This window comes from Camelus ferus, chromosome 11 (genome assembly GCF_009834535.1).
Source record: "Camelus ferus isolate YT-003-E chromosome 11, BCGSAC_Cfer_1.0, whole genome shotgun sequence".
NCBI lineage: Eukaryota > Metazoa > Chordata > Mammalia > Artiodactyla > Camelidae > Camelus > Camelus ferus.
This window is the reverse complement of record NC_045706.1, coordinates 29,301,942-29,852,128: the sequence shown is the minus strand read 5'-3', so window position 1 is coordinate 29,852,128 and position 550,187 is coordinate 29,301,942. Positions and strand designations below refer to the sequence as shown.

Sequence of the window (550,187 nt, the reverse complement as noted above, 5' to 3'; positions counted from 1 at the left end):
AACCTATGGAATGGGAGAATATATTTGCAAATGATGTGACTGACAAAGGTTTAATTTCCAGAATATATAAACAACTCATACAACTTAATAATAATAAAAACCTCTACCCCAAAATGGGCAGACCTAAACAAGCAATTCTCCAATGAAGGGATACAAACACCAGAAAGACTACCATCAAAAAGTACAAATAAACGCTGGAGAGGGTGTGGAGAAAAGGACACCCTCCTAAAATATTGGTGGGAAAAGAGTTTGGTGCAATCATAGAAAACAGTATGGAGATTACTCAGAAAACTAAAAATGGACTTATATGATCCAGCAATCCCACTCCTAGGTATATATCCAGAGGGAACTTTAATTCAAAAAGATACATGCACCCCAGTGTTCATAGCAGGACTATATACAATAGCCAAGACATGGAAGCAACTTAAATGTCCATCAACAGATGAGTGGATACAGAAGTTGTGGTATATTTATACAATGGAATACTACTCAGCCATTAAAAAATAAAATAATCCCATTTGCAGCAACATGGATGGACCCAGAGATGGTCATTGTAAGTGAAGTTAAGCCAGAAAGAGAAAGAAAAATATCATATGATATCACTTATATGTAGAATCTAAAAAAAGGAAAAGAAGGACACTAATGAACTCATCTACAAAACAGAAACAGACTTGGAGACATAGTAAACAATCTTATGGTTACTGGGGGAAAGGGGGTGGGAAGGGATAAATTTGGGAGTTTGAGATTTGCAAATGTTAGCCACTATAAAAATAGATAAAAACAAATTTCTATATAGCACAAGGAACTATATTCAATATCTTGTAGTAACCTATAATGAAAAAGAATATGAAAACGAATATATGTATGTATATGCATGACTGGGACATTGTGCTGTACACCAGAAACTGATACAATGTAACTGACCATACTTCAATTTACGAAAAAAAACAAACCAGCAACCAAAAACTTTAATGACGAAATATATATATATTATATATATATATGCCATCTTTTGCCAGATTTTTACTGTTATCAATTACCTTCTGCTTTTTTTTTTTCTTTTCCTACTTCGTTCTCTGTGAATCTGTCCTTAGCTCTTTTTTGCTTTAAAAGAAATTGCCTTGGAGCTTGCATAACCTGTTAACTGTTTAGGCCTCTAGCTAGGTGACTGCACCCACTGTCTCCCCCAGCCTTGTGACTCTGCTTGTGATTGCTGTGCCTGCAAGGATCTGACTTGGCCTGGGCTGGGCTTAGACTAAGGGCCACTGAATGGCTCCACTGGTCCCCTTGGCTGTTAATGTGTTCCTCAGCCCTTTCACTTCTAACTTGACAATCAATGAAGGGAAAAAAATTTGTCAGTGACTCCAGTCTTTCTCTCCAGAGACTATAAAAATTCTGCTGCAAGCTTAGAATTATAGTTTCAATTGAAAAGGGACTTTAGGGGTTAGCTAATTCAAAGATGTCCTGTTATTGATAATAGTAGCTCAGTGAATACAAACTTTTTTGATTGATTATGACTGTATCATTCCTTAGACAAAGTCTTCTTTGTTACAAGTAAATGGCATAAAATCACAGGAGAAGCTCTCAAATGTGCAAGCTGGAGGACAATCTCAAAACTGAGTACTGAAATTTGTACTAAAAATGGCTATACGTGGCAGTATACTAAAAGACCACAAGGTGGCGTGATTTCCCTGATTAAAACGGACCACTGGGGTTGTAAATACTAGGCAGTCTTTCTACTTTACCCAGCAAGATTTCAATTTTATTTTGCCTGTTGAAAAACAAAACAACAACAACAACTCACTAACTCCTGTATCTGTTACAGCAAGGGAAATTTATAAGTTATTTCACTACATTTTAAAGCAGAGTCGACTTTTTCTCTATAAAAGTTCAGTTTCAGAAAATTTGGTAAACAGAGAAATCATGTTCCTTGCCTCTTTTTATGTACACAGTTAAACACATATTTATACTCTCAGGGTCATATTGTATATAACAGTGAATTTTTCTTCTCTGTGAGAACATAAGATACACACATTTACATCTAAAATATTTTCTAAGAATTTATTGGGTATATACTAAATTATTTTACTCTATACATGGATCATAATTATTTTTAAATAATTGTCTGTTGTTGGCCAACTGTTGGATATATAGGGATGTCTCCTATGTAGGGCTTTGTAAGCCTCTGATTTGCTTCTTGGGGTACATTTCTGTAAGCCTGCAGTGTGAACATTTTCTAGGCTTTTGATAAATATTGTCTAAGAATGATTTGCCCATTTAAATATTTACCCATTTACCTATCACTGTGTATGTGTATTAACTTATTCAATTAATTTTGTTAAATGGGAAGTTGTAAATATTTTTAAGTTTTTTGATGCATATTGTGTAGGAATGATTTGTCTGTCTGTCTGTCTATCTATCTAATCTTATAGCTGTATCTTACCTCCCCAAAATTAAAACAGAGCTTACCCACTTTACAAGCAGTGTGTATTCATTTATTCACTCATTTTTTTTCATTTATTATCAATTCATTTGTGTGTGTGTGTGTGTGTGTGTGTGTGTATGTGTGTGCATCTTCCTGCCATGTGAATGTATTTCTCACTGGGAGTGATAGTTTAAAAAAAAAAAGTGTTTAAAACTGTTTTTTTTAAAAGGTAAAAGTACCAAAATTCCTAGCAGAGCTCAGTTATACAATTTCCTCTCTTCAAGGACCCTAGAGAACAGGATGTTTCCCCATTCGATTTTTTTGATAAGGAAACTAAGGCCAGAGAGAAAAGCAATTTTCCCAAAGATGACAAGGCTGGAGTAATACTCAGAACCTAGATCTCTTGACTTCCTATACTTCGTTCTTTCCATTCTACCTAAACAAGTGAGCAAGGTACCCACCAAGAGAGTCTCTGATTAAGTTAAAGATCAAGGCAGGAACTAGGGGAGTAAAGGAAATGAATGAAGCCAATTGGGAATATTGGGGCCCATGCAAAGTGGTGACAGCATACCTTTTCTAAAATTATTGACATTAAAATTTTTAAAAATAAGATTCTGTGGCTAGTAAGGAGTTTATAATGTTGGCCTAAGATATTTTCATGGAATAACCAAGTAGTCCCCCACAAGGGCTAAAATTCTTGACGTTTATTGAAATACTTTTAGCAGAAAAGCCTTTCTTTCTATGAGTAACTTTATGATTTTCTCATCAGATTACTTAGGTTTCTCTTAACGAAGCTAAGAGCATCAACACAGGCTCGAGAAGCCTGAACTTGAGGTGTTGGGATAGGAACATCCCGATGTCCCTGTTGATGCCAAGAGAGAACACCTGCGAGTGGGACGGGGCAGGCAGTGGGGACGCTCGTGTAATATTGAGTGTGACAGAAATCACAGAAAACAGTTCATAAGGTTACCTAGGAGCAGTCTGTCTTGTAAACTTTGTCTAAGTAATGATAATTTAACTTACTTTTGGGCATGCTTATTAACCACTCTGCTTTACAGAGTCCACTTAATCTGTTCTGTCACTGTACCCATCACCCATTACTTAGCTTTATGAAATGTCTTGATTTCTGGGAGAGTAAAACTTCCTTTCTCCTCTTTCTCCTTCTATTCCTCTCCCTTCTCCAACCTTCTTCCTCCTCCTTCTCCTTTTTCTCCTGTTGCTCCTATTACTGGGCTTTACATTTTTCACAAAAATTTTTTCTTTATGAAAAGAAAAAAGCTTGACTGGGATTGCCCTGAATCTATTTGATCAGTTAGAAGAGAACTAATAAGCTATACAATATCAGCTCTTCCAATCAACGGATTTGGTACAGCCCTCTACTTACCTAAATTTTCTTTCATTCTGCTCAATAAAGTGTTATAGTTTTCTCCAGAGAATTTTTTCATGTAATACGTTAGATTTAATAGGTACGTGATTTTTTTTTGTTATTATAAATGACAATTAAAAAATTTAATTTCCACTTGGTGCTGGTGTAAAAAGACAATGTAGAGAATGGCATCAAGAAGAATAAAATACCTAGGAATAAATTTAACCAAGGAGGTAAAGACTGTACTATAAGACATTGATGAAATAAACTGAAGAAGACACAAACAAATGGAAGGCTATTCTGTGCTCAGGGATTGGAAGAGTTAATACTTTTAAAATGTTCATACTACCCAAAGCAATCTACAGAGTCAGTGCAATCTCCATCATAATTCCAATGGCATTTTCCAAAGAAAAGAACGAACAATTCTAAAATTTATATGCGACCGTAAAAGACCCCTAGCAGTCAAAGCAATCTTGAGAAAGAAGAACAAAGATAAAGGCATCACACTCCCTGATTTCAAACTATATTACAAAGCTACAGTAATCAAAACAGATACATAGATCAATGGAACAGAACAGAGAGCCCAGAAATAAACCCATGCTTATGTGCTCAATTAGTTTATGACACAGGAGCCAAGACTAGACTAGATAACGGAGAAAGGGCAGTCTCTTCAATAAAATTGGGAAAACTGGACAGCCACATGCAAAAGAATGAAACTGGACCACTATCTTACACATACACAAAAATTAACTCAGGTTGGATTAAAGACTTGAATTTAAGACCTGAAACCATGAAATTCCAAGAAGAAAACATAGGTGTTAAGTTCCTTGACATCGGTCTTGGCAATGAATTTTTGGATGTGACTCCAAAGGCAAAGGCAACAAAAGCAAAAATAAATGAGTGGGACTATATCAAACTAAAAAGCTCTTCTGCACAGCAAAGGAAATCATCAGCAAAACGAAAAGACAACCTACTGAATGGGAGAAAATGTTTGCAAATCATATACCTGATAAAGGGTTGATATTCAAAATGTATAAAGAACTCATACACCTCAACAGCAAAAAAAAGAAAAACAAAAAACCCAAAATAATGCAACTAAAAAATGGGCAGAGGTTCTGAACAGACATTTTGCCAAAGAAGACATACAGATGGTCAACAGACACGTGAAAAGATGTTCTACATCACTAATCATCAGGGGAATGCAAATTAAAACCAAAATAAGCCATTACTTGACACTTGTTAGAACGGCTATATCAAAATGTCAACAAATAATAAGTGTTGATGAGGATGTGGAAAAAAGGGAACCCTCATGCATTGTTGGTGGAAATGGAAATTGATGCAGATATTATGGAAAACAGTATAGAATTTCCTCAAAAAATTAAAAATGGAACTTCTGTATGATCCAGGAATTACATTTCCAAGTATTTATCTGAAGAAAATAAAAACACTAACTTGAAAAGGTATATGCACCCCTATGTTAACTGCAGCATTATTTACAATTGCCAAGATAGGGAAACAACCTAAGTGTCCATCAACAGATGAATAAAGAAAATATAGTATATATATGGAATGGATCTATTAGGCCATAAAATAGAATGAAATCTTGCCATTTGCAGCAACATGTATGGAACTTGAAAGCATTATACTAAGTGAAATAAGACAGAGAAAGACAAATACCGTATCATCTCATTTGTATGTAGAATCTAGAAACAAACAAACAAAAACCAACAAGCTCTTACATACAGAGAACAAATTAGTGGTTACCAGAGGCAGGGGTTTGGGGGTGGGCAAAATGTACAAAGGGGGTCAAAAGGGACAAACTTCTAGTTATAAATGTCATGAAGATGTACTGTTCAGCATGGTGACTATACATAATAGTACTGTATTGCATGTCTGAAAGCTGCCAAGAGAGTAAGTCTTAAAAAGTTTCATCATAAGACAAAGAATTCTCTAACTATATATGGGGACAGATGTTAACCAGACTTACTGTAGTGATCATTTTGCAATATATACAAATATCGAACCGTTATGTTGTATGATATATGTCAATTTCACCTAAAAATACAATATATAAACATAATTTCTTTTTTATGGAAGTTCTCTTGAGCCTGATCCAGTCAATCAATGTCCACAATTGTCCTAAAACAACTTTTCTGATTTCTGTTACTATCGATTAAATTTTCCCCAACTAAATGGAATAATATAGTACGTCAGCTTGGTGGCAGCAGTGTCCACAGTAATTTCTGACTTAGAAGAATGACCACAGACCTCTTTAGGGATGCAGGGCTCCCTTATAAGTGCATTTCTCATAGTCGTGTTGCAAGGTCGAACTCTGGACCCTCCTGGGGTGTGTGAGCAAGTCTGACGTGATAAACCCACTTGAACTTTCCAGTCTTCCTAAGCCTATGGATCCTTTTATCTGCAGCATGCCAAGGCAGTTCTGGCATTTAACCCCATTTAGTGTAGGCCATTTTGGGTCCACGTTCTAGCCAACCAACCATCCAAACTCTCTGGGCCCTTTTAACTCTTCAAGCTACAACACTGAACCCAGAATCTCTGCTTACTGAACCCAGTCTGGCAAATAAATTCCTAAATGGGCCTCTCCCTTTCCCTAGGCCTTAATCTCTTAGTTCAAGGCCCCTTGGCTCACACCTCACTTTAAAACTTCCCCATCACCGTTTCCTATATGTAAAGGGGGATGTGTCTTGTCTCCTGTCTATAAAAACTCATTACAGATGAGGCTCTTTTAATAATGCCTCCCCCATCTTTATGAATTTCCAATCTTGCCCCCATCCCATAAGGGCTGGAGGTCAGATAGAGGCTCATACTCTCTTGGAACCCATTAACCACAGGCTGTCCCACAAGCCAGGCAGTGTTCATTGGGTATGTGACCATTTAAGTGTAAACAACCCCCAAAACAAAAAACAAGAATAAAAACCTGTCAAGTGCTGCTATATATCATTTTAGTGACTGTTAGTTTTACTACTGTTGGTCCAGGTGCTTTCACTGGTTTACAACCCAGAGGCCCAAACCCACCCCACCCCCCAAATAAGCCAGCTTCAACCAAACATGGCAAATGCTGAGACCCACAACCATTTGCAAGGGTATCCACTGGAAAGGATACCCCAGTCCCACAGCCCAGACGCTGCTGCCGGAGGCCAAGACCTCACCGCTGAGATGGCCTGGCCCTCTGTGTCAGAGACGGCTTCACCCAGACACTAAAACCTCAGCCTCAGCCACGTTGGGACTGCCTCTCCTGAGGCACAAATTGGACCCAGGACACTTACTGCTCTTCCTCCTTGGATAATAGGGATTCTGTTACACTTCTGAGCCCGCTGTCTGCTTAGCCCATGTTTCTGGTATACTCCTTGCTCTTTGTCAAGACCCCCCCACAACTCCCGTGCCTCAAGAAAAGTCTGGTGGAGGTTACTACTACCTGTACCACTCCAAAATTACTGGAGATCAGTACTTTCCCCAGGGGGCTCTGGCCTCGTATCAGTCAGCCCCTGACTCTCCGGGGAGAGGACCACTCACTCCCCAGTGCCTGCTGCTACCACCCCTGCCGCCTTTCCCACACCCTGCTGCCCCACGTCTCCGACCACAACCACTCCTCCCTGGGTCACACACAAACACCACACTCATCTTTACATGCACTTTACTGACATGTCAGTTCATATTCCCCAACCACAGAACTGCCGGACCTGCCACCTTGACCCGAGAAGTACCGAGATAGCATGTCAAATTCGTATTTTCACTTTACAACTACACTGAGATACTGCTGGAGACTTCAGACAAGTTCAGGTCCATTTCACTGGCTAGTGCCGTACAAACGGGAACTGAGTTATGAGCAAACGCAGAACGACGTCTTAGGCCTCTACTGTGTCCCTCCTTTCTACCCCGTTACAAAATGTTTTCTATGATGTTCAGGGCAACTTATGCCCTACTTCCTAAGTCTCCGCTACTATCACCCCCCAAATTTCCTTTACGTGATGTCAAATCATCAGGGGCCAATTGTATTGTTTTTTACTTTCTGTATTTTATATTTTGACATCTGGGGTCTCACTGACTGGGGAGAGACTGCCCCTCCCAGGGTTAGCTAATTCTTCAAGGGAGTAAATGACTGACCTAGGGGCATGTATTTGATATGCAGACCAATGGATCCCACCCCCCTCCTCGATCAGGCTCACTTGCCAGGAGGCAATGCTCCCCTCCCCTGATCGTCTCAGGGTCGGTCACCAGGCAGCCAGGTACCAGGGTAGTACCTACAACCCTGAGCCCACGGAAATAAAGCAAACAGCTAAACCTACATTTACTTAGTCTACCTACCCTGCCTGGCCCTTTCCTGCCCATGAAAACCACAAGAAAACCACGCCACGTTCCCCTCCACCCACTCCTGCCTCCTGAACAACCTGGTGCTTCCTCAGCATGGCCCTGCATGTGGTGCCAGGCCTCCTGCTTCTAGGCAGCGTGAGCAAAAAGTTCTTCCTTCATGATAGTCATTTCTGTGTCTGCGTGAGTAAAACAAATCTCAGATATACTTTAAGGTCCGCAGCTTTTAGAAATACATTTAGGTTTTCTACATATAAATTCATATCATTTGTGAAGGGGGAAAGTTTTCCTTCTTCCTTTTCAATATTCTTGTCTGTTTTCTCTTTTCTTTGCCATATTTCATTTACTAAATCTGCTACCTAATATTGAGTAGAAGTGCCTTGTTCTCAGTAGCATGGGGGAAGTGTTTCCATGTTTCACCGATGAATCTCAAGACTCTTAATAGATGTACTTAATCACACGGAGGAAATTCCTCTTTATTCATTTTTGCTGTGAGTCTTTTTTTTTCATAATGAATGGGTAATGATGTTTTCCCAAGTTTTACCAAATCTATTGATATGAATATATGTTTTGTCTTTTATACATGGTTAACAAGGGTGGACTTAAGTTTTATATTTTTCAAGGTTAACTTACAATCCTATTGATAAGTGTCAGTTGGCCATGATGTTTTGCTTACCACATGTTGCTGGATCATTATCTTTTGTAAAGACTCAATGAGAGCATGATCACGACTGTACTGGTGTGTCCTGTTGCTTTGTGATGTCTCTGCCAGGCGTGCTGTCAGGATGGTAAATGGTGTTCAGCAAGACAGCAAGAAGTGTTTTTTCTTCCTCTACTTTCTAAAAGAGTTGTAAGTTTGGTGTTCTCTCTTTCTCCAATTTGATATCATCAAGAAAGCCATCTGAACTCAAAGTTGACTTTGTGGGGTTAACTTTGGTTATAAAATCACTCTCTTTGACCCACGTGACTTTTTAGATTTTCTATTTGCCCTGGTGTCATTTGTGTGAAGTCTGATACTTAGTGCATCTGGGGGCCTGTTCCCCCTTACAGATCCTGCTCCTTGCAGTTTTTTTTCCTTAAGAAATCCTTTCGAGGATCTGTTTGATTTGGGTGGTTCTCCACACGCACTCTGAATTGTTTCCCTATGAAAACACTGCCCAGACTTAGTCATCATTACCTGGGAGAAGGCGGGATGAGGCTAGCGTGTCCACCATTGTTAGAAGGCGAAACTCTCCCACCACATCACTGAACAGAAAGGAAAGTCGTTTTTGCTCAACAGCACCACCGCTCCTGCTTCAGACTGAGTAACTGGGAACAGGTCTGGGCAAGAGGTTTATCCTGAATCAAAGACTCTACTCATATTGGAAGCGTCCAGGAACAGTGAGAGCTCCTAATGTTGGACCCAGGCACAGATGGGGAATCAGAGACTCGGCAGTGCTCAGAGGGTGTACAACTTCCCCAGCCCCATGGTCTGGATGACACTGAAGACCTCTGACCCAGCTCCCTTGAAGACTCTGACAGCTTCTCTGCCCTGAATGTGTGTGGCTCTGGACCAGACTCAGGATCAGCACAGCCTGGTCTGCTGTCTGTAGCGTGGGACTGGCCCAGGCCTCAGACTCAAGACACCTTGCCTAAATACCTGAGATTTCCGTTGTGCTCTCTGCTCCCGCACCCTTTCACACCCAGCTCTGCCCAGCCCTGGGGATATGCCTGACTCTGCGTCAGCCCTGCTGCTGAGCAGAGCTGCCTCCATACCTAGTCCTCTGGTAATCAAGCTCTTAGAGCAAGATACTGCTGATGACATCAGCACGTGAAGCCTGAAGACAGTACTTTGAAGAGGGGGTGATATTGGGATAGGTCTACCTTCCGATGAAGAGTCTGAGGGTCCCAGTGGCCACCAGGTCTCCTGGTGAGTTGGGGCATAGGCAAGGAGTGACAGCCTGAGGCTGCCTCCCTCTTTACTTAACACTTACAATTTGTGTAGCCCTTTCCAGAGCTCCACACAGCCAAAGGGTACCAGTCCTGCTGGACTGACTCCCCACTCCACAGGCTGCCCTCTCCACTCAATCATCACCAATGAGCCATTTAAAATTCAAATATAATAGACTGAAGAAAATTTCACCTCTCTGTTATAACACTGGTAGATAGAAACATTAACAGAGAAAAGTATTTTCTTATTTCAAGGGTATTTGTGGATTAAACTGCTCACAGATAATATTGTATTGTTTAAAGAAGAATGAACTGACTTACCAAAGAAATATCTACTACTTACAATTTCTAGAGGTATAATGTAATGAGAAAGACTTAAATGATCTCTGTTTTCTGAACTGATCCTGAAATATTAACATCAGGATGAGAGAAAATCAAAACCACTTGCCAAAAGTTAGCTTTCTAGTCTGAAAATAATATATATAGTTCCATAATATTTTGAGGAAAAATAAGAAACTCAGTGATCTAAACGTCTACCAGTGTATTAGGACTTTTATGACTAGTGTCATGAAGGAAGCCACAGGTAACACACTTTGATTTTCATGGTGGAGGTGTTCAGGGAAAAAAAAAACAGGCCGTGATGGACAAAAAGGTGGACCAAACCCCTTGTTGGGATCTGATTCAGAGGGGTGCATGCAGTCTTCCTAGAAGGGTGGAGAACATCTCTTGCCAGGAGCTCCCACCTTAGACTCACAGGAAACATGGATTAGGGAACAGAGCTGCAGGGGCAGGTCAGCCTTGCACTCAAGGGGAGGCTCGGAGGAGAGGGATGCAGCATTTGGGCACAGGGACTGGGAACAAATGGTCCTTGCCAAATGTTCAACAGTTGGATTCAACAGATGTCTGAGGAACCACTTCTAGAAGCCCAAGTTTAATCACAGAGTTTTTCTTTAGCTCAAATCTGCAACCTCGTCTCTGTAGATGACGAAGTTTCATTCAGGTCCCTCCTGAACTCTCCTGAGGCTTTAGTTCCAGGGACAGACTGTGCCTCCGTGAAGAAGAAATAGTTCTTTCCAGCTTTTCTTTGAGATCTTTGAATTGTTTTCCATAGTTGTTGAGCTCATCATTTTCATGGCTTATCAGGTCACTTGCTTCAGAACTTCCCACTTCTTGCTGCCAAGGCACGACCTGCCACAACAGGTAATTCTGAGATGCTCTTCTTGTTTCTGCTGATGAAGCTCAGTCATTTCCTCTCCTCCCTCCTAGGATGTCGATCTGCCCACTTGACTGAGGCTTCCTCAGCTGGATGTCTTCATGATGACCTGTCTGGTGGGCTTTTTCTTCTCTTCTTTACACTGTGTTGGTGTAGAATGGACTGTTCTTGCTATTTTGAATGTTGGAATGTGCATTTGACTTGGGAGTATTCTTTTTTGTCCTCCTGGATCCGTTTTCTGGATTGTAAACATTCTCTCCATCCTCTGATTCCAGGTCATGACCTGTGTGCACTTCCTTCGGGGAAGCTGTCAGGACTCTGATCTTGAGCCAGCAACATGCGGGGACATGACTGACTCTCCACTCAGGCCTGGAGCTCACTGTGGAGACCCTGAGCCTTTTTTCAGTTGCCCAGAATAGCTTTAATTATGGTTTAGCTTCTTCCACTTTTTTTTGACAGAACTGATTTCATCTCCCAGAGGCTGGATCTTTTTTTGCAGAAACAGGTATCAACTGTTCTTGGTCGGAATATTGGGGATTTTCTTTCCCCCCACGTTTTACTAAAATGTACCTGATGTTCCTCATCACAGGGTTGAACATGTGAACGTCACCAGACACTTCCATATTTGTATCTTCTTGGCCCACAGGACAAAACTTGTCAAGAGTATTACATTTTGCCACAGCTAGTGCTGAACAACTGGCAGACACCTTGTCTCCCTGTAGAGAAAGTCATTCTTTGATTGACAAACTCTTCCTAAATTTAAGAGAGCTATGAACACCTGAACCATCACAGTACCCTTGGCCATCTCCCATTGGTGTTTAGGGACAGGGAGACGTCTCATTGTCAGGGGGTTCTGCCAGGAAACTCTTTAGCATCTGCTGCAATTGCTACAAGTACTCAATCCTGCCAGGATGCAGTTCCTCAGTAGCGGCTCCTGATGCAGAGGCCCCTGCAGCTGCTCCCATGGCCGGGGGCCACACCGAACTGTGGGAAAAATGGAGCTGGGTTCCGCCCAGAATCATTCCTGTGACAGGTAACTGATGCAGAGGGCTGAGTGAACAGCACCAAAGCAATAAAAAATACACACACTCTCCACCCTGCTCTCAGCATTTTCGTTCCTCTGTGGCCCCAGCAGGTCCATCCAACCCTCAAGGCAAACTGTCCTCTCAGGCTGGAAAAGACCTCCCTCCCCTTGCCCATGTGGGACACACGCCTTCCTTTAACAACTGTGCCTTCCTGCCCCTGCGTCCTCAGTGCCCAGGGCTGATTCTGACCAGGACTAGGGGCCCAGAGCTCAATGCATGTTTGTGAGAAGAATAAATGAAAGAGCATTTGAATGAAGGAAGGAAGAAGAAAGCCATCACTTGCCATTGCTGGAGATTCACACATCATGTTCTGCTGACTCATCAGGCAGTTAAAACTCCTGCCAATGCAGAATAAAGGAGTGGTATAATTTAAAATGTTGAACAAATGTTAATAACAGATGACTGTGAAACATTAATTAAAATTCACCATTTTCAACTACAAAAGGTCCTCAACCTTTGAAAAAAACAATTAAATCGTGTAATGGAGATCATTTCCTGTAATCCCACTTCAGGATAATTTAAAAAAGAAAGTGTGAAGTAAATAATACAACTGCCTGGAAATTTTAGAACACTCCTAAATAATCTCTGGATCAAAGAAGTCACCTAAAACAATATTGTACAATACTTAAAAAAATACTAACAACAGAGATACCAACAATACATAGACTAGAGATAACATTATTCAATAAAGAAAATTTGTACAATTAATACTTGAGAAAACTTAGGACAAGCATGTGAAAATGAGTCAAACAATGAATAATATAGCTTAAAAAGTTAAAAACTAAAAAGGAAATACAAAGAAGGTAGAGCAATAAAAATAAGAAGTTTTAGGCAGGGCTTCAAGATGGCAGAATAGAAGGATGCAGAGCTTACCCTCTCCCATGAATACATCAAAAACTACATCTACACATGGAACAATTCTCACAGAAGACCTACTAAACTTTGGTAGACTCTCTCTTGTAATTGGAACTACAAGGATAATCCTCACAAAAATGCACAGAAAAATAAAAAAGGAAAAAGAAAAGGGAAATGGGAAAGGACCTGTTCCCTGGGGAGGGAGTGGCAAAGAAGGAAAAGTGCCCTCACCCTAGGAAGCCCACTCTCTACCGGGGAGGTCAGCTGGGACAGAAGGAAGCTTCAGAGGCTCAGAGAAGAAAGCAGCAGTTGCTTGGCGGACAGAACAGAGAAAAACCAGCACAGAGGGTGTGTGCAATCCCTAGATTAAGACAAGAGCATGCAGATGCAGGCTGGGACTGGGTGCTGGAGCGTGGGCTTCACAGGATGGATCCAGGGAGGGGAACTGAGTTGACTGTGCAAAGGCAGCCTCAGGGGGCTGGCGTGTGGTGCAGGCTGAGGCTGGGAGTTTGTGCAGAACAGCCTGAGTTTCCCCACAGAGAGCACCACATAGACTTTAAAATAAAGACTGTTACAAGAGATAAATAATAATACTACCTAATGCTCAAGGGATCAATCCAAGAAGGATATGTAACAATTGTAAATATATATGCATCCAACATAGGAGCACCTCAATATATAAGACAACTGTTAACAGACATAAAAGGAGAAATCAACAGTAACACAATAACAGTGGGGGACCCTGATACCCCACTTACATCAATGGACAGATCAACAAGACAGAAAATCAATAAGGAAATACAGGCCTCAAATGATGCATTAAATGAGATGAACTTATCTGATATTTACAGAGCATTCCCCACAAAAGCAACAGAATACACATTCTTCTCAAGTGCTCATGGAACATTCTCCAGGATAGATCACATGCTGGCCCACAAAGCAAGCCTTTGTAAATTTAAGAAAATTGAAATCATATCAAACATCTTTTCTGACTACAGTGTTATAAGATTAGAAATCAACTATAAGAAAAAAAAAACAGCAAAACCCACATCATGTGGAGGCTAAACAATATGCTACTAAACAACAAATGAATCACTGAAGAAATCAAAAAGGAAATCAGAAATACTTAGAGATAAAAGAAAATGGAACACACAACAATCCAAAACCACTGGGATACAGTAAAAGCAGTTCTACAAGGGATGTATATAGTGACAGAGCTTACCTCAGGAAATAGGAAAAATCTCAAATACAACTTAATTTTATACCTAAAGCAATTTGACAAAAAAGAACAAACAAAACCCAAGGTTAGTAGAAGGAAAGAAATCATAAAGATTAGAGCAGAAACAAATGAAATAGAGACTAAAAACCAATAGAAAGATCAATGAAACTAAAAGCTGGTTCTTTGAAAAGATAAAAAAAATTGATAAAGCTTTAGTCAGACTCATTGAGAAAAAAAAGGGAGGGGACCCAAATTAATGAAATCAGAAATAAAAAAGAAGTTACAACTGACACCACAGAAATACAAGGGGTCATATGAGGCTACTATGAGCAACTATACTCCAACAAAAAGGACAACCTAGAAGAAATGGACAATTTCTTAGAAAGGTACAATCTTCTAAGACTGAACCAGGAATAAATAAAAAATATGAATAGACTGATTACCAATACTGAAATCGAATCAGTAATTTAAAAACTTCCACGAAACAAAAGTCTAGGACAAGAGAGCTTCACAGGTGAATTCTACCAAACATTTAGAGAGGAGTTAACACCCATCCTTCTGAAACTTCAAAAAACTGCAGAGGAAGGAACACTTCCACTCATTCTATGAGGCCATCATCACTCTGACACCAAAACCAGACAAAGATATGACAAAAAAAAGTTACAGGCCAATATCACTTATGAATATAGATGCAAAAATCCTCAACAAAATACTAGTAAATTGACTCCAACAATGCATTAAAAGGATCATACACCATGATCAGGTAGGATTTATCCCAGGGATACAAAGATTTTTCAATATCTGCAAATCAATCAGTATGATATATCACATTAACAAATTGAAGAATAAAAATCATATGATCATCTCAATAGATGCAGAAAAACTTTTGATAAAATTCAAAATGTATTTATAATAAAAACTCTCCAGAATGTGGGCATAGAGGAACATATATCAACATAATAAAGGCCATATATGACAAACCTATAATTAACATCATACTTAATGGGGAATAGCTGAAAGCATTTCCTCTAAGATCAGGATCACAAGGATGCCTATTCTCGCCACTTTTATTCAACATAGTTTTGGAAGTCCTAGCCACAGTAATCAGAGAAGAAAAAGAAATAAAAAGAATCCAAACTGGAAAAGAAGTAAAACTGTCACTATCTGCAGAAGACATGATACTATACAGAGAAAACCCTACAGATGCTACCAGAAGACTACCAGAGCTCAGTTAAGTTGCAGGACACAACATTAATATACAGGAATCAGTTGCATTTTTACACACTAACAATGAAATATCAGAAAAAGAGATTAAGTGAACAGTCCCATTTACCATTGCATCAAAGAACAAAATAGCTAGGAATAAATCTACCTAAGGAGGCAAAGGATCTGTACCCTAAAAACTGTAAGACACTGATGAAAGAAACTGAAGATGACACAAGCAGAAAAATATACTGTGTTCTTGGATTGGAAGAATGAATATTGTTAAAATGGCCATACTACCCAAGACAATATACAGATTTAATACAATCCCTATCAAACTACCCATGACATTTTTCACAGAACTGGAACAAAAAAATGTTAAAATTTGTATGGAAACACAAAAGACTCCAAACAGCCAAACCAATCTTAAGAAAGAAGAATGGAGCTGGGGGAACTATGCTCCCTGATTTCAGACTATACTACAAAGAAACAGTAATCAAAGCAGCATGGTGCTGGCAAAAAATATATACTTAGATCAATGGAACAGGATAGAAAGTCCAGTAATAAACTCAGACATTTAGGGTTAATTAATCTATGACAAAGGAAGCAAGAATATACAATGGAGAAAAGACAGTCTCTTCAATAAGTAGTGCTGGGAAAACTGGAATGTAATGTGTAAACAATAAAATTAGAACATTCTCTAACATCATATATAAAAATAAACTGAAAATGGATTCAAGACATAAATGTAAGACTGGATAGTATAAAACTTGTAGAGCAAAACATAGGCAGAACACTGTTGATGTAAATCAGCAATATTTTTTCTTCAAACCAGCTCCTGGAGTAATGGAAATAAAAGCAAAAAGAAACAAATGGGACCTAATTAAACTTAACAGCTTTTGCACAGCAAAGAAAACCATAAGCAAAACAAAAAGACAACCTATGGAATGGAAGAAAATAGGTGCAAATGACATGACAGACAAGGGACTAATTTCCAAAATATACAAACAGCTCATTTATCTTAATATAAAAAAAAGAGCAACCCAATCAAAAAATAGGCAAAAGACCTAAACAGACTTATCTCCAAAGAAGAAATCCAGATGGCCAACAAACACATGAAATGATGCTCAATATTGCTAATTATTAGAGAAATGAGAATCAAAACTACACCACCAGTCAGATTGGCCATCATTCAAAGGCCTACAAATAATAAATGCTGGAGAGGGTGTAGAGAAAAAGGAACCCGCCTACTCTATAGGTGGGAATATAAATTGGTGCAGACACTATGGAGGACAGTATGGAGGTTCTTTAAAAAACTAAAAATAGAACTACCACATGATCCAGCAATCCCACTCCTGGGCTTATATCCAGAGAAAACTGTAATTTGAAAAGGCACATGCACCCCAATGTTCACAGCAGCACTATTTACAATAGTTAAGACATGGAACCAATCTGAATGTCCACCAATAGATGAATGGATAAAGAAGTTGTGGTGTATATATAATGGAATATTACTCAGCCATAAAGAAGAATGAAATAATGCCATTTGTAGCAACATAGATGGACCTAGAGATTATCATGTTGAGTGAAGTAAGTTAGACAGAGAAAGACAAGTATCATACATATGATGTCACTTATATGTGGAATCTAAAAAGAAAAGATACAAATTGATTTACAAACTAGAAATACACTTATAGACATAGAAAACAAACTGTGGTTACCAAGGGGAAAAGGAGGGGGGATGGACAGATTAGGAGTTTGGGATTAACAGATACACATTACTATATATAAAATGGAAAAACAAGGACCTACTGTATAGCATGGGGAACTATATTCAATTTCTTATAATGAGCCATAATGGAAAAGAAACTGAAAAAATATATATGTATGTATATGTATAACTGAATTGCTTTGCCATACACCTGAAACTAACTTGGTAAATCAACTATACTTCAATAAAAGATAAGAATAAAAAATGAATAAAATAAACACATTTCTACTGTATAGCACAGGGAACTATATTCACTATCTTGCAGTAACCTATAATGAAAATGAAAATAAAAAGAAATATTTGTACGTACATGTATGGCTGAAACATTATGCTATACACTAGAAACTGACACAACATTGTAAACTGAATATACTTCAATTAAAAAATAAATCTAAAAAAAAAGAAGTTTTAACATAAAGTGTTTTAGAGTTCTGAAAATCGAATGCTGGATATGAAAATACAAGAACTGCTCATAGGGTGGCTATTTTTCTTTTCCCTGAGGATGTCCAGTGAAGTCTGTGGACCCTGTAGAAGCTTCCCTCAAGTACAGCCTGAAAAAGTACATGCTCCTGTACTAGTGAATATCACAAAAAAGAAACAGACTCACAGATAAAGAAAATAAACTACTGGTTACCAGTTGGGGGGGGATAAAGGGAGGGGTAAGTTAGAGGTAGGGGTACAGACTATTAGGTATAAAATAAGCCACAAGAATATATTGTACAACACAGGGAATATAGCCAATTTTTGTAACAACTGTAAATATAGTATAACTTCACTATATGGTATACCTGTACCATATAATATTGTACATCAACTATACTTCAATAAAAACTATGATGCTATCTTTACAGAATGTCTTTGTACAAGCATTATTATTAGCGATCTCTTAATGTATATAATTTCAGTGATATTTAGATCCTCATGACCACTAAACGTTTCCTGTTTGTGTCTGCATGTTGAAGGTTTCTGGGCTGTGAATCTGTTCATTGAAGTCCCTGTTTTCCATCTTCCACTGAAACCACACCTTTTGTTGTTTAAAAGCTCCCTTCCTTGCTGTGCACACTTCATTCCATTATTTCTGACAATGATGGGCCAAAGAAAGCAACCAAAGAAAAGCAGCTGTACCTGGAGGTGACTGGGAGGAGAGAAGTCGTGGCTTCTCAAGTCCTATACCCTAAATTCTCTGAGGTTGGCTCTTCCCTTAGTTGCCTGAACAAGTTTTACCTCTGCAGTGGTGGAGGGAGGAGAATCCGTATCATGTATGTCTTCTCTTGAGAATCCACAATCCTTTTATCCTTGGAGTCAAGTGAGGAGCATCTGCTTTAGTGTGAAGTCTGTTATTCTGTGAACACTCAGTGGGGTGTACATTCAGAGACTAATGTTTTAGGGGTTTGGTTTTGTTTTCCTAAAATTGTTTTTGAGGCAGCTGTGATGTAAGTCACAGTGCACTACAAGGGGCATTAGAGGACATTTGTTCAAATTCCAGTTTTGTCACTTATGAGCTGTGTGTCTCTGGGTGGATCTCCAATTCTCTCTGAATTTCCCTTTCCCTATTTGAAAATAAAATTTAATAATCCATTCTTCTAGTGGTTTTTTGGGGGGGTGGGAGGAGGAGAGTTTGATGTAAAATACATGTAAATTTACTTAGCTAATTACTTGATACATGTTTGACTTTCAAGATGTATGAGTTACGTTACCAAGTTTATGTTTAGGAAGCTATAATGTTGGTACAGTGCACTAAAATATTTCAAAAGGCTTTCATTTTCAAGAACAAAGTATCTTAGTGCTTGATCAAGCATTAAAGGATAAACATTTTTTAATATACAAAGATTTGCCCTCAAAGCCATAAATTCTCAACTGGTCATTAATCTGGGAATCCAGAATGTTGATCAATTTTTTAAAAATTAAATCACTGACTTCACTGGTTCTCAACCACATGGGGTGTTTTTAAACAATTACCAGTACCTGGGCTCCACTCCAGACCTGTTAAACCAGATTGTCCAGGGTGGGGCATTAGACAGAAAGAAGAACTAGAGCAAAGAACACCATATGTTAATCTTTATCAGAGGGCCAAAGTCCCTTCATAAGAGAGATTAAAGTACACCTAGCTGATAGTTTACTTTGAATCATTATGAATCAAAGACTCACAGGTTGAATTAGCCGGACTGTTAGAAAAGCTTTAGATTTCAGGCTCACAGTTGTCTAAGTAAGAAGAGAAAGCTTCAATGGATCTAGCTGTGGTCCTCGTGCTTTGTCTCTCCTGTTGGCTCCTCCTGTCTCTGTGGAAACAGAGATCTCAGAGAGGGAGCCTCCCGCCTGGCCCCACTCCTCTCCCAATTCTTGGAAATATCCTACAGTTAGATGTTAAGGACATCAGCAAATCTTTAAGAATTGTAAGTATGTTTTATAGTCCTCCCACGGCTTGCAAAAGGTAAGTAAGTTAACTTCTACTTTAAAATGAAATCTATTTATTATAATATATTAAAATATGTCATTTTAAAGCAAATACTCCCTGTAGAGTTTTACCTTTGGTCTGTCATTGTCAAGAACAGTGGAATGAAGTAATGCATTTTGTGACTGGAGAAGCATTTAGATCTTTGTATGGTAGAATCAAAATAATAAAGTGGCAGAAGGTGGGAGTGCTCCTTCTCTTCTTTGTTTTACCACCATTTGCTATGATTTGGGGCTGCAAGTGAATGGTAAGGGAAGTGTTTTGTCATCAGAGATTTCATTCAAGAAGTCATTTACTATACAAACTGTATGTTTTGGTCAGAACAGCCATGAATTTTGAACTTCTCTGAAGAAGCAAATTATGCCTGATGTCCAGTAAATAGCTGGGGATCAGGACCAGCATGAGTGAATGATAGAAAAGAGTAACTAGTCAGAGCCAGCTGGGTGGTGACTGAATCTGAATTCTGCACAAAGCGGCTGAGGCCAAGAACGCTGCAGGGTGGAAGAAACTGTTCTTTCATGAGATGCTGCATGTCCTGACACTGCCTCTGTTACGCTTACACCCTTTCTGTGTTAGTAATACCAGCAGATTTGGAAATGGGCTGGGTATTTGAATCACCTAGAGTGGTTTTAAAAAATACAGATTTCTAGCATTTATCACTACTGAGTCACAACTCCCATGGGATGACCTTTACAGGTGATCCGGAAATAGTCAGCTGGAAATTGGCCCTAAGGTAGGCATTGGGGACTGATAAATTGCTCAGGCACTAGAGGTCGAATAAGAAGTGCTGAAATTTGGGTCTTCTATTTATTAGGTGTGACACACTGCAAATAAACAGGAAATTCTTTGACCCTCAATCTCTTTATTTATAGAACAGTGTAAATAGACTTATCTCAAAGTGTTGATCTGGTGGTTAGTAATAATCTGAGTACCAATTGCCCAGGCCATTGCCTGGCACATCAGAGGTGATATAACTATCAGTATCATATTTAGTCTAAAAATTTTTTACTGATGATAAAAATTTATAATTGATTTACAATACTGCATTAGTTTCAGGTGTTCAGCATAGTGATTCAGTTTTTTTTGAAGATTTTATGCTATTATATGATATTATAAGATTTGTTTTTAATGAAAATAGTGGTGGAGCTTTATTATTTAAAGCAAAACATCTGGACACACATACTCCTAAAGGCTTTCAGGGTGTTGGGAATGAGGTCTAGAACATACACACATTTTAAAATTCCCCAGGTGATTCTTGACATGAATTACATTATACATGTTAAGATAAATTATATATTGCAGATATTAAAATTTTTTAAGTCACAACATTTATGAAGGACTACTGGCAGGAACAATATGGATGTGTCTGTTATCTTTATCTAATGGTACCTACTTACTAAGAAACAGTAGGCTCAGCAACTGATCTCAAACATAAAAAAAACAGACTCGGTCTGCTATGATATGGTACAACTCTATATCTTCATAGAATACATGCTTCCAAAATGTTTGTTAGCACACTTTAAAATCACTCTGCCATCATTCAACATCAGTTTTGAAATTATAGCCATACATGACTTATTTCGGATAGATCCGGTGACTACCATGCTATTCCAGCCTATTGAATTTGGAGGGGGAAAAGTAAGTATAATGCACCTTTCTCCAATATATCAAACAAATTTCAATTTGAAAACGTTACCTGCTGTGCTAATGCACTTGCTAGTACTACACACCCTGTACAAAGAAAAACAGAGGCAAGATAGGTATGGAAAGAGAAAACCTTTTTTTGGCCCTCAAACAGTGAAGTTCTGAACCATAGAGATGATCTCTGACATTTACATTGGATACCTATTACTTACTATGTCAAAAAATTGCCAGCATATAGTGACATAAAACTTTGTCAAGGAGTGAATTCTTCCCAACTCTACTCTCAGAAGAAGGTTTAGATAAACCAGATTTTTAACACTGAAATCTACTTTGGAGCACAGCAGTACAGCTTATACTGTATGAAAGTTTTATGATATTTCTCCTATTAGATTTTCAGAATTGCCTGAAGTATTATTAACATCTCCATTTTTGCACATGAAGATAGTGGCTTGCTGCAAGAAATCCAGGTAGTAAATGGTTAGAATTTGAACTCTAAAGCCATGCTATGCTGCCTGTAAATTCTAAAAGAAATCTGATTGTAAACCATTTCATGTGTGTTTGTGTTTCATTTGATCCTCAGGGACATAAGGGTGCTATTATCTTGGTTTTTCACATGTTGCAAATAGTGCTGGAGGATTAACTCACCTGATGTATGTAGAGCTTAATTTAACTAAGCCTTGATTCCAAATCCTTTAAATCTGACCTGAATTTTTCTTTTTTTTTTAGCCCTTTTATCTTTGGATAGTCTCATTTGGTTAACTCTCTTCTATCTGCTCGGTCACTTAACTTTTCAGTTCATCTCAAGTTGCAATATGCTTGGGGACAGAATTTGAAACTCAAAACTAATTTAAAAGTTTATAAATCATTGCTACCTTACTTTACTAAATAAAAAGACAAGGCTTGAGTAAATTTCATTATATGCAAACATAGGCAAGGGACTGGAAGATTGAATTAGAAACTTTCTGAAAAGTCAGGTACTGATTTTTGTTCTTTTCTTTGAAAAGAAACTACTTCTACTATAATTTCTAATGCCAACTATGGCTTCCTCTACCATGTTTCCTTTTTTAAGGAGAACTGTATTAGCTTCCTAAACAACAAAAAAAATCAGTGATATATATACCTGATATAAAAGTACCCACAATTCCTATACTACCTCTTTTTCATTTTCCCTCTCCCATCTCCAAAAGAGCAAGAACAGGACAGGAAAACAACCATTAGTTTTTTTTTTATGAAGTAAAATTATTAAGAGATTAACTCTGGAAATCATGCTTTTCTGTGGGAGTCCTTCATATTTAAGGATTAGGAAATAAAATATCCCACTGTTAGACACACAAAATCAACCTATATAAATGATGAAATTACTCACGCTGTGATGCCTAGAGTATACTCCATTCTTTGTGTTTCATTTGCATAAGCAAAGGTGTAAGTTCGAATGTCTTTAGAATGAATAATGTATGAGTTTGTTTGAACCACCAGAAGGATTTTCACCACAGCTGAAGTCATAATGTAGAAATTCCTTTTTCCTATTGTAAGTAATGAAAGTCCGTTCTTAAGAATATGTTCTGCAAAAAACTAAAATGCTCTCAGGATTTATTACTTGTCTGTGATTTATACTGACTCCGCCTTCTGTTATCATCCAATACCCTCAGGACCATCAGGCATTTGCTTTGCAGCATGTATCTAGGACGCTTGTTCCTGGGTCAAGGACTAAATCAGAAAACGAAGCTCACAGCAAAAAAGAATGTGACGATGAATATATGTATGTTCATGTATAACTGAAAAATTGTGCTCTACACTGGAAATTGACACAACATTGTAAATTGACTATAACTCAATAAAAATGTTAAAACAAAATTCCAGAAAATGAAGCTTCTTTAAACAACTCTTGATCAGACATGACCTCCAGTGCATCTATGCTGCTACGATAAAGGGCTTGTGTACACCTTTTTAGCAGAGTCCAGCCCTTCTCCTTCACGAACAAACTTTGTTACTTCTGCAAGTCCTTTCTAAGGACTCGGCTTTTCTGGCTCTTTGACATGCTGCTGCATTATGTGGTCAACCCCTGGAAGGGGGCAGAAAAGTAGAGAGCGTCAGGTAACCTTCTGCCAAATAGTCCTGCTGCCTGACAAAAAAATTGGAAACAATTCAAACGGAGATGTCTTATACCTGTTTGGCCCAACAGCACCGCTGGCGGACTTTCCCAGTTTTGCTCCAATTGTAATTAGAGGAACAGAGTCCAAAAACGTCTTTTCCAGTCAACTTGTGTATGAACTCGTATCCGGACATGATATTGCCCAGCTGATCAGATCACCCAGCTGAGCCTGGCATCCATAACGCTAGAATAGGTAGTAGAAATCACAGGCCTGGAGCACCTGGTAGAAAAAACCGGCCAAACTCATGCTCCTGGGGCTGTTGAGCCCAGTCTGCACGCTCAGCGAGCTCAGCTGTGCGCCCATGCGGAAGCAGCCGCCCACTGCCGACCGGAAGTTCGTCAGGAGCTGCTTCTAGCCCCGCACCGAGTCGTCCAGCACCCGAAGCTGCCCCAGGTCTGCGGGTTAGTGAGGCGCCTTGAGTCCTGGGTGCAGGTTGCGTGCGCGCGCCTCGCGCTCCGCGTCCCACGCCTCGCGCTCCGCGTCCGCCTGACTCCCACCAGCTTGATCCGGTTGTGGCCCGCTCGCTGGAAATGAAAACAGGCCCAACAGCACCAGCAGGTGCCCTGCATTCAGTGAGTGGCCTGAGGAAAGTTGCCTGTGGTGACGGGGTCGAAGAGCTCTGTGAGCTCATTCTTCGCACCACTCTCGGGGAAGAACTTGAACAGACCCTGAGCCTTCTGCACCGCCAGCAACCCCTGAGCGCCTGAGTGGGCCTCACGCAGCCCGGGGAGCAGAACTCCTGACTGGCCTGAGGCTCCAAACCACCGGATGGAAAATGCAGCGCAGCTTGGGCACCGCCATCTTGGCGGTGGCCTGTTACAAGATGTAATATATTCTCTCTGCGTCCGGTGAATCGTTGTTGCTTATCTATTTTATGTATAGTAGTTTGTGTCTGTTAATCCCATACTCCCAATTTGTACTCTCCCCTGTTTGGTAACCGTAAATTTGTTTTCAATGTCTGTGAGTCTGTTTCTGTTTTGTGTATAGATTCATTTGTGTTATTTTTTAGATTCTGCGTTTAAGTGATATCATATAGTATTTTTTATTTCTCTGACCTCTTTCACTAGGCATAATATTCCTTGGGCCTGTCCATGTTGTTGCAAATCATTTCATTTTTTTTAAATTGAATAGTTGGTCACAATTTTTAATGACTGAATAATATTCCGTTGTGTATATGTATCACATCTTCTTAAGCCAGTGGTCTGTTGATGGGCACTTGGATTGCTTTCATGTCTTGGCTATTTTAAATAGTGCTACTGTGAACTTTGGGGTGCATGTATCTTTTCAAATTAGAATCTTTGTTTTTTCTGGATGTATAACCAAAGTGGAATTGCTGGATGATGTGGTAAGTCAATTTTTGGTTTTTTTTGAGGAACCTCCATACCGTTTTTCATAGTGGCTGCAGCAATTGACATTCCCACCTGTAGTGTAGGAGGGTTCCCTTTCCTCCACACCCTCTCCTGCATTTATTATTTGTAGATGATATCATCATTATTCTGATGATAGCCTTTCTGACTGGTGTTAGGTGATACCTCATTGTGGTTTTGATTGGCATTTCTCTAATAGTGGTTTTGAGCATCTTTTCATGTGCTTGTTTACCTTCTGTATGTCTTCTTTGGAAAAGTGTCTATTTAGGCCTTGTGCCTATTTTTTGATTGGGTTATTCCTAGGTATTTCATCCTTTTTGATGTGACTTTAAATGGGATTTTTTTAAACTTTCATTTTGATAGTTCATTATTGGTATATAGAAACACAACAGATTTCTGTATATTAATCCTGTATCCTGCAACTTTGCTGAATGCATTTCTTAGTTATAATAGTTTTTTGGTGGAGACATGTTTCTTGATACAGTACGATGTCATCTGCAAATAGTGACAGTTGTACTTCTTACTTCCCACTTTGGATGCCTTTTATTTCCTTTTGTTGTCTGATTGCTGTGGCGAAGATTTCCAATCTATGTTAAATAGAAGTGGTGAGAGTGGTCATCCTTGTTTTGTTCCTGAATTTAGCACAAAGGTTTTCAGCTTTTCACTGTTGAATATTATGTTGCCTGTGGGCTTGTTGTAAATGGCTTTATTATGTTGAGATATGTTCCCTCTATGCCCACTTTGGTGAGACTTTTTATTGTGAATGGTGTTGAATTATCACCCCGTTTATATATAAGATCCAGAAATGTTTGAAATTATGTGTGGCAGAATAAAAATATCAACAATGTGATGGTAGCAATCTTAATCATGAGCAAAATAGACCAAATTGTGACTTTTTTTGCTAATATTTGCATTTTCTTTTAAATATTTTTTAATTTAAAAATTTTTTGAATTAATTTTAAAAATTTTTAATTAATTTTTTAAAATTTTTATTAATTTTTAAAATATTTGCATTTTCTTTCCATTTTCCAGCTCTCAAAAGTTTATGGCCCTGTGTTCACTCTGTATTTTGGCTTGAAGCCCACTATTGTGTTGCATGGATATGAAGCAGTGAAAGAAGCCCTAATTGATATGGGAGAAGAGTTTTCTGGAAGAGGCAGTTTCCCATTGGCTGAAAGAGTTAATAAGGGATATGGTATGTGTGCATGTTTCATATTCAGCATTGGCAATGGGTGTGGGGACGGTGGAGAACAGAAATTTGAAAAACTCCTCAGCAGAGTTGGTTCATCCCAGAGGCTGGCAAGTGTCAGCTCACTCCTCCTTCCCTAGGACCTCCCTCCTAGTCTCTGCTTCCCCTCCTGGTAGGAATCCTCTTCAGCAATGGAAAGAGATGGAAGGAGATGCGGCGCTTCTCCCTCATGACCCTGCGGAATTTCGGAATGGGTAAGAGGAGCATTGAGGACCATGTTCAAGAGGAAGCCCGCTGCCTTGTGGAGGAGTTGAGAAAAACCAATGGTGGGTGATTTCTGTACTCAATCTCTGACCTTAACAGGCTGCTCACTTCTCCAGTGACGTCCTTGGAAATATTTCAGGGGCGGCCCCATTTTTCACGTGGGTAGTGGCTGTCAGTCCTCATGTGGAGGAGGAAGGATTTGACCCAGAGAAGCAAAGGAGCTTTTGTGTATTTATGCTTGTTGTGTGTGTGTGTAGGCCCAGAATGGTGCATACAGTGTGGATTAAAAGTCATTTAATGCTATTCTGTCCTGAACTCTTGTTTTCAAATCATTAGGTCATAAAGGTAGACAGTTTTGAGTCTTAGTTTTTTGACGTTAGAGAACAGTGTTTTTCCCATAGTGTAAATGTGGGTTATCTATTCCAGAACATTTCACCAAGGAGTACTTGTCAGGTGGACATGGTAGAAGTGACCTCATCACACCCTGATGAAGCATGAAACAAATGATATGTGCTTTTTAATTGGCCTATATTTGTATGCTCAGCCTCACTCACATATCTGAAGGTTTCTTCCAAGACCCTTTGCTTGATGTTCTGGCCCATAATGATACTTTTCTATGATTTTAATTGCTTTGGCATCCCTTAGTGCAGACCTCATTAGCTGTGATTTCCTTGTAAACAACTGCTTTTAAATTACCAGCTTAAGTTATTTAATGTTGCTCCCTACTTAAGTATTGTTTTATATATTTTAAGAAATAGATGCTATAGCATAATCCTCAACATTCCCCAAATACCAGGTTATAAAATGATTTATTCAAACAGATTTCAGCTTTTATGAATAATTCATTGCCCTGCCTTCCCTAGTAGTGGCTTCTGTTTTCAGCTTTCTTTGTATTCCTCTCCTCCTTTATTAATGTAATAATCATGTTTTTAATTTTCTCTGTTATGATACTTTGACATCTTGGGGGCCTTACAGACCCAGGGAACAACTGCCTCTCCCAGGATTAGCTAATTCTGAGAGCAAACATCTTGTCTGTGAGCATGCCTTTGATTTTCAAACTAACCTATCCAATGTCCATATCCCCTAGCCACCTCCTTTATTAAACTTTCACACACCAAGCCAATATTCTCCCTGCCCTAAATCAACCCAAGGCCAGTTACTGGAAAACTGGAGACCACGCCTATAGTCTAGAGCCCTCTGAAATTACCCAATCTAGTCATCAACTTAGTCAGCATACATACCCTGCATTGCTCATTTCTTCAATGAAAACCCCAGTAAAGGCTCTGGCGCATGCTTTCCCCTTGACCCTTCTGCCTCCTGACTGACCTTGGTGCTCCCCCTTGTGGCCCTGTGTGGTGTACCCCCTCTTCTTGGGATGTGTAAGTAACAAACTGTCTTTTTGATGGCTATCATCTGCTGATCTGTTGTCCTCACCATCTGAATAAAAATAAAACCCCACATACATTTTAAAACAACTGGATTTTAAGTTAGAACTTTTTGGTAATTTTTTTACCACCTACTGCCGGCTATACTGACTTGTGAAGTGCTTGTCACAATGAATCTTATTTTCAGTCTGAATTCCGAATTTCCCTGCTCTGTAATTCTCTTTTTCAAATGAAGTAGAAGGAAAGATTAAAAATCAGATTTTAGTTGTCAACACACAGAAAGAAATCATCCACTGCCTTCTAAAAGAAGTTTTTTTTCTGAAAGCTTAGTGCCCTGGCATGTTTCAGCTGAAAAGGAGCCTGGCAGAGGAGCAGTTGTTTAACAGGTTTCCTATTACTTAATTCCCTATCATTTCTTCAGAACACCTTGATTCAAGTCACCCTTAATTACATCTGTGATGTGGATTTGGGCATATAAATTTTATTGATTGTTTGATTACAGCAACTTCATTTAAATATTGACCCCTAAAAAAGAAAACTACTTTTCTTCTGCTCTATCTGTACAGTGATGGAATTGATCTAAATTCGAATTTAAAATTTTATAATAGCATGGTGTTCTGTTGATGGGCATATATAGCAATATCCCAGAATTCCACAAGAGAGCAGGTTCTGTCAAATAAGTTAAATGTGAGGCCTGGTTGAGAGTAAGGACACTATTTCTTAGAGCAGGATGTTCCCCCCTCCCCCACCATATTACAATAGAGAGACGAAGGGACTCCGTTTATCAGTTTAACCTTTCTTGTTTGCCCTATCTGTGATTTAAGTTTGAAATGAAGAAATCTTACTTTCTTTTATTTTAGGAAAACAAATCTATCTTATAATTTGTGTTCATTTGTGTTAGTTTTTCTTTTCATGCAACATGGATGGCTTTTGCTTTTTTCTATTGTTCCATCAAATACCTGAATTTTTCCATAATCTTTCTGTCTTTAATCTGTTCCTTCACTGATTATACAAGCTGTTCCTTCAACTATTCATTATGTATAAAAGTTTTCTGGGTCCCTAACTATTTTTCCTTTCTACATCAATGCTTGATTGGTTATAAGCTTACTAGGCAGATGTGATTCTACATTGATAAATAGCCTGAATTATTAAGTGTTTTAAAAACCAGCCTTTAATTTTTTTTTCTTTTTTTTTTTCTGCTTTTCAAAATACCCAGCACCTTGGGTCAAGGCAATGATATAACTCTGGAGTATTTGGAAAATTTATTATTAATTGTTATTAAACAAACTGGGATGGAATGGTCAGTTCATGTTTAAGGGAAAAGTGGTGTGTTGACTTTAAGCATGCTTAAAGTTTTGCTGATAAGGGAATTTCTAGGTAGATACTGCTTTAGATATTCTAAAATTACTTGTTAACCACAACAAAGTTTTATATGTATATTTTAATGATGTTTTATAAATATTTCCAATTCTTCAGCGTCACCCTGTGATCCCACTTTCATCCTGGGCTGTGCTCCCTGCAACGTGATCTGCTCCATTATTTTCCAGAACCGTTTTGATTATACAGATCACGATTTTCTTAGTTTGCTGGAAAAATTTAATGAAAACCTCAGGATTATGAGCTCCCCATGGATCCAGGTAAGGTCAAGATCTTCTCTTCCTGAAAAGTCATTTATGCTCTTCTGACAGGTTCAGAATTACATATGGACCAGGCTGTGAAATGAATGTTTGAAAACTGAACATTTTGGATATTACAGTGTGGTAACTCTGGGACTTAGTTTCTCCCCTCTCTTTGTTTTGTTTTTTGCTTACCCTATGGGTTTTTTTTGAGGGGGAGGTCCCCCCCCCATTACAGGCTATAGGTCTTTGTTTATTTAGTGACTTTTCTAAACTATTTTTGCAAAGTCTTTTGTGTGTGTGTGTGGTCTCTGAAATCTCTGTTCCTTTAACTTATGTTCAGCTAGTGTTTGGATAGAGATGTCCTTGAATGTGAGGAGCCAAAAAAAGAGGTGAAGAGAAAGGGATAGAGGTAGAAGGAGGAAAAGAAAGAGAAAGAGGGGAAAAGAGGAAAGAAGGAAGGATGGAAGGAGGGATGGAAATAACTCTTCCAGATTGCCTCTGTGTTGCTGGGCACTCATTCAGCCCTTAGCCAGGCCATTTTTAACTGTCTTGGTCTTCACTTGTTGCTTGCGCTAAGCCTAGAGATCAGCAGTGAAAGCATAGTTTCTCTCAGGTCTTTTTTAGCCTGTGTCCCGCCCTGGGCATGTGTGTAGCTTTCTGAGTTCCTCAGTATACATGAGTGCTTTTGAATGTTCTAATTTCCCAGAGAGACTCCCCCCGCCAGCTTTTCTTCCCGAGGTCGGGTGCTCTGTTGTATGCCTTAACTGTAATCTTTTGCCCCAGGTGGCTGTGGGTTGTTCATTCATCTTGCAGGGTTTTTGAGACATACCTGCTGCTTTTCCACCCTGCGTTCTAAGTTAGATGACACAAAGACAGATGCCTGTGTCAGTTCTTTGGCCCCAGAGAGGTCAGGACACAGAAACACAATTCTTTGTGAGTGAGGTCTGCTCTGGTCCCTCCAGAACTAGGAACCAGGGTCCCACATTGGCAGAAGCTTCCCTTGTGAAGACCACTGCCAAACTGAGGAGGGAGGTGGAACAAGGGGGAAAAAAGCCACAAATCTTTCCCACCATTTTTAAGTTACCTTTTTTCTTGATTCAGCATTCACGTGATTGCTCCAAACCTTTGAATTCAAGAGTTCTGACAAATTGATTCTGACAGTTTTTGCTTGATTTTCCAACATTCTGTGTAGGGCTGGGCCTTTGGAGCTATCTGTTACGCTGTTTTTGCTGATGTTAATCTGTGAATATTTGAACACCATAGTCCTGCCCAGAGCTAGCATCACAGAGTGAACATCTGGGAAAGATAGCTGAGCCGTTATTTTACAGACAAGAAAAGAAATACCTGAATTCAAGCCTATTGGGTTCCGGGCCAGTGTTTTTTCCACTACCCCCTAAAACGCAGTTTCCATAACTGCCCCAAAGCATGGCCATAGCACCCAGTGAACCCCCAGGTCCTTGCTGAAAGGTCTCCATTGCTCACAAGTCTTGTCCTCCAGTCACATTTACTTACCTCTTCATCACTTTAACTTAGCAGAAATATCCTAATTAAGAAAGGAAGAGACTATCTCTCAAGGAGGGAGAATGTTTGTGAACAGATGCTGCCAGGGAACGCTGACTAGGGCAAGGGTGTGTCATGTGTCAGTTTGGGATCCGAGCTGACAGAGTATTGGGGTTGAGATGACAGAATGGTTTTCTGGTGTATGAACCATGAACAAACACCACGATTTTTCCCTGTGCTGAGCTTGTGTGTCCTGTACTCTGCCTAAATAAAACCACATGATCTTAGAAAAGTCACTTGCCTGCTCTGGTGCACATGTACTTTATCCGTAAAATGCTGAGTCGGGTTTCCTGCCAGTTTTGCATCCTGCTGAATTAGAAGAGTGATTCTGTTTCTGGGGCTGCCTTATAGTAGAACCAGCAGGGAGTGGCTTTGTGATCTATGTCAGCTTACCCACACTTCCTTAACCTCTTGTCTTCATATGTAAACTGTGAGTCCTAGTAATTCATCTCATTCTATAGGTTGTAACAAAAAACTAAGTTAAAAAATGAAAGAATTGCTGTAAAGATGCTTTAATACTATAAGGTTGATGTATGAGTATAGAAAATTACTATCAATTTTCATCAACTGGTCAGAATTTTCTCCCTTAAATATCTCTACCAGCAGAGAGAATTACTTTATATGTACAATATAAAATGCTCCCCCTGAAGACAGAGACCATTTTGTATTCATCTCTGTTTTTAACCAGGGCTTTGCATATGGTATATGTCTCCAATATATGTTTTTAGTTAATAAACAATGTATTTTTTAATCTTTAAGGTCTGCAACAATTTCCCTGCTCTCATTGACTATCTCCCAGGCAGTCATAACAAAATACTTAAAAATTTCGCTTATTTAGAAAGCTATGTTTTGGAGAAAATAAAAGAACACCAAGTATCCCTGGACATTAACAACCCTCGGGACTTCATTGACTGTTTTCTGATCAAAATGGAACAGGTAAAATGTTAATGACGGATTGGTTATCTGTTTGCCTGAATTGTTTGGTTCATTGACTAGTTCTGTACTTACTTGGGATGTTTAAATGGTTTGACAAGAAATGCTTGACGAGCACTTTGGGTACTTGTGTGTGCATGGATCTGGACTGAACATCATGAGAGATTTAAAATTGAACTGTTAAATAACTAGAATATATTGACTTTGTTTGTTAGGTACTAATAGGCTACCTGAGGAGAAAGGAATGTATATCCCAGGTGAAATGGAAATACAAACAAGCAAGACATACAAAATGTTGAGCCATAGAAGGAAGGTGGATGTGATCATTTCACACAGCATGTGGGAGGGTGAGAAGGAAGAGTTTAACCTGGGTGGGCTTCCTCTTTGTCCTAAGGTTTGATGTAGATCTTCAAATATTTGCAGTAAGTCATAGGGGAGGGAATTTCAGATTGGTAGAAGGATACAGTGAGAGGTTCAGAGGTGTGTTGTGGTAAGGAAATTAGATGGCTAGAAGAGAGAAGCCTGAACTGAATGTCATCAAAAATACATTTGGACAGAAGCAGAGGTGGAGGTTGGTGTCTGTCCAGTAACTGTAAACCTGAGTTTTGGCATGAAAAATTTTGATTTGATCAGGCAGAGATGTGTGAGCCAAAACAAGAGTAGAATGCAAATAACTACTGGGGAAAATTATCCTGAAAGTTCTATGAGATGAACTGTATCATAAGAATGGGGCTCAAGGACCAGCTGTGAGATTTTTCTTTTTTTTGAACTTTGGTTTGATGAAAGTTTAGACCATGGAAATACAGAAGATTCTGAAATAAAATCAAGCTGCCCATCTTGTCATATTATCAGAGATCAATAAAGATTGGTTTTAGTTGGCAGAGAGGATGAGAGCCAAATTATAGGGATTGTATGGGAAATTTCAATAATATGACCAAATACCTTATTTGAGAAGTTCAACCAAGGAGAGAAACATTCAGATAGTAAATCTGAATAGTGAATTTGAATAGTAGTAGGGTCAGGTTGGAAACTATGATAAGAGGAATGTAGATGACATCAAAACCCTTGTGTGGGTGCAGAGAACTTCTGAACTGAGGAAAGGCAGAACACACTGTAAAGAGCTAATTCTAGAGAAGGAAATTCCTTTATCTGAGGCCACCATTATTTTATTCAACCAGTTTGTAGCATTGGGCAGAAATGAGAAATCAGTTAGTATACTAAAACGGCAAGGAGTCACAGATGCTGATGAAGGTTGCTTTGAAAGAATTGTCTATGGATTTGAACTGGACTGCTCAAATCACGTGTCCCAGGTGGAACAAAGTAAAGCAGATGGTATGGTTTGAAGAAACTGGAGGAAGGAAGAAGCAAATTATTGCTACTCTCTGCTTTCTCTCTTGCTGGGGCAAATATTTTTATCTTTCTGGGGTCCAGTTGACTTGAGAATCTGATTAAAAATATGGTTACCTTCTCAGAAGAACACGTCTATATGAGTTCTTGATATTCTGCACATATTTTGAGGGGTTTCCTTAATGCTATGAAGCTTCTCCACTAATCCTGGGCTAAGGAGGCTTTAAAGTCTGCTATGTCAGTAATTTCAATTAGCCTGCTTCCTCAGTGCTATGTTTAAAAACCACATTATTTCTCTGGATTTCACTATGGTATTTAGAGTATAACATTATTTTTTGATAAATCCTTATTGAGTATAATTCACATACCATACCCTTCACACAGTTTAAGTACAATTCAGTAGTTTCATATTTCCACAGAGTTGTGCTGTCACCACCACCACAATCAATTTCTGAATATTTTTATAACCTTGAAAAGAAAACTTTTATACTTTAGGAGTCACCCCCATTGCTCCCCATCCTTCCTTGCTCTAGGCGTCACTAATCTACTTTCTGTCTCTATAGAGTAGCTATTCTGGACATTTCATATTAATGGAATTATATGATATGTGGCTTTCTCTGTATAGCTTCTTTCACTTAATGTTTTCAGAGTTCATTGATGATGTGCAATATATCAGTATTTCATTCCTTTGAATCATTGGATGATATTTCATTGTGGATATACCATATTTTATATGTTTTTGTTGGTTGATGGACATTTTGGTTGTTTCTGTTTTTTGGCTATTAGGAATAACGCTTCTGTGGACGTCTGTATACAAATTTTTGTTTATACATATGTTTTAATTTCTCTTGGATATATACCTGGTGGTAGACTTGTCAGGTCTTTGACAACTTTATATTTAACCTTTGGAGGATCGAAGACTAAAGTGTAAGAGCTGAAACTAAAACTCTTAGGAGAAAACTTGTGCATAAAATTGCACCATTTTATATTCTCACCAGCATTGTATGAAGGTTACAATTTCTCTACATCTTTGACAATGCTTTTTAATATCTGTCTTTTTGATTCCAGCCATCCTAGTAGGTGTGAAGTGGTCTTTCCTTGTGGCTTTGATTTGCATTTCCTTGATGGCTAGTGAGCATCTTTAATGAGCTTGTTGGCCAGTTATATATCTCTTTGAAAAAATGTCTATTTCAATTCTTAGCCCATTTTTTAATTTGGCTATTATTATTAAGTTGTTAAGTTGTAAGAATTCTTAAATATTAGAGGTACAGGTCCTTTATCAGATATATAATTTGCAGATATTTTCTTCTATTTTGTAGATTGTCTTTTTACCGTCTTGATAACGTTTTGATATTCAAAAGTTTTAAATTTTGTGAAATCCAATTTATTAACTTTTTCTCTGGTTGCTTGTGCTTTGGTGTCATTTCTTAAGAAACTATCTAATGTAAGGACATGAAGATTCTCCCCAGTTTTTCTTCTAACAATCTTACAGCTTTAGCTCTTATTTAGGTCTGTGATCCACTTTAAATCAGATTTTGATGATAGTGTGACGTATGGGTCCAGCTTCTTCTTTTTTTTTTTCTTTTTTGCATATGTATATCCAATTGTCCCAGCACCATTTGTTGAAAAGACTATTCTTTTCACATAGAATGGTCTTGGCAACTTTGTAGAAAATTAATTGACTGTAAGTATGAGACTCTCAATTCTGTTTCATTGGTCTGTATATCTCACTTTATGTCAGTACCACACAGTCTTGATTACTGTAGCTTTATTATAAGTTTTGATATTGGAAAGTGTGAGTACTCCAGTTTTGTTGTTCTTTAGCAAGATTGTTTTGTCTATTGGTCACTTAAATTTCCATATGAATTTTAGGATAGGCTAATAAATTTCTGCAAAGAAGCTAGCGGTGATTTCGATAGGGATCATGTTGAAACTGTAGGCATTGGAAGTAATGCCATCTTAACAATACTAGGTCTTTCATAGATGAACATGGGATGTATCTTCATTTATTTAGGTCTTCTTTAATTTCTTTTAGCAATGTTTTCTATGGGCTAACTTTTTTTGATAGCCTAAGTGTACACAGCCATTTGATTCTTCAGATTCATTTGAACAGATGGAAATACTAGTAATGGTTTATAGGTACTCTACTCTGCTTCTGGCCTTAGAGTAATTTTGAGTTGACAAGTTTAGCAAATTGAATGAAGTTGTTGTTACCAGTGTGGATGGTTACTTTTGTCTACCGAGTACCACTGTAGGTAGGATTAAGTCTGTCTTAATGGAATTGATGACACAATATTATACATGGCACAGGTCCCTTGGGGATTCAAAGAGCCTTATTAATGCTGGTCTAGAGGACTGATAGGGAGAAATCATTTTTTGTATATTAATGACATCCATAGTTAATATTTCAAATTATCCTATTGTTATTATCAATTTTGTGTCACAATATCCTTCATCTTAAAGCAACCTTAGTTGTCCTCGTGAAGTGCTTTTATTCTCCCAATTTCCAATTTATGAGAGCTCTGTTCAGTCACTTCCGGTGCTCAGCATCTGCATTACCTCATCTCTCTCCTTCATCCTCCATGGGCATTTAATGCCCAAATTCTTTGTCTTCATGTTTGTAACATTTCTTCTGTGTATATATTCCTGTTAATTCCTGCACTTGTTTCCTGGACCAGATTGCCTGTTGCCTCACATCTGGAATACAGTAGTGGCTGACCCCATTTTGTCTTTGTGAATCCATTCTCTTTCTCTGTAATGTATTCTAGGATGTGCTGCTATGGTAGCTTTTGCACATTTTCAGCTTCATAATGAGTCTTTAGGCAATATAGAATCCACATAAAGTCTTCAGCAATAGAAGAGAATTGCAATCTCTTGATCCTGGCTTGTAGCATTTTTCAAGATACAGCTCTGATTTGCCTAAATTAATATTGTGTTTGCCTACTAGTAAGAAAGAAAAACAATTAATAAAGGTTTAAAGAAATAATGGAGTTTATCTTACATACAGAGAGTCTCCTGTTGGGCATTCGGCCGTCCAGGGCTAGTATGGTAGCCCCAGAGAATCATGGACTTAGGTGGCTTCCGTTTTTCTTAAGCATACTTAGTACACAGGTTTCATCTTCATGTTCAGATACTCATGTTCCAAGATGATGTCTACACCACCTCCATCTTCATATCTGTGTTTTGAGTAAGAAGAAAAATAAGAAAGTGGCATCAGTAGGCCATTGTTAAGAAGTATGTTGGTTGGCCAATATAGCTGCAGAAGAGGCTGGGAATGGGATTTTTAGGCAAGCAAGGTGTAAGAGAGTAGGAAATGAAGATTTAGTCAATCCAAACACTTTGCCATACCATATGGTATTCTTGTTGTTTTAATACTGAACACAGTGTCCGAGTTTCTTTAATTTTATAACAATGTGAGTTTTTTGGATTCATTGTAATTGTATATGCTGGTAAACTATCAAATAATTACATCAAAAAATTCTTAGGAAAAGCACAATCAACAGACGGAGTTTACTTTTGAAAACTTGATAGCCACTGTGTCTAATTTGTTTGGAGCTGGGACAGAGACAACAAGCACCACCCTAAGATATGCTCTCCTGCTCCTGCTGAAGCACCGAAAAGTCACAGGTATGACCAACATGGTGGGCAGGGTGAATTTCAGAGAAGGTATTGGGTCCGTCATCTTACTTCTCTTCGTGAAGCTTTACTGTGGAGATTTCTGTGTTACCAGCTATAAGTTGTCCAAATATAAAAAAGGATAAAAGTGAGACAAAGTGGTACAATAGGGGAGGATGATTGAGAGAAGTGAACATAGTGTGAACAGTAGTAACAGCAATAAAGCTATGGATTTCATCAGTGAAAAATTCTGGGTAAGTGCCTGGATTTCATGGACAGGGATTTGCAGCAAGCACAGCCAGCATAAATTGGCCTTGAACTGAATATTAATTTTCTTAAGAAGAGGCCACTTTGAATGGTAGGTATGGTTTTGCAGCGATCTTTCCTTATTCTGAATATGCAGTGTTCTAATGCTAGGGTAGGGAATAATGGGGACTATATTTGTTGAGGTATAGCAGAAATTCTAGAAATTCGGTGTGAAAGCCTGAGAAAATTTAATTGCTTCTTACACCGATAACTTTACAAATACAGAACCACATGCCAGTCTGGGGGATGCTCCACAGTGAGTCACTACAAACTAGCCCAGGCATAGCTTAAAGCTGCTGATATCCATCTAGGGGCAGTCCCAGCAGTGACCTCAGCCATGTGAGTAAGGGCCTTGGATGAGGGCTGCCACACGTAGCTGGGGACATGGCTTCAGGTCTGCGGAGGTGCTCCATAAGTGCGATGCTCATTCTCTGTCCGGAGGGCAGCTGGGGTTGTGGGCTCCTCTGCTGTCTTAGGGCTTTTTGGGTTTGTAGGTGCTGCTGCTGTGCGTGGGGGGGTCCAGAGTTGCAGTTGCCTCCACAACTGGAGGGACAGGGTCACAAGTGCTGCTTCCACTGCTGCTCAGTTGCCTGTAGCTGTGGACACGTGCTGCTCTGACCAGGTGGTCAGAGTTGTGTGCAGTGCCTCCCCTGCTACTGCTGGGTTCTCTGGAGTTGCAGGCTCAGCTGCCGTGGCTGGGTGCCACAATCTCAGGCACTGCCTCATCTGTTCTCCCAGTTCTGCTTCTGGATGTTCCAGTCCACCCACCTTTAAATGAACAGTTGTGTGGAATTCTGTGGCATCCTAGTGTGTTGGGCAGAGTTACCTTTGTTGAGTTATGGATGTTTTACTGGTAGATTGAAGGTGAGAAACAAAGGGAGCATCTCATACTGTTGTGATTATAACATCACTTCCCTCATTGTTGAGTATGATGTTAGCTCTAGGCTTGTCATATGTGGCCTTTATTTTGTTGAGGTACATTCCTTCTATAATTAATCTGTTGGGAGTTTTTATCGTGAAATGATCTTAAGCTTTGTCAAATGCTTTTTCTGCATCTATTGAGATGATCATATGATTTTTATGCTTCATTCTGTTAATGTGGTATATCATATTGTTTTGCATATTTTGAATCACACATGTATCTCAAGGATAAATTCAACTTAATCATGGTGTCTGGTCCTTTTAATGTGCTGTTGTATTCAGTTTGCTAGTATCTTGTAGGGAATTTCTGCATCTGTGTTAATCAGGAATATTGGCCTGTAATTTTCTTTTCTTGTACTTGTGTCACAATTCAAAAGGAATTTTTTTATTCCAGAAGTCTGAGTCCAGAAAAATGGTGTTTACCATAATAATTTCCTTTCAGGTTAATAGTTTTAACTTTTATAAACAACTTTTTAAAAAATAATTTTAAATTATCTTTAAGCAGGTTCTGGTTATGAATAGCAGATTGGTTATGGAAATTATGTTTGTCTGAGTCATAATCCCATTGAAATGATAAATTAATTGCAGATGAGAATTACTCCTGTTTAAGTTGCAGAAAAAGAATCAGTAGATCTCATGTAGGAGAATGGAGGTTTCAGAGAGGGTGCTGTGCAAAAGGCTTAGAAAACTATTTCAAAATGGATTAGATGGATAAAACAGATGTGAGAGGAAACACCAAGAACAAAAGAGAAATGATAAATTGAGGCTTTCCAGTAATCAGAAAATTATTACTAGGAGTTTGAAACGTCTGGCTGAGCATTTTCAATAATTCTAAACTGGCACCTAAAAATTAGGAATTGAAATAGGTGCTTGTAAGACCAGGAATGTAGAAAAGGGTAAACATAATCAGTTGTCTTACTTTACATAGTCATAATGATATAAACAATGAATAGTGATACAATAAAAAATTGTGATATAAATATACTGGAGAAAATTGAGTGAGGGGAAGTTTTGTGTGTGTGTGTGTGTGTATTTTGTATGGGGTAGTGGTTGAGATATTAGCCTTCGGGTCACCTACCATAAAGTCACACTTTGTCTAAAAATGGATAAATCAAGAAATATAAATAGTCATTGTTTAGAAATATGAGATAAATTTCAGAAGAAACTGCTAGAATGTTTCAAAGTGGTCACCTTTGGGGAGTGTGAGGATTAGAGAAGATAGAATTGCAACTTGTAAATAAATCCACACACAACACACATACAGTCACACAAACCATACATAGGTATACATCAGTTACAGAATTTGATTTTTAAAGCATCATATATTATTTGATCTGTAATTAATACTTGTTCCCTGTTTTTCTTTCTGTGAGGACAGTAATTTCTTGAGTTAATGTACTATTTATATATGAAGTATTTCATCCTTTCTACTTGTATTAATGATTCTGTATGCTAATATAGAGGTGTGCACAGACTTATCTCAAAGCATAGCTTGTATGAGTCATTTGTACCTATATTATGACAATTCACTCAATGTCTAGGTGCATTTTTGAAATATAACTAATGTTTACAATGATATTGGGACAACTTCATAATGCCTCATGTATTTCTGAATTGGTATGCAAATGTGGGAGGCACATTTTTCTTTTTCCATCAGTCTTTCTTGTCTTTTATCAGCTAAGGTCCAGGAAGAGATTGACCGTGTGATTGGCCGACACCGGAGCCCCTGCATGCAGGACAGGAGCCGCATGCCCTACACAGATGCTGTGGTGCACGAGATCCAGAGATACATCGACCTCATCCCCACCAACCTGCCCCATGCGGTGACCCATGACATTAAATTCAGAAACTACCTCATCCCCAAGGTAAGATTGATTTCTTCTGTAGTGACCTCAGTACTCTTGAAGCTCCCATATCCATGTGTGGTTTCAATCCTCTACCAATGCAAGATGAGAGAGAACTGCAAAAATCATACATGTGGTAGCTTGATAGATTTTGTATTGTTTCCAGTTTGTGGCTATAAATCTTTATGACAGATCTTGATATCTGGCTAAGTCTTCCAAATTTTTTTTTTAAATATTATTTTGACTACTCTTACCTGTTTGTGTTTCCAGATAAGATTTTTAGTATCCATTTGTCAGTTACTCAAAACACTCAGCTATGAGTTTTATCAGGATGATATTAAATCAATTTGGAAAGAATTGACATCTTGACATGTTACATCTTTCAATTCATGGATGTGGTATAGTGTTCCAATTTATTTGGACATTCTTTACTTTTTTTTAATACTGTTTTGTTTTCAGTGCACTGACTACACATCTGTTATTTTTTTCCCAGATAAATATTTTTGATGTCATTATACATTACATAATTTTTTTTTACATTGCATAATTTTTAAAATGCCTTTTCTACTTTTTTCTTATATGGAAATATTGGCTTTATTATTTTGATGACTTTAGCAACCTTTCCAAAATCATTTATCATTGCTAATAATTTGTGAATTTATTTGTAATTTCTGTGTATGCAGTTCTGCTCTATGGTTTAATATTTGTTTTATTTCATATCTTCTGATTCTTACGACTTTAATTTTTTTTATTTCATTATCACACTGGCTGGATTTCCAGGATAATGCTGAACAGAAGTGATCTTAGTGGCCTTTGTGTCATTTATGATATCCAGGAAGAGATGAGGGTTAAGTATCTCATCATTGAGAATGGTGTTTTATGTATATTTTTGTAAACATTAAAAAAAAGATTAGGGAAGTATTTCCTCAACTCTTATTTTTGTGTGATTTGAGGGGATAAGCTTTATTTTTTTAGAGCAGTTTTAGGTTCACAACAATATTGAGCTGAAGATAGAGAGATTACCCCATATCCCCCCTGCCTCCACACATGCACAGTCTCCGCCATTATCAGCATCATCTACCAGAATGGTGCATTTGTTAAAATTGATGCACCTATACTGATAAATCATTAGCATCCAAAGTTCATCATTTACATTAGGGTTCACACTTGGTGTTGTATATTCTGTGAGTTGGGGCAAGTGTATATCCATCATTGTTGTATCATATAGAGTACTTTCGCTGCTCTAAAATTCACTGTGGTCTGACAGTTTATCCCTCCCTCCCCCAAACTCCTGGCGACCACTGGTCTTTTTACTGTCTCCATAGTTTTGCCTTTTCCAGATTATCATACAGTTGGAATACAGTAGATAGTCTCTTCAGATTGGCTTCTTTCATTTAATAATATGCAAATAAGTTTTCTCCATGTTTTTTTCATGGCTGATAGCTCATCTCTTTTTAGTGCTGAATAATATTCCATTTTCTTAATGTGTCTCAGTTTTTTAATCCATTAACCTAGTGTAGGACATCTTAGTTGTTTCCAGGTTTTCACAATTATGAATAAAGCTTCTATAAACATCCTTGTGGAGGTTTTTGTGTGGACATAAGTTTTCAGCTCATTTGGGTGAGTACCAAAGGGTGTGGTTGCTAGATCATATTGTAAGAATATACTTAGTCTTAGAAGAGACTGCCAAACTTTCTTCTAAAGTGGCTGTATCATTTTGCATTCCCAAGAGTAGTGAATGAAGAGTTCCTGTTGCTTCACATCCAGGTTAGCATTTGATGTCAGTGTTCTGGATTTTGGCCATTCTAACAGGTAATGGTATCTCATTGTTGTTTAAATTTGCATTTACTTGATGACATATGATGTGGACCATCTTTTAATATGCATATTTGCAATCTGTATATCTCCTTTTATGAGGTATCTGTTCACATCTTTTTTTCAAGTTTTAAATCATGTTGTTTATATTCTCATTGTCGAATTTTAAAAATTCTTTGTATGTTTTGGATAACAGTCCTTTATCAGATATATCTTTCACAAATATTTTCTCCCAATGTGGCTTGTCTTTTCATTATCTTGAAAATGTCTTTCTGAGAGCAGAAAATTTTAATTTTAATGAAGTCCAGCTTATCAGTTCTTTCTTTTATAAATTGTGCCTTTAGTGTTGGTTTTATATGCATCTGAAAAGTCACCGCCAAGCTCAAGGTCATTTTCTCCTATGTTATTTTCTAGGAGTTTTATAGTCTTGCATTTTACATTTAGATCTATGACCCTTTTTGAGTTAATTTTGTGAAGGATGTAATATTCATTTTTTTTTTTTTCTTCCGCTTGTGAATGTCCAGATGTCCCAGCAATGGTCTTTGGAAAAAACTGTCTTTTCTCCATTGTATTGCCACTACTCCTTTGTCAAAGATCAGTCAGCTACATTTATGTGGGTCTATTTCTGGGCTCTATACTCTGTTCCACTGATCTGCTTGTTTATTCTTTCATCAGTACTACAGTGTTTTGATTGCAATAGCTTTAAAGTAAGTCTTGAATTTGAATAGTATGAGTTCTCCAACTTTGTTCTTCTTCAATATTGAATTGGTTATTCTGGGTCTTTTGACTATAAACTTTAGGATCAGTTTATCAATATCTACTTGCTGGGATTTTGGCTGAAGTTGCATTGAATTGGTAGAATAAGCTGGGAAGAGCTGACATTTTGATAATATTAAGTTTCTATCCATGAACATGGAATGTCTCCATTTATTTAGTTCTTTGATTTTCTTCATCAGCATCTTGTTGTCTTCTTCATATAGAACTTGTACATAGTTTGTTAGATTTATGACTAAGTATTTCATTTTGGGGATGCTTATGTAAGTGGCATTGTGATTTTAATTTTAAATTCCAATTGTTAATTGCTGACATATGAAAATGATTCACTTTTGTGTATTAACTTTTTATCTTGTAGTCATGGGGTACTTAGTATTTTCAGAAATTTTTTTCAAATATTTTGGATTTTCTACATAGATAATGATGTCATTTGCAAACAAAGACTTCTATTTTTTTTCCCAATCTGTATACGTTTTATTATTCCTTTAGGTAAGGCTTACAGTGTGATGTTGACAAACAGTGGTGAGATGAGATATCCTTGCCTTATTCTTGATCTCAGTGGGAAAACTTTGAGTTTCTCAATAAATTTGGTTAGCTGTAGTTTTTTTGTAGATATTCTTTATCAAGTTGAGGAAGTTGCCATCTACTCCTAGTTCTTTGAGAATTTTTATCATGAATGGTTGTTCTGTTTTGTCAGATGCTTTTTTCTGCATGTGTTGATATGATCATGTTATTTTTCTTCTTTGGCTTGTTGATGTAACGGATTACATTAATTGGTTTTCGGATATTGAACTAGCCTTGTATACATGGGATAAAAATCATTTTATACATTATTGGAATAGATTTGGTAAAATTTGTTCAGGATTTTTACACGTATGTTCCTGAGAGATATTGATCTCTAGTTTTCCTTCCTTGTAATGTCTTTGGTTTGGTATTCGAGTAATGCTGGCCTTATAAAATGAGTTAGGGTCAACTGCTGCTGCTACTACCTCCTGAAAGATTGTAGTGATTTGGTACTTTTCTAATTTAAAAAAATTAAAACAAAATTTAATTTTATTGTTTTAAGAATACTTAACATTAGGTATGTCCTCAACAAATCTGTAAATGTTCAATACATTAATTTTAACTATAGGCATAGTGTTATATAGCAGATCTTGAGAATTTATCTTGTATTACTAGAACTTTATACCTATTGATTAGAAACTCCCCATATCTCCCTCTCCCCTGCTCTTTGCAATCTGTATAGTTTTTCATAAATGTGTGTACAATTTGATCAAATGGATTCTCTGCATTCATTTATATGGCATATGTTTTGTCCTCTCTGTCTCTGTGTCTGTCTCTCATATATAAGCAGCTGGATTTAGTTAGCTACATTTTATTGGGAACATTTGTATTTATATTCACAAAAGACTGATCTGCAATTATTCTTTCTCAAATTTTTAATCAGACTTCTGATATCAAGGTAATGTTGGCCTTATAAAATAAGGTGGGTTATTTTCCATTTTGTGGAGAGTTTATATATATGTATATATGTAATTGCCAGCTTTTCTCTTCTTTTTGTGTTCACTTTGTTCTGTCTTTCCTGTGCCTAATAAGTTTTGGTTAAGCTCAGATATACATAAGATAAAGAATGCAGTCTCAGATGATGTTTATCTTCTTCCAGAAGGTGTTCATCCTTCCTCCACTATGTAGGAAGAATTATTTAACACCTCCTGTTTCAGAATTGGATATTAATGCAGTCAGAAATTGACTATAGATACTAGTGTACCTTTCCAAGTTTCTTCCTTCTATGGAATCTAGAAACTCATTTTGTCAGCAGCTTTTTAATGCTTTCTAACACTTGGTTTCTGTTTTTATTCAGACTTTCTAGTTGGTATCCTACAGACTACTCCCATCTAAAGCCTGCACATATTACTATTATATAAAAAATATGATAACTAAAAATTCACTTTAAGGGGAAAAGGGTTATGAGTTTAAGGTTGAAACCACTACTTCTATCTTCTGAGGAAGAGATAATTCTGAATATCTGTGTTGTCCCATATGGTAGAAGGTAGAGTAATGGTTTTTGGTATGTGTGGAGTCTAATGGTTTTGACCAATGTGTGAAATTATGTATGTACGACCACAACCAAGGTATAAAATACTTCCATCATCTCAAAAAGTTCCCTTATTCTCCTTTTGCAACTAGTCCACTTCCCCCCATTGTGGCCCTTGGTAATCACTGATCTGTTTTTGGTCCTGCAGTTTTGCCTTTTCAAGAATATTTCAATATAATGGAATGTGACATAAATGAAATAACTTGTAATCAGTATATACGTGTATCTCTTTTTTATGTGGCAGAATATGTTTGAGATGCATTTCTGTTATTGCATGTATCATTAGTTTGTTTTATACAATGAGTAATCCATCATATGGAGTACTACAGATTGTTTATTCATTCACTAATTGATGGATATTTGGATTGTTTCCAGTTTGGGGATATTTAAATAAAGGTGCTGTGAACATTTGCATGCAGGTTTTTGTGTGGATATAAATTTTTATTTCTTTTGAGTAAATACCGAGGATAGGGCTGGTTGCTTAAGTGTTTAACTTTATTAAAAAACCCCACCAAACTATTTTCTCATATGACTGTGACATTTTACATTCCCACTAGTAATGTAAGAGAGTTCCAGTGCCCTCTGCCACTTGCCATTCTTAGTGTTTTTAAATTTTAGACACTGTTGTAGTTGTGTAGTGATACCACGTTTTGTTTTACTTCTGTTTTCTTGATGAATAATGATCTCTGGGTTTTTATGTGGTGATTTTATGTGGTGGCCATTCATATGTGTTCATTGGTAAAGTGCTCAAATTATATTCTTATTTTTATTGGGTTATTTGCCTTATTATTTAATTATTGCAGTTCTGTATATATTTTACATGTAGCCTCTTTATTATATCTTAAGTGTTGTGGATATTTACTCCCAGTATGTGTTTTTTCTTACTTTTTTGTAGTTTCTAGGAATGTCTTTCAAAGAACAGTTTATAATTTTGATAGAGTCCAATTTATCAATTATTTCTCTTATGACTTGTGCTTTTGTGTCATATTTCTTTTCCAACATATGCTACCAAATATTTATGCTTTTCTTTTTCAATTTTTGTATTTAGGTCTATGATCCATTTAAAGTTCATTTTTACTTATGGTTTGAAGTAATGACCGTACTTTATTACTTTTCTTTATGGATATCCACTTGTCCCAGCACCATTTGTTGAAAACACACCTGCTTTTTAAATCTTAAAGTAACATTTTCACTTATTATTTGTTTTAAAATATACAAAGTAGTAATTTAAAAAACAAAATTAGAGGTCTTAAATATGATAAACTTAAGGGGTGAAATTTCTTCCCAATTTTGAATGTAAACATTTTAAAATTGAAGTAGTTATTTAAACACACTATATATATACACTACATGAAATATATATGAAATTGTGTACCTTTTAACTACATGTCTATCTGCATCTGTCTATATAAGATAGCTACCAAATTTAACACCTAAATACTTCAGTATATATCTTCTAGGAACATATGAGCAAGGACTTTATCCTACATAACAATGAAAGCGTTCACATGAAAAGAATGATCATCTCTACAATAATTTTATCTAATACTTAGCCTATAAATACATTTTCTCAATTATCCTAAAATATCTTTTATAGCTTTTCTTGAGGGAACATCCAGAATCCAATAAAGGAACAAGTATTTAATTTGATTATCTGTCCCTTTAATCCTCAGTGATCAAGAACAGTTCTTTTTCCTTTATTTATTTTATTTCAGTACACTGACAATTTCAAAGAGTCCAGGACAATTGTCATGTAAAATGTTCCTCAGTCTGGCTTTGTGTGATTGTTTTCTTGAGATTAGATTCCAGTTCTGTGTTTTTGGCAAAAAAATTACATAGGTGATGTGTATGTCCCACTGCATCACATTTTGGCTGAAGACATATAATGTCAGTTTATTCCATTACTGGTGTTGCTAAGGTACTGTTAAGGAGGTGTCTGCCATCTCCATTGCTGAGGTTCTGTTTTTCATAAATAATAAATAATAAATCTGTGGTATGGTACTTTAAGACCTTGTGAATATCATGTTTTCCTAAATCATTCATACAGCAGTTTTAGCATTAATTGATGATCTTTACCTGAATTGGTGAAAAGTGATAATTTTTCTAATTTTATCATGCCTCTTTGTTTTTTAATCTAGAATTCATCTATAATGTAGAGTGCTCCCATATTTTTTTCAGGTTATTGTTTTTTTTTAAATATGTACTTTTATTGAAGTGTAGTCATTATATCCCAGAGATAGATACTTAGTAGTTAGTGTACTTGTTGATATATCTAAGAAGTCATTTTTCCTCTTGGGCAACTTGTCTTTTTCTTCTTTTCTTTTTAACACCTTTATTGTGGTATGGTTCCTATACAGTAAACTACACATATTTCAGATGTACAATTTGATGAATTTTGATAGATATATACACCAATAAAACCACTACCACAATCAAGATAGCTAACATTTTTATCTCTCTCCAAGAGGTGCAATTTTTAAATTCCCAATTTATCCATTCCCGCACCCTTTCCCCACAGGTAACCATAAGTCTGTTCTCTATATCTGTGAATCTGTTTCTGTTTTGTAAAAATAATTCGTGTCTTTTTTTTTTTTTTTTTTTTAGATTCCACATATAAGCAGTGTCACATGGCATTTTTCTTTCTCTTTCTGGCTTACTTCACTTAGAATGACGATCTTTGGGTTCATCTGTGTTGCTGTAAATGGCATTATTTTACATTTTTTAATCGCTGGGTAGTATTCCATTATACATTAACTGACCATAAGTGCATGGGTTTATTTCTGGACTTTGTATAGTGTACTATTGATCTAAGTGTCTGTTTTTTGTGCCAGTACCATCCTGTTTTGATTACTGTAGCTTTGTAGTATAGTCTGAAGTTAGAGAGTGTAATTCCCTCAGCTCTGTTCTTCTTTTCCAAAATTGTTTCAGCTCTTTGAGTTCTTTTGTGTTTCCATACAAAGTTTAACATTTTTTGTTCCAGCTCTGTGAAAAATGTCATTGGTAATTTGATAGGGATTGCTTTGAATCTGTATATTACTGCCTTGTGTAGTATGGCCATTTTAACAATATTGATTCTCCCAATCCAAGAACGTCATATATCTTTCCATTTATTTATGTCATCTTCAGTTTCCTTCATCAGTGTCTTACAGTTTGCAGAGTACAGGTCTTTTGCCTCCTTGGGTAGGTTTATTCCTAGATATTTTATTCTTTTTGGTGCGATGGTAAATGGTATCATTTCCTTAATTGGTTTTCTGCTTTTTTGTTGTTAGTGTATAGAAATGGAACTGATTTCTGTGTATTAATTTTGTATCCTGCAACTTTACCAAATTTACTGATTAGTTCTAGTAGTTTTCTGGTCGCCGCTTTTGAGTTTTCTATGCATAGTATCATGTCATCTGCAAACAATGACAATTTTACTTATTCGTTTCCGTTTTAGATTCATTTTATTTCTTTTATTCTCTGATTGTTATGGCTAGGACTTCCCAAACTATGTTGAATAAAAGTGGTGAGAGTGGGCATCCTTGTCTTGTTGCTGATCTTAGAGGAAATGCTTTCAGCTTTTCTCCATTAACTATCATGTTAGCTATGGGTTTGTCATATATGGCCTTTGTTATGTTGATGCATGTTCCGTCTATGCCCACTTTATGGAGAGTTTTCATCATAAATGGATGTTGAATTTTATCGAAAGCTTTTTCTGATCTATTGGGACGATCATGTTGTTTTCATTCTTCAATTTGTTAATGTGGTATATAACATCAGTTGATTTGCAGATACTGAAAAATCCCTGCATCCCTGGGATAAGTCCCATTTGATCATGGTGTATGATCTTTCTAATGCACTGTTGCAGTTGGTTTGCTAGTATTTTATTTGAGGATTTTTGTGTCTATATTCATAAGTTATACTGGCCTGTAATTTTCTTTTTTTGTGATATCTTTGGTTTCAGTATCAGGGTGATGATGGCCTCATAGAATGAGTTTGAAAGTTTTCCTTCCTCTGCAATTTTCTGGAACAGTTTCAGAAGGATAGGTGTTAACTCCTCTCTAAATGTTTGGTAGAATTCACCTGTAAAGCCATCTGGTCCTGAACCTTTGCTTATTGGAAGATTTTTAGTTACTGATTCAATTTCAGTACTGGTAATTGGTTTATTCATATTGTCTATTGCTGGTTCAGTCTTGGTAAATTGTACCTTTCTAAGAAATTGTCCATTTCTTCTATGTTGTCCTTTTTGTTGGCATATAGTTGCTTATAATAGCCTCTTATGATCCCTTGTATTTCTGTGGTATCAGTTGTAACTTCTGCTTTTTCATTTCTGAAATGAAATTTTATTAATTTGGGCCCTCTCCCTTTGATCAACATGAGTCTGACTAAGGGTTTATCAATTTTGTTTATCTTTTCAAAGAAACAGCTTTTAGTTTCATTGATCTTTTCTATTTTTTTTTTTTTTTTTAGTCTCTATTTCATTTATTCTACTCTAATCTTTATTATTTCTTTTCTTCTAACTTTGGGTTTTGTTTGTTCTTCATTCTCTAGTTGCTTTATGTGTAACATTAGGTTATTTATTTGAGATTTTTCTTCTTTCCTGAGGTAGGCTGTATCACTATAAACTTCCCTCTTAGAACTGCATATGCTGCATCCCAGATGTTTTGGATCATGTGTATTTTCATTTTCTTTTGTCCCAGAGTATTTTTTGACTTCCTCTTTGATTTCTTCAGTGATCCATTGGTTGTTTAGTAGTGTATTGTTTAGCCTCCACATGTTTGCAGTTTTTGCAGTTTTTTTCTTATAGTTGATTTCTAACCTCATAGCATTGTTGTTAGAAAAGATGCTTGGTATGGTTTCAACTTTCTTAAATTTACTGAGGCTTGCTTTGTGGCCAGCATGTGGTTGATTCTGGAGAATGTTCCGTGTGCACTTGAGAAGAATGTGTAGTCTCTTGCTTTTGGATGGAATGCACTGTGTTCCACTATTACTGTGTATTGTCCATTTCTCCTCTTATGTCTTAACAATTGCATTATATATTGAGGTGCTCCTATGTTGGATGAATATATGCTTACAATTGTTGTAGCCTCTTGGATTGGTCCCTTGAGCATTATGTAGTGTCCTTTGTCTCTTGTAACAGTCTTTATTTAAAAATCTATTTTGTCTGATATAAGTATTACTACTCCAGCTTTCTTTTGCTTTCTGTTTGCATGGAATACCTTTTTCCATCCCCTTACTTTCTGCTTGTGTCTCTAGCTCTGAAGTTGTCCCTTGTGGACAGCATATCTGTGGGTCTTGTCTTTGTATCCATTTAGCCAGACTATGTCTTTAGGTTGGAACGTTTAATTCATTTACATTTAAGGTAGTTATTGATATGTATGTTCTTATTGCTGTCTTATTAATTGTTTTGAATTTGTTTCTGTAGGTCTTTTTTTCGTCTTCTTTTTGTTCTCTTTTCTTGTAATTTGATAACTAGAGAAGTTCCTTTAACATTTGTTGTAAAGCCGGTTTGGTGGTGCTGAATTCTTTTAGCTTTTTGTTTATCTGTGAAGCTTTTGATTTCTCCATCAAATCTGAGCCTTACTGAATAGAGTATTCTTGGTTGTAAGTTTCCCCCTTGCATCACTTTAAATATATCCTGCCACTTCCTTCTGGCCTGTAGAGTTTCTGCTGAAAAATCATCTGATGACCTTATGGGAGTTCCTTTGTATGTTATTTATTGCTTTTCTCTTGCTGATTTAAATATTTTCTCCTTATCCTTAATTTTTGTCAATTTGATTACTATGTGCCTCAACGTGTTCCTCTTTAGGTTGATTCTGTGTTGAACTCTCTGAGCTTCCTGGACTTGGGTGACTGTTTCCTTTCCCAATTTAGGAAAGTTTTTGGTTATTATCTCTTTAAAAATTTTCTCAGATCCTTTCTCTCTTCTCCTTATGGGACCCTTATGATGAGAATATTAGTGTGCTTGATGTTGTCCCAGACTTCTCTTAAACTATCCTTGTTTCTTTTCATTCTTGTTTCTTTTTTCTCTTCTGCAGAAGTGATTTCCACTAGTCTGTCTTCTAGCTCACAGATCTGTTCTTCTCCCTCATTTAGTCTATTCTTGATCCCTTCTAGTGTGTTACTCATTTGAATAATTTTATTATTCAACTCTGTTTGGGTATTCTTTATGTTTTCCAACATTTTCTAAAAACTTTGCTCTGTGTATCGATACTCCTCTTGAGATCTCTGAACATCTTCACCATCATTACTCTAAACTCTTTCTTGAATTGATAGCCTATCTCTTCATCACTTATTTCTACTTCTAGGATTTTATCTTGTCCCTTGGCCTGGAAGATGTTCCTCTGCTGCCTCATATCTTCTATCTTTCTGTTTGTATTTTTAGGTAGATTATTTACATATCTCATCCTTGGAGAAGTAGCCCTCTGTGGGAAATGTCCTATTTGCCCTGACAGTACACTGCTCTCTTGTCACCCAAGGGCCAGAGTCCACCCAGTCCCAAGGTAGAGTCTGGCCCTTGTTTGTGAATTCTTTTCACAGGCTTTGGGATTGTTGTTTTCTTATTTCTGGTATCTGCTCCCTGGTAGGTGAGACTGGATTAGAGGCCTATGCAGGCTTCCTGGCAAGAAGAATCTGCCTGCCCATTGCTGGGTAGAAGTTGGTACTGGTGTGTAGTGGCATGTCTAGAGGCTCAGGAAGTCTGCTGATGGGTGTGATTGTGTTTCCATGTATGTTGTTTGGCCTGAGGCTTCCCAGCCCTTAAACCTGTAGGCTGTTGGGTGGGGCTAGGTCTTGGTGCTAATTATCCAGTCAACACATTAGCCTCCAGGAAAGCTCATGTCCATGAACACTACCTGAATATCCACCAGCAGCTTCTAGGTTCCTCGGGTGGCCACAGCTGTCCCCTACCTCGCTAGAAGACCTTCCAAAGCCAGCAAGTAAGTAACTGGCCCAAGTTCTTGTGAAATCGCTGCCTCTGCCCTTGGACCTGGAGCACGTGAAATTCTATGTACACTTCCCAAGAGAATGAAGTCTCTGTTTCCCTCAGTCCCATGGGACTTCTGGAGTTAAGCCCTGATAGACTTCAAAACCAGATGTTCTACGGTCTCCTCCTCCCAGTGCTGGAACCCAGGCTGGGAAGCCTGACGTGGGGCTTAGAAATCTCACTCTGGTGGGAGGGCCTCTGCAAGTTAATTATTCTTCAGCTTGTGGGTCACCCACCCGGGGATATGGGGCCCAATTATATTGTGAACATGTCCCTCCTCCTGTCTTGCTGTGGTTTCCTCTTTGTATTTCCAGTAGTTCTTTTTTCCTAGGTTCCAGTCTGTTTTTTCAATGGTCGTTTAGCAGTCAGTTGTGGTTTTGTTGTAGTCATGAGGAGAGGTGGGCTTGTGGTCCTACTACTCTGCCATCTTGTCCAGAAATCTCTCCTTCCCAGGTTTTCTTTTTTATTGTGGTAAAATACACATAACATAAAAATTACCATTTTAGCTATTCTAAAGTGTACAATTCAGTGAAGTTTATTACATTTACAATGTGGTGCACCCATAGTTACTATCTAGTTCCATACGATTTTCGGTATTTCAAAAGAATATCCTCTACCCATTAAATAGTCCTTGCCCATTCCTCCCTCCCTACAGCCCCTAACAGCTACTAATCTGTTTCTGTGTGTATGAACTTGCCAGATGTCATTTTTAATCAGATCAGATCTCTATCTTTAAAAGCTCTATAAACATATTCCAGATACATCTGACTTTTCAAGAGTGAGCAGAGACTTTTCATTTTAAGCTACAATCCACATATACAGTGTATGAAGACTGAAGTTATGAGATAGAGCAAAGGGTGGGACAGACAGCGGTGTCCAAACATCGTGATAAGTAAGGGGATTCAGAGATCTAGCACCCAAGTAACCAAGTACTCAGTATTTCTGTTACTTTAGTAACATCACTGACACTGGTCTTAAACTCATCCCTGTTATTGCTTGTTGTGTCTGGGCGGAAATGCCACTGCCCTCCTTTGGACTGGGATTTCTCATCTACAGATTGAAAGATCAGAGTAAATGATTTGCAACATTTCTTCCAGCTTCAGGACTTCTTTATAACTTGATTTATCTTCATCTGTTCATCCCAGGGCACGACTATATTAACATCGTTGACTTCTGTGCTACATGATGACAAAGAATTCCCCAACCCAGAGGTGTTTGACCCTGCCCACTTCTTGGATGATAGTGGCAGCTTTAAGAAAAGTGACTACTTTATGGCTTTCTCAGCAGGTAATTAAAATTACTTTCCTAAGATACTTCAGGGGACAAGAAATGGTTTTGCAACCAGTTGGAACTTACATGGTGCTCACTCAGGGGCTGGTAGAATTGCACTTTGTTCATGATTACAAGCACCACTCCCAGTGCCCATGCACTCTCCACTCACTCATCGTACATCTGCCTTATTGAAAGTCTGGGGAGGTGACCTATTTCTTCCAAAGTGAGAAAGCTCAAAAATAGGTAGATTGAATTCTGCCTCTAAATGTATCACTGAGCTACCCACGAGCTCTTCTTAGCAGGTGAAACTCATCTAGACTTTTTTTGCCTGCCATGTATTTTTTATATGCTATCCCTCACTTCCCAGGCTGAGCTCTGGGGTTGCAAGTATCCACAAGCACAGAATGGCGCCAAAGAGGCTAACATCCTACTTGGGAAGGGAGGTTAGTAAACAGATCAATTTAATTCATTAAGCATAGTGTTGTGAGAGAGGAGCGCACAGGCTGCCAGGAGACCAAGAGGGAAGCTACCTCCTTTCTGGTCACTCATACCCCACAGTGAGGCCTAAAATGGGTAAGCAACATTCCAACAGCAGAAAGGTAGTTTAACCTGCATCACAGAGGACATGGAGCAAGGGAAAAAGAGAGAGCAAGGCACTTTCATAGGAGCAGGACATTTCCTGTAGTTTGAGAAGGTCGGAAACTCCCAACAAATTGTGGTGTAAGGAAGTTCTTGGGAATGTGGCAGGATACTGTGCAGTGGTTCCAGAGCACCGTGATCTTCCTGCACTTTTGATCAGAGGTCTTGGATGTTGGGTCTTCACAGCTACAGTGTGTGCTGATTTCTGGCTACAGAGCCACCTTCATGTATTCAGTGGTTTTTGATGCCTGCTTTGGGTCTTGCTCTGAATATACCGAGATGTCAAGGACTGAGCCCTCTCCAAGGAATGCACATTTCAGCATAGCAGAAAAATAAATAAGCAGAGAATTTCAACTCAAGGTGATCCGTGCTTCAATTGAAGTGTGAGAGTGATGCTGAGGAAACCCAGGGTGGGCAAAAATTCTGTTGCCTGTGAAGATCACAAAGATCATAAAGAGGAAATGACACGGGACCTAGGTCCTGAAGGAAGTATAAGAGAAGTGCATCTTAGCCAAATGGAACAGCACAAGACAAAGCTAGAAACTCCATGGTATGTTAGGAATTGATGAGTGGATATGGCTAGTGCTGAGACTAGAGGGTATGAAGAATGGAAGGAATGATAGGGAACATCAGACTGGGAACAAAATATGAAGGACCAGTTTAATCCATATTTGGACCTCATCCCATGGAACAGATGGGAGAGACATTTAATATTTTAAAGTGGGAGAGTGACACATTTCGACACATGCTTTTAAAAGCACAGGAAGGAAAAGAATCTTTGGCTGTTTGGTGCCAGAGGTAGAAAGGGAAACACAGATAACATGAGTTCCCACCTCTCAGTTCTTCTACCTTCAACCCGTCTGGAGAAGCAGAGTGAGGATATTTCTACAAAGACTGATGGAAACTGGAAATGGAAAAGAGCAGTTATAATGTGGGCATACATAATGAAATGCTTGATATAGAGCTGACACTCAAGTATTTGTTGAATGAAAGGTTCTCATTAACATAATAGGTGAATAGTGAATGTATCCATCCTTCTGTCCATCTGTCTCTTAAACCATCCTTCCAGCCCTCCATCTAGACATTCATTCATTAAATAGTTACTGCATATGTTTTGTTACAGCTCCCAACGTATTATTCTCGGAACAAATCCCCTCTGTGTGTTATTTTCAGGAAAACGGATGTGTCTTGGAGAGGGCCTGGCCCGCATGGAGCTGTTTTTATTCTTGACCACCATTTTACAGAAATTTACCCTGGAATCTATTGTTGACCCTAAGGATATCGACACCACCCCAGTTTCTAGTGGGTTTGGCCATGTGCCACCCTTGTACCAGCTCTGCTTCATTCCTGTGTGATGAAGGGCACACCATCCAGCTGCTGCTGTGCTGTTGTCTCTAATTCCCCCTCCTTTTTCTCACTACCAGGGATGATTTCTCTTGCCACTTAATCTCACATCTTCCCTTTCCATCAATATCCAGTGAACATCCAGCCTCCATTGTAGGTGAGATTCCTGAATTTTATTGAATAAATATATGTGTTATTCTTTTTAGTCTGTAACACTTCTTTTGGCCACCACAAATGCTAACACTTATCTAATACTGACTTAGTACTATGTTATCACTGTGAAACACAGAAGAATGAGGAGTATAAGCCACTACACAGCCATTTGTCCTCTGGATGTTCTAAATAGCCTCAGTATTTGCTGGGCCTGTTCTCAAACTTTCCTTCTTTGTACATAATACAGGTAAGAAATGGAAGAAAATAGAGTCCAAAGAGGCCTTACTTCTCCTTAATGATGAGCACTGAGAGGGACATAGGGGAATGGGCCAGAAAAACTCCCTTGGCTGAGTGTCTCCTACAGTTACTTGAGGTTTGGATTTGAAAGTGAGAGAAATTGTATTCAGGAGCAGCTCCAACCTGTAGGGAAACAATGAGAAGATCAGCAGTGGGAGGAATGAACAATAAGGGTTGGAACTCATTTCTTGGCTTTGGTGTCACTGTGAATGCTAATTAAAGACATACCATGTTCTCATTACTACATGTTTCAAGGTTATAGTCAAATATTATCATATGCTTTCATATTTCTAATAACATCTTCTAAATGTTATTCTTTTCTTCCTGAATGAGAACAAAACCCCTGCAAGGCATCAGCAAATTCTATTTTTTATACCTTCTTTCACACTGTTTTATATTTAATGTAAGAGTGATGGATAGCATGATGCTATGATCCTGAAGTCTTCAGTCTCATGCCATCTCTAAAGTGTAGATGACTGAACATTTTGTACAAGTCAAATTATTGGCATCATTTTGCCTTCCTTCTGTCTTGAAGTGTGTGAAAAGAGAAGTGGTATCACCCATTCACCTTTTACTAGCTTATCTCCCAGAGAAATCCATTTATTCTTTGGTATGCATTTTAAGTTAACACATGGATATACATGTATATGGATATCTGTGTATATGTATGTGCATAAGTAAGTGGTCACAGTGATATATATTGTATACACACATTTGCATATGAGATGAAACATGATTCTTTACAATATTGGGTTCATACAACACATTGTTCTACAACTTGCTGTTTTTGCACTAAGTAATGTCAGGAAAACCTCTAAGTAATAAATAATTTGAAGGGACAGATTACAGAAGAGGAAATGGAAATGATATTAAACATATGAAAAGTCTTACAAAGTGCAAATTAAAACTATATTATATTACTTTGACCCTTCTTGATTGGTAAATGAAAAAAAGTTTAATGTATTAGTAAATGTGTAGGATACAGGCAGTCTTATAATTGTTCTAATGTCGCCTTCTTAGTGAAGTCTGAGAATCTTATTAAAACTTGTAATCTCCCCTCCATCATCACCTTTCCCATCCTTCAACTTCTGACTTCCCTTATATAGTTTTTGGTACTTTGTATGTTTTATGTTACTGTGTCTTTCTCATAAACCTAGAAGGTAGGTAGTATTTGTATTAGTTTTCTCTTGCTGTTGTAACAAATGACCACAAAGTTAGTGGCTTAGAATTTCACAGTTTTATTCTCTTACAATCCTGGAGTTCAAAAGTGAAATATCACTTTCAGTGGGCTAAAATCCAGGTGTCAGCAGGGCTGCTTCCTCTGGAGGCTCTAGGAGACAGTCCATTTCCCCATGTTTTTCAGCTTCTGGATACAGCCAGCATCCTTTGGCTCATGACACCTTCCTCACATGGCTCTATCCTCTTTCTTATCTCCTAGTACTTATGCTAATCTCCCTGTCTTTCTCTTACAGGGACCCTGTAAATACATTTGGTCCACCTGGGTGATTTAGGATTACCTCCTCATCTTACTGTCCTTAACATAATTATATTTGCAAAGTCCCTCTTACCATTTAAAGTGAGTTATTTTATTATTTGTTATCAGAAATAATCTTTATCAAGATTAATCTGTAACCATAATGAAAAGCAGAGTCCAGTTGTGCCTTGAAAGAGCAAGTATAAATACATGGCCACTTTAGATGAGAAGGGATATGAAAACAGATTTATTTCAGGTACACCTTTCCTTTTAGAAATGGCCTTTAACATCTTGCTCATTTGAGGGGCATTGGAGCCTTCTGATGGGAGCTGAGTGTGCAGTTTAGTTAGTTTTGACAAACACCAACACCTGAGTAACCACACCCTATCAAGCTATAGAACAATCCCAACCCCCTAACATGTTCCCTCACCTCCTTTCTGGTCAATCCCCAACCGTAGAAGCAACCAGTGTTCCAATTTCTAGCACGATACATTAGTTTTACCTCTTTAGGACCTTTATAGAAATAGACATTTTTGAATGATGAAATTGGTTCATGCAAACACCATACTTAAGAGGTTTTTAAAGTTATCTTTTCAAACCACTGAAGAAAATCTAGTTTTGGAAGCCTACTAAGTTGATTACGAGCTTAATCATAATTCACCCAGCATATGCTACTACACTTATTTGGCAGAAAAGTAGATATGAGTATCTTACAGCTAATAACCTTTAAAAAATAAATTGTCACTGGAAGTCTAGGTGTGGTGTACATCTGTTTGTTTTAAGAAACACTTCAGTTAACTTTCATTTTATATAAGCCCGAATGGAATTTGGGGATTTTTTCTTTATTAAAAGATAATTAATATATATATGAATACTTACTGCAGGGGTTGAGGAACTTCTTAAATCCTAAAACTCTTTTTGAACATTTGCTTTCTCTTTAATCTATATGTTTATTCAGTAAATATTTGCTGAACAATTAGTTACTGCATACAGGGCCTGGACTAGGAATTGTCTTTTTTTCCTGCACATTTTCCTTAGGTATCATTTTCTATTTATCTAGATGTCCATGTTCTAATCCCCAGGACTGGTGAATAACTCATTTTAAATGATCAGATAGAATTTGCAAATATAATTAATTTAAGGAAATTAAGATGAAGAGGTAATCCTAAATTATCCAAGTGGACCAAATGTATTCACAAAGTCCTTGTAAGGGGAAGGCAAGGAGATCAGTGTAAGTACTAGGAGGTAAGCAAGAGTACGGAGCCATGTGAAGACGGTGTCATGAGCCAAAGGATGCTGGCTGCGTCCAGAAGCTGAAAAACATGGGGAAATAGACTGTCTTCTAGAACCTCTAGAGGAAGCAGCCCTGCTGACTCCTTAATTTTATTCCAGTGAAAGTGTTATTGCACCTTTGAACTCCAGAATTCTAAGAGAATAATCTTTAAGTGTGAAGGAGTAATAAGGACTTTCAGTCAAACAATATTGAGTGAATTTGTCTCTAATTTTGCCTTACAAAGAATATTAGAATTTCTTCAGAGAGAAGAAAAATAATGTACATAAAAACTTTAATCTGCATAAACAAGGGAGGAGCATCCCAGAAGAAACAATGGAAGGTAACATAACCATTTTATTTTTATTACTCTTAATTTATGTAACAGGATAGATTATTTGCAATAATAATAGAAATAATGTATTTTGTGATTATAGAATGTGGATAAATGAAATATGAGAGCAAAGATATTAGTGATGGTAGGGAGTATTTAAGTATACTTTTACGAGATACTTGCACTTCATATGAAGCACTATTGGCTTACTTGAAAATGGACTTGGGTTAGTTGTAAACGTATATTTCAGACTCTAGGGAAATCTCCAAAAATGAAGCAATAAAAAGTAAGTATAAGTAATATGTTGAGAAAGGAGAGGAGTTGAGTGATGTCAGAAGCACAGTGGCATAAAACATTCTTCCTTTGTCTACTCCCTTTAAATAACTAATTAGCGATTCATCCATGAACAAAAGTGATTTAGTGGGACTATGGGACCCAGAACCCTAAGCCAAGAAACCTGGGAGAACTCTTGCCTACCTTTGTATCTGGAAATAGACAGACAGACCTCAATAAAGGCTGAAGATTTAAGGTAGTGAACCTGCCCAGTCCCCTTCTGGCTGAAGTCAGGAGAATGTTGACCTGAGCAGATACCTCTGGGTGAGGGAGAATTTGTCAAATCTAGCCTGTTTGGAGAGGAGATTCTACCAGTTGGCAGCTTCTCCTGCAGAGAAATTAGAAAGCAGTAAGTATGTGCCTGGCTACCCTCATTGTGTGGATTGCATCTGGAGAAGCTTAGCACCCAGAGTACTAAGGCAGGACTTCCATGACTGGGGGCCAGGAGGAGAAAGGAAAAGAAGCATAATTTCAAAGGGCATTAAAGGGACACAGTCCCTGCTGACTACTTCAAGACTTCAGAAAGAAGTCTGCATAGAAACCTTGAGGAGTAACCCACCTGAGGATCTCCCCACAGGTTCTGCAGGCATTACCAATTCCTGGAGTGCTAAACCCACATGTCCTCCCCCTTTGCAAGTGGAGTCTGCTCCTGATATTGGTGGTGAGAGCAAATCCTGAAATTACAGTGGTCTCAGAAAAACAGACCAGGGTTTTTGGCAAGAAGGAAACTATAAACTAGAGCTACAGTGCTATCATCTGGAAAACCAAAAAGAAGTTTCCAGCAGTCCATCTAGTTAGTTTTAAGAGGAGAAGATTAAGAATTCTACTGCACGAGGGAGCAAAAAAGAGTGTATGTTTTTTCCATTCAAAACCTAGGAAACCCCAGATAAAGCAACACCAAGGAGCAATACAACCATCTGAAGACAACCAGTTAAGATTTAAGGAAGTTTCTGCTATTTCATATGTGAAAGCAGCAAAGCAAAACTATAAAGAACGTGAAAAATCAATAAAATAGGTCACTGCCAAAAGCTATCATTAATTCTTTAACAGGTGAGTTCAAATCTATGGAATACTGTGATCTAGCCAACAAAGAATTCAAAATAGCTGTTTTAGAAAAAATTCACTATCTACAAGAAAACTCATAAATTATGACAGTTCAATGATACAAAAAAACCCAAAATGAGCTCTTTATCAAAGAGATGAAAATCTTAAAAACAAACAAACAAACAATGAATTCTGGAGCTGAAGAATTCAGTGGATGAGTTGAAGAATGCAATAGAGAGCATAAGTAGTAGAGTAGAGCAAATGGAAGATAGAATAAGAGTTAGAAGGGAGGAATTTTGAAATAACACAGAAGAGAACAAAGAAAATGGAATAAAAAAGAGCAAAGAAATTTTGTGTGGTCAGTTGGATTCCATCAAAAGAATAAAATCAGAATAATAAGGGCGCCAAATGGAAAAGATAGGGAGAAGGGGCAGAAAGTTTATTTAAAGAAAAATGCCTTGAAAATTTCCTAACTTGTGGAAAGCCTTCTGCATCCAAGTTTATGAGGCTAATATTATTCTATTATCTCAATACCAAAAGACTTTCTTTAAGGCACATTGTATTGAAACTATCAAAAAAAAAAAAAAAAAGAATCCTAAAGGCATCCAGGGAATGAAAGTGTGTAACCTACAAAGGAACCCCCATTATGCTATCATTAGGCTTCTCAGCATAAGTCTTACAAGCCAAGAAAAGAGTGGGCTGACATATTCCAATTGTTGAAAGATAAAAAATTCCAGCCAGGAATACTCTATATAGGAAAGTTATCCTTTAGATATAAAGGAGAAATAAAGACTTTCTGAGATGAACAGAAAATGAGGGAGTTCATCATCACTAGACTTGCCTGGTCAGAAATGCTGAAAAGAGATCTTCAAGCTGAAATGAAAAGTCATATTTAGAAAACTCTAATTATATAATAGGATGGTGTGTTAAACACTTAACTATAGAATAAAGGTTGTAGAAAAAGGGTATATAACATAAACATATTTACATATAAAACATGACAGTTATAGAATAGAGTATTATATATGAAGTATGTAATATAAATAAGTATACAAATACAAATATATGAAATCTGGGTATTTTGTTAAGGAATATACAGTTTAAAGTAAATTGTGACATCAAAAATATAAAAGGGGGTTAAAGGTTTGGATTTTCATAGGCAATTTACAATAGCTTGTGATCAGCATAAAGTGGACAAAATGTTTTATCTATGGGACACTTTATTTAAGCCTCCTGATAGCCACAATGTAAAAATCTGGAGTATATTCACAAATAATACAAAAGGAGAAATAGTGCATACCACCAAAGAAAATCACCAATTTACAAAATAGGTAGAAACAAAGTGAAAAAGAAAAATAGAAACACTAAATAACCAGAGCAGTTACTGAGATAGTGTTAGTAAGTCCTTATATATCAATAATAATCTAAATGTAAGTAGACTAAAATCATCAAAGGGCACAGAGTGGCTGGATGAATTAAAAAAGACAAGACTCAACTGTGTACTGCCTATGATTTAAGGAACTTTAAACTTTAAGGAACACATATGCTCAAAAGTAAAAGGATGGAAAAAGATGTTCCATGCAGAGGAAATTAAAATAAACTGAGAGTAGCTATACTTGTATAAGACAAAGCAGATTTTAAGCCAATAATGTAACAAGAGACAAGTTCATTATGTAATGATAAAGGGCTCAACTCACTAAGAAGTTATAAGAATTGTTAATATATAATCACCCAATATTCGAGCACCTAAATATATTAAGCAAATACTAACAGATCTGAAGGGAGAAATAGGCAGCAGTACAATAATAGTAGGAGAATTCAGTACCCCACTTTCAGCAATGTATGTATCATACAGACAGAAAATAAGTGGAGGACTTAAGCCATACTTACCAAATGAACCTGACAGACCCGGGTAAATTTTCCAACCAACAGCAGCAGAATACACATTCTTTTCAAGTGCAAAAGGAACATCCTCCAGGATATATCATATGATAAGACACAAGACAAGTCATAGCAAATTTTAAAAGATTGAATTTATAGCAGGTATCTTTTACCTGCAGTGGTATGAAAATAGATATCAACAGAGAGGAAAACTAGAAGATTTATAAACATGTGGAAACCAAATGACAATCTTCTGAACAACAAACAGGTGGAAGAAAAAATCAAAAGGGAAATCAAAACCATCTCTATATAAATGAAAATGGAAACATAACACCAAAACTATGGGGAGTTCCAGAAGCAGTTCTGAGAGGGAAGTTTAAGCAGTAAATGCTCATATTAAGAAATTAGAAAGATATCAGATAAACAACCTAAATTACACATCAAGGAGCTAAAAAAGAACAAATTAAGCCCCATGGGAGCAGAAGTGAGGAAATAATGAAGATTAGAGCAGAAATCTGTTTACATGAAAAGGCACTTGACAAAGTGAAAGTTGTTTTTCATGATAAAAATCTTCAAAAGATTGGGTATAGTAGGAACAGACTCAACATAATAAAGGCCATATACAACATGTACAGTCAACATTATAATTAAGAGGGAAAGATTGAAAACTTTAATATCAGGAACAAGGCAAGTACGTCTACTTTCACCACTCCTATTCAACAGAGTAATAAAAGTCCTAGCCAGAGCAATTAGGCAAGAAAATGAAACAAAAGGCATCAAAATCGAAGAGAAAGGCATAAAATTGTTACTTGCAGGTCACATGATTTTATATATAGAAAATTCCAGACTCAACAAAAAACTCTTGGAGCTAATCAACAAATTCAGTAAAGTTGCAGGATATAAAATTAACATACAGATATCAGTTGCATTTCTTTACACTAACAATGAAACATCTGAAAAAGAAATAAGGAAAATGTAGCAATAGTATCAAATACAATAAAATATCTAAGAATAAATTTAACCAAGAAAGTGGAAGATCTGTATGATGACAAGTATAAAACTTCGTTGAAAGAAAGTGAATAAGACAAAAAATCAAAAGACGTCCTGTGTTCATAGATTGGAAACAGTAACATTGTTAAAATGTCCAAAATTTCCAAACTTGTCTGTAGACTGAATACAATCCCTGTCAAAATTCCAATGACATTTTCCACAGAAATAGAAAAGCCCTGCCAAAATTTGTATGCAACCAGATGACCCTGAATAGCCAAAACCTTGAGAAAGAAGAACAAATCCAGAGATACTACACTTTCTGATCTTGAACTATACTATAGATCTATAGTAATTAAAACAGTATTGGACTGGCATAAAATATTGTTAAAATGTCCATACTGCCCAAAGCAATCTATAGATTTAATGCAATTCCTATCAAAATACCCTTCAGGTCTTCCACAGAACTAGAACAAACAATCCTGAAATTCATATGCAACTACAGAAGACCACAAATTGGCAAAGCAATATTCAGAAAAAAGAATAAAGCTGGAGATATCACTTTCTCAAACTTCAAACCATATTACAAAGCTACAGTAATCAATACAGCATGGTACTGGCATAAAAACAGTAAAGAACAAAATAGCTCAGAAATAAACCCATGTATATATGGTCAATTAATCTATGACACAGAGGCAGGAATATACAATGGTGAAAAGACAGTTGCTTCAATAAGTGGTACTGGGAAAACTGGGCAGCTACATGTAAAACACTGAAATTATAACACTTCCTCACACCACATTAAAAAAAACTCAAAATGGATTAGAGACCTAAATGTAAGACCAGAAACCGTAAAAGTCCTGGAATAAAACATAGAACACTTTTTGACCTAAATTGGAGCAATACTTTTTTGGTATCTCTCTCTTAAGGCAAAAGAAATAAAAGCAAGAATAAACAATCGGGTCCTAATTAAACTTAAATGCTTTTGCAGAGCAAAGGAAACCACTGACAGAATGAAAAGACAACCTTCAGAATGAGAGAAAATATTTGTAAATGATATGACTGGTAAGGGGTTAATATTCCAAAATATTTAAACTATTTATACAACTTAGTACCAAACAAGCAACCTTTTTTAAAAATGGCAGAAGATCTGAATAGATTTTTTTTTTTTTTTTACTACTACTAATGACTACCAGGCACATGAAGAGATGCTCAACAGTGGTAATCATCAGAGAAATGCAAATCAAAACCCCAATGAGGTACCACCTCACACCTCTCAGAATGGCTATAATCAAAAAAAGGACAAAATAACAAATGTTGAAGAGGGTGTGGCGAAAACGGAACCCTTGTACACTGTTGGTGGGAATGTAAGTTGGTACAGGCACTATCAAAAACAATATGGAGGTTTCTCAAAAAGCTAAAAATAGATCTATCATATGGTCCAGCATTTCCACGGCTAGGTATATATAAATATCCACAGAAAGAGAAAACACTAATTCGAAGAGATACACGCACCCCATTGTTCATAACATCACTATTTACAAATAGCCAAGATATGGAAGCAACCCAAGAGTCCATCAACAGACAAATAGGTAAAGAAGATAGGGTATGTTTATATACAATGGAGTATTACTCAGGCATAAAAAAGAATGAATTCTGTTCATTGCAGCAAGGTAGGTGTTCCGAGATACTATGCTTACTGAAATCAGACAAAGAATGGTATCACTTATATGTGGAATCTAAAAAGATAATACAATTGAGTATATATGCAAAATAGAAACTCACAGATATAGAAAACAAACTAGTGATTACAGAAGGAGAGTAGGAAGGGGTAGGGGCAAGTTAGGGGTATGATATTAAGAGATACAAACTGCTATGTATAAAATAGATAAGCAATTGGGATATATTGTATAGCTCAGATAATTATAGCCATTATTGTTTTAAAAAAATTTTTTTTAGCAATGGAGTATTTTTTAATTAAGGTATGTAGTTTCATTAGATATAATGCTATTCTATACTTAATAAGTTACAGTATAGTATAAACATAGCTTTTTAAAAATTATTTTTTAATCTTAATAATTTTATTCATACTTGCAGTTTTTTAATTGAAGTACCTCAGTTACAGTGTGTCAATTTCTGGTTTATAGCACAATGTCCCAGTCATGCATATACAAGCATATATTTGTTTTCATTTTTTTTTTCATTAAAGGTTATTACAAGATATTGGACATAGTTCCCTGTGCTATATAGCAGAAACTTTTTAAAAATCTATTTTTATATATAGTGGCTAACATTTGTAAATCTCAAACTCCCAAATTTATCCCTTCCCACCCGCTTCCCCCAGTAACCATAAGATTATTTACTTTGTGAGTCTGTTTCTGTTTTGTAGATAAGTTCACAGTGTCCTTTTCTTTCTTTCTTTCTTTTTTTTTTTTTGAGATTCCACATATGAGTGATATCATATGGTATTTTTCTTTCTCTTTCTGGCTTACTTCATTTACAATGACAATCTCTAGGTCCATCCATGTTGCTGCAAGTGGCAGTATTTTATTCTTTTTAATGGCTGAGTAGTATTCCATTGTATAAAATAAACCACAACTTCTTTATCCATTCATCTGTTGAGGGACATTTAGGTTGCTTCCATGTCTTAGCTATTGTATATAGTGCTGCTATGAACATTGGGGTGTATGTATCTTTTTGAATTCAAATTCCCTCCAGATAATATACCCAGAAGTGGGATTGCTGGATCATATGTTAAGTCTATTTTTATTTTCTTGAGGAATCTCCATATTGTTTTCCATACTGGCTGCACCAAACTACATTCCCACCAGCAGTGTAGGAGGGTTCCCTTTGCTCTACATCCTCTCCAGCATTTATCATTCATGGACTTTTGAATGATGGCTAGCCATTATCTTTTAATAACATTTAATGGAGTATAATTTGTAAAAATACTGAATCACTAGGTTGTATACCAATTATATTGAAACCAATATAATGTTGGCAATCAGCTATACATCAATAAAATAAAAATTAATTAAAAAGAAAAATGTTAATTCACAACTCTAGCCAAACTGAAGTTTGCATTACTCTATGACAATGTGAGCTTAACGTTGATGACCTCTTGCTCATTTGGACAGTAATAGGAATGCCGTTGATGTGAGATGTCACTGAACTGGGAGTTGGAAAAGTGGGATTCTAACTCAAGGCCTTGTGCTAATGCAGTGGGGAAATTTTATCTGTCACTAATTACTAATTAGAAAAGGATAGATTGGACTAACTGATCTCAGGGATTCCTCCAATTTTTAATTGTCTTTGACTCTTTCATCTATAAAAAGAAATAATCTTCAACAGGAGGAACATGGAGCAGAGTAAGGATACTCATTTCTCAAGGAATAAAAGGGTTGTTCTAAGGAAAGTGATGGCATTTATTTCATCCAAAATAAGTGGGTGGCTTCTTTTAGAGTTTAGAGCTATGTTAGATAGCAAATTATTGCTTCTCTTTGCCCTAAATAAAGGTTACACTAACTCAAGTTTAGTCTTGGACTAATTCAAGTTTGTAGGTTACATAACTAAACTTTTGTGACCTCAATTTTAATTAACTGGTGCAGTGATTGTTAACTAAATCAATATATTTGGAAAGTCATTGATAACAATGAATATCAAAAATATTAAGTCAGTATACATTCAGTAAAATGTGGTGATCCTGGTGAACTGAATTTTGCTTGGAAGGAAGCACCCATGGTTCAGGAGGCATGAGTCCCACTTTATCTCAACCGCCTGCAGATACTGTGTTCTTGGTACAAGTACTGAATCTCCAAGGCCCAGTTTTCTCAAATTTAAAATGGTAATAATTTTACTTTATGCAAAGGTAATTGAGAGAATCAAAAAAAAAAAAAAGATATCATAGGTGTGAAAATTCTCTGTTGCATGAGGAATAAAACATTTTGTAATTAGATTTTGAGAATAACTTGTTTTTTCCATATAAAGAGCTTAGAAATAGCTTCACTAATCAATTTAGAACAAATGGGATGATATCTTTGTGGAACAAATCATGCTTTGTAAAGCACTGTCTTTGTGATGTATATCATTTCAGTGATAATTTAGATCCTCATGACCACTAAATATTATCTCCTGTTCAGGTCTGCTTGTTGTGGTAGTTCTGTTCTCTGTGTTTGTTTAATGATGTCTCTGACTCCCATGCTCCACTGAATCCATACCTGTTGTTCTGTGTAACAATCTCCCTTCCTTGCTGTTGATAACACATTGAAATTAGCATGGGCTAATGACAGTTCAGGCTTACAGAAATGGAGTTGGGCAGTCACTGAGGATCTAGTCTTAGGCTCATCTCTGTACCACTAAGAACTTGGACTTTCTTTGACCTGTACCAGACCCAAGGACACCACCAGCCATATTCAGAACACCTGCCAGGTGACCTTAAGCAACCGTTTTGGACCCCAGCCAATTCTTACATAACAGAAACACTTGCCTGATCCAGTTATAATTCTTGACAGTTTATGTGATTTTGCAGATTTTGCTTTTATAAGTCTTCAACATTTTGTAGTCCAGAGGAACACGATTCAGGTGCTTGAATCTGTGTCTCTTGGGCTTCTTTCCTAACAAACTCTCAATGAATACCTTTTAAATCAATCAGGTCTGCATTTACTAAAATTTTGGTTAACACTGTGCATGTTTCATTCTATTATTTCTGACAAACTCCAAAAGGCAACAGAAGCAGTTGTGTCTGGAGGCAAACAGGAGGCTTGAGCCATAGTTACTCAAGCCTTCCCCACTAAATTCTTGAGATCAGCTCTTCCCTTAGTTACCTGAACAAGTTTTACTCTTTTGGTGTTGAAGAGGGGAGAATCCCCATTTTTCATTTCTTCTCTTAAGAATCTATAACCCTTTTTCCCTTGGAGTCCAGGGACATCCATTTAATATGAAGCCTGTTATTTTGTGAACAGTCAGGTGTATATCCAGAGTAACATTTTCAGAGGGTTGGTTTTGTTTTGCTAAAATTGTTCTTGAGGCAGCTGTGGTATAAGTGAGTGCATCACACTGGGCATCAGAAGATCTCAGTTTAAATCCTAGTGTTTTTGTTTATGAGCCATGTTCTCCTGTTCACCTAGAATCTCACCCATTTGAAAAATACAAAATTATAATCTCTACTTTCCAATGTTTATATTGGTGAGAGGAGAGAAGAGATTTCAAGGTAAAAGCCATGTAAATTTATTTAGATAACCACTTTCTATGTCTTCAGTTATTCAAGATGTTTGAATTATGTTAGTGTTAACCAAGAATTCCAAGAATGGAGACTTGGTTGAAATCAAAGAGGTAATTATTTGGAGTTAGGGCTGCAGCCCAAGGAGACACATATGCAAGAAGCAATGTTTGTGTTCTTCCAGACTAAAAAAATGAGGTTTATAAAGGCAGAACTCACAAAGGTACATAAATTTTTCTCAGGAATTAGGAGTGGATTTTTTTTAATAACTGTAAATGGAAAATAACCTTTAAAATTTTATAAAAATAAAAAAATTTAAAAATTAAGGATCTTGACAGTAATAAATCATTCCTGGATTATCTGGTAGGCCCAGTGTAATCACAAGAGTCCTTATAAGAGGAAGTCAAGTGGATCATAGATATTTGAAGATGCTCTGCTCCTGTCCTTGAAGATGGAGGAAGTGGTCATGAGCTAAGGAATGCAGATGGCCTCTAGAAATTGGACATGACAAGGAAATGGATTATCCCCTGGTGCCTCCAAGAGAAACACAACCCTGTTGACCCCTTAACATTTCTGACCTCCAGAACTGTAAGATAATAAATTAGTGTTGTTTTAAGCAAAAAAAAAAAAAAAAAAAAGGATTGCAGATGGCAAGACCTAAAGTTCTTATTCAGTAATATTGATTGGCGTTCAAATGATTGCATAGTTGGTAAGGGTAGGGGAACCTTGAAAGTACAAGATCACAGCTAGCAGCTAATAGCATATGTTGTTTTCAGAACAACAGGTGGAATCCTTGAGTTGTACACTGTTCAGAATCCAACTACTCAGTGATGTGGGAACATTTCTGAAACTACATTCACAATGACCACCTGGCTTCATTTGGATCCCTGAACCATAGTTACTCCATTTTGATTTTTAACCCATCTTAAACATGTTATCATTAACTATTTTATGTATAGGTAATTATAATATTAGTACAGTACATTAAAATACTTTAAAATTCCTCTTTTTTCAAGGTCAAAGCATTCTAGTATTAGATGTAGCACTGAAATAAACTTTTTTTTAAATAAAAAAACTATAGAATATAATGATTGTCCTCAAAATGATTCATTCCCAACTGGTCACTGATTTGAATATAGAGTTATGAGCCTTTTTTGTCATCAAATTATTTATTTCAGTGATTCTCAATCTTGGCTGCACAGTGGAACAACTTTTTAGAAAAATTATCGATACCTGGACCCCAACCTGTTATAATTAAACCAGAGCCTCCAGATTTGTCATTGGACACAGAGAAAACAAGACTAAAAGAGTTTATTTTTATCACTGGGGCAAAGTCCACACAGAATAGTATACAAAGTGATGTAACTGATTGGTCTCTTTGTACCTCAGAGAGGCACAAGTTGAATTAGCAGGGACTGTAATAACAGCTTTAGATTTCAGGCTCACGGGTCATAGTAAGAAGAGAAAGCATTCATGGATTCAGTTGTGGTCCGGGTGCTTTTTTTTCTCCTGTTTGCTTCTCCTTTCACTCTGGAAACAGAGATCTCAGAAAGGGAAGCGCCCATCTGGACTCACTTCTCTCCCAATTCTTGGAAATATCCTACAGTTAGATGTTAAGAACACAGCAAATCCTTAAGCAACATAAGTAGGTTTTATGATCCTCTAGTGTCTTGCACCGGGTAAGTAAATTAAGTCCAATTTAAAAAATAATGTATATTGCTGTGGGCATGGTTAAAATAGGTCAGATTACATCTGTAAATTTTGATATTTTTCTTGCTTTTTAGCTCTGACATTGTCATAAATAGAGATACAAAATCAATCTGACTTACTGCTTGTCTGCTAAGGTCCAGGAAGAGATTGACCATGTGATTGGCAGACACCGGAGCCCCTGCATGCAGGACAGGAGCCACATGCCCTACACGGATGCTGCTGTGCACGAGATCCAGAGATACACTGACCTCGTCCCCACCAACCTGCCCCATGTGGTGACCTGAGATGTTAATTTCAAAAAAAAAAAAAAAACCTACCTCATCCCCAAGGTAAGATTAGTTTCTCTTATACTGACCTCAGTGGACTTGAAGTTCCCCTTTTCACAGTATGGGTGCAGTCCTCTGGGAACATGAGATGGAGAAATGAAAAAAAAAAAAAGTCATGGATGTGGTGCCTAGATGAGCTGTACTTTGTTTCCAGTTTGGTCTATAAAGCTTTATAGCAGGTTTGAGAACTGGCAGTGTAAGTCCTTCAGATTTCTTCTGCTTCTTTAATATTGTTTGGCTAATAGCTATTTACGTTTCCAAACAAATGTTAGTATCAACTTGCCATTTTTCCAAAACACTCTACTGGGATTTTTATCAGAGTGACATTAGATCTGTTTGAAAAGACTTAACTAAATGGCACGTTGACTCTTTCAATTAGTGAATGTGGTAAAGCCCACATTTTGAAGGACTTTTGTCATGTTCTATTTTTTTGGTGATTTGGCTTGAAAATCTTTCATTTAGTTTTACATAGGTGCTTGTTGTTGTTATAAGTATTTTTAAATGCCTTTTCCATTCTTTTATCTAGAGTATGGAAATATAATTTTTATCATTTGATGACTTTATATGTAGCAACTTGGCCAAATTTAAAATAATTGCTGAAATTTTGTGTTTATGTTAATTGCAATTTCTATATACATTGTCCTGCTATCTGTGTTAATATCTTTATTTCATCCTTGTTTCATTTCTGATCTGTAGGAGAGTGGAGATTAACATCTCGCTATTGAGAATAATGTTGTATGTACTTTTTTAAAGATACTTTTAAAAATCAGATTAGGGAAGTTTACCCACTCATTTTTAATGATTTTTTTTTGGTCATAAACATGTATAGGTTTTTCATATCCATATCTGCATCTTCTGTTATGGTTATATATATTGGCCTCACTTTCCTCACTAAAATACATATTATAAGTCTATGCACACAGCTGGATTTTATTTGCTGCATTTGTTCAGGACTTCTCTGTTTATATCATTGTAGATTTTTGGTTTGTAATTTTTCTTCCTCAGAATTTCCTTGTCATACTTCTGTTATCAAGGTAATGCTAGCATCATAAAATTAGGGAGAAATGTTCCATCATGTGGTGTATTTTTATTGTCTTCCTCTCTCTTACTTGTGGCCTCTTAATTGTATCTTTGAAATGACTAATTACTTTTGGTTAAATATCAATTATTATAAATGAAAAAATGATGAGTTTCAGGTGATGTTTTTCTTCTTCCAGAAAGAGTTCGTCCATCTCCTACTAAGCAGTCAGAATGATGTAATACCTCCTGTTTTGAATAAAATTTGGACATTGACACAGACTAAAATTAATGTTAGTTGTTAGCTTACCTCTCTGAGTCTCTCCCAACTATGCACTTTGAGAAAAATTTTTGTTTTAGCAGATTTCTAATGCTTTCTAACACACAATATCTGTATAGATTCAGCCTGACTCTCTAGTTGGTGTGCTGCAAGCTACTGTCATCCACTTGAAGCTAAGACATACTACTATTAAAATTAGAAAATAATATAATCAAAATTTGTTTTTGTTGAGGAAAGTAACTAATGATATTGGTAGTTTCAAATACTAATGCGAATCTTTGGAGAAGACAGAATTGATGATCATAACTCAGAGGTTATGGGTCTTGTCTCAATGGTTACTGATTTCGTACGGAGGTTCAGACTTCAAGTCCACTATTTTTTCACCAAATGACTCAATAAGAAAAAGACTTTTTAAAACATGTATATTTGAGAATGTATATATGACAATATAATGATCAATATTCCTGATACAGTGGATGTGAGAGATGAACAATCACATTCTGATTCCTAGTGTATTGTTTCCCATTTACTTAGAAATAAGAGGAGAAACAAGTTTGATTAATTATTACCTTAGGCCCCACTATTTTTAAAAGAAAAGTCTTTTTCTAATTTTGTCCTTTTGCAAAAAAATAGTGGACTTGAAGTCCTAACTCTTGTACGAAATTGGTAATCACTGAGACAAGTCCTATAACCTCTTAGTAAAGTCATCAGTTCTGTCTTCTCCAAAGATTGGCATTAGTACTTACAACCTTACCAATCTCGTTATTTACTTTCTTCAGCAAAATACAAATTTTAGTTATATTATTTTCTAATTTTAATAGTTATATTAAATTCCCTTTTGCACAGGCATCCCAGTGTAGAAATACTAATTTTGGGTGGCTGATTCTACGTTTTTACCAATCAGATAATTGCTTTCTTTTATCTAAGGACAGAAGCCACTGAGCTAGGTGGAGATAATGGTCTAAAACAGAAGTTGGTAAACTTTTTCTGTAATGGGCCAGAGTGTAAATATATCAGACTTTGAAGCCTTGAAGTGTCTGATTCCAGTGTTCACTTCTGCTTTTGTAGCATGGAAACAGTCATAGGACATATTTAAACAAATGAGAATAGATATATCCCAATCTTTATGGAAGCTGAAATTTAAATTTCATATGATTTTCATGTGTCACAAAATGTTATTCTTCCTCGATTTTTTCAATTAAAAATTCTTAGCTCATTTTTTAATACAAAAAAAGGTGGTAGGCTGTATTTGCACATGGGTTGTTACTTGTCAATATCTAAGGCTGTCTAATGAAACCCTTTGCAATGCTGTGAGATTGATTTGTGGGTTTTAAAACTTTTGTTTTTGTTTATCTGAAGAACATTTCCCAGCACATAGTCCCAAAGATTTACTCTTGTTTATTTCTAAAATCTTAGTGTTTACATTTAGATCGTTTATCCATTCAGACAATTTTTACTTATGATGGGAAGTAATGATTATACTTCCTTTATTTCGTTATCAACATCCAGTTATTGGAGTAACATTTGATGGAAGTATATTGGCTTTTGTACCTTTTTTTTGTATCTTAATGAAAGATCTTCATATATTACTTGTGTAAAAGTGTACAACGGAATAATTTGAAAAAAAAGAGTTACAGACCTTTTATATGATAAGCAGGGGATGGAGGTTTTCCCCATGTTGGCATTAAATTTTTTTTAAACTTAAAAACACTAAAGACATATGCAAATGTAAGTAATATATAAATTTGTTTACATGTCCACTTTTGCAATGTTGATGGAAAAATTGATCAGCAATTTATAAAAGAAATATAAAATAGTTTTATTTGATCCAAACTGAAGAATGTAGCCCAGGAGACAGCCTCTCAGATAACTCTGAGGAACTGCTCTGGAGAAGCATGGTTTTCTGCACAGTTTCATATCTTTTCAGAACAAAGAACATCAAACTAGTCAGGGATTCATTCCTTCAGAGTTCCAGGAAAAACACATCAGCATGTACACAGCAAGTCCGTATGGCCTTGGCATCTGCAAAGGGAGTCTTATTGTTGAAGGACCTCAAGCACTGGCATCCTTGGGAGGAAGGCATTTAATTATTTTTTAACATGAACATTTTTTATTTCTGGTTAGTTCAGTGCACCTTTATTTTTTATTTTTATTTATTTTTATTTTTTTTAACATTTTTTATTGATTTATAATCATTTTACAATGTTGTGTCAAATTCCAGTGTTCAGCACAATTTTTCAGTCATTCATGGACATATACACACTCATTGTCACATTTTTTTCTCTGTGAGTTATCATAACATTTTGTGTATATTTCCCTGAGTGCACCTTTTTTTTTTTTAATGATTAAACAGATCATAAGATACAAACAGGCTGTTTTAGTTAACATAAAATTAAGTTAAATTATGTAAAAGCCAGATTGACTTCCCCATAACTCAGTATGTGAAAACTTCTTCCATTAGTATCCATTTATCTATCTATCCATCAACACTTCCCTAGTTCAGTATGTTTATCTCAATAACAATGATTTTTGTATTCAGAGCATTAAATAGCATTTATATTCAGGAGTAACATTGATACAGTAATATTATCTAACATACGGTCTATATTTAAAATTTCCCAATTTTCCTGGAATAACCTTGATAGCGTTTCTTTGCAAATCAATGTCCACCCCAAAAACAAGCATATAATTTGGTTATCTTTTCCCTATAGTCTACTGTTATCAGTTCTTTTTGCTCTGTTTGTTTTATTTTGGTACATTTAACTGTGAAGAGTTCAGTTTAGCAGTCATGTAAAATATTCCTTACGCTAGTTTTGTGTGATTGTTTTCTAGAGAGAGATTCCAGTTGTGATTTGGCAAGAGAACCTCATGGGTGCTTTGTGTGTCCCACTGAAATTCACTGAGGAGGCAGGGAGCACATAAGGTCACTTATCCCATTATTGGTTATTCAGTGTTGTTCACATGATAAAGTAGTCTGCCAGAATTCCCCATGGTGGAAGTGCTTTTTTGGAAACATTTAATTAATAAAAATCAATTGCATGGTACTTCAGTATAGTTCTTCTCAATCATTCACCCAACATTTTAAGCATTATTAGATAAAACTTGCTTAAACTAATGATCCTAAGCTGAATTACTGTAAAATGATTGGTCTAGTTTCATCATCCTTTCTGTGTTTCAAATTGAGCATTAATTTGTAATGAATTTACTTCGTATTTTTAAATTCAGACAAACTTAATGGAAATGATAAACACTAATATTTGTTACTGTATTTATTGTTATTATCACAGAAGACGTTATTTTTCATTAAATCAAATGTCTATTTAGAATAGCACTATGAGCAGATAACTCCAGATATTTCAAGGTCTAATAGTGACTTCTATTTTAAACCATAAACTATGTATAAGATGAATGAAATTGAAGTGATAAAATGAAACAGATGGTGGCAATGTACACCAGTGTCCAAATGTGATAAGCAGAATGAATTCATAAGGTCTGGCACCCTAGGACCCATGTACTCACTACTTCAGATGCTACTGACGTCCACGTTAGCAACATCTTGCCTCTAGTCTTAAACTTACCTTTGTGTATTAATTATTCTGTCAGACTCAAAATGGCCTTGTCCTTCTTTGGACCTAGGATTCCTCATCTATAGATCAGATCATAAGATTGGACTAAATGACTTCCAACATTTCTTCTAGCTACATGACTTCTTCATAATTTAGCATATTTTTATCTTTCTAGGGCACAAATGTAAGTAATATCATTGATTTCTGTGCTGCATGATGGAAAAGAATTCCCCAACCCAGAAGTGTCTGATCCTGGCCACTTCCTGGATGAGAATGGCAACTTTAAGAAGACCGACTACTTCATGCCTTTCTCAGCAGGTAATAAAAAGTTACTTTTTTTATTACTCCAGAAGACAAGCTATTTCGGGGGGATCAGTTGGAGCTATGTAGTTCCCACTCTGGGGCTGGTACAAATGTTCTTTCTTTGTGATGATGAGCAGCAATCCCAGTACACACATGCTTTCTCTCCCCATGATACATTCTGATTATTGGACTACCTCACTAGACCTTGGAGAAGTGACCCAGTTCTTCCAAATTCAGAAATAAAATTTGAGCTAGATACTAAAAATATAAGAGAAGTGCATCTTAGCCAAAAGGAACCATGTGTTATAAAACTTGAAACTTCAGGGTGTGTTGGAGATTGATGAGGATTAGATATACTTAGATTAGAGAACAGAGGCTGTAAGGAATGGAAAGAAAGATGTTGGGACCATCAGACCAGGAACATAATTCAGTGAATGTATGTGTGTTCCTAGAAGAAGATTGATGAAAACTTGAAATTATGAAATTGCAGTTATAATGTAAGAATATGAGTGAAGTACTTGGCATAGTGCTGATATTCAATAAATAGTAGTTGAAAGAAGCATACCTGTTTAGATAAGATGTCAGGTGCATAGCATGTGTGTTCACCCTTAGTCCATGTGTCTATTCAATGATCCTGCCTACCATTCAACCATCCATCAAATAGTTACTGCATAGCCTTTTTCTGACAGCCAGAAACACAGTGTTCAAGGACTATGTGTTATCTGTGTTTGTTATTTCAGGGAAATGGATTTGTGCAGGAGAGGGCCTGGCCCACATGGTGCTGTTTTTATTCCTGACCACAATTTTATAAGCATTTACCTTGAAATCTGTGGTTGACCCAAAGGACATTGTCACCACCCCAGTTGCCAATAGGTTAATTTCTGTACCACCTCCTTACCAGCTCTACCTCATTCCTGTGTGAGGAAAGGTAGCTCATATGGCTTCTTCAGTACTGTTGCCTTCAAATACCTCTCATCTGGGGCATCATTCACCTGTTTCCCATCAGTCTTCCCCAAGAATGCTTTCTCTGATCTCTCCTCTCTTCACTGTGTAGTTTCATTGCAAAAATTCATCTGCTGTTCTTTATACTCAATAACATCTGTATCAGCCACCATATATGCTAGTACTTTTATAATATTGAGTAGTACTATGTACGCAGTACTAGGTACTACTTACAAAATAAAATAAGATGAGTAGTGTATGCCAATGCAAGCCATTTCTCATGTTGTAAATAAAAAATTACAATTTGGGTGAGCCAGTTCTCACACTTTCATTCTTTTGCACTTGTTGTAGGTAAGAAAGGATGAAAAAAATGCAAAGAGATCATGCTAGTCCTCATAGTGATATGCACAGAGAAGGCCAAAGGGAACAAGAGCAGAAAAGCTCCCTTGGCTGTGTGCCTAGAGTTATGTGAGGTTTGGATTTGAAAGTGAGAGAAATTGTTTTCAGGAGCACCTTCACCCTGTAGGGAAATACTGAGATCAGCCATGGTGAGAAAGTAAATTCAAAGTAAACCATAGAATGTACAAATGAAAATCAGAACAGAAAGCATCGAAATTGTATGCAGGAAATCACTAGGAAAAAAAACCCAGTGAATCAGTTTCTTTGAAAATATAGAAAAAAAATTATAGAATTGATAAACCCATAGTCAGGCTACCTACCCCCCCAAGCAAGAAGACACAAGTTACACAAGTTGTAATTAAAAGAGGGGACATCTCTTTGATGACATGGACCTTACAGTGATAATAAAGGAATATTAGGAACAACTCTATGTTCACCAACTTGATAACTGAAATGGGACAATTCCTTAAGTACACAGACTTACAGGAAGGAGTAACATCAGTCACATGGCACGATAGTAAGCTCTGAACTCTCCTCCACTGAACACACTGATTCAGAGCAACATGTGAATAAATTTCCTTATTAAAAAAATCCAGAAACTAGTTGAAAGCCTAACGTACTCTTTGTGAATGTGAATCCAGCTATATCAAAGCCAGAAAGAAAAGCAGGGACACATTTTCGACCTAACTACCAACTCCAGCAAAGTGCCATATATTGAGCAGGAGCCCCCAGCTCCCAGATTCTGCCTCAGGAGCAAAGGAGTTGGCATGTACCTCTGGCATTCCAAACGTTTACAACTTTTGAGGGGGAGTTGCATGAGGAACTGGGTTCTATGTTACTTGTCTTGGAGCACTGAGAGGAATCAGCATATTCTAGACACCTACAGATTGCTAGAACAAGAAAAGCAGGCTAGACTAGCACCCAAGTTTGAAAAACCTTCAAACTCTTAGGCTGAGCTGTTTGGTGGGCTAGTCTCCTGCATGAGAATAGTCAGTGAAGACTGTGAGAAGTGACTGTCTAATATACCAATAGTAATGCAGAGTGTCAAGGAAAAATGAAGAAACAGGATATATATGATTTAACTGAAAGATAAGTCAAAGTAACAGTTATAACAATTATCACTGGGTTTAGGTGAACAATAAAAAAGGATGCAAGAAGTTCAACAAAAGAAAATTTAAAAGCCCCAAACAAATAGAGCTGAAGAATACAATAATTGAACTGAGAAGTCTTTAGAGTGTTCAACAACAGAGTAGATCAAGAAGAAAGGATCAGTGAACTAAAAGGTAGGTCATTGGAAATTATTCAGTCAGGGGAGGAAAAAGGAAGAAGAAGGAAAAAAGAAAAGAAGTGTAAGGGACAGATGGAACAGCACTAAGTGAACCAATATATGCAATACAAGAGTCCTAGAAAGGGAAGAGAGAAAGAGAAAAGACTAGAGAGCTTATTCCAAGTAATAATAACAGAAAACTTTCCAAATCTGGGGAAATCATTGGAGGTAAAAATCCTGCACATACAAAGAACTTAAAAAAGCATCTTCCTGAATCAGTTTGTGAGGCTAGCATTACCCAAATTTCTAAAGCAAACAATGAGATTACAAAAGAGGAAACGCACAGACCAATATTTCTCATGAACTTAGATTCAAAAATCCTCAGCAAAATTTCAACAAATCAAATCCAGTAATGTCCCAGTTAAGATTTATTTCAGGTATGCAAGACTGTTTCAATATTTGAAAATTAAATAATGTACCCTGTCCCATCAACATATTAAAGAAGAGAAATGAGAAAACTGTGTACTTATATATGTATAAAAATCATCAGACAAAACCCAAAACTCATTCCTGATAAAAACTCTTAGCAAACTATGAATGGAGGGACAACTTCTTCAACTTGAGAAAGAACATTACAAAAAACATACACCTAACATCACTGTTAATATTGAGAAACTAGAAATTTTCCTGCTATGATCAGGTGTAAGGCAAGATGTCCCCTCTCATCATTTCTTTCTGACCTTATAGTGGAATTCCTAGCTAAAGAATTAAGGCAAAAAAAGGAATTAAGATGTATATTGATTTAAAAGGAAGAAATAAAACTCTTTTTGTTTCAGACAATGTGATAGTGTATGTAGAAAATTGCAAAGATTTTAGAGCCTCCTGGAACTAATAAGGAATTTTACCGTGGTTGAAGTATACAATGATAACGTACAACCATCAATTTCTTTCTTATATCCTAGCAATGAACAATTGGAATTTGACAATTAAACACAATATTATATACAATAAAAAAAGAAATACTTAGATATGTATCTTGCAAAATCTGCCCAAGTTCTATTTGAAGAAAACTATAAAATGCTGATGAAGGAAACCAAAGAGGATCTAAGTAATTGGGAATATAGTCCACATCCATCAATAAGAGGTCTCAATATTGTTTAGTTTTCATTTCTACCCAGTTTAATCTGTAGGTTCTATGTGATCCTAATCAAAATCTCAACATTTTTTTTTAGATGTCAACAGTGTTTTATAAGGTATATATGGACAAGTTAGAGACCCAGAATAGTCAACACAGTATTGAAGAACAGAGTCAGAGCACTGACACTATCTTACTTCAAGACTTGCTCTAAATCTACAGTGATCAAGATAGTATGGTATTGATGAAAGCATAGACTAATAATTCAGTGGAAAGAAGAGAGTCCAGAAATAGGTAGATACAAATATAGTCAATATAGTCAACTCATCTTTGACAAGGAGGAAAGCAGTTCAGCAGAAAAGGATAGTCTTTTCAACAAATGCTCCTGTAAATTCTAAATATCCTCTCTCTTAAACACACACAAAGATACACACACGTGATTTTATACCCTTCACAAATGTTAACTCAAATTTAGAATCATAAATATAAATGTAAAATGCAAAACTGTAAAACTCCTAGAAAATAATGTGTAAGAAAATACTAGATGACCTTGGTTTTGACATAGATTTTTATGTATATCACTAAAGGTACAATCCACGAAAAACTTGTTAATTTAGATTTCATTAAAGTAACAACTTCTGCTCTGTGAAAGACACTGTCAAGGGAATGAGAGGAGAAGCTATTGACTGGGAAAAAAACATTTGCAAAAGACATCTGATGCAGGACTTCTATCCAAAATGTTCTAAGAAAACTTAAAACTCAACAATCAGAAATACAACAACCCAATTTAAAAATGGGCAAAATATCTGAACGGACACCTCACCAAAGTAGATACATAAATGGAAAATAAGCATATGAAGATACTCAACATCATATATTATTAGGGACTTGCAAACAAAAATAACAATGGGATACCACCACAGACATATAGGATGGCTAAAATCCAAATCATTGACAAAACAGAACATTGGCAAGGACGTGGAGGCAGCAAGGACCATTGGTCATTGTTGGTGGGATTACAAAATGGTATCACCACTTTGGAAGACAGCTGTTTTTTGCAAAACTGAACATATGTTTCCCATATAAAACAGTCTGTGGTATTTACCCAAAGAGTTGATAATTTATGCCTATATAAAAACCTGCACTTGGATGTTTATAGTTGCTTTATTCATAATTGCCAATACTTGGAAACAGCCAAGATGCCCTTCAATAGGTGAATGGATTAACAAACTTTAGTGCATCCATACAATTGAATATTATTTCATTGTTAGAAAAAAAATAAGCTATCTAACCATGAAAACACATGGAAGAACTTTATGAGAATAAGTGAGAGAAACCGATCTGAAGTCTACATACTGCGATTCCAACTATATGACTTTCTGGAAAAGGCAAAATTACAGATACAGTAAAAAGATCAGTGGTTGCCAGGGATTTGGTATGAGGGAAGGATGAATAAGTGAATCACAGAGCATTTGTAGGGCAGTGCAGCTATTCTGTATGATAGTACATTGGTGAATATAAATCATAATGGTTTTCTCAAAACCCATAGAATATATGACACATAGTGTAAAACTTACATAAACCATGGACTTTAATTGATAGTGCTGTCAGTGTTTGTTCATTGATTGAAACAAATGCACCATTGCTGGTGAGGGTTGTTGATCGGGGAGGCTTTGTGGTATGGTAAGGTTGTATACTGAAACTGTTCTTTCTGACAAGTTTTGCTGTGAACCTAAAGCTTCCTTAAGAAAATAAATTCTAAATTAAGTGAAATATGCAAGATTTGCATTCCTCAGTGATTGTGGAGGGTTTAATGTTGATGCCATCTGGATAACATGGACCACAATGGGAATTCTATTTGATGTGAGGTATCACTAAACAGGGAGTTGAAAAACCCAAGATAAGGAATCGTACTGATGCTCTGGTCACACTTTATCTCATTGAGACATACATTGTTCACTTGAAAAAAATAAACGTCAGATGAGTTGATCTCAGAGATCCATTCTATCCTTAAATTATCTATGACTCTTTCATTCCATTAAAAGGAAGAGCCAGTCTGAAGCGTCAGCAGAAAGGAGGAGGTGCAGAGCAGGACGGCTCTTAGTCAAGGAATAAAATGGTTGCTAAAAGAGAGTGACTGAGCTTTTTTTAAGCTGGTGTGGTTCAGTGAGAGTTAGAGGCATGTGTAAGGTAGGCGGCAAGTTAGTGCTTCAGTTTTTCCTGGTTAAAGTATTCATGAGACCTGAGTGCATTCAAGTTCTAAAGGTTACAAAACTAAACTTTCCTGACCTTCTAATTTAGATAAGTAGGTGCTGTAATTATTAACTATCTTAATATTTATTTTGAAAGTCACTGATAAGGGTGAATCATGAAATATTGAGCAATGTATCAGTTGACTAAAGTCCGCTCAGAAGAGAGTATAATACAGATAGAGGTGATTGGTCACTTTATGAGTAAAAGGGCCACAAGTCAATTAGCAGTAAATGATGGTGTAGCCCGTTGAACAGTTCTTTTTGCTTTAAAGGAAGAATCTAACACCCGCGGATATGGGTTCCAATCTGAGCTCTACTACCTGTAGTCTGTGTCTTTGCCTCGTGTGCTGAATCTCAGAGAACCTGCTTCTTCATCCCTAAGATGGGATAATTTACGTTAGACAAATTGATGAAATCAAAAGAGAGATGATGGGCAAGAAAATTCTGTGTAAATTGTCAATCTCCCTAGTAACATGAGGGCTAAAACGTTTTGGAACTGGGGGTTTGACAGAAGTTAATTTTTCCTTAATAAATAGCTTAAAAATAATAGTGCTAACATTTAGAACAAATATGTGGACACTTGTATAGAATTCAGATTTGTGCACATATTGTCATTATTGATCTAGTAATTATATCGTTCCAGAGATACTTAGATCCTCTCGAGCCCTGCAGTTCCTCTCCGGTTTAGTTGTGCATGTTGGGGTGCTTCTGTGCTGTGGGTACATATAATGAGAGCCCCACCTTCTCTCCAGTACTGCTTTGCAACTGTTGTTCCTTCTATAATTTCCCTTCTTGGTTTGCATCGTTCAGTCCATTATTTCTCACAATGACAGACTGGAAAACAACAGGGCAAGCTATGTATGGAAGTGACTGCAAGATGGGGAAAGATGGTATCTCAAGCTGTACTTACCAAGTTCTTTTTCAGTTACATTGAAATTTTGAGATTAAGTCTTTTTACTGAGTTACACTGAGCAAATTTCATCTCTGCAGTGAGAGAGAGGAAGAAACCCTCTATTTTTTCTTGTCTTGAGAACCTGTGGCTCTGTTATCTTTGGACTCTTACATTAATGTGAAGCCAGTTATTTTGTGAACAGTCATTGGGGTGTATATTCAGAGAAACTTGTGTTTGGGAGGTTTTGATTTGTTTTGCTAAAATTTTTTCTTGAGACAGCTGTAATTAGTGTATGCAAAACCCAGAATAAAACAAGACATCATAATGGGCTTTGCAGAGTAAACTTTTTTTTTATATACAAGGCATAAAATAACTGACTGCCCCAAAAGGCATAAATTCCCAATTAGTCATGAATCTAAGAATGTAGAATTTTGAGCATTTTTCGTAAGTCATTTATTTCAGTGTTTCTTAATCCTGGCTGTACATTTTAACCACCTGAGTTTTGTTTTTCTTCCCTTTTTTAACTGCCATTACTGGAATCCAACCAGTTCAATTAAACCAAAATCTCCACAATAGGCACTATAAAGGGGGGTGAGACTAAAGAACATTATTTTTGTCTTTGTTGTTTGACTACTAAAGTCCACTCAGAAGAGAGTATAAAATGGAAGATGATTAGTCACTTTATGAGTCAAAGAGGCATGAGTCAGTTATCAGAGAGTGTTGTAAAAGCTTTGGATTTCAAGCTCATAATTGAGTAAGAAAGAAAAGAAAGCTTCAGTGGATTCACTTGTGGTCCTGGTGTACTGTCTGTCCCATAAATATATGGGAATTGGTGTACCAACTACCCAGGCCACTGCCTGGTACCTTACAGACTGTGTAAGTGTCAGGTAAAATAATCATTTTCATATTATGTACAGTTTGGAAATATTTGAAGGCGTATGTTGCAGAAAGCTAATAAAGTACACGGTAGCTGGGCATGTGTGCATGTTCAGCATTGGTAATGGGGGTGGGGAGGGTTGGAAAAGAACACCCCCCCCCCCACCTCTGCCAGCAGAGCTTGGTCCATCTATAAGGCTGGCAAGTGTCAGCTTATTCCTCCTTGCCTAGGACCTCCCTCCTAGTCTCTGTTTCCCCTCCTGGTAGGAATTGTGTCCAGCAGTGGAAAGAAGTGGAAGGAGATCTGGCTCTTCTCCCTCAGGACCCCACGGAATTTCAGGATGGGGAAGAGGAGCATTGAGGACTGTGTTCAAGAGGAAGCCTGCTGCCTTGTGGAGGAGTTGAGGAAAACCAACGGTGGTGAGTCTGTACTCTATAACTGACCTTAACAGTCTGCTCACTTTTCTAGTGACATCCTTGGAAACAGTTCATGGGCGCCACATCTTTCATATGGGTAGTGGTGTGTGCAGGAGGGAGAGAGAAGAGAGAGAGTCATGGGGGCTTTTGTGTATCCATGTAGTGTGTGTACACCCATGCAGTGTATTGTGCATAAAGTGTGGGTATAAAAGATCATTTAATCCTATTCTGTTCCAGGTTTTTGTTGGTTGGTTTGTTTTTAAACTACTTTTTGAGTCATTTTTCTAAGAATGAAAGAATAATGTTTTCTGCAAATGTGGGTTATGTATTTCAGAACATTACACCAGAGAATACTTGTTAAGTGGGTTAAGTGGACAAGATGGTAATGACCTCATAACATCCTTAGGGAGTATGAGACAAGCAACACATGCTTTCACTTAATTTACCATATTCATATGATCAACCTAATTGATATGCCATGTGAGAGTTTATTCTGGGATCCCTGCCTACAGTTCTGGCCTATATTGACAGCTTTCTAAGGTTTTAGGGAGATTTTTGTGCAATTCTTGAGTATTTTGATTTCTCTGTGAACACAGCACTATTTCAAAAATATCAGTGTTAATTATTTATTATTACCAAATGCTCATTATATTATCTATATATTTTGAGTAAATACTACAGAATAATTCTGCAAAATACACAATTACCAAGTTAAATGTGATTTATTTAACTAGATTTCAACTATTATCAATAATTCTTTACTTTTTCTTACTGAAAGATAATTTAACTCTGTTTTCAGTTTTGCTTGTCTTTTTCCTCATCCTTTTTGGATTTTCATTACAAATTTATGGAAGTATTTCCCTCCCACTGCCAGCTCTGGTAATCTGTGGAGTGCATGTCACAGTGCTTGTGATGTTCAGCTTATATTCCAAATGACACTATTTTTAAAAAGTTCTCTCTTCCAAATGAAGTGAAGGGAATATATGATAATAAGATTTTACCTGGGAATCACATGTACATGAAGAAATTTTTGAAGTTTCCCAAGTTCCCTTTACCTTCATAGCTAAAAAATACTTTCTGAGAGCCTAGAGTTCTCAGGGTTTAAAGGAGTCTGACATAGAAGCAGATATCTCAATAGGGTTTCTATCATTTGATGCTCTTACAGTGTCCTTACAACACTCTTGATTCAGATCATCCCTAATTTTGTCAATAAATGTGAGTTTCAGAGTTTTATGTACAAAGTTTACTGATCGTTTGATTACAACAATTTTATTTTATAGATCTCTTACCATAAATATAAAACCATCATTTATGAAATGATAGACCTGTCCTAGGTGATTGTTAAATTTTAATATTTATTCATACATACTATTCTGTTGTTAGCTAACAGAAATATATCACAGAGAGTCATAAGATTGTGCCTTAGTCCAAATATATTAAATATGTGGATTGATTAGAGATGATGGACATTTATTTCCTAGGGAAGGAAATTATCTTATTATTTTTAATAATGAAATCAGAAACAAACATTCCACTTATCAATATAATTTTTTGTTTGCCCTACCTGGGCTTTATGTTTGATATAAAAATTCTCATTTTATATTCATAAGATAGATTTTGTAAACAAATCTTATAATTTCTGTTCATTTGTATTAGTGTTTTTTCTCATACATTATGCACTTTCTACACTTGTTCCTTCAGTTCCTCGATTTCTCTCTTTAATTTCTTCTCTACTGATTCTACACACAAGTTTTTCAACTATTCGTTATATATAGAAAGTTTTGAAGTCCCTAACTATTGCTTCCCTTTTCATATCAGTGATTTAATGTCTGTAGGATTTACAGACAGATGTAATTTTGCACTGATAACTTGAATTCTTATATATTATTTTACAAATGGCCTCTTTAAATGTTTTTTCCTATTTTCGTTCTAAAAAGGGTGTAAATAAAGGCTGTGGATTTGAATTGAATAGAGAAGACATTATTTAATTACATTGTAATGTTCAACTCAAGTTCAACATAAAAGTGATGTGTTGACTGTGAAAAACTCTGTTTTCAGTTTTGCTTGTCCTTTTCCTCATATTTCTCAAAAAACAAAATAGAACTGAGATATGAGCCAGCAGTTCCACTCCTGGTATGTATCCAAAGAAAAAGAAAACACTAATTGGAAAGGATACATGCATCCCAGTGTTCATAGAAGCAGTATTTATAATGGCCAAGATGTGGAAGCAACCAAAGTGTCCATCAACAGATGGATGAATAAGAAGACACAGTGTACACACACACACACACACACACACACACACACACACACACACACACACACACACACACACACAATGGAATACTACTCAGCCACAAAAACGAAAGAAATATTGCCATTTGTAGCAACATGGCTGGACTTGGAAGGCATTATGCTTAATGAAATGTCAGACAGAGAAAGACATGCATGATATCATTCATATACGGAATCTAAAAAAATACAACAAAACGGTAAATAAAATAGATGCAGAGTCCTGGAAGAGAACAAATTAGTGCTTACAAGTGGGGAGAGGAGAGGGGATGGGGCAATAAGAGGAGTAGGGGATTTAAAAGAACAAACTATTTTCTATAAAATAAGCTATAAGGATATATTGTACAACAAGAGGAATACAACAAATATTTTATAGTAAGTATGAATGGAATATAACCTTTAAAAATTGTGAATTACTATGTCATACACCTGCAAGTTCTGTAATACTATATACATCAACTATACTTCAATAAAAATATGTGAAAATTTAAAAACAAAGTATACAATTCAGTGAGATGTAACTCATTCACAATGTGGTGTACCCATGGTTACTGTCTAGCTCCAAATCATTTTAATTACTCTAAAAGGAAATCCTCTACCCATTAAGCAGTCATTGCCCATTCCTCCCTCCCTCCAGCTCCTGACAATGACTCATCTGTTTCTGTTGAATAGATTTGCCAGCTGTCATTTTTAATCAGATCAGCCTGTATTTAATAAAGTCCTATAAACAGATTCCAAATGTATCTGACTTAAGAGCCAGCAGAGGCTCCCATTTTAAACTATAATCCACATATGAGATGTATGAAAACTGAAGTGATGAAATAGAGCAAAGGGTTGGACAGAAGCAGTGTCTAAACATTGTGGTAAGTAAGGAGATTCAGAGATCTAGCACCCAAGTACCCAAATACTCAGTATTTCAAATGCTGTTGGAGTGAGGGAGGGTATAGCTCAGTGGTAGAGTACGTGCTTAACATGCATGAGGTTCTGGGTTCAATCCCTAGTACCTCCATGAAAAATTAAATGAATTAACCTAATTACCTCCCTCCCCCCTCAGAAAAAAGTAGAAATAAATGCTATTGGAGTCCACTTTAGTAACATCACTGACACTGGTCTTAAACTCATCCCTGTTATTACTTGCTGTGTCTGGGTGGAAATGCTACTGCCCTCCTTTGGACCTAGGATTCCGCATCTGTAGATCAAAAGATGGGACTAAACGATTTGCAAAATTTCTTCCAGCTCTAGCACTTTGTTATAACTCATTTTATCTTCATCTGTTCATTCCAAGGCATGACAATATTAAAATCGCTGACTTCTGTGCTACATAAAGACAAAGAATTCCCCTACCAAGAGGTGTTTGACCCTGCCCACTTCTTGGATGTTAGTAGCAGCTTTAAGAAGGGTGACTGCCTCGTGGCTTTCTCAGCAGGTAATAAAAGTTACTTTCCTAAGGTACTCTAGGGGACAAGTTACCTTTTGGGGATCACTTGGAACTTAGATAATGACCATTCTGGGGCTGGTAAAATTGCTCGTTTCCCATAATCACAGGTACCACTCTCCTCTCTCATCATCCATCACCAATATTAGAACTTTGAGGAGGTGACCCAGTTCTCCTAAAGTGAGAAAGCTCAAAAATAAGTTGGTTGAATTCTGCCTCTAGATGTATCACTGAGCTACCCACGGGCTCCTCTTAGCAGGTGAAACTCATTTAGACTTCTTTTGCCTGCCATGAGTAAGGTATATAGGTTAACAAGTTTGAGTATTTTCTGTGTGATATCCCTCACTTTCCAGGCTGAGCTCTGGGGTTGCAAGTATCCAAAGCACAGAATGGCACCAAAGTGGCTCACATCCTACTTAGGGAAGCAGGTTAGTAAACAGATCAATGTAATTCATTAAGCATAGTGTTGTGAGAGAGGAGAGCACAGGCTGCCAGGAGACCAGAGGGGAAGCTGCCTGCTTTCTCATCACTCGTACCCCACAGTGAGGCCTCAAATGGATAAGCAGCATTCTAATAGCAGAAAGATAGCTGCCTCAGAGGAACAAGGAAAAAAGAGAGGACAGGGCACTTTTACAGGAACAGGACTTTTCCTGTAGATTGAGAAGATTGGAAACTATCATGGTAGTGTCAGGAAGTTCTTGGGAATGTGGCAGGATACTGTGCAGTGGTTCCAGAGCACCGTGATCTTCCTCCACTCTTGATCAGAGGTCTTGGATGTTGGGTCTTCACAGCTACAGTGTGTGCTGATTTCTGGCTACAGAGCCACCTTCATTTATTCAGTGGTTTTTGATGCCTGCTTTGGGTCTTGCTCTGAGTATACCGAGATGTCAAGGACTGAGCCCTCTCCAAGGAATGCACATTTCAGCATAGCAGAAAATAAATAAGCAGAGAATTTCAACTCAAGGTGATCCATGCTTCAGTTGAAGTGTGAGAGTGATGCTGAGGAAACCCAGGGTGGGCAAAATTCTGTTGCCTGTGAAGATCACAAAGATCATAAAGAGGAAATGACACGGGACCTAGGTCCTGAAGGAGGTATAAGAGAAGTGCATCTTAGCCAAATGGAACAGCACAAGACAAAGCTAGAAACTCCGTGGTGTGTTAGGAATTGATGAGTGGATATGGCTAGTGCTGAGACTAGAGGGTATGAAGAATGGAAGGAATGATAGGGAGCATCAGACTGGGAACAAAATATGAAGGACCAGTTTAATCCATATTTGGACCTCATCCCATGGAACAGATGGGAGAGACATTTAATATTTTAAAGTGGGAGAGTGACACATTTCGACACATGCTTTTAAAAGCACAGGAAGGAAAAGAATCTTTGGCTGAGTTTCGTGCCAGAGGTAGAAAGGGAAACAGATAACACAACTTCCCTCCCCTCAGTCCTTCTATCTTCAACCCACCTGGACAAGCAGAGTTGGGGGGGGTGTTTCTACGAAGATTGATGGAAATTGGAAATGGAAAAGAGCAGTTACAATGTGGGAATACATAATGAAGTGCTTGATGTAGAGCTGATATTCAAATATTTGTTGAATTTAATGTTCAGCATATTAGGTGACTAGTGAGTGGCTCCATCCTTCTGTCCATCTGTCTCTTAAACCATCCTTCCAGCCCTCTGTCTAGTCAGTCATTCATTAAATAGTTACTGTGTACATTTTGTTACAGTTCCAAACATACTGGTCTAGGAACAAAACCCCTCTGTGTGTTATTTTCAAGAAAATGAATGTATCTTGGAGAGGGCCTGGCCCAAATGGAGCTGTTTTTATACCTGACCAGTATTTTAAAGAAATTTACCCTGGAATCTGTGGTTGTCCCAAAGGTTATCAACACCACTGTGATTTCTAGCAGGTTTGGCCATGTGCCGCCCTTGTACCAGTACTGCTTCACCAATCCGGCTGCTCCTGTGCTGTTGTCTCTAACTCCCCCTTTTCTTTCTTTCAACCAGGAGTGCTTTCGCTGACCTCCCATCTCATATCTCCTCATTCCATCAATATCCAGTGAACATCCAGCCTCCATTGTAGGTGAGATTCCTGAATTTTATTGAATAAATATATGCGCTAACACTTCTTTTGGCCACCACAAATGCTAACACTTATCTAATACTGACTTAGTACTATGTTATCACTGTGAAACACAGAAGAATGAGGAGTATAAGCCACTACTCAGCCATTTGTCCTCTGCATGTTCTAAATAAAAAACCTCAGTATTTGCTGAGCCTGTTCTCAGACTTTCCTTCTTTGTACGTAACACAGGTAAGAAATGGAAGAAAATAGAGTCCAAAGAGGCCTTACTTCTCCTTAATGATGAGCACTGAGGTACATAGGGAAAGAGGCCAGAAAAACTCCCTTGGCTGAGTGTCTCCTACAGTTACTTGAGGTTTGGATTTGAAAGTGAGAGAAATTGTATTCAGGAGCAGCTCCAACCTGTAGGGAAACAATGAGAAGATCAGCAGTGGGAGAAATGAACAATAAGGGTTGGAACTCATTTCTTGGCTTTGGTGTCACTGTGAATGCTAATTAAAGACATACCATGTTCTCATTACTACATGTTTCAAGGTTACAGTCAAATATTAACATATGCTTTCATTTTCCTAATCATGTGTTCTAAGTGTTACTCTTTTCTCTGTGAACAAGAACAAAATTTCTGAAAGGCATTACCAAATTCTGTTTTTTTCTATATCCACCAGATTGTTAAGTGTGATAGCAATTTGATGCTATGATCCTGAAGTCTCTAGTTTCATATCATCGTTAAAGCGTAGACAACTGGTAGATAAAGGATATCTTTGGGACTTCTCCTGGAAACACCAGTGGAAATGAGACTTAGAAATTCCTATGGCATTGGTATTAATTTCTTGATTTTGAAGGTTTTATTATTATATGGGAGATTTGCCTTGTTTGAACAAAGTAGGTACTGAAATAATTCAGGTCTTTGGAATCAGGTCAGCAGTTTGCCCTGAAATGTTTCAAAGTAAAATAATTCTTTGTGCATACCACCGAGTTCCCTCTCTGACACATGTGTTTGTTTAAAAAATGTGTGAAGCCAACTATTGGCTCATATCCAGAATAAACTAGTTTTTCGTATACAAAGACTCAGTAACATTAAGTTTCATGGAAATGCAATTAAAAATTTTAATGAGCTATTCTTATACAGCCAACAAAATGGTTAAAATGAAAAAGACTATACTACAGGCTGACAAGAAAGCAAAGCATCTGAAATTCTCAGAGTAAAACTGTAAATTGGCCTAATCATTTGGATAATTTTTTGGCAGTGTTTACTGGAAGTAAACACATGCATGTCTAGCAGTTCCATTTGTAGGGCTGTACTTAACAGAAAAGCAATACATTGGGATCTGAAGAAGACATGTATAGGAATATACTTAATAGCAGCAGTCAGAATAGCCACACATGGGAAGAAACTAAAACGTCCATCACAGTACAATGGAAAAAAGAAATAGAGTCCAAACAGGCCATATTCAGGAAACTTGGAGAACATCAAATAGGAAAAGTACCTCAAAGTCTACATGTAGGCACATCATGTTCAAAGGCAGAATATAAAGACAAAGAAAATACCTTGAAAGAAGCCAGAGGAAGAAGCAACCTAAATGTCCACTGACAGATGACTGGATAAAGAAGATACAATGCAAGATACAATAAACCTCCTAGAAGAAAATATAGGCAAAACATTATCTCACATACGTTTCAAAAATGTTCTCCTAGGGCAGTCTACCCAGACAATAGAAATAAAAGCAAGAATAGACAAATGGGACCTAATGAAACTTACAGGCTTCTGCACAGCAAAGGAAACCATAAGTAAAACAAAACACAACCTATGGAATGGGGGAAAATTTCTGCAAATGAAACCAACAAAGGCTTGATCTCCAGAATATATAAGCAGCTCATATGACTTAATAAGAAAAAAACAAACAAACAAATGGGCAGAAGACTTAAACAAGCAATTATCCAAGGAAGACATACAAATGATCAATAGGCATGTGAAAAAATGCTCAATATCACTAATTATCAGAGAATTGCAAATCAAAACTACAATGAGGTATCGCCTCACACCAGTCAGAATGGCCATCAATGACAAATGCTGGAGAGGCTGTGGAGAAAAGGGAACCCTCCTACACTGCTGGTGGGAATGCAGTTTGGTGCAGCCACTGTGGAAAACAGTATGGAGATTCCTCAAAAGCCTAGGAATAGACTTACCATATGACCAGGAATCCCACTCCTGGGCATATGTCCAGAAGGAACCCTACTTCAGGATGACACCTGCACCCCAATGTTCACAGCAGCATTATTTACAATAGCCAAGACATGGAAACAGCTTAAATGTCCATCAGTAGCTGACTGGATAAAGAAGATATATATTTAGACAATGGAATACTATTCAGCCATATAAACTGACAACATAACGCCATTTGCAGCAACTTGGATGTTCCTGGAGAATGTTATTCTAAGTGAAGTAAGCCAGAAAGAGAAAGAAAAATACCATATGAGATTGCTCATAAGCGAATCTAAATAAATAAATAAATAAATAAATAAATAAATAAATAAATAAATAAATAAATAAATAAATACAAAACAGAAACATACCCATAGACATAGAATACAAACTTGTGGTTGCCAAGGGGGCGGGGGGTGGCAAGGGACAGACTGGGATTTCAAAATTGTAGAATAGATAAACAAGATTATACTGTATAGCACAGGGAGATAATATACAAGATCCTATGGTAGCTCACAGCGAAAAGAAAGTGACAATATATGTATGTTCATGTATAACTGAAAAATTGTGCTCTAAACTGGAATTTGACACAACGTTGTAAAATGACTATAACTCAATAAAAAATGTAAAAAAAAAGAAAAATAAGACAAAAATAATATTTATTTTTACTTTGGATGCAGAGAATGAGGGTTAGGTCAGACTGTTAGAAGGATCATTGCAGATTCTAAAGAATGGAATATAAAAATATTTTAAGATCAAGAAAAAAATAAATAAATAAAAACTGTCTCTGTTTTCAGATAATATATCTATCTAGGTAGGAAATCCCCCAAACTGAACCCCTTCCCCACCAAAAATCCTCCTAGAGTTAATCAACAATTGCAGCAAGGTTGTAGGATCCATTTTTTGTGTAATAGTCAATTGGTATTCTGTATATCAGCAATGAACATTTGGGGTTTGAAATTTAAATCAGTATTATTTACCTTAACAGAAAAATGAAATACTTAGATATAAAAATGGACAAAATATATATACATGATCTATATGAAGAAACCCACAAACCTCTGATTAAAGAAACCAAACATCTAAATAAATGGAGAGCTGTTCCGTTTTCATGGATAGGAAGACTTAATATTGCCAAGTTGTCAGTTCTCAATTTGAACTATAGATTCAATGCAATCGAATAAAAATTCTTTATAAAGTTTTTTTTAGATACTGACATTTTGATTCTAATTTTAACAGGGAGAAGTGAACATCCCAAAATCATCAATGAAATATTGAAGGAGAATTATTAAGTCAGGGTACTGATTCTTTCTTACCTCAAGGTTTTTTTTTTTATAAAGCTACAGTAATAAAAAAAAAAAGGTACAGTAATGAAAACATGTGGTATTCATGGAAGAATAAGCAAATGGATCAGTGAACCAAAACAGCCCAGAAATAGATCCAGACAAATATAGTCAACTGATGTTTGAGAAAGGAGCATAGGCAATACAATGGATAAAAGGTAGGCCTTTCAAGAAAAGGTAATCCTTTCAAGAAATGTTTATGAAACAACCGAACACCTACTTGCAAAAAAAGAAAAGAAAAAATCTACACACAGATCTTAACTGCCTTTACAAAAATTAACTTAAAATGGATCTCAGGACTACATGTAGAATGCAAAATATCAAAACTCTTAGAAAATAAACTGATAAAAAATATAGATTACATTGAGCCTGTTCATGACTTTTTAAATATATCACCAAAGCATAATCTATTTTAAAAAGGAACCCTCCTATACTGTTAGTGGGAATGTAATTTGGTGCAGCCATTATGGAAAACAGTAAGGAGATTCCTCAAAAAACTAAAAATAGACTTACCATATGATCCAGCAATCCCACTCCTGGGTATATATCCAGAAGAAACTAATTCGAAAAGATGCATGCACCCCAGTATTCATAGTATATACAATAGCCAAGACATGGAACCAACCTAGATGTCCATCAACAGAAGACTGAGTAAAGAAACTGTGGTGTGTGTGTGTGTGTGTGTGTGTGTGTGTGTGTGTGTGTGTGTGTAAAATATATATATAATGGAATACTACTCAGCCATAAAACAGAATAAAATTTGCAGCAACATGGATAGACCTGGAGATTGTCATTTTAAGTGAAGTAAGCCAAAATGAGAAAGAATAATACCATATGATATTACTTATATGTGGAATCTAAAAAAAAGACATAAATGAACTTATTTACAAAAGAGAAACAGACTTGCAGACAAAGAAAACAAACTTATGGTTACCAGGAGGGAAAGGGGATGGACAGAGATAAATTGGAAATTTTAGATTTTCAGATGCTAAGTACTATGTGTAAAATAGATAACAAGTTTATACTGTGTAGCACAGGGAACCATATTCAGTATCTTGTGGTAACCTATAATGAAAAAGAATATGAAAAGGAATATATCTATGTATATGTGTCACTGAAATATGTGTACACCAGAAATTGACACAATATTGTAAACTAACTGTACTTCAACTAAAAAAAAATTTTAAATAAAAATAAAATAAAATTGCTTCAGAAAAATAGTAAAATACTTAGAAATAAACCTGACCAAGGATGTGAAAGATTTATAGCTGAGAGTTATAAAACATAGATGAAGGAAATTAAAGATAATTTAAAGAAATGGAAAGATATCCCATGCTCTTGGATTGGAATAAATATTGTTGCAGTAGCCATAGTACCCAAAAGCAATCTACAGATTTAATGCAATCCCTATCAAATTACACAGGACATTTGCAGATACTAACTACTATATATAAAATAGATAAACAGCAAGGTCCTGTATAGCACAGGGTACTATATTCAATACCTTGTAATAGCTTATTGTGAAAAGGAAAAAAATATATATATATAAAACTGAATCACTGTGCTGTACACCAGAAACTTACACAGCATTGTATTCTGACTATACTTCAATTTTAAAAGAAAGAAATGAGCTTCATCAGAAGGAAAGTGGAGTAAAGCAGGGACACTCTTTTCTCAAGGAATAAAAGTGTTGCTCTAAAGAAAGTGATGGCATTTACTTTACCTAGAGTAAGCTGGTTGGCTCTTTTAGATTTTAGAGCTCTGTGACAGTGGCAGCAATTACTGCTTCTCTTTGTTCTAAATAAAGGTTACACTGAGTCTTGGACTCGCTCAAGTTTAAAGATTATGAAACTAAATTCTTTGATCCCCATTTTAATCAATTGATACTGTAGCTATTAACTAAATCAGTACATTTGGAAATTCACTGACTAGCATGAGTGAGAAAACATTGGATCATAAAGCACCTTCAGCAGATGTGGTGACCTTGGTGAACTGAATGATTCAGGAGACGCAAGTCCCAGTCTCAGATCTACCACCTACTGTGTCCTTGACACAAGTACTGAATCTCCAAGGCCCAGTTTCCTCATCCATAAGTGGAAATAATTTTACCTTACTCAAAGGAAATTGAGAGACTTTTCAAAAGAGATATGGGTTTGAAAATTCTCTGTTACATGAAGAATAAAACATGAATCCATGTACATATGAGGAATAAAATATTTTGTAATTAGGTCTTGACAAAATCTTATTTTTCCTTACTAAAAGAGCTTAGAAATAACTTCACTAATCAGTTTAGAACAAATAGGATGATATCTCTGTAGAATACATGTTTTGTAAAGCATTGTCATTAGTGATGTATATCATTCCAGTCGTATTTAGATTCTCATCATCACTAAATGTCATCTGTCAGGTCTGCTTGTTGTGGTGGTTCTGTGAGGTAGGTTAGTTTATTGAAGTCCTTGTCCCCCATGCTTCACTGAATCCACACCTACAGTTCAGGCCTATAGAAGTGGAGTCAGGTGGCCATTAAGGATCTGGTCTCAGGCACGTCTCTGCACCAGTGAGAACATGAACTTTCTTTGACCTGTACCAGACCCAAGGACACCACCAGGCATATTCAGAACTACACCTGCCAGCTGCATTCTCTGGTCTCAAAGTCTTCTCCTGGTAACTATGCAACCATTTTGGAATCCAGCCAGTCCTTACTTAACAGGAACCCTTACTTGCCAGCTCCACATATAACTTTTGATAAACAACTCATGTAACTAACTGTAACCTTGCAGTTTTCCCATGTAGAAGCCTCCACAATTTTGTAGTCCAGTGGAACACAATTCAGGTTCTTCTCAAGTCTGTATATTCCAGTCTGCAGTCCTAACAAACTCGCAATAAACACGTTTTATTTATTTATTAAGGTGTTTAAACACTTGAAGCAATTGGGTCTCCATTTTCTAAAATTTTGGTCAACACAGTATATACTTCATTCCATTATTTCTGACAATTGGAGGTTCCAAAAGACGACAGAAGCAATTGTGTCTGGAGGCAACTGGGAGGTTTGAGCCACAGTTTCTTGAGCCTTCCACACTAAATTCTTGTGGTTGGCTCTCCCCTCAGCTACCTGAGCAAGTTTTACCTCTGCAGTGATGGAGAGCGGTGAATCCCTGTCATTTATTCCTTCTCTTGAGAATCTATGACCCTTTTATACTTGGAGTTTTGAAATCAGCTGGTAGAGTCCTTAAGTTCAGAATTGAAGTTCTCAGTGATGCAGAAACATGTCAGAAACCCCATTCATAATGACCATCTGGATTCATTTTGGATCCCTGAACCATAGTTACTCCACCTTGATTTGTAAATGATCTTAGAAATGTCATCACTATTTTATGTATGGGCACATGTAATGTTCGTGAAACAGCCTGGGACCTGGGACCTTTACTGCAGTGCTTGCACCTAGACAAACATCTCTTCGAGCAACACAATACAATGAAACTATAAAAGACTGAAAGTAACTGCATATACTTATAACTGCATAATTGCAGTCAGGGCAATTATGAACAGTAAGATACATAAAGGCAAAAACCCATCTACCAGTTCAGAGCTGCCAGGAGCAAAAGCACAGTACTACACATGACTCCTGCACACAGCACCACCGAGGAGATGGGTAGGCTACCTAAGTCACCCCTCTGGCTCAACCCACTGTTCCACCCCTACCCTCACCTTGCTTAAGGAGCCAGCTTGCCCCTCCTTGGGAAGTGAGCAAGGGAACCAGCTTCTTGTTCTTGCTCCCTTGTTCTGCAGCACAAGTCCCAGTAAAGCCTTGCCTGAATTTCTTGTCTGGCCTCATATCAACTTCTGTTGATTAAACAGTCCAAGAACCTGAGTCTGTAACCTTAGTACAGTGAATTAAAATACTTTAACATCTTTCATTTTCAAGGGAAAAGTAACCAAGTGTTAGATATAGCATTGGAAAATAAACTTTGTAGAATAAATAACAGAGGCATACAAAACACTGTTGTCCTCGAAATCATACATTCCCAACTGGTCATTGATTTGAATCCAGAGTTATGAGCCTTTTTTGGTATCAAATTATTTATGTCAGTGATTCTCAATCCTGGCTGCACAGTGAAACCACTTCTTTAAAAATTATTAGTACCTACACCACAGCCCAGTACAGTTAAGAATCTTCAGAGAGTTGTTACTGAACACAGAGAAAACAAGACTAAAGGACACTTTCTTTTCGTTGTTAACAGTGGGACAAAGTCCACACAGAATAGCATACAAAGTGGGTGTAACTGATTGGTGTCTCCTTATACCTCAGAGGCACAGGCTGAATTAGCAGGGACTGTTATAAAAGCGTTAGATTTCAGGCCCACAGCTGTCTCAGAAGAGGAGGGGGAGGAGGTGTTCATGGATCCAGTTGTGGTCCTGGTGCTCTGTCTCTCCTGTTTGCTTCTCCTTTCACTCTAGATACAGAGCTCTCGGAATGGGAAGCTCCCGCCTGGCCCCACTCCTCTCCCAATTCTTGGAAACATTGTACAATTAGATGTTAAGAACATCAGCAAATCCTTGAGCAATGTAAGTAGGTTTTATGCTCCTCCAGTGTCTTTTAAAGGGTAAGTAAATTCAGTTCAATTTTAAAAATAATACATATTCCTATGGGCACACAGTCAAAATAGGTCATTATGTAGGAAATTATCCCAGCAAATTTTGATATTTCTATTGCCGTTTCAGGTATGTCATTGTCATAAATACAGAACAAAATAGTGTGTTTTGTGGGTAGAGAAACCTTTGGGTCTTCTTAGGATCTTTGTATTTCTACCTCTTCCCCTTTTTATGGATGGGAAACAACATAGTTGGCAAAAAATGACTCCTATCCATTGTGCCCTTTGCTAACTCTGTGTTTCATTTCATTGTCTTTGAGATAAGTTGTGGAATAATAATGGTAATGTGAATGATTCTTTATAGAAATGCGATTTGTATCTTTAGAAGATGCAGTTACTTATTGCCCTCAGGGTATGGACCAGTTTTGTGTTTGTTAAGAATCTCATTTTCTGCATCCTTGATGGCATATGTTTTGATTCTTTGAACTGGTTGTAAATCCCACCAGTTCCCTCATTTATGAGTTAAAGGAAATCATTGACACATGTGTTAATATTTGTGTGAGTTGTGATTTTCCCCTTTTGCTGGCCAAATCTTTGTGTAACTTCGCATATGCCTATTCCTACTCTCTTGGGTCTTTTGTTACTGTTATATTTTTTCTTTTATAGGCCCATGTGATAACCTTCCATTATAGTATTCTCACTCCTGGTACAGGATTTGACCTTGTCTTTATCCCTGCTGCTTTATACAGTGCTTTGGCATGTTGTCAGGCACTTGTGTTGAGTGAGATGTGGGGGGAGGATGGAATCTTGAGCTCTCCAGGTTTCTGGATTCAAGGACGAGAGGGCACATCTTCCTCAAAATAATAAAAGTGGCAAAAGCGGTGAATGTTGCTTCCTTTCTTTGTTCCACAGCCACTTGCTGTGATTTGGGGTTGAAGGTAGTTGGTAAGTGAAGTGTTTTGTGATTAGAGATCTCCTTTTAGGTATTATCTACTGTATAAGCTGTATGTTTTGTTCAGATGGCCACGAAAGTAGAACTTTTCTGAAGAGGCAAATTGTGCCCCATGTTAAGGAAACAGCTTGGGATCAGGACCAGCATAAGTGAATGGAAGAGAGGAGCAATCAGTCAGAGCCCAACTGGTGGTAACAGCGTTCCCGTGGACTCTGCATGAAGCTGCCATTTGTACCCTATGAAGGCTACAGGATGGAAGATACTGTTATTCCATGAGACACTACGTGTCCTGCAGGGCCTCTGTGATGCTTGATCTCTTTCTGTGTTAGTAATACCAGCGGATCTCAGACTAGGCTGGGCATTAGAATTATCTGAATTTATTTTTTTAAACACAGAATTATAGTATTCATCATAGGGCAAGGGAATCAGAATTCTCATCACTGCTACAGGTGATTCTGAAGAAGTCATTTGGGTGTTGATCCAAAGTTGGGCCTTGAGGATTGGTGTATTGATCAAGGATCAGAGGTTGAATAAGAGTTTCAAATTTGAATCCTCTATATAGTAGCCATGGAACGCTGGAAGTGAATTGGAATTCCCTGACCTCAGTTTATTTATAAGTGGGACAAGTAAACCTGCTAAAGGTGCTAATATAAGGATCGATTGTAATCTGTGTACTAATCACTCCGGCCATTGCCTGGGACATCGCAAGTGGGCTCTCTAACAATCACCATCATATTTATGTATTAAGTTCAGAAATATTTTAGGTTGTCTGTGGCAGAATAAAACCACAGAAGTAGGATGATAATACATTCCACATCAGGCACAGTATATTATCGAATATTGACTTCTCTTCTTCTTCCATGCATCTTCATTCCTAGCTCTCAAAAGTCTATGGCCCTGTGTTCACTGTGTATTTTGGCATGAAGCCCACGGTGGTATTGTATGGATATGAAGCAGTGAAGGAAGCTCTGATTGATCTGGGAGAGGAGTTTTCTGGAAGAGGCAGTTTCCCAGTGATTGAAAGAATTAATAAAGGACTTGGTAAATGTGTTTGTGTTTAGGTTCAGCACTGGTAATGGAGGTGAGGAGGGTGGAAAACAGGAATTTGAAGAGCCTCTCCTGCCAAGTGTCAGCTCACTCTTGCTTCCCTAGGACCTCCCTCCTAGTCTCTGTTTCCTTTCCTGGTAGGGATCGTGTTCAGCAATGGAAAGAGATGGAAGGAGATCCGTCGCTTCTCCCTCATGACCCTGCGGAATTTCGGGATGGGGAAGAGGAGCATTGAGGACCGTGTTCAAGAAGAAGCCTGCTGTCTCGTGGAGGAGTTGAGAAAAACCAATGGTGGGTGATTCTGTACTCTGTAACTCTGACTTTAACAGAGTGCTCTCTCCTCCAGTGACGTCCTTAGAACATTTCAGGGGCAGCCACATCTTCCACATGGGTGTGGAGGAGGGAGGGTGTGAAGAAGAGAGAGCCACGGGGGCTTTTGTGTGTTTGTGCTTGTTGTGTGTGTACCCCATGATAGTGCACAGTGTGGGTATGAAGGTCATTTGCTCCTACTGTCTCCTGAACGTTGTTTTCCCATCAGAAATCACAAGGAATACTTTTGAGTCACTTCCTGAGTGAGTAGAGAACAATTTTTTTTTTATAGCATAAATGAGAATTATATATTCCTGAGCACTTCACCAGGGAATACTTGTTCAGTGGACATGGTAGGAATGACACACCCTTACAAAGCATGAAACAAGTGACATGTGCCTTCATTTAATTGGACTATATTTATATGTTCCGTCTCACAGACATGTTAGAGTTACTTCCAGGGCTCAGGCCTACAAATACTAATGCCATTTGTGGTTTTAATTATTTAGGCATATCTTAATGTAATTATCACCAATAGAGATTTCTCTATAAAGACAGCACTATTTAAAAAATACCAGCATTCATTGTTTCCTGTTAACTCAGAAGTCACTGGACTGATTTATATATTTTGAATAAAAATTTACTATGTCATAATTCTGCAAAATGCCAAGTTATAAAATGTTTTATTTAACTAGATTTGAACATTGTCAACACATGCTTACCCTGTTTTCTCTAGGGAGAATTTGGCTCTCTTTAGTTTGCCATCTTTGCCCCATCTTTATTGAATTTTGGTAATAAATGTGTGGTAATTATTTACCTCCCATTGCCAGGTGTGGTAACTTGTAAAGTGTTTGTCACAATGACTCTGATTTTCAGCTCATATTACAACCTACCCTGTTTTTAAATTCTTCCATATTAAGTGAAAGGAAAGACAAAATCAGATTTTACCTATGTATCACAAATACATAAAGAAATACCAAAGGCCTTCTAAGACACCCTCTACCAATCCAGTGAAAATAAAAGTTGTTTTAACACTTCAAGCCCTGGAACATTTAAGAGCCTGGGATAGAAGACACAAACTACACGTGTTTCTTTTATTCTAACTTTTACCATTTCTTCCCAGCACTTTTCGAAAATTTATAGTAAAAAAATACATATAACATGAGGTCTACCCTCCTAACAAATTATTAAGTGAACAGTATAGTATTGAGTATTGTTAACTGTAATCACATTGTTGGACAGCAGGCCTCTAGGACTTTTCATCTTGCATGACTGATACTCTACATCCACTGAACTGGGACTCTCTGTTAGGGAACCAAAAGGCATTCACTTCTTGATGAGTTTTTAATCAGGAACAACACCAAGAGTAACTGTTAAAGTGAAGTTTTAATTTGCAGCAAATAAGGAAACCATGGGGAGTCATTTCTCAAAGCTGTGGCTGCTTCAACATGGAAAGATTAGTAGTTTTATTGGGGCAGGGGATGAATATTCAAGCAGGAAGATTTTGTCATGTGTAAAGGCAGAAGTAATCTCACAGAAGCGCAGTTTGGGGACATATTTCTTCACACATCACATAGTATGTTAACGGGGCTTGAGCTCTGCCTGGGGAGGAGAATTTAACATTCAAATGAAGCAAAGGTAACTTCTGCATGATTTTTGGTTTGTCTGCTCAGGCTCTAGTCTTGTGGTTGGGCCCAAGCTGATTTGAGCTGTTTTTTGAAAATGTATCTCTACCTGGAACCCTCCAAACCTTGAAAAAACAACTGAAAACCACCACCGTCACCAACACTGGGTATTTCCAAATGAGTTCCCTAGGAACACAGTGAGGTTTCTAGATCTCATTCTTTGCATGAGGTGCTCAAGGCCAGGGGTGACTGGTGACATATCCATTTCCTCTTCCTCAGACCCTGGAAACTAGCATTCTACTTTCTGTGTCTATCAGTTTGACTACTGTAGATAATTCATATGTAAGTGAAATCATGCAACATTTGTTCTTCTGTGATCATTTTTTTTCCACTTAGCACACGGTTCTCAAGGTTCATCCGTGCTGTAGCATATGACCAGATTTCTTTCATTTTTATAGCTGAATAATATTTCAGTGTATGTATTTATCACATTTTCTTTTTTTTTAACAGCTTTATCTAGCTTGACATTTTAAGTCACATTGTACATCATCTAGTAAAGCACAGAGGTTCCATGATTTGAGGGTTCAGAAAAATTCTAACATAAATATAATTTATTCATGCAACTGATACCATGAGATTGCATTTGATTGCTGTCTGGATATATCCTCTCTTATGTACCTATATTCTTAACATTCATTAATAGGAAATAGTTTTCTAGTAAAGCCTCTTTAACTTTGGGTGGCAAAACTTTTAGCATTATCAGACCATTATATTCAAGTTATCTGACTCTGAGCCATGCAATTGTAATTATTCTCCCATTTGTGTGTTCCCCACCTGTGGGCATGGGACTTCAGTATATTGTGACTCTGCCCTTCATACTTGCCTCTTTGTGGTTCCTTCTTTATATCTTATTTGTAGGTCTTTTCTGGTAGATTCTGGTCTTTTTCCATTCATGATTGTTCTATAAGTTGCTGTAATTTTGGTGTGCCTGTGGGAGAAGGAGAACTCATGGTTTTTCTGCTCTGCCATCTTCATCAATCTCCTCTCACATTTTCTTTTCTTTTCTTTTTTATTTTCTTTATTTATTTTACTGAAGTGTAGTCAGTTACCATGTGTCAATTTCTGGTCTTGTAGTAATCTTTAATGGAAAAGAATATGAAAACGAATATATGTATATATATGCATAACTGAGACATTATGCTGTACACCAGAAGTTGACACATTTTCTTTTTATCATAATTGTTGGTGGACATCTAGGTTGTTTCCATCTCTTGGCTATTGTTAACATGGGACTTCAGATATCTCTTTGAGATCATGATTCAGCTATTTTGAATAAAAATTGAGATTGCCCAAAAGTGAGATTGCTGGATAATATAGTATATTCTTTTTATTTTTTGAGGAACTTCCATACTGGTTTTCATATTAAACAGTTTGACATTCCACTAACTATATACAAGGGTTCAATTTCTCCACTCCCTCACCAATATTTGTTATTTTCTTCCTTTCTTTCTTCCTTCCTCCCTTTTCCCTCCCTCTGTTCCTCCATTTCTTTCCTTTTTTGCCACGATAATGGCCATTCTAATAGATGTGACATGATACCACTTTGCTTTTGATTTGCATTTTCTAATGTGTACTGTAAACCCAGACAGTTATATTGTTTTTTCTTTTTCATAATGCAGATGCCTAATTTAATCTTTGATTGCCAAGGCATCCATTTTAAAGAGGCATCTCCCTCAAAAATCGCTATCTCAAATAAACACATGCTAGCCGCAGAACTAGATAAAGAGCTTCCACCATTGAGGCTCCTTTATCCTTGGTTATTTCAATTACTGACCATTTGGCCTATTTATTTTATTTCTCTTGTTCTTTAAATTCCCACTCTTATGTTTTAAATTCACCAATAGTGAGCCCTCAAAACCCTAGGCCCCAGCCTTTCCCCCCAGTGAGAGCAGAACCCCAGGCCCGTGTATGAGTAGTCTCTCTCTCCACTCACAGCCTTACGGTGTGTCCTCAGATATGCTGGCAATTTCCAAGTCTCCTGAGTTATAAACTATTTTCTAAAGTTTCTTGATGGTTATTGCTAAAGGGCTTTTTGCATTCCTAATAAGCATCACCAGGTCTGGTCAAACCACACCATTGGTTATTGATAGTCTGAGACCAGTGCAGAACATAATGATTAGAGATGTTGAGCATCTTTTCCTACATGTGTATATATGATTGATCGTTTTTATTTCTTCTTATACTTTTTTAAATGAGCACAAGTTAAAGATATTATTTAATTTATTAATGAGAAAAATCAATTACAACCAGTTGTAATAAGGTGTTACTATCAATTCAAAGGAGAAGGGTAAAAAAGTGCAAACTTACAGTAAAGGAATGTTGATGTGAATGTGCAAATGAAGACAAAACTAGCTTAGGAAAGTCAACTAAACTTCTGCTGGACAGAACTGAGTTTGTATGTCAATAGACAAGAATTATTTTGCATTGCTATCAGTTACTGATAATTTATAAGTTGTTGCATACAGCTCCAAGAAAATTCTGTCAGATAAAGCACAAGGGTGAACTATGGAGAATGTATAGTTTTCTGCTGGAGCACACATTTTCCATACAATGTAGCTGAACTACACCTCTATATCCAAATTTTGAAAAATACACTTTCTTCAAAGGATGTGCTCTAGACTCAGTTTTTTCCCTCATCTTTATTGAATTATAATTGATTATAACATTTTGTAAGTTTAAAATATATATGTTGATTTATGTTTATATTGTACAATATATTTACTACCATAGTACTGTCTAACCACTCCATCAGGTCACATAACTATTATTTCTTTTGAAAACATTTAAGATCGACTTCTTTAGCAACTTGTAGGTATATGACACAGTAATGTTTTCTGTAATCACAATCCTGTGCATTAGCTCCCCAGAACTACTTCTTCTAACTGGAAGTTTATACTCATTTGACTGGTATGTCCCCATCTCCCACACTCCCCAGCTCCTGGTAACCACCCTTCTATTCCTTGTTTCTATGAGTTTGCTTTTTTTAGATTCCACATGTAAGTGAGATCATAGGGTATTCGTCTTTTTATGTTTAACTTATTTCACTCAGCATAATGCCCTGAAGTTCCATCCATGTTTTTGCAAATGCAAGCATTTCCTCCTTTCTGAATGCTGAATGATATTTCATTGGGTATGTGTATGTGGTTGACCCTTGAACAACATGGGTTTGAACTGTGCAGGTCCAATTATATTCGGATTTTTAAAATAAATATATACTACATTACTACATGTTTTATGGTTAGTTGAATCCTTGGATGCAAGAATGTGGATGTGGAGGACTGACTGTAAAGTTATACATGGATTTTTGACTGTGCAGGGGGTCAGTGCCCCAACTCCCATATTGTTCAAGGATCAACTGTATGTAAGTGACAAATATACATCTGTTTATCAGTGGATAATAGGAATAATAATAGGAATATAAAATAATTTTATTTAACCAAACTGAGACTATAGCCTGGGAGACACAGATTCAAGAAGCACTTGAATTGTGTTCTGTCAGGCTTCAAAATGGGGGAGGTTTATAAAGGCAAAACCCATACATAAGAGGTTTGTTAAGAATTATAATTGAAGATGGCAGGAAGTAAGGGTACTTGTTAAGGAAGGACTGGTTTGGGTCTGAAATGGTTGAAGAGACCTTGAGACCATAAGGTTCCAACTGACAGCTGCTAGCAGTTAACTGTGTTCAGAATGGCTGGTGGGTGATAAACTTCAGAAAATTCAGTTCTCAGTAATAAGGATTGTGTCTAAAACTACATCCACAATAGCCACCCAGTCCCATTTTGAAATCCTTAACTACAGTTACTGCATTTTAATGTTTAAATGCATTATATTCTTTAATGGTTAAAGCGTATGTACAGCGTATGTTTAAGACCACAAAAAGCTGTTCTCGGTATTATAAAATTCAAGCCAAATTATGTATAAGCCAGAATGACTTCCCCATACTTCAATATGTGAAAATTTCTTCCATTATGTTACGGACACGTAGGTTGTGTCCACATCTTGGATATTGTGAATACTGCTGCAATTAACATGGCAGCACAGAAATCTCTTTTATATCCTGCTTTCATTTTCTTCAGATACATAGCCAGCAGTTGGATTGCTGGATAATATGTTGGTTCTATTTTTAATATGTGTAGGAAACTGCATACTGTTTTACATAGTGGCTGTACCAGTTCACGTTCATACCAACAGTGGACAAGTATTCCCTTTTCTTCAGAACCCAGCCAACACTGTTACCTTTAGACTTTTTGATAATAGCTATTCTAAAAGGTCTGAGTGATGTCTTATATTTTTGATTTGCACTTCTCTAATGATTATTGATTTTGAGAAACTTTTTGTGTACCCGTAAGCCATCTGTGTCTTTGAAAAAATGTCTATTCAGTCCCTCTGCCCATTTTTTAAAAATTGAAATATAGTCAGTTTACAATGTTGTGTTAATTTGTGGTGTACAGCACAGTGGTTCAGGTATACATATACTATTTTACATATAGTAGTTTCTGTCTGCAAATCCTGAACTCCCAATATGTCCCTCCACCCCCACCTTTCCCCTCTGGTAACTGTAAGGTTTTTTGCTGTCTGAGTCTGTTTCTGTTTTGTAAATAAGTTCTTTTGTGCCATTTGTTTTAGATGTGCCATTTGTTTTAGATTCCACAGATAAGTGATATTGTGTGGTATTTTTCTTTCTCTTTCTGGCTTATCACACTTAGTATGACAGTCTCCAGGTCCTTCCATGTTGCTGCCAGTGGCATTATTTTATTCTTTTTAATGGCTGGGTAGTATTCCATTGTGTGTGTGTGTGTGTGTGTGTGTGTGTGTGTGTGTGTGTGTGTGTGTGTGTGTGTAATCACAGCTTCTTTATCCAGTCATCTGTTGATGGACATTTAGGCTGTTTCCATGTCTTGGCTATTGTAAATAGTGCTGCTATGAACATTGGTGTGAATGTATCTTTTTGAATTAGAGTTCCCTCTGGATATATGCCCAGGAGTTGGATTGCTGGATCATATGGTAAGACTAATTTTTGTTTTTAAAGGAATCTCCTTATTGTTTTCCATAATGGCTGCACCAAACTATGTTCCCACCAATATTTTAGGAGGGTTATCTTTTCTCCACACCCTCTCCAGCATTTATCATTTGTGAACTTTTCAGTGATGGCTATTTCTGAGTGGTATAAGTTGATAATTCCTTGTAGTCGTGATTTGCATTTCTCTGATAATTAGTGATATTGAGCATTTTTTCATGTGTCTATTGGCCAATTGAATGTTTTCATTGGAGAGATGTTTGTTTAGGTCTTTTGTACATTTTTTGATTGGGTTTTTTTTGTTACTGTTATTGGGTTGTATGAGCTGCTTGTAATATTCTAGAAAGTAAGCCTTTGTTAGTAGCATCATTTGCAAATATTTTCTCCCATTCCATAGGTTGTCTTTTTGTTTATAGTTTATATGTTTATGTAGTATGTTTATAGTTTCCTTTGCTATAAGGCTTACAAGTTTAACCAGGTCCCATTTGTTTATTTTTGTTTTTGTTTCTATTGTCTGGGTAGACTGCCCTAGGAGAATGTTGCTGAGATTTATGTCAAAGGGTACTTTGCCTATGTTTTCTTCTAGTAGGTTTATAGTGTCTTGTCTTATGTTTTTAAGCCATTTTGAGTTTATATCTGTATATGGTGTAAGGGAGTGTTCTAACTTCATTGACTTACATGCAGCTGTCCAGCTTTCCCAACACTGCTTGCCAAAGAGGCTGTCTTACCTCCATTGTATTCTTGCCTCCTTTGTCAAAGATTAGTTGACCATAGGTGTGTGGGTGTATTTCTGGGCTCTCTATTCTGATCAGTTGATCTGTATGTCTGTTTATGTGCCAGTGCCATGCGGTTTTGATTACTGTAGCTCTCTAGTATTGTCTGAAGTCTGGAAGGGATATTCCTCTAGCTTCATTCTTTTTCTTTGGTATTTCTTTGGCAATTCTGGGTCTTGTGATTCCATGTAAATTTTAGGATTATTTGCTCTAGTTCTGTGAAAAATGTCCTGGGTTATTTGATAGGGATTACATTTAATTTGTAGATTGCTTTGGGTACTGTGGTCATCTCAGCAGTATTAATTCTCCAAATCCAAGAACATAGGATTTCTTTCCATTTCTTTAAGTCATCTTTAATTTCCTTAATCAATGTTTTATAGTTCTCCATGTGTAAGTCTTTCATCTCCTTGGTTAGGTTTATTCCTAAGCATTTTATTAATTTGGGGGATTTTTTTTTTACTTCCCTTTTCTGATGTTTTATTGTTAGTGTAGATAAATACAAGACATTTCTGTGTCCTCTGCCCATTTTCAATTGGATTATTTTTATCCTGTTAAGTTGTATGAATTTTTAAAAATGTATTTTAGGTTTTAACCTCTTATCAGATATATGATTTGTAAATATTTTCTCTCATTTTGTAGGTTGCCATCATTTTGTTGATCATTTTGTTTTGCTATGCAGTAAATCTTGTTTGATGTAGTCTCCTTATTTTTGCTTTTATTTCTTGTGCTTTTGGTGTTGTATTAAAAAAATCCATTGCCAAGACCAATGTCAAGAAATGTTTTCCCTAAGTTTTCTCCTAGGAGTTTTATAGTTTAATGTCTTATATTTAAGTCTTTAGTCAATTTAGAGTTAACTTTTGTGAGAAGTATAAGATAGGTATTATATTTTATTCTCTTGCATGTGAATATCCAGTTTTCCCAACACACTTATTGAAGAGAGTATCCTTTCCATAATGTGTTTTCTTGACTCTTGTCAAATAATAGTTCATAGTATATGTATGGGTTTACTTCTTGGCTCTCAATTCCATTCATTGGTCTATATACTGTTTTTACACCAGTATGATTTTTTTTAGCTTTGTAATATAATTTGAAATCAGAAAATTTAATGTGTCCAGCTTTTTTCTTTGTTATCAGGACTTCTTTGTGTATTTGGGGCTTTTTGTCTTTCCATTTTAATTTTAGGATTTTTTTAATTTCTGTAAATAATGTTATTAGAATTTTGACCAAAATCACATTGAATCTGTAGATGAGTTTGTGTAATAAGAACATATTAACATTGCTGATCTGTGAACACTGTATATCTTCCCATTTATTCATGCCTTCTTTTTTTTTTTGAAGTATAGTGAATTACAGTGTATCAATTTCTGGTGTACAGCACAATGTCCCAGTCATATTCATATCTTCTCTATTTCATCAGTGTCTTACAAGGAAACAGTGTACAGAGCTTTTACTTCTTTGGGTAAATTTAGTCCCAAGTATTCTATTGTTTTTGTTGCTATTTAAATTGGGATTAATTTTTTGTTTGTTTTTCATAAAGTTTGTTGATAATATATAGAAATGTGTGTTTTTTGTATTCTGCAACCTTACTAAATTCATTGAGTATTTCTATCAATTTCTGGTTGAATCTTTAGGGGTTGTTAATATATAAGATCATTGCATCTGCAAACAGATTTTTTTACATTTTACTTTTATTTGGATACCTTTTATTTTTTGTGTGTGATTGTTCTTGCTAGGATTTCCATCACTGTGTTCAGTAGGAGTTGTAAAAGTGAGCACAATCGTATTGTTTCTGATCTTAAGGAAACACTTCTACTCTTTCACCTTTGAGTATGATGTTAGCTGTGGTCTTATCATATATGGCCTTTACTATGTTAAGTAAAGGGATATGGAAGTGTTTTTATCATGAAAGAATTTTGGATTTTATCAAATGCTTCTTCTTCTTCTATTGAGATAATCATATGATTTTTACTTTTAATTCAGTTAATGTGGTGAATCACATTTATTGATTTACAAAAGTTTGAAAGAGTTGGTGAAGGATTGCAAATATTTGCCAGTCCTTAAATGTTTGTAGAATTCACCAGTGAAACCATCTGGTTTGGGATTTTTGTTTTGTTTTGTTTTTTGTTGGGAGTTATTACTGATTTGACAACCTTATTGTTTGGTTTGTCAGATTTTCTGTTTCTTTATGATTCAGTCTTAACAGACTGTGTGTTTCTAGAAATGTATTTCTTCTAGTTTATCTATTCCATTGGTGTATAATGGTTCATAGTAGTCTCTTCTTTTTTTGTATTTCTCTGGTATCAGTTGTAATGTCTCCTCCTGATTTCTGATTTTATTCTTCGGAGTCTTCTTTCTTTCTTAGTCTAGGTAAAGGTTTGTCAGTTTTGTCTGTTAACTTCTGTACTAGAAGTAGTAGTGGTTTACGTACCACCTCTACATCATTAAAGTATTCTGATTTTGTCTATATATTTACCTATATCAGCTAGCTTTATACGTACAAATGCTTTTGTATTGCTGTTCAGTGTCCTATTGTTTCAACTTTATGGAGTCCTTTTAGCATTTCTTTTAAGATATGTCTAATGGTGATGAACTCCCTTAGCATTTGTTTATCTGAGAAAATATTTATTTGTCCATTATTTTTGAAGAATTGTTTTGCCAGATATAATATTCTTGGTTGGCAGCTTTTTTTCTTTCTTTTTCTCTCTCTCTCTCTCTTTCTTTCTTCATTTTGAATTATTTCATCCCACTGCTTTCTGGCCTGCAATATTTACTCTTAGTAATCTGTTGTTAGTCTTAACGATGCTTCTGTTGAATGTGACAAGTCACTTTTGTCTTGTGGCTATCAAAATTCTTCTTGTCTTTGATTTTCACAAATGATTATAATATAGCTCACTGTATATTTCTTTTGTTCATCATAGCTAGTTTGTGTATTGGCCTTCTAGAATCTGGGTGTCACTTTTCTCCCCAGATATGGGAAGTGTTTTCCATTATTTCTTCAAATAAGCTTCCTACCCACCTCCTTCTTTTTCTGTAATGTATATATTGATCCACTGGTTGGTGTCCCAAAAATCCCTTATTGTCTCTTCACTCTTCTTCATTTTTTTCCTTTTGTTCTTCTGATTAATATCAAATGAGCAAAAATTTTGTGGTATATTGTGCTCTTCAACCTGCCACATTTCAGTTGTTATTTCTAATGTGTTCTGTCTTTGTTGACAGTCTCATTTTGTTCATGCATCATTTTCTTGAGTTTGTGGAGGAGCATCTTTATCACTTTTTAATAAAATTCTGTGTTCAGATAAGTGATGTTGCTTCATTTCTATAGGATTAGTTCCAGAGGTTTATTTTGTTCATTGTTTGAACCATTTTTCCTGCTTCTTTGTTTCATGACTGTGTGTTGGGATCCATAAATTAGAAAAAAATAGCTATCTCTCTCAGTCTTTATGGACCAGATTTACATAGGGCAAAACATTAGCGGTTATCTTGGCCAGAGACTTCTGGGGGCCTCTGAAGCTTTTTTCTTTTGGTGGATGCAACTTCTCTGGGCTTGTGTGTATAATTTCACAACTAGAAAAGCTTGTCAATTTCTTTTTCAGGAGCTGAGAATCTCTTGCTCTATTTGTTGTCTGTCTGTACATTGCAATTTTTCTGATTCAACAGGAGCAAGCTATCCCATCCTCCCTTTTCTCAGTGGCATCCAGCGTTTGTGAGCTCCCCCTCAACAACCTGAGCCAGGGTAGGCATATACCAATCCTTTGGGTAGTCCTCCGAAAAGCCAGAACACCAGATGAAGCTCCACTCCTCTCCCTTCCCCTTGAAGGAACAGTCTCTAGAGCACCTTTTTTAGATTGTGCTAAGCTATGCTGGCCATAGCAAATCACTACTCCCACCCTCTTTTATTCTCAGAGGTCCCAGACATCCAGACTGTTCCAGTCTTATCAGCCCTCCAAGTGAGATAGGACAGAAAACATTTCCTGAATCAGCCCTGGGGTTCACTGGATGGGTGCTTCATCGTTCTCTTCCCTATGATGGAGTAATCACACCTGGGACGTTCTTTTCTAGCATTGAGTTGTCCCATCTTGGGGGAGGTACTGATGAAGGTAAAGTGAAATTGCACTTCTTATCAGTTTCATTGTATCTGTTTTCAGCTTTGTGCTCGCCTATGGTACTGTGACTTCTTAAAGGATTCTAATCAGTGTTTCTGTGGAGGAATGAGGGCTGGGACCTCCTGTTTCACCATCTTTCGGATATCCCTCTCCACTGTACTTTTGATTTAAGTAGTCCTCACTTACATTTATAGATGGGAATATGGGGTCTCTCTCTATATAATGAATTTTCTTTGATGATTTGGTTGCAACAAATTTATTTTACAGACCTCCTACCAAAAGAGAAAACCTTTCCTCTAATATAATTTCTTTACTGGAAATATGATTAACTTGATTTCATTGATGGGAATTTTAAAATTTATTAGAACATACTGTTCTAGCTATACAGGACAGTCAGTATCCCAGAAGTCTACATAGGGTAGCTTTGCTTAAATAAATTAATTTTTGATGATTATTGGAAATGGTGGACATTAATTCTTTTTTCTTTTCTTTTTTTAAAAGAGCTCAGATTTTTATGGAATGTGCTACTAAAGGTTTAGTCAGAAAGACCAGAGCCCATGTCATCATCAGACTCCTTGGATTCTTCTTTCTTTTCTCCCACTTTCTTCCCCTCAGCTGGGTCAGCAGTGGTAGGGGGGGCAGGACCTCCTGCTGGTGCAGCACCGGCTGCTGGGGCAGGTCTGCCAGCCCCTATGTTGCAGATGGAAGCTCCCAATTTTAACATTGGCCAGAGTCTTTGCAAACAAGCCTTGTCAGAAAGGTTCCACATTTACACTGGCTGCTTTAATGAGGGCATTGATCTTACCCTCCATGACTGTCACGTCATCGTTGTGCAGAATGAGGACCGAATAGATGCATGTGAGCTTGGAGACCAAGGCCGTGGCGCGGGAGAGCTCTTAGGTGGGTGCTACTGGGCGCGGTGTTAGTCACCAGATGAAGTGAGGGCCTCACCCCAACGTACCCTTAGCTCCCTTGGAAGTACCGAGCACCTTGGCGACTGCTGAGGAAAGAGGGTAGACATTTAATTCCTTTTTTTTTTTTAGACATTCAATTCTTAAAGTTTCTTTAGCATTGAAATAAAAAAATGAAAGAACCTCAGTTACCAATTTACCTTCACTTATTTGAGATTTTACGTTTTATATTTGGTTTAGAAAAATTCAATTTATAATAATTATTCACTCATATTACATTTTATTGTTCATACAGTATGGATACTTACTGCTTTTGTACATTTGTTTTTTTCAAATACTTGAATTCACCTACAATCCCTTCCTCTCTTTAGCTTTTCCTCTACTAATTCTAACATCATTCTTTCAACCATTCATTATACAAAACCACTTTGAGGTATCTAATTATTCTTTTTCTCTCTTTATCAGTGCCTAATTTTCTATAGGCTTTCCAGACAGATGATATTCAGCCTTGCCACCTTTAGTTATGAAATGATATGAAAGTGCCCTATTAAGTGTTTCTGTCATTTTCCTTGCAAATTAGCAGGCACCTTGAGTGAAAAGGGTACAAGTAAAGGTAGAGGATATGACTTGAATTAAAAAAAAAAAACTATCATTTAACTAGTTAGGTTGAAATGGTGTACTCAGCCTAAGGTAAAAGTGATGTGTCGATTTTATGCTTGTTAAATATTTTGTGGTTAAGAGAATTTGTAGGCGAGAGATTGATTTAAAGTTTCTAACATCATCTTGACCTGTTACCGCAAAGACAGTATGTTTCATATGTATGTTTTAATGGGGTGTTTAAATTGTTTGTTATTCCTTAGCTTCACCCTGTGATCCCACTTTCATCCTGGGCTGTGCTCCCTGCAATGTGATCTGCTCCATTATTTTCCAGAATCGTTTTGATTATAAAAATCAGACTTTTCTAGACATAATGGAAAAAATGAATGAAAATCTCAAGATTCTGAGCTCCCCATGGTTGCAGGTGAGGCCAAGATCCTTTTTTCTCGAGAAATCATTTGTGCTCTTTTCTCCATGAAGTCCAAATCTCTGTGTGCACCACACTGTGAAGTGAATGTGTGCACACCACAGTCCTGCCCAGAGCTTAGCATCCTGGAGTGCTCATCTGGGAAAGATGGCTGAGCCCTTTAATGATGGGTAGGAATATGCATGCCCAGGATTCAGAACTGAAATTTAATGCTATTGACCCTGTTCAATTGTTCTTCCACTAAATTCCAAAGCCCAATTTCCATAAAATACTTTGCTAATTTCCTCAAAGCATGTCTACAGCAATAAAAGTCTTTCCAGGCCCTTCGGAAAAGGCTCCCATTACACACAAGTCTTGTTTTCCAGTCCCCACTTAAGGACTTCTTCAGCCCAATGGTTGGCAGAAATATCCACATTTAGGAAAGAAGAGAATGTCTCCTTCAAGGAGAGAGAATGCTGCCAGGGGACACTGACTAGGTTAGGAGTGTTTGATGTTTCAGTTGGTATCCTAACTGGCAAGGGAATTGTTTTAGAGATGATAAAATGATTGGGTTTTTTTTGGTGTATGAACCATAAACAGGTATCATAGTTGTACCCTGTGCTGAGCTGATGTTCTGCACTCTGCCTAAAAAGATAGTGGTGTGATCTTAGGGAAGTCCCTTACTTGCTCTGCTACATAGTTACTTTATACATAAAATGTTGAGCTGTGTTTCATGGTGATTTTAGGACCCTCTCAGTTCTAAAATACTGATTTCACATTTGAAGCTACTAAACAGAAATAGGAACATCAGGGACCAGCTTTGTGCTCTATGTCAGGTTGTCCAAACTCCCTTAACATCTGTTGACATCTACAACATGTGAATCATGGTATTTCATTCCCTCCTATATTTCATGGTTGCAAGAAAGAATTGATGTAAAAAATGAGATAATTTATGTAAAGATGCTTTTGTACTGTAAACATGATGTATTAGTATAGGAAATAATTATCATCTTTGATCCCCAGTCAGAATTTTCTTCCTCACATATATGTATCAGCATAGAAAATGATGTATTTGTGAAGCAGAGATTCCCCTCAATACAGATATCATATTATATTAATATTTATACCACAGTTTCCAACCAGGGCTTGGTGTATAGTATATAAGTCTTCATTAAGTGTTTTATATTTAATAGACTACTGTTTTCTCTTCTAGATCTGCAATACTTTCCCTGCTCTCCTTGACTATTTCCCAGGGAGTCATAATAAATTATTTAAAAATGTTACTCATGTAACAGGTTATGTTTTGGAGCAAATAAGGGAACACCAAACATCCCTGGACATTAACAATCCTCGGGACTTAATTGATTGTTTCCTGATCAAGATGGAGCAGGTAAAATGTTCATGATGGCTCAGTTGTTTCATTGCTTATGCATTTTATGGGTCATTGAATAGTTCTGTATTTACCAGAGATGTTTTCAGTGTTCAGGCAAACAATGGTGACAAGATTTTAAGTACTCATTGTGTGCGTGAAGCTACACTAATCATTATGGAAGCTATAATATCTAATTGTTAAATAAGTTGAATATATTGATCTTCCTCTTGGGTGTTAATATCTACCCAAGGAGAGACAGCATGACACCTCAGGTGAAATGTAAACAATTACATACAAGTTAGAAAATACAAAATACCATTCCACAATATGAATACGGGCTTTATCACTGCATACACTGTGTGAAAGAATGGAAAAGAATGACTTAATCTAGCTGGGCTTTTTGCATGTCTGTTGGTTGGAAATAAGTGTTAATAAATTTGCGCTGAAGCAAAAGGAAGGGTATTTCAGGTGTGTGCATACTGTACATAGCACTGCAGAGAGATGTGATAGGAAAGAGTTGGTGGATGGAAGAGAAAAGCCTTAGTTGAGTGTAAAATAAAATGAATTGGCATAAATGTGGAGATGGAGTTACATATCTATATGCATGAGTCCTTTATCATTCATTGAAAAGAGTATTTTTCCCACATGAAACATCTTGGCACCCTTGTCAAAAATAAATTGACTGAAATTGTGTGGGTATATTTGTGTATTGTCAAATCTATTCCAATAATCTATATGTCACTTGTTATACCAGTAGTATATCATCTGGTAGCCTTAATTACTAGCTTTGTAGTTAGTTTTGAAATTGAGAAGTTTGAGTTATCTAATTTCGTTGTTAATTTTTAAAGTTGTTTTGTCTATTTTGGGGCCTTTGAATTTTCAGATCAATTTTAGGTTATACTTGTCACTTTATGCAAAGAAATCAGTAGTGATTTTGCTAGGGATTGCAAGAAATCTATAGATCAATTTGCAGTTAACATCATTTAACAAATTGGAGTGAAATTCACATACCATACAATTAACCATTTTAAAGTGTACAGCTTATTGGTATTTAGTGTATTCACAGTGCTGTATAACTACTAGCTTTCTCATTTCAAAACTTTTCCATTACTTTGCAGAAGTATTCAATATCCATTAAATGATCATTATTCCCTCCACCCCATCATGTGTTAACCTGTAATCTGCTTTATGTGTCCGTGGATTTGCCTCTTATGAATGTGTCATATAAAAGGACTCATAGCATTGTCCCTACTGCTTCTGGATTCTTTCACCTAGTATAATGTTTTGGAAACTTAGCTAAGTTTAGTATCTATTAGTACTTTGCTTTTCTCTTTCATGGCTGAATAATACTCCATTTTATGTACATATTATAACTTTTATGCATTTGTCTGTTGGTGGACATTTGTGTTGTTTCTAATTTTTGGTCTTAGGAATGATGTTGCTATAAGCATTTGTGTACAAGTTTCTTCACGGGCATGTTTCCATTTTTGTTGGGTATATTCCTAGGTGCTTAATTGTCAGGACATATAGTAATTTTATTTCTAACATTTTGAGGAACAGCCAAGCTTTTCTGCAATGACTGCAGCATTTATATTCCCACCAGCAATGTACAAGGATTACTATTTTCCCACGTAATTGCCAATACTTACTTTCTAATTTCTTGTAATTGTTAAAGCTAGTCTAGTTAATGTGAAGTTGTATTTCACTGTGGATTTAATTTGCGTTTCCTTAATGAACAATGAGGTTGAATTTATTTTCTTGTGCTGTTCCTCATTTTAATATTTTTTTTGAGAAATGTTATTTAAGTCCTTTGCCTTTTTAAAATTGGGTTGCTTGTCTTTGTTGTTGAGCTGTGAAAGTTGATAGTTCAGGCATCATACCCTTACATATGCATAAAATGGAAATATTTTCCCCCGACATGTAGGTTTGTCATTTCACATCTTTGACTGACTTTTGATACACAAACATTTTTATTTTGATGAAGATAATATGTATCAGGCAACTAGACATACACACACACACACATTTGTTACTTTGGTATCAAATCTAAGAATCTGTTGCCAAATGTGAGTTCATGAAGATTTACCATGACTTCTTCTAAGTGTTTTATAGGTTTACCTCTTATATTTAAGTTTTTCATCTATTTTGAGTTATATTTTGTATATGGAGTGAGGCAGAGATCCAACTTCATTCATTTCCATGTGGTTACCTAGTTGTTCCAACACCATTTTACAGTTAATGTATCTCATAGTAACGAAGTAATTCCAATCCTTCCCTTCCATCCCTTCTATCATGCTGTCATTCATTCCACTTACATAAAAGCGTATATATTTATAGGTAGTATATTCATAAATATTACTTAATCAAATACATTGCTGTTAATATTTTGAACAAACTTTTAGCTGTCAGATCAATTAAGAATAAGTAAAAACTTTTTTTACCTTTACTCATTCTTTCTTTGTAATTTTTCACCTCTTTATGTAGATATATTTCTGACCTATATGATCGTCCTTCTCTCTGAAGAATTTCTTTTAACACTTCTTTCAGGGCATTTCTGCTGGCAACAGATTTCCTCTTTTTTTCTTTTCCTGAGAAAGTCTTCATTTCTCTTTCCCTTTTGAAGCATCATTTGTAGGATACGCAGTCTTGAGTGATGATTTCTTTTTCTTAACACTTTAAATGTTTCACTTCACTCTCATCTTGCTTGCAAGATACATGAGGAGAAATAGGAATAATTCATATCTTTGTTCCTTTATCAGTATGGTGTTTTTTTACCTTTGGCTTTTTCAGAAGTTTTAAGTTTATCTTTGATTTTTTTGTAGTTTGAAATGTATGCCTAGTTGTAGAGTTTTGGGGTTTAGTTTTGTTATTTGGCATTTATATTTAGTGTTCTTTGAGTTTCTTTGATCTGCAGTTTGATGTGTGATATTAATTTGGGTAAATTCTCAGCCGTTATTTTTCAAATATTTCTTCTATTCCTTTCTCTTTTTTTTCTCCTTCTGGTATTTCCATCATGCATATGTTATACATTTTGTATTTCTCCCATAATCTTTATATATGCTTTTTGGTTTTCTTTCCTCTGTTTTTAAAACTCTTTGTTCTCTTTGTTTTGGAGGATATCTCTATCCTCAGGATCAGAGATTCTTTACTCAGCTGTGTCCAGTGTACTAATAAGCTCACCAAAGGCATTCTTTATTTCTGTTACAATGTTTTGATCATAGCATTTTGGGGGGTTCTTTTGGAGGACTTTTTTTCTCTCTCCTTACATTGCCCATCTGCTCTTGCATGCTTTCTACTTCATCCACTGACTTATGAGCATATTATCCATAGTTTTATGTCCTAGTCTAGTAATTCCACATCCCTCTCATGTCAGTTTCTGATGCTTGCTCTGTCAAATTCTTTTTTCTTTTTTGTCTTTTTGTATGCCTTGCAAATTTGTCTTGAACACTGGACATGATGTACTAGGTAAAAGGAACTGTTGTAAGTAGGCATTTAGTGAAATGAGGGTGACATGTGGGAGGAGGGGAAGCATTCTATAGTCCTATGATTTGGTCTCAGATATTTGATGACCTTATGCCTTTGGACTATGAATTTGACACGTGATTCTCACTGTTTTTTCTCCCTTCTTAGGTGGGACAAGATAGGGTGAGTGGACTGGAGTGGATATTTCAATTCTCTCACATGGAATGCTAGAGTTGACTGAATTAAATGTTTCCCTTCCCCCATGTTCCCCCAGGCTCTGATAATACCCTAGCAGGTGAGGCTATTGGTTAACTAGTTTCTCTTGATGGCAGGCCGTATTACAAAGAATACAGTGCCCTGGTATATTTAAAAAGCATTCCTTTTGCCTTCCCTCTTTTGGAAACATGAGGAGATTTTTCTGCAGATTTAACTGCAAGAACTTGCTCAAGCTCCGAGAGGTAAATCTCAAAAAATTGTGGTGGTCCCTGGAAGACAGGGTCACTCTGTAGATTTTCTCTCAGAGTTGTCCACACTAGGTTTTAGGAATTTCTCAATTATAATTCACATTTTCCTCCCCTGACACTGGTTCTTATGGTTGTTTCCACTCGTGAGTCTTCTTTCCTGGTAAGTCTGACCTCCCGTATTCCCCTGTCAATCTTTCCAACCTTGGAGGCAGTGGTTTTCCCTTTGAGTTCACATCTCTTAGGAATCCTTGAAGAGTTGTCAGTATTTCAGTCTGTTCAGCTTTTTACTTGTTCTTAGAAGTGGAAACTTCCAAGCTCTTCATCTGTGAAACTATCAGATTTATTTTTCTATGCTTATGTATTTGTGAGTGTTTGAGTTTTCACTCTGTTACTGATTCCTAGCCTCATTTTATTTCAGTCAGAGAAGACAGTTTGTATTATTTTCATATTTTTCATTTTATTGAGAATTGTTTACAACCTAACATATGGTCTACCATGGGGAAGGTTGTACGTGCACTGGAGAAGAGTATGTTCTGCTGTTGTTGAGTCAAGTATTCTTTATATATTTGTTAGTATATTTGATTCTAGTGTTGTTTAAGTTTTATATTTGTTCATTGATCTTTTGTCTAGATGTACTAACCATTATGAAAAGTTGGGTATTGAAGTCTCCCACTGTTACTGTGGGACTCTCCATTTATCCTTTCAATTCTTTTAATATTTGCTTCATATATTTTGGCTCATACATATATAAAATTATATAGCTTCTGAAAGAATTTACCTCTTTATCCAGTATAAAACATTCCATTCTTATTTGTTCCTTTTAAACTATTTTTCATTAAAATCTATTTTTTTTCTAACATTAGTATAGACATTCCTGCTTTATTTGGCTACTCATTGCTTGCCCAATCTCTTTCCTTTTTTCTCTTTCAACATATTTGTGTCACTGGGTCTCAAATGAGTTTCTTGTAGATAATATAGTTTTCTCACTGAAAATAATTGACATATAGCATATTAGTTACAGCTGTACAACATAATGATTCAGCATATGTGTGTATTGCAAAATGATTATCACAATAAGTATAGTTACCATCCATTACAATAAGTAGTTACAGATTTTATTTATTGTAATGAGAAATTTTAAGATTTACTCTCTACACTGGAATTTGACACAACATTGTAAAAGGACTATAACTCAATAAAAAATGTGAAAAAAAAAGATTTACTCTCCTAGCAACTTTCAAATATACTATACAGTATTATCCATAGTCATCAGGCTGTACAGTACGTCCTGAGGTCTTATTTACTTTATAGCTGGAAGTTTGTGCCTTTTGATTCCCTTCTTACATATTGACCACCTTTCATCTCTGGTAGCCACCAGTGTATTCTGTGTATTTATGAGATCAGGTTTTTAAAATATTTCACATATAAGTTTGATCATATGGTATTTGTCTTTCTGTGTCTGATTTATTTCATTTAGGATAATAACTACAAGGCCCATCCATGTTGTCAAAATGTCAGAATTCCCTTCTTTTTTATGGCTGAATTATATTCTATACATTTATGGATATATGTATATATATGTAATGGAATATTTTATACAAATTTAAATATTGGTTCTTTTAATGTCTGCCTTAAAATGTGAATTTTAATCAAAGCAATTAGTTATATTGAAGGATTTATTTCTTTTCTGTTATTTTTAGCTCTAATGCATTTTATGGTTTTAATTTCTCAATTCTTCCAATATAGCCTTATTTTTTGTTTCATCAGTTTTTTCCTTAGTGTACCTTTTTTATTTCCTCTTCAAATTTTAGTGTATTTTTAAGTTAACTTCCTAGTACTTTTAATGGGGATTACTGTTAACATCCTAAATTTATAAGAACTCAGTATGAATTGACTACACAGTAGCTTCAAATTGCATGCGTTAACTCTGCTCTTATCAAACTTCATTCCCCTTTATTTAACTGGTGTCACAAATTACATTTTTATATATAGTTTTGTGCCTGGGGACATATTTATAATGATTGTTTTATGCATTTTTCTTTAAATAATACAGAAAATAAAAAAGATGTTTTTATACTAGAATACATAATATTAGCATTTCTACTTACTTACATTCTTTTAGAAAATTTATTTAATTGATGTATAGTTGATTTACAATGTTGTATTAGTTTCTGGTGTATAGCACAGTGATTCATCTCTTCAGGTACATATACTCTTTTTCAAATTCTTCTTTATTATAGATTATTACAAGCTACTGAATATAGTTCCTTGTGCTATACGATAGGACCTTGTTGTTTATCTATTCTGTATATAGTAGTTTGTATCTCTTATCATGAACTCCCAATTTCTCCCTTCTCCCCTTTCCTCTTTGGTAACCATTAGTTTGTTTTCTGTCTGTGACTCTGTTTCTGTTTTGTAAATAAGTTTACTTGTGTCATTTTTTTGATTCCACACATAAGTCAGATATGTCTTTCTCTGTCTGATTTACTCCACTTAGTGTGATCATCTCTAGGCCCATCCATGTTGCTGCAAATAGCATTTTTCATTCTTTTTTATGTCTGAGTAGTATTCCATTGTATACCATTGTATACCACAACTACTTTATACAGTCATCTGCCAGTGGACATTTAGTTTTCTCTTATGTCTTGACTATTGTAAATAGTGCTGCCATGAACATTGGGGTGCATGTATCTTTTTGAATTAGCATTTCCTCTAGATATATGCACAGGAGCACTTGATCATAAGGTACATCTATTTGAGGTTTTGTTTTTTTTTTTTTGAGATGGTTTTCTTTTTTTCTTTTAAAATACTTCATTTTATTTCTTTTTCTATTTTATTTTTAGTTTTAATTTTTAAAATGGAGATACTGGAGACTGAACCCAGGACCTCGTGCATGCTGAGAATGAGCTTTACCACTGAGCTATATCCCCAGTCCCCTATTTTTAGTTTTGCAAGGAATCTTCATACTGTCCTTCACAGTGGCTGCACCAATTTACATTCCCACCAACAGCTGTAGGTGGGTTCCCTTCTCTCCACAGCCTGTTCAGTATTTATTATTTGCAGACTTTTAAATGATGGCCATCTGACTTTTGATTTGCATTTCCCTAGTAATTAGCAATATCGAGCATCTTTTTGTGTGTCTGTTGGCCATCTGTCACTTACACACATATTTTTTAAAAGAATATTTATTTACTAATATGCTTTTGAATTTTCATATAGTGCCTTTGATTTTAACCTGAAAGCTGACTCCATTTAGCAGTTTTTGTATGGCTGATCTACTAACCAGGAACCCCTTATCTTTATTTGGGGAGTATCTCGATATCTCCTATTTTATGGAAGGATAGTTGTGCCAGATATAGAATTCTTGGTTGACATTTTTACATTCAGGACTTTAAAATATCTTTCCACTGATTTTTGATCTCCATAGCTTCTGTTGAAAAATGAGCTGTTATTCAATTGTGGACCCTTTTTTCATGATAATTCACTTCCTCTTGATGTTTTAAACATTCTCTCTTTTGCTTTGGCTTTTGGCAGTTTGAATAAAATATGCCTTGCTGTGGGTCTTTTTGGCTTTATTCTTCTTATAGTTTGTCTTGCTTCTTGGATTTGAAGTAAATTCACATACTTCACCAAATTTTGGAAGTTTTCTACCACTCTTTGTCAAGAATTTATTTTCCCTTCCTTCCTTCTCTCTTTTCTGGGACTCCCATAAAGTAGATGATAGTACACTTGATTAAGTTCCATGCACCCCTTAGGCTCTGTTCATTTTTCTTTATTCCTTTTTCTTTTTGATATTCACAGAGGAAATTTCTGTTGTCCTATCTTCAGGTTTGCTGTTTCTTTTTTGGGTTTCCTCAAATCTGCTGTTGATACATTCTGGTAATTTTTTTTTTTTTAATTTCAGGTATTGTACCTTTTAGCTCTAAAATTTCTGTTTGGTTCCTTTTTATAATATCTTTCTTATCATTCCCCATGATTCTTCCACTTCTTTAATTTTCTTTAGTTCTTGTACAACAATTTGAGCATGTTTAAGACATGTATCTTAAAGTATTTATCAAGTCCAATGCCTGGGCTTCCTCAGGAATGATTCCTATCAACTTCTTTTTTTAGCTGTTAATGGTCCATACTTACCTGCTTTTTTGTATGTTTTGTAATGTTTTAATCAAATCATTCCTAGGAAAAGCACAATCAAAAGTTGGCATATACATTTGAAAACTTGGCATTCACTATATCTGATTTGTTTGGAGCTGGGACAGAGACAACAAGCACCACTCTGAGATATGGTCTCCTCCTCCTGCTCAAGCACCCAGAGGCCACAGGTATGACCAACATGGTGGGCAGAGTGATTTCAGAAGAGATATTGCAAAGAGACTGGGAGTGCTTCCTACCTTGTTTCTCCTAGAGAAGTATGTAAATCTCTATTTGAGCAGCTTAATTTTTTCAAATTGAATGAAGGAAGACTAATGGGACGTCTTTACATAATATGAGAGAATGACTGAGAAGAGTGAATACACTGTGGGCAGTAGCAAAATCAACAAAGCAGCATCTGGATTTCATGGGAAGTTATTAGTAGCAGACACAACCTGCATGACTTGGCCTGAAAGTACATCTTGGTTTTATTATAAAGGTCACTTTGATCTTTACTTATTCTCAAAATGCAGTGTCCCAACGCCAAGGCAGGGAAAATGAAATCTCTCCTTCTTGAAGCATAAGTGGAAATCCTAGAATTTTAGTGAGGCTTCCTGAGATAATTTGTACAGCATGGTAAATGCTTTAAAATTTTAGATTCACAAAAAAACTGATGTGTGTATAAAGGAATTTTATTACTCCAGAAGGTTGCTTCCAGAAAAGTGGTTATTGCCAAAATAAGAATTTTGAGAGGTCAATAATTTTGTCTTTCACAAAGAACTTTTTGTTATAAAATAACTTTTAAAGAGTTATGGTCATACACAGCTGATTAGAAACATCCATTATCCTGCCCTGTGTCAGGATCTCACTGCAATGATTATAACCTATGACAAATGAGAATTAGTCTTTTAAAGTTAGAGGGAGGAGGTCAGGAAGCAGCCAACAAATCAACAAATTTTTGAAACACAGAGAGCATATTGAGGGGTGATAATGAAGTCAGCAGAGAGGATGAAGCTGTGACCTTAATGTCAGAAGAGGAGGTTCCACAGTGAGGAAAAGTCACTTGTGTCCTTGCAATCCTGTAAGGCTCAGCATTTGTAAGTATCAAGTTTCAGAGGTGGCAGAGGGAGAAATAGGCTGATAAAGGTAGCTCTCCCCAACATGTCCCTTTGACAACCCTTTTCATCAGGTGACTTTTCCCCCAGTAGAATGAGAGAGGTTTACTCTCTAGAGAAACTGAACCTAAGAGGTCCTACATGCAGGGACACTGGGCAGAGGTAGTGGAAAGTGTGAGGTATACAGCTGGAAAAAAAAAAAAAGATTAGGTAAGAATCCATTTCTTGAATTCAGAGACTCTTAGCTCCTTTCTCCATCCTGCTTCCTAAAATTCAGCAGCCAGACAAAAAACTCCAGAGAGTGAACACTATGGAGAAAAGACCTCCAAATGTACAAATGTACGGCAGAGTGAATGAAACAAAAACATCCACCCCAAGACACAGGGTCATGAAATTTCAAAACACCAGGATAAAAGAGACAATCAGAAAATCTTTTAGAGATACACATCAGGTCGTGCATATAGGATTAGGGTTCGGAACAGTATTGGAAATCTCAAGAGCAACTACCAAATTGCATACTAATATAAACAAGCTATTTTCAGGCCTGTAAGTTTGACAAAACTTTCCCCCTGTTTTCCTTTTCTTATCCAAATGCCTGAAGCCATGTTAGAGGAAGTCATGGGCTCCAGGATTAAAAAACTCATGGAGAATCAAACTGTCAGGGCAGCTGCTAGATACCAGGCCTTGAAAATATCCAGTTCAAATTACATTAGGTACATAAAACAGGTATGAGGGGAGACACCATGACCAAAAGAGAAGGGATCGATTATCTGTGGCTCCCTAATAATAGAGAAATTATTATTAGGAGTTAGAAATATCTACCTCAGCATTTGGAAAAATTCTAAATAAAGATGTATAATTTTGTGAATTGAACAGAGAGACATGGTTAAGTACAAGAAAGTACCAAAAATGAAGATTAATCACTGTTGTCTTAACAGGGAGTATTATAGTTCTATATACACAGGATGAGATTCAGTACCTTGAATTAGCCTATAATGAAAAAGAGTTTGAAAAGGAACACATATATGTGTGTGTGTAATTTATTCAGTATGCTGTACACCAGAAATTACACGGCAGTGTAAGTCAACTATACTTCAATAAAAAAAATGAATATTTTAACAACAAAAAATTGTGGTCTAAATATGTTGGGGAAATGGACTAAGGGGATTTGTGTGTGTGTCTGGGTATATATATTGTATGAAGTGTGGATGAAGATGTGGATTCCAACTCTCATACCAGGAAATCAGGTACTGTTTAAAATCTGGAAGTAAGAAATAGAAACAGAGTCATTATTTAGAAATATAGCATAAATTTCATAAGAAACTGCTAGAATGTTGAAAGTGGTGGCATTTGGCAATTGGAAGAGAGTACCATTGCACACTGCACACACACAATACACAAATACATGAAAACATATATGTTATCATTTGACTTTTCAACTCATGTATTATTCAGAAAGAAAAGTAATATTTGATTCCTGTTTTTCTTTCTGCAGGGACTATAATTCCTTGACATTATGTTTGGTTTATATTTGAAATATTTCATCATTTCTCTTTGTATTATCTTGTATGCTGATACAGAGGTATGTGTAGATGTATCTGAAGCCTAGCTTGTAGGAGACTTATATGTATCTGTAGTATGGCAATTATCTCTATGTCTAGGTGCACTTCTGGTCACATAACTGATGTTTTTAATGATGTTGGGACACCTTCCTGAGGTTTCATGTATTCCTGAATTGGTATGCAAGTGTGTACTTTTCTCTTTTTTCATCAGTCTTAATTGTCTCTTAAATCAGCTAAGGTCCAGGAAGAGATTGACCGAGTGATTGGCAGACACCGGAGCCCCTGCATGCAGGACAGGAGCCGCATGCCCTACACGGATGCTGTGGTGCACGAGATCCAGAGATACATCGACCTGGTGCCCAGCAGCGTGCCTCATGCCGTGACCTGTGACGTTAAATTCAGAAACTACCTCATCCCCAAGGTAAGACTGGTTTCACTTATACTGACCGCAGTGGTCTTGAAGTTCCCTTTTCACAGTATGGGTGCAGTCCTCTGGGAACACAAGATGGAGAAATGAAAAAAAAAAGTCATACATGTGGGTTGTATGCGGTTTCCAGTTTAGTCTATAAAGCTTTATAGCAGGTTTGAGAACTGGCAGTGTAAGTATTCGAAATTTGTTCTGATTCTTTTATATTGTTTAGCTAATCTTAGCTGTTTATATTTCCAAATGAATGTTAGTACCACTTTGCCAATTTACCAAAACACACTACTGGGATTTTTATCAGGTGACATTGGATCAGTTTAGAAAGACTTACTGTGACACATTGAATGTTTTAATGAATGAATATGAAATATGCTTCTAATTTTGAAAGGCTTTCTTTAATTTTCCTAATAATGTTTTCTTTATTTTCAGTGCATTAGCTTCCATATCTTTTGTTTATTTTTCCTTAGGGGTTTATTGTTGTTGTTATAAATATTTTAAAATGCTTTTTCCATTCTTTTAACTGGAATATGGAAATATAATTGAGTATATCATTTGATGACTTTATATGTAGCAACCTTGATAAATTTAAAATAAAATAATTGCTAAAAATATGTCTCTAGAATAATTGCAGTTTCTGCATACATTGTCCTGTTATCTGGGTCAATATATTTTTTTCCCCCTTATTTCATTTCTGGTCCCCAGGAGAGTGGAGGTTAACATCTCACTATTGAGAATGATGTTTTGTGTACATTTTGTTATTTTTTTAATCAGATTAGGGAAGTTTACTTTCATTTTTAATGATTTTTTTTTGGTCATGAACATACATTAATTTTTTCATATTGATATCTGTATTTACTTGTATGATTGTATATACTGTCCTCACTTTTTCCAATAAATATATGTATTGTAAGTATGTACATACTCAGCTGGATTTGATTTGTTACATCTTGTTCAGGACCTCTCTGTCCATAGTCATAAGAGAATTTTGGTCTAGAATTTTTTTTCCTCAAATTTTTCTCATTAGATTTCTGTTATCTAGGTAGTGCTAGTATCATAAAACTAGGTGGAAAATGTCTTCCCCTCTTCTTACTTGTGGCCACTTACTTGCATCTTCGAAATGCCTGACTACTTTTTGTTAAATATCAGTTATTACATATGAAGAAATGTAGAATTTCAGAGATATGTATCTTCTTCCAGAAAGGGTTCATCCCTCTCCCACTGGGGAGGTAGAATGATGTAACACCTTCTGTTTTGAGTACAGTTTGGACATTGGCACAGACTAAAATTAACTTTAGATGTCAGCTTGTCTCTCTGAGAACTCATAACCATGGAATATTGAGACACATTTTTGTCTTAGCAGATTTTTTTTTTGTCTTAGCAGATTTCTAATGCTTTCCAACACAATTTCTCTATATATTCAGACTTTCTAGTTAGTGTACTGTGAGCTACTCTTACTCACTTGAAGCCAAGACATTACTATTAAAATTGAAACTAATACAACTGATGTTTGTATTTTGTTGAGGGAAGTAAGTAATGAGATTTTTAAGGCTGCAAGTTAATGCCAGTATTTGGAGAAAACGGTATTGATGACGTTAAGTAAGAGATTATGGGACTTGTCTCAGTGATCACAGATTTGGCATAAAGGGTTAACACTTTAAGTCCACTATTTTTTGACCAAAGGACACAATGGGAGAAAGATTTTTCTTTTCTAACATTGTAGTCTAAGGTAATAATTACTCAAACTTATTTCTCCTCTTATTTCTTCATAAATGGGAAGCAATGTGGTAGAAATCAGAATGGGATTGCCTACCTCTTACAACCACTGAATCAGGAAATGACCATCATATTGTCCTATTCCCAATGTGTATAATGGAAATGGCCATTTCCTTCTGCATGGATATTCCAGGGTATAAATTGGAACACTGGGTGGCTAATTCTACCTTTTTACAAATGGATAAGTGATTTATTTTACCTAAGGCTAAAGCCACAGAGCTAGGTAGAGATAATAGTCTAAGACAGGAGTTTGTAAACTTTTTCAGTAAAGGGCCAGAGTATAAATATTTCAGACTTTGAAGTCTTAGAGTGTATGATTCTAGTACTCATTTGTATTCTTGTAGCATGGAATCTGTCATATGACATATTTAAATAAATGTGAGAATGGCTATATCCCAATCTTTGTGGAAGCTGAAATTTAGATTTCATATAATTTTCATATGTCACAAAATGTTATTCTTCCTTGATTTTTTTCAGTTTAAAATGCTTATTAGCTCATTGTACAAAAACAGGTGGTAGGGTATATTTGCATGTGTTGTTATTTGTCTGTATCTAAAACTGTCTGTCTAATAGAACATTTGCAATGCTGTGGGGTTGATTTGTGGGGTTTTGGGGGGTTTTTTGTTTGTTTATATAAAGAACATTTCCCAGTGCAGGATCCCAAAGATTTACCCTTATCTATTTCTAAAACTTTATGTTCTTAGTGTTTACATTTAAATCATTGATCCATTCGGATCATTTTTATTTATGATAGGAAGTAATAGTTTTCTTTTTTCTATATGAACATTTAGTTGTTGGAACAACATTTGATGAAAAGTATATTGTGTTTTGTATGTTTTTTGTATCTTAAAGATTTTTATCACTTTTATAAAAATATACAAGGAAATAATTAGAAAAATAGAGTAATAGACCTTTTTACATGTTAATGTTAGGGGATGGAAGTTTTCCCCTAATATTAAAATGTTTTAAAACTTACAAATATTAATAACATGCATATGTAAGTAATATATGAATTTGTTTATATATATACTTTTGCAACGTGGGTGGAAAAAATCAATAAGCAATCTATAAAAATAGGAAAGAGTTTTATTTGAGCCAAACTGAGAATTATAGTCCAGGAGACAGCCTCTCAGGTAACTGAGGAACTGCTCTGGAGAAGCATGGTTTTCAGCACAGTTTTGTATCTTTTCAGAACAAAGAACATCACAAGTCAGGGACACATTCGTTCAAGGTCTCAAAAAAAAAAAAAAAAAAAAACAGATCAGCATGTACACGGTGAGTCAGTATGACCATGGCACCTGCAAAGGGAGTCATATTGTTGTAGGACTTCCAGCATTGCCATCCCAGGAAGGGAGGAATTTAATCTTTTATTTTTAACATGGACATTCTTTATTTCTGGTCAGTGAACCCTTTAATGATTAGAGGAGATGTACAGTGTATGTTTGATAGGCTACAGACAGGCTATTTTACTTAACATAAAATTTAAGTTAAATTTATGTATAAGCCAGAATGACTTTTCCGTAACTCATTATGTGAAAACTCCCATTAATATCCATTTATTGATCTATCCATCAACACCTCCTTATTTCAGTATGTATATCTCAATGTTTTTGTATGCAGAACAATAAATCATTTATATTCAAGAGTTATCATGGATAAAATAATATTATCTAATGTATAGTCTGTATATAAAATTTCCCAATTTTCCTGAAATAACATTTATAGCATTTTTTTTTCTTTGCAAATCAATATCCAGCCCAGGAACAAGCATGTGATTTGGTTACCTTTCCCTTAGTCTCCTGTTATCAGTTCTCTTTGTTTCCTTTTAGTACATTTAACTTTGTGAAGAGTTCAGTTTAGTGGTCATATAAAATATTCCTTTCATTTTTTGGATTGTATTCTAGAGATAGATTCCAGTTCTGATTTGCAAGAGAACCTCATGGGTGCTTTGTATGTCCCACCGAAATTCACTGAGGAGGTGGAAGGCACATAATATCACTTATCCCATTATTTGTTATGCAGTGCTGTTCACATGATAAAGTAAAATATGCCAGATTTCTCCCTGACAGAAGTCTTTTTTTTTTATGTTTCATTAATAAAAATCAATTGCATGGTACTTTAGGGCTTTGTGAGTATCACACTTCTCAGTTATTGACCTAACAGTTTTAGCATTAACAGATAAAACTTGCTTGAAGATCCTAAGCTTAATTGTTGTAAGATGATTTTTCTAATTTTATCATTCTTCCGTTTTCAAATCTGGGATTAACTGTAATGAAATCTACCTTATATTTTTAAATTAAGACAAACAATCTGCTTGGCAATGATAAACACTAATCTTTGTTACTATATTTATTGTTGTCACAGAAGGTTATTTTTCATTAGATCAGAAGTCTATTTACAATAGCACTGTGAGCAGATAACTTCAGACATTTCAAGTCCTGTAGAGACTTCCATTTGAAACCATAATCCACATATGAGATGAGAGAAAATTGAAGTGATAATACAAAACAGATGGTGGGAAATACGCCAGTGTCCAAATGTGGTGATAAGCAGAATGAATTCATGAGGTCTGGCACCCTAGGACCCCTGTTCTCAGTACTGCAAATGCTACTGAAGTCTACTTTAGCAACATCCCTGCCACTAGTCTTAAACTTACCCTTGTTTATTACTGAGTATGTCTGGCTCAAAATGCCACTGCCTTTCTATGGACCTAGGACTCCTCATTTATAGATCAGTTGACTGGGGGAAAAAAAAAGACAAGGTGAGAGTTATGTGTGAAGGTTTATTTTGGGTAAAATGAGGACTACAGCCCAGGAGATAGCTCTGAAGTTCTGATAGCTTTGAGGAACTGATCCCAAGAGGTGAGAGGGGAGATATATATATATACACATACATACACACACACACACACACACACACACACACACATACACATACACACACACACGCATTTGGTGAAGTGGGGTACATGGAATGAAGCACACATTTTGGCAGAGGCTTGCTTGCTGCTCGTCACGAGGAACAGATGTCTGCATTAATGATTTTAGTGCTTTTCTAGATATGAGAAGATGCAAGAAAAAGGGCTCATAAGATTTCTTCTTAAAATATCTAACTATCTGCCTGTTTTTCCCAGAGCACAGAGTCCTTCATTCCTGATCTCCACCCTTAACTCTTTTTATGGTGTGTTGAAGGTCACCGACTATAGTGGCTAGGGACTTCATTCTGACAGAACCAGATGGCAAGCGATCAGAAGATTGGGCAAATGATTTGCAGCATTTCTTTTAGCTCCATGACTTTTTCATAATTCAGTTTCTCTTCATCTGTTCTTTCCAGGGCACAGACATACTAACGTTGCTGACTTCTGTACTGCATGATGACAAAGAATTCCCCAACCCAGAGGTGTTTGACCCTGGCCACTTCCTGGATGACAATGGCAACTTTAAGAAGAGTGATTACTTCATGGCTTTCTCAGCAGGTAAAAAAAATTCATTTCCTTCAGTACTTCAGAGGATAAGATGCCTTTTGGAGATCAGGTGGGACTTACATAATTCTGACTCTGGGGCTGGTAGAAATGCTTTTTGTCCACAATGAGGGCCACCAGTCCCAATAAACACACAGTTTCCCATCCATGATACAGCCTCATTATTGGGCTACGTTACTGGAGCTTTGGAGAGGTGGCCCAGCTGTTTCAAATTCACAAACTTTGAGATAGGTCCTCAAAATATACGAAAACTGTATCTTAGCCGAAAGGAACTGTGTGTTATAAAACTTGAAACTTCAGGGTATGTTGGAGATTGATGTAGAGTAGGTATACTTAGAGCAAAGAACAGAGGCTGTGAGGAATGGAAAGAAAGATGTTGGGACCATCAGACCGGGAACAGAAAGTACAGTGAATATATGTGTGTTCCTAGAAAAAGATTGATGGAAACTTGAAAATGTCAAATTGCAGTTATACTGTGAGAATACTTAATGTAGTGCATGGCATTTTACTGATATTCAATAAATACTTGTTGAAAGAAGGATACCTGTTTAGAGGAGATGTCAGGTGCATAGCATGTGTGTCCACCCTTTGTCCATGTGTCTATTCAATAATCCTGCCTTCCATTCAACCATCCATGAAATAGTTACTTTATCATCTTTTTCTAATAGCCAGAAATCAAAGATATGTATTCTCTGTGTTTGTTATTTTCAGGAAAACGTATTTGTGTAGGAGAGAGCCTGGCCCGCATGGAGCTGTTTTTATTCCTAACCACAATTTTACAAAACTTTACCTTGAAATCTGTGGTTGACTCAAAGGACATTGACATCACCCCAGTTGTCAATGGGCTGGCTTCTGTGCCACCTCCTTACGAGCTCTGCTTCATTCCTGTGTGAGAAAAGGTAGATCATATGGCTTTTTCAGTGCTGTTGTTTTCAACTCCCTCACATCTGGGGTATTATTCACCTTTTCCCAATCAGTCTTTCCTGAGAATGCCTTCTCTGATCAATCCTTTTCTCATCATGTAGTTTCACCACTGAAATGTATCTGCTATTCTTCATACTCTGTAACATCTGTATTGGCCACCACACATGCTGGTACTTCTCTAATACTGAGCAGTACTATATACATAGTACTGTGTACTCAATACAAAATAGAACAAGATAAGTAGTTGATGCCAGTGCAAGCCATTTCTCTTGTTTATATTCTTAATAAAAATTATAATTTGATGAGCCAGTTCTCAGACTTTCCTTCTTTTGTGCATATTGCAGTTAAGAAAAGAAAGAAAAAAATGCAAAGAAGTCATGCTTATCCTCCAAATGATAAGCACAGAGAAGACAAAGGAAATGAGAATAGAAAAGCTCCCTTGGCTGCATGCCTTCTAGAGTTACTTGAGGTTTGGATTTGAAAGTGAGAGAAATTGTTTTCAGGAACAGCTTCACCCTGTAGGGAAATACTGAAATCAGTGATGGTGAGAAATTAAATTCAAAGTAAGCCTCAGAATGTACAAATGAAAATCAGAACTGAAAGCATTGAAATTGTATGCAGGAAATCACTAGAAAAAAAAATCAATGAAACCAGAGCAGATTCTTTGAAAAGTTCAATAGAATTGATAAACCCCAACCCAGGCTACCCCCCAAAAAGCAAAAGGACAAATTATGCAAGTTGTAATTAAGAGAGGGGCTATCTGCTGTAGATATAAAAAGGATAATGAAGGACAATTATTCACAACTCTTATGTCCACCAACTTGATAACTTAATGGAAATGGAACAATTCCTTAAGTACATGGTCTTACAAGAAGCAGTAACATCAGTAATATGGCATAATATTAACCTCTGAACTCTCCTTCCCCCAGTGGGCTCACTGATTCAAAGCAACACATGAATCAATTTCCTAGTAAAAAAAATCCAGAGATTAGTTGAAAGCCTTCTGTACTCTCAGTGAATGTGAATCCAGCCACATCAAAGCCAGAAAGAAAATCAGAGACACAGTCTCAACATAACTACTAACTCCAGCAAAGTGCTGTATATTGAGAAGGAACCCCTAGCTCCCAGATTCTGCCTGAGGAGCGAATGAATTGGCATGTTCCTCTGGCATTCCAAACGTTAACAGCTTTTGGGGGAGTTACATGAGGAGCTGGCTTCTGTCTTACATATTTTGGAACATTGACAGGACTCAGCATACTCGAGACACTTGGGGATGGCTAGAACAAAAAGAGCAGGCTGGATAGCGTGCAAGTTTGAGAGATCTTCAGAATCTTTGGCTGAGCTGATTGGTGGGTTTCTTCTGTAAGAGACTAGTCAGTGAAGACTATGAGAAGTGACTGTCCATTGAGCAGACAGTAATGCAGTGTGTCAAGGAAAATGAAGAAACAAGAGATATATGATTTAACTGAAAGATAAGTCAAAATAACAGTCATAAAGTTCATCACTGGGGTCAGATGAACAATTAAAAATGATGCAGGAATTTCAACAAAAACACATACAATTTAAATGTCCCAAACAGAAATAGAGCTAAGGAATACAACAATTGAATTGAAAAGTCATCAGAGTGTTCACAACAGACTAGGTCAATAAGAAAGGATCAGTGAACTAAAACATAGGTCATTGGAAATTAGTCAGGGAATGAAAAAGGAAGAAGAGAAAAAGAAAGGAAATTGAAGGGACATGAAGGGGACCAATATATGCAGTATAGGAATACTAAAGGGAAGAGAGAAAGAGAAGAGACTAGAACGCTTATTCAGATAACAATGGTAGAATGCTTCCTAAATCTGGGAAAGGAAGTGGACATTAAAATCCTCATGTATAAAGAACTTCAAATAGAAAAGAGGAAAAATCCACACTGAGATACACCATAAACAAGTTGTCAAAAGTCAATGACATCAAGAGAATTTTGAAAGCAGCAAGGGAGAGAAATTTGTCACATACAATGGAACCCCCTCAATACTATCAGATTTTTTAGCAGAAACTTTGCAGAAAAGACAAGAATGAGAAAATATACTCAAAGTTCTGAATGAAAAAACCACCAACCTAGAACGTACTCATCAAAACCTTCTTTCAAAAATGGAGAGGTAAAATGTCCACAAACAAACAAAACAAAGTATTCCTCAGCACTTGAACTGCCTCACGGGAAATTCTAAAGGGAGCTCTTCAACCTGAAGTGAAAGCACAATAAACAACAACACGATAGTATAAGAAGGAACAAAACCATTTTGCAGAGGAAAACATACAGAAAAATACAGAATACTATACTGCTGTGATGGTGGTACAAAAATGACATTTCTAGTATAAAGGTAAACAACAGAGTATTAAAATTAAGGATAAGTAAAAATATGTAAATTGTGACATTCATAACAAACTTTAGGGGATTAAAAGTGTAGAGATTTGTATATGATTAAAATTAAGTTGTTATCAGCTTAAAATAGACTGTTATAAGATATTTTACATAAGCCCTATAGTATATAGTAACCACAAAAACCCTGTAGATGTTACATAAAGGAAAAAAATAAAGGAATCAAAGTAGCCAAAAAAGAAGAAAAAACAAAGAAGACAATAGGATAGGAAAACAGGAACAAAAAACTCTAAGACAAACAAAAAACAATGAACAAAATGACAATAGTAAGTCAGTTGCTAGCAATAGTTACTTTAAATGTGAATGGATTAAACTCGCCAGAGACTTAGAATCGCTGAATGGATTTACAAAATAAGATCCACTTTGTGCTCTCTAAAGGAGACTCACTTGAGATTTAATGACACACATAGGCTGAAAGTATATGAATGGAAAAAGTTACGCCAAGCAAATGGTAGCCACAAGAGAGGGATCACTATACTTAGACAAAATAGACTTTAAGTCATTAATAGTTACAAGAGACAGGAAGAATATGATACAGTCATAAAAGGATCAATCCACCATGAATAGATAACAATTATAAATATATATGTACTGAATGCCAGAGCACAAAATATATAAAATAAACATTGACAAAATGGTCAATTAATCTTCAACACAGGAGTCAAGAATATACAATGGAGAAAAGACAGCCTCTTGAGCAAGTGATGCTGGGAAAGGTGGACAGCCACATGTAAATCAGTGAACTTAGAACACTCCCAAACACTACAGAAAAAAATAACCTCAAAGTGCTTTAGACTTAAACATAAGACAAGACACTATAAAACTCTTAGAAGAAAACATAGGCGAAACATTCTCTGACATAAATCTCAGCAGTGTTCTCCTAGGGCAGTCTACACAGGCAATAGAAATAAAAGCAAAAATAAACAGGGAGCCTCATTAAATCTACAAGTTATTACACAACAAAGAAAACTAGAAACAAAACAAAAAGACAACCTATGCGTCAGGAGAAAATATTTGCAAAGGATATGACTAACTAGGGCTTAATTTCCAAATTATACAAGCAGCTCATGTAACTCAATAGCAATAACAACAAAAAAAAAAACAGTCAAAACTGGGCAGAATACTTAAACACCTCTCCAATGAAGACACACAAATGGCCAATAGGCACATGAAAAATGCTCAATATCACTAATTATCAGAGAAATACAAATCAAAACTACAATGAGGTATCACCTCAAACCAGTGAGAATGGCCCATAATTAAAAAGTCCACAAATGACAAATGCTGGAGAGGGTGTGGAGAAAAGGGAACACTCCTACGTTGTTGGTGGGAATGTAGCTTGGTGCAGCCATTATGGAAAACACTATGAAGATTCCTTAAAAAACTAAAAATAGACTTGCTGTATGATCCGGTAAACCCACTCCTGGACATATAACCAGAGGGAACTCTAATTTGAAAAAATTTATGCAACACTGTGTTCATACTAGTACTATTTACAATAGCCAAGATACGGAAACAACCTAAATGTCCATCCACAAATGACTGGATAAAAAAGTTGTGTTAGAAACACACACGCACACGCACACACACAATGGAATACTACTCAGGCATAAAAAAGAATAAAATAATATCATTTGCAGCAACATGGATGTCCCTGGAGATCGTCATTCTAAGTGAAGTAAGCCAGAAAGAGAAAGAAAAATACCATATAATGTCAGTTATATGCGGAATCTTTTTTAAAAAAACACAAATGAACTTATTTGTAAGACAGAAACAGACTTTCAGACATAGAAAACAAACTTACAGTTACCAGGGAGGCAACCATAAAGGGATAAATTATTGAGGGAAAGGATAAATTGGGAGTTTGAGATTTACAGATACTAACTACTATATATAAAATACATAAACAGCGTATTTATACTGTATAGCACAGGGAACTGTATTCAATCTTGTAGTAACCTATGACAAAAAGGAATATGAAAAGGAATATGTATATACAGATGTATGGCTGAAACATTATGCTGTACACCAGAAATAGAAAATTGGAAACTGACTATACTTTAATTAAAAAAAAGTTTTATTGTCTATTTAGGTCTTCTGCCCATTTTTGGATTGGGTTGCTTGTTTTTTTATATTAAGCCGTATGAGCTGTTTGTATATTTTGGAAATTAGTCCCTTAACAGTTATATCATTTGCAAATATTTTCTCCCATTCTATAGGTTGTCTTTGCTTTTTGTTGATGGTATCCATAGCTGTGCAAAACCTTTTAAGTTTAATTGGATCCCATTTGTTTATTTTTGCTTTTATTTCCATTATTCTAGGAGCTGGTTCAAAAAAATGTTGCTGTGATTTATACGTCAGTGTTGTGCCTATGTCTTCCTCTAGGAGTTTTATAGTATCTGGTCCTACATTTAGATCTTTAATCATTTTCAGTTTTTGTGTATGGTGTTAGAGAATGTTCTAGTTTCATTTTTTTACAGGTGGCTGTCCAGTTTTTCCCAGACTGTCTTTTCTCCATTGTATATTCTTGTTCCCTTTGTCATAGATTAACATAGACCATAAGTGTGTGTGTTTAATTTCCGGATTTTCTATCATGTTACATTAATCTCTATGTCAGTTTTTGTGCCAGTACCATACTGTTTTATTACTGTAGCTTTGTATAGTCTGAAGTCAGGGAGCAAGATTCCCCCAACTCCATTCTTCTTTTTCAAGACTGTTTTGGCTATTCAGCATCTTCTGTATTTTCATATAAAGTTCAACATTTTTTTTGTTCTAGCTCTGTGAAAAATGTCATTGGTAATTTGATAGGGATTGCATTGAATCTGTATATTGCTGTGTGTAGTACGGCCATTTTAACAATATTCATTCTTCCAATCCAGGAACACGGTATATCTTTCCATTTGTTTATGTTGTCTTCAGTTTCTTTCATCAGTGTCTTACAGTTTTCAGAGTACAGGTCCTTTGCCTCCTTGGGTAGGTTTGTTCCTAGGTATTTTATTCTTTTTCATGCAATGGTAAATGGGATTCTTTCTTTCTCTGCTATTTCATTGTTAGTGTATAGAAATGCAAGTGATTTCTGTATATTAATATTGATTTAATTAAAAGTTAAATTAAAATTGCACCAATAAAAAAACTACAAATAAACCTGATCAAGGAAGTGAAAGACTTATAGCTGAGAACTATAAAACATTGATAAAGGAAAATAAAGGTGATTTTAAAAAATGGAAAGTTATACCATGCTCTTGGATTAGAATAATTAATATTGTTAAAATAGCCATAATACCCAAAGCAATCCACAGATTTAATGCAGTCCCTATAAAAATTAACCAGGACATTTTCAGATACTAACTACTATATATAAAATAAACAGCTAGGTCCACTGTATAGCAGAGGGAACTATATTCAATACCTTTTAATAGTGTATTGTGAAAAGGCATATATGTGTGTGTGTGTATCTGAATCACTACACTGTATACCAGAAACTAACACAACATTGTATTCTGACTATACTTCAATTTTATTAAAAAAAAAAAAAAAGAGAGAAATGGGCTTCATAAGTAAAGTGGAGTAAAGCTGGGACACTCTTTTCTCAAGGAATGAAACTGTTGCTCTAAAGAAAGTGATGGCATTTACTTTATCTAGAGTAAGCTGGTTGGCTCTTTTAGATTTTAGAGCTCTGTGACAGTGGCAGCAAATTACTGCTTCTCTTTGTTCTAAATAAAGGTTACACTGAGTCTTGGACTCACTCAAGTTTAAAGATTATAAAACTAATCTTTTTGACCCCCAGTTTAATTAATTGATACTGTAACTATTAACTAAGTCAATATATTTGGAAATTCATTGACTAGGATGAATGAGAAAACACTGGGTCACAGAACACATTCAGCAGATGTGGTGACCCTGGTGAACTGAATGTTTGCTTGGAGGGAAGCACCCATGATCCAGGAGACATGAGTCCCAGTCTCTGCTCTACCACCTGCAGGACTGTGTCCTTGACACAAGTACTCAATCTCCAAGGCCCAGTTTCCTCATCCATAAATGGAAATAATTTTACCTTGCTCAAAGGAAATTGAGAGACTTTTCAAAAGAGATATCATGGATTTGAAAATTCTCTGTTACATGAGGAATAAAACATGAATCCATGTAAATATGAGGAATAAAATATTTTGTAATTAGGTCTTGACAAAAACTTACTTTTCCTTACTAAAAGAGCTTAGAAAGAACTTCACTAATCAGTTTAGAACAAACAGGATGATATCTTTGTAGAATACATGTTTTGTAAAGCATTGTCATTAGTATTGTATATCATTCCAGTTGTATTTAGGTCCTCATCATCACTAAATGTCATCTCCTGTTCAGGTCTGATTGTGGTGGTGGTTCTGTGCTGTGGGTCACTTTAATGAAGTCCCTGACTCCCATCCTCCACTGAATACACACCTGTTGCTCTGTGTGAAAATCTCCCTTCCTTGCTGTTGATGACACATTGAAATGAACATGGATTAACCACAGTTCAGGCTTACAGATGTGGAGTCAGGCAGCCATTGAGGATCTGGTGTCAGGCACATCTCTGCACCAGTGAGAACTTGAACTTTCTTTGACCTGTACCAGACCCAAGGACACCACCAGCCATATTCAGAACAACACCTGCCAACTGTACCCTATGGTCTCAAGGTCTCCCCTGGTAACAATGCAACCATTTTGGACCCAAACCATCCTTACTTAACAGGAACCCTCACTTGTCTGATCCAGTTATAATTCTTGCCAAACAGTTTATGTAATTTTGCAGGTTTTGCCCTTATAAGCCTCCTCCAATTTGTAGTCCAGAGGAACACAATCCAGAGTAACATTTGTTGGGAGGGGGTTGGTTTGGTTTTTCTGAACTTGTTCTTGAGGCAGCTGTGGTGTAAGAGTGCATCACGATGGACATCAGAAGATCTCAGTTTCTATTCTAGTTTTATTAATTTCGAGCCATGTGACACCAGAGAGATCTGTTCACCCAGAATCTCCCTTTTCTCCATTTGAAAAACACAGAATTACAATCTCTACCTTTGGATGTTTATTTTGCTGGGGAGAAAGAGGAGATTTCAAGGTAAAAGTTATACAGATTTACTTAGACAAATTATATGTGTTTGGCCATTCAAGATGTTTGAATTATGTTAGTGTTAACCAAGAATTACAAGAATGGAGATCTGGTTGAAACCACGGGGTGTTTATTTGGGGTTTGTTAGGATTGCAGTCCGGGAGACACATATCCAGAAACATTTGAATTCTGTTCCTGGACTGCAAAATTGTGTTCTTCAGACAACAAAAAGTTTATTATAAAGGCCAAAACCATCAAGGGTACATCGGTTTTTATCAAGAATTAGGAATGGAGATGGCAAAAAGAAGGGTGCTTATTAAGCAAGAATTGGTTGGGATTTGAAATGATTATGCAGTTATAAAGCGTGGAAACTGAATATATTTAAGATTTCAGGTAGCAGCTGCTGGAATATGCTGTTTTGAAAATGGCTGTTGGAGTTCCTGAGTCTGAGACAGTTCAGAATTCAAGTTCTCAGTGATGCAGGAACAGGTCTGAAACCACATCCATAACTACCAACTGGCTTCGTTTTGGATACCTGAACCATCGTTACTCCATTTTGATTTTAAATGACCTTAAATATGTCATCATTAACTGTTTTATGTATAGAGAACTATAATTTTAGTACAGTACATTAAAATATTTTAAAATCTTTCATTTTCAAGGACAAAGTATTCTAGTGTTAGATGTAGCATGAAAGACAAACTTTTTTAATTTAAAAAAACAGCATAGACACTGATCATTCTCAAAGTTATAAATTGCCAACTCATCATTGATTCTAATCCAGAGTTATGGGCCCTTTTTGGCATCAGATTATTGATGTCAGTGGTTCTCAATCCTGGCTATAGAGTGGAACCACTTTTTTTTTTTTAAATTATCTATACCTGGACCCCAACCCAGTACATTTAAACCAGAATCTCCAGAGTGGTCATTGGACACAGAGAAAACAAGACTAAAGGACACTTTATTTTTATCCTCATCAGCAGACAAAGTCCACTCAGAACAGCACACAAAACAGATGTAATTGATTGGTCTCTTTGTACCTCTGAGAGGCACAGGTTGAATTAGCCGGACTGTTATAAAAGCTTTAGATTCCATGCTCACAGCTGTCTAAGTAAGAAGAGGAGGCAACCATGGATCCAGTTGTGGTCCTGGTGCTCTGTCTCTCCTGTTTGCTTCTCCTTTCACTCTGGATCCAGAGCTCTCAGAAAGGAAAGCTCCCGCCTGGCCCCACTCCTCTCCCAATTCTTGGAAATATCCTATAGTTAGATGTTAAGAACATCAGCAAGTCCTTGAACAACATAAGTAGGTTTTTTGCTCCTCAGTGTCATGTAAAAGGTAAGTAAATTAAGCCCAAGTTAAAAAGTAGTATATATTCCTTTGGGCACACTGTCAGAATAGATCATTGTGAAACAAACTACTCCCTGTAAATTAAATTATGGTATTTCTTACTTTTCAGGACTGTCATTGTCATAAAAAGGAATGAAATAATGTGTTTTGTGAGTAGAGAAACATTCAGGTCTTTGTGTGGTAGAATCAAAATAATATACAGTGGCAAAATCTGGGAATGTTGCTTCCCTTCCTTGTTTCACAGCTTTTTGCTGTTTTGGGGCCGAAGGTAAATGGTAAGTGCAGTGTTTGTGCTTAGAGATTTTCTTGCACAAGTCTTTTACTATATAAGCTGTGTGTTTTGTTCAGATGGCCCTGACAATAAAACTTTCCTGAAGAAGCAAATTGTGCCTGATGTTAAGGAAGTAGCTTGGGATCAGGACCAGCATGAGTGAATGGAAGAGAGGAGTAATCAGTCAGGGCCCAATTGGTGGTAACAGTGTTCATGTGGATTCTGCACGAAGCTGCCGCCTGTACCCCATGAAGGCTGCAGGATGGAAGATACTGTTGTTCCATGAGATGCTGCATGTCCTGCACGGCTTCTTTGATGCTTGCTGTCTTTCTATGTTAGTAATGCCAGCAGATCTCAGACTAGGCTGAGCATTAGAATTATCTGAATTTATTTTTTTAAACATAGTATTCTGGCGTCACCATAGGGCGAGGAAATCAGAATCCTCAGGGGTGAGCTGTACAGGTGATTCTGAAGCAGTCAGCTGGGTGTTGGTCCAAAGCTGGGCCTTGAGGATTGATGTGTTGTTTAAGAATCAGAGGTTGAGTAAGATTTTAGATTTGAATCTTCTGTATGGTAGCCATGGGATGCTGGAAATGAACCGGAATTCCCTGGCCTCAGTTGTTTATTTATAAGTGGGATAAGTAAACCTGTAAGGATTAATTGTAATCTATGACCCGGTTACTCTGGTCATTGCCTAGGACACTGAGGCCACATATAAGTAGGATCTGTAATAACCACTATCATATTTACAGATTCAGAAATATTTTAGATTGTATGTGGCGATATAAAACATAAAAGTAGTATGATAATATGTTCTGCATCATGCCCAATATATTATCAAATAGTGACTTCTGTTATTGTTATATCTTCATTCCCAGCTCTCAAAAGTCTTGGCCCTGTGTTCACTGTGTATTTAGGCATGAAGCCCACTGTGGTGGTGCTTGGATACAAAGCCATGAAGGAAACTGACTGATCTGGGAGAGGGGTTTTCTGGAAGAGGTAGTCACCCAGTGATTGAAAGAACTGGTAAAGGACTTGGTAGGTGTGCACGTTCAGCACTGATAATGGGTGTGGGGAGGGTATAAAAGAGGAATTTGAAGAGCCCCCCAGCAGAGCTTGGCACAACCACAAGGCTGGCAAGTGTCAGCTCACTCCTCCTTCCCTAGGACCTCCCTCCTAGTAGGAATCGTGTTCATCAATGGAAAGAGATGGAAGAAGATACGGCGGTTCTCCCTTACGACCCTGTGGAATTTTGGGATAGGGAAGAGGAGCATTGAGGACCATGTTCAGGAGGAAGCCCACTGCCTTGTGGAGGAGTTGAGAAAAACCAGTGGTGGGTGATTTCTGTGCTAACTCTGATGAATGCTCTATCCTCCAGTGACGTCCTTGGAAACATTTCAGAGGCAGCCATATCTTTCATATGGGTAGTGGTTGTCAGCACTTGTGTGGAGGAGGGAAAGAGTTGAGAGCACCAAGGGGGCTTTTGTGTGTCTGTGCTTGTTGTGTGTGTCCACTATGACAGTGCACACAGTGTGGATATAAAGGTCATTTAATCATACTCTCTCTTGCACTTTGGTTGTGTTCAAATCAGAAATCACAAGGAAAGTTTGAGTCATTTCCTGAATTAATTAGAGAACAATGTTTTTCCTATAGCATAAATGTAGGTTATCTATTCCAGAGCATTTCACCAGGGAATACTTATTAAATGGACATGGTAGAAATGACCTCCTCACACTCTTATGGAGCATGAAACAAGTGACATGTGCCTTCACTTAATTGGACTATATTTACATGTTCTGCCTCACAGGCACATTTCAGAGTTATTTCCAGGGACCAGGCCTATAGTGCTGGTCAGTACTAATGCCATCTGTGGTTTTAATCTGTTCGGCATACCTTAGTGCAATTCTCATCAATTATGATTTCTCTATAAGGACAGCACTATTTTTTAAATATCAGTATTTATTATTTCCTGTAACTCAGTACTCACTGTATTGATTTATACATTTTGAATAAACTCTTGCTACATCATAATTCTGCAAAGTAGCAAGTTATAAAATATTTTATTTAACTAGATTTAAACCTTACCTGCTTACCTTAGCCTTTGCTAAGTGAAATTTGGCTCTGTTTTCAATTTGGGAACTTTGCCCAATCTTACTGGATTATGGTAACAAATGTATGGTAATCATGTACCTCTCATTGCCAGGTGTAATGACCTGTAACGTGTTTGTCACAATGACTGATTTTCAGCTTATGTTACAAATTAACCTGCTTTAAAATTCCTTAAAAGTAAAGGAAAAATAGCAAAGCAGATTTTATCTGTCAGTCAATACAGACTAAGAAATATCCAAGGATTTCCTAATTAGCCTCTACCAATCTAGCTAAAATGAAAGTTCATTTGGTCCTTCTGTGGCTTTATCTTGTTGCTTCGTTTGGAACATGATCCTCTGTCACTTCATTTTCCCCAACTTGCTGCTTTTCTCTCTGTGTGTCTGGTAGGTTGATTATATTTCCTGACGTTGAAGAAATGGCCTTTTGAAGGAGGTGTCCAAAGTGTCCCAGCAGCACACTGCATTTTGTCACTAGAGCTGCATAGTTCCCCTTAGGTAGGCTGCGTTGGTCCTTTAGTTGTGGTGGGCTGACTTACGGTCTGTCTGTTGGGCTTGGTTGGCCCTCAGTCTAGTTGGTTGCCTGTCCCTGCCTTGTGCAGAGGCTATCGGCCATGGTTGGCTGGGCTTTATCAGGAGGTGGCTTGCTGTGGACCCCTGGTGTCTCCGGTGCTAGTGCCGGCCGAGTGGTGGGCAGAATGGGGGTTCAGGAGATTTCAGGCTGGCGCCCAGCACTGGAGGGTGAAGCCAGGTCCTGAGGCTACTGCTGTGCCCCTAGGGGGGCAGAGCTGGGTCCTGCGGACTGGTTATGGGCACCAGGAATCGCAGAGCTGGTGTGGGAATGCTGGTAGGTGGGGCTGGTTCCTGACACAGCAGGTTGTGGGTTCTGGGGTGTCCTGAAGCTTGTGGTGGCCTACTGGTGGGCAGGGCTGGGGCCCAGCCTTTCCCAGGGTTGGTGCTGGCCTGCTGGTGTGTGAGCTGGGTCTGCATGCTGTCGGGCTGTCAGTGTCCTACAGCAGAGTTCACTCTCTGGCAGGTAAGGCTGATCCTGAGGCTAGAGGAGGCTTGCTGGTGGATAGGGGAGCTGGGTCTGCATGCTGTCGGGCTGTCAGTGTCCTACAGCAGAGTTCACTCTCTGGCAGGTAAGGCTGATCCTGAGGCTAGAGGAGGCTTGCTGGTGGATAGGGCCAGGGATTCTGGGACTGGTGCCTGATCCTTGTGGGTTTGCTTGGTCCTGTGGTCTCTGGCTGCAGGGCCTTGGGGTTCTGGGTTTAGTGCCAGTGCACTGGTGTACGGGGCCAGGTCCATGGCCCTCTGGTGGGCAGGGCTGTATCCAGGGGCAGCTGTGGGGTCCAGGGGTCTTCAGGCAGCTTCTCTACTGGATGGTGAGGCATTGATTTCTGGTCTCCACAGTATCTGTAGAAAAATGAGCTATTATCCTATTGAGGATCCTTTGTACACAATGAGTCACTTCTCTCTTGATGCTTTAAACATTGTTTTGCTTTGGCTTTTGAGAGTTTAAAATATGCCTTCCTTTGAGTCTGCTTGGATTTATCCTCCTCGGAGTTTGTTTAGCTTCTTGGAGCCATAGATTCATATATTTCACCAAATTTTGGAAATTCCCAGCCACTCTTTTTTCAAATATTTATTTTCTGTTCCTTCCCTCTCTCTTTTCTTGGATTCCCATAAAGTGGATGTTGGTACTCTTGATTGAGTTCCATAGATCCCTTAAGCTCTTTTCATTTTTCTTCATTCCTTCTCCTTTCTGATATTCACACAGGAAATTTCTGTTGTCCTGTCTTTAGGTTTGCTGAAAAACTAGCAAACCTGATTCTTAGGCTTCCTCAAGTGTTGTTGATACTTTCTGGTAATTTTTTTTTTTTTCTATTTTAGGTATTGTGTTTTTTAGCTCCAGATTTTGTTTGATTTCCTTTTTTAATACTTTTCTCATTATTCCCCACTTTTTCTTTTTTTGAAGTATAGTCAGTTACAATGTGTCAATTTCTGGTGTGCAGCATAATGTCCCTGTCATGCATATATATATTTTTGTTTTCATATTATTTTACATTGAAGACTATTAAGAGATATTGAATTTAGTTCCCTGTGCTATACAGAATAAATTTGTTTTTTAATCTACTTTTATATATAGTGGTTAACGTTTGCAAATCTCAAATTCCCAAATTTATCCCTTCCCACTCCCTCTTTCCCGGTAACCATAAAATTGTTTACTATGTCTGTGAGTCTGTTTCTGTTTTGTAGATGAGTTCATTAGTGTCCTCTTATTTCTTTGCTTCTTTTTGTTTTTGTTTTTGTTTTTTTTTTTAGATTCGACATGTGAGTGACATCATATGGTATTTTTCTCTTTCTGGCTTACTTCACTTAGAATGAGTATCTCCAGGTCCATATATGTTGCTGCAAATGGCTATTCCCCACTTCTTCATACATTTTCTCTGATTTTGTTTAGTTCTTGTACATAATTTTCTTCAGCTCTTTGAGTATATTTAAGACGTGTATCTCAAGACTTTTATCTAGTAAGTCAGATGTCTGGGCTTCCTCAGGAATGATTTGTGTCAGCTTCTTTTCTTGCCTGTTAATGGGCCATACTTACCATCTTTTTTATATGCTTTGTAATTTTTTATTGAATCATTCCTAGGAAAAGGATAATCAACAACTGGAGTATACAACTGAAAACTTGGTATTCACTGTAAATGATTTGTTTGGAGCTGGGACAGAGAGAACGAGCACCACTCTGAGATATGGTCTCCTCCTCCTGCTGAAGCACCCAGAGGTCACAGGTATGACCAACATGGTGGGCAGGGTGATTTCAGAAGAGATATTGGAAAGAGACTGGGAATGCTTCCTACCTTGTTTCTGTTAGAGAAGTATTTAAATCTATTTGAACAGCTTAATTTTTTTCTAATTTAATGAAGGGAGACTAATGGGACATCTTTACATAATATGGGAGGATGACTGAGAAGAGTGAATACACTGTGGGCAGTAGCAGAATCAACAAAGCAGCATCTGGATTTTGTGGGAAGTTATTAGTAGCAGACACAACCTGCATGACTTGGCCTGAAAGTACATCTTGGTTTTATTATAAAGGTCACTTTGATCTGTCCTCATTCTCAAAATGCAGTGTCCTAATGCCAAGGCAGGGAAAATGAAATCTCTCCTTCTTGAAGCATAAGTGGAAATCCTAGAATTTTAGTGAGGCTTCCTGAGATAATTTGTACAGCATGGTAAGTGCTTTAAAAGTTTAGATTCACAGCTCTCTCTTCCTTGGCGCTACTTACAGAGGTGGCAGCCATCTCCTGGTTGGCATCATGGCTGCCCTCAGACCCCCTCGTGAAGCCCAAGATCCTTAAAAAGAGGACCAAGAAGTTCATCTGGCACCAGTCAGACTAGTATGTCAAAATTAAGAGGAGCTGGCGGAAACCCAGAGGAATTGACAACAGGGTGCGCAGGAGGTTCAAGGGCTAGATCCTGATGCACTGCATTGGCTACAGGAGCAACAAGAAAACAAAGCACATGCTGCCCAGCGGCTTCTGCAAGTTCCTGGTCCACAACGTAAAGGAGCTTGAAGTGCTGCTGATGTGCGACAAATCTTACTGTGCTGAGATTGCTTACAATGTCTCCTCCAAGAACCGCAAAGCCATTGTGGAAAGAGCAGCCCAGCTGGCCATCAGAGTTACCAATCCCAATGCCAGGCTGCACAGTGAAGAAAACAAATAGACAGCTCGTGCACATTGTATTTGTATTAATAAAACCATGAAACTAAAAAAAAAAAAAAAAAAAAAATTAGATTCACAAAAAACTGATATGTGTATAAAGGAATTTTATTACTCCAGAAGGTTGCTTCCAGAAAAGTGGTTATTGCCAAAATAAGAATTTTGAGAGGTCAATAATTTTGTCTTTCACAAAGAACTTTTTGTTAAAAATTAACCTTTAACGAGTTATGATTACACACCTGTTTAGAAACATACATTATCTTGCCCTGTGTCGGATCCCACTGCAATGAATATAAGCTATGATAAATGAGCATTAGCCTTTTAAAGTTGGAAAAGCGGAGGTCAAGAAACAGCCAGCAAATCTCCAACAAATTTCTGAAACACAGAGAGCATATTGAGGGGTGATAATGAAGTCAGCAGAGAGGATGAAGCTGTGACCTTAATGTCAGAAGAGGAGGTTCCACAGTGAGGAAAAGTCACTTGTGTCCTTGCAATCCTGTAAGGCTCAGCATTTGTAAGTATCAAGTTTCAGAGGTGGCAGAGGGAGAAATAGGCTGATAAAGGTAGCTCTCCCCAACATGTCCCTTTGACAACCCTTTTCATCAGGTGACTTTTCCCCCAGTAGAATGAGAGAGGTTTACTCTCTAGAGAAACTGAACCTAAGAGGTCCTACATGCAGGGGCACTGGGCAGAGGTAGGGGAAAGTGTGAGGTACACAGCTGGGGGGAAAAAAAGAAAAGTTAGGTAAGAATCCACTTCTTGAATGCAGAGACTCTTAGCTCCTTTCTCCATCCTGCTTCCTAAATTTTAGCAACCAGAGGAAAAACACCAGAGTGAATACTCTGGAGAAGCAACCTCCAACTTTTGTCATGTAGATAGTAAATTCTTTCAATATGTATAGCAAAGTGAACAAAATTAAAACATCCACCCTAAGACAAAGAGTCATGAAATTTCAGAACACTCGGTAAAAGGGACAATCACAAAAATTTTCAGTTACATATATCAGGTCATATACAAAAGATTAGGATTCACAACAGCATCGAAAATCTCAAGAGCAACTATCCAACTGTGTGTTAATAAAAAGAGGGTATTTTCAGGCCTCTTAGTTTGACAAAACTTTCCCCCTCTTTTCCTTTTTTCATTCAAATGCCTGAAGTCATGTTAGAGGAAGTCATGGGCTGCAGGAATTTGGAAAACTCAAGAAGGAGAATGAAAGTGTCAGGGCAGTTGCTAGATACCAGTTCTCGACAATATCCATTTCCAAATAGATTAGGTGGCTAACACAGGTGTGAGGCGGCACACCATGAACAAAAGAGAGGATTCTGATTGGGGTTTCATAAAACTAGGGGAATGATTATTAGGAGTTTGAAGCATCTATCTCAGTGTTTGGAATTAATTCTGATTCTAAATCAAGATACAGCATTTTACAAATTAAACTAAAGAGACAAGGCTAAGTCCAAGAGAGTACCAAAAGTGAAGCATGATCATAGTTGTCTTAACAGGGACCATTATTTATGGAGTTAGAATGATGTTAAAATGAATATTCTAACAGCCAGAAATTGTAGTCTAAATATATTGGGGAATTGGACTAAAGGGATTTGTGAGTGTGTGTGGTTGCATTTTGCATGAGGTGGGGATGGAGATGTAAATTCCCAAGTCTCATACCAGGAAATCAGATATTGTTTAAAAACCTGTAAGTAAGAAATAGAAACAGAAAGTTGTTATAAATAGGACATAAACTTCTGAATAAACTGCTAGAATGCTGAAAGTGGTGGCATCTGGCACTTGGAGGATGAAGAGAGTACCACTGCAAACTGCACACACACAATACACAAATACATGGAAACACATAATTATAATGTGACTTCTCAACCCCTGTATTATTTTGATATAAAATTAATATTTGATTCTTGTTTTTCTTCTGCAGAGACAGTAATTCCTTGACATATGTTGTTTATATTTGAAGTGTTTCATCATTTCTCTTTGTATTATCATGTATTCTAATACATGGTACCTGTAACTGTATCTTGGGTCTAGCTTGTAGGAGACTTACATCTATCTATATTATGGCAATTCTGTATGTTAAGGTACATTTCTGGGCATATAATGGATGTTTGTAATGATGTGGGGACACTGTCATGAGGTTTCATTTATCCCTGAATTGGTATGCAAATATGAAATGCATTTTTCTCTTTTTCCATCAGTCTTGCTTGTCTCTTATCAGCTAAGGTCCAGGAAGAGATTGACCATGTGATTGGCAGACACCGGAGCCCCTGCATGCAGGACAGGAGCCGCATGCCCTACACGGATGCTGTGGTGCACGAGATCCAGAAATACATTGACCTCGTCCCCACCAACATACCTCATGCCGTGACCTGTGACATTAAATTCAGAAACTACCTCATCCCCAAGGTAAGACTGGTTTCTCTTACACTGACCTCAGTGGTCTTGAAGTTCCATTTTCACAGTGTGGGTGAATCCTCTATGAGCTCTAAGAAGATGAGAAAAGTTAAAAAAAAGTCATATATATGTCATCTTGATGGATTTTTTGTTGTTTCCAGTTTAGTTCACAAAACTTTATAACGGGTTTTGACACCCAGCAGTGAGTGTCTTCCAGATTTGTTCTGCTCCTTTTATATTGTTTAGATAATCTCAGGTGTTCACGTTTCCAAGTGAATTTGTTTGATTACCAAAACACACTGCTGGAATTTTTATCAGGGTGACATTAGCTCTATTTGTAAAGACTACACATCATGACACATTGAATTTTTCAATTACTAAATATGATATACTACTAATTTTGAAAGGCTTTCTTTAATTTTTTCAATAATTTTTTTGGTGCATTGGCTTGCATATCTTTCATTTAGTTTTCCCAAGGTGCTTATTGTTACAAATTTTTTTAAATGCCTTTTCCATTCTTTTAACTGGACTGTGAAATATGATTGATTTCTCATTTTGATGACTTTGTATGTAGCAACCTTGCTTAATTTTAAATAATTACCAAAAATGTCTCTAGATTTTTTTATATATAAACATTTTTTAATTGAGTTATAGTCATTTTACAATGTTGTGTCAAATTCCAGTGTAGAACACAATTTTTCAGTTCTACATGAACGTACATACATTCATTGTCACATTCTCTTTCGCTGTGAGCCACCACAAGATCCTGTATATATTTCCCTGTGCTACACAGTACAATCTTGTTAATCTATTCTACATCAAAATTGTCTCTAGATTAACCGCAATTTCTCTATATGTTGTTCTCCTATCTGGGTTAATATCTTTGTTTTATTTCTAGTCTGTAGGAGAGTGGGGGTTAACATCTCACTGTTGAGAATGAGGTATTATGTACATTTTCTTATTTTTTTTATCAGATTAGGGAAATTTGCCCTCTCATTTTTAATGATTTTTTTTTTTTTTTTTGCTCATGAATGCACAACTTTTTTTCATATCGATATCTGCAACTACTGGTATGTTGTGTATTCTGGCCTCACTCTTCCTACTAAATATACATAAGTATATACACACACAGCTGGACTTGATTTGTTACATCTTGTTCAGGACCTCTCTGTTTATATTCATAAGAGATTTTTGGTCTACAATTTTTCTTTCTGAAAATCTTCTCCTTACATTTCTGTTATCTAGGTAGTGCTGGCATCATGAAGTCAGGTGAGAAATGTTCCCTAATGTGGGTGTATTTCGTTGTGTTCCCCTCTTCTACTTGTGGCCACTTAGTTGTGTCTTTGAAATGCCCAATAACTTTTGGTTAAATATCAATTATTGTAAATGAAAAGAATTACAGAGTTTCAGAGATATTTATCTTCTTCCAGAAACGGTTCATCCCTCTCCTACTAGGCAGTCAGAAAAATGTAACACCTTCTGTTTTGAGTATAACTGGGACATTGACACAGATTAAAATCAAGTTCAGATGTCAGCTTGCCTCTCCGAGAACTCTTAACTATGGACTACTGAGACACATTTTCATTTTAGCAGATTTCTAATTCTTTCCAACACACAGTTTCTCTATATATTCAGACTTTCTAGTTGGCATGCTACAGGCTACTCTTATCCACTTGAAGTCAAGACATGTTACTATTAAAATTGAAAAATAATATAACTAAAGTCTGTATTTTTGGGGGGAAAGTAAGTAATGAGATTTGTAAGGCTGCAACTTAATGCCAATCTTTGGAGGAAACGAATTGATGAGTTTAGTAAGAGATTATGGGACATGTCTCAATGATCACAGATTTGGTATAAGAGTTAGCACTTCAGGTACACTACTTTTTCACCAAAGGACACAATGAGAAAAAAATTTTTTTTAATATTGGAGTCTAAGGTAATAATTAAGCAAACCTGTTTCTCTTCTTATTTCTGAGTAAATGGGAAACAATGAATTAGAAATCAGAATGGGATTGACCCCTTCTCACATCCACTAAATCAGGAAATGACAGTTACGTTGTCACTTGCGTGTTCCAAATGCACATATTGGGAATGACCATTCCCCTCTGCATGGACATCCCAGTGTAGAAATATGAACGTTGGGTGGCTGATTCTACCCTTTTACCAAATAGATGACTTCTGCTACTTAAGGTTGGAGCCACTGAGGAAGGTGGAGATAATGGCCCAAGACAGGAGTTGGTAAACCTTTTCTATAATGGGCCAGAATGTAAATACTTCAGAATTTAAGAACTTGAAATGTCTGATGCCTTTGTACACTTTCGTACACAGTGCCGTTGTAGCATGGACGCAATCATAGGACATTCTTAAACGAGTATGGCTGTGTATCAGTCTTTATGGAAGTTGAAATTTAGATTTCTTGTAATTTTTGTATGTCACAAAATCTTATTTCCCTTGATTTCTTTTCAATTAAAAGTGCTTAGATCATGGTCTGTACAAAAACACATATTAGGGTGTACTTGCATACAGATTGTTAGTTATCTATATCCAAGACAGTTTGTCTAATAGAACTCTATGCAATGCTTTGAGATTGATTTGTGGGTAGATTTTGGGGGGGGTGGTTATCTATAGAATATTTTCCAGCACAGGGTCCCAAAGATTTACCCTTATCTATTTCTAAAACTTTATAAGTGCTTACATGTAGATTGTTATCCATTCAGGTAATTTTTACTTATGTTGTGGAGTAATGGTTGTGCTTCTTTTATTTTTTCATGAATATCCAGCTGTTCAAGCAACATTGATGAAAATTTATTAACTTTTGTATCTTATTGAAAGATTTTCATATATTACTTGTATAAATATATAAAAGGGAATAATATCAAAAACAGAATCAGACAAACTTTTATATGACAAACTTAGGGGATAGACATTTTCCTAAGTATGCATTAAATATTTCTAAAACCTAAAAATGTTTAAAACACATGCATATATATGTAACATACAAAATTTGTGTATCTATCTAGTTTTGCAATGATAATGGAAACGATCAAAAAACAATCTATAATAAGAATAGACAAAAATTTTATTTGAGCCAAACTGAGAACTATAGCCCAAAAGCAGCCTCTTGGATAACTCTGAGGAACTGCTCTGGAGAAGCATGGTTTTCAGCAGTTTCTTATGTTGTCAGAACAAAGAACATCAAACAACCTAGGAATATATTCCTTCAAGATTTAAAAACAAAACAAAAAAACAGATCAGCACATACACAGTGAGGCATATGGCTGTGGCACCTGCACACCTGCACAGGGAGTCTGATCATTGAAGGAGTTCAAGCACTGGCGTCCAAGGAAAGGAGGAATTTACTCTCGATTTTTAACATGGATATTATTTATTTCTGGCCAATGTACTCTTTTCTTTAATGATTAAAGCAGACGAACAGTGTATGTTTGATAGGCTATAAACAGGCAGTGTTAGTTAAGATAAAATTCAAGTTAAATCATGTATAAGCCAGAATGACTTCCCCATAACTCAGTACGAGAAAACTATTTCCATTAACATCCATTTATAAATCCATCAAATCCTCACTACTTCAGTATGTTTATCTCAGCAATGATTTTTGTATGGAGAACAATAGTAGCATTTATATTTAAGTGTTACCATGGATACAATATTATCTAATGTACAGCCTATACTTAAAATTTCCCAATTTTCCTGCAATAACCTTTATGGCTTCTTTTTCTTTGCAAAGCAATAGCCAGCCCAGGAACAAGCATATAATTTGGTTACCTTTTCCCTTCAATCTCCTGTTATCAGTTCTCCATTTTTTTTTTTCAGTACTCTTAACTTTGTGAAGAGTTTAGTAGTCATACATAATTATTCCTCAGGCTGGTTTTGTGCAATTGTTTTCTAGAGATAGATTCCAGTTACGATTTAGTAAGAGAACCTCATGGGTGCTTTGTATGTCCCACTGAAGTTCAGTGGGGAGGTGGGGGGCACATAATGTCACTTATGCTATTATTGGTTTTGCAGTGTTGTTCACATGATAAAGTAAGATATGCCAGATTTCTCTGTGGCAGAGGTCATTTTCTTTACACTTAATAAAAATCTACTGCATGGTACTGTAAGGCTTTGTGAGTAGCATATTTTTCAAACAATCACCCAACAATTTTAGCATTAATCGATAAAACTTGTCTAAATTAAAGATCCTAAGCAGAATTATTGTGAAATGATTCCACTAATTTTATCATCCTTTCAAATCTAAGATTAATCTATAATAAGTGTACCTTGTATTTTTAAGATACACTATCTGCATGGCAATGATAAACACTAATATTTGTTACTGTACTTATTGTTATTAGCAAGAAGAGGTTATTTTTCAATTTCAATTTCTTTTTTTATTTAACATTTTTTTAAATTCAGTTATAGTCATTTTACAATTTTGTGTCAAATTCCAGTGTAGAGCACAATTTTTCAGTAATACATAAACATACATGTATTCAATGTCACATTTTTTTCGCTGTGAGCTACTACAAGATCATGTATATATTTCCCTGTGCTATACAGTATCTTTTTTTTAAACATTTTTATTGAGTTATAATCATTTTACAATGTTGTATCAAATTCCAGTGAAGAGCACAATTTTTCAGTTATACATGAACATATATATATAGTCACTTTTTTTTTTCTGTGAGCTACCATAAGATCTTGTATATAGTTCCCTGTGCTAAACAGTATAATCTTATTTATCTAGTCTACATTTTGAAATCCCAGTGTGTCCCTTCCCACCCCCCACCCGCTTGGCAACCACAGTTTGTATTCTGTCTATGAGTCTGTTTCTGATTTGTATTTTTGTTTTGTTTTGTTTTGTTTTGTTTTTAGATTCCACATATGAGCGATCTCATATGGTATTTTTCTTTCTCTTTCTGGCTTACTTCACTTAGAATGATATTCTCCAGGGACATGTTGCTGCAATTGGCGTTATGTTGTCATTTTTATATGGCTGAATAGTATTCCATTGTATAAATATACCACATCTTCTTTATCCAGTCGTCTATTGATGGACATTTAGGCTGTTTCCATGTCTTGGCTATTGTAAGTAGCGCTGCTATGTACATTGGGGTGCAGGTGTCTTTTTGAAGTAGGGTTCCTTCTGGATATATGCCCAGGAGTGGGATTCCTGGGTCATATGGGTAAGTCTATTCCTAGTCTTTTGAGGAATCTCCATACTGTTTTCCACAATGGCTGCACCAAACTGCATTCCCACCAGCAGTTCCCTTTTCTCCACAGCCTCTCCAGCATTTGTCATTTGTGGACATTTGAATGATGGCCATTCTGACTGGTGTGAGGTGATACGTCATTGTAGTTTTGATTTGCATTTCTCTGATAGTGATATTGAACATTTTTTCATGTGTCTATTGATCATTCTTCCTTGGAGAATTGCTTGTTTAGGTCTTCTGCCCATTTTTGGATTGGATTGTTTGTTTTTTTCTTATTAAGTCGTATGAGCTGCTTATATATTCTGGAGATCAAGCCTTTGTCAGTTTCATCTTTTGCAAAAATTTTCTCCTATTCTGTAGGTTGTCATTTTGTTTTACTTATGGTTTCCTTTGCTGTGCAGAAGCTTGTAAGTTTCACTAGGTCCCATTTGTTTATTCTTGCTTTTATTTCTATTGTTTGGGTAGACTGTTCTAGGAGAACATTTTTGAGATGTATGTCAGATGATGTTTTGCCTATATTTTCTTCTAGGAGGTTTATCATGTTTTTGATCCATTTTGAGTTTATTTTTGTGTATGGTGTAAGGGAGTGTTCTAGCTTCATTGATTTACATGCTGCTGTCCAGTTTTCCCAACACCATTTGCTGAGGAGACTGTCTTTATTCCATTGTATATCTTGCCTCCTTTGTCGAAGATTAGTTGACCAAAAGTTTGTGGGTTCAAGAGGTTATTTTTCATTAGCTCAGATGTCTATTTACAGTAGCACTATAAACAGACAATTCCAGACATTTCAAGTCCAATAGAGACTTCATTTGAAGCCATAATCCACCTATGAGATGAGTGAAAATTGAAGTGAAAAAATAAAACAGATGGTGGGAATGTACACCAGTGTCCAAACTTGGTGATTAGCAGAATGAATTCATAAGGTTGGCACCCTAGGACCCATGTTCTCAGTACTCCAAATGCTACTGAAGATCACTTTAGCAACATCCTGACACTAGTCTTAAACTTATCCTTGTTTATTACTGAGTATGTCTGGCTCAAAATGCCACTGCCCTTCTGTGGACCTAGGATTCCCTATCTATAGATCTGTTGACTGAAAAGAAAAAGAAAAAGTCACAACTTGAGAGTTACAAGTTAAGTTTTATTTTGGGTAAAATGAGAACTACAGCCCAGGAGATACCTCTGAGGCTCTGAGGAACTGCTCCCAAGATTTAGGGATGGGAGGAGATCAGTACACACAATTCTGGTGAAGGGGATACCTGCAATTGAGCTACATTTTGGCAGAGGTTTGCTTGCTGCTATTCATGAGGAGGTGTCGTCATTAATGTTTTTAGTATTTAACTAGATATGAGAAGATGCAAGAAATAGGGCTCATGAAATTTTTCTCCTTAAAATATCTATCTGAAGTCCTCTTCTGCCAGGTTTCCCAGGGCACAGAGTGCCTCATTCCTGATCTCCACTCTTAACTCTTTTCAGGGTGTGCTGGAGGTCACCAACTATAGTGGCTCAAGACTTCATTCTTACAGAACCAAATGGCAAGGGATCACAAGATTGGACTAAATGATCTGCAGCATTTCTTTTTAGCTCCATGTCTTTTTCATACTTCAGTTTCTTTTCATCTGTTCTTTCCAGGGCATAGACATTAATGTCACTAACTTCTGTACTGTATGATGACAAAGAATTCCCCAACCCAGAGGTGTTTGACCTTGGCCACTTCCTGGATGAGAGTGGCAACTTTAAGAAGTGTAATTACTTCATGGCTTTCTCAGCAGGTAACAAAAATCTATTTCCTTTAGTACTTCAGAGAACAAGATGCCATCTGGAGATCAGATAGGACTTACATAATTCTTACTCTGGGGCTAGTAGAAATGCTCTTTGTCCATGATGTGGAGCAACAGTCCCAATACACACACTGTCTCTCCCCATGATACATCCTCATTATTGGGCTAAATTACTCGACCTTGGAAAGATAACCCAGTTCTTTCAAATTCAGAAATAAAACTTAAGCTAGATAGTGAACATAAAAAAGAAGTGCATCTTATTAGCCCAAAAGAACCATGTGTTATAAAACTTGAAACTTCAGGGTATGTTGGAGATTGATGAAGAGCAGGTATACTTAGAGCAGAGAACAGAGGCTGTGAGGAATGGAAAGAAAGATGTTGAGACCATTAGACCAGGAACAGAAAATGTAATGACTATATGTGTGTTTCTAGAAAAAGATGATAGAAACTTGAAAATATGAAATTGCAGTATTAATGTAAGAATATTAATACAGTGCTTGGCATAGTGCTAATATTCAATAAATACTTGTTGAAAGAAGGATACCTATTTAGATGAGATGTTAGGTGCATAGCATGTATGTCAACCCTTTGTCCATGTGTCTATTCAATGATCCTGTCTTCCATTCAACCATTCATCAAATAGTTACTGCATCGTCTCTTTCTGACATCCAGAAACACAGTGTTCAAGGAATATGTATTCTCTGTGTTTGTTATTTTCAGGAAAACGTATTTGTGTAGGAGAGAGCTTGGCCCGCATGGAGCTGTTTTTATTCCTAACCACAATTTTACAAAACTTTACCTTGAAATCTGTGGTTGACTCAAAGGACATTGACATCACCCCAGTTGTCAATGGGCTGGCTTCTGTGCCACCTCCTTACGAGCTCTGCTTCATTCCTGTGTGAGGGAAGGTAGATCATATGCCTTTTTCAGTGCTATTGTTTTCAACTCCCTCTCATGTGGGGTATTGTTCACTTTTTTCCAGTCAGTCTTTCCTGAATGCCTTCTCTGATCAATCCTCTTCTCATCATGCAGTTTCACCTCAGAAGTGTATGTGCTATTCTTCATACTCTGTAACATCTGTATTGGCCACCATGTATGCTAGCACTTCTCTAATACTAAGTAGTACTATATACATAGTACTACACACAATACAAAATAGAACAGAATGAGTAGATTATGCCAATGCAAGCCATTTCCCCTGTGTATAATCTTAATAAAAATTATAATTTGATGAGCCAGTTCTCAGACTTTCCTTCTTTTGTGCACATTGCAATTAAGAAATAAAAGAAAAAAATTAAAGAGGTCATGCTGGTAATGATATGCACAGAGAAGAATAAAGGGACCAAGAATAGAAAAGCTCCCTTGGATAAATGTCACCTAGAGTTACTTGAGGTTTAGATTTGAACATGAAGGAAATTGTTTCACCCTATAAGGAAATATTGAGGTCAGTGGTAGGAGTTAAATTCAAAGTAAGCCAGAGAAACTCACAATTGAAAATCAGAACAGGAACCATTAAACTGTATACAGGAAATCACTAGAAAAAAAAAAAAAAAGAAAGAAAAAGAAACCAAAGCAGATTCTTTGAAAAGTTCAATAGAATTGATAAGCCCTTAGCCAGGCTATCCCCCCAAGATCAAGAAGACACAAATTACACAAGCTATAATTAAGAGAGGGGCCACTGCTTTGATGCCACAGACATTAAAAAGGATAATAAAGGAATAGTATTAACAACTCTTGTCCACCAATTTGATAAGGAACTGCCCATTTCAATTAAGTTAAGTACACAATCTTACAAGAAGGAGTAACATTAGTAACGTGGCATAATAGGAAGCTCTCAACTCTCCTTCCCTCGGTGGACACATTGATTCAAAGCAACACATGAACAATTTCATAGTCAAAAATCCAGAAACTAGTTGAAAGACTTCAGTACTCTTAGAGAATGTGAATCCAGCCACATCAAATGAGAAAGAAAAGCCGAGACACACTCTCCAGGTAACTACCAACCCCAGCAAAGTGCCATCTTTGAGCAGAAATCCCCTAGTTCCCTCCTCCTGAGGAGCAAATGAGTTGGCATCCACCTCTAGCATTCCAAACTTTAATGACTTTTGGGGTGGTTTCATGAGGAACTGGCTTTTGTCTTACTTATTTTGGAGTACTGACAGAATTCAGCATACTTGAGGAACCTGGGGATGGCTAAAACAAAAAAGCAAGCTAGACTAGATGCAAGTTTGAGAGACCTTCCAAATCTTTGGATAAGCTGCTTGGTGGTATTCTCCTGCAAGAGACTAGTTAGTGAAGACTATGAGAAGTGACTGTCTAATGTGCAGACAGTAATGCAGAATGTCAAGGAAAATGAAAACAGGATATTTATGATTTAACTGAAAGATATTTACAGTCATAAAGATCATCACTGGGGTTAGGTGAACAATTAAAAATGATGCAGGAATTTCAACAAAAAGGCATACAATTTAAATGTCTCAAACAGAAACAGAGCTAAAGAATACAGTATTTGAACTGAAAACTCATTATAAAGTGTTCAGTAACAGACTAGATCAAGCAGAAGAAACAGTGAACTACAAGATAGGTTACTGGAAATTATTCAGTCAGCAGAGAAAAAGTAAGAAGGGAAAAAGAAAAAAGTTTAAGGGACATATGGAACACCATGAAGATGACCAATATATATGCAGCATAGGAGTCCTAAAGGGAAGAGAAAGAGAGAAAGGACTAGAAAACTTATTCAAAGTAACAAAGGAGGAAAACTTCCCAAATCTGGGGAAGGAAGTGGACATAAAAATCATGACATATGAAGAACCTCAAATAAAAGAAAAAAACCCTCACACTGACACATACTATAAACAAGTTGCCAAAATTCAATGATGAGAGAGTTTTGAAAGCAGCAAGAGAAAGAAATTTGTCACTTAACATGGAAACCCCTAAATACTATCCACAGATTTTTAAGCAGAAACTTTGCAGAAGAGAATGAGAAAATATACTCAAAAGTTCTTGAACAAAAGAACCAACCTAGAACCTATACTCATCAAAACCTTCTTTCAAAAATGAAGGAGAGGTAAAATTTCCCCACACAAACAAAACAAAATATTCTTCATCACTTGTACTGCCTTACAAGAAATGTTAAAGGGAGTTCTTCAACCTGAAATAAAAGCACCATAAACAGCAACATGATAGTATGAGAAGGAACAAAACCCTTTTGTAAAGGTAAATATATAGAAAACTACAGAATACTGTATTATGTGATGGTGGTACAAAATGGCATTTTTAATATAAAAGATAAACAACAAAGTATTAACATTAAGTATAAGTAAAAATATGTTAACAGATACACAATGTAAATATATATAAATTGTGACATTAATCACATAAACTGGGGGGTATTTAAAGTGTAGAAATTTGTATGTGATTGAAGTTGTTATCAGCTCAAAATAGACTGTTATAAGATATTTTACTTAAGTCCTATAGTATATAGTAACCACAAAAAACTTGTAGGTGTTATATAAAGGAAAAAAATAGAGGAATCAAAATATACAAAAGAAGGAAAAACAAAGAATACAATAGGATAGGAAAATAGGAACAAAAATCTATAAGACAAACAAAATAATGAACAAAATCACAATAGTCAGTCAGTTCCTATCAATAGTTACTTTAAATGTGAATGGATTAAACTCACCAAAGACTTAGAATCACTGAATGGATTTAAAAAATAATATCCAACTCTGTGCTCTCTAAAAGAATCTCACTTCAGATTTAAGGACACACACAGGCTGAAAGCATATAGATGGAAAAAGGTACCCTAAGCAAATGGTAGTTGCAAGAGAGGGATCACTATAATTAGGCAAAATAGACTTTAAGTCAAAAATTGTTACAAGAGACAGGAGGAATGTGATACATTCATAAAGGGATCAATCCACCATGAATATATAATAACTATAAATATATATATACACAATGCCAAAGCACAAAATATATAAAATAAACACTGACAAAATGGTCAGTTAATCTTCGACACAGGAATCAAGAATATACAACGGAGAAAAGACAGCCTCTTGATCAAATGATGCTGGGAAAGCTGGACAACCACATGTAAATCAGTGAACTTAAAACACTCCAGAAGACCATATATGGGAATAAATTCAAAATGGCTTAAAGAGTTAAACATAAGACAAGACTTTATAAAACTCCTAGAAGAAAACATAGGCAAAACTTTCTGTGATATAAATCTCAGCAGTGTTCTCCTAGGGCAGTCTACACAGGCAATAGAAATAAAAGCAAAAATAAACAAATAGGGCCTTATGAAATTTATAAGCTTTTACACAGCAAAGAAAACTGGAAACAAAAAGATAACCTATAGAATAGGAGAAAATATTTGCAAATGATGCAAATAGCAAGGGCTTAATTTCTATAATATACAAACAGCTCATAAAACTCAATAACAAAAAAAACCCAATCAAAAAGTGGGCAGAAGATCTAAACAAACATCTCTCCAATGAAGATATAAATGGCCAATAAGCAAGTGAAAATATGCTCAATATCGCTAATTATCAGAGAAATGCAAATCAAAACTACAATGAGGTATTACCCTACACCAGTCAGAATGGCCATCATTAAAAAGCCCACAAGCAATAAATGCTGGAGAGGGTGTGGAGAAAAGGGAATGTGGTAGGAATGTAGTTTGGTGCAGCCATTAAAAAAAACAGAACGTAGATTTATGAAAAAGTGAGTAACAGACTTACTATATGATCCAGCAATCCCACTCCTGTTCATATAATCACAGGAAACTCTAATTTGAAAAGATACATGCACTCCAATGTTCATAGCAAAACTATTTACAATAGCCAAGACACAGAAGCAACATAAATGTCCATAAACAGATGACTAGTTAAAGAGGTTGTGGCATGTGTATACAATGGAATACTACTCAGCTATAAAAAAGAATGAAATAATGCCATTTGCAGCAACATGGATGGACCGGGAGATTGTATTACTAAGTGAAGTAATCCAGAAAGAGAAAGAAAAACATACCACATGATATCACTTATATGTGGAATCTTAAAAATGGACACCAATGAACTTATTCATAAAACAGAAAGACTCACAGACATAGAAAACAAACTTACAGTTTCCAAGGGGCAAAGAGGGTGGTGGTAGAGGGATGAATTGGGAGTTCCGGATTTGCAGATACTAACTACTATATATAAAATAGGTAAACAACAGGGTCTTACTGTATATCACCAGTAACTACATTCAATACCTTGTAATACCTTCTAATGAAAATTCAATATTTTGTAATAGCTTATGATGAAAAAGGAATGTATATAATGAAATATCCCTTTTCATATACTAAGTGAATCATGCTGCTGTACACCAGAACCTAACACAATATTGTAAACTGACTATACTTCAATTAAAAAAAAAGAGAGAGAAGAGAGAACACTTTCAAATTCACTTTATGAAGCCAGCAATTCTGTGATACCAAAGGCAGACAGAGACACCACAAGAAAGAAAAGTTCAGATCAATATTCCTTATGATGACATATGCAAAAATCCTCAGTAAAATACTAGCATAACAAACTCAACCGCACATTAGAAGTATCATACGTCATGGCTACGTGGCATTTATCCCTCTGATGCAGGGATGGTTCAACATGTAAAATTCAAACAATGTGATACACTACATTAGAACAACGAAGCATAAAAATCACATGATCATCTGAATAGCTGTAGAAAAAGCATCTGATCACATTCAACACCCTTTCATTATAAAAACACTCAACAAACCAGGAATAATAAAGGCTATATGAAAACTGAGAGATAACATCATAGTGGTGAAAAACTGAATGCTCTCTAAGAACAGGATCAAGGAAGGATCACACAGCTGATGTCCAACATCACACTAGAAGTCCTTGCTAAGAAAGTAGGCAATAAAAGGAAATAAAAGGCATTCAAATCAGAAGGAAGAACTAAAATTATATCTGTTCGGAGATGACATGGTATTATACACAAAAAAATAAAGATTCTACACCTAAAAACCCATTAGAACTAATAAGTAAATTAGTAAATTTTCAGGACATAAAGTCAGCATGCAAAAATCAGTTGCATTTCTATGCACTAACAATAAACCATGTGTAATGAAAATTAGAAACACAACACCACTTATAGCAGCATGGAAAATACTGATATGGTAGAAATAACTAAGGAAATGAAAAGATTATACACTGTACAATACAAAACATTGCTGAAAGAAATTCTGAGACACAAAGAAATGGAAAGACATTTCAAGTTCATAAATTTGAAGAATTAATACTATTAAAAGGTCCATACTACACAAAGCCATCTACATTTCAATGCAGTATCTATCAAAATACTAATAATTTTTTTAACAGAAATAGAAATCAACAATCCTACAATTCGTAAGGAACCACAAGGTTCCAAATAGCCAATGCAATCTCAAAAAAGAAGGACAAGTCTGAAGGCATCACACGTCCTGATTTCAAAATATATTACAAAGCTATAGTAATTAAAAACTTGGAACTATATTCAGTATCTTTTAAAAACCTTTAATGAAAAACAATATGAACAGAATATATGTATGTATATGCATGACTGGAAAGTTGTGCTGTAAACCAGAAATTGACACACCATAACTGAAAAAACACACCATTGGAAAAAAACCCCACCTTATTAGACTAACCTAAAAATAGACACAGAATAATGGAACAGTTTAGAGAACTCAGAAATAAATCCAAGCTTATAGAGTCACCTAAACTTTGACAAGTATGCCAAGATTACACAATGGGCAAAGAAGAGTCTCTTCTACAAATAATCCTGGAAAAATAGATATCTACGTGCAGAAGAATCAAATTAGACCTTATCTTACACCACACACAAAAAGCAACTAAAAATGGGTTCAAGACTAAATGTAAGACCTGAAACTATAAACTTTCTGAAGAAAACGTACAGTATGAGATTCATGATAGTTTTGACAATGATTCCATGGATATGACACTAAAAGCACAGGCAGCAAAAGCAAACTTAGACAAGTGGGACTATATAAAAACAAAAAGCTACACAAAAACAAACAATCAATAAGGTTAAAAGGCAACATATAGAATGGGAGAAAATATCTGCAAGTCATATCTGATAAGACATTAATCTCCAACATATACAGAAACTCTTACAACTCAATAGTAAAGGATTAATCCAATTTAAAAACAGGCAAAGGACTAGAAGAGTTGTATATCCAAAGAAAAACAGCAATGGCAAACAAGTATATGAAAAGGTGCTCGACATCACTGATCATCAGAGCAATGTAAATCAAAACCACCATGAGATACCTCCTTACACCTGTTAGGCTGGATATTATAAAAAGAAAGAAAACAAGTGTTGCAAGGGTGTGAAGAAACTGAAACTCATGTATGCCGTTCATGGGAATACAAAATGGTGCAGCTTCTATGGAAAACAGAATAGAGTTGCATCAAAAAACTAAAAATAGAATTACCATGTAACCCAGAAATTCCACTTTTGACTATTTAACAAAATAATTGAAATTAGGATATTCAGGAGATATTACACTTTTATATTTGAGTTGGCATTATTCAATATAGACAAGATGTGGAAAATCCTAACTGTTCCACCAATGGATAAATGGGGAAAATGTGGTATTTAACAAATGAATATGTACGCAAAACAGAAACAGATTCACAAACCTGTTAAAAAAACTAGTGGTTACCAGTGGGGACAGGGAATGTGGGATGGGTAAATTAGAATGGGGTTAAGAGATACAAACTAAGATTATAAAATAAAAAGCAACAAGCATATATTTTATAGCAAAGGGAATTACAGCCATTATCTTGTAATAACATTTAACATAGTATATTCTCTAAAAATACTGGATCACTATGCTGTATGCATGAAACTAATAAAATAATGTAAATCAACTATACTTCAATGAAAAAAATCCTTTAAAATTTCAAAAATAAAAGAAAGAACAATGGGGAAAATGTAATATGTACATATAATGGAATATTATTCAGCCTTAAAAAATTAGGAATTTATGTAGTATGTTACAACATGGATGAACGTTGAGATATTATCCTAAGTCAACTTAAGTCAGTTACAGAATACAAATACTGCATGATTCCACGTATATGAGGTACTCAAAATAATGAAATTCTTGGGTTAAAAGAATTAAATCATGGTTGCTGGAGGCTGGAGAGTAGGAAAAAGGGTCAGTTGCTAATCAATGGATATATAAAAGCTATAAATGACAAACCTACAGCCAGCATAGTACTCAATGGTGAAAAACTCAAAAGCCTCCCACTAAAATCTGGGACAAGACAAGGATGCCCACTATCACCACTCCTATTCAACATAGTCTTGGAAGTCCTAGCCACAGCAATCAGGCAAGAGAGAGAAATAAAAGGGATCCAAATTGGAAAAGAAGAGGCAAAAGTGTCAACATATGCAGATGACATGATACTATATACAGAAAACCCTAAAAGGTCCACACAAAAACTACCAGAACTACTCGAAGAATTCAACAAGGTAGCAGGTTACAAGATTAACGTTCAAAAATCAGTTGCATTTCTTTACACTAATGATGAATCAACAGAAAAAAAAAAAAAAAAGTAAAGAAACAATCCCCTTTAGAATGGCACCCAAAGTAATAAAATACCTAGGAATAAATCCAAGCGAAGAGGTGACTTATACATGGAAAACTATAAAACACTGATTAAGGAAATTAAAGAAGACTTAAAAAAAAAATGGAAAGATATCCCATGCTCCTGCATTGGAAGAATCAATATTGTTAAAATGGTCATACTGCCCAAGGCAATCTACAGATTTAATGCAATCCCTATCAAATTACCCAGGACATATTTCATAGAACTAGAACAAATCATAATAAAATTTATATGGAATCACAAAAGACCTAGAATTACCAAAGCATTACTGAAGAAAAAGAGAGGCTGGAGAATTCAGACTTCAGACAATACTATAGAGCTACAGTAATCAAAACAGCATGGTACTGATACAAAAACAGACATATGGACCAGTGGAACAGAATAGAGAGCCCAGAAATGAACCCACAAACTTTTAGTCAACTAATCTTCAACAAAGGAGGCAAGAATATATAATGGAATAAAGATAGTCTCTTCAGCAAATGTTGTTGGGAAAACTGGACAGCAGCATGTAAAGCAATGAAGCTAGAACACTCCCTTACACCATATACAAAAATCAACTCAAAATGGATCAAAGACTTAAACATAAGACAAGATACAATAAACCTCCTAGAAGAAAATATAGGCAAAACATTATCTGACATACACCTCAAAAATGCTCTCCTAGGGCAGTCTACCCAAGCAATAGAAATAAAAGCAAGAATAAACAAATGGGACCTAATGAAATTACAAGCTTCTGCACAGCAAAGGAAACCATAAGTAAAACAAAATGACAACCTACAGAATGGGAGAAAATTTTTGCAAAAGATAAAACTGTCGGTGGCGCGATATCATGTACACACGAACACCGTGTGGAGAGAAGCGAAGCAGTTCTCTGATTATTGATTTTCAGAAAAGGATTTATATAGGACATGCATGGTGCCTCACATATCATCTAAGTTATAACAATGTTAATAATCTTAAGCTATTTAGGTCCCCAAGCTCCTGTAGTAGGCACAGGATGTTACATGATCAAGGACAGATTGTTAGAAAGTTCGTCACGAAACTTCATTAAGTAGGCCATCTCTTATCCAGCCAGCTGTGCCTGTCTTAGGTTGTCCTCCTCTGAGGATCTTACCCGTCACTGGCTATCCAGCCATCCATACTGGATACATTAAGTAGGCCATTTCTTATCCAGCCTCGATACGTGACATTCCTCACAGCTTGTTTATCAGTTCAGCCCATGGTTTATTCTCTAGAGCCTTCAGCTGGGGGCCTACAGAGACTGACAAAGGCTTGATCTCCAGAATATATAAGCAGCTCATACGACTTAATAAGAAAAAAATAAACCCAATCCAAAAATGGGCAGAACACTTAAACAAGCAATTTTCCAAGGAAGAAATACAAATGATCAATAGGCACATGAGAAATGCTCAATATCACTAATTATCAGAGAAATGCAAATCAAAACTACAATGCTGTATCGCCTCACACCAGTCAGAATGGCCATCATTCAAAAGTCCACAAATGGCAAATGCCAGAGAGGCTGTGGAGAAAAGAGAACGCTCCCACACTGCTGGTGGGAATGCAGTTTGGTGCAGCCACTGGAAAACAGTATGGAGATTCCTCAAAAGACTAGGAATAGACTTACCATATGACCCAGGAATCCCGCTCCTGAGCATATATTCAGAAGGAACCCTACTTCAAAAAGACACCTGCGCCCCAATGTTCATAGCAGCACTATTTACAATAGCCAAGACATGGAAACAGCCTAAATGTCCATTGACAGATTACTGGATAAAGAAGATATGGTATATTTATAAAATGGAATACTATTCAGCCATAAAAACCAACAACATAACACCATTTGTAGCAACATGGATGTCCCTGGAGTGACATTCTAAGTGATGTAAGCCAGAAGAGAAAGAAAAATACCATACAAGATTGCTCACATGTGGAATCTAAAATAAATAAATAAATACATACATACATACATACATACATACATACATACATACATACATACATACAAAACAGAAACAGACTCAGACACAGAATACAAACTTGTGGTTGCCAAGGGGGAGGGTGGTGGGAAGGGATAGACTGGGAGTTCAAAATTTGTAGATACTGACAGGCATATGTAGAATAGATAAATAAGATTATACTGTATAGCACAGGGAAATATATACAAGATCTTGTGGTAGCTCACAGTGAAAAAAAAGTGACAATAAATATATGTATGTTCATACAGAACTGAAAAATTGTGCCGTACACTGGAATTTGACACAACATTGTAAAATGACTGTAACTCAATAAAAAAAATGTTAGAATAAAACGAAAGAACAATGGGGAAAATGTAATATATACATATAACGGAATATTATTCAACCTTAAAAAATTAGGAATTGATGTAATATGTTACAACATGGATGAACGAGGAGTTATTACCCTAAGTCAACTTAAGTCAGTTACAGAATACAAATACTGCATGATTCCATGTATATGAGGTACCTAAAATAATGAAATTCTTAGATTAAAAGAATTAAATGGTGGTTGCTGGGGGATGGAGAGTAGGAGAAAGGGTTAGTTGCTAATCAATGGGTATGAAAATTCAGCTATACAAGAAGAATATATTCTAGATGTCTACCTTGTAACATTGTGCCTATAGATAGCAAACCTGCATTGTACACTTAAAAATGTGTTATTAAGGGTAAAACTTATGTTAAGTGTTCTGACCTTAATAAAACACAAATGTAAAAACTCAAGGAGAAATAGATAATCCAATAGGCTTTTTTTCTATTATATAAATTGAATTAATAATTGTTATAGAAGAAAAATTACAACGCCAAGGTCGGTTCACAGGTGAATTCTATCTAACAACTCTCTACAATCTCTTTCAGGATATAGTAGTAGAGGACATTCTCCCTGAATCATATTATGAGGTGAGCATTAGCCTAATTCCTAAATCAGACAAAAACAGTATAAAAGAGGAAAAGCAGAGACCAGTATTTCTCATGAACTTAGATGCAAAAATCCTCAGCAAAATATTAGCAAACCAAATCCAGCAACGTCCAAGTAAGATTTATTCCAGGTATGCAAGACTGGTTCAATATTTGAAAGTCAATGAATGTATCACAACATTTTATATTATGTATGAAAATCATCTGACAAAACTCAAAACTCACTCATGACAAAACTCTCAGCAAACTATGAATAGAGGGAAACTTCTTTGACTTGAGAAAGAACATCTACCAAAAAAAAAAAAAAAATCACTGCTAACATCATTGTTAAAGTGAGAAACTAGAAGCTTTCCTGCTAAGATCAGGTGTAAGGCAAGATGTCACCTCTCATCATTATTTGACAAATAACTGAAATACTTTGATATAAATCTGATAAAATCTGTACAAGTTATAGTTGAAGAAAACTATAAAACTCTGATGAAAGAAATCAGAGGAACTAAACAACAGAAGTCTCAATATTGTTTAGATATCAGTTCTTTCCAATCTACAGATTTAATGTAATCCCAATAAAAATATCAGCAAGTTGTTTTTTTAGATATCAACAATCTTTTCTAAAGTGTATGTAGACAGGTAAAGACCCAGAAGAGCCAACACAATAATGAAGAAGAACAAAGCCAGAGCACTGACACTGACACTGACACTATCTGACTTCAAGACTTACTGTAAAGCTTCAGTGATCAAGACAGTGTGGTACTGATGAAAGCACAGACAAATGGATCAGTGGAACAGAAGAGTCCAGAAATAGACAAAAATATTGTCAAGTGAACTTTGACAAAGGGGCAAAGAAATACAGTGGAGACAGGGTCTTTTTGATGAATTTTTTCCAACTACTGAATATCCTTTCTCTCTCTCTCTCTCCAATCCACCCCCACACAATCTTACACCTTTCACAAATGTTAACTCAAATGGATCACAGAACAAAATGTAAAATGTACCCAATGAGTTGAAGACTTATATCCCATAAAAACCTGCAAATGAAAGTTTATACTTCCTTTATTCATAACTGCCAAAACTTGGAAACAGCCAAGATGTCTTCAATAGGTGAATGGATAAACAAATTGTAGTACACGCATACAAATGAATGTTACTTTGGTTTGGTTTTGTTTTAAGAAATGAGCTATCAAACCGTGAAAACACATGGAAGAACCTTATGAAAATTACTAAGTGTGAGAAACCAATCTAAAGACTGCATAGTGGGATTCCAAATATATGACTTTCTGGGAAAGGGAAAATTATGGACACAGGAAAAAGATGTGGTTGCCAGGGACTTGGTGTGAGGGAAGGATGAATAAGTGAATCATAGTGGATTCTTAGGGCAGTGTAACTATTCTGTATACTACAGAGGTGGATACAAGTCATAATGGTTTTGTCAAAACACATAGAATGTATGACACAATGAGTGAAGTTTATGTAAACCATGGACTTTGGTTGAAATTTGTGAGTCAGTGCTGGTGCAGTGATTGAAACATTGGCACCACACTGGTAAGCACTGTTTCTAAGAGAAGCTTTGTGGGGAGTATATGGGAACTGTATACTTTCTGCTCAGTTTGGATGTGAACCCAAAACTTGTCTAAAAAATGAATTCTAATTATTTAAAAGAAAAGATCCAGCTCTAATCCACAACTCTAGCCAAGACGAGGTCTGCATTCCTCTGTGACTGTGGAGGGCTTAATGCTGATGCCATCAAGATCACTTGGAGAGCAGTGGGAATTCCATTTCATGTGAGATATCAGTAAAGTGGGTGGTGAACAACCAGGATTCTAAGATAAGGTCTCATACTGATGCACTGGTGACAGTTCAACTCACTGAGACATAACACTGTTCACTTGAAAAAATAAACTTCAAATGAGTTAATCTCAGAGATCCCTTCCATCTTTAAATCTATGATTCTTTCATTCTATAAAAAGAAAGAGCCAGTCAGAGCCTCAATGGAAGGAAGTCGGTGCAGAGCAGGACACTCCTTTCTCAAGGAATAACATGGTTGCTAAAAAGAGTAACTGAGCTTATTTTATTCCAAATAAGCTAATGTGGTTCTATTAGAGTCAGAGCCATGTGAGTTAGACAGCAAATTAGTGCTTCAGTTTTTCCTGGTTAAATTGTTCATGGACACCTGGGTTCACTCAAGTTCTAAAGGTTACAAAACCAAACTTTTCTGACCCCAGTTTAATAAACTGGTGCTGTAATTATTAACTATGTTAATATTTATTTTGAAAGTCACTGATAAGGGTGAATCATGAAAAATTAAACAATGGTAACCCTCAATAAATGTTGGTGTACTCGGCTGAACTGAATGTTTTGCTGGAAGGAAGGGTCTGAGACTAAGGAACATAGGTTCCAATCTGCACTCTAATACCTGTAGTGTGTGTGTCCTTGCCTTAAATACTGAATCTCCAAGACCTGCTTCTTCATGCCTAAGATGGGAATCATTTATATAAGGCAAAGTTAATAAAGACAATCAAATGAAATATATGATGGGCATGAAAATTCTGTGTAAATATCCATCTCCCTGAAAGAATTCACATTTGTACATGTATTATCACTAGTGATCTAGAAATTATGTCATTCCAGAGATATTTAGACCCTCATGAGCATCGCAATTCCTCTCCTGTTTAGTTGTGCATCTTGGGGTGCTTCTGTGCTGTCAGTACATTTAATGAAGTCCCAGCCTCCTCTTCTATAATGCTTTGCAACTGCTGTTTCTTCCATAATTTCCCTTCTTTGGTATGCATCCATTAGTGCACTATTTCTGACAATGACAGACCAGAAAAGCAGCAGTATGAGCTATGTCTGGATGTGACTGAGATGCAGGGAAAGATATGGTGTCTCAAACTTTCCCACTGAATTGTTTTTCAGTAACACTGAGATTTTGAGGTTGGGTTACTATTAGTTACACTGAGCAAATTTCAACTCTACAGTGATGGAGAGGAAATAGTGTGTATTTTCTTTTTCTTTATTAATTGCACTATAGTTTATTTATAATATTAGTTTCAGATGTACAACACAGTGATCCAGTATTTTACATATACAAAATAATGGCTTTATTTCCCTGTGCTGTACAATGTATCCATTTTGCTTATCTATTTTATACATAATAGTTTGTGTTACTTACTCCCAACCTCTATCTCACCCCTCCCCAGTACGTTCTCTCCCTTGACTACTAGTTTGTTCTCTACATCTGTGAGTGTTTCTGTCTTGTTATATGCATTGATTTGTCTTATTTTTAAGATTCCAGATGTGTTAACGTAAAGTATTTGCATAATACTTTAATGCATAATACTCTCCAAGTCCACCCATATAGTTGCAGATAGTAAAATTTCATTTTTTATGGCTTAGTAATATTCGAAAGTGTGTGTGTGTATATGTGTGTGTGTATACACACACATACATATATACCTACTATTCTTTTATCTGTTCATCTGTTTATGTTCACTTAGGCTGCTTCCATATCTTCGCTATTGTAAATGATGCTGCTGTAACTGTTGGTGTGCATGCATCTTTTCAAATTAGTTTTTGGTGTTCTTGGATTTATACCCAGCAGCGGAACTGCTGGATCATATTTTTAGTTTTTTGAGAAACCTCCGTACTGTTTTCCACAGTGTCTGCACCAATTTATACCCCCATCAATAGTGTACAAGGGTCCTTTTTCTCCACATCCTCTCTAACAGTTGTTATTTGTGGTCTTTTTGATGATAGCCATTCTGACAGGTGTGAGGTGATATCTCATTGTGGTTTTGATGTGCATTTCCCTGATAATTACCAATGTTGAGCATTTTTCATGTTCCTGTTGGTCATCTGTATGTCTTCTTTGGAAAAATGTCTATTCAGGTCTTCTGCACATTAACCCCTAATCAGTCATGTCATTTGCAAATACTTTCTTCCATTCAGTAGATCATCTTTTCACTTTGTTAATGGTTTCCTTTGCTGTGCAAAAGCTTTTCAGTTTAATTAGGTACCATTTGTTTATTTATGCTTTTGTTTCCTTTGCCTTAAGAGACAAATCAAAAAAATATTACTATGATTTATCAACATTGTTCTGCTTATGTTTTCATCTAGGAGTTTTATGGTTACAGTCTTACATTTAGGTCTTTAATCCATTTTGAGTTGGTGTACATTGTGTCAGAAGAAATAATGGAAGATAACACTTATTATTATTCTGAATTGATCTAACAGAATAGTCTATCTGAAAATATAATTACAATAATGTATTTTGTGATTATAGATTATGGATAAGTGAAGTGAATGACAGCAACGATATCAGTGATAGGGGAGAGGTCTTAGGCATACTTTGTCAAAAGGAAATTATACTTCATATGAAGCAGTATTGGGTTATTTAAAAACTTGACTTGAATTAGTTATAAATGTATCTGGGAAACCACAAAAAAAGAAGTGATAAAAATAGTTTTAAGTACTATGTTAATAAAGGAGAGAAGCAGAGTCATGTCAGAAGCATGGTGGCTTAAAACATTCCTTCTTTCTCTCCTCTAACAGCAACCAGAGATCTATCCATGAACAAAATGCCTCACTGGGAGCTGTGCAGCCCAGCAAATCAAAACTATAATGAGGTATCACCTCATACCAGTCAGAATGGCCATCATTCAAAAGTCCACAAATGATAAATGCTGGAGAGGGTGTGGAAAAAGGGAACCCTCCTACACTGCTGGTGGGAATGCAGTTTGGTGCAGCCATTGTGAAAAACAGTATGGAGATTCCTCAAAAGACCAGTAATAGACTTACCATATGACCCAGTAATCCCACTCATGGGCATATATCCCTAATTCAAAAACACACCAGCACCCCGATGCTCATAGCAGCACTAGTTACAATAGACAAGACATGGAAATAGCCTAAATGTCCATCAACAGATGACTGGATAAAGAAGCTGTGGTACATTTATACAATGGAATACTATTCGGCCATAAAGGACAACATAATGCCATTTGTGGCAACATGGATGTCCCTGGAGAACTGTCATTCTAAGTGAAGTAAGCCAGAAAGAGAAAGAAGAATACCATATGATATCACTGATGGTGGAGGAGGGGAAGGGGGAGGAGGATGAGGAGGAATGAACTTAAATACAAGACAGAAATAGACTCAGACATAGAATACGAATTTGTGGTTACCAGGGGGTAGGGAGGTGTGAAGTGACAGACTGGGAGCTCGAAATTGGTAGGTACTGACACATATATATAGAATAGATAAACAAGTTTATACTGTATAGCACCAGGAAATATATACAAAATCTTGTGGTAGCTCACAGTAAAAAAGAACGTAAAAATGAATATATGTATATTTATATATGATTGAAAAATTCTGCTCTACACCAGAAATTGACACAACATTGTAAACTGCCTATAACTCAGTAAAATCTTTAAAAATTTAAAAAATTTAAAAAAGAACATATGTTTTGTAAAGCACTTTGTGATGTATATAATTCTAGTGATAACTGAGATCCTTATGACCACTAAATTTCATCTCCTGTTCAGTTCTGCTTGTTGTGGTTCTGTGCTGTGGGTCTGTTTAATGAAGTCCCTGACTCCTGTCCTCCACTGAATCCAACCTGTTGCTCTGTGTAAAAAATCTCCCTTCCTTGCTGTTGATGACACGTTGAAATGAACATAGATTAACCACAGTTCAGGCTTACAGATGTGGAGTCAGGCAGCCATTGAGGATCTGGTGTCAGGCATGTCTCTGCACCAGTGAGAACTTGAACTTTCTTTGACCTGTACCAGACCCAAGGACACCACCAGCCATATTCAGAACAACACCTGCCAGCTGCACCCTATGGTCTCCCCTGGTAACTATGCAACCATTTTGAACCCCAACCAATCCTTACTTAACAGGAACCCTTACTACTTGCCAGCTCCAATTGATAATCCTTAACAACAACAAAAACTCATATTCTAATTGTAACTTTGCGGTTTTTACCTTTATAAGACTGTCCCATTTTGTAGGCTGGCTGAACACAGTTCACACATTTACAATTCCGTGTCTCTCAGGCTACAGTCCTAACAAATTCCCAGTGAAGTCCTTTCATTTGAACCTGCATTTTCTAAAATGTTTTATTAACACTGTGCCTGCTTCATTCTAGTATTCCTGACAAAGACAAACTCCAAGAGGCAACAGAAGCAATTGTATCTGGAAGCAACTGGGAGGTGTAAGCCATAGTTTCTCAAGGCTTCCCCACAAAATTCTTAAGATTGGCTCTTCCCTGTTACCCGAACAAATTTACCTCAATGAAGGAGAAAGGAGAATCCCTATTTATTATTTCCTCTCTTGAGAATTGATGATGAGTCCAGGGTCCAGGACATCTACTTAATATGAAGCCCCTTATTTGATAAACAGTCATTAGGATGTATATCCAGAGTAACATGTGTGGAGGGGTTAGTAGAAATTTTCACATATTGAGGTATGGATAAGTCATTCTCATTCATACATGATTTGAACTGAACTTTATGTTAACTAGAACAGCCTGTCTTACGGTCTTGGGTTTATCATACATTAAACATCTACTTTAACCATTAAAGAAGACAATGCATTATCCAGAAGTAGAGAATGTCCAGTCTGAAGACAGAGATAAAAGGCCTCCCTTTTATGGCACTCACGCTAGCAGTCCTTCAAAGACAAGGTTCCCTTCCCAGCTGCCATGGCCATGCTGAATTGTATACATGCTAATCTGTCCCTTTTGAAACCTTGAAGGAATGCACTACTGCCATGATTGATGTATATTCTTTGACATGACAAGATACAAAACACTGATGAAAACCAAGTCTTTCTGGAACAGTTTCTCAAGGCTACAGAGAGGCAGTCTCCTGGGCTATAGTTCTCACTCTGACTTGGATAAAATTCTCTGCTATTCCTGATTATAGACTGGTTATTGATTTTTTTTGTGTGTTAACAGTGGTTCAGTTTTGTGTCGCTAAAGTTTTTCTTAAGGTAGCTATGGTAAAGAGTGAGTATATCACAATGGGCATCAGAAAACCTCACTTTTATTATTCATGAGCTGTATGACATTGGAAAGCTCTCCTGTTCTCCCAGAATCTCATTTTTCCCCATTTAAAAAGCACAAAATAGTAATCTCTACCTTCCAGTGTTTTTTTTTTGGGGGGGGGGGGAAGATGCCAGTGAAAATGCATGTAACTTTAGTTAACTACTTTATTTGTGGCTGGTCATTCAAGATGTTTGAATTATGTTAGTGTTAACCAAGAATTCTAAGAACAGAGACCTAGTTTAAATAAAGAGGTATTTGACTGAGGTTTATTAGGGCTACAGCCTAGGAGACACAGATTAAGAAGCACTTGAACTGTGTTCTGCCAGACTGCAAAGTGGGGGAAGCTCATAAAGGCAAAAATCCACAAGTTACATACATACATTGTTTGTCAAGAATTGGCACTGGCATTAACAAGAAGTAAGGGTTCTTCAGTTAAAAAAAAAAAAACAACTGATTGGGGTTTGAAATGATTCCTTACTTGTGAAGTGAAAGGGTTCCAATCTTTCAAACTACGAGGTTGCAGCTAGGAGCTGCTAGCATATATTGTTTTAAAAATGACTAGTAGTGTCCTTGAGTTTGATACAGTTCAAAAAATTCAAGTTCTCAGTGATGCAGAAACAGACCCACATCCAACAATGGCTCCCCGTTTCTATCTTGGATGCCTGAACCATAATTACTCCACCTTCATATTTAAAGGCTCTTAAACATGTCATTATTGGCTATTTTATGTAGAGGCAGGTGTAATGTTAGCAGAGTACATTAAAATAATTTAAAATCTTTCGTTTTCAAGCACAACATATCCCAGTTTTACATATAGCATGACAAGACACACTTTTCAAATATGAATGGCATAGAATACACTCATTATCCTCAAAGTCATAAATTCAAAATGGTCACTGATTTGAATAGACTTTTGAGCTGTTTTTAACATCAAATTATTTATTTAAGTGGTTCTAAGTCCTGGCTGCATAGTGCAATCACTTTTTAAAAAAGAATTGTCAAACATGAAACTCAACCCAGTGCAACTAAACAAGAATCTCCAGAGTCATCACTGGACAGATGAAAAATAAGACTAAAGAACACTTTATTTTGATTTTCATCAATGGCCAAAGTCCACTCAGAATAGCACACAAAACAGATTAATTGATTGGTCATTTTGTACTCCAGAGAGGCACAGGTTGATTTAGCAAGGACTGTTATAAAAGCTTTAGATTCTACGCTCACAGTTGTCTAAGTAAGAAGAGGAGGCAACCATGGATCCAGTTGTGGTCCTGGTGCTCTGTCTCTCCTGTTTGCTTCTCCTTTCACTCTGGATCCAGAGCTCTCGGAACGGGAAGCTCCCGCCTGGCCCGACTCCTCTCCCAATTCTTGGAAATATCCTACAGTTAGATGTTAAGAACATCAGCAAATCCTTAAGCAAAGTAAGTAAGTTTAATGCTCCTCCAGTGTATTGCAAAGGGGAAGTAACTTAGCCCAACTGTTAAAATAAAACATGTTCCAGTGGGCACACTATTAAAACAGGTCATTATGAAGTAAATCATTCCCTGTAAATTTTGATATTTCTCTTACCTCTTCAGATCTGTCACTGTCATAAATACAAGAGTGAAATGATATATTCTGTGAGCAGAGAAACATTTAGGTCTTTGTGTGGTAGAATCACAATAATAAAGTGACAAAAGCGGGAAATAACACTTCCTTTGTTTCACAGTAATTTGGGGCTGAAGGTCAATGGTAAGTGAAATGTTTTCTGATTAGAAATTTCCTTGCAGAAGTCTTTCACTATAGAAGCTGTGTGTTTTGTTCAGATAGCCATGAAAACAAAACTTTCCTGAAGCAGCAAATTGTACCTAATGTTAAGGAAATAGCTCTGAGTTGAAGACAGGCATGAGTGAATGAAACAAAGGAGTAAGCAGCCGTGGCCCAACTGGTGGTAACAGTGTTCACGCGGATTCTGCACGAAGGTGCTGTCTGTACCTCATGAAGGCTGCAGGATGGATGATATTGTTCTGTGAGACGCTGCATGTCCCACACTGCCTCTGTGATGCTTGCTGTCTTTCTCTGTTAGTAATACCAGTGGATCTCAAAGTGGGTTGGGTATTAGAATGATCTGAATCTACTTGTTAAACTACAGAACTGTAGTGTTCATCACAGGGTGAGGGAATCAAAATTCTCACGGGAAGAGCTCTCTCTACAGGTGATTCTGAAGCAGTCCACCTGGTGTTGGCCCAAAGGTGGGCCTTGAGGATTGTTATAGTGCTTAATGATCAGAGGTTGGAGAAGAAGTGGTTCAATTTGCATCTTCTATGTAGTAGCCATGGGACACTAGAAATCAACTGCAATTTCCTGACTCCGGTCCTTATTTGTAAGTGGGACAAATAAACCTGCGAAAGGTGCTAATATGAGGATTAATTATAATCTGTATAGTAATTGTCTGGCCATTGCTTAGCACATTGCAGGCCACCCATAAATGGGGTCTACAGTAATCACCATCATATTTATTCATTAATTTCACAAATATTTCAGGCCGTATGGGACAGAATAAAAACATAAGCAGTAGGATGATAATGCATTCTGCATCAGGCCCAATATACTATCCAATAATGACTTATGCTATTATACACATCTCTATTAATAGCTCTCAAAAGTCCATGGACCTGTGTTCACTGTGTATTTTGGCATGAAGCCCACCGTTGTGCTGCATGGATACCAAGCAGTGAAAGAAGCCCTAATTGATCGTGGAGAAGATTTTTCTGGAAGAGGCAGGTTACCATTGACTGAAAGAACTAATAAAGGACACGGTAGGTGTTCATGTTTCATGTTCAGCATTGGGAATGGGGGTGGGGAGGGTGGAAAAGAGGAATTTGAAGGGCCCGTCAGGCACAGTTTGTTCTATCCACAAGGCTGGCAAGTGTCAGCTCACTCCTCCTTCCCTAGGACCTCCCTCCTAGTCTCTGTTTCCCCTCCTGGTAGGAATCGTGTTCAGCAATGGAAAGACATGGAAGGAGATGCGGCGCTTCTCCCTCATGACCCTGAGGAATTTCGGGATGGGGAAGAGGAGCATTGAGGACCGTGTGCAGGAGGAAGCCCGCTGCCTTGTGGAGGAGTTGAGAAAAACCAATGGTAAGTGAGTCTATACTCTAACTCTGATAGAACGCTCTGTCTTACCAGACTGCTTTCTCTCAAATGGCATCCTCAGAAAATTTCAGGGGTGGCCACATCTTCATACCAGTAGGGGGTGTCAGCCCTCACAGCAGGGAGGGTGTGAAGCAGAGAGCTATGTGAACTTTGTGTGTATCTCCGCTTGTCATATGTGTACACCTATGACAGTTCATACTCTGTGGTTATAAAAGGTCATTTTTTCATATTCTCCCCTGAACTGCTTTAAAATCACAAATCACAAAGAATAGTTTTGAGTCATTTTCTGAAAGAGTTAGAGTCAAGTCTTTCCTATATCATAAATGTGGCTATCTATTACAGAGCATTTCACCAGGGAATAGCTGTTAAATGGACAGGGTGGGAATGACCTCCTCACACCTCTGCAGAGCATGAAACAAGTGACATGTGCCCTCACTTAACTGAACTATATTTATATGGTCAGCCGCACAGACATGTCTGAGAGTTATTTCCAGGGCCTAGGCCTGCAGTTCTGGCCAGTACTAATGATGCCATCTATGATTCCAACTGAAACCCATCTGAGTGCACTTCTCATCAATTATGATTTCTCTCTAAAGGCAGCACTATTTTAAAGGTACCAGCATCCATTATTCTTGTTATGCAATACTCACTGTATTTCTATTTTGACAAAATATATGCTACAGTATAATTCTGCAAAATACACAAACACCAAGTTACAAAATGTTTTATTTAACTCGATTTCAACCTAATCAATACATCCTTACCCTGTCTTCTCTAAGTGGAATTTGACTCTCTTTTCAGTTTGCTAAACTCTGATCCATTTTTATCTGATTTTGGTAACAAATTTATGGTAATTATTTACCTCCTACTCCCAGGTCTAATGACCTGTAAAGTCTTTGTCACAATGACTGATTTTCAGATTGTATTACAAATTGCTCTGTTTTAAAATTCTTTCTTCAGGATTAAATGAAAGACTGAAAATCAAATATAGACAAAGAAATCCCCAAGGTTTTCCAAAGCATCCTCTACATATCAAGTGAAATAACACTTCTTTTAAAGCTTACAGGCCTGGAATACAAAGGAGCCTGGCATAGAAGCCTCTCAGGATACATGTTCCTTTTATTCTATGCCCTAACTTTTTTTGCAAAACTGAAAAACAAAATTTTATATTAAAAAAAAAAACATAACATGACATCTCTCTTCTTAACACATTATTAAGTGTACATTACAATATCATTAAGTATTATGAAACTGTTGTACAGCAGGTCTCTAGAACTTTCATCCTGCATAAGCTGACCATCTCTACCCACTGTACTGTGACTCTCCTTTTCCTCTCCCCCAACGCCCTGGTAACTGGCATTCTACTTTCTGTTCCTATACGTTTGACTATTTTAGCTGCTTCATAAAAGTGGAATCAGGCAACATTTGTCCGTTTGTGATCAACTTCTTTCACTTAGCGTAATGTGCTCATGGGTCATCCATGGTGACAAGATTTCTTTCATTTTTATGGCTGAATAATGTTCCAGTGTATGCATTTACACATCTTTATTCATTAATCGTTGAGGGATATTTAGGTTGTCTCCACCTCTTGGCTACTATGAACATAGGAGGGCAAATATCTCTTTGAGTTCCTGAGTCAGATCTTCTGAATAAAAACTCAGAAGTGGGATTGCTGGGTAATATGGTAGTTCTATGTTTAACTCTTTGAGGAACCTCCATATTTTTTCCATATTACCTGCTGGTACCAGTATTCTACCAACCATGTAAAAGGATTCAATTTCTTCACATCCTCACCAATACTTATTTCTTCTTTTCCTTTTTTATTTGATAAAGGTCACCTGAATACATATGAAATGATATCTCATTGCTCTGATTTGCATTGTTTAATGTGAAGTGGATACCCTGATATTTTTTCTCTATTTGGTAATGCAAGTGCCTGACTTAATGCTCTGATTGCCAAGGCATCCATTTCAAAGAGGCAACCCTTCCAAGTTGGCTATCTAAAACAAACACATTACCAGCCACACTACTAGATAAAGAGGCAGGCTACCTCCTCCGATGGGGTCTCCTTTGTTTTAGAGATCTTGGTTGATTTTAATTACTGACCTTTAAGGGAACTAGATTTAACAAATTTTTCTCTTCTCATGCTTTAAATTCCAACTGTTATATAGCAATCTCACCAATAAAGAGTATTTAATCAACATACTGTACACCTAAAACAGATATGATATTATGAATCAACTATACTTGGATTGAAAATAAGAAACAATTGGGAGCTCCAGATACTCTAGGTCCCTACACTCAACTCCATTATAGTAGAATCCTAGGCTCTCCCTCTCCCTGCCTATAACCAAGCTATGGCCCAAAATATGCTCTGTAATTTCCAGGTTTGGTAAGTAATACACCCCTATTTTTTCAAGATTCCCTAATCATTACCACTGAAGGCCATCTTGCTTACTCAAAATAAGAATGCAAGGGCTGGTCCAACCACAATATTGGTTATTGACAGGCTGAGACCAGCACAAAAGTTCATGCTGAGTGATGTTAATCATCTTTTCATATACCTGTTGATCAGTCTTTATTTTTAAAAACAAACACAAGTTAAAGATATTATTTGACACATTAATGAGGAAATCAGTTCCCAACAATTGTAACGAGGTGTTACAACCAATTCAAAGGACAAGGGTCAAAAGGTAAAAGTTTATTTACAGTAAAAATATGCTGATGTGAATGTGCAAATGAAGACAAAACTAGCTAGGAAACTCAACGGATCCTCTACTGGACAGAACAGAGTGTGTATGTCTATAGACAAGAATTATTTTGCATCACTATCTATTATTGAAAATTTAGAAAGTTGCAAAATAGCTCCCACAGAATCACAGAAGGGTCACCTATGGACCATGTGTACCATACACCTTCCCTACAATGGAGCTGTAACTACACCTACACATCTAGGTTAAAAATAAAACTCAACTTTCTTCAAAGGGCGTGGTCTACATTCAATATTTTTCCCCAACTTTACTAAGATATAATTGATATTGTGATAATGTGATGCCTTGTGATATTAAGTTTAACGTATACAGTATGTTGATTTGATATACTCATATATTGCAATATGATGACCACCACAGCACTGTCCAACACCTCCCTCAGGTCCCATAACTACCATTTCTTCAGAGAACATTTAAAGTCTAATTTCTTACCAATTTTTACATTTATGATACACTTATGTTAGCTATAATAACAATGCTGTGCATTAGATCCCCAGAAATGATTCATTTCCTAGTTGGAAGTTTGTATTCTTTGACCAACTTCTCCTCATTTCACACTCTCCCTAAACCCTGGGAACTACCCTTCTACTCTCTGCTTCTATGACTTTTTTTTTGTTTTTTTTAGATTCCACATATTAGTGATATCATATACTATTTGTCTTTGTCTGTCTTATTTCACTTAGCACTATGCCCTCAAGATTCACTCATGTTGTGGCAAATGCAAAGATTTCCTTCTCTCTCCTGGCTGAATAATGTGCCATTGTGTGTGTGTATGTATATACAGTTGACCCTTGAATAACATGGGTTTGAACTGTGTGGGTCCACTTGTATGTGGATATTTCTCACTAACAACTTGCTACAGTACTACATGGTTCGTGCTTGGTTGAATCCTGGAATGTCTAACTACTGAGATGGAGGACCAACTGTAAAGTTATACACAGATTTTCACCTGCATAGGGAGTCAGTGCCCCACCCCCATGCTGTTCAAGGGTCAACTGTGTGTGTGTGTGTGTGTGTGTGTGTGTGTGTGTGACATCTTCTTTATCCACTCAACTGTGGAGAGATTTAGTTTGTTTTCAAATCTTGGATATTATAAATAATCCTGCAATAAATATGGAGTATAGAAACCTCTACAATATCCTGTTTGCATTTCATTCAGATATATACCCAGAAGCAGGATTACTGGATCACATGGTAGTTCTATTTTTAATATGTGAAGGAACCTTCACAGTATTTCACATAGTGACAGTGTACATTCACACCAACAATGCATAAGAGTTCCCTTTTCTCTACATCCTAGCCAACACTTACTCTTGACTTTTTGATGGTAACCATTCTAACATGTGTGTTTCTTCTGCATTTTCCTGAGGATTCGTAATGCTGAAAATCTTTTCATCCAACTGTTGGCCATTTGTATGTCATCTTGGAAACATGTCTATTCAGTTCCTCTGCCCACTTCTAATCAGGTTGTTTTTCTTTCTATTAAGCTGTATGAGTTCTTTACATATTTCGGAGATGAACCCTTTATCAGATATATGATTGCAAATATTTTCTCACATTTTGTGGGTTGCATTTCATTTTGTTGATTGTTCATTTTACTATGCAGAAAAGCTTTTTACTTTGATGTAGTTGCATTTGTTCATTTTTGCTTTCATTGCTTGTGCTTTGGGTATCATATAAAAAAAAAATCATTGCCAAGACTGATATCAAGGGGTCTTTCCTCTAAGTTTTATTCTAGGAGTTTTATGGCTTCAGGTCTTACATTAAGTCTTTAATCCATTTAGAGTTATCTTTTGTGAGTGCTATAAAATAGGGGGTCTGTTTCATTACTTTGTATGTGAATATGCAGCTTTCCTATCACCGTTCATTTATTTTTATTTCTTGAAGTATAGTTGTATTACAATGTTGTGTTAGTTTCTGTTGTACCTCACAGATATTCAGTTATATATGTGTGTGTGTAGATATATTCTTTTTCATAGGAGGTTATTACAAGATACTGAATGTAGTTCCCTGCTAATCCCTAAATCCCATTTATCCCTGCTCCCCTTCAACATTGGTAACCATAAGTTTGTTTTCCATGTCTGTGAGTCTGTTTCTGTTTTGTAAATAAGTTCATCTGTGTCACTTTTTACATTCCAAATATAAGTGATATCATGAAATTTATCTTGCCTCCCTTGTTGAAGATAGACGGTAGGTGTATGGGTTTATTTCTAGGCTCTCTATTCTGTTCCATTGATCTCTATGTCTTTTTGTGCCAGTACCACACTGTGTTCATTACTGTAGCTCTGTAGTATTGTCTGAGGTCTGGGAGGGTTATGCTTCCAGCTTCATTTTTCCTCAGTAATATTTTGGCAAATCTGGATTTTTTGTGATTCCATATAATTTCAGAATTATCTGTTTTAGCTCTAGAAGAATGTCATGGATAATTGGATGGGGATTCCATTATATCTATAGATTGCATTGGGTAATATGGCCATTTTAACAATATTAATTCTTCCAATCCAAGAGCATGGGATATCTTTCCATTTCTTTAAATGACCCTCAATTCTCTTTATCGGTGTTTTAGACTTTTCAGTGTATGAGTGTTTCATTTCCTTGGTCAGGTTTATTCCTAAGTATTTTTTTTTTGATGAAACTTTAAAAGGGATTTTTTTTTTACTTTCCTTTTCTAATATTTCATCGTTAGTGTAAAGAAATGCAAGAGATTTCTGTATGTTGATCACATATCTTGCTACCTTGCTGAATTCCCTTATCAGTTCTAGTAGTCTTTGTGTGGAGTCTTTATATGGTTTTCTAAATATAGTATCATGTCATCTGCATATAGTGACAGTTTTACCTCTTTCCTTTCAATCTGGTTCCTTTTTATTTCTTTATTCTCTTACGGCTGCAGCTAGGACTTCTGATACTATGTTGAATACAAGTGGTGAGAGCCAACATCATTTACTGAAGAGACCGTCCTTTCCTACTGAGTATTCTTGGCTCTCTTGTCAAATATCAGTTGATAATAAATGTGTGGGTTTATTTCAGAGCTCTCAATCCTGTTCCATTGGTCTGTGTCTGTTTTTACGGTAGTACAATACCGCTTTGATATATTAGTTCTATAACAGAATTTGAAATCAGCAAGTTTCATGTGTTTAACTTTTTTCTTCATTCTTAGGACTTGCTGGATATAGTGGGTCTTTTTCTAATTCCATATGGATTTTAGGATTATTTTTTGTATTTCTGTAAGAAATGCCATTAGAATGCCACTGAATCTACAGATTGCTTTTAGTAGTAGGGACATATTAACAATATTAATACTTCTGATGCAGAAACACTGATACCTTTCCACCCACTTGTGCCTTCTTTAATTATTTTCATCAATGTCTTACGAGACATCAGTGTACAGAGCTTTCGCTTCCTTGCTTTAATTTGGTCCTAAGGTTTTTATCATTTCTATTGCTTTTAAAAATGGGATTATTTTCCTTATTTCTTTTACAGAGACTTCATTGTTAATGTATAGAAATACAAATAATTTTTGTATGTTCATTTCATATCCTGTAACTTTACTGAATTCATTGATTAGTTGTAACAGTTTTGGGTGGATTCTTGAGGGTTTTCTAAATATAAGATCATAGCATCTACAAATAGACATTTTTTAGTTCTTCCTTTGAATACATTTTACTTTTCATAAATGATTGCTTTGGCTAAAACTTTTTTTTTTAAGATTTTTTATTGATTTAGAATAATTTTACAATGTTGTGTCAAATTCCAGTGGAGAGCACAATTTTTTAGTTATAAATGAACGCGTGTATATATATATATATTCATTGTCACATTTTTTTTTCTCTGTGGGCTACCAAAGATCTTGTATATAGTTCCCTGTGCTATACAGTATAATCTTGTTTATCTATCCTACATTTTGAAATCCCAGTCTGTCCCTTCCCACACCCTCACCCCCTTGGCAACCACAAGTTTGTATTCTATGTCTACGAGTCTGTTTCTGTTTTGTATTTATGTTTTATTTGTTTGTTTGTTTGTGTTTTTTCTTATTTTAGATTCCACATATGAGCGATCTCATACGGTATTTTTCTTTCTCTTTCTGGCTTATTTCACTTAGAATGACATTCTCCAGGAGCATCCATGTTGCTGCAAATGGTGTTATGTTGTTGGTTTTTATGGCTGAATAGTATACCATCATATAAATATACCACTTCTTCTTTATCCAGTCATCTGTTGATGGGCATTTAGGCTGTTTCCATGTCTTGGCTATTGTAAATACTGCTGCTATGAACATTGGGGTGCATGGCTAAAACTTTTTGAGTACTATGTTGAGTACGGGTTGGAAGAATTGGAGCTTTCGAGGAGGGAGGGTATAGTTCAGTGGTAGAGTATGTGCCTAGCACGCACAAGGTCCTGGGTTCCATCCAGAGTAACTGTATACAAAATAAATAAATAAACCTAATTACCTCCCCACCCCAAGAAAAAAAAATGAAAAAAAAATTTCAAAACAAGAAAAGAATGGGCACTCTCATGCTTCCTCTTAGAGGAAAAGCTTCCAGTTGTTCATAGTTGAATACAAGGTTAGCTGTGGGCTGGTCATATATGGCATTTACCATGTTGAGTAAAGGAGTCTAGAACCGATTTCATCATGAAAGAATTTCAAATTTTGTCATGCTTTTTCTACATCTATTCAGATGATTATATGATTTTTACTTTTCATTTTGATAAAGTGGCATATCACAGACATTTATAAATTTGCATTTCTTTGAGTTTGAGGATTGCAAATGTTTGCCAATCCTTAAATGTTCATAGACTTCATCACTAAAGTCATTTGGTTCTGGGCTTTTTTTGTTGGTGGTGGTTTTTGGTTACTGATTTGACAACCTTATCATTAGTGGTTTGTCAGCTTTTCTATTTCTTCCTGATTCAGTGCTAACAGGTTGTCTGTTTCTTTTTTGAAATGTATCCATTTCTAGATTGTACAATTTGTTGGTGTATAATGGTTCATAGCAGTCTCTTCAACTCTTTTGTATTTCTGTGGTATCAGTTGTAATGGCTCCTCCTCATTTCCGATTTTGAGTTTTCTCTTTTTTTCTTAGATAGTCTAGGTAAAGATTTGTCAATTTTTTTCTTTTAACTTCTATACTAGAAGTAATAGTGGTTTATGCACCACTTCTGCATTACTACCGTATTCTGGTCTTGTCCATATATTTACCTCTATCAGCAAGCTTTATACTTCCATAATGCATTTGTGTTGCTGTCCAGTATCCTACTGTTTCAACTTTAAGGACACCTTTTAGCATTTCTTCTAAGATGTACCTAGTGGTGATGAACGCCCACAGCTTTTGTTTATGTGGGAACTCTTTATTTCTCCTTTTTTTGAAAAGCAAGTATCTGCCAGATATAGCATTTGTGGTTGGCAACTCTTTTTTTCCCGCTCTTTGAATATATCATCCTACTCCTTCCTAGATTGCAACGGCTCTGCCTACAAGTCTGTTGTTGGTTTTATGATGCCTCTGTTGTTTGTGACAAGTCACTTTTGCTGCTATCAAAATTCCCTATCTCTGACTTTTGGTTATAATCTATCTCACTGTGGATTTCTTTTGTTCATCCTGGTTAGTGTGTAGTCCTTCTAGAATCTGAGTAGTTTTTCCCCAGATATGGAATGTTTTTTGCCATTACTTCTTCAAATAAGCTTCTTGCCCTCTCTCTCTTCCCCACAGTGTTCATATTGATCCCATAAGTCCTTTACGCTTCCTCCACTCCTTTTCATTTTTTCCTTTTGATCTTCTGATTGAAAAATATCAGATGACCTGTGCTGGAGTAAGTCCTTAGGTGAGTTGTGTTTTTCAGCTGAACAAATTTCAGCTGTTTTGTTCTTTTTTATGTGTTCTATCTCTTTGTTACATTTTCATTTTATTGACGCATCATTTTCTTGAACTTATGAAGCACCTTTATCATGTTTTCAAAAAATTCTCTGTTCACGTGATACTCTCCATTTCCTCTGAATCCCGTTTCTGGAGATTTATTTTGTACCTTTGTGTGAGCCATGTTTCCTGCTTCTTTTTGTGTTTCGTGACTTTGTGTTGGGATCCAGGGACTTGAAAAAGTTGTCACTTCTCCCAGTCCTTAGGGGCTAACTTTATGTACGGTGAAACCGTTACCAGTCATCTTAGCTAGAGACTCTGGGGGTCTGAAACCTGTTTATTTTGGTGGATGCAACTTCTCTGGGGTTCGGTGTAGAATTTCACAATTAGGGAAGCTTGCCAAATTCATTTCAGGAGCTACTAATCTCTTGCTCCCTTTGCTCTCTGCAGCACTAGGATTTCTCTAGTTCGACAGAGGCAAGCAACTCCACTTTCCCTTGTCTCAATGGCATCCAAAGAGTATAAACACCCCCTTACCAGCCTGAGTCAGATGAGACACATACCATTCCTCCAAAAAGCAGGAGCACCAGATGCAAGCTCCACTCCTCTCCCTTCCCCCTGAAGGAAAGCCTGAAGTGGTTCACCTTCTCTAGATTGTGCCAAGCCATGCTGGGGATAGCAAGCCACTATCCTCACTTTGCTTTATTCTCCGTGGTCCGTGACATCCCTGTACTATGCCAGTTCTGTCAGCACTCCAAGTGAGGTAAGACAGAAACCATTTCCTCAAGCAGCCAGCTGAAGAGCTGGTTCACTGGATGCATGCTTCATCTTTCTCCTTCCTGTGGAGTAATCACAACCTGGGGCATTCTCTTCCAGCACGGAATTGTGCCAGCTTGGGGGGAAGTGCTGATGCAGGTAAAGTGAAACTGCACTTCTACAAGTTTTAATGTCATTGTTCTTAGCTATATACTTGCGTATGGTGTGTAACTACTTAACTGGATTCTGAAAGTCTCATTAAAGAATTTTAGTCCATTTATAATTCCTAAATCAGTGTTTCTATGGGAGAACAAGAGCTAAGACTTCCTATTTCACCATCTTTGTGATGTCACTCTGTCAGTCTATTTTTGATTCAAGTAATTCATACATCAATACATGTGAATGTTGGATCTCTCTACACAGATCTTTCGGATCTTTTGATTTTTAATCGATCATTTGATTGCATCAATTTTATTTCACAGATCTCCTACCGAAAAACAATATTTTTCCTCTCATGTAATTTCTTAACTGGTAATAAGATCATGTTCACTTAAATGATACATTTTAAATGTATTAAAACACACTATTCTATTGATGCATATACAGAATGATGTCCCTCAAGACCACATACGGCACCTTTGTGCAAATAAATTTTTGATGCTGATTGGAAATTATTAACATTTAAGTCCTAACAAGGGAATTTCTTAACACTGAAATGAAAAAAAATGAAAGAACTCCATCCATCAATTTTCCCTTTTTGTGTCACCTGGGATTTATGTTTGAAATAAACACTTTACATTTTGTCTATATTTTAGACAAAAAAAATCCTATCTTTTACTAATTGTTCATTTGTATTAGATTTTCTTCTCATACTGCATGGATAGTAGCTGCTTTTTTTTTTTACATCTCTTCTTGAAATACATGAATTCACCCACAACCTTGCTCTCATAAGCTTACCCTTTGCTGACTCTAGAGATGATTCTTTCAAATATACATTACAAAAAAAAATGTTTTGTGGGGAGGGAAATAGCTCAGTGGTAGAATGCATGCTTAGCATGCATAATATGGTCCTAGGTTCATTCCCCAGTATCTATATTTAAAAACAAAAAAAAACAAAGAAAAACACTTTGAGGTCCCTAACTATTCTCTTTCTTTATCAGTGTTTCATTTCTACAGGCTTTGCAAACAGATAATATTCAGCACTAAGAACTTTATATTATTAAATGATACAAAAATGGCCTTTTGAAATGTTTTCTTCTTTTGTCCTTCAAATTAACAGGCATTTGGGTGAAAAGGATACAAGTAAAGATAGTAGATGTGAACTGAAGTTTTTTTTTCAAAAACCATTATTTAACTAGGCTGAAATGATTTATGCAGGTTAAGGTAAAACGACATGTTGATTTTATGCGTGTTCAAAACTTTGTTAAGGAAATTCGTAGGTAAAATATTGCTTTAAAGTTTCTAACATCATCTTGACCTGTTACCGCAAAGACAATATGTTTCATATGTATGTTTTAATGGGGTGTTTAAATTGTTTGTTATTCCTTAGCGTCACCCTGTGATCCCACTTTCATCCTGGGCTGTGCTCCTTGCAATGTGATCTGCTCCATTATTTTCCAGAATCGTTTTGATTATAAAGATCAGACTTTTCTAAACATAATGAAAAAATTTAATGAAAATATCAGGATTGTGAGCTCTCCATGGATACAGGTGAGGCCCCCATCCTTTCTTTCTAGAGGAATCATTTATGCTCTTTTCTCCATGAAGTCCAAATCTCTATATCCACCACACTGTGAAGTAAATGTGTGCACACCACAGTCCTGCCCAGAGCTTAGCATCCTGGGGTGCTTACCTGGGAAAGACGACTGAGCCTTTTACAACAGGCAGGAAAATACATGCCCAGAATTCAGAACAGTAATTCAATCCTAGTCACCCTGTCCAGTGGATTCTTCCACTGAATCCCAAAGCCCAGTTTCAATGAAATACTTTGGTAACTTTCCCAAAGCATGCCCATAGCAATAAGAGGCCTTCCAGGACCTTCTGGAAAGGTTTCCATTACCCACAACTCTTGTCATCCAATCACCACTTAATAACTTCTTCAGCACAATAGTTGGCAGAAATATCTGCATTTGGAAAGGAAGAAAAGGAGGGAGAGTGCTGCCAGGGACACTGACTAGGATAGGAATGTTTGATGCTTCATTGGCATCCTAATTGACAAGGTAATTGTTTAGAGATGACAAAATGATTAGGTTTTTTTGTTGTATGAACCATAAACAGACATCACAGTTGTACCCAGGGCTGAGGTGACATGTTCTGCACTCTGCCTAAAAGACGACAGTATGATCTTAGAAAAGTCACTTGATTGCTCTGCTGCAGTTACTTTATACATAAAATGTTGTGTCATGTTTCATGGTGTCTTTAGAAACCTCTCAGTTCTGAAATACTCATTCTATGTTTGAGTCTACAAAAAGAAATAGAAATAGCAGGGACTAGCTTTGTGTTTTATATCAGGTTGTCCAAACTCTCTTAAGCTCTGTTGTCATCTACAAAATGTGAACCACAGTATTTCATACTATCCCATATTACATGAGTCAAGGGAACAACTGATAATAAGAAAATGAATGAGAAAAATTTTATAAAGATGCTTTTATACAACAAACATGATATATGAGTATACAAAATGTTCATCATCTTTGGTCCCTAGTCAGAATTTTCTCTTTCATATACATCTATCAGCATAGAAAATTATGTACTTGTAAAGAAAAAATTCCCCTAAAAACAGGAATACACATATGACATTACCATTTATACTACTGTTTCTAACCAGGGCTTGGCATATGGTATACAAGTCTTCATTCAGTGTTCTTTATTCATTAAACTATTGTTTTCTCTCCTAGATCTGCAATACTTTCCCCGTTCTCATTGATTATTTCCCAGGGAGTCATAATAAAGTAATTAAAAATAATGCTAATTTAAAAAACTATATTTTGGAGAAAACAAAGGAGCACCAAGCATCCCTGGACATGAACAATCCTCGGGACTTTATCGATTGCTTCCTGATCAAGATGGAGCAGGTAAAATGTTAATGACAGATCAGTTATTTCACTGCTTGTGCATTCTCTGTTCATTGATTACTCTCATATTTACAAGGGATGTTTCAGTGGTCATGCAAACAACGTTGACATGCATTTTAGTACCCATTTTGTGCATGAATATACAATAAACATTGTTATGGAAGACATCATATTTAACTGTTAAATAAGTAGAAAACCTGATCCTACTCTATGGGTACTAATAGTCTACCTACGAAGAGACAGAATGATACCTCTGGTGAAATATAAACAATTTAGAAAATACAAAATGTCATGCTATACTATGAAGATGGGCAGGATCATTGCACACACTGCCTGAATGAATGGAAAAGAATGGCTTAACAGAGCTGGGCTTCCTGTATGTCCAGTGGTTGGAAATAAATCTTAATATATCTGCATTGAAAAACAGGAGAGGGAATTTCAGATGGGTGAGTAGTGTATACAGCAGTGCAGAGATGTGAGGTGGGAAATACTTGGTGGATGGAAGACAGAAACATTAATTGAATGTAAAGTGAAAAAGAACTGGCATAGATACAGAGTTGGAGTCATATGTCTGTGTGCATGAGTCCTGCACCACTTGTTGAAAAGGCTAGTTTTCCCACATGAGTCATCTTGGCACCCTCGTCAAAAATCAACTGACAAAATGTGAGTGTTACAACTATATGGAAACATACTGGACAACCTAGAAGAAATGGACACATTTCTGGAAACATACAGTCCAGCAAGATTGAATCAAGAAGAAATAGACCACTTGAACAGTCCGATCACTAGAAATGAAATCAAATTAGCAGTGAAAAAAAAAACTTCACTACGAACAAAAGTCCAGGACCAGATGGCTCCACTGGGGAATTCTACTAAACATACAAAGAATAACTCTCACCGATCCTTCTCAAACTCTTCCAAAAGACTAAAAAGGAAGGAATACTTCCAAACTCATTCTATGACGCCACCATCACCCTGATACCAAAACCAAAGACGCTATCAAAAAAGAAAATTATAAGCCAATATCGCTGATGAACATACATGCAAACATCCTCAACAAAATATTAGCAAACAGAATCCAACAGCACATAAAAACAGATCTTACACCATGATCAAGTTGGATTCAGCCCAGCATCACAAGGATGGTTCAACATATGCAAATAGGTCAATGTGATACACCACATCAACAAAAGAAATGACAAAAATCACATGATCATCTCAATAGATGCAGAAAAAACATTTGATAAAATTCAACACCCATTTATGATAAAAACTCTTATCAAAGAGACTGTATCTCAACATGATAAAAGCTATTTATGAGAAACCTACAGCCAGCATAATACTCAGTTGTGAAAAGCTGAAAGCCTTCCCACTAAAATCTGGAACAACACGAGGATGCCCACTCTCACCACTTCTATTCAACATAGTCTTGGAAGTCCTAGCCACAGCAACCAGGAAAGAAAAAGAAGTAAATGGGATCCAAATTGGAAGAGAAGAGGTAAATGTCACTATATGTGGATGATATGATACTATATACAGAAAACCTTAAAAGCTCCACACAAAACCTACTAGAGCTGATAAAAGAATTTACCAAGGTATCAGGATACAAGATTAACATACAGAAATAAGCTGCATTTCTTCACACTAACAATGAAATAGCAGGAAAAGAAAGTAAAGAAACAATCCCTTTTAAAATCGCATCTAAAACAATAAACTACTTGGAAAAAATCTGACCAATGGAGTGAAAGACTTATACATGTAGAACTACACAACAATGATTAAGGAAATTAAAGATGCCTTAAAGAAAATGAAAGATATCCCATGCTCTTGGATTGGAAGATTCAACATCATTAAAATGGCCATACTGCACAAGGTAATCGACAGATTTAATGCGATCCCAATCAAATTACCTATGACATTTTTCACAGGAATAGAACAAATAATCCTAAAATTTATATGGAATCACAAAAGACCCAGAATTGCCAAAACATTACTGAGGAAAAATAACAAAACTGGAGGCATAACCCTTCCAGACTTCAGACAATCCTACAGAGCTATAGTAATAAAAACAGTGTGGTATTGGCATAAAAACAGACACGTGGAACAGAATAGAGAGCCCAGAAATAAACCCAGAGACCTACAGTCAAACTACGACAAAGGAGGCAAGAGTATACGATGGAGAAAAGACAGTCTCTTCAGCAAGTGGTGCTGAGAAAACTGGACAATAGTATGCAAATCAATGATGTCAGAATATTCTCTACCACCATACACAAAACTAAACTCAGAATGGCTTAAAGACTTAAATGTAAGGGAAGACACAATAAACTTCCTAGAAGAAAACACAGGCAAAACATTCTCTGACATAAATTTTAGCAATGTTCTCCTAGGACAGTCTACCCAGGCAATAGAAATAAGAGGAAAATTAAACAAATGGGACTTAAACAAACTTATAAACTTTTGCACAGCAAAGGAAACCAAAAGCAAAACAAACAACAACCTACAGAATGAGAGAAAATATTCACAAATGATGTGACTGACAAAGTTTAAGTTGAAGAATATATAAACAGCTCATACAACTTAATAATAAAAAAACAAACAATCCAATCCAAAAAATGGACAGAAGAGTTAAACAAGCAATTCTCCAGTGAAGACAAACAAATGGCAAATAGGCACATGAAAAAAATGTTCAGTATCGCTAATTATCAGAGAAATGCAAATCGAAACAACAATGAGGTATCACCTCCCATCAGTCAGAATGGCCATCATTCAAAAGTCCACCAACAGTAAATGCTGGAGAGGGTGTGGAGAAAAGGGAACCCTCCTACACTGTTAGTGAGAATGTAGTTTGGTGCAGCCATTGTGGAAAACAGTATGGAGACTTCTCAAAGGACTGAACATAGACTTAACATATGATCCAGCAATCCCATTACTGGGCATATATCTGGAGAGCAACACTATATATAATAGCAAAGACATGGAAGCAACCTGAATGTCCACTGACAGATGACTGGATAAAGAAGAAGTGCTATATCTATACAATGGAATACTACTCAGCCAGAAAAAGGATAAAATGATACCATTTGCAGCAAGATGGATGGCCCTAGTGATCATCATTCTTAGGAAAGTAAGCCAGAAAGAGAAAGAAAAATACCATATGACGTCACTCACATGTGGAATCTAAAAAAGAAAAAAAGGATACTAATGAACTCATCTACAAAACAGAAACAGACTCGGAGACATAGTAAATAATCTTATGGTTGCCAGGGGAAAGGGAGTGGGAAGGGATAAATTTGGGAGTTTGAGATTTGCAAATCTTATCCACTGTATATAAATATAGATTAAAGAAAATTTTCTTCTGTTTAACACAGGGAACTATATTCAATATCTTATAATAACCTTTAATGAAAAAGAATATGAAAACAAATATATGTATATGCATAACTGAGGCATTGTGCTGTAATCCAGAAATTGATACATTGTAATGACTATCCTTCAGTAAACAAGAAAACGAGTGTTTATTTGTCCTCTCAACTCAATAATCTCTATGTCAGTCCTTATGCCAGTATCACATCATCTTGTAGTCTTAATTACTAGCTTTGTTTTTAGTTTTCAAATTGAGAATATCTCTTTGTTGTTATTTCTAAAGATTGTTTTGGCTTTTCAGGTCCCTTAAATTTCCATGTGACTTTTAGGATAAACTTGTCAATTCATGCCAAGAAGGCAGCAGTGATTTTAATAGGGATTGAGGATTTTGAGTGAGCCTATGCCTCTGGACTCTGAACTTTACGTATGTTTCTCAGTGTTTTTCTCGCTCCCCAGATGGGGCAGGACAGCTAGAGTGGACTGGAGTTGGGTATTTCACTTCTCCCAGATGGAATGCTAGCGCTACCTGGATTGAATATTTCCCTTCCCTCAGGTCAGTTAGGGTCTGATAAAACCCCAGCAGGTGAGACTTTTTTTTATCTAGTTTGTCTTGAGGGCAGGCCTTCTTAAGAAGAATCGAGTGCTCTAGTATATTTAAAAATCGTTCCTTTTGCCCTCCTCCTGCTGGAAAAATGAAGGGATTTTTCTCCAGTATTTACTGTGAGAACTTGCTCAACCTCCAGGAGGTAAACCTCAAAATACTGTGGTGGCCCCTGTAGGATGGGGCTCCCTGTGCATTTTCTCTCAGAGTTGTCCACACTGAGCTATCAGCAATTTCTCAACTACGACTTAGGTTTTCCTTCCCAGGCACTGATTTCCATTCATGGGGCTCTTCTCTGTTAAATCTGACTCCCTGCATTTCCCTGCCAACCTCTCCAATCTTGGAAGCAGCGGTTTTCCCTTGGTCCTAACCCCTCTCGTGGATCCTAGAAGAGTTATTTACAATTTATTTCCTCTTAGAATGGAACTGAAACTTTTAAGCTCTTCACATGTGGAATTATCAGATTTATTTTTCTATGTTTAAGTATTCATGAATTTAGAATTTTCACTTGTCTATTGATTTCTAGACTCATTTTACTGTTATCAGAGGATAGTCTGTATCATTTTTATCTATTTCAGTTACTGAGAATTCTTTATGACCTAACACATGGTCTACCATAGAGAAAGTTACATGTGCACTGGAGAAGAGTGTGTATTCTGCTGTTGTTGGCACAAGTGCTCTTTATGTCTGGTAGTAGAGTTGATTCTAGTGTTGTTCAAGTCTTACATTGTCTTGTCAATCTTTTGTCTAGATGGACTATGCATTATTGAAAGTTGGGTATTGAAGTCTCCTGCTATTCTTGTTCAACTCCCTATTCATTCAGTTCTTTTAAAGCTTGCTTCCTGTAGTTTGGCATCTTATGTTTAGTACAAATACCTGTTTATTGTTATAGCTTCCTGATGAATTCAACTTTATCTTTTTTTTTATCCAGTCTAAAATATCCCATACTTACTTGTTTCTTTTCAGCTATTTTTGATTAAAATCTATTGTTTCTAATGTTAACATAGCCATTCCTGCTTTATTTGGCTACTATTGCTTGCAACATCTCGTTCCTTCTTTATGATTTAATGTGTTTGCATCTCTGGGTCTAAAGTGAGTTTCCTGTAAATAATGCACACTTTTCTAAATTGAGATATAACTGACATAACATTAGTTTCAGGTGTACAACATAAGAATTCAATACATGCATATATTGCAAAGTGATTAATTACCACAGTAAGTCTAGTTAATATCTATCAGCACAGGTAACTGCATTCTTTCTTGTGATGAGAATTTCCAAGATTTACTCTCTTAGCTATTTTGAAATATACAATATACAGTCATCAGGCTGTACATTACATCCCAGGACTGACTTACTTTATAATCGGAAGTTTGTACCTTTTGACCCTTTTTTTGCATTTTGACCACTCATCTCTAGAAGCCACCAATGTGTTCTCCATATTTATGAGTTCAGTGCTTCTTTTATATTCCACGTGTAAGATCATATATTTGATTTTCTCATCCTGATTTATTCCACTTAGCATAATGCCCTCAAGGCCCATCCATGCTTCACAAGTGGCAGGTTTCCTTCCTTTTTATAGCTATATTATGTTCCATCATAAATGGAATATTTATATACACAATTTAAAATGTATTCTCTGAATATCTGTCTAAACTTATGAATTTCAAAATCTGAAGTGATTAGACATAGTGAAGGATTTACTTCTGCTCTGCTATTTTCCCCTAATGCCTTTTGCTTCTCAATTCTTCCAATATATCTATAATTTTTGTTTGATCAGTTGTTTTAGTGTACCTTTTTTCCTCTTCAATGTTTTGCATGTATTTTTACTTAATTTCTTAGATTATTCTTAACATCCTAAAGTCATAAAAACCTAGTATGATTTGATTCCATAGTAGTTTTAAATTGCATGTTAACTATGCTCCCATCAAAATTCATCCCGTTTTATTTTTTTGTGTGTCACAAATTACTTCTTTATATGGTGCATGCCTAGAAATATATTTATAATGATTGTTTAATGCATTTTTCATTTAAACAATATAGACAATAAAGAGATTCATACTAGCCTACAATAATTTTAGCTTTTATATTTACCTAGTTATTTTCATCAAGCATATTCACTTATTAATGTGGGTTTCAATTAACATCTAGTGTCTTTTGATTTTACCCTAAAAGGTTACTTCCTTTAGCATTTCTTTAGCGGATTTATTAATGAGGAATCGCCTTACCCTTTATTTGGGGCATGTCTTGATTTCTCCTTCATTATGGATATAATAGTTCTGTCAGTTATAGAATTCTTGGTTGGCATCTTTATGTTCAGGGCTTTAAATGTGTCCTTCCACTAATCTCTGGTCTCTACACTTTCTGAAGGAAAATGAGCTGTTACTACCATTGAGAATCCTTTGTACAAGATGAGTCACTGCTCTCTTGATTGTTTAAATATCTCTGTCTTTGCTTTATGACATTGTGATTAAAATATGCCTTGCTGTGGGTTGTTTGGTTTCATCTTTCTTGGGACTTATTTAGCTTGTTGGATGTGTAGATTCATTTTTAACCAAATTTTGGAAGTTTTCAGCCATTCTTTCTTCAAAGATATTTTTTACTGCTCCTTCTCGTTCTTCTCTGGGACTCCAGTAAGTGGATGTTTTACAGTTTATTGAGTTCCATAGGTTCCTTAGGATCTGTTCATTTTTACTTATTACTTTTTTTTTCGATTATTCAGACTTCATAATTTCTGTTGTCCTATCATCAGGTTTGCTGTTTCTTTCTTGGGCTTCCTCCAACCTGTGGTTGAAACTTTCTGGTAAATTTTATTTTAATTTCAAGTATTGTACTTTTTAGCTCCTGAATTTCTATTTGGTTCCTTTTTAAAATGTTCTCATTATTGATGTTCCCTAAGTGTTCATATACTTTATTAACATTCTTTAGTGATTTGCACATGGTTTCCTTCCTCTCTTTGAGAAGATCCAAGACATGTATCTTAAACTTTTTATCTAGTTAAGTCCAGTGTCTGGGCCTCTTCAGCAATGGTTTGTGTCAACTTTTTAAAGCTGCTAATGAGCCATAATCACCTATTTTTCATGTGTGCTTTGTAATTTTTCTGTTGAGAAGACAGTATTTAATATATTGTATTGAGTAAGTCTGAAAATAAGATTTTACCCTGTTCCAACAATTGCTACTGTTACTTGATGAAGACGACAATCATTCATCTGTTTAGAAAGTTTTCCCAATTGTTTTTGCCAAGACTGTTTTTCTTATCCTCTGTGGGCACCTGACTCTCTTTTCTGTCATCTCTATAGTAAAGTAGTGACCTTACAGGCATTCTATCAAATACCTAGAGCTAAAGAAAGTAGAAAAGTAAAAGATGGCATTCTCTTTATCTTTTCAATGAAAGCCCTGGAGATTGAAACAATGGCTATTCTCCGTGCCAACCTCTCAGTGATCAAAACCTACAATCCCAATTTTGAAGAACGTGCTCCCGTTGCCCACTCTGGGACCTACTAGCTATACTGACTAGCTGTACTAGAACACAGTCTACACTTTTCACAACTGCCTGCCTTCGAACTAGGTTATGAGGAATGCTAGCCAGTATGCGAGATGTAGATGTATCAACATTTATACTTAAGGACATCAGCTGCAAGTGTTTAGTCCCCAGAGTACCAAAAGAGTTGCTCAGAGACTTTGTGCATGGCCAGCAGTTGTTTCAGTGAACAGATTGATTTGTGAAACTTCCTTCTGCCATCTTTGTGATATTAATCCAGTAATGCTATCATAAAATACTGCGTGTTTTGATCTATGTCAAGGAGTGTTCTTTATCCACGTTTTCTTTTAATTTCATTCAACATTGTTTTGTATAGCGTAATACTGGTAGGCTATGTGCACATAAGCACTGTATCTCCAAATCCAATTTAAGCAATGGAAATACTAATATTGCTTTATGAGTGCACTGCTCATTCGACTGTAGAACAGTTGTGAATTGACAAGCTTAGAGCTTGGGTAGAGCCAAGGGAGATGACTCTTTCTAACAAGTACACAAATTCAGAGTGTTTAGTCTGCCTTGATTCTCTTTATTACTTAATACTAGACATGGCATTGGACCTCTGGAGACTGTAAATGCATCATAAAATCAATGCTGGCCTAGTGACACGTGTGCAAAAATATACTTTTTTTTTACGTTAGTGATCCTTTCCACTCAGCATTGAAACTACCTGCTTGTTGTTATCTATTCCATGTCACATCATGTCCTCACTCCTAAGCTAACATTACTTGTACTTGTCAACTGCTGTCTCTACCAACTTCCCACGACAGCTCCATTCAGTCAGTCTGATACCCTTGGCATTACCCCTACTCTCTTCTTCCTTATGGACAGTGAATGTCCCAGATTCTGTCTTCATGACTGTAGTGGCACTTCAAGTGTATATTTCGATTCATTCCTATATTTGTTTCCTAGACCAAGCTGCTTATTGCATCACATGTGGAATACAATAGTGATGGCCCTGTATTAGCTCTGGGCATCCATTCTCTTTTACTAGGTTGAACTACAATATTAGTTTTTGCACAATTCCAACTTCATGGTGAGTCTGCAAACAATACTGAGTTCTATAACTTTTTAACACAGAAGAGAATTATGAAATCTTGACTTAGGCTTATATCTTTCATGACATAGCCCTAATTTATATTTCTACTAATTAAGATTGTGTTCATGCCAAAGTAAGAGAAAAAATGGCTTTAACAAATAGTGGGATTATTCAGCTCATATACAAGGAGGCTTGTCATCTGTCACTGTAGGGATAGTACTGAACCCCCAAAACATTAGAATTTTAAACACCTTCCATTCTTCTTCACTCATACTTAGAATATAAGCCTTACTTCATGATCAAGCCCTACTGTTCCAAGGTGACGTGTACTCTATCAACTCCCTCAAACACTTCTTTTCAGGTGGAAGGAGAGGAAGCGGCACCAATAGGCTTCTGCTTATATCTTAATGGCAAAAAGTAAGCTGCATAGCCTACTTAAATGCATAAGGGGCTGATGAATGGAACTTTCAGGCAAGTGAGGAATAAGGAGAAAATGATACTTGAGTCAACTCATCTACAGTACTTTTGTTATATCATACAGCAGTTTTTCCTATAACTGCACCTTGTAGTTTATATGTTGGCTTAACCTTAAAGCAGTATGACTTTTGGATTAACAGCAATGCTAGCAAATTAGCTTGTCAAATAATTTTACCAAATCATTCCTAGGAAAAACACAATCAAGAATTAGAGTTCACTGTTGAAAACCTGTTAGCCACGATATCTGATTTGTTTGGAGCTGGGACAGAGACAACGAGCACCACTCTGAGATATGGTCTCCTCCTCTTGCTGAAGCACCCAGAGGTCACAGGTATGACCAACATGGTGGGCAGGGTAACTTCAAAGAAGATACTGGGAAGAGACTGCGAGTGCTTCCACCTTGTTTCTCATAGGGAAGTATTTAAATTTAAATCTCTGAACAGCTTAATTTTTCGAAATTTAATGAAGGGATAATAATGGACATCTTTACGTAACACAGGAGGATGACTGAGAGGAGTGAAGACACTGTGGGAAGTAGCAAAGCAATAAAGCACTCTCTGAGGTTATTTGTAGCAGACATAGTGGGCATTAATTAGCCTGGGGCTGCACATTGGTTTTATCATGGAAAGGTCACTCTGATTTATCCTCATTCTGAAAATGCAGTGTCCTAAACAGGGGTGGAAAACAGAAACACTTCTCATTGAAGCATAGGTGGAAATCCTAGAAATTTAGTGAGGTTGCCTGAGATAACGTCCACATTCTGCGAAGCGCTCTCAAATGTACATTCACAAGAATTTATTCTATTCAGGCCTAAGATGCGATAAAGGTATTTTAGTGGTCCAGAATTCTGTTTCTAGAAAACTAGTGCTTGCCAAAATGAAAATTAGGGTGATCAATCATTTTATTTTTACAAAGAACATTATGTTACAAAAGTGCATTTAAAGAGTGATACTAATCCATAGCAATTTAGAAACACTATCTTGTCGTGTCAGGACCCCTCTAAGATGACTATGACCTATTACAAACGAGAATTAGTCTTTTAAAGATGGACAAGAAGAGGCCAGGACACAGCTGACAAATGTTTAACAAATTTCTGAACACAGACAGCTTACAGAGGGGTGATAATGAAGTCAGTATAGAGATGAACTTGTGACCTAAATGTCAGAAAAGGAAGTTACATTATGAGAAGAAATAATTTACGTCTCTACAATCCTATAAGTTTTAGTATTTAGAATCACCAAGCGTCAAAGACAGTAGGGGTAGATATATGGTGATAAAGGTAGCTCTCCCTGCCATGTCCCTTTGACAACCCCTTCTAGCAGGTGATTGTTTTTCCCCAATAGGAAGAGAGAAGTTTACTCTCTAGAGAAACTGAACCTAAGAGGTCCTACACTCAGGGACACTGGGAAGAGGTAGGGGAAAGAGTGAGGTGCACTACTGAAAGAAAGGTTAGGTTAAAATTCACTTCTTGAGTTCAGAGACTCTTAGCTCCTTTTTCTATCCTGCTTCCTGAAAATAAGCAGCTAGATAAAATTCACAGAGTGAACCTGTGATTCGCTCTGGAGAGTGAGAGACAGGAAACACCTCCAAATTTTGCCATGTAGATAGAAAATTCTCTCAACATGTACAGCAGAGTGAATGAAATAAAAACATCCACAACAAGACAAAGGGTCATGAAATTTCAGAACAACAGAATTACAGAGAAAATTATAAAATCTTTCAGAGACATGTCACGTCATATATAAAGGATTAGGATTCAGAATAGCATCAGAATTCAAGAGCAACTCTCAAACTGTGTATTAATAAAATCTTTTCAGACCTGCAGGTGTACTAAAAATTTTCTCCCACTTTTCCCTTTCTCACACAAATATCTGAAGTCATGTGAGAAGAAGTCATATGCTCTAGGAATCAGAACTCATGACTGGGCATGAAAGTGTCGGGGCTGTTGTTAAATATCAGGCCTAGACAAATATACATTTCAAAATGGATTAGGTGGATAAAGCAGGTATGAAGGAAGACAGCAAATAAAAGGGAAGTGATTGTCTGAGGCTTCCTAAAAATAGAAAAATTTTATTATATGGAATTGGGAATATCTACCTCAGTATTTGGAAATAATTCTAGGTCAAGATACAGAAATTTATCAAGTGAATAAAGAGACATGATTAAGTCCAAGAAAATACCGAAACAAACATAATCATAGTCCTCTTATCAGGGAGCCCTGTTTATGCAATCAGAACAATGTTAAAATGAATATCCTAACAGCCAACGATTGTGGCCTAAGTATGTTTGGGATAATAGAGTAAAAGGAATTGTGTGTGTCTATGTGTATTTTGTATGAGGTGGGGATGGACATGCAAATTCTTATCACACATGGGAGGATGTTGTCTAAAAATAGATAAGTTGAAAATAGAAGTGGTGAGTCATCATTTAGAAATAGAACATACATTTCAGAAGGAACTGCTAGCATATTCAGGGTGGTGGCATGTGGGAAGCTGGAGGATGAGGAGACTACCACTGTACATTGCACACACACAATATACAAATACACTAAAATACATGCTTTATAATTTAACTTTTCTACTCCTATAGTATTTTGTAGAAATTAATATCAGATTTGTTTTTCTTTCAGCAAGGACAATAATGTCTTGACTATATGTTCTGTTTATACTTGGAAACATTTCATCATTTGTTTTATCATGTAGGTTAACATAGAGGTATGTATAGATGTATCTTGAGTCTAGCTTGTAGGAGGCTTATATGTATTTACATTATGGCAATGATCCTCTCTATGTCTAGGTGCAACCTGGTCACATAAGTGATGTATACAGTGATGCTGGGACACCTTCATAATGCCTCATGTATCCCTGAATTGGTATGCAAATGTGGGAGGCACATTTCTCTTTTTCCATCAGTCTTACTTGCCTCTTACCAGCTAAGGTCCAGGAAGAGATTGACCATGTGATTGGCAGACACCGGAGCCCCTGCATTCAGGACAGGAGCCGCATGCCCTACACTGATGCTGTGGTGCACGAGATCCAGAGATACATCGACCTCATCCCCACCAACGTGCCCCATGCGGTGACCCACGACATTAAATTCAGAAACTACGTCATCCCGAAGGTAAGACTGGTTTCTCTTCTCCTGACCTAACGGGTCTTGAAATTCCCCTTTTCACAGTAAGGGTGCAATCCTCTAGGAATACAACATAAGAGAAGCCCCAAAATTATATGTGTGGCAGCTTGATGGATTGTGTGCTATTTCCAGTTAGGTCTATAAAGTTTTATAACAGATTTTGACAGCTGGTAGTGTAAGTCTTCCAAATTTGTTCTACATCTTTTATCTTTCTTCTCTGATCTTAGCTGTTTACCTTTTCAAACAAATGTTAGTATCAGTTTCTCCATTTACTGAAATGCTCTGTTGGAATTTTTTCAGGGTGATATCAGATCTATTTAGAAAGACACAGCATCATGATTTGTTTAATCTTTGAATTAATTAATATGCTACATACTTCCAATATGGGGGAGCTTCTATAATTTTCTCAGGTTTTTTTCAATGCATTGACTTACAACTCTTTTTTTATTTTCTAGGTGCTTAATATTGTTGTTTTTATAAATATTTTAATGTCTTTTCCATTTCTTTTTCTGGAATATGGAAATATAATCAATTTTATCATTTTGATGATTTTATCTGTAGGAAACTTGCTACATTTAAAATCATTGCTAGTAATTTGTCTCCAGATTAATTACAATTTCTACATATATTGTCCTGGTATCTGGGTTAATATCTATGTATCATTTTTGTTTCATTTCTGATTTACGGGAGAGGGTGCTAGCTTAGCATCTCCCTACTTAGCATGTTTTATGTACATTTTGGTAAATTTTTAAAGTCATGTTAAGAAAGCTTACCTTCTTCCTTTATTTTCTGTGATTTTTTTTGGTCATGATTGATACACAATTTCTTTCCTATTGCTTTCTGCACCTATTTGTACGGTTGTATATATCAGTCTAAATTTTCCCACTAAATATAAATAAATACACACACACACAAAGCTGGCTTTGATCTGCTGCATTTTGTTCAGGACTTCTCTGTTTAGTCATTGGAGATTTTTAGCCTATGATATTTGTTCCTCAAAATTTTCTCGTCAGATGTCTGATATCAAGATAATGTTGGCCATACAATATGAGGTGAGAAATGTTCCCTATGTGGGTGTATTTTAATTGCCTTTCTGTCTTCTACTTGTGGCCACTTAGTTGTGTCTTTGAAATGCATGATGACTTTTGGTTAAATATTAATTATTATATATATATATGAAAAAAATGCAGAGTTTTCAGAGATGCTTATCTTCTTCCGGAGAGTTCATCCCTCTCCTACTAGGCAGTCAGAATGATGTAAACATCTCCTGTTTTGAGTAAAATTTGGACACTGACACAGACTAAAATTAACTTGAAGTGTCAGCTGACCACTCTGAGGTTCCCCCAACTACGGAATATTAAGACAAATTTCTGGTTTAGCAGAGTTCTAATGCTTTCTAATACACAATTTCTGTATATACTCAGGGTTTCTAGTGGGTATGCTACAAGCTACTCTCATCCACTTGAAGCCAAGACATATTACTATTAATATTAGAAATAGTATAATAACATTTGTATTTTGTTGGAGAAAGAAATGAGATTGGTAAGGCTGCAAGTACTAATGCCAATCTTTGGAGAAGACAGAATTGATGAATTAGTAAGAGATTATGGGACGTGTCTCAAGGATCCCAGATTTGCTACAAGGGTTATGACTCCAAGTCCACTCTTTTTTCACCAAAGGACACAGTGAGGAGCAGAGTTTTCTTTTTTAATATTGGGGTCTAAGGTAATAATTAATCAAACGTCTTTCTAGTTCTATTTCTAAGTAAATGGAAAACAACCCACTAGGAGTCAGAATAGGATTGCCCATCTCTCACATCCAGTGTATCAGGAATGACCATCGTATCGTCATACATATTCCCAATGTGTATATTGCAAATGAGCACTCCCTTCTGCACGGACATCCCAGTACACAAATAGGAACACTGGGTGGCTGACTCTACCTTTTTACCGATAAGTGATTTCTTCTACCCAAGCTGCAGTCATTGAGCAAGGCAGAGATAATGGTCTAAGCAGGAGCTGGTAAACTTTATCTATAATGAACAAGAGTGTAAATACTTCAGACTTTGAGGCCTTGGAGTGTTTGATGCCAGTGTTCACTTCTGCGACTGGAGCATGGAAGCTGCCACAGGACACAGTGAAACAAATGAGAATGGCTATATCCCAGTTTTTATGGAAACTGAAATTTAGATCTCAGTTAATTTTCATGTGTCACAAAAGGTTATTCTCATTGATTTTTTTCAGTTTAAAATGCTTAGCTCACGATCTGTCCAAAAACAGAAGGTAGAGTGTACTTGCACAGTGGTTGTTATTTGTCAGTATCTAAGACTGCCTAATAGAACACTTACAATACTACAGGCTGATTTTTCTACAGGTTTTTTCCCCCTACTTAAAGAATATTTTTCAGCACAAGGTCACAAAGAATTACCATTATCTCTTCCTAAAACTTGATAGTCCTAGCAATTACATTCAGATCACTGATCCATTCAGGTAAATTTTTACTTTCATTGCTGAGTAATGGTTATGCTTCCTTAATTTATTATAAATACCCATTTGTTAAGCAACGTTTGATGACAGCATATTGGCTTTGTAACTTTTTTTGCATCTTAAAGGTAGATTTTCAAAAAAATACGTATTGAAATATATAAGCATGAATAACTTAAAAAATAAGGTTTTAGATCTCTTATATGATAAACTTAAGGAATGCAATTTTCTACAAAGTTTGCACTAAAAATCTTTTAAAAGTAAACATTAAAGACGTGCAGATATATGTAAAATATGAACTTGTATATGTATCTACTATTATATCCATTTATCTGTTCATTTATATGTCAAAACCTCAATCCTTCAATATGTATATCTAAGTAACAACAATTTGTGTATATAGGTCAATATCATTTACACTCAGGAGTTATCATTGATACATTAATATTATCTAACGTACATCCTATATTTAAAATTTCCCATGGGAGGGAGGGGTATAAAGCAAAGCTCAGTGGTAGAGCACATGCTTAGCATGCACGAGATCCTGGGTTCAATCTCCAATTTCACAATTTTCCTGGAATATCCTTTACAGCTTTTTCTTACTTTTCAATTCAGTATCCAGCCAAGGAACAAGCAAGAAATTTGGCTACCCTTACCCTTTAGCCTCCTGTTATCAGCTGTCTTTGCCCTCTTTGTTCCTTTCCGTATATTTCACTTTGAGATGTGTCCAGGCTAGTGGTCACATAAAATATCACTCAGGCTGGTTTTACGTGACTGGTCTCTAGAAATTAGGTATCAGTTATGATTTTGCAGGAGAAGCACATATATGCTTTGTATATCGCTCTGAATTCATTGCAGAAGTGAAGTCACATAATGTCACTTACATCATTACTGCTTATACACTGTTGTTCACATAATGAAACAGTATCTGCAACATTTCTCCATGAACAAAATTCTGCGGTTTTTTACATTTACTTCATAAAAATCTAGGGCATAGTACTAAGACTTTGTAAATACCAGATTTATCACTCACCCAACAATTTTAGCATTAACAGATAAGTTGCCAAAAATCAATGATCCTAAACAGAATTGTTGTAAAATGATTTTTCTAACTTTATCATCCTTTACATGTTTCTAAACTAGGATTAATCTGTAATGACCCTACCACATATTTTAAAATTAATACAGTCTGCAGAGCAATGATAAATACTAGCAGTACTTACTTGTATTATCACAGACGCTATTATTAAATCATATGTCATTTTTAAAAGCCGTGTTAAACAGAAAACTCCAAAAATTTCAACCACTAACAGAGTCTTCCATTTTTAACCATAATCCACATTTGATATGAATGAAAACTGAAGTGATAAAGTAAAGCACCGGGTGGGGACATATCCCAGTGTCAAATGTTGTGATAAGCAGATGGATTCAGAAGGTCTGGCAACCTAGGACCCATGTACTCAGTACTTCAAATGCTACTGAAGTCCAAGTTCACAGTATCACTACCACTAATCTTAAACTTGTTTATTACTTGTTCTGTCTGACTCAAAATGCTAATGTCCTTCTTTTGACCGAGGATTCCTCATCTACATAGATCAGAGATTAGAACAAATAATTTATAACATTTCCTCCACCTTCACAACTCCTTTGTAATAGAGTTTATCTTCATGTGTTCTTTCCAGGGCACGACTATATTAACGTCGCTGACTTCTGTGCTGCACGATGACAAACAATTCCCCAACCCAGAGGTGTTTGACCCTGGCCACTTCCTGGATGAGAGTGGCAACTTTAAGAAGACCGAGTACTTCATGGCTTTCTCAGCAGGTAATAAAACAAATATTTCCTTTCATTACTTCAGAGGACAAGATACCTTTTGGGGGTCACTTGGACCTTACATAAATTCCCACTTGGGTGCTGGCAGAATTGCTCTTTTTCCGTGATTATGAACAGCAATCACCGTGCCAAGGCACTAGCCCTCCTCACGATACACCCTTATTACTGCACTAGATCCCCAGAGCTTTGGAGAGCTGACCCAGTTCTTGGAAATTCAGAGAGAAAATCTGAGCTAGGTACTGAAAATATAAGAGAAATGCATCTTAACCAAAAGGAACCCCATGTTATAAAACATGAAATTTCACGCTATGTTTAAGATCTATGAAGAGTAGGTATAGCTGGAGCAGGGAACACAGGCTGTAAGGAACAGAAAGAAAGATGATGGCAACACCAAACTGCCAACAGAAAATACAACTACACTGTGTGTTTCTAGAAAAAAACGAGATTGGTGAGAACATAAAATGTCTAATTGCATGAGACTACTTAATGAAGGACTTGGCACAGTGCCAAAACTCAATAAAAATCTATTTAAAGGAGGACACCTGTTAAGACACAAAGTTCTATGGATAGCATGTGTGTCTACCCTAGGTCCATCCGTCTATCCAGCTGTCCTGCATTCCATCCATCCATTCAACCATTCATTAAATAGTTACTGCACAGTGTCTTTCTGACAGCCTGAAACATATTTTTTAAGGACTGTGTACTCTTTGTACTTGTTGATTTCAGGAAAACGGATTTGTGCAGGAGAGGGCCTGGCCCGCATGGAGCTGTTTTTGTTCCTGACCACAATTTTACAAAAGTTTACCTTGAAATCTGTGGTTGACCCAAAGGACATTGACACCACCCCAATTGTCAATGGGTTTGCCTCCGTGCCACCTCCTTACCAGCTCTGCTTCATTCCTGTGTGAGGAAGCGACGATCATCAGGCTTGTCCTGTGATACTGTCTGCAACTCCCTCATCTGGGGAATCGTTCATCTCCTTTCCTCTTCCCCATCTGCCTGGGAATGCCTTCTCTGACCTCCCCTCTCATCATTGAGCAGTTTCACTACAGCATTGTGTCTGCTATTCTTCACGCTTTGTAACCTTGCTTTCAGTCGTCACACAGCTAATACATTTCTAATATTGACTAGTACTGTGTAATCTATACAAAATAGAACAAGACGATTGGTGTATGCCAATGCAGAGCCACCTCTTGTGCATGCGCAAAATAAAAAGCGTAACTTCATGAGCCAGGACTCAAGAATTTCCTTCCATTGTGTATAATACAGGTAAGAAATGAAAGAAAATAATCCATAGAAATCATGCTGGTCCTCATAATGATAAGCACAGAGAATGACAAAGGGAATGCGAGAAAAAGCTCTCTTGGCTTCATGTCACCTAGAGTTAATTTAGGTTGGATTTGAAAGTGAAAGGTGTGTCCAGAAGCAGTTTCACCCTGTAGGGAAATACTGAGATCAGTGATAGTGAGGAATGAAATTCAAAGTTGGTCACAAAAAAATAACAAAAAAGTCAGAACAGAAATTGTAAACAGGAAATCAAGAAAATCTCAATGAAACCAAAGCAGGTTCTTTGAAACTCAGTATAACTAATAAACCCATAGCCAGGCTATGTCCCTTAATGATAGAAGACACATATTACACCAGCTGTAATGAAAGGATGGGCCATCTCTTTGATGCCATGGACATTAAAAGGATAAAAAAGGAATATTGTGAACAATCCTATGCCCACCAATTTGATATATTAGATGAAATAGGTCAATTCATTAAATACACACTCTGTCAGAACTCACCCAACAAGGGGTAACATCAGTACATGGCATAATAGAAAGCTCTGAACTCTCCTTCTCTCAGTGGACACACTGATTCACAACAACACACAAATCAATTCCCTTTGTAAAAATCAAGAAACTAGCTGAAAGACTTCTGTACCCTGCATGAGTGTGAATCAAACCACAAGAAAGCCAGAAAAGAAAAGCAGGGACACACTCTTACCATGACTTCCCACCTGAGCCAAGTGCCATATAACTGGGGAGGAACCCCCAAGCTCCAAGCTTCTCCATGAGGACCAAAGGAGTTGGCCTGCACATCTGGTATGCCAACCGTTCACAATTTACTGGGGAGTGGCAAAGTGAACTGATCTCTGTGTTGCTTGTCTTGGAGCACTGACAGGACTCTGTACACACTGGACACTTGGGGATGGCTAGAAGAAACACAGACTAGACTAGCATCAGGTTTGTGAGACTCTCAGACTCTTTGGTTGAGCTGATTAATGAGGTAATTCTCTTGCAGAGACCAGTCAGAGAAGACTGGGAGGAGTGGCTGTTCTGTCTAACATGCATAGAGCAACTATGAGTGTCAAGGAGGATGAAGAAACAGGCGACACATGTTTTCCCTAAAAGATAATTCAAAATAACAGTCGTAACAATCATTGCTGGGGTCACTAGAACAATAAGGAACTGAAGTAGGAATTCCAACAATAAGACAGACAATTCAAAGTTACCAAACGTAAATTACAGAGCTGAACAATGCAAAAATTTCACCAAAAAAGTCATTAGAGGATACAACAGACTAGATCAAGGAAAAGGACCAGCCAACTTGAAGATAGGTCATCAGAAAATATTCACTTGGGAGCAAAAACAAAGAAAAAAGAAAAGAAAGCTTAAGTGACTCACAGAGCATTATCAAGTGGACCAATATATTCAGTATAGGAATCCTAGAAGAGAAGAGAGAACTGGAAAGTAACAATAAGCAAAGTAACAATAACAGAAAATTTCCCAAATCTGGGGAAGGGAGTGGACATGGAAATGCAAGAAGCATAAAGACCCTCAAGCGGGAAAAAATAAAAGAAATCCACACTGAGACACAATAATCTCAGTTGTCAAAAGTCAGTGACAATGAAAGAATTTTAAAAGAAGTAAGAGAAAGCACCTTCTCACGTACAGGGAACCCCCCATAAGAGTATCAGCAGATGTTTAAGTAGACATCTTGCAGGAGAGAAGGGAGTGAGAAAATATACTCAAAAGTTCTGAAAGAAAAAACCTCCAATCGCAAATCTTTTCCCATCAAAACTATCCTTTAAAAATGAAGAAGAGATAAAACCCCCCGAAACAAACAAAATTGAGAATACTTATCACCACTCCGACTGCCTTACAAGAAATGCCAAAGGGACTTCTTCAACTTGAAATGAAAGCACCACAAACAGCAACATGATAGGATAAGAAGGAATAAAACATTTTTTGTAAAGGTAAATATAGAGAAAAATACAGAACACTATATTGCTGAAATGATGGTAGGAAAATGACTTTATATAGTGAGTTTAATGACTATTAGAAAAGTTAAAAGACAAAATATTAAGAATAACTATAAGTAAAAACATGTTAATAGAAACACAATGTAAATATACATTAAATTCTGACATTAATAACAAAAAATGTGGGAATGATTAAAAGGGTAGAATTTGTATGTGATTGAAGTTAAGTTGTTATCAGCTAAAATAGACTAAGCTCTTTTGTGTAAGCTCTCTTGCCTTATGGTATTCAAAAGCAAAGATAAAAGAAGTCAAAGTATAGCAATACAAAAAAAGAATAAAAACTGAAGTAAGATTATAATACAAGAAGGCAGGGATAAAGAACTACAAGGCAAACAAAAAATAGTTAACAAAATGAAAATAGTCATTCTTTATCAATGATTACTTTGAACATAAATAGATTAAATTCCCTAATCAAAGACATAGACTGCCTGAATGGATTAAAAAAAAAAATAAGATCTGACTATGTGCTGTCTACAAGAGACTCACTTCAGATTTAAGGACACACATAGATTGAAAGTAAATGGGTAGGTAAAGGTATTCCATGGAAATGGTACCCAAAAGACAGCAAGGATAACTACCCTCACATCAGACAATACAGACTTTAAGTCAGAAAGTATTACAAAAGACAGAAAAAGGATACTATCTAGTGATAAAAGGATCAATCCACCACGAATATAGAACAGTTATAAATATACATGTACCCAATGCCAGAGCACCTTAATATACTAAATAAACACTGACAGAACTGAAGAGAGAAATGCAACAGTAATATAATAATAAAAGAACTGCAATAATAGTAGGAGACTTCAGTATCTCATTCTAATAAGGAATAGGTCAACCAGAAAGAAAATCCACAAAGAAATAGTGCATTTGAACAACACTGTAGATCAAACAGACATAGCAGACATGTATATAACTCAGCTCCTAGAGAGAACTACAGACGTAATAAGCAGACATATATAAAACATTCCACTCAACAGCAGCAGAATGTACATTCCTCTAAGGCACACACGGAACATTATGTGGGATAGATGATGTGTCACATCACAATATAAGTCTCTACTAATTTGGGAAGAGTGAAATCATACCAAAATATCTTTTCTGACTACAGTGGAATGAAACTTGAAATTAATGGCAGAAGAAAAGCTGGAAGTTCATAAATATGTGGAAGTTAATATATTTTTGAACAACCAATGGGTCAAAGAGGAAATCAAAGGGAAATTAGAAAACACACTGAGAGAAAGAAAATGAAAAGACATCAGACCATAAGTTATGGGATGCAGCAAAAGCATTACTAAGAGGCAATCTTTAGCTAGACTAAGAAATAAAGAAGAATCAGATCAACAAAATCACACAAAAACGATAAACTATACAATTATTGAGACAGAATAAAAAGAACCATAAAAAACTACTATGACCAATTATACACCCTCCAATATACAGAATGGATGGATACCCTGGAAGAAGTGAATTAATTCCTAAAAACATAAAACCCACCAAGACAAGACTGAATCATGGAGAAGCAGAAGGTCAGAACAGAACTTCAATGAATAAAGGGATTGAATCAGTAATCAAAAACCTCCCAACAAAGAAACCCCAGGACCACATAGCTTCATTGGTGAATTCTACCAAACATTTAAAGAAGGATCAGTGGTAATCCTTTCAAACCCCTTCCAAAATTGGGAGATGACAGAACACTTCCAAATTCATTATTTGAGGCTAGCAATTCCATGAAGCCAAAGTCAAAGACATCACAAGAAAAAAAAATGACATGTCAATATTCCTTATGATGACAGATGCAAAAATCCTCAATAAAATACTGTAAGAACTAATTCAACAGCACGTTAAAGGTATCATACATCATGACGAAGTGGGATTTTTTTCTCTGCAATGCAGGGATGATTCAACTTAAAAAAATCAAACGTGACACACTACATCGACACAATAAAGGATAAAAATCACATGACCATCTCAAGAGAAAGCATGTGACAAAATTCAACAGACTTTCAATATGAAAACACTCAACAAACTAGGTATACAAGGAATTTACCTCAATATAATGAAGGCCATATGAAAACCGATAACAAGACTGGTGAAAAACAGAGAGCTCTTTCTTTAAGATCAGAAGCAAACAAGGATACCCACTCTCACCACTGATGACAAAACATAGTACCAGAAGTCCCAGCTAGAGAAATTAGGCAAGAAAAAGGAAAAGGCATTCAAATCAGCAGGGAGGATTAAAACGATTTCCATTCACAGGTGACATGATCTTACATGAAGAAAATCCTAAGATTGACACGCACACACACACACACACACAAATCTCTCTTGAGACCAATAAATGAATTCAATAACTTTGCAGGACACAAGTCAACATACAAAAATCAGTTGCAATTGTATCCACTAAGAATAAATGATGTGTAAAGTATATTACAAACACTAAGCTATTTATACTAGAATGAAAAAATATTAAAAACTTAGGAATAACTTAACTAAAGAAATGAAAGACTTGTATACTGAACAAGACAAAACATGGCTGAAAGAAATTTTAAAAGAAACAAAGAAATGGAAATGATATCCCATGTTCATAGACTGGAATAATTAATACTGTTACAATATCCATACTACCCAAAGCCATTTACATTTTCAATACAATAGCTATCAAAATACTCATGAAGTTTTACAGAAATAGAAATGAACAATGTTCAAATTCACATGAAACCATAAGGCTCTAAACAACCAACTGAATTTTGAAAAAGAGGAGAAAAGCTGGAGGTACAACACTCCCTCATTTCAAAATACACTACAAAGCTATAGTAATTAAAACAGTATTAATCTGACAGAAAGACAGACACATACAGCATGGAACAGTATACAGAGCCCAGAAATAAACTCAAGCTTATACCTGACTTTCAACAACTTTGCCAACACAAGACTACACAACAGGGAAAGAACAGTTTATTGAACAAATAATGCTAGGAAACTACATTTCCAGGGGCAAAAGAATGAAACTGGACACCTATCTTACATCAACTACTGGATATGTGCACACACATACACACATCTAAACACAAACTTATATCCTTCACAAATGTTAATTCAAAAAAATCACAGGTCTAAAGTTAAAATGGAAAACGGTAAAACTTATAGAAGATAACATAGGAGAAATTACTAGACAACTTGGGTTTGGCAACGATTTTTCTGTACATCATCAAAAGTACAACCAGTGGAAAAAAAAAGAAAAACTAATGATAATTAGGATTTCATTAAAATTAACAAGTTCTGCTCTGTGAAAGACATTGTCAAGGGAATGAGAAGAGAAGCCAGTGACTGGGAAAAAATATTTGCAAAGGACATATCTGAAAAAGGACTGTTATCCAAAATATACAAAGAACTCTTAAAACTCAAAAGTCAAAAATATATCCAAAATATACAAAGAACTCTTAAAACTCAACAGTCAAAAATACAAGAACACAGTTTAAAACTGGACAAAAGATCTGAACAGACACCTCACCAAAGAAGATACACATACTGCAAATAAGCATGTTAAGAATGTTCAACATCCTAGATCGTTAGGGACTTGTAAGCAACAACAACGAGATACCAGTACCCACAAAGAGAATGGTTAAAATCCTAATCACTGACAAAACCAAGTATTGGCAAAAATGTGGAACAACAAAAATTATCAGTCATTTTGGTGGGCATGTAAAATGGTATAGGCAGTTTGGAATATACTTGGCAGTTCCTTATAAAACCAAACATACACGTACCATCTGACCCAACAATCACACTCCTTGATATTTATTGATGAGTTGAAAAATTATGTCTGCAGAAAAACCTGCACATGAATGTTTAAAGTTGCTTTATACATAATTCCTAAAACTTTGAAGCATTTTCAATGTCTTTCAATAGATGAATGGATAAACAAACTGTGGTACATCCATATAATGGAATATTACTCTGTTGTTAGAAAAACATCACACATCAAACCATGAAAACACATGGAAAAACTTTATGAGACTTACTAAGTGAGAGAAAACAATCTGAAGACTATATGCTGTGATTTCAACGACATGACTTTCCAGAAAATGCAAAACTATGGATACAGTAAAAAAAATAAAAATAAAAAAGATCAGTGGTTGCCAGGGACTTGGAGACAGGGACAGGTGAATACATTAATCACAGGGGATTTTTAGGGCAGTGCAGCTATTCTGTATGGTACTACAGTGGTCGATACAAGTCATTATGCTTTTGTCCAGACCCACAGAATGTATGACACACACGTTGACACTTAATATAAAGCATGGACTCTGGTGTGTAATGCTGTGTCAGTGTTTGTTTATTGAGTGAAACAAACACACCACACTGGTGAGGGTTGTTTATAGAAGAGGCTTTGTGGGTATGGTATTGGTGGATATAGAAATGGTATACCTTCTGGTAAGTTTTGCTGGGAGCCTAAAACTTCTCTAAAAATAAATTTTAATAATGATCTAAAACTCTGACTCTAATCCACAACTCTAGCCAAGGCAAGGTTTGCATTTCTTACTGATTGTGGAGGGCTTCATGCTGATGCCCTCCTCATCATTTGGAAAGCAATGGAAATTCTATTTGATGTGAGATGTCACTGAAATGGGAGTTGGAAAATCAGGATTCTAAGATAAGGTCTCATACCAATTCCTTATCTCATTGAGGTCTACACTGTTCACTCAAGAAAAATAAACATCAGATAAATTCATCTCCGAAATCCCTTCTGTCTTTAAATTATCAATGATTCTTTCATTCCATAAAAAGAAAGAGCCAGTCAGAAGCCTCAGAAGAAAGAAGGAGGTGCAGAGTAGAACATCTCTTATTCAAGAAACACAGTGGGTGTCGAAAGAGACTGACCGAGCTTTTTTTATTCAAAAGATGCTGGTGTGGTGCTATTAGAGTTACAGCTATGTGAGTTAGTCAAGAAATTAGTGCTTTGTTTTGTCCTGGTTAAAGTGTTCACTGAGACATGGGTTCATTTAAGTTCTAAAGGTTACAAAACCAAACTTTTCTGACCCCAGTTTAATGAGCTGGTGCTGTAATTATTAACTATGTTAATATTTATTTTTAAAATCACTAATGAGGGTGAATCATGCAATACTGAACAATGGCACCATGAAAAAGAATTAAAAACAAAGCCCAGAGTCAGCATAAAGAAGGAATTAACATAGATCAGAGTGGAAATAAATAAAAGAGAGACCAAAAGAATGGCAGAAAACATCAATGAAACCAGGAGTTGGGATTTTAGATAAGGTAAAGAAAATTGATAAAACTTTAGCCAGGCTCATTGAGAAAGAGAGAGAGGACCAAATAAACAAAAGTAGAAATGACTGAGAAGTTACAACCATTATCACAGAATGTATACAAAGACTTTTAAAAGAATAGAATGAACAGTTTTACGCCAACAAATTGGACAACCTAGAAGAAATGGATAAATTCCTAGAAACATGCAATCTTCCAAGGTTGAAACAAGAAGAAATAGATAATCTGAACAGACCAATTACTAGTATTGAAATTGAATTAGAGATCAACAAATTGCCAACAAACAAAAGTCTAAGACAGGATGGCTTCATGAGGGAATTTTACCAAACATTTAAAAAAGGCTTAATACGTATCTTTCTCAAACTATTCCAAAAAAGCTGAATAGAAGGGAGCACCCCCAAACTCATTGTATGAGGCCACCATTACTTTGATACCAAAACCAAAGACAGTACCAAGAAAGACAATGACAGGTGAATATCCTCAATGAACATAGACACAAAAGCCTTCAACAAAATATTAGCAAACTGAATTCAACAATCCATAAAAATGATCATACACCATACCTAGTGGGATTCATCTGAGGAAGGCAAAGGTGGTTCAATATTGGCAAATCAATTAATGTGATACACTACATTAACAAACCTAAGGATGAAAATCACATGATCATCTTAATAGTTGCAGAAAAAGCATCTGACAAAATTCAATATCCATTCATGACAACAAACTCAACAAAGTTGCTATACAAGGAACATATTTCAACATAATAAAGGTCATTTATGACAAACTCACAGGTAACATCATATATACAATGGCATTTTACTCAGTCATAAAAAAGAATGAAATTTTATCATTTCCAAAAACATAGATGATCCTGAAGGCTATTATGCTTAGTGAAATAAGTCATATAGATAAAGACAAATACTGTATGTTTTCACTTAACATGTGGAATCAAAAACTGAACAAATGAACACAACAGAAAAAGACTCAAATACAGAAAGTAAACTAGTGGTTACTAGTGGGGAAGAAGTGGGGGAGGGGTAAGATAGGGGAAGGCCATTAAGAGGTAAAAACTACTAAGTCTAAAATCAGTAACATAGAAGAATGTCATGTACAACACATGGAATATGGAATATAGCTAACACATGGAATACAGACAAAATTTTGTGATTACTTTATACGGAGTATAATCCATTAAAACGTGAAATCACTATGTTGTTTGTACACCTGAAACTAATATAATATGGTAAGTCAACTATAGTTCAATCTAAAAAACAAAAGAATTGGGGGAGTGTCAATAATTTTACATTTTAGGAACAACTTTATTTTAGAAATTTACCTTTCAGGAGATTGGGGATAGGCATAGCAGATTAGAAACATATATAATCTTGCCCTGGGTCAGGATCTCCCTGAAATGACTATAACCTTAATTACAAACGAGAGTTTGTCCTTTACAGGTGAAGAAGGGGAGTACAAGAAACACTCACCAAACCCTCAAGAAATTTCTGAAGCAGAGAGAGAAGACTGAAAGGTGATAAACAGCTCAGCAGAGAGAAGTCAATGACCAAAATATTGGAAGAGGAAGACATATAATGGGGAAAAGTTAATTTTGTCCCTACAACCCCCATAGGCTTCTTTGGAAACATCAAATGTCAAAGGAAATAGAGGAAGGATGAGGTTGGGAAGGGAAGCTGTCTCTGCCTAGGTCTCCTCCAGACTCCTTTCATCAGGCAACTCACTTTCCCCCCAGGAAGACAGAGGTTTACTCTCCACAGAAACTAGACCTAAAAGCTCATACACTCAGGGACACTGGGCAGTGACAGGGAAAGAGTGAGGGGCAGGGCTGAAAAGGAAGGTTCAGTAAGAGTCCACTTGTTGAATTCTGACACTCTTAACTCCTTTCTCCCTCCTGCTGCATGAAATTCAGCAGCCAGATTATCCTCTGGAGAATTATCAGCGTTAGAGAAGATACCTCCATGTTTGGCCATGTAGACAGAAAATACTTTACATATGTCCAGCAGAGTAAGTAGAGTAAAAACAGCGCCCCAAGATTCAGGGTCATGGAATTTTAGAACATCAGGATTAAAGAGAAAATCATAAAACTTTCTGAGAGAGAAGACAGGTCATATATAAGGATTAGGATACAGAATAGTATCAGAATTCTCAATGACAAGCATCATCTTGTGCATTGATGTAAAAAAAAAAAAAAAAGACGTATTTTCAGAAGCAGCGCTATGGGAAAAAATTTCACCCAATTTTCCCTTTCTCATCCAAATCTGAAACCAAGTCAGAGGTACTCATGGTGTCCAGCCTTCGGAGACCCCAGGTAGAAGAAGGGGAGTATCAGGGAGGGTTCTGGGCACCTGGCCTAGAAAGCATTCATTTCAAAGTGGGCGTGCCTTATGAAGAACATGACATGGGAGACACCAAGAACAAATGAGAAATGTTACTCATCTCAGGCTTCTCAACAGCAAGGAAATTACTGTGAGTAGTACTTTTAAACATCTCCCTGAGTTTTAGGAAATAATTCGAAACCAAGATATAGTAAATTACAAATTGAACTAGAGAGACATATAATTAAATCCAAAAAAGTACCAGGAAACAGTAGGTATGCAGTCAGATTGATTACAAATGTATATTGAGAGAAGTAAAAACTGTTGTAAATGTACTGAGAAAAATGGAAGGGAAGTGTGTGTGTGTGTGTCTCTGTCTGTGTCTATTTAGTAGGAGTTAGAGATGGAGATGTAAATCTTCAACTCTTATACCAGGATGTCACTAGATAATATCTAAAATGGACAAGTAAGATATAGAAACAAAGTCATTCTTTAGAAAAATGAACATAAATTTCAGAAGAAACTACTAAAAGTTCAAAGTGACCACACTGTGCTCCTTTGTGGAACTGGAAGATGAAGACTGTACCACTGCAAATCGTGTGCGCAACACACACGCACAAACATATAAAAACACACACATATACACCCATTAGAATTTAAATCCATAAATTATTTTAGTATAAGATTAATATTTGATTTGCTTTTCTTTCTGCAAGGATAGTAATTTCTTGATTTTATTAAGTTCTGTTTATATTTTGAGACATTCCAAATTTCTATTTGCATTAATTATTTTGTATGCAAATATATACATATGTACAGATGTATCTTAATGCCTAGCCTGTAAGAGAGACACAGGTAACTATACTATGGCAGTCTCTCTATTTCCCTTGTTGTACTTCTCGGCATACAACTTTCATTTATAATTATTTTGGGACACCTTCCTAATTTTTCATATATCTCTGAACTGCTATGGCAAATGTGACCTTTTCACCATTTCCAGCTGTTGTTACTTGTGTATTAGCCCAAGTCCAGGAAGAGACTGACTGTGTGGGTGGCAAACACTGGAGCCCCTGCACACAGCATAGGAGCTGCTTGCCTTACGTGGATGCAATGGTCCACGACACCCAGAGATACATGACCTCCTCCCCACCAACCTGTCCCATGGAGTGACCTGACACATTAAATTCAGAAACTGTCACACTTCCAAGGTAAGATCTGTTTCTCTTAAACTGACCTCAGTGCTCTTAAAGTTCCCATTTTCACAGTATGGTTTCAATCCTCTATCAACACAAGATGAATGAAATGCAAAAATAATACATGTGGCAAATTGCTGGAATTTCCATTGCTTTCTGTTTGAGCTATAGGGCTTAATAGTATATAATGCTTTTCATAGCCAGCACTGTAAGTCTTTCAAATGTGTTCTGCTTCTTTAATATTAGCTCTCATTACCTGTATATGTTTCCAATGAACATGAGTATCATTTTGTCAAGTTCCCAAAACACTCTGCTAGGATTCTTATCAGGGTGACATGACATCTACAGATCAATTTGGAAAGAACTGACATCTTGACATATTGAATCTTTCAATTCATAGATACAGTATATTCTCCTGATTATGGGGCGGGTAGGAGGCTCTCTTTAATTTTCTCAGTAATTTCCCTTCTCACTCCAATGGCTTGCAAAACTTTAGCCAGGTTTTCCTAAGTAACATCATTTTTCTTATTATAAAAATTTTAAATGCCGCTTCCATTTCTTTTATCTTGTATATGGAAGTATAAATGATTTGATAAGTGGGGTGATATATGTAGCAACCTTGTTAAATTAATAATCATCAGTAATATTTTTTCCAGAGATTCATTTGGAATTTCTATGTACATTATCCTGTACATACGGTCAACATTTGCTTTATTTATTCTTTTCCAAGTTTTGTTTTTCTTTCTTGCATTATGCACTCCTAGACATCCCCCAATAGTGCTGAATGGATTCCATGACTGTGAATATCCTTCTTTCATTTCATATCATCAGGAGGATTTGAAGATTTAACACCTCACTTTGAGTTTGATGTTTTAAGAACATTTTGGTAGCTATACTCAATCAGATTTGGAAAGTGTGCCCTCTTCTCTTATTTTGATATGATTTTATTTCATGAATGTGTGTACAAATTTATCAAATTGATTCCCTGCGTCTACAGGTATGGTATACATAATGGCCTTATTTTCGCCACTAAATACGCCTACTTTAAGTATAATACAGAACTGCATTTGATGTGCTACATTTGGCTCAGGACTTCTCTCTTTATATTCATCAGGATTTTGGGTCTACAAATTTTCTTCCTCAAAATTTTTGTCAGGTTTATCATATCAAGGTAACGCTGCCCTTATAAAATTAGGTGAGAAATGTTCCAGAAAGTGAGTCTGTTTTCACCGTCTTCCCCTGCACTGTTGTTCTCCCTGTGGTCACTTAGTTATCTTTGAAATGCCTAATAACTTTTGGTTAAATATCAATCATTATATTCGAACAAATGCAGAGCTGCAGATGATGTTTGTCTTCTTCCAGAAAGGGTTCATCCCTTTCCCACCAGGAAGTCAGAATTATGTAATACCTCTTGCCCTGATTATGATTTGGACATGAACCCAGTCTAAAATTAATCACAGCCATTCATTTACCTCCCTGAGATTTTCCCATCTCTGGAATCTTGAGAAAACTTTCTGTCTAAGCATATTTCCAATGCCTTCTCATGGAAAGTTTCAGACCTGCTGGTGATTACGCTACAAGCTACTCTATTCCAGTTGAAGCCAGGACTATTACCAAAACTATCAGAAATACTGTAAGTAAAAATTACATCTTCATGGGGAAAAAGTAAAGAGATTGCTAAGGCTGTAATTACTAGTGCCATCATGTGGAGAAGATGCAATAGAGACTTTACTAAAAGGAAATGGGGCTTGCCCTGATGTCATGGATTTGATACAGGTTAAGACTTCAAGCCCACTACTTTTTCACCAAAGGACACAAGCAGGAGATTTTTCTCTTTTTAATATAGAACCTCACAGGAATAATTAACCACACTTGTTTCTCCTCTTATTACTAACGAAACGGAAAATCGACTGAGGATTCGTACAGGGACTGCCCATCTGTCCCATTCTCTACATCAGATTTGGGGACCTACTTGAGGGGAACATTGCATCTGCTCACACCACCATTCCTCCTTCTTCCAAATGGCTCATATTGTCCCTGTTGCTCTCTGAGTCTAGAGACCCCATCTGAGGGGATGACCCACTTCCTTCTATATAGTACAGTCCAGTATAGAAATAAGCAATATTGGGGGGCTCATGGTACCCTCTTAACTAATCAGAGAAATGATTTCTTCTACCACAGGATGGAGCCATCGAGCTAACTGGAGATAATGGTTGGACAGACAAACTGTTTTTGGACAGAGAGTAAACATGATAAGCATTAAGGGCCATGCATGGAGTCCCTGTCATTACAACTCAATTCTGAACTGTAGCACAAGAGCAGTCACGAGTACATGCAAACGAACGATGGTGGTTATCTTCCAACTGGTCCTAGCTTAAAACACACAAGACTTTCAAAATCTAAAAATCAAATTCCAGACTGAAATGTCTATTTCATAAAATTTTCATGTCATAATATATCATTCTTATTTATTTTTTTCCATTTTAAACATTCTTGGATCATAGGCTTTACAAAAAAAGGTGGCAGTGTGGATTTCCACAGCTGTTGTTTGCCAGCCTCTGCTGTGACATTCCTGTCCAAAACAACTTTCTACAATGAGGTGAGGCTGATTTGTGCTTTTGTGTCCTATCTAAAGAACATCTGCTAACACAAAGTCCCAAAGATTTACCTTTATCCTTTTATAGAAGTTTTATTATTTCAGTCCTTAGATTCAGAGCAATGATCCACTTCAGGTTAACTTTATTTTGCTATGGAGTACTGGTCACGCTGTTTTTCTTTTTCACTATCCTGTTGCTGGAGTAACATTTGTTGAAAATGTATCTCTTATAGTATCTTAACAATCTCACATACTACTTCTTTTAAAATATAGAAGAGAATAATTTTTAAAACAAAATTATACATCTTTTATCTGATAGAATTAGAGGATGGAATATTCTCCCAGTTTTATATTTTAAAAATTTTGAATCTGAAAAACATTAAAAAAAGTACGTATTTTTAATGTGTGTGTATGAAATGTGCTACTATCTATTCTATGTATCTATCTATCCCTCAATACATCACTATCTATGTGCCAAGAACAATGAATTTCTCATACATAACAGTAATAATAGTCACACTCAGGAGTTATTATTAATACAATATCATCTAATATACAACCTGTATTTAAAGAGTTCTAACGTTCCTAGAATATCCTTTATATCTTTTTTTTTTTTCCTTGCAATTCACTATCCAGTGAAGGAACAGGCACATAATTTGCTTATCTTTTCCTTTTGGTCTCCTGTAATCCAGAATAGTTCTCTTTATTTTTTTATTTCCTTTCAGTACATTTACCTCTTTGGAGTCCAGGCTAGTAGGCATGTAAATGTTTGATTGTTTTCTAGAGATTATATTCCAGTTATGGTTTTGGCAAGAGAACTACATAGGTGCTATGTATGTCCTACTGAATCTCACTGGGGAGGTGGGGCAAGTAATGTCACTTATTATTACTGGCCATGTCAAAGTCCTCACTGAATAAAGTGGTACCTCCCAGATTTCTCCATTGCAGAAGTTCCGCTATTTAATACATAAATACTAAGTATTTATGGCATAGTACTTTGAGGCCTTGTGAGCATCCTACACCCAAAGCATTCACCCAACAGTTTCAGCATTTATTGATGGTCCTAAGCTGATTTGTTGCAAAATCATCATTTTTTTCTATTTTTATCATTGTTCCTGTTTTTAAGCTAGGATCAGTCTGTAATAAAGATCTTCTCCTTACTTTTTAATTTAGGGAAACAAATCACATGGCAGTGATAAACACTCCATACTTGTTATTGTACTTGCTCTCATGATCAAGGAAGAGGTCTTTTAATTACATCAGACTTCTATTTACAAGAGCCGTGTGAATGGATACTCTGGACATTTCAGTTGCCAACAGAGCCTTCCACTGTAAAGCACATGTGAGGTGAGTGAAACCTGAAGTCATGAAATAAAGCAGCAGATGGGTACCGTCACCAGTGTTCAAGCTTGATGAAAGCAGAATGGATTCAGAAAGTCTTGCAGCCAAGCACCTGTGTACTCAGTACTTAAAGTGCTATGGGAGGCCACTTTCACAAGATCACTGACACTGGCCTTAAAGTCATCACTGTTTATTACTTTGTCTGGCTTAAAATGCCTCTGCTCTTTTTGGACCTAGGTTTCCTCAACTATGGGCTGAGTTGCAACATTTCTTCCAGCTCCATGACTTCTTCATAACACATTCCAAGGCACAACCATATTTACTTTTCTGACTTACGTGCTACATGATGACAAAGAATTCCTCCAACCCAGAGGTATCTGACCCTGCATAAGAGTGGCAATTTTGAGAAGAATGACAGGCAAGAGAAATGTATTTCCTTCAGTACTTCATGGAACAAGATACCTTTCTGAGATCAGATACAACTTACATGGTGCCCACTCTGGGGCTGCCCACTCTGCTCTTTGTCCATAATCAGAAGCACCAGTCCTAACGCCCATGCGCTGCCCCTACTTCTTGATATGCAACCTCATTATTGGGACAGATCACCGAGGTTCTGAGAGTTGACCCACTTGTTCCAAACTGAGAAAACTAGTGTATGAGTTGATTAAATTTCGTCTAGACACATCACAGAAATATACAACAGCTCCTCAGAACATAAAATTTGTTTAGACTTTCCCTATCTGCCATGAGAAAGGTAAAAACTTCGTAACTTCATTGAATATCTTCAGTGTGGTATCCCTTACTCTCCAAGTTGAGCTCTGGGGTTACAAGTATCCACGAGCACAGAATGCGCACAACAGGGGCTCACTTTTCAGTGAGGGAAGCAAGTGATCCCTGTAATCCAGTACAACTAGGGCTGTGAAAGAGGAAAGTACAGACTTCTGGGGGGGCGGGGTGGAGTATTGGTAGAGGGGAAAAAAATATACGCTTCCTCTTACTCTCTCGTACTCTACACACACACAATGGTGCAAGCAACACCATAACAGCAGAAATGATATTGAAAGTACGCCAAAAGAGGCAGAGACAAGAGAAGGCAGGACTATTTAAAGGAGCTACTGAACCACAAGAGCAGGACATCTGCTCTAGAGGAAGGATGTTGGAACCTTCCGCCAAATAACCATGAGGTCAGGGGAACACTGGGAATGTAGCTGAACACCCTGTCATGATTCCAGAGCACCCTGCTCTTCCTCCAGTCATCATCCTGTATCTTGGATATTGGGACTCCGCACTGGTAATGTGTGTGCTGAGCCATGGACTCCCTTTTCTTTTTTTCTACGGTTTTGACTTCTGCCTTGGGTCTGACACGGTAAATACCAACAAGAAGGACAAAGCCCTCCTTCAAGAAGTCATATTTTAACATGGAAGAAAAATAACTAACAAAGATTATGACTCAAGGTGATCCCTGACTCAGTGGAAGAGTGAATATAATGCTGAGGAAACCCAGAGGGGAACAGAATCTATAGCCTGAAGAGATCACAAAGACTGAAAGAGGAGATATAATTTGACTGAGGTTCTGAATGAACTATATCAGAGAGGTACATCTTAGCCATTAGGAACAGCATAATATAAAATCAGAAACTTAACAGTGTGTTGGATATTGATGAAGAGTCAGAGCTGAGAACACAGACTATAAATAATGAAAAAAAAAACCATCATGGAACATCAGACTGGGAATAGGAAACTAGCAGCGTGGGTGTGTTTTTAGAAAAATATTGATGGAAAACTGAAATGTCAAAACAGCAGTTATAATGTGGAAATATTTAAAGAAATACTTTGCAAAGAACTGGTAATCAATAAATATTTGTTGACTGAAGGGTGCCTGTTCAGATAAGATGTTAGGTGGATAGTATGTGAGTCCATCTTTCATCTTTTCCTCCATTTTATCCAACTATCCTTCCAGCAAGCCAGGCATCTGCCCATCCGACCATTTATCAAATATTTTCTGCATATTCTCTCTGACAGCAACTCAGTGTTCAGGAGGATTTACCTCTTCATTTGTCATTTACAGTAAAATGGAGCTGTCTGGGAAAGGAGCTAGCCTGCGTGGACCTGTTTTTATTCCCAACCACCAGTTTACAGAAATTTACCCTGAAATCACTGGTTGACCCAAAGGACACTGACAATGCCCAACTTTCCATAAGCATTAGAATTCATGCACCTACCTTGGTGTTACTGTGAACACAAAATAAAGATTGAGGTATTTTTACTGCTTTGTGTTTCCAACTTAAAGTGAAGTATCAATACGTGCCTTCCTATTGTCTTTCATGTGTTCTGAGTGCTATCCGTGTCTCCCCAACAAGAACAAAATCCCTGGAAGGAATTACCAATTCTTCTTTTTCAGTCTCCACCACACTGTTTATACCTAAGGGCAATGGTTATTTGATGCTGGGGCTCCAAAATCATTAGCCTCATGTTATCTCCAAAGCTTCGACAAATGAACGTTTTATACACAAGTTACAGTCATCTTTTCCCCTTACTTCTACTTCAATCGTGAGAACCAAACGTATCATCACCCATTTCCCTTCTCCCAGCTCCTCTCCTATGGAAGCTCCTTATACTTTGTTAGGCATTTTAAAGAGAATATATGTATACAGACATTACCTTTAGCTCTATAGTTATATGTGTACATGATATACATTCACATCTAATATATATTATAGTCACATACCTACAAAAGGGATTTAATATGGTTCTATAAAACCTCGGTTCATGCTACACATATTTTCTACAACTTGCTGCTTTTCTAAAAGTATGCCAGGAAAAACCCTAAGATAATAAATAGCCTACCTTGATACCGTACTGAAAATTGTCATCTCCTCTCCAACATCAGCTTCTTGAGGCTCAATCTCTCATCTCCTTGTGCTATTTTTGGCTCACTGCATGTTTTCCATTCATCTTGTTCATAAACCTAGGAGGACTATTCTTGCATTAGTTTCCATTACCACTGTAGCAAATTACCACAAAGATCTGTGGCTTAAAACCACACAGCTTATTTTACGGGTCTGAGGTCCAAAGTTCGATACCAGTTTCGTGGGGCTACCATCAAGGTGTCAGCAAGCTTGTTTCCTTCTGGAGGCTGTGGAAGAGGATCTATTTCTTTCCCTGACTGTTTCAGCTTTAAGATGCTGCCAGCATTCCTTGGTTGATGGCTCCTTTTTGCATCACTCTAAACCTCTTGCTTCAGTATCATACCTCCCACTAGAGATGCAAATCTTTTTATCCCCCTTTCTGTTTTAAACTTTAATTTAAAAGGGATATGAAAGAGAAATCTTCCACCTTTTATACCTACTAAGAACATCATTCAAAAGTAATCTAACCTCTGAATTTTATGGTACCTATCCCAGAATTTCACAGGTTTGGTTAATTTTTAATTAAGTCATCAATGAGAAGAAATCACAGGAATATGCAGTGGGGAGAAACTGAAAGCAGGAAGCAATGAGGATGCAACATTTGAAAGAAATACGTGTACGAGCAGTGGGAATGTTTTTGCCTTTTTTGTACGATTGAGAGGAAAGAAAGGGTGTTAAGAAATAAGAATCCTCTACTCCTATTTTCTCAAACTCCAAACCTGTATAGCTTGCAGGGAGGTACTCAGGAGAAGGAACGACTTCAGCTTCTTAGGAATAAGTTGCAAAGCTACACCAGGGTGTCAAGGACAGTCTCCATCATGCCACTGGGGGAGATGCTTACCGCAGCGGCACCGTCCCAATTCCTGCCGCACCTCGTCGGCTGTTCTGTGTGGATCGGCTCGTTTCCTCGCATCGTTCAGTATTCAGTAGTCGTGACCGGTTCACTGGCGAAGCCTCGTTCTCATTCTGTGACTCTGTACCTCAGGATCTTTTGGTTGGTGGGATTAACGAGACACGAGCTGCATCTGTGCATGGCCCACAGTCCTCTTTACTCACTGAAGTTACAGTCAGTTCTGTCGGAAGCGGTTGCTGGCTGGGACTGAGTTGGCGTGGTTATCCAGGTATTCTTGTCACAGGTGGTCTCTTCGGAAAACAACTCTGATTGGCTGTTACGCGTACTTCAAGTGGAATCATCGTCCGCTTGTTTCTTCTGAAAATCACCAAAGCGTTTGGAACAGAGGTTCATAGTCCTACTGGACCCTAGAAGCCGCAGGGACCTCGAGGGGGCAGGCTGGGCACTATGCTGCGCTCACAGCGGAGGCCTCCCCTGGTGCTGGGAGGCTGGGCCCTTGCCCCGTTAACGGAAGGCGGCGGCAGTGGTGGTGGCGGTGGCGGCTGGGCCAGGAACCGCCGGGAGTAAGCAGCGGCGCCGGCGGTCCGGCCCTGAGGAGGGGACGAGAGCGGACCCGGTCCCTGTGGCTCCGAGCCAGGATTCCAAGCCTGCAGCGCGAGGCGGGCAGTGTGGCTCGGCCTGCGAAGAGATGGCAGCGGGGAAGGCGTGCAGAGCTGAGGGCGGGGAGCTGAGGAGGCGTGTGTGGCGGTGAACCGAAGACCGCGAGGGAGAAGGGAAGAACCGGCCTCCTCGGCAGTTCCTACCGTCGCTCCCAGCCAGAGTGAGGTCCCGGTCGTTAGCGCCGGGAAGAACATTAAGGAACCAGCTGACCCTAGAACAGCAGCCGCCGCGGTAAAGCCCGGGAAAGCGCTTACTCAGTAACGCCGGCCCCGCCCCCTGAGGATGCGCGGACCAACCACCGCCGCTCCGCCCCTCGCCTCCTCACGCGCCCCTCGCCTCCTCACGCGCTCCTTCCGTCCCCACGAGCCCCTCCCCTCCTCACGCGCCCCTCCCTTCCTCACGCGCCCCTCCCTTTCTCACGCGACCCTCCCTTTCTCACGCGACCCTCCCGTCCCCACAAGCCCCTCCCAAGGAGTCACATCCATTGCCCCTTCACAAGCGCTGTTACTACATTGGGCCCAGGTGTGGGTAATTGAATATAATCTACCCATGGCGTGATCCTTAATCACAGCTGCAATTTCCTTTTTACTGGGTAAATTAACATACTTTCGGGTTCACAAGTCCCTAATATTGGGATGTAGGCCTCTGTTGGGGGCAGAGTGTAAGGATTGTATTCCGCCTACCATGTTATTATACCCATTTTCTCACCAAATAACCAAGGGAATGCTCTGTTACATAGCTTGTTCAAGATCACACAACTTTTCAGTGGGAGAGCCAGGAGCTGAACCAGGACAATCTGGCTGGAAAGTAGTGGGTGCTAATCACTTTCCTCTTCTTGGGTTTATTCACTCTTGTTTATTTTCCTCCACAGTGATACATGTTCTATGGCCTTCCCCAGTTCCTTGGCACACTTGAGAAAGGGCTGCTGCCTTTCTTCCCTGTTAGATAGGGGCTGCAGAATGGGCTCTAAGGTGGAGGGCCCGTTGGCTGGGGACCCAAACTGGACAGAAGTGCTGTCTGACCTTCCTGCCCAGACTGGGCCACTGGCTCAGCTCTGCAGATGGGCAGAGCTGCTGTCTGGGATCTTTGCTCAGGCTGCAGAAACTGGTCTGGCAAGATCCATGCATGCTCTGCCCTGTGAGTCCTACTCTGCCTCTGTCTCTAGCTGATGCCTGTTTCTCTGGCCCCACTGACTCCTCCAGTGCTCCTGTGAGGCTAGACCTAAGTGGCACTCTCAAAGTGTGCTGTAATGCTAGGCAAGCTGGATGTCCACCTTGGGCTCTTTTTCCCACTGGAGAAACTGGAGGCCCAGGGGGAGGCAGCATTGTGCTGGTCTAAGGGAGGAGCAATCCAGTCAAAGAGAAACCACTCCTCTTACCTTTCTAATGTGGTTTTCTCAGTTTTTGCGGTTCAGGTGGTTGCTTCAGCTCCATTTCAGGGTTCTGTGATTTTTCACAGAGGCATTTTGCTTATAGATAGATGCTAGTTGGTCTTTCTGTGAAGTGGCCTGAAGTTGGGAACCACCAACATGCCATCTTGCTGATGTTACTCAAAATTTATTTGGAAATAGTCACCCAATGGGTACTTCCCCATACTTATCTTCCTGTACTATCTGGCACTACAAATAAAACTAAAGAAAGGAAAAGGCTGTAATAATGGTGACAAGGATAGTTCATTCATTACCTTTCTTCATTGGGCAAGAATTTCTATAGTACTTTGTTATGTCAAAAGTGTATTAATATACATTGGAATAAAGACAGTCTCTTCAGCAAATGGTGTTGGGAAAACTGGACAGCAGCATGTAAAACAATGAAGCTAGAACACTCCCTTACACCATATACAAAAATCAACTCAAAGTGGATTAAAGACTTAAACATAAGACAAGATACAATAAACCTCCTAGAGGAAAACATAGGCAAAACATTATCTGACATACATTTAAAAAATTTTCTCCTAGAAGAAATAAAAGCAAGAATAAACAAATGGGACCTAATGAAACTTGCAAGCTTCTGCACAGCAAAGGAAACCAGAAATAAAACAAGAAGAAAACCTACGGAATGGGAGAAAATTTTTGCAAGTGAAACCGACAAAGGCTTGATCTCCAGAATATATAAGCAGCTCATACGACTCAATAAGAAAAAAATAAACAACCCAATCCAAAAATGGGCAGAAGACCTAAACAAGCAATTCTCCAAGGAAGACATACAAATGATCAAAAAGCACATGAAAAAATGCTCAATATCACTAATTATCAGAGAAATGCAAATCAAAACTACAATGAGGTATCACCTCACACCAGTCAGAATGGCCGTCATTCAAAAATCCACAAATGACAAATGCTGGAGAGGCTGTGGAGAAAGGGGAACCCTCCTACACGGCTGGTGGGAATGCAGTTTGGTGCAGCCACTATGGAAAACAGTGTGGAGATTCCTCAAAAGACTAGGAATAGACTTAACATATGACCCAGGAATCCCACTCCTGGGCTTGTATCCAGAAGGAAATCTACTTCAGGATGACACCTGCACCCCAATGTTCATAGCAGCACTATTTACAATAGCCAAAACATGGAAACAGCCTAAATGTCCATCAACAGGTGACTGGATAAAGAAGATGTGGTATATTTATACAATGGAATACTACTCAGCCATAAAAACCGACAACATAATGCCATTTGCAGCAACATGGATGCTCCTGGAGAATGTCATTCTAAGTGAAGTAAGCCAGAAAGAGAAAGAAAAATACCATATGAGATCGCTCATATGTGGAATCTAAAAAAACAAAAACAAAAACAAACAAACAAACAAAAACAAAGCGTAAATAAGGGACAGAAATAGACTCACAGACAGAGAATACAGACTTGTGGTTACCAGGGGGGTGGAGGGTGGGAAGGGATAGACGGGGATTTCAAAATTGTAGAATAGACTACACTGTATAGCGCAGGGAAATATACACAAAATGTCATGATAACTCACAGAGAAAAAAATGTGACAATGAGTGTGTATATGTCCATGAATAACTGAAAAATTGTGCCGAACACTGGAATTTGACACAACATTGTAAAATGATTATAAATCAATAAAAAATGTTAAAAAAAAAGTGTATTAAGATAGAGGGCTTAGAGTGATGTGGAAAACAATCATTATCTTTTAAATTTTTTAAATTAATTTTTATTTAAAAAATTTTAAAATTTGTTTTATTGAAGTAACATTGATTTGACATTATGCAAATATGTTTATGTGTACAACGTTGTATTTCTACTTTTGTATACACTGCATCATGCTTACCACCAAGAATTTAGTTTTCATATATCACCATACAGTTGATCCCCTTTACCCGTTTCACCCTCTCCCCTGCCCCTTCCCCTCTGGTAACCACTATTCTGTTCCCTTTATCTATGTGTTTGTTTTTGTTTGGCTTCACTTCTTTACTTATTTATTTGTTTTTATATTCCACATATGAGTGAAATCATACACTATTTGTTTTTTTGTGTGTAACTTATTTCACTCAGCATAATACCCTCAAGGTCCATTCATGTTGTCACAAGTGGCAAGATTTCATTTGTTACTGCTGAATATATTCCATTGTGTATATATACCATGTTTTCTTTATCCAGTCATCTGTTGATGGACATTTAGATGGCTTCCATGTCTTGGCTGTTGTAAATAGTGCTGCTGTGGACATTCAGGTGCATGTATCTTTTCAAATTAGAGTTTCCTCTGAATATACGCCCAGGAGTAGAATTGCTGGATATTATGGTAAGCCCATTTTTAGTTTTTTAAGGAATCTGCATCTTGATTTCCATAAAGGCTGCACCAAATTACATCCCCAACAGCAGTGTAAGAGGGTTCCCTATTCTCCATACCCTCTCTAGCATTTATCATTTGTGGACTTTTTAATGATGGCCATTCTGACTGGTGTGAGGCGATACCTCATTGTACTTTTGATTTGCATTTCTTGCATAATTAGCAATATTGAGCATCTTTTCATGTGCCTGTTGGCTTTTGTATGACTTCACTGGAGAAATATCTGCTTAAGGCTTCTGCCCATTTTCAATTGGGTTGTTTATTTTTTATTGAGTTTTATGAGCTCTTTGTATATTTTGGAAATTAAGCCTTTGTCAGTAGCATCGTTTGCAAATATTTTCTCCCAGTTTGTAGGTTGTCTTTTTGTTTTGTTTATGGTTTCCTTTGCTATGCAAAAGCTTGTAAGTTGAATTGGGTCCCATTTGTTTATTTTGGCTTTTATTTCTATTGCCTTGGGAGACTGACCTAGGAAAACATTGCTATGATCTATGTAAGGGAATCTTTTGCCAATGTTCAACTCTGGGAGATTTATGGTGTCCTGTCTTATAAGTCTTCTAGCCAATTTGAGTTTATTTTTGTCTATAGTGTGAGGGAGTATTCTAACTCCACTGATTTACACGCTGCTGTCCAGCTTCCACAACACCACTTGCCAAAGAGATGTCTTTTCTCCATTGTATATTCTTGCCTCCTTTGTTGAAGATTAATTAACCATAGATGTGTGAGTTTAATTCTGGGCTCTCTATTCTATTCCATTGATCCATATGTCTGTTTTCGTACCAGGCATCATACAGTTTGGATTACAGTATCTTTGTAGTATTGTCCGAATTCTGGGAGGGTTATGCCTCCAGCTTCCTTTATTTTCTTCAGTATTACTTTGGCAATTTTGGGTCTTGTGTGATTTCATGTAAATTTTAGGAATATTCATTCTACTTCTGTAAAACATATCCTGGATAATTTGATAGGGATTGAATTACATCTGTAGATTGTTTTGAGCAGTATGGCCATTTAAACACTATTAATTCTTCCAATCCAATAGCATAGAACATCTTTCCATTTCTTTAAATCATCTTTAATTTCCTTGATCTATGTTTTATACTTATTAGCTATAAGTCTTTCACCTCCTTGCTCAGGTTTATGTCTAAGTATTTTATTTTTTTGATGCAATTCTAAAAGGAATTTTGTTAATTTTCTTTTTCTCATATTTCATTGTTAGTGTAAAGAAATGCAATAGATTTCTGTATCTTAATCTTGTATCCTGCTAACCTGCTAAATTTCGTCATCAGCTCCAGTTTTTATGTGGAGTCCTTCAAGTTTTCTATATATATTATCATGTTATCTGCATATAGTGACAATTTTACCTCTTCTCTGCCAGTATGGATCTCTTTTATTTCTTTTTCTTTTCTGATTGCTATGACTAGGACTTCCAATAATATGTTGAATACAAGTGGTGAGCGTGGACATCCTTGTCTTGTTCCAGAGTTTAGCAGGAAGGCTTTCAACTTTTATGTTGGCTGTGGGTTTGTCATAAATAGCTTTTATTGTGTTGAGATCAGTTCCCTATATCCTCACTTTGGTAAAAATTTTTATCATGAATGGATGTTCAATTTTATCTAACTGGACTCCTTTTTTTTTTCTGATAGCCCTCAGAATCTTCTGAAATTCTTTCAGGGTTCTAAAACTCCTACATGACACCTTATAGTCAGCCTTTCAGACTCTCAGCTCCTGATTCCAAATAAGCAATCAACTCAAAGGTAAAATCCCATCAATAACAGGATTCCAATATGAATTTCACAAATCCTCTGGTATCTTATACCCATAAATTCTCCCAACTTTTATCATTTTGCCATGCTGACAAATATACATGTACATATGGCTGTGTATGTGAGCGATGAGTCACACAGAGAAATAGAGAGGCACAAACATAAATATAGATGTTATATCAGGAAATTTCTGGTCATTGCAATGAGATATTACTTGCAGATGATAGGATTTTCTACTTGAAAAATTGATGAAAGGTAACTAAAGATATCTAAATCTACCAAAGAATTCAATCTTCAGTACATAAAAAGGTTTGGTCACATACTCTATTACAATTGTGACAAAAAAATAAATAGCTGCTTAATTTTTAGTGCATTATTTTTTAGTATCTATGAAAAATAAAAGTGTATATATATGTGCAGACACTTCACTTTTATGAAACTATCCTGAAGAAATAGGACACAAATAATAATAAAAGATATATGCATGCCATAGCATCTTTTTTCTTAACAAAAGTTCAAAAATAATCTAAATAATCCTTGAATAGGGAGATTTTTAAAAAATTATTATAGCCATGCGATAGAGTGTTATGAGATACATTTTTTTACATTGCTTGGGAAAATATCTATCTTATGCTATTATATAATGTCACCAACAAATCATAGCTAAAATATAAGTAAGAATTACAAATGTCCACCTACACAGAAAAACACACACAAATATTTCTCCATGTGTGTTTTTCTTTGCCTTAATATGTCTGTGTGTGCGTGTGTGCGCGCGCACGTGTGTGTCTTAACCACTAGGGGAAGAGAGAAAGGACATCCTTGAAAAGACCAGCAAATTGAAGTTTTATCTTATGATATTCCCTGTGGCTGAAATGACCTTCCTCTGCTTTCTCTCTTCATGTACATACATGTACGTATGTATACAAACATACACATCACACACATAGTTACATTTTAATAAACACTGGGAAGAAACAGCAATTATACATGCCAAAGTGTCAAGGGAGCATTCCCCTGGAGAGCTAAATAGGAATAAGAGATGAGTACATTTTATATATTATTTAATATTTTAATGCATGGGATAATTTGCAATTTTAACTTTCATAAAACAAAATATGACATTTATAAGATATCTTTCATTCAGTATACACCGTGGGTGAGACGTAGCTTAAGACCTCAAAATTGTAAGACACAATTTTACTGGCAATGAAACAATGAGCTGTATTTCATGCACGGAAATTTGAACTGAATCTTAAAGAAAATTAGAAGAGGCAGGGCTCAGGAATGTCTTTCCTGATGTTAAGGGGGAGCAGAGTAATAGCTAACACATAGGACAGCGTGCACCTAGCTGGCCTTTGTTCAGACTGGAATGAAACGGACCTCATAGAAGGGTGCTATAGAGCCTATCCCTTTGAGAGCTGGGGTAGTGTCAATGTCTTTTGGATCAACCAGAGATTTCAAAGTGAAATGCTGTAAAATGCTGACCAGGAATAAAAACAGCTCCATGCGGGCCAGGCCTTCTCCAACACAAACTCTTTTTCCTAAAAATGACACATAAATTAGATACTCATTTAATTGTATTTCTGATCTAGCATGCAGGAAGTTTAAATAAATACAGAGTGAGTGAATACATAAATATATATACTAATAAAATACCTATTAAACTATGGCTTCTCCTGTTTACACCAAAACCTGGTTTGCTTCATTTCCTTAGAACATATTTCTATGTGCATGCTATAAGGAAAAATATCTTTTCTATATACCCATGTTGGAATTGCTTGGCTGAGGTTTGCCTGTGACATCTTTTTACACACACACACACACTTACACACTTATCCTCAGGGGCATGAGAAACACACTACATTTTTCCATCTACCTCTAACCCAAGATTCAACAACAGATTTATTTCTCCTCACCTGGATTCCTAAAACTAATCTTAACCTTGTCATGTCCCTGCTTTCAAAGTATTTCAAGAGCTTACCATTGCCAACAAGAAATATCACACACCAGCTACAAGTATTACTAACTATTCAATAATCCCCAGATAGGCAGTTTCAAATGTTAGGTATCCAGTCATCCCTCCAACTGAAATAGTCTTTCCCTCTGCTCTGCCTGCTGATATTCCCGACACCCTTCTAGGTCCAGCTCGGATGTCATTTATTCTATGCAAACCTCTCTGATGTACTCAGGGGGATATGATCCACAGCCTTATCTGTTTCCCACAACTCATTAATGTGTCTACTACAAAATATTTCACATGAGATTTTAATTATTCCTCTGTCCCACAGAATGGAATTTAAGCTTGGAAGGTAAGGCCTTAGCTCTTGTAATGATATCACAGTGTGAGGACAAAAGCAAGCCTGCAAGTCCTGGGAAATGTGTAGAAATCTCAAGCACTCTTATTATACAACAGTGGGTCCAAAACACAGGAAGAAAGAGAAGGGGAGGAACAGTAGGGTCTTGCTTTGAGATCACCTCCCGGCGTTGTTCATACTCTTGGGACCACAGTACCCAATGGGCACTTCATTCCGATTTTCTTAGATATTCAAGCAGGAGCAAATCTCTCATTTTTGTCCCTCTTTCAGTTACTTCTACAGGAAGGGCCCTTCACCCTCTACTCTTCCCCTAGCTTCTCTTTTGGAGTGTGCTAAACATCTTCTTCATCTTCCTGGCTCCACTGTCTGTTGGTTTGTCTTCTATGCCTACTCTGTGTCCAGGAAGCGGATTTCGATAGACTGCTTAAACCAACAGTTAGGTCCCTTCTTCATGGTCAATACATTCAGAGGACTGCATATTAAAAAGGTTAGAGTATTTATTCCCTCAATCCCAGCCTGCCAGGGCACACTTTAGGCGTTGGCTGTATTCCCCCATCTATAAACCCACCTCCTGTTGAGGGTTCCACTCTCTCTGTGCTAAAGGTCTGCTTGTTCCAGGAACACCCTCCTTCTCCTGACCCTCCCCACACAAGACAGTAATATCTTCCTGCTGGTGCTAATCTCTGAGTACTTTACCACTCCTTGCTACTTCCCTTCATCCTGCCCACACCTCTGAAAACAGTCTCTTCATTAAACTGTTTTTAATTAATCTTTTTCAGTATCCCACGTGTTTCTTTCAAGGGCCCTGACAAATTGAAAGAAGATACCGTGATGTTTCTTCCTGTAAGAAAATTGCCCTTATCCTCCAACAACTCTGGCCTTGGCCCCTGACCCACAAAAGGCAAGAGTCAGGAGTTCCTCTCTCTGGGCTCCCACAGAAACCTTTCAAAGAGCGTTTGTCTCTGTGGAGTCTCATTGCTTGTTAATTTGCTTTCATCTCTCTTAGAGGATAGATCTGTATCTTATTCACAGTTGGATCCCTGGATCTGAGTGAGCATAGGTCTGCTACATGGGTCCTTAGCGAAGTTTACTGAGTGAACTAGCTTCTCAGGGCAGGTGAGAAAAGTCTTAGGCACTGGACATCTAGGAGGAGTTCTTAAGAACCTCAGTGGTGGGTTGCAGGGCAGAACTCAGTAAACGCAACCTCCAATGCAATAAGAAAAAATCTGGACCTTAGGAGTGGTACCTCTAGCCTCATGCAAATGACAATTTGTCCAAGGCAGAGTAGCTTCCATGCAAAGCCCTTCCTCATCTCATTTGACCCTGATATACAGATAAAAATGAAGCATGCTTGCCTGCTGAAAAAGTCATGAAGTAGTCACTCTTCTTAAAGTTGCCACTTTCATCCAGGAAGTGACCAGGGTCAAACTGCTCTGGATTGGGAAACTCTTTGCCATCATACAGAACAGAAGTCAGAGATGTTACTATGGCTGTGCCCTGAGATAAGACAAACAGATAAACTGGATTATAGAGAAGGTCATGGAACTTGGAGGGAGAGATGCCTTATCTAATCCTTTTCTTTTATACATCAGGAGAGTGAGGCACAAAAATATTTTTTACTCCATGTCACAGAACAAATTAATGACCAAGCGAACAAGTCCGAAGTCATATCATCCCGGTGCAGAGCGCTGTTAACTGACTCCAAGGCCATCCTCCTCAGTTTGTAGCCTGACACCAGCACTTGCTTTTCAGAAAACTTGAGGGAGCTGCACTTTCGTTGACAAATAAATTGCAGTATTGTCTAAGAGTGCTGATGTCACTGATAATAACTCATTCTCTTCAGAACCAAGTATGATGTCTTAGAAACTCTACCTGAGTGGCCATATTCGTGAAAACCATTTCTTTCCCAGTAAGATGAAAAACTGGAAGGTATCCCTTCCTCTGCTACTTTCCTTCAATGTAATTATTGCATATTCTTGTGGAAATAAAAGGGTATTTCCACCTTCTAGTAAGTTTCCCTAAACTCAGAGATACACTGTAACATCATAATTTGGAGTTTAGTTTTCAGCATCAATCAAATATTTCTCTTAAACTAAGCTCTGTGACCACAGGTAAGTTGTTTAGCACTTCCATGCCTCATTTTCATCACAGGGAAAACATAAACAATACGTTAGCATTGGCTGATTGTAAATATAAAATGAGGTAATACATGAAATACTTTTTACGCAAAGATTACCACATGTTAAAGCACTCAGTAAAGAACTTTTCTTACAGTTATGGTAATAATGATTGTATTCACGATATTGTGGGATCTTCATAAAGGTCATACATTTAGTACCCAGCAGAGACAAAATTCAAATCCAGATCCATCTGAATCCTTCGTGTGTAAGTTTCTAAGAATATATCAATTTTTTCTAGGCTGTCCAATTTGGGGAAAACAGATATACTTAGGAACATACAACCTACAAAGAAAGAATCATGAAGACTTAGAAATTTTGAATACACCAGTCACTAGTGAGGAGACTGAGATTCCCAACAAAAGTGCAAGGTCCAGGTGATTTCACTGATGAATCCTACCAAATATTTGTCTTGGGAACAAGACAAGGATGAACACTCTCACCAATTTTACTGAATAGAACAGGCCAGGATTGGGGGAAATTTTTTTTAAGATGTAAGAGAATTGAGTATGTTTGAATGATAATGGAAAGAAGCCAGCAGGCAGGGAGAGAAGAAAGTGAATGAAAAAAGAAGAAATGATTATTTGAGGAGGATTCCTGAAAAAGGGAGAGGAGAGGGATCCATGATACAGGAAAAAAGATTTACTTTAGATAAAAGGAGAGCCTTTCTCCCACAACAACAAAGTGAAAGAGAAATCAAAGGGTGTGGATGTCACTAAATTTGTAAATCTAGTGCAAGGGAGTTGAGGGAGTTCCCCTCCAATGGCTCTGATTTTCTCTGTGGAAGACCAGGTCACTTGAGAAAAAGTCCATGGTAGAGAACTGGAAGGGGAGAATTCAGGGCTGAAAGTCACTGGCGTGCGTGGCAGAGCAAGGTGAGTGAGATTACAAAGGAAGATTGTTGGGTAAGATTGAGGACACGTGTTGGGATAGTGATAATAATACCAACCTGCCGGGCTGCATGGCCTTTTCCAGAAGAGGTAAGTAGCTCAAAAACAGGCAGGGAAGAAGATTATTGCCGTGGGACTTTTAACAAATAAGTGAAACAGATAGTTATGGAGGCAGGGGGTGGAGCAGTCGGGACACAGGATACTGGTTAAGTGGTAAGAGTAATAAAAAATACACAGGAAAACAGGGAAGTGGACAGAAGATTGGGAGAATGAACAGACAGAGTGTGGAGCTATGAATGTACTGAAAATCCTGTGGGAGTGTAAGCACTATGATATGTATTAAACTGTATCGACAAACTAGGAGCAATGGCGCATGTGGTCAGAGGGTGAAATGTATGAGTTATGATTGTGCAATACCTACAGAAAGTTAGGCAATCTATAATTCTACTACCGTGATAGTTGATAAACTAAGATTCTGAAGGGGGACTATAGATGAAATACCTCTCACCTTGGGAATAATGTATTCTCTGAATTTAACGTCCTGAGTTGTTGCATGGGGCATGCTGCCGGGCACCAGGTCGATGTATCTCTGGATTTCGTGCACCACGGCATCCGTGTAGGGCATGCGGCTCCTGTCCTGCATGCAGGGGCTCCGGTGTCTGCCAATCACACGGTCAATCTCTTCCTGGACCTTAGCTGGCAAGATAGGAAGCAGAATTTATGTCAGGTGATAGACGCTTTTTTAAACCTTCTTAATCATGGTTCCATTGGAAGATTTGTTTGCCAAAAAGATGTATCTGAAAAGAATTTTTTTTGCTTTATAGCTTCTAAAATTTAGGGAGTGAGTCTTTTTGACAAAGATCGTGATTTTGTACAATCAATCCTTACATTGCAGATGCATTTGAACAGAAATATCTTTTGACAAAAATATGTTTATATGGGCTTGGAAAGCCTTTCAAGTAATATCTTTATAGAGAAATAGGAAGGCTAATTCTTTCCAGGTCCTAAGACAACTCTGCTCACTGCCTCGGCCTGAAGCAAGTCAAGGATGCTCCACCACAGCGCGGAGAACAATGACCTCTGCCCTTCAACTCTCTGCTGCCAGTTAAATATTTCACTCTCTTTTTGTACCACCATGTGACTTGAACTTAATTCATCCAGTGGTAGGAGGATGTACTAACGATGGAAGTTTCTCAGGTACATTTTCTAGACAGGTGAAGAGTAGAATCGTCATCAGGGTTGCCTGCCAATTTCTACCCAAAATTGCATTCTGTCCATCATCTGTGACCATACCTGTGACCTCTGGGTGCTTCAGCAGGAGCAGGAGTCCATATCTCAAAGTCATGCTTGTTGTCTCTGTTCCAGCAGTAAATACATCCCATACAGTAGTGATCAAGTTGTCCATGGTAAATTCAGACTGCTTATTGTGCTTTTCCTAGCAATGATGTGTTGGGGATTACTTGATAAATAAAAGAGTCTTAGAAGTAACATGACGTAATTCAATATAACATCATTACTTGCTTAATTTGCTTATTTGACAAATTAAGCTAGACATTAGAGAGTGCTATGGCTGAAGGTAAAGTTACATGAGTTGTTAGGACTCCTTTTAAACAGTTAAAATATAATCAGAGTTACAAACTTCCAACAATTCCTTTCTGAGTCTTTACTTTCTCCCCCATGAGAGCAAATCAATTCTTCAATAATTTATTTCTAACTTGAGTCTTACATGTCATCACTGCTATTCACGGTCAATTCAGGCATCTATTTTCTGTTTCATCACATCTAAATTTCTCACTCAAGGCTCTAGAACTACCCACCTACAAACTACACCACTATTTCCAAATTCAAAAGTCATTGCAACCATGAGAGTTCCTCAGTTATGATCAAGATAAATTGTTTGAAATTCCACACACTTGATCACTGCACTTGTCTTTCCCTGAACCCATTTGGTCATCTCTGCTAATCTAAGCCATGGTTTCCTCAAACCCTACCTCACCTGTTTCCTAGAGCCTTTCCGAGGGTAAGCCCTTCTAGATTCCAACCCATTCCTGCGTTCTCTCATTTGTTACATTTTCCATTCATGGAATTTATTTTATGAAAGAGAACATGCTTTCTATCATTAATCTTGAAGTTGTGTGTGTGTTTCAATCTATCCCCAAATAAAGAATCAGCTTTGACATGGTAAATATAAAATCTTCCAGGTCATTTTCAGTGAGAATTTAGAAATATCTCAGGACATCCACTATGGTTTCCACAAACAAGAGGTTGCACAAGCAATTAGTACATCTTTAAGAAGGAGCATTTGTTTTAATATAGCCGTTTCACTGAGAAGAAACAAGCTATCCCATGAGCCACATCCCATCGCCCACAAAGATGAAGGAGCAAATCAGGGTCACGTTATACCTTTTCCATTTTAATCAGGAAGTAATCAATAAAGTCTTGAGGGTTACTGAGGTCAAGGAATTCTTGGTGTTTCTTTATGTTCTCAAAAATGAACTTTCTTTGCTCAATTATGTTTTTAAATAGTGTATTATGACTTCCTGGGAGATAATGTATTAAAAAGGGGAAAGCATTGTAGAGCTGAAAGAGGAAAGAATCATTCATTAATTCATTTAGCAAACTTTTACAGGCCCATAGTATGTATCAGACACATTGGTATAAAATGAATAGATAAAGATGAATAAGACATGCTTCTTGCACTGGAACACACTTGGGATCTGAAGGAGAGGGAACTGATAAAATGGCCAGAGTTATATAAGTTACCAACCCATTTGAAAAAAAGCATTTCAAAATGCACAAGTTACCATGCAAAAATTGAAAATGAATTTTTAAATTCATTTTCTAGCCATAACTCTCTGAAGAAATTCTGCAGCATACCCCACCTTTCCAAAGGAGGGTACTGAGGTTCGAAAAGTCAACCAGCCTAAACAATGTGCAAGGCTCATACCCTTTTTTCTATATTATTTTTTAGGAAAGTATAGCTAGCATATGATATTTTATTAGTTTGAGATGTAAAAAATAGTGATTCAACATTTACATACATTACGAATTGATCACCATGATAAGACCAGCAACAATCTGTCATCATACATTTATTGAAATGTTACTGCCTCTATTCCTTATGCTGTACATTACATCCCCGTGACTTATTTATTTTATAACTGGAAGTTGTACTTCTTAATCCCCTTCACCTATTTCATCCATTCCCCCACCTCCTCCCCACTGATGACCACCAGTTTCCTGTATCTATGAGTCTGTATCTGCTTTGTTTTGTGTTAGTTTGTATATTCCAAATATGAATTAAATCATGTGGTATTTGTCTTTCTCTGGTTAACATTTTTCCCAGAGCATAATACCTTTTAGACTCATCCACTTTGTCACAAATGGTACAATTTCATTCGGTTATGTGGCTGAGTAAAATTCCATTCTATGTGTATATACACATACATACACACACACACACATACACAAACCCCACGTCTTCTTTTTCCATTCACCCATCAATGGACACTTGCTTCCATACCTTGGCTATTGTAAATAAAGCCGCAGTGAGCACAGGGTGCATATATCTTTCCAAATTACTATTTGGGTTTTTTTCAGATAAATATCCAGGGAGTTTTAAACTTTTTGAGAAACACCAAAATGTTTTACACAGTAGCTACAGCAATTGACATTCTTACCAACAGTACTTGAGGGTTCCCTTATCTACACTTCCACCCCAGAACTTGTTATTTGTCTTTTTTATAATAGCCATTCTGATCAGTGTGAGGTTATATCTTATTGTGATTTTGATTTGCATTTTTCTAGTGATTAGTGTTTGGAGCATCTTTACATGTGTGTTTAGCATCTGCATATCTTCTTTGTAAAAATGTCTATTGGAGTCCTCTGCCCATTTTTTAATTAGCTTTCTTTTCTGATCTTTGTGTAGTTTGGATATCAACCCCTTGTCAGATAGATCATCTACAAGTATCTTTTCCCATTCAGTAGGCAGCCTTTTTGTTTTGTGATAGTTTCCTTCACTGTGCAACAGCTTTTATATCTACTTAGATCACATTTCTTTAGTTTGGCTTTTGTTTCCCTTGCCTAAGAAGACATATCCCGAAAAACAGAAAAAGACTGATATCAAAAACATACTGCCTATGTTTTCTTCTAGAATTGTTAGGGTTTCGGCTCTTACATTTAAGTCTTTAATCCATGTTTAGTTTATTTTCATATATGGTATGAGAAAGGTATCCAGTTAGATTCTTTTGTATGTAGCTATTCAGTTTTCCCAACACCATTTATGGGTGAAGCTATCTTTTCTGCATTTTATATTCTAGCCTCCTTTGCCATAAATTAAGTGTTGATAAGTGCGGGTTCATTTCTGGGATCTCTATCCTGTTCCATTGATGTATGTGTCTGTTTTTGTGCCAGGACATTACTGTCTTGATTACTGTAGCTCTGTAGTGCAGTTTGAAATCAGGGACGTGATACCTCCAGTTTTGTTCTTTCTTGGCTATTTGGGTCTTCTGTGTTTTCATACAAAAGTATTTGTTCTACAGTTCTGTGAAAATGCCATTAGTATTTTCATAGGGATTACACTGTATCTGTACATTGCCTGGGTACTGTGCTCATTTTAACAATATGAATCTTCTAATCCTTGAACACGGTCTATCTTTCTATTTGTTTGTGTTGTCTTCAATTTCTTTCATCAGTGTCTTATAGTTTTATCCAGTACAGGTTTTTACCTCCTTAGTTAGATTAATTACTGGGTATTTTATTCTTTCTGATGTAATTATAAATGAGATTGTTTTCCTAACTTCTCTTTCTTATAGCTCATTGTTAGTGTATAGAGTTGCCACAGATTTTTGTATAATAATTTTTTATCCTGAAACTTTCCCAAATTCTGAATAGTTTTTTGGTGGTGTCTTTAGGATTTTCTATGTATACTATCATGTCATCTGCAAACAGTGACAGTTTTTGTTTTCTCTCCAAATTAGGATTCCTTTTCTTCCTTATGATTCTCTGCTGTGCCTAGGGCTTCGAATACTATGTTGAATAAAAGTGGTGAGAGTGGGCATCCCTGAGTTGCTCTTGATCTTAGCGGAAATGCTTTCAGGTTTTCACCAGTGAGTATGGTGTTAGCTGTACACTAGTCTTATGTGGTCTTTATCATGTTCAGTTGTGTTCTTTCTAAATCCATTATGTGGAATTTTTATCATATAAATGGGCAGTGAAGTTCATCAAAAGCTTTCCTGTGTAATTTGAGAAGATCATATGCTTTTTATTCTTCATGTTGTTAATGCAATGAATCACATTGATTGATTTGCAGATATTGAATCATCCTTGCATCCCCAGAATAACTTTGATTTGATCGTGGCATATGTTTTTTTAATGTCTTGCTGAATTCTGTTGGCTAATATTTTGCTGATGATTTTGGCACCTATGTTCATCAAGGATATTGGCCCATTTTTAGCTCTTTTTTGGAGTTTCTTGATCTGGTTTTCGTGTCAGAGTAATGCTGGTATCATAGAGTAAGTTTCAAAGTGTGCCTTTCTCTTCATTGTTTTGCAAGAGTTTGAGAAAGATATCTATTAACTCTTCTTTAAATGTTCAACAGAATTAACTTGGGAGGCCATCTGGTCCTGGACTTTTGCTTGTTGGAGGTGTTTTGATTTCTGATTCAATTTCATTACTAGTAATCCTCTTTCAATCTTGATATGTTGTGTGTTTCTATGCATTTATCCACTTTTTTTAGGTGTCCAATTTGTTGCTGTCTAATTGTTCATAGTGGTTTCTCATGATCTTCTGAATTTCTATGATATCATTTGTAATATTTTCCCTTTCATTTCTGATTCTTTTCTATTTAGACTTTTTTTTTTTTTGATGATGATGATTTTCGCTAAAGTTTACCAATTTTGTTTATCTTTTTGGAGAACCAGCTCTTAGTTTCATTGATCTTTTCTATTCTCTTTGTAGTCTCTGTTTCATTTATTTCCTCTCTGATCTTAATTATTTCCTTCCTTCTACTAACTTTGGGCTCTGTTTGTTCTTCTTTTTCTTATGATTTTATGTTAAGGTTAGACTGTTTACTTGAGATTTTTCAAGTTTCCTGAGGTAGGCCTATTTTGCTCTTAACCTCCCTCTTAGAACTGCTTTGGGGCATCCTATAGATTTTGGAATGCTTTGTTTCCATTTTCATTTCTCTTAAAGTTTATATTTCCACTCTGATTTCTTTATTGACCCATTATTGTTTAGTAACATCTTATTCACCCCCATGATTTTGTGTTTTTTTCTAGTCGTCTTCTTATAACTGATTTCCAGTTTCATACCATTGTGATCAGAAAATATGCTTGATATCATTTTAATTTCTTGAACTTATTGATATTTGTAACATAGCATGATCTATCCTGGAGAATGTTTTATGTCAACTTCAAAAGTATCTGCTTCATTTGGTGGGAATGTTCTGTATAAATCTATTAGTAAGTCTATCTGATCTAATGTGTTGCTTAACACGAACGTTTCTTTGTTAATTTTATGTTTGGGTAATCTAGCCATTAATGTAAGTGGTGTGTTAAAGTCCACTATTATTATTGTATTACTGCCAGTAACTCCTTTTATGTCTGTTCATATCATACACTTCTTTTATAATGAAAAAACTGCATTAAAAGATTAAGAAAATGCCTAAATTACTTTGCTTATTTTTAGTTTGATATTTTACCCTATCAGAAATGCACACACTGTCCTTATTTATCTGGCCATTCCCACTCAAGAGTTTACTGGCTCCTTTTTAAACAGTAGCTTCAGGACTTAATATCCTTCTGAAGGCACTGAAGAAATTTATTTGGCTGGGAGCTTGTATCAACCTAATAGAGGATGAAGAAAAGTAGTTTCTAGGCTTACCTCATCCCTTTCCCTGGCTAAGCTACTTTGGAAAATATGCTTAGTATCTCTATGTGAGTTTTTTGGTCTAAAAAATTAGGAGTAGACTATTTGTTCTCTATGGTCCTTTTAAGGTAGAAAACATCATAACCTTAGGAGCCACACAAAATTTAGGTTGTTAATTATTGTACAACACAGGTTGTTGACTTTTTCTGACAGTGTACTATAGTAAAAAATACATTTTACATAAATACCCTTTCCATGTATACACATAAATATCAGGGGGAAAAAAGGTTTCTCAAAAAAACCCACAAAAAACCTTCCTAAACTGTTACACTACGATATCGTATTTTTCTTTCTATTACTGTATTTTTTGCTTTAAAATTAATTTAAACCCATTAAAGTAATTTTATAACTTGCTGATTTGTTATAAATGATAGCTTGATAAACCTTAGTCATTCTGAAATACCACAAAGGGATGTGGTTGGATGAGCAATCAATCTCCTAGGTAATTACTTCTCACTGAAAGACAATCTTGACCTTACCTCTATCCAGGAGGTGCTTGCAAGTCTTGCATTTTCATTGACATATTTTATCAAAGTTAGGAATTCCTCATCACTGTACTCAAAACGGTTCCGGAAGATAATAGAGCAGATCACATTGCAGGGAGCACAGCTCAGAAGGAAAGTTGGATCGCACGGAGATGCTAAAAAACAATATAAATGTTAGTGCGCAACTATCATATAAATCTTAAGTGTACTGTTTAAAGTAATTAAGAAGGGTTGACGTCTAAGATTTTTTTAATTTTAGGGGACACGCCATCATCACTATAAACCCAACATGCCTGAAATAAAATTTATGTGTTTCCACAAGCAAAACTGTCTAATCCAGTCTAATATACTTATTAATTTCCACCCAGGTATTCTCCTATTGACTTCATTCTCCAAATAAGAGCCATAAGGTAATTCACAAGGAGATAATTTTAAAATCTCTTTAAAGTCATAAAATTTGGCTCTCAGTGTGGATACTTCTTCATGATGCCCACAGGAAACTGAGCAACATAATAAGAAAATCAGAAGACAGAGGAGATTTGGAATCATATTTTGTAAAAGGCAATTGAAAAAAGTTGGGTGTGCTTTTCTTGTAGAAGAGAAGAATAATGAGAGGAATTGAAGTGACATTCAGATTGTTCAAAAAATATGTTATACTATTAGGAAGAGGCTTCCATATATAATAAAGAACATGACTCCATTTTTTGCTCTTCGATTACTGACAGCTTTGAATACTCATCTTTTCTTCTTCTGTTCACATCTGCACAAGCTATTTTTTAGAAGTTCAGGTGATCCCTTCTTTGGCACAAGGAGGAAGTTTTAACCACAAAGCCCTGATCTATACCTGGGAACCCTCATCCTTACTCCATGCCCTTACCACCATAAAAATCTCAAGCCATTATCCTTTCCCTGCCCTCTCAAGCCACTTTTGGATCTGCTCAGTAACCACCCTGCCCTCCACAGAAAGCCCCATATGTAAATAATAAACCTGTTCATATTCTATTGAGATGTGTGTGGCACCACTAATATCAATGTCTAAACCAAATTGGGGTTGAGAGGTCCATCCTGCCTCTGTGAGGTGACCACAATGTAATACTCCAAAAGGAAAGAATTTAGCAGGGATCAAAAAGCAGAAGTTACAAGGAAAAAAGTTTCTGCACAACATGTGAAATAAACTTCCAACAGTTAGTTATCCAGTGACAAAATGGGCTACCCCAAGAGTATGAGGTCTCCACAGTTAGGTGGGATGGAGCAGAGCCTGGGTGGTCATAGCTCAGGAGGCTGAGGAAGGTCATATTCACTGTAAGAAAAGTTGAGCCAATTAATGATAAGTTCTTCTTGAAATACAAATTAAGTGGATAAAGTCATTTTCCAGGTAATATATATCAAAACCCAATATTCATTGATTTACTAATTCCATTTCCAATATTTTATTCTAAGAAAGTAGTCAGAGATATTCAATCATTAATACGGATTGCGTTTTTTAAAATATTATTAGCAACAAAGAATTTAAAACAGTCTATCTGGCCAAAAGTAAAGACTGCTTAAATAAATTATGATATATTTAAAATAATGGAATACTGTACTATTCAGTTAATAATTTAACAATTATTAACATTTAACAATTAAACGTGAAAACATTTAACAATTAACAATTAACGTGAAAAAAATTTAACAATTTTTTTGTTAAACAAAAAACATTTAACAATTAAACGTGAAAAAAATTTATTTAATATATTAAATTTAAACATAAGGTTAGAAAACCATCTATGTAATATAAGCCTTGTGTTATCACTTCTTCTGCCAGGTCTCCCACCCATTCCTAGGTCATAGGTATGAAAAGTTTAAATGATGTTCAGTGACACTCTACTGCCATTTCCAGAGACTTATTCTGTGGAAGAATCCAGAATCATACAAATATTTGTAAAAAATTGCATTTTTATATTAATAGCAGCAAGAAAGCAAAGGGGAAAAAAGCAAAGGGAGCAACCTATCTGGACAACAATATAATATTGGTTAAAAAAACACAAGGGCAATTCAGCACTTCATTTAATTTACCATTTAATATAGTGTTATTAAGCTAATCATGTGCTTGAAAGATATTTAAATATTGAAGTTAAAAAACCACAAAGGTCTTATGATCCTGTTCTTGCTCCTTCCCTGCCAAATCTCCTACCCATCCCTTTCTCTTCTACCCTCTCCCAGGTCTGCACGTGCACCCACACATATACATGCTTAGCAGATCTGTGCTACAGCAGCTCCCTCCCTTCACACCGACGGGTGAACTGTAATACAGTCTTGAACACTGAGATTTGGCATGAATTCTACCAGTGAAGCACCATTTTTTGATTGTTTGTTTTATAAGGTATGATAGACAGCACTGTGTAAGTTTCAGGCACAGAGCATAATGCCTTGACATATACATGTTGCAAAGTATTTTCAATGTTTCTCAAGAAGTTACTAGAGAAGGCAGTTTTTTCAACTTACTGTCACCAAAACTACTAGCAGATTACCAAAATCCGTGTTCTCTTCTTTACCCTGTGCACACCAAGAACTGCATTTCTGAGTTGCTCTTACAGTTAAGTGTGGCCCTGCAACTGAGTTACAGCCCATGGAATATGAAAGAAGTTGTGTGCCACAGCCATGCCTGGCCTATTCAAGGACTATTTGTTCCTGTCCTGGTTCTTTCCTCCTCCCACTACCATTCAAAGAGATGAGCTGTGGGTGCCACTGGAAGCCGTACATTGAAGATACAAAAGACCGTATAAACTTGGTGCCTGATAAGATTGTTACACCAACCACTTCACCTCTTATTACTGTTCTGTGAGCAGAAAGTAAACTTCTGTTGTACTTGAGCCATTATCCCTCTCCAGTGTATCTGTAACAGCATTCAGTCTACCCAAACTATCGCTGTTAATTTCATAAAGAAATACCCACCATTGGTTTTTTTTAATGATTCTACCAAACACAAGGCTTCCTCTTGAATTCTATCTTCAATAGTCTTCTTCCCCATCCCCATATTCCGCAAAACCATGAGGGAGAAACGCCGGGTTTGCTTCCATTTTTCTCCACTGCTGAAAACAATTCCTATGAGGAAATAAAAATAGGAAAGAACAACCTTCATTGTCATGAATTCTAGCTAAGAGTTTTCATCCCAGGAAATGATAATGACACTTAAGCACGAATAGAAATAGAATTGTGCCAGTCTCAAGGAATTTCTACTGAGCCCTACTTCACCTGTCTCCTCTCTTAATCCAGCCTAGTATTCTACTGTCAAGACTCTTGGTTTTACAAATTATCAAACTCCTCATCCATTAGTTCCTCCAAACTTCAGAACAACCAAGTATTCTGTCTCCTATTTACTGACGAGGAGGCTGAAGATGATGGAAGCAAAATGCTTTCTCTAGGATGACTCAGCTAATAAACCATGGAGTCCAAGTTACAGGTTAAGGTTTTAGGGCTGACTTGTGCATTTTAAGTAAATTGTAGAAAAAATAACATAAGGAGTCCATTCTTAAGAGAAGGTGAAATGGCATTTGTGCATTAGAAGGAAGCTCATGAAAACCTATTCCTCAAATAAGGGACACAGCCACAGCTCTTCTCATTTTAACATGCCCCCTCTATTTGTTAAACATCTTTTCTCAAATGTGGCCTTAACACCAGGGAATTTCAATATCAGATTTTCAGAGTCAAGTAAGATCAGAGGAGACAACAACACTCATAGGATACTCGTACAAAAAGATCTTAAAGAACAATGTAGAGGAGGAAATTACCTTATGGAGGCCTTATCTCTTTTTGCAGAAACCCAGTGACCCATCAGAGGACTGGACAGTTTCAGCTACAAAAGTAGTTCAATATTTAACTTTAAAAGCCTTTTTAATATCAACTCCAACTGATATTCCAATTGATACTTATCATGTTTCTCCACGATCCTCTTTTCAGAGCATCTTTGTGCTTTATGTTTAGCAGTCTACTGATTACAAATATTTCTTATGCTTTTTGTTAGAAGAACAAAAAAACTGAAGGCAAGGTTGGAAATATTCCGCACCTTCGTTGGTTCCATGCATAGTATGGAAGCTTCCTAAAATAGTCTCTTAACCACCATGAATATGGCCAGAAAGCAAAATGTTTGATGAATAGGGATAATTTAGTCATTTTCCTCTTTTCTGTTTGTCTCTGTCTCTTTCTCATTATCTTAACTGGCCATAATTTTAAATGAACATGGCTTAGTCACAAATTTGTAGAACATTAGTGGTTAGATGGTTTAATTTCATTGCATTTAATGTTTCAGGGAGACATTATGTCACCATCATTTTAAATATGGATTAATGATCCTTTATAGAAAATGCTGGACTTATGATGTTTTCATAGATTTCTCTAAGTACTTACAATTTCTCAATTCCTTAGCCTGTTTTTTTTTTTTTAATTGAAGTATAGTCTGTTGACAATGTTAGCCTATTTGAATCTTTGAAATGAACAAACTGCCACATACTCCCGACATAGAAGCGTACCTAATCCCTGGTTGATTCTGTCTACTATTGGTAAACTGCCTCGGCCAGAGAACTCCTCACTCTGATCAATCAAAGCTTCCTTCACTGCTTCATATCCGTATAACACCACGGTGGGCTTCATGCCAAAATATACAGTGAACACAGGGCCATAGACTTCTGCTAGCTGGAAAAGGAACAGGAGATGCAAGAATAGTGAGAATTTCAACACTGAAAATGTAGATAAGTGGGGGGAATATTTTTAATCTTCTGAAGACACATTTTAATACTCATTCACCCATTAGAAAAGATTTCAATCTCTAGAATCAATAATTTAATAAGAAATCACATTATTCAAATGGTCATTTTCATTATAGTATTAATAATATATGATTATTATTACCATCAATAGTTAGCCTTTATTCAGCTCCTACTATGTGACAGTGGCTATATTATGAATTTTATTCATATTATTAAGTTCTTCTGCCAAACCTGTAACTGCACCAATTTCTACTTCCTTCCTATAAATACAATAAATCTTGCATTTCTCCTCCTGTTTAAGGGAACTTTCTTCCTCCTGCCCCCATGCAGACTATAACCATCCCTCATTATCCATTCTCCACATCTTTTTAGCACCAGGGACCTTTAAGTTTTAATAACACAGAAGAACGTAGTCAGACATTTCCCAGCTTCCTCTTGTGGCAGTGTGACTAAGTTTCCATGAACTGACGTTAACAGAAGTCATGTGTGCAAATCCTACACTTGCATAAATGGTAATTCATGCCCTTCATTTCTCTTTCAACACCTGTGTTGAAATGACAGCTTGGAGATGACTCCGCTATGACTATACGATGAGAACAATAGCTGAGGAGCAAAGAATTGTAAGCTACAAGACTCAGGAAATACTGACTCTCTGAATGACCTCACAGAGGAGAGGCAGCCTACCAGCACTTACCTCTCTGTCATTATGGGAAATAGAAATAAGCTCCTGCCTTCTTTAAGCCATTCTATTATGGGGTCTTTCTGTCATGGCAGCTTATTCAGTTTACTAAATGATATAGAACTAACACTCTTTCAATTTGTCCAGTATTTGAATCCTTCTGCTGTCTTACAATTCACTCTCCATGAAGCAACCAGGGCGATCTTTTCAGAAGGCAAATGTTAAGTAGCATCTCATTGCTCGTATACTAAAGACCAATATTCTTAAAAATCCTTATAAGACCTGTATGTTCTAGTCCCATGTTTACCTCTCCCATCTCATCTCACATCATGTCTTATTTTTTTACTTTCTATGCTACAACCAGACTCGTTCTCTTTCAGACTCCAACAAGAAATTCCCTTCCAGACTGAAGGAGCCTAGAACAAACGTCTACCTGTATTTTATCTGGTTAATGCCTAATTAGCCTTGAGATCTCAGCTTCAACTTCACTTCCTCAGAGAACACTTTGTTGACTCCTCCTACCCCTAGTCTTCCAAGCTATGTGGTCCCTTTCTGTTGTGTTCCTGTTACAGATTGTAATCATACATTTATTTACATGATTGTTTCATAAACACATGCCTACCCTCTAGACTTAAATTCCATAATGTTAAGATCTTTGTTCATTCACTTTTGAAAATCCCCAGCATCTAACATATTTGTTATTGAAAGTAGGTATTCAGTAACTTGTTGAACATATGATATACTCAAGTAACCTGTGCAAAATAATTATTACTCACATTTTCAAGAAATGAAAAATTAAAGCTCAGAGAGATTTCTAAAGTTTGCCCAAGGCTGTGCGTTAACAAGTGAATGAGCTGAGGTGCTGACACAATCTCTTCAAATCCAACGCCCAACACACAGGAAGAAGAGCTTCCAGGGGCAGTGCTCTGGTAACTAGCTGTCTCAGGGAAGTCAGAGTTCAGATAATTTCTTTGAGATTTAGAGAGCAATTGCTCTATAAATAGCTAGGAGCAGAACAGCTATTCGTTCAATCATCGACAAAATGTAACAGAAACTGTGAAATTTCCTCAAACTTTAGTTAATTCCTTGACTTCAAATCAATGTGTGCTTTTAGGAAAATTTTACTATTGTCACTCTGTAAATGTGTCTTTTAAAAAAAAAATTGAAAGCAGTTTCATTGCCATTAGAATCCAAAAAAGAATAATTACTATAAAGGGTACCTACATCACAATATGGACAGGAAATGCCTACTTTGGCAATTTCAACAATCACCTCATGGATTTCATTCCCTTTTGGCAATACCTTTAGGTATATACCATTTAAAATCATGTCTGGGTGTCACACAACATGAGCGAGTGGGATTTGTCCCAGGGATGCCAGGATGGTTCAGCATCCACAGCTCAATCAATGTGATTCACCACATTAGCAAATTAAAGGATAAAAATCATATGATCAACTCAATAGATACAGAAAAGCTTTTGACAGCAGTCACAGGGGAAAAAAAGAAATTAAAAGAATTGAAATTGGAAAGGAGGAAGTAACACTGTCATTGTTTGCAGATGACATTATACTATACTTACAAAATTCTAAAGATGCCACCAAAAAACTACTAGAGCTTTCCAATGAATTTGGTAAAGTTACACAATATAAAGTGAACATACAGAAATGTGTTGCATTCTGTACGCTAACGACAAACTATCAGAAAGAGAAATTGAGAAAACAATCCCACTTACCATCACATCAGAAAGAATACAATACCTAGAAATAACCTAAGGAAGTAAAAGACTTGTACTCAGAAAACTACAGGACATTGATGAAAGAAATTTCAGAAAACACAAATAGGTGGCGAGACATACCATGCTCATAGGTTGGGAGAATTAATATTGATTAAAGACCATGCTACCTAAGGCAATCAACAGATTCAGTGCAATTCCTATCAAAATACTGGTGGAATTTTACACATAACCAGAACAAAAATTGTAAAATCTATATGGAAACACAAAAGACCAAAGCTATCTTAAGAAGACTAGAGCTGGAGGTATCACGCTCCTAGATTTCAGAATATAGCATACATTTTATAATAGCTTTAGCCAGAGTATAATCTATAAAAATTTCAAATGACAACATTATACACATGAAACTAATAGGAAATTGTACAACTATACCTTAATTTTAAAAATATATACATATATAGATAAAATCATGTCCAAGTTTCCAATGGGCACTCCCCTGTAAAACCACTTTTTGAAAATATGGTATCTGGGACCATGAAGTCTAGAACAAGATACAGGGCTGTCTTATTTACTCACTGCAAATAACTAGAAGAAAAATGAGTCATACATACCTTGCTCAGGGATTTGGTGACATCCTTAATGTTTATCTGTAGAATATTCCCAATGATGGGGAGAGGGGTAGGGCCAGGTGGCAGCTTCCCTTTGGCATAGCTTTGGTTCCACAGAAAAAGGAAAATCAAAAAAGAAAGACAAATCACCAGGACTATGAAGAGATCCATTGATGTGCCTTGTGTAAGTGCAATGGAAGGCTTAGAATCCAAAGACTTTTTAAACAGTAGGTGCAAACTCATCAGCAAACACGCAGTAAGTCTTTGAACCCTTGAGTAAATATTGTTTATCATCAGTGCACTTTGGCCTACCAGCAGACGTATAAATAAAAACACTCATCTTGGTGTTGATAAATATCCAAGTTTTCAACGGGAATCCCAACTAAAAAACAACTCACTTCTTCAGTGATGGCCATATTTTAGTAATGAAATTCAAAGCTATCAGATTTCAAAGGGTTGGAATTCATGATCACAACAAATGTTGAAAGAGTATCTCTTACATCAATGTTCATCATCTTATGAGCAGAAGAAGCACTCTCTTAGTGCCTTTTCTCAGAAGATCCAGGGAAAGGCCAAAATTCAAAACAGAAGGAAGGAGGCAGGATAAAAAAGAAAGGTATAGGGAGTTGGTCTTATCTTAGAGAAGAGTAGATATCCGAACATGCTTGCAGAACCCTTTTCTATACGTCAGGAGTTCTGACACCACCTACTCCCAAAGTGGGTGCAGGTCAACAGGCAGTAGCAGGTGAACAGGCAGTAGACAGAAGACAGGAGTAACAAATCTTGAGGATTCCTCAAGTCAAGGGAAGAAATCACTCAAAGACATCGGTGGAAAGTCCCTTGGCTGCACATCGCCCACCACCCTCCTTGCTTATACATTTCCAGTGAGGATCATATATCAGAGCATACATTGCCTGTTCACCCTTGGGAGAGGAAATACATTCCAGTATTCAATACTGTAAATATTTTTAAGTGTCTAGAAACTCACAGATATGAATGAAACTTCAAGACTCAAAAGATATTTGAGGAACTTCAACAGCACAACAAACATCAAACTTAAAAATCAGAAAACTAATCCCTAAAGAATTTAGTGAAAACAGAAAAAATACTAAAATAAATATATCATCAGACAAATTTAGCCATATGAAAAGAAAAAATTTTTAGAAAACTTATTAGAGGTTCTCATTAATTCTCTGGTTGCAAAAATGCTTTTTAAAAAACCTAAAATGATATACCTTTCCTATTAGTAGAGGAAGAGCAAAATGAAAGGAAGAAAGCTTGATCAATCCAACTAAGGATAATATAAAACGAGGTCTATGAAACATAAGATAAAAATCATCACTTTCATCAAAGATTGCATGGGTATTTAAAAGAAGCCTCCTGAATACACTACCCGGTGACCAGTATGGATCAAATAAATATGAAGACCAAAAGCAAATTCCGCGTATAAAAATTAAGTGCAAAATAACAATGATGAAAATTACAAAGTTCAGTGATATGGACAATAGTTCTAGAATGTCCTTCATTGATAGCAAGCACATTAATGACACTTATTTTTGATAAATTTGGATACTTATGTTGGATAACAATTAATTAATCTAATTAATTTCATTAATAATTTTTAAAAAATATTTAAGTAGCCTACTTTCATAGCATGGCTATATCAATATACAACTAGCATATAACTTAACACCACGAGATTGACTGAAGAAATATTTTAGTGGCTCTTCTGTGCCAGATATTTTACAACCTGTTAGCTCGGTTGATCTTCAAAAGATGCTCTGAACAAAAATGTTTCAGCTGAAGACTCCAACTCTTGTTTTATAACTTGTGAACTCTACATTGAAAAGTATTTCAATTCAATTACATTCCACAATATTTGCTGAGTAATTATTATGTTATCTAACAGTCTTATTTTTTTTAATTGAAGTATGGTCAGTTTACAATGTTGTGTCGATTTCTGGTGTACAGCAAAACAGTTCAGTCATACATATACATACATATATTTCTCTTCATATTCTTTTTCATTATAGGTTACTACAAGATACTGAATATAGTTCCCTGTGCTATACAGTATAAGCTTGCTGTTTATGTATTTTATATATAGTAGTTAGTATCTGCGAATCTCGAGCCCCCAATTTATCCGTTCCCACCCCTTCCTCCTGGTAACCATGTTTGTTTTCTATGTCTGTGAGTCTCTTTCTGTTTTGTAAATAAATTCATTCATCTTTTTTTTTAGATTCCACATATAAGTGGTATCATATGGTATTTTTCTTTCTGTTTATGGCTTACTTCATTTAGAATGACGATCTCTGGGGAGGGTGGGGGAAGGTGTAACTCAGTGGTAGAGTGCATACCTAGCATGCATGAGGTCCTGGGTTCAATCCCCAGTACTACCACTAAAAAATAAATAAATAAGCCTAATTACCCACCCCTGAAAAAAAAAGAGGGAATGACAATCTCTAGGTCCATCCATGTTGCTGCAAATGGCATTATTTTATCCTTTTTTACGGTGAATAGAATTCTGTTGTATAAGTATACCACACTTTCTTTATCCAGTCATCTGTCAATGGACATTTAGGTTGCTTCTATGTCTTGACTGTTGTAAATAGGGCTGCTATGAACATTGGGGTGCATGTACATTTTTGAATTAAGGTTCCCTCTGGATATATGCCCAGGAGTCAGATGGCTGGATTATATTTTTAGTCTATTTTTAGTCTTTTGAGGAATCTCCATACTGTTTTCCATAATGGCCAACCAAACTACATTCCCATCAGCAGTGTAGGAGGGTTCCCTTTTCTCCGCACTCTCTCCAGCATTTATCTTTTGTGAACTTTTGAATGATGGCCATTCTGACAGATGTGAAGTGATACCTCATTGTAGTTTCCATTTGCATTCTCTGATAATTAACGATATTGAGCATTTTTTCATGTGCCTATTGGCCACTGTATGTCTTCACTGGAGAATTGCTTGTTTAGGTCTTCTTGCAATTTTACTTTGGCATAAAAACCCATTTAAGATTAAATAGTTATTTTGAGTCAATAATTTTACCATGAGTAAATAAAAATGAGAGTTCAGAAAAGTTTGTCCCTTATTAATACTTAGAACTTCAGGAAGCCAGGATTCAAAGATTTAAAGAACTTGATTTCAACAAAATGCACTTATTAGCTATCCATTCCCATACCTAACATCCACTACCTCAGCACATTTCTGGTACTGAAAGAAGACCAGATTTTTAAATGGTTTCATTCTCTCTTCCTCTTTCTCTCAATCTCTGGTACTGGAAGAAGAGCATATTTTATAACAATTACATTCTCTCTTTCTCTCTTTCTCTCACAGTCTCTTTAGAGTAATCCCTGTGCCTAAGAAACTTGTGTCTTAGCTTTTTCTATGCTAACTGTTTGGGGTCCGTATGCCTGGCCATTTTACCCTTCATACAAGGAAGAATACATAGAAGTTACTAAGCTGGAATAGATCTTTGAAATTATCTAATAAAATTTCTTACTTCCATTTTTTAAGAGCAATGTGATAATGGCTCAGAGAGGTAAAGAGTTTCATATAGTCATAGAGTGGGTTAACAGCAGAGCTGCCAGTCTTTGCTTCCTGAAATATAAGATTTTTTAAAAATCACCTGAATCTGAAGAAATTTTAAATTTATATAATAGTGAATGTAGGAAACACTTGCTATTAAATTTTAACTCTGATACACAAACATGAGAAAACTAAAAGGTTATAAAAGTTTGTGATAAGCTGTCTTACCCTAGATAGCAGGGGCGAAGTTTAGGGAGCAACGATCTTTTACCTGAAATCCTCAATCAGAGCTCAAAAAGAAACTGGGTTGTTAATCTAAGACATATTCTTTTGCCCCTTGCCCTTGGTGACCATCAAAGAGTATGTGGGAATATTGAGTACAGAATCTACTTTATGGGTACCTTGGCTGAGATTCTAGTTTGTGAGTAGGTGGAGGACAGGCATGTTAAAAATCATCCCATCTGTTAACTTCTATACATAAAAACAGATAAAAAATAAATTTCTTCTGTATAGCACAGGGAACCATATTCAATATCTTGTAATAGCCTTTAATGAAAAAGAATATGACAGTATGGAGACTCCTTAAAAGACTAAAAATAGACTTACCATATGATCCAGCAATCCCACTCCTGGGCAAATATCCAGAGGGAACTCTACTTCGAAAAGATACTTGAACCCCAAAATTCACAGCAGCACTATTTACAATAGCCAAAACATGGAAACAATGTAAATGTCCATGGACAGATGACTGGATAAGGAAGTTGTGGTATATTTATACAATGGAACACTACTCAGCCATAAAAAATTAAAATAATGCCATTTGCAGCAACATGGATGGACCTAGAGTTCATCATTCTAAGTGAAGTAAGCCAGAAAGAGAAAGAAAAATACCATATATCACTCATATGTGGAATCTAAAAAAAAAAAGACAGACGAACTTATTTACAAAACAGAAACAGATTCACAGACATAGAAAACAAACTTACAATTACAGGGGGAAGGGGGAGGAAGGGATAAATTGGGAGTTTGAGATTTGCATATACTGATTAATATATAAAATAGATAAACAAAAAGTTTATATTGTATAGCACAGGGGACTCTATTCAATATCTTGTAGTAACTTATGGTGAAAAAGAATATGACAATGAATATATGTATGTATATGTATGACTGAACTATTTTGCTGTACACCAGAAATTGACACAACATTGTAAACTGACTATACCTCAATAAAAATATAGATTAAAAAAAGGAAAAGAATATGAAAACAAATATATGCATGACTGGGACATTATGCTGTACACCAGAAACTGGCACACTGTAACTGACTATACTTCAGTTAAAAAAAAAAAATCATCCCATCCCCCAAGCCAGCAATGTTCAGTGCCAAAAGGGAACTTCCCAGCTAGAAAGAGTTCCCCTCACCAGGAAAGGAAGAGTGGAGTGACCAACTAGCTTCTCCAACCTTTTGGGTCACTGGGAAAATGTCCTACTTTGATTTTAGCCCACCAACACTAGCAAAGCTAAGATGTATACAGATGGCTAAGAACAAGGAAGAAACACAGGGGCTACTAATAAGTCACACAGTGGGAGTCACGGCAGTTCACAGTGACCTACTTAGGAGACAAACTCGGCACTGATTAAACCAACATTTGGCGCTACCACCTTGGACTCCCTGCAGATTTCACCAGCTTTTGCCCCACAGGTGCTCACATTTCACTGATGCCAGCCACTGGAGTCCCTCCCCATTCCCTGTTACCCAACCCCGGCTGGAGTCTAAAGACCCCATCAGAAGCCAGCTCATGTTCCTGTGGCTTGTGAATGCCAGATGCAAGCCTAGATTTTCCCAGCTGAGACCCCCTGCTTGGGGGACACACTTGGAGCTAGCCCCTCCAGCTGAGCACCTGCACACCCCTAGCCTGAGTCCTGTTAGTGACCTCAACAGCAGCGCACATGTCCCGGGGAGAATGCACAGCTGTGGAGGAGCACACAAGAGCCAGGGCCCTGCCCTTAAGTTTTCTTTTTTTTTTTTTTTTTAGCATTGATTGTGCTTTCCCTAGGAGTGATTAGATGCAATTATTTGACAAAATAATTCCCCAACATATGGCCCAAAACAGAGAAACAATAGTCCAAGATCCTGATGAAGACACCCATCTTTTCAAATATATTGGGAGAATCAGTGGTTTCTTACACCTACCCTATCAAAATGAAGCTAGAATCAAAATAAAATAATGTTGCCCAGAACAACAAAGTTATACTTAACTATAGTATTAGGGAGAGAGCCACCAGTCATTCATATACCCTGGGATAATGAAGAGGCTTTACCGTGTCTGTGACACCTCCTCAAAATGTGTACAGAAGAGCAAGAGCTGCAAACGAGGAAACTTTTCTGGAAATGCAGCTACATTTTTGGGGAAGATTCCCAGAATGAACTAGGACTTCCCAAAGGTTAAAAATCATTCCTTAGGGATGGAGAAGGCAGACATTGGAAAAAATTTTCTTCTTCCTACAGTTCCCTCAATCACATTTAACCAAAATCACGGCATCTCATCAGACCACATGAAACTGGTGCTTCAGATCAAATTCCATAGAAAATCCTTTGAATATAACTCTTTCTGGCCTCCTAGACTCTACCATTTGGGATACTAGGTCTTGTCTACTAACCAATTTTATCATTTTCTCTCAGTATAACAGATAGTAGTCAGTTAAAGTAATTGAAACTTTAGAGGAAGAAATATTGTTCTGCCTCTAGAATGAGCTCTTTTCCACGTGTTCTTGAATCTTGCCTTTCCCATTTTTGTCGAAGCTTTGCACCCACACTTATGTCTTTATAAGTATCTCTATTCCCTTCCTACACAGTTTTTTTCACTTGACCCAACCACTGTTCAAATCTATCATCCAGATCTTTCCCAACTCTGTTTAACTTCTCAAATAGAATATCTTCTCTCATTACTGAAATTTCCCCCACCATTGTCTATTTCCCACTAAACTGCTCTCCTTACTTAGGGTCGACTAGGAAATCCTCCTCACCAATCCAAAGACCACTCAGGTATCCACCTCCCCAGTTAAATATGATTTATTCCTTTTTTTTTTTTAACGTATTTCTTCTCCTTTCGCCTCTTTGGACCCACCCAAATGATTATCTTCCTAGATCTGTTAGCATGCCAAAAAGGACACATTTGTCATGTAATTTTCACTCCTCCATCACCAAACTTCTCTGAGTTTCCATGGCTGTAATGATTTATTATCCAGACTCTCAAAATGCTAGGCTTAGAAAGAAAATGGAGATGCCCAGCAGTCCTTTGAACCCCATACTCGCTACATTCCAAACCACTTTAAAGAATTCCTGCATAATTTTTCTCAAATATCACCTGCAATCACATTCTACTTGTCATACCTTGTTTTTGCTCAAATTTCTATCTAATTAAATCAAAAATTTCCAATGCCATATTCAGACTGCTTCATAAATACCAGACTCCAACTTCGTATCAGTCCAAAGACAACTTTACTAAACCATTTAAAGCCCTCTACTCAATCTACCCAGTCTCTGTCAATCCACTTGTCCAGAGGTCAGCATATCTTCACCTAATCTGAAGTTCCCTTCATGCCTTCCATGGCCAATTTATGCTATCACTTCTTTTAAGATTGCACTATGATCAATCATCAATTATAGTTTCACTTTAGAACATGATATTTTGTCTGAGCTGCTTCTAAGAAATTATGCTTCTTTCAACATACAGATGGCTAAGAAGCACATGAAAAGATGCTCAATATCACTAAGTATTAGAGAAATGAAAATCAAAACTACAATGAGGTATCACCTCACACCAGTCAGAATGGCAGTCATTCAAAAATCCACAAATGACAAATGCTGGAGAGGCTGTGGAGAAAAGGGAACCATCCTACACTGCTGGTGGCAATGCAGTTTGGTAGAGCCACCGTGGAAAACAGTATGGAGATTCCTCAAAAGACTAGGAATAGACTTACTGTATGACCCAGGAATCCCGCTCCAGAAGGAACCTATATCCAGATATAGGAACCCTACTTCAGGGTGACACCTGCACCCCAATGTTCATAGCAGCACTATTTACAATAGCCAAGACATGGAGACAGCCTAAATGTCCATCAATGGATGACTGGATAAAGAAGATGTGGTATGTTTATACAATGGAATACTACTCAGCCATAAAACCCGACAACATAATGCCATTTGCAGCAACATGGATGCTCCTGGAGAATATCATTCTAAGTGAAGTAAGCCAGAAAGAGAAAGAAAAATGCCATATGAGATCGCTCATATGTGGAATCTAAAAAACAAAAACAAAACCAAAAACAAACAAAGCATAAATACAAAACAGAAACAGACTCATAGACATAGAATACAAACTTGTGGTTGCCAAGGGGGTGGAGGGTGGGAAGGGATAGACAGGATTTCAAAATTCAGAATAGATAAACAAGATTATACTGTATAGCACAGGGAAATTTACACAAGATCTTATGGTAGCTCACAGAGAAAAAAATGTGACAATGAATATATATATGTTCATGTATAATTGAAAAATTGTGCTCTACGCTGGAATTTGACACAACATTGTAAAATGATTATAAATCAATTAAAAAAAAGATACAATGGAGTATTACTCAACAATGGAGTATCACTCAGCCATAAAAGAATGAAATAATGCTATTTGCAGAAACACAGATGGACCTAGAGATTATCATACTAAGTGAAGTATGTCAGAAAGAGATAGACAAACATCATATGATATCTCTTAAATGTGGAATCTAAAATATGATACAAATTAACTTATTTACAAAACAGAAACAGACTCACATAGAAAAGAAACTATGGTTACCAAAGGGGAAAGGGGTTGGGGGAAGAATAAATTAAGAGTTGGGTTTTAGCAGGTAGAAACTACTCTATATACATATGTAAAACTGAATCACTTTGCTGTACACCAGAAACTAACACAACATTGTAAATCAACTATATTTCAATTTAAAAAATAGAAAAAAAAGAAATTATAATTTTTCATCTAAGATGTAAGAATATGTATATTCTGTCTTTCTTCAGTTACAACTCCACCACGTACAAAACAGGGACAATGTCTTATAGTTCTTTAACATTTCAAAACTGAAAATCCCCCATGATGCTTAGTGTAGTTCCGTTCACACAGAAGCTGCTTAAAGTGCTTGTCAAATAGCAGTTGCCCAATCACCTAAATGCCTCCAGAAAGAACAAAATGAACTTCATAACTCAGTTCATATTTTCTTGTTCCATCTTGACTGGAAAGAGTCCTAGAAGTTCTAATGATTGTTAGTGTCCATGAATTTTTGGTATTTGTTTACTTTTTCCAAAACAAATCTATTTAAATTAGCTGTATTGTTAAATAAATTGTTATGGTTTCCCTGGATATAGGGAATGAGGGAGGGGAAAGTATGGTAAGCTTATAAGAAGCCTCATCCATCTAATTTTTAAAAAATAAACATATTGAGCACATTTATACTTATGCCAAGCTCTGCATGAGGTTTGGGGACCATAAAGGTGAATACTGACATGGTCTCCACCCTGTAGGTAAGACTTTTACTGTGCATACAATTCTCTATACTGGATCTCAGAAAGAAACTGAGAGAAAAAAACTGCCTATAATTAAATACAGAACCGTTCCTTACACTCATATATCATTTTGCTGTTTATAATTAATTTACATCAATTGTTTCATTTTTAAATCAACTGTTCACACAATCCTAAGATATCAGGTGTCAGGAATTACTATGACACACAGTTTGCAGATGAGAAGAGAAATTAAGGAAATGTGGGCAACCCTCCACAGAGCACACAGCTAGTCAGTGCTCTTTCTATTTCTACAAGATGACTCTGGAAATACAATCAATATTTTAGAAACAAGAAACTTCCTAAGATATCATGCAATCCAACTCTAGATGAGGTAACCATGGACCACAGTAGGTAAGTGATTTCTCTAAGATCACTCAGTTAATTACCAACTATGCAGAGTACAAAGCATATCAGGTCAGCACAGGGTAAAATTGTGACATGCGCCTCTAATCCAAACACATCCAATCATTTCATCATTTCCCAACCCAGCTACCTAGGGGCTGCCAAGGTCCCTACTGGAGCATCCAAACCCAGCCCTGGTCACTGTATTCCTAGCAGTATCACTTTTCCCGAAGTTTCTTCATCCTCAAAACCCACGTGTCCTCTGTTCCAAGATGGTGCTTCCTGCTTCCCAGGATTAGATCAGCTAAGTAGTTTGAGGATTGGAAACAGAAGCATTTCAGCAAGGAACTTAGGCCACTACTGACTGGTCTGGGCAGTCTGATGAAAGTCCCAGAATACCTTATAGAGCCTTACAGCAGAGTGGAAAAACCCTTGGACAGGAGACCGGTGGTCTTGAGTTAATAACCTTATTTCCTTCTCTTGTTTTTAAAAAAAAACCTTCAAAATGTTGGCTTCATCTTTTCAAAAGTTAATTCCTTATCTATTAAAGAAAAAGCTAGAACTAAGTAATCCCCAGGGTCTTTCCCAAATGAATGACTCTGAGCTCCGAGCAGGATTTTGTCACAGATTGATTTAGATAAATTTTAGACTTGGAAGAGGTAAAAACATGAAAGGTTGCTTCAGAAGAAAGTAACTTGGCCTCTCTTGGACCCATCGCAAGCTCAGAATCCTGATGCTTTCCATTAGTAATTTCTTTGTCAAGTTAACAAAATTTAGATCTTAATAATCAAAATGGCTGTGGAAAATACAGGAACAAGTCACACTGCAGGTAGCATAGCTCATGAAAAAAAGCTAGATCAAAGGGTGGGATAAATAGTGGAAAATATTTTTTTAACCGATAAAGAATATACTGTAACTCCATCTTGCAGATAAAAGTCATTAACTTTTTAAAGCTCTAAAGAAATACCCACTAAAAGAGCCTCATGTCACCAAAAAGTCAACATGTATAAAATCAAACATATCACCTTTCCCTTAAACTTCAATTAACTAGTCCATCCTAGCTCTTTTAATAATAATCTTCCAAATACCCATTCACACGTCCTGCCTTTATTTACATGATTCTGTATGTAACTAAAAGCTATCTGCAAGGCCAAAAAAAAAAAAAAAAATATATATATATATATATATATATATATATATATATATGCACATACACACACACACATATATATAAAAAGGGGTTACTCTTTTACATCCTTATACAAAGTAATTATAGCTATCACCACAGATTCATGGCTGTCTGCAAATCCTGGAGGTAATTAAATATTGACATAAGAAAGAACAGGAATTGTGAAACCCTTTTATATGCTGAGGAGCTGAAATAACTCAGTGTAGGTCTAGAGAGGAGAAGAGTAAAGACAGAAAGAGAAGAAAGATGAAAGCAGAAATCTGAAAGGTTACAGGTAAGAAAGTAAAAGTTGTCAGTATTGCTCTAGAAGAAAAAAGGAGTAGAAATCACTAAACGTACATTTATTTTACTTCCACTTTTTGTATCAAAACAAAGTAAAATAAGATGTTGCATTTGTTTGTTTTTCAAACCACAGGCATTGATTAAAAAAAGAGGTGGGGTGAGAAAAAGGTCTTATTTCCTTGTTTCGATGAAGCAAAAAGCAAATCTGCTTTCCAGGAAGGCGTGGCCATTCAGCTCTACTTTAATAGGGGAACGCTTGCCATCTTGTGGAATTTTAGGATACTGCCATTACCAGAATGCAGTGAAATTTTTATATGTTTTAAAATTTCACCGTAACTTAGCTCAATTCCTATTTTTTACAAATGAACTTATAAGGAATAAGGAAGGGGTTCTGGGGATATAGAAAACAAACTGGTGGTTACCGGTGGGGAGAGGAAAGGGGGAAGGGCAACATAGGTGTAGGGCATTAAGAGGTACAAACCATTAGGTATCAAATAAGCTACAAAAATATATTGTACAACACAGGGAATATAGCCAATATTTTATGATAACTATAAATGGAGTAGGATCTTTAAAAATTGTGAATCACTATACTGTACCCTGGTAACATATAATACTGTACATCAACTAGAGCTCAATTTTTAGAAAAGAAAGGTTTTTTGGAGAGGTACACCTATAAAGTAGGACTATTAAGATAGTGAGGCTAAAAACTGAATTTTTCACTAGCTCTTCATTTGTTTAGATTGAAGAATGAGCCCAAAAAAGTAAAGGGACAATCTGGTATGCAAGACAACAGAGCTATTGTGTGAGTCAAGTCTAGGTTCTTACCTGGGCAACCACCATATGGGTCATGAGAGCTGGCATTGGGGGTTAAAACATTACCACTAAGATTTTAACCCATTATCCAACATGAATTTAAGATAAGCAGTCCTGAGACCAGAACCAAACTATTGACCACGAACAAAGGGAAAGCAATGATTGTTAAATAGTCACATTTATATCCTGGTATTTATTAGTGAGTAATTAAAAAAATTTATGTTCTTAATTTTCATTTAAAGAGAAACCACACTTGATAAGATTTGGCCTAACAGGTACCTAGACGACGAAATCCATTAAAAGGCACTATAATTAGTCTGATGACACCAAATCACCAGAGGCATGGACCCTGTGAAACAAACAAACGTATGTCTGGTCATACAAGTACAATTTTATTAAGTGCTAAATGTATCCTGTGCATATGCTTGCTTTATGCTCTATAGGGATGAGATGGTGTCATTCCAATAATTTCCACATAAAATATTCACTGGTAGCTAACACAATTATTCTGTAAGAAAACACTGCCCTGTAACTGTTAAAAGCATTCAGCTCACTTGCCAGTGCCCATAGAGGTGAACACTGCATTTGGCTCATCGAATGCATCACAGGCCGGCTCATCACAGCCTCCATGTAGCAAGCCTAGGGTCTGCATCTTCCAGACCAGCTTGGGCATGCGGTCCCAGTGGCCCTCAGCGTGGCAGCGCTTCACCTCACTCTCTTATTTTCAAGCCTTGGAGAGTCTTTGACAATGGCTTTCAGCTGAGAATGAAACCAGCACTTAAAATTCACCATAAGTTCTTTTCTCCGTGCTGAAGGAGGTTTACTCTAAAGAGGTACCCGTGAGCACCTCTGCAGCTGCTCAGAACCCCCTTCCCGTGCAGCCTGTTCTGGGCCATCTGTGCAGCAGGTGCCAGGGCGAGGGAGCCAGGGGACCAGCTTCTCCCATCCTGGTAGCAAGGGCCTGGATAAAAACACAGGGCACAACCAAGGGCATAACATGGAGCATCTAGGAGGTGTTGTCAACAAACCAGAGGTGGAGACATCCTCACAAGCACTGCAGCTCCATTATTTCAAAATGCATGATTTATGACAGCAAGAATTTGCTTGAAGGCCCAAAACTCTCCACAGATATCATTCATGTCCAGAAGGAGGGAGGGAATGAACAGGCGCCACCAATGAGCAAAGATGAACTGATCAGCTTAATAGGTGGTGTTTTTGAGAGACGATGACAAGAACAATGACAGATAGATCGACTATGCTGAGCTCACAACATCACTGAAGAAGACGTGATCTGGTGATAACTCTCCTAGTTAAGTGCAAATGAGACCCTCTATAATGTGACTGAACACTTTCGGTAATGCAAGACAATTCATTTCCAAAACACTGCTACAGTACTTTGGTAAAAAACCTGTAGCAATTTGTTACACTGGAGTGAGAAAGAGAAATCAAAGGAAGGAGAAATGGAACATATTGTAATCCCTAAACACTGTTAAATCTCTTATTGGACAAGGATGTTTTGTTTTGTTTTGTTTGCGGGGTGAGGGGGTGGGGGTAATTAGGTCTAATTTTTTCTTGGAGGAGGTACTGGGGATTGAACCCAGAGCCTTGTGCATGCTAAGTGTGCACTCTACCACTTGAGCTATACCTTCCCCACCTTTGACAAGGGATTGATTAAAGAATCCTTTTAAGAATATTGGGTCGGGGAGTGGGGAGGTATAGCTCATGCTTAGCCTGCTTGAGGTCCTGAGTTCAAGCCTCATTTAAAAAAAAAAAAAGAATATTAGGTAATTAGAGCTGAGCATTCAGGAACTTCACTGAAGAATACTGCCACACTCTTGGTTTTAATTTACCTGAAAAGTAAGACAAGCTTTGCTAACTGGACACACTTTTCAGTAACAGTGAGGGAATGGAATGAAAGCCAAATGCTTCCCCTGGAGGATCCTGTCTTACTGGTTTGGGTCGCTGTTAAGATCCCACTCTCGATGCTTAGATGATGGATCCTTTAAATTGGAAAACTCTTCAAAGGTGGTAAATTTTTAGAGAGCTCTCATTATAAACAGCTGTTTTATTGGTACCTACGGAAAGATCGCATTAAAAGGTGGATACAGAGAAATATAATGGCTGACTTTAAGAACTCCCTTAGTTAAAACAAACAAACAAACAATCAAACAAACCCTGTTCAGGAAGCCTATTTGAATTTGTGGTCTCAGCTTCTCCTCAAAGGGTCTTACAGATGCTAATAAAAAATTAGGTTAATTAACAAGGGACTAGAAAGTGTTATTAAGGGGAAAGTCATGAGACTTGCCCCATTGGGATGGCAATCTTGAGATGGTTAAGAAATGAGATAAATAAAGCGGACATTAATGGGATTAAGACAAAGGCTTTGCTACAGCACTGCCGAAGGCTGGATGAGCCAAGAGGGCCCCTTGTTGGTCCCCTCAACATTAAAGGACCCCAAGCAAGCCCACTCTATTTACCTCAGAAATTTAAAGTTTAAATTTACAAGAGAAACTTTAGAAGCTAGAAGGGAAAAAGATTTACATTGAGAAATCTGATAACAAATGCCTGGGGCAACAATTGGGCTGATTAGTTAAGGTGAAGATTGACAAAAGAGCCTTAGTGCCTCGGTCTGACCTCTCACTGGGACCCCCAGGGCCTTTCATACAGGAATGGGTTCAATGGTGGGCGGATAAACAGTAAACATTTCTGGGAATCCTTGTAAGACTGAGACTTGTTGATGAGGTCCAAATGGAGACTAAGGTCAAAAGTAGAAGAGTTGATGGAACTGAGATGAAGTGTATGTTGGGCCAACTGACTTCCTTCAAAGTCCAACCACCCCCATTCCTGGGCTCTCAGACATCCACCTGTGAGCCCTCAACAGATAAAGTACATCCTTTACTGGGTGTGTTTGCCCTAACAAACTAATGGCCCTAAGTAATCCCTAATCTCACAATAGCTCAGCCTGGCTTGTTTCAGCTCAGACCATCAGGGGTCATAGACCCCACTGCCCTTCACAGACCCTAAACCTCTTACCTCACCTACAACCAATCAGAGACTTGTGCACAAGCCAATCAGGCACCTTGGGACCCAACCTTATAAAACACCCCAACAACTGTTCCTCAGTGCTCACACAGGCACCTCTCTGTCTATGTGGCCTGCCATTGTCTATAGCAGTGCCCCCCTCATAAACTCCATCCTATTTCCATATTTTATCTCTGGTAAATTGTTTTACCAACCTGCACATCACCATGCCACAGACTGGCCGCCGCGTAGTGTCACACAACAGTTTCTAAGAAAATTGGTGTATCTCAACAGGCTTTATGTAAGATGGTCTTATCTCTTTTGCCTGATTGTATTGTGAGGACAGACATGATGTCTCACTGGGGAATGCTTCCCCTGCCTGGTATTATACAACAGGGCTTATAAATCTGCCCTTCAGACAATGTTAATTGAACACACTAAAGGGAATCAGTAGGGTTACCTGAGCCCATGGAGTGTGGAGTATAAAATGGGGGCCAACATTCAGGGGCTAATAGAAGCAACAATGGAGCCTCTGACTCCCAGGTAACTTCATCTAGGTTTGACTTGTGTGTTCAGAAAGAGGGCCTTTGTTAAACGCCTTGTGCATTTGAAGGCATGGTACACTGAACCCTGAACTTCTAGCACGTAGACATCTTTTGATTTCCGTTTTAGTCTGAAATCTTCCTGCTGATATAGCAAGCAAATTAAAGAAAATGTAGCTGGGCAGATCAATCTTTCGATATCATTTTGGCAGCAGCCCACTTCTTTGGGGAAATTAAAAGCAACTGTTTTGGTCTGGCAAATCTCTACAAATCAGAAATGTAAAGAGCCCACAACGACCTGACACTGAGCCTAGTTAACTCCATCAGATAGAACCTGAGACCAACAAGAGAGGGGTGGGGAGGCTTTTAAAAGTACAAACTGCTGTGGAAAAAGAGGGAGGGGCTACAACTGAATAAAGAGAGACATTTCCAAAAAAGATCTCAGCTGACTCCAAGAGGAGCTCTAAAAATGGCATGGCTCTTGAGAACTGGGCCAGTCATTGACTATGGACGGCACTGGGAAGGGGCCACGAGCTCCTGCAAGGTGACCGGGCAGTGCAGGTAATTCCTGAAAAAGTTTGACAGCCAAGTGCTGTCTGAGCAGTGTTCCCCAGAGCTGAAGGAAAAATTCCTTCAGTCCTGGTGAGAAACCTGGACAGCAGAGCACAACATTTACTACGATTGACTCAGTTATTTCTTAATGTCTAAGGTATGACCCAATAGAATCTTAAATATTCCTCTCTCAGCACACTTACCCTGTTCAATATTTATTGCAGCTCAGTGGTAGAGTGCTCACTTAGCATGCACGAGGTCTTGGGTTCAATTCCCCAGCACCTCGGAAGGAGAAATAATAAAATGGCCATGCTCAGGCTAACTAATTCTTGGCTTTATGCTTACTGCTTGCTTTTAGAATGATCAGCAAACCTGACTGATGGGAGACACTACTCCCAGCCCCAGGCCCATTGTTTAAGCTAAAGTTATTGATTTCCCCGTTTGTTTTACCTTACAATCACGTTTGGATTCTGAGTCATTCCCCTAGGAAGGAAGCCACGGGACATTGCTCTCAGGAGAACGACCAGACCCTCCAAAGTCCCTCCTGGCACCTGATGAGTATGATCAGATAAAGAAGGTCGCGGGCTAATGACCCTCCAACCACTGGACGGTCCCAGGATGTTGGACAGACTCACTGATTTAGGAAGAAGCTTCACCAGAGACTCTCATTGATTAACATCACCTTTCACGCCCCAATTTGTTCACTATATAATCACTAAGCCCAGACCCTACGGTGGTTTTACAGTTTTGAAGGCACTAGCCTGCTGTGAGTCCCCTTTGCCTGGCAAAGCAGTAAAGCTGCCTCTTCTTCTAAACTCTAAGACCCTCCCTCTGTGTTATTTGTCTCATCAGGGACGGAGGCCAATCTTTCGGCAACACCTCCATTATAAATAAAAATTTTTAAAATATGTACAAGTACAAACTGCGGAGAGACTCCCTCACTCAAAAGCTGACTGAAGAAAACCTCACTTATGCAGTGCGCTCAGTGGTCCCACGGATCTGTCTCTTGTTTCAACAGTGTTTGGACGGAACAGACCCAGGGAACCCAGGGACGCTCCTTGCTCCAGCCTCTGACCAGCCTTCAACCTTTTTTCCAGTCGCAACCTTCAGAACCAGCCACACTGCTATCCTCGGCCTCCGGGACCAGCCAACACCATTTTGTGAGCTTAGCTCCTTATTACCGATCAACCATGAACTCCCAGACTCATCACAATTATTCCACTAAGGTGGAGGCTGCCATCAGCCACCTAGTCAACATGCATCTGTGGGCCTCCTACACCTACCTCTCTCTGGGCTTCTGTTTCGACCGCGACGATGTGGCTCTGGAGGGCGTTTTTCCGCGAATTGGCTGAGGAGAAGCGCGAGGGCACCGAGCGTCTCTTGAAAATGCAAAGCCAGCGCCGCAGCCTCTCACAGGAAGTGCAGAAGATAAGTGAGGTAAAACCCAGGACGCTGTGGAAGCTGCCATTGTCACGGAGAAGAACCTGAACCAGGCCCTTTTGGATCTGCATGCCCTGGCTTCTGCCCACACAGACCCCCACCTCTGTGACTTCCGGGAGAGGTGCTTCCTGGAGGTGGAGATGAAACTCATCAAGAAGATGGCGACCACCTGACTGACCCCATAGGCTGGCTGGTCCCCAGGCTGGGCTGGGTGAGTATCTTTTCAAAAGGCTCACACTCGAGCACGACTAGGAACCTCCAGAACCCAGCAACCTTTGTGGAGCCCCTCTGGTGTTGGGGCTTCTGCCTGAAGGCTCTCTCTGCAGTCACCAGGCAGCTTTTTAACCTCCCTGGAGCCCTCTCCCAAGCCTTGGACCAAATGGAAACAATGGCAACAAGCTTTTTGCAGCGCCAAAAAAAAAAGTGCTTATGAATTAAATATTTCTAAATGTAATAAAAACTAACCCAATTGTTTTTCAAGTTCACATGACCTAAGATAAATCTCTAGTAAATAAAAGCAAATTTAATGTTATTGATTTAAATAGACATGTCTTCGGACTCATCAACATTAAAAAATAGAAATTTTATGCTACCTGGGTTTGATGGTCAAATCAGTTCATGTTATCTCTGTTACGTTTGTCAGCAAGAAAAACAGCTCAGGGTGATGGCTGACTTTGTCTCATAACATTTTCATTGGTAATCTAAACATAAGTTGGGAACAGGTAAATAAAAAGTAAATGGGATGAGCTGAGCATTTTTAGGTTAACTCTTTAAGAATAATTATGTTTATGGCATATCTACTTAAAAATAGTTTCTCCAAACCTTACTGGTAACTTGAAATTTTAGTGTTGATGAAAAATTAATCAATAGTCAATCTAACAAAGAAATGGAACATTTTATTTGAGCCAACCTGAGGATTATAATCCAGGAGACAGTCTTTCAGAAAGCACTGAGGACTGTTCCAAAGAGGTAAGTGGAGAGGCCTGTATACATGTGATTTTGGTGAAGAGGGGTACGTGCAATCAAGGACACATCTTGGTAGGTTACTGCTATCTGCAAGGAACAGATATCTTGGTTTATGGTTTTAGTGTTTTTCTAAGTATGGGAAGATGCAAGAAAACTGGGTTCATAAAATTTTCTTCTGGAAATAGCTAACTATCTGAGGGCAGGTTCTGCCAGTTTTCCCAGGGCACCAAGCGCCTTATTCTGATCTTCACCCTGAAATTCTTTCAGGTTGTATTGTAGGTCAGTGACTGCAGTAGCTAATGATTTGTAGAACTGGATGGTGGGCAAAATTCTTTACAGTCTCCTTTCTTTTGTTCTTAATTTCCGCCAGTGTTTGGGATGTGTTTTGTAAATAATTTGTACCATGGCACTAGAAATCCTCACTCCCAGGTCAGGAGTTGGTGGATAGGCCACTCACTGTGCTATTCCTGGACTGACTAGTCCCTGTTAACAGTAGCCCAAAGCCTCTGGACTGCCAGTCATACTGATACAGGAAAAATGTGGGGCGAGAGGATGGTCATGTCCCAGGTCTCAGGTGAGTCCCTGTGATGCACCCTGCCTAGTGTGGGTCCTTGGCTTCCCACAAGAAACAATTCAAGAGCGAGCCACAGTTGAGCAAAAGTAGATTTATTCAGAGAGATACATACTCCATACAGAGTGCAGGCCATCTCAGAAGGCAAGAGAAAAGCCACGAGGTGTGGGGGTTGGGTGCTAAGTTTAAAGTAAAAGCAGATTCATATTCTATAGACAGTGTGGTCAGCCTCACTCAGAATGGAGAGTGGACAGGAAGTATGGAAGTTGTTAGTTTTTATGGGCTCGGTAACTTGAGATGCTAACAAGTGGGAGGATTATTCCAACTACTTTGGGGAAGGGAGTGGAATTCTCAGGAACTGGACCATCACCCACCCTCTGACTGTTTATGGTCAGCCTTAAAACAGTCCTGGCACCTGTGGGAGTACCACTTAGCATGCTACTGTATTTCAGTGAGTGTATATTGAAGCTCGAGGTCTACTGGGAGTTGAATCTTCCACCATCTTGGTGTTAATTGCTGTGTCATTCTTTTAATGGTCATGCTCTGCCCCCTTCCCTCCTATCTCATTACTAGTCTTACGGTCCAGGAAACAGTTCCCTCTTGTTAATTCTTCCCATTGCTAGAGTAACACCATTGCAATCATTGGTCTGACAGAATTATATATCTGGTCAGTCGTTTCAAGTCGCCTAGTCATTGCTATTTTTATCAGAGGCTTAGTCACACATTTGGTAATGCAAGAAACAATTATCTGGTAAAACAGGCAGACTACAAGTAATGTAACTAGTGACATTAACAAGGTCATAAGTAAGAATTTAAGCTGAGAAAGTCCACTAGGTGTAGCCCAGCATATCCTCAGGTCGTCTGACCTGGTCTGTTCTGTACCAATCACCAACGTTAAGGGAAATGATAGACTGACATTTTATATAAAGTTCACCAAAGAATCTGCACCACAAGGCAAGCGGTGGGTCATCCTGACCCCTTACAGGGCTGAGGAATGCACACATCTTTGAAGAAGTTACATGGGGGATGCCAGAAGAAAATTGATCTCTATGTGATGGAGCAGGTATTTCTGGTCAATGCATAATCATTTTACAATGCACACCATGAGGGAGGGAAGAGGCCCAAAAGGACAGAGAAAAAAAGGTTATGTTTAAACTTTGTCTTCCCTTAAAATATGAATTTTATTTCATCATTTTCCTAAATTAAGTTAAATGATGAAAATTTATCGAATATTTAGATCATTCCTAAGTAAAATAAGATATTAATACATTAATTAGTGAATACAGGCTTCCTTTTTCAGAAAAACTAAAGATATTTAGCACTATTAATAAATATATTCAGTGCCACTTTTCAATTTTCACTATTAGCACATTTTTTAAATAAATTATAGTGTTTATAAGTTTGGCATTCTACAGAATGCTAATGTAAAAGACAGTTCATAATTACTTACTTCTTGGTTTTTCACTAGAAATTAAGATTTTTAAAAAATTGTCAACTGAAAAAAGGCCACAATGTGTTATCCCAAAAGGTAAAGACCCCAGTTCTTGTCATACCTGAAAGACAAGTATGCAGTTGTTACCGTGAGTTGTGTAGCGAAAAATTTCAAAAGATTCATTTAAAAGGAAAGGAAAAGTACACTCCCAAGAATGGGAGGCGGGCTGATCCAAGGGAGGAAAAAGGCAGAGGTTGTTGTTCCCCTTTCTCTTACATCCTCGCTTAGAGGTGGTCTATTGATTGATTGACGGCCCTTGTCCCTGGAATACTTAGTCATGTTTGGCCCCTTTGCGCATGTCCTTACCCATGGTGTACACAGAATAACCCATGGCGGGGTAGGGGGCTAAACCACAATGTTCATTATAATACAATGAAACTTGGTCATGTCCGGTTAAGTCCTTTCTGATACCACGCAGTCAATGCTGTTGGGTTTTAATCAGTTTTTTTGTTTTGTTTTGTTTTGTTTTGTTTTGTTTTGTTTGTTTGTTTGTTTTTGCTGGCACTCATTTAGACGAAGTAAAGTCCCTTCATGCTGGAGGCGGGCATAACACCATCTTCCAGACCATCCTCCCTCTCCACCACCTGTCTGCCCGGTGCCCACACTTAATTGCCTAACAACGTGATGTCACTGCCTGAAAGTCTTGCTTCAGGTTTTGTAGATGAGAACTGCGCCTGTCTAAACTGCCTGCAGTATGCCCAGGCTTCAGAGATCTGTAGTGTCAAATCCTAGCACTGCCATCTACCTAGAATCCTTACTGTTGAACACGGACAAGCGAGGCCCTTCCTCAGCAAAGGTGATGAACACTTGCTTAAGGGTAGATTTGCTCTGAGGAAGGGAGGCATGTGGAGTGACCTGTCCCTCTCTCTTAACAAATGGCTTAGTCTGTTTCTAGAGCAATGGGGGTGCCGTTGTTTGAGTAAATGACTCCACTAGTGATTAGTCACGAAGCAATGACCTATGGTGACTTCAGATCTCTGACTCAAGGCCCCTTAATAGCCAGGATTCCCAGTCTCTTCGCTGGGGAGGAGGCATTTGCCACCTTCCTGAGCAATCTGCAGGTTTAGTGCTGCTGGCCACATTCTTGAGTTTGCTTCCCTTCAAAAAAGAGCAGGGTTGTAGTGGCAGCAAACCAGCCTGGGGATAGGCTTTTGGGGAGAATTTTAAGGCCAATTGGTAAAGCTCCCCAGTCATTTCCTCAGGTAGGTCCCAGAGCAACCAGATGTAAAGAAAACATTTCATTACAACATAACTAACTTATTAGCATCAGAGAACGAGAACTTGGAGCAAGCTTTGAAGAAATGTAAGAATATAATTGGTTCAGATGCCAGTTTTCTCACACTTGAAGGAAAAGGCCTGCAAATCTTGGAGGAGTGCGAACCCCAGAACAAGAGGAGAGGCCTCAGGAATCTCACCTGGCTTGAGACAGGAGACAGGACACATGGTCACACAGTAAAGAGACACTGCTTTGCCTTAGAGTCCATTAATTTATTGAGTAAAAACGAAATCATTGTCGGACGTAGTCAGTTTGGTTGGGTTCAAATCTGGCTGATGTCCACTGGCAGCAGAGATGAATGGAGGTGAAAGAGAAGACATGGTGATGCTGGCGAGGGAACACTGGACAAAACAACCTTCCCCTAATTATAAAAGCGGGCATCACACAGCCAGTGTGCGTCAGTAGGCAAAGGGGGACACGATGTTTAATGAGCAGGGATAAAACCAAAGTAAGTGAGAACTTTCAAGAAAAGAGGCCAAAGCTTTTAGAGAACAGGATGCAGCAGGGGCTCGACGGAGAACAGCATTCGGTGCAGACCGGCCGGCTCACTTGGGGAACACGGTGATCACGTCGTAGCCCTCGGGTGGAGTCACCCGCTCCCGGGCGTGCTTTTCACAGTAGATTTGATCCTCCACAAAGAAATGGCCCTTCTGTTTCAGGTTGGTGCCACAGTCGGTGCACACGTAACACTCAGGGTGGCGGTGACGGTCCCGCAGCTTCACAAACACACCGCTACAGGAGGGAGGGAGGAAAGGGGCTCCGTTAGTGATGGGCACCTGAAGATGGCACCAGGCGAGGGGCTCCACCCAACAGGCCCATCAAAGGGTAGATCAGGCCTCCCAGCTGGCCTCCAGTCATCAAGGGGCTGGTCAGTACTGGGGTCCAGAGACATTACTCTTGAAGCCTTCTGGAAGTCTTTCCCATTTCAGGAGAGCAGCCCTGTTCTTTCTAGTTTTACATGTTCATACCCTAAGAGTTCCATGGCCAAGGAAAGCCTTCATCACCTGGCTCTGAGACACAGGATCTACCTGGACTCTGTGCTCCATTTTCCAGGCAGAGTTTTTCCCCCACCACACCCAAAATGTGCAGTATCTGGCACTTTCCACATGTTCATGGTTTACCCAACCTGCAGGGCCTCCGATGCCTGGGGAAGGCAGATACTCACACAATGCCGGTGCCACATTTGTCACACATGGGCAACTTCTGGGCATTTCCAATTGATGCAGCCACTTTGGTGACTGGAGCCTTAACACTTCTGAATCCTGAGGGTTTGTTGGGATCCCCTAAAAGGAGGAAAACACTTGGGTTGTCCATGAAGGGCAAGATTGCCTAAGTACCACTTAGCTCTTTCAGAGTAACTCAAATACATATTCCAGCAAGGTCATGGGCACTGGAGTCAGATTTGACTCTGCTGTGTGATCCTGGGCAAGTCACTTAACGTCTCTGATCCAAAGTTTCCTTTGCTATAAAATAAGAGATCGTTTTCCATTTCACAATGATACAAAAAGATCTCAAGACACATAAAACTCTCCCACAAAAGCTGGCACACAGCCCTCAAAACACAAATCACATTACATTCTGATTAAATACACATATACGGGAACTTCAAAATGCTTTACATAGATGGAATAAATAAATAAGTAAATAAAAATATCTGAAACTCAAAAGATGGTGTAATTCGATGCCAAAAGAAACCCAGTTCTCGAGAAGAACAAAGTGGTTGCAGTCGAGCATGCTACACATAACCAGATATAACACTGCTACAGAGCAGAGCCAGCACCCTCCTGCAGTCAGCTTTGTGTGTATAAAATAAGTTCCTAGTTGCTGGGGCTGAACTGCCTACAGCCTGGTTCATCACGTAGGCAAAGCCCTGTATCGTGGTAGCTATTAATAATGGTAAGCTACTAATATTACTATTATTGCTATATATTTAGCAGGCTGTGTTTCCACATCACTTATTTACTTATTTATTTTGCTGTGATGTGGCCTAGCAAGTATTGTTATGTTTGTCAGCTATTTACATGTGTCTCTCTGTCTAAACTGCAAACTGTTGGAGCACAGAACCCCATTTTATATACTTCTCAATACTCCACAGAGCCCACCACGGGATTAGCAAATAACAGAAGCTTAATCAATACAGAAGAAATAAATTACGAAACATGACAAATGCAGGATGGTCAATCCTTCCTCCCAACATACTAGGAGGCTAGAGAAGTCTGCACCAGTGGTTCTGAATGGGCATCTGTGAGCATCTCAGGCACCAGGAGGGAGTTTATGAAATTCACAGACCGAACTCTACCCCAGACCTGCTGAAGGAGCATCTCCAGGGACGGAGCCCCAGGAGCTCCTGTTCTACCTTCCAGGTTAAAATCCACATCTTCAGACTAAAACTGCTGTTTGCAGACTTTGCTGTGCATCAGAATCACCAGGAGGGCTTATTAAAAACACTGATTGCTGGGCCCCAGCTCCCAGAGTTTGACTCAGCAGGCCTGAGGTAGGGCCCAAGAAGTTGGATTTTAACATGTTCTCAGCTGCTGCCGTTGCTGCTGGTGGTGGCTTTGGAACCACACTTTGAGAGCCACAGGACAAGAGTGAAGGAAAAAAAGGCTTTGTGTGTGAGGTGAGGGGGTGAGAGGAGGGTCATCCCTGAACTGCAGCTACACTGGGGAATCCTGAGGCTGACAAATGAGGACCCTCACTCTCCTGAACTTCTAGAAAATGAGTCCCCATATGCTGACCGGCACTTCTGAACTGAAAACTGAGGTGTGTTCAAACAAGGGGCATTTACAGTTGGCTGAGCGTGGCAGACTATGCATTCTGTCCTCCATTACCCGTACCCTCCCTACCCTTGCCACGCTCCCCAGCAGGTCAGTAATTCTCCACTGGGGGTGAACTTGTTCCTGAGCAACAATTTTTGTTGTTGCAACTGGAGGCGGGTACGGGTCAGGAATGCTGCTAAATGTCCTAGAACGCACACAACAGCCCCACCACAAGGACTCATCTGGGCCAAAACGGCAACAGCACTAAGGCTGGGGAAACCCACCCAACCCACTCTGGGTTCGGCCAGGAGACTTGCTCTGGCCAAGGGAATCTGCCCGCCTCTTTGGGCAGAAGCACTCAGTGCGCTTGTGTGATTTGGTCCTCCTTTCACTGAGCTTCTGCCCTTTGCCGTAAGAAAATTTGCCTTTTGTAACAACCTGGATGAACCTGGAGGGTATTATGCTCGCTGAAATAAGTCAGACAGAGAAAGACAAATGCTCTAGGTTATCACTTAATGTGGAATCTAAAAAAATTTTAAAAAAGAATGACTATAACAAAACAGGAACAGACTCATAGATAAAGAGAACAAACTAGTGGTTATTACCAGTAGGGAGAGGGAACGGGGGAGCGGCAAAATAGGGGTAGAGAATTAAGAGGTACAAACTACTATATACAAAGCAGCAGCTGCTCACCTGAGCCTGCCCACTCTCCACTTGACAGCATCCTATCACTAAGTAAATCCTATCACTTTACTTTCTTGAAAAAATTTTTAAAAATAAATAAAATAAGATAAATAGGCTACAAGGATATATGGTACAGCACAGAGAATACAGTCCATATTTTATAATAACTTTACTTTTGAGGGGGTAATTAGGTTTTTATTTATTTTAATGGAGGTACTGGGAATTGAACCCAGGACCTTGTGCATGCTACAAGGTCTACCACTCATAGACCACTCTACCATTGAGCTGTACCCTCCTCCTATGACTTTAAGTGGAGTATAATCTATAAATACTGAATCACTATGTTGTACATCTTAAACTAATATAATATTGTAAATCAACTAAAATTTTTTTAAAAAAAAAGGGAACAGCAAGCCCTAGAGAGTGACACCTCCCTCTGCTAGGCTCCCACAATGAAAAGTCATGGAGCCAGGCCCCCGCCTGTCAGAGCTCACCAGCAGCCCTCATATAACAGAGCAAGAACGCCTTTGCTGCTGCAACCCACTTCTGACTAACATACTGTGAGAGCTAGCTTGGGAGACTTTGCTGCCTTATGGAGAACAAGGAGGAATATTTAAAAGCAGACTGGGATTTTTAGTGGCCCTATCATGGGTGTTCAGGGCACAGTCTCGCAGGTTTCCCTACCAGACCTGGAAACCTCCGGCATGGGGGAGCTGAGGAACACGGATGTCTATCCGGCAACACATGAGAACGAACAGGGATTAAAAGGCACCAGAGTTTCCACTGCTTTCAGTGCTGTGGCTCGGCTTGGGGAAGACTGGATGCTGGCCCATCACAGGGCATCGGGGAAACCCCCTGTTGCTTCAGTTACCCGAGACCAAGGTACCTTTGTCACTTTCCAAACCTTCCTCTCTCTTGGCCACAGCCCCAGCTTTGTTCATTATAGGATTTTTTTTTTTTGCATTAATTTTGACTTTTCAAAAATGTTGCATTAAATTATCATTTTTGTCTTGAGTTCTTGGGTACCAGCTTAAATTCTGTACCCAAAGCAAATGCCCCCCTCACCTTATCCTGATCCTGGCCCTGCCTAGAGGGATCTCAGAAGGTGGGTGGGCAGCTCACGTTCTGGGTGTTGGTGCTGGAACCACTTTGGCTGCCTACCCCTGTGAAGAGAAGGAAATGGCAGCATCTCTGCACATCTAGACAGTCTAGGAAGGAAACCGTGCGGAAGGGACCAACTCAATGAGGTCGGCATCTCCCACGTGATGGGCTGGTTCTCACAGAAAAAGAACAGCCAGGAGAGGGTAGGAGGTGCAGGAGGGTAGAAGGAGAGAAGGAAGGAGGGACACAGAGACCTATTTGGTAGGAGGAAAATCCACATTCCTTTTTGAACAAAGAGAAATGAAGTGGAAGAAGTCTGACTCAGGAGCAGAGGTTGGCTGTGTGCTGGTTCAGTTCTGCAGTGCCACCTACTGGCTCGACTGTCTTCTCTCACTCATTCAGTCAACACTGCAAAGATTATTTCCCTTCCTTCCCTCTCCACTAGCTTACAGTAAAAATATTAGCTCCCTTCAGACTCTGGGCAACTATAAAAATCTGCAAATCTCTCTTCTTCCAGTGAACCTTGCATCTCAAAGCTTTCTGGAAAAAAAGTGAAAATGAATGGAGTAAAGCACAGCCTTTTTTCTTTCCACTTCACCACTCAACAAAGCTCCCTCCCCTGAGGCCTTCTGTACATGGTGGATGTCTAGACTGGAATTTATGCTGTTTCATTCAGTGAAAATTTAATGCAAGTGCGTTTTAAGAGATAAGGGAGCGACTACAAAATCTATTATCTCCCTCTTCCTTTTTATTAAAATTTTTGTTTTCTTTGGGGCAAGAAGATATCCAGCCCAGGGGAGAAAAACTATAATTCTCAGACTCTTTTGCAGCTAGATAGGGCCATGTGACTAAATTCTGGTCAAAATATAAATGGAATAGTCATGTGGGACCTCTGGCAAAGAGAAAGCTGGTTCATCTGAAAGGGGAACGGCCCAGATAGCCCTTTCCCCCTTCTTTCTTCCTGGTGCCTGGGAGTGGGCATGATGGCTGGAGCACCAGCTGCCAACTAGCACCAAGAGGCAACCTTGAGAATGGAAGCCACTGGCTTGGTGGGTGGAACACAGGATGGAAGGGGTCAAGATCCTGATGAGCGGGGAGCTGCTGCCTCACAGCAGCTCAGAGATCCTGGGCTTCACGTCCTTCTCTGTGACCCCTGTGACTGGAGGGCATTCCATGAGATGAGCCCTGCAATGTCTATGTCCTCCTTTGGGCTGGAGGACTTTTCCTCTCTTAACTGTAGCCATGTATTCAGAGTAGAATAAGTTGCAGTTTCTCACGTATTAACCATCATCCTCGAGTGTTGGCCCCCCAAGTCACCTGTCAGTTGGCTAATACTAGAACTGAATACAGAGTATGACTCATCCCTTCCAAACTGCACAGGTACTCCAAGCAAAGGGGAAAACTGCTGTTAGAACAGGATCCTTTAGCCTAAAAGAAGAATTTTCCTAATTTCCTATGCTTGTAAATTGCCAATTCTCTAAAGAACCCACCCAAATGGGGAGGAGGCCTGGGTGCTGGGTGTGTTCAGTAGGGAACTTTCAGCTTAGGAAGAACTCCCAGGAAGCTGGAACTCCACACTAGAGGCTTCCAGGAGGAAGGGTCCTCTTCCAGAGGGCACTCAGCTCTGTGCCTCTCTGGCTGCCCTGAGCAAAGAGCCAGTCCCTCTGGAGCCTGGCTAAAGCAGGTCTCACTAGCAGAACCACCAAGTGTCCCTCCCAGAAGTACCCACTGTCTCTTCACCATGGGCATCTGGGAAGAGGAGGAAAGCAGGAGAGGGCAGGACTTCATCAAGCGTCGAGGAAACCGACCGGGCAGAATGCGGACGGCTGGCTGTCGCCAAGACTAGGAAAGGGTGCAAAACCCAACTCTCTGGAAGTCACTGGTAGCTAGGCTGACGGTGAGAATAAGAAGGCACTTGTGAATGACCACCTGGGAGATCGGTCAGCCTGAGAGCTGCTGCTCACAGGTCACCTTTGTGAGAAGAGGAAAAAGCATCCCTTTGGCAACACACCCACATGCCTCAAATTTCTCATAATGCACTGTTGCTGTTACACTGAGATAGCTTGCTGCTATCCATTTGAAAATTATTTTGTTTTTTAGACACAGTATCTGATGTCTGTGGTGCAAAGACATCTTCTGAGACCTGCAGAGGCACACGGGGGGCCCTGGGCACCAAGGGCATCAGAGCTCACGTGGACAAGCAAGCGAAGGCTGGCCTGGAGTGTCTTGATGAGGTTTCAAACATCGTAATGGTTAAGAAGCACCTACTTTGTGCCATTCATGGTGATGGGTGTTTTGTGCAATTTATGACATCTGATCCTCACACTCTTAGAGGAAAGGATTTTATCCCCAATTGATAGATGAGCAAATAGGCCTGGAAAGGTTCAGAGACTCACCTAAGGTCACGTGGTGGAGGCCAGGAGGGTATGTGTGACCAGACGGGGGGCCCTCAGGCTCTCAGGAGGCCGTCCACCTCAAAGCAGGAATAAGCACATGGCCCCAGAGGGAGGCCCGGCGCCTGGCTTCCCTATGCTGCTGACTCATTTCAATCTGTGTGTCGTAGTCCACAGCCTCCACCCACCCACATGGGCCACCTGGCACAGGAGCAGGGTGTGTGGGCTCAAACCAAACGAGCGACCTGGGGGCAGACCAACAGAGTCCCCAACAGTCAAGCTCACCCCGCCTCCACCACTCAACGCTCCTGTGACAGGAAACAGCGAGCCAGGTCCGGCTGGGGGCTCACGTCCTCTCTCCTTAAGAGCTTTTGCACTTTAAGGGCCACACCATCCAAAGCACACAGTGCCATTTCCACCCACTCAGGGCTGTGTTCACTGGGTTGCAGCAAGGACTATCCCTCGCCCCAGGCCTTGAACAAGAGCCTCTGACCACACACACGGCTGGTTACCTTTCTCCTCAGACTCCAGGATTTCCTGCAAAACCAGGAATGAAGTGGACTGTTTCGGAGGCTCATTTAACTCCTGTTTCTCCTGAAGCATCTTGTAAACTTCAGATTCTCTGTCGATGACGAGTCCGCTGGGAAGCTGAGAATGGTCTAAGCTGTAAGGAATGTGCGTAAGGTCATTAGAACGTGTCACTGGGCACCCCCATCTACGCGAAGATGCCGCCAAAGGAAGGGTGAACAGAAAGTATCCCAATGGACAGAGCCCTCTCTTCACACAGCCTCAGACTCCAGCCAACGCTGTGGGCTGTCTGTGGGCAGAGCTTCCATGCACTCTCCCGCACTAAGAGGCTATTTTCCCAGTAGTTTCAGTAATTCAATTACTTTTTGGCCTAATCCCATGGAATGGTGATGCTGTGCTTCTTTCTGAACACAGAAACAACATAAATGTTACATAAACAACATTATGGCAAAAGAAAATTTAGAAGAGGGAAAATGTCAACCACGGCACCTGAGCACTAAATACTCAGCTGGGTCCCCTCCATGCGGGCCACATGCGTTCTTTCCCCAGGGCAGAAATCAGTGTTCTTTCTTCCTGATGCTATCAAAGTGCCTTCTCTGTCTCTAAAAACTCTCATAATTCTCATGGTGGGGCTCTGTGGTCTCTTCACCTCCCACGCAGAGGTCACAGTGTCTGCCCTGCCCCGTTCACAGATGGCTGGCAAGGATGAGAAAGGCAAGTGCTTTGAAAACTGAAATGCTGTTGCAGGTCAGGAAGCGGGCAGAGGCCCCAGCTCAGGCCGGAGACTGGGCGAGCCAGGCCTTGCTGCCCACGCCGCCCCTGTCCTTCTGGGTTCCCCACAACAGGACGAGACAGGCAGAGCTGGGAGCCTCGTTCCCCGGGGTCCAGGTTCCAGGGGAGGAGCCATTGCTGCCTGGTCTCTGGAAAGGAGGAGTGAAAGGGAGGTGGACTCCAGTCAGCTTTACCTGGACCGGCTATCCCGAGTCCCACCCCTTCTCACCCCGCCCCTCCGCCACCTGTCCCAGCCACGCCATCCGTGCACAGGACAGCTGACTGGCTTCCTAACTTGTCCTGCTGCTGCCACTCTCAGCCCCAGGACAGCCTTACTTTTGACCAGAGGCCGGAGTGATTACATTTTAAATGGGAGAATCAGACTGTGTCATGACATGCCTTAAGTGTTCTCATCTGACTGAGAACCAAATATTTACAGTTTTAATAACAAAACACAAGCTTAACCAAATTCATATCCTTTGGAGTAAATATTCATTACAAAAAGTCAAAAGGCCCTCAAAGATGGGGCTCTGCTTCCCTCTCCAAACACAAAGCTTGTCACTCCTTGCTCATTCCAGGCAGATAGGCCTTCATGGGGTTTCTACAACACCAGCCTCGGGGTCTTTGCACGTCCTGCTCCCGCTGCCTGGAACCCTCCCTCCCCAGATAGCCCTGTAGCCCCCACGTTCCACTCAGCTCTCTGCTCAGACGTCCCTCCTCAGATAGTCCCTGACCCTCAACTTAAAAGAGCCCCCACCTCCATCACTCTTCCCCCTTGCTCTGCTGCATCTCTCCCCATGTCGTTTCCCACTCTCTTGCCAGCTTATACTTGTTTCTTTATTTGTCTGTCTCCCCCCTGAAAGTAAGCTCCAAGAGGGCAGGGCCCTGGCCAGTCCTGTCACCATCATATACCCCCCTGGATCAGTGCCTGGCACAGGGTCGGGGCTCAGCAGGTGTCCGGGAAGTGAATGCAAGTTGGCAATTGGATCAAGTCCCTCTGTCCTCTTTGCTGCACCCTCTCCCTCCTCCTGCGGGGTCACAGGGAATCCCCCAGGGCTGTGCTAGGGAACTGGGCAGTCCACTCTCCTGGGCTCAGACCACCTCCTGACTCTCAGCCTTATTTTTCAAAAGCTAACACTCTCAAGAGAAGAGGGACAGTGTGCCCAGTGGAGCCAAAATGGAAATACCAGCGGGTGGTGCAATTTATCACCCACCCATTGTGTAATTAGTTCACATTCCATTTTAAATGCAACTCAAGTCCCCGGCTGGGAGTAGGGTCGCTCGCCTCGATGAAGCTCCAGGTTTTCTCTTTAATACAACCAGGTTCTCACAATAGAGGACAAAGCCCTCAGAGAGTGACGAATGCTCTGCTGCTGTCAGGGCAGGTCAAAATTCAAGTGGAGAGACTCACTAGCTGGTCACTCTGCAGGCTGCAGTAGGGGGAAGGGATGCCACCACCCCTGCCGGCCCACAGCTGCGGGTCCCTGCCCATGTCTCTCTCCCTCCCACCCACAGGGAACTGTGGGAAACTCCCATCCCCCAGGTAGGCGACGGCCCACCTTGAGTAGCTGGAACCAGGGGCCATGGTCTACCTCTGGCCCACCTTTGCAGCCCTGTCAACTGAGTTACATGCCTCTTTCTTTGGGTCTTGAGTTCTGAGCTTGCCCTATAATAAATGTATTACAGTTATTTTGACAAATATTTTTTTCTATTACACTTGGAACTATTTTAAAATCAAGATCAGACCATGGAATGTTCTTGGGGAGAATTTTTCCCCTTCTTTGGTGTATGTTGTTATGTCTGGAAGCCACCAAGGGAACGCTAAAAATGACAAACCCAAACCACAAGGTCATCACATATTCTTCCAGCAAACAGTCTTGCAAAATATTTCCATGATTACAAAAAAGAAACAATTTATTATTTATTCTCAAATAATGATGATATCTTTCTACTACTTGACAACTTATAAAGCACTTTCAATACCCATCACCTTATGTGAACCTTTGATCTGCTTAATTTAAAAATCATATCCTAAGACACAAAGCCTAACTCTTGTCTTCAAGTATGGACAAATGAGACCATAATGTATTACAAAAAAATTCTAGGACAAAAACATGCATTGGAAATGGATCCCCCCCAAAAAGCACTCTCTTTTTTATATATAGTAACAGCAGTGAAAGAAAGAATTCAGTAGTGATAACGTTTCAAAAAATGTAAGACACATGACTGAGTCACCAGAAGAAAAATTTGTGAGGGTGGAACACTAAAAGTAAGCGTAGTCTTTATAATTTTAATAGCAAAATATAAGAGTTTAATCAAGTTCAGCTCCTTTGGAGTAACTATCCATTATACTCTTTGTGCTTCCTAGTTCGTGTTCCTCCCTGAGTCAGACCCATCGCTGAATGTACATCAGTTCATTAAATGTTTAATATTTTCTCCCACTCTTTTAGACCCCGACCTCAGGGACTGCCTCCCCAGGGACATCACAGCCAGGCCACTCCCTGTCTGACAATGTGGCTCACAGAGCCAGGCGTGTAAGGCCGGTGGTCTTTTGAACATCAGAAGAAAACTCCCCGTGAGCTCGTCTCCAGGAGGATTTCAGAGGCTGAGCTTGCAGACCTTCTATGACCCAAAGGTTGGCTCCAGCCAAGTGAGTAGCTGGGCGAAGGTCAGAAGGTCAAGGGGGACAGAGAAAAAAGCACACTCGTGGTCTGGGACAGTAACCCAGGGATGAGAGTCTACTCCATCAAAACAGTGAAGTGACCAGAGTGGGAACATAAGGGGCTCTTTAACTTTCTTTTAAACTTAAATCAGTAATCAAAAATCTCCCAAAAACAAACAGCCCAGGGCCAGATGGCTTCACTGGAGAATTCTACTAAATATTTAAATAAGAATTAACACCAATCCTTCTCAAAGTCTTCCCAAAAGAAACTGAAGAGAAGGGAACACTTACAAATTCATTCTATGAGGCCAGCATTACCCTGATACCAAGACCAGACAAAGATACTACAGGAAGAGAAAACTGCAGACCAACACCCCTGATGAATCTTGATGCAAAAATCCTCAGCAAACTGAATTCAACAGGACATTATAAACTATGAGTAAGTGGGATTTACTTCTGCAAGGCAAAGATGGCTCAACATACAAAAATCAGTCAATGTAATTAATACACTAGATTAACAGAGTGAAGACTGAAGACAAAAACCACATCATCTCAATTGATGCAGAAAAAGTATGTGACAAAATTCAACATACTTTCACGATAAAAATGTTAAACAAACCAGGAATAGAAGGAAACTACTTCAACATAATAAAGGCCGCGTATGACAAGCTTATACCTAACATCATACTCAATACTGACAAACTAAGTTTTTCCTCCAAGATCAGGAAAAAGGTAAAGGATGCCCATTCTTAACACTTCCACTCGACATAGTACTAGAAGTACCAAGAAAAGGAAATAAAAGGCATCCAAGTTGGAAAGAAAGAAGTAAAACTGTATCTGTTCACAGATGATATGATCTTATATGTAGAAAATCCTAAAGCCTCCACACACCAAAGAATTGTTAAAACTAATAAAAAAATTCAGCAAAGTTACAGGATATAAAATCAACACACAAAAATTGATTGTGTTTCTATAAACTAACAAAGAATCCAAGAAGACAATTAACGAAACAATCCCATGTATAATAGCATCAAAAGAATAAAATACTTAGAAATAAATTTAACCGAGGAGGTGAAAGACTTGTACTGAAAACTATGAAACATTGATGAAAGAAACTGAAGACACAAATAAATGGAATACATCCATGTTCATGGATTAGAAGAATCAACATTGTTAAAATGTCCCTACTACCCAGAGCGATCTACAGATTCAGTGCAATCCCTATCTAAATCCCAACGGCATTTTTTGCAGAAATGGGGGGGGGGGGGAATCCCAATATTCATATGGCATCTTAAAGGATCCTTAATAGCCAAAAAAAAAAAAAAAAAAAAAACCAAACCTTGAGGAAGAAAAATAAAAGGTATCATATCTCTTGATATCAAAACATATTGCAAAGCATGGTATTGGCATAAAGATAGACATATAGACCAATGGAACGGAATACAGAGCCCAGAAGATAAACCCTGGCATGTAAGGTCAAATGATCTTTGATAAAGATGTCAAGGATACATAATGCAGAAAGGACAGTGTCTCCAAAAAATGGTACTGAGAAAACTGGACATCTGTGTACAAAAGGATGAAATTGGACCTTTATCTCACCATATACAAAAATCAACTAAAAATGAATTGAAGACTTAATGTAGGACCTGAAACCATAAAACTCCTAGAGAAAACAGGGGAAAGCTTCATGACACTAATCTTGGCAATGATTTCTTGAATATGACACCAAAGGCACAGCCAACAAAATCAAAATTAGACAAGCGGGACATTAAACTAAAAAGCTTCTACACAGCAAAGAAAACAATCAATAGAGTGAAAAGGCAATCTATGGAATGAGAGAAAATATTTGCAAACCATATATTTGATGAAAGGTTAATACCCAGAGTGTATAAAGAATTCCTACAACCCCAAAACAAACAAACAAAAAACCCAAATAACCCAATTTCTTTAATGGGCAAAGGACTTGAACTGACGTTTCTCCAAAAAGATACACAGTGGACAACAACCATGTGAAAAGATGCTCACTAACCATCAGGGAAATGCAAATCAGAGCCATGAGATATATCACCTTACACCCATTAGGGTAGCTGCTACCTAAAACCAGTAACAACAACAACAAAAACCCAGAAAATAGTAAGTGTTGATGGGGATGAAGAAATAGGACCCTGTGCACTGTTGGTGGGAATGTAAAATGGCGCAGCACCATGGAAACCACTATGGAGGTTTCTCAAAAAATTAAAAATAGAACTACCATATGAGCCAGCAACCCCACCTCTGGATATATATCCAAAAGAATTAAAATCAGGCTCTCAAAGAAATCTCTGCATACTCATGTTCATTGCAGCATTGTTCACAAGAGCTGAGAGGTGGAAGCAACCTAAATGTCCGCTGACAGATAAATGGATAAAGAAAATGTGTTATATTCAGATAATGAAATATTATTCAGCAGTAAAGAAAAAAAAAGGAAATGCTGTCACATGCTGCAACATGAATGCTGAGGACATTATGCTAAATGAAATAAATCAGTCACAGACTGTGTGATTCCATTAGTAGAACTTTCTCAAAATAACAAAATTAGAGAAATGGAGAGAAGATGACAGGGCTGCCAGGGGTTAAGGGGGGTCCCGGGGAGGGAAGCGGGTGTGACTATAAAAGGGAATCTGAGGAATCCTTGTGGTGACAGAAATGTTCTGTATCTTGGCCATATACATGTCAATATTCTATTTTTGATATCGTGCTATAGTTTTCCAGATGTAACCCTTGATGGAAACTGGGTAAAGGGTATAGGGGATCTTTCTGTATTGTTTCCTATAGCTGCATGTGAATCTATAATTACTGCAAAATAAAAAGTTCAGTTAAGTTTAAGAAAAGTTTTCCCCCAAAGACGGAAATGATGGAGAGGAGACTGTGATACTCAGATTTTATGTAGGTGGGGATAAAGGATGTAGGCTGATTCAGAAAAACCCTTCATGCCTGAGCTGCACCAACCTGATAACACCAGTGTTCACCGAATACGCCAGTCTGAGAAACCCAACGTGACCATTTTGGGAAGGGCAGCCTGGCCAGAAAGCTCCCTAAGTTTCGGTTTTCAAAGGCCTAGACGTTGGCCCTAATGAGAAGCCCAAGGAGTAATGGCGCACCAGGAGAAGAGGCAGGACCCCGGCCTCCAGAGCGAGTTCTCTGAGGCAAGTTTACTTAGAGGGGCACGTCACCACCTTCCCCACAGGTTTTCTCGTGACCCAGCTCCAAATAAGTCAGGGCTAATATAATCCTTCTGACAGCATTTGAACAAAGAACACCGAATGCACCCGTTTAGTTCCACTGCGGCTGCTTAGAAATCTGCCTCATGAGTCTATAGGGGGCTTGCCTGAGAGCACAGTCTAGACGAGCTGGTATCTGGTGGTTATGGAAGCCTGTGAAGAGGTGACCACCCCGTCACAAGGTAATTAAGTGTACTGGATGGCTGCACTGAAGCTACTATGCTGGGAAGTGAAGAAGTCTACTGGTAAGTTAAAGCCAAGTCTTCTCCACGATGCTTGTCTACGTGGTTCTACCCTCTGCAGCCCCTGGTTCTCAGAAGGGATGCACATGGAGCTCCATGGGGGGAGGTGAAGTCCGTAATAACTAGCATTTACTGAGCACCTGCCAGGGGCCAGGCACCACGCTGGGTACTTTGCACATCTTACTGAAATTTCTCAATAACAGTGGTCAAATAGTTTGTATCATTGGCTTCATAGGAGAAGAGATAGAGTTTCAGAAGTTACGTGGTTTGCCCAAGGTCACACAGCTAGCAAGAGGTACAGCTGGAATTCAAGCTCAGGCGCCTCCATCTACCAAGCCTGCACCTTTAGGAAAGTATCCAGTAGTATCACATATATAAAGAAATCCAGGCCCTAAATCACCAGAAAATGATCAGAGCCTCTCGACTCAGTGGAAAGAGGTCAGAGGGCAGGTGACAGCCTTCTCCTGAACAGAGCAACACTTCCTCCACCCACGTGGTACACAGTAGGCACTCAATAAATGACTATTCAGCTGACCTGACTCAGAGGTGCTCCCACTCAACAGTGTGTGCTGGGAGGTTGGGCACCCTCTCACACCCTCTCGCCTGCCTTCCCATTTCCATGTGGAAATGGCAATGTTGTCTGTGTTCTTGTCTGATGGGGCCGGGGCCCTGGGAAGTCCCACCAGACAGACAGCCACACACATACCAGGCTGCTCTGAAGCGCAGGGGACAAAGAAGCTCAGAGCGAGCCCCCGGGAATCAGTGATGACCTCAGATGCAAAGTATGAAGTGAGCAGTATGAAGTGCTGGAACCTCAGCGAATTTCACAGACTAAACAGTTGGGGGTGAGCGCTTGGGACTTGTGCTGACGGAGCAAGCGACATGATCTGGTGGCTGCTGGGTTTGCACGAGAAATTTCCTTTGCTGATGTGCACAAGTGGCCTCTCTAGGACCAGACCAGTAGGCGGAGACCCAGGCGCAGGGAGCACAGCCCTTCTTCTGCCATGGGCTGCTGGTATTCCCACTGTTTCTGGATTCATCTGCAGAGACTTGTGGGTGGAACAGAAGCTGGGCCCCCTCTGCTGAGAGAATCTGGAAGGAGACTTTGGATAAAGACTCAGAGGCTGCTGTAGCCAAAAAGTCTGTGACAGGAGGGGACAGGGGCTGGAGGAAAGGCTTGCACAGTGTCCAGACAGTTCAGATTTAATTGTGTTGGATCGGAGGATGGGGAGCAGGCGGGGAGCATGAGAGAAGAAAGAAGACATTAATGAAGGCATAACAGCCGAGGCCATACCAAGAATACTTCCCAGGCACATATTTCTCCCAATGCGTAGCAGCTCTTTCAATTAAGGATGTGTCATTTCCTGGGTTATTAAATCCAGATCATGGAACATTCCATGCTGAGACAGTAAAAGAGGGTCATGTTCTCAGCCTCCCCCAGCACCAAAGCACCAGAGAACGGGGATCACGGTCCTCCATGTTTCCACCACTTGACTCTCCACTGAGCTGCTTGAGAGAAAGCGTCCCTTCAGGGTGCATCCATGGAAAGCTCGGGGGGCCAAATATGGCACTCTTTCTCAGGTGTCCCAAAGGCCCCCACAGTCACCTTGAAGGGCAGCATCATCAGAACTGGAGGAAGAATCATTAGTAATCACTCTGCCCTGGTTACCACAATAAATGCCAATGACCACTAACATCTTGTAAAGCCAAATTCACACGGTAAAAAGTCTCCCCTACTAGGCCTAGGCCAAGAAGCTTAAAAGGAAATCACAGGGCCCTCTTGGTGCTGGGCACAGGGCCCTGCATGCAGTGGGTGCAGGTGCCTAATAACATTTCCCTCTTCTTCAGGGAAAAAGGACCATATGCACACTATGGCCAAGAAGCCTTTGAGAGGGTCCCCATAACAGCTCTTTCCAAACATTTAAGCAGTTTGGAACCTCTCATGCCTTAACCTGTCCTAACCTGCATCTGGAGCAATGGGTTTGCCATTTAATCACCCTAAGAGCTGGACAGATTCTGGTCAAAGGTGAATTGAAGAGAAACTGAATAGCAAAATGGGCTTCAGAGTGAATACAAGAACTGAGGACTCCACGTGGGAGAGATCCTCTGAGATCAGACAAGTTTGGATCACATGGTTTTTGCCAACAAATTCGACTGTCACTAACATCTAAAAATCAGATTTCACATAAGAGAGGCTTTCTGACTTCTGTTTCAATGAGATTAATCATTTAAAATGAGAATCATTAAAAAAAAAAGGCATATGAAAAAATTCCCAAATATTTGCAAAAAGAAAGAAAGAAAGAAATGGGAATGCTAGGCCTGCATGTGGCATCCAGCCGGAGCCAAGGAGAGGCTGCCCCTCTGGACGGGTAATGCATGGTCTAGCTGCCACGGGCCACTCTGTTCCCTGCTGTTTGCACTCAGAGCCCTGCCTTTGAGTCCTTGTCTTCCCTGCCACCTTTGGGCATATAAGATCGCAACTCGTAACCTAGTCCGTCACCTTTTCACCCACAGAGAACTGGTCCCATCTCTTACTCTCCATCCTCAAACCCAGTTCTTTTGTGAGGAGCTGCAGTGTTCTCAGTGTTTCTAGATTCATCTTCAGAGTTTGGTATGGAGGCAACTCCAGGGCCCCTCTGCTGGGAAGACACAGGGGATACTTTAAATAAAGACTTAGAGGCAGCTACAGCCAAAGGGGACAGGCCTCCCCAGTCCTGAGCAAGACGCTTCCCTAGACCTCTCCACCCCGTCTACCTGCAACCCCACCTCTGCCTCTGCCCCAGATCTGAACCTGTTCCAAAGACACATATTTATATCCTCATGGACTTCTCTTGTTTCTATTATTTCCACTGGGCCACTCTAGGGGAAAACAATAAACACTGCTTCACCAAAAATTGTATCATGAGGTACTGATCCCTTGCTCAGATCAGATGGTGAACACAAGCAGAAACCCCCAACTATAAAAACTGGATTTCTCAGGAAGCATCAGGGCTATCAAGGAAGGAAGATGGGTCACTTAGAGGAAGATGATGACCACAGAAATCAGGACAACAGTAACACAGGTCTCCGTGAACTGGTGTGTCAGACATAGTACTGGGCATTTTGCAAATTACTTCTAATTTCACAACAACCCTACAAGGCGGGTGGTATCGCCCTGGTTTTAGAGGTGAGGAAGATGAATACAGAAAGAGTAGACACTCTTCTCCCTGGGCTAGTGGCTGAACCTCCTCCCTGCTGCCTGGACGAGGGAGGCCTTGGTGTGAAATGCCTCTTCCAGGACTGGCCTGGAGGAGAACGCAGGGGCCTACTCACGCTCTGCCATTCGGCTCCTGCCCGCTGGCTGCCGTCTTTGACTCCAAGGCGTTGTTGAAGTTGGAGATGTTTTCAGAGGAATAGAGGCCAGCTGGGTTGTTGTACTGGTTTGTGATGACCCTGGGGGCAGAGCTGGAGGCAGGCGAGGCGGTAAAGGGCATGGCACTCCGGTTGTGGGCGCTTCCTATGTGTAGGACCTCCTGCAGGCAGAGTACAGAAGAGAAATCAAGGGGGCATCCAAAAGGCACCCCTCGATGGACGGTGCAGGCTGACTCCCAGAGAGGGGTGTTCCGATGAGCTACATTGGCCCTGGCTCAACGCCAATCTCTAGCAGAGGGGCTCTGACAAACCCATCAGACACAGGGCAAGCCTGGAGATGTCACGCAAGCCAGGCACGTGTGCAGGTGTGCAGGTTCTCCTGCCAGCTCTACCTCCTGATTTTCCCCGGAAGCCTAGCAAAGCCTGATCTCCTGCTGGGTAGCCCCAGGCAGGACACCCCTTGATGCTCTGGGCTGTCAGGATCCAAGGTGGAGCTGAAAACACCCTTTCAAGGCACATTCCATAGGAATTAAGTACCAGGAAGAGAGGAATCGGCATCACACTTCAGCCAGTGCAGAGTAGGAGACGATAAAAGGTGAAGATAAACTCCCCAGAGCAGAGCAGTTTAGACAAGCAAGATAAGAGGGATGTGGTGTCATCAGTGAAGCAGCTGCTGACTAGGCAGAGAGGCTGCGGGGCTCTGACAGAAGGGGGCTTTAGGGGCATTACCAGGGGAGAAGGCCAAGGCCAGATAGAAGGCGGGAGAGAAGGAGGGATGGAGATACCTGTTTCAGGGCGGTGCCCAGGGGAGCTGCAGGAAAGGGCTCTGAGTTAGTTCCTCCTGTGCTCAGTCCCCTCTTTCTGTAATTTGAGAGCACGCCCTCCACCCCCATGGAATGCCAGGATAATTACTACAGCTACAACACCTTGGAGCTTCTTTACAAACACCCTGAAAAACTTCTTAAACTAATCTCCCTTAAAAAAAAAATCATGGCTTTTCTGATGACTCAGTTATCAAGGGGTGTTCTGCTCAACCCCCGGCTCCTGGGTGAGACCGTGCTCCTGTCAGCCTACTAAACTCAATGCACGTCCTATTTTCTGGGTTCTCCAGAAATCTTCCTGAACCCTGGCCTCTTTCTTAACACTCAGGCCCAGAAGGATTGCCCTCAAAGAGTTCCTGCCCTCTGTTGCTCTTCCTCTTTTTTCTTTCTTCACTAAAACCTTCAAGTCTTTCATGTTTTCTTAGAAAATGATGATGAAAAGCACCAGCTTCACTCACTGCGTACTGACTGACTTCCCTAAAACAGGACAACATGAGGATAGGTTGATGATGAAGGTTTCTTTTTCATTGTTCAGATAGGCTCTTCCACACGTCACAATCGGTGCAGTTTTACAGTATAAATTACACTGAGTTGACTTTATCCATTTTGGACAAAACTAAGCATGTACAGATAACTCACAAAAGAGGAAGTATAATTAGCTAAGCAAATAACTTCAGCATATTTCAAAGAATGGTTAAGTAAGTTTTACAGCACAACTATCCCAAGGCATAATAACAGGTCACTAATGGCAACAGGCTTCCAGACGGGTGGCCTGGCCTCGGGCCCACGTCAGCAGCTACACGGCGGCACAGTGGGTCAGACACACGGTGGCAGCCTGGATCCCGGTCCTCCCCTCCTCTCTCCTTCCCCACAGCAACTCCTAGGAGCAGCACAGGATGCTGAGCACCAGGGAAGGGCCCTCATGTTTCTGTCTTGGCTCCGTTTTATCCCTGTTGCTTCTTGTTCAGCTTTGGGCAAGTTATATCTCTCTCTGAGCCCCCAGTATAATGTCATTCCCTCCTTCCTCCGCAGAAACACATTTTCAGTAGAATGGAACTTAGTAGAAAATGCCGGTTGGAAATTCTGATTTTCACTTTCTAGAGAACCTCCCAAGAATATATCTCTTTTGTACATAAAAGGAGTTATCTCTTTATCCCATGTGAATACTGGTCTTTCCAGAAGTCAGGCGGTTAATTCAGGGCCGGCCTTCTGGAAGGGATGATGTAATTGTTTGGGCTTTGTATGTATCAGTCTCCAAGGAAACTCAATAATGAGGAAATATAAACTAGGTGTGTAACTACAATGACCTCAGATAAGCTGGGGTGTTGGCTGGCATTACATGAAGGAACAGATCCTTTAATTATAGATGAACTCTGCTGTTACTCACTCTATTTCAGAATGACTGGAAGTGGAAGACTGGAAAAATGAGAGGTGGGAAGTTTTTCATACAAACAAAGAATTACTGGAATCAAAAGGAAAACACACTCAAATTAGATGTTAAAGTGTTGGAAAATTTTTTTTAATCTGAAGGAAACCACCTTCGAACTATTAATATAGGTATTCAGATTATATGTTTAAGATGAGAATTCAAGTATAATGCATATAAAAACTATAACTAGAATTTAAGTCTTGCCTTATTGAAGTGAAATTAGGATTTTAGATAAACCAAATTAAAACAAAGTCATTCCTTATGTATTATAAAACACATGAGAACTTAACACATTAAAAGCTCACATTCAATGTAAATCTAATGAAGTGGCTGAGAGCTAGCTCCCCGGGAAACTGGAATTGACGGTGGCATGTTATATATTAGTTCATACAACTGCCAATTTATAGACTGAATGCCTCTTACGAACTTTCCTTAGAGGAGCTGTACAGAATAGTACGGTCATATCAGTTTTGAAATGGCAGATACAAAATGATCCTTAAAGTGGCTCTTAGGATTCTTAAGTATGATTTTTATTGTATTAATGGGAAAAATTTTGTGTGACTGCATTTCTGACATTTTAGCAGAAGCCATCTGAGAAACTATCACTTACACACACTCAATTCACTCACACTGAAGTACCCAGTGAGTTCATGAGTTCAATTTCATACAAGTTTCTGCTTTATGTATAAAAGATAGCTATGTGTTATCTTTTGATTATTTCTCAGTACACCATAAAAATGAAAGTGTCCAAAATTTAGGAAATAAATAATTAAAAGTTCAAATCTTCAACTGGCCCTAAATGTAGAACAATCACAAACCAGCCTAAAAGTTTTCAAAAGCCACTATCAACTTGCCTACTAAGGCATCACTAATAATTAATTTATTCAATAGACACACTTTGTGAAAAGTAGCATGTCAGGGTGAGGAATTTCACAGAGATGTTTAAACATTCTTCACGTTTTTCCCTTGAATTGTGCACTGACTCCCTAGCACATTTTCCAATATGAATGATCACTTTTAGTAATTTTAGGGTCTCACTGCAAGGAAACTAGAGATCTCCACTCTAAGGCTCGTGGAAACCAGACAGTGAGACAGGATTACTACTAAACTTCCCTGGAGTTCCTCTAGGCTCCAGGCCTCAGGGCCCAAACTTCTCTTATCCCTGGCACGATTCATTTGCATCTGACATCCATCATGAGCTGAGTCAACACCTTTATTCTCCACGGTCCTGCCACCCAGCTCTATACAGGAAGGCTTCCACCCGCTTCCCATATCCCCTTCCTAACCGCTATGTCCAGCCCAGGTCCTGGCGTCACTGCCCTGGGGTTTTCCAGCCCTTTCCTCTTGCAGTTCCCTTACGGGAAGAAGTTAACAAGAGCCAGGTTCCAGAGGAGGGCCCTCACCGCCCTCGTATCCCCAGGCCTCCAGGGCAGGAAAAACAGGAGGGTGCTGAGCTGTGTCAAAAGCGGAAAGGATGCTGGGTGGTGAGAGCGATGGCCTTGGTGACCAAGTACTTACTTGGGGTTCAGAGGCTAAATTCATCTTGTATGGGTGACGTTTCCCTTCCTCTGTCACCAGAGGAGACCAGATTTTCTGTTCAGATCTGCAACAGATCAACAAAGCTGTTGTTCATGCATGCTAAATAAATAATATATACAAAAAACGGGGTAGGAGAGTGTCCCTCTTGCTTGTCTACTAGCCTCTGAACTGGTACTCTGCTGCCCCCTCCCCCTGCCTTCCCCTCCAATTTGCCCCCAGCATGATTTTCCAAAACACCAATCTAATGACGTCATGTCTATGGCTGCCTGTGCTCAGCCCCAAGGGATTTCCCAAGATGCTGGCACTTCTCCTAGCCTCATCCTCCCCGACTCCTCTCTGTGTCCCTGATCCCCAGCCACCCTGGTCTCCTCTGTGCTCCTGAGCGTGCCCCATGCCACCCCACCTCTGCCCAGGATGGCCCGAGCTTCTCTATCTTTCCCAGTGTTCTTGACCCAAACCAAATAACCAACTTACTCATGAAGCATGTCTGGACCAAATAAAAGTGATGCCTCCTTTCCTGAGCTTGGAAAGGATTTCTTTGTACCAGTCACAGAGTAACACTCTCAGCCCTGTCTCCGTTTTCATGAGTATAGCATTTTCTCAGTCTTACAGATAGAGAATGTTTGTGCTTATCCTTGTATTGCCAGACTGCCTAGCACAGTGCCAGATAGACGTAAGATGTAGCTTTTCAATTTGTTGTTAAATGGATCCAAAAAACCAATTAACCTATGAATGAATGAATGGGTAGATGGATGGATGTCTTGAGGGAGAGGATTTGGACTAAGATAGAAATGAAGACAAGAGTAAGAGGTAAATGTGTTTTTGAGAAGACATAATAAAATGGTGCACCTCCCATGGGGGTAGGTCTCTAAGTGTACAAGATATTCTGACATCCTGCCCCATATGTGGTCTCCCGCCAGTCCTGGAGCATAAGAGAGAAGAAAGCAATAAAGCTTCTGTGCAGATGAGAGCAAAGGGTTCATGATGAAGTACCATGAGAGCTAAGGTTAATGAGACATTAAAGACGCGGTAACAGGAGATCAGAACGAAGAATGTGAACTTGATCCAACAGGAAACAGGGAGCCACAGAGGTTGAACCAAATCACTTCTGAGACCCTGCCCTCGCAGGACACTTGCCAAGACTAAACGGAAAAGGAATGGGCGTTCTGCCCCAGTTACAGCTCCCAGTGGGTTCTCCTCACTCGCTGGCCTGTGGAGAACGCTTGCCCCAGCTCTCCTTCCTCACAGTGAACTTAAACTTACACTCCGCACTTTGTCTAAGGTGTCGCAGTCTTTCTGCTACTGTAACCTCCTGTCACTGCTCTGTGTGGCGTGGCAGGAGCAGCATCCGAAGTAGATTCTTCATGGTGTCCAGGAAGAAATCTTCATTTCATTAGACCTGACAGTATGTAACTGATTTCCTTTCCTCAAAATTCTGGTCAGTTGTGTTGGATCAAGTGAAAGAGCAGGTATCTTAGCGAAAGATGCCCACCCTACGGGAAGCCCTGTGCAACCAGAGAGGAGAACGCGCAGCCTGAAATTCCAATTCCACAGGCCTCTCAGCCTGCCCACAGCACACGTGGCACGGAGCTGGGGGTGCTGGGGGTTCGGAAATAGCTGAGGCAGTCCCTGCCCACGAGCAGCTTCAGCTCACCCAGAAATGAACGAGTGTTTCCACGGGCCTCACCTGGCTACTGTGAGCGTCATGTTTTCTGTGCAGCCCTTGATTTTGTTCTGAGCTTCCAAGTGTGTCATATGGCTGGTATTTTCCCCATCGATGGCTGTGATCACGTCTCCAATACATAAATTAGCAATAGCAGCCTTGCTTCCGGGAGTAACCTAGGGAAAGAAGAGAGCAAGCTAGTTACTACTTGTCTCCAAGGAAACCACTGAGTAAGTAACCGCTGGCTTAAGTATTCACTGATGTGGATCAAAGTAGTTAAAAAGGAATGAGGGCTGAGATCATAAGTTTCAATAATAACAATCCTGTGTGGTTATGTAACACATTATGGTTTACAAAGAGTCCTTTTCTACAAACCATCCCATCAGATCCTTACAATAACCCTGTGAGAAAGGCCAGCAAGTATCAGTTCCCTCACAGGTCCCCATTTTAGAGACCAGAAGACTGAGGCTTAGAAAGATCTGTGACTTACCTGGGATCACCCAACTAGTACACTACTGTATTACTAGTCATCCTACTAGTATAATACAGAGCCAGGACTCAAACCCTAAACCAGACCAAAATATTCTTCCCAGAATCTTGTTACTTCCTTAAAATAAGTCACCAATTACATTTAAACACCACACACACACACACTTAGAGAACATTATATATCTATTAAACAGAGAGACATCCTATATCTATTAAAAATCTTAATAATCAATGTTATTTATGCACAGAAAAAAAGTTGGAACATTGCATACCAAATTGTTCACAGTTTCACATTTCTGCAATGTTTTTGGTTTTTACAGTGAGCTTGAATTACTTTTATGGTTGAAAAGAGCAACAAAGAATATTTTAAAATATGATAGTATAGGTTTATACTGGTTCATATGCTCTCAGACAGGAAGCTGACTATTAGGGTCGGGCCCTCTGGGTGGCTGATTTTCTACAGGCCAAAGCTTCTAAACCATGGTTCCCAACTTATGGGCCACCAATGCTTGGGGGAAGCCAACCAGTGACTGCGGTGGGTTGTCAAATCCATCTGCCTACTGAGCACTGCACGTGACCTGAATAAATATCTTGCCTCACACAGAGATGCACAACTATTTTTCAAGTGAATATATAAACTCATTTTGAAGTAGTACTAACGTCAGAGTTATTTTTACTGTTAGGTGTTTTCTAAACCAAGGTACACTAAAAATAAAAATCATTCCAGAGTCAGTCCCGTGACTTTGACATTAAAAGACCTTCCTTGATGGGAAGTCCAAGCCATCCCAGAGCAGAGTGGTGGTAACATACCCAGACTCCCAGGCCCCACAGGGTTCTGGCCTCGCCTTGGAGAAGGCCCTTGACTCCTGGCAGCCCAGGGAGGAAGATCTTGTGAACACCTGGGTGTCTCCATAAGGCTGAACCACAGGCAAGAGGCCTTTCAAGACACTGAACCAGAACACAAGGCTTTTGCTCTAAGCCTCCATATCTGACACAGTTTTCAGGAGCCAGTCTCCAATCAGGTCTTGCCAAACTGAAGACCCTTCTAAGGTGGCTGGTGGGATGCTGCTGTCACGGTCCATCCCCCCACCAGCGCCCCAACCCCACAAAATTAGGAGTGGATAACTTGAGGTCCCTTCCGGTTCGGACACATTATGACTTTATCAGGCAAAACACCCCTGGAATGTAGCAGGATGTGGAAACCAGTGCAGAGATCCTGACCTTCTAACCTTCCTTTCTGGCTTTCCCATCATCTGTTTACCAGAGATCTGGCCTTTAGAAAATGAAAGCCCCCAATCCAAGGTTCAGATCTCCTTCTCACACAGCCCCTGGGAAAAGGCATTTTATACAGGCGAGCGTAGGCCTCCCTTCTTTCAGTTGACTTCAGGGAGTTAGCTCTGAGTCACTCAGTACGTGCAGTAAAAACAAATTCCTCTCATCTTCTGCCTGTCTTCCTGAGAAGACTTAGCTGGTGTGACTACATGTATATTTCATTTTTTTTCTAAAGAACAACACAGACCCCCTTGTTTCCAAAATGGCCCTAAGTATCACTTTATTTGGGATTAGCTATAGTTTTGGGTTGGTGAACTCTGTCTCCAGGGAGAGCAGCCTGATGGAAGTCATTCATCATGATCAACTCTTTTGGTGTTAGAAGTCCCCTTGGATAAAATCCCAAATCATTAAGTGAGGCCCCTAAGGACCATGCCTCCCTCCTCGCCCTCACTAGGCCATTCCTCCACCAAGCTCTAGCTACAGGGGCTTCCTTACTTTTTTTCCTGCCTCAGGGCCTTAGCACCTGCTGCAGCTACTACCTGACTAACCTCTCAGCTTAAGTGACCCTTCCCACAGAGGCTTCCCTGACATCCAATCTAAGCTGGATCCCCTGTCACCCTTTCATACACTCTCTTCTTCTTCAAGGCACTTGTCACATTAGGTTTGCATATCTATTTTGTGGATTTCTTTATGTAATGTTTGAGAGCCTACTAAATGGTAAGGTGTGTGAGGGCAAGATTTTGTCTGCCTGTGGTGCTGGGGTATCCCCAGTGCCTGGCACAGTGACTGGCATGTAGTAGGTGCTCAATAAATGTGTCCAATGAATAACTGAATCCAAAACATCCAGCGTTGTTAAATATGTAATTACGCTGCCCTAGTTTATCCATTAAAAAAAAAAGAGACTATTTCAAAAAGAATCAAATAACCATTTTCCCCAACACTGCTTTCCTGGAATGTGACCACTCACAAACTAAAATGATGAAATTTGGCGGGTGGTAAAAAGCTTGAGAACATGAAAATAGAAATTCTTTTTACGTTCATATGCTCAGTTGCTAAGAACTTTGGAATTTTCAGCGTTTGGTTCAAACTGTCTTGTAGGTGAGGCATTTCTGCTAAGTACATCCGGACAGGTCCTGGACAAGCTAGAACCAGTCTTAAGAGCCCTAACTCTGAGTAATCAAGGCCTAGCCATCCTATCTTTCGGTCTGATTTTTTTTTTTTTAAGTCAAACTCATGGGAAGCCAAAGGAAATCTCAAAAAGTTACAAGATAACATCATCAGACAGGACTCAGGTGGAATGGCACATAAACAGACTAAGTCCACATTCTTTTATGAGCCATCTATTTCTGGGGAAAAAATAGATTTAAACGAAGTATGGGATTTGCCTTTTATAAAGCTCCTTCAGATACAATGTCCTATTTGAGATAGTAATAACAATGACCTCACCAGCAACATAGAAGATAATTTTACAGATGAGGAATCTGAGACTCACAGAGAAGCTGTGACTGACTCAAGTTCACACAGCTCAAGGCTTGAGCCTGGACTTGAAACCAGATCTCCTCACTCCAAATTCCATTCCCTTTCTGCTTTACCACAATGCCACAAGCAAAAGGCTCCAAACCCCACTGTCAGAGTCAAAAAGAAACCCCAAAGTGAGAAGACTCATCTGCTGTGATCTTCTAAGCAAGGAACTGGAGTGTCAGAAACCCCTGTCCCTCCACCCATGGGACCGTCACCTCCATTGCTCTGGCCTCACCTGGGCCCCTTATAAAATACCCAAATCAGAACCGAAAAGACCTCAGGAGAGAAGGGCTGGCTATGCCTCCAACTCCAGTTACTTCCAGTCCTGGACAGAGGATTCCAACCCTTACTGCGCACCATAATCATAACATCATCATAATCATAACAATATCCAGCAGCTGATGAGTTTTAAGTGTCTGGCAAGGGTTAATTTACCGATCCTCTCCCGATGCTATCAGGTGGCCAACACTATTTGCATCATCACAGATGAGGAAGTGGAGGGACAGGGTTAAGCAGTTTGCCTGCGGTTACACAGCTGGTGAGTGGTGGGCTGTGGGGCCCCAAAGTTCATCCACTTAACCCAGTACACCACACTGTCTATTCTAATTTCCTCCTGACCGCCAAATTCCATCAGAACCAGCTCATAATGGAGTCAGCTTCAATTTTTAAAAAAGAAATCCTATACTCTTCACCAAAGAAACGGGCCCATTAGCTCAACGGATATCCTCAAAAACCCTCTTGCAGCTTTCTTCCCCAGACACCATACAACTTGCTCACACAACTCCTGCTGCATGAGAATAAATGGGTTTAGGCACAATCTCCATAAATGAACAATCTGCTGTTTTCTGCAGAATTCACTCACATCTCCCTCATCCTTTGCTCCATCCCACCCTCCTAGGCAGACACTTTGCTCAGGGGCCAATCTGTACATCCACCCCATCCTGCAAGTTCCAACACACCTGCAAAGCCTGTGCATTGCTGCTCAGCTCCTGAGCACATAAGGTTCATAGAATTTCACTTCTAAATGGCATAGAGTAGGACTACAAGGTAGCTCTCCCACTTTCTTCGATTTACATCTAAGTAACGAAGTATCACTGTTATACAGAACTGGATGCATACTCACTGGCTGTGACAAATTAAAAGATTACTTTCCTCCTCTGTATAAGGGCATGTATCTATTTTATCCCTCCTCTGTTACCTCCTCCTTTCTCTCATTCATTTACTCATCAGACAGACATTCCTTAAGTACACACTGAAAGACAGTGTAGCTAACTGATTAAGATGTGGCATCTCAAGTCAGATGGCCAGGATTCATGTCCTGTCTCTGGCGCTTGGGAGCTAAGTATCCTCGAGTGGGATATTACACCTCTGTGTGCCTCACTCTTCTCATCTACGAAACAGGAATGACAACAGTCCTGACATCAGAAGGCTGTCATGAGGATTATATGAGATGATTCAGGCACTGTCTAACTCAGAGAGCAGTTATCTCCTGGGGCAGACAGTTATGTACAACAGCTGATTAATGCTGGACCAAAAACAAGTAAACAGACAATGGGAGCCTAAAGGTGGAATCAGGGGAGACTCCCTGGAGGAGGTGTTGCCTAAAATTGTGCAAAGGCACTATAGGAGGCAGGGAAGACCATGCAGCTTACAGGAACAGCATGTGGACTAGCATGGATAAAACACAGGAAGTGAAGGGAGAGGAAGGGAATGAGCCTGAAGATGTCAACATAGACCAGGCTGTAAGAGCTCTGTTATTTTCTAACAAGCCTGTACTTCATCTGGGAAACAATGGGGAACAACAAAGAAAATTAAACATAGCCTCTGACTCAACTGCCCAGTTACTGCCAAGAAACAACCACTGAACCTCAGCTCTGCTGAGATGAAGGTGCCTGCCTCGGACAGCTGTTCTCTTATGGCAGCTGCAAGAAGCAGACCCATTCAAGGGGTCGTCCACTCAGCCTCCAGGCCAGCCATTCTGAGGCTGGCTTCCCCAGAGGACCTGTCAGAAGGCAGTTCCACTTAAACTTACATGTTCTATTGACAGCTGGATGGGGATCCTTTAACTCCCTAGGCTCAAGATCAAAAGCTGGAGGCCCATGAAATGAACCCAGGCTACAATCTTGGCTCTCTTTTAATTTAAATGACTCTGCCCTCTTGAGCAGAGGCAGACACTCTGCATTTACTCACAGTCCTCACCACACTCTACTACCCCAAACACAGAAACCTGGGACCAGTCACCATGTACCATTATTCTTACAGCTATTAATTTAATTTTTCTCTACCTCACTCTTGAGTCAAAACTCTTTTATGATGCCTCCTGATCCCATCATGCAAACATACCTGCGACCACAGCTTAGCTAAAAAGTTATGTAAAGTAAAACTACGTATACAAACGTTTTCTGACAAAGATTACAAAGCACCCTGGTTTGCCCAGGACAGTAACATATTTTCCCAGCTTAACTATCAAAAGCATTCCATTTCATTCTCAACAGTGTTCCAGTCTGGATCGTAAATTGTACTGTCATTCTTTTGAGGATTTCAACCAAATATTTGTCAAATAGTTTAAACAGTGCTGATGCAGGGTTGTTTTTTTTTTGTTTTTTTCTCCCTTTTTAAGGAAAAAAAGTGTCCCTCTTCAGAAAGTTCTTCTACCTGTGGACAGGAATAGAGGTCAATTTCCTGCGTGTTCACAGAACATTGCTAACCCTGACGCTTGGAACTGGCATCCAAACTTCAGGCCAGAAATTGACCCAGCTCACAGATAACTTAGGGGGAACTGACATTTGCAAGGATGAGGCAATGGTTCCCAAACAAGTTGGTTATCGGGTTTTAAAACTATAAATAGATCTCCACACCCCACTTCAGATCTACTGAAGACAGTCTACACAGTGGGACCCAGGAATCTATATATTTTTTTAAAGCTTCCCGGAAAATTCTGACGCTCACTAGGTTTGGAGATGTGGGCCAGCCTTTCCCCCGAAGGTCTCTCCCTGAATGAAGTTTTCATGTAAACAAAGAATACGTAGACCCTAAAATCTCAGCGCTTCCAGAAACAACAAGGGCTGACACTCTTATTAAAACACATAGAAGGCGTTTAAAAGAAACATCCACTAGAATAGTACTTCTCTCTTATTAAAACAATTAAAACAAAAAAAGTCCTTGTCCTATTTATTGGTCAACATCCTTGAAGGTGCTATACAGAGTATTGTAGAAGTCATTTCATTCCAGATGTCTAAATAACTCAACACGTTCTATTTTGCCTCAGTCAGAAAACTCACAGCTAAATGTAGTGTGCAATTATAGAAACCACCTAATTTAAAGGTCCTGGGGCATCTCTTTCTTCTTCTATGTTCTTAATTTTTTGTTGCATCTTATGATGTGTGTTCTTATGTTTGAAATTTTGTAAATATGTATTTTGGATTGTAAGTTACCTTAAATACATCCCACAAGTTGGGTATATTAAATTAAATATTAAATGATGGTGGTTTAGCATTTTTAGAATTGTATGAAACAAGACTGGAATAAAGAAATTTGGAATTCAAGTTCAATCTCGGGGCTGTGTACCTTTAGGGGCAACCTCCTTTGAACTAATGGCCGTGTCAAAGTATTTGGGTGCAAATTTAAAAGACGCTGATCTGAGTGACAAAGTAGAGCCCAGGCCTGCACTGTGCCATTTAGATGTGGAATTTGAACTCTTAGTCAGACTTCTGATCTAATTTGTTTGTGGGCCCAGGCTCCAGCACAGACTTTGAAGTCACATTATAGCCACAGAAGTGGTATGAACTTATTCAAGTTGGCCTGTAAACCCCAAGAATGTTTCAAAATGTTCTTGCTTACTTTATAACCATTTTCTCAAGAAAATGAGGCAATAAAGTAGTTCAGGTACTTGTAGGTTAGCTGTGCCTTAATCCAGCCTCACTTTATGCTTGGTGCAAAAGGAAGACACTAAGGGGTGGCAGAGCCAAGTCAGAAAGACCAGTCATCATTTTAGAAATGTGATTAAAAAGCAGGCAGCAAAGCAGAATGCCCTGAGTAATTTATCAACACGTCATCGGTCTCTCACGGTGTCTCAAAGTCCCCATACATGTCCCTATGCACCCCTCTGTATAGCTTTTTAAATAGCTCCAATAATGACCACCCTTAACCCAAAGCCTGGATTATTCATGGTTATTCACTGAACACACAACCTTGAGCAGTTATACCTTCTATGCCTCCATTGCTTCATTTACCAAATGAAATTTATAATAGTATCAACTTCATTTGTTGCTAAGAGAATTAAATGAGATTACATCTGTAGAGTTAGAACAATGTCTGACCCATATGAGCACTCAACACAGTAGCTACCATTATTTTATTTTATTTTATTTTATTTTATTTTATTTTATTTTATTTTATTTTATTTTATTTTATTTTTACCACTACCACTGTATCTCTATGCCTTGTTTGTGTTAGCCATAGTGCTAGGCTCTCTCTGCACACCATCTTAATCCCCATCACAATCTTTGAAGACATTCCTGCTTTACAAGCGAGGGCACTGAAGTTTCAGGGGCTAATCCTGCCCAAGGACACACAGCTAGTCACCGGACAAGACAGGGTTTGAACACAGAGCAGGCTGATACTGAGACTCCATTTCCCATCAGGATGGCTATAATTCTTGATTTGCTGCATTAAAAATAAGGCAAAAAGTACAAAGCAATGACATCTAAATGGTTCACCGTGACATGGTAAACTGATGTTTAAAATGCTACACGAATGGGAAAAAGTCTGGAAAGTTTTGCAGCAAACTGTTAAGTGTTTACCTCTGGAAAGGAAGACTGGGGAAAGGTGTGGGGAATGCTTTTACCTTGGGCTGTCCACATTTTTATATTATTTGATCTTTTATAATTAGCACAATGGTTTTTATGTAAGATTTTTTTGCGGTATAGCATGCATACAGAAAAGTACACAGATTTTAAATAAACAGCTGGATAGATTCCCATAAAGAAAGTGCACCCAGGGAACCAGCACAACTAAAGAAAACAGAACATTACCTGAACTGGCCAGAGTCCCCTCATGCCTCCTCCCTGTCACTAACCTCCTGGCAAAGGTTACCCTGATCCTGACTTTGAACACTATAGATGAATTTTGCCTGATTTTATATAACTACAATCACATGGTATTTACACTTTGTCTGCTCATTTCTCTCAACATTGTGCATGTCTGTATCGTCCATATCACTGTGCAGTTACAATTCCTTCATTCTCACTGCTGCAGTGTTTTATACCATTATCCATATGATATAAGTATGTTGATTTATATCTATATACCACCATTCATTCCTTCATTCCACTGTTGTTAAGACATTTGAATTGTTCCGAGTTTGGGGTTATCATGAATAGCGCTGCTTTGCAGATTCTTGACTTATCTTTTGGTGCCACGTGGACATTTCTACTGAGCCTTTAACTAGGGAAATTGTTGGATCATGGAGTCTGGTCATGTTCAGCTCTGAAAGCATAAGTATTTTTTATTATTCTAAAAAAGAAACAGATGTAAATCATTGCTACATTACCTGAATTTTGTACGCATTTAGCATCTTTTCCCACATAAGTCATACCTATGTCTTTATTTTCTTATTTGATATGACATGAGTAGTCATATCTATTAAAATCAGGCCGAGTCTGAGGTCAAGAACCTGGCCTCCTACAAGACCAGAGTGTTCTTCAGAAAGTCACTGTTCTTTTGATGGCACTTATCAAGAAGGCAGTGTACTTACATGGAAAAATACACCACAGACCTCAGTTACGGGTGAGCTTTCCAGTTCACACACGATGGGGCTGATAACAGTATCAACAATCACCATACAGAAATTACCCTTTTCATCTTGGGTTCTCCTGGGTACATTTTTGTTCTGGAATTGGCTTCCTGCCACTTTCCTGGCCCATCCTTGGCTGGGCAAGGCGGGTCTGTCCACTCCCTGGTCATTTTCATTTGCCACAAAAACTGCCCCCAAACCCACTCTGAGCCACCCAGGCAGGCTTTTCTCTGGCTAATTCCCCAATTCCTCTGCTCTTCTGTTCCTCCCTGTCCACACAGCCATGGAATCCCAGGCCAGATGTCAATTCTCCTGGGGCCGGGGGAGGGGGCACAGCTTGTGGCTTTTCAGGTGGAACAGAGAAGCGAGGCGCTGCTCTCTGGGATGCTCTGAGCTCCAGGAGCACTTGGGCTGAGGCCACAGAGCACCTGGGACCCCACTCCAGCCACGCTCATGCACACGAAGGACTCTAGGGTGAGGATCTGAGAAGGGTCCTATGCGCATGTTGATGCCTGCACCACCATTAGCACTTCTCAGACCTGGGTGCTGGGTAAAATTATTACCAACGAAATAGTGACAGTTACGGCTTATCAGGAGGCAGAATATAGTGAAGGCTGGTCTGGAAGTCAATCTGCCTGGCTTCAAATCCCAGCTCTGCCATTTACTGTCTGTCCTCTGTCTCTGTGTCAAGGGTTGTGGCAGGGGCAGAAGAAGATAATGCAAGTGCACACCTAGCACAGGGTAGGAATTCAAAAAATATTAGCTACTATTAAAATATGATTATGACATGGAAGCCAGACCACTCAGCCAAATTCCAGCTCTCCCACTCACTGCTGTATGACAAGGGCAAAGTACTTAACAATTCCATGGCTCGGTTTCTTCATCTGTAAAATGGGTATCTTAATTGTATCTACCTCACAAGATACTTGTGGGGATTACTGAAAGGATATATTGAGCACTTAGAACACTGCCTGGCATATAAGAAGTGCTATATACAACTGGCCATTGATACAAGCCGATCAAATAAATAGTTCTCACACAAAACTTTCAAGTGTAAGCGGAGGCCCTGGTGATTAACACAAGAGTCATTTGGGCATAGATACTTACAGATGAATAACAACACAAATTCATTAGAAAACATTTCTGAATTTATAATATGTTTTCTCTATCAACTCGTGGTTGAAAGTACAACTAATGTCATGAGAGGCTGAGACACTTTTTAACAATAAAAAAGTGGGTCCTCACATTCAAAGGGTACAATACCATTGGTTTGCTTGTTTATTGTTTTATTTTATCTTCACAGAGAACTGAGCCCCCAAGAAGGCACACAACACGCCCGGGGTCACCTGGTGTGTTCAGAACTGGAGCTCAGCCTGAGTTCCTGCCCTGAACATTCTACCAGGCATCATACAGTTCTGGCAGCTTCCCCAGGCTCTCCTCTGAGACAAACTGGAAGTCAAATTATCTTTTAAAAATTAATTTTCTGACATAGCCACTTTTGCTCATTTTCAATGAGCCTTAACCTTTTCCTTTACAAAAAAAGTTAAGTAGTTCAACCACTGAAAAATTTTGTAAATTCAAATTACCTAACCTATGGGCACTGAGCTTCCTCCCTGTAAAAGGCAAAGAACACCTGCTTTCCTCTCCTCCAGGGAGCAAGAAGAGCAAGGCACAGCCTAGGGAACGAGCCCAGCTTGGAAGCCAGTCCTAACCTCGTCCTAGCACAAGAGTAATTCTGGTGCTCTTCCCAGTCCTGATCAGACTGGGATACTGACCTCAGTGATTAGATATAATCTCTCAGCCACCTGCCCCCGTGGCAATACCTTAACGCCATTCTTCCCTGCTCTCTCCTCCTCAAAGACAAGTCAACAAGGCTGGCATCCGCGAGTGTAAGGGGCAGGGTCTCTGGTCAGCAGGTAGAACATGACTTGGTGAATTTCAAGCCAGTAGGTTCAGGCATTCACTTACATGCCATTCCCATGAATTCATCCTCTTCCTCCTCTCTTAGATTAGCTGGAGCAGCTAGTATTTCCCAGGTGACCAATTTCACAGAATGAGGGAGTACAGAGCAAGAGCCATTAATGCATAATGAACCTTTAAGGACATGTTTTGCTTTTCATAACCTGACAGATATGAATCTGCTTAACATGATGTAAACCTACTTGAGGCTGTGTATAACACTGTTAAAAATCAGACAAGACCCTCTGGCTACAGAGTATCCATTATTAAGCACCCCTCAGGATACCTGAGGGAAAACCAGAGACTCTTAGCAAAGGCTTCTCAGGGACTCAAGAGGCAAATGAGCAACTCGTCCCACCAAAAGCACCCCCTTATCTCTGGCCCCACCCCTTCCTGTCTTTTGTCAGTTGCTGGGAGAGAAAAAAAGTCAACATAAACCAAGCAGCAATTTTGGCCTGGGTGTGGATTCTCTGAAGGCTTTCCTTGAAAGCCAAGTTGAGGAAATAAGAAATTGACATGGGGAAAAAAAAAAAAAAGAAGAAGAAGAAGAAGAAAACAAAACAAAACAAAACAAAACCTCCAGGAGATACACAACTGTAGATTTGGAGCAGGAACTGACAGAAGAAAAAATTTCAGGGGATAGTTGCAAAAGTGAGTCTGGGTCATCAGGGAGTCCAAGGTAGAGGCTTAAATGAGAAACTAGGAAAAGGAAGGAAAACAAGGTGATTCCCAGAAGTCAGGATAGGGTTATGTGTAGTGAGCTGCTGGGGTGCTGGCAATGTTCTGCTTCTTGACCTGAGTGGTAATTCTACAGGTATTTACTTTGTAATCATTTGCTATGCATTTATATTTTATGATTTTTTAATTTCACAATTTAAAAATAAGTTAAAAAAGAAAAAAACAATTTCAAGTCACAAGATTCCAGAGTTATATTCGAGCTTTAGTAGTTTAACGAAAGACAAGAGCCAATGCCAGAATAATTCATTCAAGAGAAAGCAAACATGGTTATTTAAATAAAAGGCACTCCTCTCCCAGCCTAATTTTATGGTTTGCTTTGGTGTGGAGACTCAAAGTCTGCACATACAAAACCATAGCAAACTGTATCTGCCTAGGAAAATAAATGTAGCACACCTACCAACCGGAAGGTGTGGAGAACTTTGTGGATGCTCACACCTCCTCACTGCCGTTCACTGTTTACAGAGCACTCTCACATACCTTAACTCACAGCCAATGGCTGGAGTCATCCATTGCCAAGATAAAGAAGGCAGCCTCACACAACAAAAGGCTCACCCCAGATACAGCTCAAGAAGCAGAAATGAGACCCACACCAGATCTCGGATGGCCACTCAGGGACCCTTTATATATGACAATGATTCTCCTATTCCCAGGAAGTGAGGAGACCCACATTTTTTCCAGGTGGAAATAATAAGATGAAGTAAATTACTGTCGGCATGAGAATGTCACCTCCTGAGCCACTTTAACTTTTCAACTAAAGCACCAGCCAAGGGCATTATAAAGATGAGCGTCCCTCACTAGACCTTGAACACCTTGAATGGAGCTGTGTCTTCTCCTTTCTGGGACTCTAGGGCTTTGCACAGTTTCTAGAATATGCTCTATGCTCATGAGACATGTGCTAATAAACAAACAAACAAACATACAAACATGAGGGTACAAACTATGAATTCACAGAATTGTGTTTTCCACTCCATACCATCATTCCTGCACAGTGCCACTTGCATTAAGTCTTTTAAAGGCAGCTAAAATGACAGGCAGTAACTGCCCTTTTAATAGATGGCCAATATATTCTCCAATTTTTAAAAATTTATCTTTTAATTTTTTTTTCATTTTTAGGGAGTAGGTAATTAAGTTTATTCATTTATTTTTTTTTTAATGGAGGTACTGGGGATTGAATCCAGGACCTTATGCATGCTAAGCATGCACTCTACCACTAAGCTATACCCTCCCCCCCTTATCCTCCAATTCTTAAGAAAAGGTTTCATGTCACACATAAATTCAGAAGTGGAGAGGGCTGACAGGTTAATTATAGACACAAAGAGCAGGGACAAATGGACTATGAGGTAAGCGAGTCTAAATGTGCCTTCCCTGGACAAACACTTATTAATAAACCTGCAAAGATTTACTGGGCACAGATAAGTTCAGTTTGGTGCCAGGCTTGAGGTGGGGCGGGTGTCCAGATTTGGGGAAGACACAGTTTCTGCGCTTGAGGAATTCGGCTGGTGGCTGGAAAGACAGCATGTACCTGCAAGTATTAATAATCACAAGAGGTCCCCCTGAGACAGCAGGTGGAAGATAGGAAGAAGATAGGGCCTAAGAACTGAGGCATCTACCCTTTTTAGGGGTGGGATGGTCAGAGAAGACCTCCTTAGTCCACTAGGCCCACCTAGATGGAAATGTAGGTAGGACTGTGGCTGGCAGATAAGTCAAAGTGAGGGGTCCCAATTCTTTTCCTCTTGCACCTCCCACCATATTCTTTCAGCTGCTAGAGGCAGGTACTTAAATCAAAAGGACCCATAGGGATCTCCCCCTTTCCTCCACACTCCTTCTCCAAGAAAAAAGAATGTTCAGATGGCTGGGGAGGCAGGTTTAGGGTCACCTTTAGCAGGCAGATGAACCCAAGAATAGATCTTGAAGTCTAGCAAGTCAAGGATACCAGAGAGTGCCTTTTGCCCCCTTCTTTCATTCAATCAAAAAATCTTTCTTGGTCTCCTTCTAGGGGTCACAATGAATGTGGTAATTCTTAGTGGAAGATCAAGACAGCCTTTAGCCCAGACTAGATGACCAAGGCTTGGGCCTCCAAACACTGAGTCTGGGTCTCCCTCGGGTTTCTGCTTTATTTGGAAGCGATGGATCTGGAGTTTCCGATTGACTCTGGGCCCTTTCAAACTGATGAGGCCCCACTAAGAATTTTTCAAGCACCAACTCCCCTCACTCCACCCCGACACACACACAAGGTGGGAACCCCATCCCCAATTCCTGGGGGAAAAGGGGTGATTGGTTAATAGTCCCGAAATGCCAGGCGGAAATACGGCACGGCCACCTCCCGCTTGGGAGGGAAATGTCCAAGAGGGTTTATTCGTGTTTGTTTCCAAAATCCCGCCATTTCTCCAAAAGACATGAGGGAGGTGAAACCTGGCCATGGATCAAGTTCAAAGAGAGAGAAACTAGTCGTTTCAATTGTCTTTAAAGTTAATCTCACTAGCTTGCCACCCCCAGTAAACTTCTCGCCCACTCCACCTCACTTTCCAGGTCGTTTCTGCTACTTCCAAGCTGCATCCCGCCACTCTGCGGCTTGTGAAGAACAGGGAAGTGCCATCTCCCAGCGTGCGGGTTCTGCCGGGACCCTCAGCCTCTCTCTCGCTGACAAAGCGCATCCACAAGCCGGCCACGCTTCTGGGGCGAAGGGACGAAAGCCGCCCGCTCTTTCTCGCGGACGCGGTTAAGGGGGTGCGTTCCCGCCGGCCGGCTGGCCTGGGAGCGCAGCGTGGGGGAAAGCGGCGGGGGCGGCGGGCCCCAGGCGCGCGGAAGGCATTCAGCGCTCGGCGCACCTGGCGCACCTGGGTGCGCCCGGCCGTCCGGCTCCGCCCCGGGCTCGCGAAACCGCCGTCTCCGGCAGCGCCCGCGGGGCCCCAGCCGCCACAGGTCCCCTCCGGGACACGCCGCTCCCCAGCCTGGGATCGCCCGGCTCCCCGCGAGTCCCAAGCTGCTCTTACCCGGGAAATGGCGAGCGGCTGCTCGAAGTCCTTGCCCCCCACGAGGCGGAAGCCCCACGGTCCCGGGCCCTGGAGGACTATCTGCTGGGTGGTCATGGCGCGGCGACGGAGGGCAGCGACCCGAGAGACAGAGCGGGCAGGACGCGGAGCGGCGTGCTGGGCTCCCCGGCGGCTGTCGGAGGAGAGCGCGGCGCGGCCCGGGAGCCTGCGGTGGGCGGGAGGAGGGTGGGGGCGGCTCCGCCCAGGCCGCGTCGCAGCGCCCGCCCCGCCCGTCCTCCCGCCGGCGGCCCGCAGCCGCTCCCCGCCCAGCGCGCCCGCAGAGGGCCTCCGCCGGGAGTCGGGGGGAGAGAGCCCGGGGTCACTTCGAGGGGCTCGGCATCTTAGCAGCCCCGCCCCGGCCCCCAGCAGCACCTCCCTCCCGCCCCACGCGCCGCCCGCCTGCGGCTCCCAGCCCCGCCGCCGGCGCTAGGTAAGAGGCGAGCAGGTTCCGACGACCGCGGAGGACACCAAGCTTGGCCGCTTTAAAAGAGTTTAGAAGGGCTGTGCAAAGTCAACCCCTTGAGGTCGGCTCCTTTTTCACATTTGCTTTCTGTGAACGCCAATGATGTTTTAAAGGTGCTTTCGAGTGATCTCCTTTGAAAATACGAAGCAGTCAGGGCAGTGATAGCCCCATTTTACACATGAATTAACTGAGTCAGCCTGACATTAGAAGACTTGCTGGAGGCCACACAGCTCGTTAGCGTTTCAACTGGATCGTCGCCCGGGGCCTCGGTGCTAAGCCCCACACTGGAACTTTTCAAATGCCAATGAGGCCTTCACATGAAGTTACAAGGGGACTTCAAAACCTTCCTAGAAACCTTTAATTCTGGCTGGATTCGCTAAGGGTTGTGACCTTCCCAACAACCCGCACCTCAAGTCTGGGGCGGGCCGAGGGCGTGGAAACGGAACTGGGTTCTCAGCCTGCCACTAGCTTCCTAACTGTGCTCCCTGTCCCCTCGCCCTGGAGTCCATTCTCCATGCCAGATCAGACCACGTCTAATTGTCCACTGGGTCTCTTGCTTCACTCTCTGAGTAAAGCTGAAATCCCTAAAAATGCTTGTACGGCCACCCACAGAATGACCCCAGCTCCGTCTCTGATCTCACCTCCTGCCGCACTGGCCTCCTTGCTTCTGCCTCAGGGTCTTGCATCAGGGCCTCTGGAATGCTTTTCTCCCAGGCATCCTAAGGCTTGCTCTTTGTTCAAATGTCGTCAACTCAATCAGGCCATCTCTGAGAGCCGCATTTAAAACCCCGTCTCTAGAACACCCTGTCACCTTCCCCTGCTTTTATTTTTCCATTGTATTTACCATCATCTGACATACTCAATTGTTCACTTATATGTCCCACCCTCACCCCTAAGCATCTGTTCCATGGAGTAGGGATTTTTTATCTGTTTGGATCCCTGCTGTATCCCAGTGACTAAGAATAGTGCCTGACACATAGTATTTAATTAATGTACTACATTGACCAACCTTATGACCTCTGGGGCCCAGGTTCTTTGTAGTTTTCTTTGTTCCCATTCTTCCTGGCACCTGAGCCCCAGTGCTCTGTCTCCTTGTGATCCTGGCCTATCTACCAAGGAGTCCTGTGCACAGATTTACACACAAAAGGATCATCCTACTTGTCCGATTGTGTCACAGCACACATGCCTAGTTTGGGAATGGTTTGCTTGAATTTAGAAATCAAAGTGGATTTATGTTATCTATCCATTCCTCTCATCTTGCATCCTGATATTCTTGAATCTGGGAAAAAGGAATGGAGTTACAGCCCACAAGCCAGCCACCTGCTTCATCAAAGCCAAAAATTATACTCTCTTTGATTAAGATTCTCCTGATCAAAAAAAAAAAAAAAAAAAAAAAAAAGCCTTATGTTTCAAGTCCCTTCAAAATTTGAGAGAATCGCTCAATTCTGGGTCTGCCCATAGATGTTTAGCAGTTTTGAATATTTTGTGTCCTAGGAATGGAAAAAGGTGGAAAAGCCACAGCTTCTATGCTCCCCTCAAGGTGGGAACTGCTTCTCATTCATCCTCAGGTGTCCAGCTAGCATGGACCTGACACATCGTAGTCACCAACAGTGTTTACTCTATACAGTATTCTTTACAGATATAGGACTCATTTGTAAGGTTGCTTCATTTAGTTATTAAATGTTCTCAGTTGCAGTCTGGTTCTACAGAGCAAGAACTGTAAAACAGTCAACACTTTGACCTGGTCATCCCCTTTCTGGGCACTGATTCCAAGAACAGAATTTAGAAGAAGAAAAAAAGCTATAGGTACAAAGATATTTAGAGCCACATTATTTATAATGACAAAAAACTGGAATTACCAGGAACAGAAAAGTGGCGAAAAGTGGCTAAATGGCCATATGAGGGAATAGTCTGCAGCATAAAAATCATAATTGTGAAAATGACGAGGCAGGGAAATGTGTTTTCAAAATAAATTAAAAATTATTTGTAAACCAATTTTTATTATTTGTAAACAGAACTATTTATAGATTTTATATTAAAAATAAAAATTATATCTACCTATTGCTGAAAATTAGATGGTACAAACACGAATGCTGTATTGTGAGATGGAACTGGAGGAAAAAAATGTTTTAATAATTTTCTCTAAAGTTTTCAAAATAAAAATCAATTAAATGACCTCAGCTCCCTGGGTGGAGACTAATTGCTGGTCTTTCTGGAGATAGAGAACCTCATCTTCTATCTTTTTTATCTCCCTCCCTCTCCTCCAGTGAGCTAGTTCTGAGCTGAGCACACTGCATGTACTCAGAAGATACCCAGGAATGGACTGACAGCTCTGACCCCCAAACACAAGCAAGCTTGTTTTATCTTAAACATCATTACTTATTAATCAAAACTCTCCAGTTTCCTCAGACCCTTGACTCTTGTAGAGTACTAGTTGACCTGGCCTTAAGCAACCTGCCTGAACTTCAAGTACCTTGTTGTTGTTATGCATTCCATAAAAGTGTGTTGACCTAAACAGCCTTCATCAAATATCTGAGTGGGAGGGGAGGGGGGGACAGATGTAGGAAAAATGGAAGCAAGGAGGACAGGAAAGGGACTGGAGGAGTATTGGTCCAGGAAGAGGGGGACACAGCTCTTTCCAGCTCTCAGTCCAGTTTTACAATGTAGACAGGGTGGGAGGCATCTGCTGGCACATTCTCCCAGCCTGGCTTCTGCAGAACTGACGACTCCCACACCCAGGGTGCCATTGCCAGGACCCTCCAGAGCCACTGTGCGGAGACTGCTTCCTGGAACAACAGCCCCATTTCTTAAGGACAGCGAGACTAGGACTGTGCTAAGGCTTTACATACGGTTTTATTTACTCTCAAAGACAAGTCCTGGACTTGCCCAGCTAACTGCAGAATAACCATTCCTAGAGATCACGGCCATGACCCACCTCCGGGACCGAGTATTCTGGCCGCGACCAACAGGGAGCGTAGGTGACGCCCAGGCTCCAGGCCCTGGGATCTGAGGCCGGCTCAGCCCAGGAGCCAGAGAGCCAGAACTCTGGTCCCGCTGACGCTGGGCGCAGAGCTCACAGAGGTTCCCCCATTCCCAAACCTGTGCAGCTGCCCGGGGACCCTGGTCAAAAGACATGAGAGTGATTTGCTTCTCTTTTCTCTAAAAAGAACCTCGAAACCCAAGCTGAGAAGTTGGAAAAACAAAGACCACTTTTCACGCCGAGTCTTACCCGCCTATCTGGTCCCCATCAGTCCTCAACCCCGCTCCGCTCCCAGGGTCAGTGCGTCCTGTACTAGGATCCCACGCGAAGCCGGTCCCCGCAGCACTCCAGGACAGCCGGCGGCGGGACCGCCGGGGGAGGTGCCCTCGGCTACGCCCGGGACTAAGCAGAGGATTGGGCGTCCAGTTCTTTCCTCTCTCCTGCTTCCTGCCCCTGCCCACTGGTGTGGGGTGGGGAGGTGGAATCTTGAAGTGGCTGTTTGGGATTGGGCGTTTCTGGGATTCCTCTTGGTTCAGAGCATGCTCCCGTGGCACGTGGGGCCCTAGAGACACCTGGACACCTGACCTGGCTGAAGTCCCCTCTGGGCTGATAAGGTGTGTGGACAGGTGAGCGAGTGGATCTGAGGCTGGTCTTGTGCCTAGCAGATAAGCAGCTGTTTTGTCCACCTACCTCCAGGCTCCCTGGACATGTGGCGCAAAAATTATCAAAGGCAGAGAGAATCCTGGACCACTATCATTTCTCAAGCATCCCAGAATATTAAAAGCAGAAAGAATTCCAAAACAGGATTATAGATAAGGTGATTTGTGTTAAATGTTCATATTGGAGAAGTTAAGACAAAAAGACAATATCATATAATAATATTGTTCACAAGATAATGGGACCTGAATTTTAAAACTGTGTGATGAACATATTTCATTGCTGTTATATTTCAGTGACCTTATATGTAACTTCATCTAGAGAAACTTAAAAAGTCTAAATTTGAGTCCTTAACTCACATGCACCCATCCCTTGATCACCTCCCCAAAAGAGGAAAGGTTGCTTGGGGTCAGAGTTAACCCAAGAGACCCTAGCCCAACACCCGGATAATAGACATTGGCATCATTACTAAACAGTGACTGTGAGTCAGAGTGTATGCTAAGAACTTGACGTATATTGCTGTATTTCATCTGGACAAGAGCCCACTAAAGTGCCATTAGTGCCATTATTACAGGAGGGAGCTCAGGCACTGCCCAAGTCTCCCTTCATGGAAAGACTTTATTTTTCCATCTCCTGAGAGGTGGGCAACCTTCACCTTTTAGCGCCCTCTGAGACTGCTACAACTGCAGAGAGCAACCTTGCCCAAAAGCACGTCCCTTCCCCAGGCTGCCTGCATTCAGTGACTGACCTTGGTGGGGATAAAGTACTGGCCATTTGGGCCCAACATGGGACAACTCTGATGGGTCATTATGGCTCTGGAGCTTCCTGTGGTTCACCTACTCCCTCTGCCCAGTCTAGCTCCCCTGCCCCACTCCCTTCCCCAGGCATTGAATTCAAAGGCCCTCTTTAATAAACATTCTGCACAGACATTGTCTCCAGGACCAGGGAACCCAGCCTGCAACAGGCCCAGAGAGGTTAAGAAAGTTCTCAAAAATCATTCAGTAACCGAGTAAAAGGGCAAGTCTGGGCAGGGAAGGCAGCAGGAGAGTGATAGTGTCCAAAGGACTTTGTAACAGAGGAAGGAGGGACAAGAGGTTATTCAGAGGTTCCTAGGATCCCAGAAGACCCCTCACGTATAAAATTCATGGAGATCCTAAGGGCCAGATCTTCTTCCTCCACTGGCAGGGACACCCACAGCCCAAGTGTCAGCAAATCGACTAGACTAGAAGTCTTTTGGGGGTTGGCTTTTTGGACTTCTTCCTCGGAGGAAGTATAAATTGAGAAAAGCTTTAAAAGTGTGAGCAAACATGGAGACAGAGGGGCCTTAGAGAACAGCAGAAACAGAACAAAGGAGTAGGCGGTGGGGGGGCGATGGTCTGGTGGAATGACATTATTGGATGATAGGCAGGCTGGAAAATTCTATGAGGCAGGCTCTGAGTGCCAGTGACCAGCTGTGGTGTGCAGTGGGGACAGGCAAAGGCTTCCCCTCCACCTCATCTCATTCCTCCCATTCCACCCATCACTCTCTCACTCTGTGACATCCTCCCCCAGATCCACTTCCTCTCAGGATCTGCCTATGCTGCTGCCCTGGTCTGGCCCTGGCTGATACTGAAACCAACTATTTATAGCATTTGAGGACAGATGGAGTGGCAGGGCCAGTTTCCATGACGCCAGGGCTCCTGGAGGGGTACTTCCTCTCTGCCAGGTCTCCACCCGCCCACTCTGGGTCTGTCTTCTGGCTTATTATCTCGGGTAGTCTACTTCCATGTGGTCACTCCTTAGGGTAGCTTCGAGGCTGCTGCTGGGTGTGCCAGCAATGATAACCGGCCCCTGACTCCTTGCATTAGACCACATTCCAAGCTGAGGAGAAGTCTCAGCCAACACCGCTGGGTAATGAATGGGCCATGGTGTCTTCTCCTACTCCCAGGACTAGCCACCTAGCCTCTAGCTTCAACTCCTACCCGCTGACCACCTGAAGTTACGAATCCCAGAGGGTAGGAAGAGAGGATACAAATTACAGAAGTCTGGAGGTAACAGAGGTCAGAAAAAATTAAGGTGGGAAAATGACCATGGAGACATTTGCTATCCAGCCAGACATTAGCTCTTATTTTGGGTCTTTGAATCATGATAAAAAGAGAGTTCTGTCATTTGTCAGCAGTGAGGATTTGGCAAGGTATTTAGCCTGTTGGGGCTGTTTCTTTCTTCTGATTTAGTCAACAACTGATTACTGAACACTCCCCATTTGCTACACACTGTTCTGTGCACTAGCAAATCAATAGCCAACAGAACAGACAGTTTCTCCCTCATGAGAGCTTACATTTTAGTGTAAAGGACAAACAATAAAATAAATAAGTAAACTTGATTGTATGCTTTGTGTGTATACATTTATGTAGCTGTGTATGTATTTAAATATGTGTATGTCTATGCATATTTGCATGCATATGTTTTCCTGCCCAAAGGGCCTAGGAGCAAAGGATACTTCAGAGCAATGAGCACATTTAGTTTGCTGATCTTGGTTTCTAAATGCCATAAAAGGAACCAGGGCTTCTCAAGGAAATTCTAGGGCTACAGCAGGATAGGTACAACAGAATAGATTTTTATGCAGAAAGTAAGAAAGTGCTCGAGTAAGTGGTGGGGGCATGTTACAAAAGCACAGAAGCCTGCTTAAAGGGCTCCCACTGGCCAAATTTTGGACAATATAAGCATTAAAATAATAAAGAATTCCGTATTTGGAAAAATAAGAATCCATAAGTCCACTCAGTAGGTAGGTGAATAGACAGATACACAGATGGACAGACGCATAGATGATAGAGGAAGGAAAGAAAGAAGGAGGCAGGGAAGAAGGAGAAGGGAGAGTCTTGCTTACAGCAGAATTCTGAATGCCAACAAGGAAATGTAGAGGGAGTACAGGAGTTTGAAAAACATCTTTTCACAATGTCATAGTCAAAATGAATTCAAGCAAGAAACATCATTGGATGCAAACTCTAGGGTGAGAGTTTGATGAAGAGCAGGATGCTTGTATGGTCTTAAAGTATCTCTCCACAGATTGCTTATTAGATGCAAAGGGAAAAAAACAAAACAAAACAAAAAACAACACATGGCAAAACTAAATACCACCTTGCCAGGAGATCAAAATGAATATCACCAGTGAGAGGCCAAAGAACACCGTGTGACTCAAATATGGCATCCTGAGAAGGACACTGCGTTGCTCTGTAACATTCCAGCCAGGAAAACATAACTTGAACCTCATAAGGAAACATTAGACAACACTCTGCTAAATGAAAGGGGTGAGGGGAGGGACTATAGTCTTCAAAACTGGCAATGTCATAAAAGACAAAGGAGGGTTGTAGACATGCTTCAGATTAAAGGAGAATAAAGAATCAGACAGTCCAAGTGCAGAATATCTGATAGTAGACTTGACCTTGTACTGGAGGGGAAAATGGATACAGATGGTAGATTAAAGTACTATATCAACATTAAATTGACTGGTTGATAACTGATTGTGATTGTGTAAGAGAATATCACTATCTTTAGGAAATACACATTGAAGTATTTGGGGATAAAGGGTGACACGTATATAACTTATTCTCAAATGGTTCAAAAAAAGTTGTAAGTGTCCCTGTGTGTGCATGTGTGTGTGAAAGATAGAGACAAAGAGAATGCAAATGAAACAACTGGAATAAAATGTTAACAATACGTGGACTTGGGTAAAGGATATATGGGTGTTCTTTGTGCTGTCCTTATTCTTGGAACTTCTCTGTGATCTTGAACTTGTTTCCAAATAAAATATTTTTTAAAAAGAAAAAAATGTAGCCCAATAGATGGTGTTCTGTTCTATGGAGAAAAATCAAGCAGGGTCACAAATGTCAACAATAAAAGTAATGAGGGAAGACCTTAACCCAGCGGGACCCTATGGGACCTTCCCGGGACAGACCCCTCCTCTGTATCCTCTGCTGCAGCGCCTCTATGAAGTGCCTAGATAATTGTATCTGATGCATCTTTCTTAAGTTTTTTAGATGCTAAAACCACTACCAAATGGAAGAAAGTAACTACTTGATGATCATGAGCAGGTAGCCCCCAGACCCTCTGGCACCTAAGGATTGATCACCATCAACCAATCAGGTAATTGTGCACAGCTGATCACAAGCCCTGGGACGCCCCTCCCTTACCTGGCCTTTATAGATGCTCAGGTGAAACCCTCTGGGGAGCTCAGGTTAATTAGAGCATGAGCCACACATTCTCCTCACTCCACCCCTTAGTAAACCTTTCTCTGCTCCAAGCTCCAATGTTGCTGTTTGGTCAGCCCCTCTGTGAGTCAGGCAGAGGTAAAAATTTTGGCAAAGCCAGCAGAGTCTGTCTCTGGCAGGTCGACCTCAGCCCCTTCCCTGGGTCCCCAGCAGCTGCAGCCCAAGGCTATTTGGAGCAGAGAAATATCTGGAGCTACGGTCCCTATTTTGTCCTGCTGGGAGGTAAGTTGCTCCAGCTTGCACAGGCTGGGAATGTCTCTCTGCTCCTGAACTCATTCCCTCGCAGGAAGTGAGCCTCCCTGGGCTCATCGTGAGCCACTCTGGGTCCATTCTCTTTTGAGAGCTGGCCAAATCTGTTTGGAGGCCTCCGTATGGAGGTGGAAGTGGAAATTTTTAAACTGCACCTCCTCTGATTTTCTGTCTGTGTGACCATAGCTTATTTGTTATTTGTATTTTGGCATGTATCGTTTTGGGGTGAGCCCATCTACTTGCTTCATCTGGGCTCACTTCCCTTTCAGGGAGTGAGCTACTCTGGGTCCATTGTCTTTCGGGAGCCAGGCCCCTCTGGAAGCCTCCATCTGGTTGGGGTTTCCCTTTCCAGCCTTGGGCTTCCATTCAGCTTCATTTCTGATAGTGCGTTGGTTGTGGTTCTCCCCTTTGGGACTGACAGGGCACTGGTTGGGAATTTCTCTTTTGGGGGCTAGAGAGCTATGACCCTGAGAGACCGTTCTGTTGCTAGATATTTGGTAACATTGGCTGTGAATAAGTATGGATAACCAGAGTTTTTTTCCATCTGACAGTCCCCCTGGGGTGTATCTTGCAAACTTAGGAGATCTTCAGCTATGCTCCCATAAATGAAAGAAAATGGTGTTTTTATTGTAACACCGTGTGGCCTCAGTACTCCCTGAGATGTGGAGAACAGTGGCCCCTAATGGCTCTGTTATCATATTAAAGTGGGCTTTTTGCAATTGTTTTGGCTCTTATCTTGGTGGAGTATGTGTGACTGCCTTGGCTCCTGAGTCCAAATCCTGTTCTCTCCTCTGGTTTTGCTGAATGTGAGGCATACGAGTGTGAGAAAATTTTATATATATATATGTATTATATATATATAATTATCTATTACTATTATTTGTTTGATTTGAAATGGATATTTGGGAACTGGAAAAAAAAATCCTTGAAAATAGCCAAGATGGCTGTTAGAGGAGGAATTTGCATTTCTCTTCCTGTGTCTTTGAGATGTAAATGATGTACCTGGGCTCTCTAGATAAAAAGGTCCTTTTAAAACTCAAGCAGAAAAACTGAGATCTCTGGTTCTGTCTGTCTTTATGTAAAAATGAACTTGTAAATGAACTCTAATTGACTTAAAAGTAAGCATTTACAGATTATAAGCATAAAAGAAGCTAGGCAAAACAAATTTCAGGTTCATGTGATCCAGGAAATATTCAGTATTAATATCTGGTACTAAAGCTAGCTTAAGCTTTTTGGTTTAATCAATACAGACATGTCTTTTTATTGTACTTATGTTTACTGAAGGTCAATAAGTTATTTCTGTTGCAGAATGTCAGCAGAAAGAAAAAAACTAACTTGGTACAATGAAATTCCTTGTAAGTAAATTAAATGCAAATGAGATAAAAGCTTTAGGGTGAACTCCTTAGGAATAATTGTTTTAGAAATGTCTACTTAAAAAAGATCTCCCCAGATATTTGGTAACTTGAAATTTTAGAGTTGTGCTAAATTAAGTTAAATGATGGAAGTTTATTGAATAGGTTTATTGAATAGCTAGGTCATTCCCAAACAAGATACTGAAACATGAATTACTGAATATTGGCTTCCCTTTACAGAGAAACTAAAGGTACTTAGGACTATTGATGAATGTATTTGTTACCACTGTCGACTGAAATAAATGCGCAGCATTAAACTTAATAGTTATGTTTTGTTTGGTGGGAGGACTCAAGCAGGGATGACAGCCTCTCAGATGGCTCTGAGGGACTGCTCCAAAATGGTAGGGGAGAAGCTAGGATATATAGGAGCCTTACAACAAAGACCAGGTAGTAGGAACAATAAAAGATTACTTGTTAACTAAAGAAAACCAGGCATCTCAAGTTAAAGAATTTAGTGCTTTTCTATGTATGGGAGAAAGCAAATATTTGGGCTGATTGAATTCATTCCTTTGACAAGCACCTAGCTATCTAGGGCCAGTGTCCTCTCCTTTATTATTCTGAGTCCCCTCCGAGTGCACCATTGTGAGTGGCTGCAGAGGCTGGGCTGCAGGCTTGTCTTCACTGGGGTGTCATTAGCAACCACTGATGACTTAATGGTTTCAGCATTCTTTGTTTACTGATATGGTTTGCAGTATATTTTATTCACACCACCCTGAGATATTTTCTATGAAAAGTACATGTTTTTAGAAATTATTATGGGCACCTACGTTTGTCAATAGACAGAACGCTAATGTAAAAGTTCATAATTGCTTACTTCTTGGTTTTCACTAAGAATTAAGATTTTTAAGAGGTGAAGATTCTAATATGTAATTAAAGTTACTAAAAACAACAAAGGAAACATTTCAGCATACAGTAGGAAAGTAGGATATGTTTTGAGTAATGGAAGCTATGAGGAATGGAATTGCATTTTGTTCAGAGAAAAAAAAGGATTTTGTCCTAAAGGTGATTGTTTCTAGATGAAAAAATAAGGGACAAAGTAATATGGATACAGAAAGTTGTGAAAGGTTTGTAGAAAGGAGTTTTGTGCGTGGTTGGGCTGAGATTAGATTAGTTAGGTAAATGGCTTTTGTTAGTAAAAGTAGGCTAATGTAGACTAGAGTTGGTTCCTCTCTGTTAAGAGAATGAGTTTCCTTAAAATGCTTCTTTTTTTATACACCTTTATTGTGGTATGGTTCCTCTACAGTAAACTACACGTATTTCAGATGTACAGTTTGATGAATTTTGACAGATGTATACTAGAATGCTGCTTTTGATAACAGATTGTGTGAACTTCCTTGCCTTTAAGTGATCTGTATTTGCTTTTGAAATCTTCTGTCACTCAAATAGTCACAATGACCAAATGTTTTTTAAAACGTTTTGATATTTTTGACAAACTTCCTACCAAATTCTAATTAAAGTTCTTTTGACTTCCAGCTGGCTTCCGGGTGCTTCAGAGGGCCTCTGAGGCATCTCAGAGAAATATTTAACTAGGATTGTTTGGTATATTGCTTTACACAGGGAGCACTGTCAAACGAGTGATAAGCCTCCTCAGATTATACGGTATGGATAAATGATATTGATACAGACATTCTAGATATTATATAAAGATTCTGATATTTAAGATATCCCAGTATAATGCTATCAGTCATAATTCAAAATGTATGTTTCAGCAACTTGATTAAGCTTTGTCAAAAACATTGTAATCAGATGTTTAACCTTGCCTTTTTAAGTCTGCTGACATTCAGACCGTTAAGCTGATGCTTTGCAAAGTTGCTTCATCTTCGAGAAGATTTATAAAAAGGACTTTTTGACAAGTACATGTTTCTTTTAAATCATACTGCTGAACTAGCTAAGATATTTAGAAAGTCTAAGAAACTCTGTGGGACATTGTGCTGTACACCAGAAACTGACACATTATAACTGGCAGTATGACAGTACTTCAATTAAAAAAAAAAAGTCTAATAAACTCTGATTTCATAAAACTATTGGTAAAAAGGATAATTACATAGGATTGAGTAAACTGATAAATATGGTTATAAGTTTTTTTGTCTGAAGTATTGGCTTTTAATCTATGTTTTCTTTGTTTTTAGTATTTTTTATTGAAGTACAGTCAATATTTTTAAATAGATTTTTTTTTAACTTTGGGGGGTAGGTAATTAGTAATGATGTTTTCTAATTGAACTGTTTATCAAATGTTTGTCTCCCTATCAGTATTGAAAGTTACTATACTTTTTTTTCTGGGGGGTGGGGGAGGTAATTAGACTTATTTAGTTAGTTGGTTAATGGAGGTACAGGGGATTGGACCCAGGATCTCGTGCACATTAGGCATGCACTTTACCACTGAGCTGTACCCTCTCCCTCTAAGTTACTATACTTTTAATCACACTGTTGCCCCCAGTGTTTGAGATAGAAAGAGAATTGTCTAACAGAGTTGTCACAGAATATAACTACTCATGATGTATAATAATGCTTGCTTTAAGTCTGTTGCTAAAAGCACATGTATAATGCTTGTGTAACATTCAAGTATAAGTTATAAAATATATGATGTATAAAGTATTTCTCCATTAAAGTACCTCTGAGCCTGTTCACAATATCTAATTAGCTTTCCCCCAACTTGGATAACTAGGCAAATAAAGAGGAGGCCCAACAACAAAGGGCATGATCTAAATCTGGGTCAGGAGCCACCCCTCCAGCATCAAGGGACAAATATTTTGATTTTAAATGCTTTCTATTGAAAGATTTGCAATCAAAAGGAGAAATGATGAGAAAAAAATCTGCACATATTGAGGTATGGGCAAGTCATTCTAGCTTATACATGGTTTAAACTCTACTGACCAAAGTGGCCTGTTTTATGGCCTTTTGGATGTGCATTGTACATGCACTTTGACCCTGAGGTGGGGGACTTCATTTGAAAGTCAGAATGGAGTAGCTGTGGTTCAGATACCCAAAGTCAAACTAGGTGGCCACCGTGGACGTGATTTCAAACATGCTCCTGTATTGTTGAGAGCTCGAGTTTCCTGAGCTGTGTCATACTTTGGATGCCACCAGGCATTCTCAGAGCAGTGTCTGCTGGCAGATGGTAGCTGCAACCTTATGATCTCAAGGTCTCCTCATGTAACTATTAAACTTTTAGAAAATAAAATTGCTTTAGATCAGATGTTAGCAAAGGAAAAAAAAAAAAAAAAAGACATGCGTAGTGACCAGTAGCTCTTATTATATATATGTTAATATCACATCAAGTGTTAAAACCTACTCAGATAAAAGTAGACAGCTGGCTACCTGGCTACAAGTTTCCCCTGAAGGGCCAGGTCCAGATGGGTTTTTAGGCTTATTCTTCTGAGTCCCCCATTGAATGAGATCTTAATCATACAAGATTGGGATCCAGAACTTGGAACTCAGGAATATTTCCAACTTAGTGTCCATTCCCCAAATTGAGGTGGGACTAGGCCCTGTTTCAGCAGGAAGTAGCCACAGCGGTTGTTGCCCCAGTCCCTGAAAGATTTAGGGAAGGATGAAATAGGATTGGAGATTGAAATCAAGTTCATGATTAACCTCCCGATCCAAAATATTATTCCAACACCGGTTCTCCTCAAGACTGAGGAGTATTAGAAGTGGGGACTTGTAACCAAGCGGGACCCCTGAGCCTTCCTGGGAAAGACCCCTCCCCCATATCCTCTGCTGTAGCTCCTCTCTGAAGTACCCAAATAATAGTATCTCATGAATGTTTCCAGAGTTTTTCAGGTGCTAAAAACCACCACCAAATGGAAGACATTAATTTGATGATCATGAGCATCAACCAATTAGTTGATCACCATCAACCAGAGAACTGTGCACAGCTGATCACATACCCTGGGATGCCCCCTCCCTCTGCTGGCCTTTAAAAATGCTCACCTCAATCCCTTTGGGGAGTCTGGGCATTTTAGGGACATGAGCCACCTAATTTCCTTGCTTAGCCCAGTAATAAACCTTTCTCTGCTCCAGACTCCAAAGCTTCAGTATTTTTTTGCCCTCACCGTGATATGACACACAAAGTTGAGATCGATGACAAGCAAGCAGGACCCTATGGGGTCTTCCCAGGACAGATCCCTTCTCCATATCTTCTGCTGCAGCTCCTCTCTGAAGTGCCTAGATAATTGTATCTGCATCTTTCCAGAGTTTTTTGGATGCTAAAACCACCATCAAGTGGAAGAAATTAACTACTTGGTGATCTTGAGCATGTAGCCCCCAGATCTTCTGGTGTTTAAGGATTGATCACCATCAACCAAACTGAATGTGCATGAGCTGATTGTAAATCCCGGGACACCCCTTCCTCACCTGGCCTTTAAAAATGCTTTGCCGAAGCCCTTTGGGGAGTTCAGGCTTTGTGAGTGCAAGCCACCTATTCTCCTTGCTCAGCCCTGTAATAAACCTTTCTCTGCTCCAAACTCCACAAACTTGCATTTGGTAACATTAGACTTCAGGAAAGTGATTTGAGTCAAGACCTGAACCAGATGAGTGAGCAGCCCATGTAGCTATTTGGGGGAAGAGCATTGCAGACAGAGGGGATTGTAAGTTCAAAGATGGGAACAAGCCTGGCAGCTTCATTGGCAGGGTGGCCAGTGGGGCTGGAGCTGAGTCAGTAAGGGGAGAAGCGGGAGAAGAGGTCAGAGAAATAACTGAGCCTGACTGGGCATTTGAGAACTAGGAGTAAGAGGGGAGGTGCTAAGGGCTTTACAAGGACGATTAAAATGATCTGTCTTTTGTTTTCAACACTCTGCTTGCTGTGTTGAAACTGATGGAAGAGGAGGCAAGAGCAGAAGCATGGGAGCAGCCAGTGGGTTGTTTTAATAATCCAGGTGAGAGAGGATTATTGGCTGGGACCCAGGGTGGGAGCAGAGGAGTCTGTGAGCAGTGCTTGGTTTCTGGCTGTATTTTAAAGCGTTTGCTGATGGATAAGAAGTGAACTACAGGAGGGATGTCAAGGATGACTTAAGTGTTTGGTCTGAACAGCAATTCCAAGGATGGAATTTCAATTAACTGAAATGAGGGAGCCTGAGGGAGAAGCAGCTTTGGGGATACACTGAGGAGTTGAATTCTGGACATTTCATAAGTTTCAGAAACCCATTGGATGTTTCAGTGGAGACGTGCAGCAGGCAGTTATATACATGTGAGAGCCCCAGGCAAGAGGTGAGCATCCAGAGGATTTTTAAAAACAGGGAAGTAGATGGAGGCACTACGGTGTAGAAAGAGAGGTGAGGGCCAAGGATTGTGCCTGGGAACACCAACTGTAAGCTGCTGGCCTGGGAAGTGAGGGACTGTGACAGGCTACAGATGGAGCAGCCATGAGGAAGGATGAGAACCAAGAGGGAGTGGTGTCTTGGAAGTCAAGGAAACAAAATATTTCCAGGAGGAGGGAGTGATCAGATGTGTTAAATGCTGGGAGAAAGTCAAGGGAGTCAAGGGAGTTGGGAATTGAGAATCAACCACGGGATGTAACGCTGTTAAGGTCATTGAGGGTCCTGACCAGAGGGTTTTCTTGGGATGTGGGGGCAAAATCCTGATCGGAGTGGGTTCAGCAGGGAATGAGATGAGAGGAATTGAGGACAGCAAGGAGAGACAGCTCTTTTGAGGCCTTTTGCTATAAAGAAAAGGAGAGAAACAAGGGAGTGGCTGGAGTGGGAACAGGATCTTAAGAGGTTTTCCTTAGCCGAAGAGGGAGGACTGGCCATTCTTTGCAGGGCCCTGGAAAGGGACGCCATTGCTTCCAAGTAAACCGGATGCCATAGTTCCTTAGTCTCTCTTTGGCCTGACCCTGCTCCCAGTTGACCCTCTGAAGTTTAACTTCCTCTCTGTGCTGTCCTTCATGCAGCTCTTGAAAGCTCGGGGTTCTCTTCCTGGAGTCTGCCTTTCCCTATCTCGCCTGGCCTGTTTCTCCTATAATTTCCTGCAAATGCCCTCTGGATCCACACCAGCTTCTCTGGTACATCCCCCTTTAAGATAGTTACCTTTCTTGGCTCCCAATGTCCTAGATTAAGGAGCCCCACTTTAACTTTTTGGAAACTTTTCAAAAATACATAAGACTATTTATCAACGATATACTTTAAATCCACAATCCACAATCATTCTGTGGGTAGGAAGCATTTTATCACAGAAGAAAAGATTTCAGGAAGTGGTATGAGTTGAGAGTGGGGTGGGGCATAAGATGATAAATTCTTAGTGACAGAGAGGAAAGGACAAATTCAAGATAAGTTCCAAGGAAGAACAGACAGGACTTGTCAGCAGTCATGGGAAAATATGTATGTGTCAAATGCCTTCAATACAGCATACCCTTTTATCTAGCAATCCCACGTCTAGGAACTTAGCTAGAAAAAAAAGTAGGCATCTAAGGTACTAAAAGTGTGCAAAAGGTTGTTTATCATAGACTATCCATAGTTTGAAAATACTGGAAACACCCTAAGTGTCAACTGCTAGATATACCATGTAAACATTCAAACAACATAGAGGTGCTAGTGATACGTGTGTGTAAACTGCTCTTTTCACTAATCTGTGTAGAGCACTTGAAGAGGTTATATCTCAGTGGCAATGATTTTGTGACTTCTCTGTTGTACTTGAGTAACTTTGCTGTGTTTAATTCTTCAGGTTGTTTTCCATGATAGGTTATTACAAGATATTGAATATAGTTCCCTGTGCTTTATGGTATGTCCTTGTTGTTTATCTATTTTACATATAGTGGTTTGTATATGTTAATCCCAAACTCCTAATTTATCCCTTTCACCTTTCCCCTTTGGTAACCATAGACTCTCATAGAAAACAAACTATTTCTTTTTTTTTTCTTTTTTTATTGAGTTACAGTCGTCATTTTACAATGTTGTGTCAAATTCCAGCGTAGAGCACAATTTTTCAGTTCTACATGAACATAGATATATTCATTGTCACATTTTTTTCACTGTGAGCTACCACAAGATCTTGTATATATTTCCCTGTGCTATACCGTATAATCTTGTTTATCTATTTATGTGAGTCTATTTCTGGTTTGTAAATAAGTTCATTTATGTCAACTTTTTAAAGATTCCGCATATAAGTGATAAGATACTTGTCTTTCTCTGAATTACTTTACTTAATATGATAATCTCTAGGTCCATCCATGTTGCCACAAATGGCATTATTTCATTCTTTTTTATGGCTGAGTAATATGCCTGTGTGTGTGCGTGCATATGCATGTGCATGTGCATGCATACACCACATCTATTTTACATATAGTGGTTTGTATCTGCTAACCCCAAACTCCTAATTTATTCCCCCTCTTCCCCTTTGGTAACTATAAATTTTGTTTTCTATGTCTGTGAGTCTCTTTCTGTTTTGTAAATAAGTTCACTTGTGTCGTCTTTTTTAGAATCCACATATAAGTGACATCATACAGTATTTGCTTTTCACTTTCTGACTTATTTCACTTAGATGGACCTAGAGATTACCAATACTATGTTGCTGCAAATGGCATTATTTCATTCTTTTTTATGGCCGAGTAGTATTCCATTGTGTATATATCACATCTTTATTCAATCATCTGTTGATGAACATTCTATCTTGCCTGTTGTAAACAGTACTGCTCTGAACATTGGGGTACAAATGTCTTTTTGAACTGGAGTTTTCTCCAGATATATGCCCAGGAGTGGGATTACTGTCCAGTTTTCCCAACATGATTATTGATCTTTCTTACTGTTTAGTCTCTATTTCATTTGATTCTATAGTGACCTTTATGATTTCTTCTACTAACTTTAGATTTTGTTCTTCTTTTCCTAGTTGCTTTAGCTGTGAGGTTAGGTTGTTTATTAGAGATTTTTTCTTGTTTCCTGAGATATGCTTGTATCACTATAAATTTCCCTCTTATAACTGCTTTTGCTGTGTCCCATTGGTTTTGTATCATTGTGTTTTCATTTTGATATGTCTCTAGGTATTTTCAAAATTTCTTATTTGATTTCTTCAGTGATCAATTTGCTGTTTAGTAGCATATTGCTTAGCCTATATGTGTTTGTGTGTTTTGGCAGGTTTTTTGTTGTTTGGTTTGTTTTTTTTTTGGTAGTTGACTTCTAATTTTATAGCACTGTGATTGGAAAAGATGCAAAGATGTTTGGTAACATTTTCAATTTTCTTAAATTTACCGAGGCTTGCTTTGTGGTTCAGCATGTGATCTATCCCGGAGAATGTTCATGTGCATTTGAAAAGAATGTGTATTCTGCTGCTTTTGAATGGAATGCTCTATAAATGTCAATTTTAAGTCCATCTGCTCTAAGGTGTCATTTAAGGTCTGTGTTTCCTGACTGGTTTTCTGTCTGGGTGATTTTCCATTGATGTAAGTGGGGTGTTAAATTTCTCTATTATTGTAGTACTATCAATTGCTCCTTTTATGTCTGTTAATATTTGCCTTCTATATTGAGGTGCTTCTATGCTGGGCACATAATGTGTTTACAATAGTTATATCTTCTTGGATTGGTTCCTTGATCATGATGTAGGGTCCTTGTTTGTCTACTGTAACAATCTTTATTTTAAAGTCTATTTTGTTTGATATAAGTATTCCTACTTTGACTTTCTTTTGACTTCCATTTTCGCGAAATACCTTTTTCCATCCCCTCACTTTCAGTCTGCATGTGTCTCTAGAGCTGAGGTAAGTAAGTCTCTATAGACAGCAAATATACAGGTTTTATTTTTGTCCATTCAGCCAGTCTGTATTTTGGTTGGAGCACTTAGTTCATTACATTTAAGGTAATTATTGATATGTTCTTATTGACATTTTGTTAATTATTTTGGATTTGTTTTGTATGCCTTTTTTCCCTTTCTATTCTCTTTTGTGATTTGGTGACTATCTTTAGTGTTATGTTTGGATTCCTTTTTCTTTTTTGTGTGTATATCATAGATTTTTGGTTTGCAGTCACCATGAGGTTTTGGTATAGCAATACACACACACACTATATATATATATATATATATACACACACACATACATATATATACATATATACATATCATTGCTTTAAGTTGCTGATCTTTTAATTTCAAATGCATTTTAAATAACTGCATTTGTACTCTCCCCTCCTCATGATGACTGTTTTTGAAATTATATATTACTTCTAATTGTTTTGTGTATCCTTTAACTGCTTATTGTGGATACAAATGGTCTTACAACTTTTGGCTTGTACCCTTCCTACTAAGTCTGTGTGTGAATGATCTCCTACCTTTACTTTATGTTTGCCTTTACCAGTGAGGTTTTCTATTTAATAATTTTGTTTCTACTGTGGCCTTTTCTTTTCCACCTAGAGAAGTTCCTTTCGCATTTGTTGTAAAACTGGTTTAGTGGTGCTAAATTCTTTCAACTTTTGCTTTTCTGTAAGCTTTTTATTTCTTCATCATGTCTGAGTGAGAGCCTTGTTGGGTAGAGTATTCTTGGTTGTAGATTTTCACCTTTCAATCACTTATTTAATGTCATACCATTTCCTTCTGGCCTGCAGAGTTTCTGCTGAAAAATCAGCTGGTATCCTTTGTATGTTATTTATTGCTTTTCTCTTGTTGCTTTTAATATTTTCTCCATATCTTTAATTGTTTTCAATTTGATTACTATGTGCCTCAGCGTCCTCCTTTTTGGTTTAATCCTGTGTGACTCTCTGTATTTCCTGGACTTGGGTGACTGTTTCCTTTCTCATGGTTGGGAAGTTTTTAGCTATTTTCTTACATCTTTTCTCTCTCTCTCCTCTACTTTTGGGGCCTCCATAATGCAAATATTAGTGAGCTTGTTGTCCTCACAAAGGTCTCTTAAACTGTCCTCATTTTTTTTTCATTCTTTTTTCTGTTCTGCAGTAGTGATTTCCACTAGTGTCTTCAAGCTCACTGATCTATTCTTCTGTCTCATTTAGTCTATTGATTTCTTTTAGTGTCTGTTTCATTTCATTTGTTGTATTCTTCAGCCCAGCTTTTGCTCTTGATTATTTTCTAACTCTTTGTTGAAAACATCTAACTTCCTGCCCTCTGCATTCATTCTCCTCCCAAGTTCTTTGATCATTTTTACAATCATTACTCTGAACTCTTTCTTAAATAGATTACCTTTACTTAGGTAGATTGCCTAGCTCCTCATCCCTTAGTTCTTCTGAAATTTTTCTTGTTCCTGTGTCTAGAACATATTCCTCTGCTGCCTCATTTTTATCTAAATTTCTATTTGTATTTTTATGTATGTGGTAGGTTAGTTTCTCGACCTTGGAGAAGTGGCCTTCTGTAGGAAATGTCCTGTGTGTCCCAGCAGTGCACTCCCCTCTCGTCACCCAAGGGCCAGTGTCTAGCTGGTCCCAGGTTAGGGTCTGGCCTGTGTTTGCAGACTTATTCCACAGGCTGCGTGGTCTTAGTTTTCTTGCTTTTGGTGTCTGGCCCCCTGGTGGATGAGTTTGGTTTTCAGGTTTGAGCAGGCTTCCTGGTGGGAGGGGCTGGTGCCTGCTCACTGGTGGGTGGAGCTGGGTCTTGGCCCTCTGGCCAGCAGTGCTGTGTCTGGGGGCATGTCTAGAGGTGGCTGTGGGCTCAGGAAGTCTTCAGGCAGCCTGTCTGCTGATGGATGGGGATGTGTCCCCACCCAGTTAGTTGTTTGTCCTGAGGTGTCCAGTACTGGATCCTACAGGCTGTTGAGTGGGGCCAGGTCTTGGTGCTAGTGACCCAAGTAAGATGTCTGCCTCCAGGAAGGAGAGTTCATGCAGATAAGTACTCCCTGATAGGTCTGCTACTGTGTCTATGTCCCCAGGGTGAGCCACAGCCACCCTCCTCTTCCCCAGGAGACCCTCCAAGACTGGCAGGTAGGTCTTTCCCAGGATCCTATGAAATTACTGATTTTTGCCCGTTGGTCTTAGTGAGTGTGAGATTTCATGTGCATCCTTTAAGAGTGAAGCCTCTATTTCCCCCAGTCCTGTGGAGCTCCTGTAATTAAGCCCCATTTGCCTTCAAAGCTGGATATTCTGGGGGCTCCTCTTCCCAGTGTTGGACCCCCAGGCTGGGGAGACTGACGTGGGGCTAGGAACTCTCACTTCTTTGGGAAAACCTCTACAATACAATTATTCTCCAGTTTGTGGGTCACCCACCCTGGAAGGTATGGGATTTGGTCATATTACAATTCTGCCTCTCCTACCTGTCTCATTGCAGTTCCTTCTTTGTCTTGAATTATGGAAGATCTTTTCTGGTAGGTTTGAGTCTTTTTTATTGATGGTTGTTCCACAGTTCATTGTGATTTTGGTGTGTTTGTGAGAGGAGGTGAGCTCCGGCTCCGTCTACTCCATCATCTTGCCCCTTCCTGCCTATCCCATACATTCTATATCTTGACAGTAGGATCTCTATTTGTAGGTTTTGTGCATGACATTCAGAAACAGGATATTGCAAATTCCCATGTGTCTTGTTCGTCTGTCAACAAATGGTTCTGACAGCTTCAACTGTTTCTAATGAATAATATCTCTATTTTCCCTGACAAGTCTGAAATCTACAAGGCAGGCTGGCAGTCTGGAGACCCAGGAAGAGTTGATGTTACAGTCTTGAATCCACAGGTAGTATCTGTACTGTTTAATTTAAAAAATAGAAAAAAAGCAACTTGTCAGAGAAGAAGTGGTAATAAAGCAAGGAGAATAGCTGAGATTGCCCAGGTAACAGATTATAAAAAGAAGCTGGGGGAACATCCATATTAAAGGGGTAAGAAGAGGATGAGAAGAATTTGAAGAAATAGTAAGGGGCCAGGCAGGAAGGTCTCTTGGAAGCCAAAGAAAAAGAGCATCCAGGCAGGGCTAGTTTGTGATACTTACTGCTGATTGGCTACTTAAAGCCATTTCCAACCCTCGCTTGCCTTGCCCCCTCCCTTCAGCAGTTTCTTTACATTCAGGAGTAGCCACCTGATTGGCTCCAGCCAATTAAATGAGGGAAGATGTGTGCTGGGGGGTTTTTGGAAAAGTTTTTTCTTCCCTAATGAGGGAAGCATATAAAGAGAAGAAATCTGTGCTATGTGCTGCTTCTTGCCTCCAAATACAGTTGTATTAGGAGGATATACCAGAGGGGGAAGGGGGAGGGAAGGGATAAATTGGGAGTTCGAGATTTGCAGATATTTGCAGATTTGCAGATATAAAAAATAGATAAACAACAAGTTCATACTGTGTAGCACAGGGAACTATATTCAATATCTTGTAGTAACTTAGGATGAAAAAGAATATGAAAACAAATATATGTATATTCATGTATGACTGAAGTATTATGCTGTACACCAGAAATTGACACAGCATTGTAAACTGACTATACTTCAATTAAAAAAAAATACAAAAAAAAAAGAAAAAGAAAAGAGGATATGCTTGGAGTTGGCATCGTAGCCACCTTATAATAATGATGAGAGAAAGGCCAGGGGAGTCAGAAACAGGAACCCAGAGCCCTGCCTGCTCTTCTGTGAAATGTGAGACAGATCTGTGTCACATTAGTTGTCATTTTTTGGGCCACCTGCTACTGCAATTGAAGCCATTATTTTTTACATATGTATTTATGTATTTTAAAATATATATTTTTATTGAAGTACAGTCAGTTTACAATGTGTCAGTTTCTGGTGTACAGCACAATACTTCAGCTACATAGGAACATATGTACATTCGTTCTCATATTCTAATCACCATAAGTTACTACAAGATACAGAATATGGTTCCCTGTGCTATACAGTGTAAACTTGTTGTTTGAAGTCATTCTTAACATACAGAAAATATGGGGGAGTACAAAGTTCTTGGTGGCCTTTGAGCTTTTTAGATCTGTGACGCTTCATAGTGCAGACAGTGGAGGATTGGCATGGTGGTGAGGGAGTACAGGCAGCGAGGCTGGACCACACTTCTGAGAGGCTGTGAGTAGTAAAGAATTAGATGGCATGGAATTCAGTAGGGATACGTGAGGATTTCCTCTATGCCACCGCTGCTGTTGTTGGCTCTGGCAGATTGAGGAGGGACACATATCTTTTGCCGAACTGTCAATTTTCCAGCATGTAATTGGTACTCATCAAATGGTTAACCCAGTTATCATGATTCCATGAGTTCATTCTTGGAGATGTTATTATCTTTGGGTAAACTTTAGATGATCTGGAGGTATAAGAGTCTGCAGATGTGTCCTGATGGCTGTCCCTTGGAGGCAATACAGTGTGATCAGATGGAAAGGACACTGGCTTTGGAGTCAGACAGAATCCACTTCCTTGCTCTGTGCCCTTGGGCTGAACTCCTGAGTCTCAGGTTTCTCACCTGTAAATGGGGATAAGAATACCTATCTCATAGGTTTGGTGTGAGAAGTAAACAAGATAATGCATGGAAAGTGCTGTACACAGTAGGCACTGGAATAATGGGAGAGCATTGGTGGGCACTGCAGGTTGCCTTTCAAACATCACTTCCTGTTCCTTCTCCCTAACGGAACCCCCTCTTTGGTTCAGACGTCTCCCCCAGTGAGGAAACCCAGGCTCAGAGAACTTACGTGGCATTTATTTGGTCTCAAGACCTAACAAGTATCAGAGGCAGCACTTGATCCCAGGTCTTCTGACTCTCAGATCATTTCTAATCTCTAATACCTCTCCTTTTGGAGGAATTAGCACATTTATCTAACATGACAACTAGGACTTAGTTCTAAAGTGTAGTCCAAGCGAGAGACAGAAGCCACAATGGCTTTATGGCCTCAACTTGGAAGTGACAGACCATCTCTTCTGTCATGTTCTATTAGTCACGCAGTCCAACCCTGTTAGAAGACAGAAAGGGACCACACAAGAGTGTGAATACCAGCAGGTGAACTGAAGACATTCATGGAAGCTGGCTACCACAAGTGTCTGAACATTGTTGTGAAAGCAGTTTTGACTTTATGAATCTCCTGAGAGGGATTAGGGTTTCCGAGGGGTGACCATACTTTGAGATCTGCTGACATTGCTAAGATAAGCTCTCATCAATCTACATGATTTATGCTGTTTTGAAGATGATTCTCAGATCTACCTCTTCTGCAGTTGGATCTGAATGCATGAGAAGTCACTTTAAAAATGAGTCAGCCAGGAGGGGCCAGAGAGACTCAGTCTACCTGGGACCTTGCCTCTAATGCCAGAGTGCAGGGCTAGAGAGCAGAGCGGTAGTTCTCCAGGACCGACCTCATAAACTCTGGTGTCACATGGTCACTCATCTCTCATCCAGCGCTTTTGCATCTGTAGATTCATTTTTATTTTCATTGAAACTACAATGTTGTGTTAGTTTCTGGTGTACAGTGTATTGATTCAGTTATATATATGCATATTCTTTATCATCATTTTAAATTTTCTTACATTTTTCGATCTGAACCACCTTCTCAGCTCATACATTCCACAAATTACCAGTTATCAAGTAGTAACTGATTTGTCCTAAGAGGCCTCCAGTAAGCGTCCCTGAGACAGGCTTGATTTCTACATGCTGAGACACGGCAAAGACATCAGCATACAACTCATCCAAATACATGACTTTGGAGACACGAATCTTAGCTCCCTTTCAGAAGAGTCCCAATACATTTAACGTGTGATGCAGTTGTGCACATCCCCTGGGTCGCATCAGCCCCTCTGGATGGACATCTCCTACATGTCCTTCTCAGGACCTTGGCTCTCAGCGCTTCAGCACACAGAGCCAACACTCAGCTACACTGAAGTTTGTCCTGGGAGAGGAAAATAGTGTTCCACGTCCCAGATTTTGTCACAGTAACACTCCGAGTTCAGTTTGCACATTGGACCAAGGAGTTACCTGTCCAGCTGTCTTCCTCCCATATAGCAGTGCCCCCTCCCCTGGCCGCTTCCTGTCCCCTATTTCATGACAACCTGGTGGGCCTGCCAATCACACTCCAGCCTCTTTAACCAAAGCAACGAGTCAAGGAAGGGTAGCTATCCAAGCTGGGTGTGCCAGGGCCTGGAATTATTCTCAGGGAAGCTGAGCAGGGAGGCCCTTTCACCTGGTCTAGAGTCAGAGAACTGGAGGAATGAGGCTGAAGCTGCCTGCAGCACGGTTCCTGTGACCACTCTCAGCAGGTGAAAATGCAGCCGAACAAGACCTACGGAGCCAAGAATCAGGCAGATGCAGAGAGGGAAAGCCTGAGTGTCTGGAGTCACTGCTGCCTGAGGCTGGCTCCAGCGCCCTCGTCCCAGCGCTGTGCTCAACACCCACGAGTATGCTAGTTTTCCACCACTTAGCGCCCTTAGACAGTTGATTCTCTGGGCCAAATTCTATTGTGAGGAATCTGCTTCCTGAAGGAGCTTGTGTGGAGAGAAAACAGTGGGCTGAGATGCAGGGAAGATGTAGACAGAGGACTAAGAAATTGCTGGCCAAACAAAAGGCAGGTGAACCAAGGAACAGCCTTCCGTGGAAGTAGACAGATGGGTGGTGGGGAAACAGACACTCCAGGGACTTTGTGTGTAAATTAGTGAGTGTTCATTGTTTTTTTTTTGAAAGGCAATTTTGCGATACTTCTTTAAGATTTGAAATCCTCCTGTTCTTTGTGCCAATAATTCTACTCAATGCTGCATTGTTTGTTGTGGTAAAAAGCTGGCAGTAGCCTCAAATTGTTGCATCATTAATAAGGGATTGGTTTAGTAAATTACGGAAACATGTCCAAGTTCTAGCGTTAGTGGGAAAAAAGTGTGTAAGACTAAGTAAAGGATTTGTTTATAGATGTGTGTTTTGAATGTGCAAAGGAAAAGGCTCAGGGGACCGTATATTGGATAGTTAGGTGATCTCCGAGAGGAGAGGACTGTCACCAGAGAAGGTTGACTTTCCACGTTTGTATGAGCCCAGAATATTTGGAGAGATTAATTTGCTTCTGCTGTTTTAAGAAAGTGGCATAATGATGGTTCCCTTCTTTCACAGTCTGAGTCCTCGGATCTCTGGTCTAGAGGGGCTCACTCATTCAATTACTTATTCACTCACTTATTTGATCAACAAAGAATTGAGTGAGTGCCAACTAATTAGGGACTCTTGGTGCTGGGCATGTAACTGCAAAACAGAATCCCTACCCTCATGGGTTTTATACGATTGATTGTGAAAACACAACAGTGATGCTGATGAGTGTGGTGGAGAAGCATAGAGGAAGGGACAGGGGCTAGAATGCTGGGGTGGAGGCTGTAGGGTCGTGTGACATATAAAGTGGCCAGAGAAAGCTTCGCTGAGAAGGCAACACAAAGGAAGGAAGGAGGCTATGCAGCTCTGGAGGAGAGGGTCTTCCAGGCAGGCACAGGGGCAGAGTGTACATGAAGTATGAAGACAGGGGCATGGAAAATGAGACAGCACTAAAGCAGAAGTGTGCTTGACTGAGTCTGAGGCCAAAAAGGACTGTGTGGCTGGAAGGAACAATGAGAAACAAAGCCAGAGGTAAGGGAGTGGGCAGGACAGTGTCTGAGGGACTCGAGGCCATTGTACCACTCTTACAGGACAGGCCACTAGAGGGTTTGGATTGACTTGCAAATGATCACTCTGATGGCTCTGTTCAGACTGAAGTAGAGGGGTGCCAGCGTGAAAGCGGGGAGAAGACCAGTTAGAAAGTAACTGCAATGATCAGGTGAGAAAATGACCTGGACCATGGTGATAGAAGGGGTTGGGTTCTGGAGGTACTTGGAGGGTACAGCTGACAGATATGTTGGACGGGATGGAAGGCAGGGCCCAGTATCAAGGCTGTCAGACCCTGGGAGATGACCCTTTCCTCAGGACTGAGGTTTACCCAAGGGGGATTCCACCAAGTCACCCAAAAGGGGCTTTGAGTTGAAGGACAGAATCAGAGAGGGTGGGGTGGAGGTTTGGGGTTTGCTGTTACGGGACAGACCCACGCTGCTGTAGGAGACTCCACCCCAAAGGGAGGTGCCAAGAAAGGTAGATCCCTAGTGCGCGGCCTCGACATGCTGGGTTTGGGAGGGAACAGGACAGACTGAATTTTCAGCCACCACAGCAAGAGAAGCCAGATTTAACCTGTTTAGAAAAACCAAGTGCTGTTTCATTTTCTGTACCCATGTCTTGTGAAGTAAATCGACACCCATTATACACATTTTGTTTCACTTTTGCTTTTAGAGACACATGTATTTTTGTTTGTTCAAAGTATCTATTTTAACTTGCACGAACGTTTCCACCTGTTTTTATTTTACTATTGAAATATTGCTGACTTATGTTGTGTTAGTTTCTGTTGCACAGTGTAGTTATTCAGTTATACATCTTTTTCATTATAGGTTATTACAAGATAGTGAATGTAGCTCCTTGTGCTACATAGGAGGACCTTGTTTATCTATTTTATGTATAGTAGTTTGTATCTGCTAATCCCAAACTCCTAATTTCTCTCTCCCCCGTAAGCATTATTTTTGTAATCCGAACAAATATAAACGTACTTTAGAAAGAATGGTGAAATGGTCAAAGTTAATCAAATCAGAGAGTCATGGAGTTAGCTTACTGAGACTAGAGGAAGAAGTGGGGTCTTCAGAAGGTAGTGAGGTGGTAGCCAGGTGGTGAGTGATTAAGAATGGAGAAGGAGGGTGGGTGACAGTGCAGCAGTGAATATAAGCCTCCTTTGAGAAACTTGGCAAGGGAAGGAAAGAAACAATGAATGGTAAGAACATATGCCACGCAATTCTAAATAAAGTTTATTAAATAGTATGTACAGCAGCAAATGTAGTAATTCAACCTCTATTTGCCAAATCAATCCACTGCAATAAAGAAAAACAGATGAACAGAAAAATCTGTGCATAGTACATGCTTTTGGTGTGTAATTTAAATGGCAATACTTTAAATTAATTGGTTATATATAAGATCAGTTATTTCTCTTTCAGAATATAATCTTTCTTGTAGTAACCTATTCTAGCAATAGGACTTAACACTACTGCAGATAAATAGGACTGCAAAAAAAAAAAAAAGAAATTAAAAACAAAAAACCACTATAACTGAGAACAGTTACCTTCTGTCTCAGAATGATTTAAAATTACACTTTACAATGGCTATTTTTTGTGCTAAAAATCTGCAGGTAAGTTATTTGGAATTCCTTCATTTAAATACAAATGCAAAAAACTTCATGACTTCCTTATTTTACCCCCCTTCAGTTCAAATTTTTAAAATTATTTTTCTATACAAAGTAGGTACATGGGCTATACAAAGTTAAATATACATATTTACAGTCCCACTTCTTAAGCATATGATATTTTTTTCCATGTACTGATCTCAGTAGAGACTGCAAAAGATGAGTAGTTTGCGGCTTGCCTTAACCCAGAAGCATGGCTAATCTATCAAAACGTGTTGCAGGGCATGCCGCCAGTTAGTTGCACTTGCATTAATAAACCTGTATAAATATCTCAGCATAAAAATAGGTATTTTGTATTACTAAATGTCTGAAGACAAAGGAGCAATTGGAACCCTTTGTTCCTTGTTTTGTCAGGAAGCTGAAGTTTGATGCAAATTTTAACATGTGTATCAACAACAGGCAAATCGGGTGAGGCAAACCTGGGAGGCTGGAGATATACAAAGTTGTGAGGCTGGCATCATATGCAAATGTGGCTTTACAAATTGGTTTATATTCTAGCTGTATTTAAAGAGGTGTTCAAAATTACCTACTTTGTAAGCACCCCTCAAAAAACTTACAAGATCATGTTATTAATGATTTGCATCTAAGAAAGACCAGGAAACACATTAGCCAATATAAGAATTACGTTCCAAAATGGGTGAAATGCTGCTGTGCAAAATGCATGTGCGTGTGCACTTGGACTGTATTCCCTGGGTGGAGAGGAGAGACAAACATAGTGCCCTTAGATGGTGAGGTGGACCTTCCAAAGCAATGAGCCTTAAAGAAGTCACTTCACCCCAGGAAGCTCATCCACCCCACCTGCACCCCCAGCCCCACTTCCACCATGAATTAGTTCCACAGCCTTTTCCCTTGGGATTAAGGCTCTGCTCTGTGCTAGTTAAAAACAAATGTCTCTGGAAGGTGGTAACACATTCCTCTTATCAGTCATTTACACTTTAGTGTGAAGGTATTAGTGGCCAGTTGCTTTCCTGAGAGCAGCATTTGAAAGGCCAGGGAGAGAAAGGGAGGATACTGTGGCTGCCTGATGTGGCGGGGTGGGCAGCTAATGGCATCCTAAGATGAACACTGGAGGCAGAGGCCCTGAAGACAAACTTTGCCTCCTTATAATTTATAAAGACTCCAGAATTTGGGACATTGGTCCTGGGACAATTCTGGGCTCTATGCAGAGTGCCGGGGTCTCTGTACACACCCTACTGAGCTGGAATTGCTACTGTCTGTGACCTTGGATGTGTATTTGTGGGAAGGATGAGAGGCTGAAGACCGTGGAGACAGTGCCAAATATTTCCAGCCATAAACTACCCACGGACAAAGCTTCCTCCAGTACCCGAGTTGTTCAAAAAGTGAGCAAATCGAGACAGAAATAAGACAATGCTTTCTAAGATCCCTTCAGGGAAAATTCAACTCTTCCTCTCACACCCTTCTTAGCACATATCACAGTCTCTCTTGATTGAGTATTTTTGTGTGTCCATCTCCCCAATCACCACTGAGTTCCCGGGAGGCAGGGGATGGCTCATTTCTATCTTTGTCTCCAAGGCATCCAACAGAGAGGCTGATAAACATCCTTGAATTGGATACAGTTGTGACCGAACACCGCGGGCATCATAGCGGCTCCCTGCTCGGCTCTGGCCCCACGAAGGACAGACCTCTGGGAGACGCAGACTTGCTGCCTCACACTGAGGGTCACTGCGCCTGCACCTTCCGCTCTGCAGAGGAGCCTCCCAGGGTGCATCAGGAGTCACAGCCCTGGGTGGGTCACCACATTTGGAGTGGCCCTTGGACTCCTACAGGGAGTGAAAATGGAGACACGGTGAACCTCGTCCAAGGCTGGGAGCACCGGCGCCCAGTGTACATCGGGGTCCGTGCTCAATGACTCACCGAACACCAGCCTTGGTTCTCTGTGAGAACATGTCTATCAACCCTAAACTGTCCTGGCCAAAAACAACCTAGAAACGGAAGGGTAGCAATGGCATTCTGGTAAATAAACCTATAAAAGCCAGTGATACAGAAAAGGAGCCACTGCAAAGGCCCTCAAGAGCTACAGGGCTTGTTTTAATCACCTGGAAATACAAATTTACCCATCTGCCTGGCCACCCTGCTCCATGGGCAAGCCTTGTGTGCTTTTTTTTGTCTGAAAAGCAGGGGCATCCATGGCAAGGCTGTATGCAGGCAAAAAGCACGGTGCCAACTTTCACCCCGTTTCCCCACGTCCCCCCAGTGAGGGACGTGGTCTGGGGTAGTGGGGGACTGCCTAGGGAGTGCCCCTCCAGCCCTGTCTGATCTCTAGCCATGCTGGGGGATCAGTGGACTGTGGGGTGATGGAGGAGTCTGTGTGGAGCCTTGGAGAGTGGCTGGGGGCCTGCCAGGCGTTCCGAGGGTCCTGCAGGCTAAACGGCCCTTTTGAGCCAAAGCTGGGCAAGCCTGGGTCAGACCTCGCTGCTCCTGGACTGAGCTGCAGGTCAGATACCTAAGCCGGGGAGGGCAGGGCAGGGCTGGAGTGGCTCCCAGCAGCAGCTAAGTAAATACAGATTTGCGTCATTCCTTTTTTGCATGGTTCAGCCCTGTCTGATATGCAGTAAGCTCAGACAGGCTCAGGGTTTAAACACCACACTTCTCTGTCCTTTCTTTTGCTTCTTACTTTATCCACTGCATTAGTTTTCCTACTGATTTGACATTTAAATAAAGAGACCGGTTCATGAATTATGCTTCATCCATCAATAAAAATCATCTCCGTGGTTTTCAGTCTTCTTATAGATACAAAGGCTTTACGTAGTTGCCTGGGAAAGTACCAAACTGCCTTGTCCTTCTTGAAGTACCTACAAAACAAAACCCAAAACACACACATCTGATGAGAAAACTCACTCACATGAGTTCAGAGAGAGCCCTTGACAACAATTCTGCAGCTTGTAGAAAAGAGCATATGGTTTCCAAATCTCTCCCCTATCTTCTCGTGGCTGCAGAAGAATGCTGGGTGGTAAGCAAGGCGGGCACTTCTAATACTCCTGTTTATTTCAGATGAGAAAACTTAAGCTCAGAGAGCTTAATAAGCATCAGAGGCAGACTTTGATTTTTTGTTGTTGCTGGTGGTGGACTGAACCCAGGACCTCACGAGCGCTAAGTGCACGCACCACCCCGAGCTCTGCCCCCACCACTTGCCGAGGCGGCTCTGACTCCAGGTCTTCTGACTCCCAGCCTGCTCTTTCCAGTACTTCTCCTTTATGGAAGAACGACCACATTTATCCAACATAGCAAGGTGCTAGGGATTTAGAATTTCTAAAAGTCCACTGGATATGACTGCACATTAAAAGGAAATTTCTCTCCTAAGCCTGGACCTAAGCCCCAGATTGCTTCCTGTCTTTACCACAAAGTTCGCTGGGGTTCCCACGGAGCCAGCTGGGAACAAAGCCCTTTTCTGTGCTGCTCCACATCCAGAATTACTGGATCCCTAATCTAGCTCCTTCCCTTGGGGTTCTCTCTCTAAAGCTGAGGGGTGGGTGGGGGTGGTGGCAGATACATGTTGTGTCATTGTTACCCTCGTTAGCAGACATCACAGTTTGATCACTGCATCCTTTCCCCAGTTGGCTTCTATAGGGCCTCAGAAGGCTGCTGAGCACAACGTTGGAAGTGGCGACTACCAGGGGGCTGGAGTTGTTGCCCGAAGTGAAACTTCAAAGCTGAAAGAATGTGTCAAAGCTAAAGGACATCTAAAACAGCCAGCTGAAGGCCGAGGCAGGGGGGCCGGGGGACCGTCAAGGAGGCTGCAGAGAATCGAGATGGCGAGGCCCAGAGACGCCCTCCTACCTCTCCTTACAGGTGAGAAAAATGAGCTCTGCTGGTTACTTTTATTCATCGTCTGAATATGAGGCCACTTTTCCAACTGTTTGAAGAATTAAGGAATCTAAAATACTCCCTTTATCTAGCGGCTGGGAAAGTACCTCACCCCATCCCAAGTTATCATAAAAAACGTAAATGTTCCTAGAAGAATTTAACTGCTAATCCCTACTAGCCTGCACTCTGATATGGCAGCCACGTGTGGCTCCTGAGCCCTTGAAACATGGCTGGTCTGGACCGAGCTTTGCTGTGACTATAAAACACACGTCGGCTTTTGAAGATCTACGCACAAAAAGGAGAATGTAAAATGCCTCCCTCGCAATTTTTTTATACTGATGGCATGTTCAAATGATAATATTTTGAATGCACTGGGCTTAATAAAATATTATAATTAATTTCACTGGTTTCTTTGTACTTTTTTCACTCTGGCTTTCAGAAAATTTTAAATTTCATATGTGGCTTGCACGACGTTTTTACTGGACTTTGCACTGCACTTGAATGTTGCTGATTTGTCAGATCTGGTTTCCTTCTGAACAGGACGACTCAAGGTAGTGGGGACCGCAGGCTGTGGGGGGGGGGGCTCTGGGAGGAGGGGGTGGCTTTCTCAGAGGCTGGCGAGGCCAAGCCCAACCTTTCTGGCTTCCCATTTATGCTGGCCCTGACATGACTTCACTTTAGCAAACATCTAGAGAGATTGGGAAAGAGTTGGTCTTTGGAAAGAAGTTAAAGCCAGTTGTTGAAGGGGAGAACTGAGACAGAGTGTGGGTGGTTCCCAACATCATCTCTGTGCCTGAGTAGAAAGAACACAGGCTCAGGGAGAGATGGGCCTGAGTTCAAATACAGGGCCTACTGTTTGCTCCCAGGGTGGTGACTTTGGGGCTAGTTACTTAGCCACTTTAGGTCTCAGTTTTTGAATCTGTGAAAAGAAGACAATTTTTGCCTTCGGGCTGTTTGTTGAGAGAATTTCAGTAAGAAAGTATATCAAGCAAGCATCTGTTCTGTTACAGAATCTCAAATTCTGATCTTTTTCTCCTCCTGATGGTGAATCCTTTCTTAAGCAGGTTGCTTTGAGTAAAGTTATTCAAAGCCTGGAGTCAATAAGGTTTTTGGAATGTCTGCACCTAAGCTTGAGTTTCATGGCAGAAACCTAGGCTCAAATGCTGTGCTGTTCCATACGGGTTTTAAAAAATAAAATGTCCAAATGTAGGACTGGCAGATGCACAACAGAAATGCCAACAGAGCTCAGTGAGTGAAGCTGGCACTTCTGTTGCCCTTCCATGCAGCAGAGGTTGGCATATGTGGTTTTCAGGTTCAGTGTTAGTACCGTTGTCACTGCCTTGAGAGCAAACGTGGTGGCCCCGCGTTCCTGATGGCGTTACAGGAAGCGAGAAGGCTCTTCCTTCGGTGCAGAGAATACTGCTTTTCTCATGACTCATCACTGCTAGGTATTCCTTCAACTCACAAGTAGTAAGACAAGCACGATGAGATCACGTACCGACAAACCACCCGTCGTCACACTTCTCCATGACGTCAACAATATCTCCATCTCGGAGCTCCAATTCGTCCTCATTCTGTGGAATATAGCTATACAGTGCTTGGTAGCTAAGTCTATAGAAGAGAAAAAGAAGTCTTAAGTGGCTCAATCACTGATGGGATTCAATAGTGAGTTTTTAAAACCCATTCAGTTCAGTCAACATTTAGGTAGGGCTTCCTACTCACCAGTGGGAATAAAAGTGTTTTATTGGCTATGTCTCTAGTAACTTAGCATTTGGGGAGATCCATTCAACATGTGATAAGTAAATTAAAATTCACAGGGATGGGGAACTTCTGAGAAGCAAGTCGTGATCGATCCTCTTAGTTTCATTTGGTTAGCGCAGCCAAGCTTTTTTGCCCAAATACTCCCCTTTAAAGTTAATTCTTTTTCTTAACATGGATAGGACAATCCATGTAGATCATCAAAGATAATCAGAAGTGACTTGGGTCCAGAGACAGACACTATATTCTGGTTACATACAATGGGGAGGGTATGTCAATTGTCATGTATATATTTATATAATTTTTAAAAGTACGTCCCAATTGCCTCACTGTTCAGCAAAGCTACCTTGAGTTTCTTTACTTGCCAAGACACATTTCATTAACTGCTTTTAAATGTGGATGTCATTTTTCTGGAACTCGTGAAAGCATTTCTATGCCAGTGATGTTGGGGTTAAGATTTTTATTTCTTGCTAGTTGGCCTCAGGCAGTTTCGTCTGTCTGTTCTGACACCAGGCTCTGGAGAAAGCCGGACTACTTGTGGTGAAATCTGATACTTGCTCTGGCAACAAATAAAAGATTTTTTCATTTATTCCTTTGACAAACACTTAAGAAGCATCTACTGTGCACCAGTTCACAATTCTGTTTACTCGCTATTTTGAAATGCAACAGGAGCAGGCAAAACTTTGCAAATGAGCTGGTCATCTACCGTTGTCAGCAGATGTCAGTGAATCCCAGTGTGTGGGCAAGAGAGAGTAGAAACAAGAGGCTGATTCTCTGCTAGAACCAAAGGGGCAATTTAATTTTACATATTTATCCAAATGTAGTGAAACTTTGGTAGACGGATCTGTCTGCCAGGAAGAAGGTATCTGCTGAGGAATTAAGAGATGTAGATGGGTTTCCAGTTGGTAAATGAATACATTTCGATGCTTCTGTATCAGCCTGCTGTCTCCCAACCAACCTAGACTTTCAGGATGCCCTCATCCCCTTCATTCCCACTGCGCGGCTTTGCTGGCCTCAGCTCTGGGACATGACTGCTGCTATCTGTCCCCTCTTTTCACCCAGACAGCAGAGACTGACTGGCCCATAGTCCTTGCTGCTGGGTCCCCTGAGCTTCTGGATGGTCGTCATACTATTTAGGACACAGTTCCACAGATTCCTCCCCCTGCCTCCTCTGCCAATTCTGGTGCCCGATTCCGAGCAGAGGGCTCTTCGCTCTGCCCTTGTCTCCTGAGATGAAGCTTGTCGTGGGCAGCACTTTAATTGTCCTCCCCTGCAGGTTCAGGTCCCTACACCTCCCCTCTCTCCCTCCTGCCCCCATTTCCATGTCCCTTCTCCTGGACATGCTGAACTCCCCTTCCTGGGCTATTTCCTTAATTTACATCTTTTCCCTTACAACTTTCGATTTGGCCAACTCCTCCTTAAGTACAAATGTGCTTATGTCATGGCATCCTAAACACCTCCCCTGACTCTGCACAGCCCCCGCTCCTTCCATTCACTGTTGCACTGTCAGCCTTTCTAACGGAGCACCTGCTTTTGCCGCTCCAGCACTGCCATCACAGAGGTCACCAACAGTGTCTCCAGCTGCCATCTGGAGGGTACTTCTCCTTTCCTACCCTCCCTGACCTCAGAAGCAGGGGCACTGGGGGGAGGGTATAGCTCAAAGTGGTAGAGCACATCCTTAGCATGCACGAGGTCCTGGGTTCAATTCCCAGTACCTCCTCTAAAAAGTAAATCGGTAAATAAACCTAAGTACCTCCCTCCCCCACACAAAAAAACCTAATTAAAAAAAAAAAAAAAAAAAAAAAAAAAAAAAAAGCAGCAGGGGCACTGCTGACCACACACTGCTTGCTCAGTTGCACACAAGTGGAACTAGACCCTCCCAGACCCTCGCCTGTGTCTCCTGCTGCTCCTTCTCAGTCTCCTTTGCAGGCCTTAAAAGGCACCCTAGTGCCTTAATAGTTGGTTCCCCAAGGATCTACCTTCAGTTCTCTTCTCCCTTTATTTATTACCTTTATCTCCTTGGAGAGCCTTACATACTTCCAGGCCCTGAGCTCAGGCTCTCATCACTTCTTTGCTGGATTCCTATCTCCTGACCACTACCTTTGTCCTTTGTCTCTGGAATCCACCCTCCACTCTGTTGCCTGACTTATCTCCCTAAAACAGAACACAATCAATATGGTCCTCATTTTATCAACTGTCAGTGGCTCCTGAATGAATGCAGACTAAAATCCAAATTTATTTTGTTTGCATTCTGGATTCTACAATCTGGCCCCCAACCTACTCCTTGAGCTTTGTTCCATCTTCTCCGTGAACTCTGTACTGTGGCCACAGGGGTCTTCAAAGTTCTCCCAACACACCACCTACCCCAGGCCTTTGCACGTTTGGTTTCCTCAGCTGGGAAGAGCTTTTACCTTCCTGTTCTAGCTCTCAAGTCCAATTTGTCTTTCAATGATCACTCCAGAGTCCCCTTCCTCTGTGAATGGAGTTTACTCTTATGTGCTTAGAACATAGGAGACATCCAATACTTTTTTTTTAATGAATGGATCAACCCTATTCATTCATCTCTAGTCAGAATTAACCACTCCTTCCTCTATATTCCCACACTAGAAATGAAACCAGTCAGCCCAGCTCCCGTCTGCCCTGTATGACAGTTTTCTTTACCTCTCTCCTCCAGGTAATCCGTAACCAACTTTATTTACCTGCCGCGTGTTTTCATGTGGGCTGATGGGACATGGGCTTAACTAGAAACCCTCAGAGAAGCTGAGGATTGGTTCATCCCCTACATGGTGGCCCTGATAGTGAGTCAATGACCCACTTTCTAAGGCCAACAGTCTACTGAGAGCACGAGAACCGAGCTTTGCCAAGTATACTTACAAATCCTGGGAGGTTTGACTCCTGTCTGGGGTGACTCTTCGCTGCTGGGCTTGAGGTTGCTGAGAAATGATTAGAGATGATTTATTGTCAGAAGGGGATACCTTGTGATGAAAGTCAAGGGGATGAGAAACAGTGCTGCAGTAATGGACAGATTTTTCGGCAATGTTTATGATCTCATTGCAAACTGCTTCCTGTGAGGTGGCCCCGCGATTTCCAGAAACCCCCATAAAACAGTCAACATGGGGACCAAAAAAAAAAAAAGAAGAAGAAAGAGAGGAAGAGATGTAACATTCCAGACGATGTACATAAGTCCAAGGAAACAACAGAGTTGAAGATCCAGGTTAAAAAAATAGATATTCCAGTAGTGGAGTACAGGAGGGATCCAGGCGTAAGCATGGAAGAAACAGGTAAAATACAGAAGAATTTGGGATTTAGTATGAATATTAAAGAAAAAAAAGGCAGCAGCATAAAAGCCTGTAATTAGTGAGTAACTGTTACAAATGGAATAACTTCAGGATAGAAATGCAAGTACGTATCCCCAAATCATGCACTAATACATTAATTTAATCCCACATGTAGGCAGAGTAAATAACAATATTGTCTCGAAATGCCTCTGCTTTTTTTTTTGAGAGGGTGGCCTATACTCTCAACCACAACAGCCATACAGGTCTTGTAAGTAATGGCTGTGCGTTAACCAGGCATCACTCCGGCCTAGACTCTAGAAGTCAGGAAGGGTTCTCTTTAGAAAAGCTACAGTCTTATTCAACAGGCATCTTACCACATAGCTCTTTTCAGAGTCTGTGAGATCAGGTCCTGCTCTCAATGAATGATGAGAAGGCTGTGATCACCAAGCAAATCATAAGGGAGACATTTTAGCAGATGTCACATTGGAAAGGAGTCAAAATAAAAGTGTGAGCAAATACACATACCACACCATCACACTCGACGACACCGGATACTCGCGGCCTACGGCCACGGAGTTTCCACGACAACACGGTGGGTGTGGAGGAGAAAATGCAATGTACGGAGTTAGAAGCAGGCATCCAGGCAATGAAATGGGCAGTTGGGAGCATGGCTACAGTGCGGTGAGAGTGAACAACACAGGGACCCCAGACTGGCCGGAAGGAGACACAGAAGGGCTGCCTTGAGGAACAGTTATGTCCCAATATGTCTCTCGATAACCACACACGCTGGGCCCCTGGCTCCCAGCTGGCAAGTGTCTATGGAAGAGCTGCTGTACCAAAAGCCAGTTTCAGAAACTGTGCCAACTGGGAGCCTCCTCTGGCAAGGCAGACTTATCAACCTGTGCCATTTTCCGGTACTGATAAAAACCAGAAAAGAGAACGCTTTTGAAAAACTCTTAGTAATTATACAAGACTAATTCCCCAGGAAAAATCTGCCCACAATCCACTCCAGCTAAGTATGAGGAGTTCGGGTATCTCACAGGGCAGAGCTTGCTTCCAGAAATAGGATGGTGTGTCCTGACACAGCTGGAGGAATGACACCATCACTCCTCACTCACCAGCTCAGGTACCACATGCTGACATGGAGGCAAGGTGCAGTCATGGCCAAGCAGGCCTGTCTTTTAAGTAAGGATCCTACAGTAGAGGACAGGCCTTCACTAGAAAAGTGTTTGGAATTATTTACCCCAGAGAGGATTCAATTCCAAGCTGTAATAATTCTCCCTAAATAAATATTTGAAAGGCCATCCTTGGAGAAACCCTCCAGGTAATGTGCAATAACAGCAATGAGTCACAGTAACTCCAGGGCCTTCCAGAATGGCACTCAGATCTTTTGTATATGACCCACTTGTTTCACAGAGAGGCCCAGAGAGGGTGAGGGCCTCCCCTGAGGTCACACAGCAAGTTAATGGCAGACTAGTCTTGTGGATTTACCTACTGTCCCACTGGACCTTCTCTTTCATCCTTGGACCATTTCCCATGTTACTAAGTGTGCTTACTGACATTTTCAGTGAGTCCCACAGGAACCCTGGAGATATGCAGGACAGGGCTTATCATCCCGTTTTCTTTTAAAATCCAGGAAGCCAATGCTCACAGAGGTTTAGTACATTCCCCAATGTCACACAGCTAGCGAGAGGTAAAGCTGCCCCACCACACCAGGCCATCCTGCTCATCTCTGCTGTAAATGTCTCATCTGTTAGCAGGCCCTGCAGGTTCCATCACTTCTACACTCTCATCCTCTGGAAAACTTCAAGTTCTCCAAACCCCCTCTTGCAATCCCTTAAACCAGCCCCCCTAGACTCTGGCAGGGGTAAAAGAAGAGAGAACGGCAAGGGTTTTGCTCCCTAGGAAATGTCTCAGGACCTGTGGGCTTCTGCCAGGTGACTGGGAGTGACCTTGTGTGGCCCCACTCACCACCCATCCAGCCCCTGGATCAAGGTTTCTGCAAAGCAAAGGAACATAATGACTCTTCCAGGCACCTATTATTGGGCTTTGAAGTGACAGCCCTGAGTGGGTGACACCTACAGGGAGAGTTTGACTTGACAGAAGGGAAAACATTCTCAGAGTGAGAGCTGTTCAACAGAACGGGCTGCCTGGAGAGGACGTGACTTGCCTGTCCCAGCGGCCGTTCCTGCCGAGGCTGTGAACTACTGCTAGACGGGAACTGCAGGCACTGCTCTCACTTTAGTGTCTGTCGGTATCACCTGGGATCCTGTTAAAATGCAGATTCTGACTTGACGCATCTGGGGTGCAGCCTGGGACCGCTCATTTCTATTTGGTGGTGCCCACACTGCTGCTCGGCGAGTGAGGCTGCAGAGCACCTCAATTATCCAGCACTGAGATTCTGTGGCTACAGCGTGTCAGTCTGGGTTGCACCTCATGAAAATAAAAGTTCTCGTAAAGACCAAAAATATTTCCAAACTCCAGCTGGTGGCCTACCGACCTCAGGTCAAGTATAGTACAAACAGAGGATGTGGACAATCTCCTGACATTATCTCCACAGCTTACAGAAGCCCCCAAGCATCTTTCAGTCAACTTTAATCCCAAAGGAGTGACTGGAATCAATCATCTAGCAAATACTTGGCACTTAAAAGAGATTCGGTGAATCAGACACAGTAAGGAGGAACTGATACTGTACTGTCCCTTTCTTTTGTAATGTACCTTTTTTTAAAGCTGCTTTCAAAGCTCATATAGGACCATTACCTCACCTGACTTGTATACTCACCCTTTGACTTGGGTGAGGGCAGAAAAAAATTTTTTTAAGGCTCAGGGAAGTCTGAAGATTTGCCCAAGGTGGCGAAGCCACTGAGTACTGACCCTCTCAAGGTCTCATCGCCACACCACCTCCCTCCCGTCTCGTGATGGGACAGCTGGGGGAGGGATAATAGGAACACCGAGCTTCTGAAAACAGGCACTGTAACTTCTCTTAAACACTTTTTCCTCATGTAAAAGGTCCAGAGCATAGTAATGGATATCACCCGATCGTTAACTCAAGGATCCACAGGACTGAAAAGGGATCCTGACCCAGCTAATACCTTCCTTGCTATCAGGCGATATCCAGACCAGAGGATAATCATCATCACAGCCTGCACATCTGGACAAACTTCACCTCTGTACAAACTTAACTCATCCCTGAGAAGAGACCTGGTTCCTTACTTAACATCTGTGGAATAAATGAAGGAAGAAGGCAATATAAATATTTATCCTGCTAGTGAAGATTCAATTTCTCCCTATTTGAAGTGCATTCTATATACTTCAGTTCTATGTTTGATTTAAATCTAAACAGGATTTTTTTTGGGGGGGTTGGGGTGGGTATGGTACCCCTCGGTGGAGACGGAAACCACTGACACCCTTCACAGGGACTCGTCTTTCACTTCAAAGGCTGTTTACCTTCCGATTTTCTTCCCTCTAGGTGTATGTTTCTTCTTGCCTGATCCATTTTCTAACCATGTACAGCTTCATGTATCTCTTTCTCTGAACCTATGCTCTCCAGTATGGTAGCCGGTAGCCACATGTATCCACTCAACACTTGAGATGGGGCCAGTGTGAAATATGCTATAAGTGTAGTCACCCTTTTTACAAAGTTATTTCAAAAACTTAGTACAAGATAAAGAATGTTAACTATCTCAACAATTATTACACTGATTATATGTTAAAATGATACAATTTTAGGTATGTTAAATCGAATAATTATTAAAATTAATTTTACCTGTTCTATTTTACTACCAGAAAATTTAAAATTATATATGTGACTCACATAGTCCTGCTGGCAGTGCTGCTCTAAACCCTCCTTGGGTCTCCGTGTACATCCTTCTTAAAGCCTAAAAGCACACAAAGTTCTAACCTGGACCTCAGATAGGGTTAGGGACAAAGGGACTATTATCTCATGCCAAGTACATTTCAGACTCTTGGAAATACATTCCAGTTTTTCACGTTTAGAAAAAGAGCCACGTGCCCAACACACACACACCCCTCACGCTGCACTGCACTGCCCTCCTCCATCAACACTAAGCAGGTGATAGTTGCTGATCCAGAAGCCGCTTTTCTCTCGTATTGCACTCATACACACACGTGGGCCCTCTTGGCCCGGAGCTCTCTTACAGTCTCCCAAGGGAGCCACCATGCAGGTGTCCTTGCCCTGTTGCCTTTCTACCTCCAGTTCACAGAAGTCCCTCAGAAACCTGACCCGAGCCTCCCTGGGGCTGTTAATCCCTCCAGATCCCCAAAACACCTGGTGCTACCATGAGTTAGTAAGCATCCTCTTCCAGCTCTGGGTGTGTGCCAAAGCCTTGAAGCCCAAAATAAACTGCCCACAGGCCAGAGGCCAGCAGGAAGTCCTGGAGATGTGGACAGGACAGGAAGTCCACCTCCGCGTGACGCCAAGCCCCTCTAGAAGCGTCACGAGTCTGTTCTCCCAACCTGTCCGTGCCAGAGACAACATCTCACAGCCAGTGTCTTCTCAGACTCCACCTCTCTGGGGACACTGGACTTGGAGGCAGGACACTGGGTTCCAGGTCAGGCTCTCACAGTCATTTATTGTCTTTTGAGCAAAATGCTTAACTTCTTTGGATTTCAAGTTCTTAGTCAAATAAGAGGCTTGGACATGATTTCCATAAACATTATTTTTGGCTCAAAAGTTCTAACGTAGTGATTAGTGTGCATCCTATGACTTGAGAACTAGGACTGGACAGGGCTGCCCTGGCTTGAGAGAGGCAGCACTCCACTCACTGCCCACTGGAGATGGGGTGGCGGATGGCTTTTGATTGTAGCGCTGAGAGTGGCTGGACAGCTCACGTCTGGCAATGTGGAAGGAGAGGGGTTCACTCAACGGAAGAAGAGTTGCAGCTCCTGGAAGACCACAGGCAAACCCTATCGGAGGAGTTGGAAGAACTGGATGGTTCAGGCTCCGAGGTGTCAGCTCTAAGAAACGCCACACAGGACCCGCAAAATCGTCAGACTCCACTGAGTTCTTAAGAAGAAGATCCCAGGCTTAGATATAAAACTAACTACAACCAATTCAAATGCTCACCACCTAGACTACTCAAGGTGAGAATTGGGAGCAGCACTAATGGACAGAATACAAATTCTCAGTGTTCTAAGCTCTGGATTTGTGTAACCAAAGTGAAAGGATTCTTCCATCTTCTACTTTCTTTCTCAAGGGGAATGGAGGATAAAATAAACTACTTTTGTTTCTTTTCCCTGTTGTCTCGGTATCACACAAGTGTTTCTTGAGTCCCAGTCCCCAGCTCTGTGCTAAAGGCACGCATCTCCATGAGACCTCATCTTACAAAACTAAGACCCAACAGGACTGAGTTGGGGACTGAAGGACCAGGATTTGAAACCCGGTCTCTCTGACTCCACATCCCACACCTCCCACCTGATCTTGCGGGTTGTGCTCTGCCCGGGGGAGACAGCAGAAGAGCTGGAGGGATGTGCTGATTAAGAGGCCACCTTCACCTGCCCCGGGCTCTGCAGCGGGCCTGCGGGTTTCTACTGCAATCAGCCATCTGTCCTGTTACCTGCATAGGGGTGGACACGGCAGCTTCAGGGCTCCGTTCCCTACACCTTAGGTGTGGAGAGAGTTCCCGCTGGTTATTTCTGTAGGAACTGTGGCCACTGTCTCTCCCCTTCCCGTACACTGCTGAATACCCTCTGTATATATTTAGAGATTTCCCTTCTGAGTGAGTCAAAGGAAAACGTTTCCCCCTTTTAGTTGGAGATTTGAACATTTTAAATTTCCTTTTTGTTCTTGTCAGTTGCAGCACATGCTTTCCCTTCTATTTCCCATTTCCATGCTCAAAGCAGGCCTCTGCCTTTGTTCTCTTTGTGGGAACTAACTTAGTTGCCAGGCAGTAAGGGACCTTCCCTCTGAATTCGCCAAAGCACATCTTTCTGTCGTCAGCTGAGAGGGTTTCCCTCTCTCCTCTCCTTTCTCTAAGGCTGTAGAGTGCTTTGTTCTTAGGCTTCTTAGATACTTTGAGGACACACAGCTTTTCTGAATACTTCTATTTATACTTCATGCCCTCAGATTTATACTGTTTGATTGGCTTCCCTCTCTTTGGGGCCCATCACACAAGTTTTTTCACAGTCCTCAGGCCTCAGTTTTCTCATTTCATTGTAAAAGTAGAATAGACCAGGGGCTCTTCACCTGGGGGGTCCCTGGACTCCTAGGGAGCTCCCAGATGGACTCAGGTGTGAATCTCTTAAAACTTTATACAAAATTGTGTGTGCGCCACTCTCCTCCCTGGACCACTAGCCTAGAATCCTCAGCTTTTCAGAATTCTCCGCTTCTCAAAGGTTCTATGGTCCAGCGAAAGTTACGAGTCACTGGAGTAGATGATCTTTAAGGATACTTTTTAATTCAGAAATTCTATGAGGATCTCTCACACCAGCTGTCGGAATACCTGAAAACCAAGGCTGGGTGCCAGCCAGCAAACTGTGCTCCCATCTTGGGGAAGCTCGGTAAATACTGGATGATGCTAATGGTGACAATTTCCAAGACCATCTTCCCCTTTACTTTCTTGACAGATTGTCCTAAACCTTCTTGGCCAAATTTATACCCAACAAAATCCAAGAACTTGACTGAAAATTCTGAACTCTTGGGCATTTTGTATGTTTTTGTCCAATTTGTTAAGTTGTCCCTCAAAAAATAAATATAAGGAAACACTTTCATTTTTCCATTGTGGAGGTCCACAGATCTATCCCAAACCCCCTACTTGAAATTTTATATTTGTTCTTCTCTCTCCTTTTAACTGAAATGCACACAGGATTTTTAGCTCATCACAGACTAACAAGAACTTTAATTCTCTTGTCTGAATCTTTTGTTTATGGACAGTGAAGCTGCCAGAGAAGGGAAGTGATTCACCCAGAGATACACAGCAGCTGAGCTGGGGCCAGAGCCTGGTGACGCTGACTTTCAGTGCAGCGCTCTTTCCAGTGAGTCTGATCCTGGCTTCCTCTAAACACCCCCTGCACTTCATGCACCGCCTTCTGAGAATGTCTGCCTAAAACATGAGCAGCCAACCCAATGTGATATCGGTTCGGGAGTCCACAGAGGAGTGAAGAAGAGTCAGACCCTTTCACAAGGAAGTGCTCTCCCATCTGCAGAGAATGGCACAGACAGGCTGTCCAGGTGACTCAGGAGAAGGAAAGCCACAGAGGAGGGGCCAGCACCAAGTAGGGAATTCTTGCGACCAATTAGCAAGGGTCACAGGACTTGAGGAAGATGACCAGACACAAGGTTAGGAGGCGCTGATCAGTATCTGTGTCTGAGATTTGCTCCCGGCCCCTTCTCTCCACCTGTGACACCTAAGCCTCACCCAAACCAGGGGCTCAGGACTCCCCACCCCCTACCACATTCCTACCCCTGGGGCCTTGGCTGGGTCATCTGTTTGCCTTGAATGCTGCCCTCTTGCTGTTTACCTATCATAAAACTCCCAGCTCTTTAAGCCCCAGATCAAAAGCCACTTTTCTCCAGAAGTCTTTCTACCTTCCCCCTCCTGTTGCCGATTATTTCTTCCCTTCTTAAGCTCTCAGAGTGAACTGTCAGTGGCCCTCATTCCCTGTCTACATTGTAAGGATTTGTGAACATGCCTTATCCCCCCCGTGGAGAGCATACACTCCTTTAGTTGGGGGTCCGTCATTTTGTATCTTCTCTTTCAAAACGCAACATACATTTATTGAGCATCTTCCACGTATCAGGTGTCCTGGTCCCTCATACTCTGGTGACAGACAGACAAAGGGACCAATACGGTAGAGCTGATAAGTGCCTGCTTAGGTCGCATGCAGGGCTCTGTGAAAGCACAAAGTCCAGCCCTTCATTCAGTCTTGCAGGGGGAGGGAAAAGTTGTCAGGAAAGGCTTCCTGGCAGAAGTATCATCTAAGTGGAAAAGTGCAGGACAGATGGGAATTTTCCAGGCACATAAGCAGGGGAGGCTTTGGCAAGTGAGGCTGGCTTGCTGTCTAAATGACCAGATCACATGGGGCCTTCTAAGCCCATGAGGGAGGACTTTCCTGAGAGCCAACGGGAGCCTCTGGCGATATCTGTCCCTCTCTGTCTCCTGCAGCACTTAGCACAGTGCCTGGAACATTCTAGACGCATGAAGGAAAGAGGAAACGGTCATAACATTTCTGAATATCTTTCAGTTGAGGCTCTCAGGCAAAATCCTGTCTACATACCAGTCAACTCAACCGAGCTTCCCAACAGCAATGACAAAACTGAACTATTGGTCCCCGCCCCACAAGGACAAGAGCGGCTCACATTTTCCAGATAACACAAACTAGTCTGGAATGCCTTTATCCAAATCAGTGACGTGGCCTGAGGTCATGTCATGCTGCCTGGGCCACCACAGAACACCTGTCATTCAAGTCCTTCCCATCTTCAGCTCCGTCATCCCAAGGGGCCTCCAGAGGCAGACAGCTTCTTTTCGAGGACCTGGTTTCCTGGGTTGCCGTCCCGCTTCCAGTTATAGGAGGGGAAGGCAGAGGGGACTGGGAGAGAGTGTGTGGGCATGAGCCCTTGTCACACCACCGCCCAGCTCCCAGCAGGGAGCGAGGCCAGGCCTGTGGAGAATGGCTCGTGCTGGAGGAGCAGCAGGAAGGGAGGGGACAGGAAGGGGTACACGCGGGGTCTGGAGGCCCATCAAGACAGGAAAATCCATTTTCAACAAGCCTGGCCTTCCGTGTGGCCAGAGCATCCCCTCCTCTCCCAGTTAGGAAGAGGGAGGTGTAGACCCCTAACCTCGGCCAAGTGCCCTGCACACTTCCTGTACACACGGGGTCCTGGAATCGAGCCGCGATGACTCACCGCTGACAGCGAGGGCTCCAGCACTGTGGGCTGACTTAGAACGTTTACAGAGTTGTTCCTGTGTTGAGACATTTACTTCTTTTCAGCCGGCCACGTCACCCCCTCTCCCCCAACAAACTATTCTTTCCTTGATCAGATGCACCCTTCTCTCCCTCTCCCAACACGCATTCCAGGAACACCTGCCCCGAGGCCAGGCAGGGCCTTCCCCAGACACTGCTCTTTCCTCAGCCCCACACTCAGCGCCGCAGGCCTCTGCTCCTGCAGCCCCGGAGCACACCTCCACCACCGTGCCCACCATTCTCGCCGACGCACAAGGCTTCTCAAGGGCAGGGACACCATGACCCCTGGACCCTGCCCAGAGGCTGCTGTCTACAGGCCTGGCATAAATACACTGAGTCAGTAAGTGACACCTGGAAGGGAAACTGGGATTGCAGGTCTGAGGATCAAGCACAGTCTACCGTGGGCATGGTATACAGGAGATAATAAATGGTTTGGAGACATCTTCAAGAATTCCATCTGGTTCAAAAAAATATTCCAGAATGTTCTCAGTTCTCAGTACCCAAAGTGGATAGCTTCCATTTACAGAGCGCTGACATGTTCCGTTCCCAGCCCCTGTGCTTAGCACTTCACGTGCATGACTTTGTGGAATCCTCTCAACCAGACTATGGGGTAGGTGTTACCATCTCTATTTTACAGATGAGGAAACTGAGGCCCAGAGAGTGGGAGTAACTCCCAAGTCACTGGACAGGAGAGGTGAGCAGGCATTCAAACCTGGCTACTTTGGAGAAGCTGCCCAAAGTTTTGTCTTCTGTGGTATTAAACAGCATAGCCAAAATTGGCACCAGGATCTAACTGCCAAGTTCACCTCTGCCAGCCCCAATTTTTCAGCCCTCAAAACACCCTAGGGCCACCTTGGTCCAAACCCGAAAATCTTTGCAGCTGACCCCGAGAGAAAATGGGACACTCACCTAAAAACCTGGCTTACCCATTCAAGGACACCAGCCCTGGGCCTATACGGCTCCCCCACCCAGAACCAAAAGGCATTTGCTCATCAGTGAACAGAGGCCCTGCGCTCCCACACAAACACGAGACAGGACGAAGACCTGACGGGGCTGGGCACTGGCAGGCAGAGAGTGCCACGGGTTATGGAAACAAAGCGCGTTGCACACAAAACCAAACCACACGGAGCCAAACCGAAGCCTGGTGTTCTCAGCTGTGTTAGAGCAAACCGAGGATGATCTCCAAAGCACGGCTGGGCCCTCCTACTCATGGGCTTTTGCACCAGGCCAGGAGATATCCAATGTGGAGGTCACTGCTGAATCACTTCGAGAGGCCAGAATAAAGGCTGTCCTTTGCCTCCAACTATCCCAGCCCTGACACCTTAATGGATGAGACCTCCATTCCCTCCTGGGTCATATTTTTGTTCCCAAGCAAGCCAATGGGTCGCACGGGCATCCACCCAGCAGGGGGTGAGACGCCTGGCCCACCCTGCCGACCGAGACGCCAGGGCACACACGGTCATGCTGCAGGCCTACCTGGCTCGCACCAGTCCGAGCGGCCTTCCTCTCGGCCTGCTCGCCACCTCTATGCAGCTCTGTGTGCTTGGCCTCCCTTCCCGGGAAAGGGCTACCCAGGGACTGGCGGGGCCGGCTCTCCTCGGGGCTGTGGAGCTCTGCGAGTCTCTGTTCGGTGCTCAGGCACCGGACCACGTCTGAAGGTCTCAGGCAGCTCTTCTTAGAGATGGCGGGTCCACCTGGGCATGTCTCACCTGCCTCCCTCTCTGTTTTCCTCTCATGTGGTCCTCTTTCTTCTCGCCACGGCTGCTGCTTACCCTGGCTGCTAAAGGCGTCACTAAGCTCCGAGATGACCCTGTCAGAACTCCCAGGCTGCGGCTGGGAGAAGCTATCCTGGTGGAGCCCCAGAGGTGACACATGGGTACCACTGTCTCCGTTGACATGGAGGGAGCCCTGGGCACCAGGCACCAGGGAACAGGCTTTGTGTGGAGGAGGCAGGGCCAGTGGGGAGACTGCCGAGTGTGGGGTGGACCGGTCCGACCAGCTTGAATAGGGGAGGTTGAGGGACAGGGAGGGGCTGGGCCTCGCCAACCAGGCCAGGGGGTCAGTGCTGTAGACTGAAGCCTCGGGCAGAGGAGGCAAGGGTGGGGTCAGCGCCAGAGGGCGCCTGCCCGGGACCCCTACAGTCAGTGAGATCCACTCAGAGGTGACAGCCTGCATCTCAGGGGATAGGGCTCGGTGAGCGTGGGGCAGAGATGAGGGGGCTGGCGTGATGAGCTTGCTAGGACCAGGAAACTTAAAAAAAAGAGAGAGAGAGAGGAAAACAAAAGAAGCAAAAGGCACAAGTGTCAGCAAAAGAAGAAAGGAGGAAAATAATCACAAGGGACAAAGGAGAGGAATGAAATGGAGAGGACGAGCAGGACAGTCTGGTGTCCAAAAAAGAAGCGGATCGGTTAGGCTGGGAGGGAAACTGCGATGTGGGTGCGTGTGTGCGGATGGGCGAGTGTGTGCAGGCAGGTGAAGACGGGAGATGTGCCTGGGAGGGAGACGGGAGAAAAGGTCCCATCCAGGTTGGTACAGATGGTGCCAGCTGGTTTGCAGAATCAGAGTTTTAAAGGGGCCCCCTGGAAGCCTCCTGCCCCACCCCACATACCCACCTCTGCCAATGAAGCCCTGACCCAGAGCCATGAGGAGAAAAGGTGCCTGGCTGAACCACTGGGTTGTACACCTGAGGTTAATATAATATTGTATGACAACCATACCTCAATTTAAAAAGTTTAAAAAGGCCTGCCACTACTGCCCAGGCCCTACCTGGGGTTTTATTCTCTCTAGGGGGCTCAGCAAAGAGCCTTCCAGAGAGGTGTATGCACACTCTAGTCATCTTGTTTTACAGTTGTGCTTGGTTACAGTCAAGTGAAAAATCTAGTTGAGCTCCCCACGTTCCTACACAGTAGAAAGCCCTGCACCCATCTCACGCCCTCCCCACGAGACCACAGGGTCTGGATCTCACTGTGCAGGATGCCCCGGGTCAGCCCATCTCACACCTTTTACCAAGAACCATTTCCTAGGGGGTCAGCAATGGCAGGCGGGAGAGGAGGAAATGATTGGAGAATGAGAGAAAAGGCCATTCAGGTGTCATGCTAGTCCCTGGGTCCTGCTCTCATTCCTCTGGCCACCCTTCCTGTAACTTACCCAGGGGTATGGTCAGTCTATGTCACAGGAAGTCATCCTACTGTTCCTCTCCTGTACCCGAGGTCTGATTTTTCTCTTGGCTTTGGGAATGTGGGGATGGGTTTGGAGTAACTTGTATTTTAAAACAAGTTTATTCATAATTAATGTTCAGGGAAGCAAAGATCCTATTATGCCTCTAAATCTACTTCCTTTCAGCCCAGTATAGACAGAGATGCTCTAAGTCCTTTTCCAACCTGGTTCTTGCTTGCAAAGACTCCTCTGAATCTGGTATACGTGCCTAAGGATGAAAATGTGAAATTCCCTCTCTCAATCTTTGTCTTCTGCAGGCCAATCTTGACTAGTAAGATGACCAAGAGAGCCATACTGGCCATGGCATGTATGGTCAAGGGTGGTACCCAGACAACAGCCTCACCCTGGATGGGATGCTCCCAGGATGGTGGTTGTTGTTTTAAACTTAGATTTATTTATTTGTTTTTATTTGTTTAGGGGGGAGGTGATTAGGTTTATTTATTTATTTAATGAAGGTACTGGGGATTGAGCCCAGGACCTTATGCATGCTAAGCGTGCACTCTACCACTGAGCTATATCCTCCCCGCACAGGACACAATTTTGGACCAAGTGGTAATTACCCTTACTTCTCTTTCCCTAATCATCTTATCCCCAGAGCAATCAATCACCTTAAGCGCTTCTTCTCCCTCTGAGATAGTTCTCCCACCAAGTTCCTGAAAAATGCCATTTGTACACATGAAAACAAACCCTGGTGCATACATGCTGCACGGCTGGAGACGGTTCTTAATCACAGTGCTGGGAAACTGCCCCAGAGGGGCTGTGAACCATCAGCACTGAGGTTTGTCAGGCTGAAGGTGAAAACCAGTGGCGAGAAGCTTAGGTACCTGAGGGCTTGCAGTGGCACTGCGGCTTGGGGAGGAGGAGAAAGGCAGGTCGATGTAATCCACGGGGTTTTTCACCAGTGGCCGTTTGATCACGTCCACATAGGTGATGGGGAAGATGCCTTGCCGGGACGTCCCCGGGATCCTCCCTTCGTACCAGTTCTCGTCCACCTGTCGAAGCAGTGTGATCCTCTCGCCCTAAAAGACACGGCAAGGCAGGGGTCCTTGTCCTACTGGGCCTCAGCACGATGGAGGCCCCTGCCTGTACCCTGTGCTGTCCTGCATTATTTGTCCCCTCCTTTGTTCAGAAAAACCTTCCTGGCTAGACCTGGATGGAATTAACAGCACTGGGGTGGAGATGATAACAGCAGTAGAGCTACCTGGATGCTGTTCAGCTCGGTCTTTAAATATTTTGATAAAGGAGAAGGTCAAATTCATTCCCCAAAGCTAACAGGCAAATGTAGGGTTTCTGACTCATCTAAGGCAAAACAGACAGATATCCAATCTTCTCGAAGGTAAAGGTTTTGGGGGTTCTTTCTCTTTTTACGAATGACTATTTTTTCCTGTATCATTACAGAAAATTAAAAACACAAACATAAGGCAGAACATAATCATTACTCATAATATTATCACTTGGGAGTAACCACTGTCAATATTTTGGTATAGATAATTCCATGAGAATAAGGTTTGCACATACTTTTTCCTTAGGAAAACTGAATAGGCACTGTGTTCCCTTTTTCAACCTACTTTTTAACACTTAATAACACAGAGTGAATCTCCCCCTTTATCAAGAAATACCAGTCTACATTTTTAACGGCGTCGCACAGCTCAATGGCCACTGCAGGATGCTCTATTGTACACACATATAATGGCTTAATTATTGGTCTCCTGATGGAGGGAAATCATGTTGCTTCCGGCGTTTCTCTTTTCTATAAGGGAGCTCATCTTTTCCCAAGGCGTGTACTCACTTCCTTCAATCCTCAATAAAATTAGTAACTTTAATAACTTCAGCCAGCCAGAGAATGTGCATATGTAAAGAGAGTGTGTGAATTCCTAGAAGAACAGTATCTCTGCACAGCCTAACCGTGCTCAGAATAAGCGTGCTGCGCGCCTTGAAGGCAATGGTAACGCTGGCGTCTCCTGTCCACTAAGCATCAACCAGATGAGATGCCATGTGTCATATTGAGGGTTTCAGTGAATCCTCTCACAACAGCTCTAGGAGAGGGCCATTTATCTTCATTTCATATATGAGGAAATCATGGCTTGGAAAAATTTAACTTCTCAAACTACATGGCCAACAGCCCTGCCAGACCAACTGCCCCCCCCCCCGCCATGCCACATGCCCAGGAGAAGAGCGCCCCCCAGCGTCCCCCTACCCCCCAGGCGAGGGATGAGAGGGTGGCTTACCTTTCTGAAGGACATTTCTACTTGCGTGTCACCGTTAAAGTTAAACTTAGCGACAGCTTCGCCGTATTCCAGGATTTGCACTGGTGTCAGCTTTTTGGGCTGAGCCTTCTCGGCGGGAGGGAGAAGCTGAGAAAGGGAAAGGGAGGCGAAGGAGAAGGGAAATGACAGGAAAGAAGGAGACGAAACACAAGTTAAGTAAATGTTGCGCTGGGCATGACAGGGCTACTCCTTAGAGAGAAGGGCTGCGGTACCTCAATGTAGGTGCGTGGGAAGATCCCCACCCGGCCATGGTGCTCTCCTTCGTACCAGTTCTGATCGATCTGCTTACAGATGTAAACGATGTCTCCCTTCTGCAGCGGAAGCTCCCTGGGGGTAGAAGGGTCAGCATTTTAGTGGACATTCCTATAGGTGTAATATTATGATGCTCAAAGCAACAAGGGCCTACTGCATATTACAGAGAACTAGATTCAATATCTTGTGATAACCTATAATGAAAAAGAATATGAAAAATATATGTGTTAAGCTGAATCACTATGCTATACACCAGAAACTAACACAATATTGTAAATCAACTATGCTTCAATTTAAAGGAAAAAAAAAAAGATGCTCAGTGTTTTAGTAAAAGGAGACTTCAAATGAGGTCAAAGGGGTCAAACTACAGAAGAGGGGGCTCTGTATTTGGAAGCAAGAACCCCGCTATTCAGGAAATTACAGCACATTTGGCATTTTCCCAGTCTTTGGTGGGCTGAAGGTTAACTTTCAAGCTGACTACCACTCAAAAGTGCTCAGATTCCTTAATAGTTTGCTGCTGCCTCAATGTATTTTTGGTCAATGTCGTCTTATGCTCAGATATTTATGCATCACACAGTGATGCACCCAGCAGTCTTAACTGCTTTGATTAAATGGTGAAAAACGTTTCCTTCTAGATATTTTCACTGCCCTTGTCTATGCCCTAGCAAGGCATGACCTCATTATCCATTACATTTGAAATGCCCTCAAATTATGTGTGACAAACTGGTATCCTTTTGTCATTCTATCCATTCAGACATCCGTCCAGCCTATCCATCTATCATCATGTAGTAGAGACAGGCTCTGAAATGACCAGATCTGAGTTCAAAATCCAGTTATACCATCTACTGGCTCTGGGACCTTAGGCAAGATACTTCATCTCTATGAGATACTTTCCTTATCTGAAAATAGGAGCTAACTCAGGGTTATTGGAGAATTTGGCAACAAACTACAAATAAAACAGCCAGCATGGTTTCTCTTATACAGCTAACAGTAAATGTTCCTGTGCTTCCTTTTCAACACAGAAAAGGGATCTTGGAAAGAAAAGTGGATTTTCCTTCAAATGTTCTTCATGCCTTTTTTCAGCTTTTTCACAGACATCCTTTTGTTTGCCTCAATAATGATATGATAACCTCTAACCAGGACTTCATTTGAAAAAATGAAACAAAGAGATAAATTATTAAAAAAAAAAAAAACCCTGTAACTTGAAGTTATCTTGAATTAAAAAAATGACCCAGATCTTTTCCATTTGCATCAAACCATAGCATGGAGAGCAAGATCTCTGACTGCAGCCTGGAGGAGGTGTGCCCGCCCTGCAGTGTGCCAGGAAGTCCCACGGTGCATGAGGGACGCTGGCTAAACTGCTGCGGTACATCTGGAAAACCTCACGCAAAGTCAGCACTGTGCTGGATGAAAGAACAAGGCAGCCCATGTGGGTCTCCCAGCGGCAGGCAGGATTCTAACCCAAAAGAGGCCCATGAAGGGGATCTGGGGCATCCGTCTCCGTAAGAATGAAGGGTCTTCAGCCACATTTTTTTGCCGTAGCCCCCCTTGGGAGGGTTCTGAATTCCCCCCTCCCTTCACCCCCAACTAAGGACACGTGGATGTGCAGGACTGGCAGCCCCGCAGTCCCCTGGTCTCCCCATCAGCACAAGGGGAATGATAATCACACCAACCCCATAGGGGTACAGTGAGAGCTGAATGAGTTAACATATGTAAAGTACTCTGAACGGTGCTTGGCACATAGTAAACTCAATAAAACTACTGTTTTCTTTAATTATTGTTGTTATTTCTTCAACTCTTCTGTGTGGACTTCCGTGTTTCAAAGAGGGAGGTAAAATAAATGAATAGGACTGGTGGCACTTACTTTAGTGTCTGAGCTTTAAAGTCATACTTGGCTCTGGCAGGTCTCATCTAAACACAAGAAACAATGACAAGTTAAAATCACAATTCACGTACAATGAAAAGGACACATTTTCACAACTTTCCGGAAAGCAAAGCAGAAAAATCCACCCTAACCAGTTTACTCTGGTGTAGAGGCCTGGGCAAAATTCTGTTTGTCTGACCTTAACAGAACACGAGATGGATGTCTGGTCAACTATGCCATGCATGAGCATCTCCCTAAGGAGGGCCAGATTTGGGGAAGAGAGGGTTAGAAAAGTCCTAAAGCTGAAATGCTGGCTCCCAAAGCTGACCACGGCTATTAAAAACACAAACAGACAAAAAACAGTCAGCCAGAAGCCCAAAGCCATTCCTCATCTACTGTCTTACTCTTTGGGTAACATGTTCTATCGGCCTGGCTTAAACTGCGACCTGCATGTAGATGAAGCCTTGAAGAACCTCTCATATCACCTCCAACTTCTATTTATTTCTCATGGTCTGTGAAATCATCCAAAAAGCCAGACAGAGAAAGCCTTGAGCTCAGGCTCTTTCTCCAACGCTTCCGTTCTTGTTGGGGAGCCCTCTCCTCCCAGACCTCACAGACCCAGCCTCCACATTCTCATCAGGTCCGTCATTCAGTCATGCCAGCCCTCCCGCTGTCCCTCCACAGCCCCACTCCGGTCTGACCTCTCATTCCTACAGGCACAAAGCTTCCTTTGACTTCAGATCTCTTCACGCTAATCTAGGGTCACTTGGCAGCACAAATAACATTCCTCAAATACCTCCACCACATCACTTCCCGCTCTGAGGCTGGCAGAGCCTTTCAACTGTCCCTCAGATCAACTCTGACTCCTGAGCTGGGGTAAGGCCTGGGGGTCACTGCTCCCCGCTCGCACCTCACAGCCTTTATCTCCTGTTACACGCTTCCTGTCCCAGTTAGGCAAACCTGTCTGCTGCACCTTGTCTAGACACCCCTTCTGTCTGGAATATCTCCACCTCCGATTCCAGCAGAAAGAGCAGAAAGTTCACCTTCACTTATGGTATTTATTTGCACATCTCTTCCCCACCATTAGAAGTAGTTATTTTAACTACTTTCTGTAAGAGAAGGATGGAGGGGAGAAACCACGTGAACACACTGGCACTGGCTGCTGGTGGGCTTCTTCCCCAGCCACGAGCCCCGACTTTGTCAACTGCTATGACTTTCTGGTCTAGGGAACAATGCGATGAGAATTAAATTACATACTTTCTCTTTGATATCAGAAGGCATGGACCAAGCAGAGAGGAAAAAATGGGAGACTCTAGGTGAGGAAAAAAAAATAGTATTTAGAAGCTTCATCAAGCTTAGTTTTAGAGCTCGACCCCTTAGAGAAAGGCCCCTAAAGTCCAGGCTCCCCCAGCTGGGGTTTTGACAGGGTCTCCTTAACAGCCATGAACTCTCCACAGGAGTTCCTAATTTTGGCATTTTCATACTGATGTTTTCATCTATCTACCTGTATGCGTACACCTTAGATGTCGACCTTATAACCAATGTCACAGAATTTCAATGCCTGCATCTGTGTCCGTCTGTGACCAAAGAGCATAATCGAACAGTTGTAAGCAAATAAGAAAAACAAACATGGAGTTAACGATAAATGGCAAGTTCACAAGAGAAGGCCAGCATTATAAGGACAAAAATTTCAACATGATTCCAATAAAAAAAAAAAGACTGTGGGGGCATTACCTCAAGGCAGCCAGCTGCAGAGCTGTGTGAACTTTCAAAAATGTTACCAAAATAGCACTGTATCCACACTCTGAGTGGCAACCGAGTGCAGGCAAAACAAAATCATCTTTCATCTAAGTTAACAAAATTATATAGGTGTATGGCTTACTATTTAATTTGTAAATTGGCTTAGGTCAACCCAATTGGGTTGGTGAAATTTTTTTTTTTCATTGAAGAGAATCCATACATGACTCAAGACTGAGAAACACTGATTCCACTGACCTCTTAAGATACACTGAGTTGTCACTGCCTTACAAAGCACCTTCTCCCTGTTTATCTTCATCTGTCCCCGAGGCCAAATCCATCTTTCCCTCCTCTGGTTCCCACAGCATTGTGTCACTTACTGCAAAAGCGGTAACTGTTACACGAGGGTGCCTCTTCCACTAGAGGGCCAGCTTCCCAAGGGCACAGCCTGGGTCCTGTTTCTGCCCGCCTCCCAGGGTCTTGCATGGAATCAGTGGCCACCTAAACTCTGCTGAATGGGACAGAAGCACATCTACGAAGCCCGGTGCACCTGGGACTTGCTGGTCTCTTTTTCCTCATGTCTGTCAACATCTAGGGCAGTGATTCTCAAAATGAGGTCCCTGGACGGCTCAGAAATGCAAAGTCTCGGGCCCTGTCCCAGAACAGGAAACTACGGATAGGGCCCAGCAAACTGTATTTCAATCAGCCCCTAAGGGATTCCGATGTGCTCAAGTTTGAGAGCCACTGGTCTAGAAGAGAGGCGGGGCCGCTCAGGCAGTTTGCCTGCCTCTGCCCATGGTTATGGTGCCCTGGTCGCATTTCATCTGCTGTACTATCTACATGTGAGAGGATGCAGCCCGAAGGGCCTCTGCTCATCCTCATCTTCTCCATCACTCGTAACCAGGCAGGCCTGTGAATGAGGATAACCCATCATCAGAGCCTTCAGAACAGGCTGGTTTGGAGGGGCTGGAATGCTGGGGGCTGGGGGCTGGGGGCTGTCATTCCCTTGCTTCTGAGTAACTCTTGATAGCTTCTGCCTCTTCCTTATTACATTTCTTTTTCTCCATCACCTTAGAGTCTCCTTCCCCTCCCTGGCTTTCCTTCTTTTAATCTAGTTCCTTGTTTTCTCTTTGTCACAGACACCTATTTCTTTAAAACCCAAACCATTTGATGAACAGCCAGTGGTACCTCTGTTGCTCAAAAGATAGAGACATGAATATTAATTAGCTATTACTTGGAAAGATTCCAAGACTGTATACAATTCAGCGTCACTACCCCGTCTCCCCACCCACCAAGCCCCAGACACATACACTTCCCCAAAGGAGCTAATCTTCAGCAGGGCTACTCAAGGGTCACATGACACAAAAGATGCTGGGGCAAGAAGCAGCATCTGGCCAGCACAAGAATTTCAACATGTTGACCCTCTTGCAGGAGGCCAAGGCCTAGATAAAAATCACTTCAAAGGCCTGTGCTTCCTCATTCTTTTACAGTATTAAGTTTCATAATCTCAGCTGAGGAACGTCAAAATTAAGGGAACAAAGGAAATTGCTCTCAGAGAGCTCTTACCCTCCCGCCATGGCTTCTCCTAGCTGCAAAACTCTTTGGGTTTCAAAATTCTTCATTTAGGCTTCAGCACTTTTGACCCCATTAGTCAATTAATTCACCGTCGGACACTGAGCGGCAGTATTGTATGTAATACAAGCTCCTCTAAACCATCCCTTCAAAGAAGAGTCTTGTAATTGTCCACACCGTAGCTACTAATGCATATAGACTAAGGTACAGGCTTCTAAGCAGAATGCACAGGCAACACAATATGATAAAATGCGGGATGGAGAGGACCGGACTCATGAAGGGCAGCTGATGCTCTAAGGCATGCATTTGGGGTGTGTGCCAGCAGACCCCGGTCCTACAGCCAGGCATGCTTGGACATACAGAGTACAGGACATAATGGGCATCATGTCCACCGACCAGCCAGAGAAGAGCCAAAGCAAGCCAGAGGGAAGCCAGGATGACAGATGCTGTCTGGAGAACTAACTCGGCCTACAGAAGGCAATGCTGAGGCGGGGCAAATATTGCTTTGGGTCAAGCAGCAGATCGAGGTGACCAAAACAGACCTCTGACCCAGATTTCCTTTTTGCCGTATCGTCTATATTGAGGAGGTCCCCAAAGCGCTCATTAGTGATAAACTGATGGTGCGTTGGAATGACGCCCGTGTGGCGTCGAGCTGCAATATCGGCCTCTTCTTGCTCGCGCTTAAGTCGTCTCTGGTCCGCTAAAAGTTTCTGCCATGAAATTGCACAAAATGGGCTGTGAATCATCTGGTCCAGGGTATTAGAAAACTGCCAACAAAAACAACTAAGGGAAAAGGTGCTGGGTCAATAGGGAGGAAACAGATGTTGGAGGGGCTTTAGGGCCATAATCACAATGTTCCCGCTGCAACCACCCCCTGTGCGCTCTGGGTCGGGAGGAGGCAGCACCGCACAGGAGAAACCTGGGGAGCACAGGGAGGCAGGGAGGGCTGAACCCCGCCCAGTTACACTGTCTGCAGACTTTCCCTTGGCTCAGCCAAAAGCCTCCTGCCTCCTGACACAAAGTGGCCAGGGCTAGGTCACCTGGAGGGCACATCCAGAGCACCCACGAGGATGGCAGGAGGCTGAAGTGTCATCCTTACCTGGCTTAGTCAGTGATGAGTTCCCACAGTGTACACCCATAGTGGGACCGGGGCTGCCTGATTCCTTCTGCCCAGATCAGGCCCATCAAACCTGCTACGGGCTTTTACTACGTGGAGTCTCTGGCAAGCAGGCCATTTTTGTGCTTCCTATTCTTGTTAGTCTAATATGCTCAGGGGAGTAGATATCCATTTCAAGAAATACGGCACCCTTCCTAGGCCGGCGAACCCTTCCTCCAAGCACAATTTTTAGGAGGCTTTAGCATATGCACCAAAGACTATTTATGTGACAAGAGAGCATCAGTTTCTTTCCTTTATAAATTAAAAAAATTTTTTATCTTAGTGGGGAGGTAATTATTTATTCATTTTAATGGAGGTACTGGGGATTGAACCCAGGACTTCGTGCATGCTAAGCACACACTCTACCACTGAGCTGTACCTTCCCCACCATTAGTTACTTTCTTATTGTACTTTTTACTTCACTACTGCTATCTTAGGTGAAATGAAGCTGAATTTAAGGGAATGATGTAGACTATAAATATAGACAATAAACTAAGAATAATGGTACCTGGGTTTAGAAGAAATAGCCTCTCCTAAATTAAGGAAATAAGTCATCTATTTTTAAAGGCCTTTTAAAATACTTGAACAATGTTGCATTTAAGTCAATGTCCTCATTGCCTATTGACATGACCCTGTAGAAGAGAATTTTAATGTATTTTCTTACTCCATACCAATCACACATTCCTGGGATTACATTCCTTGCAGCAAAGTATTAGTTAGAACTGGTAATTCTTAGCAATCTCAAGAAAACATTAGTCTTTTCCAGCAGGCAACTAAATGCCTTGAGGGACACCTAGCTCCGGGGGGTGGGGTCGGGGTGGGGGCATTTTCTATTTCTCTCCAGGATCTAAAATAATAAAGTGATAGCTCATCAAATGGCTGTGGGAATTCTACCAGTGCTCAAGTAAGTAGTTGTAAAGATGAAAATGAGAAAAGACATGAGAAAGTGCTTTATGAAGCACAGTAGAGCCCTGGTGTCCAGCTCTGCCTCTGGTACAAGTTAACGTGCTACGTGGCCCTGGGCAAGCCACTGCCCTGTGGCAGTCCTTTCCTGGATATGTTAGATGACCACTAACATCCCTCTCAGGACTGACAGGTTCTCGTTTTTTCTGAAATGTCGTTTTCATTAATGTTAATAATAAGCTATTTGCATAGAAACATGCCAGGACTGATGTTCCCTTAGCTGGGACGTGTGGGCTGTTTTCTGCAGTGATGAAAATGGATGGATGCAAATGGAGCAGAGCTCCTCATCCAGTGCTTGAATCTAACCTCAATAAATCTGTCATTCCCACAGTTTAACCACATAAACCAAAAACCATGGATAAGGACACAAGGATCTGTGAGCCAGCGCTGTCTAGGGCACAAGCTGCTCACCCTCTGAATTGTTAAACTAACAAAGGACAGTCTGCCTCCCATGCAGCAGCCAAGAATTATACCACAAAACCTCCCATGTTGGATACAAGGGTTTAAACTGCAGAAACAGAATGTCGAGCAGCCCAGGTTTAGATAGGTGGGAATCTTGTATCTCAGGGACAGTGACAAAAATGAATCTGTTCCATGGCCTGAGGGACACTTATCGTGAGTGAGCTTTTCACCTCATTACTACAAATAATTCTGTCCATCAAATGCTTCCTCCCATTTCTTTCCACCAACAGGTGCCCGTGAGTACTGTCTGTATTGTGCCAGGAGACGGGCAAAGCTATGGTCCTTTTTGTCCTTTGTCTCCCCATCTGGCAGCAGTGACTATTATTCTCCAAGCTCACTTCAGTGTCAGCCTTACCCTAAATCCTCAAGGCAAGTCCCCCTAAACTCTGAAACCACTCAACAAAATGGAACATAGGAAAAAGGGCTTCAGACTTTACAGGGAAAGGGACAGAGTTGTGTACACCCTCTTCCTGGCTGCCACCACGTGCAAAGCAATTCTTCCGTCTCTTAATTCATTGCAGGAAAATGGTCATCAGAGCTTGTTTAACCTAAAGGACTCTTTCTTCTAGGAATGTGAAGTCTAGAAAGCACACCTCCTAATGACACTTCATCACAACAGAAGCTTGTGATTTTGTCCATTTAGCTGATGTGCTGAACTACTTCCTCCTAAATCCCAAGAGAACATGCTCCCTTACTGGCCCCATCAGTCACATGACTGCAGTACAGGCATTTCAGAAGCTGCAAGACAAGGTCTGCATGCTGAAGTTCTGGGTTGGGGGCAGGGGGGTTCCCAACGTTTATGGGGGTTATCTCTTCTTCTGAGTTAAAGACAACTTCTTCAATCTGTTTTTATAAAATGTATCACAGTCATTATTCTCTTTCAGTTTCCTTTCTCCTACTGCATCCTCAATATGAACTGTGCTTTGTGCCAGGAGAGGGTGGGCAGCATTGGAGACACAGGAGGGTGGGTTTCCCTGGAGAATAATGAGGTGGGTGTTATGGGGAGGGACTCCAGGTTCCCCTTACAAGGCATTGAGCGCACTGGTGGGCAACTTTTCTGAACTTCCAGGGCAGCAGCACCGGCTGGACTTGGCACTGGGAACCCAGCACTGTGGGGAAAATCAGTCCTACTTTTTGGAAAGGTGGACTGAAAGAGTGATTGAGCCCATGTCATAAAAATGTCACCTGTGAAAACCCCAATGTTGCCTTCTAATTGCTAAGCCATGTCACCTCACTGACTGTTTACTTCCTTTATATTTTTATCTGCACGAGAGCTAAGAGGCTTTAAAGGTGGAGATTACCTCTTTATCATCATGACGTCTTCGAATGAATTCTTCTGTGGATTCCAAGTAATCAGCCGGTATAAAATGCCTTGGTGATTCTGAATCTTCAAAACAATAAAGTAGAATTAAAACAGGTACAGATTTAGAGGGAAACCAGACTGGAAAGATTTCACCTTTCATCCGTGATGTCAAGTTTTTACCGTGGTTGTTTGGTGGTCAGTGTTCCAATTCTGAAGGAAAAAAACCAAATCCCCTCCCTTTCCTCCTGCTTTTTGGATTTACTTGTGAACTAGTTTAATACCAAGAAAACTAATCAGAGGCAAAAGGTGAGCAAAGAGAAGACCACCTTTGGAAAGTGTCCCCATGAAGAGGCGTGCAGGCTCTCACAGGGACACACTGAACACTCACATACACACACACACACACATACACACAGGGCTGCCTCTCAAAAAACCACGGGCTGAGTTGGGATCAGTGTGAATTACAATGGGTTCAAAAGTTCAAATGAACAAATTTCTCAGATGAGCTAAAACGGCCAATTTTTCTTTCGAAACAGAGTTTGGTGGTTAGTCTACATGATGTGGGAAATCTGTTTTTAAAGAAGTGCAGCCACTACGAGCCATGATTAATTGCCAAGCCAAACAAACAGAAAACAAAGGACGGACCAGAAAATGAGCACCAAGGGCACACGGGGGGAGGGGAAAAGCAAGCAGAGTGGAGAGATGGGTGAGGTGAGACTGGGCAAATACACAGAAGGCCACCTCCGAGGGACGTCCCCAGTTCACTGTGGGGGTTGTTGTTCCTGTCCAGGCCGTGGTCTGGGTACAGCACAGAGTTCCCATTAGTAAAGGCCCTGGGGCCAGCCTCCGGGGCCGCGGGTCTCTCCTCAGGGGGCTCTGAGATCTGGCTCAGCCTGGCCATGGTGTGCCGGGAAGACAGGCGTTTGGGAACCAAAGGCTTCCCCTGGGAGGGGCGCTCGTCCTGCTGGGGCTGCCTGGGGGGGTCTGGCTTCTGGCTTGAGAAGTCCCTGGGGCAAGGCTGTCTGGGGTGGTGCGGGAGGGGCTTTTTCAACCGGAAGGGGAGTGGGCTCATCAGGTAGATGTTCCGGAGGAGCGTGCCCTTGTCGCCCCGGGGGTCCGCGCGCCAGTCGGGCCGCCTGGAGGTCTGTTGCTGCTCATGCCGGCGGATGGTGGTGAAGCGGGTGTAGGAGGCCGGGCAGGTGCCCTTGCACTTGCTGAGGCGGTGTTTGGGGAAGTCTCCGTGAACGCTGCCGCTGCTGCCCTCCCGGCTGTCACTGGACACGTTGGAACAACGGTCCAGCTCGTCCGAGCAGGCGGAGAGGGGCTCGGAAGGCCCGAGGCCCCGGAAGCCGAGAGCGGGGTCCGCCAGCCTGCCGCAGGTCGGGGAGGCGTAGACGCCCCCGGGGTTCATCCCGTCCACCTCCCTGGGCCGGAGCTTCGTGGACTCCAGGAGGGACTCGGCCGAGCGGGCGGAGGTCAGGCCGCTCCGGCTCAGCGCGGGTGTGGGGGACTTGCTCAGCCGGCCGGACAGGTCCAGCGACGGCATGGACCGGGACCGCTGAATCAGCTGCTCGAAAGCCGTGATGCGAGAGGAGACTGTGTGCTTGGGGATGTGCTCCGAGCCCTCCTGGCTGGAGCCCAGCTCGCCCCTGGACAGCACCAGGCTGCTCCTCTCGAAGTGGGAGGCGAGATCCCGCACGCTGGAGGAGGAGCCGGACCCCAGGAAGAGGCCGGCCCGGTTGATCTGGTGCATGTCCCGGTAGAGCATGGAGAACTGCATGCCGGCCTTCCTGGACAGCGGGCAGGGCCTCCTGGCGCTGGTGCTGTACTCCTGCAGGCTCAGGGTGCTGCTCGACCTGCTGTCGTAGTCCCGCCGGGAGCGCAGCAGCAGGTTCTCCACGCTGCCCCCCACTTGCAGGGGGAGGCCTCGTTTGGATTCACTCAGAGAAACCGAGACACAAAGGTTCTCGCAGCTCTGAGCCTTTTCTGTGGGCAACAGAACGCTCTTCTGATCCTGCAGAAGAGCGCTGGGAGCAGAGAGCCTGGGTTTGAATTTGGAGGGAAGGATTTCCGAAATGCAGGCTTTCGCGGCGGACAGGGGTTTCTTGTGCTTACACCCAGGGCCTAACACATTGCTACCGTGAACCGTTCGGCTATGAACTGAAGATGAAGAAATCATGTGAGCATTCCCACCTTTACGATCCACTGGAAAGCATGCAGAATAAAATAAACAGACCCATTAGGTTCAAGCTGAAAGCTGCTTTAAAAAAAGGGGTGGGGGGAGAGGTAACATGCTTATTGGTCATAAAGGTTTTTGTTTTGTTTTGTTTTAATTTCCAGTCGATGTCCGGAAGCAAAATAATCTGTGCTGCAAAGCAGGTGCAAAGATGCAACGAAAAATGGCCACCCTGCTAGAGTTAGGAAAGGCTAAAGCTCAGCTAATTTCTAAGAAAAGGGAATCAACAAAAAAGAGAGAGATGCTTCAGGGAGAGCAAGGGTAGGGTTTGGAGGAAGGGAAACTATTAATACCAGAAAGAAAAATGGCCGGTGAGAAACTAGGGGAGGGGACCAAGAGGGCACCAAGGTCTGGAAATGGATCTGAACAAGGCAAAACTCATCTCAGGAGCTGGAGGTTCAGACACTGCCAACACCTGGATAATAGGTGTGGGTGGCGAGAGACACCCTGATCACCGACCGGGTGGACGGGCGAGAGCCAGCAGGCTTCACCCAGTTACCTTTAGTGGAGGCTGAGCTGGATGGCCGCTTGAGGCCGCTCAGGCCCTGGAGAGGGATGTCTCCTCCTTCCAAGACGCTTTTGTAAATCTGCCTCTCGCTCTCCAAGCTAGCAAGATCCCCAGGAGCCCCATCTGATTCCCTCTTCACGGCGTGGAAGTTGGAAGAATATATACTAAGAACAAGGTAATTTTCAAAGAAAGAGAAGGGGGAAAAAAAACAGAAAATAAGAGTTTTAGTGTTTTTAACATTTTTCTAAAAAGCACACCATCAGCTGAGGACAAGGGGACACATTTCCTGGCATCCCAACCAAGCACTGTCCTTTTTAAAAGGCAATCTTATTTAGACAGAGCTCTACAGACAAGACAGGCCCACGGGTGCCCCTCAATGCTCAGGAAGCCAAACAGCGGGGCTCTCTAACTGAGATGCCTGCATTTGTGCTCTAAAAGAATAACTCTGAGAAACACTGCCTGGGGACAGAAGGCGGGGGTGGTGGTGCAGGGGCTGCACACAAGATGGGACAGTCGAGGACATGAGTGGGGCCTCTAAGATGTTGCTGGCCAGCGTTGGCCACTTCAGGTCCACCACCTGGGTTATTTTTCTGGGTTTTTCAGAAGGGCTTTGACTAGTGGAGCATTAAAATCAACAGTGAAAGGAGATGGCCCAGCTGTTCTGGGCTCTCGGAAGATCAGCCACCAAGTGCAACTGGAAGCTGGGATTCTACATGCTCTGATCCCAGCCACATTTTGCACCCACTGCTTTCCAGATCTGTATTCAGAACCTTATGACGTGTATTATGAGTAAAAACTATTGCTCATTGACATCCTTCAATTATTCTTGTCTTGTTGAAAGTCTAGGCATTTTTGCAAGTTACCACAAATCCTTTTTAGAAGCAGGTGGGGCACAGAAAAAATGAAGAGCACTTACTGGCTGAAGCCTCCCTTTCCCCTGATTCCAGTTTTCCATGCCCTCACCCACTGGCACACCGACACACAGGCACACTCACACACGTGCACACACACTCGCTCGGATAAGTGATGACCCCTTCCCTGCGGAAGCACTCAGGCTCCCACTAGGCTGCTTTTCAGTCCTACTGAATTCTGTTTACTGGCATCACCATGGACTTTTCAGCCCTGAAGTTGTAAACAGCTGGATGGAATCACCAATTCCCAACATTTTATTATGAATATTATCCAGTGGAAAGAAAAGCTTGAGGAATTATACGAGTGAACATTCCACACACCACTGCCCAACCTAGATTCTACAAGGAACACTGGGCTGCATGTGCTTTCTCACACACCTGTCCGTCTCCTTCCCTTCACCCTTGCATCATGATTGAACCATTTTACCCTTCCCACAGACTCTGGGTCCCCTGCAGTGCCGACAGTCACGGCATGAGCAGCCCCACCCCTCTTGGCGAGCACTCCTGTGTGGGAGGCACTGCGCTAAGTGCTGGGTGATCACTCTCTCTTTAATTCCCACAAACAATCCTATTTCCTCCATTTTCAGATGAGGACGAGGCCCTGGGAGTCAGGCTCTCGTTAAAGCCGGCATGGTTAGTACCCTCAGTGGCTGTTTTCTATGTAGCATTTCCCCACCACCCAGGAGGTAGTGCCTTCTGAGGGCCCAGGCTCACACATCAGGGGAGACAGGGACTTAAGGATGCTGGAGCTCCGTGTGCATCATCACTGCCGAGTGTCACCTGCCATGAATGCACCCCTGGGACACATGGGTCCAGAACTAGGGGTCAGAAGTGGAAAAGAGGCGGAGGCCCTGTGGTTGGACAGGTAATGTCTCTGCCTTGGTGCTGTTAGGTTCCCCTGAGCAATTCCACTGCTTCCAGCCCTGGTAACCCCCTCCCAGTCGCCACCAAGCCCTGGGCCCTGGCCCTGTGCCCCCTGCTGTTTACAGGCCCCACGTGCTCCATTCAGGGGCCTGCCAGGCAGTCAGGGCACCCCCTCATTCACTCTGGCCTAGGTCTGGGGGTCAAACGCTTTCCCTCTTTCCTCAGCTGAAGCCAGAGAGCATTACTGGGAATCTGACGGGCCAGAAAACCTCCCTCGAAGCTAAGAACAAAAGCATGTGAAGGACGTGAGTCTGCAGAGCAGCCTCCAAGGTGTGTCTCAGACAGAAGAAGCCCGTGGGAGGGGGCGGGAAGGGGTGAGACTCTTATTTGCAGGAGCCCACTAGACTATCTCGGCCATGAATTCACTCAATAAATACTTGTGGAATGAATCAAAGGTCACATTTTCGGAAAGCAAATTTGGCACACACAATCTGACTAAGGATAGGTTGTGATTTGCAAAATTACGTATTTAGAAATCCACAGGTACAAGGATTCTATCACATTTACCAAGGGCTCCGATTTCCTGACATCAGACATCAGTGACTGGAGTCATCGGAAGGGTGGCAAGAGGAACAAAGCAGGGAGTTAGGCTGGCCCTGGCTTACGCTGCTCTCCTTACTGGTGCCCCTGACCCCTGCCTGGAGGCGCCCATTCCCACCCCTAGAGACCAAGAGGCTTGGCTTTCCAGGCTGGGGGACAGGGGCTGCCACGCATGCCGCTTTGGGCTCACCTGCTTCTGCCTGCAGCTGCCATCCCATGTTCTGGTTGATAAAAGCTGTCAACCCTCCCTAGAGGGCTGGAGGACCCCTAAAGGTGCCTGGCAAGGTTGTGGCAATATATGCCAATTTAAACAAATGTAAGCTCATCTAAACTGGCTTTAACTTTCAATTTTGTTATTAAAAATCAATCAGGCCCTTTTCTAAATTTCCCTTTCAGTCCACCCTCTTCTTTTGGTTGCATTTTCTGACTCTATCCTTCAGTTTAACCCCATGTTTCTCCTTTCTGTACAACATCAACTGAGAAAAGATCCACATATAGATGTCCTCAGCCTCACCAACCAAAACCGTGGTGACTGAGGTTCATTTTGTGAGGGGACAGTCTCAGAAGCCCTGCTCGCCTTAGTCTGGAGTCACCAGATCTCCCTGAGCATCAGGAGTGACTGACAGCAGCTCCTACCCTGCCATTCTCTGAACTGCCTCAGCCTTGGTCAGGACTTGCAACCCAGTCTGCTCTAGTCCCTCCTAACTTCATTTGGTCATGACTCAAGGCCATAACCGGCTGCTTGACTTCACACCCCCACCACCTCACCAGCTGTCAGAACCCAGCTCCCACCCACAGCCACCCCACTTCTGGCTTTATTCCACTCCTTATCACCATTTTTTCCTGTTTCCCCAACAGAACAACAAACCAGCACTCAGGAAATCCCTCAGAATGGATTTGCCATAGCCAATTGTTTTCTTTCTGATACCAAAGCCAACACACTTTTCCCAGATGTGTAACACTGCAACTAAGGGGCTTCTTGTTTAAAAACAGTGTCCAAAAGCTCTGGAACAATGTTTTTAAATGTATCACCTCCATCAGACTTCCTAATGTTGGAGAGACCTGTCATCTGTCCCACTGTCCCAGAGGGGAACCTGAGGACCAAGAGTGCTGAAGGCATTTGCAGAAGGTCACAGAGTTGTTGGGTCTTTGCTGGGTTCAAACAGATCAGAGAGGATGGGAAAACCAGCCAGGCTGATGGAGGAAGGCCCAATCAGGACCAGCAGCCACCGATTAGTTAACAAATCAAGTCAAATTCAGCAGCGCAGCCCCCTGCAGCCTGAGTTGAGCCATTTTCAGCTCCGAAAGAGCAAGCCAGGAGGAGACAGTGCGGAGAACTCATCCTCTTGGCTAAGCTGCAGAGCTGGCTGCTGAGTTTCAAGGGGGATTCAACAAAAACACATTCACTAGAAGAATAAAGTGAGAGAACAGAGCAGTCATTTTAGGGCCAACTGTTTCCAATCATGCTAACAGGCGGGCTCCGGAGGAGGCAGGCAGGGTCCTGGCAGGCTGTGATTCCACCCTGGCTCCAACAAGGAATGGGATCAGCTGAGGCTAACCCGCTCTGTTTAAAAACTTGGAAACAATCGGCTTCGCTCAGCCTCAGTTTCTTTCAACTGCAAAACTAACAAGCATGGTGAGACTACCCAAGAAATCCATCTTCAAATAGATGAAGATTTTCTTTTGAGCTCCAGACACAGACATTCAAGTGCCTTCTAGACATCCTCACCTGAGTGGTCCTCAGGCATCTTAAATCCAACATGTCCCAGACCAAACCTGGCTCTGCTCCTCTGTCTTCCTTCACTCATGCTAGAATGCTGAAGAATCAACCCCTTCGCCCTCTCCTTGCTCCCAGACCTAAGCAGTCACCAAGTCCTGCTTACTCCCTGTCCTTGATAACAGCACACATTCATCCTTTCTCTCTCTTCCTCCCTGGACCTCTCACAAGCGCTCACCTCCACCTCTACAGAAAGCACACCATCGCTCCCACTGGAGTCTCTCCAATCATCTTTGTAAATCACTGCCAGTGATAATTCTAGAGAAGATCTCAATATGTCATTCCATTGCTCACTTGACTCACTCCACGATTATTTACCAAGCATCTACTAAGTGTCAATCACTCTCCTACATGGAGATTCAACAGGGGACAAAATAGACACAAAAATTCCAGCTTCACTAAATTCACTGTTCAGAACCACTTGCTGTTTTCAGAAAGAAAAAAAAAAAGTAACTGCCTAGACTTTGGGGGAGGGAGTCTAGACAATCTTAGAGCCTTTGTATTGCATAAAAAATGTTTTGTATTTATAATATGTTACTGTCATTCACTTTTTTATTGAAGTATAGTTGATTTACAATGCTGTGTTAGTTTCAGGTATACAGCAACATGATTTAGCTATTCATATGTATCTATTCTTTCTCAGATTCTTTTCTGTTACAGGCTATGATATTGATCTAGTTCCCTGTGCTATACGGTAGGTCCTTGTTTATTTTATACACAGTAGTTTGTATCTGTTAATCCCAAACTCCTAATTTATCCCTCCTCACCTCTTTCCCCTTTGTTAACCATGTTTGTTCTCTATGTCTGTGAGTCTATTTCTGTTTTGTAAATAAGTTCATTTGTATCATTTTTTAGATTCCACATGTAAGTGACATCATATATTTATCACTCTCTAACTCATTTGCTGCTGCTCTGTGAAACCTTTCTTTTCTCTCCCGGACAACAGAAGTGTTCACTCCTTTGTGGGTCCCATCACTGCATTTACCACACTGCATTTTGATTGTTATGTACAAGTGTATAATTTCCCAATGACACTCTGAGTCCCTTAAGGGAAGGCAGTTTATTTGATCAATCTTTGCATGCCTGGTGTCTAGCACTGTTGTTCAATAAATATGTATTAGTGGAATAAACGATTCTATGAAATTAAATGCCTTCATGCACACAGAGACCTAGAGGAATCTCTAATCTTTCATACAGTTCTTCAGGCAATGATTTGTGTTTTGATCTTACATGAGATTAGGGGGGAAAAAGTGTTTTCTCTAGCGAACCATCACCATTTAGGAAAGAGCAGCTTGTTCTTGAGTGCCACCTGCTGGCTGAATACAGTAAAGCTCTTTGGTTAGGCAAAACATGCATTTGTGCTAATCAATGTCAAAATGCTAAGTAATGATGAAAATAACAAGTAGTCTACACTACTGACTTATAAATCTGAAAACTCCAGGGAAATAAAATACGAAGTGGGGCATACACTATGATCCCAAGCATAAAAATATATTTTTTGAGAGGAAGGACTGATAGTTGCATTAGGATATTGGGACTATGGGAGAATTTCTTCCTCTCTTCCCAGGTTCTTTCAATATTGTGATATGGACTCAAGTTAATAAAATTCTAAACCGCAGTCTCCCCAAGATGTGAATGTGGATGTAAAACAACACCGCCACTATTCCAGGGACCACAGAGTTTCTGAACCCGGGCCATTGGTGATTCCTCTTTCTTCAGTCCTTGGGTTAAGCCTTGCCAGTGTTTTTTTCACATGTGATTCCTGTCCATGTGGTGAAAAAGGCCAGATGCAGTTCAAAGCTGCCTGCCTTGGTACTACGTGAGCCAGATTCCAGTTAATTAAGATTTATAGATGCATTCATTTATTCAGCAAACATTTATTGTGTGTTTCCCCATGTGTCAGGCACTGGCTTAGGCTGGCTCCTTACCAACTCCAAATACAGAAAAACCTTACTCACTTGAACCAACTGGGAGAAAACCAAACCTGAATTACTGAAAAACCCCCAAATGACAGAATAGCAGGAGGGAAAAGCTTATTCCTTCCTGCCAAGTGTTTCATGAGAGCGGGGCTATGGCTGAAAAACAGAGGTCTTTGGAGACCTATTTCAATGATACAAATACGAGCGCTTGGTAAATGCACACCTCAAATACCTTTATGTACACAATTGCTCAGAGTCTCTGAAAGTGGTCTGCTCTCTTAAAAAGCTTGCATTAGTCCCCTTCAATCCTGCTAACACACTACTACACAAATAGTTGCTTAAGTTGTTTTTCATCACTCAAGACAGTTAATCTTAGCATGCCTTCTGTTCACTTATTATGAATCAGTACGTGTGCAGGTGAGAGTTTACTGCTAACACCCGTCAATTGAGGCAGGCCCTGGCCTGGAGCTCCATCGTCCCTCCTCAGGCGACGGCTCTGCCGCGCACAGCTGTGGAACCTGGGCACATGCTACCTTGATGTGCCCGTTTCCTCAGCTACACAATGGGGATTAAAAATGACGCCTGATCCTGGAACGCTGAGGGCTAAATGAGGTCAAGAACATGCGATGCTAAGCACAGGGCCTGGCACGTAGCAAATACTAAGTTGAATGAAAATTATCATTTCATTCAAGACCTGTGCTCCTCACTCTGACAGCCTGTGGGAGCTGCCTTCTCTTCCGAGTACTTTTAACCTTTATGATCTATTTCATTCATTGGCCATGTTGCCTTATTCTTTATTAACATTTATTTTTGTGTGTGTTTTGCCCCTAAAACTAGTGGGAGACTGCATCTTATGCTCCTCTTCTAATACCCAGCATAGTGCCTTAGGTCCAGCAGAAGTTCACTCAGCCAGCCAGCCACCTGAAGCAACTTTCCACCCAAATACGCCAATCCCTGCTGACTGATTTTCAAATGAAACTACTCTTGCAAAATGCCTTCTTGGGCAGGGCAGCTTGGATATGCCCAAGTGACCATGATATTTGCCCCTCCGATCCATAAGCTCAGCATTCAGACCAAGTCAGGCTTCTGTTTGAACAAGTGAACTTTGCTCACTGTGGCTTCACCCCACCTACGTGGAGCAGGTTAGAGTGTGCCTCTCCCCCTTGTATTTCAGAGTGAGCTGTAGGTGCTGACATAATGGTGATGGGATGAGAAGCCACTCCTGCCAGATAGCTCCCAGATCTCTTGTATGTACCAGGCACTATGGAGATGCATGGAGTTTATAACTTACTAGTAGTTATAACAACACAAGAGCAGAATTCAGGTGCAGAGCAATAGAAGTAAGCACTGTAAGAGGTAGGAACGCGAGACTGGGAACAGGAAGGCTCAGAGCTCAGTTATACAAGCTATTTCCCAGGTCTGTAAGGGTGGGGGCAGCACCAACATCTTTGGCTGGGACGACAGCTATATAACAAAGTACTGAGACCAGGAATCTGGGACAGGACATGGGATGGTTTGGGGAGGAAAGGAGGCTGGTGGTTACCCCATGAGGAAGTGTGTGCGGTGTACCCAGGTAGAATTCTAAGAACTAGTATGGGGAAACAAATCCAGATCTCTGAGACTCAAACGAGTTAGCCCCCTCTCGGCCCCATATTTCCCCGTGACAGGTCCAGCCCGAGGACCTAACCCCCTATCCCCCTTTATACCAGATGCGGCCTCAGTCATTCACCCGCTCCCCGCAAGAATCAGCAAATGAGGAGAACGCTGATTCTAAACTCAGACAAACATTCTAAAGATGCCAATGCAGAGAAAAGCTTATTAAAGGTAATATAAACCACCCACAAAATTAATTCGGATGAGGAGAAAAAAGAAAAATAATTGGAAGACTATAATTAAATTGCTACTTATCACCGAACTGTACATCATCCAGAGCCACTAGACTGATAACAAATAAAACACAAGCTTCTACCCATTTCTGACATTTAATACATTAAGCCATGGAAACAGTGGCAACTTACTATCCAGGAGGCTCTGAAGAAATGTCCGGAGTGGGGCTGACTGCAGAGCTCTGTAAATGTCAAAAAAAGAAAAGGTGTAGATGATTTATTTTGACCCAGATGTTTCAAGTCAAGGGGAAAAGAGAGAGATGCCCCCTTCCTTTCCTAATTCAGATGAGGCCCCCTGTGAGACAGAGAGCCGGCTGGAAAGGCTTCAGTGCTGGTGGAGGGCTCTCTGTACCGCCCAGTGGCCACAGCCAAGGCTCTCTGGGTGGGTCAGGGGACAGCCACATAAACTCTTTACGTTTACCTTCGGTCGCAGGCCCGCCAGGCAGATGGCCCACCATTTGGCAACATGCATAAGTGACATGGACAGCATCCTTCACCAGCTCATCCCCAGCCCTCAGACCCCCTGCCAAGCCCACTGGACTCCTTCATGCACCCAAATGCCACAGCCAGAGAGGGTCACCCAACACTTCAGGCACAGAACGTACAAAAATGCATTTTAAAAGACAGCAGTTTTAGACTGTTTCCCCCTGCAGATTTAGACATGTAGAAATGGGGAGAAATGCAGTTTCACTAAACCTATCAATGAGCATTTCAGCATGAGTGGAGGAACGGTGTTATAAAACTACAGGCCACTACGCAAAACGAAGAAAACTGCCAGGAGCTCCGTGCAGAGAAAAGGCAGCACAACCACACGGTCTAGGGTCTCTGCTGTCTTGGAAGAAGAAAGGCAAAGGGTTCGATACATTTGTTTTTAAAAATGATGTGGCAGTTGCACACATCAGTGTAAACGTTAGCTTTGAAAGATGCTCCTGCCTCTACTAATGACCACATCAAGGAAAACAAGCCACCTGGGGAGAGATACTTGAGGAAAGGAGAGAAACAGGAGCAAGGAAAGGAAGAGACGGTGAATGAAGGAGATGACAGGAGGGGAGGCACCTCCGTCAGGGCTCACCCACCGGCCCGGCCACCCCCATCCCTCCTAAGAAGGCCCTGCTCTCACCTCCACATCCATCCTTCCAGCCCCTTTGCCTGCACCAGTCTCTCCGGCCCATCCTTTCCTGGAGTCTCCCACCCTTGGCACCTGTCCCATTCTCGGTCCCCATTTCCACCATGTTCCTAAATTCCATCAGTCCTTTAAGATCTCGGCCAACTCCTGAGAAATCCTCCCCGATTTCCCCTAGGGTCTCTCCCTCTTCTGAGAGCTTAGAGCCCACAGTGTTTATTCAGTTCTTAGTGTTAGAGAACGTTTATTTGTGAGTGTGACTAAGCTGCCATGTTCCTGAGGGCAGAGTCCATTTCTGTGCTGATTCAGAACCTCCCTCAGCACATCTCAGCTGCATTAGGGTGACACACAGCTGAACCCAAGTCCATCAAGGTGATTCTTCTCTGCAGCTGACGCTCCTTTGGGTCCACCCACCCAGCCCTGGGCAGGGCTGGAGGTACCGGTGCCATCTCTGCCCAGGGAGGTGGCCCTTCAGTTGTCCTCCATCCTGGCATGTTTTAGGAACCACCTCAGACCCTGGAAAGTGTTGATTTGTTCTGGGCCCCCGTCCTGCACCCCAGCTCACTTCAGGACTTAGCTGTAGCCACAGTTCTGCTCCGACTCACTCAGACCTCCATCCCCACAGCAGCTACAGCTGGTTCCAGTCTCCATACCGGCTGTAACTCAGCCCCCCACTTTCCCCGCCCATCGCCTGATTGTGTGCACTCTGCTCACCTTCTCAGCCTCCCCTGTGCCCGACCGCTGGTCCTGCGGCTGCCTCACCCTTCGGTGACTCTGGCTTCCCAAACCCTAACTCCCCTGGATGTGCTTGCCCTTCTCGGCTTCTGCCCCTCTTGTTCCGGGCCCTGGGCCGCTGCCATCATCCCCCCTGGGTTTCCTCTTCCCTGGTTTGAGTCTCTGACACTCTCCTGACTTCGTACCCAAGTTGCTCATGCTGCTGGTCTGACCCTCCTTGTCTTAGTTCTGCTTAAGAACAACATGATCCATTAGCATTTTCCACTTCTCCTGCCATAGTCCGCTGACGTCTTCACCTCTTCATCAATGTTCTCATTCCTTTTTTATTTTCTGTGAAGAGACTCTTTCCTTCTAAGAGTCTCCTTTGTTTTGTCGGGGAGCCCTGGGGCAGTTCTCCAAACATTTGGTATTTTTTCTTCCTCTTGGGAGCCCATTTACCTTGGCTGCTCTCTCTTTCTGACATATCCTTTGATAAACTGCACCGGGACCTAGGTCCCTTTAGGAATATCAATGCAGGCTGAGTTTCAAATGCTTGTGGCCAGGCCGTCTGGCCTCCGGAGTGCATTTTTTCATTGAGAACTTTCTCATCTTGCAAATTACAAATACTACTACTCTGACAGCACCACGCATATAAGAGGCACTCACATCACTGCCTCTGAGTTTTGGAAAATGATCTCTGAGGTTGGTATCTCCCAGGGCTGCAGAAAAGACAAGGAAGTTGCCCAAAAATGACTCCCTGAAAATTCAGAGGAGGTGAACACCCAAAGGGGGCAGAAGGAAGTTAAAAAGGTGACCCCCTGAAAGTAGAGAAAGAGGATGGTATGGAGGAGTAGCTAAATCACCAGCCACCCTGCATTATTACGAAATATCTGAACTTTAAGGAAGATGCCAAGCTCAAAAGGAATCCAAGCAAAAATTAAGTTGGGGAGTGGGGCGGGGTGGGGGAGGAGGTAATCTAAAACAGGAGTCAGAAAGCCATGCAGCTTAAAAATAACCAGCGTGACCATTCAACACCTCAACTACATCAACAACCGTAGAACAAAGAAGAAAGCAAAGGGCACTGAGGGCAGGAGAAAAACTCGGAAATACCTGTGACAGGTTTGCACTGGGTGCTTTATTAAGCGTCTCCGGTTTTTCTAAGTCTGCCTTTAACTCTGTTTGGCAGAGGTTGAGATCTTTTTCTAGGTTAGTCTGGTTCAAGAAAGAAAAGACGGGAAAGAGTGCTTTAGTTAGGAGGAAAGGCAGGCAGAATGGACGGTTACGTTTGAAAAAATGAGTCTGTTCAGTGTCACACGTTAATAAGGCAAAGATGGCAAGACTAAAACACAGAGCTTACTCGAGATGAGTTAGAGACAGGAGAACAGAATGCAGCATTAGGCGTAAATGTAAATCCCGAGGTAATCAGCGCTCCAAAACACTACGCTACTTGCTAAAGACAGGAACTGCAAGTCCTGCAAACACCTACCTTTAAGGAAATACCTATTTTCTCTCTTTTCAGAGCATGGTGACGCTGGCAAACATACTATGTCAGAGGACTAAGTAATTGCTTTAAACACCTCTCTACATATTAGTGTAAGTCTTAGAGACTTTGTTAAACTGTTTCATCACCAAGCCAAAAAATAAGTTACAATCAAGTTAAAAAAAAAAGGGATTTAAGAAAATAAAAGAAAAAACCCCACAACACACTCACACTAGCCAGGCCAGAGCGCGCGCGCACACACACACAGAGCCCACGGGAGGAGGCACAGAGGAATTACCTTTCTATCCTCTCTAGGAAGGATAGAGCAGTCTCCAGGAGTATAATCCCATATCTTTTTGGGAGGCTGACGGGAAGCAGAGGAGGAAATGAAGAAATGAGCATAAAGACATAGAGACAAACATGGAGACTCGCTCAAACAAGGAGGGGCAACACTGGGAGAACTGTCCCAACACGGAAAAGTGAACTAAAAACAGAAGGAGCGGGCGCCCTGCCTCCTGAGACCACCTGGGGACCCCACGGAACTCGGGGGCTGGAAATGCCAAGTGGGGAGTTTGTTCCATGTCTGTGTCTCGAGAGTCAATCGTCGTTGGATTTTAAATATCGAAAACTTTGAAAGGAACAAAGGACGAAAAGAGTATGAGTGCCAATTTGAACAAAAAGGGAAACACTTAAATCCCTCATTGTTCTTTTCCAACCAAGATCGACCCTGAGATCCTATGTCTTTGAAGCAGTCTTCCCTGCCATCAAATTCATTCGTGTTCCTAAATGTGTGGATCTGGAAATCTGACCAATGGAGGGCAAATGGAGGTAAATGTGCTTTCTGTGGTTCTTGACAATGAAATCCATGTACAAAATGGGTGTTAAGTACTGTGCTGAGTAACCAGACAATCTCATAAATTAAAACCATCTCCTTTTCCAGTTTACTAGACTTGGGTAGCACTGCGAGTGGTAGCACTTCTACCTCCCTCAGAGGACAGAGTTTATATTTTGAATTTAAATACTGACCTGTAAGGTTATTTTTGTTTTTTCTCCTTTAACTCTTCATGTTAGAGCTGCATCCCCAAGGTGGAAATCTGCCCGGAGTTGTAAGTTTAATGAGGGGAGGATTCAGAAAGTAGGATGTCTGGAAGCTACAAGCCACTCCTAACCCTGAACCTTTCTCCCACCGAGTAAACTTTTCTCTCCCTACTTAGACTTGAAATTTCTTACACAATGACCTCCAGGAAGATGAGACCATTAATAACTCCTACAATCTTGTGCAAATTTCATCATCGCTAACTCTATGGAAGCATTCAAATTGGTTTTACATTTTGCCTTGAGCTTATTTACAGAAATCACATCAGTTTCTATAAAAATTAGGGCAGGGAAAGAAGAAAAAGCTGACACCCAGGCCCTTTATAATGAATTTACAAATGACAAGTAATCTGATTTAGGGTGCCTGTGTGTCACCACTGACATCAACAGGTCAGTGATGGGATCTCTGTATACACACATTCTGCAATTTGTAAAGTGAGTGCCATTAACAATATTCACTCATTTTTAAGTGCTTAATACACTTGGAATGTTCATCTGGGGAAGAAGACTTTTTAAAGTCACTGACAGTACCCCCATTCATTTCTTTATTTACTGCAAAAAAAAAAAAAAAAAAAACAGTGCTTACAAATTGAATTGTTTTAAATAATCTTCCCCTAAATGGTCCACGGAGTCTTGAATTATTTGATATTCTGCAACAACTTGTTGGACCAAAAAGGTATTACTGTCAGGAGCTTGCTGAAACTTCAGCTTCTTTTGTGTGCCTTTTAGTAAAGGGGCCAAGGAAGAAGGGAGTGCAGGGTAAACGCCTTCAGCTCAGGCAGTCTTTCCTCCCTGGGGGGAAGCAGGGCCTGGGTGGGTGTGGAATAAAAAAGAAAAATGATGATCCACATGATTTGATAGTTTTCATTTCATTCTGCTTCTGAATGACTAGAAAATCTTCCAAAACAACTTCCACGGTTTAAATGCCTTTTCTTTGTGTCTCTTGCTCTTTTGTGGCCCAGAGTTGACTGGGGTAGGAGAGAAGTGAAGAGAAGAAAACATTTCTCCCCACTACACCTTCCCAAACCCTGGAAATAATATCCAGTCATCAACTTGGTTCAACTATATGATAAGCCCACCCTTAGGACGCCTTGGACCATAAGGACCCGTCCATCAAAACGCTCTTCCTCAGGGTACGGGCACTTGACTTAGTCATTTTGGCAAGTCTTCAAAAGCCCCATCTAGTCCCATTTAAGGACTCTAAGGTCTATGCAAGAAATACTCTGTGGTCAGATAAAATGACATTTTAGAAAAGCATCTCTAAGTCTTTAAATAATTAAGAGGCAGTTAGGACAACAGGACAGGAGTACAAATGATAGGAAGGTCCCAATACACAATGGACTGGTTCTCAACATTTGTCTGGATTGGCTGTGTGGTGCTCACACCACAGTTTCCAGTAGAGACACTGTCATTTACTGAACTATTCACAGAGCCTATTTAAGTATGCTGTGACTGAAATACTGTCTATTGCTAACAAAAATATAAGTATTTACAAATGACAGATTTAGTAAAAAACAAATCAATCACAACTAATTAGAAAAAAATGGCTTTGTAACCTTTCCTAAAAGTCAGTATTTCAGTAAAACTTGGTTATTTGGCACATTAGACAGCTAGAAATTTGTGAATTCTGAAAAGGACTTCAAAAATCAGTGGCATGAACTCCTTATTATATATAATTTAAAACTAACTGCTTTTGCTTTTCCTGATGAAAGTATGGCATTATTGTTGCGTCCACCAATCATGGTCCTTTTGGGGGTGTGGGAGGGGCCTACATTTCAAAAGATCCGTGAGATAACTGAGTAGGTTTTAAGAAAAAGAAAAAGGGTTAGGATGCTGTTAAACATTTGCATGTGGAAAAGACTGCCTGAGGTAGGCTTCACTGATATCTGAATGGTGGGCAGCAGAGGAAGAAGGGAGAGAGAGAAGTGAGGTGTGTACCAAAGCTTTGGGGAGGGGAGGAGACGGTGCACTTTGGGTTAGACATGTTCCTCTCCACTGGTCACTAGGTGGCGCTGTTCACCCATGACTGCTTAGCTGCTATTAGGGGACAGTGTCTGGGAGGGGACAAGGTGGGAGGAATGCCTGTTCCTACAAGCAAGGTGTTTGCAAGTTAGGTGCTCCTAACTCAGAAGATGCCTGAACAGTCAAACAAAGCTCAGCATCACTAAATCAAATCAGCAATTCCAGAGCACCTGCTGTCTTTGTTTTAAAAAATATACTAGGGAAAGAAAAAAATACTAGGGAATTGGACATCTTACTGAACTATAAAGTTAATTGCTATCTGCAAATAAAACTATCGTTCTAAATCACAGTGATTCGAATGCTGGATTCAATGCTTAAAGTCTCATAAAAAATGTCCTAGTTTTATATACTTACTGCCACCACCTGTAAATTCTTTCTGTGGCTGTCGTAATTAAGACTTTAAAGTAACTGAAGTTTTAAAGTCAGTTTCCAGTCATCTCCAGTGGAAAAATGAGCTCAGTTCTTCCTTCTGTTTGATATTCATTTGGGTGCAGGGCCAAGAAAATTCTCTTTTAAGTGCCAAAAATCAATTTGTACCAAAGTCAACTCAGACACATCACAGGGAAGCTATAGGATAGTAGGGTGAACACTAAGTTTGCTAGCATTGCTAGCTCCCAGTTCTAATTTTGAGAAATAGTACCTTACCTAACAGAAATCATTCCCTAAAAGTCACCTGTGATGGGGTGGCATCCGCAGATCACATCTGCACAGAGAAGCCCTTTTTGGCTTGCTGTGGCACTTCCCTTGCATATGTGCTTTTACAATTTCTACTTAAAGCAGTGACAATGCTGGTCCTTCTCAGTGTGCACTGTGTTTTCCTGCTTGTCTTCAGGACAAGACTTTGGTCAAGGAACTGAATCAATGGCTGAAATAATGCAATCCACAAGGTGTGTGATATTTGTTGCTACTGGTAGGAGGTCCTAGACAAGTAATGATTTTGCTGTGTCTCCCTGGGATCTTCTAGCCAAGAAATACTTTCCAGAGCTCACTGTCCGATCTTGGGGAAGCAAAGCAATGGAAAGCTTACAGGCCGTAGTGAGACTAGACAGTCCCACCACTGACAGCCAGTAAGGCTGCTCCCCACGGCCTGAGTTCCTTACAAATAGATCTAATTCTTTAGCAGCAACAATGCATCAAGAGCATTATTTAAAAAGGTGTCTATAACCGCTGAAGCTATTAAACTTACCGGTTTCCCAAACTCCAATTCCGAAAAGAATTTATACCAAGGTTCATTCTTTAAATCTATCTCTTCTGGGCTTATATCCCGACTCTATAGGGTTGGTGATAGGGAAATGGAAGAGAGAGAAGGATAACATTATGCAGAGATTACATAGGAACCGGCCAGTAGAGATGCAGTGGTTTCCAGAAATGTACAGCACCTGCACTCAACAGCAGCAATCATCCATTTTTTCTTTTTTAAACTGACAATAGCAAAATCAGGGAGCTAACACAGGCGGGAAAGGATGTGTTTATGAAAACAGGCACACTGAGGTAGGGAGCAGGGCATGAATCATTCTCGGTTCCCAGGCAGAGGGACTGCAGATGGAGAACACTACTGCTGTCACAACAAATCTGAATACGGGCGTAACAGTATTCCTCAGTAATTGTCGGGGCGGTGGGAGAAGAGAGAGCCCTTATTTCCTCTTTACAAAGAGCTATTAGTTACCACCAAATAACCTGGCGAACACACCAAACATTGAGACATCCATGCCAGATAAGTAGAGCGAACACTTCTTATGGGCTAGTACAGTTTTAGTACTTATTTGCAAGTCTGCCTTAAGGCTTTCAAAATAAACAGCAAATAGTGACGCTTTTATAAAAGCCAGTTTGTTAATACTGCATCTTTAATGGCACACGAGTAGGTGAGAAACCATGTCCCACACACAGTATAGTGAAAGATGATGTAAGTAAAAACAGAAGACACAAGTGAAAAAACATTTTAAACAAGCATCTGTGGGGGATGAATACAGACAGAATATACTTTGAGTTCTAAGAAATAAATGTTAAAGAACTGGGGAAAAAAAAACAAAGTGAGGGAAAAGCTGGACAAGACAGATAACAGAACAACAGGGGAAAAAAACTTCTGGGTTATATTACAAAAATAAGTTAGATTTCTCATTTTATATAACTCTTAAGAGGTGGTTCACAGACTGATAATTTGATTCCATGGGATTTCATGTTTCATCAAATATTTAGGAGGTTCTGGTACCTTGCTCTTTGGAAGAGCATGTGTTTCTGGAAATAGTTGGAAAATGAACGCCTAGAAAGCAAATCAGCTTTCCCCTTCACAAACTGGAGATACGTTCATGTCAGACAAAAGTGCTAGCTTAATTCATATGTGTATATACATTTCAGAAAAACTTGATAATCACAAAAGAGAGAGATGGTGATATTCTGACAACTATATGAAATAGAAAATGTACATTTTCCACAGAGGTGGAAAACATCATACAGAAACTTCAGGCCCTCAAGGCTACAACACAAGAGGAAGGAAACTGTGGCTGCATCTCCAAGTGACTCCCCCACAAAGCAGCTCCTCCAGGTGTGTTTTTCTGAACATTCAGTTAACAGGCCTTTAGTAGCTCGTTGAAATGGCTGCAAATTTTCTAGGTGACCTTTACCAATCTCTTCTAAAACCCCTATAAAAATCTTTACCATTATTTCTACTTTTGCTTTAAACAGAGGGAGACCTGGCAGAGAATCTTTCTTTCACTGAAATTAACTGGATAGAAGTTAGCTGAAATCAAAGGGAAATATATATGGAAACAGAGTCTGTCCTCTTGCATCCAGAGTAAAACCTCCTCCAATTGTCTTGAGGGATGCAGGGCTTAAGTCCTGAAGGGGAATCCGTGTTCCTTTTCAGTGGATTCTGTAATTACGTAACGTAATGGATTCTAAGTGGCTTCTGTGTTTATTGAGTGAAATGAGGTACAACAGTTACAAGGAGGGGCAGTGTAGACACTGGGACCCCCTGGATCCTTACATGATGGGGTTTCAGGAAACCCATTTCATGTTAATTATTTTATTTTATATTTGTGTGTGTGTGTGGGGGGATAATTAGGTTTATTTATTTATTTTTAATGGAGGGACTAGGATTGAACCCAAAACCTCATGCATGCTAAGCACACGCTCTACCACTGAGCTACACCCTACCTCCCGCTCATGTTTATTATTTTAAAAGACTATTTATAAACTGCTCTCTGGGAATAGGTTTTTTTTCATTAAAAAACTAAAATAAAATGTTCCAACTCTTTTAGGAAACTGCCTAAATATTTTGGTACTCAGTCCAGAAGGAATTAACCCATTTTATTATCAGTTTGTTTGCAGATTGTTTTACTGCTGAGATTAATACTGTGCTGAGAATTGAATGAGGAGATATGCCACCAGCTTGGGCCCAGAGCAGCTGGCCTCAGCGCTTTGAGTTGCTCAGAGAGAAAGTTAAAGGGGCAACGCCACACAGCACTCACACTGTGTTTGATTCTGCCATTTATAACTCCGCCATAGGTCCAATTATGGAGCGGGCAAACAGAAAACATCCTTCTGGGTGCAGAAAAGGCTCTTTCTACTGGCATGGCAGAGCAGATTCCACAAGGCCAGGCTAAGTTCCCTGCTCCCAGAGGCTATTTCTCCCAGCTTGGCAACATCCTTAGAAAGAACAGGTGACTCATGAGGGAAATACCTGATTGTCCCCAAGGACAGTCTTGCTGCTTGGACAGGAGCCAGAGACTAGCTTCAAATTTTAATTAAATAATCTGAATGTGGTACGTTCATTTACACAACACTTTATAATGTTCACAGTTCTTTTACCCACATTATCACATGGGATCTGCTCACTCCACACTTCAGTTTGGTTGGCAGGCCAGATAACAACTATTTCACAGATGAAAACATTGTGGTTCGGAAAGGTTACGTGATGCCCTAAAACATAAGGCAGAGTCGGAATGTGACCTCAGAACTCAGGTCTTCCGACTCCCAGTCCAGTGTCTTTACCATCTCTCAGTCCCCATGAGAAGCCGGCAGGCCCACTAAGTTTGCGGGTGATGCCAAGCTAAAGCAGGGGCGAGTGACAAATTTGAGAAGTCAGGAAGGAACTCAAGGTGACTGGCTCGGGCGGAGACCGAGTTGGGTAAGTCCCCTTGTCTTACGCTTCCAAATATATACCTGTAATTACTATTTTAATGTCCTTCCTTCCCACTACACCCTGGGGGAGCAGGGACCCCAGCATCTAAGCCAGGGCTTAGCACATAAACATTACTCTATACAGCTGACCCTTGAACAACACAGGGATTAGGGGTGCACACAGTTGAAAATCCCATAGTTGGCCCTCTGTAGTCATGGTTTCTCTCTATCCAGGGATTCAACCAACTGCGGATCATGTCGCACTGTAGTATTTAATAATGAAAAAAAAAAAATCTGCAGGTAAGTGGACCACGCAGTTCAAACCTGTGTTGTTCAAGGGTCAATTGTATATATTTGTTGAAGTGAGCTGAAATTCAGCTCTGTAAGGGACTCTGGAGAAAAGTAAAAGAAACACAGCCTGAAAAAAAGCTATTTCGGACAAAGCAGGGACTGACCAATAGCTCCCCTCTCCCAAGGCCAGGAGAGAAGGACATGGACTCATACTCTGATAAGAGGGGCACCAAACAGCTGTGAAGAAATTCATCTGAGTTTGCCGAACAGCTGAACAGGTCACCAAGGCTGTGACTCTCCTGGGGGGATCTGAAGGTAGCATAGCGCTTGTCTGGGATGCTGTGACTTCACCCCGGGGACAAGACGAGCTCTAAGGCATCAACCCTTCAACCCTTCTGGCAAACAACAGGTACATGTGCCTGGGAGGTCACAATTTAAACCGCCAGGCTTAAGCAGACACGAGCACTTCCAGCTGGAAAAGAAAACTGGTGGTGGGGAGTGGGTTTTTTCCCCCCCTAAAAGGAGATGTGCATTTCTGAGAGCAAATTTAGATTCTACGTCTGTCTCTAGTTGGTATACTTAGTTACAGTTAACACAACAAAAACGTGTGTGAGTGTGTGTGCGCACGTGTGTGTGTGTGTGGTGGCTGGGGAAAAGAGGTTCCTCAAATTCTGGCAAACCAGAGACTTTTGGAGGTTTGTAAAAACAATATAAACAATCCCAAGGATGATGCTACAGACGGTACTGTGACCACTGTGGTATCAATGAGAAAAACAAAACGAGGTTGTTTTTTTCCCCCTAGTTTTGAACAGTAGTCAAATTATTAGGACCCAAGGAAAGGAGGAGGGAACAAAGGAGAAATTAAGGGCCAAGCCTTCCATGAAAGCAATGACCATCTACGAACAATAATATTGCCAAGATGAAAGCACCCAAAGGACTGCAGGGTCTCTAAAATCAATGAAGTGTCTTGACATGGGACGGTGTGTCCATGGCCTATTCAAGTGTCAGGAATATACTCAAAGGGCGGGACTTTCTTTCCAGGAACACCTGTGTGGAAGGTGACCTTCCGTGTCTGTGTCTGCAACCTTCTAACAGAGAGAGAACCTCCACCAAAGGGTGGAGCCAGAGGCGAACTTCTCTGCTCCCCTCAGAACTTTCTGCTTAAAATAACTGTGGTGCACAGGAAATGCAGCAGAATGACAACCCCGAAGCATTTTTGTGAACTGGTGAACCTTTATCCCTTTGTGCTTCTAAAGATGTCACCTCTGTATTTTAGTAAAAGTCAAATCAATTATTCTTTAAAGATATGTAGAGCAAAAGAGGTGGGGGGGGCATGCAGGGAATAGTTTGAACCCTCATTTCCGAGGCCTAATTATTCTGTACTCGTGCCACCGGTAACAGCATCTTAACAAGAGCCAGTCCCCAGCACGGTCATTCCGACCTGCTGGCACGGCTGGGGGCTGCACTGTTTACGGAGCTGTGGAGGATCCTCTTAACCACGGTCAGAATTCTCAAACCAACTTTTTCTAATGAAGGGTGAATAAAAGGAAGCGTGATCGGCAGACATGAAGCTACTCAGGCTGTGAAAATCCTTCCCTGCTTTAGCAGGGCGGCCCACCAGGCTCCTACAGGCCATCCCCGCTGTAGTTGTTTGGAGCTGTGAACTCGCGTAGGGAACCATAAACCAGATTGGATATGAAATTCGTCCTATTACATTTGTCAGAAGAGGCAGGTTTTAACAGCCCGGGGCTTTCTTCCCCCCCAGTCACATCATCATACTAATTATTTGGCTTTTGATGATGTACTAGTAGCTTCCACAAGTTTATGCAAATAAGGCGTCCCTTTAAAAAAAAAAAAACAACAAAACCCTGACTGTAGTCCAGTTAGTAACAAGCCTGATAAATGAATGGTTAGACGTTTTAAAAAAGACAGTGGCAAAATCAATCTTTACATTAGAAAACAATTTTTTAAATTAGTGAAAACCACGCACAGAAACAGCAGCAAAGCCACAAGGAGAGGGTTCTTTCCGAGCAGACTCTCGGGGCTTATTTTGTGAATACCTGCAAAAATGAAAAGGGTAAAAATACTTCATTTTTTCATTGTCTTCTAAACAAAGCAAGTCTATCTCAAGGGAGAAAGAATGAAATCCAAGTGCACAATGAATCCGGATTAAAGAACACAGGCAGGGTGAGACAAAAGAACTTCAGTGTGCACATTACCATCTTTTCGTTGGTCAGAACGGAGGACTTGCCCGGCTGATATTCGTAAATGCTTTTGGGCTCTGCCCGGTATTTTCTTGTATCCACTTTCTTATCTGGGGGCTCCCAGTCGTTTCTGTAGAAAGAAAATCCTATTAGCGCTATATTCATGAAAATTGGCATCCGACAGGTCTGACTTCAGCTGACGGTAGTCTAATCAAGGAAGTTTTGTATCTGAGGCACAAAATTGGACTCAGCGCGCAGCATTTAGTTGTGCTAGTTTCCTTCTTAAAACAATCAGTTAGATCTCTGCTTCACAAAAGGTCTGCAGAGTCCTGAGCTCAAAACCAGGCACCAGGCAGCAGAGGGAAGAGAGAGAGAAGAGGGGAAGCAGCAGCCGGAGCAAAGCTTGCTCTGGAGAAATCTTTCACCTTGCTCTGCTCTCAGGAGCTTATCATTCCCCAAACATGCCTGTACTTCCACTCACGCTAGTGCCCGAGAGAGAACGCAGGTCCCGGAGCCCGTCAGCTGGGGCTCCAGCCCCTGCGACAGCACTTGCGAACTAGGTGATCTGGGCCGAGCACTTCATCTCACTACCTCAGTTTCCTCATCCGAAAAATGGGGGTGTTGTCAGGATTAAAAGAAGCAGGATGTCTCAGCATGTAAGTCACTTAGCAGAGCACCAGGCCCAGAGTAACCACTCAGTCAGTGTTATTTGCTATTATAACCATGTTCCTTCCTATTCCATACCCCACCCCAGTAATCACCAAAACTGCAGCCTTTGGCACAAAGACTTAACCTGATCCAGGGATGTGTTTCAGAGGATACATGAATCCTCGGAGGTTGTCTGCAAATTTTTTTATGCATGCACATAACTGCACTTTGCACTCTGATTATGTTCAGCTTTTCCTGCAAGGCTGTACACTTTTTGAAGGCAGGGACAATGACTGAGATATGTTTAAGTTTCTCCATGGCATCTGGTTCAATCTGCAAGCAGAATGCATCCAGTAGGAGATTGATGAATGCACTCAGAAGGATTTATGGGTGTACCCAGCCTTCCTTCCAAGTTAATTATCAAACGCCTCACGCAGATGTCACTTACATACATGTGGGATTTTAAGAACAGAATTTCATTTGTCTAGGAAGATGGAAAATGTATGAAGGTATAAAATTGACTGTGTATTAAAGGGAAAAGTAAATAATAGTCTGGCCAGAGCCTTTTTTTTGTTCAGCAGTGGTGGAACACAGAGCTGTAAGATGCTTGGGACCCTGGTTCAGAGGGCACAGGAAGTTGTTTCAGAGGCATAAGACTCAATGAAAGAAAACTGGGTCATCTGGTGCGGTCATTAAGAGATGAATAATGTCATCATGACAAACAGTCCAAGCCTTATGTTTTGATAACGTGTTGCCTAAGTAAATAGATATTTAAATGTGGCTTCATTTTAAAATGATATTCTCTGCTACAGGCCACGAACATGCACAAAGAGTATAAAAACACATGACAAATCTTACAGCTAAGATTTCTCTCGTGAAAAGGTAAAAAGTGATGGTAATTATCATCATTTAAGCTCAGACTATGAGCCAGGCACTACTAGAAATGTTATGTGCATTATCTTGTTTTATCCTTGAAACATCCCTACAAACATAAAATGTATCCCCATTTTACAGATGAGGACACTGAGAGTCAGAAAAAATAAGTCACTTCTAATAAGTAACAGAGCAGGGATTCAAAATCAGGTGAGCTTGACTCCTGGCTTCAGGGCTGCCTGACCCAGCAGAGTGGTGTACTTCACGGTAGTCTGTGGATGAGAGCACTTACCTCTCTGGGCTTGATTTTAGCGAAGAAGAGCGGGTCGGGAGGGGAAGTGTGGCCGACCTCTTAACTACCTTCTCACCATCAATGTAGTTCATCTCACTTTTTGAGCGAGGCACAGAAACGGGAGATTTTGCTGGAGAAGGAAAAGGGGTGCAAAAGACTTTTAAAACGGATGAAAACTGAAAACAGGGAGATGGCTTCCCTCATTCACCACCCTCCCTTCCTCCCCTGCAACCAAGAAATTCTCGGTCACTTACTGTCTTCAGAAAAGGAATATCGAGGAGAGTACAGATCTGAATCATCATCTAGTGAACAAAACAAAACATAATCAGGAGACATTCAGTTACGGTAAGAGAACCAGGTGACACGTCCCCCGCTTCCCCCGTCCTGCACCGGCATCCAGCCACACCAGGGAGCCCAGCGGACAGAGGAGGAGCCAAGCACCGGAAGCTGCCCCACGGCAGCCCACCGTTCAGAGCTGGATTTGGAGAGCCCACCCAATCAGACAGCCCTGTAGTTCACAACATCTGCTCCTGTCCCCAGCATGGGGACAAATAGCCAAAGATCCTCTCAAGAGAAATTCCACAAGCAAAGCTGGACCCCGGCCTGGCTGAGTGGGAAACAGGGGCCGAGAGGGATGCTTGGGTGCTCACACTGTCTCTGGTCCACCATGCCGAGCTCCAGAGCCCCCAGGCCTGCTGCTGGATGGGATGGGGAGGCCCGGAGGTGTGGGTTCCAGCTCCCCTGCTCAGCTGGGACCTGTTTTATATGCTAAGGTTCCACATACAATATCATTTAGCAAAGAGGTACTGCAGCTAAGAAAACAGTTTGAGAAAGCCCTCATAATCCTTTGTTTTGATTTCACCTTATTCTGGTTCCTCACACAGCTGTTGTTCCTTGGAACACCGCACATCCACGGCCGCTGTGGTTATATGGTTTGCTCTGCAAAGATGCTGCTTGGGTAAGTGTCTAAATTGTGACTCTGGAACAAATCAAACTCACATGGGCTTCTGTGGTGTGAGCTGGTTCTCCAAGGGCGCAGCACACGTCCCTACACAAGCTGAACACCAGGGCACTAAGACTTGCAAACCCAAGTCCAGAGCTGAACCCTTTACAGAAGTACCTGCGTTGAACTAAAAATGAGACCACAGGTGTGCTCACGGGAACAGATTTTTCAACTGGGACCATTCTGGAAACACAGCATATTTAGTGACTACAACCACGATGATCCCTCTGAAGTGTTTCTCCAACAGGAGTTAGGGCTGAAACAGTCAGCCTTCTCCGTTTTCTAATAGCTCACTAACCTGAATTCAGAATTAACGAATGCAAAAATCAAGACTCAACTCCTTGGCTTAAAATTGATAACAACTTTGATAAAGCATATGGACTAACCTGCAAAGACAAGTCAAAGAATCCGATGTAGCAGGTTGATGGCTAAGTGTCAATCAAGTCCTTGTCTCCATGCAAACCATTTTAAGATTCAGAGCAGAAAAGGCCAGAATATTTTATAAAATGTAAATAAAGCTTACATTGCTGTTATTTTGAGTAGCATTCAAAAACAACCTCTCTATCACCCCTTCTACCTCCTCTCCTCTCCCCATTTTATCTGTCCCGGGTCTCCCCAGTGCCAGTAACAGAAAGGCTTCAGGTACCTAGCTATCTTTTCTCCTCCTTCCCTCTTTTTGCTTTTAATATTGACTAATTCTTATCCTTAAGTAGAACATGGCTTAAAGTTCTTCTACCAATACAGCCAAGTCTTGCCCTGTTATCAACTGAATATGGAAGCCTATTTATGTTAACTTTTGAGAACAGCGCAGAAGAGATAAATGGGATCCAGAAACATACATTTGAGTACCGTTCTGAAGAATTTTGTGTTGCCTGTTTTTTTTTTTAATAGAACTTCTGATGATAAAATGCCACAGCATCAAAGAAACTAAAAATCACCTTTGATTGCAGAGATTTGATTGGAAAAATGGTGCCTGTCAAATGAAAAATTAGCTTAGTTAGGAACCAGTGTAGGTACTGCTTAAAATCCAGCCTACCGTTTTAGCTCAAAATCCTGTATCTCTCTGAATCATGGAGAAATTACAGCCTATCAGCAGATGGTAAAATGAGGGTTAATTTATAACGATTACCTGGTTCTGGAGATGAGCAAAGATTTCATGGCGGAAAAATGGCTTTTAAATATTCAATGATTTTTTAAAAAAAATCTCAGTTCTTTAAATTTTTTTTGCTGCTCCCTAGAGCCTTCTAATATGGAATTCTACAAGACTTGTTAGAAGAAAATGAGAAATAGTTCTTCTGAGATGGAAAAAACCAGCATGGCTTGGGGAGTTAATTTGTGTATTTTGGAAGTTAGAAGAAAAGATGGGGGGGGTAGGTGAAGGCAACAGAGAAGTCTGAATGACTGAATGTTCTTAAAGCTACTTCTTATCTGGTGTGGGTGGAAAAAGAAAGCTCCCCCATCCCAGGCTAGCACAGGGCAAGGGGGTCTCTATGAACAAGCTTTTCATTTTTCCCAGTGTCCAGGGGATCCGAGTCTGACACATGGATTTCAGTTCATCGACTTTCAAGTGGGCAAGCTGAAGTTGCACAGACTCATCTGAACATCAGCAGCTAGGACAAGTTCCAGGGGATGTGTAATTGATTCTGTTAATTTTTAATGTTTGTCTTGCAAACTTAATGGAAGCGAATTTTACCTACGCTTATGAGTAAAAATAATAGCCGCTCTCATTATTAAGTGCCCAATAGTAAGCAGTAACTTACTAATATTACCTCACTTAATTCTTGCAAAAACTCCTGGAGGTATGTAAATATCTCATTGCAGAGACAAGGAAATTGGGGCCCAGGGAGGTTAAGCCGCACAGGGAGAAAGACAAAGCAGGAATGGATTCCAGGTCTTTCCGACCCCACGTCCCCATGCTGCCCACAGCCCTGTGACAGGGATGGACGGACTCCAGACTCACATGCCCGATCCTGCAGAATGGCAGCTACTCCATTATAATCAGAAGAGGCAGGGGAGGGTGTTATTCTGAAACTCCAGTCACGCACTGCAGTGTCGGCCAGGCTGACTTCTAGCCCTCCAAGACTTTGCTCTATTTTTCTGCATCACCTCCTCCCTGGTGACATGTAAGCCAGTTTTCTGAGTTACGCCACCACACTTCAAGCTCTCCTCCTGGTCTTCTCCAGGGGGACGGGGAAAGTTGAGTCAGTCTTGCTACATCTTTCACTTGCTGCTCCCTGTACCTTCTCCTGGCAGGCTAAGTCTACCCTGGGGCACGTGGGGGTGCTGCTGGAAATGCCACTGAATGGGAAACTGGGTGTAAGGCTCACCTTCTGCATTTCTATACGCCAGAACTAGCCAAACTGGGTAGGTGCATATTTCGTCATAGTTAAGACACACTGAATGAAATGTTTCTCAGTTTATGAACACGGACATTGTCTATGCATGAAATCCAGCTTTCACTATTTCTCCAAGAGCTCTTTCAGAGAACGCCCCAGTGGACTCAGCAGAGCCGGGATCTTGTGATTCCTGCTCGCGGTGGAGCCACATGCTGCTGACTGTGCCCCTCAGAGCCCCAAGCAGCAAACTTCAAACCTCGGCAGCAACACTCAGAATTTCCTGTGCCAGTGACTTCCAGGAAGCTCTAACACTAAGCAGCATTTACTCGGGGTGAACAACTCACTTCTGGGCCCTGAAGACCCCTGCTGGGCTCTGGTGTTTACATGCCAATGATTGCCCTCCAGGCTTTGACAATCTGTTCTTGGAGGCTCCATTTGGGGACAGCTACTCTCCCAAAACTGCCAGGAGGCACATAATTGTCTTTCCAACCACAGCGACTTTAAATGAACTTCTTTTCTAAAAAAGACTTCTGGGGAGGCTTTTTTTTTTTAGAATTTATAATAATCTTAAAGACACTGAAGAAAGTACTGCTTGAGAATGGTTGTTCTGTAAAAAGTGTGTAATTGACCACAATGGGATGATGGGCAAAAAGCAAGATTTGCATAATACTGGCCTATATTAATTGAGTTTCAATTTTATGCACTTGTGAGGCCTTTAAACTTAAAATTATTTTTCTAATATCAGTGGCTCATTTTTAACATAATCTTTTCCCACTGCTCAAATTAATTCCTTCTCCTGCTTTACCCCACACACTTAGAGAAAGGTGTTAAGACAGACTCACATACCCACCCCACAAACAAAAATGTTCAAAGAGAAAGAGACATATGCAGAGGCAGGTATAGCATCTGGGTGGGACTGGAAAGAAATAATAAGAAAAAGGGAAAGTGGGGCAAGATGGTCAGAAATAGTCCAGGAGCTTGAGGGAAGAGCCCCAACACTGTCTATGTTCCGGGTAGAGGCAGTCAAATTCTAAATAATGAAAAAAAGACCCCTACAGGGCATAGCATAGCTCCAGAAGACAAACTGAGAAAAAACCAGAATCTGTTCTCTGTGTCTGAGAGTCTGTTTTGTAATTAGTTCATTTGTCTTTTTTAAAACTGACGTATAGTTAGTTACAATGTGTCAATCTCTGGTTTCATAGGTGTACACATCTATCAAAATTAATCAAATTGTACATCTGAAATATGTGCAGTTTACTGTACAGAAATTATACCACAATAAAGTTGTTCTTAAAAAAACAGGATCTAAAGGAGCACAGAGAATGAGGTGGAGCAGGACAGGAGTGAAAGGAGTGGAAGCGTGGTTAGACCAAGGGCTGGAACGACTCACCGTCCTCACCTCCGGGGCGTTCCTCCCTTGAAGGACAGAAAGGGTCTAACTGCTACTCTCTCTCAACTATCTCGCGCCAAAGACTTCTGTGCGTGCTAGGCTGGGCAGCCCTCGTTGGGGGAGCAAAGGTGACTGCTTGCGAGCACTAAGCCCCTCCTCTGGGCAGTACCCGCTGGAACTTGGGCAGGAGGCACAGATCCCTGCCAGGCATCTCCACAATAGAACTATCTGCTTGAACTTGAGCAAAATAAGGCTATTCTTAGAAATCCTGGAAGGCCAGTAGAGGATTATTTTAACTCAAATATGGATGTGCCTGGGAAAATTAGCCTCCTAAATCCTTGCCTTAGTGTATCCTCACCTAGCAATAGGGAAAAAGCTCAACAAGACAGACCACTATGACGTGATATGTCACCACAACCACATCACAAGGATGACTTGAGGTGGCGTCTTGAGTCACTTCACCAGGAGGTGGCAGTGGCCACCAAAAGCCTACAGCAGTGGAGGAGACATCGAAAAACAAGGGGGAAAGCTGGTCTCTGGAATCTCACCTCTGGCTGATATGATAGCCCATTACCCTGACATGGCCAAATGGGTTCTAATGTCTGAAGACTCACCCCAGCAGCCCCTCCACGGTCTGGGTGCAGTGGTGGTTGGGGCTGGCTCTGGTCCCCATCAACATCCCCTCTCCCGCCCCCGACAATCAAAAAGATCTAGTGGCAGATGCTGGGCAAGGACATGTGCCTTTAAGAGAGAGACAAGTAGCTTTGGGTCAGGAAGGAAGGATGGACAGGAGAGAGTGAGTCAAGTGAAAGTTTAAAAGAAAAAGAAAGCAAAACTCATCTGCTTAGCCTTATTTGAAAGTTCCTCCCAAAGGATTTCTGGTAAATTATTTTTATTTTTGATAAGATTTCTAATGATCCGGGTATACAGTGCAATTGCAAGAAGACTCCTGAATTCATTCTACTTTTCCCAAATTTCCTCCCAACTGCCCCCTGAAATAAAGAGTAATCAGACATAACACTGCTTCTGTCCCAGAGTGGTCTCAAATATTATAAAATGATTAGCCGTGTGGGAATTAAAACATGGTAATTCTATAACCTATTATGGAAAATAACCTCATATACATATACATATATATAAAACTGGATCACTTTGCTGCACACCTGAAATATTACAAGTCAACTATACTTCAATTAAAAAAAAAAAGATGATAATTCTATTTCTCTTTTGAAAGTCTGGCCAGAAGTTTACTTTTTTGCTGTAGCTGTGGTGGTGGGTGGGGAAGGTTGCTAAACTGACATAAGCAAACTTTCACATAGTCCTTCACTACTTGGAGAATCAGCTTTGAGACACTTAGAAATGTCTCTTTTATACTCATAATCAACTAGGATTTTGACAGAGGCAGCAGCCTTTAAGCTAGGTTTTTTTTTTTTTAACATTTTTTATTGATTTATAATCATTTTACAATGTGTCAAATTCCAGTGTTCAGCACAATTTTTCAGTCATTCATGGACATATACACACTCATTGTCACATTTTTTTCTCTGTGAGTTATCATAACATTTTGTGTATATTTCCTAAGCTAGGTTTTGATAGGTTTAGTGCAAATAATTCCAGTTTCAAATTCTGAGTCCAAACAAAACAAAACAAAAACCCAGCAGCAACAACAGTCCCCTCCCCTCCGGGGAGCAGGCTCCAGAATGAGAGCTCACATTTCTCAGCAAAGCTGTCTATTTTTTAAAGCTAATTAAAACCTATGGGCAGTCTGCTAATCTGTCTTTAACACCTTTCTTTGAAAGAAAGAAATCTTTCCCATGTTCAGAGGGGTGTGCGGTACCAAGGACAGGGCTGAGGAGGCCCGGCCGGAACTCACAGACATCAGAACCACAAGCCAGAGAATCTCTTATTGCTTTAAAAAAGTAAAATGAAAATAACGATTCTTTAAAGCGATCTAGTTCAAACATTTCATTCGTTAGTAAAAAGCCTTCATCTAACTGAACACATCTGTGGTCTACGTCTAGATCTGTCATCCAGGCAGGCGCGGGGGTGAGATGGAACCCACACTATTTTTAAAAAATCTCCAGGGAAGAAGACTTCTTAGAAACTTGAGTTGAAGTCTAGTCATCTTGGCTATTATGAATCTTTTATATCCAATCTATTTTTTCCCCTTTTTATCTTTTAAGATGATTTCTTCCTTTTTGGTCTTTGAAAAATAAAAACAGTAAGGTCTGCTTCCTGAATTGTAGGCGAAAAGTGATCATGTCATCCCTTACTGTCTGTGCCTCAAAGCAAAATAACCCCCATGCCTCCTGGGCCTGACTTGACGTGGACCATGAAGCAGATGTCGGCAGCAGCCCGGGTTGCTAGGTATGGCAGCTGATGACACACACGGCAGCTCTGGGTGTGAGGCCGGAAGATGAACCCTGTCTTCAGACCAACAGCCCGGCTGACTGGACGCTGCTGGCGTGGCCTGTGACAAGCCTAAGGCATTCTTCCAGTCCAATGGGAGTCACTGTCTTGTGCCACAGGACTCCTCCAGGTGCCCCTCCTCTGCCCAGGTCTACGGGATTCTATGCCTTCAGGCATGCTGTGTGCATGTCATCTTCCCTAGAAAGGAACCCTACCGTATGAGTAGGGTGGGTTCTCAGAGCCAAATAAAGCACAAATCAAAAACTGCATTCAATCAAAATTACCCTACGGGGGAGGGTTCAGCTCAGTAGTAGAGCACGTGCTTAACATGCACAAGGTCCTGGGTTCAATCTCCAGTAACTTCATTAAAAATAAATAAATAAATAAATAAATAAATAAATAACCTAATTACTTCCTCTCCCCCACCAAAAAAAGTGTTTAATCATATTTTAAAAATTACCCTAAAAAAGTTTTCTCACTCATCCAGATCAGTTATTTTTTAAGCAACGTGTTTGGCTGGAATCAGCACCCCCAAGATAAAAAGACCAGGTTATTCCACACGAGACAGAGTCTTGCTGGAAGTAAGGAGGTCACTGATCAAAATTAAATCACCAGCTTTTAATTTTTTAAGTATGGGTTTGTTTGGTAGACTTTTTTATTCAAAATAGGCCTCAGCCATGAAAGGACTGGAAACCACGGACTGGCATCACAGGGAGACCAAAAATGGAATATGGTATCTTAACTAAAACTGTATCTAACGCACCCCAGCCTGTCATATATGTTAAGTGATCAAAGTTTGGTGAATGATTGAATGGACGACTCGACTGACGATGAGAAGGGCTGGGTGAGCTGGTTGCTGAGCTGATTAGAACAGAGAAGCACCAGGGAGGGGGCAGCACTGGGCTTCACCCCGAGAAAAGAACTCCGGTTCTGCGGTCCAAAGCCTTCACTCAGCAACATTCCCCAGACAGGTACTGAGGACCTACTGTGTGCCAGCAAGGTTTTCTGCAGCCTTCTGGACACTTGCTCTTGCAAATGCCACCATACTGGACGTAGTACAATGAAGTAGCCTTGTCTGATTCCCTGCCTGACATGAACTTCAGAGAACACATCGTTCTCACGGCTCCATCCTCCGTTCCAAGAACAGTGTCTGACGCAAGTACTCAATATTACTTGAATGACTGAAGCTCAGAGCACTCACCATCTCAGCCTGGAAGAGCATTTAATGAATTCCCTCCTGCATACTCACTCCCCTGCCCCCCACCCTGCTCTCCTCTTTCTGAGCCACTCATCTACGCATCAGACAATCCCGGGGACTCGAACAGTTCTCAGGATGTTGCTCTTCACTCACCTTTTAGAGCCTTCTTCAACACCTAGACTTTTTCACCCAGAAAAGAATATAAGTGTGGCCACCCTCCCCGAGCAGGTCCAAATTCCTAGCCAGCTTGTTCATGAAATCGTTTCTAGCTTGGCCAAACCCCTTATTTTCAAGGGATATCATCTCCCACCATGACTGAATCCTATGCCTGGATACCTCTTCGGGAATTCTCTACCAAGGAGATACACCTGGAGATATACCCACGACAAGAAGGGCCTTGTGGAGAGTTAGTTGCATGTGTAAGAACCAGGTAATTTTTCTCCTGTTGATGCTGGCATGTCTACCTCCTGCCCATCAGCCACAATGACTCAGCTTCCCTGAGTCACTGCCCAGCCACCAGCCTCATGTGACCACCCCAAACACAAAGCCCTGGGTAGCTGGGTACAGGCAGTTGTCCCCAGAGCCCCACATGTGCAAAGCATTATAACTAAGCCACACTGGTTTCCCCATTAATCACGTAAACTCCAAAGGACTGGGACTAAATTACCATCTGGATAGACTCCAGTTACACAGTCAGCGAGGAGCAGGAGGACACCACAAACACGAGGTTAGAGGGAAGCAAACGATGGGGAGACAGCTCTCAGCCACCACAAGAAACCCCACAGTGAAAAACCCAAAGTAGCAGCACTGGCACAAAGAGGCACATGATTTTCCTTCAATTACCTTCAGATTTAGGACTAGGAGTAGATGCAGGAAACTGGTAGGTAGGAGTGTAAGGATTGTCCTCTGTAGCAGAGAAAAGCAATGGAATTTTGAAACTATCCACCATGAAGTGGAGGAACTGGCAAGTCTCCAACTGACTCTTTCAAATGGCTGATTACCTATTTTAGTGTTATTAAAGCACACGGCATCACACTTAAAAAGATTAATGAATTAGAAAGGACTTAAGTTATTTTAACACGGCACATCATGCAAATGAGTGAAATAAAACATCCAGCAACCAAAAATGACTATAAAAACAAAAATCTAAAAGCCAAATCTTATTCCTATAATGGCACTATGAGAATTAATTTAAGGCTAGGACAACGGATACACCGTCTAAGTTTATGGTACCTTCAGAATTTTGCTGGATTTCAGGAAGTTCAGGGAATTTGTACGTAGGGAAATAAGGGTTTTCTTCAGGAGTGTCTAGGCAGAGGAGCAGGTTTGAGAGAGAGAATAGAGGAAGACACAAACGGAGAGCATGAACCAATAGGAATCCACACACAAGTCAGGCTCCTTGAATTCTGGAACATACTAAGCTTCACCATGATATGAGAGAAATTCAAACCGCTTTGAAAAATCCAGTCCTTTTGCCTGAGTTACTGAGACACGTCTAAAGAGACGGTATCATTTTATTCCCCCTCAGACAAAGAATTTCATACACTGAATCTCCAGTAAGCAAGAGGCATTTAGCACAAAGCTTCAAGTTTTCACCTTTCAGAGGCAAAAAATATTAAGTATATAACAAATCGTGTGCAAAGCAAACACGATCATAAACTGATTTTTTAAAAATCAAAGCTTGTGCTGTAGACATTAGAATCAGGGCAAATAAGTAGATTCTTAATTTTTCAAATACCTCTGCCTACCATCAGGGAGGCAGTTTTGCTTTGAATCTGTAACTTAGGTTGAGTTAACAGCTACAACGTATGAGAGGTCCAATGCTGCGTGAGGGGCAGTTACATACTTTGCAAATATGCACCTGCATCTCAGCAATTGAGCCACCAACGCTGGGTCTAAGGGCGAGAGACACAAATTGCTGGAGGAAATGAACATTGGTTTTAGGAAGTGACCAGTGGAACTGATACCATCTGATCAGAGACCCAGCATTTACCACCACCACGTGACTGAGCTCATCTGCTCCCCAAATAGTAAATTTACTCTTGGCTCAGAAACACTAAATACTGAGCATCTCAGTATTTAGAATCAGTTTGAAGAGGGGCACCTCCGGGTGCATTCTGAACACTGCAGGAGCTAATTAACAGTGATGTTTGCTGGCATCCGCAGCTCATCAGAGACTGGTTATCTGTGGCTTAAGCCAACACTGACCAGGACAGGACACTTCTCCTTTGCCTTCATGTGTCATCTGTGCCAGGCGGCCAGACTGGATTTGGCCACATGGAAGGACAGGATGCCCTGCCCGCAGGAGGAGTGGTATCCTTCCCACAGTGCAGCTGCATCTCTGCCCATCAGCTGACTGGCAGCACAGGCAGATGGGAGCTGTTGAAGTCGCAAATTGCCCGAGCACTGGCGTGGGGTTCTCCCACCATGCTGGGTCCCCTGCTGACAGCCCAGTGGGCCCCCGATTTGGAAGCACTGCTCTCCCAGCTTGAGCAGGCTTTGGTGTGTCAGCTCTCGACTGGCTCTCAGGGCTACTAACGAGTGCTGGCTCCCAGCTGGGGAAGATTATCTTTCATATTAACACTGCCATACAGGGGCACCTTGCAGCCTACTTCACAAGGCAGAATTTGCTCTCATTTGGACCCTACAACATCCCTCAGAGAAGGGGAGAGGGACAAACACAGACAGAGGTACATGCTTGGCCCAAGGTCACATGAGTATTTGGGGGACTGAATCCAGATGAGGACAGTTCTTAACTCTCAGCTCACGCCTTCTCAACTCGCTCTGCCTACAAGGCAGTTATGGGCTGACACTGGGAGGTGTACCTAAAGCCAGAAGCAGGTGGGAGTCGAAGCTGCTCGCATCCTGGCAGGTAGATGCTGCAGAGCGCGGGCAGAGTGCTGGGCCCAGCCTGCTGCATCCCCAACATCTGGGACAGAGGAGCTGGGAGCTGATCTCAACTCCCACACGTGAGGCAGGTGCCCAGGTACTCCCATCCCCCTCTGCTCTGAAGGCTTATGGCTGGGCTCAGGCAGGCCAGTGCCTAGTGAGGTCAAGCTGCAGGGCCCCAACTTCTGGCATCCTAGCAAAGTGAGTTTAGGTCCTCACCACAGTACTCAACACACAGGCACAGTACAGCTTCTATAAATGAAAATCAATACCTCTGTTCAGTTTGTGGATCTGTTTAAACATGGTCTTGTACCAGTCTTTTGATCTCTCAGTGTTCTGAAGAAAAACAAAGACAAAGAATAAGATAAAATGGAAATCTTGGCACATTTCAGAACTTCTGTGATTACAAAACTCAAAATGAGAAGTGACAGCACATCAAGTCAAACCTCACGGAGCTCTGTGCATCTTTGTGATCCTACATTTAAGCCTTTTCTTTTAAATGCAAAACTTTTGAGAAAGAACAGGCAAACCAAGGGATTCAGACCCGAATCTGCAAAGTCATATTTGGCCAAAAGGATGCATATTTTTAAAACACTGGACAAGGATCCACCTGGAGTGTGTCCATTCTTAGGTAATTTTTAAAGTTTTCATTTTTAGAATCTCTCTCCATATATAGATGACTAAACTGAAGTAAAGGCTCCTAGAAACCTAACAGACAAAGAACACTTGCTCATCAGGCCACATCCTCACCCATTTCACGTTATTCTGTAGAGGTGTACCTAAGCCACCTTGCAGGGGCCAGATTTAGAACGCATACGTTAAAACGTAACCCATTCAATGCCAGAGAGTTTTTTATCTTAACCACAAAGCTGGGCTTTTTTTTTTTTTTAATATAAAAATAAAACAAGGTAGGGGACCAATACGTAGTTAGATCAGATATTTTTCACTCCCATTTTACAGATGAGAAAATGTGACTTAGAAAGTCCAAGTGAATGGACTAAGGTCAGAGAGCTGATGAGAAGGTGAGTGAGAGGGCTGCCCCACACGAGGGCTAGAGGAAAGGGTCTGGGAGTCTGACAGACTACTCCGTCACCCACACGTTGTGCAATCCTGGGCAAGTAATCCCTCCCAAGTCCCCGTTTCCTCATCTATTCCTCATCCTTGTAGGGCGAATGACGTTTAAATGAGAACGCAACAGCAAGGGGTTGCTGCAATCATTATTAGTAATAATTCCTTCTACTTATTGTCATCATTATTATAATACTTATCATCCCTTAGGATCAGACAACTGCCCTTTTGAGGTTTAGCCCACTGCTATTTCTATCAGCCTCCCCCAAAAGGGACATAAAAACCTGTCCTTTGGTAAAGGGAAATCACAGAGCAACACTGCAGCCAGTGTTCTTCTGGGCTCGTGAAGAAGGATGGGATTCATCCTAATCCAGTCTCAAAGTCAGGCTTCCCTGGGATTCCAGGGCCTGCAGGAGCCTGGCAGGCCTGTTCAGTCGGGAGGGCTGGGGCAGGGCTGCCGTGAGACCAACTCTGTTCTGAGGTCTTGCAGGCTGAATCCATTCAGTGGGTCCCTTAGAGTTTCCTGGACTGCGGTGGGCTTGGAGGCTGGCGCCCAGCTCTTGGAGGCTGGCGCCCAGCTCTTGGAGGCTCTGTGGGGCCTTAGCTGCTTGGAGGCTAGATGGTGGTGAGGACCCTCTGCACGAGGTCTCTGCTACCCACGGAGGAGCTCCCATGGACTCAGGGTGTACACCTGTCACCAGCTTAAGATGAAGCCCAAGAAGCATTGCCAGGTCAAGATTCGTACCCGGAGGGGGATGCCCACTTCATCCATGGACACATCGCTCAGGTCCTGAGCGCTCTTAGCCGCCCGCCTGCTGTCATCCTTTGCCTTCCTCTCAGGAGCCCTGCCCGGGGAGCTAGGCTTTTCCTGAGTCGGTGCCAAGTCCTGCTCCCCCACTCTTCTTTCCGAGACAGGATCTGGAAAAGAAAAGCGATTGTTAGCTAAAGCTCTTCTGGTGGCTCCAAAACAAATCCCCCACAGACAATCCAGCTAAAAGTGTGTCTGCCAGTTCTCAACTGGAAGGAACTGTGCTTAGAGCAGGGTCAGCAAATGATGGCCCGGCCCTAGTTTTTGTAAATAAAGTTTTATTAGAACACAACCACACTGCTCATTTATGCATTATTTGTAGCTGCTTTCGACCTACAATGGTAGAGCTGAGCAGCTGTGACAGAAACTGTACGATCTGTAAAGTCTAAAATACCTACCATCTGGCCCTTCTAAAAAACCGTGTGGACAGTGTGGGAGGTGCCCTACAGAGGTCTGTACTTGGTGCCCTAGACGTCCACGTGGTTCTGACTGTTCTACAAAGTCAGGGAGCAGGTAAACCACAAGAAGGTGGCCAAACACTACTTGAAAGTCCTTGTTTCATCTTGGGGAAGTCATTTAACTTTTCCGTGCCTCTGTTTTCTCATCCAAAAATGGGGATAACACTTCACTGGCCAGCTCCCAGTGATGGTGTGAGGACCCAGCAAGATAACATATGCCAAAGTGCTCACAAAGCTGTAAACTGCTAAGCGCACATCAGAGCTCATCTGATTCAGGAGCGGAAGCTACAGCGCGCTCATACACCACGTGCAGTCCACAGATTATAAAATTACTTCGTATCTCCTGTTATTCCAAGGCACATCATTTATATATGGGAGGCATTTCCTAAGCAACACCCAGGTGCTATGCATTTACACATGCTGGGGACACAGGGGTGAACCTTTCCGAGCCCGGCCTTTGAGGAGCTGCCGTCTAGTGGGCAGAAGGAGCAAAAGAACCAGCAGGGAGAATGGAGGTGACCGGGGCTGACAGAGGAGTCTGCGTTCTCCTCAGCTGAGCAACTGGGGTTCAGGGCCCACCTCTCAGAGGAGAAGTCAGACAGGCGATCAGGAAGTGAAGGGTGTTTCTGGCGGAGGGACCAGCATAAGCACATGCGAGGGGGCCTCTGAACCACTCTGAGCTTATTATTCGCCAGGCACTAAGTTCTTCACATACATCGTCTCAGCTCGTCCTCCCAATAACTTGATGAGGAAGAAACTATTATCATAGTTTTTAAACTCTATTTAAAAAAAAAAAGTTAAGGGGATCGAGGCACAGAGGTTAAAGTGCCCTGCCTGAGATCACACAGCCAGCACATGGACAGGCTGGGATTTGGCCGAGCGTCCACCTGACTCTGGCGGTCCTCTCTGAACCACATCCTGTCTGGCCTCCCTCAAAGAGGGAACTAAGGTTTTGAGGCTGGGAGCCTGGCCTGATCCAAAGAGAGGAGGCAGGAAAGGGAACTGGGAAGGCTGCGAGACATGGTCACCCTGCTTAGGGTAATTCTGCAAAGACAGCGAGACATTCACACAGAAATGCCCCCGAGACCCTAGAAGAACCATGGGGCGGGGGGAGGGGAGCCTAGGTGAGAGGGCCCGGCAGGTGGGCATTAACACAAAAGTGATGGCCGAAGGCAAGGAGGTGGAAGGAGTCAAGCAGGAGGTGAGAGCAAAGCCAAGGGCCGATCTCACACTGAGGAATGTCACGGTAATGGGCTGAAAAGCAAAAAGGGATTCCCAGAAGTTGGCAGGAGTCCTCACAGGGATAGAAAATGAACCGGAAAGGCACCAGCGAGGTGTCACTGAATCCGGAATCCGGTGAGGACAGAGTTCCAAGAAGTGGGATGTTAAATGCGTCAGAAAAAAAGGAAAAGAAAAAAAAGAAACTGAAGCAGGGGAGGCGGCATTACCTTAGGCAAAAAAAAAAAAAAAAAAAAAAAAAGTCACAGGATTGCTCCAAGGGAGCAAGTTTCAGGAGGGGACTGAGGGTAGATTGCAGGGGAAGGGATGAGTCTGTGAGAAGAAGTGGGCAGTAAGTAGCGGGGGAGGTCAGCACGGAAATAAGGAGTGTATCAGATGGTAACCAGAGAGGCCGAAAGGTTAGGGGGCAAAAAGGCGGAGTCCCTATCTTTTATAGTTATGTTCTCTTTATCTGTGAGTCTGCTTCTTTTCTGTTTTATTCACTAGTTTGTTGTATCAGCATGTGACAGCATCGCTATAAGCTTTAAAGGATGTTAAGAGCAGACTGGTTTTATGGGATGAGTTCTCAGGCTCCCAGGAAATTCCAACAGGACGTCAAGGATTTGGCAGGAAACCGGGAAGGGTGGGGGGATTTTGAGTTACCAGAGCCTGCCCTTAATAGGGCTCTGCTGAGCATCCTTCTCCCACGGGTAAGGCTTTGCCTACGCGTGATCAAGCAGCAGCAGGTGAGGCTGATTTCAAGCCACCTGACCTGGTGCTGAGAGTGGCTCACAGTCCTCACTCTGTACCGTCATCTCTTAAGAGGAAGATCACAGATATGCCAATCTCTGCGTTTCCAGACCCAGAGTAATTTGTAAGAAATTGTTAGGGCAGGTGACTCTAGCAACAATCACTTAACTGCAAACTCAGGCTGACAGTCCATGGATTTGTTCCCAAGCTGCCAGAGTCCTTTTGAGCTACAAAAATTAGCCCTGAATTATTTTAATTTAGAGGCCTGTAATCATGTGATTCATGACTGAGTGGATTTCAAAATACAGAAGGCTGAATTGCAACCTCTAAAGAAAAAATGTTTCTTTATATAGCAGAAAACCAAAGTAACACTTCATTGTACCGCGCAGGTGACAGGGCCATCCTTTGACACTGGGTTACAATGAAGCCTTGCTGTTATTTCTCACTAGGCAAATACTGATCCTCACACGACATCCGGGAACAGTTCCTGCTGGTTTCACACTGTGCTTTAAACAGGAAGGTCCTGGAAAGGGCCACTAAATTAAGGATGCTGCTGACAACCTGGACGGGGCATCTGTGTTTGTGGGAGGTGGGAAAGTGTCTCTTTTCTTCACACCCAAAGCTTTGTGACTGAGGACAGCAGTCATGCTTACACTGCACTAGGGGGAAGCGAGGGGCGCGCTCTCTACACCTATGCTGGCCCCTCTGTCCCAGCCCTTATCCTGTTTTCCTGTCTGTCCACCCAAGGGGACCAGGAGCTTCATGAGGCCAAATCCTATGTGGGTCTCATCCCTGGAGAAATCTCAGTGAGCATGAAGCCTCACAGAGGTCAAGACAAAACCTGGTAAGGGGAGGGAGGCCGGTGGTCCTGGTCCCACATCGCCGGTGCGATGGGCAAAGCCTCTTTCACTTCCTCCAGGGCACAGACTGGAGCACCAGCCCCGCCAGCCCTCTCTCCTTCAGGAGCTTCTGAACAAGACGGTGCTTTTTCTTTTTAAACAAAGCTACATTTAGTGAGCACCTACTTTATATGTCTCACTGTATCAAACACCATTCATTAGTGGATCTGTCCTAAAATAAAAAAGGTGGAAGTACTGGGCTTATTTTAGAGCAGAGAAGGTGGCCTGAGCCTGCCAGCACGATGGAGCAGCTCTGACACGCACATAGCACCTTCCAGTGTGCAAAGCACACCCCCCCTTCCCGTCGCGCGGGACCCCCTACGGCGTCTCTTTGAGGCAGGGGAGAGGGTTACCAGGCCCATTTCCCACACGAGGAAACTGGCTTAGAGAAGTGAAGTCACTTAACCAGGGATCAACAGCTAGTATAAGAAGGAAAAACCCTGACCAAACTCTGGGTCCCCTAACTTGTGTTGATGCCTTTTCAAACTCCCAAAGGCAGGCAGGCGCCTGCAGGGGCTACTTTTCAGAGCCACCCGGTTCTCAGCAGCCTGGGCTGGGGCCAGGGAGTGAAGTGGGCTGAAGTGTGGCAGCTCCAGGAGGGGCAGCAAAGGGCACCTTGAGCTCAACCACAGGCTGTCCTGGTCCTGCGGCCAAGTCCTGATACAGCTGAGAGGCTGTGACAACCCCATGTCCTCCACACTGGCTCTCCTTGGATCACAAGGACAGCAGCGGGGGTGAAGGAATACAGACATCATGGAGGAGCTGCTCAGAAAAATGGTGGCTTTATTACCACCAGATCAGAGGTTCTTAACCCCAGAGTTCACGAGTGTCTGCAAATCATCCATGTGCCATATGTTTGCACACATGTGGCTTTTTCTAAGAATGAATCTACTTCCTTCCTTAGATTCTCCAAACAAGTCCACTACCAGAACAAGGTTACAGGCCATGATACAACACCATAAGCTCCTTGAAAGCAGCACAGTTCCCTGATACAGCCCCAGAGCCTGGCTCGGTGCCTGGCAGAGTAGACACTCAGTAAAATGACAAGCGAACCAATGGAGGCATCAACTGACAGTGGTAACTCACATCTACCAGGCTCTTAGGAGTGCCAGTGCTCAGTGCTAAGCTGTTTACAAGCAGGACCTAGGAGGCACTCCCCTCTTGGGCAGATAAAAAAAGTGATCCATAGTGTAAATCATCAGTCCTAAGGTCTCAGCATTAGTAAGTGCGAGAACCAGGATTCTGGCTACAGAAAGCCAGAAGAAAATGGCCAAACATTCCCATTCCTAGCTTCCCTCATCACCCGGGCCAGCCTGTTCGTTCCCTCCCCACCCAGCACTGTCCCAATCCTGCACACTTTATCAGGGCGTGAGCTTGGATATCTGATTATATTTGCAGCCACTCTCCACCATCGTCAGCTTGAGGTGGAGGAAACTTGCCGCTCTAATGTTGTCAGTGAAAAGGGGAGCATCAGAATCACTGGGGAGCTGGTCAGAAATGCAGCTTCTCGCCTATATCCCTGAACCTGAGTCTCTGGGGCTGTGGCCTGGGAATCAGGTTTTGACCAGAAGACTCTGGTGCCTGATCGAGTCCAGGAAGCAGTGCTCTCCTGCCCTCTTCCAGGCACGGCTGGTCTGGAAGCTCTCACACCTAGGCCCACCATCCCAGGTCCTCCACTGGCATTTGGGTTTGTCACCCAAACATGAGAAAATGTGCCCACCTTTCCGAGCCCCGGACCTGGCACATCCTAGAAGAGACAGAAGCAATAGGAAGGTGGGTCCTTCACTGGGGCTGGCCAGGAGCACTCCATCCAAAGCAGAGCTCCTTGTTCTTCTCATTCAGAACAGCCTGTTCTTACCCAGCAAGGCACCTGTCACAGTCCCACGGAACACATTTTCTAGTCTGTGCCACTGGTCTGCCCCCACCAGCCTGCAAGCTCCGGGGAGGCAGGAACCACACCCATTTTCATCATCCTTACAGCCCAGCAATAAGCAGAGCTCCCAGCACATCAGAGGAGCTCACAAGACTTCCCACTGACCAAACACATCAGGTGGGGACCAGAAGATGGCTTTAGCAAGAACAGGTGTTAATGTGTAAATAAATATTTCTCACCTACCTGAAAGGCTACTGAGTCGCTTCTGCTGTTCTGTGATGAAAGAAAAAATACACAGTGTAAGTGAGGTTTCCACAGACGCAGTAGGACTAAGAAGTCCTGGCATAACTCACTAGGGTCCCCAAAGCTGCGTTCTTTCCATCCTCTGGGCTTAGACACTAAAATATTACACAGTCCAGCTGAATACAGGGATATTAATGTGGCTTCATCATTCTGGTGCGGGGTCTCCTGTCCTTCTTCCCCTAGATTTGCACCAGGATTCAGGGAACTGTCACTGTTTTCTGGTTGTTTACATCTTGTCTTAGGATGATCTGATCACTGAAGGAGACCCTCAATTCCCCTGGTATTAAAGGAGCAGGACCTTATACAACCCCAGTCTCGGTACATTTTGAGGGATATATGATCATCACCATGGCAGCTATCATCTGAGAGCTTGCTAAATGCTAGACATTGTTTTAAGAGCTTTCTCATGTGTTAACACTTCTAATCTTCGCAGTAACCCTAGCAGGTAGGTCAGCACTAGCTGGGAGACCTCAGAGAGGGGGCAGAAACTACCCAAGATGACAGTGAAAATCAGAGCTGTGCCTAGAACCTGGGTTCCCCAGGTTTCTTTCCAGCTCTCACCACCAGGCCCCTGCGGCTCCTTGACATTGGAGGGCTATGTGTTTCCCACCATCCTGGGCACTCTGGAAGAGGGGCGGCCAACACCTCCTCCAGAGGGTTCTGTGTGTACGTGCTTTGGGATAAGCACAAAAATGACCTGTACCTTCCATAGCTGCTAAATATAAAGCAGCCACATCTATAAAAATAGAACACTTGCCAGCCCATGGGTGCTGTCATCATGCTCCTTGGCGGCGTCCCCACCCTCCCTCCAGAACCAATGCGGGCAAGAAGTAAACAGAGTCACAGGGGCGCTCACAGCTGGCGGAAGGGGCCCTGTCCATGTCGGGCACGTGGATGACGCTGGCACCGGCTGGACCACAGGAAGCCCGGCAGAGCCCTAGGCTTGGCTCTGCCAGCAACTTGCCAAATGGCACTACCCAATCACATAATTTCTCAGCCTCAGTTTCCTTGTCTGTGAAGTCAAAGTGCTCAGTGGATCTGTCGTTCCCAAAGGCTATTCTCCAAGCCAGAGGCAAGGCCTTCCCCAGCAATCAAAGGCAAATTTGTTCAACTGAAAAGACTACGTTGTGTCCCACTTCTGAAGTGTGGAACAGCCTCTCTTTCATAGAGAGAGATGTGTGCAATGTAAGTCATAGAAGTTTTTCAGCAGTGTTATTCAGCAAAGTTAGAAATCAGCACCCCTAGGGTTGTCCCCAGATCATCTCACCCGACCATGAAGCTCCTGTTCTCCACAGACATGCCCTGCGAGCTTGCTGAAAAAATGCAGAACCTCTCCCCTAAGCCTCTCCGCCAAGCGCCTCCTGAATCTGGTTCCCAGGTTTCTATGCACATTAAAGACCCAGAATCTCCGAGCTAGAGCACCCGTGCACCTTAAGTCCTGAGAGTTTTCTGATTCAAATCTTCTTCCCCCAAGACTGATCATAAACCATCTGCCCTCAAACACATGTGGGACAGAAAGCTCTGGAGAGAGGGCTGGAGCTGTCAGAGCCAGGCTGGGGGCTGGGTGCCTCCGTCTGTCTGCAGTGTGTGTGTGTCGGGGGTGCTGGCTTGGGGAGACAGGGTTACTGTCACACTGTGCCCTGGGGCAGCCCAGGCAGGAACAAAAGGGAAGTCTTTTTTAGGATGACTAAACTAGAATTCTAGAAGTGGAGTAGAGTTGTCTTTCCCTCAGGAGACTTTGCAATAGTTAAGAAATTGTTTTCAAGGGTACTGTCTGTGAGGCAAAGCAGGGCTGCTGGGTTGGGTAAACTCCAAAGTGAAGCCAAAAACACTTGCCCTAGAGCCCGCTGATGATCAGTGATCTGAGGCCGGGATCCTTGACTCTTCCTGCACGCGCCTCCCACCCCCACTCAGGAAGCAGACGGTTTGCTCTTTATGGGAAGCTACCTTTTAATGCCAAAAAACTAACGTACTTTGAACCCTTTTCTGAAGGAAATGTGATTCATGCTGCAGAATTCTGATGTATAAACCCAAGGGCAGGACTTGGACCAAAGAGAAAGGCAAGAACCAAAGACATTTGGGTAAGTAAGAAGAACTCATTTGTTCAGGGAAGAAACAAAAAGGAGCTCTGGGCATTTCTATGCCCCAAAAATGCCTCACTAGGTGTCACCAGGAGCAGCTGGCAGTACACTTCTTGGCATTTCCCAAAAACCAAGTGGCCTTGGGACTAAATCCCATCTTTAGAGAAACTGCCTTTCCTTCTGGGAACTAACTTGCTTCTTTTTGAGTGGGTTTTTTTTTTAAAAGATGAGTCATAAAGAAGTTCACAGAGAACCAAAACTTCACTTTGTCCTGCATTATGGACACTTTCTGGGCAGAGAAAGCTGTTGCCAGTAAGGGGTACCGCACGGCTGCAAGGAGAAGGGGCTCTTACACAGATTAGTGTAGGGGGGGGGACCCTTTTATCTTTTGAAGAACACAGACTGATGGGTGAAAATGAATGTGGGAGCCACACAAAATGGAAAAATAAAATTCCTGAAATAACTAAGATTTGAGTGGGAAGACCCAGTGAGAAAAAGTTTCATTCATCTGCTTTTCAAGTTAGAGGCAGGAAATAGAAAACTCCATTTAATATGGAAAACAATTAGAAATAGACTCCATTCCCAGTCTCACCCCAGTTAATACGGAGGGGAGGGGAGGGGAGGGGAGGGGAGGGGAAGGAAACTGTGAGGCAGGGGAGCAGGGAGTCAAGAAAAGGAAGATCTGGTGCCGAGCTCTGAGCTCTGAACAAAATAACTAAACTGCTACTGTTCTCTGGAATTAAGACTCAAGAGCCCTTTCTACACTAGGAAACAGCCTGAAAATGTTACATGTCACACTGCAAAGGATTTTTCTGAGGTGTATTCCTCTCTGGAATTCCAAAAAGGAAAACTTGGACCTAGAACCACCTTCTGGAATTTTAAAGCAGAAGGCTCAACATATACAATTATTACTTCAAAGCATTGTTTCCCCTAAGATGCCCCTTCAGAGAAAGGGAAGAACCAACCAGAAGCAGCCAGAGGAACTCTAGAAAACAAACACAGAAACCCTCAGCCGAGCTGCCTGGGGCCGCGCAGCGTAAGGGGCAAAGAGCCACACCATCCCTGAGTCCCCAGAGGGAGCCCCTGCGTAAGGGCCCAGCGCAGCAACTCCCGGGGAGAACGAAGCTGTGAGTCACTGAGAAAAAGTTCAAAAGCTTCCGTTTGAGAGATACAAAACCACATTTTCTATTTTAGAACATTTCCCATCCACTAGGTTTTCTTCTTTTAAAATTTTTGGTACTCAAATTTTTGCTTTCTAGAAAATTCATGTCACAGAACTACAGGGTTTAGGACAGCACTTAAAAGAGGTATGACTGCACCTGGGTCGTCCCAGCACAGCTCCAGCTAGAATCCTCATGACAGGAATTAAGGCACAGTCTTTCCTTTCTTTTTGGAGCTCCCATCTGAGGAAAACTGAATCTTCAGGGACACACACGCCCCCTGTTTACTTGTTCAGAGACCTGACATCACCCCCGATCAGGGGCCTCTGTCTGCGGCTGTGACCCACTTTGTGGGTCGTGGCAGCGAGCAAACTGGGGCAGGTGGCCTCAGGGAAGAACGGGATTTACGAAAAATTCTGTGGATTGGCAGAATTCTCGCCCCAGATGTCACAGAACAGCTCTGCGGGCTGCAGCGAGCTGGGGGCGGGGTGCCCTGCGCAGAACCCTTACCTCGGTTGTGCTGCAGGAGCACGATGGTGGGGTTGACGATCGTCGTGGAGGGGTAGGCAGATGGTGGCTTGCTGACTGGTGCAGAGGTTTGGGAGTCAGTTCCAACGTGGGACAAAGAGACTTCATTTAGTGGGGGACTTGAGTCCTGAAAAGAAAACACACACGGCCACTTACTGTAACTACAGGAAACCTGGAGGTGATGCTCTTTAAAAAGAAGAGATTTAAAGCTTTATGAGGACTTTAATTATGAAAAGTAATGTAACGAGTAAGACATATCAATTCCAGTTAGAAATTTAATCTGCAATATCTATTTTCTTTGTTGGTATTAGTAAGGGGAGAGAAGGAAGGTGAACTGTTACTCGGTCTCAGCAACGTCATTCATTATTTTCACCTGGTCATAGCTGTGGATCAATCCGGTTACTGAAAAAGCAAATTCAAGTCAAAGTAGCATAACATGCAAAACTCATGCAATTCTCAGTGCAATCTGAGGACAAGAGCTGGTTTAATTGGGGGGAAGATCAGGAAAAGTTTAGTACACTTGTTTAAAGAAACATGAGACAACATGAAGACATGAAGCCTTCGATGTAAGAACAGAAAAGAGACGAGCATTGGAACTCTTGGAAAGCTACTTTTAGTATCTACATCACTGAACTTACTAGCAACTTGCTTCTGAGATTTGGGTATTATCCTGTCCCATTGTGACATTTTTTTCACTCCAGTATTGAGTGAGAAAGATCTCTGAAGTCAAAGTCCTAACTTCAAAATCCTGAGGTCTCTGCCTGAAATACCAATAAAATTACTACTATACTAACATTATAATCTGCATGATGAGAATAATGCCAGCCTTTTAAAGTCATGAAGACCTCAAAATGTAGTAAGGATATGTAGACAGCTTCCTCTATCACACCTATAAATTTTGTAAAGTTTCTATTTTGGAATTTACCCTAAAGCCAGAATGTCATTCTTAAAAGGTTTGAAAAACAAGACAGAATTACCTTCCAGATAAGAGTAGAGCTCAAAGCAGTCAGTATGCCCCAGCAGAGATCAGCCGCCCTGGCCCTGTACGTACCTGCAGGACAAGGGCCACGCCTCCCACCCACCTCTTCCCCCTGCACCTAGCACAATGCCACATGAGTGACAGGAGCCATCAACCAGCAAAGGTGTTTCTGAACAATTTCTGCAGCAAGACAACACGTGCCCATCGAAAGAGAGGATGTGAGTGTCAGGAGCTGGGACAGTGCCTGACACACAGTAGGGGCTTCCTTAAAAACACAGGTTTGGTCAGCCCACCTCTTCTGAAAGTGCCCTAATGTCACAGCTGTCAGTTACGAGTGGCAGCTCAGTTTAGTAAATGAAACCTTGTCCCAAGACTCAAGAGGCACAATATAATCTTGTATAAAAGTGTCTTATCTCTGTTTTTCCTTTTGTAAAGTGGAAAACAATTCACACTTATCCTAACTTACCTTCAAAGTGATGTAACAAAGACAAACGACATAACAATGAAAACTGCCAAGATACACACAGCAATCAGGCAGACAGCTCTTTATAAACTCCTGGATGCAGCAAGTGAACACTAAGCATCTTACAAATTTTATTCCAGCATTTAAGCCTTATTTCTGGAACATCACAAAAATGGCTATTGACTAAAAGAATCGGGATCAATGAACACGAATCTCCTTCCCTCTTACTCTCCAGTCATTGCAGGTGGAGCAGATACCAACTGGTGGCTTGGCCGCCACCCACAGGGGCTCCTGCTCTTGACAACCGTCACTCAAGCAGTTTCCTTTTTCACCTCTTACTCTGTATCCAGGGCCAAACCAGAAGTTATGGGGCCAAATGAAGTCCCTCCTGGGAAGTCTGTACCAGGCTGACCAGGCAGGTTTGAGACATTGAGGACACTGTCCCAAATGATCTGTCTGGGCAACCTGCAACAAACTCAACATGAAAATCTAGATCCCCATAAATGACCAAGTGTGGGTACGCGAGAACACTGCTCATGATGGTGCACTGAAAACAAGACCTGCTTTACACGCTGCTCTAGAGAAACACTCTGTGCCTGAACTCTTCAAAACAAGAGTGGTATCTAAAGTCACATATAAGTTGAGCTGAGGTGAGAAGAGGGTATCAGTGAACCATCTAGCAATTTTCTTCAACAGAGCTGAGTTGCAAAAAGCTCTAAGCTAGGATATCTAAGCCCCTGGCCACATCTGGCCAGGTCCTCACCTAACTGCGTCATGCTGTATCTATGATTTGAGAAGAGGATGTAGCCTTTCTCAGCTCTGGTGGCCTGGGAGTAACTTCTGCTACAAGCCAAAAAAAAAAAAAAAAAAAAAGTTTCCTTCCTGCTTTCTGCATGACGGGCTTCAGTTTAATGAGCCCTCTGAGCCAGTTTTGTAAGTATATCTCTTTGCGTGGAGGGATGTCAATGAACGTTTAGTTCCATCAGCCAATTGCAAGACCCGCTAAGTCACTACATCTCAAAACGTGGCCCACAGATTCTCAGCATCAGAGTCTCCCAGGATGCCTGTTACCCAGTTTCAGTCCCTAGGCCCCTCCTCAGACCCACTCAACCAGAAAGTCTAGCAGTACAACCTCAGACAATCCCATGCACACTAATCTTGAGCAGTAATTCACTACTGAGATAAATCCTCTGTTCGCGCTTGTGCCCGCAGAATCTAGCAGAATACCTGGAATATGGGAGGTACTCATGATTGATTGCTGATTAGCCAGTTACTCATATTTGAAGGACTCTGGCCTGTTTGCTAGGGCAAGTCCCTGGCACCACAGCTAACGTTTACTGGGCACTCTCTGTTCCGAGCACCGGAATAGGAACTTTTATGTGCTCAGCCCTGCTGCACCCTACAGCCCTGACAGATCCAGGAAGCTCCACTTTACAACTCACACTGAGCTGCTTTCACTCTCAATTCCCAGGGCTCCCGAGGGGACAACAGACCGAGTCCTCTGACTTAGCCTTTCCTCTAAAGCTCCTGGGCTTTTCCCCTTACAGGACAGGACCTCAAGCATCAAGATGCTCCAACTTCCCACGACCACTGGGGTGCTGTTTTGCCACAAAGGCTCCTGGCAGCCACTACGCAGGGGCCCCAGCAATTTTTCTGCCTTTGGAGGCAACAGTGCTAACACTTATACCAAACTTTTATAACCATTCACTCAATTAAGCTCTTTTTCTGTTTAAAACCCAGTCCTTGCCATTGCTGTATATAAAAGAGTTCGCTTACTTGCAAGATCAACAAGAGTGAATCTTTTCCTCCCTAGAATCTCCCTGCTCCCTGGTGGAGAAGCGGTTAGCACCATGCCTGCTGGTGGCTTTTCCAGGCAATTCTCCAGCCTTCCTCAGCTCTCCACATTACATCTGCCTAGCCTACGAAGGGGCAGCTAGCCAAAGGAAAGGCCAGCTAGCCAAAGGAAAGGCCACGGAGGCGGTCTGCTCTGCAGGAAGACGTGCATTCGGAACAGGACAGAGAGGAAGAGGGTCTTGAGAGGTGGGTGAACAGCCACAAGAGGCCCACGGAATGCACAGGGCAGGCATGCTCTAGTGAAAGCAAACACGGTTCTGGTCATCACACAAGCACAGGGCAGCCAACATATCTCTCAGAACTCAGTATTTCAGTGAGAAAGGGTCTTTTGGTTTTGCTGTTGTTGTTGTGGTTTTACTGCCGGGAGCAGACAGTCAGGAAAGCTGTGAGGGAGGGGATCCAGCAAGCTTACGGTACTTGAAACAGCTCCCTTGAGGCCAGGCTCCGAGGCTCTGCGGAGGCCCTCGGGCACCGGAGGGACCAGCGGAGGCGGTGGTGAGAAGGATGGTGGCGTCTGGCTCGCGGGAGGGAAGGAGCCAGGAGCACGGGCTGGCTGGCTGTGGTGGGACCACCTCTGCAGGTGAGGGGGAATGAAATCATCTAGAGTTGGCAAGGCCAGAGGTGAGCCGGCAGGGGTGGTCGCCGGGACCGGGGGGCCGCGTGGCCCCAGAGATGCTGGGGGTCTGTCAGTGCCTTCGTGACCTCTGTCAGTGTTAACCAGGTAGAGAGGGACAACTATGACCTCGGGCTGGGCTGGGCTGGAGGACGTGGCATCCTGTAGGAAATAAGGGGGTTGTTATGTAAAGGGGTACGGCAGGGAAGAAGGAATTCCACATTTAAAGTCGAGAGTGGACATGCAGTGGTGTACTCTGAGAAACATTTAATTGGTGCTCTGTCCTCAGAGTACATGAGACAGTCAGTGCTAGCCAGCTGGCCTCCTGACACTCTATGACACAGAGGGAACCCCATCCAAGTTTACTTTCCATCCATCTATTTTTGAATCCTTTTAACACTTTAGAGAGAGAGAAAGAGAGAACAGAACAGGCAGGCAGGCTGTGTTTAACCCCCAAACCACTTGCAGAGCCTGAAAGCCTGGGAGTAAATACAACTTCTCTGGCACCTTGTTATAAGACATACATAACACAGAACATCTCATCGTATTATTAGTCTACGGATTCCGCGCTCCAGCATACTTACGTATTTACAGAAAAGAGAGGGGGCAGACGGAGAGGACTGTGCTGAGATGTTTAGAGAGAACTCAGGACCCAAGCTGCAGCAGTATTAACGAGGAAGGGAGGGTGGGGCGGCCCAGAAAACAAACGAGCTGCTCGCATGAGTTTCGAAAGAGACGGTGTAGAAGACACACAAACATTCCTAGTTCCTTGCCTTGGCTGGACACCACGGCTGCAAAAGGTAAGGCTCTTTTCTCTTCCGGTTTTCGGGATCAGAGGTAACCTGGGGACCTAGCACAGGTGGTCTCACTGCATCTGGGAACGGAGACTGAGTCCCCAGTGAAGGACTCCCGCCACGGTTAACGGCATCTTTACGGATGTCAAAGAATAGCTTGGGAGGGTCAGGAGGAGGAGCAGAGGGTGGCCTTCCAGTGCCGGAGGTGCGGGAGACAAGGCTGGGCGCCGGTGCTCGAGTGCCTGCAGCTTCCCGGGGAGTGCCTTTGGCTGGGTCACGTGCAACACGGGAGAGGCTTTCCGATGCCACCCAGCGAATGTTGTGCGATAAACAAGGTACATATAAGCTGCTGACCTTTTTATTCCCAACTGCCTCATGACGTGGGTTAGAGCTCACATTCTCTCTCTCAACTGTCCTGGCGGCTGCATAGCGCTGCTGGGGTTGGGCCGAAGCGCCGGGGAATGTGGAACCCGGAAGCGGGGGCCCGGGATGTGGCACACCTTTGGGGGCTGATCTGGCTGCCAAGGCGACAGGGACCAGCTGGGGTCGTGAGGGGCTCTGCTGGCTGGGGGTGCTGGGCGGGACATAAGGCTTGGGTGAGCTCAGGTAGAGGGAGTCCTTGTAGGGGCTGTGGGTGCTGGGGGACTGCCATGCAAAGCGGTCCTCCATAGGGCGAGGAGGACGACGTGGGGGAGAGAGGACCTTTGGTATTATTTTAAAGATACGATAAAAAGAAAGAGGAGGGGAAATGGAAAGAAGGACGACCATTAGAAACAGCAGCACAACACGATCTGAAGTAAAAAAACAAGTCTTGATATGTTTTCAAGCAAATCCTCAGCTTGTGGCTCACTTATTTCTCCTCTGGGTAAAGCCAAGGGCTGAATTATACTCACCTGGAAAGGCAGGCTTCACTCTCCTTTGCATCCCAGGGAGCCTGAGTGCTTAGCCAGGTGCTGAGCCAATTGGACACCAGTCCGGGGTTGACCCCCACCCTCGGAGACCCCTGACTGAAGGAGGGGACCCAGGGGCCCAGTGCCAGTGGAGGGAGCCCCTGAGACCCCAATCTTCTCCCATCACCTTTCCTCAAAGCTTTTCCTCTTTATGCCTTTAGCTTTAAAAGTTTAAGTTCACTGAAACTCCTGAGTGTGCATCCTTCTTTTCCCTTAGGAAACGAGGAACTGGAAGGATCATCCTTATTTGCGTTCACAGGAAACAGAAGCCTCAACTGAATCACTACGAGTCAGCACTCAGTTCCACAAGCATAACAAATTAAAGCTCACCAAGAAGAGAACGCTAAGAAGTTAGAAGCCACATGTGCTCTTTTCTTGAAGGAAACAATTCCATGGAACTCATTATTAGAAGGAAGACAAGCATGAGATTAAAAGCACGTAGTCTCCCATTTTTGATGCACCCAGAACACAGGGAGCAGGCAATGAGGAATTTGATTGGCCGGCTGGATTGTACTGTGCCTGGCTTACCAAATTCCAGCCTGTTCCCCATTCCCAGCCAGCCCACCAGGCACAGGCAATCCTAGGAGAGGGTGGTCAGCCTCAGGCTCCCAGGTTAAGCCCAAAGCTCTAGTTCTAGGCTCAGAGCTACAAAACTGTAGTTCTCTTCTCATTCCCTCTCCCTCAACACAGCCCCAAGCTTCTCCTTGGGTTTCAGTGGGGCCAAAGGTCAGGAAATTGGGTGACTCTACAGATGATCTCATTTTAAGGACAGCCATCTGTCAACCTACGGCTCAACTGGGGATGAGACTGTAAGGAAAGTTTATTTTCCTGATGTTATGAACTGGATGTGTATCCCCCAAAATTCATAAGTGGAATCCCTAATCCCAAGTGATGGCACCTGGACACAGGGCCTGTCGGTGGTAATTAGAGTTAGACGAGGTTACGAGAGTGAGGCTCCAGGAGGGGATTAGCATCCTTGTAAGAGGAGGAAGAGAGACCAGAGTGCTCTCTTTCCACCAGGTTAGGACACAGTGAGAAGGTGGCTGTCTACACACCAGGAAGAGAGCCCTACCTAGGAACCCAACAGGCTGGCACCTTGATCTTGGACTTCGCAGCCTCCAGAACTGTGAGAAATAAATGTCTGTCAATTAAGCCACCTGTCTTTGATATTTTGTTACAGCAGCCTAAGCCGAGACGCCTAGATTCTCCTCACTGCTGTAAAGATAGCTCAGTACAAGGAGGAAACCAGCACCTTCCACTGAGTTGCACAGGTAAAGTCTATTAGAGTCTGGTTGGTAAGTGGTAAATGGATTGTGACCCAAAACTGGGAAGGTGCAAGAGTGTGGGTCTATTTTGGGGTTGTTTTGTATTTTACTATTATTTTTCTGTGGCGTGTAGAGACAGCAAGAGGAAGGGACATTAGCAAGGGTGAATAGGTGAGAATTAAGTATGAGTCTGGACTAGAAGATCAACCCAGAGACAGTAAATAACTTGTCCCTTGGTAAACTCAGTTTTCAAGTTACACAAAATGTATTTTCAGCAGTCAGGAGCAAGGCCTTGCAGACGTGCTCTCTTGGTTTCAGTGAACTTAGGCTGCAGGTTGGAGTGTGTTCACAGACTAAAACGCTGCCCTCTAGAAACAAAACACTTGAACTAGGATGCACCAAAGCGACTGAGGGTAAGCTGATAATGGTTGTCAGGGAGGTAAATAAAAGGCAATTTTGAGTTAGGTTCAGATTTACTCTTCCTTTGAGCTCAAGCATCCCCCATGTGATTTGCTTCTTGTCCAAAGATAGAAATTGATTTCAGTGAGTTTTTAACTTAATTTGGCTATGGCCATATAAGATGTCAGGGCTGCATTACATCAGGCCTGAGTCTTCCCAGGGCTCTGACCCTGGAGAGAGAACTTCCCCAGAGTGTTGATAACACACCCAGAGCCAAGGCCTTCCTGTCCTGGGGCTTCTTTTAGCCCTAAAGAAGGAGGAGGGTAGGCACAGTCCCTTTACATGGCAGGAACTCCTTTCTGTTTTATTGTAAATATTGTGGGGACCCCACAGGCAGCTGGCATTTCTCCCTAGGTGGGTACTAATGAAATTCCATTTATCTTTTTAGAAGGTAGGGCAGTGAAAAGGTGGGGCTGCTTGAAGAACTGATATGTTCCTAGCGTGGGCAGTTTCAGAAACTACCAGCCCCTGCCTCCCTGCGAGACCACCACGAGGATGCTGTCAGAGAGGGAAGCCCTGCTCCCTGTCACTGAAGGTGAGAGAGAAGGGCAGTAGGAGAATGGATTCCCTGCTGGCCTGTGAGTCTCCTGGACTCCAACTCAGTCCTTGTGAGGAGATGGTGGGCCCGCAGGGGTCTGCGAGCTGTCCTCATCTGAAACCAAGCCACAGCAGTCACCAGCCCAGCCCTCCGTGGCCTTGTCTGAGCCAGGGTATACTTACAGCCCCGGCAATGGCGATAAGGACAAGAAGTCACTTTTGCATTCAGAAAACACATCCCAGAGGTAATGCGTAACTAAAGCTTCTCAAAAGTTGGATGGCCGGTTTTACACTGAATATTCAGAATCAAATCTCTGCATCAGCAATTTACCAGGCATCCTTTAAGACATTCCAGTAAAACGAAAATTCTCTGATAGTGACAGAGAAGAAAACACATCCACTATCCGTAGGCGATATTACAAGATGATCATTCTTATTGGGAAGCTCACCCTTACAAACTCCTGGAGGGCACCGCTTCACATGGTGACCTGAACGCAACAAACGCTCAGGAAAGTTACCATAAGTAAATGTATTTAAAGGGGGTTTTTACTTACTTCATATGCTGTTAAAATTCTCTACGTAGAGGAGCTACTTCAGAGGCCACAAGGAATTAGTGGCTTACCCTTCGGGCCAGTTCCCTGACAGTGGAAAAGGATGTCCTTCTGCATCTGCCTTGAATTAATCAGCATTATTTCCTAACAACGATAGAGAGCCAATTGGATCCATTCTTGAGAGAACTGAGGAGGACGTGTGTCTGCCATTGGCAGATTCTGGGAAAGGTCTTATAAATGGGAAAACTACGGCACGTCATTTACCAGGCCACTGACCACCCACGTTCCCTGAGTCTAAAAGGACTTCAGGAGGCCAGACACCTTCACAGCTCCTGGTTCTGACCAGTGGCCCTGCATGCACACGGCAGTGGCTAAGGGAGGCAGGCCATGGCAGAGGTGACAATGCTCCATGGTCCTGCCTCAGCACACAAGGCAGACGATTCTACAACCTCCTCTAAGCCTGGGGACACGGGGGTTTGCGGAGGGGAAGGAAGGCGTCATCTCTGACTCAGTGTCATTCCACGGACCAGTGCAATTTTATGTCCTCAGGGGCAGAACCCGGAGGATCCTCGGAGAAGGAGGGTTGAGAACCAGGAAGTCCTGGGCTCCTTGTGAGTTCTGGGAGCATGTGCACAGGATGGAGGTGCAGGGAGGTGGCCTGCACAAGGGACACATTTCTGCCACATGTTTTGAGCAGCACTGCTCTTTTTAAAAGAAAAGACTGCTCTGTTCCATGGATGGTACTCCTCTACGTAAAAACCCTCTTCACAGATCATCCGAATTAAAACGGGGTCTATTTCTTTTGTCAAAATGGCAAAGTAGCAACAGGGTGGGGAAGGAAGAAAGAGGAGGAAAACAACTCAAGGGAAAAACTGAAGCACAACTATTCCTGCTCCAAGTTGGACAACTTCGGGGATTTTCTTCCGTAGGGCAGCGCTAGGCAGTGTAGACCCCGCCATACTGCCACTTTGACATTCATCTGCCTGCTTCCAGGCTGCCAGGTTAGGGTCTGGCCACAGCTACCTGATCTTAATCTGTAAGAATGGAGTTGCTGGAAGTCTTACAGCCCCAACTCCAGCAAATGAAAGGAACAAACACAAGAGTGCACTCCTCTTTTGAGTATTAGGCTCAGACCTTTTTCCGACTTGGCATTCCCTCTTACAGAACATTTCCACATATGTTTCAAACCTACGAAATACTGGGCTTATATTTTGGATGCCCAGGTACAGACCAACCTCATCCTATGTGCCTGCTTCCCTTGACCCCAGCTTCTCCCTCACTCGGGTCCTCCCAGGGCTCTTCTGGAGTCAGCCAAAAGTGCGCCTCAGAGCTTAGTCCAGCATCCAGCTGGGCGAGCGGGAAGTCACAAGGGCAAGCTAACAGACTCAAGAACAGCCCCCCGCCCACCCCTGGGCACATGCCTACCTGGGGCTTGTCGGAAGGAAGGCTGGGATGCACGCTTCTGTAGCCCTTGGCAGCAAGTGAAGAGGGCTGGGCGTTTCCATTGGCATCGGCATTGGAAGAAAGCCTCCACTCATCTGAGAGATAGGGGAGGGAAAAAAAAAAAGAACCCCCTCACTCACAGGAACACTCCCTGGTTCCCCCTCTAATTTAAGGGTTCTGGGTGGAAGGCAGGGACAGAAAGGATGCAAGAGAAAGCATACCTGCTGAGGAATTCTCTGACTCCAGAACTACGCGTGGTGCAGAAAGGATGAAAAGAAGAAGAAAAGGGGGAAAAGAGAAATGGTTACATTTGCAGGAAACAAGCATGTGCTGCACAGAAAGGCGAAAATCCAGCACCCCATTGCCTGACACAAAATGCCCTCAGTCACGATGGCCTAATTACCATAGGAACCCACTCTAAACCGTGATGTGCTCACAGGCGCTGACCTTTGGAAACACAAGGCTCACATTCACAGTAATGAAGAAACAATTGTTCTTGACATTCTTATTTTACAGACAACGAGGCCGCACAACTCCCCTGTCCAGTCCCGACTCACTAACTCGCATTCCCCTTCTTTAAGCCTGATGTGGGCTCAGAATGACCTCCCTCATTAGCAGGCTGGGCTAATTAAAAGGCCCGGAGAGGGAGGTGTCGATAAGCACTTTTTCCACAGTCGCTGGTGCTGGGAGAACATGATTTAAGCCCAGAGGTATCTGCTGTGATAAGGGCTTTTTTTTCTCCCTGTCTGCCTTTCTTCTTTCCATTAAATGAGCCACATGAACATTTCAAAATCTCGTCACCCTGGGTTTCCGTCACACTCCAGGGTCCCCCTGTCTCCCTTCAGCCAGCTACCACCCTGCCCTCTGTCCCTCACCTGGCACACCTCAGAGACCCTAAGCTTTCCTAAGTTGATCCACCCAGCACCACGAGGCAGGAGGGCACAGTGGTTACAAGCTCAGCTGGAAAGGCAGCTGGACCTCAATTCAAATCCTGGCTTCACCACCACCTATGGGCTGTGACCCTGGGCAAGTTATAAGCCTCAGTTTTCCCATCTGACAAATGGGAGTAATGATATGCCTGCTTCATACATGGTTTTTTTCATACATGTTGTCATAAGAATTAAATGATGTAATGCATGAGTAAGGCTTAGCACAGTTCCTAGCAGAGCTCAGTAAATGTCATTTATCATCACCTTCTGCATCATCTCTTGTCTCTGTTCTCCATCTTCCACATAGCCCAGGGGTCAGCAAACCTTTTCTATAAAGGGCCAGTTAGTAAATACTCTGGGCTTTGAGGGCCATATGGTCTCAGCTGCAACTATTCAGCTCTGCTGTTGCAGCACAAAAGCAGCCGCAGACAATGCTGAGTGAGTGAGCGAGGCTGGGCTCCAAAAAATCCTTATTTATGGGAACTGAAATCTGAATTTCATGTAATTTTCACATGGCATACAATGTTCTTTGATTTTTCTTTCAATTCTTATAAATATAAACCCAGATGCAAAAGAAAGCATCCTCGTGCTTTCTGTCTGATTGTGGCAGCCCAGATTGAAGGGGGGAGGAGAGGGAAGATTTGTTGCAACTCAGAAGTAACCTTGTGAACAGTAAATAAAAGCCTGCTTTACTCCAAGGAGTTCAAGTTTACAAGGAAAGTATTAGCAAATTATTCCCTTCCCTCTACCCTTGCCTTCTGATTGATTCCACTTTTAAAAGCATAAGGTCAAGTCTAATTAAACACAAGCCAAAAAAACTTATAGATCTATGTATATAGATATATAAATATATATACATTCACACACATACATATACATATACTCCATTCTTAGTTAACAGGCTGTGCAAAAGCAAGCATAGGCCAGATCTGGCCCAAGTGCCAGAGTCTGCCAGCCCCTCATCTAGTCAGCCCCTTAACTTCCTCCTCTCTGGCTGCCTCCTCCTACCTCACCCCATAGAAAGAGGGGACTGAGACTCAGCTCCACGTCAGTGTGGGTCCCTCAGGGATCAGAGATGGGCTTTCAGGATGTCTAGTTGAGATTGAGGAATGTTTACTGAACACCTAAGTGCCAGACGCTATGAGTCCCTTTTGCAGACTTTTAGTATTTATTTCAGTGTACATGACAAGTCTGTGAGGCAGGTAATCAGGCTACTTCATGGATGAGGAGACAGAGAGGTCAACTGACTTGCCCAAAGTCACACAGCCAGGAAGCGACAAAGCAGTCGGCACAGGTTTCCAGAATCAAGCGTAGCTCTCTGTCCACCACCCACAGCCACCCATCCCACCATCAGTCACAAAGCAGAGCCTACATTCCGGAGGTGGTGGAGGCCAAAGGGTGTCAGCAAAGGCCAGGCAGGGCAAAAGGTGATCTGCATCCATGAACAGTAGTCTAGCTGCATCAGAATCACTGGGGGTGCTTGTTAAAATACACACTGCCAGGCCCTACCCCCTGAGTTTTTGGCTCAGATGAGAGAGGCCTGAGAATTTGCATTTCTACCATGTCTCCAGGTTATATGAAGGCTGCTAGCTGGTTCAGCGCGCAAAGCACACTTTGATCATCACTGATATATTATGAATACTCAAAAGCATCTTCATCCTGGGAAACCATCCATTTCTGCAAATTTCTTCCCCCTCTAAAACAAAGTTTTTATAACATGTTTCAATTGTATACTCTTTTAGCAGGCTGCCTGTCACTTTTCTGCCACTCCCTTATGGACAATTCCCAGATATTTGTCTTCTCTTCCCAACCACATAGCTGGGAAATTTACAGGACTTGAGTTTTACATTAGTGCAACATACTGGCTTACATGACCAAGGACAAGTTGTTAGTCACCCTAGACTTCACTCTCCTCATCTGTGAAAGAGAATCCTTGCCCCATGCACACCTCACAGGGCTGCTGAACATACGGAGGTCAGGTCTGCGACGTGTTCTAAAAGTGGCCATTTTTAACACTCACTGGTGCCTGCTTCCAGATCCCTGGCCCTGAGACTTCCTCACACCCGCAGGCCTCAAACACTAGGCGACACACTGACAAGGGTTCTCCTTCCTCCCCTGTGTCCGTCACTCTTACTGTCTCATCTTCCTAAGTTATTCCCAGTCCAGCTTTGTCAAGTCATCCTATCAAAATTATTAGATTTACACACACTATCAATAGGTTCTGAGTGAGAGGCAAGCAATAAAGGACGTGAACTCTGCACATGGATGGGGGAGCACATTATTTTGCCCCCTCTTTGGTTCTCAGTTGGGTTGGTTCTATTCGTGTGACACCGGCAAATAGATATTTTGTGGAAAGTTGCAAGGAGTTTGTTCCTCCAAATCCCTAGGTGCCATAGAGGGCCTGCCATCGTGGCGTCGGACTGCCTAGTTTGAGTCCTAGCTTGTCAGTGCACGTCCTGCAGCAAGTGACTTAGCCCCACCTGTGAAGTGAGGTCGTATCTATCCCTGGAATCATGAGGACTATGCAGAAGTACCTGGCATAAAGCATGTGCTTCAGTAAGGGCAGAATCCAAAGTGTAAAAAAAAATTTCCCTAGACAAAGAAGTCAGAGTGGTTAACTACTGCCATTTGATAAATTGCTTTAAAAACATCTTCGGAGATCAACCCACTTTTTCTTCTCATTCCAAGTCTTTAAAACTGTTCTCTTATCTTGTCCCACAAAAGGCAGTTCCTAGGACCTCTCTGAACATTCTTCTCTTCCTTATTTAAAAGAGCTGCATTTCGGACATTTCATCATCATCCGTTACCTAGTCTTCTGAACCCTGAAGGTTGGTAGCAGCCCAGGGCCACTTGTGTGTCTGAGTGTGGCAGGTGAAATTTTACATAATCATTAATGATTGACTCTTGGTTAGGGAGAATGTCAAAATGCTTCTTCAATAAATGTTACCAAGGCAGAGGAGGGCCTTGGCAAGCTAGATCCTGAATGGGTTTTGCAGCCCTGAAGAGACTGAGCCTTTCCATGGGAAATTTTATTTTGCCTTATCTTTCCTTCCATCTGTTCTTTATATACAATCTTTTCTGGCCTGCGGCCACAGCTTCCTCACATTTTCCCTTATCTCATTCTGTGCAGACTTCATGCCGGTCTGTTGGAAGGCTGTCTTGCGGATCACTTCTCGGGATCTTAGGATACTTTTCATTGAGTCAGATTTGTGTGTTATGGTTGAGTATCCAAGAGTCAGAGGAAAAGTGTTGAAAGTGGGTCTGAGAGTGTTCTACATCTTGTTTAATTTCTATTCATGCTGTGTGGTAAGAAATTTATCCTCACCCGAAAGGAAGTCTGGCCTTTGCTCTCTAGCTTCCAGGAGTTAATCCCTAAGCCGTTGGAATATCATCCTGATAGGACTGTCTTTGCGCCACACCACTAATGTGATTGAGGGTGGGAGCTTTGAGCTCAAGCTCCTAGTGGACTGGGGAGTGAGATGAACCCTTTGGGCAGGAATAATACTCACGTAATAGAGCCCCAATAAAAACTCTGGACACAACAGCTTGGATGACCTTCCTGGTTGGCACCATCCTGGGCATGTGGTCACACAGCGATGCTGGGAGCTAACTCCCAGGAGAGGACCATGACAACTCCAGGGTTCTTCCCCGGACTCCACCCTGTGTACTTCTTCTTCTAGCTGATTTTAATCTGAATCTTCTCCTTGTAATAAGCTGTAACTAAGCATAACAGCTTTCAGCGAGTTCCTTGAGTCCTTCTAGCTGAGGGTGGTTTTGGGAACCCCTGGACCTTGCAGTTGGTGTCATAGTGAGGGTCTTCTCTTGTGGGGACTTTCGCCTCCAACTGCTTCTCATCTGGCCCTTTTTCTCACACATGAACTCATGAAAAAGACTCTTAGTTAATGGGAGTATGGAATGCCTGTTTTAATGCCAATTTTCTTATCTTTTTGCTATTGCCATTTTTGGAGAGCAAACGTGAGGAAATGAGTTGACTGCAGGTCCAAGAATCTTTACATCCAAAACTAACTTTGCAGTCAAGAATCAGGCATGAAGGACTGGAGTCAACTGGCACAGAATTAATAATGTGTAAAGGTCAAACTGGGTTTTGGCTCATGAGTCAAAACAGAGGGACTGATGGTCTCCGGGCCATACCAGACAGGAAGCTTGGTGTCACGCCCACCCCCGGTTCAGGCTCTCTGTCTCCTCTTGAGTAAAAGCACCCTGACCTGGGGACACAGGTGGAGTCACACTCTGAACCAGCAGGGCCAATCCCCAGACCCGGCCAGGCTATGATATCAGGAAACAGGAATAAGAGACAGGGGATCATCACTAAGACCACTACACTTCTTTCCAGATGGTTCTAATCCAAAAACCAAGGGCTACATTCAGAGATCAGAAGGGTAGTCAGGGGCCAGAGTCAAGCTACCACTGGAGGGCAGGAGTCTGGAGGCTGGGTGTACACTGGGCGATTCCCAGAGCTCCGTTTCTCACTCCACCTCAGGGATAATCTCCACCCTCCCAGTGTTCACTTGGATGCAGATGGCTCCCAAATCCACACCCTGGACTCCAAACCTCCAAATGCCTATTAGACACTTCCTTCTAGAAGACCTTATCTTGCCAAGAAACTCAACACATCAAGAAATGGAATTCAACATCTTTTTCAACTCCCTTCGTAAATCCCTCATCTCCATGAGTGCCACATTTGTTCTCCTGGTCAACCGGGGAAGGCGCCTCCTGGTCAACACGGAGTCATACCTCTCCGTGTCCGGAACACTGCGCCGGCCCTGCCATTTCACCCTTCCAGACGCATTTCTCACCTGTCCCTCTCCTCTCCATTCTCACCGCCCCCACACTTATAGCCTCTAACAGAAATTACTGCAAATCCTTAACTGGCCTCCTGCTCTGCAGTAACTAGAATGGTTACCATTAAAGAGCTCCTTCTGCATGCCCGGCTCTGTGCTAAATCCTGATGTGAAAGAGTCTACTGAATCCCAACGACTCTACTGAGATAATCTCCATCTGACAGATGGGGAAACTGGAGCTCTCCAAGGCTGAGTAATCTGCCCACATCATAAAGATAGTAAGTGGCAGAGCTGAGCCTTGATGGAGGACTGTGTGACTCAAGAACCAGACAACCTCTCACAGGATGAGGGAGCTGGAGAAAGGACCGGAAATAGGGGACACCTCTGAAATGTGGGTGTTAGGGGGCCACATAAGGAAAGAAATCAGGACACAGGTGCTGGGCAGTAGTGAGAGACTGGAGCTTCCAGTCCAGGCAAATGATTAGCAACTTGGAGACTTGCAGGGATGAAGAAGGTGGTAAAGCCAGGAAGCAAGGCAGAGAGGAGGGAGACTGAGCAGCTGGGGACAGGCGCTGGCTCTGGTGATACAGGAGGGAGCTGGACGCTACTGGACATGAGCTGTCTGTGAAGACACTGGTGACAGGAAGCATGCCCAATCTTTGACAAGAGCCAAGTGGGGCTCCCTGCCTCACACCTGGGCTCTCAGTCAAGGTTGGCATGGCTGCTTGTAAATACATTAAAAACTGTTTTCATGAGGCTGGTCAAGGCCCCAGGACAAGACTTGAGACTGATGGGGGCCAGCAGGTTGTTATGTTGGGCCAGAGGCTCAGATTGAGGGAGTAGGCTGGGATGAGAGGAGGGCTGGGGAGACACATGGACCCGCCCTAGTTAAAAGCCAGCAGGATGCGACCAGGAGGGTAAGATCCCCAGTCCTGAATGTCTCACCTCTGGAGTCGCTTCCTCTCTTAACCTCACCTCCATGGTTAACTCATTCCAGCCTGTATGCTTAATTGGTGTGTTCTTTTTCCCTCTACTCAAACCCTGCTTGTTCTTTCCACCCAAACTGCCCTAATGTACAATCCTGAATCTGTCCCCAGTGGACAGGATTCTGTTTGTGTTCAGTTCATTCCCAAACTTGTATCCCAAGTTCACAGAGCATTTTGGAACTAGAAAGGCTTGGAAACCATCTCGCCCAAGTCCCTCATACTTCATATGTGCTTCAAAGGTGTGACATATCCACGTCAGAAAGCATGGCAGCGGACTAGGGGCCCACACCTGACCTTCCTGCTGGACAAACTGCCTTCTGTTCTCAAGGAATACACTCAGAATTTTTCTCCCTCTTCCTCTATCCTCATCACAATTCCCAGTGACTCCCAGTGATGCCTGGCACCTAGATGATGCAGAATGAATGTCTGCTGATGTGGACTCAATGGTCTCATTTACCAGGGGGAAACTAATCTACAAAGATTAATTTACTGCAAGGTATGAATAACTGATAGCTACCCTCTGATTCTTCAGAGTATGCATTTTAAAACAAGATCTTTTTGCATCTAAATTAGTTACTATAAATTTATAAGATACAGAAATATTTGGAGGTTAGAGAGAGCTTCCTAAAGTGCTCAAATCACTGCACACTGCTGGAGTGCAAGCCTACAGACGGCAAGGTGAAGAACAACGCTGGGGTCCTATGGTAGTGCCACACTGTAACCACCAGGGGGAGCTCAAGGCTCCCTCTCCTCCATTCACCACTCCCATTCAACAGTTAGAAGGGCCAGATGGTTGATGTGTTGATAGGTCATTTTTCTGGGCCATCAGGCTGTTGGTTTATTTTATTTTATTTTATTTTATTTTTTTATTTTATTTTGTTTATTTATTTTATTTTATTTTATTTTATTTTTTAAATTTTATTTTATTTATTGATTGATTGATTTTTCGTTTCAGTCTTTCTCTTTAAAGTATCCCTTAGAATTCTCTCTTCCCCAGATGTCCTCCAGCTTGGGAGCTGCATCTTCTCAGTTAGGCCCGGAGAGGCTGGATTAGGCTAATCTTAAGAAGAAATTACTTGATCTCCACTCCTTGGCCCCACCTTTCCTGGAGATGAGAGTGTAGTGGGGCAGGAGTCAGGTGTGGGCTCAGGAGTAGAGCCAAGCAGCTCCTTTGAACCTCGAGTGCTGGAGGCCACCCATGCCTTCCCTGAGCCTAGGGAAAAGGAGCCCTCCACGGGGACCGATGTTACCAGAACAGGGCTGGTGTTCAACCCAAGTCTGGCCTCGTTCCTAGACACCTGCCTTGGTACCTGTTATAGGTGGCTGGGACAGAAAGAAAGTGTCCAGGATGCTGGGCCCTGACCATCTGCATCCTCCATAATTCAGTCTTACCACAACACCCCCTCCTCCACTGTACCAAAGGGGTTTTCCCGCTTGCTTTCCGCTCTGGTCCCATGGGAGTGGCCATCACTGCAATTCTTTTTCTCTCTTCATTTCCTTCCTTCAAGATGGGAGGAAACTCCCATCCCCTACAGCAGTAGCTTTCAAACGTGCTCCTTGGAACAGCACCACCAGTATGAACTGGGAACTTGTCAGAAACGCAAAATCTCGGAACCCACCTCTGACCTACAGGTGGGAATCACAAATTCTAAAACTCCAGGCTGGGGCCGGGGAACCTGTCTTTTTATTTCAGGTGATTCTGATGCAGCTGAAGCATGAGAACCACTGCCCTACAGGGTGGGAAGGGGCTGCCCCACCCCATGCTGACTGTGCCTATGAAACCTCGAAGTCTACTCTTCCCAAGTCCCAGAACTCTTGGGCTATGGAAAGCCCTCTCCAGAAAGTCCGAAACAACTGCAGTCTTAACCTACTAACAGCAGCTAACGACTAACAGCTCATTCCACACCACCAGGGGTGGTGCAGGACACCTACATACTTCATCCTCATGATGATGTTATGAGGCAGGTACAATTATCAACCCGGTTCTGCAGATGGGTTCACTAGGGTTGAGGGAGAGCAGTTATCTCATCCAAGGTTGCACAGCCACCAGGTAGTGGAGCAGGACATGAATCCATGAACCCAATCTATCAGGTTCCAAAGACCCAGGTCTCAACCTCAACACCATACTCTGGGCACCCAGGTTTCCTGCTGATGGACTGGGGTGGGGAGGTGAGCTTCTTTTGTCTCCGTTCCCTCCGAGTTGGCACTGGCCTTAGACATGCTCTCCTGATCCTGCTCCCTCAGCTGCTACATGGCCTCCCCGCTCTCCTGGGAGCCGAGGCCATTTGGCCACCTGCCCATCTCAGTCTCCCTTGGCTCCTTCCCCAGCCCTGCCTGGATGGTCACAGCCCTGCTCCCAGATGTAGGGATGGGCTCAGAGAAGCCTAACCTTGAGCCCATCTCACCATGCTGTCCCTGGGTGCCAAAGCCATCTCTGTCCTCCCGAATGCAGGCTGCAGAGTCACCGGCTTTTTAATGGGGGCTCTGCTCATGTGTTCAGTAACATGCTAAAATAAAGTGGGCACTTATGTGCCTTTGCCTGAGGCAAGTGAGTACCTGTCAGTTTAGGGCACTGATCACCACCTGCTGCAGATGGACAAGGAAAGGATGGTCCCTGGGGCCCCTGGGAGAATCGGGAGGTGGCTGACGACCTCCCACCCTTCCCGCGTGGTTCTGAGCCCCTCCGCCAGTCTCCGGGCAGCGCACCTGGTGTCCCTGCATGCTGTGGGGCTTCTCGAGGGCTCACAGGGCTTCCGCTCGGCATTTCCCTATAGGAGGACAAGGCCCGGAGAGTCACCGCTCCTTTCCCAGTGCAGATTTTTGTAGGATCCGTGTCTGAAAAGGAAAGACCCAGAAGAGAAGAGTGAATCCAAGGCTCTCGGGGGATTAAAGTAACAGCCAGCCAGCAACTTGTTACAGCTGGGGAATGAGGGGAACCTGGTCACAGACAGGCAAGGTCTTGTGGTCAATGACGGCTAATTTGTGGGCGGTGGAGAGGGACAAATCCCACTGGCGGATGTTTACCACCCAACATGAGGTTAGGAGAAAATGGAGGCAACAGTGAGTTCTGAGTCAATGTATGAGTGACAATGTCAGCTGTAAACGTTTCTAGATGAAAGCGGTTGATTCCTCGTATTAAATGAAGTTTTAGGTTGGTGAGCAGACTTCTGACCAATTAGTAAGGCATAGTTCGAGAAAGGATTTATGAAAGATTTCAAGCTCCCACACCATCCTTCTTATAAAGCAGCAAGTTGGCAATGCAGGGGACGAGGTGGTGGTTCTGCAGAGAATCACTGCCCCGTGCAATTCTCCAACGGAAAAAGCAAAAGACAATTTTCTTGTATCACCAAGTCAAGCTCCCTGAGGTGGTGAGACAGGGATGTGTTGCCTGGGGAGAAAGATCACGGGCGAACCATGGAGCCACATTCCAAACTTAATGAAGAAAATTCACACCAAAGAAAATGACCAGAAACTCAAAATTCTTCAACGAACAGAGTTTGCTGCACTTCCAGCTGAGCCTTCCCTGGGTTCTGACCTCTCCTACAGTTCACAATGGCCTAATAACAGACCCAGGTCCTCTTTCAGAATTGCACTGAGAAGCGTTTCAAAATAGGCTTCAAAAGATCTGGATGTTCATCCTCCGGGAAAATCGGTTAACGGGGAGGCAAGAAACCCACGCAGAGCGCACAGTTCTAGGAGCCACATGTGCTGAATGCTGCTTTCTGTGCAGCTCAGCTGAACTGAATCCCACAGTTCATTTGTCCAAGGTGCTCACAGCACAGCCTGGATCTCGGACCTAAAACTGTCACAACTGGGATTAAAGGTAAAGTTTCAGGTGGGCATTGGGCAGGATGTGGGCTCAGATGCTAAATCCTCCCCCCTCCTGTGTCAGAGCTGAGAGAAGCAAAGCCCCCTTGCGCCTCCTTTCCACTCCGGCAGCCCCTTTCAGACAGCTCAGACAGAACGGTCATCAGCTCCAGAGGACAGATCTGCCCCATCGGTGCCTCTCGCCTTGGAGAGAGGAGGCAGGAAGCGACCGCAGGTGAGGCTGGGGGCGGGGGAGGGAGTGTTCAGGGAAACGGCCCTCAGAGCATCACAGAGGTGCAGCCAGGTTTGGCATCTAAGGCAGCTGCTTCAAGTTCAAGTCCAATTTAGAGATTCCCCATGTGGCCACATTAGTTCCTGGGGAGAGTCGACTTTTGAATAAAGTACTGGGAGCTGGAACTTCTAGGGAGAACTTAAGAAGTCCATGCGGCTCAGAATTACACCAGAGTCAACATTCAGCCTCTGGGCTGACCTTCTCCAAAAGAGGGGAGGGGCAAGGCACCTGCCAGCTCACAGAAACACGTACGTGTGCGCGCACACGCGCACACACACACACACACACACACACACACACACACACACACGAAGAAAGGAAACCAACTAGAGGAGGTGAGAGGGAATGGCTCCTAAACATGCAAGGATTAATCCTCCAAGTCTTTGTTAGAAGGAAAGAAGGGAAACCATGCATGATCTGCTAACAATCAAAAGAAAGAAGCAACCCAAGGAGAGATACCTGGAGGGAGTACTAGGCCTGCAGAGTTTTTCATTGTCTTCACAGGGATTATTTTAACAGCAGAAATAGAGCGTGCACGTAAAGGGTCGGCAGTTGCTGAAAACACAAAAGGGTACATGGTGCATCCAGAAAAAACATTTGGGAAACACTCAGGCAGTTGAGGAGCCTGGCAGGGACAATAGGAGGAAGTCGCCCGCAAGGAAAGAACAATGGGAAAAGCAGGAGACGCGATAACTTAAAATAACCTGCTTTCACTCTTTAGTGTCCTGCTCCTAGGCTGCAGAACCCTCCCTCCAACCATCACCCATGTGCAGCCGGTCAGTGTCTGTGCTGCTGGCCACACCAGGAACTTGCCAAGGCTCTGGACTAAAAGATTCACAGAGATGCAGATGGCCTGGCAAAGAGAGGAGGGGGAGAGCAAGAGCAAGCAGGGTCCAAGGGGCCCCCTGGGAGAGTGCGGGGGTGGGGTGGGGCGGGGGAAGGGGGCTCTTTGCAGGGGTGGGGGCTCTGAGGAGCAGAGTTATGGCTCACGGGCCCCAGGAGAGTGGAGGAAAGAAAGGGAACAAGTTCATGAGTAGCCTGGTCTTTTCAGCCATCATAGCCACTTCCCCAGAATCATAACTTCTGGGGTCCTGCGCCTGCTCTGACAACCGTAGCCCTCTGGCCCCAAGCACATCAGAACCCCCATCTGTTGGGCAACAGATGCCTACTGAAACCCACCCTTTCCTGGGCAAGAGATGCCAAGTGTCCAAGTGCGTGCCTGAGACTCTGGGCGGCACTCAAGCACACAGCCAAGGACGCCGACACCAGCTGAGCTTTGAGAGCTGGGATAACTGCCCGGGATGCTGGCGGAGGCTGCTGCCCTCAGGTCCTGGGTGCTCATGCTTATCTACCCACAGGCTTCCCTGGGCCCTCTGCCTCCCCAGATTCTGTGATCCCAACGGTGGGCATATCCCCAAACCCTCCTTTTCGTAACAAGCCTGTTGTGAGGCCTCCCCTTGACCTCTCTAATGGCAGCAAATCGAGATGGGAGCTCACGTGCTGTGGTGCCAACGTCACCCCAATGAGCAACACCCAGAGGTCTTCTGGCCCCAGATCCATGTCGTAACTGGGGGGTAGGGCTGTTTGGGAGGCGAGAGTGTCACTGCTACATCAGCATCGTGCTGGTGAGTCTGTCGGGGGAAGGAGGCACCTTGGGACGGGCAGGTCACCTTCCAAGTCCATTGCGCTACCGTTTCATAAGGCACATGGCAGTCACAGGGCCACCATAACTGAGTTGGTAATAACAACCCTGCACATGTTAAGACCTAAACGTGCTTTCACAGTGATCCCACTGACTACTACTTATGGCCACCTAGGAGACTGGGTGGGGGGAGGTTTTTAATCACCCTTGCAGAGGAAGAAGCAAGAGAGCTGCTCAGAATCATCCAGTTCTCAAGTGAAGAGGCTGAGACTGGAGCCCAACTGTCCTGGCATCCGGTTCAGGGACCACCTCAGGCCACCCTGATGACTATAGGCTGCATCTGCCTCCTTTTTTCAACCAAAGAGGAGTCTTACCAAGGAGAGAGGGGGAAGTACCCCCATCTGCCACACTGCCCGCATGCTCCTCAAGTCTCTTCTGTGGATGAATTCATGGGGTTGATGGCCAGCATCAGGGCACCCATGTCTTCCCAAGCTCTTCATTGGAGGCTTAAAACTCCCCTGCAGGCACTGCCCTCCAAAAGCCCCTAAGCAACTTAGCCAAGGTGGTCCAAGACCCCGAGGACGCAGTCCCACACCATGAGTGGAGGAGGGTGGCCAGGCAGGGACGCACAGAGGACAGGACACCTCCCACCCCTAAACCAGCCGGCCTCAGGCTCCCCATCCCTCCTACTCTCTCTGCCTTCCATCCTGGCTGTTGCTTCTGACTTTACACTTTGTCTTGTCTCAAAAGGAATACTTGGCTGACCCAGAAGAAAATTACAAAATCCAAACACGCCAAACTCTCTCAACTCATTGAGAGAGGGTGCATTTCGACTTAGATGCCCCAAAACAGGACTTTTGCCCTCCATTTTTGACATCATAAGATTTAGTGAAATGGCAGGGAGGGTATAGCTCAAGTGGTAGAGTGCATGCTTAGCATGCACGAGGTCCTGGGTTCAATCCCCAGTACTTCCTCAAATTAAAAAAAAAGATTTAGTGGGATGGGCACTGATAGAATTACTGGAACCTGAATTTGAAGCAGGAAAAAATACTGCAGCTCATCAAAGTCCCTCATTTTCTAGATAAGGAAACTCATACCCATAAAGACCAAGGACCTCCCAAGAGGTCCCTGTTTATGAGCAGCAGACGGGGACTTGAACCTGCATCTCCTCACACTGCCAAAGGGACACGGGAAGCCCTGCTGCCTGGCCATTCAGGACGAGAGACCTCAGGGCCAACGGGACGCAAAGGTCATCTATTCATCGTTCATTTCACACTTAAATCTTTCATCCTAAAATTTTAAAAACTGAAAATCTAAGAGGATGCCCATGAGACTGATGTCACCAGAATAATTTATTGCAGCAATTTAGGCTCTTGCCACAGGGTCAGGACTGTGAGTGTGTCACCATTTATCACAGGGGAAGGTGAAATGCCAGGTAGGAGAGACTTCAGGCTGACAAATGCCACGCACACCAGGCCTCCGTCTGTGTATTTAGCCTGTTGTTCCCCACCTCCTGTGAGCCAGGGGCAGTTTCCAGTATGTCGTCTCGCAGTGGGAAACGGCAGCCTCAGACCCGAGCCTCAGTAAGCCTGGGAACTGGCCTCCAGGTCACTGCCTAATTAGACCAGCGAAGATCCCCACCAGGCAGGTGGCCCAGGCCCTGCTCCTTCTAGAAACGTTGGGCTTCCTTCCCTTCGAGAGCCTTACCTTTGTCTTGCCCATTGCTGCCCGGGGCCAACCCGTTCACCACGGCTTTGGAAGCACCGACGTCACATTCTGAAAGGAAGAAAGGAAGAGAGCACGAGGCTTGTGATCATGTCGCCCCACCTGGAACGAGTCCCACCTGGGGCCCCACGGCTGTCCTCAGGCCTGGGGACGGGCCCCTGGGGTGTCGTAAGGGAGCTCTGAGGGTGCTGTGTGGCTTGAACAAGAGAGGACGCGAAGTTGCTGGGGATGGGAAGTGTGTTGTGAGTGATGTCAGTCCTCCTGCCTCCTGGATACAGCTTCGTTTCTGACACTTAAAAAAAAAATCTGCTTAATTCCCTCGAAATGGCATCCCCCGCCTGCCTAAGGCTTATCCGCCATTCCAAGGCCGCTCAAATGCAGCCCTGCGCATCCTGAGTGAGAGCTGTCAGACAGCCAGGACCGAGACCCCAGGCTCTGTGACACTTTCCTTTGTCCACAGCCACTGCCATCGAACTCATGCCACCCCCCCCACGAAACGTCATGTACACACCCTCCCCCCATCCCCAGCTGAGGCTCTCGTGTTCTTGTCATGAAGATGACCTGGCTCCCGGACGCTCACCCTGCCCCTGTTCTGTCCCCTCCTGGACCCCAGCCCTCAGTCTGCACCCGAGAGCCCTCTCTAGACCTTGAGCTGGATTAAAAAGCCCCGGCGTGTTGGACAGTGGAGAACAAGATGGGACAATGCAATATGATTTTCTAAAACTCCTCCACTTGATATATACTGTAGTTCATCTCTGTTTTGAAAACTAAAGTATTAGGGTTTCGTCTGGGAATTTAATCATTTTCATTATCATTTCCATGAGGAAAAAAATGTACTCCAAGTTCCCCTAAATGGACAAATGATTGGAATATAATCTTTTAGTAAATGGGATGACCTGTAGTGTTGGCATAACTGGTTATATTTAAATTGACAAACTGACCTTCTTGAGGATTAAAAGCGAACCGACAAACAGTGGCCAGCAGCTTCCCAGGGGACACAGCCTGGGCAACTCAGCCGGACTCCAGGCTCTTTGCCCACTGGCTCCAGCCCGTGTCCAGCTGTCTCTCCTGCCTCCTGCCCCCGCCTGCCACCCCAGTCTCCTCACAGCCCCTTCGGCCCCTTCAGCCCATCAGGCACTTTCAGCCCTTCAGGCCTTGGTTCCTGTGAGGCCCTCAGCCAAGAATGCCTTCTCTTGCTACCTTGGGGAAATCCTACAGGTCCTCGAGGCTCACTCTGCACGTCACCTCCTCTGTGTCAGCAGTGACCTGCGTTCTGCTCAGCTGCAGACACTGAGACCCTCCCTGCCCAGTTGCAGCCCAAGTCCCACCAGTTCCCCATCCCAGCACTGATGGAGGCAGCCCAGAGAAGACAAGCAGGTGTGTGGGCTGGACCCTGTTGCCTGGGACACGCGACCTGTGTGCTTGGAGTGAACCGCCCCCCACCCCCCACTGCAGCCAAGAGCCAACCAAGCCACAAATATAATCGTAACAACTATGGCTTTTTTAAGCATCTATTTGCCTGAATCTGAGGATCCATGTTAAGCATTCCACAATTACCACCTCATTTTTATCCTTAGTACCCAGGTCCCTGGAGCTAGGAGAAACTCCTGTTTTATAGATGAAACATGTGAGGCTCAGAAAGGATGCCAGAAGATCACTAAACTGGGACCTGAGCTCTGGTCTGCTCCACCCCACAGTTTATCTTCCTTGTCCCCACCTGGTATAAACATTTCTTATTTGAAAAATAAAAAATGGTTTATATGTATTCTAAACATGAACTAAGTATATTCTATAGAAAATGGTTTACAAATATCCTATTTTCTCAAATGCTGGGACGGAAGTGGCTCATTTTGCTGAGACTAGGTTGCCCTACCTGTTAGGCTCTTATCTATCATCCTCCCTGACATAAACAACACTGACCGGCCAGCCCGGGTGCTCCTGGATCCAGACATGAGCGTGCCCACTGCCCCCACCTCTACTGGCAGCCAGGACCTCCCAACACTGGCCCCACAGGTCCTGTCCCATCCACTGGCCCCAATCCACCTACAGATGGAGGCTCGTTCTCCCAGATGCTGAAGTCCCCTGTGCACTTGCATTTCTGGGATGGATGGAAGGAGGGTGTTGGTAGAAAGCCAGAAATCCAAAATAAAAATCATAGGTCCCACAATCCCATCTTTCCTCTCTGACCATTCCTTCCCCATGCACCTGCCTTAACTGCTCATAATGGTCTCCTTTCTAGGACTGTAGGCCTTGCTTTGGGCCTCCCTAAGCCAGCAGCCTCTGAGCTTCCCCGAGACCCAGACCCATGTCCTTCCTTTCCTTTTGTTCATTTTTTAATTTGGAGAAATAATTCCATCACCTCAGGCTCAAAATCTCTGCAGCACAGTGTGCTGGTGACCAGCCTCCTGGGTTTGCCTCAGCTCCACCCCGCACTAGCTGGCTGACTCCAGACACACCACTAGCCCCTAAGGGCCTCAGTTTCCTCATCTCTAGAATGAGAGTATACCATGCCCAACTTTGTGGGTCTGCCAGGAGAATGAAATGAGATAGGGCAGCTAAAGCACTTGCCTTGGTGACTGGCAGCCCAGTCCAGACTTGGAATAAAAATAACATATCATTTTCACGCTGCTCTTTCCACCGAAGGCAAAAACATTTTTATGCAGCTGCTTTCCTTCTGATGATCATTTTTATTAGTGGCATAATATTCCGTCAAGCAAACACACATCATGAACCTATTCACTCCCCACCTTCATGGGGGTGATGTTTTTGTTTCCTTCAAATTAAGATAGAAACTCCCAAGAGTAGGATTATCAGGTCAAAGGGTCCAGACTTTTTGGACTCTTCCTACAAAATGCCTCCTTTCAGTGCCACGCCCGAGAGTGAGACCCTGGGGAGGAGTCCCGCAGACATTTCCACACCCTCGCCCTCCGGCCGGCCCCTCCCTGCCTGCTTCTTCCACCCTTATTCGTGCCAGGAGTGGTGATGCCCGTTTAGGCTAAATATGATCTTAGAAGAAATTTGAGGCTGCAGAGCTAAAGTTTCAAAAGAAAGAAAGGAAAAGCCCTAGCCTGTTTTAAATGACAACAAAAACAAAACGCCAAAAAAGGAGAAAAAATGAGTTACAAAGCAGGAGCCGCTGGCAGCGTCAAGTGCACCTGGAGGGGAGGAGACAGGGCGCGGCCTCCCCCCTCCCCCCCCCCAGCAGAGGCACCACGGGCGCAGGGACGAGCCGCATTCCTCTCCTGCATGGAGGGAGCCTCAGCTGATAGAGCCCACGGATGGACACCGGCCAGGCCTTGGGCACAGTGCTCAGTACTGCAGAAGCACTGCCTCACTTCATCCTCACAAAATCCCAATGAATGGGGGCTTCCGCGACGCCCATCTTACAGAGGAGAGTGTGGAGAAGGGCCCTCCACCCGCACACTCAGTACGCAGCCCTGAGCTGATCTGGCCTCCCCGTCCTAAGCACACACAGCCCCACATGGTGTGGATTTGGCTAAAAGGGCACTGAAAGGGAAAGGCTTGTTTTCAATCTACAGAGGTCTCTGAATACACTTTGGAGACAACGCAGGATTCAGAGACCCCTGAATGAACTATCCCCTTGGTCACCCCCTGGCCCACCCAGCCTGAGGGTCTTGGGAGGTTCCAGGACACGCTCAGTAGCCAAGGCGTGCCTTCATCTCCAGGTGGAAACTCCTCTGCCTCGAATTCTGGGCTGGAAAGCTGCCAGCTCTTGGGACCTATCCCCCTCTCTGTCTCCCATAGCCTGGGCTCTCCACCCCAGCTCTAGACTAAAAATACTCAACTGATCATTTGTTTAGGTCTTGATTTTTACCACCAAAGGCATAGCAAAAGGATGATTTTGTCCTGAGAAAGGAAGTGACAGATTAGTTCATATCCTGGGGCAATTATGGTCAATCTGTTGACTTTGCTGCAGTCAGTCAGATTAAGAGATGCCACTAAGGTATATACATACGGCAATGTTTATCAAATTGTACCCTTAAAATATCCAGTTTACTGTACATCTCAATAAAGTTGTCAAATACAGGGAAAAGGAGCCCCCTATAAAACTCAGGACACAGTACATGTGGAGTATATAGCGTAGTTCTTGACATATGGTAGGTACTTAGTAAACCATTACTAGTAAAGGTGATGATGACAATTTATGACAAAACTTTGCCACTTACCCAGGACTCAAAAAATTAAAAACAAAATGCAGTTGGGGCCTCCAGAGTGAGTGAGAAATCTGGGTAAATGGCCCAGTTTTGTAGATTTGTCAAGAAGAGAAAGACAGGGTTTAAAATGACTTACCAGAGCTCATGGTGGTGACAGGACAAGTCCTCTGCAACCAGGCCTCTGAACTGCTCTGCAGAAAAACAAACACCACAACAGAACTGATGAATGGCAGGTTCTAGATAAATCCCTATGGTTCACATTAAAAATGCAAACCCCGTACATAACCCTTGATAAAACACAGCTGAACCAGGAAACGCCTGGCCAGGCTTCTGGTTCTCGTTTGGCTCTGTATGACATGACCTTGGACACATCACTCAAACTCCTTGGCCTCGGTTTTGTTACCCATACTTGGTTTAGAGACAAGGCACAGGTCTTGCACATATTTTGAATAGTAAGGTCCAGCTGAACGCATCTGAAGGACAATCTGAGAAGCAAGCCTTCAGGACACGTAGAACCTTGCTGTTTAAAGTGTGGTCTGCAGACCAGCAGCACTGGCATCAGCTGTGAACTTCCAACAAAATGGAGGAACTCAGAATCGACCCTACACCCACTGAATCAGCATGTGCATTTTACAAGGCCCCCAGCCAGTCCCTCTGTACTTTCATGTGTGAGAAGCAACGATGTAGAGGCAATCAAGCCCCTGGGTCATGACTTCTGTAGTAAGGTCGAGGTCTGGTCTGAGGGTCTGGACCAGCAGACACGCTTCAGTTTCCTTTTTAACATGGAAGCTGGGCACTGGCTTCCTCTCTGGGTGGCTGCCTTGTTCACTGTCCTTGCAATCGGCTGAATAGAAACTAAGGGGGAAAAAAGAAGTCATTCTAAGTGCTTCTCTCTAGCCCAAATCAGCAGTAACTTTGCCTCTGTCACTGTCAAGTACGCCTGAGACTACCTGTGACCTTCAACAGCCCCTCAGATTGTTCTTTAAGCTGTGGAAACATTTGTTCTTTCAGTTAAGAATGCAACCTGCTGTGTTCCATATGCCCTGGTGGTTTCCCATCCTGGTTTTATGATACCTTCGTCTGCCTCCCAGGCCAGAAAGGGCGGTCAGGATATCATCCAAATGTTTTACTTTAAAAAATAATTTTAATAATTATGTTAAGGTTTCATTTACTTAACTTTTAAAGCATGACTGAAGAAATATTTTTGCTTCAACCATGAAGTTATGTTAATAGAGAGTATTTTTCTTTCTTTACAGTCCTATCTAACCTGTACCTGCATAAATAGCACTTACACAGTTGTAAACAATGTCTGGACAGCTTTGTGTTTGAGTTCTTAAATATCTCATGAACATTTTTCTGGATTTTCACAGTCATACCCATCATTTTGATGGCTGTGTAGTATTTCATTGTAGTAACAGTCCATAATTCATTTACCAATTCCCTCGTATAGCTCAATTTGTCTTGATTTCAAAAATAAGTACATGGCACAACAGCATTCTTAGGTCTGAGAGGAGATGACTGGGAAAGCAGACAAAAAGCACGCCTCAGCTCACACCTGATGAGTCATCACCATCTGTGATATCTGGGTCACCCTTTGCACATTTTATATTTCTCAATACAGATACTAGTAATTTCTAGGTGTCAGCCCCACCCTTGCATAAACTGATCTGAAGTACATATGGTCCGGGATAGTACCCTAAATACTAACCATCACTTTGCCACAAACGTCCACCAACCAGAGCAGATGCCAGGGATAGCGCTCTCTAGGGGGCCCTCCCCAGGCCAGGTGTTTACCATCCAGTGGTCAGATTTTAAGAAGATGGAAGGAAAATGGGCCCCAGAGGGTCAGACACTATCCCGATTCTTGAACTTGGATGACAGTAGGAGGCAGCAGTGACGACCCTCAGGTAAGTACCAGCTCTGCACATAAAGACTTTTGGGTACTAGGTTCTGTTACGTGCTGTCACTTGATTGCAGGTAACACGAAGCAGGGGGGACAGTTTAAAATAAAAACTGCAGCAGTGGCACTTGTGCCGAGGATGGCGCCCAGTGCCCTGTCCTCGTCAGTGGTGGCAACGGCAGCGACATCCTATCCAGACTATTCCAGGGCCTGGTTCTGGCTCTGAGTCCATCCAGTGCAGACTCCTTGAATTTCTGCCCCTGTTCTGAGTGCTATTCTCTGACCTCCTGTACATTCTGAACTACCCGAGGGCTCGCCAACAAACCCCCCTTTCAGTCTGAATTAACCAGCGGCAGTTTCTGATTGCAGCCCGAGCATCTTGAGCAGCAGAAGAGGAGGAAGAAGATGGGGAGGAGGGAGCCCCAAAGGTTTCACGCAGAGAGAAGCTTCACTCCTCTCTCCTGAGTAAGGCCATCTAGGGCTGAATCCCACGTGGCTCAGGAGACGATTTTGTCTCTACAACCTGAAGAGCTCAGAGTCAGGGTGGCGGGGATGCAACTAGGAAGCTGCACAAACTGAGTCTGGCCAGGAGAACGCTGAAAGCTTTGGAAGTCACAATCTACTCCCCGCTGTTCACTTAGAGACAGTACAAGTATTACAATCATATGTAGAACATGAGGGTTTATTTTACATAAAAACCTCTGACACTTAATATTTATTTAAAAACTAAGCTGTAAAGAGTTTGAGTTGGTTGAGAACATGATGGCACGTCTTTGGAATTTCTCCCCTAAATCCCCTCCAAAGGTCTCAGGCGCCTTTGGGTAAAAGCCAAAAAGATGAATGGTGCCACCTAGTGGCAAAACTGGACAGCTACAAGTGGGCAGCAAACCCCTCACCCCACTGTGAGTTGCAGGAACCTACAGAGTCACTGTCTGGGTGGCCAGCGAGGGTGAAGCCACCATTCCACCCCTTGGGCTGCCCAGGTCTACCGTACTTGGTCAAAACACCACAGCATCGACACAGACATTCCATCAAGAGAACAAGATGTGAAGTAGCCAGTCGTGTTAAGAATGCACCTGGATAATGAACGGTTTGGCGTGGTCCCTTCTCTAATTCCACGACCCTGTAATTTTGAGATAAGTCTTCATGACAGAGAGTGAATAATTACTAAAAAGCAAAAGTTATACTCATGTTTCCAGCTGTAACAGAATCCAATAGCTAAATATGGGTTGTTTATTAGGGAAGGAAAGGAGGTCCTTCCTTATATGGATGGTTCAGGGATATGACAAGGGAGGAATTGAGTGTGTCTGTAAAAATGAATTCAGGGTTCAGCAAAGATCCTTGGAAGAGCCTGAGCCTCTGGTTGACCTTGCACACAGCTTGCTCCAGCTTCTCCTATGCCCTATGCTGTTTTGCCTCCATTGCCTCTTCCCCAACACACACACTACACACGCAGACAACTGTAAGATTCTAAAGGGAGATACTGTGTCACCCTTGGGACTGAGCATGCAGCGGGTGGGTGTCCAGTCGTGAACTTTGTCCTTGCCTCTATTTAACCTTCAGAACCTAACTTTCAAGTCCTAGTGTCAAAATAACCAAGATTCGCCTTAACGCCATTACAGCTGCCTAATACAAGCTAGTTCCCCATTCCGACCAAACTCTGGTTACACTCTAGCTCTGGAATCCAACCTGAGACCTGGTCTGATATATGTATTTGCCGCTACTCGACGGCTTGAAAAGAACACGGACAGCCCACAGATGCTTGGCCTTATACTGTGCTGATCCACCAGCAGAGCCACATTTCTCCAATGTTTTTGTCAGCTCATCTTCTTCTCAATCCCTATTAATGGCATTTCTCTTCAAATGCACTCTCTACGCTATCAGGGAGGGTGCAGAAGGCTCCTCAGAAAGCCAGAAAGGATAAACACTGAGTCGCTAACATTTCCTTTCAAAGGGAGGAAGTCAGGATAAACTTGACCCTGATGTTAACTTCGGCCTGGAATCCCAGGACACCACTGGGGGCTCAGAACACAACAAGCACATGGTTTCTGTGAAAAGACCGATGCTTCTGGAGAGGGAGCAATAGGAAAACACGTCCCCCACATCCTCCCGTTTCCTCCTGGAATCCCTCCAACGCGGTTTCCGTTCTAACCAGTTATCTAAAATGGCCTTCAGAAAGGTTTCCAGTGCACACACATGGCCAAGCCCAAGCTCCTGCCCTGGCCAGGGCCTCACTGACCTTTCCACTGAATTTAAGAAGTTAACTCCTTCTTCCTCCCACAAGCACCTCCTGGTCCTGACTTCTCAGTGTCACTGCGGACTGGTTTCCCTTGGGCCATGAGGCTCTTCCTTCTGGAACAGGACCTCTGAAGTTCCTCCCGGAGTTTAAAGAGCTGGAGGACCCTGGGCTGGGTCCTCGTTCCTTTCCAAGTACTAGCTCACTTCCTTGAGGATTTCATCTGGACTATTCAAGCCAGAAGGATCTGTGCTGGTTACCGAGCTCCTTTTTGTGGGTTTTTCACCTGTTTCAGCAGAAGGTTCCACAAGCCCCCTCAGGCCACCAGGGCAGCTGTGTTTTTATTGATTTCATTCATTTATACTTTCAGAACTTTCCTTGGATAAATGGGTTCTATGGCTACAAAAGATTCATAAACGAGAAATGTAATCCACCCTTTTATTACTGAGGTGCAAAAACAGATTCAGAAAAGATTTCCCTTCATCTTGCTCTTTCTCCCGTCTCCTGAGCCCACTTTCCCTCCTACCAGTCTCTTCTTCCTCCTCAGGGCACCTTCAGCCTTCAGAACGGACACTAAATCCCAGATGAGAATCAACCTTCCACAGCCAACACACGAGCTGGACAGTGTCATTTGCCCCTTATATCCTTCTGATATCACCCCATCACTCAGTGAGTAGTGCAAAGTCCTGATAATACAGGGACTGATTACCTGTAACCGTCACTCATCTCTTCCCACCTTGCCTTCGTGGTCCCTGCTCCTCCAGTCAACCCCCTCCACAGTGAGCACTTCCAGCAGAGAAGGCGTCTGGCTCATCTCTGCAGCCTAACATCTGGCATGGTGCCTAGCCCAGAGCAAGTGCCCAGTCAACACTGGTGGAGTGAGTATCTGGCCCTCGTGCAGGTCTGAGTGCACTGCGTTCTGGTCCTGCCTCCCCCCGCCCCCTCCTCCCCACACCTGATACGCTGCCCAGTCTTGTCAATTTTTCCACCCTCGTGCCTCAAGCACCCCAGCCACCCCTGCTTTTCCATCTGCGAACTCACTGTTCTGTTCCATCACCTCATCCCTAGACTGTTACAATGGCCTAATAAGCCTCAGGATCACCCTACAGCCCATGTCCTGCCACGTTCTGACTTCAGCAGTGCGAGTTCCTGGGTCAAATTTCAATGGAGGAAAAAATCCACGGGGCCCCTGTAAGCTCAGAGGGGTTGTTTGGGTGGTACAGGGCAAAAGGGAAAAAAAAAAGGGGCAGAAAACCTCCTAGAAAAGAATAATGTATCTAAAACACAGGCCATTCCAACAGCATTTCCTTAGCACCTACTGTGCACCCAGAATACTGCTTGGCCCACAGGAGACCAACATGCACCAGACAGTTGTCTCTGAGGCCATCATGGTGTTGTAGGATCACAGACATGTCCCATTTAAACACAGTATGACAGTGAACCCTTCTGCCAGGAATCTGACCTAAGTGGTACAGGAGCACAGAAAGGAAAGGAATAAATTCTACTGGAGAGACCATCAAGGAATGAATAAACGCTAAACTTCGAGTGATCAATGGCATACCTTCAAAACTCACCTCAAATGTCACACTTTGGAAAACACTGGTCTAAAAATGCAAGTCCAAATCCCTTAACACCATAAGGCTCTGTAAGAGGAGGTCCCAATGAATTCTCCAATCTTACCTCCATGTACTTAATAAGCCCAAACTCCATGTGACTCACATCTGTCATTCGTACTGAATCCTGAACAAGATTTCCAAGTCTTTAATCTCACTGTCACTTCCCCCTAAAGCCCCTTCCCTCACTTCCTCAATGTTAAGGCCAATCCCAGTCACCAGGTGCACTGGCCCATCAGAAAGGGAAGTTTTAAATTTGGTTTAGTTTTGTTTTTAATCCCCATTAAAAGGCATGATGACAATTTTAATAAGGCCTCTTTAAGAATCACAGAATTCAGAAATCCCCACGCCCAAGCCCCCCCAGTGACCATCACACTGTCATCCCAGGCCCTCACCAGACATGGGTCAGGATCGAGAGCTGGAAAGCTAACCACTGACAAATCTGCAAACTTTTTTTTACCTTTTAAACTTAGATGAAGTCTGTAAATAAACATGCAAAGTTCATTCTGCCAACAAAATTGCCAATAAGCAAAACACAGCCTAAAATAGTTTCCAGTCTTATAAACGCAAAATTATTTGACCTTTGGACAACAAAATTTAGGAGGTAATATTGATTACAATGTATGTATTAAAATGCATGATTTACAGCAAACATAATAAAGAGGATTAATATCCTTGTGTTACAGTGTACTCAATACTAACCACCAAGAAAAAAATGTTAAAGGCATGAAGAAATTCCAAGAAAAAGTGCAAACAAACAAATCTATGAGAAAATGTTCACTTCTCCTGATTAGTTTTAAAAAACAAAACAAAAAAAAAAAACCCTCCAATAATGACTAACCATTTTTTCCACTTCTTAAATTAGGCCACAAATTAAAAAAAATAAAGCCCAGTAGGGCCAAGTGTTAAAGACACTGACATTTTCCTACAGTCAGTGACACTAAGTTATTACCACTGCTTGCAGCATAACACATCAAGACTTAATGTACTTCATACTCTTTGTGCTTTAGGGAAATCTGGCTCAGAGAGAGAATCCCAAATGACAATAAAGCTACGTAAACAGATGTTCACCACAGCTTTATTAACAGTGAAAACCTAGAAACACTCCTGTGTTCAGTGACAGGGGACCAATGACATGGCCACAAACCCCCTGGATGGACTGAACAGTTATGAGAATAATGGTTATGCAGAACATACAACATGGGAAAACACTTCTTAGAAGATTAGGTGACTAAAGCAGGATGTATGTCCATGTCATGCTCATGATTATCAACATGTAAAAACAAAAGCACATGTATTTCAAAGGAATATGCCCAAATTCTAACAAGGATGTGGCAGCGTGGAATTACAGGCAATGTTGACATTTCATTTCTATTTTCCAAACTGTATGTAATGGTCATAACACGTTACTTTTTTAATGACAGGTAATTGTTTTTAATCTCATCCCTGGCATTTGACATGCAAGGGTGTAATCTTGAGAACTTTTAAGACCAAATTCTAGGAGACAAGTGAAAGAAAAAAACGCTACAAACAATCTTGTCCATTAGAACATGGCAGCCCCACGAGGAGCACTGTCCCTCAGGACTGAGAGCAAATGCCCCAAATGTGGAATTCCAGCATTAATTGCCAGTGATTGCTTTTGTTTAACGAAGCCAAACTACTCCCAGGCAGTTCCTTATGAGGAAAGGGGGGCAATAAAACGACTAGAATGTTCAGCCAGATTTCCTAAAGAAGCAATGGCACCAAAACGTTTCACCCTAAAATAGTCCCCAGGGGCTGCCAGGTGACAACGCACGCAGCACCCCTGCTCCCTGGGCCTGCTGGCTGCCAGTCCCCTGCTCCTAACCCAATGGACTGCATGGCATTCCAGAGCCCCGAGCGCCTCAAACTCTTTATATGTCCAACTCTGGGCACACACCAGTTCTTAAGTATGCACGGTCAACACAGACAAGTCTTAAATACAAAAGCTCGCCAACGTGTGTTTCCCAAATATGGCTGGGACTACAGAACCAAAACAAAGCTGTCTAACTGCAGCCGCCAGTACACGTGGAGCCCTCCACTCGGGACGCCAAGAGCACTGACTGCCACAAGGGCACATTCCCAAACCCGCTGGATAGCAGCACGACATCTCAGCTCTGTTTAAACTGTAAACACCTAACCTCAAACTAAGAAAGGCAAGCCCAGGGCACAGAGGACGCTTTCTTCAGGCAGCAGCTATTACACAAAATCCACCCGCGTGAACGAAAGCACGTTGCAGTCTCCGGGGAGTCAGGGCTGAGCCACGGGCTCCAGGTAGAGAGACTAAGTTACTGTGTGTGGCTGAAAAAAAGACTCAAAAAGCTGAAAGGAGGTCTTTTAGAGTTTGGGAATGGGAAAGGAGGGTGGGTTTGACATGGCAGGAGAGGTGTCCAGTCTCACAGACAATCCGTAACTCCCTCTCGACTTTTCTTTTAAACCACAAAATTCCTACGGCTCCGTATTTACCAAGCCATAGATCACACAGATGGCTGCCGTGCCAGCCCATTCCACGCTCGGGAATGAGGGAACAGAAGTTCCATACAGTAAAAAGACTCTGGGTCTTTTGCAAATAAATAACTTAAATACCTCAATTCATAATACTGGTTTATCCAGGAATCGCTTGTTTTCCTTAAGAAGTTCTGAAATTTTGCTGATCGTATGCTAACCGCGCAAAAAGCCAATAGAAACACTGAAAACATTATTTCTTCTGAGAAAACCTCTCTTCTCAGCAGCACTTGTTTAGCAACTGAGGCGCAGCATGAAGAGACAGGCCTAGAATCAATAACCCCTGACCTCAGGCCTGGGAGGCCGAGGGCTGCGTCAGACCCTTAGCGCCCACGGAGAAGGAACGTGAGGCCCCGACTTCCACTCAGCAGAAAGTGAACTGTAGTACCTCAGCTACTTCTCTCTCTTTTAACTGTATTTTGCACTAATTTTAGGCAATTTTTGAACATGCCAGGTATAAAAGCTGCATCCAAGACTTGGAGAATACGGTGCAAACTTCTGAAATGAGTTTTCTTTAAACTCCTTCAAAATCATTAAAAATATAGTGCCAAGGTCACAACAAACATTCAGTAGAAGTTTTTTGTTTTGTTTTGTTTTTCTTAAATCTATGCTGTTTTCCAGACCAGACTACGTGGAAATAAGTTGGATATACATTTATATATTAAGAAACATTATATATATGGCGTACACACACACACATTTCTGACTTTAGTTGCTGTGTATCCAGCAATAATCACTTTGAACACCAATGGTCTAAATGTACCCATTAAAAGAGGTTATCAGAGTGGATCAAGAAAACAAGACCCAACTGTGTGTTGTAAGAAACCCACTTTAACTATAAAGGCACAGGTTAAAAGTAAAATGGATGGAGGAAAAAATGCTAATAGTTTCTCCATGTGTTTAGTGGCTGTGGGAAAATAATAAACAAACAAGAAAACCTCACAGGAATTGGGTTTGAATCCAAACTCTACCAATGCTGCAAATCGGAAAGTCCCTTAGTTTCTCAGCTTCAGTGTACTCACCTACGAAAAAGTTAGTAATACCTAATTCCATAAGGTGTTTCTAAATTTTAAAATATATATGAAGTAAAGTGTTAAAAAACAAAAATATTCTAGTGAAGAAGATTTTATCCTTTTATTGCTTTAATAGACTGATGAATATAATCACTGCATATCTTTCCATGAAGTTGATATTACAAATACTTAAACTATCAGGCTATAAAAACCTATGAAACATTAGGTTTTACAAACTGAAGCAGAATCTAAAAACCAAGAAACCCTTCTCTGGCCCTGCCTTCCTATGCAAAGCTAGGCCATGAAGGGCATGCTTCAGAAAGGCATTGTGTTTTAAAACACTTAGGAGTAGCTCTCTCTTTAAGGTCATGTCTCAAGGAACCACATCACTATTTCAAGACCCATTTATCGTGCATGCATTCTGTGCAAGGCCCTGTGCACGTGCTTCAGAACAGACAGATGAACCAGCCACTTACATACATCACTTCTAATCTTGAGAACACCTCGCAAGGTTCCTACGCCCATTTTGCAAATGGAGAGAATGAACCTCAATGAAAGTCAGCTGACTCACTGAAGAGTCTTGCAGAAGCAAGTAGGAGAGACCCTGGAGCTGACTCCCAGGCCTAGGTCTTTCAATTCCATGATGTGGCTTCACTCAAAGAGGTGCCCCAACACAGTCCCTGCCTGAAGCAAGATGCTTCTATGTGGAAGTTGTTCAGAGACAAGATACACCCAAAAAAGAGATGGATAATCTTAGGGGGCATTTTTGTCCAGCTATGGTAATAATCAAATTTGTCCACCAAAGTAAGAGACGGTGCCTGCCCTCAGAGACCTTATATTTGAGTTGAAAGAGAAAACTGACAGCCTTGAAATCCTGATGAGGCATGAAAGACAGCAGAGAACTATGGACTGCCCTCCACTGTGGGAACATCCCAGCCGAGAGAACGTCAAGCTTCCAGACTGACCTGGGAAAGACCTGGGGATATGCCGACAAAAGCACCCTCTTCTGAATGTTTTAAATATCCCTGTAGTAGTTTGTTTGTTTGTTTGTTTTTTAAGATACTTTATTGCAGATTCAAATGGGAGATTGGGAGGGTGGAGAGTCGTGGTGGAAGGAAAGACAGGCCTCCATTCCAACTGATGGAAATAGCTAATCAATTTTTAAAAATGAATTTATCTCTTTCCCTGTAGTTCCCACAGTATTAACTTTTCTCTAGAGGGTTCACTGATTTAAATGGAATTAGATCACACACGTCACTTTCTAGCGGCCTTTAGGAAGCAGTGACGCCCCTCAACACCCACTTACCCACACACATCTTTGGAAAGGTGTAGAGGAGCTCTAGAACAGACAGCCTGGATTTCAGCTGCTGCTCTGCCACTTACCGAATGCTTAAGCTGAGGTCTGCCAGTTAACTTTGCTAAGTCTCAGTTTCCTCGTCTATAAAATGGGAATAATCACAGCCATCAACTTCAGAGTGTTATGGTGAGCACTGAATGAGGTCAAGCATATCAAGCGATCACAGGCTTACAAAGTGCTCAATAAAGCCCAGGGCTTGCAGCATGGTCATCGTCACCAATAGCATGTGAGGCTGAGGCTCAAAACCACTCTCTCCTCGGCTGGTTTCTCTGAGAAGCATCAGATGTCCTTTTTTTCAACCATAGGGAGGCTACTCTCAGTGTAATTAAAAGGACAGCCTCAGCTCTCCTTCGGAGAGCTTCCTGCACCTCCTTCCTCTCCCTCCTGAGGTTCCATTGCCTGTCTGTCCCCAACAGCACAAATCTCCTCTAAAACTCAACTTCCCATAGGAAGCATAGTGACTAGTCTGCCTTTTCCCCAAAGAGTGAATTTTCAAGTATAGTTACATTACTGGCCACGTACCACTTGATACACACACAAAAATTATCATGTTCTGTGCCTTTTGCTATTGGCAAGCTGGTTCTCCTCAGAGAATTCCTACAGTGCAGTCTCCAAGGTGGGTCCCACATAGCTACTGCTTAGTGCACAGCACAGACCCCAGCCCAGCCCTGTTGATGGAAAGGATTTGTACTGAGGAGTATACGGAAATAACACTGGGTAGATGGTGTGCCCTGGCCACAAAACGGCCTCGAATGCCAGGCAATGGCATTTGTGCTGGCCTCTATCAGGACACAGAATTCAAGATAAATCCTTTAGAAGTTTCCTAAGGCAAGATTAATCTGACTGAGGCAGGCAGGATGAACTACAGAAGCGGGGTGGGGGGGCCCTGGGGCAGGGGGAATACGTGAGCCGAGGCCAGGCCAAAGGAGGGGACATTAACATCTAGTACTTTTTGTAAGACTCCCTTCCCCTCTCCCAAATTTCCCTCAACCATATATACTGTCTCTGTCCAGGAAAGCAGCTCCCAGCAAACTTGTTTTGCCCACTGGGCTGTGAAAAGCCCCACAGAGGCCTTGGCTCTAGCGACCACAGGTGACAACTTCTACACTTATCTCTTCTTGCTTATCTGTAGCCAAAACTGGTTCTCAGAGAGAATATGATTGTCTGAGCTTACTCCTTAAATCTCATGCTGCCACTTTTGCCCAGAGCAAACTCTTTTTTTTTCCCTGCCCAAATGCCTTAGTGCCTGACAACATAAAATTATCAGAAAATAAAAGGCATCAAAAATCCTTTAGAACTCAAAGGAGCTTCTAACCAAATAGAGACACTACAATAGCAACCACTAAAATAGAATAAAAGATGACAGAGTCAGGGATGTTTAAGAGATCATTTTGAAACCAACGTTAAAGAGAACAGTTCAACACAAAATGACCCGCCTTCACCATTCACAACCTACATAGATAGAACGTAGACATTGGAAGAAGAGAACTCTGTATTCAATTACAGTTGGTGTAGGATTAGGGGGAGGAGAATGGGATGACGACACTGAGATCTTGGTTAAGAGAATATTAAGGCGGGGGAAGGTATAGCTCAGTGGTACATTGCATGCTTAGCATGCATGAGGTACCCGGTTCAATCCCCAGTACCACCACTAAAATAAATAAACTAATTATCTCCCCCTCCCCCACAACTAAGATGAGAATATTAAATCCTTCACATCCAACTATCAGCAAAGAATTCCAGGTGTTTAGGCAGTGACTTTATCATTGTGAACCTGTTTCCCCCACATGCAAAACAGGGATTAAAATAGCACTAACTTGCCTCCTGTAAGGATGAACGGGGCCGAACATTACCCGCGTGGCACAGGGAGGACTCAATAAATGGTCAAGTGACATAACTGGTCTATTTCCCATTAATTTCATTCTAATTTCAAAAATGAGGAGAGTCGGAGGTAGGTGGAAAGCCTGGTTAATAAAAGGCTTTAGTCACTGTCTTACTATAACAATAGTTTACTGGGATTCTGCTTGAAGATAGGCGAGGACACTGCTAAGAAATGAGGTTTTTGCCTTGCACAGAAAAGATAAAACTGGTGGTGGCCCCACCCAGCACCAGATATTTGCATAGAACTTTGCAGGTTACAGAACAGCAGTGCCAGTGGTAGCCTTGGCTGCCTGCAATGTTTTTTTTAGAAAGATGGGGGAATGCAATATGATCTGTCTTTAAGGAGGTTTCGTGTGGCCAAAGGACTCAGAGCATCACAGAATTTCAGGGCTGGAAAGGACCACAATTTCTGAATGTTATGAGCCTTTAAGTCCAGACCAATCCAACTGAGATGAGAAAGTCCAACAACCAGGAACATATGCTCCCCAAAACAAAGACCCCCCACCCTCCCAAGCCCTGCCAAAAGGACAAGGCAGAAAGCCAAGCCAGCAATAGGTGTGACAGCTACTATGCCTGGGGGCCTGCTGTGCTTTCTAGAAGCTAAGCTCCCTGAAGATAGGCGTCTGTGACTCTGAGTCTGTAAGGCACGAGGGCACTAAAATATCCTAAATGACTTTAAAATTTTTCATTTCATTCTTTCCTCTTAAAAAGCAGCAGTAGAAAATTAAAACCTAAGGTTTCATAACATTCATAGTAAGTCCAAATGTCTCAAACTAAAGTCTTAAATCTTATACACAAGTATAAAGTTGGGGAATAAATGGCTTTCCCCTTCTTAAAAAATAAACCATTCATTTAAGGCAAATCCACAATTAAATGCCCTTTGGTGCTTCTGAACCCATTAATTCATTCAATAAAAGTTCACTAATGCGAGGCACTGAATAGTGTGGTTCTTCTATTTTAAATTTACAGTATGAATTACATGTCTGGAAATCAAGCCCTCAAAAATTCTAACAGAGGGCATTTTAGAAGGCTACAGAGATGGGGGAAAGGATAAAGGTCCCATGCAGAAACCTCCCCTGCCCTTTAAGTATGCAACAAAAATCTTTCACAAAAATGTAACTTAGAACTCTTGGGTTGGTTCCCAATCTTCTTAAAGGGAACTTCGGTATTTGTGGAGTTTGGTGAATATAATTATACTTCTGGAGGAAATCCAGTTTAAGAAGCATGTAATTATAGACTTTCTTCCTATCTAATAATAAAAGTGCAAAGATAAATAAGTTTTTTCTTATGTAAAAATGTAAAGCTTAAGTAAATACACTAGACTATAAGTGAGGGAAAAAAAACGAAAATGAGCTAAAACTCTTAAAACAGGAATGAAAAATACTTGAATTCTCAGCAAGATATGAGGCATTTCAAATTGCCATCTGCTAATATCACAGCTCGAAAAACTAACCGGCAAATTTAAATGCAGAGAATCAGGTGCAGTGAGGCCTTGGGGAGCATGGAATCCAGGACGACCACACAAAGTTTGCCAACAGGCTCTGCAAAATTGTCAAGTCCACCCAGTGAATAGGGACAGAAAATCCTAGTGACTCCAAAAGTTCCACATACATGGGATTTCAAATACTCACGTTCCCACCTCACTGCTGGTTACACCAAAGTCCAAAGAGAAAGGAGGGAGAAGCAGGAGGGCTCAGGAACGTGCCGAGACGGGGACCCGAGGAGAACTGGCTGGGAAGGCCCTTTCTTGGAGCCCCGCAGCCGTCAGCATTTACTCACTGAACGTGGACAAGTGGCGAGGCCTTCCAGTGGGATGCCAGACGGGGAAGCCCTTCTCCAGCTACTCTGCTCAGCTCCCTCATTAAATTCAGAGTGAAACCAGCTGCCGGGAAAGGCAGAGGTTGACCCCGCCAAGACTCTGGAAATTCCTTGCCAAGAAAGTAGACGGAGTGCCCAGATCAGTGCTGGAAGGGAAATTTCAAGCCCTTGTAGGGAAGATAAGGAAATCATTCTGAGAGGGTTGCTCTGCTCCTGGCTGAGAATAAGTGTGGTCTCTCTGTAGCATGTGTTGAGTCCACATTCCAGTCCCCTTGGCCCCAGTGCCATCAGAGAGGGAGGACGGACGGAGGAAGATGGAGGAGGAAGGACAAGGAGTCCCCAAAGACCAGTGAGATGAGACGGTGCGGATGAACACACCAGCCCAGACAGCATTTCAACAGCGGGAAGAGAACAGATCAGCTCTTTATGAGAATTATTTAAATTACATTAGACAGAAATACATACAAAATTCTTCACGAAACAAAAGGATTTGTTTGTTTGTTTACTACTTGGTGTTTTTATTTCTTGGTCCTTGCAGCCTTTTTTTTTTTAAATGCTCTTTTTTTTTTCCCCACAATTGAAGTAGAGTTGATTTACAATATAGTGTTAGCTTCAGGTGTACAGCTTAGTGATTCAGTTATATATATATGTATATATGTGTGTGTGTGTGTGTGTGTGTGTGTGTGTGTATATATATGCATATTTTTTTCAGATTATTTCCCATTATAGGTTATTACAAAATATTGAATAGTTCCCTGTGCTATACAATAGATCCTTGTAGCTTATCTATTTTATGTAGAGTAGTTTGTATCTCTCAAACTCCTAATTTATTCCTCCCCTACTCCCCTTCCCCTTTGGTAACTAAGTTTGTTTTCTACGTCTGTGAGTGTTTCTATTCTGTAGGCAGAATCATTTGTATTATTTTTCAAATTCCACATATAAGCAATATATAATATTTGTCTTCCTAAACAGAGGTTAAGTTTTATTTAAATCTTATTTAATTCGTTTCTTCTATCACTGGAATCTACACAGATGACATTAAGAAATTATATTCAAATACAGATATGTTATGTGAAATCATTTTAAAGTCAAAGAAATTTTATGATAATCAAAAGGATAGTTTCTCTTATGTCCCAATTTTTTCCCCTTAAAGATAAAGATGTATCTTTAATACAGAGTATGGTGAGACACAAACTGACATCTTATGGCTTTAATTTCATTATTTAAAAGCCAAAAATGCTGCTTTGTGTAACTACGTGGTTGGAAGCCCCCGGTAAAACCATCATTATCTTTTTGTGGAGAACTGCCTATTCTTTTTATTTTTACCCCTAAATAAATTATATTTATGTTTGGGTTTCTCTCTTTATCACTTCTCCCCCAAATTCAGTCCTTTCCTCCAAATTTACTTTTATACATTCACAAGTGACTTGACGATGATTTTCTTAAGTGTTAAGTTTTCTTCTTATGGGCACTGAGAAAGTATTTTAAAGTCTGACTGGCAATGCTATTCCTAGTCAACTCGACGCACTGGAAGACTCAGAAAAGAGAAGGAGGCATTTAAAAAATGATTCCCATATGTGCCTTTCAACCGAATTCTTAACTTGCACTTCAGTTTTCATTGTAAATTTCGATTCTCTGAATTTAGAAATATTTTCAATTTTGATAACAACTAAAAAAATCTCTGCAAAATCTTCCCACTCTACCAGAGGGTCTCAAAAATGGCCAAACACTAATAAAGAGGGGAGGCACCTGTTTAAAATGCCGATTGCAGGTTCTGGTCCTAGATACGCTGTCTGAGAAGTTCAAGGAGGCCCTAGAACCTGCATTTCTGGTGGATAAGGTTTCAGGCCATACTTTCAGAAACACTGGTCAGTGTGACCAAGTTACCGCAGCACCAAGCTACTAGACGTCCATAGCTCACCCACAATGCTTTAAAACTGGAAAGCATCATGAATTTATTGCATCCCTTTGAACATAATTTATAATTTGTACTGATTGTGTTAGAATTTCACTGAAGCAGGGAGACAGTTTTTTCTCTTTTTCCTGCAGAATGTTCACAGTGAATAAAACAATGTGCAAATGGAATTGCACTTGCAGGGCCTGCCATCTGCAAGCAGTCTGGCTCAGGGTTTCCAAGTGAGGGCTGTACCAGGAGGACACTCACCGAGTAGCTTCAATATTCCTCAGCTGGATGTTTGAGAACATACAGAATTCAAAATGTACCCGAAATTTAGAACGATTTCATATCATAATCCACAAAACGACTATAATCTGAAAAAAAAAAAAGATAAATTTTGACACATCTGTTGATGCCATCTAGAGAGCAAATGTTTATTTTTTAATTAGGCTTTGATTTCTAATAATCCACTGATAATTTATCCTATCACAACATGGTAAGGAAAAAGTTTATATTTTATATCAGACTCAAACTCTCAACTTCTAATGTGTTTCCACTAAATAGAGTCTTATTAATTATTCAGCAAAGTTTCTTGAAGAAAGCAACTGGAAAAGCAATTAAAATTAAAACATTCCAACGTGGTGGTTCAAGTATTACACTTTGAGAAGAATCCCTTGTTCATTTTATTTCAGGAGTATAATTTTTTTTAGACTTAAAAAAATAGATCAAACCTGGTAAGACATTTTTTAAAGCAGGAAAAAAATTAAAGCACAGAACTAGACATCCGAAAATTAAAGAAAAAGATCCAGAACGTCAGCACCCTAACACAACCTCTCAACCTGTAGGACCAAACTGCCACAAATGTCACTCCTACCCTGGTGAACTTGTTTCCGATCCTGGTAACTGTGAAGCATTCAGAATTATACCACTCTGCACCACGCAAACTTTAATTTGGGGGTGGGAGACACATACTCAAGTTCTGCTTCCCATTTCTTTTGGAAGATAGCCAAATCTGATCTTTTTTTCCCTAGCAACAAATGAAATACAATGAATATCACCATCAAGAGCCTGGCTCGTAAGCACAGACACTGTGCTTAGCACGTTACATACAATGTCTCATTTAGTCCCAGTAACCTAATGATACATGGATGGCTGCTATCAGTTTAGAAAGGAGGGAGGCAGTGGCTCAGCCGCTTCTCTGGGGTCACATGACCAGTATGTGGTGGAATTGTGACAGAAAACCCGACCTGACCTTAAATCCCAGGCTATTAACTGCTTCTTCATTCTACAGAGATGCGTCTTGCATCACAATGCACTGCCTACACTGCTCTGCTCATTTAAGAAAACCTTATTTTGTTTTTATGGTGATGAGGAGAATGTGCTCAACAGAGCATCCACAGAATTACCCAGCCTTTCTGGAGCGTCTGCTTAGTCCACACACACTGCCCGGTACTACCTGCAGAGATGAGCATGATTGCTGCCCTGGAGCAGCTCACAATCCAAGCCGTGGAGGGGGCTTAAAAGCAGGACAGTGTTTTGGGTTGTTTTTTCCTTAAGCCACGTGATGCTTGGTCATCGCCCACTGCTGGCTGCTGAGAGTGTGACAGTGAACAGAAGCTCAGATGGAGGCCCGTGAGCAGGTACAAGTGGCCCCTTTGGGCCATGACATGAACTGAGAGCTGGCTGAGGACTCCTCACCTTGTTCACTCCGAGCCTTTCATGGCACAAATTCCAAAACTAGAATTGTCTGGTTCCACAAATGGAGACATTAAAGGGGAAACATTAAAACCAAGTTTTGGAAGATTTGGAAAAAAAAAATTTAAGCCTGTTCATAGTCATCTGCCAGAGTCACCCTCCAATCCTAAGCCCAGCTGTTTACTCCCTTGACTTGACTCTGCTCAATTCAAGTGGCAAAGATATCCCAAGCTGCTGTAAACATGCAGCTCTTTTTAGCTCTGGCATGAACGCTGGAGGGGAGCTGGAAGGAGTTTCTTTGGTCAGGCTGGGGCTACAGCCTTAACAGAGAGGGAGTCAGTATTCCCCAGGGTCCAGCAAAGCAGGGACAGGTAATCAGGTAGGAGAAGCCTAAGGAAACGGGTTAGTGTAGGTGGCCTGTGGTCATGAATGTCCCCTTTTCCTTCCATCACTAACCCTTGGCAATTCCATGCTTTTCTTTAAAGTGAAGCCTGTTGCCTCTACTCACTTTCCCTCAGAGGCAGGGTGATTAAGAATGTAGGCTCAATAACAATGATCAGTTCCACTTACTAGCTTGTGACCTTGGGCAAGTCACCTCGGTTCCTCATCTGTAAAACAGAGTACGTGGTTACTGCAAGGCTTGGTGAGGGGATGCAGGTAAAGCACTGGGCGCAAAGGCGAGCACAGGGCAAGTCCCTAATAAATGCAGGGCACCTACTGTCCACTCTGTCTCACTCATGTGACAGCTCCTGTATGGTTTACTCTTCTATAAGCAAGAGGGGGAGGTGAGTACTTTATGCATGCTGGGGTTTTCTCTGCTCTTTGCAGGATGGTCAATAAACGTTTTGAGTTTTTGGTTTTTGTTTCATCTAATGATGAGGAACCTTTTAGAACTCCCAGAAGTAAGAGACTCTCATATACTTACTTGGAACTATCTCAGTACCTTACATAGTGGAAAACATTCAATAAAAATAATCGTTGGGTCGATTTTGTTATAAAGGATCTTAGGATCTTTAGAAATAATCTTCACTGTATTAGATGAGAAAACAGTTCAGGTGGGAAAGGAGAAGGCTTCCCACAAACTCAGAGTGAGCTTGGGACCTACACAGGATTGAAACGGGAGCTTTTAACTCCCAATCCAGCACTTCCCCCCAAAGAATGCTGCCCTGAATTGAGACACAGCTGACTGGCTTTACCTTTCCACAGACCAAATTGTGAGGAGAATATCATGCCAATGTCACATTTCAAGGCAAGCAAATTTCTTCATCTGCTGCAGATATTTTTTCCTGAATTTTCACATGGTTCCCTAGACGTAGTAAAGGGGCAATTAATCTTTTGTTGATTTGATTTTACATAAAAAGGCAAATGATACTGCGAAATAGATCCTCACTATGAAAAATTCTTCTACATGCTCACTTTCCATATAGAAAGAAATAATGGAAAGTTCTATATAATGAAATACACTGGTTGCTATCATCTGAATGTTGTATGTCCCTCCTCCCTGTCCCCGACAAACTCTTACTTTGAAAACCTAATATCCAAGGTGACAGTATTAAGAGGTGGGTCCTCTGGGAGGCAGAGCCCTCGTGACTGGGTTTAAGGTCCTTATAAACAAGGTCCAGAGAGCATGCTCACCCTTCCACCATGTGAGGCTATGACAAGAAATCCGCGACCTGGAAGACAGCCCTCACCAGAACATGACCATGCTGGTTCCTTGACCCTGAAGTTCCCAGTCCCCAGAACTGTTAAGATGTAAGCTTCGGTTGTTTATAAGCCACCCAGTCTGTGGTATTTCATTACAGCAGCCTAAAAAGTCTAAGAAGTTCATTTCTTTTTAAGGAATGAGAAATATGAGATGAAATATACCAGCATCCGTAGCATAATTAATCCTTCTATGGGCCAGAAGTCATCCAGAGAGCCTCGTTCTGAGCACCAGCGGTCACGGTTCTGTGCTATGCCACACATCCCAGACTATTAGGGCAGTCCTGGATTTTGTCTTTGTACCAATAAACAATGGAAAGTTCCCTCCAAATGCCGGTTTTCCAGAAACTAGTAACTGAATAAATCAATTCAGTAAGCATTTTAAGTAAAAACAAACGTAAAACAAAACAGACTAAAAACGCATAAAGGGAAGGCCCACGGGCCTACCCCCAGAAGCATCTCCACACAAAACAGAACTTAACATATCTGTATGGCTGCAATGGGACGCATGTTGGTAAAGGCCCCCATGTGGAGCCAACGTGATGGCAGACAGCCCGAGCAGCAATGCAGAGTCTGCCACCAGAATCTTTAATAACCCATTTTCACAAGAGAGAAGCAAATGGCAAGGAGGATCACAGATTTCTTTAAAAGAATTTTCTAGATATATTCTGAAGTCAGCAAACACTGAACTCAAACAACAAAGTCCTACTGTACAGCACAGGGAATTACATTCAATATCTAGTCATTTCACCTATAATGAGAAAGAATATAAAAGAGAATATACATACATATAACTGAATCACTATGCTGTATACCAGAAACTAATATAACATTGTAAACCAACTAAGCTTCAATTAAAAAAATAAAAGAAGTAAAACACTAAACTCAAATTCCTACACCTTATATTATCAGACGGAACCGTATCAGATGGCCTTTTTAAAGTCAAAAATGGTCAAATGGAATATCTCATTGTTCAAACACATGGCATTGTGCGGGAACATGCAACCTCGGTCATCAAAGACCGCTTCAAGCCTGGTTTCAGGGAAATTATTTCATAATGATTTTCTTCAGTGAGTTCTGGGTGGAAAAAGCAGGGAGATGTGGGGTTAACAACTAAGTTACCAAAACTCCACGAACTAGAACTCCTAATTTTCTAAGCATTCCTGTTAAAGCGTTACTGAAGAATAATTTATGAGATGTCTGCAGCATGTTGTGAAAGAAAATATGCCTGACATTTAAGACTACTTTAAAACATCTCTCTTGTAAGAAGAGCTGGAGGTGTGGCAGGTTTGGGCCTGGCTCGTGCCTTGGGGGGGACTGAAATTCTTAGCAGTCTGTGGCAGGAACCTGGCGCTGCATCAAAGCTCAGAGGCCCAGGTGGGCTCTCCACACACCCCAAGGTGCTATGGGGCAAAGACAGCATCTCTGTTCCTATCTAGGGCCTCAGCACTGTTTGCCCTTCAAGGTTCCCTGCTGCCTAAGGAAACACGAGAAATATTTCCGTAAAGGACCGCTATGTGGAAGCAACAGGAAATAAAGGTTTACTCCAGTGACTCCCCGCTACTAACGGGGCGGAGGTCGCATCTGAGAATCACAGTTTTCCAGGCGACTTGTTATTTTTACCAGATGTTTTCCAAGGCAGGTCCTGTGCACAGTACTGGAGAGGTGTTTTTGTTTTCTGGAATAAAGGGGACTTGGCCATAAGCTATATTCCAATTGAGCATTAAAAGCCAACCCAAATTCAAAGTGACCTGGGGGGAAGTAACCTCCTCAGAGACGTGACTTTTAAATTTTCTTAGGGCATAAGAGAAATTAGGCAGCCATATCCTCATATCATATCCTCTGAAAAATCAGTTCTTAGAACATTCGACCCTTATCTTCTAACAAAGGTTATTAGGCTAGAGAGACTTCACTGGACCAGTGTGGCCCTCAGATAAAAACAGGAGTCAGAGGCACCCTGAGATCCCATCATGACAGCTCTTTCTTCTCCCAGCTGCTTGCCCACCTCCCACCACCAGCACCATTTCCATGTGCCTAAGGCACCTATGAATAGAGCGCCCTTTCATTCTACTCCCACAGCCAAGTCTTCCCAAGCTGTGCCATATGTCTGGGAAAGTTCCCTCTACCTCCTCCCAGCCCCTGCAAGCTAAGCTGCTTCATTCACGCCCTTCAAATGACTCCAATATCCTCCCCAAAGGCGTTTTCTAGAATGGGATGGATCCCCAAAAGGGATGGATGACAGACTTCCACAGCCCCAAGCCTTCTACACATGGAAACTGCATGTTGACAATCTTTCTTCCCCATATTTGTCATCTGCCTACTTTTATTACTGATTTATCTATTTGCCCAACATGCTGATTTCTCCTGTCTACTGATTGTAGCTCAGTATCCAGCTCAGAACCAGAGCCTCAGAGAGCAGTGTTGTCAGCGTCACCACGTGGAAAAAGACTGACAGAAGAGAGGATGTTCTGGAAGTGGAAGCTGGGGCCATGAGGCTGGCGGGGCAGTGTGGATTTGGCCCCCGTTCCCCAGCTACTATCGATGGGTAATCTGCCTTGCCTCTTTGAGCTTCACCTTCCTCTTCCACAAAGTTTGAAATAGTAAAACCTATCTCTGGGGTTACTCTGAGGACTGAATGTGATACATGTAAACCTCGTATACATAGAGGAATCCAAGTCTTGTGTTGACCGCTGTGGCTTTTCCCAAACTCTGCCTACACCTTTTATAAATAGTTCATTTATTTAAATCTCCTTAGCTTACCCCAGTTGAATGTGCCAGGACTCCAATATGCTCAGTAAGTGACATTTTCCTTAATTCGTCTTTGCCACCTCTTCCCTGGTATCCAGTTTTCTACCTAAGAAAAACTTGCTGCTTTAAAAACTGTAACCAAAAGGTGAGGGTATAGCTCAGTGGTAGAGCACATACTTAGCGTGCACAAGGTCCTGGGTTCAATCCCCAGTACCTTCATTAAAAAAAATAAACAAACCTAATCCTCCCCAACCAACCCAAAGGAAAGAAAGAAAAATAAAGTTATGCTCTAAGAAAAATACACCTTTAAAAAAAAAAACCTATAACCAGATATTCTTCAATGTTTAGTTGCTTCCATATTGTCTCGATGTTCAAGTCATTGTGTAAGTCTGGTTTACTCAAATGATAAATTCTGGCACCATGTCTGGTTTGCCCTTTATTTGAAGTTTCTGGATCTCTCACTGGCTGGCAGGCCCATAAAATCTCCAGGCTCAAGGTGCCCTTACAGATCACCTAGACCAGCACCTCTCAAAACACCACTGCCAGAGAGGTCAGCACGCATGCAGCAGAAAGGGTGTTCTAGAATCTAACTAGTTTGCAGCGTTTTTCCATGTGACCCTCATCGACCCTCAATGCCGGTTAGGCATCTGAGAAGCATTGCCATGAAGAATCCTGTTGAAATTTGCTAAAGCAGCATTTCACTAACTTCTCTGACCCCAAAAGCTCTTGTCCACCCTCATCTTTATGGCACACCCATCAGCACAGCACAGAACAGATGCCTACAAAATATGCCTGGAAGGGCAGAGAAGAAAGAAAAACTCACTTTCCTAAGGTGGGTCCATTAGGAAAGGGCAGAGCTGGCTTCAAACCCAGGCCTGTCTGATCCCAAAGCCCTGTTTTCCCCACTGCATCAGAGGTTCTCCAACATCAGGGCCCAGCAGAATCACCAGGAGCGCTCGTTAGACTGCAGACTGCTGAGTCCCAGCCCAGACTCTCTAACTCAGCAGAGCCGGGAGCCAGGGTGCATTTCTAACTAGCTCACAGGTGCTGCTGCTGCTGGAAACCCCCTGCACTGCACACCCCCTCCCCGTCGTGGTGCACGGGCTGCACGGCGCCCCGGCCTAGAGTGATGACCTAGTGGGGAAGCCAGGGCGTAAATGAGGGAGAACGCCTCAGTGGCCACAAGGTTAGTAACTGCTAAACAGTTCCACACACAACACTAGATCTATCCAACAGCCAGTCAAATGGCTCACACTGAAAACTATAAAAACTAGACAGGGGGAATTAAGCTAGATCTTAAAGGATAGGAAAGCCTGAGTGAAAAAGCATTGGGAAGAGCTTTCCAAGTGGCAGCGATGGTTCCTACGACCCATATATTATTTTGTAGCTGGAAGGGACCTGGCCTGCATGTCTTTGGAGAGCACGCTGGTTCTTACATTTGAATATGGGTGTGACTGCTATTGCAAAAATGCACAGCCAAACAATTAACACAAGACAGAGGAGCTCCTCTCCAAGTAAGTGATTTGGAGGATCTAGCAAAGGTCTTCCTGCTCACTTTCCAGCCATAGCTTCATTTCCTTGCTCATCCTGCCTGGGTGCCCACCTCTGGTAGGACATTAAAGCAAGGCCCAAGCAAAGCTGGCTACTAAATCTACCAGCCAACCGGCTCGTGCCTTCCTAGGAAGTGGGTGTGAAAGAGTCAAAGCAGCCCTCCTACAAGTGCAGTTCTAACGAGGCTCTGACTACATGAAAACAGTTTCTCAACGTTCCCTTCATCCCTACCCTCCAAAAAAGACTATCTGGGAATGTAAGTTTCACGAGCTGGCTGTAGCAAATTTCCTCAAAGGAATAATCAAGAGTGAAAAAGCCATTCTCTAGGATCAAGTCAGGAGCTACATTAACTGACCATGGCCCCTACCTCCAGTCTGGCAATGCTGTGGCTTTCAAACAAACTGTAATGACCTCACTGGGGCAGGGACCCGGCAAGCCTGCTTTTCCCTCCCTCACTCGCTGGCATCCACTGAACTTGGTTAACATAAGGTAGGATGCAAACGACAATAACTGAGACATAACCTGCCCTCCCAGTTAAGGCAGGGAAAGCACACTGGTAAGTCAGAGGGCAAGTCAGTAGGGGAGTGGCAATGAAGAGCAGTGGAGTTCAAGGTGAGGGGGTGACCTTCAGGGCACTGAGGATGTGGGAAGCAGGAGGGGAAGGCGAGAAGAACTGAGGGGTCAGAGCACCTGCTCTGTGCCATGCACTGTTGGGTCCTTCATACAGTCCTTCCCTGTGACCCTCACAAAGTCCTACAAGTGGATCGATGTCTTCATTTGCAGAAAGGGAACCAATGCCCTGGAAGCTTCAGCAACTTGCAAGGTCAAAGAGATAGCCAACACCAACATGGGGATTCAGACAAACCAAAGCTAAAATCCCCAAGTGGTGGTCTTTGATGATGCAAGATTCACACGTGACATAAGAACCTGTAACTTCCAAAGTTAACTCAATCAGGGTAAGTACACACTCCAATCTTTTTCAAAAGATTTAATTTACAATTGAAAACATGGTGACATTAAATAAATTTGAGTCACACACACATACATACTCACACAAGCTAAGTATTTGCCTAAATGTAAAATATTTCAAGTATCACAAAGTTCTAAATTAGGTATGTATGGGGAAAAAAGTTTGGACCGTTTGTTAAAAATTATCAAAGCTGGCAATACACTTGATGCCGTTGAAGGGGTTTGATTTATGAGTATAGTGGCCTGAAATAGTCTTCCCTTTTCTCCTTTAAGATTTTATACAAAAGCAACACAGTAATGGGGAGGGGGGGGATGACATTTCAGTAAATTTAGGAGAGAGATAATCCACAGACTCAAGAACTGTATTATGCTTCTAAAAGCCAGAGAGTGGTTCAGAAACACACAGATGTAAGTATAGGATGCACGTGTTTCCACATCACGCAAAATACTACCACTGAATACATACAGACTTGTCTACACACCTGGCACTGGTCTGTAAGCTTCGTATAGATTGGTGTTTTTAATCCTCACATCCTACCTAGCAGATAAACACTATCTCAGAAATGAGACATGGAGGGATTAAGTAACTGGTCAAGACCATATAGTTCAATAGTAACTGGATAAAATAGGAGTTAAACCCAGGCCTTTGGGCTCCAGAGCTCACACTCCTCACCACTGAGACGGGTGACCTATCTCACAGCAGATGTACAAGGTCATCCTTCTTCCATGATTTTAGTGGCCAAGGATTAAAACGGCCTGACCACCATTCACAGGCAGTTGTTTATGTGTTATGACATCTATTCCACGGAAACAACCCAACTATCAGATCATGAAGTAGCTCAAAACGTGAGATGGGATGATTTCTAATTAGACAGAATTTCTGATTAAACAGAAAAGCCAAATTCAAAAGACTCCATAGTATGAAGTCCTTTGTATGGGGAAAATACACATATACACATATTTATAAATACAGGGAAGATGTCCACAATAGTATACTAGAAACTGGTGCCCAGAATTGATTCTGAAGAGAGAACTAGGTACACGAATATGAGAGAGATGGAAGATTTATTATTTACTAAATTTTTGAATTCTGACCATGGCCATATATCACCTGTGTATTTAAAGCAAATTCAAAACAAAACTTCTCTGAAGAGAACCATGGTGAAATATTTTCTAACCCAATTCAGAGCAGAAAGTGTGTGTCAAATAGAAATGATCAGAACAGTCTGATAATTTTCTATTCATTCCATAGAGAGAAGCGAATCACTTCCAGCGTTTTTTCATAGTAGAGATTCTGAAATGCTTAGAACTAAAAAAAAAGGAGGGAAAAAAGCCATCCACTTTCTTCAGCTCACTTTTTCCTTAAAAACGCAGTGGACATAGAGCAGGAAAGAATTCCTTGTGTAGATAGTATTAAGAGCTGTTTCAGCATTCGGGCATGGGGTGTGTGTGAAAGCACATGAGATATCCCTGAAAAAATAAAGATGACAGATAATGACCCAGCACAACGACTGTGTGGCTAAAATAGGAATGGGCATGTCACCTCCATGCCACTAAAGAAACGGAGTCTCGCATGTCCTACAAAACACGCAAGGCATCTTGCCTGGCCAAATTTAAACAGGGACATTATTTTTGAGTTACTATAATTAGCTCACATTTGTCTATGAATCAGCCTTTATGAGGCAATCGCATCTAAGCCCCATCAGATGAAACCTGAGGCGACATCATCTCTGTTTACTATTTTGTAAAGAAAGAAAGGGTGCCAAGTTTCCTGCAACACCCAACTCAAACACTGAAATTTGGAGGACAGAATGTCCTGTTGTCCACGTTTGAAGATAGGAATATATTTCCATCTAATACATCAGTCCCAGGTTCAGCTGGCAACAGGAAGGAACCGAATTCCAGAGCTCAAAAATAGGACTTAAGTATTAAAGCACCTTGCATTGCTCATATAGGATAGTATTTACGTTTTAACCCCATTGCCGCAGTTTTAAGAAGTGCCCATGTTTGTGAACAGATATGAAAACATTTCAGTCTAAAGATATTGCCTAAGTGACAAGAGATTGGCAGATGCAAGCGTTTTAAAGCTATTTTTACATTCCCTGATACAAGGCTTTCATAATTAAGTTTCTCACAAAGAATGAAGCGTTTCAACACTGAATATAAAGGCCGGGACTGGGTGGGGAAGTGTTCCTATTTAGCCTGGGCTTCTCCTGAATGAAATAGCTCTTTTAAAGGGGCTCTGAAATCACGTATATAAATACAGTAGGATCTCCAAAAGGAGCCCAGCCAGAGATCAGGCAACACTAAGGCAGTAAGAATCTGAAAGCTGTTTAAACTGGAAACCTTAGTAAGTCCCAGGGACCCAACTGGAGGGTACAGGCTCAGTGGTGTATTTCACAGAGAATGTCACTTGCACCAACATTTGACGGGGCCAGTAGGTGCAGAAGAGGGACATCTGCTGTTCACTTGTCTTCAGATTATATCACAATCTTAACATTTTCACGCACGCCCACATGCCCTTGATAAACGTGTATAGATGTACCTGTATTTTCTTTTATGACAAAGACTACGGGTTCTGGCCCCAATTTCAATGTTTACTAGCCAGATTCTCTTCAGTAAACCATTTTAACCCATCAGAATCTCCTTTTTGCCCCTCAAATTTAACAACAGCAACAAACAAACAGGGAATAACATTTGCCCTGTGTAACCTCAGGAATTCTCTAAGAGCCAAGGTGAAATAATTAATAGTTTTAGAGGTTTTAAAATCTAGCAAACCCTGTATGTCAGGCACATGGTACTATACAATTTTTTTAACAACCCTCGGATACAGGTACTATTATTATCATCCCTGTTTTATGGATAAGTAAACTAAGGCCCAGGGAGACCCAATAACTTGCTCAAGGTTATAAAAGTAGGAGGCGGGTCAGACTTGGCAGTCTGACTCCGGACCGCGGGCTACCTTACACTATGCAGCCTACCATCCTGATTCTTATGAATACCTTCATTTAATCGCAATTCCACAAATGAGGAAAATGAGGCTCAGAGGTTAAGTCACAAGCAAGCCAAGGATATAAAGCCAGCACCTGGCAGAGAGCCAGGATTTGAAACCGAGCCTGCGTGACTCCAAACCCTGGACTCTTAACCACAAAGTTAATAAACTTCAGTCCACAAATATTTACTCTGCAACTACTGTGCTCTAACGCTCTCTTTAAAAGGTAAGGAGGTGGTGGTGGAGTTTCCCCAGGAGCTGAAAGACTAAATCAGCCCCACCAGCGCTCACAAAGCCCCCAGACCCGCCCACAGCAGATGCCCGGTGATAGCTGGTGCCAAGGGGGATGAAAATGACAACAGAAATATCTTAAATGTTGGGATATAGTTTCAAAAGGGAATTAGACCTCTCAATCTGGAGGCGAAAAAGCCCTACAGGGCAGAATGCTGACAGTTTTTAACACAACGTGAACAGGTGTGGCCCATCTAACAGGTGAAACATTTCAGGTGTTCTGCTCATTCCTACTAAGCTTTCAACTCCAGAAGCAGGGTGACCAAGTCATCCGGGTTCTCCCCAGACTTTCCCAGTGTCTCGTTCACCCAAGAGGGTAGATACCAGGTTTTATACTCTTGACCTTCCACCTCTACCCCCTGGTTCTAGCACAGGTGCTTGCAAATAGAAGGCACTCAGTATGTCTCAGTTGGTTAGACGGATGGAAGGAGCAATATTTCATTACTTCCAAGTATTCTCACTTCTACTCCAGAAGTGTTGCCAAGCAGCAGTCCTCACACAACTAAGATGACTATGTGAGAATCATCTTAATTAGCACTTTCATTGTTTGTATGCAAATAGACATTCCTAAAGTGGGCCCTTTTAAAGAGCTTTTCCCTAAATCAGCATCGCTCATCAAGACTTTTCCCCTGTAAATCCTTTTCCATAGTTGATAAAGAGATAAATTTCAATCCAGCCTGAGTCTTAATGATCCTGAATCTGTAATAATGGGGTTAAGATACCTTTCTGTGTAGGAATAACAAGTCTAAAATGAGGAAATGAGAGGCCCTTCCAGGCACCAGGATAAAGCTGCTCCTTGACTTAATTCATCCCAAAATAGGATGGGCGCCTCAGAGAGCACTCTCCCAACACCAGGTTCCAGAAAAGAGAACCGCCCCACTGCCAGGGGTCCTCCCGGGAAGCAAACTTGACAACCTCCTCCCCTGTTCCTTTCCCAGAATGTCCTGCCTCCAAGCTCAGGCAGCCCGATTCTCTGCTGGCCCACCCCTGGTCTGTTCCCTTCCTTCGGTTCTAGGAAAGGGCTGGGCAGCCTGAGCTCAGGGAGAGGCCCAGACGCTCCTTGAGAATTCAACCCTGGCAGAGGGATCGGTGGACCCAGCCCAGCCCTGCCCTGGGTGGGAGTTCCGAAGAGCTGGTCTCTTAGGGAGTCAGGATGGGAATAAAAATTCTGGGTGGTCAGCACGGCTGAATCCTGTCTTGAATCACAAACTCAGCCCTGTCTGGTTATGCCAGGCAGCCCAGGGAGCCAGTCACAATTTAAAATTAGAGAAAAACGTGACAATGAGAAGCCAAGTTCTCGGAAGGGCACTCAGGGAGGCAGACGTTATCTGAGTTTGGAGGAAAAACTCCTGTGGTCCAAAAGGGTGTGGAGGACTGGAGCCAGGAAAGCCCTGGAAAAGTCCGCTAAATGGATGCAAAGCACTCCTTGCTGCGGAATGCTCTATACGCATGTCTGGGCCACAAGAGGACGGACCTTATGGAGGCGAAACAAAGGACAGTAGTATGTGTCAGGAGAAAGTCCAGAAGGCTAGCGTCTGGGATGAGTTAAACATGTGAGAAATGCGAATAATTATCAGGGGTAGTTTTTTGTTTGTTTTTTAATTTGTTTGTTGGTTTCTTTTTTGCTTCTTGTTCTATGATCAGAGCAAGAAACAAAGCCTACTTAGGGAAGCCAGTGTAATGCTACCACCAGCAGAGAAACGGCTCCTCACCCATGCTCTGTCAACTCCTCCATCTCAGAGAAGGTTCCTCATACAGGAAAAGATAAGATACCTCCGGTAAGAGCGACTGACAGCAGAAGACAGGTGTGGACCTAGAAGCAGAGCCACTGCCACTTTGAGTCAAGTCAGGTCTTCAGGCTCAGATGAATCAGAGCCCCAAAGTACGAGCAGGTGTCACAGATGAATCACAGTCAGTCATCCTTCAGAAACTTCAAAGAAAGGAATGGTGTTGAAAGATGAGGAAGTAATTCACTACAGGAAGGTTCAAGTAGTCTACACCAAGCAGCCTGGCATCAACATCCAGAAAAGTTCTAGCCTAGGGTATTAAATAAATGAAAACCTAGGGAAAAGGTGGCGATCACCAAGATCTGACACAGGGTCACTGGGAATAAGTACCAAACTAACAAAGTCCCTTTTCAGATTAGACTTATTGGATCAATAGTTCAGTAGAGAGTAGCTTCGCGTGAGCCAGGCTTTAACGAGTCCCATGATATTCTTGTGAATATGACATAAGAAACATGATCAATTGGATGGGTTTATATAGAGATAACTGAACCACCAGGTGGCAGGCACATGGATTTAGCCCACCATCTTCATTTTGGTCAACAACTTGTGTTTAGAGGTGACACAAATAAGGAAGGGACCACCACCCTGTCGGATGATAAAAACTGAGTTTTAGAAGTTCTTCACAGGTTATAAGATGACTCAAAGCTAACAGAGTGTAATGTAAGATGAATACAAGTGAAAGCTACATCTTTCGGGAGGAAACTGGGGTGGGGGCAGTACTTTAGTTGACCACATACTTCATGTGAACCAAGAGCCTTAAATGGTTATTGAAAAAAGTTGTCAGTTGCTCTTGATACGGTCAAGACTTGACAGCAGAAGACAGGTGTGGACTTCTGATGCTCCCCAGAGAGCCTCCAGATGGGATCCCAACCCAGCTCTGGGACCCCAAGAGAGTCCCTTCTCGTTCAGAGAGCTTCCAGAGGAGAGGCCACCACTTGGGACACCTCTTAGATCACACCTTCAGGTAACAGCCCAACAGCGTGATGCTGACACCTTAGAAACACTTTTTGGTTGACATCTGCTACCATCAAAGCTGCTTCTGTCTCAAGATGGTCCCTCTCAAAACTGGCCAGCATAAGGACCACTGCCGGTGGGGGGTGGGTTGGGAAGGAGTGGATGCCAGCATTTCAAACTGGGTGACGTCCTTCCCACCCAGTGACCTCTGACTAACAACCCAAGATCCCTGATTGGAAATGCCTGGTTGGAATGCTTTCTTAGCTCAGTCAGACAAACATATTTGGAGTTATTTATTCCAAGGAAGAGGACGTCCCTGAAGGAAATGAGTAGATGCCAAGCAGAGAATACAGCAAATCAAAATACTTCTGATGTAGTCCAAATCCTTGGCTGATGTACTTCCAGTTCAGTACCTGGTACTCAAGACCAGCCCAGAGAGAATCAGAAACAGACTCCAAAGTGGCTGGGAGCCAAGAAGGTCTAAGGTGGCTTCAGGGACCCCTCAGACCAAAGACACTGGGCTTGTCCCAAGTCATAGGACTTCTGAGCTAAAGGGGTCACTGGACATCATCTAGTTCTTACTGTTAAAAGGCGAGGGGTGGGTATGGAGATGCCTAAGGGAAGCAGTGCTGCACAGTTCCCTAAAGTTATGAAGAATTCAAATACCCTGGTCTCCAAAGTATTTCCAACATGCGTGTTTTTTTTTTCCCATCACGTACTATTTGGTTATTTAACAGAGGAACCAAAAGGTTCACACCAGTCACCCCTCATCCCCTGTGAATGATGAGTGGACCTTCCAGTCCTGGAACTGACCCTGAAGTACTCTGGACCAAGGGTGAGGGGTAGAGAGTTCAGATGATCCGCAGTGAACTGGGACCAACCTCACAAAGCTGAATCATCTGTGAACAGGTGGTAAGGGAACAAGCTACACCCCACCCTTTGTCACGCTGAGACTTAACTCTAAACCGAACATTCTAAATCTCAAATACCGTCCAAAAACTCAGAGGTAAGTTTTAGAGATAGAAAATAAACAAACAAACATTTCTAGACACCTCACCTTGTATCCCACACTCCAGGGATGGGTCTAGAAAACCAAGAGATTACTTTTTTTTTAATGTTTTAAAATTTTAATTAATTAACTAATTAATTTAATGGAGATACTAGAGATTGAAACCAGGACCTTGTGCATGCTATGCATGTGCTCTACCACTGAGCTATACCCTCCCCCTTACAGGTTTTTAATGATACAAAATGGTTCAGATAAGTGTCCACTTTCTCTCTTCTGAGGCTTCCCTTTTCCAGGGCCCTGTCAGTTCTTCTGCTGCTCCAGGAAGGAAACTTCCATCATGCACTATTAGTCTCTAACACATGCTAAATCAGGGCAATTTGGAGACAGGAGTAGCAGTGACAGCAGCCAGGAGGGGACAGGCTGAAGCAAAAAGCACTGAGTGTTTGAAACCACAAGTTCTGAATCTGCAATTCCTCTATTTACTTAGAAACAGTTGCTGCTGCTTATCCCTAACTGAAGATAAACCAGGACAAACCCGGAAAGGGAAAGGGAAGCAGTGAGGTAAGAGCTGTTGTAAACCTGGCACCACGCAGAGGAAAAGCGCTGTCAGGACACGGTCTTCCTCTCCACAAGAAGCATGAGATAACATTCTGCTATGAATAGTGACATGAGCCTGGAACCAGGCGCTAAGCAGAGGCAGAGGCTTGTCATCTTTACACACTTAAAAGTCATCCACAGACACTTTGTAGGTTACTGTGGTACAGTGGAAAGAGCATGGCTTTTGGAGTTAGAGGTGACTCGGAGTCCCAGCTCTGCCTTGAGTGAAGCTGTGTGCCATCAGGTCAGGGACTCAACCTCTCTGAGTTTCAGTTCTCTGAGCTATGAAATGGATGAGTTGGACTAGCTGCCCTCATAGTTTTCTTTCAGTTCTAACACTCTGTTATGCTACTAAACACCGCAACAAGGCAGTTATGCCCCCTTCTACTGAACACCTTTATGTCAGTGCTCTGCGGGGTGCTAGAACACTTGCACTCAAGGAATCTTCCAACCCACAAATGCCAGCAGCCCGGAAACAAGCTTCTACAGTACAGAGGGAGAGACGGGAGGATAGGGCGAAGGGTCAGCTGACCCAGAAGAGAATAGAACAGAGGGCGACCAGGAACAGCTTTCCAGAAGTGACGCCTAGGCCAGTGCTTGAAGTAGGTAATTAGGCCAAAGGAAGGGGCAGAAGGAATAATATGTACAAAGGGACACAGGACTGGCCCAATAGGGCATGCGCACGGGGTAGGGGGGCTGTTCAGAGAGAAAGGGCCTTAGGAGCCACGTTAAGGAGAGCTGGAAGCCCCAGGCCCTTCCACCACGGTCCCCTGCTGTTCACCTTAACAGCCCCCTATATAGCCACACTCTCAGGGTCCACGTATGCCAACACCAGGTGAACCACCAGGCAACCCTCCAGCCCCGCCCCCCAGCCTGTCATTTTGGCCACAAGTCACACAGTCAAGCCACACCTGCTTCACACACTGGCTTTCTCCCTGTCACTCAGCGGGCCTCGCTTTCAACTTCAGCTCAGCCCCCCGTGCCCGGCCCACCACAGCAGCTGTTCCAAATAGTTTCCATCTTCCTCTGAGCCACAGCCGCATCACCCCACTCCCCCAACTCATGCCCTGTAGACGACTCCCACCTCCTCTGTTCTTGGGAATGACCATCCCAGCATTGCTCCCGGAGCAATCCTTCGGCCCACCTGTCTCAAGCTCCTTCCCACACAGCCCAGGTCACACTGTGCTCCCAAGTACAAAAGGAAGTGAAAACATACCACACTCAACCACCCATGTAGGCTGGAGCCCATGCACCTGCCTGGGCTCTGAAACATGCACCCAAGTGGACAAGGTATACGGATGTACCCCACAGGCCAAAAGGCGTGATGCTGATGTTATCAGCTACCCACAACCGCTGCCTGAATGAACGAGCACACGGATCTTTGCTGTTGAGGTGCAAATAATACACAGTATCTTCAGGCGCGTGAACCAAGAATGCAGCCTAGAACGCTGCCGAAAAGATCCTTTCTGTAACAACGGCAAGGCCTTCACGGACCTCTTCTCTGGTCCCTGCGTTGTTCTTAGACACACAGTCCATTTAATGCCAATCCATGCAGCACTGAGTCATTACTGTGCCATTTATTTCTGAAATAAATTTCCCAAAACCACAATATATTTACTATAAAATGTATAGTCAATAGGTATCATATATTGCATAGTATCTTACACAGGACTGTGTGTGCAGTTAGTGACTCTTCCATGCCCTCGGTGCCGTCACAGGCTCTTGGCCAACAGAAAGCAGCACAACACACACCCAGCCAACTGCTGACACAGCCCCAGCACAGAACACCGGAGCGGCCTCGGGGCACTGTCCTAGGCTGAGCACGTCCTACTACGTGTACTGTTTACTCTGCTAACACCTCTCTGCCTGTCATTTAGTTTATTCTTTGTTCTGGTCAACAATTCTGATTCATATCGGCTAAGAGATGGTACAGAAACTGTTCCTGGACCTGCTACTGAACCAAAAGCCCAGGGAGGGTAGGTGGTCCCAGGGTATGTGGCAAGTCAGGGCCCACCAGGTGGCCAGGGTGAGGGTTCCCACCTCTCATCCTCCTCGGCCTGCCCAGCATACTGAGGTCTACGGTGAGCTCTCACCCGCAAACCAAGCGATCCAAGATGCTACCTCCATTCTGGCTGCTATTTAGTTTTTGGAAGTTTACAGGAATGGTTTTAAGAGGAAAAGTGTATTATTAGAAAGAATCTGATCACAAATAGCCTGTAAAATGGGAATGATTTAAATTCACATGGTTATTAAAGTTTCAGGATGGTTTTTTGGCTTTTGTTTACATGAAGTTCCTTTCCTATAATCTACTGAACACTTTGGAAGGTACCAGGGCCCAAAAAATTAACAACTGTTTCACTAAAACATCAGTGATTTCTGTCATTCAGTTTTATACTTTTGTCTGCTTACTGTAAAAAGGAAAACTAAGAAACATTCAGGTTCCTTCAAGTTCAGTAGTTCAGTTCTATTTGAAAGGAAAAAAAGAAAACTGGAACTATTTAAGGGCAAATGTAATTAGTAGATTTGTATAAATGTTCCCAACATGGTAATTTTACAAGCAAACCACATTATACAGAGTACACAATATGTTTCAAAACTAATATAATGATTTGATATCTGCAGAGAATACTAAAAAAAAAAAATTACATTACTGCTTTCTTTCCTTCTTTCCCCCTCTTGTTTAAAAATGTACAAATGTCTTTAAGGCAACAGACATATGTTTCACTCCACAGCCAACTATTTTTCTCCCTATCATTAAAATTTAATTTCCATTATTTAAAAAAGGGGATACCAAAATGATGTTCTGTTGAACCTCAAGATCCCTTGATTCGTCAAAGATTTTAAACTGACACTGAAAGTCAGGGGCTACAAAACCAATGGTCCAAAAGGGCCAATCTGTTAACAAGTGATGGTGTGGGGACTACAGCAAACTGGGACTTATGCCCCGACATGATGGCACAAAGGCTGTTCCACCCTAGCCCATGCTGCTCCATGCAAGAATATGGCCCAGCCCTGTTAGACAGTCTAATACTCAAGAAATCAAATCATGTGAAACTTCCTGACGTTGAAAATTCTGGCCATTTACTCCAAAAACTTTAAAAACACTAGTGTTTTATGGGCAACTAGTTTGAAGGACAAGATGCTATAAACAAGATTAATTCAAGGAATAAATTCAACATCTAGAAACACAAATTTGTTAGAAAATGAAGTTTGACCTCTATATACTTTTTAATAGATATACTCTTTTTTAACCTATACTCCCCTATAATAATTTTTCTTTTGGCCGGGGGAGGAAGGAAGGAGAAATACATGAATTTGAGGGAAAAAAAATTAGCTGTTACAAAGCAAAAAGGATAAAGGTACTTCTAACATCCTTTTTAATGAAAACAATAGCAATTCATCCAGCTTTTGAGTCCACGTGGGGACAATTCCAGAAGTTGCAAATTTCATTGAAGTTATGCTGCCTGGAACATACAATTTTCCCTAAACTTTCTCTGTCTAATCAGAAATGCCACAGAGAACTATCCAGACTTTTAGAATGGCATGCTAATGGTTTGTGTGACTAAGTTAGAAGGCATGATAATTAGGTGAGGGAATGCCACCTCCTGAAAATGTAAAAGTATTCTCTCTGCCAGTTATGTAGGTTGCATATGCACACCTAAGAGGGGTTTTTTGACTCTTTCCTCGCCCCATCCCCGCCCCCAAAAAAGCACCTGAGAACCAATATCTGATCACAACAGTGGAAGTTCAGTTGTCCGAGTTCAAGCACAATTAACACAGTTGTTTTTTCAAGCATACCCCTGCAGGAACCATGTTTTATTTAATCACTGCCGTAATCAGCAGACCAGAGAAAATCTCTCTGAGTGAGGAAAACAGTGAGTCATCTCTACGTTGATATGGAGACTGCAGGATGAGGGCACTGCTGTGAAGTAGGTATCAGGTGGTGCCTTGTCTAAATCAGTCAGTGGAACAATCAGAATGTTCCTTCCCATGACATTTAGTAATCACTGGAGATGATGTTGATCACCTTGTTTTAGTGGCATCCTCAAGCACAAGCTAACATTTACTTCTCCAAACCAGGGGGGAAAACAAGGAAAGTCAAAAACTGTATCTCACTCTATTTGTAGTCACTAGATAGAAAAGGAGAAACTATCTTGTTCTTACTTGTGTTTGGCTGGCAAATGTGTCTAACTTCCTATTTGTTTTAAAAGTACAAAATCAAATGTGTAAATCTCCTAGGGAAACATCAAATCCAAGAAATGTTAGTGCTACACAAAATGGGTTATCATATCTTTGTAGGACAAAAAACACTGGCCAGAAAGCAACTTTATGAACCTCTGGTAACACAAACCAATATGGCAGCCTGCTTTTGGACAATGACACCTGCAGAAACTGCCTCCCAAACAGCACATACTCCAGACAGCGTGGTGATTAGTACCATCGGTTGCAGGCGCTGAATTCTAGCCTTCACTTTCAGAGTCACAATTTATGCAAGTTCCATTTTGAATGTTTTCTCACAGTAGCTGAGATTAAGACAAGGAAAATGAGTCTGGGACAATTATTTTAATTTGACTTAACTCTGGGGTTAGGAACTATCAAGAACAACTCATTCCAGATCCCACGTTCTGCTCCACAAACGCATAAGACTTTGCTCTAAAGGGCAGCAGGGAGATGTCCAGCTAAAACGAACATAATTTGTGGCTCAACTCATGGCAACTATACCCCATTCTGAATCCACATTTGTCTAAAGTAGCTGAATAAAATACTGGCCAGAAACAGCCTTAAATTCTTTTTGAAAGAAGGGAGGGAGGAATGAAATTGACCTGACTGCCATACCCCTAACACACAAAAATTTGAAACTCAAGTTAAAGAAGTGGTAGGGAACAGAATTTGCCACCCCAAAACATGTCCCTTGGCATATAATTATCTTGAGCTGGTTACAGTTTCTGAAACAGCAGATATGAGAAAAACTCTTGAAAACCAAAGAGGAGCTACCTTTTTATAAGAAACACATCTATAAGGGAAATCTCCCTAGCTGTGACAGGAAGAGGAGGATGATCAGATCCCTAGAAACTCTTATCAGTGGAGAAGGCAATGACTAATCTGCATAACAGCTCTACCCAAGCTAACAGAGCTTTTCCAGGTCACCTCCCATAACTGACTCTCACCCTCTTTTTGTCTTTAGCTGAGGATGGTATTTAAAGTGAGGGCTTTGGCCATTTGGAGGAGTTACTCAGTTTTCCTGGGTCTCTCCCATGTACACATTAGTAAGCTTTTGTTTGGTTTTCTCCTGTTAATCTGTCTCACATCAATTTAATTCTTAGACCAGCCAGAAGAACCTAGAAGAGTAAAGGAAAATTTCTTCCCAAAGCTTAGTCCCAAATTGATCAACATGAGGCCTCAGGACAAATAAAGGCAACAGACAGTGATGGGCAATGATCTTGGTCAACATATACATTGAGCAAGAACACTGATAAAATCAAGTAGTGAAGGAGCTTTACATTTTTCTAGATCATTTATTAAGCCTAAAAGGGATATGGTTATACTTTTAAAAGGTAATGCATAAACAGGATACCAACAAATTTAGAAGTACAAAAGGGTATAGAATGAAAAGTTTCCTTCCTATTCCACTGCCCTCATCTCTAGCAGCTCCTCTTGAGATGGTCCACATGCACACAAGCAATGAAGCACTATCTGCATACCTGGATTTTTTTTTTTTTAACTTAAGGCAGATACCATCATTTTTTTAAAAAATGACCCACCACTCTTAAGGCTCCAGGGGCAGGGAAAGGTATCATCTCTTTTTTTTTTTTCCCTCATTCCTGACATCACTTACTAAAAAGGAAACAGGAAAGAGAAATCCTCCCCGCTATGACTGTCAGTCAGTTTCAGTCTTTTTCATTTTATTTAGGTTCCACTCTGAGAAAAGATGACAAATGAAAACCAGGGTTGGTGTCAATCGTCATGAATAACATTCCACTGAAACCTTCATTTTGCCCTAAGCCAATGGTGAAAGATACAGAATGCTATACAATCAGTGCTCATTTTCCAGAGATTAGGTGCCCCAGAAGTCTCACTGAGACTATTTTCACTGAAACACAAGGGTCTTGAGATATACAAAAAGCAGAGCTGAGGCTGCCCGTTGCCCAAGCAATTTGAAACAACACATTTTAGAATGCTGCTTATCACATTGCCCTCAACAGCTGCACTGGTTTCTCATTCTTCTGTCATACCCACAAAAAGCCTTAAAAAACCAAGCCTGGAGAAGAAGTGGAAACATTTTTCAAAGCAGAGAATCCTGAGGATATTCAAAAGCCTCTGGAGAGTTAGGGCAGTCAGAGACAGTGGGTCCTAAAGCCCAGCGAGAGGGAGGGCTTTGAGTTGCTACTGTCGGGAGGAGGCAAAAGTGTCTATGGGGCCAGAGATAACCAGACTAAAGAAACTTACCAGGTAACCTGAAAATGCAAAAACCAAGGCACTCAGAGAATATGCAGGAAGCTCAGTGGGGCAATTTCTCTGGAAAGTGGACAAAATCAATACAGAGGAGCTGTATTTTGTGCCAGAAGCCAACAAACAGATGAAAATGTATGTTCAAACTGATTTTCTCATATCAGTTGATGACAGTTAAGGGGTATGGGTGGTCCTGAAACACACATGTCTACTACAACCATCACTGTATCTGCTGCTTTATTACCTTGCAGCATTTATCCTTGGTATTTCAAAGATATCCTAAATGTTTCCTAAATTGTGGTCCTGCAAATCATGGTGCCTGTTTGGTCTTTTCAGAAAATTATATCACAACTGTCACTGAAAAATTACTGATTTTCAGGCATTGTTCTTCACTTAGTGAACCTTCATTTAATGAACTTTTGGACGACATGATTATAGGTTGAAAAAAAATCTCAAGTGTATTAACAGTGAATTAAACTTCATCAAAATGGCTTGTAGACATTCTAGTGCACATAAAGAACAGTGTAGTTTATAGGCTGTTATTGGCAAAGGATGCTGGATCCTTCTGCTTGCCAGCCAAAGACAGCCATGTGCCAACTGCATAAATGCAGATGATAATTCACTCAGCTGGTCACATTTTAAATCATGCAATTCTAAAACGAATTTTCTTGATTTGGGGGAGTCAGAGTATTTTGATTTTCTTTTTTACATAAGGTGAGGCTTTATTACTACTTTTATATCATTATCTCATTTGAATAATTTATACTGCATTACATGAAATATTCCATATTCATTAGCGTGTGTCTTCATTTACTTCTTTAGTAGGGGTTTTACATGGAAAATCCAGTTTACCTTTCTTTTCTTTGTCCTAATCCCACCTGTCCCTCCTTTTTCGCCTTAAGTGATCTCATGTAGTCTTGGAGCTTCAAATACCATCTACGTGCTGATGACTCTCAAAAGTACCATTTTCAGCCCCAGCCAACTCTAAATCTTTAATGAGAATATCAAATGGGCATCTCAAACTTCATATGCACAAACAGAACACTCAGGATCCCCCCAAACCTTTCTCTTTGCTCCCCATTTCAATAAACAATGCCATTCACTCAGCCAAAAACACTGGACTCATTCTTGACTTTTCTTTTTTTTGCTCACAACACACCCCCAATCCAGCCGGCTCTACCTTCAAAATATACCCTGAGCTTGATGAGTACATGTCATTCTACAGCCACCATGCTAGTCCAAGCTGCTCCCTTATCCCTTGCCTGCACCACTGAAGGGCCTCCTGCAGGTCACACTGATTCTATTCTTGCCTCCAAAGTCTATTCTCCATTCAGGACTCAGAAATACATTTAAGGCACAAAGAAGATCACATCACTATTCTACTCAAACTTCTCGAATGGTATCCAACTCCTTATCAGGCCTAAAAGATCTGGCTCCCACCTACCACTGATCTCATTTCATATCACTCCCTCCCCACAACTACCCCCAGCTCAAGGCCAGCCACACTGGCCACCTTCCTGTTCCTCTACCATGCCAAGCTCAGCCTCCATCAAAGGCCTTGCTTTTTGCTTGCTATTCCCTCTGCCTAAACCCTTCTCCCCAGATCCCATCACTTCATTCAGATCTCTGCACAAAATCCACCCTCCAACCTCTTTCACACAAAGTTTATCTGACCCTTTTCAAAAAGAGTCCTTCACATTTACTACTATCTGAAATTATATTCTCTATTTAGCTATTTCCTTCATTCATAAAAGAGTATTTAGTGAGACCCACCACGTTTATGTGCAAGGTGCTCTTCTAGGAGCCAGGAACATAGCAGTGAAGAAGATAAACAAAGATCTCTGCCCTTGTGGAGGTCACATTTTGCTTGTCACCCCACTTGAATCTAAGCTTCAGTCTGTAACCGAGTCCTCAGTGCCCAGAGCAGCACCTTGGCCCGGAGTGGGCATTAATACACATTTGCCGAATGGCTAAAGTGTCCCACCCATCTGAGACCATCTGCTTTCCTGAGAACTCCTACCACAGAGCTCTTCCTAACAGATGGGACTCAGTTAAGGGACCCAGAATGTCCGAATCCCTTTAGACACAGCAATGGGGACAGTCAACCTCCCATGCCAGAGCTGGGTCCCTAATCCTGGGCCTGACTGCCTGCCCCTCCTTTGTCCCACCCTAGCCCACTGCAAGCTCCCCAGGTGGCCACACCACTAGGCAGTGTCCCACTGGGTCATAAGAACACCTGGCCCACATGGTGGGAGCTGACCAGGCAGGCAGCAGCAAACAGGCCAGCTTGTCTCAACAAAGAGTGACTGGAATCAAGATGCACAGGTCTCACGACCTCCCAGCTTATGGTCCTTCCCCACAGGAGCTCACGGGAGACCACCACCATCCACTAGCCAGTATGCCTCAGAGCGCCCTCCGCACTGGAACACACTGTGGTTAAGGCCATAGTTTCGCCTCTTTCAACTGCCACAGATGCAAGACATTTACCTGCTGTGATGTGTAATTAAGTTTCTTTTGGAAAAAAGAAGAACATTTGTTAATTGTGAAATTATCTGATCTCACATAAAAATGAAGGTAATTGTGAAAGGTAGTTAATTTACCTTTCTTTTAAAAAATGGCAGTTGCACTGGTAGGAAGGAAAAAAAGTGAAAATGCAAATCTCTTGAAGAACCATTTTGGAGGACTCAAAATAGGAGGTATGTGAAAATCCATGTTTCCAACATAGACATTCACATCTTCATTTGTTCACATAGAACAGCCCAGCTCTGCATCTCAGAGCCAAATAGGATTACTCTGTATTTGCTCAGCACTTTATTCCTTGGAAGCATTCTCACATCTATCATCTTTCAGCAGGGCAGGATTCATTTCTCTGTCTGGGGGCCCAGGATGGTCAAACAACGCACCTGAGATCCCACAAGAAATGGCAGAACCAAGTAGCTGCCAGAACCCAGATATGCCTATGCCTGTGCCAGTGTCCTTCCTTCTGTAATAGAAAGGATAGTGTAGGTCCCTGAAAATCACATTTTACACTCCACTGAAAATACATCCCTTCACTGCAGCAGCAGCAAACAAAAAGACACACATATTCACCAGTGGTTTAAGGTGGTGGAAAGATGCATTGGTCCTGGAGCTCTGGGCAGAGAGAAGGTTTCACAAACTCCTCCAACAAATTCCACTCCTGCAATGACAAACACACAAAACATCTGCTGTGAATCAGGCACCCCATGGCCTCTCTCCAAAGAGGCCATCCAAATACCATTTGCCAGACACCCTGTTTAGACTCAAAGCCTCCATCCTCTTCTTGCAGCCCCACTTCCTTCCTACCCTGACTTCCTTAGCAGAAGGAGAATCTTTAGTTCATGGGCTGAAATTGTCCCCATTAGAATCAATGGATCTTAGGCAGAAAGCGGCTTCAGAGATCATCTATAACAGACGCCTAGGGGGTCACATCTATTCTATAGAGGCATTGCATTAATCTGCAGGATATGTTTAGGAAATTTGAGCCGAACCTTAAAAATCAGAGATGTCACATAAAATCCCAGAATTCTGGCTTCTCTTAAAAAAAAAAAAAAAAAAAGAGGCTCTGCCAACATGGTCCATGTTTATGTCTTAAAAATGATCAGTGGTGCTAAGCAGCAGCTGCCCTTCATACACAGGCTTGGCTATTCCAATATGCCACAGTCCCCACCTCTCCCTATCGTCTCAATACAGAGAAAAGGTGTAGTTATCACTGTCCTTGCATTATTGTTGTGTGTGGCACAGAAATCTTCCCTTCTACCTATGACTCTAACAAAAGTGAGAACACAAAATAAGGGCTGAGTTCTAAGAGAAAAAAAAAAGACAGCATGTATAGCAACTTAAATTAGTAACCTCACTCCTGCAACCCCTGAATAAGACTTGCTTTATACAAGTGAAAGCAGGAGACTGACTTGCCCAGTCCTACAGTTAGAACTGGCTCTGCCCTAGAACCTACGTCCAGTACAGGTCCCTCTCACTATGCCCCATTGCACACTAGTCTCATATTACAAAGCAAAAAGCAAATTTGATATATATATACACACACACACACGTGTATGTGTGCGCTTTTCTGAAAGCTAATCTTCAATTCAAGGAAATACAGTTGAAGTATCCAACCTGTTCTACTAAAATGTTTGCTGTACCTTCATTTGCCAAAGAAGAGTACGTTACATCAGGTTCCCTAAGGGCTTCTTTCCTAATGTGACATTTTCAATAATTTTGCTGCTTTAAGTACAAAAAGTTTTCACAAATACCATGAATCTGCTACTTCAAAAGTGCTCAGTTAATGTTCCAAAATGTCTGAAATACTCCTTATGCTAAAAAATCTCCCTTAATATGCATCCTCAATACGAGGCTATAAATAAGCTTATGAACAGACACTAGCACTGTAATAAATGAACAATGTTCAACTATAAGGTCGTGGAGGGAGTTATTTATATCACCCTCTCAAAGAATGTATTGATTCATTCACTCAGCAGATATTTACTGAACTATTACACGTCAGGCACTGTGCAAGGTGATGGATACACTAAGATGAAAGGACCCAGTCCTTGCCCCTACGTGGCTCCGTCTGGGTAAAAGATCCAGACGTTCAACTCTAAAACTCCGGGGAAACCCAGAGCTGGGTAGCCACGGGTGCTACAGTAGTACTGAGCAGGGGCTCCTAGTGGTAAGAGATGCCTCCCACCCTGGACAGGAGCCTGAGGAAAGCCTAAAGCAGGGACTGGGGTGGAGCAGGCAGGGGGCAACCAGAGGGAAGGTGAGAACTACAGGCAATGGGACAACATGGGTAAAAGCAAAAAAAATAAGAACAGCCCCTCCAATTTGGTTTTGTCCAGATCCTGTATTACCTCTTAAAAATCCCTGCCTTATGCCCCCTGACCCAGCATCTACTGAGACTTGAGGCACAGCCCTACACGTGCAGTCTCGGAAGTGTACCTTGTCGAGTGCCCATACTAAGAATGCCACCAACTCAGTCCTGCTGCCTGGCAACGTCCACCTGCGACTCCCTCAGGGCAACCAATGCTGTCCCAGAGTCTGCAGGGCCCAAGAAACATGGGCATAGAAACACAGACTTTCAGTATTTCCAGTACTTCCACAATGTATGAAAAGACAGTAAACAGATTTCTCCCTGCACCTGGCTCTGTCTCCACCTCGGGTGCTAGATTCATACAGTCAGAATCAACTATGCAATCAAACCTCAGGCAGAAATGTTGTGAGAAAGTGCCCCAGGATACCAGCCCATCAAAATGCCCAGGTGGGGTTCCCCTCTCCTTCATGGACAAGAAAGGGATGAGCAGCCAGCTCTGATCCAGGCTGAGGCAAAGCTGGGGGGCAGCACCCACAAAAGACAAGCTCTGGGAAAGGGGCATAAAGAGAAGACCACATACGTGGCCATGGTTAGCGTTCAGGCTCAAGGTCCCTACAAGGAAACAAGGAGGCAAACTTCACGTCAGAGTGGGTAGAGCTGCCCTGGAACTGTAACTGTTTCCAAGTCTGGCTTCCACATCTGGCTGAAAATTAGCATGATCCTGGAAAACTGAAGTTTCTTGGGCCTCAGACCTATTAAATCAGAATCTCTGGTTTGGAGGCCCGGGAATTAGGTGATTCTGATGTCCAGACTCTCATACTCATTTGGAGAAGGGGAGCTTTCATCCTCTTCCAGAACAATCCTTCATCCTCCAGAACAGTCTCCTTGAGGTCATTAGTTCAGCATCTTTCAGGCAAAATTCCAGGATCCAGGCTTTGGAGGATTTGCACATACTTAGTATGTTTACCCACCCCCAACATCACATTGTGACAACCATCAATTAAGTCCATTTTATTTTGAATAAAAACAGAATGCCATCAGCCAGGAGGGCAACTGGCAAGTGGAGCAGGCGTCCCTCTCTGCCTCAGTCCCTGTTCGCCATGACCCAATGCCAGGCCTCCAGATGATCTACTGGAGATGTCTGGTCTCAGCAGATCTGAGCCCTTGCATACCTGTGTAGGCTCACTCTGGCAGAGCAAAGGGTCTGGGAGCATCCAGTCACCAAGGTGGCCTTCGAGGAATAGCCCCAAGGCACACAGCACTCTGATCAGGTCCTTACTGTCCATCTAAGATCTGGACACTGCAAATCAATGCAACTCCTGGAAACCTGCCAAGCCAGCTGAGCACTTCTCTTCCCAGATTTCCACTTGTGGTCAAGGAATGACCTGAGCAACCTCAAGCCAAGAATGGCAAAGTAAATGTTGTGTATCTCAAGTATGACAGATTGGAGTAAGTCAGTTCCCTGAATGGACCAGCCTAGAGAGATCTCTTCCCTGATATCACCAGATGCTACTAGGTGACCTTCAGACAGCCCAGCATCAGAGAAACCCACCACTGATCAAGGTCAGCCTTCCTGATGGCAATGCCCAGCAGCAATCCACAGTATCCTTCATCAGAACAAGGAGACACTCAAGCAACCCCTTCAACCTAAGGGTCCTCCACTTCAGCTGTACTGCAGAACTGGAAGAGCACGGATAGGGCAGGAAGTCTAGGGTTAAGATTCGTATTTGTCCCTTCTGGTGACCCCTAATTCTTAGGCAATCCATTATTTCTTGCAATACTATTGTATCCATGCCTAAAATAAGACCTGTCTCTGACCCAACCCTTCAAAATAAGTCACAAGAGCTGCTCAAGGCCCTGCCAAACACCCTGAACCATGACCTCCCTTATCTATAACCTCATCTCTGACTCATCTCAAGAATGCAGAACAATCCTGGATGCTGTGAAAGTCACCTTGGCCACCTTCATTTGTACTAAACATCATTCCTACTAACCAGCTCTGGACCTATGGGAGCCTCTAGGATTACATGTTCTCATGACTACCACGTATCCCTCCTTCAGAGCACAAATTACTTACTTTTACATTGTTTTCTCCACTAACTTATGTATGGACAAGGACCAATTTCCACATTTGTCTTTTTGTTGTTGTTTAAACTCTTTTAGCCAATCGCTGTATCCCAATGTAGTATCTTCAAATCCTGTAGGTTCCTTGAAAATATACCCCAAATTTCATGACTTTCAGCTAAAAGATGACCAAGCCAACCCATTCCCTAACTGCTCAGTCTTGCCACTGGCCTCTGGAATCTACTAATTAGTCCACTAATTTCCACTAATTTAGTGGACTAGGAAGGACCCTGCTCAGAAGGCAAGTCTAGCATTGGTAAAGCATTAATCCAGTTGGATTCTCAAGGTCAACTTCACATGCAAAGGCCAAAGTCACCATGGAAAAGTTTACCAGACGATGAGGAGAGAAGATGAAAGTCAAGATATGCAACCAGAGGGTCCTAGTGGACCCTAACCAGGATCTGACCCTAATCCTCAACCTGATGCTCAAAGCACCTGCTCTCTGCTTAGAGTGACAGTGACAGTAGGGCCTGGTTTCTGTCCCACCACGAATCTAATCATAATTCTAGTTATGAGGCATGACACAACACTGCTTCAAATTGCTGGGCCTGCTTGATGCCAGGGCTGCTTCCTATCACCCTTCAACTCCTATAAACCTGTGGGACCCTGACCATTGCCTGGCATTCTGGTCTCCCCACACCGCCCCAACCCCTGCTACTTGGTGTGTGCCCTAATTCTACCTTAGCTACACAACCCTGATGCATCCTGCCCACGCCACTCACCTAGCTCCTGGCTCTGCCCCCTCCACATCCCTCTCCAAAGCCCGGCACACAGGGATGTCACCAGAGGAAACTCAACCTTACCTACCCCCCCTCTCAGACTTGGCCCCTCTTCTCCTTGTTCTGAATCCAAGGTCCAACTTTCTTCCTGAGCTCAAGGGAGACATCTCCTCCCTCCACAAATTCCAACTCCTCCATCAACAAGCCCAGACAGTCCAGGGGAGAACAATCAATCCCCAACAGAGCTTGAGGCTGACCAACTCAGGAAGGAAACAAAGCAGAGTAATTCCCTTTCCTTTCTGTACAGCGGATTTCTTTTTTTAAATCACACTGCTTTCATTATTTAAGATGACTTTCTAACATGCAAAATGAACTCTGTTTTTGATGTTGAAAAGCACTTCCCCATTTCCCAGAGCAAATCCCCTGGGGCAAGGCCCAGGGCCACATCCTCAGGACCCCAATGCCAGGTCTTCCAAGATGCTCAATGCCCAGAGGGCACCTATTTCCAAACACCACTCACCTCTGGTCCTACTGCTGGGTTGTCCCCCTTCCACACCGGGGAACACTGGCAGAGGAAAGCGGGATCTTTGGGAGATTTTTATAGCTCCCCAACCTACCCCACAGATTCAGTAGGAGGGAGGATGAAGTTTTCAAGTTCTCTGAGTGACACAAAGCTCTTAAAGTAGAATAAAATTAGTTGAAAATAGCAAAATGATTTTTAGCTCCCCTTAAAAAAAAAAAAAAGCCCACCTACTTTAAATGATTCACAGTGACTTCATGCTTTCTTCCACTGGGATACGCTTTTCTTCCTCCCTGTCCATTCCTACAACAAGATGCCTTCACAAGACACTTGTTCTGATTTGGGGGCCTCCCTGAGAAAATCCTGACAAAGCCCAGGGTGCCCCCTGGAGATGGACTCGTTTATGGTTGCAACCCGAGCAGCCAACTGTTCCTGGCACAAAGCACGTGCTCAATAAATCGCTGCTGAGGGAGGGAGGAAGTAGAGGAAGACTGGAGAGCTGAGAGCCCTCCAAAGATGCCCCATGGTATGACTTGATGACATGGCCTCTAGAATGGTCTCTGTTTTTCCTGTCTTGATTCTTCTCAGTCTGATACTGGTTCTACTACTGTGTACCGCACCCCCACCCCAACTGCTCAGACTTGAATACCTCCTGGAGACTTGATTCCCAAGATTTCTTCTTCTACTCTCCCTCCATTTGGCCATCCTCAGCTTGAAAAATTCAGACATCCACAGGGGTTATCTGACCTTTGATGACCTAAAGACCCTTGGGGATCTGTCTCAAGCCCGCTCTTCTGGCTGTATCTCCAATACCTCCGCTTCCCACTTCAGCCTCCATCAGCTTACCACCCATCAGCTCACAGCTCAGCTATCCTAAAGTCTCAACATTTGCTCAGGCCTTGCCTTCTGCTTAAAACATTCTTCTACTGTCTCGGTACCTGTTAGCTCCTTCTCATCCCTCAAGCCCCTCTGGCTGGGCTGGTGATCTTCCCCCTGTCTCACAATCACGGTATTTCTCTCAATATCCTGAAATTTGTTCTTTTGTCTGTTTCCCCCAACTGACTGTACTTTGATCACTGGGGTTCAATCGAACTCAACCCTGTTGGGCCTGAAACTGGCACATAGGTGGTATTCAGAAAAGGTACACTAAATTGAATTACCTTGTTTTCTCCTTTACAATTTCCATTTCCACAGTGACTCTTTGAAGAACCTCAACACTCAGCACAAGAAACAGAAGATTCTGTTGTTAAAAATATTAAGGCCAACTGAAAAGTGATAGCTGGTGCAGTAGTTTTATTATTATTCTGATGATAATGATGATAAAAGATCTAAATGGTTACAGGCAGAACAGTATGGTACAAACACTGGTTCTGGGTTCACGTCCAGACTTGGCCACTCACTAGCACTAGATTCATGGGCATATCACCTTCCCTCTATGGTCCCAAGTTTCTTCCTCTGTAAAATGAAAGGGCTAATCACAGAAGGGCAATACAGAGAGCAGTATGATTCCACCTGTATTAAGTGTCCAATGGACAAATCCACAGAGACAGGAAAATAGATGTGCGGTTGTCAGGGGTTGAGTGGAGGGAGGGAAGGAGGTGTGAATGTGAGTGGGCACGGGGTTTCTTTTTGGGGTAAAAAAAAATGTTCTGGAATTAGATAGTGGTGATTGTCACACAACACTGCTAATACACTGAAACACACTCAACTGTATACTTTAAGTGGCTTAAAATGGTAAGTTCTGTGTTACGTTAAATTTTGCCTGAATAAAAAGATGAAAGGGCTGGAATAGATTGAAAACTGGAGGCTCAACAGGCCACACGAGGCCTAAGGCACGTTCTTTAGACCTGAAGAGAGTCTCTGATGCATTCGCACAAATGGTTTAAAAGCCAAAAAGACTTTCCTGATGGTGCTGGTGGTTCCACAGATCTACACCTGATAAACTGCACAGAACGCACGTGCACGCATATGTGCACACACACAAATGAGCGCAGGTATAAACTAGTGAGATCTGCATAAGGACTGTAGCTTGCAGCAGTGTCCGTCTGGATGCTGCACTAGTTATGTAAGATGGTACCACTGGGGGAAGCTGGGAGAAGGACACACAGGACCCCTGTACCAGTTTTTTGGGTAACTTCCTATAAGCCTGTATTTTTAAATTTTAAAATGTTTTTTTAAAAGCCAAAGATTTTACCTCTTAAATATTCTAGACTTGTGGCTTCTCCCTGAAAAGAGCAGGACCTGGTAAGGCTGTGCCTCCAGGATAACAGTTGGACGGGGCTGGGCGGTAGCTACTCCTCCTTAGACGGGCACAGCTCTTGGAGTCGACTCTCGAAACACCAAGGCCGAGTGTCAGCGACCATTCATCATGGTGCTTGCACTGCCTTCTCTCAAGGAGAAATATTTCTCTATTGACAGCAGGAAAAGGCAAGACAAAGAGGGTCTTATCTTTCCAGAAGAAAGATATCTGTCAAGGTGAAAAATCTTCCTGTGACTTTGATGTGAAATCCCCCACACTTCATCTCCGGTTACCTGCCTGGCCTGAGGCATCTGAGGTTTGGACTTTGGACTCTCACTTTTTAGGACCAAATTTTTCACTCTAAGTCAGCAAATAAATTTTAAAGCCAAACCACTGGAAAAGAACACCGCTAAAGTACACAGTATCCCATTCTGCCCTAAATATTTGGGTTCCTTCATCTCACCTTTCCGGAGAACATAGGATCCCGCTCTCAGCCACCAAAAGGGAAAGTGCCATCCCTTATGCATGACCACATCCAGATAAATAAGCAGGATTTTGTTTTTCCACTGAAACTGCAGTTCTATTTAGCAGGGGAGGGAAGAGGCCCTCAGGGCATGCCTTCCCCCACCTTTCTCTTCACACCTCTCACAAAAGAACGTGCTTGGAATTCAAGTGTCCCTGAAAAGGGGTGGGGCCAAGGCACAGAACCCAGGCGAACTGCCCAGTGAATATTTTAGCGCAGTTGCTTCTAAACTGGCTACACAGAATTACCTGGGGCTCTAGACTGATTCCTGAATTGGAATTCCCTCCTCAGGTGACACTCAGGCAGACTGCCCAGCACTGATTCATCCTGTGGCATGTGGAAACCATTAATTTAGAAAACTGTGACCCCTTGCTATGCTGGGCAGCCGGGCAGGACACACCTCTCCAGCCAAGAGACGCTAGAACTGTGCTGTCCTGTAAGGGAGCCACTAGCCACGCACAGCCACTGCAACACCGGCGTGAGATGTACTTTAAAGGTAACATACATACTGGATTTTGAAGACTTAGTATGGGGGGCAAAAACATAAAATGGCTCGCACACTGATTTTTTAAAATACTGATTATATATTGAAATGATAATATTTTAGATACACTGGGTTAAAGAGACTACATAGATAAATTTCACTTTTTAAAAACTTTTCCAGCATGGCTACTAGAAAACCTTAAATTATACACTTGGCTCACATCTCACTTCCGTCACACAGCTACACTTGGGGAGACACTCAACATTCTAGGGTGGGGAGTATAATCTTAAGGGAAAAAATGAGGACTCTGGTCAAGCCTGGTTACCTACCAAGTGCACGATCTCAAGCAAGTTCTCAATCTTTGACGCTCATTTCCTCCCCAGAAAGCGGGCACGAGAACACCCAGCACATGGGGCTGAGGGAGTGCGAGAAAGCAGTCACTTGAAGCACTAGGCTGGCCCTCCACACCTGTGCCCTCCACACTTCCCTGACTTCAAGTCCATAAAACTTGAAACAGGATCTCCTGGCATCAAATCTACTAACCAAATGCCTAGTTCTGCACAGTGGCTCTCCATCCAGAGGGCCCAAAGGAATCACTTGGGGGCCGCAAATCCCCGAGACGCTCACTCTGCCCCCTTGGTGTGGGACCAGGTATGTGCATTGTTCCTGAGAACCTTGGGGCATCCTGACACTCATGGTCTGGAAGTCCATCTGAGAAATTGACACGGCTGAGGAATTGTGACCAGTCCTGTCAGGGCAGCCTTGGGACTTCTGCAGTCAGACGGGCCGGTCTGAACAAGGCCAGGGTGACCCACAGAGAGGCCAGGAACTGACCAGGGTCGTTCCTCAGTTCCATAGTGCTGCTTTCCTGACATCTTGTAGAGCTAGAGAGGAATGACTACCCTGGACATGGCTCCAAGCACCAGAAGGCAGCTGACACTTCCTGCCCTCACACAAGGTCCCTTAAGAGGATCAAAAAACAATTTCCAAGTGCCCAGTAGCTTGGCAATTGGGCTAAGAAGACCATGAGCTTCACACTCCCACCAGCAACATATGAGCGGGACGGGGGCAGGTCCTTGTTCTGCCCTTGCTGGGTATCCAAAACACCAATGCTTGCTTGAACTTTCTGGATGTCACGCCAACCCTTTGGGTGGTTTTGAATAAGTGTTTCTTCTGCTCTCCTAGTAGCCCAAAAAGGGGCCAGGACATCCACACACAGACCCCCAAGTGCCAGCAGCCTGTTTATTCTGGGGCCTTCAGCCACTGGAAAAAGTCATCTTACTAAACATGAATGCCAGACAGGCAGAGCACGCTGATCAATCCAAGCCCAGGAGCTGTGCTGGCAGGAGACAGCTCTTTCCTTATCTCCATCAAACAGTCCCTGCTCCTTCCCCTGGATTAAAACCCTTCTCTGTGCTAAGCCACCTCCATCTCAAACCAGTACAAAAGAGCCATTTCTTGGCGAACAAAAATGTAAATATCCTTCCCAGTATTTCTGTCAGTGAAACAGCACCATGACACTCACCCTGTTCTTCCTTCTTAGGGCAAATCTCACTATGGGAAAAATACAAGGTGAATGAATCACTGTATTTTCCTCACCGAGACTGAACTGCCTCATACTTTTCTGGAAACAGGGTACAAAGTGAATAAACACTGGATCTGAGACCTCTGACATGTTTTTTCTTTTTAACGCGAGAAAATGATCTGGGGCTTGTTCAGAATGCGGCAATACAAACTCCACGCTGACACTGGCCCAGCAGCCCCGAGCCCCTGCACCCCCATCACACAGCACTTCCCCAGATCACCCACCCTCAAAGCCTGCTTCCCACATTCTCCTGCCCCACCATCGGCCTGGCTCCCAGATAGAACAAGCCAGAGGAGCATGAACATAACTGGCTCTCCACGTAGCCTGGTCTCCACTAGGTCATGCAAGCAAACAATCCCACCCAAACATAACATTCAAAATGTTCCTGGTCTCTTTGACACCAGCAGTTGGGGGTGGGAGGTGAAACTCTTAATGCATAGGGAGCCATCTCTGAAATCCGCCCTCCTTCTCTACCGCTTGGTATCCCATGCGAGACAGGCAGGTACTCCTCTAAAGGCCCGCCTCTTCCTCTACACCACCTCTCCCCAGCTTATCAGCACTTCCCCTCTCCCTTCCTTCTTCTCTCACAAGCATTGGGCCTTTTCAGATACAAATATAGGCCTTCGTTACACACATTCACACGCACCCTCACACAACCTCTGACCCTCCTCCTGGTCCTCCAACTCAGCCTCCACTCATGGCCCTGATTCTCAGAAAAAGGCCCAGGGACTGAGCTAACCAAGAGAAAATTCTCCTTAAAAGGCAGGGTAACTGGGAAAGCTGAGTAACAGACAACAGTTCTGTTTAGCAGAGAGAAGAGGAGAGAGTCCGTGAACACTCACGGTGGCATGTGGCAAGGGGGGCTGCTAAGTACCAGCACTCAGATCGGCAGATCAGCCGGCCCAGCTTCAGAGAAGATGCTCTAAAGAGGTCAGAAGACCTCTGCTAGAGAGAGAGCCCCAGCACAGCCACGAACAAGCCAGCCCACTTCTGATAACACACTGGCTGGGTATATCCATACTACATTAATGGGATAAAGTAGTGGATGGAGATGGGCATTTCCTAGGTCTCTGTCTACAGCAGAGATTCACCCCAGTGATCTGATCCTGCAGAACTGTGGACTGAGCACCATAAAGGACTTCGGAGAGGGCTCTGCCCAGGAGGTGGCTTTGTTCCTTCCTCTATCAGGCAGTGAGACAGTGTGGGAGGTGGTGAGGAGGAGGAGGAGGGAGAAGCTACAAGGAGAATGACCCCGCCTGTGTTTTCAAAGAAGCGAGTAGAGGGGATAAGAACTATATAAGGTAAAAACTGAGCAAGAGTTTTGTCTGGTTGTAGAGGAATTTAAGAGGAGAGATAAGAGACAGCTGCATGGCACAACCCAAAGAATGCTAACCTACATTCTGGCTCTGCCATGGATTAGCTGTGTGACCTTGGGCGAGTTCCTATACCTCTCTGAGCCTACTTCTATTCCTGCAAAATGAGAAGGCTGGCCATGGGTGATCAGAGTTCCCTTCCAGCACTGACATTCTACAGCTCTCAGATTTTAAGGCTACCTGCTGTGGGGGTCAGGATAGGGTGGGGAACAGAATAGAAAGGCAGACAGGAGGAGTACAAACTATTCCAAAATCTTAATTATTATGGTCACTGTTGCTCTACAAAAATACTCACTGTACCCTTTAAAGCTACAGTTATCAAGCATGGTCAGAGTCACAGGTCAGTTTCTGGCCCATTAATCTTAATACCAGAACATGCACACTGTACCTGAGCAGGACATGAGCTTATGGGCCACAGTGAAGACACATCAAGGGTAGTTGCCTTCCTCCCACAGTGGGGTGACCCTTCCTTATCCTAATTAAGGCCAGAGTTCACCCTCCCTGGTTTGCAAATGAGCAGACAGGCGCAAGGTCTGAATGAGCCAAGTCACACAGCTTAGAGGGGCAGCACCAGAGAGAAGCCCAGATCATCTGATTTTCCATCCACTGTTAAATGCCAATCAGATAACTGTGTGGGATCCCTGCAAATCTTGGACACTTAGAACCTCCATGCAGATTCACATAACTGGTCCAAGAGGATGAGGGAGCCAAGAACAGCCTCTCCTTCCTCTACCGCCTTGACAAGCAGGTTGATCCCCAGCCACAGGGGTTGGTATCCAACTAATATCCGTGACAAGTACAAATTCCCATCTTTAAGCAATGCAGGTAGTGGCTGGCACTCTAGATCCTGGGGTCCGACTGAAATCATAAGCGAAGACCCAACAACTTTCTAAATGCACATGCACAGCCATGTCACTAAACATCTCAGGGCCTCTGTTTCCTCATCTGTAGAATAGGGATAACAATACTCTACACCTCATAGAGTTATGATGAGGATTAAAAGAGGTATTACATGTAAGTGTTTAGCACAATGCCTACAACATAAATGTCAGTTATCACTGTACTTCTTCTGGGAAGAGTCCACAAAGTGTTCATCAGATTCTCAAGGGGATCCATGACCCAGTAAAAATTAATGTTACTCCTTTTCTACACACTTTCCTTGGAAAGGAAGGGAGATCGTTTTGTGGGAAGGGAAGTACCTTTAGCTTCCTCCCCTTTCCAGAAGACAGTGATTTGAGGCTTTCTGTGCTCCCTTCTGCTGGAGGGCAGAAGAAAAAGGACTCTGGTGAGCTGCGTAGAGGCATGAAATAGGTATTTCTCTGGTTGGGGAATGCCTCCTCAAGCCCCTGAAGGCCCCAACCTAACAATGGGAAACTAGAAAGGAGATAACCAGATCCCAACTCCAGTTTCCACACACTAGGGAATAAACCCATCAGGACGCCAGAGGAGGGCATCCAGCACTGCGGCCCAGCCTCTCCAATCCAGGTGTCTGGTCACCTTTCCGTATCTCCTGCTGGAGAATTGTGAAGAGAGTCAACTAACGCCAGGTGCACAAGACGGTGACACGCTGAGATGAAGAAGACCTGAAACTGAGGTCCTGGTTTGGAAAGGCAGGATGGAGGAGGAAAGGGATTAAAGGAAGGTGGAAGAGATGGGAAGCAGCTGAAACCCCAGCTTTGCTGCTCTTTGGCCTCATGACCTTGGACAAATTACCCAACTTCTCTGAGCCTCAGCTTCCCCATCAATAAAACAGGTGGCTAGTTAACAGTCCTTGCTTCACAGCGGAGTTATGAGGGGCAAATGAAATCATCCATGTAGACATTTAAGACATATCTGTCATACTGAGTAACCACTCACTCAACTGATGCCAACTATCATTACCAGGAAGAGGAGTCGGTGATGATGAAGGATGAGGCTGACAAAGGTTAGCATGGCCATAAAGCCTTATTGTACTCTTGGTGGGGGGTTGTTTTAAGTGTTGCATTAAAAACAAAATCAAGGCAGGTTTGTGGAGGAGAAATACTAATACCAGAGGGAATACAGGGTCCTGAGCCCAAAACACAGAAGAGCTCTAACAGCAGAACCCCAACCCTGCGTCCTCAGCTCAGAAAGTACCACTTGGGTAGCAACGAAGGTGTAGAACATGGGTAAGTCCCTAACGGAAGGACCACCTCAAACATTACTTGTCTCCACTCTCAGCTGGAACAGCATCACCTCCATAAAATAACCCGGTGACTCTCCAACAGCCAGTTTGTCTGTCTCTGATCAACAATGGAGAAATTACTATTTAACAAATACAGTGGTTGGTTGGATGAAACCTTTCAAAGCAAGTGAAATTTTGAAGTAAGTATAATAAGCATTTTTGATGTTGAAAAGACTGGGGACAACAGTTCCATGGCAGCCCTGGCTTTCAAAGTCCCTACGTTCCAATATGCTGTCCCCTCCTGCATTCTCCATCTCGTTAGCTTGTTGGCCTGACTAGGGGTGAGTTTGAAAGCAACCATGCTTTCCCAGATAATTTTCTCTAATATAAAAGTAATACATGTTCATGACATAAAGCTGGGAAAACAAAGAAAATCTCAAAGGAAACAATAACCAACCAACGATGTTAACATGTTGATTTACTGCTGCCAGCTTCTCTAAGTCAAATCATTTTTATTTAAAGAATTATATCTCATGGTTTCCCTAAGATAGCCAACACTTCTGAAGACTCAGTAAAAGCAGTAAGAATCGAGAAAAGTTTAGAACTGGTTGGTAAAAGGGAGACAAGTGCGTGCACACACACTCACACACACGCATGCAGGTCTAGCCTCTCAGAAGCCTCTTGGATTCACAATACAGGATGGTCACTATGGCCACCCCTGAACTAAGAAGTTTAAACCTAGAGGATCAAAAAAGAACTCCACCCACTAAAACAATGCGCTTTAAGTATCAAAAGGTCTAGTATTTCACATGAGCATTTTTTTAAAAAACATTAAAAGAAAAACCCCAAACCTAGGATGTATTCCTTGGCACAAATCTGAGTCAGCTCCTGGTGGGGTTCCAGGATAGAATTTCAAAAGATACTGTAATTATTCCTCATGTCACTGATACTATTCAATCAGACTCAAATAAATCAAAATCATAATGATAAAGAAAAACAAAACTGAACCTCTCTGGCAACACACTTGGTGCTTGGAAAACATGAGTTTTTACCAGCATCTTTTATGGCTGCCTCTCAAAATCATTTTTAATACCGCTTATGCTAGAGAAAAAGGAAGAGTAATTTGTTGACTAGTTTGGATAAACTGCCCCATCAAGGCTGCCCTCATCTGTTTAGCGGAAGGACATCCCAGAGAAGGATGTCAGTTCAGCAGGAAAGAAGTTTCCAAGAGATGAGCACCCAACACTAGAAAGGGTGGCTCCTTAAGAGAGACTTCTCATTGCCAGCAGCGTGCCAGCCGAGTTGTACAGATCGTGTGGCTTCCAGGGTCCCTCACAACTTTAAGATTCAGAGCCTGCATTTCAGAGGGCCCTGCACTGGCACTTTATCTTACTCTTTATTAGTGAGAAAGACAGTAAGATCACTGGCATATGTTGCAGTGACATCTTTTCCAGGGCTCAGAAGGTCCATGAATAGAGGCAAAGGGCAAGAGATGGGAGTCATTCCTGTACCTGGAGGAAACAGGTAAGCCCAGAGCAATGGCCTCCAGAACTGGACAAAGAATTCAGAGGTTGGAGGAGGGTATAGCTCAGTAGTGGAGTGCATACTTGGCATGCATGAGGTCCTGGGTTCAATCCCCAGTACCTCCATTAAACACAAACACAAAGAATTCAGAGGCATCTGGGTGGCTCTGGGAACAAAGTGAAACTCTGAGACTCAGAGCAGAGTCTACATGTCATGTCCTGAGGTTGGACTGTAGCAGCTTTTCTGGAAAAGGTGGCTCTTTTAGGACTTCAGACAAATCCTTCTGGGTCCCCAGGACACGGGCAGCTCTGCCACTGCCCCACAAACCCTGGATATTGCCAGTCAAATATAAGCAGAAGCCAGCTCCTTGAGAGTATCCTGGAGCTGAGAGCTCAAGAAAGGTGCCTCCTAGGACCCCCAGGGAAACCAAGCCCAGCACACAATGACCCACAATTAAACAAGGTGGTGGCTTCTTATCATAGAGTGTAGAGAGAATACAAGGATAACAAAATAAATTGATACATGATTAAAAAAACCACATCCAGAAGATGTCCTAAAGTTTAATCCAGATTTCGACAGCCTCTTGGTTTGGGTTGATCCACGGAGCTAATAACAACATGTGGTTCAATTCAAATTGATAATTTAGACTTTAAAATTTGTCAGAATTCTAACTGGCAAGAGCCCAAAAGGCCAAAAGATGTACTGATTATTCCACGTAAGGACCCCCTGTCCCTCTAGGATAAGGTATGACACTCATAACTTTTAGAGAAGATGGGAGTTTTCTTCCTCCAAAGACAAGTGGAGCATGAGGAGGGAGAGAAGAGCTAAATCCACGCTTTACACGGTGAGGAGTCAATGGTTAATACCCAAGAGCAGCAAAACATGCAAGTTATTGAAAAATGTGGACAAAAATACCAAAAGAATCAGCTAAGATTTTTAAACGACTGCCACTGGGACATGGGTGGGTGGAGGTGAGGAGGCAGGAGACTGTGCTCCTGGAGAACTAGTTGATTTTTGAAACTATATGCATGTGTAACTTTGACAAAAACTACAAATTTTAAAAACAAAAGGGCAGGAAAAGGCTAGGATACCCTGGATGTATTTCCCAACTTAAAATAAGTAATCCTTTAGGTACGTGATACTATTTAAATATTATTTCTCCATATTTTCCAACCAGAGTATACTTTAATAACTTTTTCCTGATTAAAGCCATACCATTCATTGCAAGAAAAAACAATAGAAAGTGACACCTCCTCCAAAAAGGGGGGGAAAACAGGAACAAGTTATAAAATCACCATCCAGAGTGTCACTGGATGATTTGGAGGTAGTTTCTTTTTACAGATGCATATATATTTTATGTGTGTGTATATATACATACATCAATAAAGATAGAGACTTTTCTTTAACTCTTTGGACTCATCCAACGACCATAAGGTTTTTGTTCAATTTTGAGGGAGAAGGACTATTTTTTTTAAGTATTAAAGGACTTGGGCCTTTGCTTCTTATACCATCCATCAATATCAAGATTTCATTCTATAATGGCAGGCATGTCAGGCTGTCATTTTTTGACCAAATGGTACATTTACAAAGAAAAAAAAAACACTTGTGATTTTCTAAGAATTCCTAGACATCAAATTGCAGCAATGGGGTGGAAATCTTACTGTAAATTAGTCTCACTTCAAATTATGTCTCCTGACTCTTGTGTCTTGTTTCTTCTGATGCACGTCTTTGCTGCTCTCTCCTTGCCCACCTGTTACCAGCTTTCCTCCCCACTCCACCCCACTTGCCTGTTTTATTCCTCTCACACCTATACCTTCTCCCTGACACCCTTACCCTGATGCAATATGGAGCTGAAGTCATATTACTTTCTCCATTTGCAGAAAAGAATTGTCTTTAAGTTTAAAACAGGAACACAAAGCATTCCATTTATCCTTTTTCTAAAGCTCCTGTTGCCCTTTTGTTGTTGTTGCTGAAACAAAGGCAGGTGCAGCCCCAGCGCCTAACTACAAAACCCTTAGAAATAAGAGCTCCGACCCCTGACTGGAAAAGCCTGTGTAGACATGGAAGAGGCCTTGCGTGGGCAAGAGGGTGGTTCCCCAGAGAGGCCAGGGAGGAGGAGGAATATCAAAGCCCACTCACACCTCCCCTGGGGCACCCGCAGGAGGAAGGATCATGACCCAGCCCAGCACCACCTGCTGCGGGGGCATCAGTAGAGCCAGAAGGCAAACCAAGAACTATGAGATCGTCCAGCTACAGAACCACCTGCTCCTTCCCCTCCCTCCCTCCGAGAGCGATCTCCCTCTCTTTCTAATCTTTTAAAATGTCACTCTTTTTTCCCCCACAAGAGCTTTTTCTACAATCAGGTTACCCTATCCCATACATATAAGATCTTTTCATAACCCAGATGCTGGACACATCTTAAAAGAGCTTGTTGGGTCCCGATTTTGAAATGTTAAGTTCTCTCTCACAGCCCTAAGATACCTACATACTTCACATGGCTGCCTTCTACAGTTCCAAGTGTCTGATAAAAAATATTGACCAAGACAGGCTCAGGCACAACCCTAGGTCTGCCAGAGAGGCTCCCCACACAGAAAATGCAAATCTGATCTGGTGATCCAGCCAGCAGTGAATCCACCTGCAGCCTGATCACCCAGCCCTCACTTCCCATTTTAGCCATAGGCTCCTAAAGGATTCTTCCCTGAAGTTTTCAATTAACAATAATCACTCCTTGGTTAAACCTCACTGGCTACAATATTGCCACTGTGCAAAAGCTGGATTCTCCCCTGAGATCACGCAGGGGTGACCTACACAGCAGACACAGTATTGACTGCATATCCCTGAGTCCCTGGCAAAAAGAGTATGTTGACAAGCTTGCACCCCAGGAACTCATACTGGTTCTTCATTACTGCTTCATTTGTCTTGGTAACTGCTCTTGGTGGCCTCTTATGAAGACACATGAAAAATTAAAACAAGAAAGAGATGAGAACGTAAACGAGGCTGTTCTGCTTTCCCCAAGTATTTCCTAAAGAAAGCCAGGCAGTTGCTCCAGTTCTGAGAAATAAAGCAGTAAATTCCCACACAGTTAAGTTTTCTGCAAATGATGTAGGAAACTGCGGTGGGGTGGGGTGCAGAGGGGCGAAGAGAAGGGGTGGACCAGTTCTCATCAAAGAGCAGCAAGATGAGACAAGTTTTTATACAGTGGCAAATGTTCCTTTTGGACGGGCTTCAAACCTGTGTGTGGGCCGACTCTCTGAAATAAACAAAATTCTCTTGTATAACAGAGGTTATGGGGTGATCAAGAGGATGAGGATTCTGACGGAAAAGAAATCACCCACAAATCATCTTTGACTTAATAAGATCAATTCTTCTGCCTGTACCGGGTCTTGACTCGACAAAACCTGACCAGGGACAGGGAGCCCTGTCAAAGGGTCCGCAGAACCCCAGATGGATGGGCATATGCCAGTCTAAGTCCAAAGGCAACCTGAACTGGCCTGGCTCTCGAGAGCACCGAAACGCCCTGTTCCACCCGGCAAAGAGCTGGAATGCCAGTCCTGGCTCCAATCAGCTCCCATACGCCGCTGAGGGAGGCACAGTGTCCTGAACAGCAGTTGGCCAAACACGTGTGAGGGAGGTGCAGCTGCCGAGCCTTCATGTTTACCAGGAAGAACGAGTGTTGATTTTGCAGATTTGGGATGATGTTTTCGCAGCCAGTGTTATTCCCAACCCACTTTAAAATGCAATCTGAACAACACCCCTTTCCTCATCAGTCTCCTTGAACTTAAATGGCTCCATCAACCTGGGCCCTGCAAACCCTTCTCTCTCTACTGGCCACACCTCAGTTTGGCCAAGTGGAGGAGCAGAGGGAAACCTGGATCTCTGTGATGGCAGTACGGGGCAGGGAGAGGAATATTACATTCAGATGCAGACACTGGGCTTAAGACCCTGGCACCAAGCAGCTGCACCATCTCTGGGTCAGCTGAGATTGTCCAGAAGGACTCTCACAGCTCTGTCTTTGGGTCTGTGGTTGTACGGAATTGATTCTGTGTTCTTGTTTTAAATTTAGCAACCCAAATGCAATAAGCCCCAAACTAAAAAGGACTAGAGTGAACTAAGAAGTTACTTTAGACTGAGAGCGAAGAATGGGCCAAGCACCCAGCAATCTTGCCGGAGGGATCTGGCATGTCACCATAGAAAAGATCCAGGCTAGAAAGAGCCTTTTACAAAACGCTGACAGTCTGCCCAGGCCCTTTTGAAAATTGGGTTCTTGGGTTGTTTCCTGAATTTTTCTCTCCACAATCTTGAACATTGACTATTCTGTGGAAAAAAGAAACATTTAAGAAGACAAAAATATATCCTTGGGAGACACAGGAAGAATGCCATTTGAAGTAAGGAACTTTTCTCTCTTTCTCCCTCACACACAAGAACTCATACACTCAACTAGCCTTATGAGTAATCCTCCGCCATGGCGGGTGCCCAGCTAACTCTGTCAGTGCCAGCAGCCTCTGCCAGCCACGGATGCAGTGCAAGAGTTGTCTGACCAGCTCCCTTCCTGATGCTGCTCTATTTTTGGTTAAAACCCCGGGCTTCAGTGAGGGACCAGACTTGCCTGGGGGGGCTCCCTCCTTGGAAGAACTATGTGATGACAGTAATCCTCAAGGGCCTGTACTAAAAATGACTTTCCAACTAAAAACGACTTTCCAGTTAAGAGACACCGTGGAGATCAAGCCAGTTCTAGACCCTTATTGCCATGGTTTTGAGATCAGTGAAAGGATCAAGCAGCGGTCAGCCCAGCCCAGAAATGTTATGGTAAACCTACCTATCCCACTGTTGGTTAGGTATCTGTATGCCCAGCACCATGCAGACGTCATAACTTCCAGGATGCTTACCACACAGTTTGAGAAAAAAACCAGCCAATTGAAAGCGAGTCAGTCAGCCATATAAAGCAAAACGAAAAATTAAATAACCCATCATTGAGTTTAATTAAGATTTGCAGATATAAACTACTATATATAAAATAGATAAACAAGGTCCTACTGTATAGCACAGGAAACTATATTCAATATCTTGGAGTAACCTAAATGAAAAAGAATATGAAAATGAATATATGTATATTCATGTATGACTGAAAAATTGTGCTGTACGCCAGAAATTGATACAGCATTGTAAACCGACTATAACTTAAATAAATAAATAAATAAACAAAAGAAAAACAGAAGAAATACATGTATGTACATGTACGGCAAACATTATACTGTACATCAGAAATTGTCACAACACAGTAAACTGACTATACTTCAATTAAAAAAAATAAAAACCCATGATCAGTCACAAGAAGTTGTGAGAATGGACCAAGTGTGGGCTACCAAGGTCACCCAGACTTTGCACTGGGAAACACACTCCAGGTAAAAGACCTCTTTTAGAGGACAAAACAGGTTTTCTCCTCCTCAGAAAGACCAAAGGCCAGGTCATCTGTTGGTCAACCAAGAAAGCAACCATTAAGCAAACCACCTCCCCTTTCAGCCCCACAGTTCTGTGTCTCTCAGGCATGTAATACAGACTGGAAGGTGGTAGACTCTGAGGAGGCCGGATGTCCAAGCAGGGGCTCCCAGGTGCTTGGAGCACCACGTGTCGGCAGCAGGGGGGACAAGCAGCTCCAGATCTAAGTGATGTGGGCCTGTGGTCACCAGCCCAGCAACATGAGCATCACGTGGGAACATGTGAGAAATACCAGCCCTCTGACCCCACTCTGGTTCTACTGAGTCAAATTCTGGGGGAGGAGCCCTCCAAGTAATTCTAACACTGCTAAAGTTTGAGAACTGGTGTATTAAGCTATTAAATATGAACCATAATGGTAAGTCAACAAAAGTGGCATGCTTTGACCTAGGTCTACAAAACACTTTTCAACACTTTCAAATACAGTAGTATCTTAAAGATGCCCTCTTGTAATCCTGGTCCTGTAATTCATTTGAATCTCATAGCAATGTGGAGGCAGATAAAGCAGAATTATTACCCCATTGTATAGGTAAAAAGATTGAGGTTCAGAGAGATGGAGTGACTGACAGACTACCCTCACCCAGAGCCCACTCACTGACAAGCCCTGGAAAGTCACTGAGACTTAGCTCTAAGTAATTAAGAGTTCCCAGCCCACATTAAGTTCTCTTCACCATGGCCCATGGCCCAGGGATACTGCTGGCAGCAGGAATGAAAATGACATTCCTTTTTATCTGGCCCATTCTTACTCACCTCAAGTGACTATTTCTAAGACCGTCCTCCATTAATTCTGGATTTGAACTGAAAAAGCAATTTTAAAGCCACTGCCAAGACAGATCCACTTAGTCTCAACGCCGACCTGACACAGACAACAATTCTCAACTGATAAATGGGCCATGCACCAAAAATCCATTTATAAATTGGAAGGCTGGAACTGAGACTGCATTTCCCTATGGACAGAGCATGGAGATGGTGGTTGGATCCCCAGATCAAGCCACAGCATCCATCTGCAAGAGGGAGAGACAGAGGAGCACATGGTAGGTTTGGCCGTGGGCCAGAAGGTTTAAATCCCAGCTTTCCCATCATTAACCAACAGGAGACAAGACCCAAGTCACTTAGCCTTCCTGGGCCTCAGTTTCTTTCCCTGGAAGTCGTGAGACTCACCTTGCAGGGTTTAGAGGATTAAATGACAATGTAAGTATAGTGCCTGCTACACTCAGATATTCGACAAATGGCTGCAGTTTATATTGTTTAACTCCTTAATTGGCAGCCATACTATATTTTTGCCCTGAAAACTATGCAATTTCAAAAATAACATACATTTGAAATTACAGAAGGACTGACTGCAGGAGGATTAACTGCCTCCTAAAAGACCAAGGGAAAAAAGGAAGGGTGGCAGGCTAAAGGACGGGGGCACAGAAGGTCAGGTCTCCCATCCCACCCCACCCCAAGCCTTTTTCAGCTCAGCTCAACCGTCACTTATTTGGGAAATTTGCTTAGCCTCCCAGACTGGGTCAGCTCTCTCCAGTGTATGCTCCCATGGCCCCAAGTACTTCTTCATAGCCTTACAATGATTAGAATTTTACCCTTATAGTCTATCTTCCCCACAAAACCATAAACTCCATGGAGTCAAGGCCTGGGTCTGTTCCTGCTCACCAATGTCTTTTCCTGGTGCTCTGCCCTGAGCCTGGAACATAGTAGGCACTTAAATAATTGAGGAATGAATCATACAGGGCAGCTGTGCAGGGATGGGTCAAGGGAAGAGGAGGTTATGTGCAGCTGGTTGTGCGTATGAACAGATATGTCACAAGGTCTTGATGCATGGTTACCTGGAGAAGTCTATAACTCTGCCCAATTGGGGGAACATCAATCTGTTTCTTTCATATTCCTTGGCCAATAAAGGCTGACTATTAAATCTACAAGTTATTAAACCTGCAGGTGTCCTCTAATGGGCACACATTACCCCAGGGCCTTGGTTTGCTCACAGAGCAAGTGCTGAATGAAGTAAAGGTCCAGGCGGGTTTGGAATTTGTTGCAGCTCTCCCTACCTCGGTATCAGTTAAAGAGGGAAGACTCCAGCCTCATCCCAGCTCAAGCTCTGAAGGCTGGAAAATGCCGCTGCTAGAGGTAATTTACTCAGTGGCTATATCCAGGAACAGCCCAGGAAGATCCTCAAAACCTAATGAGGTAGGTATGGTTCCCAAGCTACAGGTGAGGAAATAGACTCAGGGAGGTTAGAGACACCCTCATGATCACACAGCTAATAAGCAGCAGAGCTAGAACTGGAACCTGGATTAGATTGCAAAGTGTACACTGTCAGCCATGTTCAGGTACCAAGCCCCTCAGTGGGTATAAGTTTCTCTAGACTGAAGGATGTACAGGCTTTGGTGAGTCAATGCAACATGATATAAAACACACTGCAGAAAGAAACAATTCTATTCTGGGTTCTTTCAAGACTATGTGACCCAGGGTAAGTCACTTCACCTCCCTAGGCCCTGGGGAGGCTTCCCGGCTGGGTAACATAAGAGTGAGTTGGATGACCACTGAGAGGAGACCTGGCGCTGCTGAGCACATAAAAACGCCTGCCAGTCGAAACTCATCAGGAGGTACCATCTGCCTGGTCCTTGCCATGCTGCAGCTCAGGTCTCCCTCGCTGGGAGTAAAGGTTAGCCAGAGACTCTGAGCCTTCTAAGGGGAGGGAATGAGTGACAGGCCACTGACTTTTTCATGAGGCCCCCTGCAAATGGCTGGGAATAAACCAAGGATAAGCAACAGGCTAAAGGAGACTGTTTACCATACATTTAATTAAACCTGAACCTCCCTTCCTGCAGCAGGAAATTGAAAAAATATCATATGCTGTGAAAGAAGCCGGTGTCTATCCCCATGTTTCCCTTGGGCTCGTGCTCACCAGCAGCCTTCTCTGCAGCACCAGCTCCCTCTGGGATGTGTTCAACAACACCCAAGACCAACTGCAGGACAGCCTTCAGAGACCAAGGTCACCCGGCCAAGCAACCACCTCTCCAGCGCCAGCCCCTGCTGGACAGAGTGATCTGGAATTTATGGTCTCTTCTACAAAGCCTTACAAGGCCAAGAGTGTTCAAGTTGTGAAATTCCTATGATGAAAAGGCTGTGCAACAGCACAGACTAAATGGCCAACACAAATGACACTTCAGAAGCCAGAATACAATAGCTGAAACACGGAGTCAGCCACGGGCACAGCAGGGAGGCGAGGAGCCTGGTGCTGGCCCGGCTGCGGCAGCCTGGAGCCTGCGCTGCGCCCGGCCCCTGTGCAAGTCCCCACCCCCTGCCAGTCCCCGCCAAGGGTGAGCACGGTCACCCCCCAGCACCAAAACAGGAGTCACAAATAGCTGATGACCAGTTTTGGGAAGGTTGCTGACCCCTGGGCCATCACGTGCAAAGCCCATGCTGACCTTATGTGTACGGCAAGGCATGGGGAAGTGGCCAAAGAAATTTTCTAAAATGTTCATCAGAATTAAGTCTGAACTACGAAGAGGAGAAGGGGGAGTGAAGAAGGCACATCCTCCTTTACAAGGCTAGATGCACTAAGTCTAACAATGTATACAAAATATTTCAGGAGCGGGAAAGTAGGGGGAAAACAAGAGATATACAGCGAGAAGGAAAGATAACGAGGAGAATGGTGTTAAAGAGGAAGACCAGTGTCAGGCTGCCCCCACCTGACACTGCCTTGGTGGCCTTGGCCTTGCTCCCCCAGCCCTATTCACCAAGGCTGTCCAAGAGGGAGGGGTGTGATCCACCTCTAAACAGCAGGCATCCAAGACACAACAAACCTAACAAACCCACTGTGCGACGTCAGCACCCGATCTCTGGCAAAGTAAGAGAAGCAAGCTGACAAATGCTGAGCAGACCCACCACCAAGTGAGACACCAGACAGAGTCTGAAGACATTTCTAGCTTCTGAAATAAGCCTTTAAATTCTTAAATACACTTAAGACAAACACTTTCAAGTTAAATGATAAAATATACCTTTATTTATAAACTAAACATTTTAAGTTATTTAAAAATAAATGAAGCATTATGCTCGCACACTGCAAGGGCATGAAAAAACTACCAGGATTTTGCAGAAAATGCTGGGAGGCTTAAGAGACTGCAGTACGACTGAGACCAGATCTAATCTATTAGCTCTAAAGCTATGGTTCCACGAATTAGGGAAAAGGGTAGTAGGCAGCGAAACCAAGACCAACAGATTTTCACTCTTTGTAAAATGTGGGAAGATGGACGTTTCTACTAAAAAAATATTCAGAGTGGTTTTTATATATTATCCTGAACACTCTCAATACCACCTACCCTACTGTTAAAAAGACACAAACACAAAGGATGGTTCCAGGTCTATCCATGCCCTGAATTTGATGTACTTACCACAGATGGGTCCTGCACTGGATGAGATGGAAGAATGTTTATTAAACACCTACTATGTGCCAGACCTCAGAGCTGAGTCCCCCTTTTGCCTTGTCTTTCTAGTCCCCAGACAGCCAGGACAGGGTAAGAATGGAGGAAGAGGACTGAAGGTCACATCACGCCTTCAGATACAGCTGATACTTAATGGCAGGCAGAGGTGGACAGTGTGCACAGAGAACACAGCACTCCATGCCACTGAGGAATAGATCAGCCCTAATTTAGAGATGCCAACAAATGAAGACTGGTTAACTCTTTCATCATTCTTTTTCTGGGGGCTTTTGAGCAATCTTCCTATCCTTCAGGTCCTCCTGGTAGAGGGCAAACATTCCTTTCCTAATTTTATCTTATTTCTGGTCACCAGTTGCACTGAATCTGGAATTCAGCAGGATCTCAGAGTATAGAAGAGTGAAACTGGGACTGCCAGGATTAAAAAGTATGAAGTAACATCACTAACTTCAAGACGACAAGTTTTCCAGGCCCTCAAAGCTCAGAGCCAGATCCCGGTGTGGTTACAGGTGAGAGAGAGACAGGAAGGGGCGGGAAGCCTTTACAGGGTCCGAAGACCCAACCCAGAGGGGCCTCCTTTTCTCCCTTTTCATCTTCCCTTTGCTAGTTATTCCCCTTTCGTTTTTCTAGTCAATCAGCACATTATTTCTTGAGCCCTTAACATACGCATGTTTTCCATTTTAACACAGCTTTCATCAATGTATACAGAGCACCTGACATTTCAAGAAGTCCACCCCTTGGGGGATCTTGTAGAAAGTCTTTTGTAAAAAATAACCTCTGAAGTGAAAACCTGCCAAGCACTGTTTATGTTGACGGACCACCACTCCCACCACCTGCCCCACTCCCTGAAAACTTCACGTCCACATTAAGAATCATATATGCAAAACACTGAAAATGAATGCAGGGCCAGAGTTTTTTTCTGCACGACTACATATAGGACACACATGACTGGACGTATAAGGCTGGTGCTGACAATCAAACAGAAATAATGAGTAATGGCAGCCATGATGTATTGAACACCTGTTCATAGGTCAGGCATAGACCAGAGCTTAAGGACACTACCTGGTTCAATCCGTACGACAATTGTGAGGTCAACTGTATCATCCCAATTTAATGATGAAAAGCTGCACTCAAAGACCTTGCCTACAATTACACAGCAAGTAAATAGCAAAACCAAAATCTGGACCCGGGACAGTCACAATAACTCTTCTATTCCTGGTGGTGAAGAAGAATCGATGTTTGGAGGACATGCAACAAGACCCTCCCTGGTTCTGGGTGCCCCCGCCTTCTGTGTATGGGTGTGGTCAGTGGAAATCAATGCTGGGGGTGGGAACTCTACATGCCAGAAATATCATGAGGAATGATAGCAGTAAATACTTACTTGTGTTTCATGATTTTTAAGTGAGGGGAGGGGGGAAATCTGCATGTAAACATTTTCTCTACCCCCCCAAAAATGTCACTTACCTCCCCAACCATGATTGTGAGTTTCCACACTTGAACATTTTGAAAGCAACTCTTGCTATGTAAACGACCTCAGCACAGAGACGCAAGGTCTCACCTAATCAGGCTGAGCTGAAAGGGATTGGGGCTTTCAGAGCATTATATTAGTATCTCTCCTCCTTCAGGTGGAAATGACAGGGCTGCCTGACCACTACCAGCCTGGCTGTGAGCTCCTGCCAAGTTCTGCAGCCCTGAGTCGCTGAAGACTGGGCACACATGTGTGGTGTTAAGAAAAATACTAACAAGAGGCAATATACTCCCATTTGGAAAACCAGAGAAAATAAAACCACATTCCCCAACATTCCTACCGTGGTATCATTTGGGGACATTTCCTTGCAGGTTTTTTTTTTAATCTACATTTAGCACATGGTTGCAGCTGTAGCTTTTGTACAATTATTTTTCCTATTCCTCCAACTACTACTTCTGCTTAATTATCAAGGGCCGCCTGTTCTGTGGAGCCTCTCCTAGCCATCCCCTGGCCCAGATGAAGCTGACCCCTTTCTCCTCCATGCTTCTACCACACTCCCTTCTGACACACTTGAATCATGCTTCTCTAAAGCTTTACTAATTAGCCCACACATCAGGCTCCTCCTATAAGCCATAGCCCTTCCAAGCAGTCTGACTGTAAGCTTTGATTCTTTTACACATGGTTGGCAGAAACAACACCAAGACACTAAACAGGGATGGAGCTGGAGTGACACCCCATGACTGATTTGTTTTAGCATTCTTTCCACTTTTTGATGTGGTTCCAAATTTTCTTTACACTACATAATAATTTCTTTCATGCATATCTGACTATAAAAGTTTCTTAGAACTGCCACTGATCGACCTCAAAAATCACACAAAGGAGAAAGGGGCCTAGTGGACTGAGACAAGGGCAAGTGTCCCAGTCTTAAAGTGGGAAAGTGGACAATCCTGACACCTACAAATAAAAAGCCCTGATAACTACAAACCAATAATGATTCCTAGCAAAACTACAGAACAAATATGGTTTGGGGACATTTAGGAAAGAATGAACATCAGGAAAAGGTAAGGTGGGTCCATGATGACCATGCTGCATCAAAAAGAAACCAGTTGTTTCCTGTTGTGATTACCAAGTTCATAGACCAGGTGAAGTACGAGAGAGATCATGCATCTTGATTTCAGCACAGCATCTTAGAAGACTCCCATAATTCACTTGTGGATAAGTTAGTGAAATAGTTAAGCAGCTAGTGCCAGCACAGGACCACTCAGCCAGCTGAACGACCCCCACCAAATGTACATCACTCCCTCTTTGGGCCGTCACTGTTCTTGGTGCACAGCCCTCTCACAGCACTCGTTGCATGTGACTGAGCTACTGGTCTGTCTTCCTGTCAGACCAGGGGTCAGCACTCTGTGGCCCACGGGCCAAATCCAGCCCACTGCCCGTTTCGGCAACGTGTTACTGGAACAACCACGCCATTCCCTTACGCAGTGTCTATGGCTATTTCGGCGCTACAATTGCAGAGCTGGCTATTTAGAACAGAATGTATGGCCTGCAAAGCCGAAAGTGTTTACTATCTGGCCTTTTAGAGAAGTTCTCCAACCTCTATGTTAATGATCATCCCTTTTCAGGCAAGAAGGCTGTCTTACTCTTCTGTGAACCCTCAGCAAGAGGGCAGTGCCCGGCACGTAACAGGCACCCACCTGGTAGGTAGATGTGCACACCGGTGTCTCTAATGGCTTGATGACAAGCTACAGAAAGGTCACTAACAGCACAACACAGTGTTCAATTTTTTGCCAAGCCCTGTCCAATGGTTTCTCGACAATGACTTCACTATAGACTCAGGAGGCAGGCTCATCAGCTCCCCAGACAGCACAAAACAGAGAAAGCGGTGCTGAATGCTACCGATGACAGAATCAGGAGTCTAAATGATCCTGACAGCCCAGCATCCGAGGCCAAAAACAAAGCCGGTTGTGCAAGTACCAGCTGGGTGGGAGCAGTTCAAAACTTCCACGAGTCCATGAGACCTGCCCTGGCAACCAACCACGCGAACCAGAATTGGGTGCTGCCTCTGACCACAGGGTTCATCGGAGCCCACAGTGCCAAGAGCAATGCGGTCTTAGATGGCATCAAAAGTAGGACAGTGTCCAGTCCACGGGAAAATGGTAATACTCCCACTGGCCCCCACAGCGGTCAGGCCACAAGTGCAGGATTCAGCTAAGGACAACACACTTTTTTTTGGGCGGCGGAGGGGAGGTGTATTTAGGTTTATTTATTTATTATTATTATTTTTTGTACTTAATGGAGGTACTGGGGATTGAACCTATGACCTCGTGCATGCTATGTACGTGCTCTACCCTCCCCCTCACCCAACACCACACTTTTAATGAAATTTTTTAATGAGTTATAATCACATCACCTAAAATGCACCTAATAGTTTAAAGCCCCTATTCCACCCAGTCCTGCAGTCACCCAGTGCCCTCCTCAGAGGTAACCAACATCACCCATTTGTTTTGTACTCTTCCAAACACACTGCATGTGTATACAGGCAAATAAACATACACTCTCCTCTTTTTGCACAAATGGTAGCACTCTATATATGCAGTGCCATACTCTGTTTTTTCACTTAAAAAAAAAAACAAAACATATCCTACAAAGTCCTACACCAGTACCTAAAGAGCAGCCTGGTTCTTTTCCGTAGCTGCACAGGCTCAGGGGGGTGGGGCCAGAAAATTGTTTTATAAGGGCTGCAAGTGATTCTGCTGCCTGCTTTAGTTGGAGAACTACTGTTGACGAGGGCAATAGTTCTCTAAGGCTTGGAGAGCCTAGACTGATGAACATTTAGGTTATTCCAGTCTTTTGCTACTGCAAACCATGTTGTAAGAAATAAACACATCATTGCTCACGTATGCAGGTATATCCATAGAACAAATTTCAAAAATTGGAATTACAAGGACAAAAAGTGGATGCATCTGTAATTTGGAGGGAGACTGTCAAATGGGACACTGCCTTTTAAAGAGTCATGGACAAAATGGAGTTTCCCAGAAGAGGGGACTGGAAACTAGGCCCTAGACGGAGGAGGTAAAGACGCTTCGTGTGGAGAGATGAGCACAGTTGGCTTCCAATGACCAGGGCCGCTGCTACTAAGTCCCGTCCTCGCTCACTTACCACAGCCCAGACGCATCCTTGGAGACCTGCAGGCGTCTTCCCACTTGACTGTTACGACAGGCCTGAGGGATGGGCATTTTCATCCTCACCATGCAAATAAGGAATTTGAGGGGCATGCTCTTACCAAGAGCCACAGAGCTGCTAAGGGGCAGAACCGGGACTCAAACCAAGCTGGGCAACTCCACCGTCTGTGCACCTCATCCTCCAGGCTCCTGGCTCCCGGCCCCTCCAGCTCTGGTGAATCACCCACATGGCTTCTGCATGAGCTCCGCCCTCAAGTTAAAAAAAAAGCCCTCCTCTCAGGTGAATCCAATGTGCAGTCAAGGCGGAGAACTATTGCCCTCGTCAACAGTAGTTCTCCAACTAAAGCAGGCAGCAGAATCACCTGCAGCCCTTATAAAGCAATTTTCTGGCCCCACCCCCCTGAGTTTTGAGTCAGCAGGTCTGGGGTAGTGCTGGGGAGTTTGCATTTCTAGCAAGTTCCCAGGTGATGCTGATGCTGCTGGCCCAGGGACCACCTTTGAGAACTACTGCTCTAGAAGCAGTACTGCTCCTCTTAGTAATACACAGCAATGAGCACTTTACAAGGCACATCACCCCAGTGAACCTGCACTGCTCTGGGAGGTCCAATGGGATAACGCCCTCTGCAAAATGAAGTGAGAACAGATGCTCAAGTGTCTTAGCCAAGTTCATACAAGTTGCAAGTGGTACAAAAACCTTCTATTTTTTTTTTGTCAATAAATTTCTTTGACTTGCACTCAGGTCTTCTGACATCTAGTTCAATGCTCCTTCTGCTATCCTAACACCAGACTCCAGGAGGCAAGAATCTTGTCTATCTTGTTTACTTTTATTTCTCCTGACCTAAAACCTAACTGGTATTCAACACACACACCTTAATTAATTAATTAATTAATCATTGTGTGTAGATATAGTGAGACATGGTTCCTAGAGGAGAAAATTACAAGACAAGTTGATGACAGCTCATGCGAAAGAATTCTAATCATTAGAAGCGTTCAAAAATAAAATGAACTACCTCAGTGAACAATGAGCTCCCTGTCCTTGGAGAGACACCAGCTAAAGCCGGAGAGACACCAGCCAAAGCCAGAGAGCCACATGACAGAAATATCACAAAGCAACTCTACGTTCTAAGGGGACCTCCTTCACCTCTCACCTCTAACAGCTTTTGCAAAGCTACATTTTGGTTCTTATGTATCCCAGTAGAGAGGAGGTACCTTCTAAACCCTTCTTGATTACTGGTCAACTAGCCTGCTTACAGCTTTACTATGTAAATTCAGAGAAATTAACTGCACTCCTGTGCCTCAGTTTCCCTGGACACAAAATGATGGGGTTTGTCAATCAGTCTCTAGGGATTATCTAACAAAATGATTGGCAAATAATAAACAACTAACAGATGCACCAAAGTACTTAAAGTGCACACAACATCTGCCTCTTCTCTCTGCCACTCTGCACTGCAACTAATCCTGCATCTAATTGATATTTCCATGAAAATTAAACTTAACGAAGAACCAAGGGCAAATTCAAAATCACACTGATCTACCCTTTGAATTCCATGCCTTCACCAGTTTAATTTACTAGTCTATCATATTTTTAAAATCCATTCTTCCAGTAGCCAACTATTGGGCACCACTGTGGGCAGAGATTTGTGCAAGACACTTGGGGAATGCAGGGAAGGGTCACATGGGCCCTGCTTTCTGGGGTATGTACCTATATCTACCACTGCCATAGTTTCAAGACAGCTCTGGACTCCTCCCACCTGGGTAATGTGGAGGGCTTCCCCCGAATTTACGAGTGTAAAATTCTGTGTTTACAGATTGATTTCGACCATGAAAACCATAGCACACAATTACAGAACCAGAAGTGAACCACGATCCAGAGGAAAGTTCTTAATTGTTAAGATCTAGAATACTAAGTGCCAAGGTTTCATCTTCATGATGGAACCGAACACAAGGCCCTTGCCCAAGACCATTTCATTCACACCTGAGCGGTATGAAGGGGTTAGGCTGAGAGTGGTTCTTGGGCAACAGCTTCTCAAAGTCACCAACACTGTGGAGTCTTAGGGACTATTAGATTTCTGAGGGAAAAGGATAAGAAACTGGAGAGGTCTCCCAGGCAGCCATATAAAGCCTTTATTTACTTGCTTTGAACACTAAACAGTGAGTTTTCAGACACAATACCAAAAAAAAAAAAAAGAGAGAGAACACACACAAAGCTATTAAAACCTTGTGAATCTCCCTTAACAACCTCACAAAGATAATTGGAGGGAAACCAGAGGAGATGCCATTGGTCAAAGAGAAGATAAAACCTTTGGCTCCATGTTAGACAATGCAAATGACCTCGTCAGGAAGCAGGAGCCAAGGGAGAATGACTCAGAAAAGGGAAACCGGTCAAACACTCCAAAGCCAGAGATGAAAAGCTAAGATGGGTGTTTATTGTAATGATTCAGCTCATAAACAGATTCTTACAGTCCCATTTGGGTGCATGTTAATAAGGCTTTTCTTCCTCAAGGAATATCAAAGCCAGCCTGGGGAACAGCCCATGAACACACACTGTCAAGATTCAGGACCCCTAAACTATGGAACAGTTTGCTGAAGGCATCAGAGCAAGGATAAAGCATCAAGAGAGCTAGAATTTTATTTTCCCAGTTCCTGTGGGTATATATACGTATGGCTGAGGACACAGGGCTGAAACGAGTAGAGGTTGAAATCACGTATCCCAGCTGTCCTAAAACTCTGTCTAGGAATCACCGGCAGGGCCTGTTAAAAGTAGAATCCCAGGTGTGATAGAAACATGCTGTACACTAGCAACTGACACAACATTGTAAACTGACTATATGTCAATAAAAAAAGATGCAAAAAGATAGATAAACAACAAGGACCTACTGTATAGCACAAGGAACTATATTCAAAGTCTTGTAATAATATATAATGAAAAAAAAATGTATGTATAACTGAATTGTTTTGCTGTATGCCAGGAATTAACACTGGAAATCAACTACCCTTCAATAAAAAATAAAATTAAAAAATTAAAAAATCTTAAACACCTTGCTACAGACTCAAAACCCTACAAAGTGGCAGATGTGCTTCCCTGGGGAAAAGAAAAATCCCTATTATTTCCTCTGTTCAGATCTGAAAAGTCAAGTTGCTGTCTCTCTGGTGCCCCAACCATGAGAGATGTGTTGGCTGCCCATGGAAAGGGCCTCACCTATCGAACCCAAACTCCCACACACACCTGTGGTCCATCTTCAGCACCATTGGCAGCTCCCTCCTCCCAGTGTATCCACAGCTTCCGGATTGGCCAGGTCTCCGCCAGTAGCCACGGTCTGTACCTTCTGAACTGAGCCCAGGGCACTCATCTCTGCACACTTCATGGGCGTCTGTGAACAATACTCTCCAAGGTGCAGGCCAGGCAGTGTGTCCAGCGAGGGACTCCAAAAGTCCAGATCTTAAAGAGGAGGCCTTTCAAGCAAAACTGATCTCTCCTTGAGATGAGGCCAAAGCCAGACATCGGCTCCTCACCGGTTCTGGTGCCCTGGAGTGCAAGGTGACTAACAGCTCACAACCTGAGAGCTGCACTAAGTTTAAAACTTGGGTGTCCACTCTGGGCTTAAACCCTGACACTCTCACCTTTGCCAGCCCTGCCCAGCTGGCAAGACGAGCCCCATCCTTTACCTCTCGGTTCCCTCTGCCTAGTAAGCTGCCAGCCAGGACCCTATTTTACTCTGAAAGGCTAAGTGACTTGCCCAAGGTCACACAGCATGAAAGCAGGACTAGGGGAAAAGCGAGACTTTTTCAGACTGAGACTTCGCAGCTAGCCCTCCTTGCTGCCACACCATCCACCACATACCCATCACTTCCAGAACCCAGGGTCTCTTTCTCCTTTTTCCTTTCCTCTCAATCAGGGCCTTCCATTTTCAAATCCAACCATCCTCTGGGCTCTTTGGAGAGTTTTTCCTATTCGCATTTTAGCTGCTGTATAACAAACCGGATTTCCTGTTTCTTTCTTATGTTTATTAGGCTCAGGCCATTTTCCTGGTGCCCTGAGAATTATTTGCAGAGGAAACATTCAGCTCCTTTGGAACTCTTGACACTGAAACCCCTTTCCCGAGAACCTTCCTTCGGGGACATAACAAGGCTGGCGGCCGCTGATAAGCCAGTGTGGAGCAGGGGAGCGTGACTCGACCAGCCCCCGCCCCCAGCTGTGAGACCCGCAAGTCAGCCCCACCTTCCTGAGCCTCAGCTTCCCCATCCGGAAAATACAGCCAATAAAACCTGACTGCAGAGGTTGTTGCCAGGATTCAGGATAATGTATGCACTATACCTAGCACAGGGGCTGACAGGGGTAGCCCCCCCCCAACACCAAATTGGAGCTAATCTTATTTTTTCAACTGCTTTTGGGCACAGCTCACGTGGAGGTGGGAGCAGCACAATACATGGCTTTTCTAGTGCTTGGAGAATTCTTCCCATAGGCCTCTTGCCATGAATAACTGCAGTTGGATGAGAAATCAGAAATGAAAGAGCTGCCTGGACACCTCAGGAAGGCAAAAAAAAGATGATTATGTACTCTTGTAGGACTAAAAAGGCCTCTGAAACACCCCAGTCTCCTCACTCCCAACTCCCAACCTTCGGGCGGGGTGTTATCTCCAAGTCACTGGCGCTCAATGACTCTCATATCCTCATCTGCAAGAGGGAGATAACCTTACCAACAGCCCCTACTCTGCAGGATGACATGAGGCAGTGTTTCTCGGCCTGTGGTCTGCAAGCCTCCTGTGCACTGGGCTCTGGAGATTGCCTCCCCAGCCTCTAGGCCCTGGTCCTCCTTCCTAACAGAGCCTCTGCTTTGTCTGGCTCCCCACCCTCCTCCAGATGACTCCAGAAGCGCAGGTACCTCCTGTCAAGCAGGGACTGGCCTGGGTGGGCAGGTGACCCAGCTCCAGCCACGGAGGCATCATGGAAAGGTGCTGGGGGTGCTTCAGGTAGCTTCCTAGCTCCGGAGAGAGTGCCAGGGATCGATCTGTGTCCTTCTAAGCCTCTGGATGGGGCTGTGTCTGACAAAAGGCTGCAACTGTCTTATTCCCAGCCTACAGATGAAGCAAGCACCAAAGATGGCAAAGACAGAAGAACCTGGGGCCCTGCTGACATCACTGAGCCACTGAATCAACTTCGAAGCCCGCCCTACCTCTGGATTCAGAATCTACCCCACTGCATGACCCCAGGGGGGAGGGGAGCACACTTCATGCTGCCGGCCACATGAACAGTGGGTCTTGGAGTTGTGCAGGGCACCACTCCCACTTGAGAGACAATTGCATTTCCCTACTGTTAGCCAGTGTGAGTTGGAGTTTATTACTTGCAGCTGAAAATATTCATCAGATAACCTGTACAAACGTGGGGAACAGTGTTGAAAATACAGATTCCTGGATCCCACCAGGGAGGAGTGTACATTTCTAACAAGCACCTCCCAACCCCATGATTCTCATGCTCCCCAAAGCTGCACTGCTTTCATGGAACGCAAGACACCCAGCGCAGTGCCAGGCACACAGTCAACACGTTAACATCCATCCAAAACTGACTTACGAGGGAAACACTGTCCCGCCTTCCCATTTCCTGTGAAAAGCTACTGCGGAAAGAAGAGGATGGCAAGAGAGAGGAGAGTGTGAGCTGTCAAACAAATCTCGCCTCTTCCCACGAAAGGCTGCTCTGCGCAGTTTTAGGGAAACGTCTGCTAACATCGGCCAGAACCCCCTTCCGTGACAACCCGACTCTATTCGCTTCCTCCGCAGCTGCAGCCTGGAACCTTGCTCAGTGTCAACTACAGCACACAGCACAGGGGCTCACGGACACACGTCCGGCCATCCCCGCTCTCCCAGTGGCCCTTTCAACTTTATTAAAAGGTCACTTTCCTGGCCTGGATATCTCTTATCATGCACTGATCACCCCCTGTGGCACCAGGAAACTGCAAGGGAAGCTGGATTTATTAGCAGAAGATAAAAGGAGCTGGTGGAGGCACCAGGCTGATTCTTGAGAGCATTGTTGCCAAAACGTCAGAGGTGCAGTGTCCTTAGGGTCATACCCCAACCCCCCATCTTCCAAGGGGGAAACCAAGACCCAAGAGGGGGTGGGACTTGGGGCTCCATTCACACAGCTCTTTCTCTTCAGCATTAGTTAGAGTCTGGACGTTTCTTACTATGGCAGTGGTAATGGATGCAGTGGGGACAGGGACTGCTTAGGGTGGGGAAAAAAAGACTGAAGGGAGGGTCACGCACTAATTCAGAGGGACCTTTGCAGGATGCTTTGCCTAGATAAATCATGAAGGCCAAAGGCAGCAAAGAACATCTCACCTACCTTTTTATGTTAAGATCCTTGAGGCTAGGTCTACTTAACTAATCTGGGCTTCTTTTCTCACTTACTAAAAATCTGAGTGGCTATTAAACGCAGAGGACTACACCAAAGGTCCCAGTGACAGGAGAAGAGTCCAGAGCTGAGGAGAACACGGACCTCAGTGTAACAGTGAAGAGGAGGCAAACACTTACAGTGGAAAGTAAGAATTAAGTCCCATCAGGGGAGTGCCTTCTGAAAGCCTCCCCAACTCCCCAGAGCTCAACAGTAATCAGGCTCTCGACTCTCTGTGCTTCCCCTACCGAGCACTGGTGATGCCATCACGGCAGCTATGACACTGCACTCACTGTAAGTGCCCGTTCACTCCGCTGCCTCTCTGTCCCCAACGGCGACGGGCTCATCCTCTGGTTCATCTCTAGCATGGGTCTTGGCACAAGGAAGCACTCGGTAAAGGCTGGTTTATGAAAGGGATAAATGGATGGATGGGCGGACAACGGATGGGTGAGCGGATGGATGGAGATGCCAAAGAATTCTGGCCAGGGAACCAGGGAAGTCTTCGGGAAGGGCTGAGGCACCTGAGCTGGATCCTGAAGCATTTAGACAAGTGGAGATGAAGGGAGGACCCACTTCATCCTAAGCGTCTAGTACCATCTCAGACATAAAGCTAGTGCTTAATAAATGCTTCCTGGACGAGTTTACTACTCAACTGGCCTTCCTAAGTGAAGGAAGCTGATTTCATTTCCCACAGCCTTTTGTATCTTCCCTCAGTAAACAGAGCAACTCTTAAATAGTAATTAAATTGATAAACCAAGGGAAAGGTCACTGTCTACCAGTCTCTACAAACACTCTAATCCAAAGACAGTTTAACAGAACAAGGAAACTCCGTTTCTACTGATATGGAGTTTTCTAGAATATACTGTTAAGTGACAAAGGCAATGTATGTCACCACCCCCCTTCCAATATTTCTATTGGAAATATTGGAAGGATTATATAAGGAACTAAAAAAAGTGATCAGCAGTCTTTAGGGGAATTTATCATTTATCACCTAAACTGTACTTTTGAGAATGAAAGAGGGTGTTATTGATGATTCACTGGGACAAAGAATGTAAACGAGGGCTGTCGTGGGCAAGCTGGAAGCTATGCCCAGCCCACCGAATGGGGACCAGGCTCGGGGGGAGAGGGATGTGGACATGGGAGGGGTGAGAATGAAATTTTCAATGCATACATTTTTACAGTGCTTTGACCTGTGAACCGTGTGTATGTGTCAACGATTGTAAATGTAATCATCTCTTTAATGGGAAGAAAAAAAAAGGCAAAGAGTTCAGCCTTCCAACCCTCTTGGCCAAAGGAAGCTCAGCTGGGGGCACCACTGAATAGCCACCCTGAAGAGCACCCCTAGAGATTAAATAAAATCACTGCTCGGAGCACAACCCTTGAGCAGCTGACAAGAAAACAGCCCCGAGAGGAGAGAGCTGTGCATGGCCTAAAAAGGCTTTGACTCCGTGCGCGGCCGGCTGAGATGGGGAGCACTGGGGGAACATAAACAGTGTGACAGACATAAAGCAGTTCAGGTTTTACACAATCATGGCAACAAAGTGAGATTGATTCGGGACTGAATCAAGCCCTTTATATTGTTTCTACTTAAAAAGGAAATGTATTGACTACAGTCCTCCTCACAGATTTATCTTTCCTGACATCAGGCACATTCATAACCTATTTTAAATTCCAAGGAACAATGCTGGGGTTTAGGAGAGTGAATACCAGTGTGTTTCACCAGAATGTTTTGGAGGCTGGGAAGAAGCTTCTCTGATTTTTAATTGCTCAGGAAACAGGCACAACGTACACTGGTTTCTTATCAGTCGTAACTTCAAGTTAGAAAAACGCCTCTCCAGGATGCCTGGGCTTCAGAATGGGTCTATCTTTGGAAAAGCCGCTTTGGAGCCATCTTAGAGCCCACGTGTGGTGTCACTCCGGCTTTTCATCTCTTTTGTGACCATCTCCTCCTGTTAGTTGTCACCACAGCTCCTTGGGCTCCAGCCTGAACTACTGGGCCTGGAGATGTCTCATCTCCTGTTTCCAGGCTCCACCAAGCACTGTTGGCACTGGCTTTCCCACTGCCAGCCTGACCATGTCCCACTGTGAACCCTTCAGGGCTCCACACAGCCTGTAGGATCGTGGGACTGTATGATTATCATCCAAACAGGACACCTGAGAGTGAAAGGGGGCACTATTAATAATCACACTGGGGCAACCCGCAAAGCCACCCTGGGAAACTGAGGTCATCCTACTGTAGGGTAAACCTAGTCCCTTTAACATAAGCTTGAATTCAAGGCTCTTCACCCTCTGGCCCCAACTCACCTTTCCAGTCCTTCTGCATCCTGCCTGGTCCTATCCCAAGGGACCTGCAGTTACCCAGCATGCCTGGGCTCTACCATCCCTGTGCACGTGCTCATGCCATTGCCTCCTCCTGCCTCCACCCTGCCCCATCCCTGGCCAGTGCCCCATCTATATAGCTCTCACTCCTACCCTCCTGTAAAATCCAGGTCAAATGGTGCCATTCTTTAATGCATTCATTCAGCAGATACTCACTGCTTGTTATATGTTAGGCATGTGAAGGAGACTGAAAAAAATTCCATCTCTTATGGAACTTTGGTATGTGTGTGGGGTGTGTGTGTGTGTGTGTGTGTGTGTGTGTGCAGACAACTGTGATAGTGATAGCTGGTACTAAGGAGGGACACAGGGCCATATGCTGGAGAGGCTACTCTGTTACGGTTTTGTAGGGACACACCCACTACCCCACACGGCTGTGGGCTCCTTGAAGGCTATGTAAGACCCATCTTACAGCCCTGCTGGACCCATCACACACCTCTAGATACAGCAGGCGCTGAACAAACATTTGCAGAATAAAGAATTAATATTAAAGAAGTTTGCTTATGTAGTTTGAAGACAGTTTCCTTACAATGAATTCCGAGTTCCTCATGAATCTGTACAGGATCAAAGGGGAACGTGAACTTCCACCAACCTTAGAGAAACACCCTAGGTCCCACAGCTGTGCCTCTCACTTGACACGGATGCTGGGAGGGAACTGAGGTCACCTGGCTCAGCATTATGTTGCTTCTCCAGAGGTTAAGTGACTCACCCAAGTTCACGTAGCTAGTGAGTGACTGGGCCACTGGCGCGGTCAGAAGGTGACAGAGGAAAAGGAGAATGACTGGATAAATGACCAAGGAGTCCCCGATGCAGACGGCATCTGGATGAGGGAGGTGACCTGGCAGCTGGAGTGGCCAAAGAGCTTCGGGAAGGTCTCGGGGTAGGGCTTGGGTGACGGAGGGGAAGGGGGACCAGCAGGGGAAAGGCGCTGTGGTGGGAAGCTTGGCACCAGGGTCACAGAGGGAGGCCTGCTGCGGAGGCACACTCTTACCTGGTGACGCATACCACCCGCTACAAGGACACACACCCCGTTCCTGTGTCTGACCTGGAAGAGGGGGTGGGGGTCAGGCAGTGGATGTTTTCCTCAGGAGAGCGGGGCTCAGCCACCGGCCACGTGCAGATAAAATTGCTGGGAGAAGCTCAAGTGAAGGCCATGGGTCCCCAGGCTTCCCCCAAAGTGTTTGCAGTTCTGCTCTAAGTGACCCTGGGCAGAGGAGAGTTTGATTAAACAGTAACTAGTAACAAAGGAGTTTGGCAAGCAGCACGGTCACATCCAAGTGCGTCTGCAATGTGTGTACCCCTTTCTCAGACATTTCGATGGTGAGGAGTTGTAGCAGTCATTTTACGAAGAAAAAAAAATAGACTGTTAGTTGGATCTGAGTTCCTATTTCAGTTACACTCAGAGAAATAGCCAAATGGGTTCGCAGCAGCCAGAATGGACCCCACCCACCTCTCACCTGCTGTGGCTCGTCCGCAGTCCTGGGCCACCCTGGCCTGTCAGCTTTGCTGGAATTTTTCATGCTGGCCTCCACCCACCACAACCACCACGCCAGCCCCTCAGGGCTCAGCCAGCAAGAAGCCCAAACTGCAAACATCCATTAAGGCACAATGCAAGTCCCTGGAGGTGAGGGAACAACTCAAGTTCTGCAGATGGCCTTCCACCAGCCCCGTGCCTGAGATAAAAATACAACCAGGTCCCCCATGGGCAGGGTCCTGAACGTCGGCACATTGGCATTTGCAGGGGGTCACTCTTGAGTGGGGCTGTCCTGTGTTCTAAGACCTGTAGGAAGCACACTGGCCTCTACCCACCAGATGCCAGCAGCACCCTCTACACTGTGACAACCAACATATCTCCAGATATGGACAAATGTCCTGCACGGGTAAAACTGCTTCCGCTGAGAACCACTGAAAAAAGGGCGACCTCCCTAAGTGTGCTGCGCCACACATCCCCACGTGCTCAGGCACCTGGAGCTCCTAGTCCTATAAAATCCCACAGGGGATAAAGGCAGAGCTTTTGATCAGGAGGATCTGGGTTGGAGGCCTGGCTCAATGTCCCAGTAACTCTGCAAAGTTAGGCTTCTTTGAGCCTTAGTCCCATCACCTGTGAAATGGGAACAATAAAACAACACCTATCTCATGTGGAGGCCACAGCAGCTACATAAAATGACACATAAAGATCATGTGTACAGTGAGGGTTCAATAAGCATTAGTGATTATTTACAGACCTGGAAAATTCCCTTTAGCCAAGCCTAGAGTTTAGTCTTCTATTTCTGTGGTTTCTGATCTTCCCCCTCCTTCCTACGCCCTTTCCACCTGTCAGATGCCTTTGGTCTTAAGGAATCCTTCCTGCTGGTTCAAAGGCATCTGAGGTTAAAGTGAAGGAAAGAAAACACACACTCACACACACACAGAACCTTTCAGATCCAGACCAACTCTCCAGACAAAGGCTTCCATTGTCGTCTAAAAACAAACTTTTCCAAAGGGAAGCCTTAAAAGAGCCATAAAAGTCCCCAAGTCTGCAGACTCTTCTGGTTCTCATCCCCATTTGGCCCCTGACCTTGGCAAATCCCTTCTCCTTCTGGGCCTCAGTTTCCTAATCTGTAAAATGAGGGGCTTAGACCCTGGTGTGCTCTAAGATACGGCTGTACAGGAATGCTGCAGCCCGGATGGCAGCTGGACCCACTTTTAAGTAAGTGCTTAACTGGGAATAAGGGTCATAAAGACAAGTCATTCCCTTTTATCCCTACATTCCTGAGAGCCAGTAGAAGATGGTATTCGCAGAATACAGAAATGGCATTTGTTGCTGTTGGAGCCAAAGACCTGAGTAAATTAGTTCATCTCTCAAATCCTGTTGCCTTATCTGTAAAATGGGATAACAGAGGCAGAACTGATGTAAAGATTATGAGACAAAGATCATGAAAGGACCTGGCACAGAGCCGGTATACACATGAGGTACTCAAAAAACAGATGCCTTCCTTTCTGAACTGTCCATTTTAAATTTTGTCATGTAACTCCATGTCATTCTCCTCTGGAAAGTCCTTCCTTCTCTCCTTTCCCAAGGCTCTGTCCAAGTCTTCCTCTGTCAGGAAGCCTTCTCTGCATGGACTGTGTTTCTAAAGGTCCAAGGCCAGAGTTTCCCTTGACTGGCTGGGGAGTAAGATGGGAGGGGTGGGGACAGGGAGGGGAAGGAGTTAACCAGTTTTCTGCCCTGAGAATTCCCTTTCTCTGAATTCAGGAAGATTAACCCCTCCACTACTCCACCCCAGAATAGAGCAGTGACCTCAACATTGTCCAGGTTTAGAATTTATGCACTGGTTATGTCAGAGTCTCATAACCACCCTGACTACGAGTCTGGACAGCACCCTCTCCCCACCAACTCCTCATCCAACCTGCTCACCCAGGGCCCCTCCCCCACACTTGCTGCCCACTCCCGGAAGACAGCGACTAGGACCATGCAGTTTCTTCTCTCACTTCCATGGGGTGGCCTCACAAATTCACAAATCACCAGCCCAGACCCATCCCCTTGCCTGAGCCCTAGGACTGAAATGACTCCATTGTCTGAGATGAGCTTGAACCATGAGGTAGATGCCTAGTGGCCACCCCACCACACCCGCCAAAAGAAGAAAACTAGAACTCAGGAGATAAGGGAATCGGGCCAAGGTCTCTCGGGTCGGCCAGAGGCAGGGCTGGGTTAGAACAGGGGTCTCTGGGCTCTAGACACACCAAGTGGCTGCCCACACCCTCCTTCCCACCAGCTGGTACCCCTCCTGCTCCAGCGTCACCATTCTCCCAGGCTGGGAAGCTCGCGATCACCTCGGCTACTTCCCTGGCCTCAGGCCTCTCCTCCTCCTTATTGCCAAGACCAGGAATTGAGACCTTGGCCCACCTGGCCCAACCCTGCTTCCCATGGGCCCCTCCCCTCTCTCCTGGATAATCTCCCTCTCCAGACCATACCACTCCCCTCCTTTGGCCAGTCTTCCCTTCCCCCCTTCCCCCATCCAGTTGTCCTTCAAGGCTCCTCTCCAGACTTGAGGGCCTCGACCTGGTGTCGTTACTGCACTGCTGAGCTGTGTGAGCGCTACCTCCTCGCCAAACCGCAAGTGGCCACCTAACAACCTGGCCGTGTTCTTCCCACCCCCCACCTCCGCCTGGCATTCATTCCACAAACATTATCTGAGTGTCTCTAAGGTGCTAGAAAGTTCTTGTCTTCGCCCTTGAAACCCTCCTTCCCCTTCAAGGCACATCTTAGATGCCACCTTGACTCCCTCCCCAACCCACCTTTCCCCCTCCACCCCCAGGAAGCTTCACATCTCCAGCTTAGGACCTTCAAATTGTCCTCAGCCCATATCCCCTATGTCCTCCCTGAGATCCAGACTTTCTCTTCCTTACTCGAGCTGGGCCTCCTACAAGACCCTGTACCAAGAAGATGCTCAGTGAACAGCTTTCACAGGGAACTGAAACAGAATCGGTCCAACAGGCCGGTTTGGGCTCCCAGGTGGCCTCAAGCTCCGACATCCAACTGACCTCTTACTGTTCTTCCAAGATTGGATTTGGGCCCAGAGTGAGTCAAATGACCTCTTATCATTCTTCCAAAATTAGGCTTTCCTCTTTAATTACACCTTATCTAGCCACAGTATGTGGATTCCAATTACATAATTACTTCAAGCCCTGGGACTTAAAAAGAAACGAGTGTATATGATTACACAGGTAAGTGAACACACCAAATATGCACACTTACATACACCATTTTCTTGTTCATATACAATTCTGTAACCCAGAAAATATAGTCCACAGTGGGAGGGGGCATGTCTAAATCACATTAAGGTAACAATTTTCCCAGGGTAAGAGTAGATGAAAGAGAACGTCACAGAGAAGCCTAACCCTGAGATGGTTTGTGAAAGCAGCTTGAAGTCAGTCCCCAGCTCTCTCTCCTTCCCCTTCTGCAATGGCCTTGGGCATGGCAGACTGTGAAAGCATGACCAGGCCTGACCCCTCCTAACCAAAATATCACCCTCTTCTGAATTCCACGCACTCCCTGGGTTATCTCTCTCCTAAGATACGTTTGCACAATTCTCGTCCCTACTATGTCCATCCTGCAAACAGGGCCCTGTCTCATCCATTTCCATATTCCCAATTCTCAGTCCCTCCCAACACCAGGAGGTACATCCAGCAGGCCCTCCTGTCTTATACTCCAGCCTTATTAAAGTATTTGCCCTTCTCATGCCACCCTGCCTTCATCAGGAATGCCCTTCTCCAGTCTGGGTCCAGCTCCCCCACTGTGTGGCCCCTACCACATCCCGTACTCACCCTAACTTACTGCCTCTCCCTTCAGACCAGTGGTCACCAAACTTTTGATCGTATCTCCCTATTAGTAAGACAGCTTTGAGCATATTTACTTATAAGTTAATTATAAAGTCTGGACTACTATAAATAGAAAAGCTACATCTTTCTCCTATTTGAGTTAAAGAATAGCTAGAACTTTCACTGATAATATTTTCTCCCTGCCCTTCAATAGCTATCTTGAGAGCTCACCCGCTGCTCCGGGTCAGGAATTCTGTGAGGACAGCAGGGGTGTTTGATTCTCTTTTATTTTCAGAATCTGGGACAGAACTGAAAACTTAATAAGTGAATTAATCTGCTCCACAGACAGCGGGCACCTCCTGTGGTCCAGGTGCATGCTAGGCACCGGGGACAGAATGACGACAAGAAAAAGCCCTGGCTGCTATCGTCATGGACCCTAGAGACTGGCGGGTGGGCAGGCAGATGTGATTTCCCAAACAAGTGTTAACAAAGCAACTGAGACAGATGCTATGAAGAAGGCTCTGTCCAGATCCACAGAATCAGGACAGCCTCAAACAGCAGGTTTTACTTGCTCTGGAGGGTCAGAGAAGGCTTCCCCAAAAACACACTGCTGCAGCTGGGATCTGAAGGATGAGCAGAGCTGACCAGCTGAGGGAGGACAGAGTACTCCAGGCTAAGGAAACTGCATGAGCAAAGGTCCTGAGGCTGGACAGAGACGTGGAGGTGTCAGGGACGAACAGAGGCCAATAAAACAAAAAGAATGAACAAGCCCCAAAAGGATGGCAAGTCCTCCTCCTCCCCTTTAATCCTCTCTACTCATCAAAACAGACTGCCCCCAGCTTCGTCTCCCTGAAGGCGTCACTCAGCCCTGCTACTTGCCCAGCCTCTGATCTAGGCTGGGCAGGCGGGCCCTCTGCCTCACAGCCAGTCCCCTCCCATCCCTCCTGAGGAGCCCTTTTAAAAGCCACAGGAAGACGCTCCTGAAAACCAGGCATGTTGCCATGGGCACCACCAATCAAAAGCTTCTGGGCAGTTTAATTTTTTAAAGAGAGTGTTAAATATTTTACATCTTCCAACAGCACAGCTTCTTCCTTGTCTACAATGGAAAGGAAAACTCTATACTCCTTGAATTAAGGATTTACGCAAAATAAACGCCAATCTGCAAGAAAGTCCAGAGGTGGGCATCCATGGTCAAGGGCATCCTCTGGATGTTCTGGTTGCCCAGGTGTATGTTCCCTGAGGGAGCAACCTGGGGGGCCCAGAACCACAGCCACAAAACCCCTTCCCTACTGGAGCTCTTTTGACCCCAAGAAGGGAAAATTATTTACAAAGATGTTTCAGGTGAGTGTTTCAACAGCCATGACTTTAATAATTAAAGATAAAACCAAGCCCGTGGGTTGTAATGCAGGCTGGTGGGCTGCAGGGCCCCCTCCTGCGGCAGCTGTCTTGAAGAGGCGCCGTATCTTCTATCAGTGCTCAGGCATGACTAACATTTCCCGGTTCCTGGGGGGCCTCGCCCCCTCACACCTGCCAGTGCTGGCTCACTACTGTACCATGTCCAACATAAAGACCCCACAAAGCAAGCACAAAATAGTCCTCAAGGCCTGAGACCGCCTGGGAGCAGGCTCACGGGCCTGGCAGCCCGAGTTTTGGCGACCACCACCAAACCCTGCTTAGGCCCCGGGCTCTCCCAAGTCCCGGCTTCCTCCAGCTACTCTATTTTCTGTCCCTACTGGGATTTTGCTTTCTCCAAAGCCTTATTCATTCTGTCCTGCTTACAGCAGCCCAGTTCCTTCTTGGCTTTTCTACCCAGATCCCTGGCCTGCTCTCAAGCCCACTGCCCAGGCCACTGGGGCAGCGACTCAGATCTCCCAGATCCAGTTCCAGCCTTTCTTACCTCATCCCTGGCTTCCAGATCCTGCTTCCTGTGTGCACTGTCTATAAAGAGAGGCCCAAGCACAGACGAGTCAGAAGTGTTTACATTACAGCAGCCTTGGAAAGATTCCCTAATGGCAAGGTACCATGAAAATGTTCCCCCTTTTGTCTCCTGTTAATTTGTTATCAGCAACTACAACCCCTGACTAACATTCCGTGTTGGCAGGAAATAGTCACCTGACACTGGATCTGCCCTGACTAAAGACAACTCTAAGTGGAGAAGAGCAATCTGCAAATGAATTATCTATTTATTTATAGCAGATGTTAATAATCGATGTATAAGGCATTATACAAATGAGTAATGAGTTTCCGCATCCAGGACCTACTAAGTGCCCATTCCTGTCATAGCTGCCATGAGCTACAATATCACCCATAATGATGGAAAGTCATGGCCCAAATGGGACTGAGATTGGCAGAGGCAGGTACAGGTTAAGGTACGTACTCAGTACTCCTGATCATTGGTTATTGGTACTCAGGCAGTCTTTCTATGCCATGTTGAGGATTCAGGTTGGCAGGAACAGACTCCTCGAAGGTCATGCCTGGGCCTGTCATTACTACACACCTGACTTCAGGTCCATCACTGGTCTCTCTCTAGTACCTGCCACATGGGTCATGCATGTCTAGAATGTCCTCACTACCCCCACCCCCAGCAATTCGTCACGCTAAAACCTTCCTACTTTCAGAACCTGAAACAAACTTGAGTGCCTGCTGGGGAGGACAGGAACGCCTGGGGACAGGATAAGGGGCTGTGGGTAGAGGCAGACCAGGAGGAAGGAGACATCGAAAGGACTCTGGTTCTGAGCACCAGTGACCAGTGTTGGGGCTGGGAGGGCTTCAGGAACATGTTGGCATCTTCACATCCACTCCTGTGACCCAAGCAGCCCCTGGCTTAGAAATATTCAGGTATGCGTCCCTTTCCAGGTGGTCAGTCAGCTCTCCAAACACAGCTTCACCTGCCAGTGTTCTTTTTCAACTCCATGGTCTTCCTGTCTGAAAATGCCCCCTTGACTCCAACAGTAACTTCTGTCCCCTTCTCATTCTCAATACAGCCACCAGTGTGACTGTGATTGCTATGTGTCAGGCACGGTTCTCAGTCTTGCACAAACCTGTGAAGCAGACACTACTGTTTTCTCCATTTCACAGGAGAGGCAAAGGAGTCACGGACAAGTAACTTACCCCAGGAAGCAGCAGAGCCAAGATGGGAGGCCACGGACCACACTCTTAGCTCTCTGTGCCCCTACCTCACTGCGGGAGAGAAGAGCCAAGCTCCAAGATAAGAGATCTGTTCCCAGCTCAGGCCCATCCAGCCACGGAACCTTAAACAAATGGCTCCTCTGTGCCTCGGCTGCCTCGACTGGGAAACAAGCCTAATCACCGAAGCCTGTTCTAGAAACAGAGACTGAGCCCTGTAATCCAGCGTTAACTAAGAGAGCATCCTGAGGTGATGGAAACGTTCTTTATCTGTGTTGTCCACGTGGCAGCCACTGGCCTCCCATGGCTCTGGAGCACTTGAAATGTGGCTAGTGTGACTGAGAAAGAGAAAATGAATTTTAAATTGCATTTCATTTTAATTAATTTAAACAAATAGTCACACATGGCTAGTGTCTACCATATCAGAAAGCCCATATCTGGTCTATAAACTCCAGGACAGCAGGTGTGGTTTCTCTTTGGTCACCACTATACTCCCAGAGCCCAGCACAGACCCCCATCTATGGCTGGAGCTCAGTAACTATTTGTCCAACAAATCAAAAGCAAAGGACCTTTCAGGTGCTCTAACATGACTTCATCACCACATAAGCATTGGCTCGGCAGGTTCCCTGCTTAGTGCACATCTAACCTCAGCCTGACAAGGAGCTCAGGCCTTCCAAAGCAGTATGGGAGGGAGGAGCTCTCAAGATGAAAAGCTCTGGAACAACAGCTTCTAAAAGTTCTATGGAGCTATGTCTGTCTCCCTGAAATTTCTACTTACTAGTCCTGGCACACTAGCTCACCGGTCTGGGAAAACCAAAACAAGTTATGAAAAAGCACTTAAACAGTTTAAAACACTGCAAACACAGGATTATATCTGTAATTCATTTTCTTAGGATGAGTCCAATCTTAATTCGTAACACTGTGGGGGCTGATTAAATAACTATATGACCTGATCTGTTTGGTGGGAACAACTTTTTTAGTGTCAGGGCTGCGGCCCAGAACTGCTCTCTCCGCTGACCTAACACATTCAAGCCCCCACCTCCCACCTCCATAAGTAAGTCGGGAAAAGAACAGCTCCCAACGAGTGAGGCCTTGTTCTCCAAGCAAGGTTTGGGGATCCTGGCAGAGCAAATTCCATTTTCATATTTCCTTGATGTACTCTTTCTAAGTGGACAAATCTAACATTTTCCACACATCTCCTGTGGGCCAAGGGCCGTGGAAGACGCAGGAGATACGAAGACAGCTCTAGCCCTTCCAAGGAGCCTACAGTCTAAAAAGAGTAACGGGTCAAATTTGCAGAGTACTTACCCTGTGCGAGTCACTGAGCTACGATCAAGAGAAAGACACAGAAACCAAACATGACCAATTCACTGCGACACATGCCGGAACAAACACATGTACAAAACACTGAGCTAAAGAGCTACCTGGAGGGACCCTGCACTTGGCCTTGAGCACAGCAGGCACTCAGTGCAGTGACCTGAATCAAATCTTGACCAACAGCTCCCTCGAAGGCTGGGGAATCCACAACCCAGGCAGGTTAAGTGACTTCTCAAGGTGACCCAGGTAGTTAGTGATGGGCCTGGAGATAGCACCTGAGCCTCATCACTATCAGACCATCTCACAGTGCTTCTTGTCCGACACTGCACAGGGAGAGGGGCAGGATCTGCTCGCTGCTCGTTATGACATCATCTCAGAATAAACAACGGATTTATTTTTGTATGTTTTTTGTATGATTGTATGTTTGGGACTCTCTTGAAATCTGATGATTAACTGTCTGCATACCATCTAAGAAGCACGCATCCAAGCATTTAACAAACATTTCTGGGGAATATACTATATATCAGGCACCTGTTTAAAGGCTTGGATGAAGAGATGAAGCAAACCACATATCATAAATATGATAAACACACGTATTTATCTCTGCTCTCTCCAAGAACCCCACAAAAAGGACAGTAGAGAAACTTGTTTTTTAATGGAAAGGAGACAACAGCAGACAAGATTTGTCAGCAGAACTCTGGAAGACAGCACCGACTGCCATGTGGTAGCTGATTCAGGTTTCTGCTTCATCTGCTCTGCTAAGGGTAAGTAGGGGAGGAAACCACCGAATGAATGGTGACCTATGCCCCAGAAACAAAAGTGCCAGGAACGGGAGGCACCAGGATTGTGAGGGGAGAAGCAGGAGGGGGCTAGAAAGAGGGGAGCCTGCTAGAAGTTGGTGCAAGGGGCAGTCAGACTCCAGGGTCCCGCCTGCAATCTGCTCGGTCTGGTGACCTCTCCCTCTCTCAGCCGGCAGGAGGTGGAGGTTCACTGTTCAGGCAAATTACAGCAGAGACTGTGGATTCAGACACAGCTGAGGGAGGGACGCAGCTGAGGGAGGTGGGGAAGGGGTTGGCAAATTTCAGAACACAGATGGATTGAGTGAAAGTCTGCATACTAAACAGGGTACCCAGCCTCCTTCCCCATCGAGGCTCCCAGAAGAAGCAACGAACAGGCTGTTACACCCCTAGGCAAACTCCTCTTCAGGAAAAACCTACTATCTCCAGAGAAAAGAGCTACAGGCACTGACATCGAGGTGTTCCTAGTGGAAAAAAAGAGGGGTTCCCTGCTGGATCACCTTACAAGGTTCACAAGCCCCTTCCTTGTTGCACAGATGCCCAAAAGCATTTGGCATCCACTCTTAAAATGTAAACAGTCAAGGATCAGCATACATGGAAGGACAGTTCTAATGGGAAATACAAGAACCAGAAGTAGCAGAAAAAGGGACTTGGAGGAAACAAAGACAATGCAGGGAAAGCAGAAAAACACCAAAAAATAAAACAAAACAAATATAACTGAACTTACTGCACCCATGAAACAAGACGCTATTTAAAAAAGAAAGAAAAGTCAGCCTTCAGAGAACTAGGAAATTCTGGAAAGTAAAACATTTCATGCAAAACCATGAAAGCATAAATAAAAAATTCAAAAGGGTTATTAAGATAAAGCTGATGATGTCTCTCAGAGAGTGAAACAAAAATAAATGGAAAACAAGAAATAAGAGATTTTAAAAGTACAAACTCGGCCCAGGATGTCCAACATTCAACTAATAGGAGTTCCAAGGACAAAACACAAAGTGGAGAAAAGGAAATTAACAAAAAGATACAAGAAAATGTCCCCAAGCTGAAGGATGTGGTCTTCAGATCAAAAGGACCCAGCACGATAAATTTTTAAAGCAAGAACAATCCATATACAGGAAAGAGAGAGGATCCTAAAACTTTCAGCAAGAAAAAAGCAGCTTACCCATAAGCGATCAAGAATCAGAATGGTATCCAAATGTTGACATCAGTATCAGAACAGAGGAGACAGTGGAGCAATGCCTTCAAAACTCTAAGGGGAACTGGCTTTCAACCTAAAATTCTGGACAAATCAAACCACCAACCAAGTGTGAAGGCAGAATAAAAACAGTTCAGACACACAAGTTTGACGAGATCAACTTGCACAGACCCTCTCTCAGAAACTCCTGAGGAATAAATCAAGAAGTTGGACACAGAGGATTCAACTCAGAGCAAGGTGAGGGAATCCCCAGGGTGAGTCATGCCCTAGGCCTAGAGGTCAATCAGCCCAGAATATAGGAGAGGGATGGAGGCCTCTGGGAGGGAGGTCTCCAAGGGAAGAAAATTGTAACAAAATCAAAATGTGTTAGAAAGTAGAGATGTTTTAAAATGCTATCAGAAACTCTGGGAATTAGTAATAAGTACAAAGGAAACTAAATAAATAGGCAGGAAAAAAAGCAACTATTAATGTCCGAAAAAAGATGTACAAGAAAGGAATTCATTATAGTACAACCAAAAGGCTCAGCCATGAACACTACACGGTCAAAATGATCTAAGTATTGCCTATCAGTGTAATCAAAACCTGTGACATAACCACATCAGGAGGAGGACAGGAAGGAAAGGAAGTATGTGAAGAGGCGAGGAGAGGGGAGGGGAATAGGGCCTCCCCTAATCCACCGTAGGACAACAGCACTATCAGGAGAAACAGCTAAAAGGGCTGGAAGCAGCTACGGTAGGCAGAATAATGGCTCCTCAAAGATGAAGATGACCATATCCTAATCCCCAAACCCATAAACATGGTACACAGAAAAGGGGAATCAAGGTTGCAAATGGAATTAAGATTGCTAATCAAATGAACTTAGAACAGGGAGATTATCCTAGATTATCCAGGGGAGCCCCACATAATCACCAGCATCCTTAAAAGTGGAAGAGGGAAGAATAAGGAGAAAGGAGTCAGGAAGATGTGACTATGTCAGAAGGCCAGCGATGCCTGGGATGACTCAACCAGCCATTGCTGACTTTGAAGATGCTGGAAGGGGGCCATGAGCCAAGGAATGTAGTTGGCCTCCAGAAAGTGGAAGACGCAAGGGGAAACAGATTCTTCCCGGGAGGGAACACAGCCCTGCTACCACCTTGATTTTAGCCCAGTGAGACCATTTTCAGACTTCTAATTCACAGAACTATATATATATATAAATATAAATTTGTGTTGCTTTAAGTCACTGCATTGGTGGTAATTTATTACTGCAGCAACAGAGAATCATATTCAGTGACTAAGTCTGGGGAGTGGATCACCAGGATGTGGAGTGACACAGCCTTCTTTGTAAGTCTTGCAGTGTTATATGACTTTTAAAACCATCTATATACGTATGTCTGTGTGTGTGTATGTATATATATGACTCTGATACAAATTAAAATTTAATTTGAAGAGAGATGAAAAACAAATTCTCTCTTGCCAGATCTCACAATCTGGTAGAAAAGACAGACAGGCAACCAGCTATTGCTGAAAGGCAAACACAGAGAGAACGCACCTCTTTGAGATGTGAGGGGCGGCTGAAAGGAGTGGGAGTCAGCCAGGCAAAGGAGGAAGAGGCCCTTGGTGAGGGAACAAAGACCAGGGGGAACCTGGAAGAGTTCTGAACGCCTGGGACGTCAGTGGGTCTGGCAGAGCCAGCAGGAAAGGCTGGGCGAGCAGTTCCCAACAGCACAGGTTTGATGCCTGCTGCGCTGCTGGCTTTTCTGGCTGGGGCACAGGACCTGCTGCACGTACTCAGGACGGGCACGGCCAAGTGAGGACCCAAGACCAACACATTTTTCTGGATCATCGACTGTACTCAACAGTAAGGCATTTTACATACTTTAATGCTAAAATTGACACAGACGTACTATAGAACAAAATACAAAATTCATGTGAATTTTGAACATAACTGGAGACTTCAGGGCGACTTCTTGTTTGAGAGGCCCACTTTAGACACTAAACTACCCAGACCACTGAGCATCTAGACCCAATCTTCTCTGTCACTAATAAGAGTCAGAAGAAAGTTTAAAGTGCTACGGCATGCTTCCATCAAAGCACCTGGGGCTTCACACCAGCAACCTGTCAGTACTTCCCTGTGTCACCACAAGACACTGCCTGGGTCCCCAACACTAATGGGAAAGCTGAGAAGCATCTCATTCTTTTCCAAAGGGGTCTGGATCCCGCTACTGCCAGGTGGATTAGCTCAGCCTGGGGAAATAAAGAAAAAGCACTAGGCTGAATTTTTCCTAGATGCCCTCTCTTGGCCATAAGCCCACCCATCTCCCCTCAAACCTCCAGTCTAAGCATTACCAGAATCACTGACAAAAACCCCAGCAAGACCATCAGCTTCCCCCCACCCCAACCCCTTACAGTATGGGCCTCTGTTAGAGAATCCACTGCAGACACTCTTTCCATGGAAGGAAGTCAAGAAATAGGGCACATCTCTTGGGAGAGGGTGTCCCTTGTGTCCACAATAAAGGGGTGGAAACTTTTTCTATTGTTGTAGCTGTTTTTGTTATAAAAACAATAATAACCACATGACAGTGAGCTGGGAAATTTTTTTTTTCTATAAAGGGCCACAGCTGACCACAGAAGAGGAGCGGGGGAGAAAAATCAATGGAAGGCCACACAGAAGTAAAAAGCAATTTAATTGGGTTTGGTTTGTTTGTTTGTCATGTAAAACACATATACACACACATTCAAAAAAATGCACTCAACTGATTTCATATTAAGTACAGAGAAGATGAAATTTGAATAATATAATACATTATGGAGCTATGTTATTGACAGTAAACAAAGGATGGGGGAGGAGGGCAAAGAGAAAGGTACAATAGGAGGAAAGAAAAAGGAATGTATAGGCGGAGATGTGGGAAAAAAAAAGGATGAGAGGACAGTGAGACACAGGGACACACAGACACAAATGTGAAACCATACACAACTCAAGGATCCAGAGAGACACTGCCTAGGTCAAAGTAAATTACATTGTACATGGCCAGCTGTTGGCCTGGGGTATAGATTTCAAAGTATTATCACCTTTTATCCTTGCCTTTGAATGGTTACTGAGCTGGTTAACCACTGTTCACAGCTCTTCAATTGCTCATTGAAAAATTCCGAGGCTTTAGCTCAGGTCATAAGCCAGAAGCTCCCTCCAGATGAGCTACAGCTCAGTAAATCAGTCATCTCCAAGTATCTCCTCTGGAAAGGGAATGCATGAAACTCTATCACATAAAACACAATTTTAAAAAAAGGACAAAGCATTGACGAGAGCCAGAGGAGAAAATGCTGTTTGATTTGAAAAGAAATTCCATGGAAAACTCTTTTTAGTTTTGCATTTAAAAGAAAAATTTAAAAACTGGAACTTCAGCAGAACTGGTTCCCACCTCAGCATTCTCCAGCATCACTCCAGCACACGTGACTCTCCACATGTTTAAGTTCTGCCTGCTCCACTGACTCCAAAGGCCTCAGTTGGCCTTGAAATAGAATCAGCCTCAACCACACACTGCAGTCTGAGGGTCAACAGAGAGATCCCAAGGGGACTCCAAGTCACTCCCAGCCTGAGACTGGACTCTCTGTCCACCAGCCCCAACCCTTGTCTAAGCCAAGCCTCTCCTTACTTGTTTCACTCTAAGGGCTGCAGAAACCTGCGATTTCACAGCTGTCAGACCCTCTCCCTTCCAGCTCCATCCCTTCTTCCTCAAAGCCTGGAGTCTGTGTTTTCTCCTTCCTTACCTGACCTGCCCACAGCCTCCTACCAGGTCTGTTTCTCCAACCTCTCCCTAATTTCTTCTTGCTTTTTTCTACCCTATCTTAGCATCATTTCTCTCAGAAGACAAGAAGGCTTAAGAGATACACCTAGGACACGAGACCTAGACTCTATCCACCTGGGTCCCTTCCCTAGCACTGCATCTTGCTAGCTGTGACCTTGAACAAAAGGCCAAACCACCGAATTCCTCCATGAGCAATGTTGAACCTGGCAATCACAGAGGTCTATTCTGACTCTCAGGTTCAAAATACCTAATCATTCACCTGTATAACCATAAAGAAAGCAGTGAGTTAAACATACACAGGAAGAGAGAGTGAAGTATAGAAATTCCATCTCCTCAGTATTCTGTCATCCCCAACCACTCACCCCACTCCCCGGGGCTGTGTCTTTCACTCTGGGCTGTTCCAGCTCTGAATCATTTGGATACAGTAAAACCTCACAAATCACACTAATCAAGGAACAGATGAATCTGAATCCAACAGAAGCTTGAGTCTTAGAATGCTTCTTTCGTGCCATCAAGCATACTGTGAATTTAACATCAACTTAGCAAACAGAAAAGAATCTAGAAATGCCATTACAAACTGGACTTGTGAATCTAAGAACAGCAGTGCTGTCAGGAACCCTAGAAAACTATCCGCTCCAAAGCCCTCCACTTTCCCAACAAGGACACAGGCCCAAAGAGCAAAAGCCACTAGCCCAAGGCCCAAAGCAGGTTGGTGGCTAGGATCAAAGCCAGCTGTTCTCCTTCTGGTCCAGAGCACCTCCACCAAAGCTTTTTGAGACCATCCGTTTCCTTTTTCTGGGAGACAGATTAAATCCCAAATTACCAGTGAGTGCCCTCTACAGCAAATCTATTTCCATGTCTGGAAAGGTCCAGAGCTAAGTTTGGGTGACCAGATGATGACCAATGCTGCCTCATACTAGCTTTCTTTCCTGCCCATTCACTCTCTGCAGAGAAAACCCCATCCTCTGCTATCTATATGGAACTCTATTTTGAAGAGGGGAGATGAGGGGAGAGCCACACTGTTCTTTGTTCTGCCAATAAGAAGCATCTGTTCATCCTTTCCCATAACTCCTACCTCACCTCCCAATATTCCCTCCCAGTACCTTCAGAAAAGTTCACAGAAATTCTCCAACTAGAATAAAAGAAAGCAGGCGAGAGGAGGAAAGGACCCATAGTGGGTAAGTGTCAAGCAGACATGACAGTGCCCTCCCAGCTCTTCACCCTATGGGGTAGAAAGCATCTCTTTTCAGCTGCTAATACCCTGCCAGGAAGATACCACAGCTAGTTCATCTCAGCGCCCTCCAGCAGAGAAATGAGCTCTCTGCAACCCTTGGAGAATGCATCCTTTCCTAACCATCCACTCTAACAGCGCCCTGGGCAGAGGTACCAACAGACCAACCCCTCCCTGCCATCCCCTCAGGCCAAGAGTCTGAGACTTCAGAGCTTGGATGGCAAGGAGCTATTTAAGGCAGCATCAAGAGGGTGGGGCAGAAAACTGCTGGCAGCATCCTCCCCCTCCTCCACCCCTCCCTCAGAGCTTCCCCCCCCCCCCTCACTCCACAGACAACCATTGACTGTTTCACCAATGTCTCTAAGGGCTGGAGATCTGGAGTCCCCAAATGTCCAGTGTGTGTTTCCTGTCACTGATGCTGCAGTCCCCATCTGCTGCCCATCCCACTCTTAATCCACCCCCCTCTCTTCTATCACCACCACACCACCTTGCCAATCAAAAGCACAAAATTGAATCCAAAGGATCTCAAAAACCAAGGAGTCGCATTGAGACAGAAAAGCCCTTCCTTGCCTTCATTAAGGAGAGAAAAGGGCACAAGGAGAGGAGGATGTCAGAGGCCTGACATGCCAGATAGGTTCCATGATGTCTCTAAATGAACCTCCCTCCTACTGAGGGTGAAATCAATTCAGGCAATTTCAGCAGGTCGGCCCTGTGACAACAGGGGCATCCCAGAGCTCAGTTTAAAACAAAAATCCAAAGACTCAGCCAGAACATGCTGGGAAAATCCAGGGTCTGGATAAAACGAGCCTCGCTCAGTGGGATTTTTTCTGCTTTTATGTATCAATGAAATAGCGTAATAAATTCTGTCTGCCTGAAGAAAGCATGCACTGGTGAATTTCAAAGCCATCTTACGACAGCGGATGCACGGGGATGCAGAATTCGACAGCACATTCCCCGTGAAAGAAGCGTAATGACTTCAAGCCTCCTTTTCCCTCTATCTTGAATGGCGCTAGCGCTTATCAAGGAAGCCACCTCGGAAAGCCGCCAAAGGAGAGCCCAGGATGCCCGAGCAATTCGGAGAAAGGACTTGCTTTCTGTCCATCTTGGTGATGAGCTGGCTAGCAAGATGATGCCAATCACTCTGGCGGATGAAGGAACATGGATAAGCAGGCACCGGCGTCCCGGACGGACGGACAGACAGACATCCACACACACCCACACACACGTACTCGCACATTCCGGCGGGTTCTAGGCCAGATCGGTCGTCCTTGCGCCCCTTCCGCCGCCCTCTTCTCCAGAGGGATGCTGATGAATGAACACACCTGAGATGCCTCCATCCCGCCGCTCGCTTCCTCCTTCTTCCTCTGGCTGCTGCAGAGGAGCCCCTCCTCGGTAGTTTCACTTTACAGCGCAAACCCACCCAGGCTCTGATGTCTCCTCCACCCACCCATATTGCAGGCAGCCTGAAACAGGCGGACGCTCTCTCCCAGCAGAGGCCATGATCGCACGTACCCCTACCCACGGAAAAACACCCAAAAACTGGAACCCCCCGAAACCCCCGAACCCTGGGGAACTTTCCTTTAAAGACTGGGGATCCACCAAACAGGCAGGAAGGAGGGTTCGGCCGAGAGGGGCCACGGTTTTCCCTGTGATCACTGGGGATGCTCTGGGGGAGGGGGTCCCCCAAGTCCTCCCAACAGCTGGCCCTTTAAACGCGCCTCCTCCGAGTGCGGAACAAAGGCACCGCCCGCGGGGGCCGGGCCGGCGCACGCCCCCGGCGCTGGCGCCGCCGATCCGGCGAGCGCAGACCGGCGGGTGGCTAGCGCGGGCTTACCTTGCGGGTCTCCGGGCGGGCGGGCCGCCGGCGCGCGTCCTGCCCCACTCGCACTACACGCTGCTGTTGGCCCCGCTCTGTTTTTCTGGGACTCGGCGCTGACTTCACCGACACTCCGCAGCTGGCCAATAGGCTGCCGTGCCCGCCCCCTTATTAGCATGCGTCTGGAACCGTCCACTCCCGCGGCGCCCAGGCACCGGGCGGTGATAGGGGGCGGGGCCGGGCCGGGCCTCGACAGGAAGGGGCGTGTGTGCCTATGGGAGGCGAGGAAGCGCCCCGCCGCCCCCGCCCCGCAGCATTGTGAGCCGGGTGCGCGGGCCCGCGGACCCGCGGCCCTCCGACAGATAACAAGCGCGCGGTCCCAGTAACCCTTTCGGTCCGGGCCCACCCGGGGCTGGGCGGGAGATTGGCCCGGTGCGCCTTCTGGTCCTTCAAATGGGTCGCCCACGGGGACCTGGGAGGGAACCTTAGGCATTAAAAAATAACCAACAGAGAATTCGAAATTTGCACCTCTTGGGGAGTGATGGAAATGTTAGCTGTCTTGATTGTGCTGGTGGTTTCATTGTTGTATATACATCTATCAAAATTTATCAAATTGTACACCTGAAATATGTGTAGTTTACTGTACAGGAATCATACCACAATAAAGGTGTTAAAAGACAAAAAAACCTGCTAACCTGTGTTGAGTGCATATAACTTACTTAACCCCTGTCCCCCAGTTTGTTCATCTTGAAAATCGCGAAAAAAGTGTCTATTTCGTAGGACATACAGAAGATTAATATAGTTAATGTATGTAAGGCGTTTAGATCTGTGTCTGGCCCACGGGCTACATAAATTTTACTACTGTCATTATTATCTGTATACAAGCCAGTATGCTTCATGCTTCCTAGTTTTTCTCTCATTTGATCCTCATAGTTTTATGCTACTATATTGTTACTAATCCAAATTTTTCAAGTGGGAAAACTGAAGTGGATTAAATGGCTTGGTCAAGGTCACACAGAAACCGGTACAATCAGGATTTGAACTCAGGCTCTGAGATTCCATTCATTCAGCCGGTTTATTCATTGGCTCACTGGCAGGCATATGCTGGGCCCTCCCATTACTGCCAAAAATAAAACAAACAAGACCCCTACCCTCATGAAGCTTCCATTTTGGTGAGGAAGACAGACAAATAAACAAGCAAATAAAGAAACAAGATTATCTGCAATGTGGAAAGTAGAGTGGATAAAACAAAGCACGTTCCCGTGCAAGTGGAGAGAAGAGTACTTTGCTAGATGGATTCAGAGCTA

At 41.5% G+C, this 550,187-nt stretch overlaps 9 protein-coding genes, 2 long non-coding RNA genes and 5 pseudogenes across 65 annotated transcripts; 9 read left to right on the top strand and 7 right to left on the bottom strand.

The window, feature by feature from the left end:
• Positions 1–19,403: 19,403 nt before the first annotated feature.
• On the top strand, positions 19,404–55,102 carry LOC102520553 (cytochrome P450 2C42). Of its 3 annotated transcripts, none has more exons than XM_006174382.3 (9): positions 19,404–19,788; positions 26,044–26,206; positions 26,377–26,526; positions 29,326–29,486; positions 31,788–31,964; positions 36,794–36,935; positions 39,828–40,015; positions 52,788–52,929; positions 54,727–55,102. In XM_006174382.3, exons 1-9 carry the CDS (start codon positions 19,621–19,623, stop codon positions 54,906–54,908), a joined length of 1,473 nt encoding a protein of 490 aa, XP_006174444.1. In that variant the 5' UTR covers positions 19,404–19,620; the 3' UTR covers positions 54,909–55,102. The 3 variants fall into 3 exon arrangements, with proteins under 3 accessions (XP_006174444.1, XP_014420960.1, XP_032347176.1); XM_014565474.2 differs by lacking the exon at positions 19,404–19,788 and adding an exon at positions 23,975–24,469; XM_032491285.1 differs by lacking the exon at positions 19,404–19,788 and adding an exon at positions 24,475–24,492.
• LOC116667343 lies at positions 23,335–24,408 on the bottom strand (annotated as a pseudogene).
• A 14,186-nt stretch (positions 55,103–69,288) lies between the features above and the next one.
• On the top strand, positions 69,289–89,298 carry LOC116667109 (cytochrome P450 2C28-like). The gene is made up of 6 exons (XM_032491289.1): positions 69,289–69,567; positions 69,733–69,927; positions 74,963–75,105; positions 83,121–83,273; positions 86,848–86,988; positions 89,003–89,298. Exons 3-6 carry the CDS (start codon positions 75,090–75,092, stop codon positions 89,056–89,058), a joined length of 366 nt encoding a protein of 121 aa, XP_032347180.1. The 5' UTR covers positions 69,289–69,567; positions 69,733–69,927; positions 74,963–75,089; the 3' UTR covers positions 89,059–89,298.
• LOC102520945 (cytochrome P450 2C18-like) lies at positions 88,859–145,708 on the top strand. 3 transcript variants are annotated; one of them, XM_032491287.1, is made up of 10 exons: positions 88,859–89,078; positions 97,083–99,209; positions 99,357–99,506; positions 112,874–113,034; positions 114,230–114,406; positions 122,492–122,633; positions 125,353–125,540; positions 130,650–130,791; positions 131,509–131,696; positions 145,603–145,708. In XM_032491287.1, the coding sequence occupies exons 2-9, from the start codon at positions 99,089–99,091 to the stop codon at positions 131,688–131,690; spliced, it is 1,263 nt and encodes a 420-aa protein (XP_032347178.1). In that variant the 5' UTR covers positions 88,859–89,078; positions 97,083–99,088; the 3' UTR covers positions 131,691–131,696; positions 145,603–145,708. The 3 variants fall into 3 exon arrangements, with proteins under 3 accessions (XP_032347178.1, XP_014420967.2, XP_032347177.1); XM_014565481.2 differs by lacking the exon at positions 88,859–89,078 and having other exon boundaries at positions 94,938–97,190; positions 99,047–99,209; XM_032491286.1 differs by lacking the exon at positions 88,859–89,078 and having other exon boundaries at positions 94,938–99,209.
• On the bottom strand, positions 110,114–112,334 carry LOC102507105 (annotated as a pseudogene).
• On the top strand, positions 140,316–156,973 carry LOC102507641 (annotated as a pseudogene).
• LOC116667108 (splicing factor 3B subunit 4-like) lies at positions 156,441–227,806 on the bottom strand. The gene is made up of 2 exons (XM_032491288.1): positions 226,610–227,806; positions 156,441–156,965 (listed from the first exon to the last, which is right to left on the bottom strand). Exon 1 carries the CDS (start codon positions 227,473–227,475, stop codon positions 227,029–227,031), a length of 447 nt encoding a protein of 148 aa, XP_032347179.1. The 5' UTR covers positions 227,476–227,806; the 3' UTR covers positions 156,441–156,965; positions 226,610–227,028.
• Positions 175,945–208,029, top strand: LOC102521185 (cytochrome P450 2C19). Its single transcript, XM_006174384.3, has 9 exons — positions 175,945–176,172; positions 177,387–177,549; positions 177,722–177,871; positions 188,812–188,972; positions 190,160–190,336; positions 199,542–199,683; positions 202,285–202,472; positions 206,650–206,791; positions 207,527–208,029. Exons 1-9 carry the CDS (start codon positions 176,005–176,007, stop codon positions 207,706–207,708), a joined length of 1,473 nt encoding a protein of 490 aa, XP_006174446.2. The 5' UTR covers positions 175,945–176,004; the 3' UTR covers positions 207,709–208,029.
• A 5,981-nt stretch (positions 227,807–233,787) lies between the features above and the next one.
• Positions 233,788–253,611, bottom strand: LOC102521601 (cytochrome P450 2C21). The gene is made up of 9 exons (XM_006174386.3): positions 253,413–253,611; positions 250,153–250,315; positions 248,579–248,728; positions 245,636–245,796; positions 240,633–240,809; positions 239,523–239,664; positions 238,738–238,925; positions 236,518–236,659; positions 233,788–234,388 (listed from the first exon to the last, which is right to left on the bottom strand). Exons 1-9 carry the CDS (start codon positions 253,578–253,580, stop codon positions 234,207–234,209), a joined length of 1,473 nt encoding a protein of 490 aa, XP_006174448.1. The 5' UTR covers positions 253,581–253,611; the 3' UTR covers positions 233,788–234,206.
• Positions 253,612–265,528: 11,917 nt separating this feature from the next.
• On the top strand, positions 265,529–266,567 carry LOC102507908 (annotated as a pseudogene).
• A 3,924-nt stretch (positions 266,568–270,491) lies between these two features.
• Positions 270,492–270,993, top strand: LOC116667107 (annotated as a pseudogene).
• A 4,244-nt stretch (positions 270,994–275,237) lies between these two features.
• PDLIM1 (PDZ and LIM domain 1) lies at positions 275,238–316,858 on the bottom strand. Of its 2 annotated transcripts, none has more exons than XM_014565522.2 (7): positions 316,747–316,858; positions 298,274–298,425; positions 296,566–296,650; positions 292,759–292,958; positions 282,496–282,647; positions 276,212–276,329; positions 275,238–275,778 (listed from the first exon to the last, which is right to left on the bottom strand). In XM_014565522.2, exons 2-7 carry the CDS (start codon positions 298,339–298,341, stop codon positions 275,592–275,594), a joined length of 810 nt encoding a protein of 269 aa, XP_014421008.1. In that variant the 5' UTR covers positions 298,342–298,425; positions 316,747–316,858; the 3' UTR covers positions 275,238–275,591. The 2 variants fall into 2 exon arrangements, with proteins under 2 accessions (XP_014421008.1, XP_032347175.1); XM_032491284.1 differs by lacking the exon at positions 316,747–316,858 and adding an exon at positions 313,016–313,300.
• Positions 316,859–340,695: 23,837 nt separating this feature from the next.
• On the bottom strand, positions 340,696–549,033 carry SORBS1 (sorbin and SH3 domain containing 1). 50 transcript variants are annotated; one of them, XM_032491233.1, is made up of 36 exons: positions 548,899–549,033; positions 491,996–492,083; positions 466,429–466,535; positions 450,060–450,114; positions 445,731–445,799; positions 442,841–442,936; positions 440,989–441,117; positions 431,787–431,813; positions 431,548–431,660; positions 426,340–427,062; positions 425,366–425,728; positions 421,640–421,784; positions 417,829–417,858; positions 412,325–412,497; positions 410,784–410,847; positions 408,856–408,930; positions 408,466–408,528; positions 399,541–399,588; positions 399,287–399,416; positions 397,489–397,603; positions 392,046–392,129; positions 388,041–388,106; positions 387,373–387,474; positions 384,558–384,607; positions 376,460–376,632; positions 373,723–373,808; positions 370,383–370,550; positions 366,532–366,578; positions 364,628–364,742; positions 364,377–364,502; positions 362,973–363,167; positions 360,409–361,182; positions 350,385–350,444; positions 349,607–349,665; positions 346,473–346,585; positions 340,696–343,962 (listed from the first exon to the last, which is right to left on the bottom strand). In XM_032491233.1, the coding sequence occupies exons 4-36, from the start codon at positions 450,067–450,069 to the stop codon at positions 343,895–343,897; spliced, it is 4,659 nt and encodes a 1,552-aa protein (XP_032347124.1). In that variant the 5' UTR covers positions 450,070–450,114; positions 466,429–466,535; positions 491,996–492,083; positions 548,899–549,033; the 3' UTR covers positions 340,696–343,894. The 50 variants fall into 50 exon arrangements, with proteins under 50 accessions (XP_032347124.1, XP_032347130.1, XP_032347127.1 ...); XM_032491239.1 differs by lacking the exon at positions 442,841–442,936; XM_032491236.1 differs by lacking the exon at positions 466,429–466,535.
• LOC116656687 (sorbin and SH3 domain-containing protein 1-like) lies at positions 373,815–376,355 on the bottom strand. The gene has a single exon (XM_032491283.1). The coding sequence runs from the start codon at positions 375,901–375,903 to the stop codon at positions 374,317–374,319; it is 1,587 nt and encodes a 528-aa protein (XP_032347174.1). The 5' UTR covers positions 375,904–376,355; the 3' UTR covers positions 373,815–374,316.
• On the top strand, positions 425,782–432,757 carry LOC116667105. The gene is made up of 3 exons (XR_004323865.1): positions 425,782–426,366; positions 427,528–428,581; positions 429,423–432,757. It is a non-coding gene; the product is annotated as an uncharacterized LOC116667105 (long non-coding RNA).
• Positions 501,873–513,494, top strand: LOC116667106. Its single transcript, XR_004323866.1, has 3 exons — positions 501,873–502,333; positions 503,497–503,502; positions 513,484–513,494. It is a non-coding gene; the product is annotated as an uncharacterized LOC116667106 (long non-coding RNA).
• Positions 549,034–550,187: the final 1,154 nt, after the last annotated feature.

Coding starts and splice junctions, on each gene's coding strand:
- LOC102520553 (XM_006174382.3), top strand. CDS start 19,621: ATGGATCTAGCTGTGGTCCTCGTGCTTTGTCTCTCCTGTTGGCTCCTC. Junction 19,789..26,043: donor TCAGCAAATCTTTAAGAATT/GTAAGTATGTTT, acceptor TCCATTTTCCAG/CTCTCAAAAGTTTATGGCCC. Junction 36,936..39,827: donor GAAGCACCGAAAAGTCACAG/GTATGACCAACA, acceptor GTCTTTTATCAG/CTAAGGTCCAGGAAGAGATT.
- LOC116667109 (XM_032491289.1), top strand. Junction 83,274..86,847: donor GTTGAGGAAAACCAACGGTG/GTGAGTCTGTAC, acceptor GTTCATTCCAAG/GCATGACAATATTAAAATCG. Junction 86,989..89,002: donor CCTCGTGGCTTTCTCAGCAG/GTAATAAAAGTT, acceptor TCTTTCAACCAG/GAGTGCTTTCGCTGACCTCC.
- LOC102520945 (XM_032491287.1), top strand. CDS start 99,089: ATGAAGCCCACGGTGGTATTGTATGGATATGAAGCAGTGAAGGAAGCT. Junction 114,407..122,491: donor TCCTGATCAAGATGGAGCAG/GTAAAATGTTCA, acceptor AATCATTCCTAG/GAAAAGCACAATCAAAAGTT. Junction 122,634..125,352: donor CAAGCACCCAGAGGCCACAG/GTATGACCAACA, acceptor CTCTTAAATCAG/CTAAGGTCCAGGAAGAGATT.
- LOC102521185 (XM_006174384.3), top strand. CDS start 176,005: ATGGATCCAGTTGTGGTCCTGGTGCTCTGTCTCTCCTGTTTGCTTCTC. Junction 199,684..202,284: donor GAAGCACCCAGAGGTCACAG/GTATGACCAACA, acceptor GCCTCTTACCAG/CTAAGGTCCAGGAAGAGATT. Junction 202,473..206,649: donor GAAACTACGTCATCCCGAAG/GTAAGACTGGTT, acceptor TGTTCTTTCCAG/GGCACGACTATATTAACGTC.
- LOC116667108 (XM_032491288.1), bottom strand. CDS start 227,475: ATGTTCTTCCCGGCGCTAACGACCGGGACCTCACTCTGGCTGGGAGCG.
- LOC102521601 (XM_006174386.3), bottom strand. CDS start 253,580: ATGGATCTCTTCATAGTCCTGGTGATTTGTCTTTCTTTTTTGATTTTC. Junction 248,729..250,152: donor CAGAATCAACCAGGGATTAG/GTACGCTTCTAT, acceptor ATTTCCTCATAG/GAATTGTTTTCAGCAGTGGA. Junction 245,797..248,578: donor ATCATTAAAAAAAACCAATG/GTGGGTATTTCT, acceptor ATTGTTTTTTAG/CATCTCCGTGCGATCCAACT.
- PDLIM1 (XM_032491284.1), bottom strand. CDS start 313,111: ATGACCACCCAGCAGATAGTCCTCCAGGGCCCGGGACCGTGGGGCTTC. Junction 282,648..292,758: donor CAGGAGCCGAATGGCAGAGC/GTGAGTAGGCCC, acceptor CATTCCTTACAG/CTTAGACCATTCTCAGCTTC. Junction 275,779..276,211: donor AAATGTGGCACCGGCATTGT/GTGAGTATCTGC, acceptor TCCCTCCTGTAG/CGGTGTGTTTGTGAAGCTGC.
- LOC116656687 (XM_032491283.1), bottom strand. CDS start 375,903: ATGATTTCTTCATCTTCAGTTCATAGCCGAACGGTTCACGGTAGCAAT.
- SORBS1 (XM_032491233.1), bottom strand. Junction 392,130..397,488: donor TTCTGACCAACGAAAAGATG/GTAATGTGCACA, acceptor CCAACCCTATAG/AGTCGGGATATAAGCCCAGA. Junction 373,809..376,459: donor CAGCTCAGCCTCCACTAAAG/GTAACTGGGTGA, acceptor ATTGTTTTGAAG/ATTCAGAATCACCAAGGCAT.